Source organism: Ascaphus truei, chromosome 2, assembly GCF_040206685.1.
Source record: "Ascaphus truei isolate aAscTru1 chromosome 2, aAscTru1.hap1, whole genome shotgun sequence".
Classification (NCBI taxonomy): Eukaryota; Metazoa; Chordata; class Amphibia; order Anura; family Ascaphidae; genus Ascaphus; species Ascaphus truei.
Window position 1 is genome coordinate 151,701,330 of NC_134484.1, and position 576,716 is coordinate 152,278,045.

Sequence of the window (576,716 nt, forward strand, 5' to 3'; positions counted from 1 at the left end):
TGATCTGCGGTGGCTTCCAGTGATCTTCCAGGTTCGGTTCAGGTTTGCCATAATGTCCTTTAAAACCTTGCGAGGTCAAGGGCCTGCCTATCTGCAGTCTTGTTTGAATCCACGGAGGGATACTGGTTATGAGATCTGCCTCTCCATGCAAAGGGTCCTGCACTTTATACTTGGTGGGTGGGCCTTCCCATGTGCAGCTTCAGAAGTCTGGAACCCACTACCACCAGAGCTCAGCTATATATCTACTTTATCATTGTTTCCGGCTCGGTGTAAGACTTACCTCTTCTTTCTGGCTTTTCCTGTCTAACAATACATTTGTATATTATTTTAATTTGTTTAACTGTAAAGTATTGCAATACCCTCTTAAGTGGAAGTGTGTTTTTACTCCAAATATTTTTTTTATGATGATGACAGTATGCCTCTTTCTGAAAACTACCTTGCGAGTTCTCGTCACAGGCTCTTGTGTGCTTGCTTAAACTATCTAGTGTATATTTAACACTGAGCAATGTTGATTTCATGTCCAGGCTTACAAATCAGGACTGCCTATATACAGTATATGATCAGGTGACATTGCCTTATATGCATGGTTATATTTAATTTTATATACAGTACATGCTTCTGTTATGTTCTGATTGTGTTTGTTGGTATTTTTTGTATATGAGTAGGATGTTTACTTACCTCTCTGAATGACCATATATGATTCTGATCTGTATAAATATACACTACCGACACACTTTATTAAAGTGTGGCCGGTACCGCAAGCCGGGAGATTTCCCGGCTTGCTAGTGGCCGCCCCTCGGCGTGCCGCGCGTCATAGACGCGCGGTCACGCGTCTTCGGGAGCCTGCGCCCCCTGCACGCGCGTCCAGGGCTCCCCGAGGGAGCCCTGGTGTCCCGCGATCGCGGGACGGCGGCAGGGGGTTCCGGGGGACCCGGCGGACCCGGCAGCGGTAGGGAGAGCGCCCCGATCGGAGGGCGCTCTTCCGCTGCTTCGGCGCGCGCCCGTCACCCTCGGGCGCGCGCCAGGCTACTGCTGCGGCCAAGAACGGGCAAATGCTCGAATAAACTTGGCCGCAGCAGTATATATATATATATATATATATATATATATATAATATATATATACTCTTTTGTACATTTATTGCTTTCTTTGTACCCGGGTACGCCTTTACATTTATCACGAGGGGTTCCATTTGTTTTGCGCTCAAGAGGAATGGTCGCCACACATTTTCTGTATGCATATGAGTGTATGACATTCATTTTGTATTTTTTGTAGGGTGTCTTATCTGTTTATGTTTTTCTCACTTTTGAATATGTCTTCGTTGTGTATAAATAAATTGATATTTTGATATTTTGAGCATACCCAAGTTCCAAAGATCTCTGTGGGCATTTCCCTGTCTAGCCTTTTATATTTCTTCTTGCTATCATCCATTTTGATTGCTCCTTTGGGTGCACCCCATACTTTTCTGTATTTTGGTTGGAAATTTGGATTTTTTATGGGCTGGTGCAGATCATTTCACCACATTTGCATTGCTTTTTTGAAGGAGAGTTTTAAATATAAAGGGTATAATCCACAAAAATATAAAATTAATTTTGGTAAGCATAGCAGTAATATAAGTTCTAAAATATGAAGAAAAATAAAGATTTGAATAAAACAAATATAGATAAAGAAATTAAGAAGGCCCAATATTCTGGAAACAAAGGGACTAAACAGAAGTTTAATTCTAAATCATTGTTTTTTTTCACTAAATACAAATATCTTGGGAAAAGAATTTAAATATATTGTCTATACATTACGCCATTTTGCAGCAAGAACCTCTGTTGAAGGGTATCATCTTTGATGGGCCAGTTATGATTAATAAGAGAACTTCTAATATCAAAATATCTTGGTCCCATGTTATTTAAAGCATTTACTGAAAACCTCAGGTTTAAATCCAGGTGCTAATTTCCCCAAGTGATTCCATAAATGTAGTCATTGTAAAGCATGTCTGTTTGGAATGAATTGTTTTAATTTTCAAGTCATTTGTAATTAATACCAAATATCCAATTAAGAGCTTCATCAATTGAAGCTCAAACATTGTAATATACTGTAGCTACTTACCTGTGATTGTTGACTACAAAACATAGGTAAAACAAAAATCAGTTTAAAGGTCCATATCCTTGAACATTTTGGGAAAATAAGAAGATTTCACAATCCTAAGAGTAATGATAGGAACCACAGTTGGTTATTTAAACATGTTGCTGAATGCTATACAGTCATTGTAACCTAAAATAACAAAAAAATGTTTCGTTGAATCGATATCCCATAATATAAGATATAGTTATTGGGATTAATCCCTCATTCGGAGGGAGCAATTTTGGATTTAAACTTTACGCTCTACTGTACATACAGTATCAAAACGTATTTAATTAAATTATTGAAGTTTTGACTTTTTTGTCACAATGCCTTGATGAAGGTTATATATAGTCCGACATAAGTTTACATCTAGAGAATTTATATATGTATATATTTCAAGAAATACTTTTATTATAATTTTGTGATATAAATGGGCCTTCTCACAGTTGTGTGCTCAGAGCGTCACTTCCTCCAAGCACACGTCTGTGAGACTGCCCATCTGTGTGTTGCTGTGTACCTTACTCCTGTGGAGGCTGTATGTATACAAAAATGCTGTTTTTTGCTTTATACAATACACCTTGATAAAGCTTACCAGGGCTAAATGCATAGGTGCATTTTTTTTAACCTCTGTTTATCCATGTGATACACCTGCAATAAAAAATATTAATTTATTGTAACGGGTATTCCCCCACCCAATCGCAGATATAGGGTGAGTGCGGAGAACCTACAGTTACCAGGTGTGGTGCTTTACCTGTTAGGCTCACAGGAGGTCTGAGCTTCCGCCACAGGGAACCTGGGGCAAGTATATTATGGGTAACCCTGTACTCTGTGCAGCGCCTCCACCTGCGATGGTTCCCAGCAGAGCAGGAGTTGTTCCTTGCAGGACACATACAAATAACCACATACACTGTATGTATAATAACCAACACCTTTACTGGTGAACATAGGAACCATATAGCATCAACAGAATAACGGGTGTCCCTCTCTAGAGGAGACACTGACTATTTCGTCTCGCAGGACGCTCCCCCTACACCGGGTGATCCCACCCCGTGTCCAATAATCCCCACACAATGTCCCGCACTCTTTCAGAGAGAGGATATGTGTGACTGTGCAGTCACTGATGGCTAATAGGATCATTTGTGCACTTGTTGATAAGGGGGTTACCTGCCGAGCACTCCAGTGCTCGGGCCTGCAATGGGCTTCACAAAGGATCAGACGAGTTCCTGCATGACATCCAGGATCCACCGTCCGGGGTGATCCCACCAGGATGGCCTCTGCAGCCACAACGAAGATCTGCGCCCAACCTTCTGAACGGATGCGCAGCGTCTGCTGAGTCCCTAACTGACTCTATGAACTACAGTGATGCTCGCTGTTCTATAGGCCATCCCTACAGCACAGCAACCTTGAATGGCTTCAGGGTAAACTCCTAGGGGCCTACGGGGTAGCCTATCCTATGCAATTGGGTCCCTGACCCCCTGCACCCGCACTACCTCTTCCCGTCACCACACGGGTCCCCTCGGACTAACTCCTACCTCACACTTCCAACCCCTGCAGCAACGCACTGCAACCTTCTTGGTGTATGCAGCAAACGTGCTGCACACACACATGATGCCCTCTTGTCAGCACTCACAGCACTGACAGCCGTGACACTGACAAGACGCACACACATGAACCTAAAGGTAGGGTCCCTAACCTGGGGCCCTCCCTTATTAATTACCCACTAGCCTGGTGGGGAGTTGGGCCTGTCTGGGACCTGGGGAACCTTACCTGGTGCAGGAGCGTCACTCGCTCCCTACACCCTTCCTTCCCCTTTTTGCTCCCAGCTTCAACTGCCGTTCTCAGCGTGCGAAAATGTATCTTTTCCTCTCTGTGCAGGGAGATACTCCAGACCTATTGGCTCCCTGGTGTCACGTGGGGCGCAGCTGAGGCTCATGGGACTTGTAGTCCCCTCCAAAAGCCTTCCCTGGTAGGTTAGTGTTTGTGCGCTTATCACTGCGCATGTGTGAGTCTCCACTGGCCACCTCAACTCCCTGACTATCTGCGCATGCATGATCCCACGCACGCTCGCGCAACCCGTCATGGCGCCCCCCGCTAGCCGGGTACGCCGCCGAGCCCCCGAGCGCTCGGCTCACTCCCTGCACCGGCCCTCACCTTTGGGAACAGCCGGTGGGTCCGTCGCTGCCTCCGGCGGCACCCGCGACCACGCTGACCCAAAGGAGGGGGGTCTCTGGGAGCCGGAGGGCACAATGGCTACACTCTGCCCCTGGTGAAAAATCCAACGTCCCCGCTTGGGGAACGACGTTATTCGACATAAGTTTACATAATGAAAATGCAGAGCATAATATGTACAACTTATCACCTTTGACTTTACACCACAGGGTACAATGCAATTCACACATGATAACCGAGGCCAGCTGAGACCATTTGTGGGGTGCGCCTAACTGATCAGGTGGGGGTTCCTCACTTGTGCGTTTGTGAGCCTCCCCTAGGAGAATCTCTTGGCGAGCACGCCTGGGGGGTAACAGTCACAGGGTTCTTACTACTTCCTCCCCCTGGTGGACGGAATAGTACCATGTCTCAGCGCCAGACCTTTACCCGGCAATCCGCGGCATGGATGCGATAGGCCAGGAGGTCTTGACCTTTTCCACGGTCCACCACATGGTGAATGGGGCGCTCCCTTTTGGGTTTAAAGAAGGCAATGTTCACTAAATCCCTAGCCACACAGTCCTTGTCCCTACATACTTGCGAGGCTTCCACTGGGAAGTGAGCAATGGGCAATGTCTCAGTTTCCCTCTGCAGGGGGTAAAGGGTAGATACCTTACCACTGCGGTGATTCACGGTGGCACACAGGTCCTCGGGGACGCTGTCAGTTCCCACCTCGGCTGTCTTGGAACCTGTCCCCGATACTTCTGGGGCAGCCACTCACTGTCTCGGGAGCGTTGGATCCTAGTCCCGGGACCAATTGTGTTGGAGCGCACGAGCTCACACTCAGGTCAAGGGCCTTTTCCACGGCCACCTCCATCGGAGCCTGTGGGGAGTAAGGAGGTTCCTCACCACTCCGCTGTCTTGCGATGGGTTCCGGTTCATCTGGAACACTGTCAGATAACATCCGTGCTTCACGGGACATCACGATGGGGCTGATTTTTCTCTTCACCTGAACGATAGGCGGTGGGTACTGGTCCACTCGCACCACTGGACAGCAATATTCTAAGGGGGACACCTCCGCCAGGACTCGATACCGAGTGGAGCCATTCGCCCTGGTGGCCAGACTTAAGGAGCTATCGTGCTCCGCGGTCACCTGGAGGCTCACACCCAACACCCCTGGGGCAGTCAACTCATGCTTGTGTCGTTAGCAGGTACTGATCCCAAGCCTGGGACCGCTGTTACCATCATAGTAGTCCGGACTGGCCATTGTAGGGCACACGGGCCCATATCAGGATCCGCAGCAGATGGGATAAATGTCTCTTTATCTCCAACTTCACTTGTGTGGTCCACCGGCTGGCGCATCACCACAGCTGGTTGTTGGTCGCTGGATTCACTAAGAGAGAATGGGGGTAGAGACACCTTACCCTGTGATTCCGGAATCTGCGGTTCTGAGTGTGGAACCGAGTCTAGAACCGGGGTTAGAGCGCACGGGTCCTCCGAAACCTTTGTGGCTGAGGTAGATGGGTCAACAGCATCGATCACCCCAGTAGAGAGGTCAGCAGCCTCTTCCTCTGCGGGTTCTGTAGGCCGCAGCAGCATGGGCCTCAGGAACTGTGCCCCGCAGCAGGCACACTTGGGTCCACAGCTCAATTCGCCATCTGGAAAATCACACTTGGGGCATAGGCCTCTGACGTACCTTTTTCCTTCCAATCTCACTGTCTCAACCCCTCCTGGTAGCTGATAGAGCTCAAAATTCATACCACCAGAGAGTTTAAGGTCTTTCTGTAAGCACGGGCACAAAAGAAACGTTACACACAGTCCTTCTACTGGCCAAACACCATACAACTGAGGATGTGGTTCATGGCATCCTGTACTTTCCTCAATGGAGACAGCAGTTACTAATTGAGGCTCACTGTGCTATCTCCCCCTGGTGGAATTTAAAGGAGGGGCGGCACACTCTTTCAAGGGGTGTTTCTGGTTCTGCACTGCGCCACTCAGTTGGCGGGGGCGGGGCTTAGGTTTACCCGCCAATCCCGGACAGATTTTTGCAACACAGTTTAGTGCAGGCTTGCAGTCAGCCGCACGTGCGCTCTCCTGCTTTGGCGGGAGACGCCATTTGACTGGGTCTGCATAGACTAAAGGGTAACCCTCAGATGGGCCCCCTGAGATAAACAGTGTGGACGGTGCTTCGGACAGGCATATATCCTCAGTGAAGCTTACCACGAAAAGCATCGTTTTCCACGTGGATGTGGTATCTTGTTCTACAGCTAAGCCACATGCTTACGGCCACCCAGGAATTTTACACATATACTCCCTAACCTCTCCAGTGGTTATAGTGGCACGGAGGCCTCCTACCGCCACCACGCGGCGGGGTTCAAGATCTCGCAGCAAGGCCCATGTGAGGACCTCGTGTCCGGACTTTACAAACATGGTGACAAACAAATTGGACAATGTCATACAAAAACAGAATAGGGCACCCCAGGTCTGATCTCAGCAGTGCCTCCAAATGTAACGGGTATTTCCCCACCCAATCGCAGATATAGGGTGAGTGCGGAGAACCTACAGTTACCAGGTGTGGTGCTTTACCTGTTAGGCTCACAGGAGGGCTGAGCTTTCACCACGGGGAACCTGGGGCAAGTATATTATGGGTAACCCTGTACTCGGTGCAGCGCCTCCACCTGCGATGGTTCCCAGCAGAGCGGGAGTTGTTCCTCGCAGGACACATACAAATAACCACATACACTGTATTTATAATAACCAACACCTTTACTGGTGAACATAGAAACCATATAGCATCAACAGAATAACGGGTGTCCCTCTCTAGAGGAGACACTGACTATTTCGTCTCGCAGGACGCTCCCCCTACACCGGGTGATCCCACCCTGTGTCCAATAATCCCCACACAATGTCCCGCACTCTTTCAGAGAGAGGATATGTGTGACTGTGCAGTCACTGATGGCTAATAGGATCATTTGTGCACTTGTTGATAAGGGGGTTACCTGCCGAGCACTCCAGTGCTCGGGCCTGCAATGGGCTTCACAAAGGATCACACGAGTTCCTGCATGACATCCAGGATCCACCGTCCGGGGTGATCCCACCAGGATGGCCTCTGCAGCCACAACGAAGATCTGCACCCAACCTTCTGAACGGATGCGCAGCGTCTGCTGAGTCCCTAACTGACTCTATGAACTACAGTGATGCTCGCTGTTCTATAGGCCATCCCTACAGCACAGCAACCTTGAATGGCTTCAGGGTAAACTCCTAGGGGCCTACGGGGTAGCCTATCCTATGCAATTGGGTCCCTGACCCCCTGCACCCGCACTACCTCTTCCCGTCACCACACGGGTCCCCTCGGACTAACTCCTACCTCACACTTCCAACCCCTGCAGCAACGCACTGCAACCTTCTTGGAGTATGCAGCAAACGTGCTGCACACACACATGATGCCCTCTTGTCAGCACTCACAGCACTTACAGCCGTGACACTGACAAGACGCACACACATGAACCTAAAGGCAGGGTCCCTAACCTGGGGCCCTCCCTTATTAATTACCCACTAGCCTGGTGGGGAGTTGGGCCTGTCTGGGACCTGGGGAACCTTACCTGGTGCAGGAGCGTCACTCGCTCCCTACACCCTTCCTTCCCCTTTTTGCTCCCAGCTTCAACTGCCGTTCTCAGCGTGCGAAAATGTATCTTTTCCTCTCTGTGCAGGGAGATACTCCAGACCTATTGGCTCCCTGGCGTCACGTGGGGCGCAGCTGAGGCTCATGGGACTTGTAGTCCCCTCCAAAAGCCTTCCCTGGTAGGTTAGTGTTTGTGCGCTTATCACTGCGCATGTGTGAGTCTCCACTGGCCACCTCAACTCCCTGACTATCTGCGCATGCATGATCCCACGCACGCTCGTGCAACCCGTCATGGCGCCCCCCGCTAGCCGGGTACGCCGCCGAGCCCCCGAGCGCTCGGCTCACTCCCTGCACCGGCCCTCACCTTTGGGAACAGCCGGTGGGTCCGTCGCTGCCTCCGGCGGCACCCGCGACCACGCTGACCCAAAGGAGGGGGGTCTCTGGGAGCCGGAGGGCACAATGGCTACACTCTGCCCCTGGTGAAAAATCCAACGTCCCCGCTTGGGGAACGACGTTATTCGACATAAGTTTACATAATGAAAATGCAGAGCATAATATGTACAACTTATCACCTTTGACTTTACACCACAGGGTACAATGCAATTCACACATGATAACCGAGGCCAGCTGAGACCATTTGTGGGGTGCGCCTAACTGATCAGGTGGGGGTTCCTCACTTGTGCGTTTGTGAGCCTCCCCTAGGAGAATCTCTTGGCGAGCACGCCTGGGGGGTAACAGTCACAGGGTTCTTACTACTTCCTCCCCCTGGTGGACGGAATAGTACCATGTCTCGGCGCCAGACCTTTACCCGGCAATCCGCGGCATGGATGCGATAGGCCAGGAGGTCTTGACCTTTTCCACGGTCCACCACATGGTGAATGGGGCGCTCCCTTTTGGGTTTAAAGAAGGCAATGTTCACTAAATCCCTAGCCACACAGTCCTTGTCCCTACATACTTGCGAGGCTTCCACTGGGAAGTGAGCAATGGGCAATGTCTCAGTTTCCCTCTGCAGGGGGTAAAGGGTAGATACCTTACCACTGCGGTGATTCACGGTGGCACACAGGTCCTCGGGGACGCTGTCAGTTCCCACCTCGGCTGTCTTGGAACCTGTCCCCGATACTTCTGGGGCAGCCACTCACTGTATCGGGAGCGTTGGATCCTAGTCCCGGGACCAATTGTGTTGGAGCGCACGAGCTCACACTCAGGTCAAGGGCCTTTTCCACGGCCGCCTCCATCGGAGCCTGTGGGGAGTAAGGAGGTTCCTCACCACTCCGCTGTCTTGCGATGGGTTCCGGTTCATCTGGAACACTGTCAGATAACATCTGTGCTTCACGGGACATCACGATGGGGCTGATTTTTCTCTTCACCTGAACGATAGGCGGTGGGTACTGGTCCACTCGCACCACTGGACAGCAATCTTCTAAGGGGGACACCTCCGCCAGGACTCGATACCGAGTGGAGCCATTCGCCCTGGTGGCCAGACTTAAGGAGCTATCGTGCTCCGCGGTCACCTGGAGGCTCACACCCAACACCCCTGGGGCAGTCAACTCATGCTTGTGTCGTTAGCAGGTACTGATCCCAAGCCTGGGACCGCTGTTACCATCATAGTAGTCCGGACTGGCCATTGTAGGGCACACGGGCCCATATCAGGATCCGCAGCAGATGGGATAAATGTCTCTTTATCTCCAACTTCACTTGTGTGGTCCACCGGCTGGCGCATCACCACAGCTGGTTGTTGGTCGCTGGATTCACTAAGAGAGAATGGGGGTAGAGACACCTTACCCTGTGATTCCGGAATCTGCGGTTCTGAGTGTGGAACCGAGTCTAGAACCGGGGTTAGAGCACACGGGTCCTCCGAAACCTTTGTGGCTGAGGTAGATGGGTCAACAGCATCGATCACCCCAGTAGAGAGGTCAGCAGCCTCTTCCTCTGCGGGTTCTGTAGGCCGCAGCAGCATGGGCCTCAGGAACTGTGCCCCGCAGCAGGCACACTTGGGTCCACAGCTCAATTCGCCATCTGGAAAATCACACTTGGGGCATAGGCCTCTGACGTACCTTTTTCCTTCCAATCTCACTGTCTCAACCCCTCCTGGTAGCTGATAGAGCTCAAAATTCATACCACCAGAGAGTTTAAGGTCTTTCTGTAAGCACGGGCACAAAAGAAACGTTACACACAGTCCTTCTACTGGCCAAACACCATACAACTGAGGATGTGGTTCATGGCATCCTGTACTTTCCTCAGTGGAGACAGCAGTTACTAATTGAGGCTCACTGTGCTATCTCCCCCTGGTGGAATTTAAAGGAGGGGCGGCACACTCTTTCAAGGGGTGTTTCTTGTTCTGCACTGCGCCACTCAGTTGGCGGGGGCGGGGCTTAGGTTTACCCGCCAATCCCGGACAGATTTTTGCAACACAGTTTAGTGCAGGCTTGCAGTCAGCCGCACGTGCGCTCTCCTGCTTTGGCGGGAGACGCCATTTGACTGGGTCTGCATAGACTAAAGGGTAACCCTCAGATGGGCCCCCTGAGATAAACAGTGTGGACGGTGCTTCGGACAGGCATATATCCTCAGTGAAGCTTACCACGAAAAGCATCGTTTTCCACGTGGATGTGGTATCTTGTTCTACAGCTAAGCCACATGCTTACGGCCACCCAGGAATTTTACACATATACTCCCTAACCTCTCCAGCGGTTATAGTGGCACGGAGGCCTCCTACCGCCACCACGCGGCGGGGTTCAAGATCTCGCAGCAAGGCCCATGTGAGGACCTCGTGTCCGGACTTTACAAACATGGTGACAAACAAATTGGACAATGTCATACAAAAACAGAATAGGGCACCCCAGGTCTGATCTCAGCAGTGCCTCCAAATGTAACGGGTATTTCCCCACCCAATCGCAGATATAGGGTGAGTGCGGAGAACCTACAGTTACCAGGTGTGGTGCTTTACCTGTTAGGCTCACAGGAGGGCTGAGCTTTCACCACGGGGAACCTGGGGCAAGTATATTATGGGTAACCCTGTACTCGGTGCAGCGCCTCCACCTGCGATGGTTCCCAGCAGAGCGGGAGTTGTTCCTCGCAGGACACATACAAATAACCACATACACTGTATTTATAATAACCAACACCTTTACTGGTGAACATAGGAACCATATAGCATCAACAGAATAACGGGTGTCCCTCTCTAGAGCAGACACTGACTATTTCGTCTCGCAGGACGCTCCCCCTACACCGGGTGATCCCACCCCGTGTCCAATAATCCCCACACAATGTCCCGCACTCTTTCAGAGAGAGGATATGTGTGACTGTGCAGTCACTGATGGCTAATAGAATCGTTGGTGCACTTGTTGATAAGGGGGTTACCTGCCGAGCACTCCAGTGCTCGGGCCTGCAACGGGCTTCACAAAGGATCACACGAGTTCCTGCATGACATCCAGGATCCACCGTCTGGGACGATCCCACCAGGATGGCCTCTGCAGCCACAATGAAGATCTGCGCCCAACCTTCTGAACGGATGCGCAGCGTCTGCTGAGTCCCTAACTGACTCTATGAACTACAGTGATGCTCGCTGTACTATAGGCCGTCCCTACATCACAGCAACCTTAAATGGCTTCAGGGTAAACTCCTAGGGGCCTACGGGGTAGCCTATCCTATGCAATTGGGTCCCTAACCCCCTGCACCCACACTACCTCTTCCCGTCACCACCCGGGTCCCCTCGGACTAACTCCTACCTCACACTTCCAACCCCTGAAGAAACGCACTGCAACCTTCTTGGTGCATGCAGAAAACGCGCAACACACACACACGATGTCCTCTTGTCAGCACTGACAGCCGTGACACTGACAAGACGCACACACATGAACCTAAGGGTAGGGTCCCGAACCTGGGGCCGTCCCTTATTAATTACCCACTAGCCTGGTGGGGAGTTGGGCCTGTCTGGGACCTGGGGAATCTTACCTGGTGCAGGAGCTTCACTTGCTCCCTACACCCTTCCTTCCCCTTCTTGCTCCCAGCTCCAACTGCCGTTCTCATCGCGCGAAAATGTATCTTTTCCTCTCTGTGCAATGAGATACTCCATCCCTATTGGCTCCCTGGCGTCACGTGGGGCGCAACTGAGGCTCATGGGACTTGTAGTCCCCTCCAAGAGCCTTCCCTGGTAGGTTAGTGTTCGTGCGCTTATCTCTGCGCATGCGCGAGTCTCCACTGGCCACCTCAACTCCCTGACTATCTGCGCATGCGTGATCCCGCGCACGCTTGCGCAACCCGTCATGGCGGCCCCCGCTAGCCGGGTACGCCGCCGAGCCTCCCAGCGCTCAGCTCTCTCCCTGCACCGGCCCCCACCTTTGGGAACAGCCGGCGGGTCCGTCGCTGCCTCTGGCGGCACCCGCGACCGCGCTGACCCAAAGGAGGGGGGTCTCTGGGAGCCAGAGGGCACTAAGGCTACACTGTCATTGCTTGATCATGGTGATTTTCTTTTATCGTTGTTGTGCTCTATGCTTTACTCTGAGAATGTTTGATCTTTTCAAACTTGCCGATTTGGATCTATGACAATGTATGTTTGAAAGATTCAATTACATTTAAAAAATATGTTTACAGTGACCATAACTTTTCAGTGGTGTTGTACATTGACTTATTTGCTATCATTTTATTCTCAAGACAGACATAGAAAACGTATATCCTCAGAATTGCCAGTTACATTACAAACCATTTGAAACACAAATACCATATTTGTTATATTTGTTTTAAGGTTTCTGTATAGAAATACAGATATTTTTTAGTAAAGTCATTTACAGATGGTATTAGCATAATGGTGACTATTTGTTACATTGCATTCAGACAAGGGTTTGCCTGAGGTTGAAAATAGGCGCACAGAGAATATCCAGGTGAACGTGGAGCCTTTTAATACAATTCAAATCACGGTAGAATATTGGACCTTGAATTTGGTATAGTAAAATGCAGGTGAATTGTCTAAACCTGCCCTCCATATTCGCTTTGACATCCCCTTTTGCAAATAGCATAACATTCTATCGGCAAATCTTATGAAACATTTCATTTGTTTAATGTGAATGCTTGAAATGTTTCATACATTTGTCGGTTGAATGTTTTAACAGTCACCCACACCAACTCAAATCCGAGAGTATAATGGCTGCAACTGGAGGCTTCACCCGTGTTTATACTCCTTCCAAAGCGAACATTAAAATTAATATTTGATTCAGTTTATTTTTATTCAAATGTGAATGCTACATTTTTATTCAAATGTGAATATTTGTATTCAAATGTCATACTGTACATAAATCCTTGGCAAGTGTAGAAGAGGTAAATATTCATGTCTGTGAAGAAACGTCACATTCGTAGTGAAAATATAATCTCTGTAAATAATTCTCTCTCTAACATCCATTCCTCAGTGTACACAAGTTGAGCAGAATTTCAATACCAAGGAGGTGACTTGGAGAACATAGGTGTGCCTATGTGCACAATATACGAAACATATGAAACACATTAACTCAACAAAAATCCTCATCTATTCTTTAAAATTTAGCCTTCATTAAAATATATCTTTGTTGATAATGACAGTTGCCTTTAAAGTAATGCTTTATATTTATTTGGGTACCAAATGGACCTACCATGCCAGCAATGTCAGTAGAATATATTACTACAGACGCAATTCTGTTAAATACAACTATATAATATGTATTTGTCTATTGGCTTAAATTGTTACTTTTTTCAAAGTTAAGGATGAAATAGACAAAAGATAATGTTTGTAGTACAGAAATATTTTAACTTCCAGCAAAAACATTTATATCAGAAGAGCTGTAAAATGATCAATAACCTGACTAGAGAAATGACAGCTACACATTCCTGACCTTTTACACAGGCAATTTACACAGTCCAGAAACACCTGCCTTATAATTAATGTGCTAATCAATGCAGCAGGGATCAGCAGTTGCCATATTCTTCATTTCTCCTCAGATACAAACCAGCATTTCTATCTCAATTAGTTGCCTTATTTTACACAGCTTCTCATTACTGAATAAAATTGGTTTCACTTGCTGAACCCATCAAACCAATCTTTAGTTCTAAAGGACTTATTAAACTATGACATAAGCAGAGAATAATTTTTCTTTTTACATATTAGTTTTAAATGGATAGTAACAAAACCTGTTTATGAAAAGGCACAATAAATTCCTGAAAGACTATTCCATATGATTGGATGTGCATTAATAAATATGAGTTGTATATGGAAAGAGAAAAAGCTCTATGGCCCAAATCCACAGAGGTCTGTTAACTCAGGGCTCATAATGGTCTGTTCTAAAAATGTATAAAAGACATTTGTTTCCACGGGCTTAATGGAGATACACTAAGATCATTTAAAATAAAACAATAGCCATTAGGTCCCTCATTAACACATACGCTCATTAACATGCTTTAGTCCATGCGCATTAAACATGTTACCGCAGATTCACACGTTAACTTATGTTAATGCACATATGCATTAAGCATTAATGGCACACATGCGCAATGGTACTTATATAACGCATTTCCATTACATAATGAAGCTATATATGCATGTTAACATTTAATGCCACCCATGCATTCGCATTCTCATTCTCTCTCTCTCTCTCTCTCTCTCTCTCTCTCTCTCTCTCTCTCTCTCTCTCTCTCTCTTCTCCCCTCCCCCTCCCTCTCTCTCTCTCTCTCTCTCTCTCTCTCTCTCTCTCTCTCTCTCTCTCTCTCTCTCTCTCTCTCTCTCTCTCTCTCTCTCTCTCTCTCTCTCTCTCTCTCTCTCTCTCTCTCTCTCTCTCTCTCTCTCTCTCTCTCTCTCTCTCTCTCTCTTCTCCCCTCCCCCTCCCCCATGGTTCTTTATTGATACCATCACAACACAGCCGTGGTCTGCTCAATTACAGCTTCTCAGGTCAGCTATTCATTGGATGATGGTCCCTGGACAACCACTACAGGTCAGGGCCCCTGCAGCTGTCCTAGCTTTTCCTAACTCCCTTATAAGAAGTCAGGGTACAGGCTTACACTAACTCTCCCCCAAGGGGGAGAGGAATAGGGAAGGCCCCCAAATTCAGGCTCCCAGTTGTGTGACCTTGCCTCTCTCAGTGGGGAGAAGCAAACTGAATTTGGGCGATACTGCCTTTAGGTACAGCCAGGAGGAGGGCACCAGGTCTGTCCCATGATTGGGCATGCTCAGGCCTGTGGTCACCGCCTCCCACTGTCACTCAAATGCAACATCATGGAATGGGAAAACCCATCTTAACTGATGACAAGGCCTGTTCTTACCAGGGATTACTGCCAGTACAAGGGCAGGTTAGTAGCCACAGGTTTTATGGCTAGAAATATATACATTCACACACACAATGTGGTGGGTTTGGAGCTTGCTAAGACTGTGCACGTCTAATTATAAATTGGTAACATTCCATATTTATCCGGGGCAATATCGGATTTGGTAATATCAAACAATGTAGAAGTAATTACAAATATTCAAGTCAAGTAACATTTGGGTCACAGTGATCATAATATGGTCTCATTTGAAATAAATAATCAAAAAAACAGATTTCTTGGGTTCAACAAAGAATTTAAACTAGAAAGACAGATTTATTAAACTGAGATCTAATCAACAACATTTTAAATTGGGTTGATGTTTTTACAGGAAAAATGTTGAAGATTAAAGGTCAGTCTTTAAAACATTGTTAGAAAAGCACACTTACAGTATAAGCAGGGCTTGACAAATCACCCAAAAAGCTACTGGCCCCTTCGCTCCGCCCCCACTTTTAATTTTTTTTAATAAATTCCCGATAAGAACTAATAACAACATTTGTTTTTGACATAACAGTTTATTTATTGTATTACATTTATAGTTTACTGCAATGACTCCTTGTTACATTGTTACTGTACGTGTGTGTGTGTGTGTGTGTGTGTGTGTGTGTGTGTGTGTGTGTGTGTGTGTGTGTGTGTGTGTGTGTGTGTGTGTGTGTGTGTGTGTGTGTGTGTGTGTGTGTGTGTGTGTGTGTGATGTCAGATGACCTCAATAATCTAGAAAAAAAAGCCAGATGTGAATGACTACTGTAGTTTCCTGAACCTCTTAACAAGTGTCTGGATGCCCCCACTTCACAATTTCTTAAGCAGCAATCCCACTTGGGATCTTACCTGATCCGCAGTTCCTCAATGTCCAGGTACCCTCATTCCCACAATATTATATATTGGAGGAGAGGTGTTCCTTACCTGTCTTCTGGGTTAGGGGTGATTCCAATGTCTCCCGTGTGAAGCTTGAGAGTCAGATCTGGAAGAAAGCAGTATAGGTTATTTTGGTGTAGGTATAGGGCATTTAAGATATATAGCGTAAATAAGATATCCATCTGTCAGGGTTTGGCTGTATTAATCTGTGCCTGTTTATGGTACAGATTAATACTGTGGGAGCCAATGCATTTGTTGGCAAATGCTTTTCTTCTATTGACTGTTTTATTTTCTATGTCTTTTTATTGTTTAGATTAAATTGATTGAATTGTCATGGCTTGTTTTTTTCTTTTTACAGATTGGTTAGCGATTTTATTTAATGATGTATTTTGGTTGCTACTGGTTTTAATTAACATGTTGCCAAGTGGTTGCATTAATTAATTGTTGTGGTGGTTACTGCTTTTAGGTATTACATCTATTTTTTGGCTTGTGGTATGATTTATGTAATTTATTGCATAGTGGTTTTAATTATTTTATTGAATGCCTAGTGGTTTTATTTCTTTAATTGATTGGCTAGTGGTTTTATTTAGTTAATTGCTTGGTTGGCTAGTGCTTTTAATTTTTTTTTTGGATGTTTAGGTGCTTGTTGTATCTGTTTTAGTATTGTGTATTTTTGACATTTATGCTTTTGTATTAGTGTGACCATTGACTGCTATAGTAGCTTAACATGCCCATATTATATGGGTATGAGGAAGTACCACTCAATGGGTACAGGGTGGGTATAGTGGGTCGGGAGTGGGTGGTTAGGCCTCCTAGGTGTGTAGTGTGGCAGGGTGGGTTAACCCCTTAATTACTATAGCGGGTATTAACCGCTAAAATAATTAAGGGGTTAGGGGCCATTTGATTGTATTTTTTATGTATTATTGCTGGTATCGAAGGATATGGCCCTGCAGTATGATGATGAGGACACCCTTCATGTTGACAGGGGTAAAAGGTTTTTATTTACTTTATTTATGCTGGCTGGCTAATTTTGTGTTTAATAATGGGGAAATAATCTATTATCCACATCTGGATAATGCCCTTGATTAATTGATCATCAGCAAGTGTGACCACCTCTATAAAAGCCAAAGTTTTAGCAGTTTGCTGGTCTGGAGCATTCAGGTTTGTGTTAACACAATGCCAAGGAGGAAAGACATCAGCAATGATCTTAGAGAAGAAATTGCTGCTGCCCATCAATCTGGGAAGGGTTATAAAGCAATTTCCAAACAATTTAAAGTCCATCATTCTACAGTGAGAACGATTATTAAAAAGTGGAAAACATTCAAGACAGTTGCCAATCTTCCCAGGAGTGGACATCCCACCAAATTCACCCAATGTTCAGAGAAATTGCAAAAAACAAGAGTTACATCTCAGACTCTACACGCCTCAGTTAGCATGTTAAATGTTAACGTTCATGACAGTACAATTAGAAAATGACAGAACAAGTATGGTTTGTTTGGAAGGGTTGCCAGGAGAAAGCCTCTTCTCTCTAAAAAGAACATGGCAGAAAAACCTGTTAGGTTTGCAAAGTTGCATCTGAACAAACCGCAAGACTTCTGGAACAATGTCCTTTGGACAGACGAGACCAAAGTGGAGATTTTTGGCCATAATGCACAGCGCCACGTTTGGCGAAAAACAAACACAGCATATCAGCACAAACACCTCATGCCAACTGTCAAACACGGTGGTGGAGGGGTGATGATTTGAGCTTGATTTCACAGCCACAGGAACTGGGAACCTTGCAGTAATTGAGTCGACCATGAACTCCTTTGTATACCAAAGTTTTCTAGAGTCAAATGTGAGGCCATCTGTCCGACAGCTAAAGCTTGGCCGAAATTGGGTCATGCAACAGGATAATTATCCCAAGCATACCAGCAAATCTACAACAGAATGGCTGAAAAAGAAAAGAATCAAGGTGTTGCAATGGCCCAGTCAAAGTCCAGACCTCAATGCTGGTTTGTCCAGGTCTCCATTTTATTCACTAAACACCATTGTTTAGGGCATTAGCCCTGTATAGGTATACTTAATTATGCCCTCAGGCATAGCTAATATATAAATTGCTTCACTGTCTCTTCTCTGGGGATTTTATTATTTCCTGCACTATATATATATATATATATATATATATATATATATATACATACATACATATATATATATATATGTGTGAAAAAAAGAAAAAAGAAAACAGGCGCACACCTAGTGCATTAACGTAATAACAAATGTTTTATAGAACTTGAAATCAAGCAAATGCCCACTCACAAGAGTACTGAAAATATAAGCCGGTATGAGATTGGCTCTCATGTGCCAGCAACTCTGTCCAATAGAGATGATGGCCTCCTCTCGTGCCTCTCCTCCATGTAACCGGATGGCCGGAAGTGAAGTCCTTCCAACTCGGTGCTCCGTTTGAGGTGTCCCTCCGGGATCCAGCAGTTTCAGAGTCTTAGTGCCGGCAACAATAGCACGGGAGACCAGGAACCAGCGTATCTCCTCCAACAGCACCAAAGATCATGGGCAAGTGACGGCTTCAGTCAGACCACGCCCTACGCGTTTCGTCATCTATGATGACTTCATCAGGGGTACCCACTAGACGCCCCTTCACAGTATTTATAGGGAGGTACTTTGCATACATTAATTATTTAATCAATTATACAATTAACTATTAAAAAATGTGTCAATCACAAAGTCAATCACATAGTGTTGTGGGGACCCAATTGAGTTGTTTAGAGAATAAGTCCTAAAGAACTATTAACAGTAAGTGAATTGTTTTATGGTGTATCAAGTGTTTTGAAGGTTGTTAATTATAATTATAATCACAAGTGAGGATTAAGGAAATCCATATAGAACCAAAGAGTATATAATATTGTGAATATAAAGAGTTGAACCCCTGCAATACTCACTTTATATAATAATTCAATTTTACTTCGCAGAACTCTATTGGTAACCAGATTCAAAGTGACATCTGGTTTATTTTTTTAAATAAAATCAGGTTTTTATTTTTAAGAAGAAAAACTTCTGTTCTTGCTTCAAATCCATTTGCTGCTACTCCTCTGGCTCCACATTGGAATCAATAAACCTGGCACTCACACTGCTATTTTACGTGTGACATTAGGTATGTTTATTATGTGTATTGTATGGGTTAGAAAATATGATTCGTTTAGTATATGCACTTTATGGGTTAAAATTTTTTTGATTCAATTATGTGGTCAATTGTTGTTGAGATAAATATACTAGTATAATGTTCACATTAGTTACAATTTAAATTCTTTTCCAGATTCTGAAAAATTATGGGTCATATTAAAAATAAAAATAAAAACCTGATTTTATTTAAAAAAATAAACCAGATGTCACTTTGAATCTGGTTACCAATAGAGTTCTGCGAAGTAAAATTGAATTATTATATAAAGAGAGTATTGCAGGGATTCAACTCTTTGTATATTCACCATATTATATACTCTTTGGTTCTATATGGATTTCCTTAATCCTCACTTGTGATTATAATTATAATTAACAACCTTCAAAACACTTGATATATCATAAAACAATTCACTTACTGTTAATAGTTCTTTAGTCTAATTTAAATTGATTGCAATATCCCTTTGTGTCCTATTTTGGACTTATTCTCTAAACAACTCTATGTGATTGACTTTATGTGATTGACACATTTTTTAATAGTTAATTGTATAATTGATTAAATAATTAATGTATGCTAAGTACCTCCCTATAAATACTGTGAAGGGGCGTCTAGTGGGTACCCCTGATGAAGTCATCATAGATGACGAAACGCGTAGGGCGTGGTCTGACTGAAGCCGTCACTTGCCCATGATCTTTGGTGCTGTTGGAGGAGATACGCTGGTTCCTGGTCTCCCGTGCTATTGTTGCCGGCACTAAGACTCTGAAACTGCTGGTTCCCGGAGGGACACCTCAAACGGAGTACCGAGTTGGAAGGACTTCACTTCCGGCCATCCGGTTACATGGAGGAGAGGCACGAGAGGACGCCATCATCTCTATTGGACAGCGTTGCTGGCACATGAGAGCCAATCTCATACCTGCTTATATTTTCAGTACTCTTGTGAGTGGGCATTTGCTTGATTTTAAGTTCTATAAAACAATTGTTATTACGTTAATGCACTAGGTGTGCGCCTGTTTTCTTTTCTCTTTTTTTCACAGATATATTTAGGGAGTAGTGATCCCTTTGAAACGGGCTGCCAATACCTGGATGTCACTGCTTTTGGAACGGGACTTTGTTTTTTCAGAGGTTTTTTATAAAGGTTTTTTATTTAATAATTTTTTTAATTTTTTATGTTATTATTATTGAATATATTGTTCTATTTTAATTATTAGTATTGTGTTAAATTAACATCACACCAACTCTGAGATTACAGGTTTTAGCAGGTATAATTTGCTATCATCACATCACCCCACTAAACGCTTTCACGGTAGGGTTAATTAGTTCTTCAATTCAATAGCCTTGTCCAGGATATATTAGAGGCGCTACTTCACTCTTGTTTGTTTCTTTTGACATATATATATATATATATATATATATATATATATATATATATATATATATATACATACATACATACATACAGTTGTGTGAAAAAGAAAGTACACCCTCTTTGAATTCTATGGTTTTACATATCAGGACATAAAACAAACAATACAGACCGGCACCTAAAGAGTCCAATAAGGAAGACAATACAGTCCAATGGTGATGAAGTGTTAAGAAGTTAAAGTCCAATCTTGCACTTCCAAGCTCCACAGCAGGATGTTATATGGTGCATGTGAAACAAAGAGAGAGAAAAAAGAAAAAAACCATCATAGTGCAAAACTGCTACAATGAAGACACATAAGACAAACAGGACAACACAAATACTAGACAAACCCAAGCAAGGCTGACAAATAATACAAGAGTTAATTTAATACACACAAAATAAAATGAACACGGCAGGTGACGGATCCTGGTAGAAAAAACAGAAACCTACTTACAGGACGTCCGCAAAATAAACGCAGAGGTATAGGGTGAGTAGTGCACGGCTACGGCGTCAGGTAGATGCGTGGCTTCCAGGGGTTGCTCCAACACTGTCCTTTGCTCCGCGACCGGATGTGCATCACTAGGGGTAATACGTCACTGGGGGCGGGACAAGATACCGGAACCCCATTCTACTACTGCTGTACTGCGATAACGCTCCTGTTGGTACTCTGCCTTAGTCCAAGGAATAATTCTAACAAACTGCCCAATGCGTGTCGTGCGCATGCGCACTTCTTCAGGGGAAAATGAACACCAGACATGGGATGTTTAAATACTGACAGAACAAATACCATTGGATAAGGGAAGAACCACCCACAAACCCAATGATCAAATGTAATTAGTCTAAATGATTGTCAGTCATGTCCTGTGTAAACACAGCCTCACTAACAATAACTACAAATAACAAACTATCACAATACAATAACACTAAAACACTAACAGAAATGCATATAGACTCTAAATAAAGTCATACAATTAAGAATAATATACCAACATATTGTCATCTATTATTAATAGCTATAAACAATATACATCCTGCCAGTAAACTCATTCACGCTAGGATGTGTATATATAGTCTCATTTAGATGCACGCAAACTAGATGGATAGAGGAGAAATGACATTTTAATGTCAGTCTACCATAAAAGATTTCCAATTAAAATGTATATCAAAATTGCTATCACGCAATTAATTTAATAAAAAATAAATAAGTGTTAAAAAATATATATTTATATTAAAAAGACTCCTAGTTCAAAATCAATATTAAGGCCATTAGGAGAGAGGGTCTTCAACTCATAGATCCAATAAGCTTCACGCCTACTGATCTGATTGAGCTGATTTCCCCCTCTTCAACTGGCTGGCACTGTCTCAATAGCTTGGCATCTTAATCCAACAGGATTCTGATTCTGATGGATGCGAAAATGGTGAGAAACACTATGTGTCGTTATACCTCTCTTAATGTTATAAACATGTTCATATACCCTTCTTTGGTAGCACCTCCCTGTTCTGCCCACATATTGTAGGCCGCAGGGGCACTGAAGTAAATATATCACAAAGGAAGAATGACAATTAATAAAGGATTTGATGGTATAGATTTTTGAGGTCACATTAGATCTAAACGTTTTAGTGTTAAAGCTAAATGAACAGGCAGTACATTTTGTGCATTTAAAAAAGCCCTTGTTGGTATTAGTTAATTTAGATTTGGAATGATCTAAAGGACAGCTAGGTGCCAATCGTGATTTAATATTCGAGGCTTTAGTAAAAATAATATTAGGTCTAGCCGGAAGACATTGTGCTAATGTGTTATCACATAGAAGAATTGGCCAATGCTTATTTAAAATCTGGCGGATATTTGGTGCCATTTCATTATATTGTGTAACAAAGGCCAGACCACCATTCAGCTCTTTGTTTTTCGGTGAATTTTTACTCTTATATTCCAAAAGGGTATTCCTCTCTATTTTATCTACCTGCAGAGATGCCTCTGCAAGCAGGCTGAATGGTGGTCTGGAGAGATTTAGCTTTTACGGGCTCCGTGTAACAATGGTTATTCAGACAAAATGTGACACATTGTGTGCTCATTTGCATGTCATTTCCCAGAATCCCTTGCTGCAGTGGAAGCACTGTATGCTGGGGATAATGGTGAAAGGCAGGGTTGCAGACCTGCCTAAGACATGTGAATGTGCTCACAATGGATCATTTTATTTGCTATATGCATTACGGTGGAGGTTTCTTGTTGCCTTTTTCACCCACCATAACTTAAAACGTGTATGTATATGCTGTGGGAATAAACAGTGCCTGTTAAGGTGATTACCCGAATCGTAGTCCCAAAGAATCACAACAAAACACCAAATATCCTAGCCAGCCCAGATGAGCTATAATAACCACTAAATCGTGCTAATTTTGTGTGGTGATGATGGCTCTGATGGTGGGTAAAATGTGAGATTTGACTAAATAATATATGGTAAAACAATATTAAAATGTAAAAATAAAAGTGATAAAATATAAATATTAAAGTTCAAATAATAATATAAAGTCATTTTACCCAATACTGGGTAAACCTTGTATGGATAGTTTTGGGGTCCGGGCTGCTTCTTCCTTGGGGTCAACAACCTCCCAACAGATACCTATTAGAAAAACAAGAAGAGGAAAAGCACCCGATCCTTGTGTAAAATCCATTTGTTTCCATTAACCGGCAGGACATATATCCGTGTGGGACAGGAAGTAGGAAGATTCAGAGCGAGCACCGAGAAGGTCTATATAAATATCAAAATCCTTGGGGGAGATGCTTCACGCAAGTAGCAGCATGGGGTGACTGCCATCCATAAAGAAAACTCAGGACAGCACAAGCGCGGACAGAAGACTGTTTCTGTTGCTAGGGTCACGTGGCTTGAGTGAGCTACAGTGGTGGACTAGCTCAGACGCCAGACGCCAGAAAGGGGAAGGAGTTCCCCAAATCACCCGCAATACAGATCGTGTTTGCTAGGAACCACAGGCTGCAATCTTGGGTTGCCGGAGAGACACTTACCAGGTGACACCAGCAGCAGTGAGGTATTACAAGGATACACACAGTGTGATGGAGCAAACAGACGGCGATTTGGCTACATTTTGGCGCATGGGTTTGCCCATACAATGCTTTTTATTCAGTGACAAATTGTGAGTGTACATTTGTCGTGATTCATATCATTAAAACTTTGTTATTGGATTTTACACAAGGATCGTGCGCTTTTCCTCTTCTTGTTTTTCTAATATATATGTATATATATATTGTATATATACTGTATATATAATATATATATTATATATATTTTATTTTTTATTTTTTTAAACACATATGGAATGCTATCGATTTACTCATCCAATACTCCCTATACATTTTCTGAGCTAATTTTATGTTCAGCCATTACAAGTATATTAGCATCTCACCACTGTATTTTCCCTTACTTTTGACGATTGAGTGCATCTTATTGTGACTTCTTGGTCATTCTCCAAGTGTCTATATCCTCCTGTCCCCAATCTAAATTGGTTGGAGGACATGTCCCAAGCATGTTTTCACATCATGCAGAAGAAGGAGCTGTACTCTCTCATGCTCAATTTAGTCCTCTACCTCACCCTAGAGAGTGCAACAACCAATGCCTGAGGCATGCACACAGAAAGGTAGTGTCAGAACAGCTCTTGTATAAAACATTAACAAGTGCTTTATTTCGATGTATATAAGTTTGTTTTGGTATTGGATCACTTTATATTATTTTGCAGAAGTTTAGGTTGATTTTAGTTTATTTATAAACCCTTTTGATTTCCGCCAGGAGCTGCAGTGATGTATCCCAGGTAAGCAAATCTTGTGCAGCTTATCTCCCCTTCTTTTGATTCTCTGTTTTTCACCTTCTTTTAAGTTATTTTCTGCCTGTTTATTTGAGTTGGGAGCTGTTCTCAACTTTTTATTTGGAGAAAGGGCTGGGTGCAGATTCTTGCTGGGGAGAGAGGCATTAAATAGGGAGAAAAAAGCTGAACTTCAACAGTTTTAAAAACTGCCTGTAATTCTCACTAAGCATAGGTGACCTTAATTGGTCAGTTACTCTCTGCACCTCTCTCCCCTGGTACTTTCTCCTCTCCTGGTATATGAGTAATGTCTAAGGGAAGGAGGGAAAATAAAGCATCAAGGGGATGTGCTTATTTCTCCATAATGTGGCTGACACCCATACCATGATGCAGAGATGAATCATAGTAGGGGGGGGGGGGCTATATCCTCATTGAACACCTGGAAGTGTTGGAAACAAGGATTTCCTTATCCAATGTGCCCCCCTTCCACCCAGACTGCCTCTGGCACCAGAAACTGGCATGCCCTTTAAGAAATTAAGTCACCCATAATAAAAATACCTTTGGGCTGCAGGGATAGAGCACTGAGGAATGTGATCTTGTTCAGGCGGAAGGTGCCCATGCTGCTTCCAGTGAGCACTGAGTCTATAGAGGGGTCCTTTGGGTTTCCGTATGTGGACATCCTATACAGGGTGTTTTATAGAATGGAGGAGAGGAGATGCTTTCTGGAAAAGCATTGGGGCACAGTCGCAAGAGCTGCCTCAAGGGGCAAATAAGACATGCCCTGGCTGCTGCACCCACTCCTCCCTCTACCAGGGCACCCTGTCTCACTGAGCCCACCACAACAGGGCCCTCAAGGACTAATGTCTGCACTGATTGCATATGCTGCCCCTACTCCAGCAGTCACCTCAGTTTTTCTACCTTAACAAGGAAGAAGAAAATGGCCATGCTGAAAAAACTACCATCTGTAATAACTGTTTATCCAAAAACACAAGGTGTGGGGGGCAGGAGGAAACTCCTGCTGGGGGAAAAGTAGCACACTCTCTTTTGGAAACTCACCACAAGGACAAGAGGTTTAAGACAAACATGAGGGTGACTGAAGATGAGGAAGGGGAACAATATTTTGTTCACCCACTTGAAACATCTAAACGGAAAACAAAGCATCCATTCTGAACAGGGTGGCCTTGTACAATCCAGTTTTTGAATTAGCCAGCCTGGGAATAAAGTATTGGATCCAAAATCTGGCATGGAAACCCAAACTGGTGGACTGGACCCAGACCCCACTCCAGATCCCCAAGAGGGTGAGACATAAGGTTAGTAGATCTGACAGTGGTGGGAGGTAGTAGGGGGTACCATAGGAGCCAGGGTCATTGTGCCAGCACAAGGCTCTTCCCCATGAATGTTGGGGTACCCTCCACTACCTAAGCTAAATTGGGGAAAAAGTCCTGGAGAAATGTGTTTTGGGGCATTTACACCCCTGAGCTCAGCTGTCTTTGAGGACTCAGATGTCAATCAGGGACCTTCTGGTTGTGCCACCTAAAAGTTGCAACCATGAGACACTATCCCAGCTTGTGTCACTGAAGGAGGGGGATAATATAGGACTGACCCCCTGGGGTAGACACTGACACTGGGGTAGAAACTGAGGGGGTTGTTTGGGGTATGGGGGAAGAGGTTATGGGGGAAGTGTTCCAGAGAGTACCCTAACTTCTATTAATGGGCATCTGCTGGTGTTAGCCCTCTTTGTGGGAAGTCCCACTCCAGCTCTCGGTAGAAGGTGCTTGCAGAGGTGGAACTTCCCCATGGGGTGCTCGCTGAGGAAGACTCTTCCCATGGTATCACAGACCCGACCACAGTGACATCCCATTTGCAAAGGTGATGGGGGAAGAAGCAGTGAAGGCATTGTGTATCTCGGAAGCCTCATAAGTAACTCAAAGGGACACTACCTCCCACAAATGTCAACAGCTACCACTAAAAGCACAACCCCAGTGTTACAAAATGTAGAGGGTACGATTGAGCCCTTCATTGAGATTAACTTGATTAGGGAATGGCTTGGAGCTTTGAGATAACTTAGCACTCCTGGAGTTAGTGCTGAGTGAGTGGGAGTCCTTTTGTTCCACAGAGTCAGTGGACCCCCTGACTCCCATTATCTCTGCCCAGGACGTATCTGGCTTCCTGGATAGAACCCTATATGAACCCAAAAAGGTGAAGACGAAGTTGACCCTCCAGAAGTGGAAGGATGTCTTGCTCATCCTCTGCTCTAACAGAATATATGCAGGCAACCACAGGGCCAAAAACTCTGAAAGAATCCAACTATTGTGCACCTGCAAGTTGTACCACTTGTTGCGATCCCACAAGTCTAGTCATGATTCCGTCTGAGTGCATGTGGGAAGCATAAAATAAACTTCTGACAAACAATGGCTTTGCCCATAGTTACGCTTTTTGTTAATGGCACAGGTTCCAGATGCTCTCCTTCCTGCAGAAGGGAGTGTATTATACCACTCAAGAAACTGAGGCCAGGTGTAGTGGCAAGGTAATATCTTTTTCAACCACCTCACAAAGTAATCTTGTGGGGTGGTTACCCTGTTTTCAGAGTCCGTTTCTGCTTGTCAAAGCTGTTCTTTCAGACCAGCGATGAAGGCTACATGTTCAATTTCTTTGAAACTGTATTATCCTGCCAGAGGACCAGTGAGAGTGCAGTTTTTCACCAGACTGTCAGACAATCTGGAGATTCCCAAGGCGGATGAATGTGTGGTACTTGGGGTGATTTCAACTGCAGATGATACAGAGCCGCACACCCTCTCCATATCGGTCCTACAGGAGATTAGATCTGCAACTTCCTTGTCAATGTCTGGCGAGAACATCCAAAGGCATCCTCTGCGTTCACCTACATTAGATTGTGGCATGAACGGGTGTTCTGGTCCTAGATCAATTATAATTATATCTATTACCACAGCTTGTAGCAGGGTCCAGTGCCATTAATCTGGCGCAGTTCACGGACCACAATTGGGCATTAGTGACTTATTAGTGACTGATTAATATGAACAGTGTCCTTGACCATCTATTGACACTTAAACAGTGTTGGAGTAAGAAGGGTTCGTGACAAAGGTTCAGGAGTTTTGGATGGCCTGGCGAGGTTGCAGGGTGGACTTGACAAAAAACAAACTGGATCAGCACTCAAACATAATAATAATAATGAGGGACATACTTTTGCCTTGGTTTCACAATGTTTCTTCTTTAATGTATCAAAAAAAGCAGCAATACAGAAACAAATCAGTACATATAGGGAATGGAAATGTTAGTATACACACACTGTTATATGTGTACAATAGAGAAACATTTCAAGGCCCCCTGGCTCCCTTGTTCTACAGAACATTGCCAAGAATAGACTAGCTGACAATGGAACTCTTTCAGTTGTTCTGGAAGAAGCTGGGACCTGCTTTTACCAAGTCCCGGCAGAAGCACTAGAGACTGATAAGAGGCCCCTTTCATGGTGGTTGGCAGTATTGTCTCTGTTGCAGAAGAAAGGTGATCTCTGCCACATTTCTAACTGGTGACTGATCTCACTGCTCAGCGTGTACTATAAGATCAAAGACAAAGCTCTCTCAGAGATATTTAAGACAGTGCAGGCAGAGTTAATTCATACTGACCAGTCTTACACTGTCCCAGTTTGGAAGAAGCTTGTGGGGAGCGCAGAATTTCACCATGTAAAGGGAATGAAAAAAATAATAGTGTAATATATCCTAAACACCTGTAACAATGTATATGGGGATCGAGATTAAGAACTCACATTCTCCCAGTCAAATAACAGCATTGGAAGACAATATGAAGACTCTGTAGTTTGCAGGGGGATCTTGCTTAGGATACTCTCCCTGGTATCAGTGGAACGAACCCTCGATGAAAACAGAAACAACTCTAGTGCAACATTGTATGTTCACTACTGATGTATTCAATAAAAACAGTGGTAATCCACACTTACATTAGCACCATGTGCACAGACACGTAACAACCAAAGCGCAGCAGCAGTATACACCATCTACCCCACTCCCGGGATCGCGTCACTTCCGGTCCGTCCCATCGCGTCACTTCCGGTTTCGCGATCGATCTCGAAATGGATCCACACGGGTTCTGGGGTATGGGGGGCACACTCTGGGTTGCTGCTAGTTCACTCTATGTGTTTCGCTGGCGTGCCAGCTTCATTTCAGGTCAAGGACCTGCTGCACTATGCGCAGAATACTGGTCTGTCATTCGCCTTCTTGTCCCTGGATTAAGAGAACACATTTAAGAGGGTTGATCATAGTTACCTCACATAGACCCTGCGAGCATTCGTCTTTGGCCCACAATTCTGTACATATTTGCAGTCTGTTAAAGATTAATTGGTCCTTCACAGCACTTTTAATGTTTTGGTTGGCAAGTACATCAATGGTTCCCCTTATCAATTCAACTCTATGTGCTGCCATCGAGCCCTTCCTCTGTCAGCTTAGGAAGAGGTTAACTGTGCTGGTGCTGCAATAGCCAAACATGCTGATAGTTCTGTGAGCATATACTGATGATATACTCCTTCTGGTCTAGTTAATCTGGATTGTGCAAAAGCATGAAAAAAATACTGCTGTTTCTTCATCTCAGATGAAGTGGTCCAACAGATCTGGTCTTCTGGTGGGTCCCTTACAAGTAGACTCCTTGCCCCCAAATGCTGTAATATTGCATGGTGGAGCAATACTCGGAAGTATCTCAAAGTCTATCTGTCAATTGTGGAGAACCTATCCCCAGACAAATTTAGAGAGCTTGAAGAGTGGGTAATCGCTTATCTTGTATCATGGGCGAATCTTGTGAAAATACTGTACCTCAGGGGGGCGGGATCTTGTGATCAACCAGCTAGCGTCCAGTCAGCTGCCGGCCCTGTTGATAGCCATAAGTCCTAAACCTGAATTTCTCAATAAGATTAAGAGGAAGTTGTTGAACATCCTCAGGATAGGGATACATTTGATCTTTGTGAGTGCTACATGCCTCCAAGGGAGAGAGTGTCGGACAGGGAGTGTCTGCACACAAAAACATACCTTCTACCTCTAATGCTTACACATATAGCTCTTTGCAGATCCACCTACACAGTGGGTGCAGCATGGTGACCAGCTTTGTTTGTCAGCTGTGCAATGTATGCAATTATGACAAGCAACTCTTCATGATCAAGCCCATGGGGTTAGATAGAAATCTCTCTGTGTTGCTGGAATACTACCGATGCCTTAGTTTTACCCAGGCAAGTGATCGGATACTGATGGCTGCATCTGTATATCGTATTCCCCCTATGCACCACCTTTATGACTACTGATTTTCATTTAAATATCAAGGTTGAGCGGTTAGTTATCTGTATGTGTATGTATAGATATCTGAGACTATAAGCAAAGGGACTGGGTAGAGGCACCAGATACTCATGCACAATTTGATTCTGCACTCTATCTGCATCCCTTGTCATCTGATCCAGCAGATAAAATATGCTATTTCCCCTAACTCAGGCACCTTCATCAAGGGGATATTGCAAACAAGAGAGCCATGCCCATCCCCAGCCCCAGCTCTCTTTATATTTGCTTTGGATCAAATTCATTGATGCACCCTCAGGCTCCTCTTTTTCCTAACCGCAGTACGTTGGAGGACACGGCTCTTAACATTTTTCTGTAACATGCCATGGGAAGGGCTGTATTCTCTCATGCTTAAAATAGTGCACTACCTTGCACTCATTACCTGCCCCAATACCATGTGGTGGTGGGTACTACCAGCAAATAATGGCAACAGACCCCCAGATATAAATAGGAGAATCATACACAATGCATGGAGCACTGGAGAGTACATGGCCGACTGACGCCCCCACCATTTGACCATTTCGCGAGAGTTTGTGTTTCATATTTATTTAGCATTTCCCAGACTGCATCCACCTTGAAGGGCCTTCTCCTGTAGTTTTAGATACACTTTTCCTCCTCACTAACCTGCTCCTTGAATTAGTCAAGCTGACTATTTATAAGACCAGGAAGCAGTGTTTAGAAGGGGAGGTCCAAATGAACATTGTAGTGATGTTTTGAGCACTGATGCACTCCCAAATCCAGATAGAGTCCACTGGGATAGTTTCAGAGTTTGCCTCCCAGTGGGCATCCAACAGGGTGCTATGCTTGATATCCCCCCATGTGGGTTATTTCTTCTCACCCCTCTTATTTATTGCACTTCATTTTTAATTTTACTGTGCAGTGAATATTTTGTTGTTAAATATTTTCTTTTTTCTCACTCTTTCCTGAGTAGAACAGATTAGTTTATTATTTCTTGTGATTGGCATGCTTTGCTGGCAAATCACTTCTGAATCACATAAAAAGGCCTGAGGCTTTCACACAAATGGGGTTGCAGCAGCCACAGTACTATGACTACGCCTGCGGCTGGTATCAGAAAAATCCACTGCGAGCCTTACTACTCTGCCCTCACTGCTAACTGAGCCTGAAAATTCCTCCTTAATCTCACAGGAAGCGCACAAGTAGAGACTCTAATGCCCTGGCTGCCCTGTCACTACCACTCATAATAAAAATTAAACTAAAAATGTAACTAAAATCTCACTCTTTCTAATCCCTCTTTCTCCAATCTTTCTCTCTCTTTAATCTCTCGCTCCCTGCCTGCTGCCTAGTGCACTGCCTATCCACCAAGCCACAACCCCAGTCGAACATACCCTGTCCCACAATCACTCACAATTAAAAGCGGAAAAAAAACAGGCAAGAAGTGGGAGTCACAAAATAAATGTGCTCGGATTAAGATTCTTCTGAATCCGCGGAACGTATTCCGAGTAAATCCGTCCATCGATTCCAAAGAAACCAAATGGACAGAATCTGATGGTGGATTCTGACAAATCCACATGCAGTTACAGTACGAGCACCCAAAACACAAGCGGATTTCAATGCGCAGATCGGAATGCACCCAACACCATTGGAAAATCTGTGGATTGGATTTTGATTGATTCTCCCATTTCTAATGCTTATTTATTTATAAAATGTTTTACCAAGAGAGTTACCTCTTATTTTCAAGTTTGTCCTGGGCACAGAGTAATGATAACAATAGATGGTTACATAAATGAACAGAGGTTATACAGTCAATTCACAGACATTTCATGGACAGTTAGAGTTGGGAAATTTGGTACGGGGATACAGGGGCTGGTGAGTTTCAGATTGAAATAGAGCAGCTGTAACATTACCAAACATCAGTGAATGGCAGAAAAGGGCTCACAACCTTTGGCTGTGCCAAAGGCTGTCCACCTTTGGGGCAAAGCAGATGTAGACTAAAGGGGTTCAGATTGAATGCAGCTGTGGTTTCAAAGTTTTTTGTCCTTCTAGGTCATTAACATTCGAGTGGACAGGGTTGATGATACACATAGCCATAAGCAAACGTAGATATTAACTCTTAGCATGCTGATTCTGTGGAGAGGGGAGCATCTCTTGGGTAACCCTTTCAGGCATCCACCTTTGGGGACGTAGATGTAGATATGCTTAGCATGGAACCAAAAGTTGCAATCAGGACACATCAGGTCTGAAATGCATATGGTCCTCATTTGAACCATTGGACACATCAAACATCCCTCATCTACCCAATGCAGCCCACTTCCCCCTATGTTTCATCTGACTTTGACACATCCCCTTCCTCAAACCTCTCTCTCCTCTTTTATATATACAGATAAGCCTGCTAATGTCTAATGCATCTACAAAATACTAAACCAATGGCTGCACTAAACAGCCTGGCCTCTAATGTTGAGGAATATACATGAGCCATCACTCCCACTATCCTCTCCAGCATTGCCACTGTGATTGAGAACTTTTAATCCCTCCTCCTTCTATTGCTTCCACCACTCTTCCACCAATTTAGGACTACACAATTCCATGGGATATCTTGTACCCCAAACACCTTGGAGAAAGTAGGTAATCCCTTCCAAGGTTTTTTCAACCAAGGTCATCGAGAACCTATGATCTCTTTTGTGGTGGGAAAATCACCAAAAGTCTTTGTGCCTGTCACATCTCTCCTACTCTATCTCTATCTTTAAAACAATTTTACATGACTTAACTATTGTTTAACTGCACTGGCTTATTATTTTAAGAGCTGAGAGTTTTCATACATAGTTTTTAGAAAACATGCCCGGCCATGTCATCAGTACAATAAGATTGACACTAATGAAATTAACCTTTGAGTGAATAACCAGAATGAAAAATATATTCAAACAAAGAGGATATAAAGAGAAAGATTTGGATTTGAAAAATACAAATGATTTGAGTGTAAACACAAAGAAAATATAAATAATTAATTGCAGGTTTGAAGCAGGGTGTTTCCAGATCTGAACTGTGTTAATTTCAGCTCCTGGGACCTGCTGCTCCTAGAGATATTAAGCTCTATATCGGTGCCCATATTTCTGTGAAGTTTAAATGTTCTGGTCATGCTTATAGGAAACCACAATGGATTACATCACAACCTTCTATTGACCCATGCAACACGGGACATTTAAAGCTGCCATTATATTGGGCACACAGTATCTTTAACACTTTAACACTTTTTTCCTTCTGGGATCATTCACTAGGCAAAAGAAGGTAGTGGAATAAAATTAGGTTTATTTGGGTGAAACCCGCGTAAACACAATGAATATACAAAATACAGACAGAATGCATACTTACTTGTGGTCTGGGGTTAATAACTAGATATGGTAGAAGAATGGTGCTCAAAACTACTAGGATCTGTATCCTTATGTTGAGAGGAGAAGAGCAAAACTCTGGGTAATGATTAATAAAGTAATCAAAGCACTAAACCTATGGGGGGGCTCTAAAACACCCTGAAGGTGGGGGTACGTGTGCGGAGACACTTCCCCCTCCTCATTGGGTTGACCCCAGGTAAACGTACTCACAAGACTCCCAGTAGCTCTTTCCAAAGCGTGCAGCTGTATCCAGGTCAGGAGAATCCAAATGCAGTGTGTGTACAGTGCACAGCAAAGAAGTGAAAGAGAGCAGGTCTGGCAAAATACACTCTTTAATGGAAAGCCATAAAATAGAGGGTGTCAACCCTTCTACGCGATTCGTGCAGGTTGTGCACTTTATCAAGAAGTGTCATACACGATACACAGAACATTTAAATACAGCTGACTGTCGTTTTGGCGCCAAACCAATGACGTCACTAATTTAGATTAACCAATGTGCATCGTTCATCTAGCGCCTGCGCCGCACAACCAGGTCCAGGAGGAACCCCCACCATATGGCATAGCCAATCCGCAGTCCCAGGGAGTTACACCCACCTGTAGCCTATGACGAGCCAAGTCACACGTAATGAGAGACACCTCTCCGTCCCGTCGGTCCGCGCATGTGCAGATGAACGAGGCTAGAGCTGACAATCAACTTCCCTTCGTCCTAACAGTTCACGCATGCGTAGATGAATGTAAACATTACCGTGACTTCCCATATTGACAGCATGTGTGCGCATCCACATAATGCACAAGGCAGTCAGTTGATTAAACGCACGCAGCATCCAATATTTTGTGCCACAAACGACAACAAAAATAAATAAAAATATACATATAAGACAGAGAGAGGACTAATATTCAGCAGTCAGCATCAACATATACAAAATACATACAATGAAACAACTATCTAGTTATTGAAAAAAACAATTAAAAAGTATATTCCTATACCAATATAAAAACACATGTGCAGCCCTCTTGACGAGACAGAGGTCATAATAATATTTATAATCCTAGGTTATTATTAATAAGAAACAATGAAGAAACCTTATCCAAAAGAAATACATTTAACAGTATATTAGTTATAGTGAATATCACATACTCCATAGACAATGCAATGAAAACATCTAATTTCAAGTTTCTATTTTCAAATATTGCAGGATGAATCTAACAATATATTTAAGTGATCTCACTTGTATAAGTTGTAGATATACATATTATAGTACCATTTAGAAAAATATATGGTCAAAGATCAAAGATCAAACCCATTGAGAAAATCCACATGTATAACATATTGGGACACAACAACGGTAACATACAAGGCTTTAAGCCTTTTAACGGTTATCACATAAGTTATACAATATCATATCCAGTAATAATAATACGTATCCCAAAAGATGTACATTACTAACAAGGCAATAAGACCATAAAATCCATACATAGTCTCATAATTTCTTAATTTATATATCATTTGAGATGTTGAATCAAGATATTAGATCAAGATGTTGGTCAACTCATGGGCCTGCTAAAAGAAGGGATTCATGTCAAGAAATGATTAATATTCCATGCTATATTAATCCCATCTGGGAATCTTGTTTTTAGCATCTAAACATTTTTCAGAATGTAGAGAGGGGGGCATCAATAACTTTTCTTTTATTGGTGTAGAGAGAATAACTAGAAGGGAGAGAGGAGGTGATATGGTTAAAATTTTAGATTGTAGAGAATCTTACTGGATTTTCATGAAAAATCAAGATTCCCAGATGGGATTAATATAGAGTGGAATATTAATCATTTCTTGACATGAATCCCTTCTTTTAGCAGGCCCATGAGTTGGCTAACATCTTGATCTAATATCTTGATTCAACATCTCAAATGATATATAAATTAAGAAATTATGAGACTATGGGGGCTATGCAATAAGCTCCAAGCTTTCGCACTGGTCTGAAAAAAATTAGCACGTCCGATAAAAAATGAAGCCGGGGGCGCGATTCACTAAGGCCCTCAGCAAATTTTTTATTGGACATGCCCAAAACGGGCTTATCATGCGTGCAATGTATTTCCCCCCTGCTAGGATTCTTAAAGTTCCCGTACGATAGCTGATTGAAAAAAAAGCCGCTTGTAATATTTGCATGGAGATTTGCTATCTCAATGCAAGGCTGTTACAGGTGATCGTACAATAAATAAATACATTTTAATACTAGTGTAGATGAACAGGGGGTCTCCCGAGCTGACCCGCGTTGGTTTCAGGTCCGAGGACCCCCTACTTCAGGAGATACAGGCCCCGTTATGGGGTGCCGGTATCCCCTGCAGAATTTCAATGTCCCGGTCACGTGACGTGGGAGCTTTAAAGTGCAGGCTATCCGCTATGGTAATGAAGCTGCATTAATGTACATTTTAATAATAGTGTGCGGGAGCAGGGGGTCCCCTGCTACCACACAATATTAATAAAAATACATTAAAGCAGCTTCATTACCTTAGCGGCTATCCACTAAGGAAATGAAGGGATTAAGGCATAATAGCATGTTTATTGGGGACAATTTCCCCCAATAAACATAGCAATATACCACACACATCCCCCCCGCCCCCAAACACATACACTACATTAATGTGCAAAATGACTATTATCCACATATGGATAATAATGCATTTGCCCATTAAATATACATTAATACAGCTAAACCCCGTTATAACGCGGTCCTCGGGGTCCACCCCGAGACCACAGCGTTACTAACGGGGTCGCGCTAATTTAAAAAAAAAAATGGCCGCCGCATCAGTGTTTTTACCCGCGGTCCTGGCTTCCCCCTGCCACCGCGTGACAGGAGATGGGAGGGGGGATTCCCCTCCGGTCCGGCTTCCCCTGCCACCGCGTGACAGGAGATGGGAGGGGGGATTCCCCTCCGGTCCGGCTCCCCCTGCCACCGCGTGACAGGAGATGGGAGGGGGGATTCCCCTCCGGTCCGGCTCCCCCTGCCACCGCGTGACAGCAGATGGGAGGGGGGATTCCCCTCCGGTCCGGCTCCCCCTGCCACCGCGTAACAGGAGATGGGAGGGGGGATTCCCCACCGGTCCGGCTCCCCCTGCCACCGCGTGACAGGAGATGGGAGGGGGGATTCCCCTCCGGTCCGGCTCCCCCTGCCACCACGTGACAGGAGATGGGAGGGGGGATTCCCCTCCGGTCCAGCTCCCCCTGCCACCGCGTGACAGGAGATGGGAGGGGGGATTCCCCTCCGGTCCGGCTCCCCCTGCCACCGCGTGACAGGAGATGGGAGGGGGGATACCCCTCCGGTCCGGCTCCCCCCGCCGCAGCACAGGGCCCTCGCGCCGCAATACAGGGCCCCCTGGCCCTGCCGTAGCGCAGGGTCGTCCTGCCCTCCCCCCCCCATGCCCCCCCCATGCCCCCCCGCGCTGCACCGGGCCATCCCACCAGCCCCCGCAGCATCGGGGGGCCCCCGCAGCAGCCATCATCCCCCTCCACCACAGCACCACCCCCACCCTGCAGCCACATGCCTCAAAAATCATCCCCAAGGTAAGGTAAGGCTGATTTATGTATAAGTGTAGTGTGTGTGTGTGTGTGTGTGTGTGTGTGTGTGTGTGTGTGTGTGTGTGTGTCAGTGTGAGCAGTGTGTGTGCAGTGTGCAATGAGCAGTGTGTCAGTGTGTGCAGTGTGAGCAATGAGCAGTGTGTCAGTGTGTGCAGTGTGAGCAATGAGCAGTGTGTGTGCAGTGTGCAGTGTGTGTCAGTGTGTGTGCAGTGTGAGCAGTGTGTCAGTGTGTGTGCAGTGTGAGCAGTGTGTCAGTGTGTGCAGTGTGAGCAATGAGCAGTGTGTGTGCAGTGTGCAGTGTGTGTGCAGTGTGAGCAGTGTGTCAGTGTGTGCAGTGTGTGTCAGTGTGAGCAGTGTGTGTGCAGTGTGAGCAATGAGCAGTGTGTCAGTGTGTGCAGTGTGAGCAATGAGCAGTGTGTGTGCAGTGTGCAGTGTGTGTCAGTGTGAGCAGTGTGTGTGCAGTGTGTCAGTGTGTGCAGTGTGAGCAATGAGCAGTGTGTGTCAGTGTGAGCAGTGTGTGTGCAGTGTGAGCAGTGTGTGTGCAGTGTGAGCAATGAGCAGTGTGTCAGTGTGTGTAGTGTGAGCAGTGTGTGTGCAGTGTGAGGTGTGTGCAGTGTGAGCAATGAGCAGTGTGTGTGCAGTGTGCAGTGTGTGTCAGTGTGAGTAGTGTGTGTGCAGTGTGAGCAATGAGCAGTGTGTGTGTAGTGTGCAGTGTGTGTGCAGTGTGTGTAGTGTGTGTGCAGTGTGTCAGTGTGTGCAGTGTGCAGTGTGTGTGCAGTGTGTGTGCAGTGTGTGTGCAGTGTGTGTGCAGTGTGTGTGCAGTGTGTCAGTGTGTGCAGTGTGAGCAGTGTGCAGTGTGTGTGCAGTGTGTCAGTGTGTGCAGTGTGTGTGCAGTGTGAGCAATGAGCAGTGTGTGTGCAGTGAGTGTGTGCAGTGTATGTAGTGTGTGCAGTGTGCAAAAAAAAATAAAAAATTTTTTAAAAATTAATTTTTTTTTTTTTTTTTTTTTTTAAACGGGAGCCATGGGAAAACCGCGTTATAACCGAATCTCGGTATAGCGAGGCGCGTTATAACGGGGTTTAGCTGTACAATAAATACATTAAATAAATGTTGTACTCACCCTTGTCCTGCACCCACGATGAAGGCCAGCTGCATCTTCCTCCCCGTCCATAAAGTGGTGTGCTGAAAAATATACAAAATAAGAACAAGTGCCAAACTAATGTCCCCTAAACCCTTAATCACCTTAGCGGTTATTAACCGCTAAAGTCATTAAGGGGTTAAGCCACCCTGACCCGATACCCACTTATTTGTACAGTGGCTTCATCATGTATATATATATATATATATATATATATATATATATATATATATATATATATATATATATATATATATATATATATATATATGTATACTGTATAGGCATGATTAACCAATATACAAATAAATACTGTACATGGCCAAATACAAATCTCTACCAATATCTAACATCACCAAGCTCAATCAATATCTAATAAATCAAAATACAAAAACTCAATTTGACAATGTGTACACGATACAAATAATCTTTGCATGATATATACTATGTCAAACAATGCTCCAAATCAAAGACACTAATCCAAACAAGATACAGATACAATCATGAAAGAAAAACAAAGCATCAACACAATTAATTTACCATCAATTAATCCAATCACCAATCAATTACAATCCAATTCAATTACACACTTCAAATCCTACAATCAAACCATTGTGTAAATTAATCTATGACAAAGTAACCATCAAACAACATCTATATGCCAAAATTAAGCCAATAACATAATCTATAGAAACCAGCCTTTAACTAAACATTTGCAAACATTAAATGTCATTAGCAACACATTTTTTACACAAAGCAGCAAATTACCATGCAAAAAAACATCCAAACAAGGCAAGCCAACACGTTTTTATTATACCTGTATGTATGTCCATCTATAGTTTACAGGCATAAATACAGGTGCAATAAAAGAGCATTAAAAACAATTTAATCACATTAAAAATGAACATACAATACAACCACTGATTTGTCCTGTACGTATGTATACCCATAATGACATACATACATTCAGGACAAATAAATGGACATAAAAAAAAATGGACGTCAGGGAAAAAAGTCCAAAAATCCTGTAAAATAAAATTAAAATACATTTTATTTTTTTACTTAACATTAGATGAACCAGTCACAGCAATCAAGGTGAACTGGAACCACTGAAGCAGCTAATCCAACAACAGGAACCAGGTAACCATAAAATAAAAAATCCATTAAAAATCCACAAGTGTCGTTATCTTCTTTTTTCTATTTGTAATCCATCATGGGGTCTTCTCCGTCTTCGTCTGTCTTCTTCTGGGGTCTTCTTTCTTCTTCCGGGGTCTTCCTATCTTCATCCGCCACGCCCTGGTCTTCTTTCTTCATAGGAGGTCCTTCCTCCTCGGCGTCAAGCCTGAAAATGAGACGACATAGGCTTTTAATGGCCTATGACATCACATTTTCGTCATATGGTTCTCACGTCCCTGATTGGGCCGTGAAAACCGTGTGTTTTGGCCGACAAAAAAAAAATGATGACGTCATTTAAAGCCAATGAAAGCACAGCCAATCAGATTTGGCTGTGCTTCAATTGCCTTTAAGATGACGTCATGAACTGAAAGATGGCCGACCTCACATGGTACGGTAGCCAATCAAAGCATGGGAAGTCTATCCCTACTCTGATTATATATATATATATATATATATATATATATATATACATACACATGATGAAGCCACTGTACAAATAAATGAGTGAAGGGTGGGTATCGGGTCAGGGTGGCTTAACCCCTTAATGACTGTAGCGGTTAATAACCGCTAAGGTCATTAAGGGGTTAGGGGACATTAGTTTGGCACTTGTTCTTATTTTGTATATTTTTCAGCACCCCAGTGTATGGATGAGGAGGAGATGCGGCTGGCCTTCATCGTGGGTTCCGGACAAGGTGAGTACAAGATGTATTAATGTATATTTAATGGGCAAATGCAAATGCATTATTATCCATATGTGGATAACAGTAATTTTGCACATTAATTTACTGTATGTGTTAGGGGGGTGTATTTAGTTAGAAATATTGTTTAGTATTTTTGTTGGCACAACATTGGTACCGCAGGCCCGCGGGTACCCCAGGATGGCCGCGGGGACCCCGGGACAGCCGCGGGGCCAGCCGGGACACCCGCGTAACCCCCGGCCTCCCTCGGGGACCCCTGCGGGGTCAGCAGGGGACACCCGCCGGCCTGTTGTATTGGTTTTGCGCCTGCAAAAAGGTAAACAAAGAATTTTTTCTAAGTCCAGCTTCTTTTATCACCTGCCTTTAGCTGGTGAGCTTTATTCAGCGCAACTTTAACGTACTATCAGTTTGCGTTGCTTAGTGAATCCAGCAGAAGGGCAGGATTCAGCGCAAACAGCTGATCGTACGATAAAAAATTTCTCGTACTTAGAAAAAATTTAAATGAAAAGCCTGTTTTAGAGCGCAAAGTGCTTGTTAGCGTAGCTTAGTGCATAGCGCTCGGCGGAACTTCACGTTCTAAGAGCACTTTGCACTTTTAAAACGACTTATCACTGCTTAGTGCATAGACCCTATGTATGTATTTTATGGTCTTATTGCCTTGTTAGTAATGTACATCTTTTGGGACACGTATTATTATTACTGGATATGATATTGTATAAGTATGTGATAACCTTTATAAGGCTTAAAGCCTTGTATGTTACCGTTGTTGTGTCCCAATATGTTATACATGTGGATTTTCTCAATGTGTTTGATCTTTGATCTTTAACCATATATTTTTTTCTAAATGGTACTATAAAATGTATATCTACAACTTATACAAGTGAGATCACTTAAATATATTGTTAGATTCATCCTGCAATATTTGAAAATAGAAACTTGACATTAGATGTTCTCATTGCATTGTCTATGGAGTATGTAATATTCACTATAACTAATATACTGTTAAATGTATTTCTTTTGGATAAGGTTTCTTCATTGTTTCTTATTAATAATAACCTAGGATTATAATTATTATTATGACCTCTGTCTCGTCAAGAGGGCTGCACATGTGTTTTTATATTGTTATAGGAATATACTTTTTAATTGTTTTTTTCAATAACTAGATAGTTGTTTCATTGTATGTATTTTGTATATGTTGCTGCTGACTGCTGAATATTAGTCCTCTCTCTGTCTTATATGTATATTTTTATTTATTTTTGTTGTCCTTTGTGGCACAAAATATTGGATGCCGAGTGCGTTTAATCAACTGACTGCCTTGTGCAATATGTGGATGCGCACGCATGCTGTCAATATGGGAAGTCACAGTAATGTTTACATTCATCTACGCATGCGTGAACTGATAGGTCGGAGGGGAGTTGATTGTCAGCTCTAGCCTCGTTCATCTGCGCATGCGCGGACCGACGGGACGGAGAGGTGTCTCTCATTACGTGTGAATTGGCTCGTCATAGGCTACAGGTGGGTGTAACTCCCTGGGACTGCGGATTGGCTATGCCATATGGTGGGGGTTCCTCCTGGACCTGGTTGTGCGGCGCATGCGCTAGATGAACGATGCACATTGGTTAATCTAAATTAGTGACGTCATTGGTTTGGCGCAAAAACGGCAGTCAGCTGTATTTAAATATTCTGTGTATCGTGTATGACACTTCTTGATAAAGTGCACAACCTGCACAAAACGCGTAGAAGGGTTGCAACCCTCTATTTTATGGCTTTCCATTAAAGAGTGTATTTTGCCAGACCTGCTCTCTTTCACTTCTTTGCTGTGCGCTGCACACACACTGCATTTGGGGTCAATAACTAGCCTCAAATACAGTAGGTGCAGGGCTCCTGCTTCGGAAAACTTACCTTGGCCCAACCACGAATGCTACGTTCTATTTTGAGAACTCGGTCCTCGCATCTGACTTAGTCTGAGATAGGCAGACTTTCCTAGCTGCAAAAATGAAGCCGGTTGCTCTGCTATTCGCAACAGAGAAACTCTGAAAAGCCCACCTTTGCATCACTGACTCAAGCCACTAGATGGTCTGGTTCTCCAATTGGAGAATTACATAGACACCGCTGTTCTATGTTTAACATGGAATAGGAGACTAGCAACCAATTAGAGAATGGATCGTACCTCAGCCAGCCAATCAGAATGGGGGAAATATGAAACGGCCAATGAGAAACGTGCCTGCCATCAGCATCTTCCCCCAGCCAACCCATTGCCACCCGTTGGGCAGGCTCCACCATGTCTGGCAGTCCAAACGGTGCCCCAGCAGGAGGCCCTTTGTTCTCTGGACCTGGTATTTCGCTCTTCCCCGCTCATCAAATAGTCTTCACTCATCTGGACATCCTGTCTCTCCTTTGAACTCAGATGTCTATACAGACATCCCGGCAACTGTGCACCCCAGGCTGACTGCACAGACATTAATGCATACAAAGTAAACACACATTTCACACTGGCTAATCCAGGCCGGAGATATACTTAATAAAGACATCCTATCGGTGAGTCGCTACTATGATTTCAAGGGGAGATATTGCAGGGTCAATATGCATATGCGTACCCGCAGACCTTGTTTGCTCGTCGAGTACTTTCACTGGAGAGCTGGTAACACTGGTCCCCGACCCCGTGTGCATATTCTGAACACAGTTTGACCCAAATTTCTCCTTGAAACTCATACACAACAAATCTGAGTCCCTGTCGACCTGGAAATGTGAAAACACACAGAAAGCTTTTAATTACAGACATGCATGTGATCATTACACACAAATACACTATCCCTGGCTTATGGTGCTACTTAGCTACTGGAGACACGCAATTTTTTTAAGGGTAACCAGTCGGGCTTCACCTTTATTTATGAAGACTGGCTACCCCCACACCACACACAGTACCCTACCTGCATAGATAGATACCCCTATGCAGCCTGTATTGCTGCTTTAATACAACATTGGTGAGCATACCAAAAGGTGCCTTGTAGAGTGTAGGGAAAATACTACAGGTGCAGAGGATCACACCACAAGCAGGTACACAATGCAGATGGAGACACTGCAGCAACCCATACTGAAGGACATCATTGTTCCCCCAATAAATATTTAATTATATATTTTAAAGAAAAGCATCTATTTTTTAAAATCTTTGGGAATTACATGATTGAGCTATTATTGAGTTTTGTATTATGGAAGGACTCATATATTCCACATAAAAGTTGTAATGTTCCTGTATAAAAGTAGTTAATATAACTTGCACTGATTCAGCACTTTAGTCTATATAATTAACAAAATGCCAATAATTGACCATACTATGCATGCTATACTTGTACTCTCTGAAATTGCTGAATAGTAAAATGTTGAAAAAGCTACAGTAATTGTACTGAAAGGAATAGAATCAGCAATTTTTTGCATTTTATTTGCATAATGACCACCAAGAACCTTATACGTGTGTGTGTGTGTGTGTGTGTGTGTGTGTGTGTGTGTGTGTGTGTGTGTGTGTGTGTGTGTGTGTGTGTGTGTGTGTGTGTGTGTGTATATATATATATATATATACCACTCGCTTCAGGGACAAGTTCTGAGGGATCTTTAGAAAGTGATATATATATTTATAAATAAAGATTAAGATTAGTCTATTGGGAATTTATTGCTGCAGAGTCCTCAATCCATATAGGTGACAAAAGGTTTGAAAGGAAATTAAGAGCTGTGCCATGAATAATTTGTATAGAGTGTAGAGATTAACAAATTAATAATATCATGATCCAACAGGATGACAGCCAGTAAAAGGGAAAAAAAGACAATTAAATATATGTTCATCCTATGTCATTTTTAAAGCATGGTTCAAGATCAGAAGTTACTGATAAGTTAAATCTCCAGTTTTAAAATGTAATTGACAAAGAACATATGGTGTATTGGTAATTCATTACTTATCTTGACATGGTAATTCCTTTAAACATTCCATGCCATTCACAATTTATCCTCATTCCATTTTTAAAGATAAATAAAATATGTATTAGTCATCACAACTGATCACTTCTTATTTGCAGCCTTTTCCAATTTTGAAATCCACAATTAAGTCTAACCTCATCATATATAATAAATGTACAAACATGTTATACTAGAAAATAATATTTATTGTCCCTGAAGATATTTTTATGTGTAGTAGTCCCAACCATAGAACATTTAATAAAACTAATATTTAAAAAATCTCAAAATATAAAATAGTTCAGTTTATAAACATAATTCATTCAAATTTTTTTCATGACATTTGGATACTGGAAAAAAGGTTGCATAAATATTTGTCATCACAAAGGTTTGCGATTTTAACCACATGTAGTGATGGCTGATGTCTTCCCATTGTATAGTAAAAATAAAGGAATATTCAGCACTAGATCTACTTGATTATACTCAATAGTGATCAATCTGGAGATTGTACTGTACATACATTAATATAATATACAGTGTTGAATATTATGAAAAGTATCATATTTAAGTGTTGTTTACAGATGCAAAATGTGTATTTAATTACTTGTTTTCTTTTAAAACTGCAGCCAGAATTTCATATTCTAATCCTTGAACGTGAGGAGGAGTCCCCATCTACCGCCCAGGTGAAGCCTGATCATTGTCCCTGCTCCAGTTCCGGCTGAAGGAAAAAGTATTTCCCACTCCCAGACTTTCCAAAATCAAGAGGGCTGCTAAAAAAAAATTAAGTTTACCATTTATACAGTATAATCAATTCATACTTTTTGTTTTTGAAAAAGATGAATGAAAGTGCACAATGGTTCCCACAGTACATATTAGATTATTGCATTTGGCAGATGGTGCACTGAGCACAGTACAGTATCTTTACCCATGCCATGTTACACCTGCAAAATACTCCCCACGTGTTTCTATACAAGATACATGGTACAATGAAACAATATAACTAGGAACGTCTAGTATGAGACATACTTTAGCTTTTCTTTGTTCAATCATACCTTATACTGTTCCACAAATAAGCTAAGGGTAACTACCGTACAGTACATACTTTAATCAAAATAAGTTAGTTTTAGTCAGAGCAATAGGAACATGGCAAAGAAAAGCAATGAGGAATCACTACCAAGTTCACCATACAGATTTGCGATACTGATATATATTTCTATTCAGGAAAGTTATGTAGCACATAACCCCACCCCGCCCACCCCCCAACCCCTGGGGGATATGACGGCTACGATGTATGTGGTGCATTACCTGCGGCTCACAGGAGGCCTGGGCCTCTGCTGCTGGAAGCCTGGGGTGTGCTCAATCGATCAGGTGACAGCGTCTCCACCTATACGGGATCCTACTATGTGGGATAACCCAGTTACAGGACCCCATGCAATAATAAACACACCGGTAGCGTAACAGTTTTTACTGCATGCATAATAATAATGGTAACAGTCCCACCACCCACCAACTAGACCACACATGGCTGTATCCTCACACTGTCCTCCAACACAATATCCATCCATCCTGAATGGGATATCCCCAAAAGTACCGAAAGGCCCTTGGGCACCCAACCACCCTGGTGTCCACAAGTAGCAACCCACCCAAGTGTGTGAGACAGTGCTGCCAACAAATAACTTGTGTACAGTGGTGCACGTGTTGGTACCTTCCGGGTACTCCAGCACCCTGTAACTCCATAACGAAATGATAAGATCCACTGATCCAGCGCCAATTGTTGTCAAAGACGACGTCCGCCTCCCCATGGGGTGACCTCCCATGTGGATAGTATCACTGTTGAAGATAGTCTTTCAATTTAGTGGTCTGGTACCAGACCACCAGATCGCCATGTTTGCCGCTGCGTCTGACTGTGTCCCTCTCTCTGGTACTACAGGGGCCGTGTCCCTAAACTAATGGGCAGTTCCCTGCAGCAAAAACAAACTGAGGGGAGACTAGCTGGGGCCTAAGGGAGGTCTCTGGCCTAGTGCAGGGGTCATTGACTCCCTGCACCTACACAACCTAGACCTTCCGCATCCCAGTTCCGATTGCGTGCTCCTAGTGCGCAAAAATTATCTATATCTACAGCAGGGAGAATACTGTAGCCCTATTGGCTGCTCTCCCCGCCTGACTAACAACTAGTGTGCATGATAGGGCTTTTAGCCCTCTGCTAAAGTGGTTGCCTACCGTGCCTCACACTGCACATGCGCGGCATCTAGCGCATTCCTGATAAGATTCAATATGACGCGCCCTGCTACAGGAGGCGCCGATGCCTCCTGCAACCGTGTCATCTGCCACAAGCTCCTTGCTTCTGCCGATACTCTCCACAAGCTACCGCTACTCTTCCCACACTCCCACCCAGCCTTCGCTGCCAGGCGCAGCTGCAGCTAGAGGTAGGTGGCAGATGGGAGACAAGGGGGGACCCAGGCTATAGTTATGATAAGAGGATAGCCCTCTCTGAGATTAATTAGTTTATTGCAAGCAATTAACCATTCTACGACATCAACAAGGATAGAAAAAATATATTAGACACTATTTAAGCATTAATGAATTGCTCTTATGTATGCAAGACTTGAATTGCCCTGGCTGGGAAAAGCCCTTATTTAGGATTTAGAGAATGTTTTTGTTATCCCTTTATATGCTGAAAATAAGCTCTGTTTTGTTCCACATTTTTTAGGCTAAAAACAAAAGGCATATATCCAGACAAACACATGTTGTGGCATTGTCCCTGCAACATATGGTGTTAGAAGTGGTACAATGAGTTGCTCTGCATCTGAAGGGCAACATAGATTTATTTTAATTTTTTTGAATGTATCTTTTTTTTTAAAGGAGTTTCTGCAGGAGCAGGCCAGGCAAAACAGCAAAAAGGCCAAGCAAACAAAACTTCTACTGCAGCATTTGCAGCAGCAAGCCCAGCTCCAATTCCAGCTGCAGACAGCACAAGATGAAAGGCTGACCAATGTGCTGTCCCAATCCCTTCGGTCTGCCAGATCAAAACTTCCAGACAACCTCCCAGTTTTCCTGGGAAAAATAAAGCTGAGGACCCAGAGGCTTTCCTGTTCTAATCTTTGAAAGAGTTGCCAAGGTCAGGGCTGGTCAACAACTTTGGTCCCACTCCTCATAGGAGAAGCGTAGGCCGCATAACAGGGCCTACCGACAGACCAGGCTATCGGCTGTAAGCAGGTTAAATCAGCAATTTTGGAACAGTTGGGGCTGACATCAGAAGCAGCAGCAGTTCCGGAACTTGAAATAAACCTGTAATTTGAGACCCCGGGTCGTAGCTCAGTGCTTACTGGACTTGTGTCCAAGGATTTGATTCTTGAACAAGTAATTCTGGAGCAATTCCTAAAGGTGATAACCCCTCTATCACGCTACTGGGTAAAAGGCAAAGTTGCCAAAGCCCTAATTCTGCCTGTTCAGCTTGTGGAAAATTTATTTAGGGCCTAGAACCAGGAGAGTGTTCGGGGCCGAGGACCAGGAGAGTGTTCTGGGCCTGATGGCACAGACTTTACAGCTCCAGATAATACCCCAAAATGGAGGCAAACCAGCGTGTACACTACAACCCATCCACTCACATCACAAGCACCACGCCCCACAAAGGGATTAACTTTCCAGCAATTGGGAGCACCTAATGCCAGTCCCCACTGAGACCCTAGTCTAATTCCTGATGTTGGCTCCTCATTAAAAAAGGGGAACTCCTTGATAAAGTGCAATGCGCACGAAACGCATAAGAGGTTTGTTACACCTGTGTTTTTTTAATATGGATCAATAACGCAATATATATATTTTTAAATTACTTTTGTGACCCACTCTCTTGGCTGTGCGCCATAATCCCAAATTTGTCTATCCCAGCAAGCAAGATAACCTGTTGCAGGTGCGAAAGTAGATTTCTGAAAGACACCTTTCCTGGTATATATATAAATATTAATGGACTGTACTAGCGTCATGATATAATAATTTTTTTTCTATTTCTGTTTTGCATGTGCCTGTCTGGAGTTGAGCGAAGAGAATGTACAGGAAATCCCCCCCATAGTGCAGGAAACTCTCCCACCAATACTGCCAGGTAAAACACAGTGCTTCAATCTATGCACCCCAATTCCCTTTGCCCCAAACCCCCGAAAACTTAATGCTTATTGTTAGCATGCATCATTTTGTTGGATACAATTTGATTAGAGCTCCTTTTAGCCGCGGAGACACGGCAATTTTTTTTAACAATAGAATGTAACATTGTTGTGGCAATACTAACTTTAAAGTCTGACACTTAGAGGCCTATGCAGTAAGCATTCATCAACCACTTATCAAGCACTTATCGCCCAAAATGCCTACTGCTATTCAGTAAGCGGTGATAAGTGGGAGATAAAATATTGAATCACCTCCAAAAAATTGCTCATAAAAAAATCAGGAGGCAGCGGTCGGTGATAAGCCACCTTCTCTCAAGTGCCTAGTTGCACTTACTCTCCATATTTTAGATACAAGTGGCTGCATCTGAAGATATCTCAAGGCTGAGGGCACCATGGAGGATCCTCCAACTCCAATCACTATTTAGAGATTTAACTCTGAATTGAGTTCCCTCCACTATGGCTTCTTGCCCTCATTAGATGGTAGAACACGCCTCCAGATGCTAACAGGGTGGGTGATTAGTGCAAGGTTGTATACCATATGGAGCCCAAGAGAGTACAGCCTCTTCATCAGCATAATGCGGAAACATGCCGGTGACGTGTCCTCAAACAAATGTGCTTACCTTAATGAAAATGAAACAAGAGAACCGACAATAGTGCGATCTGATAAAAAAAACTTTATACTAAACAATATGGTAAAACACACTCACATGGTGTTAGTAGGTTAACAGCAGTTTAATCAAATTGATCGACGTCAGCAGCTTGGAGTCAGGAAGCCGAGCTGTGTGTCATGTCTGTGTTTCGGCTGGACTTGCGTCGCCCATCTCCTTGCGTTCCGGTGAAATCCCCAGATGGTAGGCAGGGGCGGTTCAAAGAATGAGCAGGCCACGCTGGAATCAGCTTCACTCTCGATTTTCAAGATACAGATGCAGCGGCCGTTATTCGAATATTTCACAGAGCCCTTTTCGTGTGCTCTGCTTTATTCCATGCAGCATTCACACTTTCTCTCAAGTACCTAGTTGCACTTACTCTCATTGTTAATGCTCCCAGGCAGTACATCGTTTTTTCTATAATAATAAGTTTGAGTGGGGCCCCCCAACTTTATTGCACTTGTATCTATAACCCGCTGCAACACTTGTGCTGGTGAAACATAATTTGAGAGTTCATGTCACAGTGCTTGGCAGGGGGGAATGGCCCAGCAGGATTAGCATTCAGGAGTCCCTGCTTCTGAATGGGACTCACACTGTGTGAATCCTATCAGAATCCTATCAAGCTGCATCAGTCTTGAGGAGACATGCAGTGAGAGTAGACAGAATGAGTCCCTCTCTCTACACACCTCTAACAGGTGATTGCACTGCTTTTATTTTAATAATATATTATTGACGCATACTCTGGAGTTACAATAATGTTGGCTACATCTATATGTTTATATTGAAGATGTGCACATTTTTCACTGATGTTCATGAATCAGGTAAAATTCACAGGTTTTATTTGATTAAAACATGTAGGAAAAATGGCAAGCTTAGATAAAAATATTCAACAGGTGTGCAGTTGGGTTTATTTGGGTAACTAACAAAGAACAATGACCTGCCATTTTTTTTAAAATCCTGTGAAAAGTGGGGAAATTCTTGAAATATTGGGGAAAATATAGCAACATTTTGAAAATTATGAGCAATGTGAATTTTCGGCAATGTTTTAAAAAGTGCACAATTTAAGAGAAAACTGCAAATTCTCTGTGAGGGGTTCCATACTACAGAATGGATCCCCACTGGTAAAGAGGCACACCTGAGATACCTTGAAAATACGCTCAAGCAAATATAAGGGTATTTTATAGAGTCTTGATGAATAAAAGGCCTTCGATAGAATCAGTGGCCTTTTATAAATATGTAATCGGGTAAACCAGGGGTAAACCCTCGCAGGGCATCAGAAGAAAGTTAGTAGCTGAGTAATGCGAGAGATACAAGCTGAGATAAATCACATCACTTCGAATAGATCAATGTAAAACAGTCTCTCCCAGCAACTGGCTCCCCTAAGAGCACAAGTGAAGTTGAGTTAGAGAGACTTACAGTTCTGAAGTATTATGGCACCGTGTAAGATGTTCCTCCGTGTAGTGCAGTATGATGAACCGCCAACCCCTCAAGCAACACAGCGTCACGAAGGGTGGTTACATGACCGGCAGCAACTGCGTAGATAGGAGTCGCATGAACCACAGCTCGGTGTGCAATCAGGAGTAGCAGCAAACAGGAACTCCTCCAACAGGAGGCAGGGAATTATGCACAGCCGACGTCACAAAGAAGCGGAGGGAGGCAAGACTGGTGACTACTAAAGCTTAATTGAACAAGTGTAGTGCTGATGGATCATCTGACGCGTTTCAGCCCATGAGGCCTTTGTCAAAGAATGATCCTTCAGACATGCTGAACAGCCTGATATAGCCCGTTCAAGACACAACACCTGTGATACTGCTCATCAACTGATGAGCCACAGATGTGGGCTAGCACTTTCTAATATCAGAAATATATACAACATAAAATAGTTTAAAATAGGACCAGAAATGTATACAAACTCATTGAGTGACATATATATATATATATATATATATATATATATATATATATATATATATATATATATATAGACATAGCATAATATTGCATAAAATTTATTAAAAAGGGGAAGGGGGTGGGGGGTGGGGGGGTTGGAATCGCACTCACAGGATGCAAATAGTTAAAAGGCAGTTTGTGAATATATCACCACCATCCGGTTCTGGATACTGGAACACGTCTCCGTGGACTCCCTCAGGGCTGCCAGACACGATCACCAGGAACCAGATGTATAAGGCTCCGTTCGCTGTCTGTGTATAGTACAAACTCCAGCTCTCACTTCCAATGGCCGCCGATTGTATTCCCGCGCTTGGTGTAGGCTTCTGCGCGTGCGCGACGTCGTCGTGATGACGTAATCGCGCTCTCAGTACCCTGACGCGTTTCGTCACCTGACCGGTAACTTTCTCAAAGGGCTGATGCTGAATGGAATCAAGTCCTGCCCTTTTATAACCAGTCCGTTGCCAGGCAACCCGTGATCGGGTGAATGAATAAACCTGAATGGCACTAATGGGGCTAATACATGTCATAGATGCTAATCACATTGAGGACTAGTTTTCTAAAGGCTGATTTGGACTAGTGCACTTAAGGAATGAACATAAAGTAGATATATAATTGAAAATCCTTATGGACAATAATATGGGAACAAGAAGGATATCATAACATTAATACTAACACTAGCAATAAAATTCAAACAATTTGACACTATATAACTTCATCAATCATTGTACTGCAATGTATAATTTCAAACACTATTCTCAAACTGTATTTAATGATTTCCCAATAGGAAAATCCGCAAGATAAGTTAATCGTACAAGATATATACAAATTTTATTTTCACACTCTCCATAAGTGTGGATAACTATACCATACATTGCACTACATGATCACCACATAAAAGCAAGATCACATTAATTAAAACAATGAATTCAGATCTAAAACAACAGATCTCAATCATACATAGAACAATATTACCCATAAAATCCAATTCCATATCCATATATACATAGAGAAAGATTTAGGACCCATAGTCAATATAAAGCATGAGTGTACACAGAGAAAAAGATGTATATTGAGAAGTTAATAAATTCCCTTTTGGGTTAATGGATTGTATCTGTATATCTTCTCAATATCTCTGTATACTGCAAATACATACAAATTATATATATTTTCCTCGATGTTCAATTTATTACACTATATACCTCAAATACTATAAGATATAGGAATTGAATTCACTTATTACCACAGAAACAAGAAAAGAATGACCTATAATAGTCACACTCATACCCCTGTACTAATACAATGGTTTAAGAGAGAAAAGAAGAGAGGAAGGGCAAGGAAAAAATGGTTTTGAACGTGACTTATACATAGTAAGGCCTACAATAAAAGAAATTTCTAAATAAAAATTATTTAAATTTATAATATTATATAAAAGAACCAAAATAGAAAAAGAATAATAAACACCTCTTCAAATATTGTAGGAGGTATATATGGGATAGGTAGGGATGAAATGGAGGGAAAAATCTGGGAATGGGGGAAAAGGGAATGGATGGGGAGGTGGGAAAGGAGGGGAAGCTTCAGGAAGGGGAATTTTGGGATGGGAAAGGAGGGAGGGAAGATGTACTAAATGAGGGAGTGTGGAAAAAAGAGGACCGCAGACGTGAACTATTCCATAAGTTCCCTTGAGGAGAGCGAAGAGAGTCCAAGAGGTCAGGAGATCAGACCAGCGTACTAGCATCCAGACACTCATTGAGTCCACCAGGGGTAAGAGTCCCCAACTGGTGGATCCAATAAGTCTCCTGTCTGCACAAGATCTTATACCGATCGCCCCCCAGAGCACAGGGAGAAATAAATTCCAGGCCCATGATTGACATACATTTTGGGTCCTGGTTGTGTGTAATTTTGTAGTGTCGGGAAATACTATTGGTGTTTAGTCCCTTAATGACACTCCTTCATTGCTCTAGGAAACGGGTGCAGAGGGATCTAGTGGTGCGTCCCACATAGCGTAAATCGCAACCACACTGGATGCAGTACACCACGAATGAACTAAGACAATTGATGTGGTTCCTAACCTGATAGATAATATCTCTGTTGGAGGAGCTGAAATCGGACCGGGCTTTCAAGTGCCTACAGGTGATACACCTGCCTCGTCCACATTTATGATTTCCTAGGGGGCCTTTTAAAGTTGTTTTTTCAGAGTTATTTACTGTTTTTAATTTAGATGGAGCTATAATACTCTTCATGCTTCTGGCCTTCCTGTAGACAATTGATGCACGATCCGGAAGAATGCCTTTCAAATGGCAATCATGGGCCTGGAATTTATTTCTCCCTGTGCTCTGAGGGGCGATCGGTATAAGATCTTGTGCAGACAGGAGACTTATTGGATCCACCAGTTGGGGACTCTTACCCCTGGTGGACTCAATGAGTGTCTGGATGCTAGTACGCTGGTCTGATCTCCTGCCCTCTTGGACTCTCTTCGCTCTCCTCAAGGGAACTTATGGAATAGTTCTCGTCTGCGGTCCTCTTTTTTCCACACTCCCTCATTTAGTACATCTTCCCTCCCTCCTTTCCCATCCCAAAATTCCCCTTCCTGAAGCTTCCCCTCCTTTCCCACCTCCCCATCCATTCCCTATTCCCCCATTCCCAGATTTTTCCCTCCATTTCATCCCTACCTATCCCATATATACCTCCTACAATATTTGAAGAGGTGTTTATTATTCTTTTTCTATTTTGGTTCTTTTATATAATATTATAAATTTAAATAATTTTTATTTAGAAATTTCTTTTATTGTAGGCCTTACTATGTATAAGTCACGTTCAAAACCATTTTTTCCTTGCCCTTCCTCTCTTCTTTTCTCTCTTAAACCATTGTATTAGTACAGGGGTATGAGTGTGACTATTATAGGTCATTCTTTTCTTGTTTCTGTGGTAATAAGTGAATTCAATTCCTATATCTTATAGTATTTGAGGTATAAAGTGTAATAAATTGAACATCGAGGAAAATATATATAATTTGTATGTATTTGCAGTATACAGAGATATTGAGAAGATATACAGATACAATCCATTAACCCAAAAGGGAATTTATTAACTTCTCAATATACATCTTTTTCTCTGTGTACACTCATGCTTTATATTGACTATGGGTCCTAAATCTTTCTCTATGTATATATGGATATGGAATTGGATTTTATGTTTAATATTGTTCTATGTATGATTGAGATCTGTTGTTTTAGATCTGAATTCATTGTTTTAATTAATGTGATCTTGCTTTTATGTGGTGATCATGTAGTGCAATGTATGGTATAGTTATCCACACTTATGGAGAGTGTGAAAATAAAATTTGTATATATCTTGTACGATTAACTTATCTTGCGGATTTTCCTATTGGGAAATCATTAAATACAGTTTGAGAATAGTGTTTGAAATTATACATTGCAGTACAATGATTGATGAATTTATATAGTGTCAAATTGTTTGAATTTTATTGCTAGTGTTAGTATTAATGTTATGATATCCTTCTTGTTCCCATATTATTGTCCATAAGGATTTTCAATTATATATCTACTTTATGTTCATTCCTTAAGTGCACTAGTCCAAATCAGCCTTTAGAAAACTAGTCCTCAATGTGATTAGCATCTATGACATGTATTAGCCCCATTAGTGCCATTCAGGTTTATTCATTCACCCGATCACGGGTTGCCTGGCAACGGACTGGTTATAAAAGGGCAGGACTGGATTCCATTCAGCATCAGCCCTTTGAGAAAGTTACCGGTCAGGTGACGAAACGCGTCAGGGTACTGAGAGCGCGATTACGTCATCACGACGACGCTGCGCACGCGCAGAAGCCTACACCAAGCGCGGGAATACAATCGGCGGCCATTGGAAGTGAGAGCTGGAGTTTGGACTATACACAGACAGCGAACGGAGCCTTATACATCTAGTTCCTGGTGATCGTGTCTGGCAGCCCTGAGGGAGTCCACGGAGACGTGTTCCAGTATCCAGAACCGGATGGTGGTGATATATTCACAAACTGCCTTTTAACTATTTGCATCCTGTGAGTGCGATTCCTACCCCCTCCACCCCCCACCCCCTTCCCCTTTTTAATAAATTTTATGCAATATTATGCTATGGGGCATGCGCTCTCTCTCTTTTTCTGTCTGTAGATATCTGTGGAGTTGGTTTACCCCGTGTGAGAGCAGCCCAAAGACCCCTTTATCAACATCGGAAATCTCATAATTATGGACTAATTATTGAAGGACTGGTTGGATTTTTTATTGATTTTTCTGTTTCTTTTTTTTAGCATGTTTATGCACTGTTATGATAATTTTTATTGGTTGTGTTATAATAGAATTTAAAAAGGTCACACTAGTTTAAGAGATACACACAATTTTAAACATTATACACTTTACACAATTCTTTATTTATTAATTATAGTTCCATTAATTTATTCATATCACAGTATTATTTTTTGGCGCCACACTTTTTTGTTTTTTTTTATATATATATATATATATATATATATATTATATATATATATATATATATATATATATATATATATATATATATATATATATATATATATATATATATATATATATATATATATATATATATATATATATATATATATATATATATATATATATATATATATATATATATATATATACCAATGATGTTAAATAAACATCTGGTTCACAAGATAAAAAAAATAAAAACAAGAATGTCAGACAATACACAAATGTCAAAATATATAAATTATAACCATGTATCATCATACCCAATTGAATAGCATAGAACTGTACCAACAAATGAACTGTCAAGAAAAATGAATAAATAAAGGAAGAAATATTCAACATAAATAAATATGCGATTAATAATGAAAAATGAAAAAAGGAAGGAAGGGGGAGGGGGGGGAGAGGAGAGGGGGAAGGAGGGGGGAAGGAATGGGGGAAGGAAGGGGAGGAGGGGGAAACAAGGAAAGAGAAAAATGATTAGTCATGAAGAAAGTGCTGTAATTCCCATTCCACATTTAAACCATGTGTTTGCAAGGTGTTGAGGGAAAAAATCCATTGCATTTCTTTTCTATTGAGGCAGTTGAGACTATTACCACCCCTGATTCTTTGAGCAACATGCTCAATACCAAAAAATCTGAAGTTAGTGAGCCCACCAAACGGGCATTCAGTGAAGTGTTTAGACACTGGATGTAATGTGTCCTTTTTGTTAATTAATCTAATATGTTCTGAGATTCTAACATGTAATGGCCTGATGGTTCTCCCCACCTATTTGTGGTTACATCCACACAGAATAACGTAAACGACATAGCTCGTATGACAATTAATAAACGAACTGATTCTGTATCGGGTGTTTGGTTATATGTATGTACCTTTTTGGTTGGCAATACATATTTACAATTCCTGCAGAAACCACATTTGTAAAATCCCTTAGGTATATATCCCAAATATGATTGTTGTTGGGACTGAAATAAACTTCTAGAAATTGAAGTGGCGAGAGAATTTGCTTTTTTAAAAGCAAATCTAGGTCCCGATTCTTATACAATACAGACCGGCGCAGTAATAGTCCAAAAGGAGATGCAAAGTCCAATGGTGACAATGTCTCTATGACTGATAATCTGCAGAAGTATTAGGATGCTCCAACCTTCTCCAAGATGTTACTCCACATACATGTCAGGGAGAAAGACAAAGAAAACACATCATAGTGCAACACAGCTGATACTATCAATAAGGGTGTACAAAACAAGACAAACAAACAGGACAAACACTACATAAAACAAGTAAGGCTGACTAAATTAAAAAGAGACTTTATTACACATATATAATGAGGCAGATGCGGGATCCGGTGTGTTAAAACCAGGATCCTACTTACAGGACTGCCACAGGTCATATGCAGAGGATAGGGTGTATCTGTTCTGGTTGCTGCTCCGTCGGAACACGTGACCTCCCAGGGATTCTCTCCTTCGGCGACCGGAACTGCGTCACTCTCCACGACACTGGAGCTCAAGCCCTCTCTCTCTCTGAAATCTCCTCTCTGGGGGCGGATATCAAGCACCAAAAATGTCCTCTGCAAGTTGAGTCTGAGGCCCACGTCCTGCCAAGTCTGCCACACTGCACAATAAAATCTGACAAACGGCCCAACGCGTTTCGTGCACATGCACACTTCTTCAGGGGTGGTTCTGTAACCATTTTTAGGTCAGGGTCCAATTTAAGAATGCTCCAATGTTTGGAAACAATCTTTTGTATTTGTGATGCCTGTTTGCAGTATTTGGTAATAAATAAAGGACTATCAGAGAATTTGTTCTTCTTACGTTGTATATTGCATTTAACCAAATCGGACCAGTTCATAGAATCTGAAAGGCATCATGTACATCGCATTTAGAAAAACCTCTCGTTAGAAATTTTGCACTTACAGTTTCTGAATGCTGCAGGAAAGTATCTTGATTTGAACACAATCTTTTGTATCTTAAAAATTGTCCCTTGGGGATCCCACGAATCAGGGATTTAGGATGGCTACTCTTTGCGTGTAGGTATGAGTTCCTGGATGTGGTTTTGTAAAAATATCAGTTTGGATCATTGTTGTGGAGTCACCATGGAGTATCACATCAAGAAAATTAATTTTTGTTAAATCTGTTTGATAAGTAAATTTGAGATTAACATCATTAGTGTTAAGAGTGTGATAAAAAGAGTGTAAAGTATCTAGATCACCATACCAAATGAAAATTAAATCGTCAATATATCGTTTGTAAAAAATTATATTAGAACGAAAATTATTAGTGCTACCAAAAATGTGAACAGATTCCCATAAACCCATAAAAAGATTGGCATATGAGGGTGCAAAAGAAGTCCCCATAGCCGTGCCGTGTTTTTGAAGAAAAAAATGTGAATCAAAAAGAAAATAATTGTGTGTTTATAAAAACAAAATAGAATCATTAATAAAAGTAATATGTGCTGTGGAAAGTGAAGAGGGCTGAAGATAGTGATAAATGGCTTGAAGGCCGTGCTTGTGTTCTATGATTGTATAAAGTGATGTGACATCCATGGTGACCCACCTGTATCCATCTCTCCAAACCACATCCCGCAAAGCAACCAGCAGAAATGTGGTATCCTGTATGAATGAAGGCAAATTATGCACAATTGGCTGTAGAAACTTATCTACATACCGGGAAACACCATCACCCAAAGATCCATTACTAGATATGATGGGTCGCCCCAGAGGGTTATCTAGTGATTTGTGAATCTTCGGGAGATGGTGAAACACCAGTATGACAGGAAACTCACACTCCAGGAACTGTCTTTCTTTGGTACTCAACACATATAATACATCACCTAATTCTAGTAACTTCTTTAACTCCCCAAGGTACACTTTGGTAGGGTCAGTTTTCAATCTGAGATAGAATTTGGTGTCACTAAGCAGTCTCAGAGCTTCTGCTCTGTATTTAATGGATGACTGCACTATGATGGCTCCCCCTTTGTCAGCATTTTTTATAATGATAGACTTATCTCTCTTTAATAAGTCCAAATCTATCCTCTCTTGTCTGGAAAGGTTATCGAACTTAGGGAATGTAGCTGAAACAGAAAAACCTTTGGCCAAAAGTCTCAGGTCTCTATCTACTAATCTTTCAAAAGTGGACACACAAGGTCCCTTAGAGCTATTGGGGGTAAATGATGACCGTTTTTTAAGGCCTGAGTCTGTAGGCCAAAGAAAATGGGGGATCAGCAGGAATGTCAGTACATGCTTCATCATACAAAGTTTGCATATCAAAATTGAAAACATTTTCACTAAATGAACACATATTTCTGTTCAACAAATCATAATTATCAGAATCAGTATTAGGATTCAAAACCGAAAGTTCCTTTTTGGAAAACAACTTCTTCAGTGCTAGCTTCCTTGTGTATTTCTGCAAATCAATAATAGTAGAAAATAAATCAAAGTTCTGATGGGGAGCGAAATTGAGTCCTTTATCCAAAAGCAGAATTTGGTGAGCAGTCAATATGGTATCAGAGATATTAATGACGTTACTCTTATTGGGATCTAGAAATATTTTTTCCTCTTGTTTTCTGAGCCATAGGTTTTCTCGGTTCTTCTTGCCCCTTCTGCACTTTTTCCGTTTTTTGACTGGGTATCTGTATTGGAGGGAGCAGATCTTACACGGTCCTCTCTAGAGCTCATCATATATGTTTTGTTCAAATAACCACCATCAGATTCCCTATTATCAAATTGACCATGTTTGGAAAAGGATACTGATGGTCTATCCATATTATCTGATAAATCTGTGTCAAAACTTGACCTACGTTCTGAGTGTGGTGATTTTAGAATGGATTTTGTATTAGGTTTTAATGCAATATTCTCATCCTCTGATGACCATTTACGGGGTGTAGAGTGGGAAGGGGTTCTGGATCTAGCAAAATCACGTGTTGGGACAGGTCTCTCCCAAAAATAGACCTGATTTCTCTCATAGTCTGTTTTGTCACGGAAAAACTTATCCTGTTTTTTTGTCACTACCCCTTTCTCAATTTTCTCAATGTTCTGCAAGAGGATTTTATCATTGTGAGGAAACCGTTCCATATCACTGAATTTATATAGTTCTTTCTTAAAAGTCTCTATTTCAGTAGTTAGAGATTTTTTCTCAGTGATTTTGAAACGAACAATTAACTCCATAAGACGCATTGAGCACTCATCCATAATCTTCCTCCAATGGAGTTCAAAATCATTATTTGGGAACCCGGAAGATGGCATTTTTTTCGATCGTAAACCCCTAGGGATACGCTTGACCCTTAGGTAATTTTCCAAAGTTGTTATATCCCAAAAGATTCTTATATCTTGGGTGAGGAGTTTTTCTAATTTAACAAAATGATCAATAAGGTCAGTGGGATTGTCACATGTAATTGTCAGATGTCTCATCAAATATATGTAGGGCTCTTTTCTCTCTCTCTGAATTATTCCCACATTTTTGAACATAGGTAGTAATTTGTTCGGTTACAATTTCCTGCTCGTCATCCATATTGACAATGTAAGGTATATGATAAATAAAATAAAAAAATAAAAATAATAATGAAATGATATTTTGGGTATGATATAAAGTTAGTATTTTGTCACCAGCAGCCTCCCATTGGACCTGGAATCCTCCAAAGCACTACACTTGTTCAATAAAGCTTTAGTAGTCACCAGTCTTGCCTCCCTCCGCTTCTTCATGACGTCGGCTGTGCATCATTCATTGCCTCCTGTTGGAGGAGTTCCTGTTTGCCTTTTATAAATAAAACACTTGAGCGGTTTGCGTTCTCAGGCCTATATTTACAAGGTATTCAATATCTTTATGACTGTCCTTCTGCTTTTCGTAAGATTCCAGGCGGTAATATGAATAGAAATAAAATTATGAAAGGAACAAGACAGGGGTGTCCGCTTTCCTCTTTTCTGTTCGCATTAACTATAGAACCATTAGCAAGTGAAGAAACTCTAATAAATAGGGTATTCCAAAAAGGAATGAAATATATAAGTTATCTCTTTTTGTGGATGATAATATTTTAACAATTAGAAACCTTCTGACATCTGTCCCCAATCTGCAAGCGGTTCTTGAGGATTTTGGAGTTCTGTCAGGCTATAAAACAAATCTGGATGAATCAGAAGCCATAAACCTTTGCTTCCAGAACATGAGGTGAAACTAATCCAAATAAACTTCAACTATAAATGGCAAAATACAAAAATGTAATACCTAAGGATCTTTCTTACGTAGAAGTAGCAAGATCTATTTAAAAAACAAAATCCAGATCTTTTCTCTAAGATTAACAAAGATCTAATAGAATGGAACAAATATCAGATTTATTGGCTTGGACTAATCATGGCGGTAAAGATATAATTACATAGTAGATGAGGTTGAAAAAAGACATAGGTCCATCAAGTTCAACCTATGCTAAATTTAGACAACAGATACTTTATCCTATATCTATACTTACTTATTGATCCAGAGGAAGGCAAAAAAAAAAACCCATTAAGGGGAAAAATGAATTCCTTCCTGACTCCAAGAATTGGCAATCGGTTTAATCCCTGGATCAACATCCTTCCCATGTATACTTATTTGGTATATCCTTGTATACCTTTCCCATCTAATCTATCTATCGTGATTAGGTTGCAATGTTAGCACCTTGCAGGCTTCTGCGCATGCGTGATCCAAACCTAGGCTTGTGATCCCGGGAGCAGAGAAGCGTCCCGTAACGAAGCGGCAGCGTGGCATGCTGGAGGTTCACTCGCAGCCATCAGATTCACCTCCGTGTGTGGCTGTTACAACCGGGGAGCTGTACTAACTGCTCCAGTACTTGCTGACTTATCTGGGGACCCTCTGAGTATTATTATTGAGTGCGGAGCCCAGCTGATCAGAAGGGAAATCCCCTATGAAGACGCTGACCGTTTGAAGAGGAGTTCCTAGGAAAGGCCTGCATCGCAGCTGCTGTTCAAGGCGCCCGCTGAGAGAAGCAAGCATCTGACTCCCACACCAGCAGTCGCCGCGTGGTAACCTGTGTGTTTTATACACTCAATGCTCATTACTTTTTACTTGATGTACGCAAAATATTTTTCCCTATTTTAATATACACTTGTCTTTGCATACTTCACTATTTGCGTTGTGTGTTTTCTTTTTTTGTTTCCATTTCTCCAGTTTATTGGGGGGTGCTGAGCCACCCCCTGTTTTTATAGCAGCAGTCGCCTTCATCATTTACTACACGGTTATGTAAATTATTTTTTACATATCACTTACACTGTGTTTTTTTGTGGCTTCATTAGTTGAGCTACTAATTAGAAGGGTTATGGTTATTATACCTTATCACTTATTTCTTTAGAGGTTAAGTAGTTGTGCACAGTATATTTTTGTTTTTCACAGTCTCCATGGATAATGAATTCCACATTTTAACTGCCCTTTCTGTAAAGAACCCTTTCCTTTGTTGCTGGTGAAATTTCTTTCCTACAACCTTAAGGGATGGCCCGAGTCCTTAGTACTGCCCATCGGATGAATAGTTCTTTTGAAAGCTCCTTGTATTGTCCACGAATATATTTGTATATAGTTATCATATCCCCTCTTAGACGCCTCTTTTCTAATGTAAATAAATCTAATTTAGCTAGCCTCTCCTCATAAGTTAGATTGTTCATCCCCTTTATTAATTTGGTGGCTCTTCTCTGCACTCTCTCTAGTTCCATAATGTCTTTTCTTAGGATTGGTGCCAAAATTGTACTCCATATTCAAGGTGTGGTCTTACTAGTTCTTTGTAAAGGGGCATAATTATGTTTACTTCCCTTCCATCCATTGCCCGTTTGATGCAAGATAAGATCTTGTTTGCCTTTGCAGCTACCGCATGACATTGGGCACTATTGCTAAGCCTGCAGTCTACAAGCACTCCTAAACCCTTCTCCATCAAGGATTCCCCCAATATATCTCCATTTAATTTGTAAGTCGCCTTTTTATTCTTGCATCCCAAATGCATAACCTTACATTTATCTGTATTAAACCTCATTTGCCATTTACCTGATGAATATTTTACCCAGATTACTTTACAATTTCCAAACCAATTTCCAAACCTTACCAATAGCAATTCCCTTGAAAAATGTCAAAGATATTCAGAATAATATATTCCGTTTTATTTGGGGGAAGAAAAAGCCTAGGACTCCTACAGATGCAGCGGCCGTTATTCAAAGAATCACAGTGCTGTTTTTGTGTGCAATGCTGTACTCCACACGGCATTAATGCCGCCAATCACACCAGGCACACGTGTTTATCGCGGTTGCTTTGTTTGAATTTCATGTATTACGTGTGCAATTAAATACAATGAAATGAATGAATTCTATTGTGTACAGTACTGTGCTACTGTGTCAATTTCAGGTGTTTAAAAAACAGAACACTAAAATGCCATTTTCTGCACTTACGTCTAACAGCGGTACTGTTGGAAGAAATCGCGCGCCATCACATGGGTATTCCGAAGTATACACCACGTGAAGTGTTTCGATAACTCAATAACGGCCGCTGCATCTGTAGATCTGTTATGTTGTCCTCAAAAACAAGAGGTAGCCTGGAAGTCCCAGAAATAAAGAAATTCTTTCTTGCGTGCCACCTTAAACAAGTCACCTACTGGCACCTGAATATCAAGCAATACTGTTGGCTAGATATTGAGACGACGGTGGCGGCACCAGTTTCGCTCCCAACACTATTATGGTTAGAAAGGGATAGATATAATAAAATTACTATCCAATGGCATTCTGAAGTTATTAGATTCACCATGAATATATGGTATCAATCTAAAAAGAGATTTGGTCTACGTCAAAAGCCACGAAGATTCAGGCCAATTTTAGGTAATCCGGATTTTGCTCCAGGATTTAACTCAAAACAGCTGAATCAGTGGAAAAGCAGGAATATTGTAGATTTTGGTCATCTTATATCAAGGGGTTATTTACTTTCTTTTGAAGATCTAAGTCTTAAGTATGCCCTTCCCAAAGAAGAGTTTTTTTTAGGTATCTACAAATTAGACATTTTATTCTCAGTATGCAGCCCAGTTTAGTTTTTACACCCTCTACAACTTTTGGACGGCTCTGTAGAACTAAGAAATATCAAAAGGGCCTTATCGCAAGTATTTACCAAGAATTGATCCAGAAGGGAGAGTTATCAGACCATGATTATGTCTAAATGGGAAAAGGATCTAAACATTGAAATCGCTAGAAAAGAATGGGAAGATATTTGGGAGGTAGCCTCAAAAACATCTATTTGTAGCACAACAAAAAATATATATATATAAAATAAGTTTTCGCTGGTTTCTGACTCCAAAGATACTTAGTCTAATCTATCCTGTCACCTCAAATATGTGTTGGAGGATTTGTGGCCATGTTGGCGATCTTGTACATATTTGGTGGTTAAGCCCCAAGATTCAGAGGTATTGGAATGTAGTAAAAAGTTTGATAGAGGTGGTAACAGCAATTAAAATTCCATGGGACCCATTAATTATAGACCTAGGCATATTCTAACGGCAGCAAGATGTTTGATCTCAGTATATTGGAAGAATCAGATTACACCCAGAAAAAATTTGATTGAGAGGAGACTAAATGAGGTTATGAGGATGGAGAGGTTGACAGCCCTCCTGTGCCATAGAATTAGTTCCTTTTTTTATAATTAGGGAGCCTTGGATAAATGGCTACAAGTCAGGAGACCTAGGAAATTGATTTTGACTAAGCCATCCAAATAAATCCTTAGGGAATAGTCAACTAGAGGTTGCTATTAAAAAGTTGACCCCTTAAATCACTACTATTCATCTGCAAATGTGTAGAGATTATCCAATTATGATGATTGGTACAAAAACAAGTGATACTAAAAAAAGCGCTAGACCTAATTGTTATACAGTGCAGTGAACAAAAAAGCTGCCCGGTGTTCTATTATGGAAACTAAAATAGTACCCAATAACAACATAAAAATACAAATATAGAAATAAACCTGGCGCATACAAGTGATATTCAAATGTGTGAAACAAACAATCAATATATGAAATGAACAATAAAAATATAAAAATATAAAGTCCATAAAGGATATGTTGATGACTGGGATGGAAAGAGTCTTTTCTTCGGTGATAATAAATTGAAATAGAAAATGGACTCAGTCCTCAACACACGTTGTGAAGTTCCTCCTCACAGCAGCTACTGTCCTGTAGATTAAGACATAAACCAGGGACACAACATTGCACAGTATTATTTTAAGCAATGAAGCCCTCTAATGTGAATGCCCAAAAGAATGCCCACTTACTAGAAGTAGGAAGGCAGCATGCAGCAGAGAGAAACTGTATGTTGGGTCTTCCAGATCCGATCGTTTTCAGGGTGACACGAACCCCACGTGATGTCCCTGGTTCGGATGGATGTTGAAGGAAAGGCCCTCTTTCTCAGGAAAAAATGTTTTCTGAAAGTGTCTTAGAACTCCTATGCTTAGGTCTCCGTGACAGGGAATAAGAGAGAGAAAGGATTGCGCAATATCGTTGACACTTTAATGACACGTCCTAACTAAAAACAAAAACATACTCACATTGAATCTGTGAGTTAAAAGCAGTATGGAAGTGCACGACCCGGCTAAACACCAGTACACAGTCTCTGGCAGTCCTGACAGCACCGCATGTAGTCCCCGTTGTTCCGGTGCACCGCGATGACGTCACTATCTCTGTGCCGGATGAGTCACCTGATCGGCACCTCCGTTGGCTCCTCCCTACGCGTTTCGTGAAGGGGAACGTCACTTCTTTAGGGGATTGTGGAGCCTCATCAATCCCATTGACTTAAATAGCCCTATGTTAATCCTTTCAATTCTGGTATAACATTGGATGTACCAAAGGTGAAAGTACTGGCGCCGTACTAACGGTGCCAATGGGGTTTGGACAATCTTGTTGAGAGACCCTCTGTAATCTATCTCCCCCTCTATCACTGACTTTGGGGCAATCAATACCAATACAATCAATACCAATCAACAAGAGACCTTCTGGATATATACTTTAAAAACTCTCTCCCCCAAAGGACTAAACATTGACTTTGATTTGGCATCTTTTCTTTAAGACTCCTTGTTCTATTACCACAGTATTGCAATTCTTTTGTTCACATTTGGAACATGGTTTCCTGCTGTTGAATCAATTTATGTTTCCGTTTTCATCCGTTTTTTATTTATTTTTATCCATGTTTTATCTTTTTATTAGTGTGTTTCATGTGCACACTATGTATTATCATAGGGCTACACGCGGTGCTATTAGGACTGCCAGAGACTGTGTACTGGTGTTTAGCCGGGTCGGGCACTTCCATACTGTTTTTAACTCACAGATTCAATGTGAGTATGTTTTTGTTTTTAGTTAGGATGTGTCATTAAAGTGTCAACGATATTGAGCAATCCTTTCTCTCTCTCATTCCCTATCACGGGGACCTAAGCATAGGAGTTCTAAGACACTTTCAGAAAACATTTTTTCCTGAGAAAGAGGGCCTTTCCTTCAACATCCATCCGAACCAGGGACATCACGTGGGGTTCGTGTCACCCTGAAAACGATCGGATCTGGAAGACCCAACATACAGTTTCTCTCCGCTGCATGCTGCCTTCCTACTTCTAGTAAGTGGGCATTCTTTTGGGCATTCACACTAGAGGGCTTCATTGCTTAAAACTATACTGCGCAATGTTGTGTCTCTGGTTTATGTCTTAATCTACAGGACAGTAGTTGCTGTGAGGAGTAACATCACAATGTGTGTTGAGGACTGAGTCCATTTTCTATTTCAATTTATCATCACTGAAGAAAAGACTCTTTCCACCCCAGTCATCACCATATCCTTTATGGACTTTAGATATTTATATTTTTATTGTTCATTTCATATATTCATTGTTTGTTTCACACATTTGAATATCACTTGTACTGTATGCACCAGGTTTATTTCTATATTTGTATTTTTATGATGATTGGTAGTTGTAGATATTAACTATGCTGCTTTATGTGTCTTGAAATTATAAACTAGTATTTTGTGAGTGATGTGAGGGTTCCCCCTTTTATGTCCCACCCGCACACTCTACCCTATTTTCTTTCTGCATCCTATGCAGGGGACCCTTTTGAAAATGCAATAAAACTATTTGAATAATAATAATAAAAAGAAAATACGCTAATCATATATGCAAATGACTCCTACTAGCATATTTCCCAGGTATCAATGCAGTACCCATTTTTTGTGCACACGTCTCTCAACATGTTTTTTTAAAGGTTTGTTTGAGGGTAAACATGTAGCACTTGGGACTCTAACAAAGAATAGTTTTTCAATATTAAGACTACAAAATTGTCCTCAGCCCTCCTAGTAGATGTAAAGCTTAGCAGGGATCTAATAACTCCCCACAAACAGAATGATACTTCAGCAATCACAATGAAAAAATATATAATTTAATTAACAATGCATCAGAAATCAAAGATATACAATAAATGGAGTGGAAAGTACAACACATTCAGTTCAAGATATAAAGAGCAAACTAGAAAGTGTAATATGACACCTACGCTTAAATAGGCTTAATCATATAATGATAAACTAAACTGTAAAAATATGCAAGATAGAAATGTCCTTGGATTGGATGTCCTTACTGAACTGGTTGACTCAGGTGTCATTATGGAAGTTCTTTTCAGGGATGAAGTCAAATATATTATACCATCACACCCTATTGTTCCTATCTTCCACCATCTCCCAAAGATCCATAAGACATTGGTCGACCCTCCTGGTCGTCCAAATGTCTCCAGTATTGGATCTTTGGGAGATGGTCTGTCAAGATATGTGAATAGTTTTCTTCAACCTTTTGTTAGAAAATTGCCTTCATTTATACGGGATTCTGGTGATCTTCTTGATCAAATTAAAAGCGTCACTTGGGAGAATCATTATTTGTGGGTAACACTTCCTCTCAACAATAAACCAACTAACCCCCCCCCCCCCCTCTATTCCTCACCTCTCCCTTTTGTGGTTTTTGGGAATTTGTATGTTTCCTGATCTACTGATCTCCTATCTGGACATGGGTAAAACCTTAGGATCTGTGTTTATATAATATAATACTGTTAACATTACATGTTTTAAGAAGGATGTTATTAATACACAAAGCACTTTATCCTACATGAAGACACCATCAATTGTCCACAAAATACACAGGACCTTTATTAAGTCCTCAGTACCTCTACATGCTAGCCTGCAGCATTGTCTGCACAATATGGAGTAAGCATCAATCTTTGAGGTACTGTAGTGTAGGATTACTATTGCTACAACACATCATCAGTAGGGTAAAACTAACCTGCCTCCATCTGTTGTGCAGTCAGAGGATCCTGACGTCATGCACAGGGGGTGGTACTAAGTGAACGGGATGAAATTACCATAAGCGCAGGGGTATAAAGTCACTCACCGTTCAGGTGGGTCCCTCCCCCTTTGTATTTGCCTTGAGGGAGCAGCTACGCGAAACGCGCGCGTCGGCAGATGTGTGCACGCGCAAGACTCACATGCCTACCCACAAGTCAGCTGGCGGCAGTGTTCGCCAGTAACTACTGCGTGCTATTTATCAAAGGAGTTTCCCACACTGATCGGATGATCTAAAGGGAGCTCAGCTAACCAGGAGCTGCTACTCGATCTGTCATACAGTAGCAGTAAGCTGTATATTAATACACCGTTTCCATGTTCGCATACCTTTTACCTCTCATATAGTACTGATCCTTTAGAGACCAGCTCTGACAACAGAGCTGGTGCTGGGTCAGTACAGTTTACCATACAGATACTAATCACTTTTTGGATTTCTGTATTGCAACCATAGTATCTGCAGGCTTGTCTCCATCTGAGGGGTTTCTGAACAGACCCTACACTGAGTTTTTGCCTGTTCGGTTCTACTTGTGCATTAAGTGTGTATATCTAGTATTTTAACTTCCACATTTAGCTGGAATGGGACAAATTTTTGAGATCCCTTTAACTCAGATTCACCTTACCTAGGGTTTGTCATGCACCCAGTGGAACTGAGCTAGGCTGTTTAGACAATGATTTTCTGGTCATTTACACCTTTAGCAACTTCACTCCACATCATTATGTCATGTCTACATGTGGCCAGGACCCGCATCATCTAGTCAGATACCTTGCCATTCAGCACACTGGCAGACCTGGCTAGGGTCCACCTTTTCATGTCAATTTGCTATTTACTATCATCTCAGGGTCTCTATACTAGCACACACTAATACAGTAGAGTTTTTAACGGCATCCTGGTTCACACTGAACAGTGGTCTATCACACCCACCTGTTCATACTGTAGTACACAATTTAGTGTTTAAGTGCAGTGTATTTGAGTTTGATCCAGAACACCTAATTATGTTACGTCTCTGTATTCAGTTATACAACACGATCATGGGATGGCAGCTGTTCGCCAATTTATTGAGATACCAGAAATTTCAATCTTTCAGTCGGCTTTTATTTTGGACGCAATTTTTTTATGGGGTGGTGGGAAGCACTTTTCATATTTTTTAGTACTAATCCTTTTCGTCACAATATTGTTTTTTATAAAAGGTTTGTGGATGATTTAATTATTATTTGGAAAGGGGATGTCACTGCACTTCACTCTTTTGTTTTTTACCTTAATGATAATATATACAATTTGAGATTTACATTAAATTTTCATTTTCATCACATTGAATTTCTGGATCTACAATTGTTTGTGGATATTGATAAATCAATCCAAACGGATGTTTATAGGAAATTAAATTCAAGGAATACATTTCTTAGGGCGGACAGCTGCCACCCATCTCATGTAATTAAAGCCATACCTAGGGGACAGTTCCTCAGACTGAGAAGGAACTGCTTTACACCTTGTGGTTTTCTGTCTCAGTCTGAGGATCTGGTTAAAAGGTTTTCAGACAGGGGATATTCCCAATCCCATATAGCAGTTGCTTTTGATAATGCGTTGCAAACAGAGAGGGTGTCATTGTTACCCACATGTTCTACTGGGGATTATCGTCTTGGTGTTAATAAGGAGAAATATGTGAACAAGCATGGTACACATGGACTGGCAAATTCCAATAATAAATGTCCTTTTTTTATTTCACGATTTAATAAACAAAGTGGAAAAATTAACTCTATTATTTCCAAACATTGGAATATCCTATCTATGGACCCTGCTCTTAAAAAATATGTTGAATCTGGTCCTGCATTTGTATACCGCAGAGCGAGAACAATTGGATCATATGTTTCCCCAAGTGACCTAATTACTCCCGGGTCTGTTAGACCTTATATCACCAGGGGTTCTTTCAAATGTGGTTCCTGTAGCGTATGTAAACATATGAAGCCGGCAAAAAAAATTTTTCAGGATGACTTGCCACAGTCACATGAAGGGATTAAAGGTAAAATTAAGGAATTTATATTAATAATTTCATAAATTGTAAAAGTCAATTTGTCGTATATCTCATAACATGTGGCTGCGGCAAAAGATATGTGGGAAGAACGATTAGAGCTCTTAAGGTCAGGATGTTGGAGCATTTAAGGCTCATAAGACTGAAAGATACAAATCATCCTGTATCTAAACACTTCTCAGAATGTGGTCAAGGAGGGACTAGGAATTTCTCCTTCCTGGGCATTGAATTGGTCAATTGTAGACCTAGGTGATCGCGTCAATCTTCTGAACCATAGGGAGGCATATTGGATTTTTATTCTCCAAACGCGCTTCCCTATGGGTCAGAACATTGATTGGCAGCTAACCCATTTTCTGTAACATTATACTAATATATACTCGTATAGGTTATTTAGTAATTTGGTTTAATAATTGATGGATTTTGATCAAATAAAACTTGATTACGTTCATATAGTATACAGCATACTTGTTATCTTGCATTTATGTTCACTTTATATGTATCTATATAATGTTATTGGTGTTTTTACATATGTTATATTATGATATATTTTCCCTGGAATTCTAGTACCATTACATATTACTCGTGTCTTTTAGGTTATTCATTTGTTTTTAATTTATTTCATTTCAGTTTTTATGTATTGTGGTTATATGCTTTTTATTTTAATTATTTTCTTTATGATTAGATAAGGAGGCCAGCAACTTGTTTAATACTTATCTATTTTCTCTTTATGGATTAGGATGGTTTTGTCTCATTTTTGTGATTATGGTGTTTATTGATATCGCAGCGCCGTGTTGCGCATGCGCAATGATTAGCATTGTGTGTAGGCACCATGGCGATTTGTCCTGTATTGAAGGTGGTTGGAACTGTAATATTACCTGTTGTTTTATGTTTTGCCCATAACAAATATGGCCACATTGCCTGTGGAACGGTTTTTGCCCTTAGAACGGCACTGGGTCGCTCTGCGCATGCGCAATGATGCGCATTGCATCATGACGTCATCATGATTCCGTTTTTTGGCGCGAAACGGCTCACAGGTAAGAGGGTATTTAACGGATTTCATTACATTGTGTATTACCCTTGAAAAAGAATGCTGTGACGTTCGAAACGCATTGGATGGGTCTTTTGTCACATTAAAGTGCCCTTTTAATTATTTTTGATTCTGGGTCCTTCCTGCTCCGTTTTTGCTAGTGTGCTTTTTTCCTCCATACTTTCCTGTAAAAATATGCAAGCAGATATACTTTACAATACTAATCGACAACTTAAAAAAACAGAGCACCAAAAAAAAAGCACAAAGTGTATATGATAATATGCAAAACCAAACTAATAGTACAGGAAAAATCGGAACACAGGGCTAGCATAAAGGGAGAAGACAATAAATAACACTGAAAAAACAAGAAATAGATATGAAAAAAAAGGGTGCAACGTTAACGCTTCGGGGTACCAAGCCCCTTCAAGGATTGTTCCCACATGACACTAACAGACAGTGGTTCTTCCCTTAATTACCCTATAACAGGGATTATGATAAGGAACATCATGTAGTGTTTTCCTCTCTACAATTCAGTCTCCTGTTGCAGGGCCCAGTTTTTCTATATGTTTGAACATAACCCAATTTCTGATCATACAGTACTATAGTTGCAATGTGTCACAATCAATTCCTTTGTTTTGCTTATTATTACAGGTTGATCCAGATTCACTAAAGGGTGCTAAAATGTAGCACACGTTAACTCCTATTAATTTTAATTGTGTTTAAGATTGGCTAACGCTTCACACATTTATTGAGTCTGGGCACCTTACAATAGCTATGCTAATATGTTCTGCATCATTATATGACCCAATGCATCACTGTAGTGTGCCATCTTCTTGAGGGTGTGGTCATTTATACCTGGTTAATGTACTATCATATTTATTTTGACTACAGTAGTTGTGGTCATGTTCAATACCAGTTTTATAATAATACACATATTACAAATATATTGACAACTCTTTCATAAAAGTTATTTGTGAACATAACTTGTTGTAAATACTGTTGGAAACGATTGTTTGGAAGAAGATAATTCCAAAACACAATTTAGAAATATAAAGCTCCATCAGACCTTTGGTAAATCACTGTATCTCCTTAACTCAAATGCAAAAATAGATTTTTAAGCTGCTTAAATTATAGGCACATTTAAAAATATATATAATTTACACTCAAATCTATCAAATCTAGCATGCACAGTGCTATACACACTGTCAGTACTTTATATTAATTAATTATTGTGTTGCTATTTCTAAACTCAACTAAACGAATCTCAATGCAAATATTGTTTAGATTTGTTATCAATAAGAACCTTAAAGAGATACTGTTGGTCACAATTGCTAATTATTTTAAAAAGTATTTATAACTTCTCTTGTTATTTTTTTCTCCATATGCTAGATAGAAGCTATACGACTGTTTTTAATATATTTTATGAAGACACATTTGCATTAATATACATATTTTTATATTTATATGATATGCAATTTTATACAGTAGTAAGCAAACACTACTGACATTCCCAAAATAAGTTGTTCATGTTATATAGATTGTTCAGTTGTTACATGGTGTCTGCACAAGATTTTTTTTAACTAAAAAATAAAGTAATAATGTATTTAATATGACTGAGTAACTCTTGGGTAGAACAGTTTCCTTTTGTTTTCTTTTTTTTACTAACATGCACAAGGGGGGTGTTACTGAACAGTTGTTTCAGCATCTCTTTACTAACAATGTACAAATGTTTTTATTTTGACTTCAGGCAAATACATCACAGAGATGTCTATTTAAAAGTATTAAAGAAATATTTCTGCTGACTTAAGTTAAAAACTATAGTGTGATTCTATACTTATTTATCTCTTATTGTTTCCTTGTTTGTTAAATGTTTTACACAACTTTTTATTTCGTCAAAAAACCTCAGCATACTGTATATATCTTTTAGAATTTATACGTTGTATACCCGGCATCGTAGATAATTTTTTTTATCTTTTTAATAATTAGTACATTTAGTAAATAACTGAAAATAACCTTCCGTTCACTCTTAGTTATTTTATATTGTGATTTATACTAAAATATTTAGGTGCATAGGGAGTGGAAAGACTGATAATTTAACAACTTGTTGTATGAGGTATAGCTCTCACACTAGGTCCCTCTAAATTACAATCAAAGTACACATTAGTGTTTATTTGGTGTATATGAATTCATCAGGAATCAGTTGTTCCTATAGAACAAGATGTGCAATACACCTTATATGTACCACTGACTAGAAAAGAAAACATTAAAAAAATAAAAGTTTTATTCTTCCAAACAACAACACTTGTGATTTATTAACAGTGATAGTTAAAATAAAATTGTCAGTAAGGTTACCTTCCCCATACAGACACTGAGTGCATCATATAGGGACTTATCTAGATGGGAGTGTCTATGCCCCATTCGGTGTTGCCTTTCTCTATTGTTGTAAAATTGATATCCCCAGAAGGAGCAGTATCTCGAAACTGCTGACCATTAGTATCAATCCCAAAAAGAATTAGTATAGGTCAAGCAATTAAGAGTGGTATCTGATGTTATTACATCAGAATCTTGATTGTATTTAGCAGTTAATGCGTAATTGATTGTGAATTTTATGGCGAGTGTGTGGTCAGGTGGAGGTGCATAATAATGGCTCTAACCAATACAGATGTATAACTAGTTAAAACCTTTTATGTAGATCCAAAGACAGTTGTAATTAACTAACTGCGGAATCTCCCAATGAATGGGATAAAGACACACCCTACATTAATCAGTAAAGAGCCACTACTTATATGCACCCCTCTAGTGTTTTTAATGTTTAGCAAAACAGTAATAGATGTTTAGTGTGTTACTAGTATCATAATACCATCAGTGAGTTGAATATTGTAATCCACTATATTCATAAGTTGCACAGTGAACTCATATAAATCAATCTTATTATGCCATCTGAGTTAACACTCTAACTAGAGCAGCATATTTAATTGTCAAAATAGTAACACGGTAATCAAACTAACCCTGTTGTGCCTGAATAGCTCTAATTGAACATTCTTATTTGAACAGCTTGCGTGTACTGACTGATCTGTGTTGTTGATTTGAAGTGCTGGTTTTGAAAGTGTGTGCAGTTAGAACCAGAAGCAGTTTGAACAAGGAAGCGGGTAAATAAGGTATAGTTTATTGAAGTACAGTTTACTGTTAGTACTTCTAAACTTCATAGTTGCTAGAATGAGCAGTATTGAAAATGCCACTCAATGCACATCTTGTCACATGTATGTGCACTTGGAGCAGCTGTTCCAAGGAGCATACCGCTGTGAGAAGTGTGAGCTGGTGGTCTCTTTAGAGTCAGAGATTGCTGATCTGAAAAGGCAGAAAAAGGGGGGATGGGGGAGCACAGGTGGAATGGTATATAGTCTGAACTCAGATATGTGAGACTCTGAGCTGCTGGTGTGGGTGATGTAAATCTATATATAATCTCAAACACTCACACGGCCTTGTGCAAATGCGTGTGCATCAAGGTATCTTTACGTCCTATGTTCTTTTCTTTAAGGATCTCGTCTGTGCTTTTCCTTCTTCGTTGGTGTGGATTCGCCTGCTTTGTTCTGGAGTACTCCACCTCTCGTCCGGGCTGGTTCTTCTGTTTCTGGTATTCGGTGTTACCCTCGGAATTAAAGAATTAAAAAACACACAGGTTCAGCGACAATAGGATGACAAGCAAAAGAGGACAATCTAGGTTGGGGGTGATCTATGAGGTAGATGGTATATAATCAAACACTCACACGGACATGTGTGGGTGTACTCAAGGGCTAGGGTATCTTTTTGCTCCCTGGATTGGTCTCACTGTTCCAAATAGCAAGTGATTGATTATAATAATAATAAATATAAAGTATTGTTACTCACACGGCCAAGTGTGAGTGCACACTTGGAAAGGTATCTTGGATTGGTCCTGGTGTCCTATGTTGAAGATTTTCTAACCGCTCCTGTTCTGGATTCCTCGCTCTCAGGTGGGTAAATGAAGATATAAGTCCAAGGATACCGGGCAGAAACTTTATTGAAGTGTTAAACAATTAAAACAAATAAATTGATAAAAACAGGGGTATAAAACAAACCCTCCGCTTGCTCAACTCGTGAGCTGCGGTAGGGGAAGGGGTGGGAGGCCCGTCTCTGGGATGTTCAGCAGTCTCGTGGTGCTACAGCCGCTCGCTCCGCGTCCGGTTGGAGCTCTGTACTTCCCTGTTCCTGCTCCCGACGGTGGCCGCAAAGTATCAAAACAGTGGGGGGATTTCGAGCAACGCGTTTCGCCCTATGGGCTTCCTCAGGCTCCGTAGTCAGGATCTGAAAAGGCAACTTGCAATATTGAGGGATATTGGCAATCTTGAAAGGGAATTAGAGCTCACTGTGCAGGCCCATGCTTCGACTAGTGGTGCAGATGGTGGCGCTGTTAGTGAGGAGCAGGTAGGTAGCTTGGTTTCTGTTAGTGAGGAGAAGGTAGGTAGCTGGGTACGGGGGGCTCACCTTCCATGGGTTAGACCTGACCTTATAGCACTCTACCAGTTCAGGGATGCCTTGTGGAAAAGCTACAAAGTAACTGCCACTACCAAGGGTCTCAATCACTACAGATGCATGCGGAACATGTGCACAAGGCAAACAAGGCATGCAAAAGCCCAATATTACTCTGACAATCTCCACCAGAATACATCAAACCAAGCTAACTTCTGGAAGGTTATCAACAATATATTCCAGCCTCCTAACCATCAACCACCAAGTAATATCACTAAGGGGGATATTACTCTGACAAACCCCACTGACATTGCAAATGCATTCAATGATTACTTTGTGGGGTGTGCCACTAACGTATTAGCGAAACGCAGCACAAACCACAAACCTGAATCTCATCCTGGGAGTACCCCTATAGTCCCACCCACTCCCAACACTGCCCACAATTTTCAATTTGGCCCAGTATCTGAAGAGGAGATTATACAAGCGCTCCTCAAACTAAAACAAAGCAGCCAATGTGGACCCGACTTACTACAATCTAGGTTCCTACGACTTGGTGCCCCAGCCATTGCCAAACCAATTGCGTCCATAGTCAACTCTATCCTGTCTGCAGGCCATATCCCTAAGACCTGGAAAACTGCCAGAGTTGTCCCAATCTTCAAAAGTGGGGACAAAAACACTGTCTCAAACTACAGGCCAATCTCACTTCTCCCAATTCTATGCAAAGTCATGGAAAAATGTGTCCACTCCCAATTAAGCGATTTCTATACCAAGACAAATTTCCCTAGCCAATTCCAATCTGGCTTTCGTCCCAAACACTCCACCGTAACTACCCTGCTAAAAGTTTGCAATGGAATCCAGTGTGGAATGGAACAGGGACAACTCACTGGTGCAGTATTCCTAGATTTTGCAAAGGCTTTTGACACAGTTGATCATGTTATCCTGCTTAACAAACTCCAGAGCTCTGGAAAAGGGAAGCATGCTTTAAACTGGTTTCAGTCCTACCTATCAGGAAGATCCCAACATGTGTCCATCTCAGGCTCTAACTCCAACCCCCTGCATATCACCTGTGTGTCCCGCAAGGCTCTGTTCTGGGGCCCCTACTCTTCTCAGTGTTCATTAATGATCTTCCCACAGCTTGCAAGGAAGCCTCAATACACATGTATGCAGATGACACAATCCTATATGCACACAGCCATAGCCTCTCTGACCTTCAACACATACTTCAGTCTGACTTTTTGAGACTCGAAAACTGGATTTCCCAAAACAAACTGTTTTTAAACATTGACAAGACTGTAACAATGGTATTTGGGACCAAGACTAAATTTGTAAAGTTTCCAGTGACTGAGCTCCTGATTAGAACCAACGCTAACACCACCCTAACACCTGTCACTAGTATTAAATACCTGGGCTTATGGTTTGACTCCCACTTAACATTCGGGATGCACATTGATACCCTGACAACCAAGACCTATGCCAAACAAGGGGTACTTTACAGGAACAAATCCTCCCTAAGTCTCCTGGTCAGAAAGCGTATCGCACAGCAGATGCTAATGCCAATTATTGACTATGGAGACATAGTATATGGCTCTGCACCTCAAACCCACCTTAGCAAACTTGACACCCTCTACAATTCAATTTGTCGTTTTGTTCTCCAATGCAACTACAACACAGCACTGCGAAATGCTCAAAGAACTAGATTGGTCAACACTAGTGTCTAGGCGTAAAGTTCACCTTTCCTGTCTTGCCTTTAAATTCTTCATGGGCAAGCTACCCAGCTACCTAAACAAGCTCCTCACCCCTACCACTTGCAGCACTTATCACCTGAGATCAGACTCCAAAAGACTGTTCATGGTCCCAAGGCTCAACAAAGTATTCGGACGTTCCTCCTTCTCCTACCGTGCACCCCAAAACTGGAACAACCTACCAGAGACTCTCACATCCACCACCAGTTTAAGTTCTTTCAAATCTAAGGCTGTCTCACATTTTAATCTGGTCTGTAACTGTTTCATACGCTCATAATATATATTTTCTTTAACTGTGCATGCAATGTCTTGTATACAATGTATACCCTGTTCTTTTATGTAACTGTACTTGTAACCATGTATTATTTGTTTTACTCTGTGCCCAGGACATACTTGAAAATGAGAGGTAACTCTCAATGTATTACTTCCTGGTAAAATATTTTATAAATAAATAATACTAAATTGTGTAAGGTAATAGAATCAGCGCAGGATGTAATTTCTCTTCAGAAGGACTTAGAGAGACTGGAAACGTGGGCAGGTAAATGGCAGATGAGGTTTAATACAGATAAATGTAAGGTTATGCATTTTGGATACAAGAATAAAAAGGCGACTTACAAATTAAACGGAGATATATTGGGGGAATCCTTGATGGAGAAGGATTTAGAAGTGCTTGTAGATAGCAGGCTTAGCAATAGTGCCCAATGTCATGCAGTAGCTGCAAAGGCAAAACAGATCTTATCTTGCATCAAACGGGCAATGGATGGAAGGAAGTAAACATAATTATGCATTAGTAAGCATTAGTAAGACCACACCTTAAATATGGAGTACAATTGTGGGCACCAATCCTAAGAAAAGACATTATGCAACTAGAGAGAGTGCAGAGAAGAGCCACCAAATTAATAAAGGGGATGAACATTCTAACTTATGAGGAGAGGCTAGAGCTAAATTAGATTTATTTACTTTAGAAAAGAGGTGTCTAAGAGGGGATATGATAACTATATACAAATATATTCAGGGACAATACAAGGAGCTTTCAAAAGAACTATTCATCCCACGGGCAGTACAAAGGACTCGGGCCATCCCTTAAGGTTGGAGGAAAGGAAGTTTCACCAGCAACAAAGGAAAGGGTTCTTTACAGTAAGGGTAGTTAAAATGTGGAATTCATTACCCATGGAGACTGTGATGGCAGATACAATAGATTTGTTCAAAAAAAGGTTGGACATCTTTATAGATGGGAAAGGTATACAGGGATATACAAAATAAGTATACATAGGAAGGATGTTGATCCAGGGATTAATCCGATTGCCAATTCTTGGAGTCAGGAAGGAATTCATTTTTCCCCTTAATGGGGTTTTTTTTTTGCCTTCCTCTGGATCAATAAGTAAGTATAGATATAGGATAAAGTATCTGTTGTCTAAATTTAGCATAGGTTGAACTTGATGGACGGAAGTCTTTTTTCAACCTCATCTACTATGTAACTATGTAACTATGTAATTTGTCCAGATGGTAACAAAATAATCATTCACAGCAGATCAATATGAAAGTGCCAAGGCTCTAGTGGATACATATAATACACTCAGTATCAACTCACTTTCCAAATTGACATATATTCACTTAGCAGTTGCAAGGCAAGTACCATCTATTTGAAACAGATTCAGCTCTAAAAAACGCGACTGCAGAGATTCCATGTTGAAGCTATCATATGGTTAACAATGATATTGCCATACAACCCGGTCACCTAGCTCTGCATGATACCTCTACCTCAGTTGTGGCGCCACCGACGTGATGTCACCAGAAAGTCCCTACTTATGTATCGTGAATCCAATGTTCACTTCGTCAGGGCAGGAGGAGTGTAAAGTAAAATTACTACGTCTTCCTTTAATTCCCCAACCATATGGGACTGTCAGTGGAGCTGCATCTTCCTCAACATGGATTGGTCAATGCATGCTGATGACGTTATGGTAGGTAACCAATAGCGCAACAGATAACGATTGAAATATAGACATAAGCATTTACATACAAAAAGTAAAGAACTTTACACTTTTTTCAGAACCAAAATAGTTATTGTATCCCTCCAGACTTTTACTCAGATGTTTAACATTTACTACCTATATCTTTTAAGATGTTTATTAGTATCTAAGGTGTAACTCGTATAGGGATAGTTACTATGAACCTAATAACCTAGAATATCGTTTGGCATTATTGGGTGGATAGCGATCTATGTTAAATGCTCATTAAGCGATCTTGCTGCCTCCACAATGAATAGTAACAATTATGAGTTCCAAGATCATAGAAAAATATATATACAGGTACAGTTGTGTGAAAAAGAAAGTGCACCCTCTTAAAATTCTATGGTTTTACATATCAGGACATAATAACAATCATCTGTTCCTTAGCAGGTCTTAAAATTAGGTAAATACAACCTCAGATGAACAACAACACATGACATATTACACTGTGTCATGATTTATTTAACAAAAATAAAGCCAACATGGAGAAGCTGTGTGTGAAAAACTAAGTACACCCTTACTGCTTCCATAGGAATTAAGATTTAAGAAGCAGACAGGTGCTGCTAATCAACTGCCCTTGATTAATTGATCATCAGCAAGTGTGACCACCTCTATAAAAGCCGAAGTTTTACCAGTTTGCTGGTCTGGAGCATGCAGGTTTGTGTTAACACAATGCCAAGGAGCAAAGACATCACCAATGATCTTAGAGAAGCAATTGTTGCTGCCCATCAATCTGGGAAGGGTTATAAGGCCATTTCCAAACAATTTCAAGTCCATCATTCTACAGTGAGAAAGATTATTCAAAAGTGGAAAACATTCAAGAATGTTGCCAATCTTCCCAGGAGTGGACGTCCCACCAAATTCACCCCAAGGTCAGACCGTGGAAAGCTCAGAGAAATTTCAAAAAAACTAAGAGTTACATCTCAGACTCTACAGACCTCAGTTAGCATGTTAAATGTTAAGGTCCATGACAGTACAATAAGAAAAAGACTGAACAAGTACGGTTTGTTTGGAAGGGTTGCCAAGAGAAAGCCTCATTTCTCTAAAAAGAACATGGCAGCACGGCTTAGGTTTGCAAAGTTGCATCTGAACAAACCACAAGACTTCTGGAACAATGTACTTTGGACAGACGAGACCAAAGTGGAGATGTTTGGCCATAATGCACAGCGCCACATTTGGCGACAAAAAACGAAAACACAGCATATCAGCACAAACTCCTCATACCAACTGTCAAACACGGTGGTGGAGGGGTGATGATTTGGGCTTGTTTTGAAGCCACAGGACCTGGGAAACTTGCAGTCATTGAGCCGACCATGAACTCCTCTGTATACCAAAGTATTCTAGAGTCAAATGTGAGGGCATCTGTCCGACAGCTAAAGCTTGGCTGAAATTGGGTCGTGCAACAGGACAATGATCCCAAGCACACCAGCAAATCTACAACAGAATGGCTGAAAAAGAAAATAATCAAGGTGTTGCAATGGCCCAGTCAAAGTCCAGACCTTAACCAGATTGAAATGCTGTGGCAGGACCTTAAGACAGCTGTGCATAAACAAATGCCAACAAACCTCAATGAACTTAAGCAATATTGTAAAGATGAGTGGGCCAAAATTCCTCCACAACGATGTGAGAGACTGATACAGTCATACAGAAAATGATTACTTCAAGTTATTGCTGCAAAAGGTGGTTCTACGAGATATTGAATCATAAGGTATACTTAGTTTTTCACACATGGCTTCTCCATTTTGGCTTTATTTTTGTTAAATAAATCATGACACAGTGTAATATGTCATCTGTTGTTGTTCATCTGAGGTTGTATTTACCTAATTTCTAGACCTGCTAAGGAACAGATGATTGTTATTATGTTCTATTTAAAACCATAGAATTCAATGAGGGTGTACTTTCTTTTTCACACAACTGTATCCATGTTAAACCAGGAGAGTATGTTATTAATCATATAGATATGTAGTAGTGGTCTATTCTCAGTCGTGCCGCCCAAAGGGTCAACATGGTCCTCTAATAATTATTAGCTTCATTATGCTATATACCTGGATCCCATCTTGCCCATATAGTACAATATTAAAATATTTGTTAATATATATAATATAATTAGATGTATAAGTTTTTCAATAGGTTATCAGAGCTGATTTAAATTGAATAGTAGTCATCAAAGATGCCTGTAATATTGTCCTGGAACGTACATAAAACAACCATGTTTTGAATGGACACCGATCTCATAGGGGATGATTTACAGAAATGACGAAAATAAAAAGCCTTTGTTTAGTCCAGTTGGTGCCATGGTATCCAATGTACAGATCCAACATCACCCTTTTTGTAACAAACGCTTATCCCAATCGCCTCTTCTTATTCCCAAAGGGATATGTTCAATACCTGTGAACCATAAGACACTGCCATCTCCTCTATTTTCTTGTGTCACATGCCTAGCAATGGGGGTATCATGATTGTTCCGAACTGATTCTAGGTGTTCAAGAATACTTATTTTGAGTGTTCTGTGGGTTTTACCCTCATATCTTTTCCCACATGAACAATCATTTAGATATATTACCCCCGTGGTTAGGCAATTGATGAAGTCTCTTATCTGATGTGTTTTCTGGCCTGGGGAGTTATTAAACTCCTTTGTTGTTCTGATACTACTGCTGGCCTTACATTTCCCACAGGGATAACATCCCTTAGGTTGCGGGCCTAACCAGGTTTTGGTTTAAGTGGCTCTGTAATGGCTGTGTACCAAATAGTCTTTTATATTGCAACAACTGTGTAACGAGTGCTCACCACAAACAGGATGGGACTGCGAGACTGAGGTAGGGATAGTAATTTACACTGACCTAAAACCGCGTAACCGAGTCCGGAGTGCAGAGTGAAGGTCGTGAAGCCAGGTCAGGGTATGATAGGTCAAAATGGTCGTTATACTCGCCGTGGTCTGGGGTTGGAGAAGTCGGATGGTCGCAGTGAGTAGCTGGGGCCCAGGAGAAGAGAAGAGAAGAGAAGGTGGGAGTCTAAATACAAGCCGAGGTCAGGGGTCAGAGAAGGCAGAAGTCCGGGATCAAGCTGAGGTCAAGGTAACAGAAATCATGGCAGAATGCAAGAGCAACAGTAGGGCAGCAGGATGCTTGAGACAAGCACTAGAAACATAAACAGAAGTTTATGCTCAGACAATTTGCCTAAGGGCTGGCTGAGAATATAAAGAATTGAGATCCAATGGGAAGGATGCAGGCAATGAGTCATCACAGGTAGACTTTGTACTGATAGGCAGGGGTGGAGTGTATCGCAGCTGTGGAATAATTAATGTTATTAACACCTCAAGGGCCCCTGGTAAAGTAATGTCGGTGTGCAGTGGAGACAGAAACATCCACCGTTGCGTCACGGGATGCAGCATAGGGTCGGAGCTTAGGTCCGGTCTCGGCAGGAATACTGCGGCGCTTGCATGAGGGGCATGAACCAATGCATCACGGGATGCATTACGGCGGCGGACCCAAGGTTCAATCCTCACAAACTGCAAGATAATGTGGAACAACAAATTCCTTTATATCAATACTTTCAGAAATTACATTACTTTAAAAAATCTTCAAAATAAAACAAATTTCCTAAGAGACTCATCAATTTTGGAATAAATTATATATAGTGAGGAGCCTAGGCATGTTTTGTCTAGAATCCAGAGAGAGTTATTCTGCCTCTATACAGAAGATATACTGTAACACCTACAGTTAAAGCTTGATTCTCCGATATAGGGAGGAGATTAGATAATGATGAGTGGCAGGATATTTGGGGAGAATTGTGTAGAACCTCGGTGTCACAGAAGACCAGGTTATTTACACCTTCTTACCTGGATCATTCATTGAGCAAAACAAGGTAATGAAAACAATTGTAATTTATTCAGCATAAATTTGCTAAAACACAATGATACACAAAATACAAACAAAAAGACACACTTACTTTGGGACTGGGGTCGAAAATTAGCCTTTTCTAGGTGTAGGGAACACTATGGGAGAGATTTACCCTGACCGGGACTTAGCCTGGAATCTCCTGGAACCCAAATCAGCATAAAATTCCATATGCCACCTCTACGTTCACCTCTGAGAACTTGGTCACTCCTGACCACGTTTCTCCTGGAACTCATAGCCAAGAGACATGCGCAAGCCTGACACCTCTCTCCTTGGGTATCTCAATGCCACCTGCTGGGCAGGCTCCACCTGGTCTGTCAGAGCAAGCGGAATCCTGGAGGACTGCCATTGATCTCCGGACCTAGTACTCTGCCTTCCCCCGCTGATCAAATGCTATTCACACTTCTGGGCATCCTCTGGCTGCTTTGAACTCTGATGTCCAGCAGACATACGGGTTAGCCTATGGGTTAGCTCGGGCAGCCTGTTTGGACATCAGTTCCGAATGTAAAAAGCGCATGACATTATTAAAGTATATTTCACTACTCTTCTAAGTCTTTAGGGACAGGGGACAGAAAAGGAAAAATTTTATAGTTTTATTCCTATCTGCCTTATTCCCCACATCCTTTCTCTTGGACTTATTCTGGACTCACAGAGTCCCCTCTCAACCTTATATATGGTTGGGACACCCACAAACCCTATACTGGTTGTGGGTCACCTTGGACTAGCTGGGGTACCCCCCTTAACCTAGAGATTCTCTCAGCCATAGGAATCCCTGTGTCTCATTCTCCTTTCTGGGCTGTGCTGAACCCTAGTGGTGAGTCACACTTGGTTTACAAGGGGAGATATTACTAGGACAATGTGCCTACATGTATCCGAGAATTAGACAGGATTCTCGGGTACATTTATAGGGGAACCGACAACTTCGTACCCCACCTACCTAGGCAACTACCAACAACTTAGGCACATTCTGTCAACGTTTCTTCTGCAAAACCCCCATTGAAACTCATACCCTAGCAATCCCTGCTGGCTGGCACAAAAAATACTTCTATTATATACAATACAACAGAATGGTACATTGTTACTGGGCCCAAGAGCTAACTCTCTTGGACCCTTATACACGGATCAAGGGTGACCAAAACTGGCTTGACCTTTATTTGAGAGATTGGTTACCCCCTCCCGTCACACTCGGTCTCTGCTTCACTAACAGAAACAAGCTATTAAATATTTTATAGAACATACTTGACTCCAGTTAAGCTAGCCCATATGCAACACAGCCAGACCAACATTTGGTTGAAGTTACTGCATGTGGGCAGAGAGCTGATGATCTGCACATGTGGTAGAGTGTCCCTAAAGTCAACTCTTTAAAAAAAAAAAAAAAAAACCTTCAGTTTGATTAAAAATATCATAGAAGTAGATGTTCCCTTCCAGTCTGAAAATTAACTACTTCGTCTCTGGTTAATCAATGTACTGTATCCTCAGACATAAAAAAAAACCTTAATTAGACATCTCATACAGTATAACAGTATATGCTGTCACAAATATATTAGCTAGAATGTGGAAATGTCCCTCAACCCCATCCATGGAAAATGCTGGCGAAAGAGGAATTGATTAGAGCAATGGAGAAGCTGACAAATTCTCTTAAGTATCAAATGCCAAAAAACTACAGAATATGGGGGCCTATGCAGAGAGCAGCGCTATTTCGAAATTCGCCATTTTTTGGAGAAAATCGCGCAGAAAGCAGCAGAAAATGGCGAGTTCCGAAAAACGCGCCAATTTTTCTTTTCTATTTGTAAAACTCGCCTCGCGGCTGGCGAGAACCTCAATCTCGCCAGTTTTAAAAATATCCGTATGCAGAGAGGCGCGAACGGCATCTAGCGGCTGTTCGCGCCAATAAAATGGCGCGATTGTCTCCTTTTTGCCTCGCCAAAAAAAACTGGCAAGAAGCTGCCGCTCGCGGCCATTGCAAAGGGAAAAAAAAGGCGCGAATTTGTTTTTACACGTTTCTGAAGCGCGCATCTCGCCAATTTAAACTCGCCACACGCATCCATGTTAAACATAGCAGAATTCGCACTTTTCTGCATATGGAGAATAAAACTCTCCAAAAAAGCTACTTTTTAATAAATTCGCCAATTTTAAAATTCGCTGCTCTCTGCATAGGCCCCATGGTCTCCTTAACATGAGTATATAACAGTGCTTAGTATCAGTTTTTGGATCTGATAAAGCTTACACCAAAAGGGTTACATTTGAAATGAAGCAGATAAGATTATAAAATAACTGTATAATATCATTATAAAGTCGATCTATCAGTACCTCTTATTATTCTCTTTTAGGGGCCTATGCAGAGAGCAGCGAATTTTAAAATTGGCGAATTTATTAAAAAGTAGCTTTTTTGGAGAGTTTTATTCTCCATATGCAGAAAAGTGCGAATTCTGCTATGTTTAACATGGATGCGTGTGGCGAGATTAAATTGGCGAGATGCGCGCTTCAGAAACGTGTAAAAACAAATTTGCGCCTTTTTTTCCCTTTGCAATGGCCGCGAGCGGCAGCTTCTTGACAGTTTTTTCTGCCGAGGCAAAAAGGAGACAATCGCGCCATTTTATTGGCGCGAACAGCCGCTAGATGCCGTTCGCGCCTCTCTGCATACGGATATTTTTAAAACTGGCGAGATTGAGGTTCTCGCCAGCCGCGAGGCGAGTTTTACAAATAGAAAAGAAAAATTGGCGCGTTTTTCAGAACTCGCCATTTTCTGCTGCTTTCTGCGCGATTTTCTCCAAAAAATGGCGAATTTCGAAATAGCGCTGCTCTCTGCATAGGCCCCTTATTGTTTTTCTTATTCTGTGTTTGTTTTTTCTTTTGTATTGAATTACTCTAGTAATGTTGAGGACTGCATTATAATATATATATATATATATATATATATATATATATATATATATATATATATATATATATATATAGACTATATAGACTTCCATGGGTTACATCTGACCTTATAGCACTCTACCAGTTCAGGGATGCCTTGTGGAAAAGCTACAAAGTAACTGGCACTACCAAGGATCTCAATCACTACAAGGCAAACAAGGCATGCAAAAGCACAATATTACTCTGACAATCTCCACCAAAATACATCAAACCCAGCTAACTTCTGGAAGGTTATCAACAATATATTCCAGCCTCCTAACCATCAACAACCAAGTAATATCACTAAGGGGGATATTACTCTGACAAACCCCACTGACATTGCAAATGAATTCAATGATTACTTTGTGGGGAGTGCCACTATTTTATTAGCGAATCGCAGCACAAACCCCAAACATGAATCTCATCCTGGGAGTATCCCTACAGTCCCACCCCCTCCCAACACTGCCCACAATTTTCAATATAGCCCAGTATCTGAAGAGGAGATTACACAAGCGCTCCTCAAACTAAAACTAAGCAGCCAATGTGGACCCGACTTACTACAATCTAGGTTCCTACGACTTGGTGCCCCAGCCATTGCCAAACCAATTGCGTCCATAGTCAACTTTATCCTGTCTGCAGGCCATATCCCTAAGACCTGGAAAACTGCCAGAGTTGTCCCAATCTTCAAAAGTGGGGACAAAAACACTGTCTCAAACTACAGGCCAATCTCACTTCTCCCAATTCTATCCAAAGTTATGGAAAAATGTGTCCACTCCCAATTAAGCGATTTCTACACCAAGACAAATTTCCCTAGCCAATTCCAGTCTGGGTTTCGTCCCAAACACTCCACCGTAACTACCCTGCTAAAAGTTTGCAATGAAATCCAGTGTGGAATGGAACGGGGACAACTCACTAGTGCAGTATTCCTAGATTTTGCAAAGGCTTTTGACACAGTTGATCATGTTATCCTGCTTAACAAACTCCAGAGCTCTGGAATAGGGAAACATGCTTTAAACTGGTTTCAGTCCTACCTATCAGGAAGATCCCAACATGTGTCCATCTCAGTCTCTAACTCCAACCCCCTGGATATCACCTGTGGTGTTCCGCAAGGCTCTGTTCTGGGGCCCCTACTCTTCTCAGTGTTCATTAATGATCTTCCCACAGCTTGTAAGGAAGCCTCAATACACATGTATGCAGATGACACAATCCTATATGCACACAGCCATAGCCTCTCTGACCTTCAACACATACTTCAGTCTGACTTTTTGAGACTCGAAAACTGGATTTCCAAAACAAACTGTTTTTAAACACTGACAAGACTGTAACAATGGTATTTGGGACCAAGACTAAATTTGTAAAGCTTCCAGTGACTGAGCTACTGATTAGAACCAACGCTAACACCACCCTAACACCTGTCACTAGTTTTAAATACCTGGGCTTATGGTTTGACTCCCACTTAACATTCAGGATGCACATTGATACCCTGACAACCAAGACCTATGCCAAACTAGGGGTACTTTACAGGAACAAATCCTCCCTAAGTCTCCTGGTCAGAAAGCGTATTGCACAGCAGATGCTAATGCCAATTATTGACTATGGAGACATAGTATATGGCTCGGCACTTCAAACCCACCTTAGCAAACTTGACACCCTCTACAATTCAATTTGTCGTTTTGTTCTCCAATGCAACTACAATACACATCACTGCGAAATGCTCAAAGAACTAGATTGGTCATCACTAGAGTCTAGGTGCAAAGTTCACCTTTCCTGTCTCACCCTCAAATACTTTCTGGGCAAGCTACCCAGCTACCTGAACAAGCTCCTCGCCCCTACCACATGCAGCACCTATCACCTGAGATCAGACTCCAAAAGATTATTCATGGTCCCAAGGCTCAACAAAGTATCCGGACGTTCCTCCTTCTCCTTCCGTGCACCCCAAAACTGGAACAACCTACCAGAGACCCTCACATCCACCACCAGTTTAAGTTCTTTCAAATCTAAGGCTGTCTCACATTTTAACCTGGTCTGTAACTGTTTCATACGCTCATAATATATATTTTCTTTAACTGTGCATGCAATGTCTTGTATATAATGTATACCTTGTTCATTTATGTAACTGTACTTGTAACCATGTATTATTTGTTTTTCTCTGTGCCCAGGACATACTTGAAAACGAGAGGTAACTCTCAATGTATTACTTCCTGGTAAAATATTTTATAAATAAATAAATAAATAATACAATCTATAGGCGATTTCATGGACAGAATTGAATGTTGTCTCTACAATGTTTTATGTGTTTCGACATATTGTATAAAGCAGCAAATTTGCACTTAAAAAAAGAGGGGTCATAAATAAATTTACAGATGTAAGATTTTGTTTTATATAATTGTATTCTAAGAAATTCAGAGAGAGGGATGATGATGTAGGAAGTTTGTTCTGAACTGAACTTTTTATGGTATATGAAAGTCTGAAAAAAATATTTAATGTTAGGGGGTCTAATTTACATGATTCCAGTGCCACCTAGCTCTAAAAGTCTGGATTACATTTACAGGAAATTAACTGATTTACCTGTGATCTTTGTAGTAGGAAATAAGGCAGGTTACAACCAAGCCTTCTGCAGTAGAGGGCTGGGATTAAATGTGCTTGCTGACCGTGCTTCCTTATCAGTTGAATTCAGTGATTGCAGACTATAATGCAAGGATATCTTTAGGGTATATAGGGATTGGGAACATTTGAAAGAGATACAATTGCCTTGGACAAGATTAATTTTTATTGTTGACGTCAAGGAGGATTTTCTGCCGAAAACAGTGAGTACGTCTGAGTACTGTATGTACAATTCACATACACAAAAACCCCACAATGGGAGGGAAAAGGAAATCTTCTAGTGTTGTGCACAGAAAAAAAAAATATTCAGTATGTTATGAAAAGGTTGGGCACAAGTTTAATATGTTTATTAAAATCAGTACAACAGTCAAATCAGGGTTGTGTGGATATCATAAGATTACTACACAAATTCTAAAGTACCCGGTTACATTGTCAGTAATCAAAACCCCTTACTTAAACAAAATTAAACCTATAGAAACACAGCATCTGTCAGTATATAACATGATTATATATATATATAATATATATATATACCAGCACAGAAAAAAAAATCCCCAAAAATAGCACTCTAGTCTACATTAAATATAACAAAATGTATTCATCACATACAGATATAAATAATTAAAAAGGAGCAATAATGTCCTCAAAGCTGTAATAATACTGAGCCTCTATGGATAAGTAGATTGAAGCAACAATAGGCTATACATACAAATACCACAAATCATAAAGAGAGACCGTAGCTGAATCAGGGATGTTGAGATATGTGCTGATAAACAGTGCTACACTGCATACAGTGAATGAACCCTGAGACATGAAGGTGTAGAGGAAAGAAAATTCTTTCCTCAAAACACTCAGACTGACCGGTCAAGGCTACATAAATGAGGCAGAGGTTTACAGCAAAATTGGGGGGGTCCCAGGGGAGTGCAAACAGACATATATTTAATATATATATATATTAAATCAAGCAGTGCCACGTGATCAACACTACAAGTATAAACTGATAATGCAATAACGACAATGGTAATAACTAAAATTAAAAATATATATAACAATACGATACAATAAAGTGCACAGTTAAAATATAAAAACGACTAATAATAATAATAATAATAATAATATCTCTGAGCCCAATAAGGGAATACAGAAAAACAAACAATCAGAGAGAAAAAAGAATACAAATAAAATACAACCAGTCCTTTTGATAATCTACTTAATAATTAAAATGTCCAAGCTGGGATGAGGGCTGCTTTCAGAGGGAAGGAACCAAATCCAAAACTATATCTAAACAAAAGAAAAAAGAAAGTGCACGGCCCATAGCATAATATCTTTAAACATTTAATGGAAAGGATAGGGGAACGAGAGGAAACAGGCTCACTCACAAGGCATGCAGATATTACTCGACCTCTCTGCAGCATTTGACACCGTGGACCACCCTCTTCTCCTTCACATTCTCCATACTCTTGGTATTTGGAACAAAGCTCTATCCTGGATCTCATCCTACCTCTCCATCATACTTTCAGTGTCTCTTCTGCTAACACCTCCTCCTCCTCTATTGATCTCTCTGTGGTGGTAACCCAGGGCTCTGTCCTGGGACCTCTTCTCTTTTCTCTGTAAACACTCTCTCTAGGTGACCTAATAACATCTTTTGGGTTTAATTATCACCTCTATGCTGACGACACACTAATATACTTTTCAACACCCGACCTTACATCTGCTGTACAAACCAAAGTTTCTGAATGTCTCTCTGCTATATCATCCTGGATGGCCCTCCGCCGCCTTAAACTCAACATGGCTAAAACAGAACTCCTCATACTTCCTCCCAAACCTGGCCCTACTACCTCCTTCCACATTACTGTTGGAACTACGATCATTCATCCAGTAGCCCAAGTACGCTGCCTAGGGGTCACACTCGACTCCTCTCTCACATTCGCTCCTCACATTCAAAACATTTCTAAAACCTGTCACTTTTTCCTCCGCAATATAACAAAGATACGCCCTTTCCTCTGTTGATCGACTGCTAAAACTCTGACTCAGACCCTCATTCTCTCCCGTCTTGATTACTGTAACCTCCTGCTGTCCGGCCTTCCTGCCTCTCACCTGTCTCCCCTACAATCTATCCTAAACGCTGCTGACAGAGTCACGCTACTCTTTCCTAGATCTGTCTCAGCATCTCCCCTCCTGAAATCCCTCTCCTGGCTTCTGATCAAATCCCGCATCTCACACTCCATTCTTCTCCTCACTTTTAAAGCTTTACAGTCTTCTGCCCCTCCTTACATCTCAGCCCTAATGTCTCGTTATGCACCATCCAGACTCTTGCGTTCTTCTCAAGGATGTCTTCTTTCTACCCCCTTTGTATCTAAAGCCCTCTCCCGCCTTAAACCTTTTTCACTGACTGCCCCACACCTCTGGAATACCGTTCCCCTCACCTGACTAGCACCCTCTCTATCCACCTTTAGGACCCACCTTAAGACACACTTGCTTAAAGAAGCATATGAATAGCACTGGGTATATTCTGAACACATGATACATAAAGCTTGGCCCCCTGCAGACGCACTTACCAGAACTCCCTCCTACTGTCTCTGTACGTTCTCCCTACCTACGAATTAGACTGTAAGCTCCTCGGGGCAGGGACTCCTCTTCCTTAAGGTTACTTTTATGTCTAAAGCACTTAATCCCATGATCTGTTATTTATATTATCTGTTATTTATTTGATTACCATGTGTATTACTACTGTGAAGCGCTATGTACATTAATGGCGCTATATAAATAAAGACATACAATACAATACAATATTAAAGCAGTTGTGAACACAAATAGTCACTGCCACATCAGGTAGGTACAACGTCGGTAACCACGAGTAGTATGCTCAGCAACCTTTATGAATCTCCTGGAAGATCCTGGGTCCTCTGTAAAAAGTCCCAGCAAGACTCGCGTTCTGATTACCTGTATCAGAGAATTATCCATTTATGAAAAATCGGACAGAGGGATGTGTACCGTGGCCAGATTCCGTCTCTGTAGCTACAGGAGGCTTAAACAGCATTTACTGCTCAATGGGCTAGCTATCTTGCTGGGACTTTTTTTACTGAGGACCCAGGCTCTTGCAGGAGCTTCGTAAATGTTGCTGAGGATCCTACTTGGGGTTACCGACGGTGTACCTACCTGATGTGGCAGTTACTATTTGTGTTCACAACTGCTTTAATATCTGCATCCCTTGTGAGTGAGCCTGTTTCCTCCCCTTCCCCTATCCTTTCCATTAGATGTTTAAACATTTTATGCTATGGGCCGTGCACTTTCTTTTTTCTTTTGTTTATATATTAGCAATACTTTATACATGTGTATTCTGGAGCATAAATGGCAAGCTGTGTGGATGTGTGGCATCTTGTTGCAGGGTACATGCCACCACACACGCGGGTTCTCTTGATAAGGCTTCTTTATTGAGCCTTAAAAATATACAGCGCACAAAAACAAAATAGCTTCTCTTCAGCATACAAAAACAAAATAGCTTCTCTTCAGCAGACAAAAACAAAATAGCTTCTCTTCAGCATAGAAAACAAGGCAGCTTCTCTTCAGCATGCAGGACACAGACAGTTCATTACATTATATATATATACATATATATATATACATACATACATGCATACACAATATAACATGTATAGAGAAAATCCTTGATAAATGTAACTCCTATTTAAGAATTGTAGTCAATATAGAGAAGAAGGAGAATCCTCTATAATGTTTCTGTATATGGATAATCACAACAAGCAATACCGTAAATTCCGGCGTATAAGACGACTTTTTAACCCTGGAAAATCTTCTCAAAAGTCGGGGGTCGTCTTATACGCCGGGTATCATCTTATACGCCGGCAAAGTGCAAAGTGCGGGCAGACGCGGCTTCCTTGTTTATTTTTTCCGGCGTGCTGCGTGTCAGCCGGGCACCGGTCACCTGCGCCAGGCCAGCGGTGTGCAAACTGGGGGGCGCAGCCTGTGCGGCGAAACCTGGGGGCAGAGCAGTGGCAGGCAGAAGCTCCATGCTGCTGCTGTTTCCCTGTGCTTCCAGAGGGGGCGGGGCGTCCTTCTACACACAGACACAAGCCCTCCTCTTCCTGTCTTTACTCCTCCAGTGTTCAGCAGCGTGGGGAGCCGAGCATGCAGTACAGTAGTACTTTCACGTGTGTGTGTGTGTGTGTGTGTGTGTGTGTGTGTGTGTGTATAGTGATGTGTGTGTATATAGTGATGTGTGTGTGTGCATAGTGATGTGTGTGTGTATAGTGATGTGTGTGTGTGTGTGTGTGTGTGTGTGTGTGTGTGTGTGTGTGTGTGTGTGTGTGTGTGTGTGTGTGTGTGTGTGTGTGTGTGTGTGTGTGTGTGTGTGTGTGTGTGTGTGTGTGTGTGTGTGTGTGTGTGTGTGTGTGTATAGTGATGTGTGTGTGTATATATATATATGTATAGTGGTGTGTGTGTGTATCCCAAACTCTATATTTTAACTTGAAAAGTTGGGGGGTCTTCTTATACGCCCAGTCGTCTTATACGCCGGAATATACGGTACTTTATACATGTGTACTCTGGAGCATAAATGGCAAGCTGTGTGGATGTGTGGCACCTTGTTGCAAGGTACATGCAACCACACACGCGGGTTCTCTTGATACGGCTTCTTTATTGAGCCTTAACAATATACAGCGCACAAAAACAAAATAGCTTCTCTTCAGCATACAACAACAAAATAGCTTCTCTTCACCAGACAAATACAAAATAGCTTCTCTTCAGCATAGAAAACAAGGCAGCTTCTTTTCAGCATGCAGGACACAGACGGTTCATCACACATGTACTTTGAAAAACAGACCTTATAGCAGTAATCCCTTCAGTATTTCAGTCCTGTCTCCTGACCAGCTAGCTTGCATGTGTGTACAGCCTGGGGGTTTTAAAACACCTTGATTATGCAGCTGGGATCAGACTAATTAAGCAGCCCTTCTCAACTGAAACTTAACCTCATCACTGCTGCACTGCAAGCCTAAACATAGGTTTGCCAGGTATATGGCTGGTGACGTTCATTCACCCTGTCACAAATCTCCATTCAAATTCTTCATTGTGTGCCCAGAAATGGATACCAGAATTTCTCCAATAGAAGTAATGCTTGACTCGCGACACCACCATTTCATCAGGGGGTAATATTTGTCCTATGGTCTAGAGGATTAATAGCTGCGTGGGATTAATGCTTAGAAACTCGTGTAAGTATCATAATTGGTTAACCAATCATTGAAGGATATTAAAACTGTATCATAAAAAACATTAAGAAACAAAGGGGGGCACAGGAAATAAAACTAAATTGGAGTAAAATAGTGCTGGGACCACATCTAAATACTATGAAATTAGCTTGAAAAAACTGCCAGATATGAAATTAGCTCTGTTTATGCACTCTCAAGACCTACAATCAGTGCATTTCTACAATTTGGCTCTCAGCCCCTGTGCGCTTCGGTAGTTCCAGGCAACGGCCGGGAAGGGTTGGTGCGTCACGTCCGGCCGTGACGTCATACCCGGAAACCCGGCACCCTGTGAGCAGTTCCATCACTGGTGTGCGAGCCCAGGAGAGCTGTGGAGCGGTGTTTCTGCAACGAGTGCTGGAAAGGAGGAAAGAAAAGGAGCCACCAGCGCGAAGTGTATGAAGTCTGGGTGAGCGCTTTCCACATTTGATGCCTACGGCACCTTCCCATTTCTACACACTTCAATACCTGCACAGTTGGTAGCGCTTTCCATCCTAGCTACCATTCTGGATTTCAACCTCTCAAAGGCCACTCTTGCCCGAGTTTGTCATATCAGACAGGGGCATTAACTTGTATCCACACCACCTGGACAATTTCTCTCTGGCAGAGACTTGTGCTATTTATTTTATATATTTTTTTGTGTATTTATTCATGCAATTTTATGCTCATTTCATATGTGGTTTTCAACATAAAGTGGCTGCTGGGCCTGATCCTAACTCATATAGCGCTTCCCTGTTTGTTTGTTTATTACATTTCTACATCAGCTGATAATTAAAACTGAGTGCTGCCGGAAATGGTACAGATGGAGTATCAATTACTTTAATTTTGGGTGCAAGGGAATTGCCGTCCCATGCCCAAAATATCAGTAGACTAATTCCCATAAGGATTAATACAGCAGGGTTCCTTGCTTCTGAATTGAACTCCCACTGGGTTTAATCCTACTGGGCCGTATCAGTCTTGAAAAGCTGTGCAGAAAGAGCATAGAGAGGTGGCCCCTCTCTCTGTGTCTCCCAGCACAGCTCTTTAAAATTCAAATTTTCTTTGTAATAAATCCAGTAGGATTGAAGCAGGGGGTCTCAGTTGCTGCTCCACATTAATTTCCGTTCCGGAGAACACCTGCTTCCCAAGGTACAGGCCTCCGTATTGGGTGTCTATATCTCATGCAAGTTTTAATTTATGATAATATGATTGGAACATTTAAACTTGCAGGAGATACCGGCACCCAAATACTGGACTGGTACCTCAGGAAGCAGGCGGTTCCTGGACTTGAAAGTAATGCGGTTCAGCAGACCCTCTGCTTCAATCCTACTGTATGTAATAAAAAATATAAAAAATATAATAAAAGCAGAGCTTCATTAATTTAGTGGCTAACAGCTAAGGTAATGAAGGTGTTAAACCCCCTGCTACTCACCCAGGATGCCTAACTACCAACCCCATGGCAACTAACCCTTTCTCCCACCCTCTCTACCCCAAACACCACACACTGGAATGGGCAATAGCCCTATTAGCCAAATATGGCTAATACAGCTTTTGCCCATTCAAATATACTGTACAATAAAATACAAATTGTATAAATAAATGTTTTACTTGCCCCTGCTCTGATGAAAGTCATTCTCTTCTTCCTCCTCTTCGTCCTCACCGGCACCAACATCCCAGAAAGGGCCGATGCCCAAACATTAAAACACCAGTAATCCCTTAATTATCTTAGTGGTTACTACCTCATGCAAGTTTTAATTTATGATAATGTGATTGGAACATTTAAACTTGCAGGAGATACCGGCACCCAAATACTGGGCCGGTGCCTCAGGAAGCAGGGGGTTCCTGGACTTGAAAGTAATGCGGTTCAGCAGACCCTCTGCTTCAATCCTACTGTATGTAATAGTAATGTAGAAAGGTGGCGGTCACTGCAGAAACGGAGCTCAGTCAGGATACAATAAAATCAGCTTTATTTCACGGTGCTGCACATTACAGAGAGACCATCTCTGACGCGTTTCGTCTCGTAGCAGAGACTTTATCAAAGAGTACAATCTCTCAACATAGCAGGGTATCTAAATAGGCCGCCCTTGATCATCATTGGTTAGAACGCTAATGAGCCACAGTAGTGGGTGGTAACCTTGATTACACTATGAAAAACCATGAATGAACCGGGCAGTATACAATAGAACACCTGCATTGGATGGAATTAACACACATGCAGAAAATTAAAACAAAAAACCACTAATAACATATTAAAAACAAAGAAAACAGAAGTAACATGTAGCATCCGTATGAGTAATTGTATAAACATATCACATCATGTAGTGGAGGCAATATCCTTGCGGAGGAATATAGATGCTAAGGACATTTAAATAATGCATTATAATATGCCTCTTATTTGAGAGATAAACAATGTACCAACAATCTCAAAGAATGAAATATATACATCCCAAATACATGAGACTATATACAAATTGCATTAAGTCCATATAGGTACATATGTGAAAAAAAGGGGGGTTGGTGTGTGTGGGTGTGGGTTATAGACCGATGTACTTTATCGAATACACACTCCCAACACTCCCCACATGATCAACCCTGGAGGAAGTGTTTTAACTCCCAATCCAGGTTGATGCCATGTGGATGGAGAGTGTTGAGAGTGTATATCCAATACATCTCCTGTTTGTTTAGAACATTTTCTCTGTTGCCACCTCTGGCATGGGTAGGTATGTGTTCAATTGCTGAAAATGTGAAATTGTTAATACCACCATTAGGGCATAGGGCAAAATGCCTTGCCACTGGATGGTCAAGATTCTTCTTTTTTATCAGGCGTACATGTTCAGCTATCCTGACTTTGAGGGGCCTGGTAGTACGCCCCACATATTGATGTCCGCAACCGCAGTGCAGAACGTATATAACGTAGCAGATATTGCAATTTAGAAAATTTTTGATAAAATACTTTCTAATCCTGGTGTTGAATGTAATGTATTTGGTTGGACGTGCATACTGGCACATGGAGCATTTCCCACATTTGAAAAAACCAGTTGGTATACTTTTAACCTTAGGAAATTTGGATCTAGTATCGAACATACTGGGGGATAGATGAAACGCTAAAGTATTCGCTTTACGATAAGTGAATCTTGGTCCCTTCTGTATGGCCGATTGTATATCTCTGTCTAACAACAAAGTGTGCCAATGCTTTGATATGATGTTACAAATTTGTTGCGATTGAGCATTAAATGTTGATATAAAAAGTGGACTCTGTGGTTTTTTGTGACTTAGAGATAAATCCCTACCTCTTATCACTTTGTCCTGTTTTTTGGTGTTGCGTATAAGGGTATCTCTATCTAGGGCATCTGCTTTAGTAAAAGCTGCTGATATGTCTTTTGAAGCATAACCTCTGGCCAAAAATCTGTCAGACATCTCTTTAGCTCTAAGTAGGAAAACCTCATTGTCTGAGCAGAGTCTTTTTAGTCTGACAAATTGAGCCCCTGGAATATTCCTAATTAGAGAGCGGGGATGACAACTATGTGCATTAAGCAGCATGTTCCTCGAATTTGGTTTCCTATAGATGTCCGTCTGTATTGTCATCTGCTCGTCAATGTACAGGAACAAATCTAAATAATTGATATGATGAATGTTGTGCTCAAAAGTGAATTTTAAATTGAAAGTGTTGGTGTTTAGATAATCAATGAAAGAAAGAAGTGAGTGCTCATCACCTTTCCAAATTAGGATCAGATCGTCAATATATCTCTTATAGTAGATGATATGTTGACGAAAAGAATTGTCGCTGTGATAAATAAAACGTGATTCCCAAAAACCCATAAACAAATTAGCATATGATGGTGCAAAGCTCGTGCCCATAGCAGTGCCCATTTTCTGTAAATAAAAAAGTGAATCAAACAGAAAATAATTGTGAGTGAGTAAAAATAGTATAGAATCTAATAAAAAAGTGCAATGTGATATAGATAAAGTGGATAAATCCAAAAAGTGACTGACAGCTTTAAGACCTTGTTCGTGTTGAATAATAGAATACAGGGAGGTCACATCCAAAGTGACCCACCTGTATTCAGTGTGCCATGCAAGTTCCTGTACACTGACGAGGAAATCCGTCGTGTCTTTAATAAATGACGGCAACTGAGAGACCAGAGGCTGCAAAAACCTGTCCACATACCGTGATAACCCATCTCCCAAAGATCCAATGCTCGCAATAATGGGCCGACCTGGAGGGTCAACCAGCGACTTATGGATCTTTGGGAGGTGGTGAAATATAGGAATCACGGGATGCGGGCAGGAGAGAAAGACAATTTCCTTATGATTGAGAACATAGAGCATTTTGCCCATGTCTAATAATTCCAACAATTCCAAACGATATTTGGAAGTGGGGTTGCCAGTAAGGCGCTGATAAGTAGAGGCATCCTGCAACTGTCTCATTGCTTCTCGTTGATATTGGTCAGTGGACAAAACCACGAGTGCCCCTCCCTTATCAGCACTTTTAATGACAATGTCATAGTCTTTTTTAAGACAATCAATTTGTTGAATTTCGGTGTATGATAGGTTCCCTGATTTAACATGGGAACATGAAATGCCCTTAGATAGTATACGCAAATCCCGTTCCACCAATCGTTCAAACATTGTGATTGACGGTCCCTTACTGAGGTTTGGACAAAATATAGATTTTTGTCGGTACCCGGAGTCTTCGTGGCCAAAAAATGGTTGTATGTAATTATTTAAAGGTTCACCCTGACTCTCCAATAAAGAGTCCATGTCCGAAAGGACACAAGATTCCTGAAAGTTCAATGGTTGCACAACATTCAAAATTGGTAAATTAGTAGTTAATCTAGCATTCCCCAACATGTTAGAGGTATCAGGTTCAGATTCACTTTTGGAAGAAAACATTTTTCTAAGAGATAGTTTTCGCGTGAATCGTTGGAGATCTATAACAGTTTCAAATAATTTGAAATTTTGGGTAGGCGCGAACCCCAGCCCCTTATTGAGGAGAGACAGTTGCTCTAAGGAAAGGTCAACCCCAGATAAATTAATAACATTATCGGGTGTTTCTAATCGTATTTCTTTCTCTTGGACCTCCCTCGTCCCCCCTCGTTTCCGCTTGGATCGCCGCGTTCCCCTCGACCTCTGGCTCCTGTCTCTAAAAAAGCCGTGGAAGGTTGCCCAGATGATTTAAGTGATTTTGCTTGGGAAAAGGATGTAGAAGCTTTATTTTCATGTCTTGTTGGCTCTCTATCCCTCGAATATTCTGTAGGTCTATCAAACGAAACTGAATGTGATCTATATTCTGGGTCTGAAAATTCAGAATCTATACTTGAAGTTTCAATGCGTGTGTTTTTGAGAATTGATTTATTAGGTTGATTCACTGACCATCTTTTGGGATGTTGTTTCCTGCCCTTCGGGGTACTGGAGCCAGTAGCTTCTCTGACTACAATGGGTTTTTGCCAACAATAGACTTGGTTTTTTACGTAATCGACACGATCTCTTTCAAATTTGAGATGTTTTTTATCACTAATAGTGTCTTCCGTTATTTCAATATTAGATGATAATTTTTGTCGTTTTTAATAAATTGCTCTCTTTTTGAGAATGGTTGCAATTTTGTTTGAAGAATTTTGATCTCTGCCATTAAAATAGATTTTTCACAAGTCTTTTGTTGGATAATTAACTCCATTAGTTTTATGGAACAAGTATCTAAGGCTTTCACCCAGTCTTGTTCAAATTGTTTGTTCATAAAACCAAATGATGGTACCTTTTTAATACGGAGCCCCCTAGGGATACGATTGCACCTTATATAATTCTCTAGTGAGGTTATGTCCCACCAGAGTCTTATATTTTCCACCAATAATTTTTCAAGTTTTACAAAATGATGTGTTAGGTCAGATGGTTCGTCACATATAATCTCAGAAACCCCATCAAAAAGGTGTGTTGCCTTTCTAGACCTTCTAGTGTTGTCCCCACATGTGTATACATATGTATCATTGTCCAATTCAGATGTGGCATTGTCTTCTCCGCTGGATTCCTCCATAATATGGTAAATATATATGAAAAGATTAATGTATAGTATAATGAAAATATAAAAAGCTGGCTGAGTCCTTATATAGAGGTATGCATATATAACCTTAAGAACAAATAAACACAAACATTTCTTCCCAGAGGGGGAAGGGTTAATGAGTCCAAGAGTTAAGTCCAGATTGACCACAGTGAGCAACAGGACCGGTATATGCAAGTAGAAAAGGTGGAGAGTAAACCCCAAGTGTCCTGCGCTCTAACTGGTGCAAATTCTTATTTGTGTTGAAGGTATGCAGCCTCTATATGTAGAAATGTAGGCAATGCTGTTGCAGATAAAAGGAATAAATGGATAAAGTCCAGAAGGGGGGGGGGGGGAGGTATGGTTGCTATGAAGCCACGGTGGGGGGGCCGATTAGCAGAATATAGATAGAGGCAGGAGAAGAAGCCCTGATGGGAGCCTCTCTCATGAACTCACGGCAGTCTATATCTGCTGCCCTTACCCGACCTGGTCACCTCGCCGCTCGTCTCTCCTCGCTGTCCCCGCTTCGCGAATATCCCACAGGGTGGATGTCGTCTGGCAGCCTCTCAGGGACAGGAGCCCACCGTCTGCGTACGTCCTCTTCGCCTCTCACCGCTCCACGGGTGCTCCGTGCGGTGTATGGCGTTCTCCCCCTGCAGCTCCAGGCAGGTCCCAGCAGGCCGTGCGCTCCGGCACTGCTGACGCTCGGGAACTGACGTCAGACGCTGGGAGGGATCGTAGAATCCCATGTAACAGGATTGCCAGCGTGCTCCAGCCGGATAGGTAGAAATAGTAGTGTAGAAAGGTGGCGGTCACTGCAGAAACGGAGCTCAGTCAGGATACAATAAAATCAGCTTTATTTCACGGTGCTGCACATTACAGAGAGACCATCTCTGACGCGTTTCGTCTCGTAGCAGAGACTTTATCAAAGAGTACAATCTCTCAACATAGCAGGGTATCTAAATAGGCCGCCCTTGATCATCATTGGTTAGAACGCTAATGAGCCACAGTAGTGGGTGGTAACCTTGATTACACTATGAAAAACCATGAATGAACCGGGCAGTATACAATAGAACACCTGCATTGGATGGAATTAACACACATGCAGAAAATGAAAACAAAAAACCACTAATAACATATTAAAAACAAAGAAAACAGAAGTAACATGTAGCATCCGTATGAGTAATTGTATAAACATATCACATCATGTAGTGGAGGCAATATCCTTGCGGAGGAATATAGATGCTAAGGACATTTAAATAATGCATTATAATATGCCTCTTATTTGAGAGATAAACAATGTACCAACAATCTCAAAGAATGAAATATATACATCCCAAATACATGAGACTATATACAAATTGCATTAAGTCCATATAGGTACATATGTGAAAAAAAGTCAGGATAGCTGAACATGTACGCCTGATAAAAAAGAAGAATCTTGACCATCCAGTGGCAAGGCATTTTGCCCTATGCACCCCGACAAAAATCTATATTTTGTCCAAACCTCAGTAAGGGACCGTCAATCACAATGTTTGAACGATTGGTGGAACGGGATTTGCGTATACTATCTAAGGGCATTTCATGTTCCCATGTTAAATCAGGGAACCTATCATACACCGAAATTCAACAAATTGATTGTCTTAAAAAAGACTATGACATTGTCATTAAAAGTGCTGATAAGGGAGGGGCACTCGTGGTTTTGTCCACTGACCAATATCAACGAGAAGCAATGAGACAGTTGCAGGATGCCTCTACTTATCAGCGCCTTACTGGCAACCCCACTTCCAAATATCGTTTGGAATTGTTGGAATTATTAGACATGGGCAAAATGCTCTATGTTCTCAATCATAAGGAAATTGTCTTTCTCTCCTGCCCGCATCCCGTGATTCCTATATTTCACCACCTCCCAAAGATCCATAAGTCGCTGGTTGACCCTCCAGGTCGGCCCATTATTGCGAGCATTGGATCTTTGGGAGATGGGTTATCACGGTATGTGGACAGGTTTTTGCAGCCTCTGGTCTCTCAGTTGCCGTCATTTATTAAAGACACGACGGATTTCCTCGTCAGTGTACAGGAACTTGCATGGCACACTGAATACAGGTGGGTCACTTTGGATGTGACCTCCCTGTATTCTATTATTCAACACGAACAAGGTCTTAAAGCTGTCAGTCACTTTTTGGATTTATCCACTTTATCTATATCACATTGCACTTTTTTATTAGATTCTATACTATTTTTACTCACTCACAATTATTTTCTGTTTGATTCACTTTTTTATTTACAGAAAATGGGCACTGCTATGGGCACGAGCTTTGCACCATCATATGCTAATTTGTTTATGGGTTTTTGGGAATCATGTTTTATTTATCACAGCGACAATTCTTTTCGTCAACATATCATCTACTATAAGAGATATATTGACGATCTGATCCTAATTTGGAAAGGTGATGAGCACTCACTTCTTTCTTTCATTGATTATCTAAACACCAACACTTTCAATTTAAAATTCACTTTTGAGCACAACATTCATCATATCAATTATTTAGATTTGTTCCTGTAAATTGACGAGCAGATGACAATACAGACGGACATCTATAGGAAACCAAATTCGAGGAACATGCTGCTTAATGCACATAGTTGTCATCCCCGCTCTCTAATTAGGAATATTCCAGGGGCTCAATTTGTCAGACTAAAAAGACTCTGCTCAGACAATGAGGTTTTCCTACTTAGAGCTAAAGAGATGTCTGACAGATTTTTGGCCAGAGGTTATGCTTCAAAAGACATATCAGCAGCTTTTACTAAAGCAGATGCCCTAGATAGAGATACCCTTATACGCAACACCAAAAAACAGGACAAAGTGATAAGAGGTAGGGATTTATCTCTAAGTCACAAAAAACCACAGAGTCCACTTTTTATATCAACATTTAATGCTCAATCGCAACAAATTTGTAACATCATATCAAAGCATTGGCACACTTTGTTGTTAGACAGAGATATACAATCGGCCATACAGAAGGGACCAAGATTCACTTATTGTAAAGCGAATACTTTAGCGTTTCATCTATCCCCCAGTATGTTCGATACTAGATCCAAATTTCCTAAGGTTAAAAGTATACCAACTGGTTTTTTCAAATGTGGGAAATGCTCCATGTGCCAGTATGCACGTCCAACCAAATACATTACATACAACACCAGGATTAGAAAGTATTTTATCAAAATTTTTCTAAATTGCAATATCTGCTACGTTATATACGTTCTGCACTGCGGTTGCGGACATCAATATGTGGGGCGTACTACCAGGCCCCTCAAAGTCAGGATAGCTGAACATGTACGCCTGATAAAAAAGAAGAATCTTGACCATCCAGTGGCAAGGCATTTTGCCCTATGCCCTAATGGTGGTATTAACAATTTCACATTTTCAGCAATTGAACACATACCTACCCATGCCAGAGGTGGCAACAGAGAAAATGTTCTAAACAAACAGGAGATGTATTGGATATACACTCTCAACACTCTCCATCCACATGGCATCAACCTGGATTGGGAGTTAAAACACTTCCTCCAGGGTTGATCATGTGGGGAGTGTTGGGAGTGTGTATTCGATAAAGTACATCGGTCTATAACCCAGACCCACACACACCAACCCCCCTTTTTTTCACATATGTACCTATATGGACTTAATGCAATTTGTATATAGTCTCATGTATTTGGGATGTATATATTTCATTCTTTGAGATTGTTGGTACATTGTTTATCTCTCAAATAAGAGGCATATTATAATGCATTATTTAAATGTCCTTAGCATCTATATTCCTCCGCAAGGATATTGCCTCCACTACATGATGTGATATGTTTATACAATTACTCATACGGATGCTACATGTTACTTCTGTTTTCTTTGTTTTTAATATGTTATTAGTGTTTTTTTGTTTTAATTTTCTGCATGTGTGTTAATTCCATCCAATGCAGGTGTTCTATTGTATACTGCCCGGTTCATTCATGGTTTTTCATAGTGTAATCAAGGTTACCACCCACTACTGTGGCTCATTAGCGTTCTAACCAATGATGATCAAGGGCGGCCTATTTAGATACCCTGCTATGTTGAGAGATTGTACTCTTTGATAAAGTCTCTGCTACGAGACGAAACGCGTCAGAGATGGTCTCTCTGTAATGTGCAGCACCGTGAAATAAAGCTGATTTTATTGTATCCTGACTGAGCTCCGTTTCTGCAGTGACCGCCACCTTTCTACACTACTATTTCTACCTATCCGGCTGGAGCACGCTGGCAATCCTGTTGCATGGGATTCTACGATCCCTCCCAGCGTCTGACGTCAGTTCCCGAGCGTCAGCAGTGCCGGAGCGCACGGCCTGCTGGGACCTGCCTGGAGCTGCAGGGGGAGAACGCCATACACCGCACGGAGCACCCGTGGAGCGGTGAGAGGCGAAGAGGACGTACGCAGACGGTGGGCTCCTGTCCCTGAGAGGCTGCCAGACGACATCCACCCTGTGGGATATTCGCGAAGCGGGGACAGCGAGGAGAGACGAGCGGCGAGGTGACCAGGTCGGGTAAGGGCAGCAGATATAGACTGCCGTGAGTTCATGAGAGAGGCTCCCATCGGGGCTTCTTCTCCTGCCTCTATCTATATTCTGCTAATCGGCCCCCCCACCGTGGCTTCATAGCAACCATACCTCCCCCCCCCCCTTCTGGACTTTATCCATTTATTCCTTTTATCTGCAACAGCATTGCCTACATTTCTACATATAGAGGCTGCATACCTTCAACACAAATAAGAATTTGCACCAGTTAGAGCGCAGGACACTTGGGGTTTACTCTCCACCTTTTCTACTGTATGTAATAAAAAATATAATAAAAGCAGAGCTTCATTAATTTAGTGGCTAACAGCTAAGGTAATGAAGGTGTTACCCCCTGCTACCCACCCAGGAAGCCTAACTACCCACCCTGTGGCAACTAACCCCTTCTCCCACCCTCTCTACCCCAAACACCACACACTGGAATGGGCAATAGCCCTATTAGCCAAATATGGCTAATACAGCTTTTGCCCATTCAAATATACTGAACAATAAATTACAAATTGCATAAATAAATGTTTTACTTGCCCCTGCTCTGATGAAAGCCATTCTCTTCTTCCTCCTCTTCGTCCTCCCTGGCACCAACATCCCAGAAAGGGCCGATGCCCAAACATTAAAACACCAGTAATCCCTTAATTACCTTAGTGGTTACTACCGCTAAGGTAATTAAGGGGCTACTGGTATTTTAATGGAGTTGGTGAAGGGTGTAGAGGCCTAAGGGTGGGTGATTAGGCCAGCAGGGTGGGTAGCGGGAGGGGATAACCAGAAACAATGCTAGGTAAAATCCATATTTGAATCCTGTCTCATTCTACCCTTAATTAAATTAAGCTTTCACACCTAGACAGGGAACTCCTGTTAGAAAAAGCATCTGTTTGAATGTGCCTCAGATGTTGTAATTAAGTAGACTGAACTTAACTGTCAGGTGACATTTTAGGCCCATTTAAACCAAGGTAGAATAGCCTTAAGTTGCCTGCAGCCCATCTCCAAGTACCCCATTGTAAGTAGCAGGACAACTGAAGTTTAAAAGGAAGTTCAAAAGAAGTGAAGAAGTGGACAACACCTACTGGCCCTGGTTCCTGCATTTGAACTTCGCTGGAAAGGAGGATATTATCTATCCCAGACTGCACATCTCTGCACTTTACTATTGTTGTGATGCCGCCTTTACTATTTATATTTGCTGTGACCTCACCTTCTCAAATTATGCACTTCTTTCTACCAGCCTCAGTAATGTATGTCTCTAACTCTATTCATATATCTCCACCTCTCCTTTCTTCACCACTTCTTAAATGTGCCATCTGACACTACAGAGCTATATCCCCTGCAATAAATCACACCCCTAAAAATCATCCGCACACATTCTCTTTCTATCCATGCTTTTCCTTCTTGCTTCTTGGGATATCTTTCCCAATCCTGGTCCCTGCCTTATTCCTACATGCTCAAGTCCTCACCTGCCAAATGCAGCCTCTACTCCTTCTGGTGTCAACCCCTCTAACCTCATACCCATCCCCTGCCACCCTCCCTCCTCTCTCCCATTCTCCTGTGTCTTTTGGAATGCTCGCTCCCTTTCTAACAAGTTCCTCTCTCTCTCCATAACTTCTTTCTCTCTCATTATCTGCTCCTATTTGCTATAACTGAAACTTGGCTCACTCAGTCTGCCTCTTCTCTGGAAGCTGCCCTCTCTTATGGTAGCCTTTCTTTCTCCCACACTCCTCACCCTGATGGCAGGGGTGGAGGTGTGGGGCTCCTGCTGTCCTCTCTCTGCCGTTACCGAACACTTCCTATTCCTCCCTCTCTTGTTTTCCCTCCTTTGAGGCTCACACTTTCCAGATCTCTCCTCTCCCTGTCCACGTCGCGGTCATCTATCGCCCACCTATCTCTACTCATCCCCCTTCTGCATTTCTCTCTCACTTTGAATCCTGGCTCTCTTTCTTTCTCTCCTCAGACTCCCCTGTTCTTCTCCTTGGGGACTTCAATTGCCACATTGATGACCCCTCCCTTCCTTGGGCTTCCCGCTTTCTCTCTCTAACCTCTTCTTTTGACCTTCAACAGTGGACTGCAGCCAGCACCCACAAGGATGGCCACTACATAGACCTTGTTTTCACTAAAACCTTTTCTCTCTCTGATTTCTCCATTTCCCCTTTTCCTCTCTCTGACCATCAACTCATCTCATTCTCTCTATCTCGCTTCTCCCCTTCTCCACCTCCATCTACCCCTCGGTTCTGCAGAAACTTGCGCTCTATTAACCTACTTGCATTTGAATCCATTTTACGCTCCTCCCTCTCGTCTCTCAGCCCTGCTACAGACCCTGACAACCTGGTCAGGAAATAAAACTCTGCCTTATCCTTCTCTCTTGATCTACATGCCCCACTTTCACTCTGCCGTTCTCGCCTTTCTAACTCCAGACCATGGCTAAATTCCCACACGCGCATGCTGCGTTCCTCCACTCGTTCCTCTGAACGCCTGTGAAGGAAATCTCACACTCTCGCAGACTTCATTCACTACAAATTTATGCTATCCTTTTTTAACTCTGCTCTCTCAAGCTAAACAAACTTAATTTTCTTCACTAATCAACATGCACAAGTCTAACCCATATCGACTCTTCTCTGTCTTTGACGCTCTACTCAAACCACCCTCAGCTGCCTCTTCTTCCTCCAACACACCTCAGGACTTTGCTGACTATTTTAAGGAAAAGGTGGAATCCATACGTCAGAACATCCACGTTGTTTCCTCCTCTCATCCTACACCGCTTCCTAACTCTCCTCATGCCTTCCTTGACTCTTTTTCCACTGTCTCAGAGAAGGATATGTCACTGTTGATCTCCTCTTCTCCCTCTACCACTTGCTCTCTTGACCCCATTCCTTCTCATCTCCTAAAACCTCTTGGTCCTACTATAATCCCTATGATCACAAACATTTTTAACTCCTACCTCTACTCTGGTAGCTTTCCATCCTCCTTCAAGCATGCAACAGTTATACCATTACTCAAAAACAGCAAGCTTGACCCCACCTGTCTTTCTAACTATCGACCTGTCTCCCTCCTGCCTTTTGCCTCTAAACTCCTTGAAAGTCTTGTATTCTCTTGCTTGCTCCATTTTCTCAACACCTATTCTCTCCTAGACCCTCTACAATCTGGCTTCCGCACTGATCACTCCACTGAAACCGCCCTCACTAAAATAACTAATGACCTCCATGCTGCAAAGACAGAGGTCATTACACTCTGCTCATATTACTCGACCTTTCTGCAGCATTTGACACCGTGAACAACCCTCTTCTACTTCACATTCTCCATACTCTTGATATTCGGAACAAAGCTCTGTCCTGGATCTCCTCTTACCTCTCCCATCGTACTTTGAGTGTCTCTTCTGCTAACACCTCCTCCTCTATTGATCTCCCTGTGGGGGTACCCAAGGGCTCTGTCCTGGGACCTCTTCTCTTTTCTCTGTTCACACACTCTCTAGGTGACCTAATAACATTTCTTGGGTTTAAATATCACCTCTATGCTGACGACAGACAAGTTTACTTTTCAACCCCCAACCTTACACCTGCTGTACAAACCAAGGTTTCTAAATGTCTCCCTGTGATATCATCCTAGATGGCCCTCAAAACACTCAGACCGGCCGTCAAGGCTACCTAAATGAGGTAGAGGTTTACAGCAAAATTGGGGGAGTCTCAGGGGAGTGCAAACAGATACACACATATATATATATATTTATATATATAATATATATATATATATATATATATATATATATATATATATATATATATTAAATACAGCAGCGCCACGTGATCAACACTATAAACTGATAATGCAATAACGACAATGTAATAACTAAAATTAAAAATATATATAACAATCCGATACAATAAAGTGCTCAGTTAAAATATAAAAACGACTAATAATAATAATAATAATAATAATAATATCTCTGAACCCAATAAGGGAATACAGAAAAACAAACAATCAGAGAGAAAAAAGAATACAAATAAAATACAACCAGTCCTTTTGATAATCTACTTAATAATTAAAATGTCCAAGCTGGGATGAGGGCTGCTTTCAGAGGGAAGGAACCAAATCCAAAACGATATCTAAACAAAAGAAAAAAGAAAGTGCACGGCCCATAGCATAATATCTTTAAACATTTAATGGAAAGAATAGGGGAACGGGAGGAAACCAGCTCACTCACAAGGCATGAAGATATTACTCGACCTCTCTGCAGTATTTGACACCGTGGACCACCCTCTTCTCCTTCACATTCTCCATACTCTTGGTATTTGGAACAAAGCTCTATCCTGGATCTCATCCTACCTCTCCCATCATACTTTCAGTGTCTCTTCTGCTAACACCTCCTCCTCTTCTATTGATCTCTCTGTGGTGGTACCCCAGTGCTCTGTCCTGGGACCTCTTCTCTTTTCTCTGTACACACTCTCTCTAGGTGACCTAATAACATCTTTTGGGTTTAATTATCACCTCTATGCTGACGACACACAAATATACTTTTCAACACCCGACCTTACATCTGCTGTACAAACCAAAGTTTCTGAATGTCTCTCTGCTATATCATCCTGGATGGCCCTCCGCCGCCTTAAACTCAACATGGCTAAAACAGAGCTCCCCATACTTCCTCCCAAACCTGGCCCTACTACCTCCTTCCACATTACTGTTGGAACTACGATCATTCACCCTGTAGCCAAAGCACGCTGCCTAGGGGTCACACTCGACTCCTCTCTCACATTCGCCCCTCACATTCAAAACATTTCTAAAACCTGTCGCTTTCTCCTCCGCGATATAACAAAGATACGCCATTTCCTCTGTTGCTTGACTGCTAAATCTCTGACTCAGGCCCTCATTCTGTCATATCTTGATTACTGTAACCTCCTGCTGTCAGGCCTTCCTGCCTCTCACTTGTCTCCCCTACAATCTATCCTAAACGCTGCAGCAGAATTGCTCTACTGTTTCCTAAATCTGTCTCCGCGTCTCCCCTCCTGAAATGCCTCTCCTGGCTTCCAATCAAATCCCGCATCTTACACTCAATTCTCCTCCTCCCTTTTAAAGCTTTACACTATTCTGCCCCTCCTTACATCTCAGCCCTCATTTCTCACTATGCACCATCCCGGTTCTTGCATTCTTTTCAAGGATGTCTTCCTTCTTTTGTATCTAAAGCCCTCTCCCGCCTTACACCTTTCCCCTCTCCCGCCCACACCTCTGAAATGCTCTTCCCCTCAATGCCCAACTAGCACCCTCTCTATCCACCTTTAAGACCCACCTTAAGACACCCTTGCTTAAAGAAGCATATGAATAGCACTGTGGATAATACTGGACACATGATACATAAAGCTTGGCTCCTGCAGACGCACTTACCAGAATTCCCTCCTACTGTCTCTGTACGTTCTCCCTTCCTACAATTAGATTGTAAGCTGCTTGGAGCAGGGACTCCTCTTCCTTAATGTTACTTTTATGTCTGAAGCACTTATTCTCATGACCTGTTATTTATTGTACACTGGCGACACACTTTATTCGAGCTCGGCTAGTCCCACGAATACGGGTATACCCGGGTGTATTGAGGTTTGTGACTGTTTTCTGCCCGAGTGCATTGAGGTATTTTCCAAGCAGGGATTGAAGCATTTTATTCCCGCTGGCTGCAATACTGCACAGTATATATATATATACTGCATTACAATTCATGAATTTATGCCATCTGGTAGACACGCGAAGCATTGCAGCCTATTAAATCCTAATCATTATCATTTAATAGATCAGCCGCCCGTCAGCCAGGCATGAACCCAGGCTGGGAAGGCATACACAACGGGGCTTGTCAGAGGTGAGGAGCGGCGCATTCCAGGTATCTGCCAGGTACATACTGGGTATTTGCTCGAATAAAGTGTGTCGGTGCAGTATTTGTTATGTATATGATTACCATGCATATTACTACTGTGAAGTGCTATGTACATTGCGCTATATAAATAAAGACATACAATACAAGACATACAATACACAGAAATGGGCAGTAGCCCTATTAGCAAAATATGGCTATTAGCACTTTTGCCCATTTGCAATGCCTAAAAAAACTCATAATTAAATAAAATACACATTGCAATACAATAAATCCATTGATTGTCACTGTGGTAACCTATGACGTGATTTGTCATCCCTACCATCCCCATCAACCACGCCCTTTACCCAAAAATCCCCACACCACCAACAGTAATGGGCCTTATTAGCCAAATATGGCCAGTCATAACCTATATCACACAACCGGTGAGAAAAACTGGTTCTCTGCTGGCACCACTGTGGATGCTCGATCTGTGAATAAGTATCTCTGCAGGTACTGGAAGCAGAAAGTGTGTACCTGTAAGAACACCCACACTACTCCCTGTCTGCCCTCTCCTAGCGGGAGGCACGCAACACACTCAGAGACTCAATGCTTCCCCACCCATACAGTATAAAGTCCAACAACTTCCTCTGGATCTTGCTGAAGAATTCAGGGTTTGGACCCATGGGTATCAGCCGGTGCAATAGCTGAGTGGCCACCAGCTGGAGTCTTTAACTTGAGGAAAAGCATTTTTGACAGATATGCTTCCAACCCCAGAAAAGCGATGACCCGTTCTTTAAGATTACTGATGTATTCTGGGGTTAGGTTCTCTGTAGCGGACAGGAAGACTCCCAGATACTTGAGAGTATCTCTCCCCCACATGATATGACAGAATGGAGGGGGTCAAAAATTCTACCAATAGGGGACCTGTCAAAAGTCCGGAACACTTGAACAGTTGATCTGAGTTGAAGAGGCCACTGTATAGACCTCTTAGCATGCTTGTGCCCACTCCAGATCAATGAGGTCCTGGGCAACAAGGAGCACATCATCAGCATAGACTGACAGGACTACCTGCATTTCAGGATCCCGCAGGACAAGCCCGGTGAGCATCTTCCTTTGTTTGACAGTATATGAAATTTTGGGGTGAATCACCTCTGCCAGCATGGACTTGAGCCTCAGCAAGCACGATTTGGCTATGATTTTATAGTCTGTGCTGAATAGTGAGACTGGTCACTAGTTAGAGATTTGGCAGAGATCCTCCTTCTTTGGCAGCAGAGACAGAACTGCCCGCCGACATGAAAGGGGCATCTCACCAGCCTTGAGGGCTTCAGGCAGGACCTCGTGAAATACGGTCTGAGCATCTCCCAGAAAAACTGCAAGAACTCCACAGTAAGCCTACTGTATCTATCCCTGCACTTCAATGCAGGACATGAGACATACTGACTTCATGGCTTCAGAGAGCTTGGCCTAAGTCAATGGTAACTTACTGTAGTGCCGAAGAGTATTTGTATTATATTGTATGTCTTTATTTATATAGCGCCATTAATGTACATAGCGCTTCACAGTAGTAATACATGTGGTAATCAAATAAATAACAGATAATATAAATAACAGGTCATGGGGATAAGTGCTTTAGACAAACATAACATTAAGGAAGAGGAGTCCCTGCCCCGAGGAGCTTACAATCTAATTGGTAGGTAGGGAGAACGTACAGAGACAGTAGGAGGGAGTTCTGGTAAAGTATTTTAAAAACAAATCTGGGGCAATCACCAACAAGACCCAGGTACATGCTGGGTACATGCTGGGTACATGCTGCAACATTTCTGCAGACAGACTAATGGCCCATCGGATTAACAGCGGGGGTCCCTGGCAGTCCCATTCAAACTGAATGGGACTGCCAGGGACCCCTGCTGTGTTAATCCAATGGGCCATTAGTCTCTGCAGAAATGTCACTGAAATGTTGCAACATGTACACAGCATGTACCTGGATCTTGTTGGTGATATCCCCAGATTTTCCAAGGCAAGTTTAAGGCAAGTTTTAGAATACTCGTCGGCGCACCTGTAAGCTGCTCCCTTCCACCCTCGCTAAGCGTGGGACTCCCCTCCCATAAGATCATGCATGTGTTTGGCTGGATGGACTCGGAGAGCAAAGGTCTGCTTAGAACCTCCGTTCTCTGTCCCGGATGCTCTCCAGGTCCATCAGAGGGGAACCTACCCTCTTTTTCTTCAGCGTGTTGAAGAGGTGTTCCCCAAGGAACTGGATGCGGGATCGTACGTACGCCCCCCGAGCTCTCCAAACTTCCATATCTCGGAGAGCGCACTTCATCTCTACTATGCACTCTGCATGTATTGATACCCTGACACAGATTGCCGCTCCTCGAGATCAAGGACTTCCCCCCTAAGAGCCAACATTGCATTGTATTCCAGCATCTTTGGATTGCTCCTGACACATGAGGGGCAGGCGAACCTTGGCCACGTCACATCACTGATATAAAATGGCAAAGTCTGCCCTGCAATCTTTCCAGGCTGTCCAAAACTCCAAAACCGACATCGCAAACCCCTTGTCCACCAACAACTTGTTGTTAAAGTGCCAATATGTGGTCGAGGGTGCTGCTGGTAGTAGTTCCGCTGTCACAGATGCACAATATTGGTCAGAGAATGGCATCAAAACATAAACAGACCTCTCTGGCGCTGAGGAATAGAAGAGCACGATGGCACTAAGATGGTAAATGCTTGGATCTTAGGAATGACGTACCTCAGGAAAAGGAGACAAAAATAACATACACACTACTATAGTGCATTACCTGGGATAAAATTGTGATATGCAAGGTAAATAAATTCAAAGGATTTAATAGTATTAAAAAGGGGTAAGAAATAGTAAACAGTATACATATGAACACACACTGTGTTCACAATGATGATGACATTGATTGATGATCTAAATGACCGATATCACACCCTCCTCCACCGTGGGTAAAAATGGGAAACCTACTCACATCAAGTGGCTAGGTCTCAAGCCTCAATGTGGACAATCTCACAACGCAGATTGGACTTCCCCTGTCTGTGGATGGTGTTCTCTGTCACCGTGTCAGCTTCAAGGCGCCAACTCCTCCGAATCGGCTACCACTTTGCTGCTCCGGATGACGTCACACGCTGTACTTCCACTACGGTGTCCCTGCTGTGCCACAATCCAACGCGTTTCTAGACTCAAAATCACTGGTCTCTTACTATTGGACTTCATGCACTATTGTTGTATTGAACAACAACTAACTAACTAAAAACACTCTCTATCAGCGCTCGATCCAACAAATAATGTGTGAAAATGGTGAATACACTAAAACAATTTCTGTGTGAGGGCAAAAATCAGCAGCCAAGGGGACGACAAACAATAGACGGTTCCAAATCTACTAAACAAAATACATATACAAAAGAAGTGTCCCCGGCGCTAATGAGTTGATGTCCACAATACCATACTCCAAAGACAGTCCTGGATGGAATGACAGTCCTGGCAGATGGATGGATATATCAACAAAAGTTCTGAATGGATTGAATAGTACTCAGAATTGATTCCAGGAGGTTTCTGTAATCACATAAGAACAAAGACACACCAATTGCGCAGTATAATAGATCACAAAGCCCTAACCAAAAATGGGAAATTCCCAACTTACAAGATATACTCTTGTTGGTTCAGGGGAGAGAATCTGTTACAGGCCCCTTCTCCACCTCGATATCCACAGACCCCACGTGGTTAACGGGATGTTCCTCCTTGTACTGGATGGCGCCCTCGCGGGAGCAGCATACACCGCAACAGCCAATGTACAAAGAAAATAAAATAAAACAGCCTAGTGCAATACGCATATACACTTTAATACAATTAAAAAAGGCCACACTATCCACACTTACAATAAGTAAGGGCAAGTGGTGCCACTTACGAATGCCATCCGCACCTGCTTCCAACCAGGCAGGAACGGAGACGCACACAGTTACACGCCGATTGATGATGTCAGCGGCACGGCGCAGGTCACCTCTCCAGCACCGGATGGATTCAGCAGTTGGTCGGCACACACGCACAGTACTAAGCTCCCCCTCCCTACGCGTTTCGTGACCATGTGTCACTTCCTCAGGGGTTGGTGGAGCTTAGTGGACAAAATACTTAAATGCAGGCAAAGTACATAGACTCTCCCACAAATGGGCGAAGACAGCGTAATTAAGAAAGTGCTATAGGGACAAAAGCAGCTAACACTAAACGGAACGCTGATGAGGTCAAAAATGTCCTGAATAGCACATGTATCATTAAACAACAATATCAAGGTAATAAAAAGATAAGTAATGGTGATTTACCCACTATAAAATGATAAAACACAATGATAAAAATAATTAAAAAATGAATGATGAAAAATAGACATTTTAATTTTCTAAGGATCCTTCAAAAAAGTTGCCAAATTGAAGTCTATATTGAGACCAAGGGGAGACAGGGTTTTGAGCATGTATATCCAATAACTCTCGCGTTTGGACAACATACCGAGCCTGTCTCTCCCACGCCAATTCGACTTCGGATGGTCTATGCCCATGCAAGTTAGGCCCTCTGGGTTCTGGTTGTGTTTTAACCTGAAGTGGTTAGAGACACTATGGGTCTCAAGACCCCTTTTGATATTATATATATGTTCGGCGAATCGCCGCTTGAGGGGTCTCCCAGTCCGGCCTACATATTTCAGCCCACATGGGCATTGAAGTAGGTACACACAGTAATCAGTCCTACAATTAATAAATGTATCTATGTCATAGCTAATCCCAGTTACACTAGATTTGAAGGATTTGCTTTTGACACTATTTTTACATCCAATACATTTAGAACAAGTGTAGTACTCTTTTAGGTCATTTAACCAGGTGACATGACGGTCTCGAAGACCGTCAAGGGGACAGCTAGGTGACAACTGGGACTTAAGATTTTTTGCCCGTCTATACACTATTTTAGGCTTGTCTGGAAGGCAATTTTTGAGGATGGGTCCTCTGAAGGATACCCCAATGGTTTGTAAAAACCCGGGATATAACGGGAGCCATACCACTATATTGGGTTATAAACAAGTGAAATGGATCACATTCTTTGGGTTTGGTTTTTAATTAATCTTTACAGACAATACTTCTCCTATCTATTCTATCTACCTCAGAGATAGCAACATCTATATCACACCTTTTATATTCCCGTTCCAAGAATCTGTCTCTAAGGTCATTGACCTGCTGTTTGTAAACTATATCACTAGAACAATTTCGCTTGATTCTCAATGCTTGTCCCTTGGGGATATTTTGGAGCCACTTAGGATGGTGGTGGCTGGACGCTAATAAATAGATATTTGCGTCCACTTCTTTGTGATAAGTTTTGGTCTGAATAGTGTTATTGTCTATATAGAGAGAAAGGTCAAGGAAGTTTATTTTTGATCTACTATGACTAAAAGTGAACCTCAAGTTCAAATCATTAAAATTGAGAGATTCCTTAAAAGACTCAAGTACATCCGATGACCCCTTCCAGACACACAGCACATCATCGATGTATCTTTTCCAAAGCACCAGGTTTGCACCAAATGGGTTGGAGGTCCATATGTTATCCTCCTGAGGGAACGTATCCCAGATATTATGGGTCTACCAAGGGGCTTGGTGAGATTTTTATGGATTTTCGGGATGAAATAGAACACTGGAATCCTATTTTGTTCTATAGTAAGGAATTCCAGTTCTTGTTTAGTGATAATCTCATCCCGAAATCCTTGTTCCAAATGAAACACCAATTCCTCTTTAAAGAGATCTGTTGGATTGCCCTCAAATTTCTGATACGTGGTGGTGTCGTTTAAGATTCTTAGTGACTCCTCTTTGTAATAAGAGGAATTTATCACAACCACCCCTCCCCCTTTATCAGCCGCCTTGATGACAATATTTTTTATTGCGTTCAAGGGATTTAATGGCTTCTTTCTCCTCTAAGATTTCTCTCTACTAAGATTTTGCCTGGGACATTTAAAATTTGAACTGGCTATCTCTAAATCTGAGATCTCCATCTCTGCAAATGTATCAACATAATTCCCTTTAATTGCTTTAGGGTAGAATGTTGACGGTCTTTTGAAGGGTGTTAGTGAAGGCTTTGTTACCGAGTTATTAAGACTAGGTGAAATGATTAGGAGGAAGGGGAGAGGGAGTAGAGAAAGAGAGAGGATGGGGAGAGGGAGAAGAGATAGGATGGGGGAGAGGGAGGAGAGAGAGGCGAGAGGGAGGAGAGAGAGGATGGGGTAAGGGGAGGAGAGAGAGGATGGGGTAGAGGGAGGAGAGAGAGGGTGGGAGAGGGAGAGGGATAGAGGATAGAGGATAGATGAGAAAGAGGATGGGGGTGATGGAAGAGAGAGAGGATGGGGAGATGGAAGAAAGGGAGGATGGAAGGAGAGGGATGAGAAAGAGGGAGGAAAAAGAGGAAATGGGGATAGGGATGAGAAAGAGGATGGGGAGAGGAAGGGGAGAGAGAGGATGGGGGGAGGGAGGAGAGAGGCTGGGGGAGAGTGAGGGGAGAGGGAGGGAACAAAGAGGATGGGGAGAGTGAGGGGAGATAGAGGATGGGGGAAAGGGAGGGTAGAGAGAGGAGGGAAGAGAGAGAGAATGGCAGAGAGGGAGGGGAGAGAGGATGGAGGAGAGAGATAGAAGAGAGAGGATGGGGAGAGGGAGGAGAGAGAGGATTGAGGAGTGGAAAAGAGAGCATGGATGGGGGAGAGGGAGGAGAGAGCAAGGATGGGGGAGAGGATGGGGAGAGGGAGGAGAGAGATGATGGGAAGAGGGTGGAGAGATAGGCTGGGGAGAGGAATGAGAGAGGATGGGGGTGAGGGAGGAGAGAGAGGGGAGGGGGAGAGAGAGAGAGGATGGGGAAGAGTGAGGAGAGAGAGGGTGGGAGAGGAAGGAGAGAGAGGATAGAGGAGAGAGAGGATGAGGGAGAGGGAGGAGAAAGAGGGAGGAGACAGAGGATGGGGGAGTGTCACGGTAGACCAGGTCTCATCAACACATTAATACCAGGATTCTGGATTGAGCACAACAAGGAGGGCAAAATAAATTGTAATTTATTTATTTTTCAGACAAACACACAATTCTTCACAATTACACTGGATAAACACTTACAGGGATGGGGAAACGAAATAAAGTGTCCACGGAATGAACGACTTGAAAACAAAGTCTCCGGGCACCCCTGCACACATGCAGGTGGTGCGCGGTTGGAGCCGTGCGACAGTTCTCGGCTAGGGGCACAAGTTGCCACCCCTGTATCTTCGCTGGAGGAAATTCTTTCGTTTAGTCTTACAGGATTCGTTCAGGAATCCTCAACTCAAACGAATTCTGGAAGAGGGGTGCGAATCTTCGGAACAATGTAGTTAACCCCTCACACTCCGGAACCGCTGACGCTGTAACTTGGACGGATCTTAGCTGAATCCAATGAATCTTAGATGAATCTTAGATGGAACTTATATGGAATACATTATATATATATATATATACATCTATATATACATACAACACACAAAAATAAGAAAAGCTAGTCCTCTAATTAGCACTCAAATTAGACCAAAAAATATATAAATAAACAAATTTACTTTATTAGTGATCACAGAAAAGACAAACGAAAAAAAAAATAAGTGAAAAAAATGATACCGCTAACCTCCTAACTAAAGATGCTGACAACCAAGTTCAAAAGAAAGGGAATAAATGAATAATATTTTTAATAATTATCTATATGAATAAATCCCAACTGAAACAAAAAATGATATGAAATACCTGGAGACCAAGCCTATAATAATAAATTGTAACTGAGAAATCCTATACAGTAGGTAGACACTGCTAAATAGTAACTACACAACCCTATGAGCAAACACTGCTACAGAGCTGGGCAGAATAATTATAACCTCAAAGTATAAAATGAACTACCCACACACTAAACAGATGTCTGCCTAGCTATTAAGTTGTGTTTGAACAAAACAGCCACAGTTGAAGTAGAATGTTACAATAGCAATTGAGCAAACTAGCAAAAAACCTGCTAGTAATAGAACAAAACAGTCACACTTTAAATAAATAAAATATTGTAGTATCAAATGAGCAGATACAGTAACATAAGTACTGTAGAAATGTCCAAATGAGGCAGCCCAGCTGTTTGATATACAAATAGGCATAATAAAGTCTCAATTGCAGAAAACAAAAAAATAAATTGAAAGTTATCTTTTGTCCTGATTTAATGTCCAAAAAAGAAGAAAGTCCAGTAATAAATATTTAAAGAAAAAATAATTGTTGCATATATAGGTTAGTGTCCAGTTTCAAAACTACAAAATATAATGAACTTGGTATATATAAGATTCTCAAGAAATCCAGGGGGAGCATACAGTATGGGAGAGAAGAAAAAACATTGACACAGGAAATATAAGTGTAGACGTAGAAACACAATAGGAGTTAATAGAGTGTAATCTTGGCTCTATGTCCTGCCTACTCACAGGATAGAAGTAGTCACAGGGCGTTGAGGGAATAAATCCCAAGAGGTCTTGATAAGCGCTTCCCCTCCGGTATCACAGAGATGAGTGTGTGCTCCAGTGAATATAAGGGAGATAAGAAGGACTACATAGCACAGATCAATAAAATATAGAAAAAAATTATTTATGATAAAATATAAAAAAATGCACTTACAATAGTGCCACTAAAACAGGCATTTATCACTGAATAGTGAACCAGATACGATCACAGTGTCTCTCACCACCTCGCAATGTGTGGGGTCCCCACCATGACTGTGGATGTCCCCCGTCTTCAGCCTGCACTTTCGATCAGCTGTGGAGTTTTTCCAAGTGAAGTATCTATTCCCTCCGTCACAGCGTCTCAATGTTTCAGCGTCTCCGCTTGTTCACAGCTGGCTCGATCACAGGGCTGATGTCACACTGCAGGTGGTTCTGGATACGGATCGTCTGGATGACCAAAATTCCTCCACTCAACGCATTTTGCCGAATCTACACTGTTAGCGGCTTCGTCAGGAGTGTTAATTGATCTGAAGTGTGCTAAATTTATAGCCCTTCTAATTGATGTGTTCATTAAGTCATTAGATAAGATATGGGCAATAATTAAGGTATAAATCAGCAGTGAGTCACCATTACAATCAGCAGGGACATAGTAAGATTTTAAGGGAAAAGATGCATTGCAGAAGAAACTAGATAGTTTAGATAAGACATTAATCCTAACAAAACCCAAAAATTAAGGAGAGATGAGGAAGATTACCAGAAGGGAGAACAGAGAAACTGGAATCAGAATAGAACATATAAAAGGAACCAACAATACAATTCCAAAGGGAATACATATAGAGGGAATCACCCCAAAAGAAGGGAGGATAAAATCCATATTACTAACATAGAGCATAAGTCTCATTCAGTAGATAGGGAGAGCACCCATACACCCAGAAGAGAACCTGAGAGGAATAGAGATAGGGTTAATTATACACCCATTGATCAAAGTAAAAGAGAAAAAAGAGAATTGGATAAAAACATAAACAACAACAGAAAAATAAGAATCATTCACAAGAAAGGGAAGAAAGAAAAGAGGATAATGAAATTGAACGCTGTAATATAGATAGGTCAGAGACTTTTCTAGGGGCAGAGGGGCCTTCCACTTCACGGGAAAAGGAGAAGAGGACAGTCCCCAACCTAAAAAGAGAAAGAACATCAGAGGAAAGCGAAGTAGGAGAAAAAGGGAGAGAACCCAAAAAGATCGACAAATAAAAGGTGATAATATCTTTAACTTTAGTTAAGCGGTTCTTACAGAGTCACAGATAAATGTCATCTCAAAAGGTTTATCATTCGCGCCTATGAAGAATCATAGTAATTTTGATTTATTTATAGACGCGAACCGCTTTCTAAGAAAATTAACAATCAAAAGAGATTTCTTGGGGAGAAATTTATAACCACCTCTAAACAAAATAACACCACCCATAGTGGAACAAGAGAAGGAATTTGTCCATTCAGGATTAAAGTCTAAATCCACATTTTTTCCCCATTTTGCCAAAGGCAACCATTTGGAAGTATTTTTCCAAATGGTTACCAAAGATTTTGAAGCACTAAATAGTGACAAAAATAATAAAAAAAGAACAGAAAATTTGACCAAACCGGAGAAAACAGCTTTGAAAGAGTTGATGGATAATAATGATTTGGTCATAAAACAGGCAGATAAGGGAAGGGTGCTGGTTCTGATGGACTGAGTTAACTATGAAAAGGAGGCCTTTAGGTTACTTGGTGATGCAGATACGTATGTTCAATTCTTATCCAATCCAACAAAAAAATATGTTGTGGAACTGAAGTGTCTCTTGGATAGGGGTAAACTGCAGGAATACTTGACGATAAAGAGTATGGCTTTCTTTTTACAGATAAACCTAAACTACCCATATTTTACTTTTTACCTAAAGTACATAAAAGTGTAGTCAATCCCCCAGGCAGACCAATTGTCTCGGGGATTGACTCACTTACAGCGAATCTTTATATGTATATTGACATATTCCTGCAGAAATTCATCATACAACAAAGAGTCTACCTAAGAGACACCTCAGATGTATTAAATGTTTTACTGAACACCAAATGGGAGGAAGAAGATATATTAATAACATGTGACGTTACGTCACTCTATACTGTTATCCAACACAACAAAGGATATGAGGCAATTAGAAAGATTCTACAGGGTGATAGAGCAATACCGGAACTACAAGTGGAATTTATAATTGAGAGTATCTTATTCATATTAAACCACAACTTCTTTTGGTTTAACAATTCATTTTACTTACAGAAATGTGGAACGGCGATGGGGACGAGATTCGCGCCAAGCTACGCGAACCTGTACATGGCAGATTGGGAGAAGGACCATGTCTGGTCGAGCGGTGAGCTTGGCGCGGGTCTCATCCTCTATCGTCGTTTCATTAATGACATATTTTTCATTTGGAGAGGAGGAGAGGAGAGCCTAATGCTTTTTTAAGCACTTTGAGTAACAACTCACATGATCTGCAATTTACAACTAAGTGTGATCACACACAGATCAACTTTTTGGATCTGAATATCTATGTAGAAAATAACTCAATAAAAACCAAGACATACTTCAAAGATATTGACAAAAACAACTTTATTCTCATGGACAGCTGCCATTTACCAAGGTGGATGGATAATATTCCATCAAGCCAACTCACCAGGATTAAGAGGAACTGCACGGATAATGAGCAGTTTCATATTCAGGCAGAGAAAATTAAACGCAGGTTCCTTGAGAAGAAATATAAGGAAAAAGTACTAAACATGGCCCTTGAACGGGTAGATAAAACGGAGAGAACAGAACTCTTGAAACCAAAACAAAGGAGTAAGACTATGAATAAAACATTTGATTTTGCTTTCTTAACAGGATATAATAGAGAGGCAGGGAAGATCAGAAACATTCTCACGAAACGCTGGACATCCTTAAAAATGATCCTGTTTTGGGTCAAGATATTCCAGACATACCCATTTTGATTTTTCAGAAAGCATGTAACCTTAAAAACAAGCTTGCTCCCAGTGCGTTGAAGGCAACTAGACTAAAAGATACTAGATGGCTGAACAGTGGTAAAGGCTTTTTCGGTTGCAGGGACTGTAGGGCCTGTCAATTCAAATCCCCAAACCATACTAATTTCTGTTCTAATGTTACTGGTGAAACGCTTGATGTGGAATCTTGCATTACTTGCAGGACAGACCACGTGATATATCTGTTGCAATGTACCTGCAGGTTGCACTACGTTGGAAAAACAATCAGACCGGTCAGAACAAGAATCATTGAACACCATAGTAGTATCAAAAGAAAGATCACCAATAACAGTATACCTAACCATTTCTTGGAGGTTCATAATGCGGATTCTACAGGCCTACAGTTCATTGCTATCGAACAGGTTCAGAACCACTGGAGAGGAGGAGACATGGGTTTAGAACTTCTTAAGCGAGAGGCATTTTGGATCCACCGCTTAAAAACTCTTACTCCAAATGGGCTGAATTTAGAGATCAATTTAACCCCCTTTTTAAAATATGTGTTAGAATGAGTTTGTTAATATCATCATTTTAATCACTTGTTCCCCTGCTCACCTTTTTCTTTCCTATAGTGCGCCGATTACAGTGATATATTATGCACACTCTGTATTTTCTACAAGTGGAATTTATAATTGAGAGTATCTTATTCATATTAAACCACAACTTCTTTTGGTTTAACAATTCATTTTACTTACTGAAATGTGGAACGGCGATGGGGACAAGATTCACGCCAAGCTACGCGAACCTGTACATGGCAGATTGGGAGAACGACCATGTCTGGTCGAGCGGTGAGCTTGGCGCGGGTCTCATCCGCTATCGTCGTTTCATTGATGACATATTTTTCATTTGGAGAGGAGGAAAGGAGAGCCTAATGCTTTTTAAGCACTTTGAGTAACAACTCACATGATCTGCAATTTTCCACTAAGTGGGATCATACACAGATCAACTTTTTGGATCTGAATATCTATGTAGAAAATAACTCAATAAAAACCAAGACATAATTCAAAGATATTGACAAAAACAACTTTATTCTCATGGACAGCTGCCATTTACCAAGGTGGATGGATAATGTTCCATCAAGCCAACTCACCAGGATTAAGAGGTACTGCACGGATAATTATCAGTTTCATATTCAGGCAGAGAAAATAAAACACAGGTTCCTTGAGAAGAAATATAAGGAAAAAGTACTAAACATGGCCTTTTAACGGGTAGATAAAACGGAGAGAACAGAACTCTTGAAACCAAAACAAAGGAGTAAGACTATGAATAAAACATTTGATTTTGCTTTCTTAACAGGATATAATAGAGAGGCAGGGAAGATCAGAAACATTCTCACGAAACACTGGACATCCTTAAAAATGATCCTGTTTTGGGTCAAGATATTCCAGACATACCCATTTTGATTTTTCGGAAAGCATGTAACCTTAAAAACAAGCTTGCTCCCAGTGCGTTGAAGGCAACTAGACTAAAAGATACTAGATGGCTGAACAGTGGTAAAGGCTTTTTCGGTTGCAGGAACTGTAGGGCCTGTCAATTCAAATCCCCAAACCATACTCATTTCTGTTCTAATGTTACCGGTGAAACGTTTGATGGGGAATCTTGCATTACTTGCAGGACAGACCACGTGATATATCTGTTGGAATGTACCTGCAGGTTGCACTACGTTGGAAAAACAATCAGACCGGTCAGAACAAGAATCATTGAACACCATAGTAGTATCAAAAGAAAGATCACCAATAACAGTATACCTAACCATTTCTTGGAGGTTCATAATGGGGATTCTTCAGGCCTACAGTTCATTGATATTGAACAGGTTCAGAACCACTGGAGAGGAGGAGACATGGGTTTAGAACTTCTTAAGCGAGAGGCATTTTGGATCCACCGCTTAAAAACTCTTACTCCAAATGGGCTGAAATTAGAGATCAATTTAACACCCTTTTTAAAATATGTGTTAGAATGAGTTTGTTAATATCATCATTTTAATCACTTGTTCCCCTGCCCCCTTCTTCTTTCCTATAGTGCGCCGATTACAGTGATATATTATGCACACTCTGTATTTTCTACACGTGGAATTTGTAATTGAGAGTATCTTATTAATATTAAACCACAACTACTTTTGGTTTAACAATTCATTTTACTTACAGAAATGTGGAACGGCGATGGGGACAAGATTCACGCCAAGCAACGCGAACCTGTACATGGCAGATTGGGAGAACGACCATGTCTGGTCGAGCGGTGAGCTTGGCACGGGTCTCATCCTCTATCGTCGTTTCATTGATTACATATTTTTCATTTGGAGAGGAGGAGAGGAGAGCCTAATGCTTTTTTAAGCACTTTGAGTAACAACTCACATGATCTGCAATTTACCACTAAGTGGGATCACACACAGATCAACTTTTTGGATCTGAATATCTATGTAGAAAATAACTCAATAAAAACCAAGACATACTTCAAAGATATTGACAAAAACAACTTTATTCTCAGGGACAGCTGCCACTTACCAAGGTGGATGGATAATGTTCCATCAAGCCAACTCACCAGGATTAAGAGGAACTGCACGGATAATGAGCAGTTTCATATTCAGACAGAGAAAATTAAACACAGGTTCCTTGAGAAGAAATATAAGGAAAAAGTACTAAACATGGCCCTTGAACGGTAAGATAAAACGGAGAGGACAGAACTCTTGAAACCAAAACAAAGGAGTAAGACTATGAATAAAACATTTGATTTTGCTTTCTTAACAGGATATAATAGAGAGGCAGGGAAGATTAGAAACATTCTCATGAAACACTGGACATCCTTAAAAATGATCCTGTTTTGGGTCAAGATATTCCAGACATACCCATTTTGATTTTTCGGAAAGCATATAACCTTAAAAACAAGCTTGCTCCCAGTGCGTTGAAGGCAACTAGACTAAAACATACTAGATGGCTGAACAGTGGTAAAGGCTTTTTCGGTTGCAGGGACTGTAGGGCCTGTCAATTCAAATCCCCAAACCATACTCATTTCTGTTCTAATGTTACCGGTGAAACGTTTGATGTGGAATCTTGCATTACTTGCAGGACAGACCACGTGATATATCTGTTGGAATGTACTTGCAGGTTGCACTACGTTGGAAAAACAATCAGACCGGTCAGAACAAGAATCATTGAACACCATAGTAATATCAAAAGAAAGATCACCAATAACAGTATACCTAACCATTTCTTGGAGGTTCATAATGGGGATTCTACAGGCCTACTGTTCATTGCTATCGAACAGGTTCAGAACCACTGGAGAGGAGGAGACATGGGTTTAGAACTTCTTAAGCGAGAGGCATTTTGGATCAACCGCTTAAAAACTCTTACTCCAAAGGGGCTGAATTTAGAGATCAATTTAACACCCTTTTTAAAATATGTGTTAGAATGAGTTTGTTAATATCATCCTTTTAATCAGTTGTTCTCCTGCTCACCTTTTTCTTTCCTATAGTGCGCCGATTACAGTGATATATTATGCACACTCTGTATTTTCTACAAGTGGAATTTATAATTGAGAGTATCTTATTCATATTAAACCACAACTTCTTTTGGTTTAACAATTCATTTTACTTACAGAAATGTGGAACGGCGATGGGGACAAGATTCATGCCAAGCTACGCGAACCTGTACATGGCAGATTGGGAGAAGGACCATGTCTGGTCGAGCGGTGAGCTTGGCGCGGGTCTCATCCTCTATCGTCGTTTCATTGATGACATATTTTTCATTTGGAGAGGAGGAGAGGAGAGCTATATGCTTTTTTAATCACTTTGAGTAACAACTCACATGATCTGCAATTTACCACTAAGTGGGATCACACACAGATCAACTTTTTGGATCTGAATATCTATGTAGAAAATAACTCAATAAAAACCAAGACATACTTCAAAGATATGGACAAAAACAACTTTATTCTCATGGACAGCTGCCATTTACCAAGGTGGATGGATAATGTTCCATCAAGCCAACTCACCAGGATTAAGAGGAACTGCATGGATAATGATCAGTTTCATATTCAGGCAGAGAAAATTAAACACAGGTTCCTTGAGAAGAAATATAAGGAAAAAGTACTAAACATGGCCCTTGAACGGGTAGATAAAACGGAGAGGACAGAACTCTTGAAACCAAAACAAAGGAGTAAGACTATGAATAAAACATTTGAGTTTGCTTTCTTAACAGGATATAATAGAGAGGCAGGGAAAATTAGAAACATTCTCACGAAACACTGGACATCCTTAAAAATGATCCTGTTTTGGGTCAAGATATTCCAGACATACCCATTTTGATTTTTCGGAAAGCATGTAACCTTAAAAACAAGCTTGCTCCCAGTGCGTTGAAGGCAACTAGACTAAAAGATACTAGATGGCTGTACTGTGGTAAAGGCTTTTTCGGTTGCAGGGACTGTAGGGCCTGTCAATTCAAATCCCCAAACCATACTCATTTCTGTTCTAATGTTACCGGTGAAACATTTGATGTGGAATCTTGCATTACTTGCAGGACAGATTACGTGATATATCTGTTGGAATGTACCTGCAGGTTGCACTACGTTGGAAAAACAATCAGACCGGTCAGAACAAGAATCATTGAACACCATAGTAGTATCAAAAGAAAGATCACCAATAACAGTATACCTAAACATTTCTTGGAGGTTCATAATGGGGATTCTACAGGCCTACAGTTCAATGCTATCGAACAGGTTCAGAACCACTGGAGAGGAGGAGACATGGGTTTAGAACTTCTTAAGCGAGAGGCATTTTGGATCCACCGCTTAAAAACTCTTACTCCAAATGGGCTGAATTTAGAGATCAATTTAACACCCTTTTTAAAATATGTGTTAGAATGAGTTTGTTAATATCATCATTTTAATCACTTGTTCCCCTGCTCCCCTTCTTCTTTCAAATAGTGCGCCGATTACAGTGATATATTATGCACACTCTGTATTTTCTACAAGTGGAATTTATAATTGAGAGTATCTTATTCATATTAAACCACAACTTCTTTTGGTTTAACAATTCATTTTACTTACAGAAATGTGGAACGGCGATGGGGACAAGATTCACGCCAAGCTACGCGAACCTGTACATGGCAGATTGGGAGAACGACCATGTCTGGTCGAGCGGTGAGCTTGGCACCGGTCTCATCCTCTATCGTCGTTTCATTGATGACATATTTTTCATTTGGAGAGGAGGAGAGGAGAGCCTAATGCTTTTTTAAGCACTTTGAGTAACAACTCACATGATCTGCAATTTACCACTAAGTGGGATCACACACAGATCAACTTTTTGGATCTGAATATCTATGTAGAAAATAACTCAATAAAAACCAAGACATACTTCAAAGATATTGACAAAAACAACTTTATTCTCAGGGACAGCTGCCACTTACCAAGGTGGATGGATAATGTTCCATCAAGCCAACTCACCAGGATTAAGAGGAACTGCACGGATAATGAGCAGTTTCATATTCAGACAGAGAAAATTAAACACAGGTTCCTTGAGAAGAAATATAAGGAAAAAGTACTAAACATGGCCCTTGAACGGGTAGATAAAACGGAGAGGACAGAACTCTTGAAACCAAAACAAAGGAGTAAGACTATGAATAAAACATTTGATTTTGCTTTCTTAACAGGATATAATAGAGAGGCAGGGAAGATTAGAAAAATTCTCATGAAACACTGGACATCCTTAAAAATTATCCTATTTTGGGTCAAGATATTCCAGACATACCCATTTTGATTTTTCGGAAAGCATATAACCTTAAAAACAAGCTTGCTCCCAGTGCGTTGAAGGCAACTAGACTAAAAGATACAAGATGGCTGAACAGTGGTAAAGGCTTTTTCGGTTGCAGGGACTGTAGGGCCTGTCAATTCAAATCCCCAAACCATACTCATTTCTGTTCTAATGTTACCGGTGAAACATTTGATTTGGAATCTTGCATTACTTGCAGGACAGACCACGTGATATATCTGTTGGAATGTACCTGCAGGTTGCACTACGTTGGAAAAACAATCAGACCAGTCAGGACAAGAATCATTGAACAGCATAGTAGTATCAAAAGAAAGATCACCAATAACAGTATACCTAACCATTTCTTGGAGGTTCATAATGGGGATTCTACAGGCCTACTGTTCATTGCTATCGAACAGGTTCAGAACCACTGGAGAGGAGGAGACATGGGTTTAGAACTTCTTAAGCGAGAGGCATTTTGGATCCACCGCTTAAAAACTCTTACTCCAAATGGGCTGAATTTAGAGATCAATTTAACACCCTTTTAAAAATATGTGTTAGAATGAGTTTGTTAATATCATCATTTTAATCACTTGTTCCCCTGCTCCCCTTCTTCTTTCAAATAGTGCGCCGATTACAGTGATATATTATGCACACTCTGTATTTTCTACAAGTGGAATTTATAATTGAGAGTATCTTATTCATATTAAACCACAACTTCTTTTGGTTTAACAATTCATTTTACTTACAGAAATGTGGAACGGCGATGGGGACAAGATTCATGCCAAGCTACGCGAACCTGTACATGGCAGATTGGGAGAACGACCATGTCTGGTCGAGCGGTGAGCTTGGCGCGGGTCTCATCCTCTATCGTCGTTTCATTGATGACATATTTTTCATTTGGAGAGGAGGAGAGGAGAGCTATATGCTTTTTTAAGCACTTTGAGTAACAACTCACATGATCTGCAATTTACCACTAAGTGGGATCACACACAGATAACTTTCTGGATCTGAATATCTATGTAGAAAATAACTCAATAAAAACCAAGACGTACTTCAAAGATATTGACAAAAACAACTTTATTCTCATGGACAGCTGCCATTTACCAAGGTGGATGGATAATGTTCCATCAAGCCAACTCACCAGGATTAAGAGGAACTGCATGGATAATGAGCAGTTTCATATTCAGACAGAGAAAATTAAACACAGGTTCCTTGAGAAGAAATATAAGGAAAAAGTACTAAACATGGCCCTTTAACGGGTAGATAAAACGGAGAGGACAGAACTCTTGAAACCAAAACAAAGGAGTGAGACTATGAATAAAACATTTGATTTTGCTTTCTTAACAGGATATAATAGAGAGGCAGGGAAGATTAGAAACATTCTCACGAAACACTGGACATCCTTAAAAATGATCCTGTTTTGGGTCAAGATATTCCAGACATACCCATTTTGATTTTTCGGAAAGCATGTAACCTTAAAAACAAGCTTGCTCCCAGTGCGTTGAAGGCAACTAGACTAAAAGATACTAGATGGCTGAACAGTGGTAAAGGCTTTTTCGGTTGCAGGGACTGTAGGGCCTGTCAATTCAAATCCCCAAACCATACTCATTTCTGTTCTAATGTTACCGGTGAAACGTTTGATGTGGAATCTTGCATTACTTGCAGGACAGACCATGTGATATATCTGTTGGAATGTACCTGCAGGTTGCACTACGTTGGAAAAACTATCAGACCGGTCAGAACAAGAATCATTGAACACCATAGTAGTATCAAAAGAAAGATCACCAATAACAGTATACCTAACCATTTCTTGGAGGTTCATAATGGGGATTCTACAGGCCTACTGTTCATTGCTATCGAACAGGTTCAGAACCACTGGAGAGGAGGAGACATGGGTTTAGAACTTCTTAAGTGAGAGGCATTTTGGATCAACCGCTTAAAAACTCTTACTCCAAATGGGCTGAATTTAGAGATCAATTTAACACCCTTTTTAAAATATGTGTTAGAATGAGTTTGTTAATATCATCATTTTAATCACTTGTTCCCCTGCTCACCTTCTTCTTTCCTATAGTGCGCCGATTACAGTGATATATTATGCACACTCTGTATTTTCTACAAGTGGAATTTATAATTGAGAGTATCTTATTCATATTAAACCACAACTTCTTTTGGTTTAACAATTCATTTTACTTACAGAAATGTGGAACGGCGATGGGGACAAGATTCATGCCAAGCTACGCGAACCTGTACATGGCAGATTGGGAGAACGACCATGTCTGGTCGAGCGGTGAGCTTGGCGCGGGTCTCATCCTCTATCGTCGTTTCATTGATGACATATTTTTCATTTAGAGAGGAGAGGAGAGCCTAATGCTTTTTTAAGCACTTTGAGTAACAACTCACATGATCTGCAATTTACCACTAAGTGGGATCACACACAGATCAACTTTTTGGATCTGAATATCTATGTAGAATATAACTCAATAAAAACCAAGACATACTTCAAAGATATTGACAAAAACAACTTTATTCTCATGGACAGCTGCCATTTACCAAGGTGGATGGATAATGTTCCATCAAGCCAACTCACCAGGATTAAGAGGAACTGCATGGATAATGAGCAGTTTCATATTCAGGCAGAGAAAATTAAACACAGGTTCCTTGAGAAGAAATATAAGGAAAAAGTACTAAACATGGCCCTTGAACGGGTAGATAAAACGGAGAGAACAGAACTCTTGAAACCAAAACAAAGGAGTAAGACTATGAATAAAACATTTGATTTTGCTTTCTTAACAGGATATAATAGAGAGGCAGGGAAGATCAGAAACATTCTCACGAAACACTGGACATCCTTAAAAATGATCCTGTTTTGGGTCAAGATATTCCAGACATACCCATTTTGATTTTTCGGAAAGCATGTAACCTTAAAAACAAGCTTGCTCCCAGTGCGTTGAAGGCAACTAGACTAAAAGATACTAGATGGCTGAACAGTGGTAAAGGCTTTTTCGGTTGCAGGGACTGTAGGGCCTGTCAATTCAAATCCCCAAACCATTCTCATTTCTATTCTAATGTTACCGGTGAAATGTTTGATGTGGAATCTTGCATTACTTGCAGGACAGACCACATGATATATCTGTTGGAATGTACCTGCAGGTTGCAATACGTTGGAAAAACAATCTGACCGGTCAGAACAAGAATCATTGAATACCATACTGCTGCGGCCAAGTTTATTCGAGCATTTGCCCGTTCTTGTCCGCAGCAGTAGCCTGGCGCGCGCCCGAGGGTGACGGGCGCGCGCCGAAGCAGCGGAAGAGCGCCCTCCGATCGGGGCGCTCTCCCTACCGCTGCCGGGTCCGCCGGGTCCCCCGGAACCCCCTGCCGCCATCCCGCGATCGCGGGACACCAGGGCTCCCTCGGGGAGCCCTGGACGCGCGTGCAGGGGGCGCAGGATCCCGAAGACGCGTGACTGCGCGTCTATGACGCGCGGCACGCTGAGGGGCGGCCACTAGCAAGCCGGGAAATCTCCCGGCTTGCGGATCTGGCCGCAGTGTAATAAACTGTGTCGCCACTGTAGTAGTATCAAAAGAAAGATCACCAATCACAGTATACCTAACCGTTTCTTGGAGGTTCATAATGGGGATTCTATAGGCCTACAGTTCATTGCTATCGAACAGGTTCAGAACCACTGGAGAGGAGGAGACATGGGTTTAGAACTTCTTAAGCGAGAGGCATTTTAGATCCACCGCTTAAAAACTCTTACTCCAAATGGGCTGAAATTAGAGATCAATTTAACACCCTTTTTAAAATATGTGTTAGAATGAGTTTGTTAATATCATCATTTTAATCACTTGTTCCCCTGCCCCCTTCTTCTTTCCTATAGTGCGCCGATTACAGTGATATATTATGCACACTCTGTATTTTCTACACGTGGAATTTATAATTGAGAGTATCTTATTCATATTAAACCACAACTACTTTTGGTTTAACAATTCATTTTACTTACAGAAATGTGGAACGGCGATGGGGACAAGATTCACGCCAAGCTACGCGAACCTGTACATGGCAGATTGGGAGAACGACCATGTCTGGTCGAGCAGTGAGCTTGGCACCGGTCTCATCCTCTATCGTCGTTTCATTGATGACATATTTTTCATTTGGAGAGGAGGAGAGGAGAGCCTAATGCTTTTTTAAGCACTTTGAGTAACAACTCACATGATCTGCAATTTACCACTAAGTGGGATCACACACAGATCAACTTTTTGGATCTGAATATCTATGTAGAAAATAACTCAATAAAAACCAAGACATACTTCAAAGATATTGACAAAAACAACTTTATTCTCAGGGACAGCTGCCACTTACCAAGGTGGATGGATAATGTTCCATCAAGCCAACTCACCAGGATTAAGAGGAACTGCACGGATAATGAGCAGTTTCATATTCAGACAGAGAAAATTAAACACAGGTTCCTTGAGAAGAAATATAAGGAAAAAGTACTAAACATGGCCCTTGAACGGGTAGATAAAACGGAGAGGACAGAACTCTTGAAACCAAAACAAAGGAGTAAGACTATGAATAAAACATTTGATTTTGCTTTCTTAACAGGATATAATAGAGAGGCAGGGAAGATTAGAAAAATTCTCATGAAACACTGGACATCCTTAAAAATTATCCTATTTTGGGTCAAGATATTCCAGACATACCCATTTTGATTTTTCGGAAAGCATATAACCTTAAAAACAAGCTTGCTCCCAGTGCGTTGAAGGCAACTAGACTAAAAGATACAAGATGGCTGAACAGTGGTAAAGGCTTTTTCGGTTGCAGGGACTGTAGGGCCTGTCAATTCAAATCCCCAAACCATACTCATTTCTGTTCTAATGTTACCGGTGAAACGTTTGATGTGGAATCTTGCATTACTTGCAGGACAGACCATGTGATATATCTGTTGGAATGTACCTGCAGGTTGCACTACGTTGGAAAAACTATCAGACCGGTCAGAACAAGAATCATTGAACACCATAGTAGTATCAAAAGAAAGATCACCAATAACAGTATACCTAACCATTTCTTGGAGGTTCATAATGGGGATTCTACAGGCCTACTGTTCATTGCTATCGAACAGGTTCAGAACCACTGGAGAGGAGGAGACATGGGTTTAGAACTTCTTAAGTGAGAGGCATTTTGGATCAACCGCTTAAAAACTCTTACTCCAAATGGGCTGAATTTAGAGATCAATTTAACACCCTTTTTAAAATATGTGTTAGAATGAGTTTGTTAATATCATCATTTTAATCACTTGTTCCCCTGCTCACCTTCTTCTTTCCTATAGTGCGCCGATTACAGTGATATATTATGCACACTCTGTATTTTCTACAAGTGGAATTTATAATTGAGAGTATCTTATTCATATTAAACCACAACTTCTTTTGGTTTAACAATTCATTTTACTTACAGAAATGTGGAACGGCGATGGGGACAAGATTCATGCCAAGCTACGCGAACCTGTACATGGCAGATTGGGAGAACGACCATGTCTGGTCGAGCGGTGAGCTTGGCGCGGGTCTCATCCTCTATCGTCGTTTCATTGATGACATATTTTTCATTTAGAGAGGAGAGGAGAGCCTAATGCTTTTTTAAGCACTTTGAGTAACAACTCACATGATCTGCAATTTACCACTAAGTGGGATCACACACAGATCAACTTTTTGGATCTGAATATCTATGTAGAATATAACTCAATAAAAACCAAGACATACTTCAAAGATATTGACAAAAACAACTTTATTCTCATGGACAGCTGCCATTTACCAAGGTGGATGGATAATGTTCCATCAAGCCAACTCACCAGGATTAAGAGGAACTGCATGGATAATGAGCAGTTTCATATTCAGGCAGAGAAAATTAAACACAGGTTCCTTGAGAAGAAATATAAGGAAAAAGTACTAAACATGGCCCTTGAACGGGTAGATAAAACGGAGAGAACAGAACTCTTGAAACCAAAACAAAGGAGTAAGACTATGAATAAAACATTTGATTTTGCTTTCTTAACAGGATATAATAGAGAGGCAGGGAAGATCAGAAACATTCTCACGAAACACTGGACATCCTTAAAAATGATCCTGTTTTGGGTCAAGATATTCCAGACATACCCATTTTGATTTTTCGGAAAGCATGTAACCTTAAAAACAAGCTTGCTCCCAGTGCGTTGAAGGCAACTAGACTAAAAGATACTAGATGGCTGAACAGTGGTAAAGGCTTTTTCGGTTGCAGGGACTGTAGGGCCTGTCAATTCAAATCCCCAAACCATTCTCATTTCTATTCTAATGTTACCGGTGAAATGTTTGATGTGGAATCTTGCATTACTTGCAGGACAGACCACATGATATATCTGTTGGAATGTACCTGCAGGTTGCAATACGTTGGAAAAACAATCTGACCGGTCAGAACAAGAATCATTGAATACCATACTGCTGCGGCCAAGTTTATTCGAGCATTTGCCCGTTCTTGTCCGCAGCAGTAGCCTGGCGCGCGCCCGAGGGTGACGGGCGCGCGCCGAAGCAGCGGAAGAGCGCCCTCCGATCGGGGCGCTCTCCCTACCGCTGCCGGGTCCGCCGGGTCCCCCGGAACCCCCTGCCGCCATCCCGCGATCGCGGGACACCAGGGCTCCCTCGGGGAGCCCTGGACGCGCGTGCAGGGGGCGCAGGATCCCGAAGACGCGTGACTGCGCGTCTATGACGCGCGGCACGCTGAGGGGCGGCCACTAGCAAGCCGGGAAATCTCCCGGCTTGCGGATCTGGCCGCAGTGTAATAAACTGTGTCGCCACTGTAGTAGTATCAAAAGAAAGATCACCAATCACAGTATACCTAACCGTTTCTTGGAGGTTCATAATGGGGATTCTATAGGCCTACAGTTCATTGCTATCGAACAGGTTCAGAACCACTGGAGAGGAGGAGACATGGGTTTAGAACTTCTTAAGCGAGAGGCATTTTAGATCCACCGCTTAAAAACTCTTACTCCAAATGGGCTGAAATTAGAGATCAATTTAACACCCTTTTTAAAATATGTGTTAGAATGAGTTTGTTAATATCATCATTTTAATCACTTGTTCCCCTGCCCCCTTCTTCTTTCCTATAGTGCGCCGATTACAGTGATATATTATGCACACTCTGTATTTTCTACACGTGGAATTTATAATTGAGAGTATCTTATTCATATTAAACCACAACTACTTTTGGTTTAACAATTCATTTTACTTACAGAAATGTGGAACGGCGATGGGGACAAGATTCACGCCAAGCTACGCGAACCTGTACATGGCAGATTGGGAGAACGACCATGTCTGGTCGAGCAGTGAGCTTGGCACCGGTCTCATCCTCTATCGTCGTTTCATTGATGACATATTTTTCATTTGGAGAGGAGGAGAGGAGAGCCTAATGCTTTTTTAAGCACTTTGAGTAACAACTCACATGATCTGCAATTTACCACTAAGTGGGATCACACACAGATCAACTTTTTGGATCTGAATATCTATGTAGAAAATAACTCAATAAAAACCAAGACATACTTCAAAGATATTGACAAAAACAACTTTATTCTCAGGGACAGCTGCCACTTACCAAGGTGGATGGATAATGTTCCATCAAGCCAACTCACCAGGATTAAGAGGAACTGCACGGATAATGAGCAGTTTCATATTCAGACAGAGAAAATTAAACACAGGTTCCTTGAGAAGAAATATAAGGAAAAAGTACTAAACATGGCCCTTGAACGGGTAGATAAAACGGAGAGGACAGAACTCTTGAAACCAAAACAAAGGAGTAAGACTATGAATAAAACATTTGATTTTGCTTTCTTAACAGGATATAATAGAGAGGCAGGGAAGATTAGAAAAATTCTCATGAAACACTGGACATCCTTAAAAATTATCCTATTTTGGGTCAAGATATTCCAGACATACCCATTTTGATTTTTCGGAAAGCATATAACCTTAAAAACAAGCTTGCTCCCAGTGCGTTGAAGGCAACTAGACTAAAAGATACAAGATGGCTGAACAGTGGTAAAGGCTTTTTCGGTTGCAGGGACTGTAGGGCCTGTCAATTCAAATCCCCAAACCATACTCATTTCTGTTCTAATGTTACCGGTGAAACGTTTGATTTGGAATCTTGCATTACTTGCAGGACAGACCACGTGATATATCTGTTGGAATGTACCTGCAGGTTGCACTACGTTGGAAAAACAATCAGACCAGTCAGAACAAGAATCATTGAACACCATAGTAGTATCAAAAGAAAGATCACCAATAACAGTATACCTAACCATTTCTTGGAGGTTCATAATGGGGATTCTACAGGCCTACTGTTCATTGCTATCGAACAGGTTCAGAACCACTGGAGAGGAGGAGACATGGGTTTAGAACTTCTTAAGCGAGAGGCATTTTGGATCCACCGCTTAAAAACTCTTACTCCAAATGGGCTGAATTTAGAGATCAATTTAACACCCTTTTTAAAATATGTGTTAGAATGAGTTTGTTAATATCATCATTTTAATCACTTGTTCCCCTGCTCCCCTTCTTCTTTCAAATAGTGCGCCGATTACAGTGATATATTATGCACACTCTGTATTTTCTACAAGTGGAATTTATAATTGAGAGTATCTTATTCATATTAAACCACAACTTCTTTTGGTTTAACAATTCATTTTACTTACAGAAATGTGGAACGGCGATGGGGACAAGATTCATGCCAAGCTACGCGAACCTGTACATGGCAGATTGGGAGAACGACCATGTCTGGTCGAGCGGTGAGCTTGGCGCGGGTCTCATCCTCTATCGTCGTTTCATTGATGACATATTTTTCATTTGGAGAGGAGGAGAGGAGAGCTATATGCTTTTTTAAGCACTTTGAGTAACAACTCACATGATCTGCAATTTACCACTAAGTGGGATCACACACAGATAACTTTCTGGATCTGAATATCTATGTAGAAAATAACTCAATAAAAAACAAGACGTACTTCAAAGATATTGACAAAAACAACTTTATTCTCATGGACAGCTGCCATTTACCAAGGTGGATGGATAATGTTCCATCAAGCCAACTCACCAGGATTAAGAGGAACTGCATGGATAAAAGCAGTTTCATATTCAGACAGAGAAAATTAAACACAGGTTCCTTGTGAAGAAATATAAGGAAAAAGTACTAAACATGGCCCTTTAACGGGTAGATAAAACGGAGAGGACAGAACTCTTGAAACCAAAACAAAGGAGTGAGACTATGAATAAAACATTTGATTTTGCTTTCTTAACAGGATATAATAGAGAGGCAGGGAAGATTAGAAACATTCTCACGAAACACTGGACATCCTTAAAAATGATCCTGTTTTGGGTCAAGATATTCCAGACATACCCATTTTGATTTTTCGGAAAGCATGTAACCTTAAAAACAAGCTTGCTCCCAGTGCGTTGAAGGCAACTAGACTAAAAGATACTAGATAGCTGAACAGTGGTAAAGGCTTTTTCGGTTGCAGGGACTGTAGGGCCTGTCAATTCAAATCCCCAAACCACACTCATTTCTGTTCTAATGTTACCGGTGAAACGTTTGATGTGGAATCTTGCATTACTTGCAGGACAGACCACGTGATATATCTGTTGGAATGTACCTGCAGGTTGCACTACGTTGGAAAAACAATCAGACCGGTCAGAACAAGAATCATTGAACACCATAGTAGTATCAAAAGAAAGATCACCAATAACAGTATACCTAAACATTTCTTGGAGGTTCATAATGGGGATTCTACAGGCCTACTGTTCATTGCTATCGAACAGGTTCAGAACCACTGGAGAGGAGGAGACATGGGTTTAGAACTTCTTAAGCGAGAGGCATTTTGGATCCACCGCTTAAAAACTCTTACTCCAAATGGGCTGAATTTAGAGATCAATTTAACCCCCTTTTTAAAATATGTGTTAGAATGAGTTTGTTAATATCATCATTTTAATCACTTGTTCCCCTGCTCACCTTTTTCTTTCCTATAGTGCGCCGATTACAGTGATATATTATGCACACTCTGTATTTTCTACAAGTGGAATTTATAATTGAGAGTATCTTATTCATATTAAACCACAACTTCTTTTGGTTTAACAATTCATTTTACTTACAGAAATGTGGAACGGCGATGGGGACAAGATTCATGCCAAGCTACGCGAACCTGTACATGGCAGATTGGGAGAACGACCATGTCTGGTCGAGCGGTGAGCTTGGCGCGGGTCTCATCCTCTATCGTCGTTTCATTGATGACATATTTTTCATTTAGAGAGGAGAGGAGAGCCTAATGCTTTTTTAAGCACTTTGAGTAACAACTCACATGATCTGCAATTTACCACTAAGTGGGATCACACACAGATCAACTTTTTGGATCTGAATATCTATGTAGAATATAACTCAATAAAAACCAAGACATACTTCAAAGATATTGACAAAAACAACTTTATTCTCATGGACAGCTGCCATTTACCAAGGTGGATGGATAATGTTCCATCAAGCCAACTCACCAGGATTAAGAGGAACTGCATGGATAATGAGCAGTTTCATATTCAGGCAGAGAAAATTAAACACAGGTTCCTTGAGAAGAAATATAAGGAAAAAGTACTAAACATGGCCCTTGAACGGGTAGATAAAACGGAGAGAACAGAACTCTTGAAACCAAAACAAAGGAGTAAGACTATGAATAAAACATTTGATTTTGCTTTCTTAACAGGATATAATAGAGTGGCAGGGAAGTTCAGAAACATTCTCACGAAACACTGGACATCCTTAAAAATTATCCTGTTTTGGGTCAAGATATTCCAGACATACCCATTTTGATTTTTCGGAAAGCATGTAACCTTAAAAACAAGCTTGCTCCCAGTGCGTTGAAGGCAACTAGACTAAAAGATACTAGATGGCTGAACAGTGGTAAAGGCTTTTTCGGTTGCAGGGACTGTAGGGCCTGTCAATTCAAATCCCCAAACCATACTCATTTCTATTCTAATGTTACCGGTGAAATGTTTGATGTGGAATCTTGCATTACTTGCAGGACAGACCACATGATATATCTGTTGGAATGTACCTGCATGTTGCAATACGTTGGAAAAACAATCTGACCGGTCAGAACAAGAATCATTGAATACCATACTGCTGCGGCCAAGTTTATTCGAGCATTTGCCCGTTCTTGTCCGCAGCAGTAGCCTGGCACGCGCCCGAGGGTGACGGGCGCGCGCCGAAGCAGCGGAAGAGCGCCCTCCGATCGGGGCGCTCTCCCTACCGCTGCCGGGTCCGCCGGGTCCCCCGGAACCCCCTGCCGCCGTCCCGCGATCGCGGGACAGCAGGGCTCCCTCGGGGAGCCCTGGACGCGCGTGCAGGGGGCGCAGGCTCTCGAAGACGCGTGACCGCGCGTCTATGACGCGCGGCACGCCGAGGGGCGGCCACTAGCAAGCCGGGAAATCTCCCGGCTTGCGGATCTGGCCGCAGTGTAATAAACTGTGTCGCCACTGTAGTAGTATCAAAAGAAAGATCAACAATCACAGTATACCTAACCGTTTCTTGGAGGTTCATAATGGGGATTCTATAGGCCTACAGTTCATTGCTATCGAACAGGTTCAGAACCACTGGAGAGGAGGAGACATGGGTTTAGAACTTCTTAAGCGAGAGGCATTTTGGATCCACCGCTTAAAAACTTACTCCAAATGGGCTGAATTTAGAGATCGATTTAACACCCTTTTTAAAATATGTGTTAGAATGAGTTTGTTAATATCATAATTTTAATCACTTGTTCCCCTGCTCCCCTTCTTCTTTCCTATAGTGCGCCGATTACAGTGATATATTATGCACACTCTGTATTTTCACCTATATTGATATGTATCCTGTTATGTATGGGGTTTTCTCTGCGTTTTATGTACCCCACATCTCCATTTTTGGAGTTATATCTACTGTATTATTGACCATGTCTATACTCATCTATATGTTTTGAGTTTTTTGTGATATACCAATTGTTATTTTGATCAACCTTGTGGTAATTTCATGTAAAAGAGCTAACATCCTTCTCTCTATAAATTAATGCATATAGTTATTTGTCATCTTGTCCCATTGACCAATTAGTGCTTATTACCAACCAGTGATTGCCATTCACACCTTTCCTTAAACCAATTTAAAATCACTCACCTATGCACCTAGTGGCCACCTATTCACCACTATAATACACCTCTGATAGAGGTATTACTTAACCTCATTAACATTATGTATACTTTGTCCCTATTGGTAATATTCCCATTTAATAATAGATTAATCATCCTGCTGCTAAACATCTAGATCCTATGCTCTTAAAGATATAGGTTTGATTATTAAAACCTTTCTGTAACAGGGGACTTATCCCTGTTCAGTAATGTGCCTTTAATCTAGCAGTGTGGTAGTTAATTACTAAACGCCACCTTCCTGATTAGATTGCTTACAAAAGCCTGACTTTGAGACAGGAAGTGACTCCTTAGCTCTGACTTAGAGCTGACCTTTGGAGACAACACATGTCTTGAGCTCTGCCCAGCATAGCTGATTGCAAGACACCAAACAAGACTTCTAAACCTGGATGCTGATATTTTCTGTGCACGCACGGGTACGGTTCCAGGAGAGCAGAGAAGCTTACTCTACAGAAGCTAACAGATAAGACTTTCATTATTAAGAGACTGCTTATATCTGCTTATTTTCATGCTATGTGTTTGGGGTTGGGAGAAATGCTTAACTAATGGAGATATGAACTAATTGCATAGGATTTCACTAGAAATACTCCCAAGTGAATGGAAGCTTTGTTCCCGCCCCTGTGTTTGGATAATTTCCTGATGAAAAGGAATGGGCACAATAAAGCCTATTATAATTTCACATTATAAAGCCTCCTAATTGTGTACCTCTGTGAACGTCTGTCTACATATGGTGTCAGAAGTTGGACAAAAGGTGTCCTTGTAGTTAAAAAGGACCGGAAATTTTTATGTGAATTTTTTTGATGCTTTTTGCCTACAAACAGATAGAAAAAAAAAAAAAAAAAAACCTCATGCAGCAGAGATCAGAGTTAAAGGGACACACCACTGAAACTTACACTGCATTGAAACTTACAAAACCACAGATGGACTCTTTGCCCCAATCCCAAGAGGAGAGAGACTGCTGAAGCAGCTAAAACTTTATTTGCCTATCACAAAGCGTAATATGGTCATTGAAATAGGGTTGTTGCCTTCCAGAAGTGAGTCAGCCCTTAAAATGGATAGGTGTTTGTTGTTTTCAAAAGTTTCGCTGAAGCAGTGAATACAGATGGTGACCCACGAGTGGTACTGATTTTGAAAATAAAGGTTGCCACACCGCATTGGGCTACCAGCTGTGAATGGAGTATATGCAGAAAAGTGTGAAAATTGATACAAGACTGTGCTGAAGCAGGGGAATTTTTAGCAAACAAATGCTGAGTGTAAAATTGCCCTATAAAGGAAAAGGTTTTTCAAAGCCAATTGCTGAGTGTTGAGTCCACTGCAAAGAATGTTTTTTTTTCTGCAAGTAAAAAAGTATGCCTATTATCTTGGGAGCAAAACAGACACCCAAAGTGTGAAGTGTGAATGCCATAATACCCAAAGATGAGACTGAAAATTACTGAACTCAAGCAGAAAACCAAATTCTGTTGCTGAAGCGGAGGGATTGGACCTAGCAAGTAAATGGTGTATAGCAAATACACTTTTTTACCTAGCAACTGCACATCTTGTATACCTGATAAAAGAAAATGCATGCACAGTACTGCTGATATTGAAAAAAAAATTACCCAAGAAAGAAAAGTTTACAGAGATGCCTGTGAGAGTTACGACCTCTACAAGCAAAATATGCCCATCTGTAGGACTACCACAATTGGGGGTTCTAGCAAATACAGTGGCAACAGCTGCAATAGCGCCTCCTGAGGTCAGGAACAAAATTACACCTGATAACCTAAAAATGGAGGACAAGATGCAGCGTTCCTGTAATGAACGGAAAAGTGGCCCTTCCAGTCCAATAAAGAGGAAGACATCTCTTACGGGGAACCTGAACCGAGTCACACCCACAAAACACCCCAAGAATGGTAAGGGTGCCTGAACTCGGCACGAACAGAAAAGACCGCTCCCTTTGATGACGAATATGATCAGCAGGAGACAGAGCGGGAGCAGTGGATCACCGAATATTTCTGTCAGCTAAAGCAGCTGCAAGAAAAGCCTGGCATATATAATGAAGCTGCTAACATTTCAAATGAAGATGGAGACCCCAATATCCCTGAATGGACGGTGTCATCCAAATCAAAAAGGCGGAAAAAGAAAAAGAAAAGCAGTTCTTCACTTACCGTGGAAGGAACAGACTCGTCCGCAGATCCTGTGGAGGAAAAGGGGGACCGAGTTGCCCTGCAGCCTAGAGAAAATGGAGAATTTGTCCCGCGGGTAACCGAATATCCAGAGGGCCCAAGGCAGAAATCGTGTACCACAAAGAAGTGTCTGTCCGGTGCCAACAGTGAGGAACCCTCAGTCAACCATTCCAGGGAAGTGGAGTCGGAGCCAGTGAGTGACGATCCCTTGACCAGCCCTCAAGATGCACTGCAAGCTGCCAGGCATGACTGTGATCTACTCTGTGAAGAATTAGAAAGGGAGAGAAAAAATAATACTGAGCTACAGAAGACTGTGCTCGCAATTTACTCTGCGGCCAAGATCGAATTGGAGGATCTCAAGACTGAGCTAGATACTGCAAATGCTACTATTTCCGCCATAGAGGAAAAGCAGAGCCAATCTGATAAAATGGTGGCTACGCTAAAGCGAAAGTATGAGGAGGCACTGAAGCAGATGACAGTCTTCCAGCAAGAGGTTCACACTCTTCTCATAGAGCTGAATGCCTCACAACAGGAGGTCAACAGTTCGGATAGAGGTGGACGTATCTCAGAAAGAGGTTCAGACATTCCGCAGAGCACTGGATGCCTCACATCATGATACCAACAGTTGCCGCACAGACCTGGAAGTTTCCAGAAAGGAACTACACAGTCTCACTGAGGAGCTGGACATTGCTAAAGAAACTATTGGTAATCTTGAAACAGATCTCAAAGTCTCTCAGAAGGAGCTTCAGACCCTCAACCTAGAGAAGGAAGTCTCACGCCAGGAGACTGTCATTCTCAAAGCAGATGTGCGTAAATGGAAGGAGGACTGCAAAGAGGCCTTGAAGAATACAGAGACTGAAAAAGGAGAAAATTCAAGATTAAAAAGAGAAAACTTAAAACTGAAAGAAGAAAATTTTCAGTTAACAGAAGAAGTCAAGGAAAAGTTTGACGCAGAGCACCGACTGCAGAACCAACTATTAAAAAACGCTAGATGGCGCTCTTCTCAACCACAGGCAGTGATAAAAATAAATAGTGCATACAGTGATATATCTAAGTAAAAATACTAGTGAAATGTGCAATGAAATATACAGTGAACTCAAAACATATTAAGTGTATTTATATATAGTGTACAGTGCAAAATGCAATATATAATACATAAAAGGCAAAAACAACTTATCACTCAACCCCGACAAAAGACTGTTCCAAAAGTCTTGCAGAAGTAGAATGGGTGAAGTTCCAGGGGAGCGTCGCCGAATGCCCAAAAAAAGAAAAAAACAGTGGATAGTGTGATAATGTAAAACCAGTGTGCAGAATATATTAAACTTGACAAATTCCTACTCACAAAGGTAGCAGAAAAATGAGCATGTGAATCAATTGGAAGCTTGTGATGTAGCCCGTTCCGGAGGTTTTGGTTACCAGACGAAAAACAGACGCAGCGGCAACCTTGACGACAAAAATTACAGAGCTCCAGAATATGAAGGAGACTCTGATACAGATTCCTCCAATACAGAAAAAGGTATTGGCTCTGCCCAAGCACCCGTATCCCACAGTAACTAATGCCCGTAAGGACAAGGGTACAGTGAGAGTTGGGGACTCCACACAACTTCAAAACAAAATTACGAAGTTTGAGCCACCAAAGAAAGCACTAGCCAAACCTGCAGCTTCCCAACAGGCAACAAACAGAGGTAGGAGTGCAGAATCAAAGCCAGAAGAATCCTTAGCTGAAGAAGCTGAACTGGCGATTCCGTGGTGTGGAGAAGCTGCAGAAAAACCACTTCAAGAGCAGACAACTCTAAGGGCTAGTCCTAACTACTCTACAACTGTTGCCATATACTTTGTCTACAAAAAGAGTAGTGCCCGACGCAACAGAAATCTCAAGACCGCACACGCGATAAAAAGACTTTACGTGGAAAAAGTCCTCCTCGAGCGACTGAGGAGTGCTGATCTCAAGCATCTTCGGGAGGAGACAAAAATAACCTGGAAAAAGGGCTCCAATCCAAGCGGGACAGAGGGTTGTCTATCTGCATCCACTCTCATTCAAGTCACAGAGATATCTAGAATGAGAGTGGAAGGATGGGCTTTGGCATTAGTAAGCCCGAGCTTCCCACAAACAGGGGAGGTATGTAACAGGGGACTTATCCCTGTTCAGTAATGTGCCTTTAATCTAGCAGTGTGGTAGTTAATTACTAAACACCACCTGCCTGATTAGATTGCTTACAAAAGCCTGCCTTTGAGATAGGAAGTGACTCCTTAGCTCTGACTGAGAGCTGACCTTTGGCGACAGCACATGTCTTCAGCTCTGCCCAGCATAGTTGATTGCAAGACACCAAACAAGACTTCTAAACCTGGATGCTGATATTTTCTGTGCACGCACGGGTACGGTTCCAGGAGAGCAGAGAAGCTTACTCTACAGAAGCTAACAGATAAGACTTTCATTATTAAGAGACTGCTTATATCTGCATATTTTCATGCTATGTGTTTGGGGTTGGGAGAAATGCTTAACTAATGGAGATGTGAACTAATTGCATAGGATTTCACTAGAAATACTCCCAAGTGAATGGAAGCTTTGTTCCCCCCCCTGTGTTTGGATAATTTCCTGATGAAAAGGAACAGGCACAATAAAGCCTATTATGATTTCACATTATAAAGCCTCCTAATTGTGTACCTCTGTGAACGTCCGTCTACACTTTCTAATACCCTTTGATTGGGGGTTAACATCATATTGATGAATAATATCACTTGGTGATGGTTATATGCTCTCCCTCACTTATTGAGACTAATTGTATGTATGTATGTCTTTATTTGTATAGCGCCATAAAATGTACATAGCGCTTCACAGTAGTAATACATGTCATATAAATAACAAATATAAATAACACATCATGGGAATAAGTGCTTCAGACATACTGTAAAAGTAACATTAAGGAAGGAGTCCCTGCTCCGAGGAGCTTACAATCTAATTGGTAGGTAGGGAGAACATACAGAGACAGTAGGAGGGAATACTAGTAAGTGCGTCTGCAGGAGGCCAAGCTTTGTGTCATGTGTCCATGATTATCCAGTGCTACTCATATGCTTCTTTAAGCAGATGTGTCTTAAGGTGGGTCTTAAAGGTGGATAGCGAGGGGGCTAGTCGGGTATTGAGGGGAAGAGCATTCCAGAGGTGTGGGGCAGAAAGTGAGAAAGGTTTAAGGCGGGAGAGAGCTTTAGATACAAAGGGGGTAGAAAGAAGACATCCTTGAGAAGAACGCAAGAGTCGTGATGGTGCATAGCGAGAAATTAGGGCTGAGATGTAATGAGGGGCAGAAGAATGTAAAGCTTTAAAAGTGAGCAGTAGAATTGAGTGTGAGATACGCGATTTAATCGGAAGCCAGGAGAGGGATTTCAGCAGGGGAGACGCTGAGACAGATTTAGGAAAGAGTAGAGTGATTCTGGCAGCAGTGTTTAGGATAGATTGTAGGGGAGACAGGTGAGAGGTAGGAAGGTCGGACAGCAGGAGGTTGCAGTAATCGAGACGTGAGAGAATGAGGGCCTGAGTCAGAGTTTTAGCAGTTGAGTAACAGAGGAAAGGGCGTATCTTTGTGATATTGCGGAGGAAAAAGCGACAAGTTTTAGAAACGTTTTGAATATGAGAGGAGAATGAGAGAGAGGAATCAAGTGTGACCCCCTAGGCAGCGTGCTTGGGCTACTGGGTGAATGATCGTATTTCCAATAGCAATGTGGAAGGATGTAGTAGGTCCAGGTTTGGGAGGTAGTATAAGGAGCTCTGTTTTTGCCATGTTAAGTTTCAGTCGGCGGATGGCCATCCAGGATGATATTCCAGAGAGGCATTCAGAAACTTTGGTCTGTATAGCAGGTGTAAGGTCAGGGGTTGAAAGGTAAATTTGTGTGTCGTCAGCATAGAGGTGATATTTAAACCCAAAAGATGTGATTAGGTCACCTAGAGAGAGTGTGTAGAGAGAAAAGAGAAGGGGTCCCAGGACAGAGCCCTGGGGTACCCCCACAGAGAGATCAATAGAGGAGGAGGAGGTGTTAGCAAAAGAGACACTGAAGGTACGATGGGAGAGGTAAGAGGAGATCCAGGATAAAGCTAATTAATGTAATATATAAAGACAACACTAGATGGTGCTCTTATTATGTCTCTGCTGATTGTAATGGTGACTCACTGCTGATTTATACCTTAATTATTGCCCATATCTTATCTAATGACTTAATGAACACATCAATTAGAAGGGCTATAAATTTAGCACACTACAGATCAATTATTACTCCTGACGAAGCCGCTAACAGTGTAGACTGGGCAAAACGCGTTGAGTGGAGGAATTTTGGCCATCCAGACGATCCTTATCCAAAACAGCCTGCAGTGTGACGTCAGCACTGTGATCGAGCCAGCTGTGAACGAGTGGAGACGCTCAAACATTGAGACGCTGTGACGGAGGGAATAGATACTTCACTTGGTAAAACTCAACAGCTGATCGAAAGTGCAGGCTGAAGATGGGGGACAACCACAGTCGATGATGGGGACCCCACAAATTGCGAGGTGGTGAGAGACACTGCGATCCAATCTGGTTCACTATTCAGTGATACTTGCCTGTTTTACTATAGTCAGTGTTCGACAAACCTATACATTTGCTCGCCCCGGGCGAGTGGATTTAACCCCCGGGCGAGTAAATATTGGCCCAAGCAGCACACGTTTGGTACTAGGTGGCGAGTAGATTTTTTTGTGTGGCGAGTAGATTTTTTGGTGATTTGTCAACCACTGACTATAGTGATACAAAAAAAATGCACAAATAACACCAATTTAAACAAAAATAGCAATAAACAGTATTCTGTCCTTAGAGAGTCCTAATACAGGACTCAGACCAAAACCAACCAACAATCAACGAATAAAATATATATATATATATATATATATATATATATATATATATATAGTCAGATAAGGCAGTTGGCACTCCAATAGGTGCTGTTAAGCCACAGGTGCACGTCCCATATAGAGAATGTAGTTATACGTTACCGTTCCAAGGATTGGTAAACAAGAGACAGCACTCAATGTTGAAGATCAAAGTGTATTAGTGAAAGCAAAAATACATCCAGAAACCCAACGTTTCGGTCCTACAGAATGGGACCTTCCTCAGGGGGATACAAAGGGAGAATGACACAGTTCACCACATATTTATACATCAAACACTGAAAGTCAATTAACCAATCACCATCACCCAATTAAATTAACACAAGAAACCTGCAGCTCTGATGTCATATGTTGATTAAGCTTACATAAGATACCTCCATACTGCTAATCACTCAGCTGTGTATCATCCATTGTCATGGTTATCAATGGGTGTGAGCTCTGATTGATATGGCAGGGGCAATAGGGAGAGGATATCTAAAGAATTAAGGCAGGTTGTGCCATACATAAGTGAAACATTATAAAACCAGGGACATATATATCAAACACTGAAAGTCAATTAACCAATCACCATCACTCAATTAAAATAACACAAGAAACCTGCAGCTCTGATGTCATGTGTTGATTAAGCTTACATAAGATACCTCCATACTGCTAATCACCCAGCTGTGTATTGCATCCATTGTCATGGTTACCAATGGGTCTGAGCTCTGATTGATATGTCAGGGGCAGCAGGGAGAGGGTTTTTAAAGAAGTAAAGCAGGTAGTGCCATACATAAGTGAAACATAATAAAACCAGGGACATATAGGTGTGGGGGAGTGTGGGGGAGTGGTGGGGATCATGATGGAATGTACTGACATAACTAGAGGGCAGAGCCAGACTATGTCATATGAACCATAAGTGCATATGGGAATACCACAATAAGTAGAACTTGCATGTAAACAAATGATGAATAAATATGTATAGAATTCTAACCAAAGGAGAGCAACAGAGGATATTATACCATGAAACACATCAGTGAAATTAATGTGATTGTCCACACACGCACATGTCCATAGGTATCATCAGGATCTGACCTAAAGAAAACAACTTAGCTTAAAATCCTCGTTAAGCCCTTTTGGGGTCATTGTACTTAAATCAAAGATAGCTTTAGCTTCCAGCTGTAATAGTAGTTTATTCCTGTCGCCACCCCTGGTAGGGGCACGAGCCTGTATAATAGGCATGCATCTTAGAGTTGCTAAACTGTGTCTGTGTTTCCTGAAGTGTCGTGCCACCGGTTGGTGTTTCAAATCATCGTCATCTTCAGCACCCAGAAGTGCCTTCCTGATTGCACATCGATGAATACTGATACGTTCCTTTAACATTCTCATCGTCTTTCCAACGTAGTAGAGCCCACATGGGCACTTGATGAAGTACACTACATATTTAGACTCACAGTTTAAATATTGTTTAATTTTTGTAGATTTGCCAGTCTGAGGGTGAGCAAAAGTACTTCCTGTTTGCATAAACTGGCAGTTGGTACAGCCATGGCATCTGTATGACCCCGGTTTTCTCGCCAGCCAGGTCTTTGCTGGCATGTATTTGTCAACGGGATCAGAATGTGTAAGCAGATCTCCCAGATTTCTGCCTCTTTTATAACAAAAAAGGGGTGGAGCATTAAAGTCTTTCCCAATCCTGCGATCATTAGCCAATATATGCCAATGTTGTTGTATAGACCTTTTGATATGTCCAGATGCAGTGCTGTAAGTGCTGACCACTTTACAGCGATCAGAATCAGTGGTCCTCATTGTTGGTGACAGCAGCTCCTCCCTCTCTGGGATCCTGGCTTTGATGAGTGCCTTATTGACTTCTTTGGGATCATATCCCCTCTCTAGAAAGCGAGAGGCCATCTCCAGAAGTGCACACTCCACTAGTTTGGGGTCACTCACAATTCTCCGGACACGTAGTAGTTGTGAGAAAGGGAGACCTGCTTTTAATGGTGGAGGATGATGGCTGGTTGCATGTAATAATGTGTTCCTATCTGTGGGCTTCTGGAATAGACGTGTGCAGAGTTTTCCATTGTCCTTATAAACAATGGTATCAAGAAAAGGAACTTCAATGGTACTGTAGCTAGCTGTGAACCTAATTGTGCATGGAATTTTGTTTAGATACTCAGTAAATGATAGAAGCTCTGTTTCCAGTCCTCGCCAGACCAGGAACACATCATCAATGTAGCGATAGTAGTTAGATAAACTTTGGTCTGTATAGCAGGTGTAAGGTCAGGGGTTGAAAGGTAAATTTGTGTGTCGTCAGCATAGAGGTGATATTTAAACCCAAAAGATGTGATTAGGTCACCTAGAGAGAGTGTGTAGAGAGAAAAGAGAAGGGGTCCCAGGACAGAGCCCTGGGGTACCCCCACAGAGAGATCAATAGAGGAGGAGGAGGTGTTAGCAAAAGAGACACTGAAGGTACGATGGGAGAGGTAAGAGGAGATCCAGGATAAAGCTAATTAATGTAATATATAAAGACAACACTAGATGGTGCTCTTATTATGTCTCTGCTGATTGTAATGGTGACTCACTGCTGATTTATACCTTAATTATTGCCCATATCTTATCTAATGACTTAATGAACACATCAATTAGAAGGGCTATAAATTTAGCACACTACAGATCAATTATTACTCCTGACGAAGCCGCTAACAGTGTAGACTGGGCAAAACGCGTTGAGTGGAGGAATTTTGGCCATCCAGACGATCCTTATCCAAAACAGCCTGCAGTGTGACGTCAGCACTGTGATCGAGCCAGCTGTGAACGAGTGGAGACGCTCAAACATTGAGACGCTGTGACGGAGGGAATAGATACTTCACTTGGTAAAACTCAACAGCTGATCGAAAGTGCAGGCTGAAGATGGGGGACAACCACAGTCGATGATGGGGACCCCACAAATTGCGAGGTGGTGAGAGACACTGCGATCCAATCTGGTTCACTATTCAGTGATACTTGCCTGTTTTACTATAGTCAGTGTTCGACAAACCTATACATTTGCTCGCCCCGGGCGAGTGGATTTAACCCCCGGGCGAGTAAATATTGGCCCAAGCAGCACACGTTTGGTACTAGGTGGCGAGTAGATTTTTTTGTGTGGCGAGTAGATTTTTTGGTGATTTGTCAACCACTGACTATAGTGATACAAAAAAAATGCACAAATAACACCAATTTAAACAAAAATAGCAATAAACAGTATTCTGTCCTTAGAGAGTCCTAATACAGGACTCAGACCAAAACCAACCAACAATCAACGAATAAAATATATATATATATATATATATTACATAAAAATATATACATATATAAATACATATATTTACATATGTATACATATACATACATACATATATGTATACATATACATACATACATATATATTTACATATGTATACATATACATACTGTGATGTATTGAAGCAAAAGGTGTTTGAGGGGAGGTACATAGGACCCAGCACATTCCAGGGTGTGTTCCCTTCACTCTCACCTGGGCCCTAATTAATGAGCTTCAAGGTAAAAAGCAGCACAGACAGCTTCCTGTGCTGCTGCTGTGCTGATCTGAACGCAAATACACAGACAGCCCTGTGAGAGACTGCAAGGGGAGCTGCTGCAGGTATGGTGTGTAAAGTGGGGAAACAGTTTAGTTCTCCCACTGTTAATTAGGGACTAAGCTGTATTAGTCAGAACTCCTGAAAGGAGTTAGGTATTTTGTTTCTGTTTTATGTTATGAGTTAAACGTGTTCCAGATTTGAACATTGTAAATAAACCCTCCTGTGCACAAATGCTAAGTTTTCCTGCCTTTGATCTGGATAAAAGATCCTACGCTGGGACTGAGACATCACAATACACACACACGTAATAGCCGTGTTAGTCCAGTATATATATTAGTAGATACTAGGAAACAGCGTTCCTAGAGCACCGTTCTCAGCTGTAGGAAATCACTAGATGCCCATCTAGTATGAAACCTCTAAATGAGGAAGACAGGGAAACACCACTCTCTGCAAACACATATATAATCTGTGTCTCGTAGCATATCTCCTAATATGTGGGGAAACTGTGCTGTATGGTGAGTGTCAGTGACAAATCTCTGACCTCCCAGTAACACAAAACATAACGTCCCCCTGGAGAAAAGACACCAATAAGGTATAACACCCAGACCGTAGTGAACGGATTGGGGTACTCACAGTAGAGAGTTGTCCTGTAGGGTGAATCCCACGGCGTGCATCACGTAGAGATAAACAGCAGAAGTATCCTCACGGGAAAAAACGGAGCACAGCAAATGAAAAATGAGGGGGCTAGATACCGGTAAATAAAAGTCCTTTAATCCATGGTAGACATCATGGCACAGGATATGTTAAAACCTCGAACGCGTTTCGGGCCGTCGCCCTTTGTCAACGTATCTAGCCCCCTCATTTTTCATTTGCTGTGCTCCGTTTTTTCCCGTGAGGATACTTCTGCAGTATATATATTATTTATATGGGTCAGGCACCTGCATTACAAGTGTGCCTACAGGAGTGCCTACTGCTTCATTTGATTATATATATATATATATATATATATATATATATATATATATATATATATATATATATATATATATGCAAATATAGCTGTATGCTATATGTATAGCTGTGGAGGGTTTTTGTCACTTTTTTTACTCACCATAACTTAACTCAGTATTATGTTTTTTTTTATATATATATATATATACAAATGTAAATACAACTGTATGCTCATCTGCATGTCTTAGGCAGGTCTGCAACCCCGCCTTTCACCATTATCACCCAGCACACAGCACTTCCACTGCAGCAAGGGATTCTGGGAAATGACATGCAAATGAGCACACAGTGCCACTTTTTGCTTTAAAAACCATTTTTAACATGGTTCCCTATAGGCTTAAACTTGCTGCATGGTCACAGCTTTGAGCACAGCCAGGGTTAAGGTGCATACCCAGAAAACCCACCCACAGACAGCTTTTTTTTTTATTAACGGTTCACATATTAACAACCAGTAAGTATCCCTTTACAAAAGGTAACAAACAAAAAACCATCACTACACATTTCTTATATTGCCAAGACAAAAAACCAACACAACGGCAAAAATTTTTTTGCATTTCATACTAAGTAACTTTCAAAAGGAAACACAAAAACAACCACCTGAAACATTACATTTTATACTTTCTGTATTTCCCTGTCTTTAAGGATTCTTTCTACTTGCTCTAACATACCCCATGCCTTTGCATTGCTCTGTGCGATTCCCTTTATAAATTCATAAAATTGCTCTAATGTAGCAAAACCAAGTCCTTCCCTATACTTCCTCATATGCTCTGTTTCCACTGCTCTTACTCTTGTCCCTGACACCCTTTACTTTCCCTATTCTCTCCACTTCCACTCTCACTCCTACTTTCCCCCATTACCTTATGTTCAGATGATTTCACCTCCCTTCCTGAGTCCTCCTTTTTCTTTGGTTCTTTCTTACCAACAACTGTCCTCTTCCCTACTTCTCCTTCACTCTCACTTCTGCTTACTTTCTCCCTCTTTTCTGTATCTATCTCAACCACTTTCCCCTTACTATCTCCCGCTGAATTTGCCTCTTTTGCCTGAGCAATCCCTTTTTGGCCTGCCTTTTCTTCACTTTCATTCCCACTTACTCCACTTACACTTCTCTGTTTTTTAGTTCCCTCCACATTTATCTGACTTTGTGAGGACGAGCTATTGCTCTCACTTCTCTCCTTCTCCCTCACCTCTCCCCTAGCCTCTTTTATTTTAACCGACTGCACATGCTCCTTTTTTAGTTCTTCATATTGCGCTTTTGTCAGCTGTTTTCTTTGGTACATCATTTTTTCTAATCTTTCTATTATCTGTTCCTCACTACTCCCCCCATGCTGCTTCCGAAAAATACCAACCAAAAATAGAACATCTCCCACTGCGTCTTCAAAATGTTCCATCTTCTCTTTTAGGGTTACTTTCCCTGATACTTTTACAACTTTACCCTCTACACCTTCCTCTCTAGGCTCCACTTTACACTGGCTATCCTTATCTTCCTTTGTTTCTATCCCTTGCAGATTTTTACGCTTTTGAGCTTTTTTCCCTCCTATTTCCATTTCCTCCTCCAAGACATCTTGGGGACCTTCCCTCCCGCTCTGTGCATCTTGAAACTCCATATTTTCCGCCCAGCTAGGTTCCACCACACTCAATTACCATATTTCCCCCTCCCCCGCATCTTTCTGATGGACTGCTCCCGTCTCCTCCACTTCCCTCTCCTCCGGTTTCTGGGCCAAGGAGTCCAGGAAGAGATCTTCCTCTTTTTCTCCAAGATATCGCTTATAGAACCCGCCAAAGTTTCTTCAATTTCTTCTCCTGAAGTTTCTCCTTGTAGAAACTCAGGGGTTTCCTCCACTTTTGAGATCCCCCCCTCCTGTAAGACCATCCTTCCCTCTTCCTTCTGTCCCTTCCCAAAGATCAGTCCAACAAACTCTGCGGTACCTCCAGGCTCACTACCCCTTGCCGCTTGGGCGTAAGATTTTCTTTTTGTGCACTGCCGTGCAAAATGTCCACGTTCCCCACACAAGTCGCACTTTTTTGGGACTCGACAAGCCATTGCTGTGTGTCCTTCTTCTCCGCAATTGCGGCATACAGTCCCAACTTTGTCACACTCCTTCTTGGTATGTCCATATTTGTGACAATTCCTGCAATAAACAGGCTGGCCAGGGTAGTTTAAGAAGCCCCTTTCCCCACCAAAGGCAAAACTTGCAGGCAGTTGCATTACTCCTCCTCCTCGTTCTGGATCAGGCTTAAAACGCACCCAAAAACGCCATTTTCCGTTAAAAAAAGCAATAAGCGTTTCTTAACATTTCTCCTCCCCTTACCAGAGAACAATATCTCCTCAGGAAACACACAATGTCTTCCTTCTGTACAAAAGGGTTATACATATGTACAATAAGCGGCTTGTCCTCCAGCATAAAGCTTGGGGCCACGCTGATTCCCAACAGCCTTGGATCCTCTTTCCTCTCACGGCACATTTCATAGATGTTCCAGCAATCTGCATCTGTATTCAGGGTCAGGTCATAAGTGCCCTGCCTTGGGAAGTCTTGGAGGCAGTACACCTTCGTCTCGTCCAGCTCCAGCATCTCTCCAAGGACTTTCTCCACCACATGTTGCAGTCTCACGCGGTCTCTCTCAGCTTCCTCGACCAGGAACCGGACTGTATTCCTCATCCCACTGAAAGCTATCGTCCGCCTTGAATAAGCTCAGGTGCGGCACCCTAATTGCAGCAGGTGGGTTAAGCCCTTTCGGGCGATCCCACCAGGCAGAGGCGCCGGCCCCTCACTTCCGCATCTGCTTGCTCAGAACCGCTCACTCAGGATCACTCCTCTTAGCTTGAGATGGCGTGCCCCCCCAAAAGCAGCAGGAGTCTTTAGTCCCCGAAGGGATGATGACTCAAGGCCAAGGGGACACAGTCTCCACTACACAGCTGTTTCTATCTTGATGGGTCTCATCAGTGTGGGGTTGGATAACTGGGTATGCTAAGAAGCTAAAGGATGGGGTTTACCATACTGAGTTAAGTTATGGTGAGTAAAAAAAGTGACAGAAACCCTCCACAGCAAAGTAAATATGCAAATGTAAATACAACTGTATGCTCATCTGCATGTCTTAGACAGGTCTGCAACCCGCCTTTCACCATTATCACCCAGCACACAGCACTATATATATATATATATATATATATTCAAAAACCATATATATACATATATATATATATATATATATATATATATATATATATATATATATATATATATATATATACACAGTGGTTGACAAATCACCAAAAAATCTACTCGCCACACAAAAAAATCTACTCGCCACCTAGTACCAAACGTGTGCTGCTTGGGCAAATATTTACTTGCCCGGGGGTTAAATCCACTCGCCCGGGGCGAGCAAATGTATAGGTTTGTCGAACACTGTATATATATATATATATATATATATATATATATATATATATATATATATATATATATAAATATATATATATATATATATATAGTCAAATGAAGCAGTAGGCACTCCTGTAGGCACACTTGTAATGCAGGTGCCTGTCCCATATAAATAATATAAGTATACAATACTGTTCTGAAGTCAGGTAATAAGCATCAGCACTCAAGGAAAGTTTGGTAACACCGGTGTATTCAGTGAATAAGGTCTTTGATGTAGCCCCTTATTCATTGAATACACCTGTTACCAAACTTCTCTGGAGTGCTGACTATTATTACCTGAATTCGGAAAGGTATTACATACATACATACATACATACATACATACATACATACATACATACATACATAACAAAAAATAGACAGCGCCCCTGGAGTGCTGCACCGAACTATATCCATCCAATATGAGTGACACAGATGGAGGTGTCAAATATTGGGCAGATGAGAGAGAATTAAACTATAAACGAGTATTGATAACTGGATTGAGAATAAAAAGAAACATGTGACTTGTATGGCATGACTAAAAGTGTGCATCTAATATACACCATGTGAAAGAGTAAAACAATACATAAGTAAATAAAAAACAAAATTAAAACTATTTGTGAAAAATAAATTAAAAAACACATGCATATATAAAAAATGAAGAAAAAAAAAAGTCCCAAGTTCATAAAATAGATCAAGATTTTGGTCACAGATTACACCGTGATTTGACCTTTAATAATGTCTGTTTGGATGCTGTCAGCCTCTTTCTGGGGTCAACAACCTCCCATATAGCAACCTAGAAAAAGCGTCCGATCCTAGTATAATTCTTAGTATGAAGGATTTAATATAATGAATTGAGACAATGTAAAACTCACAAATTAGTCATGAAATACGAATGTGGTATGAGTGGACTCATGCGCCGACACGAAGAAGTCCAGACACCATCTGCTTGCTCCGTCGAGAGATGTAGCCTGGAACTTTGCTGCAGGTGTCGCCGTCTAAAGAATGGTCCGGCAACCCAAGGTAACAGCGTTCTAGTTCCTGTTATGGAAAGTTCCCAATACATGAGGGCAATTTTGGCAGGTCTTAGCTGGTCTTTTTTCTGGCGCCAAGTCAAGCATACAATCAGTCACTGTAGGTTTCTCACACAACGTGACCCTACGTGTTTCTTCCGTTTAGACGGATTTCATCAGGGGAACATATATATGTATATGCAAATATCCAACTTCAAAATGTGTAAATTATGATTATGTATAATGTATGTCACCAATCAGTTATACAGATGTAGCAAGACTTACTGTTTTGGCACCAAGGCAAGGTGCAGTATTACCCCGCTACTAGAGGATTACCATTGCAGGGAGTTCAGAAACATTGAGCCCCCACAGAGACGCCGCAGTAGCGCTATCTCTGTAGCTGCGGCTTTAAGCTTTGTCAGCGGCGGCTCCCAAGACAGTAAGTCTTGCAGTCTGTATGTTCATCCGTATGTTCAATCTGCAAATATTATATTTTTGCACACAAAGTTCTACTGTACATGTACTGTATGTCCTATTTATCATTGTCACAAGATATACTGAAGTTAAAGCGAGTGGATCAAAAACATTTTCAGGATAGGGAATGCTTCATTGATGTGGTTTCTCAGGCTTACATTTTATGTTATGACTGCTGCTATTTCTAGGGTACAGGGTATTCAGTTTTTCTGGTCTTCAGTAGACAGATTAAGCTTAATTCTGAGTTAAATACTTACTTAATTGAATATTTCCAATGATGTGGGTAAAGCAAGACTCTTTTTTTAAAACTATGTGTGGCTGCTTATGTGATCAAATCAAAAGACTGCACTGCTTCAAGGCAAAGCTTCTAAGTAAATTCACAGCAGCAGCAAAGAGCACATTAATTTATAATTCTCACGTAGTTCCACTGGAATAATGTGAGATAATTTTCTGGAGATCAAGATTACCATAAAAGTACTTTACTATCTTATTATCTGATGTTATCCGTAAAGTTTAAGGAGAGATGGCTTAGCATTTTGAAGATCTATATTATAATAGTAAAAGTAAGTACATAACTTGGTTTTATATTCTCTTGGAAAAATGCTTAGGGTATCCATCATGTTATTTTAATACAATTGCAAATACATGTGTGTTTGTTTCATTGAAATGAATGCAATTGATAATGACAATAAAACGAGCAATCTATTTACATATGAAACTACTCCTGGTTTATTTTGAACAATATTTTATAAATTATTTAATATAATACATTTATAATAAAAAAAGATCTTGACAATTAACTATATTGTACTATGTGTTTGTATTTTAACCTAATAATGTACCTGGTACGGTAAAGGAACCGGCACGCCACGTTTCCTTGTAACATCAGGCATATCATTCACTCTCCCTCTGTCCAGCCGGTGGTGCTTTTAATTACCCTCCATTGTCTAAACTGTCTTATATGCTTTTTTCTAAATGGGGAGATGAGCTGAAATAACACATTAATCTAAGTTATTTCTATTTATAAAGTAAATAGGGGGAAGCATTGTATCTCATCAGTGTTTAGGGCAAGAATGAGGGACCCTCTACTAATATAACCCATTATACACCCTACCTCTCTTCGGTATTCAAACGTCTATGTCAACATGCGAAGGGGGTAACAAGTGGCTTTTAGCAGCTGGATGAGCGTCAATGTACAGAAGTCTCTGTGCTTCTGCTGTGCTCTGACGTGTTTTTGAATAGGGATTATGCAATCATCTGTAGAAAATGAGACACACTGGAGTGAAGTGGCCGACTGGAAACAACTTCCCACACACAGAGCACTATGGGGTTAAAAATAAAAGTAAAGTTCCCCTACCCCACCAATTGATTGTAGGGCTAATCTACGTAAAACCATATTGTTGATTAAGGATGTCCCCCCTCTTTCACACTGTAGTAGACACAGCATTTTCTGAAGATGAGGGTTACTCAATTGTCACTCTTTGTGATAATCAGAACTTTGTAATTGTGAGGGTAAAAGTAAAGAATAAGAGAGTGGCATTCTTCGACTTTACCTGGGCTGCTTTTATTATTTGTAAACACAAAATTGTAAAATGTCATATATGTACATTTTGTGTTGGTTGTTTGGTACCAAAGTGACAAGGCACATTTGTGATCCTTGTCAATTCTATATGTGTGGGAGTCAAATTTTTCCTAAGGTTTCTTTTGAAAATCAACCTCAAAACATGTTGCTTAAAGATTTGCATATGTTATGTATTTGAGTACTTTTAGTTTACAAGACCTAACAGGCACACTTTTAATCGCACGAATATTGATATTGGTAGTATCCTCTGTCCATAACACTTACCTCTATATTTGTAAGAATAAAACTGTGCTTGGTGGTCAACATCAAAATGATCACAGTGCCGGGTCTAGACACGGAGAGGTCCTTTCTCATGTTACGTCATTGGGGGACACTTTTGGATTTCAGCTAGAGACTGTTTATGGTTACTTATCCACACCGTGGCCACATCCACCCACAAGACATGTTGCCATCCCACAATATTGAACTTGTCCAATTAACTTTGCCACCTCCACTTTAGTCTATTGGAGCACACTTAGGGAAGCTTCTCTCCCCATTATCATGCCATGTTATATGAGCATGATGTACCAATGTGCCAATCAATGGGTAGAGGGTGGGGGTATTTGCTCTGGCATGGGTGGTTAGGCTGCACAGGTGGGTAGCGGGGTAGGGGGTTAACCCTTTAATTACTTTAGCGGTTACTAACCGTTAAGGTGATTTAAAGGGTTAGTGGCCATTAGTTTTTTTTTATTGTACTGTTCCTGCCAATTGGGGGCAAGGACACGGACACAGAGTATGGTGATGAGGATGGTCCTGGCAGGGTTAAGTAGACATTTTATTTACTTTATACTGGCTGGATAATGTTTTATTTTGAATGGGCAAATACACTATTATCCAGATGTGGATAATAGTAATTTTGCCCATTACTGTACTGTAATGTTATGGTTGTTCGGGGTAGAGGGGTTACAATTCCTTGCCATTTGGGTTATCTTTGTTCCTTATGAGGGTATAGGTAACCACACTGGCAATGAATGGATATTTTGGCTACTATTGTGTTTGAATGTTTATTGTGGGTAGCGGTGGTGGGTGAAGGTGGTATTTGGCCCATGGTGGGTGTTTATGCCAACCGGGTTGGTAGCGGGAGGGGTTAACCCCATAATTTCCGTATTAACCGTTAAGGTAATGAAGGAGTTAACTCCTCCCACAACTCTATCTGCAAAGCCTAATCACCCACCATGATCCAAATACCACATTTACCCTCTCCCGCTACATATAATAAACAGGGAACTGGTAGTAAACCCCTTTATTGACTAAGCGGTTAGCCACTAAGGTAATGAAACTGCCTGTAGATATATTTTTATTGCATAGGATTGAAGACGATGTCTCCGAAGCTGGTATTAATGTTTATCAGCTCTGGAGACTCCCGGCTTCAATCCGATGCAGGAAAAATATATTTATTTTTCTAAGTCCTGCTCTCTGATCCAATCCTGCCACCCTAGGGTTGGTGAGATGAGATCTGTGGGAAACTAGCTATTCCAGAGCTCCGATGAGATTCTCGAGGCTACTAGAATAGCGTTAATTTCTCAAAATGGCACTATTTTGACTTTTGGCAGCTCCCACTTGGTGAGTTTGGCCAGGAGCGTGAACTCGCCGAAAAATGCCCTCCCCATATGATTTGGCCAACACATCAAGGCTTTCTGATTAGCAACCTTGCCAAATTGTGCAAGAACTGCTCAAAATCCTCGATGAGTTGTTCCCAAAGCTTACTAGAATAGGCTCCAGAGTGTGTTAATTTGAATGAACTGTAAGAAAAGAGAACTTTGGCAATTTTGCATATCTGTACATGTCGCCCAAGTCTAAATTAACTGTGGTGTGTATTTTCAGCAATTATATACCTTTATGAGGGTATATTTATGCTACAGCGTTTTGCCTTACTAATGATAGCATGCACCGTTTGCGTTCAGCCCTAGAAAATTCAGGTGTAAAGATCCTTTCAATGTTTTAATACCACTTGAGCCTCTTTTTGCTTAACTAGTATGTAAACCTATAAATACTGCTTATACTGTAGTATTAGCTTGTTCAGGAGATTCAAAGTGAAAACATGTAGGAATCCTTTTAATGATTACATTGAGCTTGTGTAAGGAATATTAAAGCAAAGTCTGTAGTTATTGTAAATGTATGAGTGCAATTAATATCAGTCCACTGTTTTTAACATAAACTCACAGACAGACATTTCTTTTCAACATACATTCACAGCCAGACATTTCTTTGTGAAAACATGTTTTACCCATGTCTACATTTCAAAGTTTGTATTTTCAGAAAATACATAATTGCATGGTGTTATGTTTATGCTATAAAGCAATTTTATCTTGTTAATGATAGAGAGCACCTTTTACATGCAGTACAGCCCTGAAAAATGTACAGTACGCCCAGATGCCTTAAACTTTGTTAGGTTAATCGGAACCTCTGTCCACTAGAAACAAAGTCTAACGTTAACCCAGTACAACTGTTTGAAATAATGTACAGTATGGTTACATTTTTCAAGCCTTTAGTGCTAATGCTATGCAAAAGAGATAATGCACCCTAGAATTGCATACCCACTACAAGCCGTTGTAATGGGTAATGCAGGGAACGAACATTAGGTTATTTAGGTCATACTTAAAGGTGGCATTACCCCCATCCAGACCCTAAATGATAGATTACCTTTAGGTAAGACATGCTTAATGTCAGGTTATTTGAAGTTAATGCAACATAGTGCTAATTTACTTAACACAATGTAGTGCTAACTTACTTAACGCACTGTAGTGTTAATTCATTTAATGCATGGTAGTGCTAATTTAATCTAATGTTTAATTTATGCTAATTAATTATAAAGCGGCTGTTGTTTTTGTGTATAATTACCTTTGTGAATATGCATTAAACTCAGGAAAAATAATGTCTATTACTAATTTAGGTAATATGAAATTATTTGCCCAGATCTTAGTGAATCTTGGCCAAAGAGCCTTACCTAGCTGGTGCCTGTTTGCCAAAATATTATGTAAACCTATACATACAGTACTGTATTTGGTATTAGCGTACTCAAGAGACCCATGCATTGAAACTATTTTAAATACATTTTTGTGGGAAATAACATGTTACTCATGTTTAAATTAATTGTGGCATGTATTTATACAGTAGATACTTTTATGTGTGTTGGTTTACACTAGATTGTAATTTTGTTCATGTCAATGACAGCATGTTTCCTTTGCATTCCGTCCTAACAAATGTAAGTGGGAACAGTTTTATACAATCTTACTACTATGTGGCCTATATTGGCTAATAAAATATGTAAACCTATATATTTCTGTTATCAATATACTAAGGAGACAAAGTGCAATGACATATATTATTTATTTTCATGATTACGCTAAGCTAATATGAAACATGTGAATGAAAAATCAGAACTAAGTGGTCTCAATATTTGTCATAAATTTACAATGTTTTACAGTAGATAAAAAAAATCTCAGCCAGAAATGTTTGAGAAAAAAAGACATACTTTCCAGTGTTTGTATTGATTGGGACATACACTATCAGAAAATATATATTTCTGTGGGGGTATTTCTATGTTAGGGGTAGTTTTGCCTTGCAAATGTATTTCTTTATTTATTTTATTTATAAAATGTTTGACCAGGAAATAATACATTGAGAGATACCTCTCATTTTCAAGTTTGTCCTGGGCACAGAGTTATAATGATAAATATGTGGTTACAAATACATAGTTGCATTAAGTGAAAAGGGTTATACAGTACATTATATAAAGGATATTGCATGCACAGTTAAAAATAATATATATATATATATATTATAGGCGTATATAACAGTTACAGAACAGATAAAAATGTGAGACAGCTTTAAATTTGAAAGATCGTAGACTGGTTGCAGAAGCGAGAGCCTCTGGTAGACTGTTCCAGTTGTGGGGTGCACGGTAAGAGAAGGAGAAGCGGCTAGATACTTTGTTGAACCTTGGGACCATAAACAGTCTTTTGGAGTCAGATCTCAGATGATAAGTGTTGCATGTGGTAGGGGTGAGGAGCTTGTTCAAGTAGGTGTGTAGCTTGCCCAGAAAGTATTTGAAGGCAAGACAGGAAAGATGAACTTTGTGCCTAGACTCAAGTGATGACCAATCTAGTTCTTTGAGCATTTCTCAGTGATGTGTGTTGTAATTGCTTTGGAGGACAAAGTGGCATATTGAGTTGTAGAGGGTATCAAGTTTGCCAAGGTGACTTTGGGGTGCCGTGCCATATTTTATGTCCACATAGTCTATAATTGGCATCAGCATCTGCAGTGCGATGCACTTTCTGAACAGCAGACATAGGGAGGATTTGTTCCTATATAGTACACCTAGTTTGGCGTAGGTTTTGGATTTCAGGGTATCAATGTGCAACCCAAATGTTAAATGGGAGTCAAACCATATGCCCAAATATGTGAAATTAGAAACAGAGGCTAGGATGTATGAGTTGGTTCTGATCTGTAGCTCCTAAATTGAAAGCTTTAGAAATTTAGCTTTGATCCCAAATGCCATTGTTACAGTCTTGTCAGTATTTAAAAACAGTTTGTTTTGGGAAATCCAATTTTTAAGCCTCAAAAAGTCAGATTGAAGTACATGTCCAAGGTCATAGAGGTTAGGGCTATGGGCATATAAGGGTGTGTCATCCGCATACATGTGTATTGAGGCTCCTTTACAAGCGGACAATGATAGTGTTCACCCTTTACATTCAGAGATAAAAAATGTGGGTCAGTTATTGGCAAGAAAATAATGTATGCCTGCTTAATACTTAACTTGGAGAGAGGCAGTCAACCGCTTTCCCAGGCCTCTGGTTGTTGAGTAGGGGGAGGTATTCGCTCATTCCCTGTGTTTAACCCCCTTATTTTACACATACATTCACCTCTCACACTCCCCTCCCTCCCTCGCAATCTACCCAGTGGCAGAGATGGGCCCCTCTAGGCAGCCAATAGTGGAAGATGGGCCTGACTTCTGGCAAGGCATAACTTTAAGATTCGGACTACCCAGGCATAACATCCTCCGCCACTGTGCCCAAAACAGATGTGCCTACCCCCCACCGCCACCCCCACCCTCTATCCCCTCACCTCCTCTGTCAGCAGCCCTGGTAAGGGACACAGGGCAATAACATGTAGTATTCTTTAAATGGAATGATTGAATTTGTTAAGAAATATATTTGGAACAATAACAAGAATCTACTTTTGTCATATTTATGATATCATATCTTGTTCACATAATACAAGGAAAAGCTAGCTTAAAAAAATAACATCGTTTTCATAGTTACACAGAAAGTCTCTCACAGGAATCATGTTTTAAAATGAGAGCACATTTTTTTAAATGAGCTTTGCCATACAAATGGTAAATACCCTTCCCAACAACAATGTTAATGCAAAGCATATCATTGTAGTTTAGAATAAAACCAAATAAATAAAACACAGTTAGTTTACATATTTTTCATTATATCATGTTTTTGCCCTTTTGCCTTTTTGCTTTGGACAATGTAATTCATATTTTAAAAGAATTGATCATTTCTTATTTAGATCTTCTTCTACATTGTACAATAAATCAACATTTCAAAAGCTACCAAAATAATAAGGTACCCGAGGCACCAGTAAAAAAATGAATTAGTCAAGGTGACATGATCAAATTATGTCACATAAAAAAACACTGCTTTTATATTATTTAAAAAAAATGAAACAATTCCTTTTGATTGATGAATAAAAAATATGATGTATTTGTTCTTCTTAGACACAATGGGGCTGATTCACAAAGCAGTGATAAAATCAGTGCTTTTGCGTCTGAATATGCATTTTTTATCCTGCTATAAGAAATGAAGCCAAAAGCGGGATTCACTAAGAAGTGAAGACCATTTTTGTAAGTGCGATAAAAATAATGCACTGTCGTGCGTCCTGTTTTTTTGTATCAGTGCTATCGTGCTATAAATTCTATAGCACGATAGCTGATAGAAAAAAATGCAGCCTGTAAATGCTGCATGGAGACACTGCGTCTCCATGCACGGCTTCTATAGGCGATCGTGCATTAAAAATATTGATTTTGATAATAGTGTACATGAGCAGGGGTCTCCTGAGCTGAACCACATTGGTTTCAGCCTCGGGGACCCTCTACTTCATAAGATACAGGTCCCGTTATGGGGTGCCGATATCCCCTGTGCTTTTAAATCTCCCGCGTCATGTGACCGGGGGATTTAAATCCTGCACTGGGATACCGGCACCCCATAACGGGGCTTGTATCTCATGAAGTAGTGGCTGCTGGCCTATGGTACCAATCCTGTGCCCAATAAAAAATTGTTCAATATTTTGAAATAAAAACACCCCCCTCCCCACCTACACCCTAACACATACAGTACAGTTATGGGCAAAATTACTATTATCCAGATATGGATAATAGTGCATTTGCCCATCTAAAATATAACTTTAATCAGCAGAAATAAAGTAAATAAAACTTGCACTTACGCCTGCCAGCCTGCCATGATGAAGACTGTCGTCATCCTCATCACCGTCCATGTCCTCCATTGCCAGAAACAATACAATAATACAAAAATCTAATGGCTGCTAACCCCTTAATCACCTTAGCGTTTAGTAAGCAATATAGTAAATAAGGGGTTAAACCACCCTACCCCACTACCCACCCAGGAGGCCTAACCACCCTCCCCAGGCAACTACACCCACCCTCCACCCATTCATTGGTACAGTGGGTACATCATGCTCATATAGTTACACAGTTACATAGTAGATGAGGTTGAAAAAAGACATACATCCATCAAGTTCAACCTATGTTAAATTTAGACAACAGATACTATATATTATATCTATACTTCCTTATTAATCCAGAGGAAGGGAAACAAAAAACCCCAGTGCCAAATCATCCAATGATATCTCGTGAGGGGAAAAATAAATTCCTTCATGACTCCAAGAATTGGCAATCAAATTATTCCCTGGATCAACATTCTTCCCATGTTTACTTATTTGGTATATCCCTGTATACCTTTCCTTTCTAAAAAGATGTCCAACCTTTTTTTGAACAAATATATTGTATCTGCCATCACAGTCTCCATAGGTAATGAATTCCTCATTATAACTGCCCTTACTATAAAGAACCCTTTCCTTTGTTGCTGGTGAAATCTCCTTTCCTCCAATCTAAATGGATGACCCCATGTCCTTTGTACTGCCCTTGGGTTTAATAGTTATTTTGAAAGCTCCTTGTACTGTCCCTGAATATATTTGTATATAATTATCATATCACCTCTTAGATGCCTCCTTTCTAATGTAAATAAATCTAATTTAGCTAGCCTCTCCTCATACGTTAAATTGTCAATCCCCTTTATTAATTCGGTGGTTCTTCTCTGCACTCTCTCTAGTTCCAGAACGTCTTTTCTAAGGAGTGGTGCCCAAAGGTGTACTCCATATTCAAGGTGTGGTTTTACTAATGCTTTGTAAAAGGGCATAATTATGTTTACTTCCCTTTCATCCATTGCCCGTTTAATGCAAGATAAGATCTTGTTTGCCTTTGCACCATTGCACCATTGCTAAGCCTGCTGTCTACAAGCACTCCTAAATCCTTCTCCATCAAGGATTCCCCCAATGTATCCCTGTTTTATTTGTATGTCAAAAAAAGAAACGGATCAGCACACAGCACTAGAGAGACAGGTCTTGAGAATAAAAAATATATTTATTGTAGCTGCATTTAAAAAACGGAGGTTGTTATACCCTCCGCTTTTTAAATGCAGCAACAATAAATATATTTTTTATTCTCAAGACCTGTCTCTCTAGTGCTGTGCTCTGATCCCTTTCTATTTTGGAATTCTCTGGACATGGATGTGGCTGCACGTTGGACGATCTTTGTGGTGAAGCTGTGTGAGTACCTATTGCTTTATTATTGCTTCTATGGAGGGGCTATCCCAATGAGGAGAGGATGGTGGTCATTTGTATCCAACCCTTGCCTTCAGGGAATCTGTGCTCCCAGCAACAGCATTGGTTTCTCTGGATAACAGGATGATTATTTATGGACACCACAAATTATTCTCCGTTCATTTTGCATAAAGGAGATTATATCTATGCACAGACCTAGCACTTGAGCACCATCCACCCTCTTCACATATTTTAATTTGTATGTCGCCTGTTTATTCGTGCTTCCCAAATGCATAATCTTACATTTATCTGTATTAAACCTCATCTGCCATTTACCTGCCCAGGTTTCCAGTCTCTCCAAGTCCTTCTGGAGAGAAATTGCATCCTGCTCTTATTCTAATACCTTAAACAATTTAGTATGATCAGCTAAGATGGAGAAATTGCTCTCAATGCCAACATCAAGGTCATTAATAAACAAGTTAAAAAGTAGGGGTTCTAGTACCGATCATTGAGGTACTCCACTGACGACCTTAGTCCAACATGAAAAAGTTCCACTTATGACAACCCTCTATTGTCTATCCTTCAACCAGTATTCAATCCAGGTGCATATATTTTTACAGAGTCCAATTTGCTTTATTTTGTACACAGACCTCTTGTGTGGAACCATATCAAAAGCCTTTGCAAAATCTAAGTAGACCACATCAACTGCATTACCCTGGTCTAAATTCTTACTTACCTCCTCAAAGGAACAAATAAGTTTAGTTTGGCATGATCTATCCTTCATAAATCCATGCTGACTATAACTAATAATTTTGTTTTCCATTAGGTATTCTTGAATATTATCCCATATTAAACTTTCAAGTAGTTTCCCCACTATTGAAGTCAGGCTTACAGGTCTGTTATTCTCCGGTTGTGATCTAGCTCCCTTTTTAAATATAGGCACCACATCTGCTTTACGCCAATCTTGTGGTACTAAGCCTGTGGAAATGGAGTCCTTGAAAATTAAATGTAATGGTTTGGCAATTACTGAACTTAACTCCTTGAGTACTCTTGGATGTATGCCATCGGGGCCAGGTGCCTTATTTACTTTTTTTTCAAGCTGCCTATGAACTTCTTCCTCAGTTAACCAATTGTTCATTAATGTGGAGGTTGTGGCTTCTTCCTGTGGCACTCCAATTGAAATTGAGTCTTCCCTGGTAAACAGAGGCAAATAACTTGTTTAATACCTCTGCTATTCCTTTATCGCCAATAATCTGCCTTCCCCATCTCACACTGAAAGGTTTCTATGTTTTCTTTTCTCATTTTTTGTTATATAGGTACTTAAATAACTTTTTAGGTTTGATCTTACTTTCAATTACAATCCTTTTTCATTATCCCATTTGGCCAATTTGATTATTTCAAAGATTATTTATTTTATACTTACAGTATTTCCCAAGGGTATACACTGATGAGTGTGATTTTCTAACAATATTTTAAAGACTGACCATTTATCTTCTACATTTTTCCCTGCAAAAGCATCATCCCAATGTATTACTTGTAGATTAGTCTTCAGTTTATTAAAATCTGCCTTTCTAAAGTTTAAGGTCATTTTTGAACACATGTAATCTTTTTTGATAATTTATTTCAAATGAGACCACGTTATGATCACTGCTACCCAAATGTTCCAGGACATGAATACATTCTACATTGTTGGATATTACTAAATCCAGTATTGCCCCTCTCCTGGTTGGTTCCTCAATAATTAGTATAGTATTTGTTTTTGGTGTTTGGTTTTTAATAGTGGTTTATTTTTGGTATTTTGATTTTGAATGATGGTGTTTATTTGGAGCTTTATTTTATTTATTGATGGTTTTGTTTTGGTTGGTCTAATTGTTAATTCTGGTGTTTATTTGGTATTTGCTTAATTGATTGCTTGTAATTTTGTTGTGTTTACTTATCTATTGTTGTTTATTTGGTGATTGTTTTGATTGCATTGGATATTGTTGGTGGTTGTTTATTTTTTGGTTATCCATTGACTGCCATAGTGTTAAATCATGCCCATTTTATTTGGGCCTGATGTACCCACTGTGCCAATCAATTGGTTTATTGGAATTTGTAATGTGTTTAGTTTTCTATGTCGTGTTTTATTTTGGGCCTGTTTTTTTTTACCTTCACCATTTATTGCTATAGTGGTGAACCATGCCCATATTATATGAGCATGATGTACCCACTATACTAATGAATGGGTGGAGGCTTGGGGTTGTTGCCTGGGGAGGGTGGTAAGGCATCCTGGGTGGGTAGTGGGGAGGGTGGGCTAACCCCTTAATTAATATAGCAGTTACTAACCACCAAGTTGATTAAGGGGTTAGAGGCCATTAGATTGTATTTGTTATTGTATTGTTTCTGAAAATAGAGGACATGGACGGTGATGAGGATGAGGACGGCCTTCATTGTGGCAGGCTGTCAGGGGTAAGTGCAAGTTTTATTTACTTTATTTCTGCTGGTTAATGTTTTATTTAAAATGGGCAAATGCACTATTATCTATATCTGATCATAGTAATTTTGCACATTTCTGTACTGTATGTGTTAGGGAGGGCAAGGGGGTGTATTTATTTAAAAGTATTGGGCTATATTTTTTTTGGGCACAGAATTTCTACCGCAGGCCAGCGGGGACCCCCAGACACTCGTGGGAACCACCCAAGGACAACCAGACACCCATGGGGACCACCTGAGGACTCCCAGACATACACAGGAACCACCCGGGGACCCTGAACTCCCACGGGGACCACCCAGAGGCCATCGCCGGCCTCTTGTATTTAGGCTGTAAAAAAAAGCTTTTATGTCTCCATCTCTTTTGTGCCAGTCTTTAGCTGTGAAAAGAAATGGTGAGCTCTTATAGTATGAATCAGTTATCACTGCTTAGTGAATAGCGCTTACTGGCAAAAAATGGCGTGTTTGCCATTTTTGGGCCTTTTGTATGACTTTTTTTATCACTGACAGTTTCTGGGTGATAAAAAGCCTTTATAGCACGATACTGCACTGTTATCACTGCTTTGTGAATCACGCAGCAGGCAGTATCACACTATAAAGACATCTTTCACACTTAAAACCACTAATCACTGCTTTGTGAATCGGCCCCAATGTTTCTTGTCATTTGTCTTCCCTTATACATTTGCTTGTGTGTCCTCTGGAGTTTCAGCTGGTCCATAAACACCAGCACATTTTTGAAAGTGTGGTCCCCAGTCAAACCTTTTCACCAAATTGTCATCAAGATCTGAACACATTGATTCTATAGAGCTAAGTGATCCAGCCATGGAGCTTGTGCCTTCAAATGCATATCTGTGAAGACAGTCAAGTGGTAAAGCACTATCGTCCATATTTGCGTCTTCCAGTTTTTCTGATAGGAATTCTTTAAATACAGCACTGTCAGGGCCAAGTCTTAAAGACAATCTGTAAAGGCTCTGAATATCTGTTCTGATTTTCCTTCTAGGCTTATGTGCTCGCAGAACTGTGTGGGTCCTGAGTCCTACAACATCAAAAGCTTTTGTATCCTCTTCTCCACCACCTTCATCATCATACCTAACAATGTTCTCTTTGAAATCTTCTCCTTTCTCAGAAAATTGAAGGTGCTTTTTTCTTTGTTTTGTAATCAGGATTAACAAAACAAACACTGTAAGTGAAAAAAAAAATACTGTTTAAGATATCAAATTTGTCAGCGTTGTGTGTTTTAACAAAATAAAGCAAGTGGAATTTCAGGGCTACAATAGGAAATATATATATATATATATATATATATATATATATATATATATATATATATATATATATATATATATATATATATATATTCTAATTGCCCTTCTCTGTCTCTATCTCTCCCCTCACCATATTTAAGTATCTATAAGAAGCTAATGCCACCTTTAGGTAAGACCTAAGTAATGCGTCATTAAATCACTCCGTTAACTGTAACGGAGCTCTGTGAATAGAGGTGATTACAGGGAACACCTCTTTTGCATATCATTAGCACTAACATCAGTTATATCTAATGCAAGGGTTCGTTAAGGCAGCAAACAGCACTTTAACACTGTTAGTGAACTTTGTAGATGCCCATCAACACTAAATGATGGAAAATCTATGTTAATGCCTTATTAAATTAATAACAGAGCTCTGTCGATATAAGCCAATGTGCTTTTACATATTGGAGGTTCACATGAAATATTTGTATGATGATGCTTTGCATCAAAAAAAGTCCAATAAATCAGAATATAAGGTAATATGAAAACCTTATTACAGAAGTCCAATCTGGAACATCCAGATCCACTTGAATAATACACAAAGAAGTTTTGTCAGGATATGTGTAATTAAACACAAGGAACAATCATAGTGTGTACTGCTGCATGGACAACATAACAACAAACAACTAAGATGGGACAAGACTAACACACTAACAAATAATGAACAATAAAAACACTGCTCAAATTAGCAGTTAAGCTAATTTATTAAAATATAAAAGAGACAATGTCTGTCTAAAAATACATGAGTTGCGTCTGGTCTGGTCTGGTTGCAAAAACCAGAATCCTACTCACAACACAATAGGAGTTAAATAGGCATATCCAAACAGTGGCAGATGACTCCCAATGGCTCCTCTGCTTCAGGGGAACGTGATGTAGGCGATCTGATGCCGTCTGTGTGCTCCATGTACCAAGCTCAAGTGCAGGAGCAGACATCGGGTGAGAATTTTACAGAAGGCTGCTGGGCTGTTTTCACAGTGCCTCAAAGGCTGTGCGCGTGTCTCTCACGATGTAACCTCTGACGCTACTTGTTACGTGACTGACTGCATACCCCTGAGTGCTCCTGCTCTTGAGCTCGGTGATTGGGAGTCATCTGCCACTGTTTGGATGTGCCTATTTAATTCCTATCTTGTTGGAAGTAGGAGTCTGGTTTTTGTACACCTGACCAGCAGCGTGGCACAACTCATATTTTTTAGACAGACATTATCTCTTTTATATTTTAAGAAATTAGGTTAACTGTTTATTTCAGCAGTGTTTTTACAGTATTGTACATTGTTTGTTAGTGTATTAGTCTTGTCCCATCTTAGTTGTTAGTTGTTATGCTGTTTATGCAGCAGTACACATTATGATTGTCCCTTGTGTTTAATTCCACATGTCCTAAGGAAACTTCTTCGTGGATTATTCAAGTAGATCCGGATGTTCCAGATTGGACTTCTGTAATAAGGTTTTCATACAGTATTACCTCATATTTGCATTTATTGGACTTTTTTTAGGTGCCGGTTTGTATTTGTTATTTGCAAGTTTCCCTGATCTTGTTCGGTCAATTTTTTATCAGGCAGCCTTGCTTATATGTATAAGTTCTGTACTCTTTACACTTTTTGATTATATTTAGTCACTAGTGGTCACCACAGATATTGTTTGTAAGCAGTAGCGCTTTCAGCACTTTCCTTTTTGTTGTAAGATGCTTTGCATGTCAAAGATTAACATGATATAATTGTTACCATGCTGTTTTTGTTTTGTTTTTTTTACACCAAATACCCTTTTTCTGTATGTGTGAAAAGTTTTGTATAAAGAATTATAAATCTTTAATAGGACCACACTTTGAATATGGAATACCATGTTGGGCACCTAACAATAAAAAATATATAATTGAAGTACAGTAGTAAACAGCTTCAAATTTCATAGATGTGATGAAAACACAATATATCCAAAACACAAATACACCCAATATCAATACCAAAGTATTGTAGAGAACATTTTCACCACAAATGCTACACTGCTAACAAAGGGACTCTGGTGTGAAGAAATGTGATCTGACCAACAACAAAGGAAATTATTTGTTACAGTAGAAATGCTAAACGTACTACTGTTGGAGACAGGGAAAGTAAATATATAGATAGATTTGGTATCTTCTTAAAATGTGCACAACATAATGGATAAATCCCAAATATCCAAGGTTAGTGTCAATAAAGACTTTTTTCATAGAAAGAAATCATTACATTTGCAGAATGATACACTGAACCATTTACAAATAGATTAGGTACAGAACTGCCATTTACTATTTTATTTTTGAACTGATGGGCATATGTTTTTTTTAATGCGCATCTGTGGTGCATTGTTAACAAGTCTGAAATTGTACCAAAATAACATTAGTAAGTACATGAAAGAATGAGAGGTCATGATTGTCATGATGCTTAGAGTGTTCAGAGAGTGAAGAATAGTAAAGAGAGAAGGAAAGGGAAAAAACAACATACTGTATATTGGGAATATGATACTGTAAATAACAAATTAAGATGGGTGTTATGTTGCACACCTCATGCTTGGTGTGCATGATAATGATCTGATATTAGGCAGATTGATTAAAACATCATAAATTAAGGGAATGTACAGTATTGCACAGTAAAATATTACAAGTAATCTTTTCCTAAGAATTGACTTGTTACTGTTACATTAAAATACTTCATAGATCTAGTTTTATTTAAAACATTGGAATATTCTAAGGTAAAAACATGTAAGGCCCTGACCAGTCACTTGTAAATTAGAAAGGACAACCACCTACTAAAGTTATTTAATTGTCTAGGAGAAATGCAGATACTGTACTACAAAGCTTCTTTTTTTCATTCTCCAATTTATGACAACTTGTTAATTGTTGTATTTATTATGAAACATGTAAACATTAAGGCAGTATTAATAAACTCGTAACAAATGTGGGACTAATATGTTATATAATATGAAAAGTGAACAGTTTGTTTTCTTTCTTTTTAGATTTACTGTATTGAATAGTAATGCCAAAGTTACTTTTTAGTTTCTTTACATCACAGAGTGCCAACACAGTGATCTGGCCACATAGTAATTATGTTGACAGTAAGTTCTCTCAACAATGATTTATTTGCTATGACCATTTAGATGATTGGCAATTCTTATAAATTGGTCCAACGCAGAGGGGAAATAATTAGAAGAATTAGTCTCAGTACAGAGTCTTTACTGATACTAACTTTCCATACCAGTTATAGTATATCCAGAAAAATATACAGATAATTTATACATTATACAATTATTACTGACTTTAAATACTTTACCTAAAAATAAAAGGAAACAGACTGACATTGCAATTAATGCTCCAGAGTGCCATCCTAGAAAATTTAAGAATCCTTGATGTTTACAGGACTCTGTATTATCATCCACGTCACAGTCACAAACCGTAATTGTCAGTGTGTTTGTACTGCTGAGTGAAGGGGTCCCATTGTCACTGATTACAATTGGCAAGTAGAAAAAGGGATTCTCTTGATAACTAAATCTGCCTGTTAATGTAAAAATTGTAGCTGTATTATCTGGAACACAAAATAAAAAATAGTTTTAGTTCATTGAACTGTCTGAAATAGACATACATGTGAATCATTCTAGAAGACATTACAAAACCTCTCGTATAAACCTTTAGCAACAATTCTGCAATGTGTTTATTTTCAACTTTGAGTAAATGGTTAAATATGCAGTACCAAAAAAAGAGAACATTTTACATTCAATTAATTTGCCTTTGGAAGTTTTTGTTTAGTACCTCACAGGTTTTTACTGCAAATGAACATTTGAAGAGGAACACTTAAAGTGTACACTTAAAGAAGAAACATACTATATGAGGTGTTGAAAGCTCTGTAGACTAAAATGTAATTTAGTGTATGAAGGACTCTATCTTTGGTCTGGTAAAATATATCCCAACTTACTGTACATCAAATCTGATTATTTCCATTACCAATAAACTACCAGAACTTTGAAATACCTTTATCCTTATGATACTGATAACTGTTCTCAACATCAGCATTTGCTTTGCACCAAGACTGTCTAAAATTGGGGGGTGAAGGGGGGCAAGGGGGCTATGTGATTGAATGGCATCAGATATATTTAGTTACTTAGTTATACTGTACATGTTTTACTTTTATTGTAATATGTGGTTAAATGGAAGTGTTTTGCAACAGACACAAACATTTTACATACATTTATACCATGCAAATGTTGCAGACAATTGCATGTGAATCATAAATAACAACATTCATATTAAGATCAAGAAACATTTGAGGGACATTTTGTATATATCGTTCTGACCTTGATAAAGTGTCACTTGAAATAGTCTGCCAGATGTGTCCTTTAGCCTCTAACTATATATGCTACATTGCTCAAGATATTATATTTCTATTGCTAAAATGATAAAACCTATTTGAAATTTTGTTCGTGTTTCTCGATGACTAGAAAATTTTGACTAATTATTTGTTATATATTTTTTCTCTTAAACCACAATAGCAGATTTACAATGGAAGGTATAAGTGAAGTGATATCATCATATACAGTATGTGGAAAAAATATACTGTATGTGGAAACTACATTAGCAACATGCACTGTAAATACTTTAACATTTTAAATGAACCTGGCGTGGGAGGCAGAGCTGACCCTGATCGGTGAGACTGTCCCTCTACCAGCTACTCCTAAACGGAGTTTGGGACTTATCTACCTGGATTACGTGGAAGCCTAAAGGGAACCCTCCGCTTCTAAAGAGCCCAGCAGATGAAAGCACAGCCTGATATGACTGCAGATTCCTGACATTGGGTGATCCGCTGCAGCCTTCTCCTGTGTCCTCATACCTGAGTGGTAACAACTGTCATAGTTACAGTTACATGCCTGTTTTACCTTTATCTGATGTACGCAGAACCTTGAATTACTTTTTAATATAAATTGTTCATTCTTAATTCACCATGAGTGTTGTGCGCTGTTTTGTGTTTTGTTTTGTCTAGATTCAGGGTCTTGGACCACCCTATCACAGCAGCAGATGCTCCTTATTGGTAACCTAGTTACTTATACTCACTTGGGTATTAAGTGGTTAATGCACTTTATTTCAATTCACTCTGTTTATTCATTATAGTTGCGCACTTGTACTGTGTTTTTCTTCTGGACCATAGTAACCTATATGGGCCTATTCACTAAACTTCGATGTCACGGGGGACCAGTACTTTTAACACCTTTACCTTCAAAGAACAATTCACTAGACAGAACAAGATAGTGGAATAAAATTAGGTTTATTCTGGTGAGACCAGCAGACACACAATGATAAACAAAATACAAGAAATACACACTTAACGGGGGGTCTGGGAGGAGTCTATAGCCTCAACTAGGTGCAGGGGGCCTGCTTCGGAAGGCTTACCCTGTACGGTCCACGTCCAGGAACACCACAGTACCCTTTTTGGGAATGGTATCTGGCTATACCCGCTAACCGCAAGCAAGGCAAAAGCTGGAACTTGGCCACAATTTGAGAACTTGTCATCAGCTAAGCTAGGTTTCTCCTGTAACTCCGTGCCGAGTGCTTTGCTATTCGGAGCAAGGCACTTTTGAAAAGCCCGCCAGCACTTCAGCTGACCAAGCTCAGGTTCGTTTGATGATCTAATCGGCCAGTCCAATGACATAGACCTCGCTGTTCTATGTTCAATATGGTGAAGGGACTGGCGACCAATCAGAGAATGGATCGTAGATCTACCAGCCAATCAGAGCTGGGGAATCGTCTGGCTGTACGTGTCAGAGGAGGGGGCATGTCAAGGAGACTAAGGATGCTGGCAAGCAGGAAAATCGAACTGGGCAATGGGAATCGTGCCTAGCAGCAACGGATTCCACTTTCCAGCCCTAAACAACCCACTGGATTGGCTCCACCGATTCTAGGAGAACAAAGAGTCTCCTTCGTGGGGAGCCTTTGTCTCCAGACCCAGTACTCTGCCCTTCCCCGCTCACCAAACATTCTGACACCTCTCGACTTCCCTTCTTCTCTATGATCCCTCATCTCCATGCAGACATCCTGGCTACTTATCAGAATACCAGGACTGTCTGTATAGAGATGAATACACAGTTTAAAACACAATTTTTTTTCTCTAACCTGGGCTCGGGAATACAACTACCTGTATTAAACTAAGCATGGCAAATGAAAAAAAACAATATTTTAACGGGGAGATATTACGGGGGACAACATGCATACGCGTACCCGCAGAGCAGACACAGTCTGCAGGTAAATTGGGGTGACAACCGGTATCTTTGCCCACCGACCTTGTACACATATTTTGAAAACAGTTCAACCCAAAATATCCTGCTTTAAACTCTCACTCCCGAAATCCCAGGTTTATTGTACAACAGTAAAATCTATAACACACAGCAGCCCTGGCTTATGGTGCTTCTAAGCTACTGTTGACCCACGGTTTTCAGGGGTAACCAGTCGGGCTTCACCTTTATTATGAAGACTGGCTACCCCTACCGTCACATTAATAAGTGCATTAATGCTCTCTAAGTGCCCTTTTAGAGCGATATTGCATGTGTAGCTATTCACAAAGTTCCATAACAGGTCAATATAGCACTAAAACATATTTTTATCAAGCTATAACACCCTGGCTATGACAACCTGTGCGGTAGCTGAAAAATTGCCCAAACTTAAATTTTTTGCCAGCAACTGCTTTTCACTATTTACATATCGTACGATAAAACCTTGCATTCTTTTCTCGCAATCCAAAGGGTGGCAAGATCAGAATTGCAATTTGCATATCATAGAGTTTCTTTTCTTTTTACTGCATAAGATTGAATCCAGGGGTCTCTGGGGGCCCCTGGAACCTCAGGGGCCTCCGGAGTTGACCTGCAAATTTGTTTCAGTTCCGGAGACCCCCGGATTAAATCCTAAGTAATAAAAATAAAATTACAGCCGGTTTCATTACCTTAGCGGCTAACTGCTGAGGTAATGAAAGGTTTAAATTGCAGACACTGCTTTTATGTTGGCACAGGGTGTGGGTGAAGGTAGTAGTTGCTCCACGGTGGGTGTTTAGGCCTTGAAGGAGGGTGGTAAGAAGTTAACCCCTTAATTACCGTAGCGCTAAAACCCGCAAGGCCTAAACACCCTCCTGAGACAACTACTCCCTTACCCACCCCCTGTACCAACAACACAACACCAGAATGCGTAAAAGTGCTATTAGCCAAAGATGACTAATAGCGCTTTTCCCCATTTAAAAAAACATTACAGTGCAATACAATAAAAATAAATAAAATTCCCCCCTTCTCCCCCTTTAAACCACAACACACACTGTAATGGGCAAAATTCCTATTATCCAGATAAGTATAACAGCGCATTTTCCCATTAAAAATAAAACATTATCCAGCCAGCATGAAGTAAATTAAAGTTAGACTTACTCCTGTCAGGATGAAGGCCATCCTCGTCTTTCTCTGCATTCTCTGTGTCCTCCATGGGCAGCAACATTACAATAAAAAAACAAACTGGCCGCTAACCCCTTAATAACCTTAGTGGATAGTATCCTCTATAGTAATTAAGGGGTTAACCCCTAGGCTATCCACTTGGGAGGCCTAATTACTCTCCCCAGGGCCAACTACCCCTACCTTCCACACCCTCCACCCATTGATTGTCACAGGGGTAAACCATGCCCCCAATATGGACATGGATTGCCACAATGTCAATGAATGGGCAACCTTAAAAAAAATAAAAAAATACAATACATTACAATGAAATAAAAACAAACATTTGCCAAAAAATGCATTGATTGTCACTGTGCTTATCTATAACTAGAAAAGGGTCATAGATAAACACAATGGCAGTCAATTGGCAACCATAAAAAATACACAATTAAATAAAAAACAATCAATGTGTTTATTACCTTCCTTTATTCACCCTCGTCCTACTCCGGCCCAATCTCTTGACCCACAGCACAATGCTCAAATGCCTGATACACAGAAGCCTATGGTCTTCTGTTGATTGAAAAGACATCTCCGGTGAGTTGATTCTTTCTTTTCTTCTTTTCTTCTGTCTTCTCTTCTTTATAATCCAAGGGGGCTCAGAGATGTTGCTCTTATGGCTTCTAGGACTCAATTGAAACAGGACAGACCTTTTATAAGGCCTGTGATGTCACATTTGAATGTAAAATGGTACACCACCAATCAGATTGGTAGATATACACTGTACCATGTGATGCCTTTCCTTTTTTGGAGTTTTGTGACATCATTAAAAAGGGAGGGAGGCATGCTACCTGATTGGAATCTTACCTCCATTTTTGATGAAGTCAAATCACTCCTAAAATGGAAAGATATCACATGGTATATCTACCAATCCGATTGGTTGGTGTACCATGTTATCGCTGCATTTTATTTTTGCTGAAGTCACGTCATCTTAAATGGAGGGAAGCATATACTACTAGATTGGCTGGCTTCCCTCCCTTTAACCCTTTGTGGTCCAATTAATTTTCACTAAGTGCGCCAGCAAGTCTAATTTATTTTTCGGAAAAAAAACCACATACAGCTTTTTTTTACTGCGCGCGCACTCACCGCACGCGCACACTGTCACCGGGCATACACACTGTCACTGTGCGTGCACACTGTCACCGCATGCACACACTCACTGCACACACACACCGCACACTGTGCACATACTCACTGTGCTTACTCACCTCTCACTGCGCACACTCTCACTGTGCACACTCTCACTGCGCACACTCTCACTGCGCACACTCTCACTGCGCACTGCGCTTACTCACCACTCACTCGCACACTCTCACTGCGCACACTCTCACTGTGCACACTCTCACTGTGCACACTCTCACTGCGCACATTCTCACTGCACACACTCACTGCGCACTGCGCACTGCGCACACACTCTGCGCACACACTCACTGCGCACACTCACCGCACACTGCACACACACTCGCTGCGCTTACTCACCGCTCACTGCGCACACATGCACTGCACACACTCGCACTGCGCACACTCGCACTGTGTACACTCAATGCACACACAACACCCCCCCTACCTCCGATGTCAGCTGCTTTGTCTGCAGGACTGGGGCTGGGTGTAGGGCTGGGGGGTGGAGGAGGGGAGTGATCAGTGCGGCTGCTGGGAGAATGGGAATGCAGGGGACTCACAGCACACACACACCACACACACACAGCCCCCTCCCCTTCCCCCTACCTCCGATGTCTGCTGCTTTGTCTGCCTGGGCGGATCGGTGCAGGGCTGGGGGGAGGGGGTGTTGGAGGAGAGAAATCAGTGTGGCTGCTGGGAGAAGGGAACTCACAGCACACACACACACCAAACACACAGCCAACCCCCCCCTACCTCCGATGTCAGTGCTGGGAGAAGGGGACTGCAGGGGACTCACAGCACACACACACAGCCCCCCTCCTTCCCCCTACCTCCGATGTCAGCTGCTTTGTCTGCCTGTGCGGATCGGTGCGGGGCTGTGGGGGGGGGGGCGTTGGAGGGCTGGGGGGGTGGTCGGTGGAGGGCTGGGGGGGGGTCGGTGGAGGGCTGGGGATGGATCGGTGGAGGGCTGGGGGCGATCGGTGCAGGGCTGTGGGGGGAGGAGGAGGGATCAGTGCGTATGCTGAGAGAAGGGGAATGCAGGGGACTTGTGCTGCAGCTGGCGCCTCACTCCACATCTTCCTCCCTCCTGCTCCCGATCCGACATTGGACCGCAAGTGGCAAAATATTTTGTCGGATATAGTCCGACATTGGACCGGAAAGGGTTAAGATGGCGTCACATACTTAAAAAAAAATTGGGAGTTGTCAAAAGGTACACCAACCAATCTGATTGGGGGTGTACCATTTGACATTTAAATGTGATGTCACAGGCCTTATATATGGCTTGTCCCATTTACTTTGAGTCCAAGAAGGTGTAAGAGCAACATCTCCACCATAGACATCTCTTCAATCAACATATGGCCGTGGGCTTCTGCACATCAGGCATTGCGTCGAGGGTCAAGAGATGAAGCCGGAGTAGGACGAGGGTGAAAACAGCAAAGGTAAGAAACATATTGATGTGTTTTTTTGTGGATCTTTTTTTTTGTTGGCCTGGCCATTCATTGCCATTGTGGCAATCCATGTCCATGTTGGGGGCATGATTTACCACTGTGACAATCAATGGGTAGAGCGGTTACGGAGTGGGGGTAGTTGGCCCTTGGAGGGGGTTAACCCCTTATTTGCCATATCAGTTAACAAACGCTAAGGTAATTAAGGGGATAGTGACCAATAGTTTGTTTTTTATTGTAATGTTGCTACCCACGGAGGATGAGGAGTAGGAGGAGTATGAGGAGTAAGACAATGATGGCCTTCATAGTGGCATAAGTAAGTCCAACTTTAATTTACTTTATCATGGCTGGGTAATGTTTTATTTTTAATGGGTAAAAGTGCTATTACCCATATCTGGATAATAGTGATTTTTACCCATTACTGCACTGTATGTGTTGGGGTGGTGGTTTTTGGGAGTAGAGGTGGTGGGTGAATGGGGATACTTGGCCCAGGGTGGATGGTTATGCATACCGGGGGGTTAGCGGAAGGGGTTACCACAGCTATGGTAATTAAAGGGTTAACTCCTCCTGCAACCTTCCTGGTAGGCCTAATGACCCACCCTGTGCCAAGTAACCGCATTCACCTACCCCCTTTAGCCCCAATAAACCAGGTACTTTGGCTTAAACCCATCAGTGCCTTAGCGGCTAATAGTCAAGGTAATGATGCTGTTTTAATATTAATTTTAATAACAGTGTATTGAAGCAAGGGTCTCCAGAGCTGAACCGCATTCATTTTAGCCTCAGAGACCCCCTGCTTCCCGAGTTACAGGCCCTGGTATTGGGTGCCGGTATCTCCTGTACTTTAAATGTCCTGGTAAAGTGACGCAAGAGATTGAAACAATGCAAGGAGATACCGGCACCCCAGGGACAGGACCTTTATCAAAGGTCCCTAGGACCGAAACGTCGGTGATTGTGCCTGCTGTTTAAATATATTTTTTCATTGCTACCAAGTGTGCTGTCTCTTCTTTGCTGTGTGTCCCTCGGATTCCCTGGATTCCATGGTCTGCCTGGTAAGGAGCCTTTCATTATATGTGTGTGTGTGTGTGTGTGTGTGTGTGTGTGTGTGTGTGTGTGTGTGTGTGTGTGTGTGTGTGTGTGTGTGTGTGTGTGTGTGTGTGTGTGTGTGTGTGTGTGTGTGTGTGTGTATATATATATATATATATATATATGTAAATACAACTGTATGTATATATATATATATATATAGTAATCTATAGGAAAGGAAATTAGGACATTTGGCAATTAGCATAATTGGGGCTTAGATTAATACTAATGCATCAGTCATTCCTGTAATTAGGCTCCATTTTTCTTTTACCCTTCCTTCACAAGTACTTGATTTGTCAAGGTCAAGAAATGAAGCACAGCTGCAGAATTACATAAAGAAGGCGAGTCACTATAGCTTTAATCTTTCATTAACATGCTGTGCTTTCAGTACTGTAACTGTAAAATATGATCCATTGTGTTATTACCGTGTGTCATTCTTCTGTTACGATACATTTGCTTTTCATCTTATTTTATGAGGAAATGATCAACAATTTTTTACCACAGAATAAAATCATAAAAAAATTACATAAGAGATATGATGTCAAATTGCACAAATATACAATTAGATGGAAAATATCTAGATTTTTAGAAGTAGATGAATGCATCACCTCTGTTGTCTCTAACAGTAAAGTTTGTATTGCTTGTTTCATCCGCAGATAAAGAGAAGGAGAAATGATGGCCATCTACAGGATCATCTTCATCCATTGCACTAATTGTCTGGATTAGCTAGAAATAAACATAAAATGTAATTAGGTAATCAAACAGAATACTGTACATTATCCACACTTTAAGTGCGCGTGGCGCGGGGATGGTTCCCGTGCGGGAGCCGCAAGGAGAGTGAGACGGAACCGCAGATTTCATCTGTATCCATAAAGATATTGTAGATAGAGGGATTATGGATAGATGGAAACATGATCGATAGATGATGCTTTGGGGCTTATTCTGTAAAGTGTGATAGCGTAGATGACGTACTGAATGAAAAGCCCCATTAAAGTCAATGAGGCATTTCATGCGATAGCATGTCATCTGAGATATCACACCTTTCAGAATAAGTTCCATAGAGTGTTCCTGTACTAAGCACTGGTATTGCATAATAACTCACTGACAAATTTAAGCAAAATTCAAACTAGTAGACGCTAAAGAAAAAATGTTTTATATGAAAATTATTTGCAACAGCATTAACATTTACATTATACTCAATATGAAAATATAAGAATAGGGAGATATCAAATGAAGTGCAGAATGCTCAATCCAAAAGTCATGTGCACATTTACAACAAATTATATCTACAGTACAATGAAAAAGTTAAAAGTTAGTCTTGTTACAAAAATAATAATATTTTTCTATATAACTTTGAAATGCAATACAGTAGGTTGCAGCTGGACACACACAATATGCCAGCATGAGCAGAGACCATTATGCTTGAAAGAGGGGCCGGGCTAACCCCTAATTGCACCCTCTGGTGTGTCCCAGTGTGTGCAATAACGCCTGTTACATCTGTATTCACATGTGGTTTGTGTCCCAGACATGCAGACCCGAGATTGATGAAAACCTTCTAAATATTACTAAATAATAGTTATTGTGAATGGAAATGTAATCTAAGAGTGCACTTCAGGTTTTTAAACTTGCATTGACTGTGAGTTTGTGCAATGTAACATGTCACAACTCATGGGAAACGGGGAATGGGGAAGAGAGAAATATCATTTTGAATGGGGGCACTACTAAAATAAGCCAACTGCAACTGGTTTGCTAATAATATGCATCCCAAGGTATCACTTTGTACAGTTAACCAGACTTCCTTAGGACTAACAATGATGACACTGGTTATTAACGGGTAAAGAATTGAAGGGCACCACTATCTGGATGTATAGGATATTGGTGAGATCACATACAAATAAAGTAAAATAATTTTAATACATTAAAAACTTATTACACACAAACTTTAAAAACTATTAAAATGCGAGGGTGATGGTAAGATGTAACACAACAAATAGCAAACACTAGTAATAGGGAATATCCATGAAATCCTCGATCCCAAATTAAGTGGCTAAATGCCGATCATGGTAATGTCTAAAACTCCATTCACTGGCAGACAAAGAGAGACCTTGATATACTTGTTACTTTTACCTATAGATGCCTAATGCTTATAGATACTGATAATTGATGAACCTATCTGCGGCTTGGTAATACAGAAATTAAATCACACAGCTATTCCTGAGTAAACAAACATCTGTACGTCTCTTCAAATATAGTAGACAATAGTCACAAAAGAGTATCCTTTAGAATGATGATACATTACTATACTCTACACTTTGATCAATAAAGTGGCAGAACTGGCACAAGTTTAAAACAGCCAGCCTGAGTTTGTTGCAAATACTAAGCATTAGGCACTAATACAAGCTTAATGGTAACAGAAAGAGATTGTTTGTCTCTATTGATATCCTGTGTCCTCTGCACAGAATGTTGGCCTCTTATTTGTATTTTAAGAGGTACTGCTGGATATTGATTTAATTCCACCTTTGAATAAAAATGACCATTGAGGAATCTGTCTTTTGAGGTGTATGAATCAGACTTCCTGTACTTGTTATTGCACAGACAAATGATTCTGATTACCCCTAGCAAATGTATTATATGTTACATAGTGAGTCTTGTTAAAATAATCTTTGACTCTAAAATGGTTTGCATATAATCTCCAGATAATCCATTACACAGGGCTATGAATCACAATACAGACAATAGATTCTAATTGCCCTTGGTTAGATAATCATATAAAGATAGCTTCCACTATAAATTAGGGCATAACTGTTAGAGTGTAGGAGCAGGAGAAGTGATTCACATTGTGCTTGCAAGCACGATCCAAACCTGCTACACGGCATCCACTGCACTCACTGCCTCACGGTGTCACTTGGTCTGTTAATATTAACAACATTCACTCGTTTTTTAGCACCATTGAGGACTCATGGCTTTTTTAAGCTTTAATTTCTATAAGTGGGGGAATCATACGCTATGTACCTACTATATACAGTACATGTGCTTTTTGATTCAAATCCTCACTCACGTTATCACACGATGCTGATTACTACTGCAAAGTCTGATCGCAATGTTATTAATACTCTACCAATGACAGATGTATTTACAACTATTTATATAGGAAGCAATCTTTATATGAGTATCTAACCGGGGCAATTAGAATCTATTGTCTGTATTAGACTGTGTACCTCTTAAAATACAAATAAGAGGCCAACATTCTGTGCAGAGGACACAGGATATCAATAGAGACAAACAATCTCTTTCTGTTAACATTAATCTTGTATAGCATAGCCTCCCGGACGCTACTTCTTTGCCTGGACCTTTCCAGTGTAAGTCATGTTAGGTTCAGGCAGTGGAGGGGTTCATTCCTTCTTTCAAGGCCTTGTGTGCTTTGGCATCCTTGGATTGTGTCATCAGTATCCAAGGGCAGGCCTTAGCAACTACCAGAGAGTGTCAGCCTGAGGGAAGGGTACTGGTTGGTTCATCTATAGTGAGTGATAACCAATCAGTATTCAACCTGCTCTGTTAAGGGGCAGGGTTACAATCATCCACCTCAGGTTATAAATATTGGCACTCTCCTAAATTGAGTGAGTCAATTGGGGACCCTGTCTCATTCTCTCTCCTACCTCTGTGGAGAGGTAACACCATCAGCCCTCCACCTCACAAGGAGATGGAGGAGGGGTGCACCAGGCATGATCTGGGCACAAAGCCTGAAGTAGGGCACTGTGTTCCAGGGAGCTGGGAAAAACTGTAATGACTCTGTGAATTCTCTGCATGCAATAAAACCCAGAAAAGACAAAAGAGTGTGTTTAGTGTCTGCTGCTGGGCAAGGAGAGTTGTCAGTATGGGCCATCCCCTGCTCATCACAGAGGATCCATATTGTCTTGAGGCGCTGCACCGAGGAAGATCAAGTTAATCTGCACCCCTGTCCTGGTTCTCCCCACACCATCGCAGAGCACTTAGCCCACCTGTTTCCCAACAGGTAAAGCACAACACCCTGAAGTAGTAGCTAAAAGAGCATACCCACCCCAATCTCACTAAGTCTTGTCCATTTCTGATTTGTGGTTTGCAACATTTCATAAAAACTTTTTATTGTCAAGATATTGGTTACACATTTTGCAGTAGAGATGGGCGAATCCGCCCACCCCACATCTGATTCCTGGATTTTCTCGCTTTTCTCTCCCCCCCAAAATTCATTTTGCGATGTACTGCTGCGGCCGAGTTTATTCGAGCATTTGCCCGTTCTCGGCCGCAGCAGCAACCTGGCGCGCGCCAGAGGGTGCCGGGCGCACGCCGAAGACACGGAGGAGCTCCCTCCGATCGGGGCTTTCTCCCTCCCACTGCCGGGTCCGCCGGGTCCCCCGGAACCCCCTGCCGCCGTCCCCCACATCGCGGGACACCAGGGCTCCCTCGGGGAGCCGTGGACGCGCGTGCAGGGGGCGCAGGCACCCGATGACGCGTGACCGCGCGTCGATGACGCGCGGCACGCCAATGACGCGCGGCACGCCGAGGGAGTGCGGCTAGCATGCCGGGGCATCCCCAGGCTTGCGGAGCTAGCCGCACTCAAATAAAATGTGCCGCCTCTGTAGCACAGATAAGGTTAGTTTTACTCCGCGTGGATTCATCAAATACCCCCATTGGATACATCCCGTGTTTGAATTTGTAGAATTCAATCCGCGGATTCAGCAATCTGTTGGTCGATTCTTTATAATCTGCCAACGGATTGCTGAATACACGAATTGGATGCTACAAATCCGTCCACAGGTTGCGGAATTAGCAGAGTTTAGTTGAGAAGGTTTGTTGAAACTGTGTCTTGGATCATTACTGTAGAAACTGTATTAGCTGGTGCAAGTACTGTATACAAAAGAATAACATTGAAAATTGCTGCAACTACCCTGTATACAAAAAATCACACTTACATTTTTCCCCTTATTTAACTCTCATAACGAGGCATGACACATTACACTAACATTTTTTTCATATTATTATTTTAATAAATAACATTTCAATCCACAACAAATAGTTAATTTATTTTAAGTGTAGGCACATTCACTCATGTTTTGACATTAATTTTGCCAAAACTTGATTTGGTTGGTTTTGGTTTTGAACTTTTACTAAATTATGAGAAAAACACAAAATGAGTAAGAAAATGTCAAAAGAGAATGCTAATGGTGCAAAATTCTTTAAATAAAGTATATAATTATAACAAGAATTAAGAAACTGAAATATTATAAATAAAAAAATGAAAATAATGTAAAAAAGATATGATAAGAAAGACCCAGGGAAGGACAATTTGCTTGGTGTTTTTGGTTCAAATAATTTTTTGGTTTTGGCTCTAAATAATCTTACAGATATATTCCAATTTTCTGCCCCTCGGAGTTGCGGGAAGAATAGTAAAACTGCTCCAGGGAATTGAAAAGCCGCGGTAACCTGGTGGAGGTCCGTTCTTCTGAATGGGACCACCAATTAAAGATATCTCGCTGTCGGGGGATACTCCGGCAACATAAAATGTGACTATATCTTTACAGTATGTGTTTTGTTTGTATATTATGATTTTGTTTTCCTTATGTTTATTTTGGAATGTAAGTGTAATGTTCAATTCTGATTTCCCATGTCCCGCTGTTCACATATATATATGTTTAATATATTTACATTAATTATACATTTCATACTTTTATTCTGTGCAATGTAGCAACAATATTATTTAGAATATAGACAAGCTGTAGATATTTTCTCTCAGGAACATGAAATAAATCTATGTAGATGTATCTCCATTCTTTTCTCTGTCTCTAAATAGAGGCCTATCCAATATATTCTTAAAATAATTTTCATGAACAAACCGTTTAGCTCACATCATACATCCTCCGAACACAAGCTCTTTCTCACAACATCATATTTATCCCCCTTCCCACTTTCACCTCTAGAATTGTAAGCTTCTTAAAAAGGCAATCTAAGCAGGCAATTTTGTTTTACATTTTTAACATATGATTGAAGCAGGGGATCTCTGGTACTAAACCCAATCATTTCAGCTCCCTGGACTCCTGCTTCCCGAGTTACTTACCTCCATAGGGTGTGCTGGTAGTGACTCCGCTACCGGCTAGAATAAATAATGTAATGGCAACTTTTCAAAGTTACCATGCCCTGCGGGCCTATTGGAAGCCATAGCATTATCTGATGTGGCTTTCTATTGGCTCACATGAAGCGGGTGTCACAGGACACAAGGCTTATTAACACCTTTTCCTACCGGGATCATCTGATTGAACAAGACACAGCAGTAAAATAAATTGTAATTTATTCCTGCATTTGACATGCACACAAAGTAACCAAATTTACATGGTTAACACACTTACTGGGAACAGGGCTAACGAATAAAATCTTCCTTTAAATAAAATTGTCACAAACGACCTCTTTAGGAGCCCTTTCCAATGACAGGGAGGTACTCACAAAAGTCCTGGAACGCAATTCGGCATGCAATCCCAGCCACGACTGCTGCGTCCTCAAAAAGCAGGATTTAGAAAATTATCTCAGTCAAAATCTTTGAAGCCGGCTCGCATCTAATCTTCACAGAGCATCTTTGAATTTGCCGCTGATGGTTTGGCGCTTGGAATCTGAGGTCCTGATTGGCTGCAAGGTCTCTTATAGGTTTTAGTGTCCCATTCAGAAACCACTACAACCAATCAGCGCATGGGAATTCTCCTGCCAGCCAATCACCGATTTGCTGGTATTCTAAAGACGGGGGGGCACTGATTTGGATTCTGCTATGGGGCATGCGCCAACCTGGCACCTCTTCCTCTTAGCATATTGATCCCACCCACTGTCCAGGCTCTGCAGAGTCTGCGGCAGGGCAAATGGTTGCCGGATAGCCCTTTGTTAGCCCAGGATGGATGTACTTAAGTATAACTGCAGTACTCCTCCTGTTCTAACACCTTGGCATACCTGAGGCTTTAAACTCTGGTTCTCGAGTAGACCCAGTGGCACCAAGCTTGGTAGACATCTGGTCTCTCGCAACCACGGACTTGGAATCCCACAGTCACAGATATACATGGTGACAAGCATTTACATTTATTAAATAAAAACCTTGCTTATGTGTCTGTGTGTTTTACTTGTATAAGTCCTCTGGCCCGTTGTCAGTGATATAGTAAAAATATGTGTTCCCTATTCTTCTCAGCCTTATTCCTGGCACACTGCACAACCCTGACTTTACTGTACCCACACAATAAAAACCCTTGCAGCTTTTGAACATAGCTGGAGCAGCCCCTGAACACCTACACCAGGTTAAGGGTGACTGGGCATGGTCTGGGCATCCCACTTTATACTAGGGACCCCGGGACTGTTCTGGAGATACCTTGATCCTCCATGTCCACTTTTCTATTCCAGCCTGTGCTGAAGCAGGGAACCCTGGCGGTGAGTCGCAAGAACGTTTCCAGGGTAGGATTTTGCCAGAGCCTTGTGCTGCAATGTGCTTCAATGTGCCAGAGAATCTTACCTGATTCCCGGGTACTGTACATCTCTGGGGTGTCTCATAACTCGGGAACCCCGCTAAATGCAGCACTTATCATCTGAAATCAGACTCCAAAAGACTGTTCATGGTCCCAAGGCTCAACAAAGTATCCGGCCGTTCCTCCTTCTCTTACCGTGCACCCCAAAACTGGAACAACCTACCAGAGACTCTCACATCCACCACCGGTTTAAGTTCTTTCAAATCTAAGGCTGTCTCACATTTTAATCTGGTCTGTAACTGTTTCATACGCCCATAATATATATTTTCTTTAACTGTGCATGCAATGTCTTGTATATAATGTATACCCTGTTCATTTATGTAACTGTATTTGTAACCATGTATTATTTGTATTAACTCTGTGCCCAGGACATACTTGAAAACGAGAGGTAACTCTCAATGTATTACTTCCTGGTAAAATATTTTATAAATAAATAAAACATAGCAATAATCTGATTGAAGATTTTCCACAAAACCCATGCTTAAACTCACGGCCTCACAAGCTCTGCTGCCCAGCACCCCATGAAAGGCAAAATAAGAAAATATTGAATTGTTGCATAATTACTCCACAGTCTCAGTAATACATATACGACAGCTGGGTCCAAGAGCTGACACTCTAGGTCCTTTACACACGGATCAGGGGTAACCAAGTGGGCTTAACCTTTATTATTGAGCCTGGTTACCCCCTCACCATCACAGCGGGAGATTTAAAAAACAGAGATATACCGACAAGCAGTGGGTTCCTGGAGTTGAAATTAATGGTGTTCAGCTCTGGAAACCCCTGCTTCAATTCTAACATTGTGTTAAAAATAATAAAATTGCAAAAAAATGCTCGCTTGGATTGCTCCTTTAAAGCAAGGACCTCCAGATTGTGATTTTATCCATCATACATTAATTGATGTCAGTCAGGGAGAGGGAGTGGCTCAGTGAGCAAAGACACTGACTGGCACTCACTGAGAGTTTGAAGCGGGGGAGCCTGGTTCAATTCCTGGTGTCAGCTCCTTGTGACCTTGGGCAAGTCACTTTACCTCAGGCACCAAAAACATAGATTGTAAGCTCCACGGGGCAGGGACTGTGCCTGCAAAATGTTTCTGTAAAGCACTACATAAAACTAGCAGCGCTATACAAGAACATGCTATTATTATTATTATCTATTTGCTATAAGTGTTTTTCATTCAATGTTTTTCATTCCCCTCATTCTGCTGTGCTGCATAACATTATGCGTAACAGGTTGGCACATAATAAATAAATGATGATGATAACAATAATAATTATGACAACGATAATAATAATATTGTTTTGTGTTCTCGTTTTGGATGAATATTTCTTGTATTATAATTAAAACTTGTTTCCCTAAGTAAAATGTATCAATTGTTCATTAAATACAAGCAGGACATGCTGATAATACGAGTACATTTCAAACTCAGATTCCTCTTGTAATTTATTCTCCAAAAATTCACTTACACACAATGATACACAAAATACAGACAAAGACACACTTACTTTGGGACAGGGGTCAAAAACTAGACTTTCCTAGGTGCAGGGAACACTATGGGAGACTTTTACCCTGACCGGGACAAAGTCCTGAATCTCCTGGAACCCAAATAAGCATAAAATTCCATATACCACCGCTACGTTCGAGAACTTTGTCCCTCCTGACCACGAGTTAGTCCAAATCTCCTGGAACTCAAATCAGCATAAAATCCCAGCCACGCCTGCTATATTTGTTTCTGAGAACTTGCCACAAAAAGCCGGACTTAGACTCTGGAGGGCAGGCTTTTCTGGCTTGAAATCAAAGCCGGTTGCTCTGTTATTCACACAGAAGCAACTTTGAAAAGCCAACCCGCGCTCTTACAACCGGAGACTATGAATATGATTGGCAATTGATTCTTAACGTATTCTGAGTTTCATTCAAAAAACTCATCAGCCAATCAACGCGTGGGAAAATTCCCAAGCCACCAATCAGAACCAAACCCGCTAGAAAAGCCGGGACAGCGGGAAATCCGAAATAGCAAAGAGACATGTTAAACCTGCCACCTCTCTCCCTTGCTATCTCAATCTCACATGCTGGGCACGCTCCACCAGCTCTGGCAGACCAAGTGGCATCCCGGAGGACTACTATTGATTCCGGACCTGGTACTCCACCTTTCCCCGCTGACCAAATGCTATTCACATCTCTGGCATCCTCTGGCTGCTTTGAACTCTGATATCCAACAGACTTACCGGCGCCTATGGGTTAGCTTGGGCAGCCTGTTTGGACATTGGTACCAAATGTAAAAAACATGTTACATTACATTAAAGTATATTTTAATACTCTTCTGAGTCTCTGGGTACAGGGGACAGGAAAAGGAAAAATAGTCGTTTTATTTCTATCTGCCTTATTCCCCACACACTTCCCCTTGGACTCTCAGAGTCCCCTCTCAACCTTAAATACAGTAGGGGTACCCACAAACCCTATACTGGTATTGGCACTAGCTTGGGTACGCCCTCCTTAACCTAGGGATTCCCTCAGCCACAGGAATACATGTTTGTCCCTGTGCCTCATTCTCCTTTCTGAGCTGTTCTGAAGCAGGGTACCCTAGTGGTGAGTCGCACTTGCGTTTTCAAAGGGAGATATTGCTTGGACAATGTGCCTACATGTATCAGATAATCATGCATGATTCCCGGGTACATTTATAAGGGAACCGACAACTCAGGACCCCGACCTCCAAGGCACATTGAGTTAACGGTTCCTCCGCAAACCCCCCTTAAAACTCATACCCTAGAAATCCCTGCTTGTTGGCATGCCCGGAAAGAGAAAAACACAAGAAATTATTTTATTACATACAGTACAACAGAATGGTACATTGTTACTGGGCCAAAGAGCTAACTCTTTTGGTCCCTGTGATGGAGCGGCCTGCAGGTGAGGGAAGATAGATCCATAGACTGAGGGTGAACCTTAACTGGATTCGATTTATTTGCCACCAAACAGCAACCAAAACATTGGGGCTACTGCCCCTTTAAGGCAAAACACAAAATAATACAATAAACACCTACTCCATGTTAGGAGACTAAATAAACATGCAGATCCCTAGCTAATGGCGCTGGTCAACTAACCTGGTTCCCAGCCCAAAAAACATATAGAAAACAGTATTTAGACAGTACAATTGTGAAAGTCTTATCTGACATTGTTGCAGGGATTTCTTCACAGGGTCTCCATGTCACTCCTTCACGAACACCGGTTCTGTGGAGCAATTTTTATCCTGGGTGTGATTCCCAGCTGGACTCTACAGGGCTGCGTCCTTCAGTCCTAGACCATAACAGCAAGGCTCTCTGCTGGCTGAGAGAGGTCTCACTACCCTCCTGGGGAAAAAACCTCGCTCTCTGTCTTTGGCAACTTCCTGCCTTTTAAAGCTGCTCAATCAGGAGTTCATTATCCACACCTCCCAGTTCAGGTATGAAATCTGACACCCGTGCAGCTTGGAAAGGGAGTTAACATATTCACTCCCTTACAGACACTTATACACAGATCAGGGGCAACCAAAACGGGCTTGACCTTTATTTGAGAGCCTGGTTACCCCCTACCGTCACACCCAGTAAGCAGCAAACAAGCCTATCTTACTTGTTTGGAGTCAGTCTCATCCATGCGCCTCCGTGATCTCACAGCATTCTATTTATTAAAATGTTATCCAAGTCCTTACAATAATATTCCTAACCTTAACACCAATCCCCTAAATGTAATTCTAACCATAACCACATACCATAAAACTGTAAACCTTGCGGAGAACTGGTCAGTGGCGAAGTTGCAATAGTGAATTCTCCCACAATGTCTAAACGGCTGTGGCGAAATGGCCTTAGCTACTGTATATGGGAATGGTGAATTGTCCCAATTCTTCTAAATGGGACCACATGCAGGATGAATCGGACTGGGACTTTTCGCCGCAAACATTTAGATGCAGCTGTTTTGGCCCCGAGGTACTTTTAAGGACTTAGAGGGTAGGGTAGAGAGTTAAGGTTAGGGTTTTTTTGGGTAAGGGATTAAAGTTTTTAGGGGAAAGGGTTAAGATTAAGGCTTTTAGAGTAATGCTTGAAAGTCTTTATTGTAAGGGGTTAAAATGTGGGTTTGAAGGGAAAAGGGTTAAGGTCTTTATAGTAAGTTGTTAAGGTTTGGGTTTTAGGGTAATTGGTTAAGGTGTTTAGGGTAAGGGGTTATGGTGTCAAGGTTTTTAAGGTTACTGTAACAGGGGAGTTATCCCTGTTCAGGTAATGTGCCTCTGTTCCAGCAGTGTGGTGGTTAACTGCTGGTAGTCAATAAACAAACATCACCTGCCTGATTAGATTGCTTAGAAAAGCCTGTCTTTTGAGACAGGAAGTGAGACTCCTTAGCTCACACCTGAGCTGAACTTGGAGACACTTGTCTTGAGCCCTGCCAGAAGAAACAGCAGAGCTGCTTTCAAGACACAGGGGAAACTTCTAAACCTGAATGCTGACAAACCCTGAAGAAAAGGTAGCAACCAGGGACAGAGAAGATTTTCCCTCCAAACCACAAGGAACAGATAAGACTTTCATTTATAAGACTTTATTATATCTGTTCATTTCATGCTATATGTTTGGGGCTGGGAAACATGCTTATCTAAGGGAGTTGTGAACTGCATAGTATTTCACTAGAAATACTCCCAAATGAATAGAAGCTTTGTTTACCCCTTGTTTGGATGGTTTCCTGATGTTAAGGAAACAGGCGCAATAAAAGGCTTATTTAATTTCACTATAATCAGTCTCCCTTGCATACCTCTGTGAGCGTCCGCCTTCATATGGTGTCCGCAGTGGGACGAGAGGTGGTCTTTGAAGTTAGAAAGGACCGGAGATTTGTTCTGTGAAATATTTTTTATGCTTTTTGCCTACAAACAGTCTGAGCAATTAAAAAAAAAAAAATCTCATGCAGCAGAGATCAGAGTTAAAGTGATACACACCACTGCACTGAAACTTACAAAACCACAGATGGACCCTTTTCCCCAATCCCAAGAGGAGAGATAGAGAGATTGCTGAAGCAGGTAAAACCTTATTTGCTTAGATCAATAAAGTGTAATATGGTCATTGAAATAGGGGGTTTGCCTACCAGCCATAGTCAGGGCTCAAAAAGTGAGTTAGCCCTTGAAAGGGATAGGCATTTGTTATTTTCAAATGTTTAGCTGAAGCAGTGAATACAGATGGTGACCCATGAGCGGTACTGATTCTGCAAGTAAAGGCTGCCACACCGCATAGGACTACCAGTTGTGAATGGAGTATACAGAGGCGGCACATTTTATTTGAGTGCGGCTAGTTCCGCAAGCCTGGGGATGCCCTGGCATGCTAGCCGCACTCCCTCGGCGTGCCGCGCATCATCGACGCGCGGTCACGCGTCATCGGGAGCCTGCGCCCCCTGCACGCGCGTCCAGGGCTCCCCGAGGGAGCCCTGGTGTCCCGCGATGTGGGGGATGGCGGCAGGGGGTTCCGAGGGACCCAGCGGACCCGGCGAGTGGAGGGAGAAAGCCCCGATCAGAGGGCGCTCCTCCGCGGCTTCGGCGCGCGTCAGGCACATCCCGGCGCGCGCCTGGTTACTGCTGCGGCCGAGACCGGGCAAATGCTCAAATAAACTCGGCCGCAGCAGTATGCAGAAAAATGTGAAAATTGATGCAAGACTGTGCTGAAGCAGGGGAATTTTCAGTAAACAAGTGCTGAGGGTAAAATTGCCTACTAGAAAAAAAGGAATTGCTGAACGGTGTAAAAGGTATCCCAAAGTGTGAAGAGTGAATGTCATAATAACCAAAGTTGAGACTGAACTCAAGCAGAAAACCACATTATTTGGCTGAAGCAGAGAGATTGCACCAAGCAAGTAAATGGTGTAAAGCAAAGAGAAGTTTTTACCTAGCAACTACACATTCAGCATACCTAATGAGAGATTATACATAGCAAGTAAATGGTGTAAAGCAAATAGACGTTTTTACCTAGCAACTGCACATCTTGTATACCTGATGAGAGAAAATGCATGCACAGGACTGCTGATATTGTAAAACTTACCCAAGAAAGAAAAAGTCTACAGAGATGCCTGTGAGAGCTGCGACCTCTACAAGCAAAATATGCCCACCTGTAGGACTACCACAATTGGGGGTTCTAGAAAATACAGTGGCAACAGCTGCAATAGCGCCTCCTGAGGTCAGGAAGAAAATTACACCTGATAGCCTAAAAATGGAGGACAAGATGCAGCGTTCCTGTAATGAACCCTACCACACGGAAGAGTGGCCCTTCCAGTCCAATAAAGAGGAAGACATCTCTTACGGGGAACCCGAACCGAGTCACAGCCACAAAACACTCCAAGAATGGTGGGGGTGCCTGAACTCGACCCAAATCGAAAAGACCGCTCCCTTTGACGAATATGATCAGCAGGAGAAAGAGCGGGAGCAGTGAATCACCGAATATTTCCGTCAGCTATTACAGTTGCAAAAAAAGCCAGGTGGATCAAGTGACGCTGCTAAAATTTCAAATGAAGTTGGAGACCCCAGTATCCCTGAAGGGACGGTGTCATCCAAAACAAAAATGCTAAAAAAGAAAAGCGGTTCTTCATGTACCGTGGAAGGAACAGACACATCCGCAGATCCTGTGGAGAAAAAGGGGGACCGAGATGCCCTGCAGCCTAGAGAAAATAGAGAATTCGTCCAGCGGATAACCGAATATCCAGAGGGCCCAAGGCAGAAGTCGTGTACCCCAAAGAAGTGTCTGTCCGGTGCCAACAGTGAGGAACCCTCAACCAGTCATCCCAGGGAAGCGGAGCCGGAACCAGTGAGTGACGATCCCTTGACCAGCCTTGAAGACGCCCTGAAAATTGCCAGGCGTGACTGTGATCTATTTCGAGAACAATTGAAACTTGAGAGAGAAGATAATGCTGAGTTACAGAAGACGGTGCTCGCAATGTACTCTGAATCTGGAACAGAATTGGACGATCTCAAGACTGAGCTAGATACTGCAAACGCTACTATTTCTGGCATGGATGAAAAGCAAAGCCAATCTGATAAAATGATGACTAAGCTGAAGCGGAAGTATGAGGAGGCACTAAAGCAGATGACAGTCTTTCAGCAAGAGGTTGACACTCATCGCGTAGAGCTGAATGCCTCACAACAGGAGGCCAACAATGTATGGACAGAGGTGGACGTATCTCAGAAAGAGGTTCAGACACTCCGCAGAGCACTTGATGCCTCACATCATGAGACCAACAGCTGCCGCACAGATCTGGAAGTTTCCAGAAAGGAACTACACAGTCTCACTGAGGAGCTGGACATTTCTAAAGAAACAATTGTCAATCTTAATACAGATCTCCAAGTCTCCCAGAAGGAGCCTTAGACCCTCAACCTAGAGAAGGAAGTCTCACGCCAGGAGACTGTCATTCTCAAAGCAGATGTGCGTAAATGGAAAGAGGACTGCAAGGAGGCCCTGAATAGTACAGAGACTGAAAAAGGAGAACATTTAAGATAACAAAGAAAAAACTTAAAACTCAAAGAAGAAAATTTTAATTTGACAAACGACGTCAAGGAAAAAAATGAAAAGCTGCACGAGCTTAAAGAAATAAATAGACTTTTGGAAGGTGAAAAGATTGAAGCAGAGCACCGACTGCAGAACCAACTGCAAGGTCTGCGTACGCACCTCGAGAAGGCCAAGGAGAAGAAGCAAACTCTGCAGGAAGACAATCTGCAGGCTGTTAAAGAAATTCAAGTGCTGCAGGAACGTCTGATTACCCAGTATGTCCCCGCAAAGCAGCATGAGAAACTGAAGGCTACCCTGAGCATCACCAAAGCAACGCTAAAGGCCAAGCTTAGAACCCAGGTGACGCGGCACAAAAGGGAGCACAAGAAGGTCCAGAAACTTAAACTAGTAACTGTGGCCCAAGCAAAGAAGTTCATAGTGAATAGAAGCTTTGTTTACCCCTTGTTTGGGTGGTTTCCTGATGTTACGGAAACAGGCGCAATAAAAGGCTTATTTAATTTCACTATAATCTGTCTCCCTTGCATACCTCTGTGAGCGTCCGCCTACAGTTACATTTTTTTCAATTGATGTAAGCCATTCATATTTTTCCCATATATCATGTTTTTATTGGACATTTACTTTTTTCTATTTTTGTTTGTGTTTGCGCCCCAATCTTTGTATTTTTTGTATTCTCTAAGGCAGGCCTGCACGACTCGTAAAGTGAGAAGGGCCGAACTGCTAAAAGGGAAAAAAATCACCATCATCATCATCATCATCATCATCATCATCATCATCATCATCATCATCATCATCATCATCATCATCATCATCATCATCATCATCATCATCATCATCATCATCATCATCATCCTCATATCTCCCCCAGCACCCCTCATCATCATCCTCATATCTCCCCCAGTACCCTTCATCATCATCCTCATATCTCCCCCAGAACCCCTCATTATCAACCTTTGCGATACACCCCATCTATCTCTCATAACCCCATACCTCCCCCTCACCCACACACATAATACTCCCCCTCCACATCAAACACACAATACCCCCCTACACAGCACACACATCACACCCTCCCTGCACCTCACATCCCTCTCCCCTTGCACCTCACATCGCTCTCACCCCTGCACCTCACATCACTCTCCCCCTGCACCTCACATCACTCTCCCCTCTGCACCTCACATCACTCTCCCCCTTGCACATCACATCACTCTCCCCCTTGCACCTCACATCACTCTCCCCCCCTTGCACCTCACGTCACTCTCCCCCTTGCACCTCAAATCACCCCCCTTGCACCTCAAATCACCCCCTTTCCACCTCAAATCACCCCCCATGCACCTCAAATCACCCCCATGGACCTCAAATCACCCACCCTTGTACCTCAAATCACCCCCATGCACCTCAAATCACTCCCCTTGCACCTCCAATGCCCCCCCTGCACCTCAAATCACCCCCCTTGCACCTCAAATCACCCCCCTTGCACCTCCAATGACCCCCCTGCACCTCAAATCACCCCCCTTGCACCTCCAATGACCCCCCCTGCACCTCCAATCACCCCCTGCACCTCCCATCACCCTCCCTCCCTGCACCTCACATCACCCATCACCCTCTCCCCCCCTGCACCTCCCATCACCCTCCCCCCTGCACCTCACATCACCCATCACCCTCTCCCCCCCTGCACCTCACATCACCCATTACCCTCCCCCCCTGCACCTCACATCACCCACAGGGCCGCCAACAGAAATCATGGGGCCCTAGACAAATGAAAGGAGCAGCCCCCCCCCGAACCCATAGTGCACCCCACCCCAAACCCATAGCGCACCTACCACGAAAAAATATCTTTTAGCGCGCAACTTTACATAACTGTTTTCTTATTGTGATACAGAAAAAACATTACAATGCAACCTGTTTATTTTTTATATTTTGAACAAAAGACATGTGACTGCCTGCCTGGGTGGGTGAGTGAGTGGGTGGGTGGGTGAATGACAGTGACTGGGTGGGTGAATGACAGTTGGGTAAATGATGGTGGGTGGGTGAATGGCGGTGGGTGGGTGAATGGCGGTGGGTGGGTGAATGGTGGTGGGTGGGAGACAGTGACTGGGTGGGTGGGAGACAGTGACTGGGTGGGTGGGAGACAGTGACTTGGTGGTTGGGAGACAGTGACTGGGTGACGGTGACTGGGTGAAGGTGATTGGGTGACGGTGACAGTGACTGGGTGACACTGACTGGGTGACAGTGACTGGGTGACAGTGACTGGGTGACAGTGACTGGGTGACTGGGTGACAGTGACTGGGTGACAGTGACTGGGTGACAGTGACTGGGTGACAGTGACTGAGTGGGTGACAGTGACTGGGTGGGTGACAGTGACTGGGTGGGTGACAGTGACTGGGTGGGTGGGTGACAGTGACAGGGTGACAGTGACTGGGTAACACTGACTGGGTGACAGTGACTCGGTGACAGGGACTGGGTGACAGGGACTGGGTGACAGGGTGACAGTGACTGGGTGGGTGACAGTGACTTACCTTGACCAGGTGGGTGCTTTCCCCTCCTGCCCCCGATATCCCTGCGGCAGCTGCCCGGGATGGGAGGTGGGCATGGGGGCGCGGGCTCGGGGTGCGTGGGCTCAGGGGGCGGGGGGCGGGAGGTGAGCTCGTGGGGGGGCCACGGGAGGTGAGCTCGGGGGGACTCGGTAAGATGACCGCGGAGGGAAGCGGTGGAGAGCGGGCCAGCAGGAGGATCTTTCTTCTTACTTCCCTCTCCGTCCCACGTTGGGAGCAGAGGGGGGGGGAGTTGGCCCGCAGGAGGAGCTTGCTTCTTGCTTCCCCCTCCATCCCACGTTGGGAGCGGGGGGGAGCAGGGGAGAGGGAGCAGGGGGGGAGGGAGCAGTGGGGCAAGTGGGCCCTGCACATGCGCGCCAGAACAGCAAGGAATCGCCGCCATTTTTTTAAACTTTTTAAAAAAATTATTTAATTAACTGGCGCCTGGCCGGAGTCAGCGCGGGCCGCACAGAGAGGCCAGGCGGGCCGTATATTGTGCAGGCCTGCTCTACGGCAAACTAAACTTTGTCTCTTGGGAGCTGCACCACTAAAAAAATTATGTTTATATTTATTAACTTTCTGTACGTTTTATTATTAATAATAATAATAATAATAATAATAATAATTAATTTTAACTTATTTTATGCTTCACTTCTTTTAAGGTAAAGGGTTAGCAAATACAATTCTTGTGGAGGTGAACTTTCTTAGCTGCCAAGTGTTCCAGCATTGAAAAGGCTGCATCTGAAAGAGCAGAGCTAAATGGCTGTATCTAATTTTCCTAGACGTGCATTAATCCTTCAGTGCTGCAACTGAGCCCCTACAGCCGCAATTAGAGTGGCTTTAGTAGGGGCTCGCCTACGCTTCCGCAAGCGCGCAAAAAGCGTAGGTCTTAGGGAATTTTAAAATTTCCCCGCTTGCCGGTGCGCAGGGCCGGTCACGTGAGCGGTTTGCCCAATGAGGGCGAACCAGCTCTGTGACGCCACTAACCCGCCCCCGGCCCGCCTCCAGCTCGCCCCCGGCCTGCCCCCTTACGGCGCGCAGGGAAAGCACCTGCAAGGCCAGGGAAAGCACCCGCTTTCCCTGAGCCTCAGCGCGCCTCAGCACGCCAGCGGGAAGCCTGGCCGAGGCCTAAGGCTTGCTACATGTGGATGTGATTGCAAGTAGACTTTGTTCCACCTTTCAAGCTACTGTACAGTAGTACAGTATTATTTTTCATTTTTCATCTTGATGCAGCCAGCTTTATTGCAACAAACATGCATTTTTTTTACCATGCTCACTGGTGCATGGTAACATGATATCTACTGTATATGTTTTGTGTAATTTTTTTGCAATACCAGTGTTAGCCACTCAATATCCCAAGGTCACATTATGGTTTTATGAGAGATCCCTTGTTTTTCAGTGGAACCCACATGTGTTCAAGGGAGATGTATACATACTTTGCGTGCAGTACTACATGTGTGAGTGTTTTATTATACCTCGTGAAATGCAAATATGCGTTCCTGCGTAATAGGGTTTGCATGTGTGTCATCACACATTGTTTAGTATTCCTTCTTGACTGTAATGTAATAAGTATAAAGCTCCAATTTTTCCCCTCAATTGTACCTTAAAAGCGTGAATTAAAATGGACTGTTTTTAGCAGTCTCTGGAAACTTCAAGGGAAAATGCTTAACATCTCCTTCACCAAAGCCCCTCCCAACCCTACTCCCCCAATATGATCCCTATCATGGACATTCTAAAATAAATAAACCCTTAAATAACATAAATTCCTTAATAAAGGGAAAAAAGGTGTGCAGTATGTTAAATATATTGGGGGAAATTACCTTATCTTACTATTATGTTTCTGTGAGGGAGGGGACTAAGCTACATTATGTATGAGCATCATACATCAGTCAGGTAGAAAAGCCTCTTGTTTAAACTACAGGGGATCTCTCTAGCACTATAGATGTGTGTGCTGTCAGAGAGGGATCCCAGGTAACCAAGCCCTCTGTTCAAGAACACAGCAGACCCTGGAACCCACCAGAGGGTGCACCACATAGACACCAACCCAGAATCAGACTGAGGGAAAGAGCACCTGATAACAGGTAACCCTTTGGAATTTACATCAGAGGTTGATAAGAGGCCTACTGTATTTTCCCAGGCCTGCAGATAGGGACTGGAAAGTGTGAGTCAGCCCTTATAAAGGGATAGCCTGTTTTGTTTATTTTGTATGCTGACTAGAAGCTGTACTGTTTGAAGATACAGGCTAAATAAAAGCCAAGGTTTTTTCCCCCAAAATCTATGTCTCCCTGGTTGTACCGCTGCACTCGTCTCCTACGTGTGTCTATTCTCGTAGCTCTGAAGTTGTAATTACGAAACCCTGTGGGTTGGCATGTACAGAAGTAGCAGAAAGTGACAAAGTGACAAACCGCAAGGATTGTACTTTTGTTTGAATTGAAATTAGCTGAAGTGGTGCTAACTACATCCCCAGCCTTTCTTATGGGTTATTCTCTCTCAGCCAAACCCATATTTCAAGCTCTGGATTTAACTTGCATTCCCAATCTTGCCTCCCTTGAGGCGGCGTGTTAAAAATGTGAGTTTTCAGAAGCGGTTTGTTTAATGGAGCTACAAGAAATTCAGTTGTCATAAAAAAATGCGAGTTGAAGGCTTTTATGACAAATCGACCGGATAGGCAGGGCTGAAGTGAAACACTTCTAAAAAAAAACCTTTAGACACAGATTGGAAATGCGAGAAGTGTTTACAGTAAAGCAAAGCATGCCCATTGGAGAGGGCTCTTTAAAAGCAGATTAACACACTTTGGAGCTATGAGAATAAGCTCATAGTGTTAATGCCAATGCAGGAAACTTTCATTAAAAATGTTTAGTCAGGGAGTTGTTGATAAAAACAAAGAAACAAAAAAGGGGGCTAAGCACCATTATATTAACTTTATACATATTAAAACCCTCAGACATTTTTATTCCTACCCTCTTTTTTTGTACAAGAATAAAGCATGAGTGTGGTAATCGAATAGGAAATATATATTCATTGAGTTAATAAATTGATATAACTTTAATTATAGGCTAAAGCAGTAAAAATTCAGGGCATTATTGAAAACCCTGCTCTGTGATTGGTTAAAATTCCGGGCATTATCCAATCAGTATTGCCCTGAATTTCAGCATTTTGCAAAATGCAGTTTTCAATCTGTTTATTTCCATCCAATCAGCTTTCAGAACAGCTGAGACAGGGCAGGAGATTGGGTTGAATTAAGTAAAAGCTTTGAGACATGGCAGGGGATTGGACAAAAAGTATCAGCCACGGTTTGACTCCTCCCCCTCCCGAGATGACTGAGATTTTCTGAGCAGATTCAGTTGTATTGGGGGGGGGGGGGACAGACTGCAAAGAAGTAAGTGTGTTGTGTATAGAGGTGCAGTGTTGTGTGTGTGTGTGGGGGGGGGTGGGGGGAGGGTGTGCAGAGCTGCTGGCTGTGTTGTGTGTAGAGCTGGGGGGGACAGTGAAAAGTTTAGTAAGTGGCTGCATTATTTATTGTTGCTGCAGTGTGTGTGTGTGTGTGTGTTGTATGTGTAGCAGTAGTTTGTGTGTGTATAGAGCATGTGTGTGTGTGTGTATAGAGCTCTAGTGTGTGTTTGTGTGTGTCAGTAGCAGTGTTTATGGGTGTAGCATGTGTGTGTAGCAGCAGAGTTTGTGTGTGTGTGTGTGTGTAGAGCTGCTGTGTGTGTAGAGCTGCTGCTGTGTGTGTAGAGGTGCTATGTAGTGAGTGTAGAGGAGGTGCTGTGTTGTGTGTGTGTAGAGGCACTGTTTTGTGTGTGGTGTGCTGTTTTGTGTATGTGTGTGTGTGTGTAGCAGCAGTTTGTGTGTGAGCTGCCGTGTATGTGTGTGTGTGTGTGTGTGTGTGTGTGTGTGTGTGTGTGTGCGTGCGTGCGTGCGTGCGTGTGTGTGTGTGTGTGTGTGTGTGTGTACACAGAGGGGGCGGCAGTGTGTGGATATAGATATCTGCAGTGTAAGCGTATATAGAAGTGGTTTCATGTATTTACCATTTTATTTTAATAAAAAAATCTATTTAACTATACAAAAGTGTCTATTATTTATTAAACAAGCCTACATTTAGCCTATAATAGTAATAATCCCCTCAGAACAGGGCATTACTGGCAAATAATGCCCTGGCTGGGCTAAAGTCCCTCGGCTTTGCCTCGGGCCTTCAACTCTTCCAGCCAGGGCATTATTGGCCAGTAATGCCCTGTTCTTCAGGGATTATTACTTAAATATAAAGCTCTTTCAGAAGTAGCTGTACATTACCTGTGCAGAGAAGCAGAAAATACAATAAAAGTTAATGCTGTTTTGCAAAGAACTATGGATAAGAGGAGCTGATGTTACACTACATTCATGCCTGGAGAACAATATAGGAGAAACAAATCGTTGCCAAAAAGTACATTGTAGAGGTTTTTTTAAAAGATGATGTTTTGAAATCCCGTATGGTAAGATGCACTACACAGAACGTTCCAAAACGTTTCCATGGAACTCACGTATTCTATGGAACTCATTACAAAAGTAACTTTGTGTTACATATCAATATGCATTAATGACTTCCAAAATAAACAATCACATTCACTGCAGTTCTTCAGAACCTTACAGTATGTACTTATAGGGTATGACACATTAAAAGATTAATACTAATGAGCACATGCATCCCACCACATCCAGTATCTACAGTAGTAACATTATAATTGTAATATTTTAACATTCACATTGCGTGGTCTCAGTCACGTTGCACTCTTGAAGCTGCCATAGCAACGTATTGTATGTAAGATGTGCTCATGCATAAAGAGCTTCAGGAATGGCCACTCAAGATCTAAAGCAGTCTGGTTTTGAGAGTACAATTCGATAGTAGATATTGTGAAGCTCACAAAATCAGATATGGCTTTGTGATGAACTTGTAGATAAATCCAATAAATGTCCAGATGTGAGTGTAGTGTTCAATCCAGATAATACACGTTGAAAGAGACTGAGAGGGGTATGTGTCTAGTGGTGTCCACTTGACTACCACAAACAATGACACATAAAAATACACCCAAACATATACTCAATATATGCAACAATGTCCAATTGGAACACGAACAATTACATGGCACTATGGCCCATTACCTGTTACATGGCAGGAACACTCACAACATCCACGGCGTGCAGTCTGTCAGTAGTAGAAATCCAGATCTGTAGAGTATAGAGCAGAGCACAGCCAGCGACTTTCAAACTTGTGAAAAGGATAACAAATCTCAGGCAAACTCCAAATTTAACAGATCAGCTGTTTAATGCAAGCTTCCACAATACAGGGACTACATGAACGCACCTACTGCACCGACACACTTTATTCGAGCAAATACCCGGTATGTACCTGGCAGATACCTGGAATGCGCCGCTCCTCACCTCTGACAAGCCCCGTTGCATTTGCCTTCCCAGCCTGGGTTCATGCCTGGCTGATGGGCGGCTGATCTGTTAAATGATAATGATTAGGATTTAATAGGCTGCAATGCTTCGCGTGTCTACCAGATGGCATAAATTCCTGAATTGTAATGCAGTATATATATACATACTGTGCAGTATTGCAGCCAACGGGAATAAAATGCTTCAATCCCTGCCGGAAAATAACTCAATGCACTCGGGCAGAAAACAGTCACAAACCTCAATACACCCGGGTATACCCGAATTCGTGGGACTAGCCGAGCTCGAATAAAGTGTGTCGCCAGTGTATGCGTTTCATGCCGAAGCACTTTGAGAAGGTGTTGCATTAAACAGCTGATATGTTAATGTTGGAGTTTGCCTGAGATTTGTTATCCTTTTCTCAAGTTTGAAAGTCGCTGGCTTTGCTCTGCTCTATACTCTACAGATCTGGCTTTGAGAGTAGGGTGGGAGTCAAGCTCGCACAAAACAAGTCTGAAGGAGCTGCTATTGTTGTGGCTCTACATAGCACCAAAGCCAAAGGGATGAGATGAAGAGCCGGCACACAAATTGTTCATGCATTTTTCCCCCCGATTGTACCTGATCATGAAATCTACATAGATGACACTGGTGACAAGTTGGATGCTCATAGTATCATCATCGTAAATTATAATCTATGTTTGTGTGTACATTGAGTACTGTTTGTCTATGTCTCTTCTGCACATTTTTGCTATTTGAAAAAAAGCAAATTGTTTTTCAATGAAAAGTACTGTAGGTTATAATATCCTTTAAAGGCAGTTACCTGCTTCACACTTCCTGAATTTCAGTAGAATTGGTCATATTGGAACTTTTAGTTCCTGTTTTGGGTATCCTTGTATGGGTTTCAGTCCAGGCTTTGGCTGGAACCCACCCTTACCTGGCTGCTGTGGACATTTTGTTTACTGGCATCCTGCTTTATAGGCTGCACCTGTTCAAGGGCTTAAATAGCAACAGTGACTCCAGTCCCTGCCTGAGCATTGTATTCGTTTATCTGTGTTCCTGGCCACCATGGGCTCCAGTTCCTGAGCCTTCTAGATCATGTGCCTTCCCCATTCCTGAGCCTTCTGTGTTGCTTGCCTATCCCTGTGGTGTGCCTATCCCATGTTCATTGGATTTCCCTGTTGCTGACCCTGGACCGTGACCCCGACGTTGCTGCCTGCCCTGACCCATTGCCTGGATTCTGCACAACTGCCACCAGCCCTGACCCCTGCCTGCTTACCAACTATGGATACTTTTATAGGGCTCTGACCCTGGACTCTGGTCGGTTTATTTGCATCCCTGCCTCAGCCCTGCGGGTCCAATTCCTGATGACGAGCATCGTCACATAATGCTCGGGCCACATGTGGACCCTGCTGAGGAAGGGATGGTGCTTATGATGGTGAAGGGGTACCCAGGCCAGTAAATAAAGGTATTCTGACCATCTGATTCATATAAGGAATGTAAAGAGTTAGCTCTACAGACTGCATTGGCTGCAGTGCTGTAAATGTATTTCAATTGTCTGTATGTGTCCCGCTAAGCATAAGAGAACCACATCATTATGCTGAGTTACATTGTATCAGTTATGTATCCCGTCTGTGCTTTACAATAGTTTTTCATTGCCAACCGCAAAAAAGGGAAAATGTTTTTAAACCACGGCAGCTTGTTGCATAGCATATAAGCAGCAAGCTAACTTTGGATAGGTATGTCCTAGCGCTCTGATTTTTTCTATGCAGAGGTCTAGGGGTTAATCATTAAAATGGGTATGGTTGGAAGGCGCATGCGCGATGGACACGGGGAAGGTTGCATAGGTTGCTAGCTCCGTGCCGCGCTCATAAAAAATACAATAAAAACACCCGAAAACCGACGGAATTGATCCCAAAGTCGCAGGCATCCTCCATAAACATACAAGGATGGCTCCGAAAAAGCCAGGCTCCCTTAAAAAGACCAAAACAGCCGATGTCAGGGCTTACTTTGGAGGCGCCGGCTCGAGCGGGGGCATGGAGGAAATGGCGCCGATTTCAAACCCAGATACGGACACCGAAATGGAGGGAGAGGAGGACAGCTGTAGTAGCCAGGGATTATTGCCTGTCAGGAGGTGCGATTTCGAAAGGCTATATAATGACCTAAAATCACTCCTGCAGGCGGAAATCAAGGAGGTGAAAAGGGACGTAGTGAAACTAGGCTCAAGGACAGATGATTTAGAGAAGAAAATGGATCAGACAATTAAAGTGGTCAAAAAAACAGACAAAAAAACAGGGGACTTACAGAGACAAATAGATGAGCTGCGGGAGAGACAAGAGGATGCGGAGAACCGCGACAGGCGGAATAACCTCCGAATTCGGGGGGTCACGGAGGAGATAGGGGACTGTACGGTATTTATAACAAAATGGCTGGAGACCCTACTCCCTGACTACAGCAAAGAAGCCCTGGCTCTAGATCGCTGCCACAGAGCCCTCCGCTCACGGCCGGTACAGAATGAGCAGCCATGCGACATCATCATCAGGCTGCACTTCTTCACTACTAAGGAAGCCATACTACGGCAAACACGGCCGCTACCGGTGGTGGAATATGAGGGCATTAAAATGCTCATCTTCCAAGATCTCTCCCCGGCTACGCTGCATAGACGCCGCAACTTGCTCCCTATAACGAAAGTCCTACGCGACCGCAATGTCAGATACAGATGGACCTTCCCGTTCGGGTTGATGGTGGCTAGGAACGGGAGGGCCATCACGATGAAAGAGCCCACGGTGGGTCCCGATTTTCTCTCTAAGCTGGGCCTAGGGGAGTTACCCGCACAAGCCAGGGAGGAGGCCGAGGAGCTGGAGCCAGAATGGAGCGGTGGAAACGGCTCGCCCAAAGCTAAGGGGAAGCGGCGCTGATAAGCCATTGTTATTTACCCACTATGGCGCACGGTTGCGCCTGGGCGATGTTGCGCCGTTTGGTGTGCGGTTCTGGGTTGATCTTTTTGCCTGTCTGCTCAAACTACCTAAAGATGTCTGCCAGCCATCACAAGATACCCCCTAAATAAATACAGGATGGAGGGGATCTATGCGGTGGCTACCCACAAGACTGTCTGTGCAAAGAGCCCCGGGCACAAAGAGGTGAATCCCCTGGCGAGGTCTTGAATCCCGAAGAACCCCTGCAAGAAAAAAAGGAGATCAAGGCTTACCTTCAGTTTGAGGAAGATGGCGGCAACAGTGGAGGGAGGAGAGGGCCAGCGTGAGACGCAGATGCCGGAACTACCCCAAAGGCGGGAAGAGAGCGCGCGCTCCATCCTCGTGGCAGGGCACCCTTCAAGATGGCGGCCACCGGAAACAGGAACCCGGAAGTCGTCAACAGGCGGGGGCGCATTGGCCGGCGCCATCTTGGAGGTGGCAGCTGGATCGGAAGAGCCGGATGCGGGCATCATCGGAGGGCGCCGCAAAGCGCCGGTGGTTGCCGGGAGGTTTACTCCGGCACTCCGGAACACGCACCTGGGGTCGGACAGCTACGAGGACAGGCAATGGCAACAACAGGGGGGAGGAAATCATCGCGCAGGCGTGAGGGGCCATCGGTGGAGGATCGAATGACAGATAAGGAGCTAGGAGAGGTCTGGGATAGGAATGGTAAAGGGGTTTTGACCTGAGGGAGGGGTAACGGCAGGGAAAGTGATAGGTTCGAGAGGGTGGTGAGAGACCCAAATGGGTCACCTGGGCAAGTTAGGAACAAGAAGTAGGGAGTTAGAGGAATTAGAAGGTAAGGGGAAGTAGGAGAGAACGATGTTAGATGGCGGAGAGAGGAAGAGGCGGGTAGGGGGGTAGGAAGGAGTATGAATGGAATAAGACAGAGAGCTAAAGTACGTGAAATAGTTTAGAAGGATAGGGGGAAGGACGACGAATGACAGGAAAGGGGATGGAGAAGGCAGAGGAGGGGAAGGACGAAGTGGAGTAAATTAGTGGGAAGGAGGTTAGAGGGTAAGAGACAGGTAGAGGCACAGTGGATGGAAGGGGGATGTGAGAGAAGGGGTTTATGAAGTAGAGCAGACGGAAAGCCACAGAAAGTGGATGAGAACAGAGGAGGAAAGTGAAGGAGCAACCTCCACGGTGTAGATAGTAGGGGAATGCAGATACCACACAGGGGTTCGGGGCACTCACCGATAGAAAACAGCAGTCAGGGCAGGCAGCAGGAGACATTGAAGCAAAAGAAGATGGGCGGATAGACAGGCAGTTATAAGCCGGAGTTAGCGGTTTGGGAGTGTTTTGTTAAGGCAAGAGTGCGCAGGGCGCGGACACGGGGTGGGTACCAAGGGGACTACCTCGGGGTCGGCATGTGTCTCGATCGGGCCGGAGGAGGGGGTGGGCCCCCTACTCCGGGCAAAGTCCTTTGGGTACGGGGTGAGGGGTGCGGGGGTGGACCCGCGAGAGACCCCAGACCAAGGGCATTGGACTTGGCTATAGGACTGGGGTGTCCTAGGTCGATGACACAGTTTTTCACATTTATATGTATTCATGTTTCTCCTTTTTTGTCTCCCCCGTGTACTTTCCTCCTGTATCACCCCCACCTACCCGTCCCCCCCCCCCTGGAGGGGCAAGAGCAAGAGGCAGCAACAGCACGTGAGAAGACAAAGGCGGGATCCACAGCTACCTGGCGGCAACAGAATGGCTCAACAGGACACCGAGAGAATCAGGTTAATTTTAAAACATTATGAGTATTGAGGTCAGGTGCATTTCACATAAAGGTAAAGGCCTGAATAGCCCAGCGAAGCGCAAACTAGCCCTAAGAGATTATAAAAGACACAAAGCTGATTTACTATTCCTCCAGAGACTCACTTCTCCAGAGACAGCTACCCAAAATTTATAGATAAAAACTTCCGAACGGTACACTTGGCGTCCGCACAGGTAAAGAAGAGGGGGGTGGCCATAGCGATTCACAACAGAATAGCCTTCACGGTAGAGAAAAAAGTAGCTGATAGAGAAGGTAGATATCTTATTTTAGTGGGTTCGCTCCAAGGGAAACCTCTCACACTGGCATCCATATATGCACATATACGCACCTTGCGAGATATCGGAGGACTTTTTCTCCCTCTTCTTTCGGAAATTGCATAGAGAGGCCAAGGGAACACTGATAGTAGCGGGTGACCTCAATAGGACGATAAATTCCAAATTGGATCGGGGCCTCCCACCGAAGTTAGACATCCAACAAATCACCCAGGGCTTAAAGGACTGCCAACTGGTCGATATATGGCGGGAGCAACACCCACAGAGTAGAGATTACACTTTCTTCTCCCACCCCCATAACCGCTACAGCCGGCTAGACTACTTCCTGGTATCCAATAGACTGGTCCCATTGGTCTCCCATACGGGCATACACGATATTTCGTGGTCAGACCACGCACCCATTGAGCTGTGGTGCACACTAAACTCACTAGACAGGCCAGGAGCAAACTGGAGACTAAATGAACTGCTGCTGAAAATCCCAAACACCCAAAAAGAAATCGGAGCGAAAATAGTGGAATTTTTCGCAGAAAATATAGGTAGTGTGTCATCACACACCACATTATGGGAGGCCCATAAGGCCACTCTTAGGGGTACGCTCATGAGCCTAGCAGCTAGACGAAGGAGAGACCAAGAGCGCCAGATAAAACTCTTACAGGAGAAATTGGCAGCCCAAACAGAGGAGCATAAGAGAGATAAAAGTGATGGCTCCTTAAAAGCACTTTCGGACACCAAGCAGCAGTTGAATGTCATACTAACCTCCCAGGCGGAAAAGGAAATGAGCTGGTCTAGGCGCAGGTACTTTGAGAAGGCGAACAAGCCGGACACCCTATTAGCTAATCGACTCCGTCACAAAATTCCTAATTATCACATACAAGCCATCCGCACACAAGGGGGAGACCTTACCTCGAATACTAAGCGGATCGTAGCGGAATTTAAACGCTACTACGAGGCGCTCTACGATGGAGGGAAGGTCATACACAATCAAAAAACGAGGGACAATCTTAGGGATTTCTTAAGGGAAGCAAAACTACCAACATTGACCCGGGAGGAAGGGGAAGCGCTACAGTCAGACTTCTCTTTAGAAGAGTTAACGACAGTTGTAAAGTCACTTAAGCCTGCCAAGGCGCCCGGCCCTGATGGCTTCTCTAATCTATACTATAAAAAATACCTAAAAATTCTAGCCCCACATCTATTAAGAATATTTAATTCAGTCATGCAGGGGGCCTCGTTTCCAGCACAGATGATTCAGGCGTCCATCTCCCTGATCCATAAACCTGGCAAGGACCCGGCAGACTGTAAGAGCTACCGGCCCATCTCGTTGATAAACACGGATATCAAAATTTTCTCCAAATTACTAGCTAATAGAGTGGGTATTGTCCTTCCCAGGTTGGTTCACCCAGATCAGGTAGGGTTCATCGGAGGAAGGCAGGCGGCAGACAATACCAGGCGAATCATTGATCTGATTGATCTGGCACAAAAACAGAACACCCCGTCAATGGTATTGAGTCTGGACGCTGAAATGGCCTTCGATAGGATTGATTGGCCCTATCTGAGAGGAACGCTGGAAGCATTTGGCTTTAGAGGACGTCTCCTGGAGGCCATCATGGCCCTGTACGAGGGGCCAACGGCAAGGGTACGGCACCAAGGGTTCCCATTGGATCAGTTCCCAATAAAGAGCGGCACACGTCAGGGTTGCCCGCTGTCTCCCTTGGTGTTCGCCCTGTGCGTAGAAACCCTGGCGGCACATATAAGAAACAACCCGGATATTACGGGAATAGCTGTAAAGGAGCAGTCACACAAAGTGGCGCTTTACGCGGATGATGTGATCCTGACATTATCAAAGCCCCTTACCTCCCTGCCCAATGTCTTCTCAATTCTGGGGACCTTCAAACAAATCTCAGGGTTCAAAATTAATCAGGCCAAATCTGAAGCCCTCAATATCAATTTATCGAAGCCGGTGGAAAAGTTAATTGGACTAAATTTCAACTTTAAGTGGCAACCCTCCATGCTTAAATATCTAGGGGTATATATCACAAAAGAGTACAAAGCTTTGTATAAAGCAAATTACCCCAGGTTGTTCCGGACTTTGCGAGAGGATCTCCGGCGATGGGCGGAGTGTAGCATCTCGTGGATAGGCCGTATTCATAGCATAAAAATGAATCTCCTCCCGCGGGTGCTATACCTTTTCCAGGCCCTCCCGATCCCCCTAGTAAAAGACGACATCCTTGCGTTACAGTCCCTAATAACAAGGTTTATCTGGGATAAGAAAAGCCCACGAATTAAAAAAGAAATCTTGAGGAGGCCGACCTTGAGAGGAGGGTTGGGGGTGCCATGCTTGTTCGCCTATCACGAAGCAGCCCAGCTGAGCCAGATTGTGCAATGGCATTTAGATCCAAGCCTCCGGAGGTGGGTAGCGTTAGAAAAGGCATGCTGCGCACCAATAGAAATTCAAAATCTCATTTGGTTGCCCAGAAAAAACAGGCCCGCCATGCGGACACCTCTGCAGGCAGTAGCCAGCTCCTTGAAAACGTGGGAGGCGACCAAATTTAAATGTTTTCTTACATCCCCGAATTCTCTGATGACCCCGATATGGGGGAACCCAGATTTTGCTCCTGGACTGGATAGCTCTAATTTCTCAAATTGGATTCGAGCAGGGTATCTCCTTCTATAGGATCTGGAGAGTAGGCATTATATTAAGACATTCGATCATCTAAAGGAGGAAAAAGAAATTCCTAATGCTGAATTATTCAGGTACCTCCAGATCAGAGCTTTCTATAATGAAGCTCCAATTCGGCCACGGAGAACAAATTTTGAGCAGCTCTGTTCAAGAGACACAGACACGAGGGGACTAACCTCTAGAATGTACAGGGAGGTGGTCTGTCCGGAGCCAGATGACCGACCCAGACTTAGTTACATGAGACAGTGGGAAGCAGACCTAGGGGAGACATTAGAAGACGAGGACTGGGATAGGATCCTGCAGGCAGCAGCCAAAAGCTCTATCTGTACCACGTTAAAGGAGAACGCCTATAAAGTCCTGATGCGGTGGTACTACACTCCCACTAAATTATCTAAATTTGTCAAAGGCTACTCTCCGCTCTGCCCCAAGCAGTGCGGAGACAGAGCGGACTTATGTCATATGCTGTGGTCTTGCACAAAGGTGGCGCCGATTTGGGCAGAAATCAGAGACTGGCTTCAACGTTTACTGGAGGTGAAGATCCCCCTGGACCCATGGCTGTTCCTGCTGGGCAGACGGGTCGAGGGGCTATCTAACACCTCACATAAGCTAATTACACATTTGGCAACCGCCGCCAGGTGCGAGATTGCAGCATTATGGAAGCAACCAATTCTCCCAAGCATCCCCAAGATTAGAAACAGAATTTGGTTTGTTTGCCGGATGAAACAGCTAACTAGTATGATTAACGACACCGGCCCAAATTTTCTAAAAGTCTGGTCACCGTGGCTGGAACAGACGGACATCCCGGGAATAGATAGTGCCACAATATTGCAATGATAGTTAAGAAAGGCGTTCTCCGGTAACGAAAGGGATCCACGACTGGAGAGAGACAGTAGAATAGGGGGGTGGGTGGGAAAGCGCCAGTCGACGACCGTCCTAAGAATCAGGGAAGGAACAGATAGGGCCACAGAGCGCTGAGCATAGGGGCATATACATATAATCCCACGGGGATCCCGAGGAGGAGAACAATCACCAGGAGAGACGGGAGTTGGAAGTCCGGCACCTCTCTCCGTCATTGCTAAAGATCCTTAGATGCACCCCCCCCCTCCACCCCCCCAACACCACCCCACCCCCACCCCCCCCTACCTGGCTTACCCCTTCCCCAGGCCCCCTTGTTTGTCTTGTGAGTCTAATATGTCTAGTCTTTGGACGACTGTTAAAAAACAAAAAAGGCTGATATTACTGATGCCAACGGGAAGTGATAACATGTATGTTTTATTGCACCCAATAAAATCAAAGTTTAAAAAAAAAAATGGGTATGGTTTCTGTATTTTAAACTTTCATAAAAAGTAATGAATGAAAGTCCCCCTCTATTTGGTGTATTAAAATGATTAGAGCACGGGCATTTGCATTCAAGCAGGTGGAGCAGCGGGAAAACTTGGTTCACAAGTACAGTGATTCCCAGATATATGGCCAGTCATTGCGGCCAGTGAGTCATGCATAACTTAAGTCAGGACAGAAGACATCACTCTGAGATGACTCCAGAATGTCTAGGAAAGTCCGGACTTAAAAAGGTACGACATTTTAAAGTGTTAAGCGAAGGGAAGTAAATGTAAACAGTTTTTCCCGCCAGTTGTCCAGATGTCCAGGGACAGGTAGACAACATGTCACCAGGGAAGTGGGCTTGGTTAGGTATGCTAAACAGCTCAGGTGCGAAGTTAGCAAATGACCATAGCATACCTTGAAGACTCTGCCGGGCTCCATGAAGTATTGGAAAACCTTGCCGATAGGTGGGATGTGTTTTCCCATGCTGTGATTGGCTTCACATTATACAGTGGCGGCCGAGCTGAGTCTACAGCGGCCGCCACCGCGATGTGGGTGAAATGTGCGGGCAGACATCCGCTTGTTGTGGTTTTACCCTGGCGCGTGCCGCGCGTCACTGTGGCACCGGTCACACGTGCCAGGGTTCCCCGGCATCCCCGAAGGCTGCAGAGGAAGCAGGGGTAAGGGAGAATCTGCGCAAAGCTGCGCGAAGCAGAGGAGCAGCCAGGGGGAGAAGACAGGGGGTCGGAAGGGGAGGGGAACAGCATTCTAATTTTGCACGCGGGGAGGGGAAGATGCGGCTGGCACGGCCAAGTTTGGCGCCAGCCGGACACCAGCCGAAAAAAGCCCCGGTCAATTACGTGCAAATGTTAGACTCACGCTGGCCACAGCAGTACCGATAGGGCTTGTGTGGTTTTAAAAGTCCATGCAGCCGATCGGGAGGAGAGATTTATCATGCGGGACAAAGATTATACCATCGTAGCCAAGAAGTGTCCCCTGCTTCCAGTATTCGTAAGAACTAAGGTTTTGCTAACAAATCCTATATTGGGGGAACGAAAAGATTACTTTCGGTGGAGTAAGAGTGGTTGCGGGAGGTGCCACTAGCAAAGACTGTTTCGTGGTTCTGATTTGTGCACCAACCCCGCTCATGGGAATTGGTGCCTAGAGACATTATGTCTTTGAAGTTCATTCCGGGAACATTTTATTTCGTTTTGCCCCGTCCCAGTGCATCATATACACACACTGAAAAAAACAACAGAAATATTCACATTTCATTCCTGTAGAATAAAGCTACAGTGTTTATTGAATGCACATACTGTATTGAGGGTTCTTCTGCACCATCTGCTGGCAGGAAGGTGCATTTCCAAACTGTCTTCCACTCCTCTCCATCACTGGCCCACGTTCCTTTAATCTTATGGGAACGGGGGGGCAATTGCCTTCCTGGCTCTCAGGCCAGCCAACCATTCACTTAAAATTAGCTATATTTAAAAAATAATCCCATCATCATTTCTCTTGAGGGTATTGCATAGATATGAATAAAACAAGAGCAGTTTTATAAAACAAATAGATATGAATAAATCTATTTTGATCATTTTAGAAGAATCTTAATTTTAAAGCAATAAAACTAACTGTCACAATGCTAACATTGTATTTAATTTACCATTTAATGGGAAGATCCATAAGGTTATATAGAACTAGTGTACACTTGAGTAGAGAGGTGCAACATAATTACCAACTAATTCCAAATGAACAATTTATTTTTATTTTGTTAATGGCAATTGACAATTAAAAATATATATCTTTAAAATACCAGCATTAGTTTGTATTGTGAATATGGTAATTGATGACCATGACAATAATGTGATATTGTGAATGATAGTTAAGGATAATATGTTATTTTTTTCATGTGAGAAAAATATTATTGCACAATCTACTAGAGGAAAAAAATACACATTTCCTCTCCCTGAGAAATTAACTCAACTTGCTCAATTACAAATCACACACTTTGATATCAATCAATGATATCATACCATTACCATGTTGCATTTATGTTTTTTATTCTGCCTGTTGCAAATAATGAGAATCCTGAAAGTTATGCCACTTTAAACTTGGCAGTTTATGTTACACAGATTGAAGCGAGAAAACGTTGATGAAGTGACAACTTTACGGAAAACATTTACTTTAGCATCAATTTGTATAAGACATGGCAGCATGGTGGGGCTAATTAATTTTTAGATAGTAGCTTCTATTTGTTTTAGTAAATACATTCTATGATTAATAATTGGGTAACTTTTGAGATTTATTCTATAGAAAATAAATTAAACACGTAACGGTTTCACTATAGAATTACCATATCAGTGGCACTAATTCTGTTAGTTGCTTGTGAATGAAAGTCTCAAAAGTTGACATGTTTGATGTTCAAATAAAGATAACAAAGGTTAGGTGTAGCTCTTTAAAGATTTCAGCAGCTGTATTATTGATCGTATCAGGATCTAATTGCCATAAATTATGTTATTTCAGGACTCATTAATCTGGAAGCTTTGAAAAGAAAATGTAAAAGCAAGAGTTTTCTGAGAAACAGGGAACGGAACAAAACAAGCCTATTAAAAGTAAAATAGAATACATTTTCATTTTGATGTGTTTCAACCATGGCTTCCTTTATTATCATTATCATAGTTCATTCTATGCTTGAATCACTGACTAAACCATTTTGAGTCTTATGGCTACTTACAGTATTTGCATTAATATAATATGTTCTTAACTACAGTATATTATACAGTGACTAAGGTTACTTTTATGTATAATAAGAAGTCCAGTTCCACTTTTCTAGTCCAAAGATATCCTTTTAAATACATTCCTTTTCATTCTCTTTTTTAACTTTATAACGCCCTTCAATTAGTTTTCTGCTGTTTGAAACACTCAAGCAAAAATGTTTTTTTTTTGCCGACACATACAAAATGGAATTCAGAATCTCCAGAAAATATGGTTTATAATTGATATTTGACTTTCAAAAAGTGACCAAAGGATCACAATGTCCCTATATACTGTACATTACTGTATATGCACTCATTGCACAGGGGAAAAAAGTTGGTAGGAAAGAGATGCCAATATTCCAAAGGAATGCCAATATCCCTATTAAGGAATATGTGAAGAAAGTGGCCCACTGAGACAACTGAGGGGAGCTAATCAGCTTACTCCAAAATAGTAGTAAAACTAAATCATAAAATTTTATTCAATAACAAGAACGACGATAGTAATATTAAAATATATACATTGGAAAAATCTTAAAATTCCCCATGGGTGAGACGGCAACACTAGTCTAGGTAAGTATGCTTCAAAGCAGACTTACTAGCCTAATGGCTAATAACCATATAAATCTGGATACGCAAGATTGATTCAAATACATTTACATTTTGGTTAGGTATGCCTAAGGGTCAATTTACACAAGTATACTGAAAGTAGTCATCACCTATTGGTGTGTACTGCCATGGTTGTAAAGGTTATACATACTGATGCAGATAATAGCTGCTCTCTACATACACAGATAGTAGAATGGTGCTTGTACAGCTAATATACCTGTATATGTATAATATGATCCATGTATTACTGATGATTAAGTGGTACATACAAATCTCTCGAGCAGTCATTACAGCAGTCACACTAGCATGCTCCCTAAATATGTACAGAAAATGAGTCTATATGTCACCTGAGTCCTACCCTAGTAAGGTGGAGTCGATCCATATATTTAGGCACTTGTGTAATGCTGAATAGTATGCAGAGTACATCAGTAACATAACTGGGAACCCTCAAAAGGATATAAATGCATAGCTATACAACCATATCAGTGTATCATGTAGAGCCGTCCCACTCGTGAGCGTCATCGACATGATGTCACCAACACTCGACACTCATTTCACATGACGATGCACGCTTCTGCAGGGGGGAGGAGTCATATATAACTCATGTGAACTGTGGGACATTAGGTTGGTAGATACAATCCTCTAACTAGTTATGAAAAAACTGTTAGTGTCTTTTGGCTGACAAATATCGCCACTACCTGGACCTCATTTTCACAAAATCTTGTCTTTCTCTGATTTTTCCATTTCCCCTCTCTTCTCTCTGGCCATCATCTAATCTCATTTTCTCTCTCTAAGTTCTCCCCTTCTCCATTTCCCTCTAACCCTTGTTTCTGTAGAGATCTACTGTACATTCCATTAATCTACTGGTTCTTGACTCCACTTTGCGTTCCTTCCACTCCTTTCTCTGTGCCATTACAGAATCTGACAACCTGGTCATGAACTAAAACTCTGCCCTATACTACTCTCTTTACCTACATCTCTCTTTTTCTCACCATTCTAACACCAGACCATAGCTTAACTGCATTCATGCATGATTAGCTCTTGTACTCGCTCCTCTACATTTCTCTGGAGGAAATCTTATACTCTCACAGAGTTACTTTACTACCATTTTGTCCTATCCTTTTTAAACTATGCCCTCTGCCAGGCGAAACAAACCCATTTTTCTTCACTAATAGAGACTCACAATTCTAACCCGCGCTTCCTCTTCTCTGTTTTTGACTCTCTACTCAGATAATTATCAATTACCTGGTTTTCTTTCACTGTTGTTTTCTGACTATTTCAAGACACAAAGACATTCCCTCTCTATCTTCCCCATATTCTACACCTCATTTTCCTATCTTGCGTCTTGCCTTCCTAATTTTTTTCCACCTGTGTTACAGGGGACATGTTGCTACTGATCTCCTCTTCTCCTGCTACCACTTGCCCTCTTGAACCCATTCCCTCCCATCTCCTCAAACCTCTTGCTCCTACTCTAATCCGCACACATATTTTCAAATACTCTGGTATCTTCCCCACCTCTTTCAAGCATACAACTGTTATCCCTTTCCACAAAAACAACAAGCTTGACCCTACCTGTCTCTCTAATTATTGCCCTGTCTCCCTCCTGCCTTTTGCCTAAAAACTCCTTGAATTCCTTGTATTCTCTCACTTGCTCCTTTTTCTTACGCCCTATTTTCTCCTACATTTTATACAATCTGGCTTCCACATTGCTCACTCCACCAAAACAGCCCTCACCAAATAACTAATGACCTCCTTGCTGCCAAAGACAGAGGTCATTACACTCTGCTCATATTACGTGACCTTTCTGCAGCATTTGATGCTGTGGACCAATAGAAAAAACAAGGCATATAGCTCTGGTGAAATGCTGCACCACAAATTTCATAGAAGCAAAAGGGAGAGAATAAAAACGATTTAATGTGCAAAAAAAGAAGGATTACACTGACATGTTTCACCAAAAATTGGCTTTATCAAAGTCCCACACTGAGCTTCCAATGCTGATGTGCGACGGGCCTCTCTGACGTCAGCACCCTGGAAGAAAGCTGGGCCTCAGCTTCTGGTGCGCACCGGCATGAGAGGGAGGCCTGGCACGCGCTGATGTTGGAAGTTTGGCATGAGATAGAGTGAGGAAGAGGCCGGCAGCTGAGGGAGTGTCCGGGCCTTGCCATGACCGGCAGCCAAGCCTGGCCAGAGGTCAGGTCCAACTTGCAGCGCCAGCTGCTGGCCACCCCGGACCAGCCAGATCTTCCCCACGCTAAGTCTATTTTTTATATGTATTGGGTAGTGGGGGTATTTGTATATGTATTGTGCGGGGGAGTGGGGGTATTTTTTATGTATTGGGGGGTGGTATTTTTATATGTATTAAGGGGGGAGTGGGGTATTTTTATATGTATTGTGGGGGGGAAGTGGGGTATTTTTTATATGGATTGGAGGGGAGTGGGTGTCTTTTTAATATGTATTGCTGGGCATGGGTGGGTGGGTGTATGTCTTTTTATTATGTATTGGGGGTGGGGTTTTTTTGGTATGTATTTTGTGGGGGGGAATTGAGTGAGAGTGGGGTAATTGATAGATGGTGGGGAGAGTGAGAGGAGATAGGGAGGGAGGGAGTGTGTGAGTGAGGAAAAGCGGGAGTAAGAGTGAGACGCAGGGGAGAGAAATACCTGCGAGGCGGGAAGGAGAGGGAAAGTGAAAGGGGAGAAATACATGGGAAGAGGGGAGTAAATATAGTGGGCTCGTCATGTGTGAAATGGGGGGGCTCATAATACCGCTGATACGGGGGAGGAGGGGGTGCCCGGACGTAACTCTAGCATTGGGCCCCCAGAAAATCTGTCTGTGGCCCTAGTCATAGATGAAGCTCTTCATACTTTATCCCAAGCCTTGCCCTACTGCTCCCTTTGAAATTATTCTTGGCAGCACTATCATACACCAAGTATCACAAGCACACTGCCTACATGTCATATTTTACTCCTCCCTCACATTCTTCTCTCACATTAGGCAAAGCCTGTTGTTTTTTCCTCTTAAACTTTGCAAAGTTACGCCCTTTCTTCTGTCGCTCTACTGCTAAAACTTTTTCGCAGGCCCTCATTCTCTCCTGTGTCAACTATTATAACGGCCTTCCTGCCTCTCACCTGTCTCCCAATAATATATTCTAAACGCTGCTGCTAGAATCGTTACCCTCTCCTAAACCTGTCTCAGCATCTCTCTTGCTAAAATCCATCTCCTGGCTTCCTATTAAATCACATATTCTTTACAAAAGTATCCTCTTCTTTTTAGGGCTATTGTATACTCTCCTTTGCCCCTCCTTACATCTCAGCCCTCTTTTTTTATGATACATTTCTTAATTTACTCCTAAAAATGATTATGCTGCCTTTTGACATATTTGAATAGTTTATATAGAAATTACAGTATCAGTTTTGTTTTATCAAGTTGTTAGGATTCTCATTTTGGTATATAAAAATAAGATGGCATTTTGTACTACGAAGTAAAGTGCAGGTAATTTCTAATGATAATTCTAAAATAAACAAACTTTCAAATTGTGACCCTAATAAGATGTTTTGAAGGAACTGCTGTTTTTCTGAGTTGTCAATGTCACTGAGTTTGTTAGGCAAATTATGTATTATCATTGGTTTAAACAATGCAATCTAATTTGAGTATGACATAAATTAATGAATGCCCTTTTCTTGCACAGATATACTGAATCACTATAAAACTATTTAATTTGCAAACAATGACTTTGTGTCTTACCTGTCCTGCTCTTGCATTTTCACAAACATATGTGTCATATTGCTTTGAGATTTCAGGAGCATGGTCATTAACATCAATAACACGAATATACACTGGTACTTCAGACCCAAGTACTGAGTTTTCTAAACACATATCAAAACAAATAACATTGAGAAAAACATTGGGTTAATAGAAAGCATATAATTAAATCTGTGTAAAAAAAATGAAACTAATGTACAAACTGTATCCAAGGACCTTCACTTGTAATGCAAACTGTTTATTATAGCATATTCAACTAAACAGTTGATGGCATACAGTTAAGACCTTACCCATATTTGTGAGGAAAGGGCTTAGTTTGAAATTTTTCCAAATTTCTACTGTGATTTTTATTTGTATGACTGTATATTTTCCTATAGATGAAACCCTACAGAGTTCTACAGAGAACTGAAGAACTATAATAAAGTAGTGTAAGGACCAATCACTGATACAGTACAGTATGCCCCTGCTTTTAATTTATTCCTATCATTCTCATTATAAAAGAATGTAGGTAAAACTCAGAAATATCTACAAAATATTAGATTTTTTGTGCCAATCACATACATTCAACTAATGATCAGCATTACTATATTTTGGTCCATGGTTCCATTTCCCTTAAAACAAATTAAGCTGTTATGAGGACAGGTGTTCAAAATGTATGTTGATATTTACAAAACCAGTGAAATGTGTTTTATTTGGGGTACATATTATTTGACATGCTTCAAAAGTCTATGTGCAAATCACATGAGCCCAAATTCAAGTAACATGGATGTGGCAACATTCTGGTGAAATTGGCAACATTTGAAGCAATATAAAAGTTTGCAAAAAAATTTGAAAATGTTTCTAATAATTTAATAAAGCACATTTAATTATGTTTGCACATGATGAGGGTAATTATAGTTGATTGCAGATCATAGAGAATATAGAATTATTTAAATTACTGTATTACTTACTTGACTCTGTTGCTGTGATTGTTATATTGTGCCAAGGAACTACCTCTCGATCCAGTGGTTTAGTTGTGGTGATTGCTCCACTGTGTTCATCAATTTCGAACAATCTGTTAAAATACTTGTTTTGAAGAATAGAATACCTGTAATTATATTAAAATAATTATAATCTTAAAAATATTCTATACTCCTAAAAAAAATTATATTTAGTAGTAGTGATTAAAAACACAGTATTTTCAAAATGTGAAATCTCTTTCATAGGAAAATGAAATCTAGAATATACTGTATTTGATGTAATTTATCATCTAAAAGAAAGATACATTTTGAAGCAGAATTCCTTTTTTTGTTGTTGGTTTTAATATACAGTATGCAACATTTGAGTACCGTTAAAGAAAATTATAGGCTAAAGCTGCAAAATTCCGGGCATTATTGAAATCCCTGCTCTCTGATTGGTTAAAATTCGGAACATTATTCATTCAGTAATATCCGGAATTTTTGGCAGCTTCAATGTGTTTATTTCCAGCTGCAGAGTGCAGCTGCAGAGTTTGTGTGTGTGTGTGTTTGTGTGTTTGTGTAGCTGCAGTGTGTGTGTGTGTGTGTGTGTGTGTGTGTGTGTGTGTGTGTGTGTGTGTGTGTGTGTGTGTGTGTGTGTGTGTGTGTGTGTGTGTGTGTGTGTGTGTGTGTGTGTGTGTGTGTGTGTGTGTGTGTGTGTGTGTGTGTGTAGAGCTACAATGTGTGTGGTGCTGTGTGTGTGTGTAGAGCTACAGTGTGTGTGGTGCTGTGTGTGTGTGTGTGTGTGTGTACACAGAGGGGGCAGCAGTGTGTGGATATAGATAGCTGCAGTGTAAGCATATATAGAGGTGCTTTAATGTACTTTCATGCACTATTGCTAAGCCTGCTGTCTACAAGCACTCCTAAATCCTTGTCCATCAAGGATTCCCCTAATTTATCCCCAATTTATACAGTACATGGAAAGACACCTGTGCACAAAAAGGAAGATAAATAGATGTAGCAGACATTATTATTTCCATTAACTAGAGTTAACTAAAAAATACAGCATAAAATAACACGTGTTAACCATTGTTTTCAATATCAATATCAATACTATTAAAAAACGCAAGCATTAATGCAACAAATGGTGGTGTTAATGGTGCAATAACCTCTGCTACATCAGTATAGATTTATGTAGAGAATAGTGCTCAATATCAGTGTGCGCACTTTTTCTATGTAATCACAGTCATTGAAAAGTAAAAAATAGGAACACTACAATTCATTCATAGGGTATGAAAGTCCATCAATGTAAATTTGGGGTGGCAAATATTGACCTAGTGGTCAGTCTGCATGACTACCGCATATATGATCCAGATGCAAACCCCAAACAGCATAAAATAACACGTGTTAACCATTATTTTCAATATCAATACTATCAAAAAACGCAAGCATTAATGCAATATGTTAATGGTGCAATAACCTCTGCTACATCAGTATTTATGTATATATAATTTTATTATATACCGGGATAAAGCAAGTAAATGAAAACATAAGTAAGCCCTGCATAAAAGTTACAATCTACTGTAAGTGGTATATTTGGAGGCTTATTTATTAAAAGTGAAGTCAAATGTGTTAAGTGCCCCTGGAGTCAGTAGTATACGGTAGGTGTATATAATTTAATGAGATGCTAATTTTAGGAGGTTGATTTTCAGCCGGGATTTGAAAATGGAAAGTGAAGATGCATGCCGAATATTAAGTTGAAGAGTTCAATAGGTAGGGAAAGATTAGTGAAAATTGTAAAAGAGAAAAGGGACACATTTTGTAGTTTATACTGAGATTCAGAAGAACCAAGCAGTGAGATTTCAGTTGGTGAAAAGCAGTTACACACCTAAAAGAGCAGGAGATGAGTTGAGTAGGTGTGTTTTTAATGGATTATAAGGCAGAGAGGTGTGAGGAAAGGAGGCCAGATAAAAGAATACAGGCAGTCCTCGTTTTACAACGCTTCGTTTTACAATGAATGGCTTATCCAACGCTATGCAATTCATACCTATGTTCATTTTTACAACGCTAAAACGGCTTATCCAACGCTCTTACGACGCTCTGCAAAGTTTTTTATGTGTATATAATATATATATTATACTATATTATACTACATAATATATTATATTTTTATTTTATATTATATATTATGTTATATTATATATAATACAGTAAATCCACTATATAATTTATGTGTGTGCTGCATATCTTATTGTCTGCGTAAAATATTTTGTGTATTTTAGCATTAAAAATGCCTTCAGGAACAGAACCTTTCATTTAAACAGTGTTCCTATGGAGAAAACGTGTTTCGCTTTACAACGTTTCGCTATCCAACGCCATTTTGAGTAACGCATTGTGTCGGATAACTGAGGACTGCCTGTATTGCAGTAATCAATATGGATATCAAGAAGGGAACGGGGAGGGGCTAATGGTCTTGCATTAGCTGTATGAAGTAGGTAAAGGGGCAGAAAGGGATATGCTATTAGTATTTGAAAAAGAGAAAGGGTCCTTTCAAGACTAGCACTCTTTAATTAAATGTGCTATGATACCAATATAAAACGTAACCTTTACTCAAATGAACTAATAAAATAAGATCCTAAAATAGGTGTAAATTAGTGGACCTATCTGATACAATATATGATCGAACACACTTACATCCAACACACTCTCTATGCTAACATAAATCAGCTACTACTGTATATGTTACATAGGATTTAAGCAGTAGTTACCTCGTGTAGGTAGAATGTAATGATTCTGCCGTCAGTGTTACCACATAGGTATTCAGCTGCTCCACCACTGATTAGTATCGATGGAGACAGAGTAACTGTTTGCAATAACATATTCTCGCGGCGATACACGGAAGTCATTTATTACTAGCTGCAGTGAAACTGTTACTGCCTCTTTCTGCTAGTGAATGCGTCATCAGCTCACATCTTAATTTAACTGTCTTAACTTGATAGAACAGAATACGAAGTTACAATGCAACATGCAACCTGTGTTGCAGTAACGCTATTGACACGATGACGTCATCAGTACCCGACGCGCTTTGTTCTAACACGAACTTCTTACAATCGTTTCTAAACTACAATATCTTTATATTTACATGTAGAGAATAAATGTGTGTGTTTGTGAAAGTGCTCACAAATATATTAAGGATGAGTGAATTTTGTGAGTTCAAAATTGGATTTCAAAGATAAGCAGTTTAAGAATTCAACATTCGAGTAAAAACTCATGCTTAAATTCGACCAAAGCCGAAACCCAAGAATAACTAATTTCAGGATTTGTTTTTCTTGTTTTCATTTTGTTCGTTTTAATTCTGTGAGGTTTTGTGTATTTTGTTTTTATGAAACAGTTGGATTTTTGAAAAGAAAGATAAAGTTTTGCAAAAAAAAAGAATCAAAGTTCAGAAAAATTTGACCAAAATATTAAATAAAATAGAATTTTGACAAATTCAAAACCAAAACTGAACAGTAGGATGTGAGCATCTTTCATTTTTACAACTTGAAAATTACTAATACAGCATATACTAATATTACATAGATATTATTGACTAAGTGTATTGCAACAAATATCATACCTGATTGCACTATTGGTTTTATCAGGATCTCTTGCAGTCACAGAACCAATATACGAACCACAAGCAGCATTTTCAAAGATTTTCATATAATATTCCTGGAGGATAAATAATGGAGGTTCATCTACATCTTCAATATTTATTCTAATGGTTGAAGTATCTTCAAACAATCCATGCTTCATAAATCTTTCATCAATGTATCTGTTGATTGCCTTTACACGAATGTTGTATCTTTTCTTGCTTTCATAATTCATAGCCTGTGCATTTTCAAAGTGAGACATCATTCATTGATTCTTTACTACTGTACAAATATAGCATGTGTGTGTGTGTGTGTGTGTGTGTGTGTGTGTGTGTGTGTGTGTGTGTGTGTGTGTGTGTGTGTGTGTGTGTGTGTGTGTGTGTGTGTGTGTGTGTGTGTGTGTGTGTGTAATTATAAAATATGATATTACTAAAACACTGTTTAAAATTTTACCCTTTAACATATTTTTTATTTTAATACAAATTATTTTAATACTGTATGGTCACAATGAATATTAGCCCATTGATAGCAAAGTGATTAAATATTGGTTTTAGTTATACATTTACTGGTAGCTATTGTATTTAAAATAATATTGTATGTCTGTACATGTATATAAAATGGGCAAACAAGTCATTTGATCAAAGTTGCGAGGTTCAAATGATTAAAAGTGCTTAAAATCTGAAGTCTTAGACCTTTCTTGGTTCCTTCATAAATTATAACTAATTGGTTATAACTGTAGGGGCACTTTTTAGTCACCATCGGAATTTTATTTTATGCTTATTCACATATGTTGTACAGTATTTAAAAAGCTATTCAAATAATACAACACATTAAATATATAATAAGGTTATTGTGTCATGATTCCCTCCTGCAGTACTCTTCATAGACCTGTAGGGGTGTCCAGGAGAGTTAGGGTCAGGCCCAGAACTGGTAAGAACCAGAAAACCAGAACCCCTGCTCCTTTGTATTCAGGCATTCAGTTTCCATGATTATCAGGTACTTTCTTATTCGTTATTTTTGTATTCCCTTTTTTGGCCCTTGTTTATTATTTTGTTTATTGCTACCATTGCTTTTGCAAGTAGCATTGCAGATTCACGCAGTATACTTTAGTTTGTCTAGTATTTCCCTTAGCACTTTGTGCCCCTCTCCCCCCCCGGCTTTTAGTCTGGTCCTAGCAACCATAGCTTTTTTAGTGTAGCTTTGCACATTTTGCAGATCCCATTTTATATTTCCTGTCTTATTATGTTTGTTACATTAAATTCAGTTTTTATATATTTCGGTCTCCTGTCTTTTGTGGGTTACTATGCAACCTCTGAGCAGTAGCGCTACCGGGAAGGTGAAGGGAGGTGCTAGGGGAAGAATTAGTATTGCACACTTCCCGAAAGCAATGAACTGATTGCCGGGGAAAGAGTGGGGCCTCTGTTACATACAGTAGATTGAGCCCCTGCATGAGAGGGTTCCATACATCTTGATATAATGCTCTATGCCATCATTGATAAGGTTAGCAAGAAAGAAAAGCACCATGTGCTGCACTCAATTAACTAAATAAATGATGAGGTAATGGTAATAATTAAAAATGTGCTTTTGATTAGTATCAAATAAATGTCAGACAGGAAAGTCGATGAATAGTAGTGGAAAACATGTACAGTATATTCATAAACAGATAGAAATTAACAAATATATATAGCCCTGCTTCCCCCCTCTCTGGAAGATGTACTGTTGGCTACTGCTGTCTGTGGTGTGTGCATACCTGTGAGGGTCCAGAAGAGCTGAATGGTCTGTGATGATGTGAGGAACAGGACAGGCTTTTGGTGAATTCTACTTGCTTCTCAGGGTGTCAGCGCCTCAAGCTCGGGTGGGCCCCAGGGTTCCCAGAAACAGTCCCCACCAGAACAGACTTCTTTCACACCCCTGCCCAATAGACTGCAAACTCAGGCAGGGGTATACAAAAAGGGATGCTTTATTGAGACATCCACTGTGGATGGTATTACAGTGAATGCAGAGTAGATTGATCTGGGTCACAGACCTCTGGATGGTGCTTGGCTCTCTGATAGCATTGAGGCCTCTGATCTCTCTCTCAGTCAGCCCATGAGGGACTGCCTGGAATGTCTCACTCCCAGCCAGGAGGAGCAGCACACACCTCCTCTCCCTAGGATGGGTGGAAGAGAATTCTATATAATTTATCACTTCCTCTCTGAAACACTAGAAGGGGAGGGCACAAAGTCTGCACCACTATTGGCTATACACAGACCCTGTGTCACCACCACTCCTGTCAGTCAGAGAGTCAGCATGAGGGGGGTCAATGCCCTTAGGATAGCCTGCCACAACTTGTAGTTACTAAGGACTTACGTGACAGGAGGCAGAAAGGCACTGGACTAGCTATGCTACACTCTCCCCTGGGTGGAAAATACTATGTTCTCACTGGGATGAATTTGTAGTGCCGTCCATTACCCTGGAGCCTGCAATGTAGTAACAGGTTAAACATAGAATGGTACAATATTAACCAGAATACATACACGGACAGCAAGGACCCAAATCATCCACTGGTTAAAGCGATTATATTTCTAACTCTTCCAACATGAAGAGTATGGGTTCACTAATTTTAGAACTTGGGGTCGATACTTGTAGAACTTGGAGTCACCACAGTGAAATAGGACAACACAAAGATAGGCTCAGCAGGAATAGGGCTAATGGCCACAGAACCAGTGGATATAATTGGGTTGTCAGAGCACTGTTCTGAAAAGGGGCCTTGGAAGGCAAATGTCGACTGAAGGCCAGTGGTTGAAGCTTGACATGCCGTGAGCAGAGGCAGCCTTAGCAGGGACATGGGTAGCTGGGGCCAGTGTATGAGACTGAGCAATGTCCATTACCTGTCCAGTTTAGTGATCTCAGGGGTCCGGTGACCCATTCCCTTACAATGGGCCACATAGCAGGGGCATCAGCAGGTATCAGTCCTGGACTCACCACTGTTGGTGCTAGCGGTGGTTCAATAGACTCAGCAGACACCACCTTGGTGACTCAGTAGGCTGAGACAGTCTCGGGAGACCGCCGGGCCGGCTCGTCATCGTCGACGGCGACGATGACGTCACATCCGGCTGCACCGGAAGTACGTCACCCCATGGCACTCCAAACAAGGCCCCACCAGGCTCCTCGTTCAGGTAGGCCCCAGCTGCATCCTGTGAAGCGAAAGGAGCAGGAACCTCACTAGTCAGAAGGTAGGAGACGTCCATCGATTCCTCCACAGGCAGATCCTGGACAGCGCCAGCATCTTCCTTAGACGTGGGACTCCTCCGGAGCTCCGGCAACACCACAGTCTTCTGGACGGACGACATGGAGCTGAAACACTGTCACAGGATGCAGGTAGGAGATGGTCTCTTCTCCGCAAGTCTCACACAGCAGATGTCATCTTCTTCTGAACGGGTGGGGACACCTCTGCCAGGTCGCGATGTCGTGGCGATTCATTCGCCCAGGTGATCAGTTTTATGGAGCTTGCCTGCTCCTGGGCCATCTGGGGAACCGCACATGACACCCCAGGGGCAGTCCACTCACCCTCCCAGTCGGCGGGCACAGGTGGCACAGGTTCCGGTTCTGGATCCATCAGGCATCTCTGCGCAAGAGCATTGTTTTGGGCACAGGTGGCCCCACGGTGTATAAATCAGGATAGGCCGCATCATAGCGCATTAGGGCCTGGCTGTAAGCGGGCCCTGGTACTGTTGGCACCAGACCACAGAGACATCCGGGCATGTTGGTTAAGGCACTTGGGCCCACGACATCCTCTGCGACATAGAAGTCAGGGAAGACCAGAGTCGATGAGGCGACAGGCCAAGTGATAGGGACCCCAGTAGTACGTACCGTAGGGGCCGCATCAGCTGGTGTGGAGGCCGTGGCAATGGGCACAAATATAGCAGATGGCTAAAGGCTGGCAGGCCTCATGTAGTAAGCCCTACAGTTCTGGCATCGAGAACTTGAGCTGACATCGCCTCCAGGGAGCCGGCATTGTGGGCAGAGCCACTGCATATGGATCTGACTGTTCACCCGGACAACTAGATAACCTCCAGGGAGATTATAGGCGATGTTCAAGTCTTCAATACTTTTGCTGGTAGTCATTGAGGTAGTATACAGAGAGGGTTTGTATAGTTGTTCCTTACTCTTGCTCAGCTCTGTGGAACTGAGGTGGGTGCACCAGGTTGCGGTCTCCTCCCAGATCAAGGGCAGGTTGCGATTGTCTGGTTACCTTTTGCTCCTCCCCTGGGTAGAATTTGGGGCAGGGCGGTGCTGAGTAGAGTGTGACATAGCTCCGGTTGAGCCAGTCACTTTGAGGGGCGGTGTCAGGACTTGGCACCGAAAACTTGCAACTGATTTGCAGAAAAGCTTGTAACTTGGATTTTCATCCTATGCAGTCTGTTTTTCTGGTGGGAGCGCCATTTTGGATACTGTAGAACATGCAGACAGGCGGTGGATGCCATTTTAGAAGCACACAGCACAGCACTTGAGAAATTAGGAATACAGGGTCCCTGGTTTCGCCTCAGGGGCCCGTTCCTCTTCTTTAAACTGCAGCACAGTCCATAATAAAGCTGCACAAGGTCCCTCACGGTACACTGGAAGGAGCCCGTCCCTTTTTTAGGACAGATATGGGGTTAATCTCCCTGGATAAATTTCCCACAGGGTGCGCCCCCAGCAGCACAATTCATTGGTATCCAAGGGTCCTCACGGTACACTGTAAGGGCCCTGGCTCATGTTCAAATAACAGATTGAAGGGTACACGCTTCCTAGAAACATACCCTCAGGGTGCGCCCCAACTGGCACATTGCATCATGCACAGGTACACAGGGTTCTTTCGGTACACTGAAAAGCTGTTCAGTCCCTGTCTTGGATATGATGAAGGGTGTCCATGCTCCCCGGTAACATGACCTCGGGGTACGCCCCAACAAAGTTCTTTCCTAGGTAAGGGTCTAGGCAGCCCCTTTCCCGATGTCGCCACAGGGAGAGACTCCCCCCCTTACTTAACGCAGATGGGTTCCCAGGTCCCAGGGGTAGCATCAGGGGCCCTGCTTTGGCCTCTTTTAATACCAGCTGCCAAGTCTCTGAAAGCCTGTCCTGTTGCTGCCATCACAGAAGTGCCTCCAATTGTAGCCCTGTTTCCCCACTCTCTGGAATATGTACTGTTGGCTACTGCTGTCTGTGGTGCATGCATACAGTACCTGTGAGGGTCCAGGAGAGCTGAGTGGTACGCGATGGTGTGGGGAACAGGACAGGCTTTTGGTGAATTCTACTTGCTTCTCAGGGTGTCAGCACCTCCAGCTCCAGTGGGCTCCAGGGTTCCCAAAGACAGTCCCCACCAAAATAGACTTCTTTCACACCCCTACCCAATAGACTGTAGACTCAGACAGGGGAATCCATAAAGGGATGCTTTATTGAGACATCCACTGTGTATGGTATTACAGTGAATGCAGAGTAGATTTATCTGGGTCCCAGACCTTTGGATGGTGCTTGGCTCTCTGATAGCATTGAGGTCTCTGATCACTGCCTGTCAGCCCATGAGGAACTGCCTGGCATGTCTCACTCCCAGCCGGGAGGAGCAGCACACCTCCTCTCCCTAGGATGGGTGGAAGAGAACTCTCTATAATTTAGCACTTCCTCTCTGAGACCCCAGAAGGGGAGGTTATGAGGTCTGCACCACTATTGGCTATACACAGGCCCTCTGTCACAACCACTCCTGTCACTCAGAGAGTCAATTTGAGGGGGGGAGTCAATGCCCCTAGGATAGCCTGCCACAGCCAGTAGCTATTAAGGACATACGTGAGAGGAGACAGAGAGGCTAATCTGGACTAGCCATGCTATATATATACTACTGCCAAATGGCTGTTATTAGCCACACTTGGACATCACTGCCTCATTAAGTGCCGCTGGGTTAATCACACTTTTAACATATATATATATATATATGTTAAAAGTGTGATTAGCCCAGCGGCACTTAATGAGGCAATGATGTCCAAGTCTGGCTAATAGCAGCCATTTGGCAGTAGAGACAATTGATAAATATATAGAGAGTTAACAGGTATACTTTGTCTAGCTAATGCTATCCTGAGTAGCAGTATTCACTAGTAGGTACTGTAACTGTGATAGGCATACCAAAGTACACTAGCCTGCAAGTGGTAATACTATATTATTGACTTCAGGAATGTACACATGGAGAATAGCTCCTACCATAGTTTTAACCCTCATAAAATCATGGGAAGGGGGAAGAGAGGTCCCTGAAATCACTAGTCTAGTATATATCAGATCTGTCTGCTTCGTTATACTTACTTGCAATGACTCAGTTGGCCGCGATGTCTGACTGCCCTGACATTTCACACACTGATGTGATGATGTCAGAATGGCGATCGTTTTATGTCATCGCGGCATTTTTTTTGACTGATGGAAAAATGTTGTGATTAAGCAAAATCATTTTGGTTTGCCATTCTGACGTCATCATGTCAGCCCGTGAAGTCTCAGGGCTGTCAAACATCTTGCTTGTGTCTCTGGTTGGTATCGCAGCCAACAGAGTCCTTGCCAGTAAGTACTATATTCCCATGTACATTTTATAAAAAATTGCACAGTTTCCAGTGTGGAATTAGTTTTGGGTCCTTATCTTTTGCTCATTGTAAGATAATTAATCAAGTGTACTGTGCATACAGTACTCATGGGAATTTCATTAAACTGTAATTTTTTAATCAGGGCATTATTTGAAGGAAACTCCCATTGAAGTCAATAGTGTGCAATAATGCCTTGATCCGCACTGTAATAAAACTAGTGGGGGATATTAAGTACTTTAATAAATGCTGTACTTCAGGGGTTAATGTGGCTAAATTTTAACTAAAAAAAATACATAGAAATTGTTTTTATGGCTTGCCAGATGTATGTGTTGTATGGGATTTATGGATTGATATGATCCAGACATAAATGCATTTGTTTTGTCAGCAATGGGATTAAATGATGGCTCTTCTGACACTTAAGTAAACAGGACACTTTTAAAGGTACTTAAAAAATATTCCTGGAAGGGTTCTACAGAGTCCAAGGGGCGTGACCAACCCTACCATTCAAAAGCTATGAAATATGGAATCCTGGACCTGACACCTACTCTGAAGTAGAATGTTTAGATATTGATAATCTTTGCAAGGAGACGGACCCAATAAGGCCTAACAGTTGATGGTTTGGATGGGGAAAGGGACATATATCTGTTTATCATGGAAAAATAGAAATGAGGCTATCAAATTAGATGCAGGTGTGTATGCGACGTACACGAACACAATGGCGAAGATGGTTTCTGTCTATGTATTAGAGAAATAAAGTTATAAGTGTGTTTATCTATTGAGTCAAATTTAAACGTCAGAAGAATTTTTCATTCTTTCTTCCAAGTCGTAAATGTCTCCCAAGTAGCAGATTTACGACAGTGGGGGGTTTATTGTGTTTTCAATTAAGGGAAGTTATAATTAAAAAGTAGGAATTTATATTCTGAGTTAGAATTCAATAACAGCTGTGTTTTGGGATCAGACACGTGAGTTCTAATATTTCCTCGACCAGTGACCTCTGAAAAAAACCTTTGACTTGATAAAGTATATGAATTTCTACATATGTTTTATCCTTTTATTTTAAGAAACTGTTCTGCATTTATTGTAATGGTATGTTTTTGTAATCATCTTTCTGTAATCTAAGCATTGTTTTTTATATATGAAAACAATCTTTAATAGGTAATGCTTTGGGCTCTGAATGAACTGGTGCACGCTTTGTAGAGAGTAATTTTTTTTTTCGGACACATTTTACAACAGATTTTTCTGTGGTAAGTGCATAGATTTTCGTTAATAAACAGAGACCTTAGACATATATATATATACATACAGTATGTGTTTTTTTTTATATATATATATAAATATATATATTTTTTTTTTAATATTTCGTCTGCATATTTTTGAGTGGTGGCAGCGGATTAGATTGCAATGGAGTAAGGGGTTAATATTAACTAATTTAAAGTACCTTTGAGAAGAAGAAAGGTGAGCTGGTTAGTTTAACCATGTGTATTAAACCTCATTGCATATTTAAATGACATGCTCACAAGTGTTTTCTTTGTGACAGATGGTAAAGTGAGACGGAGTGAGGGGAGATATTACTCATTTGATGGACCTTTGATATGGAGTGAAAAGTGGCCAACTAGGTAGTTATGTATTAACTCTTGTCCCATATGCAGGTCAAGTGCTCACACAAGCACCATCACATTTTAATGAATAACTATCATAGAATGATTTGCAGTTCATATGTGGAAAAAGTGAAGATTTGCGGTCATGATGCGGGGGTTCATGCTTCAAGATATAAAACACCCCCACCACAGTGTTAATCCTCCAGCACCAGGATCACCTCAGTCATCTGTCTGCAGCTTATCCTGGTTTTCAAAAACAGCAAGTCTGGCTATATCTGTATAAATTCAAATATTTCATAATTTCTTTTATCCACTACGCAATCATAGATTTTAAAAATTATTCCCCAATCTTTCATTATATCTTTTCATTGTTTTACAGAAAACTATACAAAAATTTAAAACAAGTACAGTACATCCCATTTGATGACATTCATTTTCTTTACCAGAGATTGCAGCACGATTTATATGGCATGTGGAAAGATAATTTCAAGGTGTTCAGATGCCGTTTCTAAATGAAATGGGATATTTTTAATCTTACCCTGTGATGGTGTTCATCTCAAATCAGGAAACCCGGGCTGAGGTAGGGAAGCAAATAAACTGAACAGAGCCCAGGTACAGAGTCCTGTAACAGTATCCATAGTCAGTAATTAGGCAGAGCTGGCGACAGTGGTGCAAAGTCCAGTAAACGGGCAAGTGGGCAGGGGAGGCAGAAAGCAGCAAGGTCAGGGTCCCAGCCCAGGGTCAGAAACTGGGAATCCAACCAGATGAAAGAGTAATGTGTGACAGTATAGACAAACAGAACTACAAATGTAGAACCTTGCTCGGCGACTCCCACTAAGAACTGCAGCCTAATATAGCAGGCTGCCAGTATCCAAAATGGCCACAGTGAGCAGAAAGGGTAGGTCACTTGGAAAACCGGAACCGCAGCAAAACCCGGCACGGATCGAGCAGAATCCTTACAGTATCCCCCTCTTGAGGAGAGACCTCTGGCCAATCTATGCTGGTTTGGCAGGGAATTTCCGATGAAACGCCTGGACCAGGTTGGGAGCATGGATATCCCTGGATTTGATCAATGAATTGTCCTTGGTCCATAACTCTTCCAATGGAACAAGTACTGTAGCCCGCCATGGGATCTACAGTAATCCAGTATTTGGCTTACTTGAAATCCCTCCTTGCCATCCACCAAGAACGGTTTCGGATGAGGGAGGGTAGGAGGAGAGGTGTTCGGGATGAATGACTTGAGGAAGGAGACATGGAACACTGAGAGTATTCTTAAGTTATCCGGAAGATCCAGTTTTAACACCACCAGGTTGACCTGTTTCAGGATTTTGTAAGGTTCAGTGAACTTGGGCCCCAGTTTGGAGGAAGGCAGTTTCAATCAGATATTTTTTGTAGCCAATCAAACCTGATCTCCCTCTTGAAACGGTGGCAGTGGTCGTCGACATTTATCCACCTGTTTTATTTTTGCTGGAGGGCAGCTTTGGTCAGATTGACCTGAATTTTCTTCTAGAGCAATTGGAGTTCTTTGATTTTGTCATCCACTGCAGGAACTCCGGAGACGGGACTGGAAGGAGAAAGGGCAGTGGGATGGTACCCATAGGCACAAAAGAACGGTGATTCCAGTATTGAATCATGCTTCATGGAATTGCAGGAAAACACAACCCACGGGAGCAAATCAATCCACTCGTCCAGTAGCACAGAACACAAGCAGCGGAATAATTGACCTAAGGACTGGTTGGCCCTTTACGTGAGACCATTCGACTGGGGATAATAGGATGAAGATAAATGTAGTGAGATACCCATTCTTTGGTAGAAGGCTTTCCAAAATCGGGAGACGAATTTGGGATCTGCGGTCCGAGACTATATTCGTCGGGACTCCATGAAGGCGAAAAATCTCCTTAATAAAGATCTCTGATAGTACAGAGGCCATGTGTAGCTTCCTGAGAGGAACAAAATGGGCCTGTCATGTAAATCGATCAACCACTACCAGAATGGTAGTCATGCCCCTGGAGGGAGACAGCTCCACAATAAAATCCATGGAAAGGTGGGTCCATGGGTGGGAACTGGCAAAGGCTGGAGCAATCCACAGGGTTACATTCTTGGCACTTTAGTCTGGGCAAATATAATGTAGGCTGCCAAAAACTACATCACGTCTTTGCGGATCTCTGGCCACCAAAATACCTGTTCAAGGAAATCACATATTCCTAACCCCTGGGTGGCCAGCCGTCTTGGAATTATGACCCCATTTCAACACCTCATTTCGATATTGGGGGGGAACAAATAGTTTGGACAAACATGTGGATGTTGACCTGGGATCTTCTGCCTGGGCCTATGAGATCTGTTGCAGAAGTGAAGAAGAAACTGCAGAAATGATTTGAGAAGATGGAAAGGTAGGCCCCTGCTCTATCTCCTTGGTGTCATCTGGGAAGAATTGGATGGCAATAGCATCTGCTTTGACATTCTTGGAACTTGGACGATAGGAGATCATAAAGTTGAACAGAATGAAGAAGAGAGCCCACCGCGCCTGAAGTGTCCCAAGTCTTTTTGCTCTTCAATATATTTGAGGTTCTTGTGATCTGTAAGGATTATGAAGCTGCCCCCTCAAGCAAATGTCTCCATTCTTCTAGAGCCATTTTCATGCCCAGAAGTTCCTTATTTCAAATATCATAATTTCTTTCTGCAGCAGATTTTTTTTTTTAGAAAAAAGGCACAAGGGTGGAGTTTCCCATGAAATTCCTTCTTTGGGAAAGAACAGCTCCGGCTGCTAGATCAGATGTGTCCACTTCAAGCATAAAGGGTTTCGTAGAATCTGGATGGATCAGCACAGGTGAAGACGAAAATGTGGACTTGAGCTTCTCACAAGCTAGAAGAGCCTCAGAGGGCCATATCTTAGGGTTTACCCCTTTCTTAGTAAGAGCCATAATGGGTGCAACCACCTTGGAGAAGTTCCTGATAAAACGTTGGTAGTAGTTGGCAAACCCAAGAAACCGTTGAGTTGTTTAAAGGCCCGTCGGTAAAGATCAATCCAGCGTTGTTGATACTTTTGCACGATCAATCTCAAAGCCAAGGGAAGAGATGATATACCCAAGGAAGGAAATCTTCTTCTGTTCTAACTGGCAATTCTTGAGGTTGGCAAAGGAGTGGTCCCGAAGTCTTTGGAGGACCAGTATAACCTGTGCCCAATTTTCCGACAAAGAACTGGAAAAAATAAGGATAACATCCAGATATACCACAAGAAATTGGTCAAGTAGGTCCCGGAAAATCTTGCTGATGAAATTTTGAAATATGGGCGGTGCGTTGCATTAGCTGAATGGCATGACTAGATATTCGTAGTGGCTGTCACGGGTATTAAAGGCTGTCTTCCACTCATCACCCTGTCTGATTCTAATTCAATTGTAAGCTCCTCGAATATCCATTTTGGTGAAGATCGTAGCCTTGTGTAAGTGGTCGAACAGTTAATGAATGAGGGGTAGAGGATACCGATTTTTTTACAGTGATTTTATTTAGGCCTCTGTAGTTGATAAATGGCCTGAGAGAACCATCTTTTCTGGAAATGAAGAAACCCGCAACAGCGGGAGAACTTGATTTACGAATAATCCCACGCTGAAGGTTCTCCGATATGTATTCCTGCATAGCTTGATTTCTGGTTCCAAAAGGGGGTACGTGCATCCTCGAGGAGGGATGGCCCCTGGGAGCACAATCATAAGGTCAGTGTGGCGGTAACTCCTCTGCCTGTTTTTTGTCGAATACATCGGCAAACTCCTTATAGGAAACTGGAAGGCATGATGAGGAAGTCTCAGTAGGTAGCTGAACTTCGGAGATAGTGCGAGACACAGGAAGACATGATCCATGGCAATGTTGTCCCCATGCTGCCACTCCATTGGTCACCGATCTTAGGTTTGTTGTGCCGCAACCAGAGAAGTCCTAGGACCACTGGAGTAGAGGGAGAGCAAATAATGTAGAATGACAGTGTCTCTTTGGGTGATGGTCCCAGGTATCAGAGATCTTCCATCAATGGCATCTACTGCTAACGAAACCTGCCTGGTATGGAGAGGAAGGGAGTGGAATTCCACAAATGCGTGGTCAATGAAATTTCCTGCGGTTCCTGTATCAACAAAAGCCTGAGTGAAATTGGAGGCTGGTCCCCAGGAAGTGAAACCGGCAGGAGCAGCCATGAAGGTTTTAACGGAGACGGAATAGAAGAAATGCCCAGAGAATATTCCTCTATCTTCACTGGGTACTGAATTTTCCCAATTTCTGACAATTTGGGGCAAAATTACCTTTGAGCCCACAGTACAGACACAGACCCTTGGCACGTCTCATAGTTTTCTCCTGCTCGGGTAATTTGTTATCACCTACTGGCATCAGTTCTTACACAGAGAGAGGTGTAGAAAGAGGGGTCTGAAAGCAATACGTTCCTCCAGATCCTTGGGGGTGACCTGGCAAGTCAGTTCGTCCTTTAAACCCTCAGAAAGTCCCTGCCAAAATGCTGCCCGCAGAGCATCATTGTTCCAGCCCATCTCCGCAGCAAGGGTTCAGAATTCAATGGCATAATGGCATTCTGGCAAAGCAGAAGCAGAAGAGCCGCGACCAGGAGCGTCAAACACTTATTTAGATGCTTGGAGAAAGGCAGCGGCGTCGTTAACTAGTGGGGATTTTTTTTCCCAGAGAGGTGAGGCCCAGACCAAAGCCTCGTCTGTCAGTAGGGAAATGACATAGGCTACCCTGGGTCGATGGGTGCAGAACATGGAGGGCTGGAGTTCAAACTGAAATGAAGATTGATTCGAAAATCTTCTATATGTTCTAGGGTCCCCTCCATAACATAGAGGCATCGGGATCTGTGGTTCCCTTGCGTAGGGGAGTATGGAGCCTGCACTGGAGATGCTGCCAGCAATGGCGGTGCAGGGGTAGAACCCACCTGGAGTGTATTCAGTCGGATAAAAATGTCCCATAGTCGGCTAGAAATTAGTTTCATCTGTTGGTTTTTCTGGGCGAAACGTGTCTCATGATCTCTTAGTAGTTCCCCTTGGAGAGATACGGCTCATACTACCTCAGCAGGGTCCATGTTTAGTCGAGAAAAATTTGACTGTGCTCATCTCAAATGAGGAAGCGGACCCACAGGGCTGAGGTAGGGATGCAAATAAGCAATAGTCGGTAAGCAGGCAGATGTCAGGGCTGGCGGCAGGGGTGCACAGTCCTGTAAACAGGCAAATGGTCAGGGCAGGCAGAAAGCAGTGAGGTTGGGGTCATGGTTCAGTTCAGCAACTAGGGAAGAGTAAAGGGGTGTGGCTCAGTGAGTAAAGACACTGACTGGCACTGAGTTTGGGCTGGTGAAACCTGGTTCAATTCCCAGTTTCAGCTGCTTGTGACCTTGGGTAAGTCACTTCCTGTGCCTCAGGCACCAAAAAAAAGATTGTAAGCTCTATAGGGCAGGGACTGTGTCTGCAAAATGTCTGTGTAAAGCTCTACATAAAAACTAGCAGTGCTATACAAGAACAAACAATTATTAATTAATCCAAACAGATAAAAAAGTAAGGTGTGACAGCATAAACAAACAGGAACTGCAAACGTACTGTAGAAACCTGGTCAGAGACTCCCACTAGGAACTGCAGCCTTTTATAGCAGGCTGCAAGTACTCAAAATGGTCACAGTGAGCAGAAAGGGTAGGTGACTTGGAAACCCCAAACCACAGCAAAACCCAGCACGGATCAAGCAGAAATCTTACATACCCTGACAAATTAGCACAACTTTTTTTAACTATTTCATTTAAGTTTTATACTGTGCAAACAATAAATCTGTATACTGTGTTAAAAAATGTATATGCAAGGAAAACAACTTATAAAACATACATAAATCACAAAATTGAGGTAGAGTAATTTATGTGTAAGAGAGAAAAAAATAAAATAGATTATTAATATTAGTAAATTAGTGAGTGAGTGAGATTAGTGATTCTAACTGTTCTAGATTGTGTTGAAATATTTTAAGCATTTTTGGGTTATAGTAGCAAAACTTGGTTTACTCACCTTTTTTAATAAAACAATTCCTTCTTGGGTTGTGTTGTCAGTAATTATATCAAAAGCATTGAAGTCACCCCTTTCTTCAATTATATAAATCATTTCTGCATTCTCTCCAATGTCACTGTCATCTGCCATAATTGTTCCTACAATTTCTCCAACCAAAGTTGATTCCAGTATTGACATGTCATATATTTCTGCAAATTAAAAAATCAATTTGCATTACTGTTACATAACAATATGTGTTGTTTTTCTTTAATAAATACAGTTGTGTGAAAAGAACAACAACACATGACATATTACACTGTGTCATGATTTACTGTATTTAACAAAAATAAAGCCAAAATGGAGAAGCTATGTGTGAAAAATTAAGTACGCCCTTACAGTTTCCATAAGAATTAAGATGCTAAGTAGCAGACAGGTGCTGCTAATCAAATGCCCTTGATTAATTGATCATCAGCAAGTGTGACCACCTCTATAAAAGCCAAAGTTTTAGCAGTTTGCTGGTCTGGAGCATTCAGGTGTGTGTTAACACAATGCCAAGGAGGAAATACATCATCAATGATCTTAGAGAGGCAATTGTTGCTGCCCATCAATCTGGGAAGGGTTATAAGGCCATTTCCAAACAATTTAAAGTCCATCATTCTACAGTGAGAAAGATTATTCAAAAGTGGAAAACATTCAAGACAGTTGCCAATCTTCCCAGGAGTGGACATCCCAGCAAATTCACCCCAAGTTCAGACCGTGCAATGCTCAGAGAAATTGCAAAAAACACAAGAGTTACTCAAAAACCCAATCTCAGACTCTACAGGCCTCAGTTAGCGTGTTAAATGTTAAAGTTCATGAAAGTACAATAAGAAAGAGACTGAACAATTATGGTCTGTTTGGAAGGGTTGCCAGGAGAAAGCCTCTACTCTCTATAAAGAACATGACAGCACGGCTTAGGTTTGCAAAGTTGCATCTGAACAAACCACAAGACTTCTGGAACAATGTCCTTTGGACAGACGAGACCAAAGTGGAGATGTCTGGCCAAAATGCACAGCGCCGTGTTTGACGAAAACCAAACACAGCATATCAGCACAAACACCTCATACCAACTGTCAAGCACGGTGGTGGAGGGGTGATGATTTGGGCTTGTTTTGCATCCACAGGACCTGGGAACCTTGCAGTAATTGAGTCGATTAGTTGGACAGCTAAGCCATCCCCCAGGAACAGCAGCATAAAACCTCCCTATTAAGGTTGTATATTATTTTGATCACAATATCACATAATCCCTATATACCACCAATGAGCGCAATACCTGTTTTTTTCACTTAGTAATTGAGTCGACCATGAACTCCTCTGTATACCAAAGTATTCTAGAGTCAAATGTGAGTCCATCTGTCCGACAGCTAAAGCTTGGCCGAAATTGGGTCATGCAACAGGACAATGATCCCAAGCACACCAGCAAATCTACAACATAATGGCTGAAAAAGAAAAGAATCAAGGTGTTGCAATGGCCCAGTCAAAGTCTAGACCTCAACCTGATTGAAATGCTGTGGCTGGACCTTAAGAGGGCTGTGCATAAACAAATGCCCACAAACCTCAATGAACTGAAGCAACGATGTAAGGAAGTGTGGGCCAAAATTCCTCCACAATGATGTGAGAGACTGATAAAGTAATACAGAAAATGATTACTTCAAGTTATTGCTGCTAAAGGTTGTTCTATAAGCTATTGAATCATAAGGTATACTTAGTTTTTCACACATGGCGTCTCTATTTTGGATTTATTCTTGTTAAATAAACCATGACAGTGTAATATGTCATGTGTTGTTGTTCATCTGAGGTTGTACTGTATTTACCTAATTTTAAGACCTGCTAAGGAACAGATGATTGTTATTATGTCCTGATATGTAAAACCATAGAAGTCAAAGGGGGTGTACTTTCTTTTTGACACCACTGTAGATTGGTGATAATAATAATTTGTAACTTTCTTAGCTTGCTTCATTTTTAAGTATAGTCTTCAGAACTTTCACCTACACAATAGTAAGAGTAACTGCACCTTCTTAATACTAGGCTCTGCTCTGCTCTGCCAAAATGTATTATTATAGGTGTAAGCAGAAGATGAAAATTGTCTCTTCTCCAGCATTGACACATAATTTTCCAAGGCACATGAGATACCTGTAAAATGCATAGTATTTAACTATATATTCTAAATAGTTTTAAATACCTGGGCTTATGGTTTGACTCCCACTTAACATTCGGGATGCACATTGATACCCTGACAACCAAGACCTATGCCAAACTAGGGGTACTTTACAGGAACAAATCCTCCCTAAGTCTCCTGGTCAGAAAGCGTATCGCACAGCAGATGCTAATGCCAATTATTGACTATGGAGACATAGTATATGGCACGGCACCTCAAACCCACCTTAGCAAACTTGACACCCTCTACAATTCAATTTGTCATTTTGTTCTCCAATGCAACTGCAACACACATCACTGCGAAATGCTCAAAGAACTAGATTGGTCATCACTAGAGTCTAGGCGCAAAGTTCACCTTTCCTGTCTTGCCTTTAAATTCTTCATGGGCAAGCTACCCAGCTATCTGAACAAGCTCCTCACCCCTACCACTTGCAGCACTTATCACCTGAGATCAGACTCCAAAAGACTGTTCATGGTCCCAAGGCTCAACAAAGTATCTGGCCGCTCCTCCTTCTCTTACCGTGCACCCCAAAACTGGAACAAACTACCAGAGACTCTCACATCCACCACCAGTTTAAGTTCTTTCAAATCTAAGGCTGTCTCACATTTTAATCTGGTCTGTAACTGTTTCATACGCCCATAATATGTATTTTCTTTAACTGTGCACGCAATGTCTTGTATATAATGTATACCCTGTTCATTTATGTAACTGTATTTGTAACCATGTATTATTTGTTTTACTCTGTGCCCAGGACATACTTGAAAACGAGAGGTAACTCTCAATGTATTACTTCCTGGTAAAATATTTGATAAATAAATAAAAATAAATAAATAGCAAAGTCATTTATGAGATGTTGAGACCTACTAATTTGTTGATGACTTTAGAATAGCAACAACAAAAAAGAAACCCTGACAGCTTCTAGTCTAGAAGATTGGTGCACAAATGGAATAGCAATAATGAACACAATAAAGAAGAGACAACTCGTTAATAACTGCATTCTATACCTCATGGAAGGAATATTGGAAATATAATACTTTTATTTGAATACTGGAAAATAAAATCTCGAACGCTCACATATTTCAAAACATAAGACACATTCATGGAAGTGCCCCCTTATTAAAAATAGAAGGTCTTGAACATAGTATTGTTTGTACATATTCCACTGGAGAGGGGGGAAAAGTGTGCTGCCTGTATATTAAGTAAATGATGCAGTAAGTTACACTCCAGTTAAGATTTGTATATATCTTCAGATCATCACTCGTGCTGTTTATTCTACATGCTCATACTGTATGTCTTCACTGATTTTGGCTCAAAGGATGAAAGTGTAATTGTACTGTATATTAAGAGTCTTGGAGAACATCACTGCATTTAGTACATGATTCACAACAGAGTGTGCCCAATGGTAAAAATATTGATCTGACTTTAAAATATAGCATTAAACCACTAGTGCTCTCCCATGCCTAGTGTCAGTAATGGGGAATGCTAATAGAATCCAAAACGTTTGATATGTATAGCACCCTCAGGGATCTGTCTCTTCCTTAAAGTGATAACAACATAAAATGAGTTTTAAGGTCACTGTATTAAACAGCAAGTCTAAAGTGAGACGTGGGACTTCAAAAGTACACAGTGTATGACTAATTTCTTTAAATATGCACTTCACTGTAATATATCCCCAGTTAGTTGGATCTTAAGTGCTCTATCAGAGGGGACTATTTAAGGCCTTGGATTGAAGGAAGTACAAAGAGGTAGATGTGTTCTTTGCCAATGTCATTCTCCTCTCTTAGTTAGTCCTTTCCAGGACAGCCAACTAAATATTTGGGGCCCAAGACAAATTTTAAGAATGGGGCCCCTGCAAATCTTATGACATAAACACATTCTGTCTACTTTTACCCATCATGTCTTCATTCCCCCATACCCTTTGTATTTTGCTCTCCTTTCTCCCCCTAGTGTCTTTTTCTCTCACACCCTTCCCGTCATTCAATATTTTCCCCTTCGGTCTCCCAGCATGGTTTTGTCTTTCCTCTCCCCTCCACAGAATATCTCTCTTCTCCCTCCCCCAGCATGTCTTTCATTATTTTCCCTCTTCCAGTCTTTTTCTACTTTCCTTCCTTTAATGTGTTTTTTTATTTAGTTTCACCCTTGAATGTATTTCTCTCCCCACCTTGACTCTTATTTCCCCCTTCAAGTAATTCTCCTTAATCTTTACATTTCTCTTTCTATCTCTCCCCCAAGCATATCTCTCTCTCCTCTCCATAACGTCTCTCTCTCTTCTTCCTCCCCAGTATGTCTCCTCTCTCCTCTTCCTCCCAAACATGTCTGTCTCCTGTCTCCAAGTCTGTCTTTTTCTCTCCCACACTCCCCAGCATCTTACTCCCACCATTTCTGTCTGCCCCAGCATGTCTTTCTCTCCTTACATTGTTCATCTCATTCTTTCTCTCTGTTATCCCCTCATGTATTTACCTTATTTCCCCAATGTATTTTTATTCCACCCACTTCTTTTTCTCACACACGCCTATCTCTCTATTTAATCCCTCATCTTTTTCTTTCCAAGTACCCACTTCACTCACCCTCTCTGCCCCCAATAAAACTGCTATTGTGCCTTAACCCCTTCATTGCTTTAGCGGCTAGCCGCTAAGGTAATGAAGCTGCTTACATTTTATTTATATTGTACATGAGCAGGGTGTCTCCTGAGATGAACAATGTTGATTTCAGCCTCAGGGACCCCCTACTTCCCAAGTTACAGGCCCCGGAATGGATGCCCCGCCATATTAAAATCCACATGGGATCTAAACAAAGCAGAGGGATACCGGCATCCCGGGGCTTGTATCTCGGGAAGTAGGGAGTCCCCGCGGCTGAAATCAACTTTGTTCACCTCAGCAGACCCCGTGCTCCTGCACACTATGAATAAAAATAAAATGTAAGCAGCTTCATTACCTTAGCAGCTATCTACTAAGTTAATGCTTTTTTATTTGGTGTGTGGCGGGGTGTATTTGATACTAGTGTGCGGGAGCAGGGGGTCTTCTGAGTTGAAATAAGTTGATTTGGCTTTTTTGCTGGGAGTATTAAAAGAGTAGCCCAACAAGTGTTTTTATTTTGTTTTTTAAAGTTCAATCAAACATTGAAAGGAAAAGTAATTGAATTTATCAAAAATACAATGGCCACTTTGCTGTTAATACAACATATTGCTGGTATTGAAGAAAATGTTTTCGCTTTACCAAAAAAGTACAATTTGCAAAATTTGCAAACACGTGAAAAGTTTTTGCGTGTCTACGAGAACCCATTGTACCTACTGTGCAATGTGCTTTAAATTGCATTCATATAGCACACATACTGTATATAGAATGGGAAGGAAACTTATGTTTCAAGTTCATTTTGATTTTGTTACTTACTTTGCTGGAATTTTGGTACATTGTCATTGACATCAGACAAGTTAATTGTTACAGTTGTTGTTGTTGACAGCCCACCCATTTGACCAACCATATCTTTGGCTTGGATTATGACAAAGTATTGATCTTTAGCTTCTCTATCCATTTGGGAAGCCACACGAATTACTCCTAAAAATATAGAATTGAAAAGAATTGAAGCAGTTAGAAAGTTTCTTTTGCAAGTTAAAATAGAAGTGATGTTATATGTGTACCTTAGACTTTATTGATTTTCATAAAAATGACTTTACAAACTGAGGATAATAAATAAGACAACATCCTAATGGTATGGCCACAAGAACAAAACTTATTAAACGTATCTAGAGTATTGTGAATTGCACTAGTATGTCTCTCAATTTTCATAGTTTTTCAACCCCTAATTTTCCACTCATGTAGGGAGAGAGACTGTGGCTTCTTAACAGCAGCTGCAGTAGAAATAAAAAAGGCAGCGATTTTGTTTTCAATTTGTCAAAGTAAACAGCAAATAAAAATACCATCTTAACAAGGACCTCCTATAAGCTTAGGCCTGCCACATTACGCAGTTTTTTTCAGCAAAGCCTGGGATTATGTATAGCATAACCAGTAAACCTATGCACAGATAGCTGTTTTGACCTTTGGGTTTCATCAATGTGAGGTTGAAAACGGCTAAAATTGGTATTTGTATTTGCTGCACACTGTACGGTGAAGGGTTTTTGTCACTTTCTTATTCATCATAACTTGTTTTGTTTCTTGGAGCTGGATATCTGTACATGTAAATATTCACCTGCGGAAGGGATATCCAAAAAAATTTGCAACCTGCAAATGAACAATTTATTATGCTAAAACAGTGTTTGCCAAATGGGGTTCTGTGGAACCCTGGGGTTCCACGGAGCAGTCCCAGGTGTTCCACCATGGCTCTCCTCCACCCCCCTCTCCCCCCACTCTCCCATAGCGGCTGTGGAGAGGGTGAGCAGCCACGAAGAGACAGACTGTTTGCTCCACTGAGGCTTGTGCGGGAAGCCCCGGCTCTGCACGCTGCTCGTTAGGGGAAGATGCCGCTAGCGCAGTTGGCTGATGCAGCAAAAGCTGCCGGTGAAGAAAGTGGAGAGCAAGGTGCATGAGAAGGGAGCGAGCTGCCGGTGAAGAAAGTGGAGAGCGAGGTGCATGAGAAGAGAGCGCGAGGAGGGAGGGTGGGGAGGGTGGCGGTTACAACTCGTGCTGGAGCAGGAGAGCAGTGACAGGGGAGGAGGGCGCATGGGATATCAACTTATAAGGAAAGTGTATGGCAATATAGAAAGGTGTGAGTGAGAAGGGGAGGTGTATAGGAAGGAGTGAGGGAAAGTGTATGGGAGAGTATAGGAGGGAGTGTGGGGAAATGTATGGGAGAGTATAGGAAGGATTGAGGGAAAGTGTATGGGAGAGTATAGGAGGGAGTGTGGGGAAATGTATGGGAGAGTGTAGGATGGAGTGAGGGAAAGTGTATGGGAGAGTATAGGAAGGAGTGAGGGAAAGTATAAAGGGGGAAGTGTATAGGAGTGAGGTGTGTGTGTGTGCAGTATAGTAATGGAGTAACACGTGTATTGTAGAGCAGCATTTCCCAAATGGGGTTCCGCGGAACCCTGAGGTCTTTTAAAAATATATTGGGACAATGGGGGACTTTTCAAAAACCCTGGCGTTCCGTGAGGTAAAATTAAGTGTTTTGCGAAAAAATAAAACATTTAAAAATTGGAGGCGCCAGGAGGGACGGAGACACCAACACCACTGCGGGCTCCCTTCCCCCCCTACACCATAATAATAAACAAAGAATCTGATGCTATAATTATCATATAAGTAAGAGTAAAACCTTATCATTTTTTTCCCCTGACGGGCACGTATACAGGGCGCCTGCATTTATTTATGGGACATGAAAGAGGACAAAATGTGTAGTTGCCTTCCCCCTGGAAAAATTTTAATTTTCAATTTAAAGGTATTTGATCTTGAACCAAGAAAAAAATTCGCCTGCGGCGGATTTCTTTTTTTTTTTTTTTTCATGTGCTACGCTAAAAATATTTAAGGTGTTACATTTTGTTGTACAAAATAAAAAAGGGTTCCACGACTAAATTTAATTGGGAAACACTGTGCTAATATATCTTGTGTAAGACTTTATTTGAATAGTGCAGCAACCAAAAATATCTAGCTCCAAGTATGGCAGAAGTGGGATCCTGGCCACTCTTCAACTATCTTCACCCTATAAAGAAAAACTACACCCATTGTAATTATCTAAACATAGTGCGTAAAGATCTAAACCCCTTATCCATCTTATTTTATTTCTAAGTGTAGCCCCGGTCTTATTTTGCCTCCAGAGACCCCCCATGTAGCGCTCCGAGGCTCTGCGGCACACCCGGCTAGTGGGGGACGCCATGACAGGTTGCGTGAGCGTGCGCATTGGTCGCGCAGGCGTCATAAGGGTAGCGCACGCGGTCCCAATGCTAAAGAGGTCCTGAGTGGACTACAATTCCCAGCAGCCTCTCACCCACATCACGTGCAGCCAGCAAGCAAATAGGGATTTGCAGCTTCTCCTGTGGAGAAAGGCTACAATATTGCGGGGACCACATTTGGCAGTTGAAGCTAGGAGCAGGAAGGGGAAGGAAGGGTGTAGGGAGCAAGTGGCTCCTACACCAGGTAAAGTTCCCCAGATCCCAGACAGGCCCCAATCCCCACCAGGGTAGGGAGTAGGTACTGAGGGACGGTCCCTAGGTTAGGGACCCTGCCCTTAGGTGTGAGTGTGCAGTCTTGTCAGTGTCACGGCTGGTAGTGCTATGAGCGCTGACAAGTAGGCACAGTGTGTGTGTGCAGTGCAGTGGATTGCTGCAGGTACTGTGTGTGTGCAGTGTGTTTGCTGCAGGTTTAGGTTGAGTAGTCAGAGGGGATCCGGGAGGTGAAGAGAGAGGTAGTGTGGGTGCAGGGGGTCAGTGACCCACCTGCATAGGACAGGCTACCCCGTAGGCCCCTAGGAGTGTTCCCTGATGTCACCAAAGGTTGCTGTGCTGCAGGAATGGCCTAAAGTAGTAGCGAGCATCACCCTTACTGAGTACCAGCTAGGGACAAAGGGACAAGCGTGGGGAGCAGGTTTGCGGCGAGTCGCCTGGGACCAGACGGCTGGACATTGAGACCCAGGAGGCTGTCCGCTGATTCATCTGACCCTTTGCGAAGAGGTACCGGTTACCACCGTGACCAGAAGGTACTATAACATCAAGTGCACCAACACCGGTCAACAGGCGCTGATCCCGCCTTAGACTAAACTCTTTAGGAACACTGAGCGAGTGGTTAAAGAACTGAGCCTATACCATCACTTTAATATATATGGACACGGTGTGTAGGGCACGCGGTGAGGGGACGGAGGCGTTGCTCCTGATGAGAGTGGCCAGGCCACTAAGGTTACACGTTACACGTGTAATAGAGAGTGATAAGGTTCCGTGCATTATCATATAGTAAAACTGGTTGCATATATATATGTGTTTTATTGTATTTCTTGCCCAGGGGAATCTCACATCACGGGGATCCTGTGTATGTGGAGGCGCTGTGCTAAGTAAGTGTATGAGTGTTACCCCAGGCTCCCAGCTAGCGGAGGCTCAGATCTCATGGAGCCGCAGGTGTTGTACAGTGACCAGTAGTTTCTTTGGGAGGGTTCAGAAAAAGGGTTACATAAGCAAACACACATTTTTACTATTACTTCTGCACACAAGCATCAAAAGTGCCAATACAGAGCATTGGGTGATTTATCTCTCCTTGAGCTCCCCCATCCACCTATGCAGGTACCTGCATCTACAGTATACAAAAGGCCATAGGAGCATGGTCAGACCATGTACTGTAAGCTGTTCAATTGATGCTTCCAAAAGGGAAGGAAAAATGTTATGATCTGTAAATGTGTAATTAAGTCTCATGGATGTGAGTAATATTTCACATTGAGCAAAAATTGAGTACCGTATATACATCTGAAAAAACATGATACATGTCGGAGGAGTGTGCATAAATGGGCTTGCAAAAATATATATAATATATCCTGTATTTAACCTGTGGGATAATTAAAAATGATTTATCCTTACAAATATGTGGGCCTAGATAATTATTATTAAATCACAGTACTTTTATATGTGACAGATACAATAATCTTTCATATTGTCTAAGATTAAACTCAATATTACAATGAATAAAAAAACAACCAACAACTGTGGAACAAGTAGTAACAAAACATAAAAAATAACAAAACATTATAATACTACTAGAAAGTGTTGCTCAAACTTCCAATCTGATCTTAATTAAAGTAATTTAAAAAGTGTAGTGTAGCCAACAAATGACTAAATACACCTCCTCACAACACATGGCATTGTATTATCGTTTGCGAATTCCAAACTTTTCATGTTTGAATTTCACACACAGCATAATCCATGTTTTCAACATTTTTGTTCACAAAAACTACTGACATTATTTATGTCAAGATAGTCCAAAGCAGTGTTTCCAAATCAGCGAGTAACTGAAAATGCCATGCTTCACTTCTATGACAAAGGGCAAAGCAAACATAAAAATACTTACATATTGAAGGATACACTGTTCATCTATGGTACAGTATATCTAATTCACATACATTATTGAAGTGAATGTTTAGACAAGTAGGTGAACCCCAGCAGCTGTCTGAAGGCGGTTGGTGTAGGTGCTCCCTAGGTATGTATCAGTAATCAGACGAACAAAGAGCAGAAAACTAGAATGGGCACTCTGAACACCTGAAGGGTGATATGATGGACAAGTTAAAACATATACTTTTTTATCCAAATTAAAATAGTGGGTATTAAAACGAAAATTAAACGCTCCGATCCTATAAGTATGAACACTCAATTAGGTGTTCTGGATCAAACTCAAATACACTGCACTTAAACACTAAATTGTGTACTGCAATATGAACAGGTGGGTGTGATAGACCACTGTTCAGTGTGAACCAGGATGCCGTTAAAAACTCTACTGTATTAGTGTGTGCTAGTATAGAGACCCTGAGATGATAGTAAATAGCAAATTGACATGAAAAGGTGGACCCTAGCCAGGTCTGCCAGTGTGCTGAATGGCAAGGTATCTGACTAGATGATGCGGGTCCTGGCCACATGTAGACATGACATAATGATGTGGAGTGAAGTTGCTAAAGGTGTAAATGACCAGAAAATCATTGTCTAAACAGCCTAGCTCAGTTCCACTGGGTGCATGACAAACCCTAGGTAAGGTGAATCTGAGTTAAAGGGATCTCAAAAATTTGTCCCATTCCAGCTAAATGTGGAAGTTAAAATACTAGATATACACACTTAATGCACAAGTAGAACCGAACAGGCAAAAACTCAGTGTAGGGTCTGTTCAGAAACCCCTCAGATGGAGACAAGCCTGCAGATACTATGGTTGCAATACAGAAATCCAAAAAGTGATTAGTATCTGTATGGTAAACTGTACTGACCCAGCACCAGCTCTGTTGTCAGAGCTGGTCTCTAAAGGATCAGTACTATATGAGAGGTAAAAGGTATGCGAACATGGAAAAGGTGTATTAATATACAGCTTACTGCTACTGTATGACAGATCGAGTAGCAGCTCCTGGTTAGCTGAGCTCCCTTTAGATCATCCGATCAGTGTGGGAAACTCCTTTGATAAATAGCACGCAGTAGTTACTGGCGAACACTTCCGCCAGCTGACTTGCGGGTAGGCATGTGAGTCTTGCGCGTGCACACATCTGCCGACGCGCGCGTTTCGCGTAGCTGCTCCCTCAAGGCAAATACAAAGGGGGAGGGACCCACCTGAACGGTGAGTGACTTTATACCCCTGCGCTTATGGTAATTTCATCCCGTTCACTTAGTACCACCCCCTGTGCATGACGTCAGGATCCTCTGACTGCACAACAGATGGAGGCAGGTTAGTTTTACCCTACTGATGATGTGTTGTAGCAATAGTAATCCTACACTACAGTACCTCAAAGATTGATGCTTACTCCATATTGTGCAGACAATGCTGCAGGCTAGCATGTAGAGGTACTGAGGACTTAATAAAGGTCCTGTGTATTTTGTGGACAATTGATGGTGTCTTCATGTAGGATAAAGTGCTTTGTGTATTAATAACATCCTTCTTAAAACATGTAATGTTAACAGTATTATATTATATAAACACAGATCCTAAGGTTTTACCCATGTCCAGATAGGAGATCAGTAGATCAGGAAACATACAAATTCCCAAAAACCACAAAAGGGAGAGGTGAGGAATAGAGGGGGGGGGGGAGGTTAGTTGGTTTATTGTTGAGAGGAATGTGTTAAGTACTGTCTCAAATAAATGGAGAGTACATGAACCCCTCATTCAGTCACCTGGGGACAGGCTACCCAGAGTGTATATCCACCTGGCCTCCTTCTTTAGAAGGTCCACATCCCAGTCCCCCTTCCGAATCCCAGGTGAGTATTTATCAATGCCAGTAAACTTGATAGAGTCAGGATTCCCATTTTGGCAAAAGTTGATGTACCTAGCTATAGGGGTTTAAACTTCCACATTTAGCTGGAATGGGACCAATTTTTGAGATCCCTTTAACTCAGCTTAACCTTACCTAGGGTTTGTCATACACCCAGTGGAACTGTGCTAGACTGTTTAGACCCTGATATTCTGGTCATTTACACCTTTAGTAACTTGACTCCATATCATTATGTCATGTCTACATGTGTCCAGGACCCGCATCATCTAGTCAGATACCTTGCCATTCAGCACACTGGCAGACCTGGCTAGGGTCCACATTTTCATGTCAATTTGCTATTTACTATCATCTCAGGGTCTCTATACTAGCACAAACTAATACAGTAGAGTTTTTTTAGCTGCATCCTGGTTCACACTGAACAGTGGTCTATCACACCCACCTGTTCATACTGTAGTACACAATTTAGTGTTTAAGTGCAGTGTATTTGAGTTTGATCCAGAACACCTAATTGAGTGTTCATACTTATAGGATCGGAGCGTTTAATTTTCGTTTTAATACCCACTATTTTAATTTGGATAATAAAGTATATGTTTTAACGTGTCCATCATATCACCCTTCAGGTGTTCAGAGTGCCCATTCTAGGTTTCTGCTCTTTGTTCGTCTGATTACTGAAGGGAATGTTTACAAATTCAGTAGGTACTGTAGATGCCAGCTTTTAAATTAGGATTATTTGGAAATAAATTAATCTTCTGAGAACTGCATCACACATCTAGCTTTCAAAATGAATACAGAATCTCAAGAATTTGCCACCAGGTCAAAAAAGAACAATGCTTCTCTATGTCCAGACTAATCAGTATTCCTCCATGCTTATTTCACTAGACATCAAAATGAATGCAGACATACATTATTGCAGTGATATTTTAAATAACACACTAGTTACATAAAAAATGTACACATTTGTGTATAATGTAGTATAGGCACAATATTATAAATATCAAATTCATTATAATTATTTTAAGGTTATACAGTATATGGAGCAAATACAAATATTTCTAGTGTTCCGCTATTCTCTTTATTGTTTGCTTAACCGTTATAATAATATAAAAAGCGATTTCATATTGTTTCATATGGAATTCATATGTAATATGTAAACGTGTATGGGTGCATTAAAAAAAATGTAAGTCAGTTAATTAAACTACAGAATTCATCCAAACCTCAATATGGGGGATTAAATCAATAGCACATTTAGAATAATACATCAGAAGGTATTTATTATATTTAATTTGTGTCCATATACACGCTTCCAAACATTTGAACTGCTGTCAGCTTTGTCCATTAAGAGATTACCCGCACTACAAACAATTGTAAATGATATGCTCCTTTCACAACAGAATACTGTGAGGTATACCAAGGGGCTGTGCCTCACAGACAGGTATACCTTTATTGGTGCACAACAGTCTAATATTAATTAATCCAGTGATATTGGGCTAAACTTCTACATAAAGCGGTAAATGATAATAAAAACCTATCCTTAATTATAATAATTAGTACATAACTTAAAATTCTTCATCACAAGATGAGAGCATGAATGAAAACAACCCATTCAAAATTCAGATAAGCACTTGTAGTATCACCATATAAGTGTATATAGGGCCTCACTATGCATAGTATGTGCAAAAATACCAGGCAAGTTGTGTATACAGAAAGAGAAGATAGAGAAAATAGGCTAAAGCGCTCCAATGCCAGGAATAAAAGAATATTGTAAGCCAAAACCACTAATCCAAGGTATAAAAAATGAGTAATGGTATTAGTACATAATAACCACTAGTATGGGTACTATCCTCCTAAAGACAGGTGGTAGATGGTACAAGCCCACCCACAATCAGTCTCATTGGCAGGTTCCCCTGAATAATAAGCAATACTCACAAATCCTAGGAGTGGTAGGCAGGCTGTGCAGCTTGGCTACACGTAAAGAAAAATGTCCGCACAGCTTGAGTAGTAAACCACGGTGAGGTGCTAACTAGGTGGGGACGTAAATGTATACAGGAGAAAAGGAACCTAGTAAACAAGCACTCTGTCACAACTGAATGTATAGTTATATTGTTAAAATACTTTATTAGTGATCAATGAATAAATAAAGGGGGTTAAAATAAAATTAAATCAGGGATCTCCTTATGTATAACCTACCTACCTAGCCATAATTAAAAAAAAGGGGGGGTTAAAATAAAATTAAATTGTATAATCAAACAGCACGTGACTGTGTCATTTGTAACCCAACTATGGCAAGGTAGGTAGGTTATACATAAGGAGATCCCTGATTGATTTTCAGGATCTGATGCTATACTTATAGCTGCCTATAGATATACACACCATATAAAGTCCACTATCACAGCGCGTCAAAATACACGCCCTGATACATTTATATTGAGACATAACTTTTTCTTTATAGTGGTCCTATAATGGCCCCTTTCGTATATCTATAGGCAGCTATAAGTATAGCATCAGATCCCGAATATCAATCAGGGTTCTCCTTATGTATAACCTACCTACCTAGCCATAGTTGGGTTACAAATGACACAGTCACGTGTTGTTTGATTATACAATTTAATTTTATTTTAACCCCCTTTTTTTTATTCATTGATCACTAATAAAGTATTTTAACAATATAATTATACATTCAGTTGTGACAGAGTGCTTGTTTACTAGGTTCCTTTTCTCCTGTATACATAGGCTGTGCAGCTTCCAATATTGTAGTAAACAGGAATAAATGGAGAAACAAAGCGCACAAGCAAAGACGGAGCAGGAAGGACCCAGAATCAAAAATAGAATAAAAAGGGCTGTATACACACTAGTATAAGGTGTGTGATGTATGCTAACCTCAGCACGTTCTGTCGCCTAAAGCTTGTGGTTGTTTACCTGTGAGCTAAATCTACAGTATAAAGGTTCACCTTGGTTACATTCCAGATTCAACATATAACTGGTGTAATCCATACAGTTGTATGGAGGTAGGTGGCACCTCCCCCCAGAGCTCACCCCTCCTCACCTTTTTAACTTGGGAGGTTCTAGCATTTTGCTGAATGGACAAGACTCACGGTGGTTGCTTCCCCTCATACAGAGGTAAATGGAAGGGTTCACAGTTTAGTGTTAGGACCTGCATTCATTTTGGTTTACCTTGACGTGGCATGCAGTAATTATTATTATTATTATTTAAGTATTTAAACTTTATACTTATTACCATATATGTTTTGTCAATTGGATGTAGCATTGGGCACCCCTGTCTTTTGTTGTAATCCATATAGGTCTAAAATAAGGAGCAGACTGTACTCCTTGCAACAGATAATGACTCCCTATCCTTACGTTTGCAGAGGCTCTCCAGTGGAACATTTATCTATTTTATAATTAAACTCGTTTGCCAGCGAGATACTGTAAATGTCCGTATTCTAAATTAACTAGGTGGTGCTCCTCTTTATATATCTATGTTCTTCAGAGTGTACGTCATGTATTAGGGGAACTTAAGATTGTGATTCCACTCCGTCTATTAAAATTCCAAAATCGGATAAGAGCTCTGCGCCAAGGGGCACTTGTCATTTCTTATTTGTGCAGCTTGCGCTTAGACAATAAATGGTTAATGTGATAACCGGGTCCTCTTTTCCTGATATACTGGTATATTGGTATCATTCCCTAGCTACACAAATTTGTTCATATGTATAGAAAAGCACAGTGAATCAGAGCAGTAACTCCAAACACTATATGGTCAGATACTTGTTCTTGCCCAGCTATATTTATAAACCTTATTTACATATAATTTACTTTGGGTCCTAGATTTGTATGTATGTAGCCCCTTTTCACCCCGTGTCTAGGAAAACTACGTATGGTGCATTACCTGATTGGCTCAAAGCAGGCCTGATCCCGCTGCAGGGAACTGAGGGATCCAAGTGCAATTAGATTGCTCCTTCCCAGGAACACACAGTAAGGAATAATTATACACACAGTGATATAATAAATTATCTTTACTGGTAACACTAACTGATAACCCAAACCATACAGGCCTCGCATGGCCATATCCACACAGTGCCCTACTGTCCAATCACCACCTTTTCCACACCCTGGTGAGGTTCCACTAAAGTACTGAGGTGCACTGGGCACCTAACCACCCGGTGTCCACAGAGTCAATCCCACTCCAGTGTGTGGTTACACTTCCCACAGAATGTGTGTGTGGCCGTTGGTCCACTTGTAGAGATAGATACCTGCCCGGTGCTCCAGCACTCAGGTACCGCCAACTGATGTGAGGATCCATCTGATCCAACGAAGATGTCCGCCTCTGCATGGGGTGAACTCCACTTGCAGTGTCGCACCTTTAAAAGTCCCTCACTTGCGGTGGGGGTCTGGTCCCAGACCACAGGCCGCAAGTCACTGCATGGAGTTATTGCTGTGTCCCTGACACTATTGGGCAAATGGGGAAAGTGTACCTATCTGAGGGGCATTCCCTGAAGCACCCACAAACTAATGGCAAGTTGGGGCCTAGCTGGGGCCTAATGTGGGACACTAGGCCTAGTCTCAGGCCACTGGTACCTGAGGTGAAGTCGCACAGCAAGAAGAGAGTGGGTCAGAAGCTGCTAAAAAATAACCTTTATTGGTCCATTAAGAAGAAATGGAGGTACAAAAAACCCTCCTACATGTTTCGTGCACCAAGCACTTTATCAAGGAGTGTCTAAATGCAAGAATGAAAGGACCTACTAACTTGGGAAGTGGGGAGGGGTGGGCTTAAAAACTGGGAAGGACAAGCCACTAACCTACAACAGTTGAAACAGCTGAGAATAGGTTAACAGAATACAAAACCCCAGCAAGCTCTTTTTGGGAACCCCTGAGCCCCCACAAAATATATATATATATATATGTATATAAGTGTCAAAAAAGAGTGCTATTGAGCGTGGCATATGTACAGTACAGTATACAACAGATGACAGAGAAGCCCAATGCTACATCCAACATGACAAAAATATACAGTAAAATACTTATATATTATCTTGAAAAAGGGTCTATGTACAGCATAATGAAAGGACCTAGTAACTAATCTGCTGGATATAGATCAATGTGGTATTTGTCCCTCCTAATAGAGGTAAATGAGAATTTTAATCCTAATAGAGGTATATTAGTATTTTATCTGGTAGTGTTAGAACTTGCCTGGCTCGCAAGCTTACAACGCTTTGGCCAAAGGGTTAAACTAAATGACCGTTTTTCAAGAGAATGACCATTTTTCAAGAGAATATATAGTATTTTACTGTGTATTTTTGTCATGTTGGATGTAGCATTTGGCTTCTCTGTCGTCTGTTGTATACATACGCCACGTTCAATAGCACTCCTTTTTGACACTTATATACATATATATATATATATATATATTGTGGGGGCTCAGGGATTCCCAAAAAGAGCTTGCTTGGGTTTTGTGTTGTCGAAGCTTGTGCACAGAAGGTTTATACAGCTCAACCCTTTTATAGCACGATCGCTACAATGCGGATCTGCTTATGACGTGATTTGAGAGTGGCTCCCGATTTAAAAACATCTCCCAGGTGTCTTTTTTTTTTAAAATAACAACACACACACACACACACACACACACATACTGTAAACAGTGCAATAGATGTTAAGTTTGTGTATAGAGTCAGATTCATTATACAACCCTGTGGTGTTGCAGATAGAGAATTGCACTAGCATGTGAAGTACCAGGGGTTCAAGTTCTGCATGGTGTGGTTTAATTTATAAATTATTATTTTTATTATAATTTATTAATGACAAATTATAAAATAAATTAAATAATTTTATAACGCGGTCTCATTATGTGGACCCCGAGCACCACATTATAACGGGGTTCAACTGTATCTCTATATTTCCTCTATACAACCTCCTGTTACAATATTGCAATATTTTACAGGTACAATATAGCAATCTTACTTGTTCATAAAACAGGATGAATGGTATCTGTCTTATTTAAAGCTTCAGGATGAAATCAGATATTTTAAGCACATACCATATAATAATTCTCAAAATTAGCACATTTTCTGCATTTATATTTGTCCAGTGATTTTTGAGCAAATCATATAAAGTGTAGGAGCAAGAAAAGGGTGAGCACATTCACTCATGGTTTTCGTTTTAGTTACAATTTTTTTTTGATTTTCCTCGAACTCAATCACTTTCCAATTTCAGTTTGGCACAAAAAATTTAACTTAGAATTTTTTTTAAAAGTTGTTATTGATTTCTATGTTTGAGGGGGATAACGAGAAGCAAAGAAAATATTATTTATTGTTTTTTACAGGTGTATTTTTTTTTAAAGCTGTATTAATCCTGTGGATTCCTGGGCTCTTAATATTCAGGAGAAACTCTTGTTGGAAGGGTTAAGTTTGGGGGAATCACATGGTACTGATGGGGTGAATGACACCTTTATTATTTGCATGTTATGTGTGTCATCTATTTATCTTTCTGTATATTTATCTATCTGTTTTTTTCCCTTGTAAGTGTACTGTTAACTGTAGTTAGGACCGGCACAAGTGTTTGATGCCCTAGGCGAAACTTAAAATTTGTGCCCCCATCCCTTACCAGGCAGCGGCAGAGCGGGAGTGCAGTGGCACAGGAGTCAGGGAGCGGAGTGGCAGTAAAAGACGATGTCAGCAGAGGGAAGACAATGAGACCGCTGGCTGCGGTGGCTTGGCTACGGCAGGTGAAGACATCTGATCGGAGCAGGAGCATAGGAGACAGCAGGGGAGGTATGCGCTGTAACACCTCAAGTTGACCAGCATCTGAATTCCGGCGCCTGACTTCCGATGCCGGTGTTAAAGCACGTACCTCCCGTGCGATCTCCTGTGCTCCTGCTCCAATCAGATGTCTTTGTCTGCCACAGCCAAGCCACCTCTGCCCTCTGTCTAAAAGTTTTCCCTCTGCTGACATCGTCTTCTACTGCTGCTCCGCTCCCTAATGCACCATTTGCAGCTTTGCACCCTAGGTGACCGCCTAGGTTTACCTAATGGACAGGCCAGTCCTGACTGTAGCCCCTGCTAAAATGGCAGTGTTACAGTTGGTGAGTTTGGGTAGGATAAGCGGAATTGGGGAAAGATGGGGTTAGGTGTCTCAAGGTAGAAAGTGAGTCTCCTCCCAGGGAGAGGTGGGGATGCAAACAGCGTGTATACCAAAAAAGGTGAACAAGGCATTGCATAGCATGTAATACATGGATTAGTTGGATAGTTGGATTTTAAAGTGTATGTGCTATTGACACTTGTGTTAACAAAGTGGTCATGAAGACATGCTTTGTACATGTAGATATTATTTGGTTAATGAAATTTGAATTCATGTGTGATGGGCCAGATTAGGTTTTCTATATCGCAAATGCCTTGTACTGTACTATAGATGGAGAGCTTGTCCAGCTCGCATCGATGGACCAGTTGAAAATAATTGCGCTCTGGAAGATTGTGATTGCCATATCACAGTTCTTTGGAGTTTATTAAATAGCATGTGAAGCAATTTTGTGAAATTATTAAATTGCATTATTAATTTACATGCTAATTTTGCATACAGATGAAGACACCTCTGACATTTTAAATGGAGCAGCTTCGGCTTCCTTTTTACTCATTATTGAATTTTGTGCAGATGGCTTCGTTAATTATTTTTAAAGGTTATTAAGCATACTGTCCTGTTTTTATTGAATAGGTCCCTTAGTTTAAAATACACATTTTATATAAAAATGACACTATCCAATTATTCTCCCTGATGTAACAAAATTATTCCTCTCTCTGGCAGTAACATAGATGACATCACAAGTAGTGATGATTGTACCACAAAGAGATGGAGAGCACTGAACATGGCAACACGTGAGAAAACCATAACGTTCATTATTATTTAGACAATTCTTAGTACAATAAACACACAAAGTTTGTACCTTACATTAAAAAATTTAGAAATATGTTTTCTTAGTGTTTCTTAGCCTATAAAAAAGACTAGTTCAGCCACACAAAAATACTCATATGAACATATATTTATCTTTGTTAGTTTAATATGTTCTGATAATATTCAAATTAATTATATAAGACTGACTTGCAAATGCAGAAGGGGACACAAAATATATACACATTAAAATGCATTGTTAGTGTACTGTAGGTACCTGACTTTGGTTCTATAGAAAAGTGAGGTTGTCCATGTAGAATGCTGTATATCAATCTGGCACTATTTCCATAACTTGGGTCATCCATATCTACAGCTGTCACTTGTATGACTGATGTTCCTATGGAGAAAAAAAAAATAAGTTGCACTTTAAATTATTTTGTATAGGATAGTTTACAAAAGAACCTTATTTAATTCCAATCTGAAACAAAAAAGTCAGTGGTTGAAACCATAAATAACCATAGCATTGTTTTCTACTTACATATTTGATATAATTGAAATGAATGAAAAACGCTAAAGGTTGTTAAAATGACAAAAAGCAATATCCTTAATTTAATAACAGGGATTTATATTCTTCTCTGGCACAGAGCATGGAGCTTCTTAGCATTTTATGTGGGCTTATAGTGAGAAATGGAGAATGCACAGCTAATTACACAACTTCCATTATAATTAATTAAATTTACTGCATCTAACACATTAAAGATGCATTCACTTCTATCAATTAAATCATTAACTGCGTGTTACTCTGATTATTTTTATATTGAATAAGTAGGAATGGAAGCAAATACTTTCCCAGTTTATGGGGATTTCCCAGTGCTTCTTTCAGTAAGCTTGCCCTTATCACTGAGGCAGTCAGGGAAACGATTACCAACTCCTGACATTTTTCCTTTAGTAAAGCATGGTCGATGTTACAATAATATTTGTCAATCAAAGCAAAATAAGTAAATACACTATCCTCTACATGCTGAACTGAACTGAGCTGATAAACATTCAGATGGGTTGTTTGTAAGGATATTGTGAACAGTCAGGTTTAATTATCATAATTATAAAAGAAACAATAACTAACTAAATGAATAAGGGTTTGATAAAAAATAGTTCTGTTGCCAGAGAAACTACCATTGGTCTTAACCTGAACTTGTGGCCAACTTAAAATAAATAGATGTTAATTTAACAGAAAACAGAATATTTAACAGAATATTGAAAACATGATTTAATACTTTCAAGCTGTTTTTGTATTTGAAGTAATGATGTGACCTGCATGATGTAATACTCATGTGTGTTCTGTATGTATGTATTTACTATATATATTTATTTAAAAATATTTACATTGGGACATATATTAATCTATGTTCATAGGTTCATCTAAAATATGTCCTAGGGCTAATATATATCATAATGCATAATCAGCTCTTTCAATTTGAATTCAATTACATTTAAACAACAATTACAAATTGTTTACCCAAAGGTGGTCAGAATACTTTTTATTGTTTTGCTTCATTTTTATCCATATTTTAATAATAGTATTTGCTATTTATTTCTGTTTGCATTATACTTTTATATTATTTATCAAGTAAATGTGTATGGGGGGGTGTGTGTGGGCGGGGGTGGGGTGTACATAAAATAATATTTTATATTATTTTTAATTTATAACTCAAAATATTACCTGAAAAGGCAGTGTAGCCAATAGATTCTGCTAAATTCAAGAAAATTATGCCAATAAAAAAGATTAAGAGAAATATTATTTGCACTTCATTTAGATGGCTATCATACAATACAATACATTGAAGACTTGGAACCTTTGAGCAATCCACCATCTCCCGATATCAAACCCAAAACAAAATCCCTAAAATAACACAGCATAGCCAAGAGGAAGAAACATTGTCAACAGATTTATTGACAAATAACAAATGGAAACATAAACTTCTGCCACCATGCCACTGTGCTCTTAACCAGATTTAAGGACTCATGATGCCCATTCATGGCCTGCCTCTGCGCTGGGTGGCACTCGGACCATTGGACCCTGTAACACCCGAAGAATTCCAGGGGTAATCTACCAGTATCCACCACCCATATTTGATAATCTATATGGCATGTGTAGGATGGTAGTGGCACAGGTGGTAAATCAGTCAGCAAAATAACTTGAGTGATGCCAGTATTAATAAGCAGCTTCACTTATCTCAATCAGATTCTCACAAAATTTCTCTCTCATTAACTAGTAGACCCTACAGTTGTAGCTCATGCTAATAGTGATTGTGGTTTATAGCACTGGTGATATTAGTCATGGGATGTGGGATGACACTGGTTTTGTGGCAGTTTAGTCAGTAAGCTCCACAGTCTGCACGCAGAGAGCCTATCAGAACATTGTTTTTGGAAATAAATCTTTACTGTAATTTAATCTGCTCCCTCCTGAATATCTAGAGAGAAAATCTTCTGAAGCCACACTATTCAGGAAAAAGTCTCATCACAAGATAGATAAGAATATAAGCTTTATTAGCAGAGTGATTCAAGTGCACAACATTTCGGGGAAAGCCTTCCTTAGATGCAATAATTACATCTAGACAGTGAACACAAACCACATCTTATATACTCCCAATACACAGAGTGGTCTCCTTTTCAAATTTGTGCCAAAATTCTAATTACATGACGTCACTCATAAGTAATTAATATTCCTACACTGATCGTTCTTCATTACATCAACGTGTGCCACGTAGTATATTCACAATCCAATTAGTTGAAGTACATATTGATGGCAGCCATTTAAAAAAATGATTGTATTGTATTGTTTTGTATGTCTTTATTTATATAGTGCCATAAATGTACATAGCGCTTCACAGTAGTAATACATGTTGTAATCATATAAATAACAAATAATATATATAACAGGTCATGGGAATAAGTGCTTCAGACATAAAAGTAACATTAAGGAAGAGGAGTCCCTGCTCCGAGGAGCTTACAATCTAATTGGTAGGTCGGGGAACATATAGAGACAGTAGGAGGGAATTCTAGTAAGTACGTCTGCAGGGGACCAAGCTTTATGTATCATGTGTCCAGGATTATCCAGTGCTATTCATATGCTTCTTTAAGCAAATGCGTCTTAACGTGTGGCTTAAAGGTGGATTGAGAGGGTGCTAGTCGGGTATTGAGGGGAAGGGCATTCCAGAGGTGCGGGGCAGAAAGTGAGAAAGGTTTAAGGCGGGAGAGAGCTTTAGATACAAAGGGGGTAGAAAGAAGACATCCTTGAGAAAAATGCAAGAGTCGGGATGGTGCATAGCGAGAAATTAGGGCTGAGATGTAAGGAGGGGCAGAAGAGTGTAAAGCTTTAAAAGTGAGGGGGAGAATTGAGTGTGAGATACGGGATTTGATTTTAAGCCAGGAGAGGGATTTCAGGAGGGGAGACGCGGAGACAGATTTAGGAAAGAGTAAAGTGATTCTGGCAGCAGCGTTTAGGATAGATTGTAGGGGAGACAGGTGAGAGGCAGGAAGGCCGGACAGCAGGAGGTTGCAGTAATCGAGACGGGAGAGAATGAGGGCCTGAGTCAGAGTTTTAGCAGTTGAGTAACAGAGTAAAGGGCGTATCTTTGTGATATTGCGGAGGAAAAAGCGACAAGTTTTAGAAACGTTTTGAATGTGAGAGGAGAAAAAGAGAGAGAAACGAGTGTGACCCCTACGCAGCGTGCTTTGGCTACTGGGTGAATGATCGTATTTCCAACAGTATTGTGGAAGGAGGTAGTAGGGCCAGGTTTGGGAGGAAGTATAAGGAGCTCTTTTTTGACATGTTGAGTTTCAGTCGGCGGATGGCCATCCAGGATGATATTCCAGAGAGGCATTCAGAAACTTTGGTCTGTATAGCAGGTGTAAGGTCAGGGGTTGAAAAGTAAATGTGTGTGTCGTCAGCATAGAGGTGATATTTATTTATTTATTTTATGATGTCACATCCTTTAAAAAACATGGAAGCTGTCACATGGTACTTCAACCAATAGGATTGGGGGTGTTCCATGTGATGCCTCACATGCTAAATCTCACAATCCGATTGGTTGTAGTACCATGTGATGCCAGCCATTATTTTTAAGGATGTGATGTACTTCCCTTTAAGATGATGTGACATCCTTTTAAAAAAAAAAAAACAACAACCCTGTCACATGGTACAGCAGCCCATCAGATTGGGGGTGTACCATTTGACAATCAAATGTGATGTCACAGGCCTTATATAAGGCCTGTCCCATATAATTTAAGAAGAGTTTAAGAAGCTGATGAGACACCATCCGCCCATTGGATTACAGAAAAGAATACAGAAGAAAAGAATGAAGAGAAATGAATGAAGAACTCACCGGGGAGATGTCTCTTCAATCAAGATTTGATCACAGACTTCTTCGCATAGGCTGTTAAGGAGCATTGTGTCGAGGGTCAAGAGTTGGTGCTCGCATAGGACAGGGGTGAAGACATCAATTGTAAGAAAAACATTGATTGTGTTTTATTTAATTGTGCATTTTATTTTTAGTTTTTTTAGGTTGCCAATGTGTTGACAATGTGTTTATCTGTGCCCCTTTATGTATATATATATATATATATATATATATATATATATATACACAAATGTATACAACAAAAGACAAAAATACCCAATACTACATCAAACGTGACAAGAAATACATACAGTAGTTAAATACTTAACTTTTTGTATTCTCATAAGTAAGGATCATTAAGTTAAACCCTTTGACCACAGCATTATAAGGCTGCAGCCCATCACGGCATGACCACTATGCAGGTCCTAACACTACAGTACCTGTGAATATTCTCATTTATCTCTACAGTGTAGGGAGAATGTCTCATAAGACTAGTCCTTCTCAGATACATTAAATGAAAAAAACTGCTGCTTAAAAAGTGGGGAGGAGTGATCCTTAACCCAGGGAAGATGGGGCACAACCTCTACACAACTGTTAGGACCTGCATAGTGTACATCAGGCCTGCACAACTCGTAAAGCGAGAAGGGCCAAACTGCTCCAAGCAAAAAAAAATTGGGCCGCACGGGTAAAATCATCATCATCATCATCATCATCATCATCATCATCATCATCATCATCATCATCATCATCATCATCATCATCATCATCATCATCATCATCATCATCATCATCATCATCATCTCTTCTCCAGCACCTCTCATCATCATCATCATCATCATCATCATCATCATCATCATCATCATCCTCATATATCTCCCCTAGCACCCCTCATCATCATCCTCATATCTCCCCCAGAACCGCTCACTATCAACCTTTGTGATACTCCCCATCTATCTCTCATACCCCCATCTCTCCCCCTCACCCACACACATAATACTCCCCCTCCACATCAAACACACAATACCTCCCTGCACACCACACATCCCCCCCCTGCACCTCACATCCTTCTCCCCCCTGAACCTCACATCACTCTCCCCCCCTGCACCTCACATCACTCTCCCCCCTGCACCTCACATCACTCTGCCCCCCTGCACCTCACATCACTATCCCCCCTTGCACCTCCAATCACCCTCCCCCAGCACCTCCAATCACCCCCCCTGGCACCTCCCCCCCCTTGGCACCTCACCTCCCCCCCTTGGCACCTCCCCCTCCCCCTTGCACCTCACCTCCCCCCTTTGCACCTCACCTCCCCCAATGGCACCTCACCTCCCACAACGGCACCTCACCCCCCCCGGCACATCACAGAGCAGGCAGGACTAGCACACTCGTGCAGTCCTGAGAGCGGGTATGCGGCTCCCTGGCGAGAGAGGAGGGGGCTCGGGGCGGGGAGAGGAGGGGGTGATTCGCGGACGGGAGAGGAGGGGGGGACTCACGGCCGGGAGAGGAGGGGGGGACTCGCGGCCGGGAGAGGAGGGGAACCCGCAGCCGGGAGAGGAGGGGGGGACTCACGGCTAGGAGAGGAGGCTCGGGAGGGAGGATTACAGGGAAAGCTGCCGCAGGCCGCACAATGAGTGCAGGCGGGCCGCGTGTTGTGCAGGCCTGGTGTACATACTGTACCGTGACATGGCTGCAGGCTTATAATGCCTTTGGCCAAAGGGTTTAACTAAATGACCCATACTTACAGCATGAGAATACAAACAGTTAAGTATTTAACTACTGTATGTATTTTTTGTCAGATTGAATGTAGCATTGGTATTTTTGTCTTTTGACATCTTTCTCTCTTTCTCTCTTTCTCTCTTTCTCTCTCCCTCTCTCTCTCTCTCTCTCTCTCTCTCTCGTTCTCTCTTTCTCTCTCTCTTTCTCTCTCTGTTTCTCTCTCTCTTTCTCTCTCTCTTTCTCTCTCTTTCTCTCTCTTTATATATATATATATATATATATATATATATATATATATATATATATATATAAATTAGGCATTACCTGGAAGAAGGTCCCGTTTTGAGGCCCGAAACCCGAAACGTTGGTTGGTTGCAGTGCCGGTATATTTTAATACATATACTTTTGGACAATAAAAGGTGGTGTGCTGTCTCTTTTTGCCAGTATTTTATCTGGTGAGCTTTGTCTATATATATGTATACATACAGTATATTTATATCATTGTCACGTGTATTACTACTGTGAAGCGCTATGTACATTAATGGTGCTATATAAATAAAGACATATATACATACATACAGTACAATATACTGAAAATAATGTATATTCAGATTTTTTTTTAGCATTATTTACATTGCTGTATACTTTTTCTTATAGGTAAAAGTCAGGTCCGCAGGCGGATTTCCCGGGGCCCAGGACTACAGTTCTGAATGCCTCCCCTCCCCCCCAGCAGTGTTGTGAGCCTCGTATCACACCTCACGACCCCCACATGTCACACCTCATGTATTTGTCTAGCCTGCGTCTAACTCTTACTACCTCTTTTCCTCACTCACCCCCTCTCTCCTCTCACTCTCCCCCCTTCCATCAATTACCCCACTTTCACTCTTTCCCACTCACACAAAATATATTAAAAAAGCCACCCCAATTCTAAAAACTTCCCACCCTCAAATACATATTTAAAAAATCCCCACCCCCATAAATATATACAACGTTCCCCACCCCAAATACATTTTTTTAAACTCCTCCCCAATACATATAAAAACACCAATACATATAATCCCTCCAATATATATTTAAAAAAATAACAATACATAAACCCCCAATGCATCAAAAAATGAACCCCCAATGCATCTATAAAAACATTCCAATCCATCTAACCCCCTCCCCTATGCATCTAAAACCTTGGAGATGATCAGGCTGAGCCCGGTGACTGCAGGAGGGCCCATGACTGCTGGGAGTCTGTGACTGCTATGGGGGCTGGTGACTGCCAGGGGGGTGATAGCCGATAGGGCCAGTGACTGCCGGGAGGCGGTGGTCGGTACTGCAGGGGGGGCGGTGCAGTTGCTGCCGGGCCCCGGCTCTCCCCATCTGCAGGCCTCTTCCTCTCTCTGTCCCACACCGGGCCCTCTGATTTCAGCGCGCCAGGCCTCAACTCATGCCGCCGTGCGCCGGAAGCTGAGCCAAGCTTACTTCCGGTGCACCGATATCAGAGAGGCCCATCGCACGCTGACGTCATAGACTCGGCGTCTGACAGAGAGAAGAAGAGGCCTGCTGGTGCAGAGAGCTGGTGTCCAGCGGCAACTATTTTGTCTGGCCACTATGCCACTCGCCGCCACCGGGCCTGGGACACTTGTCTCTTCTGCACCCCACCGCCCCATGTCAGCAGCACTTGTAATAATTAATGGTAATATTTCAAATATTAGCATATTTCAGCAATAATTTAGTTACAGTATGAAAATCATTTTAGTTTGCTCATTAGTCCCTTTTTCTAACATCTAGTTTATGTATTCTATAGTTTGCAAGTACAGAGGCTATTTTACACATTACATTACTTACACATCAAATTAAAAGTACAGTATTGCCTTAACTGTGTTGATATTTTAACTCTATTTGTTTTATTTGTAAGCTTCTTGTTCTAAAGCAGTTATATGATATAAATTATTATATATGCATGCTAAAATAATCAAAAACTAACAAGCTAAACCTTTGCAAGAGATCTGTTCAAATTAATCATTTCTGATACATGAAAATAACCATATTAAACAGGTAATTTAGCTCATACTGAGTAATTGAGTATACAAAATGGTAGATCTATAGTATGCATCTCTGTGAATAATCTTAATCCAATCCTACAGTATACTGTATGATTGATGCCATCTCTGACAAACAGCAAAATAGTAATGTAAAAGCTCTAAAATGTGCTGGTTACTAGGATTATGCTTAATAGATAAAGGAACACAGGTACACAGGAAAGAAATTGCTTACGTGACTGCACTGTGATGTGTCTCTTTCACTCGAGCTATATCTGATCTTGAACCCCTGCTACACAATCTAATATTTGAAGATTTTGGGTTCAAAATAAAAATCCCTAGGCTTTAAATACAATAAATTCTTCATCACCTTCCCCAAGAAAAATAGCATTGCTAGGTTTTTTTTTCTAAGACCACACAGATTTCTGGAAATATATTACTATTGTAAGCACCAATGACCATCATTGCAAGGTAAGAAAAAAAATACATGCAGTATCTTAGCTGATTTTTTTCCTTTCCAGTCTGACAGTGTAGACCATTAACATGTAATTTAACTGATCAAAAAGCCAATAAAAAAATCCATGGCAGTTTATGACCTGTGCAATGTATCCCTGCACCTCATTATTGTACTCCATAAGCAATGTACGCTACTGCATACAGTAAGTAGATAATTCACATATACACTTTGAGGAAATGTCAGGCAAAATGTCTCCTGTCCAACTTCAACACTCTTAAACCACACAGATGACTATCAGTGTTAATAAGCAATCACAATTTAAATTTGCAATGTGTACAATCTATATTTGTTTTCCAATGTGGAATCTTACTCTCAAAAAATTAGGTTTAGGATCAGAGTGCAGTATAGTAATGCCATTCTGTAGATAATTTTGTCTTTTGGTAGTGCAGGAATCAGACCTGGAAGCAGTCCCTTATCCGCTTCATGTAATATAGTATCCAGAAAAAGAGATGCTCTGCCGCACATACAAATAATTATATTCAGGAGTGCATATTTTTTATTTTGAAGATGACCGAGACAGGAAGCACATCGCACAATACGTTTTGAGGACGCAATCCCCTTCATCAGGTACCCACGTGTCTCCTGCATTTGTGGCCACCTTATGAAGGGAGTTGTGCCCCCAGAAATGTTGTGTGAGGTTCTTCCTATCTCGATTATCTGTAAACTAAAAACATATGCACTCCTATATATACAGCTCAACCCCGTTTATAGCACGATCCGATACAATGCGGATCCGCTTATAATGCAGTTTGAATGTGGCGCCCGAAGCAGAAGATCTCCTACCATGTGTTTTTCAATTTTGCCTGCTTCTCATGATTCAGACATCATGCTGCCGGCGGCCCCCCCTCCCCTGTCAAATGACGCTGGGGGTCAGGTGAGGTCATATCTCCAGGAAGACAAGGGGCAGCCTCCAACAAGAGTGGGCAGTTAGGAGCTCTGGCACAGGGGGACACACAGAACAGATCAAGCAGCTGCGATACCTGAAACTTGGGAGTTTCTCATTGTTTCAATCCCCCTCTCTGTTGATGCCCATGCAGAAGTCACTGAACACTTTCCCACGCAACTGACAACAACTTCTGCAATCTAGGAGCCGGCAGTGCAGGGGTATACTGAGGGCATCAAGACTGTATAGTGCCTGTAACGCTGCTCCTGGCTTGTCCTGTGACCTTTCTTCCGATAGACACATTGTAGCTAAGGTGGGGATGGGGGGAGTGGTTTCTGAGATGTCCTTGTTGTGTGCATTAGGCTGCATCCTAGCCTAGCGCTGAGTGCATGGCTCTTGCCGAGTTGAGTTCCTGAAATTTAAATTGTCCCGTCCCCGCTCACGCAGTGCGCGTGCCCTCATGGGTGGGCGGGCACGCACGCTCTCCCAAGCTTGGCGCTTGGGGAGACCACAAAAAGAGACTTTGAAGTGCGCTCAACTAGTCCCCATGCCCCCATGCGTGTGCTTACAAAATAGCCAGGACACACGGCGCTCATGGTTGGAGAGCTGGTGACGTCACATCTGTCAAGCATGAGCGCGGTCAGCACCAGCGGGGCCGCAGCCTAAAAAGATACAAGAGCTTACTATTTGTGGCTCTGTTTTTCAGCTGCAACTTTGGCTTCTCTACAGCAGGTAATGGAGTGGATTATAAAGCAGGGGATGTAATACTCCCATAACAGTGCTGGGCTGTTCGCTTTCTTTGCAACAAATAATCATAGTCTACAGGAGAGTATTTATATCTAATATAAAAGACATCAGTCTGCATTCGGTTTCTTTAAATTGTTTTTTGTTCTCTGAAATGTGAAGTACTTCACCATTAGACCTTAATAACAAGCATGGATCCTTTATCACAAAAATACACTCATTATAATATTCCACAGAAGAGTATAAAATACATTACTTTGCATTCATCATTTTTGAAGGTTACTTGTTCCCTTTAGAATACTTTACCATACCTAAATATCAGTGTTAAATAAAATGTTGCTGTTACAGTATATAGCTGTTTACTCACCAAGTATATACAATACATAAAACAATGCAGAATACAGTGCAGGGTTTCCTTTTAAATCACTGGGCAAGAAGTAGACCCTATTATTAATCTGAACATAAAACAATACAAATATTTGGGGTTGTTCTCTGTATTCCTTTCATGTTAGTGACAGCAGGCAATGAGTGAGGTGAATGATATACTATACTAGTGGGAGGTCCAGGTGTTAAATAGTCCAGCGTAATTAAGACTTTATGAAAATATACATCTGTTTTAGAGAGGTCTCTGACAACAGAATAAAGGGAATTTGTTTATTAGAAATATATTAACCTATTTACAGCTTGTTCAGGCTCCCTTTGCGTTGAAAAGGTTCAATCTTGCTACAGTAAAGTTATTGGTAATATTAATACAAACTCACAGACACACACACTCACAGACACACACACACACACACTGTCTCTTTAAGGTAGCTAGCTCTCGAGCTGATTTGTCAGCCAGAAGCTGACATGAAGTAGGGTGAGAGAGCAGCCAGATGTCGTTTAAGTGCTGGGTAAGTGCTGCATGAGGGTGCCAGTGCCCTAAGTCTGGGACAGCTGGGAGAATTATCCCAGCTCTCCCCCTCCAGCAGACGTGGAACCCATGTTAGCGGCGGCCATTTTTTATCGCGATCCCGGTTATTACGCGGCCCAAATAAGTGGCCCCCGAGCACCGCGTTATAACGGGATTCAGTTGTAGTTATTTAGAGTAATATTTGTAAGTACGGCAGAGCATCTCTTATACTGGATCTTTCTCTCACCCTTAAAGCATGTAATACACATACATTTTCTCAATACAAGCAACTGTGACCATACCTGCCCCTTAAACAATGAACCTACCTCTCTCTTGCTTTACTAAGCCTTCTATTCTCATTGCCTAATCTCAAGATTTCTCCATGGTCCTCTACAATGTGATTATTGTACCTTTTTCTCCTTTAAAACTGTGCATCCTCCTCTGTTTACCTGTGTTTACCTGTCTGTGTGTTTACCTGTTTGTGTGTTTAGGATATGTCCATTTCTTCTTTTCATACTCTCCAATTATAAACTATTTTGACTTAAACTATTACTTCACCAACTCGGTGAAGGTCTGGGAAACAACTAAATTTAAGTGTGGATTAACCTCGAGGGGATGCTGATGACACCCATATTCGACAACATCGATTTTGCTCCCTGTCTGAGCGGTAAAGACTTTGTAATTTGAAAACAAAAAGGAATCTTAAGACTTTGGGATCTGGAGGGGAGGAAAAATATAAAAACTTTTGAGCAAATTAGATCGGAAAAAGAAATTCCCCACTCCGAATTTTTTAGATACCTCCAGAATAGAATGATTCCTGCGCTCCTACCAATTAGGCTAAAATAAAATAATAATTTCATGAAAAAGTGTTATTTTTTTAAACCCTTTGGCCAAAGCATTTATAAGCCTGTATGCACGACAAGGCATAACCATAGGCCTATCTTTTTACCAGCATCATACTTCTATAGGGAGGAGTGTGGTATTATGTACAGTTTCTCACAAATATTAGGCAATCCTTTTCCTTGCTGCATACTCCCTAAGGGCATTTTAAATATAGTATCTCTGAAACGTCATATGGGTAGGTTTATTGGCTCATCTGCTTTACTTACTGTCCCAGCTAAGCTCAGTCTAAAGCTTGCCGGGAGCTGGCCGGGAGCATAGCGGGCTAGCCGCGGGTCCGTTCTCCGTTTAAAATGGAGTTTCCCACGCGGCAGCCTCTTCAATAGATCAGCGCTAATGGCGCTTACTATTGAAAGCGCCCGAGGCGCGGGAAAACCGGCCGAAACCGGGCCAGTTTCGGCCGGAGACAGCCCGCGAGCCACCCGCACTATTTTAAAACTGCGGTGGCGGCCGCATTAGAGTCAGCTCGGCCGTCACTGTAGTAGTTACAGAGCCCCTACCAATTTTCCTATTAGTGCAGGTATAATACTGTACACCCCAGTGTCAGTTTGGACATCACACTCTATTGAAGAGTAGATGAATGTATAAGGCTGACAGAAAGAAATATGTGTAAGTTTTATTATATCCACACCAGAGAATTTGTACACCCACCGTTTTCTTTTAAAGTAAGTTAACTATGATCTTGGCCAGATTTTAATTGCACTACTCACAAAAGCTTATGCTTTATTTAACCCCTTCAGGGCTTTCACAATTGTTTCACCTGTCCATGGGACAATTATTACATATATCAGTGTAGGTACCTGCATACAGTTATGCCTCATCGTGGCATGCAGGCTTATAAATGCTTTGGCCAGAGGGTTTAACAAAATAACCCTTTTGCATTAAATTATTATTTTATTTTAGCCTAATTGGTAGGAGCGCAGGAATCGTTCTTTTTGTTTTTCTATATGTAAGGCCTCTCTTTTTACCATCAGCAAATTTCTATAGGGAGGAGCGTGGTATTATGTACAGTATCTCCAGATTAGAGCTTTCTACTCCAAATTACTGATGCAGCGGCTGTTATTCGAACACATCACGGTGCCGATTTTGAGTTCTCTGCTGTTCCCCACGCAGCATGAACACGGCCAATCGCCCCAGGCACCCACACTTTTTGTGGATGTTTTGTTTGAATTTCATGGATTCTGTTTCTTTGTTTGCAATAAAATGGATGAATTGTAATGTGTACAGTACTGTGCTACTGTGTCAATTTCATGTTTTTAAAAGCCAGAACACTAAAATTTGTTTTTATGCACTCGCCGCGCTCTCATCTTAGTGCGGGAAGGCTGGAATTCATCCCGCAGTTTCAAATCAGGATTCCGATGTACATGACGTGTGAAGTGTTCAAATAACGGCCAGAGCATCAGTATCACCATTCCCCCCATTAACAAATTTAAAAAATCTGTGTTTAATCAAGACAGATAAAAGGAGACTAACATCTCAAATGTATAGGGAAGTGATCTGTTCCAGCCTAGTGTACACTCAGAGACCATCCTTCATATCTCAATGGGAGACAGACTTAGGAGAGACATTAGAAGATGAGGAATGTGATGAAATCTTTATAGCGGCCACAAAAAGTTCAATTTGTACCACACTGAAGAAGAATGCATATAAAGTAATGATGAGGTGGTACCTCACCCCATTAAAATTGTCAAAATTTGGAAAGGCTACTCCCCATTGTGTCCTTAACAATGTGGAGAGCAAGCAAACCTGTTACACATGCTGTATTCTTGCCCTCGAATATCTGCCACTTGTGTGACAATTTAGGATTGGTTACAGAGGATATTGCACCTCAAAATCCCATTGGACCCCTGGCTGTTCCTTTTGAACACAAAATGCCTGAGCCATTGATTGACCCACCTGTGCTGGAGCAGGGATATACTTAAGACCTGACCTGTTGGGGTTCCCTGAGGACTGGAGTTGGGAAACACTGCAGTAGTCATAAACTCATTGGGACCTGCTCTGCCTATTAGAGGCGGATACATCTAAGATAGTCCATTCCTATGAAGGATAATACGGGGATCCAGGGATACAGTTGAGTTATAAACTCACCTTGACCCGCATTGACTTACAGTATAGAGACGGGTCCACTAAAAGGCTATCATCCTACAATCATACATATGATGTTACATACTGGACATTAATAGATTTATATAATGTATAATATAATAATATAATATAATATAAATGTATCGGATAACTTTCAGTACATCAATCACGCACACAGTAAAACCACTCCATGTTTGCTTTATTGCATTTGAATAAAATATATGCGTTTACTTCGCTTAGATCAGGGGTGAGCAAACTTTTTATGCTGAGCCCCCCTTTTCATCCATGAAATTTCTCAGGCTCCCCCTGCCTGATGTAATCAATCACATGAAAAAATAAAAACCTTTATTAAACGGTATACAATACAAATACAGCTCAGCCCCATTATAGTGCGGTCCTTGGGGGCCACCGGATCTGACCACGCTATAACCGGGGTTGCGCTAATTTAAAAAAAAATGGCCGCCGCGCGCCAGATCGGGAGGAGGGGGGAAGAGGTGGAGTGGGGCGCAGGAAGCCACCGTACTTCCCCCAGCATTCCCCTTGCACTTCCCCCAGCAGCCTCACTTCTATCAGCACCGATTTCCACCCCCTCTGACACAGAGCATAGAAGCATCCTCAGCACAGAGCTTCTGGCCGCCCATGCACAGCTCTATCCGCCCCAGGTTTCCACGCACGCAGCCCGCTCCCCCCCTAAATAATCTTGCATCCCCCAGTTTGTGCACCGCTGGCTTAGATGATCACTCATCCATCTATTTACTATCTCGAACCATTAGGTAATATTAAAATTACTAATAGAGAGGACCATGTTCGGCTTTCCATGCTGCCACATTTATACATAATGATAAAACTGTTTCAATTGTCTAACCTCAGCTACCTATTGGTTTTGGCTATGCCTATGATCCTATGTCTAGTTGACTGCACACATTTATTAAAGTGTGAAAGGTAAGGTGATTTCATCCTTTTAGGGAGCCCGTGCATATATACACATTCATGTTTAATATGCTTAGGTCAGATGTGACTACTTTTTAAGATCCCCTATGGTGAAACACTGCTTTATTTGATTTAAGTAACTTTACAGACTTAACTCCTGACCAAAATATTGATTATATTTATAATCGACCTTCCCTTGTGCTTAATTGTTGGCATGAGGGCAGAGCTGTTCATAACAACAAAGGAGGCGAGACGTTCCTCTCCTGCAATCTTCAATCATGAGACAAGATTGCATAGTCTCGTTGTGGACTCATGATAAAAGGCTACGGAGTTCAGACACACCCCTTATTTAGGTACATAAGGCCATTGCGATGGAGTACGAAATACTCCTCCTACCTTGAAAAAGCGTTACGCACAGTGCAAAACATACGTCAGTTTTATGACGTCACTCTGGTGACACCGGTGGAGAGGTTGACGGGTTGGGAGCAGAGAGTGATCACAATGAGTGAATACAGCTCAGGTCGTATGGTGGTTTTCAGCAAATAACATATGCCACAATATGTAATGACTTTGAGAACTATCCTCTTAACCTATGCATAACTAGTTACCAGTGATTATCTTGGTTAGAGAATAATGGTACTTCAGCGTATATATGTTATCTTTATATATAGAAAATGCATACATTAAGTTGCAAACCTGATAAAGGATACACTGCAGAATAACAAGCCTCTGTTTTAACAAATATATATACCATTCATCTAGAGAAGATGGGAGAAGGCTCAGTGAGTAAAGACACTGACTGGCACTGAGAGTTTGAATCAGAGGAACCTGGTTCAATTCCTGGTGCCGGCTCCTTGTGACCTTGGGCAAGTAACTTTATCTACCTGTGCTTCGGGCCCCCCAAAAAAATAGATTGTAAGCTCCACGGGGCAGTGACCTGTGCCTGCAAAATGTCTCTGTAAAGCGCTGTGTAAAACTAGCAGCGCTATACAAGAACATGCTATTATTATTATTAGAGTATTATATCTACCAGAATCAATATTTGTGGTCAGTAACAGTTGTTTGGTACATGATGAGATTTTCTAAACCAATGAACTGCTTGGAATAGAGGCAATAATACAGCAGAATGTTTTTATAAATTGCCTACTATTGCTGTTAACACTATAGCTTTGAGTTGAATTGCAACAATAATGTTGTTGAATTCTTTAAACTCGGATTAGGTCTAAATAGCCACTAGCAACTGTTGCATTTTTTCAAATTTAGCAAACACATGCTGCAATTACTGTATGTCTGTGTGACAGAGTGAAGTCAACTCCTATCAGTTACGCCTGGGAGACATATGTCTGAGTGCTTCATCCAGCACTCATAAGGGTTAACTCAGGTGGAAGTTAGGAAATCAGAACTCTTTAGCTGACACCTGAGAGCCAGCAAGGTAGATAAAGGATCATGTGACTGGCAGTAGCTGCCAGAGAGAGAGAGAGAGAGAGAGAAGCACACTGCTGCGTGAGCCCTTAGCCAGAGGGATTTCACCAAAGACTACTTCATCTAAAGTAAGGATTATTCATTTGTTTACTGACTGCTTAAAGTACCCTTATGGTTTGGTTCTGGTTTAGCCAGCCAGCCTGCTAGATAGGTCTGCTGTGTTATTGGTCAGTTTTTCTCCCAAAGTGGAGCAGGATTAATTTTGTTAAAGGGACAATGTACCCGCATGTTATGTTACTGTGGAGAAATAAAGCCACTGAACGTTTTTATTTATCCTGAAACTATACGTGTGGACTGTTCCCTGACCTCGGCTGCAGGCCGTCCTGCCACAGGTGGTGTCAGAAGTGGGATGTCGGACGGCCCCTGTATCTGAAGGGCCACAAAAAAAAAAAAATGGAGAAATTTTTTTCTCAGTTCCTTGAGCAACAGCTCCAGCTAGCAGAGAAGCAAGCAGAGCGACAAGCCCAGCAAGCTGAGCGACATGCCCAGCAAGCTGAGCGACAAGCCCAGCAAGATGAGAAACAGGCCCGGCGAGAGGAAAAGCTATTCCAACTGCTGGTCGAAGGCCCAACCCCAGGCAGACCAGGGATTCCAAATAACCCACCGGTGATGCTGCCTAAAATGAAGCCAAACGAAGACCCAGAGGCATTTCTCCTCACTTTTGAAAGGGTAGCCACGGCCCACGGCTGGACAGTTGATCGCTGGGTAACGACTCTGGCTCCACTCCTCATAGGGGAAGCTCAGGCAGCCTACCAGGCTCTTCCAGCGGACGAGGCCATGGACTATCAGTAACTAAAGGCTGCTATTCTGATTCGCCTAGGCCTCACGCCAGAGACCTACCGACAGCGGTTCCGGACAGTCAAATATACAAACCGAGACAGACCCCGGGTCATAGCCCACCGCTTAGTAGCATTATGTGCCAGGTGGATACAACCGGAAAACCATGACAAGGCAGAGATCCTTGAACAGTTTGTGCTCGAGCAGTTCATACAGATACTGCCCCCCTCCTCCCGCTCCTGGGTAAAAAGACATGCTGCATTTTCCCTGGATTCAGCGGTCCGCTTGGTGGAAAACTTCCTGGGCGACGACACCCAACAGGATAGCTGGGAACGGCCGGTGCAAACACCAGTTGCTTCCGGTGATACTAGAGGCAGGAGAGCAGACAATCGAGGGGTCTACAACCCGCCAGCTCGGGAGATCCAGTCAACCTGATCGGAAGACCCTTTCCCATCTCGGAGGGTTCCTGGTACAAACTCCCGCAGAGACGCCCATCCTGGGTCCGAGGCCACTGGATCACTCAAGGGAGGCCGCCACCCACAGTATTCCCCGAGAACCTGGACTCCTGTCACCCACCCGGTGGAGAGGACAACCCCACCAACCAGAAGGGAGGACCTCATCCAACAGCGGAGAGGTCCAAACACCGAGCCCCGTCGAGAGCTTACGCGGACGACCGAGTTTGCGGACTCAGGAGATGAGGAAATGGACTGTTCATATGGCAGAACCACTGCCACAGCTTGTCTCCGAGGGGACCACAATCCGTGGTTAGTCCCAGCATCTCTGGAGGGGACAAAAGTAAATGCCATGCTGGACTCGGGCCCTGGAAAAACCCTGATCCTAGAGGGCCTAATTCCAAGCAATAGACTATCTTATGACTATCTATAGAATAGACTATCTCCTTGGAATATCGAGTGTATCCATGGGGATACAAAGAGATACCCGACGGCGAACGTTACACTGCGTATCCAGGATCAAGAGGCTAGCCTACTAGTGGGAGTTGCTCCCTGGCTACCTGCTCCTGTTCTACTTGGCCGAGACTGGCCCTACCTCAAAACATTGTTGGCCCCTACTCCTACGGAGCCTACTTCTCTGGTACCGGAGAAGCCCGGAGACTTGTTCCCTTTTTCCCAGAGATTTTCCCCCGTAGACACCATGTCCCAAAGACACGTAAACAGAGACGTGAAAAAAAGGTGGACTGGTTAAGAAAGGCTGGGACTTTTGGTAACATTAGTCAGCCCAAAGGACTGCAGGTCATGGCCGGGGATGACCAGGGTGGGGAAAAGATAGATACGGAGTGTTGCCAGACCAGGATATTCCTGACTTCCGTCAGAGGCAGAGGGAGGACCCAGCTCTGGCTAGACAATATGAGAAGGTGGTACAGGTCAACAACAAGATAATAGATGAACAAGGTGTAAAAGTGTTTCCACATTTTGAACTGTTGAATGACATACTATATCGTGTGAATAAGGTTACACAAACAGGGGAGGTCATTTGACAGATGCTAGTCCCTAAAGGGTTTATTAAAACAGTGTTTACCCTAGCCCATACTCTCCCATGGGGTGGTCATTTGGGCAGAGATAAGACCACGGACCGCATCTCGTCCCGGTTTTACTGGCCAGGCATACATGGTGACATCATGAAACTATGTGAGACATGTCCTGAATGCCAGTTAACTAGCCAAAAAGGACAGAAGCCGGCTCCTTTGTTTCCTCTGCCCTTGGTAGCCGTCCCATTCGAGAGAATTGGGGTAGATCTGGTCGGACCTTTAGAACCCTCTGCGAAGGGACATAAATTTATACTCGTTGTTGTTGATTATGCCACCAGGTATCCTGAGGCCTTCCCTCTGAGATCAGCCACTGCTAAACAGGTTGCTCACAGGCTGATAGAACTGTTTTCTAGGGTAGGACTTCCCCAAGTAATGTTAACTGACCAGGGAACAAATTTCATGTCAAAGTTAATGCAGGATGTTCTGAAGTATTGGAGGTAAAATCCGTCTGGACCTCGGTCTACCATCCTCAGACTGATGGATTGGTAGAGAGGTTTAACCGTACTTTAAAAACTATGCTTAGGAAGTTTGTGTACACTGAAAAGCGAGCTTGGGATGAACTTCTCCCTTTCCTGTTGTTTGCGGTACGAGAAGTTCCCCAATCATCCACAGGCTTCTCCCCGTTTGAGCTCCTATATGGACGCCAACCTCGGGGTATTCTCGACTTACTGAAGGAATCCTGGGAGGAGGAGCCCTCCCCCTCCAAGAATACCCTTCAGTATGTCATAGACCTTAGAAACCGCCTAGACATGATAGGTCGGTTTACGAAGGAAAACCTCAAATCTGCTCAAGAACGTCAAGAGAGGCAGTACAACCAAAATGCTCGCTTGAGGGTCTTCCAACCTGGGGACCAAGTGATGCTACTACTACTGACATCAGAGAGTAAACTCCTTGCGAAGTGGCAGGGTCCTTTCCAAGTTCTCCGCCGCACTGGGGAGTGAACTATGAGATCTCTCAACCAGGGTCCAGGAAGGGTAAACAAATCTACCACGTGAACCTCCTGAAACCCTGGAAAACGATGAGATCGCTGTTCATTCACCCTCGGGAAGGAGAGACGGATTTGGGTCCAAAGCTTCCAAAGGGTAGTACGTACACTGATCATCAGGTTCCCATGGGAGAGCAGTTAACAACGGAACAAAGGTCAGACCTACTTGATGTATGTGACCAGTACCCAGATGTTTTTTCTGAGCTGCCAGGGCAGACTGATTTAGTGTCCCATAGGATTGAGACAGAACCTGGCGTAAAAGTACGGTCCCGTCCCTATAGATTGCCAGAGGGCCGAAAAGACCTGGTAGAGAGGGAGATAATAGACATGTTGGAATTGGGCGTGATCGAGGAGTCCCACAGCGAATGGTGTAGCCCTATCGTGTTGGTCCCTAAACCAGATGGGAAGGTGAGGTTTTGCGTGGATCTGCGAAAGGTAAATGCTGTATCCAGATTTGATGCATATCCAATGCCTAGGGTGGATGAATTGCTTGATTCGCTTGGTAAAGCAGAGTATATCTCCACCCTAGATCTCACGAAAGGATATTGGCAGATACCTCTAGCGGAATAATCCAAATGCAAAACTGCCTTCGCCACCCCTCTCGGTTTATACCAATTTGTCACTATGCCATTTGGGTTACATGGGGCTCCAGCCACGTTCCAAAGGTTAATGGACAAGGTACTACGACCCCATAGGGCATATGCCGTGGCCTACTTGGATGACATTGTCATCTATAGCAGACACTGGCAGTCTCATATAAAAAGGTTAAGGGCAATCCTAACGTCCTTAAGAGAAGCAGGGCTCACTGCAAATCCAAAAAAAAAAATGTGCCCTGGGTAAATCCACTACAAAGTACTTGGGCTATGCCGTTGGGGGAGGGATAGTAAGGCCACTAGTTTAAAGTACCCTTATGGTTTGGTTCTGGTTTAGCCAGCCAGCCTGCTAGATAGGTCTGCTGTGTTATTAGTCAGTTTTTCTCCCAAAGTGGAGCAGGATTTATTTTGTTAAAGGGACAGTGTACCCGCATGTTATGTTACTGTGGAGAAATAAAGCCACTGAACGTTTTTATTTATCCTGAAACTATACGTGTGGACTGTTCCCTGACCTCGGCTACAGGCCGTCCTGCCACAGTCTGCTTGACGTATATTATCTACTTGCTCTGTGTTCTATGTGGTTACACATGCTTTATGACGCTCGTGGACTATTGTTTCACTCTATGGCTACAAAGTATATATCATACTTGGTTTTGAGATTAACTACTCCAGTGCCTAACCTATTTTACAATTCCTAAATAGGATATACGCAGTTGGCAAACAAGAGCTGTGTTAAGATAAGGTACCCTTTCCACATTGACAATCTCCCCAAATTTTTTACCTTTATTTTACACACCTTATTGTATATATCAGCAGTGCACATGGGAACGTGACATCAAATTATGCCGTGGGGCCATGTGACATGACGTAAGGGCTGCGCATGTAGCTGCGGGAGAAGGCAGGGGATGTATATATATGTATATATGTTTATATGTAGTTATACGTTACCGTTCCAAGGATTGGTAAACAAGAGACAGCACTCAATGTTGAAAATCAAAGTGTATTAGTGAAAGCAAAAATACATCCAGAAACCCCTATGTTTATATGTATATATGTATAAATTGTTGATTTAATAAGTTGCTTTTTTAACTGTACCCACAATTGTGTGCTTGGCCATTTAATGTTATTAATACCCTTGAATTACATTTTTTTTGGCAAGAATGTTTGTTTATAGTGAGTGCAAATAGGTGTCATTGGGTTGTATCTATCAACCTTTTGTAAATATATGCATTCAGGAAGTAATCTGAGACTGCTGACAACCAGCATGATAACGAGACTACTGCTTGTAGTAGGTGGCTGGCACAGACCACAGAGCTGTCCTGTGCAAGCTTCTATCCAGAAGGATTTCCTAAACTCTCCCTAGGGACAGAGATTCCCAAACAAATATACAGTAAGGACTTTAAAATTGTTCCATAACTATTGTGGAATATGTTTAGGGGTTGGGAACTTAACAAAGCCACACAGCCCGATAGATAGGGCCTGGAATGTTTAGCAAGATCTCCCTATGAGGAGTAGGCATTCTTTTTATGAGTTTTGTTTTGCCTTAAATGTTTATTTGTGTTGTGGAGAAATAAAACCACTAAACATTTGGTTTACCCTTAAACTGCATATGTGGACTTTTGTCTGACCTTGCCTAAAGCCGTTCTGCCACACAATGTTTCTTGGATTTAGTAAAGCTATTGATAACAGCTAGAGAAAATAAATTAAACATTACTGAAAATGAGTGCGAGTATGATCTTAATAGGCAGAAACATTGGGGGAGACACAATACAGTACACACCTTTTTTTTTTTTTACTAGGAACAGAATACTAATACTACCTTAAACTCTGACTTTTTAGTTTTTTCCAATTTTTGGGGGGATAGCTTCTTGTAATATTTATAATACTATCACATTGTATTTTGGAACACAATTTAATTTTTAGGAATTTAATTATTCATTAGATTTATAGCACAGTTTGATATTAATTTATATTTTCATTCTCTATATATCTATCTATCCTTTTTTTAACCCTCCCTTCCTAGATTCTAGGGAGATTACATCAGTGTGTTATGTATGGCTACTTGGCATGGCTTACGTTACTCAGGGGCGATGATTTAGCACGATTGTAGAATAATGGGCGCAAAGAACTTTTGTAGTACAACTGTCATTTATTCGTGTCCCCAAGCACAGGGACCGCTCATACATAGTTACATAGTTACATAGTTACATAGTAGATGAGGTTGAAAAAAGACTTCCGTCCATCAAGTTCAACCTATGCTAAATTTAGAAAACAGATACTTTATCCTATATCTATACTTATTGATCCAGAGGAAGGCAAACAAAAAACCCCATTAAGGGGAAAAAATAATTCCTTCCTGACTCCAAGAATTGGCAATCGGATTAATCCCTGGATCAACATCCTTCCCATGTATACTTATTTGGTATATCCCTGTACTTTTCCCATCTAAAAAGATGTCCAACCTTTTTTTTGAACAAATCTATTGTATCTGCCATCACAGTCTCCATGGGTAATGAACTCCACATTTTAACTGCCATTTCTGTAAAGAACCCTTTTCTTTGTTGCTGGTGAAATTTCCTTTCCTCCAACCTTAGGGGATGGCCCCGAGTCCTTTGTACTGCCCGTGGGATGAATAGTTCTTTTGAAAGCTCATTGTATTGTCCCTGAATATATTTGTATATAGTTATCATATCCCCTCTTAGACGCCTCTTTTCTAATGTAAATAAATCTAATTTAGCTAGCCTCTCCTCATAAGTTAGAATGTCCATCCCCTTTATTAATTTGGTGGCTCTTCTCTGCACTCTCTCTAGTTCCATTATGTCTTTTCTTAGGATTGGTGCCCAAAATTGTACTCCATTTTCAAGGTGTGGTCTTACTAATGCTTTGTAAAGGGGCATAATTATATTTACTTCCCTTTCATCCATTGCCGTTTGATGCAAGATAAGATCCTGTTTGCCTTTGCAGCTACTGCATGACATTGGGCACTATTGCTAAGCCTGCTGTCTACAAGCACTCCTAAATCCTTCTCCATCAAGGATTCCCCCAATATATCTCCATTTAATTTGTAAGTCACCTTTTTACTCTTGTATCCCAAATGCATAACCTTACATTTATCTGTATTAAACCTCATCTGCCATTTACCTGCCCACGTTTCCAGTCTCTCCAAGTCCTTCTGAAGAGAAATAACATCCTGCTCTGATTCTATTACCTATCACAATTTAGTATCATCAGCAAAGATGGAGACTTTGCTCTCGATCCCAACCTCAAGGTCATTAATAACCAAGTTAAAAAGCAGGGGTCCCAGTACCGATCCCTACTCCACTCACGACTTTAGCCCAACCTCAAAAAGTTCCATTTATGACAACCCTCTGTTGTTTGTCCTTTAACCAGTATTCAATCCAGGTGCATATATTATTACTGAGTCCAACTTTCTTTATTTTGTACACCAACCTCTTGTGTGAAATCGTATCAAAAGCCTTTGCAAAATCTAAGTAGACCACATCAACTGCATTACCCTGGTCTAAATTCCTACTTACCTCATCAAAGAAATAAATAAGGTTAGTTTGGCAAGATCTATCCTTCATAAATCCATGCTGACTATTACTAATAATTTTGTTTTCCATTAAGATTTCCTGAATGTTATCCCATATTAAACCTTCAAGTAGATTCCCTACTATTGAAGTCAGGCTTACAGGTCTGTAATTTCCCGGTTGTGATCTTGCTCCCTTTTTAAATATAGGCACCACATCTGCTTTACGCCAATCTTGTGGTACTGAGCCTGTGGAAATGGAGTCCTTGAATATTAAATATAATGGTTTGGCTATAACTGAGCTTAACTCCTTGAGAACTCTTGGATTTAATGCTTTTATTCACTTTTAAAGCTTTACACTCTTCTGCCCCTCCTTACATCTCAGCCCTAATTTCTCGTTATGCACCATCCAGACTCTTGCGTTCTTCTCAAGGATGTCTTCTTTCTACCCCCTTTGTATCTAAAGCCCTCTCCCGCCTTAAACCTTTTTCATTGACTGCCCCTCACCTCTGGAATGCCCTTCCCCTCAGTACCCGACTAACACCCTCTCTATCCACCTTTAAGACCCACCTTAAGACACACTTGCTTAAAGAAGCATATGAATAGCACTGTGAATATTCTGAACACATGGCACTTAAAGCTTGGCCCCCTGCAGATGCACTTACCAGAACTCCCTCCTACTGTCTCTGTACGTTCTCCCTACCTACCAATTAGACTGTAAGCTCCTCAGAGCAGGGACTCCTCTTCCTTAATGTCTAAAGCCCTTATTCCCATGATCTGTTATTTATATTATCTGTTATTTATTCGATTACCACATGTATTACTGCTGTGAAGCGCTATGTACATTAATGGCGCTATATAAATAAAGACATACAATACAATACAATACAATGTATGCCATCGGGGCCAGGTGCCTTATTTACTTTATTTTTTTCAAGTCGCTTATGAACTTCTTCCTCAGTTAACCAATTGTTCATTAATAGACAACGTTGCACTGTATTTTATATCAGACATACATGAATATGGTTCTTCCATTAATTCCCACACTCAACACTCAAATGGAAGTACATTAACTTAGTTGCTCTATATAGATGTTAGACCAAGCCCCACTGTTGATTCAGAATATCATCGGTATTAATATAATTTCAAGAGGCACCTACTGTACCTAGTGGATCTTTATCATGTGACCCGATACCTTTGGCCTGCTGAAGAACTGCCACTTCCATACAGATGAAGAATTCAAAGAATGGTGGTGCACAGCAAAAGTGAGAAAAAGTTGGACGTGAAAATCCGATAATAAAAAACAATTTATTGGGATCTGTGAGCAAACATATATAGGTGCAGGTAAGTCGTAGGACATGTTTCACACCTGTGTAGGTGCTTTATAAAAGAGTGACTGCATGTAACAAAGTGTGTGGATTTGTACTGGGAACGAGTGCCGGAAGCAGGTTGGGACAATGTGTCCATCTCAACCTGATACAAAGTATCCTCCGGGAGGAAACACACCGTGTTCAAGAGTCTGCTCAAGGAAATGAAAAAATACATAGCATAGATTTGACAACAATTTAAAAACCAAATAAGACATACAGACTGATGAGTAATATTAGTGCAGATCCATGAGCTAATACGCTGACAGACGGGAGCCCTCTTTCCTGGGACCCTCTGTGGCATGCCATATTCCCTTTCCTCTATTATGTCATGGCACAGTGCTTGGCAGTATCATGGCCAATCAGGATTAACATATTGGGGGTCCTTGCTTCTGAATGGGATTCCCGCTGAGTGAATCCTACCAGACCGCATCAGTCTGGAAGAGACGTGCATTGAGAGTAGATAGAATCAGTCTTTATCCATGCGCGGCTTTTATTTTAATAACACAGTATTATAGCAGGGGGTCTCCAGAGCTGAACCACATTACCTTTAGCCACAGGGAACCCTGCTTCCCTAAATGGGGTGCCGCTATCTCTGCCATGTTTAAATCTCCCACATTACGTGATAGGGACATTTAAACAATGCAGGAGATACCTGCACCCCGTGCAGAGGCCTGTAAATCAGGAAGCAGGGAGTCCTCGAGGCTAAAATGAATGTGGCTCATCTCCAGAGAGCCACTGCTTCAATACTGTGTTATTAAATTTTTTAAAAAGCAGCTTGATTACCTTAGCGGCACTAAGGTAATGAGGGATTTAAACCAGAGTACCTGGTTAATTGGAGGTTGAGGGGTTCGGTGAAGGGGGTAATTTTAAGGTGCCGCTAAGGTAATGAAGGGGTTGACACCTCCCACTTTCCACCTTAGAGGCCTAACCACCCACCCTAGTGCAACTCTTGCCAAAAAGTATTTTATAAAATCAGTACATCTTATCTATCTGTCTGATTACATTAACTTTAAATGATTATCATGGGTAATCACTTAAAGCTGATTTAAGAGACAAACTACTATACAGTAGTAGAAAACTCAACCTGTAGATTAATGGTGACAATGATTACATTCATAGGGAATTTTCACTAACTGGAACATCAGAACATAAATTAGTTTCTTATTTGCAGTGGAGTAACACATAAGGGTGAAAAGTACTTAGCTAAATAATATAAGTGAGATGCTTACATGTGTGCCCTCATTAGATGAAAAAACACTATAGGCCATACCGTGCACATTGCAATCAGTATAAAGTTATATATACTGTACTTATAACTTTTAAAGGTTATATAAACGTTATATATATATATATATATATATATATATATATATATATATATATATATATATGTAGAGGTATCAGTACCGTGTTAGCCGAGCTTCAATAATCAAAAAATAAATAGATGATACCGTTCTGTGGCTAACGAAATGCTTTTATTTGTGCGAGCTTTCGAGATACACTGATCACTGATTCACACTGATACACATACACATACACACTCTTTCTTCACTTGCTTTCAGTTACCCTTTGACACCTCTAGCCATAAAACACATCCACACCGGGGGAAGGACCAGCACAGATAACATTCCAAGAGACACTGTTTTTAAGTAATCCTTGCTTCATTCATTGTAACATCGCCGGAAGAAGAGATCAGTGTATCTCGAAAGCTCGCACAAATAAAAGCATTTCGTTAGCCACAGAACGGTATCATCTATTTATTTTTTGATTATATATATATATATATATATATATATATATATATTGTGACAAACGCCCCTCTTTTGTAGTGCTGACGTCTGTCTGGGTTCTTCCCGACACAGTCTTCTAGGGTTAATTATACAACAAACAGGATCATGCAAAGTATTATGCTGCTTAACTCAGGCTTCTGCCTGCTTTATTTTCATCCAAGTAAGGTACTGCAGCTTTAACATGTGTAGGTTAGAGGTACTCAGATACTTTCATTCAGCAGTTCACACATTTCAGTGTTACAATATTTCCCACACTGTTATTTCAAGAAATAAAACCAAAATCATATAAGCAAATCCTATCCCTTTCAGGGATCTAACTACACATCAGAATCAGTCTCTCTAACAGCTGCTGGCCAACTAAACTGGTTCCCCAGCTTAAAACAATGCTCTCTCATTTAGGGTCACTTAGATACAGCACAGTCTTTTAGCAACAGCAGTAATCATTTGTTTTGTCTTATCTGTTCGTGGTGTCCAGGCAAATCCTCTGGTACTGTCATACGTGGAGAGGCCGTCAACCTCGATACTGGATGCAGGAGAGTAGCGACACCCCCAGCCCCCAGGCTCCAAGGAGAGAGAGTGAAATGCAAAACCTCTCTGCTCTAAATACTTGTGCATGTGATTAGAAGAGCAGGTGAGGGAGAACTAGAGCCATTGTAATCTGTGGTCTGGATTTTCCATCCAGCTGCCTGAGGTAATGGGAAGCTGTGGAACGGATCATTTGTAACTATTCCTGCACTTTCTGCTCTAAAATGGGGCAGAAAGCTGCCTAACATCTTTGGACTATGTCACATATCCCCCTCCCCAGCTCACACCTACTGGGGTGAGCGGCCATGGACCTCACTGGGGTGAGCGTCCTACCTGAAATACTTGAGCTAACTCCTCAGTACAACATTAAGTATTCACATGACACGAATATGAACTTCATTATATAATTTACCAACTGAAAGGGCCATCAACCCTGTATATTAATTTGTAGTTTAGCTACATTTTCAACACAGAGAACCAATATAACACTGTACCCTTGACAAAATGCTTATTCTAGAGGCCTAATATACCTTAACTACAATAGCTTATTTGCATAGTTAAGTGTCCGTGACATAGTCCACACGTGTAATAACAAAAAAAATATCGGTCAATTCCCCAAACACATTTTTTGTTTTTTTTTTCTTTGACTTCCAGTCCATTACATTTCCTGACTTTATTTCATAGGCCGCTGCAAACTGCAAATGACTGGACTGTTTCTTTAGCTTCTGACGGAACTCTGGGCCCGGATAGTCTTTGTCTTTATATTGTGGCCCAGAGTGGCGAGATCTGGAAAAATTCAAGGCCAGCGTTGACCTTCGTCGCTTTTGATTTGCGACCTTTGAACCTTTATGGTACTTCTTACTGCCATGTATTTTCTCATGACCATCACTCACAGAGATTTGGGATTTTTCCTTTGGGGCAATTATATGGTATTTAGAAGATGAAGCACTGATTACCTGGAGCACCTTCACCTTGATGGGGCTCTCACTAACTCTGGCTGTACCCTGTGGCATTTTACCTTTGCAGCCGGCAGGCATGTAGTCTTGGACCTCTCTTTCCTGAGGTCTACATTTATTCAGGCGGAAGTACCGCTGGATAACCAGTGACGCATTTCTCAGGGTTTGATAGCGAATCCTGTTCTGTGTCATCCTAGTCAGAGACTGGATTTTTATAGTTGCTCCTTTCATAATGAGGAACCTGTTTCGTACCATGCGGGCACGGTAGAATGATTGAAGAACACAGGCTGCTTTATTCCGGTGATTGAACACACGAATTTTCATCCCTCTGTAGGCAGCCTGTAGGATGATAGTTGCGGCGCGTTTACGCTGATAATTTTCTCTTTCCCTTCTTCCTTGGATAAGAGCTTTGCAGTGCTTCTGAATTATTCTAATGCTTTTCTCCTTTTTCAAAATGTTAAGTTCCTCCACGAGAGAATTCTGTTTTGTGCATACATCTCGCAATTCTGTTCTCAGAGCGTCCATTTCTTCCTGGTGCTGGCTCTGAGTGTGCATCAGTGCTTCCTGCACTTCTAATTTTTCCTGAGTCAACTGTTTCTTTATTTTTTCTGCTTGGTCAGTCAAATCTGAATTTTCCAATTTCAGAGTCACATTTTCTTGCTTTACAGTCTCTAACTCACTTAGGGCAATCTCATGGGTTTGCTTCAACATTCCCAGCTCTGTGTTCAGACCGTGGCCCTCCAGGCGCAAGTGTTGCACCTCTGTGCTGAGCGCATGAACCTCTTGTAGAGCCTTCCCGTATTTCTGTTTTAGGATAGCAATCAATTTGTCAGACTTAATCTTTTTTTCATCCATGGTGACAATTACGGTGTTGGCCTTTTCCAGACTAGTCGTCACCTCTTCCAGCTCACTCCGTAAGAGAGACTCTGTTTTCTTCAAAGCCTCGTGCTCTTGTAAAGCTGGAAGTATACACCTCTGTAACTCGGCGTTCGCTTCTCGCACCTTATTGTTAGATTCTTGCTCCTTCTTCCAACATTCTCGCTCCTTCACCAAATCCTGCCACAGGACTTCATAATTATGGCGGGCAGCTTGGAGTGCAGAAACCAAAGCCTCTTTATCCTGGTTCAAGGATTCAGCTTCCCTTTGCTCCTCCTTTTCCTTTGCCACTGTTCCCGTGACAATTCTGCCGGTCACTCCGGTCTGCAGCACATCTCGGCGCCTTTCTGACGCATGTCCTGACAGCGCAGGTTCAAGTGGCTCGGTCACTTCCCCTGTGACTTGAGGGACAGTTTTCTTTTTCTTCTTCTTTCTTTTTGCTTTATTAGCTCCAGAGATATCAGTGGTACTGGGCACACGCTCACTGGTATCAGCTTCCACATCTTGCTTGCACACATAGGGCGTTGCTTGCTTTTGCAGCTGTTTGTCTTTGAAAATTTTGGGGCACACATCTTCCATGTGACCTACTTTATGACAGGCCCAGCATACTAAATTCATCTGTGGGTACGGCTCTCCTCCAGGGGCCACATACGAGTCGTCATCATCATCATCATCATCGTATGGCCTGAAGGGACACTGTTTTTCATGATTATGTACATTACAAAACAAACATTTCACGTCGGCCATTTTAGAAACCCGGCAGGAACAATTTGCTAGCTGCAATTTCACTCACTTCAGCAACTTGCATACAGCACTTGCTAGCTGCAAATTCACTCACTTCAGCAAAATGCATTAGCTTTACAAACAGCACTTGCTAGATGCAATTTTTTTTTTCAGCAAAACATTTTGGTTTTTTGTTTGGGTTCAGGGTGCTATTGCATCCACACTTCGCACATTCTCTGTGTATGCTAGAAGCACAACTGATATACACAGTGGGACAGACTTCACTCATAGCATCTGTACTTTAGTTCAGCTCGGCGGCCATTTTAAACCCCCGCATTTATTTGCAAACCCACAGACTTTTTAGTGTCGACCCGCATTCTCCACCATATGTGACAAACGCCCCTCTTTTGTAGTGCTGACGTCTGTCTGGGTTCTTCCCGACACAGTCTTCTAGGGTTAATTATACAACAAACAGGATCATGCAAAGTATTATGCTGCTTAACTCAGGCTTCTGCCTGCTTTATTTTCATCCAAGTAAGGTACTGCAGCTTTAACATGTGTAGGTTAGAGGTACTCAGATACTTTCATTCAGCAGTTCACACATTTCAGTGTTACAATATTTCCCACACTGTTATTTCAAGAAATAAAACCAAAATCATATAAGCAAATCCTATCCCTTTCAGGGATCTAACTACACATCAGAATCAGTCTCTCTAACAGCTGCTGGCCAACTAAACTGGTTCCCCAGCTTAAAACAATGCTCTCTCATTTAGGGTCACTTAGATACAGCACAGTCTTTTAGCAACAGCAGTAATCATTTGTTTTGTCTTATCTGTTCGTGGTGTCCAGGCAAATCCTCTGGTACTGTCATACGTGGAGAGGCCGTCAACCTCGATACTGGATGCAGGAGAGTAGCGACACCCCCAGCCCCCAGGCTCCAAGGAGAGAGAGTGAAATGCAAAACCTCTCTGCTCTAAATACCTGTGCATGTGATTAGAAGAGCAGGTGAGGGAGAACTAGAGCCATTGTAATCTGTGGTCTGGATTTTCCATCCAGCTGCCTGAGGTAATGGGAAGCTGTGGAACGGATCATTTGTAACTATTCCTGCACTTTCTGCTCTAAAATGGGGCAGAAAGCTGCCTAACATCTTTGGACTATGTCACAATATATATATATATATATATACACCACTGTCATTAAGGTTATGGTGGGTAAAAAAAGTGACAAAAACCCTCCACAGTAAAGCATAGAGCAACTGTAAATATTACTGTATGCTCATTTGCATGTCTTAGACAGGTCTGCAACCCTGTCTTTCCCCATTGTCACCCAGCATACAGCGCTTCCACTGCAGCAAGGGATTCTGGGAAATGACATGCAAATGAGCACTCAGTGCCACCTTTTGTCTTCTCTGCACTCTCTCTAGTTCCATTATGTCTTTTCTTAGGATTGGTGCCCAAAATTGTACTCCATTTTCAAGGTGTGGTCTTACTAATGCTAATTACTTACTTACTAAGAGGAACCAGGAAATCAGCCTTAAATACCTGATTTCTAACTAGCAGGACAGGTGACAGAAATCAGGCAGCAGAGAAATTCTGATCTGGATCCGTCATCCCTCAGTTCCAGCACTTCCAAACTGTGGGATGGAGTGCATGCATTCTGAGGCTGCACTTTTCAGCCTAAACAGGATAGAAACTATTCAGTGTCCTGGGAGCCCTGTATATGGAATTTATTACCATCCCCTGGTTTCTGTCACATATCCTCCCCTCCAGCTCAGACCTCGAGGGATGAGCGACCATGGATATTAGGGAGTGCATCCTTAACAACCCGTCAGCATTGCCATGTTTGTGCCCTGACCTGTGTTCCACAGAAAATTTAAAGGGTTGTAGGCTTAGGAACCACCTGGTTACTCTAGCATTCTTCTCTCTGTTTTGACACATCCAGGTGAGGGGTGCATGATCTGTGACCAACCGGAATTTTCTCCCCAACAGATAGTATTTGAGCGTCTCCACAGCCCACTTTATTGCGAGACACTCTTTCTCGACTATGGAGTAATTTTTCTCCTGGGGATTTAGTTTCCTACTTAAATAAAGGATGGGGTGCTCCTCACCTTGAGACTCTTGGGAGAGTACAGCCCCCAGCCCTACCTCAGATGCATCGGTTTGGACTAAAAACTCTTTAGAGAAGTCAGGTGTGACCAACACTGGTTGGGCACAGAGAGCTTCTTTCAGGCTTCTAAAGGCCTGTTCGGTTTCGGGGGACCACTTTACCATTAGCGGCCTTCTTGCTTTTGTGAGGTCGGTTAGTGGGGTTGACTTAGTTGCAAAATTGGGAATAAACCTTCTATAGTAGCCAATTAATCCCAAAAAGGTCCTTACTTGTTTTTTTGTAACTGGCCTTGGCCAATTTTGTATCGCCTCTACTTTGATTGTTTGGGGTTTGAGTAAACCTCTGCCAATAGAATGCCCCAGATACTTGGCCTCCTCCAGACCAATAGTGCATTTAGCGGGGTTAGCAGTTAGTCCAGCAGACTGAACTGCGTCAAGCACAGCTTGGACCTTTGGAAGGTGGGATTGCCAGTCTTCAATATGGATTACCACATTATCCAGGTAGGCGGCAGCATACCGAGCATGTGGTTTTAAAATTTTATCCATCATTCTTTGGAATGTGGCGGGAGCTATCATGTAAGCCATAAGGTAGAACCCTATACTGAAAGAGGCCGTCTGGGGTTGAGAAGGCTGTCTTTACTTTTGCCCTTTCTGTGAGGGCAAGCTGCCAGTACCCTTTTGTTAGGTCTAGGGTCGGGAGATATCGGGCTTTGCCCAGTCTCTCTACCAGTTCATCAACCCTGGGCATAGGATAAGTATCAAATTTTGACACAGCGTTTAGTTTACAGTAGTCATTGCAAAACTGTCACGGTTGTGCTCGCCACAAACCGGGACCGGACCGCAGGGCTGAGGCTGGGTTATGAAATCACCGACCTTAGACCGTGCAGACGGGTCCGGAGTGCGCAGTTCATAGTCAAACAGGCCGGGTTCAGGACTGGAGATAACAGCATAGTTGTTGGACAAGCCAGAGTCGGGGTAGGAGATATCCGGGTAGTCGTAGTTCAAGCAGGGAGTCGGCAACAGGAAATCAAGCTGGTCCTTTTGCGTCAGCGCAATCGCTGCAGGTCGGGAACGAGGTTTACGCGAGTGGCGTCCATGACCCATGGCGCCGGTCTAGGAGAGGGAAGACTGACCACAATAGGCACACCGCCAGGCAGCACTAGTAACCCCGTGTTACAGCACAAAAGAAGCAGGTCTCTAAGAACCAGGAACTCAGGAACCCAGCGTAGCAGCAGCAGGCCTGGAGGACACTGGACAAGTACAACGAACTGGAACAAAAACAGAGATACGTAACGAGAGAACAGGGCTTGTGGCAGAAACACAGGTAACATCCCATAAGGATCTATGCTCGGCAAGGAAGTGAAGCCAAAGCAGGATATTTAAAGCGACAGTGACCAATCCGGACGAGGGGCATGGTGGAGGCGTGTCGAGGAGCTGCTCGTGAGTGGCTGAGAGACCAGGAAGTAGTGGAGCACAGCTGAGAGTCTGTAACACCAGTGCCAGATTCCAAGATGGCGACGGCAGAGTTCAAGGTATGCACTGGGCGGCGGCATGGGTGGCGAAGGGGGGCAGGGGCAGCAGCCGCTGCAGTACTGGTAGTGGGTAAGGAGGGGTCACACCACAAGGGACGTGGCCCCCGATTCCTTACAGTACCCCCCCTTCAGGATCGACCTCAGGGCGATCATAACCACTCCTAGAGTTGGGGGACCTGGAATTGTTCCGGAATTGTCTAGGATGGAGAGTAAAGTTGTGGTCCAGAGACTCGTGGGCACTCATTGGTCTTGGAGACATGGAGTTATTCCTAAATTGTTTTAGGCGAGCAGGGCATGCGTAAACCAGCAGTTCATTGGCGAGTACAAACTTAGGATAGGAAAGTGGTGGTAGAGAAATTATTGGTACGTGGCTCGCCACGCAAAATGGCTTGGAAATCCAAGGCTGTGAAGAACCAGGGGGTTCTGGAGCAGAAACAGCAGAAGGACCCCCGCTGGGAGCCCAGTCTCTAGTAATGGTACCAAAGTTCAAGACAAGAGGCACCAATAGTTGAAAGAGTTTATCAGGGTGACCCTCCGGACAGACAAAGTCGTTGCTGACATCAGCACGTGGGAATTTGAGAGGGTCTTCTCCTCCAGAGGTTTTCCAGGTAGTGGTCAGTGAGGGTATAGGGTGGGTGGGTGCATTTCCAGGTATGGGTATAGTAGATGACAAGGTGAACAGTAAACCAGGCTTAGGGACCGAAATCTTGAGGTGTGAACTGAGTATTTCCATCACAGAGGACACAGGCTCAACAGAAGGTTCCGTGAGGGATAACAATGGGTTCGCTGAGGCAGAGAAGCAATCAGTAGTGGAGCTCCCAAATATTGTAGAACGCTCATAGAGAGACAGTATAGTCTGTGATCTCCACTTCCCAGAGTCCAAGCCAGAGACAACAGGGAGAGAAACCCCATAGTTAAAGTCATACTGAGGTACTTCAGGAGCCACCGAATGGTCCGTGAAAAGAAACTGGCCTCCCACACCGGGAATTTGGAGCGCGGCAAGGGTTACTTCGGATATGGCACCAGAGTCCGGGGAAGGTATACAGGGCCTTGCAGAGATTTGAACAACCGCATGAGGCGGATTACGTGCTGCAACGAACTCCAAGGGCTTCGTAATTGTTATAGGAGTGGGTGTAGGAATAGGCACTGGAGCTTTAATATCTGGAACTTGACAATCAGGCAGTGCAGGGGCAGTGGAGGGAGGGAAGCTAGTGTCTGGAGCTGGAGGCTCAGAATCTGTAACAGGGACATCTGGCACTGCAGGGACACTGATAGGAAGAGAATTAGCGTCTGAAGCTGACGCCTGGGAATCAGTGATGGGTACTGGGGAAGTTAGAGGGTCAATAAGCGGTAAGTTGGAACCGGGGAAACTCTTAATAGCAGAAACCTTAGTAGGAAAAATAGTTTTATCAAAAACTGCAAGGGCCCTAACTGGGGTACTTGTCATGACAAAATCAGAAATAGGTATGTTTACTAGTGCAAAAATTCTGATAACGGAACTGCTAGCCAGTGATGTGGGTGTCTGGGTTACACTAATAAGAAAATCAGATACTGTGGAAAGTGACTTAGGACTAATCACGGAAGTTCTAGGTTTGCAGGATATGTGTGAGAATGTACCCTTAAACACAGGAGTTTTAATCTTAGCCCTGAATAATCCAACGGTTGCTGGAGCACATTTAGACACAGTGCTATAGGACTGAGGTTTAGCAAGGGAAGGAAGACAAAATAGCTCAGATTTATACACCTGAATTTGTAATGTAGGCAGGTTGGTTTCTGACTGTACTAAGGGGGTGACAACAGATACGCTGATCTCTGTGGGGGTTGCTTGGGAAGGAGTGTCTGGGAAATCAGAAAAGACTACAGATTCCATGACAAGGGAACTATGTGCTGAAGCAGGGATCTCAGCATTCTGAGTGACAGACTGGGTCAGCGAAATACCTGGAGTGGGGATTCTGTGTACAGGCTTAGGGAAAAACCCGGTTCCTGAATACCTTTAACTGGAACCGGTATTTTAGCAGAAGTTTCAAGGGACATGGCAACGGAAACTTGAGCTGAAGCAGGGGGATTGTAGTAAAGAAAATTCAAGGACTCAGCAAGCTTAGGGGAGTCATTCAGTGCAACCTCTGCTGTCAGACTTGGGGATTCATTCTCTGATGCTAGAAAGGATGCATTAGCCTTGGGGCAGCAAGGATTTACAGGGATCAATGCAGATAGTACCTGAGAGTCAAAAAGAGGGAGATTTGCCTCTGAAATTGAGGATACAAGGAGTTCTTCCTCTGGAGCAAAGGATGTGGCTTTAGCTGGCGAACAGGGGATTACCAAAGGAGGCTCATAGGGCTGACCTGCAGGGGTTAATATAGGAATGAGCTCGGGAACAGAGCTGAGGGATTCTAACTTAGAACGTTGAAGCAGACGGGGTCCCTTCTCTGACATGGGGAGCACGCAGAGCTGCCTATCAGGGGTTAAAGCAGAAAAAACCTCAAGGACAGGAGTTAGGGATTCTGAGTTAGAAAGTGAGGGTAGATTCTCAGATACTAGGACTGTAGCTTTTGAAATACAAGTATACTCCACGGGAACCTCACAGACCTGACTGGCAGGGGTTAACGCAGACATATCTTTGGGATTTAAGCAATGGGAGGTGCAATCGGGGCTAAAAATCATGGCAGCTTCTACCTTAGGGGGCAGTGATAGTGGGGTGGTTTGGACATTTTTTGGGGAGGGAGGTACCCCCACAGGTTTAACAACAGGACTGACAGAAAAGGGTTTGTGAATAGTCTGTGCGTAGGCAGCAAGTAGAGGTTCACGCTCACTTATTTTCCTGTCAAATTCCAGGAATAATTTAAGGGTGGTGTCTATGGCCTGAACCAGTACCCCAAAATACCCAGTTTCCAGTCCCGGAGTGGACCTAAGAAGGAGCAGTTGGGAGTACTGGGCTTGAAACATCTTCTTTAACTCTCTACATTCCTGAGATTTAGTCAGTATTTCTTTACGAGTCAGTCTTTCTGCAGGGGTTAACCCTTCGTACATACAAGCAAGATTAGGCGGAGGCAGTTTTTCAAACAAATACTGTTCTTCAAACAGGGACTGGTCCGCAGCCTGGGACATAGGTTTAGTTACACATTTACCAACCCCAGCCATGGCGCAGTCCGGTTTTGTGGCGCCGAGCATACTGTCACGGTTGTGCTCGCCACAAACCGGGACCGGACCGCAGGGCTGAGGCTGGGTTATGAAATCACCGACCTTAGACCGTGCAGACGGGTCCGGAGTGCGCAGTTCATAGTCAAACAGGCCGGGTTCAGGACTGGAGATAACAGCATAGTTGTTGGACAAGCCAGAGTCGGGGTAGGAGATATCCGGGTAGTCGTAGTTCAAGCAGGGAGTCGGCAACAGGAAATCAAGCTGGTCCTTTTGCGTCAGCGCAATCGCTGCAGGTCGGGAACGAGGTTTACGCGAGTGGCGTCCATGACCCATGGCGCCGGTCTAGGAGAGGGAAGACTGACCGCAATAGGCACACCGCCAGGCAGCACTAGCAACCCCGTGTTACAGCGCAAAAGAAGCAGGTCTCTAAGAACCAGGAACTCAGGAACCCAGCGTAGCAGCAGCAGGCCTGGAGGACACTGGACGAGTACAACGAACTGGAACAAAAACAGAGATACGTAACGAGAGAACAGGGCTTGTGGCAGAAACACAGGTAACATCCCATAAGGATCTATGCTCGGCAAGGAAGTGAAGCCAAAGCAGGATATTTAAAGCGACAGTGACCAATCCGGACGAGGGGCATGGTGGAGGCGTGTCGAGGAGCTGCTCGTGAGTGGCTGAGAGACCAGGAAGTAGTGGAGCACAGCTGAGAGTCTGTAACACCAGTGCCAGAATCCAAGATGGCGACGGCAGAGTTCAAGGTATGCACTGGGCGGCGGCATGGGTGGCGACGGGGGGCAGGGGCAGCAGCCGCTGCAGTACTGGTAGTGGGTAAGGAGGGGTCACACCACAAGGGACGTGGCCCCCGATTCCTTACAAAAACCTTGTTGTACCGTCTGGATTTGGGACTAAAACTATAGGGCTGTTCCACCCACTTTGGGATTCCTCAATTACCCCTAGTTTTAGCATTTTTTTAACCTCTAAACTAATAACCTCTCTTTTGGCCTCTGGGATTCGGTACGGTTTAAGGTTAACTCGGACCCCCAGTTCAGAGACTAGGTCATGTTCAATTACGCTAGTTCTTACCTTTCTGTGTAGAGAAGACTTCTTTGTTCCTTCTCACTAAATTCTGGACCTCTCGTTTCTGATGAACGGACAGGGTTTCAGCTATGCTAACCTCTGGGTCAGTTTCTCGATCCTCTGACGGACCTGGGGGTACTAGGGTTAACAAGACCTCTCTATCTTTCCAGGGCTTAAGTAGGTTTACATGGTAAATTTGCTCGGGTTTCCTCCTACCTGGCTGTCTCACCTTGTAATTTACTTCACCCACTCTTTCCAAGACCTCATATGGCCCATGCCACTTAGCAAGGAATTTACTCTCTACGGTGGGTTCCAGAGCTAGCACCCTATAGCCTGGAAAAGAAATTCTGACCCTAGCACCCTTATTATACATATTCCTCTGTGCCTCTTGAGCTTTTTCCATGTGTTCCCTCACTATACTGTAGGTAGGACTGCAGCTATGCGGTCCTGCATCTGGGCAACATGTTCTATTACACTTCTGTATGGGGTAACCTCGTGTTCCCAAGTTTCTTTGGCTATATCAAGTAAGCCCATTGGGTGTCGGCCATACAATAGTTCAAACGGGGAGAAGCCTGTGGTTGATTTGGGAACCTCCCTAATGGAAAATAACAGGTAGGGTAACAAACAATCCCAGTTTTTCCCATCCTTATCGACCGCCCGGCGTAACATGCTTTTTAAGGTTTTATTGAATCGTTCCACTAAACATCTGTTTGTGGATGATAGAGTAAGGTTCTGAGATGCTTGATTTTTAGGAGTTTACATAACTCTTTTGTTACTTGGGACATAAATGGTGTTCCCTGGTCAGTTAAGATCTCTTTAGGAATTCTGACCCAGGTAAACAGGACTATTAACTCTTTTGCTATATTTTTAGCAGAGGTGCTACGTAGGGGAATTGCCTCCGGATCTCGGGTGGCATAATCTAATATTACATACGCTACGCTGATTACATATGCTGATGTCCCCTAGCAGACTTTATTAGGGGTCCTACTAGATCCATAGCAATCCGGTCAAATGGTACATCTATTATGGGAAGGGGTACCAATGGGCTACGATACGCTTTGAACGGGGCGGTGATCTGACATTCTGTGCATGAGGAGCAATAATTTGTAATTTCTGCCAGAACCCCAGGCCAATAGAAGCTTTGGAGAACCTTTTCTTTTGTCTTTTCCACCCCTAGGTGTCCCCCCAATGGGTGACTATGTGCGAGGTGTAATACTACATTACGGAATGTCCGTGGTACCAACAATTGTTTAGTTATAATGGATTTCCTTTTATCAACCCGATATACTAGGTAATTCTCTACCTCGAAGTAGGGGTAAGCAAGTGACCTATCTGGTTGGCCCGGAGTACTATTCCGGTCCCGTAAATTCCCCTTTGCTTCCACTAATGTGGGGTCTTCCCACTGGGCCCTCTTAAAACTCCCAGGACTGACCTCTAGGTCAGCGAAGGTCTTATCCTGTTCTGGGGTGGTAAGAGCCTGTTCAACATCTTGATTTGGGGTATTCCCTACCAAGGTGGCCATGGGAATGGGGATTTTACAGCACTCTTCCTCTTTCCCCTTTTTATTTGTGCCCTCGTCAACCTCCATTTCTGAAAAAGGGAAAAGATTTTTTCTTCTGTTACTTCTTTATGGTCCGCTATTGAACTCTGGGCGCTATTCTGATAGGAGGACAAAATTTGCCAGTTTGGGTACTATACCCACTTTGAAATCTAAAGAACCAAACTCTGTTTCAATAAGAACATCAACAGTGGAATATTCGTAATTATCGCCATGTATACAACAAATTGCCACTCTATGTGAACTGTTTACCTGTTTTTTTCCAATAAGGAACAGGTATTCGGACACTAGTGTAACCATACTCCCAGAGTCAAGTAGTGCCTGAACCCTCTTACCATTTACCTTTACAAATGCCCAGAGATGGTTATTCAAGGGGTCCTCTGGGCTACGGCCCATACATTGAGAATACAACGAATATGGTTCAACGCTGTTGCATTGCATTGGTTCTGTATTTAGTGGGCAAACTTTCGCGGTGTGGCCCCTCTCATAACAATTTAGACATTTAAGTACATAGTCTGTGTCGCACTTAGAGCCCTTTTTTGGCTCTCCATGTTGGCTGTTGCCCTTAGTATGCGAGCCACTGTTGCTGGTGCTGTGTGTAGGTGGTCGTCGCTCTTCAGCCCCCCTTAACCCTGGTACCCTTTTACCGTCTCTGGAAGAGTCCTGAAACCTGGGGTAGTGGGGATGCTCCATGACTGTGGGTTGCAGGTGCTCTTCTGCTGCATTGTACCTTTCTACGAGGGCCACCAGCTCATCTGCATTGTGGGGGTCACTCTGACTGACCCAATGGCATAGGGCAGAGGGAAGTTTCCTCAAGAACTGGTCCATGACCAACCGTTCCACGATGTGGCTTGCTGAGTTGATCTCGTGTTGTAGCCACTTCCGAGCGAGGTGGATGAGGTCATACATCTGGGATCGGGTGGCTTTATCCAACGTGAAGGACCATGCGTGGAACTTTTTGGCGCGAACAGCCGTGGTTACACCGAGGCGGGCGATGATCTCGCACTTCAATTTTGTATAGACATTAGCTTCGGCTGGCTCTAGATCAAAGTAAGCCTTCTGGGGTTCGCCGCTTAAGAAGGGTGCGATTAGATTGGCCCACTAAGCTTCTGGCCATCCCTCTCTCTGTGCCGTGCGTTCAAAAGTGAGAAGATGGGTTTCAACATCATCCTAGGGCCCCATCTTCTGAAGTAGTGGCTTGCCCTGGTCATTTTCGGGACTGGGCCTACCTCTGCCAGTGGCGTCTTAATGATAGCCTCTCTCAGGACCTCGAGTTCCTGCTGTAAGCCCTGGGCGAACAGTTGTTGCTCCTCTCTCAGCAAGTGGTTTGTCTCTTGCTGGTTTGCTTTCGTCTGTTGCTGGTTTGCATTAATCTCTTGCTGGGCTATTAGCAGCTGTTGCTGGGTTGCATTCGCTTTTTGCTGGGCTGCATTCGCCTCTAGCAGGGCTGAATTCGTATCTTTCTGGGCAGCGACATAGCGTACCAACACACTCACGACGTCTTCCATCTTGTTTGGGAAAAAAAACTTTTTTTTTTTTTAAAGTTCTTTTACCCGCAGACATTTTACTGTTATGCCCGCATTCTCCACCATATGTGACAAACAGCTTACTCCTGGGGCTCCGCCGTCTGACGGGGACTGTTAGAACATGGTCTTTTAGGGTAGGTTAAATGACGAGGTGTGATGTGCTGTTCCTTTAAACAGGCTACTGCCAGGTTTATTCAGTCCCAGGCACTCACTGAGACTGCCACAAGGAATATAAAATAATACATAAGCAAACAAAACCCTGCTCACCTGAGCAATAACTTAACTAAGGTTTTCCCTGACTGGGATTGGAGCGGCTTATCCACTTCCAACAACAAAATAAGGAACTTTGCAGTTTTAGAAAAAAAGGAAAAGAATGATTTAACCTGTTTGGGGAGAGGCGTTTCCCCTCTCTGCTTCCAGCAGCCTTTCTGCCTCCAGGCTCTTGGGGAGAGGGAAGTGGAACCAGGAAATCAGCCTTGAATACCTGATTTCTAACTAGCAGGACAGGTGACAGAAATCAGGCAGCAGAGAAACTCTGGTCTGGATCCGTCATCCCTCAGTTCCAGCACTTGCCAAACTGTGGGATGGAGTGCATGCATTCTGAGGCTGCACTTTTCAGCCTAAACAGGATAAAAACTATTCAGTATCCTGGGAGCCCTTCATATGGAATTTATTACCATCCCCTGGTTTCTGTCACAAGGGCAGGCGTTTTTGGAGCAGTGAGAGACACGCAGAGAGAGTGATTCCCCACCACGGAGCCAAAGCAGTGTATCTCTGAGACGAAATCTCGCGAGAGCCGGGCCACGTGATGCAGAAGTGACAGCCCGAGTGAACTGTGCTGGTAACCGGCGTTCTCCCATCACCGAGTGTGAGAGACTCGCTACCACTCTCAACTGCTTACATTTAACTCACGGAATATGAGTTAGATATCTATTTTGTTATTTTAGTTACATATTTTTAAAAGGTTTTACACTATCCCTGTTTTTCCTTTTTATCCCCTACCTATTCTCTTTATGAGATCTATCTGTCAGGAACAATCTGTAACACAGATACACCACGATTGCTGTTGGGACACCGTGTAATCAACGATCCTGAAGAAATAAAGATCACAGGCAGAAACATACAAGTCCTGAAAGCAGAGTTCCCGAATCCCTGAGTGGATTAAAAGCTGTTACTTACTATACTAAGTGTAAGTGCATATCTTACCAATTAATCATCTGAACTGTATAGATATACTGCCCTATGATGTTTCTTCTTTTTCTCTTTTTTTCTCTTTCCCTGTTTATTTGCGCCTAGGTCACTCTTTCCTATACAATTTCCAGGCGGCAATTGTGGAGCCGTGGACCTAAGTGGCAGCAGTTTGTAGGGTTAGTTGATTTTAAGGGTTAATACCTCTCGTTTATTGATGGATACATGGATTTCAGAGGCACCAGCGGTAGCGTCATCGAATAGAACTGGAGAAGATGGCCTGTGGGTTTCCGGGAGGGCGGCGGCAGCATCGAGTACAAGGAGTGGAGAAGACAGGACAGCGGCGGCAGAGTCGTCGAAGCATATGGGAGGAAGTGGTCTGCAGGTTCGATGGGTTGGCTGCCATTTGTTTTGCGTTGAGTGTACATCACCGTATTTCTTCTTGACATAATAAGGCTGATGTCTATTAAAACCCTTAGCCTTTGGGGTCAGCAGAAGGTTTTCTTTATTGGCCTTAGCCTGTCGCTTTGGCCTTGGGGTGGAAACGGCTGCCGCCTTTTGCTTTTTCTGTGTGACAGGCACGGCAGAGGCGAGTGGCTTCCTGCGTCCGTAGAATCGGGGTTGATCCATGGAAGCAGATGGCACAATGCAGTATCTGGACAAGGGCAAGTTCAGATAAAGATCATCGAGTGGTGGGCTATGCAAAGTGTGTAACCTTTTATGCATTGCGGCGAGGTACAGGTGTTGAAAGTGGGCGTACTCTAATGTGAGTCATTACCGTATAAATACACCATCCATTTTGTGGATTCACTGCACAGTGAATACACATCGACTAAACATCGAATATACATTCTTGTGTTTGTATTTCTTTCTACTCACAGCAATGCCTGTTAAAAAGATTTCAAAGGATCTCAGCATGCGAATTAAGGAGATGTACACGAGCGGACACCGAACTGCTGCTATCCAATGCTGGTTAGCTACTTCTGGCCTCGTTGTGCCAGCAACCACCGTGTTCTATCATGCACATGGAAAAAACAGAGAATGCAAAAGGGCACCAAGGGTAACTAACGCGTAAGTATATTTATACAACTTAAAATATTTTTTTATATAAAATATTGTACTGTAGATCTACAATACTGTATCTAATATATTTGTTATTTCGGTAGATTTATATTACAACAGTATATATATTTTGTATATTTTTATTTATATTACAACAGTATATATATTTTTTATATTTATATTACAACAGTATATATATTTTTTATATTTATATTACAACAGTATATATATTTTTTATATTTATATTACAACAGTATATATATATTTTATATTTATATTACAACAGTATATATATTTTTTATATTTATATTACAACAGTATATATATTTTTTATATTTATATTACAACAGTATATATATTTTTTATATTTATATTACAACAGTATATATATTTTTTATATTTATATTACAACAGTATATATATTTTTTATATTTATATTAAGACAGTATATTATTTTTTATATTTATATTTATATTACAACAGTATATATTTTTTAGATTTATATTACAACAGTATATATATTTTTTAGATTTATATTACAACAGTATATATATTTTTTAGATTTATATTACAACAGTATGACAAAGTGAGAATATGACGTAAGGGGGGGTCTGACATACTGTAACAGCACTGGGATCTATGCAACCATTTTAAGTCAGCATCCATCTTAGGTTTTGTCTGAGTGAATGGGTTATGCGATGGACATTTTTGAATGAGGTTTTTTGCTTTCAACTTTCAAGTGAGAATAAACCAAGCAGCTAACTGACAAAACCTTGAGAATGAGGGCTAAGAGCCAATGTTATGAAAATACGAGACAGATAGGCACTGTCCGAGGGGGGGGGCAATGTGTTCTGTATGTAGAGTAAAAGTCACCGGCTTGTATAAGGAATATTAGCTGAGTCATTTCATTTATGCATCCCATAATAATAATGCTTTAACTCGATGTGTTCGTGTGCATAAGTTTGTTTACCTTTTAAGCTTACGTAGTGACGACACGCAACTTTTCTATAGGGGGCGTGGGTTTAATATTTTGTGTATAAATAATGCCTGTATGCCACCAGGTCTTTGGGAGAGTTTTATTTTGAAACCCTCCTCTGCGTGTGCACCGCACAATGCAAATAAACTTATCTGTCATTCTGCAAAACATATCCTCAGACTTGTGTTGTTATTCACAGCTTTAACAAGTATATATATTTTTAATATTTATATATATATTACAACAGTATATATTTTTTATATTTATATTACAACAGTATATATATTTTTTATATTTATATTACAACAGTATATATATTTTTTATATTTATATTACAACAGTATATATATTTTTTAGATTTATATTTATATTACAACAGTTTTTTTTTTTTATATGGCTGCATAATAATAGAACAATATATTGTGTACTGTTGATCTACTGTCTCCAATATTTTGGTTATTTCAATTTATATTTATATTACAACAGTACTGTATACAGTATATATTTTTTATATTGATGCATATTGATACTGTAGAACTGTGCTGTAATACTGTAATGCTGTGCTTGTGGCCTACTGCACTGTAACTTACCGGATTGTTTTTCTTTACATTGTAGGGAGACAACTCTTCTGGTGGAAAAAATAAGTGAGGAGAATGATGAGAAGACTGCATTAAGGGTCAAATACACTTTGCAGGAAAATCACAATCTCACTGTATCTGAGACCAGCATAAAGAAGATGAGATGCAGCATTGGATGAAAATATGGACGTGTGAGGTTAGTTTTGGAAAGTACAGGAGGTAAAAGTGTTGTTTAGGAAACTGTACTGTACCGCTAAAATTATTTATTCCTTGTCATTACAGAGTGTACCCCATGATAAGGGACGCAAACAAAATCAAAAGAGTGGTCCAGGCCCAGGCATGGATCGACAGTGGGGAAACTTTCCAGTATTGCATCTTCACTGACGAGTCTACTTTTTCGCTGGAGAGATTTGCAACCTTTCCATTCCCCAAAAAATGTCGCATATCTATGAAGCCGCGGCCAAAACACCCCGTGAAGCTGCATGTGTGGGGTGCCATCTCTAGGCATGGACCAGGATGCATTGTCATCTTTGAAGGTAAAATATATCAAATATAATGTAGCCTTATGCACTGTACTGTACTAGTGTAACCTACTGTATGCACTGGTCTGTACTAGTGTGCAGTTTTTTGAGCACTTATCTTTTCCTGTTATAGGAATCATGAATAAAGCTTTCTTCCAAGACAAAATTGTGCCTGAGATAGTGGAATACATCACACGTGAGTTCCCGGATGGTCACCGTTTCTACCAGGACAACGATATGAAGCACACCGCGTCAACAGCGCATATCCTTGAGCGCAGTATCAACTGGGTGAAGACGCCAGCGGAGTAAGTGCGGTAACCGTGTCTCATTTTTTCCCCACTGTTTTTACTGTGTACTGTATCTCTTAAACTAATTGTCCTTTTTTTCCAATGACAGATCGCCAGATTTCAATCCGATCGAAATGGTCTGGCATCAGCTGAAGGACCATAGCCGGAAAGTGGTGAAACCCTCCAAAAAGGATGAGTTGGCGAAAGGCATAATGAGTTTTTGGAACGATGTACTCACCGTGGAATGCTGCAATAAATATATAGACCATATTGCGACTGTGTTGCCCATTGTGATCGCGCGTAATGGGCAAACATCAGGAAAGCAGTACTGTACTGTAGTATTGTAAGTACAGTATGATACAGGTAAGTATGGCACAGATTTTTTTCTTTCCTAATAGTCATAGTATACAGTAGTTACAGTATAGACTAGTTTGACAATACTAACTGCATACACAATGCCATAATGCCATAATACAGTATGCACCTACAGTACAGTAACTGCTCAATTTTTTTCTTTCCAGAGAGAGCAGAACCAGCCATCTGGTTACATAGTATTTAACAGTAGTCAGAGTATACAGTAGTTCCAGTTTAGACTAGTTTGACAGTACTACAGTAACTGCCTACTATAGTCCAATGTGGAGTAGCTATACAGTACACAATGCCATAATACAGTATGCACCTAACTGCTCATTTTTTTTATTTCCAGAGAAAGCAGCACCAGCTATCTAGTTCTACACATCACACAATGCCATAATACAGCACGCACATAACTGCGCTCATTTTTTGTTTTCTTGTCTTTTCAGGAAAAAGGGATGGCCTGGGGGGGGGGGTTGTGTGCATTCTAATCTGTTTGTGCAGTCAAGTGTACAGTACTGTATATAAACAGCAGTAATAATGTTCACAAAACCTCTCCTCTCTCAATGAACTACTGTACTGTACACAGAATGAGGAAGAAGATAAAAACGGAAAAAAATATATTACTATACTGTATATATATATATATATATATATCTATATATATTATAAATTATATATTATTAAATAATATTATTATAAATGTGCATTATTCATGTTTATCCATGTTTTGTAAATGTTTTCTAAATGTTTATCCAATTTCAATCTGCCAAAAGAACTTAATAAAGACGGCATTATGTATTATTCATGATTATTTTTATATTTGTATTTTTTGGTTCCTGATAAAATAAAATAAATATTTATTTACATTCCTGCTAATCATAATCATTGACAACAACCCCCCCCTCCCCACACCTACAGTACACCAAAGAAAAAGAATGAATGACAAAACAAAATGAATCAGTTAATGTTTTATTTAACTCTCAATTTTTTTTTTTGGGCACTCACTCAAGCAAGCACTGGTGGGTGAAGTTATAGGCGCATGCGTATTAATCAACTAGCTCCCATCCGAAAGAGGATTACAGTACACACAGGCGCATAGAGAGGTGATGCTCTGCTAGGGACTGATTAAAAACACAATGGCAAGCGTTTTATATTTATTTTTTTTGTTCCTGGTAAAATAAATATTTATTTACATTCCTGCTAATCATAATCATTGACAATGGTTTTTTTTAACTCTCAATTCTCACAATGCTGTGCAAATCAGATTTACATTTCAAATTCGAGAAGGGATTTTCCAAAGCGTTACCGTAAACAAAGCCTCAAAGGGTTGGGGGGGGGGGTTGGGTGAGTCATGCGCAGTAACCAGATAGCTCCCATCTCAAAGAGGATTACACGCAGGCGCAGTGAGGCTTTTTAGCTCAGCTATGGACAGATTAAGAACACAATGTCAAGCTTCAAAAAATTAATGACTCTGTGGAGGGGGGGGGGTTGGGTGAGTCATGCGCTGTAATCAGATAGCTCCCATCTCAAAGAGGATTACACGCAGGTGCAGTGAGGCTTTTTAGCTCGGCTATGGACGGATTAAGAACACAATGTCAAGCTTCAGAAAATTAATGACTCTGTGGAGGGGGGGGGGTTGGGTGAGTCATGTGCAGTAATCAGATAGCTCCCATCTCAAAGAGGATTACACGCAGGCGCAGTGAGGCTTTTTAGCTCGGCTATGAGCGAGCCTTGTGTGTGTTCGTGGGGGAGGGGGCTACAGGATAAAGCTGCATGAAATTCAAAGATAATGACATACTGTACTTTAATTTCAAAAGGCAGTTCATCATAATAATATGATCCCTACACCCCCAAATACAGTACGTAAAAACCATGTGCAGTCAAACGCACAGGGTCGCAGTCAAAAGCTACAGCACAGATTGAATATCGTAATACAGTATCAAGATGGTTTTTGCAGGCTTGTGGAGAAAAAAAAAATTAGAATAAAAAAAATGTTTTTTTTTTGGTCACTCAATCAAGCAAGCAGTGGTGGGCGAAGTTACAGGCGCATGCGCAGTCATCACCTGCTGTCAAGCAGGAATGTGATTGAAACCAGACACACGTTCAAAGGAATGGTGTGGGAGAGGAGATAAGAAGTTGCAAATTATCCTGAGCTGTCTATGCCGAAATGTGACACTGTTACAGTACTGTACACGCCTATGCATTTCAACAACTTTCAAATGAGACATACTGTACAGTACAGCACTGCAAATGCATGTATACTTGAAATATGCAAATTTACAATTACTGCGCGTGCACACACAGACTGTGTACTGACGTATGTTGAACCGCGAAGGTATTAGACTTCCAAGACAACAGCTCGCAAACTCCCCCCTGAGTTTTTACACGGCATTGCAGTATTGCAGACAGCGAGAATAAAATACTAATATCACGAGCGCTAAAATAACGCAATTCACTCCGGGCAAAAAAAAAACGCACCTAACCGGGATTATCTGAGAGCCGAGTATCTAGCCGTTTTAGACTCAGGTCGGCCGCCACTGTATAGAGTATACTAGTTAAAAAAAGTAGAGACGAGTCATATAGGGTACCTACATATCTATTAAGAATTACAATACATACTGTACCACAGATAAGGGTATTAAAAAATAACTGGATCTAGCTGACTGGTGTATACTGGTCATATACTGGTGAATAGAAATAGAAATGATGCTCCCATTCTCATAACTCATTCTCTATGCATTACCAAATAAAAAAAATATTATTATTTACTGTAAGTCAACAGATTTTGGTGTTAACTTGAATGCAACTGGAACTGATTGACTGTTATAGCTAGGTTTTATTTTGAGAGAGTAGGACTGAAGGTGGGTCTGACTTTTTTTAAATTGAATATTGCTTCTTTTTTTTTAACCATAACCACAGATGATGGTGAGTTCATTTTTATTAGTTCAGTTTTGTTCTTCCCCACTGGAACTGATTGCCTGATTTACAGATAGACACGAGATAGGTCAGAGGGTGGTGATAAAGGAAAATAGAACCTAAATATTACCTAATTCCAGTTAAAAAGCAAAAAAAAAACAAATGAAGAAACTAGTCTGGACTAAACTGGGTGATTGAGACAAGTCAGATGGTGGGTGCCTTGTTTCTGTTTAGTATAGTAATCAAACCAGTCAAATAAATATTTATAAATCATGTATTAAATCATAATAATTATTTCTTGTCTCTCTCTGCCTCTCTTTTTGTTTCCCACTCTTTAATCCTTCCCATTTGATTGTCTTTACTAATAAGTTGCTCCACCCTTCCCCTGCAACTACATGGTAGTGGCATCAGCAGGGGAAGAGAGAAAGAAGAAGGGAAATTAAATGTAATAAGATCCTAGGCAAGCAGAAACCAGAACGAGATTGTATCTCAATTTCGCCTCTGGTCTATCACAGAGATGTTAACCTGATTTTAGATCTCTTTTTGGTTGTTTAACATAACCATTTACAGATATAGTACTTATTGTAGATTGTCAGTGATACAGTATGTATCATGTATTTAGTTTTTCAATTTTTTAACTTCCTGTAAAAGCACAGTGCAGAAAAATCATGATATTACTTTATGTAAGCAATTACAAATATGGTCTTATCAGTATATGACTGTAAACCGTGTGTACTACTGATGCAAAAAAAGCATGAGATTTATCATGCTTTCGATAAACAGTACTTGTTAATGTTTTTCTCATCACTGTTGTACCAGTTTTCCTCCAAGTAGCCTTTAACAGATAACACAACGGAAGCCAATGTTTAAACATTTTTTTCTGTTACATACCTTGAGGAGACATCTCAGGGACAGAAGCCATATAAGGTCCATTGATAAACTTTGGTTCATTGTCATTAACATCTTTAATTTTTATAATAAATTCAGACTCTGGTTCAACAGGAACACCCGTGTAACTATTTATGGCCTGAGCTCTTAGGGTGTATGAAGCTTTTTCTTCTCTGTCAAGTTTTTTTAGAACATAAATTACTCCAGAATTTTCATCTATAGTGAAAAGAGTTTTTGCTCCATCTCCTGATAAAATGTATTTGAATGACCCATCATGTTTGTCCAAATCAGATCTTAGCTGTTGAATCAAGGAAAAGAATTAAGATTTTTAGAAACAAGAAAGCAATATCACAAGGTCAGTAATGCTCCATTCATTTCACGTAGATCTAGGTTATTGCCATTTAGTTTTTTTTTCTGATTAAACATTCACTCATCCTTTGGTTCTACAAAAAATATTGACTTTGCCAAAACTTGATTTGTTTTTGTTTGGGTTTGGCTTTCCACCAAATTATGGAAAAAAATAAATTAAGCAGAAAAAGCTAAAATAATATAATAAAGCATGCACAAATGTTTAAAATAAGTATTAAACAAAATTAGGAAATTAAAATAATATAACAGATATGGCGAGAAACATCCCAAGTTTTCAAATCCACTATAGAGATGGGAACTTGGCCTGCTGTCCTGGCTTTTGTTTTAATTAATGTTTGGTTTTGATTCCAAAAATATTGTGTTTTTAAATTTAAGGTTCTAATTTCACACACCCAGTTTTGCCTAGAGATGGGCAAAAGTGGCAAAGTTCAGCTTGCAAATGTTTGCACAAAAGTTTATATTTCTATGCAAATGCACTACAGTTTGTTTTGTTATAAAACAAAATGAAAAAGCAATTTTGCGTTTTGCAACTAGATTTTGCTTTGAAAAACATTCATCCAGAACCTGTAATGGTTTTTCTATAGAGGAAAGAGAAGAGAGAAATTGGAGTGAGAGGACAGAGGGGAGGGAGGTAGAGAGAGAAGCTCGGGATTAGCTAGCAAAGAAAAGCCTCTGGGGCCTATTCAGGTAGCTTTGATAAAACCACTGACATATCGAATGATTTGACATGACCTACCTCAAGTCCTGACATTTCTGTTATCATGGTATTCAGAAAGGGTTATCGCAAGTCAGACACCGGTTGGTAGTAAAATGCCATACCGCTCGACTTAGGAGTGTCTTTAGCAGAGTCTTTTTCTACGTTCTGCCAGTGCTATCTGCCTGTAGTCTGCAAGAGCTGCGCAGAGAGAGCTGCACAAAGAGAGCTAGCTATATCTCCTTCACAGCTCTTTAAAGCGATCACACTGTTTTTATTTTATTTTAATTACACTGTATTGAAGCAGGGGGTTTCCGAATCTGAACTCCATTAATTTCAGCCACGGGACACCCTGCTTCCCAAGTTACTGTACAGACTGAAGTGACATCATCTTAAAGACAGGGAAGCAAATGCTACCTGATTAGCTGGCTTCCCTCCCTTTTAGTGGGGATAACATTAAAAAAAAATGGAAACCATAACATGGTACTGATGAGGCGGCCGTTATTTGAACGGATCTCGAATTGGAAGTCGATATAATCCCCTAATTCTCCACGGTTTTGGCGCGTTATTTTTGTTGAAATGACCGCGACACATTAGATGCCCAAAGCAGGGACCCCTGCTGTGTGAATGCTACCGGCGTCTGCCTTTATGTAATAGACGCGCAATAAGAGAGTCTGAATCAGTCACTCTAACTGCGCGCCTCTCACAGGCGATCGCGGGGGTTTTATTAAAATTCTAAAATTACAGTTTTGTAGCAGGGGGTCTCCGAAGCTGAACCACATTGATTTCAGGCCCGGGGACCCCCCACTTCTGATTGGCTCAAGTACCATGTGAGGGCGGCCATCTTTCTTTTGATGACGTCGTCTTAAAGGCAATTGAAGCACAGCCATTCTGATTGGCTGGCGTCATTGCCTTTAAATGACGTCATCAAATTAAAAAAAAAAAATAATCCCATGGTTTTCACAGCCCAATCAGGGCCGTGGGAACCATATGACGAAAATGTGACAGAGAAGGAAAAAGCTTCATACACCCTAAGAGCTCACGCACACAATAAATAAAAATAAAAAATGTAAGCAGCTTCATTACCTTAGCAGCCATACAATGCCCGCTAAGACAATGAAGTGGTTAAGGCACAGGTGCCAACCCTGTGTGTAAAAAAAACTAAAACATGGCCAACACAGTACAGGACATTTAAATAAATCACCCCCCCCACACACCACCAAACACACATACATTACATTAATGGGCCAAATAATCTATTATCCATATCTGGATAATAGTTATTTGGGCCATTAATGTAATGTATGTGTGTTTGGGGGTGCGGAGGGGGGGAGGGGGTGATTTATTTAAATGTACTGTACTGTGTAGGCCATGTTTTAGTTTATTTTTTTTATAAAAATTTTTTATCCAGATATGGATAATAGATTATTTGGCCCATTATTAAACACATTAAACACATTAACTACCGTAGCATAATAAAATAAATACAGTTCTACTTACCACTGCAATACAGTATAAATCCCCTCCACCAGCAAAGTACATCTGTCCTCTGTTGCCAAAAATACATAGCAAATACATTCTGACACATACAGTAACATCTCCAAATAAAAACGGCACAATGCAAATAAAAATAAATCTCATCTCCCAAGAACACAGCACCTACAGTACAGTACAGTTGGCAAATCAATATCTAACAAATGGCTATCCAAAAATTTAATTTTACAATGTGTACAGTACATGATGCAAACAATCTGTGCATCATTTACTGTACACTACAGTATGCCAAGCAATGCTCTAAATAAAATAAAATACAAATCAATCCATTCACAAATCAATTAAAATACAATCCAAATCAATTACACAATTCACTATTCAAATCCTAGAAACAAAACAAAACAAGTAAACAGAAATAAATTACCATCAATCAACAAAATCTAACCAACAAAAAGCCACTATTAAAAAGCAAGACCCCCTTGAAATAAACTATTGCAAACACATTTGCACACCAAGCTGCAAAATACAGTTAAAAATTCATCAAAAAAAAGCAAGCAAACAAGAGCAATACAAGCTTTTATTAGCTCTATATTATGTATATCCATAGGGACATACATAAATACAGGGGCAATAAATGGACAAAAAAAAATTCAAAACCTGTACAAGCTAAATAAAATAAATTTCTCTTGTTTACTTACCATTAGATGACCCACTCACCGACTCGGAACAGCATGCTCTTGAACCAATCCAGGCACAGGAAACAGGAACCCATAAAATAAAAAAACCATAAAATAAAAAAACATAAAATAAAAAAACATGTCTTTGCCTTCTTTCTTCTACAGTACTTGTACTCCATTGCGTCAGTCTTGGGGCTTCTTTACCTTAGCCGGGTCTTCTGGGGTCTTCTGCCGCCTCTCCCCGGACTTCTTCTTAGAGGGGAGGTCCTCCCTCCACGCCGTCTTGGCTGTAAAATGAGACGACATTGGCTTTTATAGGCCTATGATGTCACATTTTCGTCATATGGTTCCCATGGCCCTGATTGGGCTGTGAAAACCATGAGATTAAAAAAAAAAAATTTAATTTGATGATGTCATTTAAAGGCAATGACGCCAGCCAATCAGAATGGCTGTGCTTCAATTGCCTTTAAGACGACGTCATCAAAAGAAAGATGGCCGCCCTCACATGGTACTTGAGCCAATCAAAAGTGGGGGGTCCCCGGGCCTGAAATCAATGTGGTTCAGCTTCGGAGACTCCCTGCTACAAAACAGTAATTTTAGAATTTAAAAAAAACCCTCGATCGCCTGTGAGAGGCGCGCATTTAGAGTGACTGATTCAGACACTCTTACTGCTCGTCTATTGCACAAAGGCAGATGCCGGTAGCATTCACACAGCAGGGGTCTCTGCTTTGGGCATCTAATGCGCCGCGGTCATTTCTTTAAACACAGCGAATTTTGTCCCCGTTGTGATCACGCAAAAATTACCGCCTGAAGTGTTCGAATAACGGCCGCCCCATCAGTACATCCACCAATTGGATTGGTGGATGTACTATTTGTCAGTCAAATGTGACATCACAGGCCTTATATAAGGTCTGTCACATCTCATTTTACACCAAGAAGCAGTTGGATGAACATCTCATTGACCTATTGGAGAAGAAAGAAGAGAAGAAAGAAGGAAGAAAAAAGAACTACTCAACGCAGACTCCTCTTCAAGCAACTGAGGATCATGCACTTCTTTGCATCATGGTGTTGAGGATCATTGCGACGTGGGGCAAGAGTTGGTGCCGCTGTTGGTTGAGGAGGATGAATCTTGATCCCAGAAAAGGAAAGAAACACATTGATTGTATTTTATTCAATTGTGTATTTATTTTTAGGATGCCCACTGACTGGCAATGTCTTTATCTATGCCCCTTCCAGGGTATAGATAATCACATTGACAATTAATGCCTTTTTGGGATTTTTTTTTTTTTTTATTGAATTGTAATGTCCTTTTTTTTGTGATTGCTTTTTTTTTAGGTTGCCCACTTATTTCAGTTGTTGCGATACTTGCCCATATTGTGGGCATGGTTTACCACAGTGACAATCAATGATTTTATTGGCAAATGTTTGTTTTTATTGAATTGTAATGTCTTTTATTTTGTGGTGTTTGTCTTTTAGGTTGCCCATTCATTGCCATTGTGGCAATCCATGCCAATATTGTTGGCATAGTTTACCACAGTGGCAATCAATGGGTAGATGGTTTGGGGTGATGGGGGTCATGGTCTGGGGATGGTGTTTATGCCCCCGGGGTAGGTAGCGGGTAGGGTTTACCACTTAATTACTGTAGTGGTTACTGACCGCTATGGTAATTAAGGGGTTAGTGGCCAGTAGTTAGTTTAAAAAAAAAATATTTTTATATTGATAGTGTCCACAAAGGCCAAGGATGAAGAAAAGGACGAGGGCAGCCTTCATCCTGGCAGGAGTAATTACAACTTGAATTTCCGATATGCTGGCTGGGTAATTTTTTTTTTCTAATGGGCAACTGCGCTAATATCCACATCTGGATAACATTTCTTTTGCCCGTTGCCCATTACTGTACTGTATGTTTTGGGGAGAAGGTGGTTGTTGTTGGTAGAGGGGGTAGGTAGTAGGGTGCCCATTCATTGACATTGGGGTTATCTTTGCTCACATTGAGGGCATAGGTAACCATACTGGCAATCATACTGGGGCGAATTGGATAGTATTGGTTCTTGTATTGTATTTTAATGTTGATTGGTGGTAGAGGGGGTGGGTGAATGTGGTATTTGGCGGGTGTTTAGGCCTACCCAGTGGGTAGCAGGGTGTGTTAACTCCTTAATTACCTTTGTGCTAGTAACCACTGAGGTAATGAAGGGGTTAACTCCTACTGCAATCCTCCCGGTAGGCCTAAACACCCACCCTGGGGCAAATCCAACCTTCAACCCCACCCCCTCTACCCCAGCCGCTAAGGTAATGAAGAAGCTGAATGTAACTGTATTTTTATTACATAGGATGAAAGCAGGGGGTCCCTGGAGCTGGTATTAATGTGTGTGAGCTCCTGAGACATACAGCTTCAATCTGATGTATTGAAAATATATTTTCTCCATCAGTCACATCGTGTGTGCCATCTCGCCTCCCTTCAGTTGGCAAGATCAGAATGTTTGAGTTTCAGCCGCAATGTGCATCTCGGAGCTACCTGAATAGCTTGATTTGTCAATAAATGCGAATTTGAGCATGTTGTGAGCTACCACTCAGTTTATCTGAGCAGGAGTGCTATCGATCGGGAAGAAGCATTTTTCAAGTGAGTTTGCCATGTTATCAGAACTTTCTGAATAGCTACATATGCAAACTCGCTGGAAAAGTGATCAAAACTGTCAATAGCTCACTTATCAAAGTTACCTGAATAGGCCCTCTGTCTCTCCTCTCTACCCATATTTCAGGTTCTGGAAGTTTATAATGTTTGTTGAAGCAAACTCTGGTGGCAAATGTAAATTGCATGCATGTTTTTTCAGACAAATTCACAAAAGTTAGATCTTGCAAAAAAAAAAACTGCCTTTTTTTCCATCTGATTATACATGTAATTCGCAAAACGTTTGCCCATATCCAGTTTTTCCCATCTGTACTGTCAACTAAAGGTTCTAAAAAATGTTTTCAGGATGATGACATATAGGATTAAATAGTAAGTCTTACATTATGCATTTACATTTACAATACAATCAGTAAAGCAAAAAAGTACAGTCACACCAGTTAAATAATGCAATATATAGAAATGCATTCCAGGAAGAGCAAATAATGAAATAAGTATTTATCATATAACAGATAACAATCATAGATTAGCCAAGAACATACAGTATCTTTTAAATTGATCATAGATGAGTATGCACAATGGAGCAGATCTTCTGCTTGAACAGTTTACAGTCTATATAAAATCTGTATGTAACAGTAAAATATACAACCATGAGTTAAAAAGGACTGCTAAAAGAAAGTTAATTAATTGTGAGAACTATGCCCTTTGGATCCAATTAAATGTTAGAACTAGTTAATTAGAACTTAAACTTGGTCCATTCTTGTAAATAGGGCAGTACATTGAAAGGGCATAACACCATCCAATAGTTTTGATTAATATTGGAAAGAAATAATGTTAAACGGGAATGTAATGTCTCATTAGGATAATCATCCTTTTCATATGATAAAGACATACAGTATTGTAATAAAAGACCATTGCAATTATAATAATCATTTTAAATGACAGTATGCACTTATTATTAATCTGCTTTACTAAACGTTAATGAGGGAAATGCTGGCTGATCTGATCAGCAACAAAATGTTCATTTTTGTGACCTTAGAAACAAGTGATAACAAAATTAAAGGCACAATTTTTGAAATGTACATCAGCTTTCATTTATCACATGCAATTTACTAATCATATTGCAATTACTCTTGCATTTTAAAATTTGCAAGCTCTGCATACAATTCCTAATATTCTTTATTCTTCAAGAGAATATAAGTCATATGAAAACCCATAAAAGGAGATATTTATCAATGTTTCCTGGCTGCAAAACGGAGGCCAATAAATGCTCTAATATTTATCGGGGGAAACTATTCCCATGGAAATATATATGATTTTCTTCTTTGAAAATCTGGTACAGTATTTTGCACTATTCTTTCCCCTGTTTTGCAATGGAGAAACTTTGATAAATTGCACCAATAATATAGCAATTGAACAGATACATTTTCAAGTTTAAGTTTGCATTTTGTCTTGGTTTATACAGATGCAGCAGCCATTATTTTAACAAATCACGCGGTGCATACCTTGGAATACCCACGTCATGGCACGGGATTTCTTCCAACCGTACCGCCTTTAGACGCGAGTGCAGGCAAGTGCATAAAATGGCATTTTAGAATTCTGTTTTTTAAATACCTGAAATTGACACATTAGCACAGTAGCACAGTACTGTACACATTACAATTCTTTCATTTAATTGCATTTAATTGCACACAATCCATGAAATTCAAACAAAGCAACCGCGATAAACTTGTGTGCTTGGGCCATTGGCCAGATTCATGTTGTGTGGAGTACAGCAGTGCACATGAAAACAGCACCGTGATTTCTTAAAATAATGGCCGCTGCATCTGTAGCACTATGTCAAAGTTGAAAATTAGCATACATGTCTCAATTATCTTTAATTCACCATAAACATTGTAAACCAGCATTTTCAAAATAATGCTATACAGTACCTGATAATAAAATAAAGTCTGGGCTACTTTACTAAGTATTGTTCCCCCAACCCACCACCTACATTATTATCTCACATGCCTAGAATCCATTTTTACACTGTTATTATTCATGCAAAATTCAAAAGGGTTATGTCAGCAAAAAGAAAAGCAAATCAAGGACACAGGAAAGACATTGGAGCTTTACGGGTAGTGAGCAGGAAACCTTTTTTTAGAACAACTTTGTGTGTGTATGTGTATATATATATATATATATATATATATATAGAGAGAGAGAGAGAGAGAGAGAGAGAGAGAGAGAGAGAGAGAGAGAGAGGAGAAGGAGAGAGAGGGAGAGATGCTTGTAAACAAGCATTTTTGAGACAATCTCAGGCTCCGTTTTAGCAGGGGACTCCACGTGGTTGCTGCTGTGCTATCTGGCACTCCACGCTGACTGCAACCGGATGTGGGATGTCTTTACTGTGTTGCCTCCTATTCGGCTCCTCTGGCAACAGAGATTCCTCCACAGAATGTCCTGGCTGCCGATGGTACACGCTGGTACTTGCTGCTAGTAACATCTGCTTTCTCAGCTCCCTTCCTCACAGCTGACGTTTAGTGATGTGGCAATTTAGACACACAAATGGCACCCTATGCATTTCGTCAGAGCGACGTCATCAGGGGTACCATCACTACATATCATACAGTATATATAGGCTACATTCATCTGCACACATTTAAGCAATAATCCAATTAAATTTGCATAATTGTTCAGTCATGAAACTCTATTCACTATAGAGAATGTTTGTAAAGAAAACAACATTGATCCATTCAATATAATAATATAGCTTTAAATATCAATTGTTTTAACTTGGATGATATTCATAATATCATAACAAGATATGTAAGGAACCAGGTTCAATACTTACCAAATATCCTTCATAGAAATTATAAAAAATGAATAGAATGTAAAAAAAGGAGATCTTAACCACTAAACTAAAGGCTGCCCATCAGGGACCAGAATTGAGATATAGAAATGATGGCCACAATGCGAACCGCCTTTACGTGAAAAACCTAATGTAAAGTGTTGTGAAATGTGATATTGGTAATATAAATAATAAAACTATATATTGTGTATATATTTGTAATAAAACTAAGTATACATATATATATATATATATACACATTACTCACTTAGGGACGGGATGGAATCTGCTGAACCAGATTTCATTATACAAGAAAGGGAATGCATTAATGCTTTAACATTATTTATACGGATTTCATTTTATGTATATACATTGTATAGTTACATATTGGGTATATATTTCTACACTTGGGAGAAGGGAGTCTCTTGGCATGGTAATATATGTATATTACAATACGTGGTGTGATATAATAAGTGTACAGTAAGTGATTAGAATAAAATAAATGACATCAACTAATATTATGATGTCTGAACTTTTGTGTCTATGAATTAATTGAATGTGCAAAGAATACCATGTAACTACCACGCCAAGAGACGCCCTTCTCCCAAGTGTAGAAATATATACCCAATATGTAACTATACAATGAATATACACAAAACGAAATACGTATAAATAATGTTAAAGCATTAATGCATTCCCTTTCTTGTATATTGAAATCTGGTTCCCTAAGTGAGTAATGCCTCATCAGCGTGAGTTTCCTGATGTAACGATTTAAATCATAGTTTGAAAAGAAAGTCCTTTGGGGAGTAGAGAAACATGGTGTTGTGTCAGTGTATGTGATGATAGATTGTAAATAACATAGTTCACCGGCATGGCCATCATCAGTCTTCTCTTCTTCTGTCTTTGCATAAGTTTCTCTCCTCTGACCCCTCTGAATCTCTTTTTCTTCGATGTGGGGTCTGGGATGGTTGGTTCGGTAAACCGATTAATGAGGTTAGTGTAACAGCTAATATAAATAAAAGCAAAGGTAATTTTTGCAGTGGAAGATGTCGATGCTTAACCTGTAAACATCTAGGAAAAACAAATATATTTAAATATTTTTCAAATGGAACAACACGTGAATAATAAAATTAATTGCCTAACAACTTGTGTATTTAGGTTCGTGCCAATGCGACCTACAATATGTTGGCTGAACATCTAGGGCATTGAGCACACGATTTCTTGTACACCAGAGAAACGTAATTCATTGTTTCCATTTGCATAGCCTCTCTCGACATTTCACATTGGTACATGGTAAAGATCTGTGTACTCTTTCTATAATGGGGAATGAACACATCTCTCCCTCTTTAATGTGGGGCTATAGGTTTAGGAGGTTATGTATGTATGTCTTTATTTATATAGCCAGTCTTGGTTTGGGATGGGAAGGGAGCGATCAGGTCAGGAACACATCATGTGAATAAAAAAACATAAAAACAATAATTGTGCAGTATGTTAGTGCAGTGAGGACTGGATGCAAATCTTGGCTCTTTTAGATTTCCTACTTACAGCAAAGCTAAAAATATAGCGCAGTGGTCTGACTCAGTCAGGAAGTGTGTAGATAGTAGACAATTTTCTTGTTATATAATGGCCCAGATGGATTCTCATATAAAGGAACTGGTTCAGCAGTGTTGGTACTCAAATCCCAATGTAGTTCATGCAATGAAAAAGCAAAAACAGCCCAATGGTCTAGGTTGCAAAACAAATGGTTTATCTCAGGTAAAGGAATAGGAGATGTACTCACAATAAGTACAAATGAATTGTACACATATAGGTTTCTTTCGGCGATACAATGCTCATTCAGGCAGTAGAACTTCTCAGGATCCTCCTGTATCCCCAGCCTCGCCGCCGGCGGTGGCGTCTGACGTCACTTCCGACTCGCGGGTCGGAAGTGACGTCAGACACCACCGCCGGCGGCGAGGCTGGGGATACAGGAGGATACAGGAGGATCCTGAGAAGTTCTACTGCCTGAATGAGCATTGTATCGCCGAAAGAAACCTATACTGTATGTGTACAATTCATTTGTACTTATTGTGAGTACATCTCCTATTCCTTTACCTGAGATAAACCATTTGTTTTGCAACCTAGACCATTGGGCTGTTTTTGCTTTTTCATTGCATGAACTACATTGGGATTTGAGTACCAACACTGCTGAACCAGTTCCTTTATATGAGAATCCATCTGGGCCATTATATAACAAGAAAATTGTCTACTATCTACACACTTCCTGACTGAGTCAGACCACTGCGCTATATTTTTAGCTTTGCTGTAAGTAGGAAATCTAAAAGAGCCAAGATTTGCATCCAGTCCTCACTGCACTAACATACTGCACAATTATTGTTTTTATGTTTTTTTATTCACATGATGTGTTCCTGACCTGATCGCTCCCTTCCCATCCCAAACCAAGACTGTTTCTGTAGGAAATCTCTGCATATTTCCTGGAAAGGTTGAGAAGTATCTTTTTGGGTAACATCTCATGGTTTAATTTGTTTAAATAATTGTTTTGATACTTATGGAATTTGTGGCGCCTATTCAAATAATTTGAGTACACTTTATTTATATAGCGCAATTAGTGTACATAATGCTTCACATTAGTACTTCACGTGACAATCATACTGTAAATAACAAATAATACAAATAACAGATCATGGGAATAAGTGCTTCAGACATAGAGTAACATTTCGGAAGAGGAGTCCCTGCTCCGGGGAGCTTACAATCTAATCAGTTGAGAGAACATAAAGAGACAGTAGGAGGACATTCAGGTAAGTGCGTCTGCAGGGGGCCAAGCTTTATGTATCGTTTATAGTATTAGCCACGGTGCTACTCATATGCTTCCTTGAGGTGGTCTTCAAGGTGGAGAGAGAGGGTGCTAGTCCGGTATTGAGGGGAAGGGCATTCCAGAGGTGCAGGGCAGAAAGTGAGAAAGGTTTAAGACGGGAGAGGACTTTATATACAACGGGGGTAGAGAGAAGACATCCTTGAGCGGAACGGAAGAGTCGGGATGGAGCATAGCGAGAAATTAGGGCTGAGATGTAAGCATGAGCAGGAGTGTAAATCTTTAAAAGTGAAGAGGATAATTGAATGCGAGATGCGTGATTTGATAGGAAGCCAGGAGACTGATTTCAGCAGGGGAGATGCTGAGACAGATTTTGGAAATATTAGAGTGATTTTGGCAGCAGCATTTAGGATAGATTGTAGGGGAGACAGGTGAGAGGCAGAAAGGCCGGACAGCAGGAGGTTACAGTAATCGAGGCAAGAGAGAATGAGGGCCTGAGTCAAGGTTTTAGCAGTCGAGCAACAGAGGAAAGGGTGTATCTTTGATATATTGCGGAGGAAAAAGCGGCTGGTTTTAGATATGTTTTGAATGTGAGGGGCGAATGTGAGAGAAGAGTCGAGTGTTACCCCTAGGCAGAGTGCTTAGGCTACTGGGTGAATGATGGTACTTCCAACACTAATGTGGAAGGAGGTAGTAGAGCCAGGTTTGGGAGGAAGTATGAGGAGCTCTGTTTTTGCCATGTTAAGTTTCAGTCAGCGGATGGCCATCCAGGATGATATTCCAGAGAGACATTCAGAAACTTTGGTCTGTATAGCAGGTGTAAGGTCAGGGGTTGAAAGGTAAATTTGTGTGTTGTTAGCATAGAGGTGATTTTTAAACCCAAAAGATGTGATTAGGTCACCTAGAGAGAGTGTGTAAAGAGAAAAGAGAAGGGTCCCAGGACAGAGCCCTGGGGTACCCCCACAGAGAGATCGATAGAGGAAGAGGGGGGTTTAGCAAAAGAGACACTGAAAGTACGCTGGGAGAGGTAAGAGGAGATCCAGGATAGAGCTTTTTTCCGAATACCAAGGGTATGGAGAATGTGGAGAAGAGGGTTATGTATCAGAGAGACCTACTCGATGTATGTTCTCGGAACATTACATCCAGGCGGACTCAATGATTGCTTCAACGTCAGCACAGTAGTCTAGTAGTAAATGCTGTCCTATAGTAGGATTATTTCTGGAGGTCTGGTTTGGATGTGGTTCATCACGTTCCCTTTGGAGATAATGTCTATTCTGTAGTAGGTTTATTACTAACTAGAGTATACAGATTTCATTATATGTATACACATTGTATAGAGACATGTTGTGTATATATTTCTACACTTGGGAGAAGGGATTCTCTTGGCGTGGTAGTTACATGGTATTTCTTGCACATTCAATTAATTCATAGACACACAATAGTTATTTAGAATCACATAAATTCAGACATCATAATAATAGTTGGTCATTTATTTTATTCTATTCACTTACACTTATTAAAACCACATCACATATTGTAATATATATAATTATATACATTTAGTTTTATTATACATATAAACATAACATATAGTTTAATTATTTACATTTATCAATATCGCATTTCACAACACTTTACATTAGAAGGTTTTTCACGTAAAGGTGGTTCCCATCATGGCCATCATCAGTTATATATCTCAATTTTTGTCCCTTACTGGCAGCCTTTAGTTTAGCGGTTAAGTTCTACTTTATTAGTCTAATTTAAATTAAAAAAATGTCATTCCAAAATGAAATAAAAACAACTTTTAATATATTAAAGTTTATTACATTTTATTCCTATCTGTTAAAATCCTTTTTTACATTCTATATATTTTTTATAATTTCTATCAAGGATATTTGGTACGTATTGAACCTGGTACCTTATATATATCTTGTTTTTATATTACGACTATCATCCAAGTTAAAACAATTGATATTTAAAGCTATACTTATTACAGTATATTGAATGGATCAATGTTGTTTTCCTTACAAACATTCTCTATAGTGCATAGAGTTTCATGACTGGGCAATTATGCTAATTTTATTGAATTATTGCTTACTGCACCGACACACTTTATTCTAGCAAATACCCAGTATGTACCTGGCAGATACCTGGAATGCGCCGCTCCTCACCTCTGACAAGCCCCGTTGCGTTTGCCTTCCCAGCCTGGGTTCATGCCTGGCTGATGGGCGGCTGATCTGTTAAATGATAATGATTAGGATTTAATAGGCTTCAATGCTTCGCGTGTCTACCAGATGGCATAAATTCATGAATTGTAATGCAGTATATATATATATACTGTGCAGTATTGCAGCCAGCGGGAATAAAATGCTTCAATCCCTGCCTGGAAAATAACCCAATGCACTCGGGCAGAAAACAGTCACAAACCTCAATACACCCGGGTATACCCGAATTCGTGGGACTAGCCGAGCTCGAATAAAGTGTGTCGCCAGTGTAATTGTGTGCAGATGATTAATAGCCTATATTTTCTGTGTGATATGTAGTAATGGTTCCCCTGATGAATTTGCTCTGACGAAACGCGTAGGGTGCTATTTGTGTGTCTAAATTGCCACATCACAAAGCGTCAGCTGTGAGGTAGAGAGCTGGGAAAGCAGAGGTTACTAGCAGCAAGTACCAGCGTGTACCATCGCCAGCCAGGACATTCTGTGGTGGAATCTCTGTTGCCGGAGGAGCCAAATAGGAGGTACACAGTAAAGACATTCTACATCCGGTTGCAGTCAGCGTGGAGTGCCGGATAGCACAGCAGCAACCACATGGAGTCCCCTGCTAAAACGGAGCTTGAGATTGTCTCAAAAACTGCCTGTTTCCTAGCATTGCTTGTGAGTGAGCATTTTTATACCTGTCCAGTCCTATTAAATTGTTTTACTTTAATACACTAGGAGTGCATCTGCACTCTTTTTTTTGTTTCTCTAGATATATTTCAAGGAATTGATGATTCCTGTGTACAGGCTGCAAAGACTCCAGAGGACAGTGTTATTGGGACTGGTTTTTGCATTTTTTATATTTTTTATTTGACTTTTTATACTATTTGTAATTTGTTATTTATTAGCACATGTTTATTGGATGAGGCATCAATATTAGCATTTAGGATTTTATACCCATTGATTTATAGGCTATTGTTATTTTATGTTATTATTGGTTTTTATGGGTTCATCCTTCACAGGTGTATTTATATTATTGGTATCTTATTAGAACAATGTGGAGCTTGTATCATGTCATAAAATTAGGCGCTGTTTTATTTTCTGTGTTATATATTGTCGTTGTACAGGTAAATCTCAGGTAAATCTCATTAAGTGCATTTTTGGGGGGGAAAACGTACTAAATGCACTTCCAGACTTGAAATTTCTTGATATTTCAAATTAAAACTCAATAAGTTATAGCTCAGAGTTACGAAACATGAAACTCATTGAGTATGATTTTAAAATAATGTCAAAAAGAACATTTTGTCGCCTTTTCCTCAGTACTCAAAGAATGCAGTTAATGACTTTTACAACGACAATATATAGATATATAAATAATACATATAACGAGGTAGTCCTCATTATCCAAAGTTTCACTTTGCAACGAATGGCATATCCAACGCTTTACAATGCCACCCTAAGGGTCGTTTTTCGACGCCGGAATGCGTTATCCAATGGTTACCACCACAGATTAACATGGGACTGACTCACTTTACAATGGTTTCACTATCCAACGCTACTTCAAGAATGGATTCCGTTGGATAACCGAGGACTGCCTGTATAAAATAAAAAATGAATAGACGATACTGTTCTGTGGCTAAAGAAATGCTTTTATATGTGCGAGGTTTCGAGATACACTGATCTCTTCTTCCGGCGGTGTTACAATGGATAAAGCAAAAAGGGTTTCACTTAAAAACAGTGCATCTTGGAATGTATATGACTGAAGCCATTCCCCCCACCCTGTGCAGTATGTGATTTATGACTTAAGGTGTTTAATGGCCACAGAATGGTATCGCCTATTCGTTTTTGATTATTAAGCTTGGCTAACACAGTACAGATACCTCTATATCTATCTATCTATCTATCTATCTATCTATCTATCTATCTATCTATCTATCTATCTATACAGTGTTCGACAAACCTATACATTTGCACACCCCGGGCGAGTGGATTTAACATCATGGCGAGCTCCTATTGGCCCAAGCAGCACACGTGTGGTACTAGGTGGCGAGTATATTTTTTTGTTTGGCGAGTAGATTTTTTGGTGATTTGTCGACCACTGTATATATATATATATATATATATATATACAGTATATCAACATACACAGTATAAGATTATGGGTGTCATGACTTGGTCTAAAATGATACTGTTCTGTACAAGTTCAGAAGTATAAATTTATAGAATAAAAATTTAAATGAATTAATTTTAGTGTCTTTCTCAGTCCCTCTCAGTTTTTCTCTCTCTGCCGTTCTCTTTGCCTTCATGCCAGCCTCCGTACACACTTCATCTCCCTTCCCCTGCTGTTGATAACACAAAAGAGGAAGGAGGGGTGGGTTTGTAGGAAGGGGGAAGTACTGCTGGAAATGAAAACAAAGTTTTTCCTAATTTTTTGTTTGGGCCCAGCACTCAGTTCCAAATGATGGGCTACATTTTTATCCGATTTCATAAGTTTGAGGGAGTCCAGATTTCAACAATTCAGACTTGCTCATCTTTAATTACAGAATAATAATACTGTAGACATTACCTGTCCAACATACACAGGTTCTGTTATTGTCTGTTCCTCCAAGACATAAAACTGGTTCCATACCCAACCTCGTTTGGTTCTTTGATTTAAAAGTTGATTCTGTTGAGTAACAGATTTCAGGATCTCCATACTGAAAAGACAGGGCCATAGTAAAGAGATTTCCACCGCCACGAACAGCCAAATAGAAAAGCTTTCCATGTTTGAATTCACTTTTTAAAAAATATGAATGCGTGAAAAAAAATAAACAAGTTACTATATATTCTTCAATTTGGAGTAGCACTTCACAGTTTTCAGTTATATCCTCTACTGTGGGACATCACGTACTGTACACATCTTCACAATTCTAGACAAAAAAAGAAATACAAAAATATATACTGTATTAATGCAAATGTATATTACATTATAATATTATACAGTAGCATGTCAATTCTTCAGATACTTTATTTATTTTGTTTAAAAAAACTGCAGAGCAATGCTAATTTGAAGATCAACACAGGTTTATAGAAAAATTATTTTGTATTTAGACTATCATTTTTAATAATTAAGAGGAAATATACAAACAACTGGTATAAAAAACTGTCGTATAAATATAATAATAAATAAACAAATATTAAGAAAGCTATAAATATGTTAATAATAAAACTATTCCGTATAAGGAGAGAAACATAGTTATATAAAAGAGTTATAGAACAAAACAATGAAAGTATAAATGATAATAATAATAATAATAATAATAATAATAATAATAATAATAATAATAATAATAATACTCTATATTCAAAATAATGTAAGTTTAAAAAATATAATAATGTAAGTTATTAAATACTCTCTGGAAAAAAAGTAGGGAAAGGAAGCACTAAACACCTTTACAGTTATGGTTATCCTGATGAAGTACAGGAGGGCCCCGGGAATACGGCGGGTTCCGTTCCAGGAGCCCGGCGTATAGTGAAAATCACCGGAAAGCAAATCCGGCGATATTCAGTTGCTTCAGCATTCGCAAATCGGCATTTTTGCCGTTCTGCGCATGCGCGACCTATGGTATGCGCGCGCAAACTACAGTATGCGCGCGCAAACTACGGTCTGCGCATGCGTGCCGGGCGCAACCGCCCATTCTGCGCATGCGCGATTTAAGAACCAAGATGGCGGCCCCCTTCTCGGTGCCGCCGTATCGGCGGATCACCGAAAAGCGGGGCGCCGAGAAGTGGGGCCTGCTTACACTTAAAAACAACAGTATTAAATTAACTTTATAACCGCAATGATAAATGAACCTAAAAACACCAGTAAAAAAAACAATAAAATCAATAAAAGTCCATTGTATAGGTCATGCTGCCAAAGTCCAAATCAGAGTATTTTCGAAATCCCCTCAAAAAGTCTGCCATAATAAATTTGGACGTTCTGGCGCAACGGGCTGCAACAAACAAATATGGAAAAATATATGGAAGAGAAAAAAGCGGCTAAACGTAGTATACACTCAAATAAGTTGTGTGTGGATACAGAAAATAAATACTTAGCTAGATAAAATAATGTTCTCAGAGATGTTTGATGTGTAAACTCCTTCTGAAGTCTTCAAATGGTGGAGCACTGCATCTTATTGAAGGAATACAGAGAACAGCATAGCATAATACCGTTTTTAATAAACACTTTAAAAGAAATTGCGTTGCAAACTCACAAACTGGTCTTGATTTTTGTGCAGTTGAATATTTAGCTTTTCAGCATGGCACTAAAGGAATGCTCTGTCCAGGAATTGTATCTGCAGTATCTGTAACTCACTCTACCTGGGGCTGTCCGCTCCACTCAGTATTGTTTCCCTCCTTCTGTATGTGGGCTACTGCAGTCTAGGCTCTCACCCTGGGCTGTGCTCTTGCTCATTCGATTTCCGCTCTGTCGAGGTCTTGCTGAGCTCTGTGTCCTGGTTCCACTTCCGGGTATGACGCGTCTAATGACGTCAATGTCAAACTACGGTGGCTCAACTAGTACACCCTACACGTTTCGTGAAGTTCATTCGCTTTATCATGGGATAGCGCCTTCAGCATAGTGTAGTTTATTAAATACCCACTAGCTTACAGGCAGTAGTTACCATAATTGTTAAATGAGGCTGATTCAATTAACATAATTGAGTGATGCTGATCTACACATTCACATGATAATTGATATAGATAGAGTTGAGTATGCATCCTTAATAAGATTGCAGTATTTTGTAAAAAAAAAAAAAAAAAACAGCAGAAAATGGAGACAATAAATTACATTAGTTTAGAATCTATAATCACTAGTGGGAGAGAGGGAAACCTACCAGTGGCCAGGACATACTGTAGAACTTTGAAATTGTAAGATAGATTTAAATATTGCATTAAGGAACATAAGTATATACTGTATTAAAACACACTGCCTTCGGACGCTGGTCATTTTTACATATGATAGAAATGTTAATAAACTATTTTTTTGAGATTTCCCTAAAAATGTACTTCTAAAGATCAGAATTGTAAACTTAGAAATTATAAAATACATTTATATTTTAGCAGAATGGATTAACCATTTCATATCTCAATTGATGCCGGGGTATTTGTTTTTAACTTGAGCATAAAATATAAAACTTAAAAAATTAATAAAAAATTGTCAAAAATTAGATTTGTATAAACCATTTTCTATAGTTGAAATGTATGGATCCTAAAAAAATATGAGATTATTAATCAACTTTTAGAGAATTATTTAATAATTCATGACAATGACGTTTTAGGCATATATTAATTTAAATATTACATTTAAAAAAGTTTTTTACTAAATTACAATTTTTGATAATTTTTTAACAATTTTTTAATTTTAGGCTCAAGTTAAAAACAAATACCCAGGCATCAATTAAGATATCTTGTAGTAGTGGTGAGCGCATAAAAAGAAGGGACCCTGCATGAGCTGAAACGGAGGAGACGGACGCTGGAGTGTTTTTATTTACATGTAAGTCTTGTAATTACTTGCTGGTTAATAAATTTACCTTTTTCTCATACAACCATATTTTCGCCCCTGCTTGGAGCTGTTTAAGAGAGAGGAACCATTCGAATCTTCCTTCCTACCATCACTGGGTATTATCCCTTGAAGTGGATCCCAAAGAAAATAATCCTAAAGAAACCCCGATGAGATTGGCTCACACTTGCTCGTGTGAGTAGATCTGGCATCAGCCTTTTTTGATATTGTTCACCATCCTTTCCCTGTGTATTTATAAGTGTCATATTTGTATTTACACGGTGTCTATCCTTTTTCTTATTTTTATGCGCTCACCACTACTACAAGAAAACAGTCCGGTGGAGGTCAAGGAAGGATATCCTTATGGTTGAGCTGCAAACAATTGATTAATTATCCATTTCAGTAGGGGAGCGCTGTAGTTCTTTCCATACATCAATTAAGATATGAAATAGTTAGTCCATTCTGTTAAAACAAAGTAGTCAATCAGCTCTTCCCTGTCTGGAAGTATAACATATCTTATAAATGTATTTTATCATTTCTAAGTTAACAACATTGAACATTATAAGTATATTTTTAGGGTAATCTCAAAAAAATTGTTTATTAACATTTCTATCATATGTAAAAATGATCAACGTCCGAAGTCAGTCTGTTTTAATATATACTTATGCACCTTAATGCAATATATAAATCTACCTTACAATTTCAAAGTTCTATGTCCTGGCCACTGGTGGGTTTCCCTCTCTCCCACTAGTGACCATAGATTCTCAGATGCTAAACTAATGTAATTTATTGTCTCAATTTTCTGTTTTTTTTTTTTTAACAAATGCTGCAATCTAATTAAGGCTACACACTCATCTCTATCTATGTCAATTATCATGCGATTGTGTAGATCAGAATCACGCAATTATGTTAATTGAATGAGCCTTGTTTAACAATTATGGTAACTACTGCTGGAAGCTAGTGGGTAGTTAAGAGACCACACTATGCTGAAGGCGCTAACCCCTGATGAAGCTAATGAACTTCACAAAACGCGTAGGGTGTCCTAGTTGAGACACCGTAGTTTGACATTGACGTCATTAAATGCGTCATACCCGGAAGTGGAACCGGGACACAGAGCTCGGCAAGATCTTGACGGCATGGGAATCGAATGAACCAGAGCACAGCCCATGGTAAGAGCCTGACTGCAGCGACCCACATACAGAAGGAGGGAATCTATACTGAGGGGAGCGGACAGCCCCTGAGGGACGATCCTACTAGCCCAGACAGAGTGAGTTGCAGATTCCTCAGATACAGTGCCTGGACAGAGGATTCCTTTAGTGCCATGCTGGAAAGCTAAATATTTAACTGCACAAAAATCGAGACCAGTATGTGGACCAGTATGTGAGTTTATAATCACAATTTCTTTTAAAGTGTTTATTAAAAACAATATTATGCTATGTTGTTCTCTGTATTCCTTCAATAAGATGCAGTGCTCCACCATTTGAAAACTGCAGAAGGAGTCTACACACCAAGCATCCCTGAGAACATTATTTTATCTAGCTAAGTATTTATTTTCTGTATCTACCCACAACTTATTTGAGTGTATACTACGTTTAGCTGCTTTTTTCTCTTCCATATATTTCTACATATTTGTTTGTTGCAGCCTTTTGCGCCAGAACGTCCACATTTCTTTTGTATGAAATAATCCCTAACTGTATAATTGATAAAGATGTTGATAGTATGGGGATAGGGAAAAATTGGTTGCGGAGGGGAAAATAAACTTAACAATGATGGCAGAAAGTATGTTGTATAGGTCGCACTACCTAATGTATTAAATGGAATGAGGATTTGACTACATAGTGGGTGCTGGGGAACAATGAAGACACCCCCAATCTCTCCTAAGGACAATATAGAACACACAACGTGTGTCCCTCACCATCCCTCCCTTTCTTGTTAGCATTATCATATGATTTGCGCTTTATGCACAGTGTCATTCTATGTTATTTACTTTTTCTCATTAATACACATCAGTATTTCAACTATCACTTACTTTCTCGTATTTATTTGGAGTGCGGGGAACACTTTGTGTGTTCAAACTTAACAATGATGATAATTTGGAAATAGTTTTCAAATGTATTCTATTAAATAAGGTAAACAGCAGAGAAGCAAGAACCCACTAATAGCACTCAATACCCACAATGTGATAATGTGATAATATTAAAAATAATCTTTAATGTTGAACTTGATTAAAATAATGGGTGTTAAAATACAACAAATGACACACATATATATTAACCCTAGGATGAGTGTATATAACACTCCGGGTTATACGTCGTAAAGAACAAATTGAGGTGAATTAAATCAAAATGTTCCAAGGGAGCTGGTGTGCAGTATTCCCTAAATGTGGTTGCTTAGGTATGAGCAAAAGTGGGGAAGGGCTGCAAACCTGTCTTAGGTAACAGACAGGTCCCAAGGTGGTGTATGGGTTAAGTTAAAGCTTAGAGCAGATAGCAGGTATCTGAATGTAAGACAGTCAAGATACAGCTGTGCATACATATGTATGCTCACCTAACAGGTAATGTGCTGTTGCAATAGTAGATAATAGATCATATCTCTCACTTAATTATATTTTTCAAACACCACCTACAGACAGCTAATGTACTCTTGACGACAAGGAGCAAGCTGTAATATAGAGAGCAATGGTACAGGGGCTACCTGGTCCCTGTTGACGGTGTGGCTGTTGGTATGCCTGTGCACATATTCATGAATGTGCTGCCACCATCAGGGACGCTCGTGCCAATAAACAATCTATATAAATGAAACACGCAAGCCCTACCCTAACCGTGAGCTGCCAGATTTGTTACATTTTTCAAAAGAAGATTTTAAAGCGCAGCTGTTCCTGTTAGAGTTACAGTATATCAATTGTCTGTATTACAGCTGCGCCAGCCTTTATTCTAAAGCAGCCTAAGTTGAGCCGCTCTGATAACCGCGACAAGACGCGCTCTGTTTTTCAACCGTTTCGAAATTGACTTTTTTTTTCCGATCGGTTTTCGATATGTTTGCGATCATTTTTTTAGCATTGTCTGCAATACCGTCTAGAAACTCAAGTGGGTGATCACGAGCTGTTGTCTTCAAAGTCTAATAGCAATTCAACCTACAGCCTTATATTTCTGTATACTGTTCATACTGTATACAGTAGTATGTATACAGTAGTATGAGGCTCCTTAGCCATACACATAAAACCTATGAGGACACGTACTGTACTGTATACAGGATACTAAAGGGAGCAGGAGCAATACGAAAAAAACATGGATCGATACATAACTTTTTTTCTTATTGCACGCTTCCGCACACGAGCATCTGGTGAAAATTTGTAAAAGTCATAATTTTCAATAAAATATTAATAAATTTGACCACCTGTGGCCATATTATCATCTGCTGCATTAATTGCGGACCATGTTAAATAAGCTTACGTTAGGTCGGGCTTTTTGCACACGGACTGCGGCGGTGTACTCATTGCAGGACAGGAGAAATCCAGTACAGTTATGTAAAAAAAACACCGTGCATTTAGTTTTGATTATGAAACGCCTAAATTGATAAGTATTGTAACTTCTTCAGTACCAAGGTTAAGTCACAATGGGCCACTGTGGTTTTTTTTAAACAGCTGCAAGTAGATACATTACTGTAGCACATTAGAATTCATTACAATTCATTAACATCTGGCACATGGCGGATACGCGAAGAATTGCCCCCAATTAAATCCGAACCATTATAATTAAACAGATCAACCGCGGATCAGCCGGGTGCTGGGTGGCGTGACTGTGGCATGAATGCGGTGAAGTGCGTGGAATTTAGAAAATGCACCCGCTACGCCCCCGAGAAGTTTTCAAATAAAAGCTGCTGCAGCAGTAAGTCCAATTTCTGCTTTTATTATAATAGTTTTTCACCTTAAGCATAGTTTACCATACTGTATGTCATTGATCAAAATGTTAGCATCTACATAAACCTAGTATAAAAATGATAAGATCTGGTTCCAACTTAAGTCACAGCTTAAATTCATGTCTATGTAGCAAAGGCAAATTATTGGTTCAATGTTGTTTTTTTGTTGCAAGTCGTGCTGAAATATAACTTGCCCAGACAATGTCTATGTATTAATCATAGTTGCTCCATTTTTGGGTAAATCTGTGGCTTTCTGCGATGAGGTGAACAATTTATTGAGCAAGTGGGGGGAATTTAGGGTTACATATGCATATTGGTGCAGGTCTATGTGTTAAAAAATGTGAGGCTTGCACTACTTTTCTTCATAGTTTTCTGCATAGATTTTCTCAATCACCTTAAATGTGGTGCATGTCTTCTTTTAATGTAGAATACTAGCGCAGTGTGATGAAAATTCTTAAATACTAGAAATACACTTCATAAATATGTAACGATTCAGACAGAAAAAATACATACTACAGCTGAACCCCGTTATAGCGCAACCCGTTATAACGCATATTCGGTTATAACGCGGGTTTCACGTGGCTCCCGTTTAAAAAAAAAAATTAAATTACATTTTTTTTTTTTTGCACACTGCACACACTGCACACACTGCACACACTGCACACACTGCACACACTGCACACACTGCATACACTCTCACTGCACACACTCTCACTGCACACACTCTCACTGCACACACTGCGCACACTCTCACTGCACACACTCTCACTGCACACACTCTCACTGCACACACTCTACACTGCACACACTGCTCACTGCACACACTGCTCCCAGCACTCACTGCACACACTCTCAGCACTCACTGCACACACTCTACACTGCACACACTCTACACTGCACACTGCTCATAGCACACTGCAAACACTCCCAGCACTCACTGCACACACTCTCACTGCACACACTCTCACTGCACCACTGCACACACCCTCACTGCACACACTCTCACTGCACACACTCTCACTGCACACACTCTCAGTGCACACTGCACACACCACACTGCACACACCACACACACTCCCAGCACTCACTTCTCACTGCACACACTCTCACTGCACACACTCACTGCACACACTCTCACTGCACACACTCCCAGCACTCACTCCCAGCACTCACTCTCACTGCACCACTGCACACACCCTCACTGCACACACTCTCACTGCACACACTCTCACTGCACACACTCTCACTGCACACTGCACACACCACACACCACACTACACACATCCCCAGCACTCACTGCACACTGCTCACTGCACACTGATCACTGCACACACACTGCACACACACTCACTGCACACACTCTCACTGCACACACTCTCACTGCACACACTCACTGAACACACTCTCACTGCACACACTCACTGCACACACTCTCTCTGCACACACTCTCACTGCACCACTGCACCCACTCTCACTGCACACTCTCACTGCACACTCTACCAGCACGCACTCCCAGCACTCACTCCCAGCACTCACTCTCACTGTACACTGCACACACTCTCACTGCACACTGCACACACCACACACCACACTGCACACACTCCTAGCACTCACTGCACACTGCACACTGCTCACTGCACACACACTCACTGCACACACACTCACTGCACACACACTCACTGCATACACTCTCACTGCACACACTCACTGCACACACTCTTACTGCACACACACTCACTGCACACACTCTCACTGCACACACTCTCACTGCACACACTCACTGCACACACTCTCACTGCACACACTCCCAGCACTCACTCCCAGCACTCACTCTCACTGCACCACTGCACACACCCTCACTGCACACACTCTCACTGCACACTGCACACACCACACACCACACTAAACACATCCCCAGCACTCACTGCACACTGCTCACTGCACACTGCTCACTGCACACACACTGCACACACACTCACTGCACACACTCTCACTGCACACACTCTCACTGCACACACTCACTGAACACACTCTCACTGCACACACTCTCACTGCACCACTGCACCCACTCTCACTGCACACTCTCACTGCACACTCTACCAGCACGCACTCCCAGCACTCACTCCCAGCACTCACTCTCACTGTACACTGCACAAACTCTCACTGCACACTGCACACACCACACACCACACTGCACACACTCCTAGCACTCACTGCACACTGCACACTGCTCACTGCACACACACTCACTGCACACACACTCACTGCACACACACTCACTGCATACACTCTCACTGCACACACTCTTACTGCACACACTCTCACTGCACACACTCTCACTGCACATACTCTCACTGCACACACTCTCACTGCACCACTGCACACACTCTCACTGCACACTCTCACTGCACACACTCCCATCACTCACTCCCAGCACTCACTCTCACTGCACACTGCACACACTCTCACTGCACACTGCACACTGCACACTGCACACACCACACACCACACTGCACACACTCCCAGCACTCACTGTGCACACTCTCACTGCACACACTCTCACTGCACACACTCTCACTGCACACACTGCACAATGCACACACTCCCAGCACACTGCTCGCAGCACACACTCTCACTGCACACTGCTCACAGCACACAGCACTCGCAGCACACTCTCACAGTACACAGCACTCACTGCACACTCTCACAGCACTCAGCTCTCACAGCACACAGCACACAGCACTCACAGCACACTCTCACAGCACACAGCTCTCACAGCACACTCTCGCAGCACACAGCTTTCACAGCACACAGCACTCACAGCACACTCTCACAGCACTCACAACACACTCTCACAGCACACTACACCACACCCCCTACTCCCCCTCCCTACCTTTGGTGTCAGCTGCTAAGATCAGAGCGGAGCTGGCATCAGGAGGAGGGGGGTGTCGGAGGAGGGGGGGGTGTTGGGAGGAGGGGGGAGTGAGTGAGTGAGGAGCAGGCTGGGACTCAGAGGGCCACGTGGGCTATGCCGCGGAGGGCCGGTAGGTGTAGGGGCCTGGGGGGGAGGAAATGGATGCCTGTGGTGGGAGGTAAAGAGCAGGTTGCGGCTGGACTCACCATTGCTAGGGGACATGTAGGGCTTCCGGCCACCTCTTCCTTCCTTCCTTCCTTCCCTCTTCACTCCCTCCCTCCCGATCAGGCGCGCAGCAGCCATTTTTTTTTTAAATTAGCGCGACACCGGTTCTAGCGAGGTCGGATCGGGTGGCCCCCGAGGACAGCGCTATAACGGGGTTTAGCTGTATTTAACGCAACTGCATCAGTCACATTTAACGCTTGACACTTAGGGGCCTACTCTAGTAGCTTCGATAAGTAACATATCGAGAATTTTGGGCACTTCTCGAATGAGTTTGCAAATGTAGCTATTCAGAAAGCTTCAATAACATGCCAAACTAGCTAAAGAAGTGCTTCTCCCCATACATGAGGGAGCTCCAAAAATGCTCAACTCACATTTTTTCAGGAAATCAAGCTATTCTAGTAGCTCTGAGATTCACGTCGCAGCTGCAACTCGCAAGCAACTCGGAGGTTCTGATCTCGCCACCTCAAGGGCGGCGAAAAGGGATCCACGATGTGGCTAAAGAAATAATATATTTTTAATATATAGGATTGAAGCTGGAGGTCTCCGGAGCTGACATGCATTAATACCAGCTCCAGAGACCAACTGTTTCCATCCTATGTAATTAAATTATATTTACAGTGAGCTTCATTTCATTAGCGGCAAACCGCTAAGGTAATGAAGGGGTTAAATACCAGTGCCCAGTTTTTGGGGGGTAAACGGCTATGGTGAAGGATGGAATTGCCCCAGGTTGGGTGTTTAGGCCTTAAAAGTAGGGTTGCGGGAGGAGTTAACCCCTTCATTACCTTAGTGGTTACTACTGCTAAGGTAATGAAGGGGTAACCCCTCCCCCTACACATTGTGTAGGCCTAAACACGCACCATGGGTCAAATACCACATTCACCCAACCTCTCTACCCTCAATAAACATTAAAATACAATACAAACACCAATACTAGCCAATACACCCATTGATTCCCAATATGGTTACCTACTGTATGCTCTCAGTGGGAGCAAAGATAACCCCAATTGCAATGAATGGGCACCAAAATACCCACCCACTCTACCCGCAAAACCCCCTCCCCCTAACACATACAGGGCAGTAATAGGCATATCCCTATTATCCAGATCTGGCTAAAAGCACATATGTCCATTAAAAATAAAACATTATCCAGTCCGCATAAAGTAAATTAAAGTTGTACTTACCTCTGCTAGGATGAAGGCCACACTTATCTTCATCACTGTTGTCCTCTATGGGCAGCAACATTAAAATAAAATAATCCGAACTACTGGCCTAAACCTTAATTACCTTAGTGGTTAGTAACCGCTATAGTAATTAAGGGGTAAATCCCCACCTCTCAGATAACCACCTAGCAGGCCTATCCACTCTCCCTGGGAGAACTACGCCCACCACGTCTACCCCATCACAACACATACAAATAGGCAATGGCACTAGTAGTCAAAAATGGCTAATAGCAAGTTTTCCCATGTGTTTGCAAAACAAAAGAAATACACGATAAAATAACATTGGCATAACAGTACACTTGTCAATAAACTCATTGATTGTCACTGTGGGAAACTATGCCCACAATATGAGCGTGGATTGCCACAATGGACATGAATGGGCAACCTAAAAAAAAAAAACATAACAAAAAATACAATAAATAACAATGAAATAAAAATAATGCTTATATATACACTGAAAGGGGCATAGATAAAAACATTGGGAGTCAATGGGTATCCTAAAAGGAAGCCACAATTAAATTAAAGACAATCAAGACATTTCTATTATTTGTAATTCAAAGGGGCCCGGAGATGTTGCTCTGATGGCTTTTTGGGCTCAAATGAAATGGGACAGGCCTTATACTGTATAAGGCTTGTGATGCAGATTTTACTGTCAAATGGTACACCCCAATGTAATTGTCAGGATCTGTGAATTTCGGCGTGCTCGTCGCTTACCCCAACCCATGACTGTGTGTTCCACTTCTCCTGCCTCCTGCAACACATTTCACCTTCCGGTGAATACTAGCATTCCATGTAGGTGCGCATGCGGACCACACTCTGTACTAAATGCCGTCCCCACTGGCCTCGCCTCCAAGCTACGCTCGCGCGGTGACACCACCGTCACGCAGCGCACCCGCTATAAGCGGCACTCGCACATATGCGCAGAACCTTCCTCGCTCCATTGGCTATACCACACCTGTTGCTAATTACTCTGCCTATTATACACCTGTGCTGATTCTCTCCAGCCAACCACAGCCAGCATACTACTGAGTATGCTCTCCACTCTTTGGACAATCTCCCTTTGTATGCTCAGCTGCCACACTGGCAAATTGGCTGAACATAAAACTTCCTATGAGCGAAGTGTTCACTGCTGTATTGCCTCCACAGTCTTGTAGTGCTTCCAGATCATTCTTCCTGAACATAGCTTTTCCTCCAGACTATGCTCTTCTGTACTCCTGACCTAGGCCACGTACGACGATCTGCACCTCTCCAATACTGACTTTGACAAAGTACCACGATGATCAGCCTCTCTCCAATCCAGACCACGGCCAAGTACTGCCTATGATCCACTATTCTCCAACACAGACCCCTCCTATCCTGATCCTGCTACCTCAACCAATCTACACTCCAGACGCGCCCACATGGCTGTAGGTTGGTGTTATATCAAATCCCCACCTCGGCCTCGTGGTCATGCCTTGTTTGTTGTGAGCACTCCGTTATATTATGCTCAGCCCAACAATCATGGACCCCGCTGAGGTGGGACGAGTCTTGAGCACGCACACCGGCATGTTTTCCACCAGTGGTGTACATTATATCGCTACTCACCTGGGCCCTGGCCTGGGCTTCTCCCATCTGGGAACGAGGATCGGATCTCACCCAGGATATTGGACAATTTACCCGGGAATTCCGTAGACTCTTTGATTCGCCTGGCCGCAAGGTAACTGCCGTTTCCTCTCTTTTTTATATTTCTTAGGGAAGCCAATTCGTGGCCAGATACGCTTTGGAGTTATGCACTATTGCAGCAGAGACGGGATGGAATAACGAGGTGTTAGCAGCCACCTTATTGCAAGGTCTTAAGGAGATTTTAAAGGATGAGCTTGTTTCACATGAACGTCCCACTGATCTTGAAGAACTCATCGCCATATGTATTCGCGTTGATCAATATCGGCAAAAGAGGAGAATTGAAAGATCCCATAATCGGCAGCTTACTCCGAGGGTTCCTTCTTCCCATACTGGTACAGCTGAACCACTTCCACCAGATATCCCAGAGCCTATGCAACTTGGGGGTAACAAGTTGTCTTCCAGCGAGAAACAGCATTGATACAACGCCGGTCTCTGTCTCTACTGTGGAAATCCCGGACATCAGATACTCTTTTGCCCCCACAAGTCGAGAAACGCCAACTCCCAATTAGGTCCAGGGGAATCACATTGGGAACACTTTCTACATCCCCTATCACAGCTAAACAGCTGCCTACCAGGATCTTGCTTCCTGCTATGCTTACTGGCGAGGGCTTCCACACTTCTGCTATGGCTTTTCTGGATTCCAGGTTGGGAGGCAATTTTATTGATCAAGGCTTCGCCAAGAGAAATAACATCCCCCTCATTCGCAAGAAAGGCCCAGGAGGGTTAGAAGACAAAGATGGTCAACCTCTGCAACCAGCATATATCTCTTTAAAGACCGTTCTCTTTCATCTTTTTACAGATGAGGACCACACGGAAGAGATCCAGCTGGATGCCATTCACACCCCTTCGGTGGATGTGATTCTTGGCCTCCCATGGTTGCAACTCCGCAATCTACGCATCGATTGGTCTGACAAAGAACCGGTCTTGTGGAGCCTCTTTTTTTCCAATAACTGCGCTGTGCCCATCAAGAGTATTGGTGGGGTTACTGCTCCACAGAAGAGAAGGTAAAATTGCCCGAGGTCTATGCCGAATTTTGCGACGTTTTTGATAAAGCCAGATCTGAGGTCTTACCACCACATCGTCATTTCAATTGTCCTATTGACTTGCTGCCTGGCTCTGTACCTCCCAGGAGAACTTCTTACCCACTTTCCTTTCCTGAGATGAAAGCTATGAAGGAATATATCTATGAAAATTTACAAAGTGGTTATATTCGAAAATCTTCTTCTCCAGCCGGTGCAGGCTTCTTCTTTGTGAGAAAAAGGACGGGTCACTATGTCCATGTATTGATTACATAGGTCTTAACAAGATCACCATTTAAAAATCGTTACCCCTTACCACTGATTGCTGAACTTTTTGTTCGCTTCCAAAGAGCCAACATCTTCACTAAATTGGACCTCCGTGGGCCTACAATCTGGTAAGGATCCGTCAAGGTGACTAATGGAAAATGGCTTTCAATACCTGTGATGGCCACTATGAATATCTCGTCATGCCCTTTGGTCTCTGTAAGGCCCCTGCTGTCTTCCAGGTCTTCATTATTAAAATCTTCAGATATCTGCTCAATCATTTCGTCATCATCTATCTGGATGATATAATGATCATTTATAAGTCCTCACAGGAGCATGTCAGCCATGTCAAACAGGTACTTCTACGCCTATGTGAAAACCATTAGTTTGCCAAGCTGAAAAAGTTCCATAAATCCTCCACAGCGTTCCTAGGATACATAATTTCCCACACAGGCCTCACCATGGATCCAGCAAAAGTAATGGAGGTTCTGGATTGGCACCGCCCCACTACCCTCAAGCCGTGCAACGTTTCCTGGGGTTTACGAACTACTACCACAGGTTCATTCAAAAAATGTCCTCTGCGGTAGCTCCCATCACAGCATTAACTAAGAAAGGTGCGGATACTGCTTCATGGTCGCTGGCAGCTATCCAAGCTTTTGATCACTTGAAAACCTCCTTCAGTTCTGCACCTATCCTCATTCATCCAGACCCCAAGCTACGAATCACCTTGGAGGTAGATGCGTCAGACGTTGGGGCCGGTGCTATTCTCTCCCAGAGCAGGAAACCTCAAGGCAGACGTCACCCCTTTGCCTTTTTCTCGAAAAAAAATTCTCCAGCGGAACAAAATTATGACGTGGGTAACCGAGAAATCCTAGCAATCAAGTTAGCCCTGGAGGAATGGAGACATCTGTTGGCAGGCACCGAGAACCCGATCATTATTCTAACCTTCCACAAAAATGTGCGCAATATCGTGGGCACTCGAAGCTTAGGGGCTTTCTTAATCCCGGTGGTCGCTTTTATTTTTAATTTTTAATTTTATTATCTCTTTTCTTCCGGGTTCTAAAAATGTCAAAGCTGATGCTCTTTCCCATCAATTTCTCGTGGATGACAAAACCGAGGTTCAGCAGGAACCCATTGTTCCCTCCAAATATATTCTCTCCGCCAACTCTTTTGCTGCCTTGAGAGACATTGTACAAGAGCAGTCTCACATCCCTGGGAGTCTTGTAGTTCCTGATGAGCTATTGTTTACATCACAACCTCATCAAAAGAAGGTCCTTCAATGGGGTCACTCTTTGAAGTCTTCAGGTCACCCAGGTGCTAGAAGGCATACCGACCTTGTGGAATGAAACATTTGGTGGCCTGGCATGCAAAAGGACATCAATGAATTTGTTGCTGCTCGACATGTGCCCAAAATAAGACTCCCCGGGATAAACCACCAGGATTCCTTCGGCCGCTGCCCATCTCGAACCGTCCATGGACACACTTGTGTGGAACCGTCCATGGACTTCATAGTCGAACTGCTGGTATCTAAAGGGATGAATACCATCGTAGTTGTGCTAGACCTTTTTCAAAGCAATCTCATTTTATTCCATTGAAAGGTCTCCCCAACTCTCCCAAATTGGCAGACATCTTCATCAAATAAATAGTTTGCCTCCATGGGGTACCATTGGTCGTAGTCTCCGATAGAGGGTCACAGTTGGTATCCAAGTTTTGGCACTCCTTCTGCCAGAAACTAGGGATAGTGCTACATTTTTCTTCAGGATATCATCCCCAAACCAACGGCCAGACTGAACGAACCAATCTGGAGCAGTATATCGGGTTTTTGTTTCAGACACTCAGGGCGACTGGTCTGATCTCCTTCCATGGGCTTTGTGGGAATTTACACATAACAATTTGTGCAATGAATCCACCACTGAGATGCCATTCTTCGTTAATTATGGTTTCAACCCATTACCTATACCCATCACTACCCCCACTTCAGGGCTACAGCAGCAGACAACAGAATCCATAGTCTTCAGAATTTATAGGGAATTTATAGGGAAGGATCCAGGAGAACCTCAAAAAGGCAACTACAAGACAAAAAGCACAAGCGGACCGTCACAAAAGAAAGACCCAAGAGTTCAACCCAGGAGACAGGGTGTGGTTGTTCTCTAAGAAAGTCAAGCTCAAGGTCCCTATGCTGTAACTGGCGCCTAGGTTCATCGGTCCGTATACCACCACGGAAAAGTCAACCCGGTCGCATACCAGCTCGTCTTCCTCCATCTATGAAGATTCCCTCCGTCTTCCACGTATCCCTGTTTAAGCCAGCTGTCCAGGACCCCCGCTTTCCCGATCCTTCCTCATCTACTGTTCCTGTCCTCGTACAGTACGAGGTTCAGTCCATCTGGACTCCAGGATTTCCAGGGGATCGATCCTGTATCTGGTACACTAGAAGGGTTTCGGACCGGAGGAACGCTCCTAGGTTCCTCATCACCGTCTTCACACCCCAGGCTTGTCCCGCTATTCCATGCAAAGTATCCACACAAGCCATCCCTGAGTCGCCCGGAGGTCGCTCCTGAATTGGGGCTACTGTCAGGATCTGTGATCCTTGGCACGCTCGATGCGCTCCTTGCTTACCCCAACCCGTAACTGGGTGTTCCACTTCTCCTGCCTCCTGCAGCACATCTCGCCTGCCTGTGAATACCAGCATTCTATCTAGGGGCGTGCGTGGACCACACTCTGCACTAAATGCCATCCCCACTTGCCTCACCTCCAAGCTACGCACGTGTGGTGACGTCACCGTCACGCAGCACGCACCTGCTACGTACGGCACTCGCACACATGCGCGGAACCTTCCTCGCTCTTCTGCCTATACTACACCTGTTACTAATTCCTCTGCCTAGTATACACCTGTGCTGATTCTCTCCAGCCAACCACTGCCAGGCATACTACTGAGTATGCTCTCCTTTCATTGGATAATCTCCCTTTAGATGCTCAGCTGTCACACTGGCAAATTGGCTGAGCATAAACCTTCCTGTGAGCGAAGTGTTCACTGCTGTCTTGCCTCCACTGTCTTGTCGTGCTTCCAGATCCTTGTTCCCGACCTTAACTTTTCCTCCGGACTCCGCTCTTCTGTTCTCCTGACCTCGGCTATGTATGATGATCCGTACCTCTCAAATACTGACCTCGGCAAAGTACCACGATTATTCGCCTTTCTCCAATCCAGACCACGGCTAAGTACCCCCTACGATCCGCTACTCTCAACACCAACCTCGGCAAGTATTACTGACCATCCAGACTTCTCCTATCCTGACCCTGCTGCATTGACCAATCTACACTCCAGACACGCCCACTCGGCTGTGGGTTGGTGTTATAACAAATCCCTACCTCGGCCTCTCGGCCACGCCTTGTTTGTGGTGAGTACTCCTTTACAGTAATTGGGGGTGTACCATGTGAAAGATTCCATTTTTTTAAGGATGTGACATAATATGCTTTCCTCCCATTAAGATGATGTCACTTCAGCAAAAAAAAAAGGCATTCACATGGTACACCAACCATTCGGATTTGTAGATATATCATATGAGGCCTTTCCTTTTTTGGAGTGATGTGACATTTAAACCCCCTCTCCCCCCAAAAAAACAAATATGGGAGGGAATATAGACAATCAGATGGCATGCCTCCCTCCTTTATTAGGATGAGGAGGGTGAAGCCTGGCAAAGGTAAGAAACACAGGGATTGTCTTTTATTTAGTTGTGGGGTTTTTTTTGGATGCATATTGACTGCCCATGTGTTTATCTATGCCCCTTTCAGGGAATAGATAAGCACAGTGGCAAGCAATGCATTTTTTTTTAGCAAATTCTTATATTTATTTAATTGTTATGTATTCTATTTTTATGGTTTCTTTTTAAGTTGCCCATTCATTGCCATTGTCGCAATCCTTTACCACAGTCACAATCAATGGCTTTATTATTGAATGCTTGTTTTTATTTCAATGTCGTGTTTTATTTTGTGTACTTTTTTTTAGCGTTGCACATTTATTGCCATTGAGGATAAACATGCCCATATTGTGGGCATGGTTAACCATTGTGACAATCAATGGGCAGAGGGGGTAGGGATAGTTGCCCTTGGGGTGGGTGGTTAGGCCTCCCGGGTGGGTAGCGGTGAGGTGGATTAACCTCTTAATTACCATGGCGGTGAATAACCTCTAAGGTGATTAAGGAGTTATTGGTCAGTAGTTATTTTGTTTTTTTTTAATGTTGCTTCTCACAGAATACACAGAGGATGCAGAGGAGGACGAGGGTGGCCTTCATCCTGGCAGGGTTAAGCACAACTTTAATTTACTTTATGCTGGCTGGGTACTGTTTTATCTTAATGGGCAAATGCTCTATTATCCAGATCTGGTTAATAGGAAGATTGTCCATTATTGTACTGTATGTGTTGGGAGGAGGAGGGTGTTGGGTGTAGAGGGGGTGGTGAAGGGGGCAGTTGCCCAAGGGTATGGGATTAGACCTCTCGGGTGGGTATCGGGAGGGGTTAACCCCTTCATTACCATAGCAGTTACCACCGCTATGGTATTGAAGGGGTTAACCCCTCCCGATATCCACCGAGAGGCCTAACCACATACCCTGGGGCATTTTTCCCCTTCATCCATCCTCTCTATCCTCAAGAAACCAGGTACTCTGGCTTAACCCCCTCATTACCTTAGCGGCTAGCCGTTAAGGTAATGAAGCTGTTTTTATTTGATTTTAATAACACAATATTGAAGCAGGGGGTCTCCGGAGCGGAACCAAATTAATTTCAGCCTTGGGGACCCCCAGCTTCCAGAGTTAAAGGCCCTGGTTTGGGGTGTCGGTATCCCTGCAAAGTTTAAATGTCCCGGTCACCTGACGCGGGAGATTTAAACAATGCAGTGGGATACTTGCACCCCATACTGGGGCTTGTAAATCGGGAAGCGGGGGGTCTCCAAGGCTAAAATTAATGCAGATCTGCTCTGGAAACCCCCTGCTTCAATACTGTGTTATTAAAATCAAATAAAAACAGTGTGATCACCTGTACGAGCTATGCAGGGAGATGTAGCTCTCTCTGTACAGCTCTTTCAGACTGCAGACAGATCACATGGGCAGAACTTAGAAAAAGCCTGGGATAAGGACACTGCTATCCCAAGCGGTATTGGCATTTTCCTACCTCACGGTTTGTGACTTGTGATAACTCTTTCTGAATACTGTGAAAACACAAATGTCAAACCGTGAGGTAGGAAAATGCCAAACTGTTCAATTTTCCAGTGATAACATCAAAGCTACTAGAATAAACCCCTTAGAGACCAATGTGACTATGTAAAAATGTTACAACATAATCTAGTAGGGGATAGTCCACTATTTGATCATTGAAAAGGGGGCAAATATAGAATATCTTATTAATTCTTAGATGCTGAGATTTCCCCTTAAAATTGATAGTTAATTTTGTTATTGTGAAACAGTTACTTTCATTCCACTCCTGTTGAGATATGCATATTATGATCCTATACCCATTAGATGTTACAATTGGAAAAAAAGTCCTCATTTTTTAAATGTATAAGTTAAATGCAGCATGTTCAGTTTTACATAATAATTGAAGAATACCCAAATAAGGCAATGGATGTACAGTATAACGAGAAAGTCTTTAGAGTGTAGTTAATGAATTGCTTTTCTATGTTATTATTATTTTCTAATTCTAAATTCGACAAACTAAATTCTGATTTTTAGACTAATCACAAATGTAGGTTTATTATTAATAAATATGCTCTCTAAAAAGTTTAAATTTGCATTTGATCATGTAAACCAAATGGTATCTGATTTATGCTGGGATTAAAACATAAAAATCATTTACTGTTTAAATACGGTAAGGTTTTATATGAAATCATTTGCATACAGCGTTCCGTAGAGACTAATTAAGCACATTGATTTTTTTTTCTTAATCCCTTTTACTAGATGAATTTTATAATGTAGAATAGATGTGCCTATAAAGGGATTTTTTAAACTTGCAACATTAATTTTAAGGGTGATAATTTGTGAAGTACATTATACAGGGCAATACTGTATGATCATCTTTATTACGTTGACTTTACCAAATATTGTTAAAGGAATTAATGTCCATATGTGCATGTCACTACATATTGTACCAAAAATGGGTTGAAAATTAAGATCAACTAGTTTCTCTAGATTAGGGCTAAGTACAGTATGTTCTCTGATTTTAACTCATTCTGTGGCCAAAATGAAAAGCAGAGGTGGGAAAGAACCATGTATTACTCTATAGAGGAAATTCCTAGAATGTATGTCATTAATATACAGTACAGTAGATCATATTGCCACTTTGTGGAAAACTCCAAAACTTTGATCTCAATGTCCCAAATAAATTATGTACAGGTATTGTATATGGTAATCAAATATTTGAGAAATGTTTCAAGTTTAATATAAAGAGGAATATATTAACTAGGGGAACTACAGATGGGCTGTGTGCAAAGGAGATATACAAAAGGAACATAGTGTATTCTGTAGGATGTAAGTGAGAGTCCTGCTGTAATGATTGCTGCAGTAATTTTCCCCAGCAACCCTAGGTCACGGGAAAGATACTCAGTCCACATCTGAGAGAAAAAAGAACTGCACAAAATTAAAAAAACCACTAGCAACAAACAATAATACTTATCTGGACTATCTAACTAATACTCTCCCTGCAGATGGTTTGGAGCACTCATCCAGAGAGAAAAAAAACACAGTAGACTTTGAAGGAATAATTCTACAGTGCAAGGGAGAGATAAAAAAAAGTAACAATGTATTCTGTAGGATGTAAGTGAGAGTCCTGCTGTAATGATCCAAACTTATAGAATTGATGTCAAAATCAGGCAGAAAAAAATAATCCTTGATTCACTCTTGTAGTGTCTGGGTGTTTACTACACAAATACATTATCATTTCCAGATTCATATGGTTAAAGATTAATTATAGTATTAGTCACATCTAAATATATTTTAGATTTTATGTATCAATATAACACCATTGTAATCAGCATTATATGTTGTCGTAATGTACAGGGTGACATTATAAACAGGGTATAAATAGGAATAGAGTTTACAGCTTTATTACACCCCTGACAAATTGTCGAAACTAGTGAAGCGCTGCCTCCCCTCCCCCCTCTGGATGATCTTGCTATTGCTACAGGTGTCATAGTGCTAAAAACCTGTGCGAATCCAGGAGATGCTGAGGGTCCACGATGGAAAGGGGAAACAGGACAGGCTTGGACACACTCAATCTGATTGGATGAAGTACCACGTGAGGGCAGCCATTTTAGATTTAATGGAGTCATGTTACAGGGAAATGAAGCACAGACCTTCTGATTGGCTGGCTTCATACCCTTTAAATGACATAATTGAAAAAAAAGGCACATGATTCTCACAGCCAATCACAGGCGTGACAGCCCTTTGCCAATCAAATGCAATGTCGCAGGCCATATTTCAGGGACCACCTAAAATGTCACAGGTCATATGTAAGGCTGTGACTGCTCATTTGAGCTCAAGAAGCTGGCGAGTCAACATCGTGGATTTAACATGGGGTTGGATTGACAGAGGAAGAAAAAGAAAGACGATAAAGAAAGAAGATAAATAAAAGAAAGAAATGGTCAAAGATGAAGAAAGAAGAAGGTTATACCACATGAAAGACAGAAGAATTTTGTTACTTGGACCGGATCTTCACTGTGGATGGTGTTGGATTGTGTTTCATGATGTCACCGGAGGAGAGCTTGCTGATTCACCGGGATTCGGAAGGCCAACGCTTCTAAAGGTAAGATCAACATTGAATGTATGTACTTTTATTTTCACAGGTTTTTGAATTGGATTTTTCTATTTTTATGTATTTCAATGCCCATTGACTGCTAATGTATTACTATGTACCTGTTTAATGTACAGATGAATACAGTAATAGCCAATGCATTTTTTGGCAAACGCATTTCTTCTGTTGACTGTTATATTTTCTATGTATATTTATTGTTTTGATCAGATTGTGCTTAATTGTGATGGCTTGTTTTGATTTTTTTTACAGATTGTTTAGTGTTTTTATTTAATGATGATATTTGTTGGCTAATGGTTAAATGTATGTGTTGCCTGTGGATGTATTAATTAATTGATGTGTTGGTTACTGCTTTTCCAATATACTGTTGTGATTGCTTGTTTTGATTTGTATTTTTTTTTTACAGATTGTTGGGCGTTTTTATTTAATGATGCACTGTAATTTGTTGGATAATGGTTTAATTTATGTGTTGCCTAGTGGATGTAAAGCATTAATTAATTGATGTGTTGGTTACTGCTTTAATATATGGAATGTATTGTTTGGCTAGTGGTGTGAATTCTTTAATTTATTGTCTAGTAATAGAATTTATTTAATTGATTGGCTAGTGGTTTTATTTCTTTAATTGATTGGTTGGCTAATGGTTTTATTTATGTAATTGATTGCCTATTGCTTTTAATTTTACAGTTTAAGGGTTTATGGGCTTGTTGTATACTGCAGGTTTTATTATTGTGTATTTTGGATAGTCAGGCTTTTGTATTAGAATGACCGCAATAGTACAGAAGCTTATCATGCCCATTTTATATGGGTATGATGTAATACTATAACAATCAATGGGTACAGGGTGGGTAAAGTAGGTCCAGGGTGGGTGGTTAGGCCTCCTGGGTGGTAGCTGGGCAGGGTGGGTTAACCCCTTAATTAATATAGTGGTTATTATCCACTAAGATGATTAAGGGGCTAGAGGCCATTATATTGTATTTTGCTATGTATGCTTTCTGGCAACGGAGGACATGGACCTGGAGTAAGCTGACAAGGACGCCCTTCACATTGCCTGGGGTAAGTAGAACGGTTTTTATTTACTTTATTTATGCTGCATGGCTAATGTTGTGTTTAAAATGGGCAAATAATCTATTATCCATATCTGTATAATAGTTATTTTGCCCATTACTGTACTGTATGTGTTTGGAGAGGGGTGGTGGAGGGAGGAGGTGTATTTCTTGAAATGTAGGCCATGTTTTTTTAAATACAGGATTGGTACCGCAGGCCAGCGGGGACCCACAGGGACTACCCGAGGACCCATGGACACCTACGAGAAGATGAGCCATGGACTCCACAGCTGTGGGTGCCCTGGGCACCACCCGAGGGACCACAGGCACCTATGGGAACCACCCGAGGTCTCCCAAACACCATTGGGGATGACCCGGGAACCCACAGTCACCTACGGGGACCACTCGTGGACCCCGTTGGGGCCCCCAGACACAACCTTGAAGCCACAGAGCCTAGTGGGAACCACACGGAGGCACACAGACACCCATGGGTACCCCCTGGGGTGAACTGTGGGGCCTGCGGACACCTGTGGGGATCACCCGGGGAGCCCCACCAGCCTGTGTTATTAATCCTGTGTCTATAAAAAGAAATATTGGTTTTATAGTATGTGGGGGAACGGGGTGGGTTGTGTATTGGTGCTTACTAGATATTTAATTTTAATCATTACAGTAATGTAGCAGGGGGTCTCCGGAGCTGAACTGCATTGATTTCAAGTCCAGGAACTCCCCACTTCTCGAGATACAGGCCCCATTATGGGGGCAGACCCCGATAGGACTCATCCAGCAAGGATACCTGCTGTGTTAATCCGATGGGCCATTAGTCTGTAAACGAGTGAATATATCTTCAACCTACATGCGGCATACGCAACATGTACCAGGTAAATGTTCGAATAATGGCCGCTGCATCTATAGAAATCTAGTCTTAAAATTTTCCTATCTTCTGTAAATGTAGATGCTATTTTATGCTTGTCTTTATTTTTAATTTTCATACAGTATCTGTATGTCTCTCCCAAACATTTTTTAATTCCCTTACTATATTAGCCATCTCCATCTCTATGAGCAGGCTACAGATGTAGCCAAAGTGAAAGTGGTGAAGAGGCGGTCACAGCAAAAAGTCAGGTTCAGGAACAGTTGAGGTTAAAAGCAGCTTTATTAGTACATGCTGTACATCTCAGAAGGGGGCACTCTGACGCGTTTCGTCCCTCTCCGGGACTTTTTAAAATGATTATTTTCACAACTATGGAGTGTATGTCCACATAACTGCAACCCAGCGTGTTGTGAGTTAAACTATCATTATACCCTGACAACCAAATTTTGGTACCTAGTGTATCTCCAAAATATGTCGATGTGCATAAAAAAGTATATATTGTTTATAATACATTTTGTTCTAATCCATATCCAAATATAATTAGGTAACAAATTGTTTCTATTCACGTATGGCAATTCTATTTAGAAATATTGACCAACATTATTAATTTATCTAAGTTAGACTAGAACTTAAATAAATAATACTCCACACCACCATAGTTGTGAAAATAATCATTTTAATATATATCAGTCATTGCTCTACATCCCATTGTACACCATTGATTTTATATATATATATTTTTGTTTGTTTGTTGTAAATATGTATGTTTTAACCATGTATTCCACACAGACCCAGTTAATGGGTTAAACCCAAACACTGGTTCAATATTAACCTGATTGAGCTCATAGAAATTTTCTGTCACCTTTTGATCAACCAATCAGAGTGGGTCTCCTCCTATTTAAGGGGTCTGTGTGTTAAGGGTAGTATACTCTTTGAAAAAGTCCCGGAGAGGGACGAAACGCATCAGAGTGCCCCCTTCTGAGATGTACAGCATGTACTAATAAAGCTGCTTTTAACCTCAACTGTTCCTGAACCTGACTTTTTGCTGTGACCGCCTCTTCACCACTTTCACTTCGTCTACTACAAGGCTGGTGCACGCAGGCATATCACCGCGAGATTCGCCCGTCTGGAGGTCTGACGTCATCACTCCCTTCCCACCCACGTGGACACTCCGGAGCGCAGTGTTTGCAGTGTTCGCAGAGACGCACCAGCACCAGCACTCCTCCATCAGCAGGATACAGCGTGAGCGCGACTACCCAGCGGGATCCCACAAATATCCTGTGAAGCCGCTACGACGGAGGGAGGATACCCGGACTGCACGCGCAGGGACAGATACGACGTCACCGACGGCACCCCAGCGGGTCACCAAGAGCGCAACGTGGCATACTCACGGTTAACCACACGGAGATACCAGTGACACCAGGCGGGCAAGGGCAGCAGCTGGGCCGCAAAGAGGTCTGCGAGTGGAGTGTCCCTGGATGCTTCATCCTTCGCACCCGGCCAGAGTCTGCACAACGGGCCCCCCGCCCAGGGTGAGTTCCTATACTGCTTCTTATTTTATAATTGATGCTTACGGTGATCTGCCACATATACTCTCTAGTGGACTGTTGGTTTACTCCCATTTCTAGTTATACCAGACTCTAGCAGCATCAGGTCTATTGGGTTCATTCCCTTATCCTATTTTACAGATGTAGCCAGACTAACCTTCCCCAGAAAAGATTAAAAAACTGTTGTGCACTCTCCCCCACCTCCTGGGAGATGTGTGGCGATGGTGGGTGTGTATGGTGAGATACTTGTGGCTCACAGGAGGCCTGAGCCTCCGCTGCTGGGAACCTGGGGTGAACCTGAGTTTCAATCAGAAGCGCCTCCACTGTACAGGATTCTACTATGTGGAACCCCATGCAACAAAACACACTTGAGTAAGTATGACAGTTTTACTGCACAGAATAACATATATACAATATACACAACCACCTGGTCACGCATTACTATATCCTAGCGGTACCACCAACACCTTTTCCCCACCTAATGAGATAGTTCCCCAAAGTACTGAGGGGCCCTTGGGCACCCAACCACCCTGGTGTCCACAAGCGGCAATCCCACCCAAATGTATAGGTCAGCGCTGCCCACAAGAACTGATGTGTATGTTGGTGCACTTGTTGTACCAGCCCAGGCAATCCTGCACCCGGGTATGGTGGAATGTGATGAGGATCCACTGATCTAGCAATGTTGCGTTGCCTCCGCCACTACAATGGGTGGGTCCCGCGTGGAGTGTACCACCATATAGAATGTCTTGCACCATATTTTGCAGCTGGGTGATTTGGTCCCTAAGGCCAGGATGTAGCTGTGCCCTGGATTTTTACCTCACAATGATGATACATGGGCAATATACCTATATAGTGGGCCTGTCCCTGAAGCAACCAAAAGCTGAGGGGAGTTGGGGCCTAGCTGGAGCCTAAGGGTGTCTCTAGCCTATTGCAGGTGCCACAGACACCTACACCTACATAACCCACCCTACTGATGTCCCAGCTCCGACTGACATGCTTCCTAGCGCATGAAAAGTAACAATCTGCTTGCAGGGGAAGGCAGCAGCTCTATTGGCCTACATGTCTCACATGATCCATATGGCCATATGATCTATATGTCTCACTGCATTTTGGAGGCTGTAGTTCCTACAGATGCCTCTATAGGTGATCGCCACCTTGCATGTTTACACTGCGCATGCGCGGCATCTCGCGCATCCGCAACTTCATCCAAAATGCCGACGCCCTGCGAAGGGTGCTGCCAGGAACCTTCGGCGACGTAGTCGCCTGCGCAACCTTCCCGACACCGCCACCAAGGTCTCCCCCGCTGTAATGGAGGTAAGCGAGGGGACCGGCGAACTGGGGGACCGGGAGAAAGACCCTGCTATAAAGCATTTTGGCGTGCCGCCAGGTAACGTGAGATTGTAGGGAGCCACTGGGGGTCATTCTTTTTCTATTGGTGTTAATCTCCGCTGCTGAAGGATGCCACAGTCATATTTCTGTGGTTTTCCACGGCACAAAGAAAAGTAAGTTGGAATTAATCTGATTCTCTTTCCATGAATAAATACTTTCACAATTTCTCTGATCCTGCCACAATCCAGCTTCAGTGCATGACCTCTAAAGCATGTCTCTTTCATTGAAATCTGCTTTCCTCCCTATCTCAGTATAAACCCTTTATGTATTTGAAAGTGTCAAATGTCTTATTAATACTTTGGTACAGTAAGTAACATATTCTGCTCTTACTTATCTATTACCTTTAAAACCTAGTAAAAAAAATCAGATAGGTTTGTTTGATATGATCTCCAACAGTAAAATTCATGCAGACTGAGGTCGTGTACATTGCAGCGCAGGATTACCATTTAATTTGAAATATTGACAAAACACATAATGTACACAATAATAGATAAAGTATAAACATGTATACACTTGACAGGTGGTAGGAATCACTAATTATTAATTGTAAAACACATTACCTCCAGAACCTAATTTTGCAATATATATGCTCCAATCAATGATGTATATTACAGTGTTAGTGCTTCTGTGTGTGACTGCAATTACTCACGTGTGTCTTAGTGTCTATATACATAAACTAGCTACTATATCTACACTGGCGACACACTTTATTCGAGCACGGCTAGTCCCGCGAATTCGGGTATACTCGGGTGTATTCAGGTTTCTGATATTTTTCAGCCAGAGTGCATTGCGTTATTTTCCGGCAGGAATTTAAGCTTTTTATTCCGGCTGGTTACAATACTGCAATGCCGTCAAAATACACATGGTGGCGCTTGCGAGCTATTCTCTGTGAAGCCGTCCCCTATAATGAATTGTAATGCAGTATATATATATATATATATATATATATATATATATATATACTGTATAACAACAACCCCTGTAAGCCCTAACATACAGTACTGTACTGTACTGTATATGCACATACATAAATGATACTACAGTACTGTATGGGCGGCGGGGGCGAGATGTGTTTGCAGCAGAGAGAGATCCGCTGCTCTCTCTCTGCGCAAACATCCACACATTAAAAATTATTTGAAATACATTTTTATTGATAGTGTAGATGTGCAGGGGGTCTCCGGAGCTGAACCGCGGTGGTTTTAGGTCTGGGGACCCCGTGCCCCCCGAGATACAGGCCCCTTTAGGGGGTGCCGGTATCCAGCTCTGCGTTAAAAGCCCCGATCACGTGACCGCGGCCTGTAAACCAAGCAGAGCAGAGGGATACCGGCACCCCCTAAAGGGGCCTGTATCTCGGGGGGCACGGGGTCCCCAGACCTGAAACCTGTGCGCTTCTGCTCTGGAGACCCCCTGCACATGTACACTATCAATAAAACACATACAATATACAGTATAAATAAACACTCGTTCTTTACCTTAGCGTCTATGCGCTATGGTAAAGAAGCATCATTTCTGTATTTTAATAATATTGTACAGTGAGCAGGGGGTTCCCTGAGCCAGAAATTAATGCTCAGGGAACCCCCCTGCTCCTGATCAATATTATTAAAAATACGGAAAATGCTGCGTCATTACCATAGCGGATAGCCGCTAAGGCAATGAAGGGGTTAACCCACCGTGCCCGCTTTATTGTGTGTAGTGGGGATGGGTGAGGGGGGTATTTGGCCCTTGGTGTGAGTTTAGGACTTGCGGGAGGGGGGGGGGGGTTGCGGGTGCACTTAACCCCTTCACGATCGTAGCAGTTAATACCGCTACGGTCATGAAGGGGTTAAGCCCTCCCGCTACCCCACCCCCCCCCCCCCCCCGCAAGCCCTCCCCAACCATCGTTGGGGCGAATACCCCATTCACCCACCCTCCCGCTACCCACAATAAAAAAATACACACACACAGCAGCCGCCAAAAAATAAATAAATAAATGACAATAAATACATTGGAAATACATTTTTATTGATAGTGTAGATGTGCAGGGGGTCTCCGGAGCTGAACCGCGGTGGTTTTAGGTCTGGGGACCCCGTGCCCCCCGAGATACAGGCCCCTTTAGGGGGTGCCGGTAGCCCTCTGCTTGGTTTAAAGGTCCCGATCACGTGATCGCGGCCTGTAAACCAAGCAGAGCAGAGGGATACCGGCACCCCCTAAAGGGGCCTGTATCTCGGGGGGCACGGGGTCCCCAGACCTAAAACCACCGCGGTTCAGCTCCGGAGACCCCCTGCACATGTACACTATCAATAAAAATGTATTTCAAATGTATTTATTGTCATTTATTTATTTATTTATTTATATTTATTTATTAATTGTGCTGCTGCTGCTGCAAGTCGTAAACTCACACCAAGGGCCAAACACCCCCCTCACCCCCAATAAAAAAAATTCACGCACAGCAGCCCCACAATTAATAAATAAATCTAAATAAATAAATAAATAAAATCTATGTAAAACCCCCTCCCCCTATTCTCGCTTTTAAAACGCCCTGCCTTCTCTCTAATCTATGTAAAAAAAACCTCCCCCTATCCCCCTATCCCCCTATTGTGTGTGTGCGTTAAGCTTCCCTGCAAGCTATGTAAAAAAAACCTCCCCCTATTGTGTGTGTGTTTAAATCTGGCTGGCCTGTGTTTCTGAGTGCTGAGTGCTCTGCGTTTAACCAAGCAGAGCAGAGGGATACCGGCACCCCCTAAAGGGGCCTGTATCTCGGGGGGCACGGGGTCCCCAGACCTAAAACCACCGCGGTTCAGCTCCGGAGACCCCCTGCACATGTACACTATCAATAAAAATGTATTTCAAATGTATTTATTGTCATTTATTTATTTATTTATTTATATTTATTTATTAATTGTGCTGCTGCTGCTGCAAGTCGTAAACTCACACCAAGGGCCAAACACCCCCCTCACCCCCAATAAAAAAAATTCACGCACAGCAGCCCCACAATTAATAAATAAATCTAAATAAATAAATAAATAAAATCTATGTAAAACCCCCTCCCCCTATTCTCGCTTTTAAAACGCCCTGCCTTCTCTCTAATCTATGTAAAAAAAACCTCCCCCTATCCCCCTATCCCCCTATTGTGTGTGTGCGTTAAGCTTCCCTGCAAGCTATGTAAAAAAAACCTCCCCCTATTGTGTGTGTGTTTAAATCTGGCTGGCCTGTGTTTCTGAGTGCTGAGTGCTCTGCGTTTAACCAAGCAGAGCAGAGGGATACCGGCACCCCCTAAAGGGGCCTGTATCTCGGGGGGCACGGGGTCCCCAGACCTAAAACCACCGCGGTTCAGCTCCGGAGACCCCCTGCACATGTACACTATCAATAAAAATGTATTTCAAATGTATTTATTGTCATTTATTTATTTATTTATTTATATTTATTTATTAATTGTGCTGCTGCTGCTGCAAGTCGTAAACTCACACCAAGGGCCAAACACCCCCCTCACCCCCAATAAAAAAAATTCACGCACAGCAGCCCCACAATTAATAAATAAATCTAAATAAATAAATAAATAAATAAAGACATGAAGAGAAATAAATACTGTATATACTGTACAGTATATACACTGTATATATATATATATATATATATATATATATATATATATATATATATATATACAGTATACATATATACACTGTGTATATATACTGTATATATATATATATATATATATATATATATATATATATATATATATATATATACATACTGTATGTGAGTGAAAAGAGAAAAAAGTAACCCGTATGGGAGCACTCAGGTATGCAATTGATATATTTGTTTATTTATTTGACACAGTGCAAAAAGGGATGAATAAACAGTACATGATTTAAAAACACTTAAAAAAGAGGCATGGACCCTTAAACACTAATGAACAGCACTAGGGAACGACACACACTGTCAACCCTAAACATGAAAAGGATAGTGACTCAAAAAACACTAGGGAGAATCAAAGTGAATCACAATACAGTAGGTTACTGGGTTTAAAGGCACCTACAGTATACAACGCTAAGGATAATGCACACTACAATACCAAAAAGTATTTTAACCAAGCAAGTAAACCAAAATCAATATATACTGTAAGTAACAACCAGAAAAGACAATTTAAAACCAAACTAACCCTTACAATACCAAGGATTACATCTATCTAATTGTAAAAAACCTTATACAGTACATTATACACAGCATTGTTTAAAAACCCCTTCCCCCCTAATGTTTGTGTTAAGCAGATTACACTGAAGGGAGAGAGATATAAAGGCCTAAAGCCCCTTCCCCCCTAATGTTTGTGTTAAGCAGATTACACTGAAGGGAGAGAGATATAAAGGCCTAAAGCCCCTTCCCCCCCTAATGTTTCTGTTAAGTAGATTACACTGAAGGGAGAGAGATATAAAGGCCTAAAGCCCCTTCCCCCCTAATGTTTGTGTTAAGCAGATTACACTGAAGGGAGAGAGATATAAAGGCCTAAAGCCCCTTCCCCCCCTAATGTTTCTGTTAAGTAGATTACACTGAAGGGAGAGAGATATACTGTAAAGGCCTAAAGCCTTACCTGCATTGGTAAACCCTCCCTGCATTGGTAAACCCTCCCTGCATTGATGTCGTGTAGTGTACAGTACAGTATGTAAATGTGGGGAGGAGGGGGGCCCAATGTGCATAATGTACTGTGAGGTCTAACCACCCTCACCCCCTACCCACATACTGTACCGTTACCCCCCCCCCCCCCCCCCCATCCTGGCCATGGCCCCTCACGCACAGCAGCTCCACAATTAATAAATAAATCTAAATAAATACAGTACATGAAGAGAAATAAATATATACTTTATATATAAATGTGAGTTTATAACTAAAATAAAGAATATTATTTCTAGGGGCCCTAGAACAGAAGTTCCCACGCCAATTTCGCGCTCATTGCTCTTTTTTTTGCTCTTTTTTTACAATGTTGCTGGTCTTGCGGCTTTGCAGTATGCAAGCAAAAAGCGCAGTGTATGAAGTCTGGGTGAGCGCTTTCCACATTTGATGCCTACGGCACCTTCCCATTTCTACACACTTCAATACCTGCACAGTTGGTAGCGCTTTCCATCCCAGCTACCATTCTGGATATTCACCTCTCACAGGCCATTCTTGCCCGAGTCTGTCCTATCAGACAGGGGCATTAACCTGTATCCACACCACCTGGACAATTTCTCTCTGTCAGAGACTTGTGCTATTTATTTTATATATTTTTGTGTAATTATTCATGCAAATTTATGCTCATTTCATATGTGGTTTTCAACATAAAGTGGCTGCTGGGCCTGATCCTAACTCATACAGTATACAGTAGCGCTTCCCTGTTTGTTTGTTTATTGCAAGCAAAAAGCAGTTTGTAGTACTGAGTGTGAGATAAATTACTGTATTTATCAGTGTTGATCAAAGAGAGTTGATCAGAAGGATTCCCCTTATATACAGTACGTAGAATTAATAAAATTGTATTATTTTCCGATATCCGCAGTGATTCTGGTCAACCTGACAGATTTTTAGTAATACAGTATACTGTACTGCAAGACCATGTGTTGTCTACCTTTTACTACAGTATACTGTACTGTATGAATGACAATAGAGTGCTGTATACTTTATAAGGGGAATCCTTCTGATCAACTCTCTTTGATCAATACTGATAAATACAGTATCATATTTATACCCCTTTAGCACCTGTCGTTCCATCCTATGCACCCATTTACTGTACAATGGTGATTGCGGTCGTATTCACGTACTTTATGTGAGATAAATTAACCAGTTCTTTTATTGCTGAAGTCGCCACAAAATACTTTTATTTACAAATACAGTACAATACAATGGTGAAACTTTTCAAGTTAACAGCAATTCAAAACATCAACACACAATAATACATACTTTACAGTACTGTACAGTATACTGTACTAGTATATTTGGGCCTTGTCTTTGGGGGTTTATTCATGCAATTATTAGGGTGACCTGGCGTTGGAAATACTGACACAATCCTACAGCTACACCACCCACCCCCTCCCTTAGAGTTTTTAATCCCTCCCTGGCCAAGCATCAATCGTCTGGCTAATCCAATCCAAGCCATTGTTTTGTTAATCTGGCCCTGGGCTGTTCAGAACAGCCACTGCTTCTAAATTACTGAAAATATACAGGATAAATATACAGTGATGTGAAATAATCCTTTCTGTGTGTCTGAGAGTGTTGAAAGTCACCAGGTCCTCATCTAGTAGAGTACATTCTCGAATACCTTTAGAATAAAAATACAGTATATATAAATATACAGTATAAATATTGCACAGTATACTGTAATGTTAAATAACCCATCCTGTTCTTTTTCCCTTCATACTGTAACAGTATCCTCATTGTGTCTGCGGTACAGTAGTTCATTGAGAGAGGAGAGGTTTTGTGTACATCATTACTGCTGTTTATATACTGTACATTTGACTGCACAAGCAGATTTGATGAACACAAGGCCCCCCCTCCCCTCTGGTGCACCCTTTTTCCTGGAACGACAAGAAAACAAAAACTTTGTTCAGTTACTGTACTGTACTGTATGTGCGTACTGTATTATGGTAGACCTACTGTACAGTAGGTGGCTGGTGCAGCTTTCTCTGGAAAGAAAAAATGGAGCAGTTAGTAGGCAGTTACTGTAGTATGTCAAACTAGTCTACTGTACTGTATACTGGAACTACTGTAAACTCTGACTATTGGGAAAGCTAAAATCTGTGCCATACTTACCTGTATCATAGTGTACCTACTGTACAATACTACAGCACTGTACTACTTTCCTGATGCTTGTCCATTGCGCGCGATGACAATGGGCAACACAGTGGCAATATGGTCTATATATTTATTGCATCGTTCAACGGTGAGTTCATTGTTCCAAAAACTCATTATGGCTGTATACAACTCGTCCTTCTTGGAGGGTTTCGCCACTTTACGGATGTGGTCCTTCAGCTGATGCCAGACCATTTCGATCGGATTGAAGTCTGGTGATCTGTGATTGGAAAGAAAGGACAATTAGTTTAAGAGATACAGTACACAGTAAAAACAGTGGGGAACATATAAATGGGACACGGTCTACTACACTTACTCCGCTGGCGTCTTCACCCAGTTGATGCCGCGCTCAAGGATATGCGCCGTCGACGCGGTGTGCTTGGGATCATTGTCCTGGTAAAAGCGATGACCATTGGGAAAGTCTTGTGTGATGTATCGCACTATCACGGGCACAATGTTGTCTTGGAAGAAATCTTTATTCATGATTCCTATAGCAAGAAAAGAAAAGTGCTCAATAGTACAGTACAGTGCATACGGTAAGGCAACACTAGTCAAGTACAGTGCATTAGGCGGCATTATATTTGAGAAATTGTACCTTCAAAGACGACAATGCATCCCGGTCCACGCCTAGAGATGGCACCCCACACATGCAGCTTCACAGGGTGTTTTGGCCGTGGCTTCAAAGTTATGCGGCCTTTTTTGTGGAACGCAAATCTTGCAAATCTCTCCAGCGACACAGTAGACTCATCAGTGAAGATGCAATCCTGGAAAGTCTCACCGCTGTCGATCCATGCCTGGGCCTGGAGCACTCTTTTGATTTTGTTTGCGTCCCGTATCATGGGGTACGCTCTGTAATGACAATGAATAAAAAATGTTAGCGTCACAGCGCAGTACAGTTTGCAAAACAACATTTTTACTTTACAGTACAGTACCTCCTGTACTGTCCACTACTAACCTCACACGTCCATATTTCCATCCAATTCTGCGTCTCATCTTCTTTATGCTGCTCTCGGATACAGTCAGATTGTGGTTTTCCTGAAGAGTGTTTTTAACCCTTAATGCGCTCCTCTCATCATTCTCCTCACTTATTCTGTCCACCAGAAGAGTAGTCTCCCTACAATGCAAAGAAATTTTATTGTGTTATTAATATGCAGCAATATAAAATGTATACTGTATACTGTACATGTAATGTTGTAATATACAGTAAATATAAATATACAAAAAATGTATACTGCTGTACTATAAATATAAATAGACAAAATATACAGTATACAGTACTGTTGTAATATAAATATACTATATAAATATTCCGTTGTCAGATGAATTGCAATATACCAAAAGTGTATACTGCTGCACAAAAAATATAAATTGACCACACATACAGTACACTACAGTATATACTGTTGTAATATAATAAATATACTATATAAATACGGTATACTGTTGTTATATCATAATAAATACACATCATATACTGTATATTCCGTTGTCAGATGAATTGCAATATACCAAAAGTGTATACTGCTGCACAAAAAATATAAATTGACCACACATACAGTACACTACAGTATATACTGTTGTAATATAATAAATATACTATATAAATACGGTATACTGTTGTTATATCATAATAAATACACATCATATACTGTATATTCCGTTGTCAGATGAATTGCAATATACCAAAAGTGTATACTGCTGCACAAAAAATATAAATTGACCACACATACAGTACACTACAGTATATACTGTTGTAATATAATAAATATACTATATAAATACGGTATACTGTTGTTATATCATAATAAATACACATCATATACTGTATATTCCGTTGTCAGATGAATTGCAATATACCAAAAGTGTATACTGCTGCACAAAAAATATAAATTGACCACACATACAGTACACTACAGTATATACTGTTGTAATATAATAAATATACTATATAAATACGGTATACTGTTGTTATATCATAATAAATACACATCATATACTGTATATTCCGTTGTCAGATGAATTGCAATATACCAAAAGTGTATACTGCTGCACAAAAAATATAAATTGACCACACATACAGTACACTACAGTATATACTGTTGTAATATAATAAATATACTATATAAATACGGTATACTGTAGATGTACACTACAGTTTTCTATATTTTTTTTGGTTAAGTTTTATAAATACAGTATACTTACGCATTTGTTACCCTTGGTGCCTTTTTGCGGTCTCTGTTTTTTCCTTGTGCATGATAGCACACAGTGCTTGATGGCACAACGAGGCCAGAAGCAGTTAACCAGCGCTGGATATCTGCAATTCGTTGTCCGCTCGTGTACATCTCCTTCATTCTCATGCTGAGATCCTTTGAAATCTTCTTAACAGGCATTGCTGCGAGTACTGTAGAAAGAAATACAAACACAAGAATGTGTATTCGATGTTTAGTCGATGTGTATTCAATGTGCAGTGAATCCACAAAATGGATGGTGTATTTATATGTTAATGACTCACATAACAGACCACCCACTTTCAACACCTGTACCTGGCCACCATGCATAAAAGGTTGTACACGTTGCATAGCCCACCACTTGCTGATCTTTATCTGAGGCATTGTCCAGATACTGCATTGTGCCTCCCGCTTACATGGAGCATCCCCGGTTCTATGGAAGAAAGAATCATCTCACCTCTGCTGTGCCTGCCACACTGAAAAAGAGAAAGGCAGTTACCGTTCCCAAGCCAAAGGCAAAGCGACAGGCTAAGGCCAACAAAGAAAACCTTCTGCTGACCCCAAAGGCTAAGGCTTTTAAAACACGTCAGCCTTATTATGTGAAGAAGAAATACGGTACTGTGCTCGGTTCGCAAGACGCATGGCAGCCAACTCACCGAATCCGCAGACCACTTGCTCCCATATGCTTCGACGACTCTGCTGTAGCTGTCCCGGAAATCTTCAGCCCGGCTTCTCCACCCCCATCTTCTCCGGTTCCATCTGAAGATGCTGCTGCCTCTGAAATCAACGGGTCACTGTCTCCTTTGCTCTTGGACGACTCTGCTTCTCTCCCGGAAATCCAGCGGTCACCTTCTCCATCCCTCTTCCACCACGCTGCAGCTTCTCCTGTACCGGGCATCCCCAGGTCACCTCTTCCACTCTCCATCGATGCCGCTTCTCTCCAGGGAACCCCCATCTCATCCTCCGTTGCACCCATCCCCCCAGATCTCCAGATGCCATGCACAAGCAGCTCGTTGGACCGGATCCTGAATGGGCTAAGTGTGGATCTCCCCGGGAATTCTAGTGTGCTGGCAAAGCTAGATCTGCTTCTGGAGTCGGTGCTACATATGGAGCAACGGCTGGATCAACGGATGCTACATATGGAGCAACGGATGGATCAACGGATGGACAAGATAGAGGCAGACATAGCGGGCATACATTATTTGCTCGGTGTTAATGCCCCTGTTTCCCCGATGCTGGAGCAGGGGGGTGACATGGATGTGATGCATGGTACCTTCGACCCCCTTCCATCACCAAGCACACACCCTCCACCAGAAGATACAGTGTACTATGCTATTGAGGAGGACATGACAACCCCATCTAGACCACGCCAGGAGACAACCCGGCGACCACTACCGGAGGAAAGCTTCCTCCCAGACACCCTACCATTGCCCATCGCCTCAAGTACACCCGCTCCCAAAAGACTTCCTACACCCGCTCGCATACAAACAGTGCCCGACATCTCCCTGTGCGATCTGACACCGGCGCTGAGGGAGAAGTATAGGGTGAGGAGTGCTGGTATACCACACAAGTATGCCTTGATCATATTTAAACACCATGTTCCCTACACATTGTACTGCGAGTGGGTGTTCAAAGTGAACTATGATGGGAATCGACAAAAAAATGCCCTTCCTGCCAATTTAAGGAAAAAGATTGTGGAAGAAATGCAGCGCTATTACCCTGTTACAGATCCTGTAATGAGAGGCGTTAGAGACTGCATTAATGGCGTTTTGCGCCATGCAAGGCATCGGCCATGGCTGGAAAATGGGGAGGACTTTCAGTGAGACCATACTGTAATATTGTGCTGTACTGTACTGTACAGTACATGTTTTACCCTATAGTACCTGCTGTACTTAAACAAAGGATACTGAATGTTGTTGTGTGTTGCACGGTTTTTGTACTGTATTTGTAAATAAAAGTTTTTAGTGGCGACTTCAGCAATAAAAGAACTGGTTACTTTATCTCACACACAGTACTACAGTACAAACTGCTTTTTGCTGCCAGACTGCAAACCCGCAAGACCAGCAACATTGTAACAAAAGAGCAATGAGCGCGCAATTGGCGTGGGAACTTCTGTTCTAAGGCCCCTATAAATAATATTCTTTATTTTATTTATAAACTCACATTTATAAACCCCGTCACCCACCCCCGCTAAACACAATAAAAAATAATCACACACAGCAGCCGCCAAAAAATAAATAAATAAATGACAATAAATACATTGGAAATACATTTTTATTGATAGTGTAGATGTGCAGGGGGTCTCTGGAGCTGAACCGCACAGGTTTTAGGTCTGGGGACCCCGTGCCCCCCGAGATACAGGCCCCTTTAGGGGGTGCCGGTAGCCCTCTGCTTGGTTTAAAGGTCCGATCACGTGATCGCGGCCTGTAAACCAAGCAGAGCAGAGGGATACCGGCACCCCCTAAAGGGGCCTGTATCTCGGGGGGCACGGGGTCCCCAGACCTGAAACCTGTGCGCTTCAGCTCCGGAGAACATCTACACTGTGAATAAAACACACACATCATTAAAGAATCATTCTTTAGCTTAGCGGCTATGCGCTATGGTAAAGAAGCAGCATTTCTGTCTTTTTAATAATATTGTAGAGTGAGCAGGGGGTTCCCTGAGACAGAAATCTAATCTCAGGGGATCCCCTGCTCCTGCACAATATTATTAAAAGTTCAGAAACGAGGCTTCATTAGCATAGCGTATAGCCGCTAAGGTAATGAAGGGGTTAACGCATAATAACCAATAAATACATTCAATACACTACCCACTACCCATGGCAACCTCCGCTGCTGTACAGTAAAACAGAGAAAAAAAATAACACTTTCAAAGTAATGTCCCCTAACCCCTTAATCACCATAGCGGTTATTAACCGCTACAGTCATGAAGGGGTTAACCCGCCCTCACCCACCACTTGGGACGCCTACTGTACATACCCTCCCACTCTAACCCCCCACCCCGTGAGGCCTAACCACCCTCAACCCTCACCCACTAACTACCCACAAGGGAGGCCTACCCACATACCGTTGGGGAAACACCCCACCCCCACCCCAGTACCCACAATAAAAACAGTACAATCACCCACAATAAACAGCATTCTATTTATTAAATACATTACCCACCCCCTGTGCCCCCCCCCCCCATAAATACAAGATTTATTCTTTTACATTCAGGGTCCATAACGCAGCCCCACGCTAGTCCCCGGTGGGCTGGCAGGGCACCTGGACAGACCTACAGTTTACCAGCAGCATTCCACAGGTTCTGGAGGCCTGCTGGTGGATCCTGCCAGCACCATGGCGCCCAGGTGGTCTCCTTGGGTCACCGTGAGCCTCAATTGGGTCCACACGGTAGGCCCAAGGATGTCTGGGAGCCCCGGGTCAAACCCACAGGTGTCTGCGGGGCCTCGGGTGGTTCCCATGGGGGTCTGGGGAACTCACGGGTGCTCACTACGGGTCCGCGGTGCCCCCACAGAAGTGGGACCACACATCATCATCCCCGCACCTACGGCTCGGAGGTGCCCCCACAGAAGTGGGACCACACATCGTCATGCCCGCAGACTACGGGTCCGCGGTGCCCCCACAGAAGTGGGACCACACATCATCATCCCCGCATGTGTCACCCGTGGAACCACCAGCCTGCTACCCTTTAGGATACCCGAGGATTCCCCGCGGGTGGTCTCCAGAGGTCCCACGCAAAACCACGGAAGTAACCCTGAATGTAAAAAAAATAAACCTGGCCAATACATTCAATACATACACCCTCCCCCCCAACACCTACAGTACAATAATGTGCAAAATAACTATTATCCAGATATGGATAATAGATTAATTGCCCATTATTAAAAACATTAACTAGCATATACAAATAAATAAAGTACTACTGACCTCATCAATACGAAGTGTCCGATGCCAGCGCCTTCCTTCTCTTGCCCACACAAAACATAGCCAAAACCAAGCCAATACATTGCAATTACATTCAGATATCAATTAACCCCTTAAACACCTTATCGGATAATAACCGCAAAGGTAATTAAGGGGTTAAGCCACACAGGCACGATACCCACCCTTCACCCATGAATTTGTACTGTGGCTTCATCATGCAACTATATATATATATACTGTATATATATACATACAGAGAGACAGAGAGAAAGAGAGAGAGAGAGATATATACAGTATATATATATACACACGTTATATACACACCCATGATAAACCAAATATACAGTACAAATAAATGTAGAAGGGTTATCAAAACCATACTGTTCTACAACCAAACACTTCTCCATACAGATACTACATTAAAATCAATTTCCTTTAAAAATCCTAACTGATCTCACAATCTACTGTACTGTATATGATCACAAACCAATGAAAAAAAAGTCACATTCCAAAATGCATAAAATCTATGCACCATACTGTATACATTCTGCAAATTAATCAAACGTAAACAAAAATCAGTTAGCAATCATTATTTACACCCCTAAACATTTCACACTCAATCAAGAACAATGAGACCATTAACAGATTCACGCCTAGAGCAGAACAATTAAGCCTTTGAAAAAATATAAGTACCGACAAAAATACAACCTTTACAGTACAGTACAACCAAGGCTATCTATCCCTGACCTTCCTCAAACACACAATACAATACCAAGGAATAATACATCTATCTAATTTTAAAATACTTTAAACTCACAAAATAATTAAAAACACATCTAATCCAGCTTTTAAAACATCATCATTTCTTACCCTGAATGTATACTGTACTGTATATCTCTCTAGACATATATATTGTACATACATACATACAGTGGCAAGAAATGATATACCACAAAAAAATAAAAATACACAGGTTAAAAAACCTTTTGAAAAAATTAACAAGTTAAATAAAATACATTTCTTTACTGTAGTTCACTTACCATTACTTGCCCCCACCGACTCCCGTTGCCCAGCTTACTCACGAACCAATCCACGATCAGGAACCCATAAAATAATAAACCATTGAAAATAATAAACATTAAACTAAAAATCCAAACCAATCCACGGGTCTTCTACTTGTAATACACCTTCATCTGTATTCTTCTTTCTTCTATCTCCTTCCGGGCGGGGCAGGGCGTGGTCTTCTTTCCATCATCGGCCACGCCCTTGTCTTTTTCCTTCTCCGGAGGTCCTTCCTCCGCGGCGTCTGGCTGCAAAATGAGACGACATAGGCTTTTAAAGGCCTATGACGTCACATTTTGCGTCATGGTTCCCACGGTCCTGATTGGACCGTGAAAACCATGTGTGTTGGCCGATAATAAAAAAATGATGACGTCACTTAAAGGGAATGAAAGCACAGCCAATCAGAATGGCTTTGCTTCAATTGCCTTTAAGATGACGTCATGAAAAGGCACATGGCCGTGCACACATGGTACTAGAGCCAATCAGAGCGTGGGAACTTTATGCCTACTCTGATTGGCTCTGGTATACCATGTGTCAGGGGCTTGGGGGAGAAAGGATGTGACGTCAATGAAAACCTGTCACGTGGTACGGTAGCCAATCAGAGCGTGGGAACTTTATCCTTATTGACGTCACATACTTTCTCCCCCAAGCCCCTGACACATGGTATACCAGAGCCAATCAGAGCGTGGGAACTTTATCCCTACTCTGATTGGCTCTGGTATACCATGTGTCAGGGGCTTGGGGGAGAAAGGATGTGACGTCAATAAGGATAAAGTTCCCACGCTCTGATTGGCTACCGTACCACGTGACAGGTTTTCATTGACGTCACATCCTTTCTCCCCCCAGCCCCTGACACATGGTATACCAGAGCCAATCAGAGTAGGGATAAAGTTCCCACGCTCTGATTGGCTCTAGTACCATGTGTGCACGGCCATGTGCCTTTTCATGACGTCATCTTAAAGGCAATTGAAGCAAAGCCATTCTGATTGGCTGTGCTTTCATTCCCTTTAAGTGACGTCATCATTTTTTTATTATCGGCCAACACACATGGTTTTCACGGTCCAATCAGGACCGTGGGAACCATGACGCAAAATGTGACGTCATAGGCCTTTAAAAGCCTATGTCGTCTCATTTTGCAGCCAGACGCCGCGGAGGAAGGACCTCCGGAGAAGGAAAAAGACAAGGGCGTGGCCGATGATGGAAAGAAGACCACGCCCTGCCCCGCCCGGAAGGAGATAGAAGAAAGAAGAATACAGATGAAGGTGTATTACAAGTAGAAGACCCGTGGATTGGTTTGGATTTTTAGTTTAATGTTTATTATTTTCAATGGTTTATTATTTTATGGGTTCCTGATCGTGGATTGGTTCGTGAGTAAGCTGGGCAACGGGAGTCGGTGGGGGCAAGTAATGGTAAGTGAACTACAGTAAAGAAATGTATTTTATTTAACTTGTTAATTTTTTCAAAAGGTTTTTTAACCTGTGTATTTTTATTTTTTTGTGGTATATCATTTCTTGCCACTGTATGTATGTATGTACAATATATATGTCTAGAGAGATATACAGTACAGTATACATTCAGGGTAAGAAATGATGATGTTTTAAAAGCTGGATTAGATGTGTTTTTAATTATTTTGTGAGTTTAAAGTATTTTAAAATTAGATAGATGTATTATTCCTTGGTATTGTATTGTGTGTTTGAGGAAGGTCAGGGATAGATAGCCTTGGTTGTACTGTACTGTAAAGGTTGTATTTTTGTCGGTACTTATATTTTTTCAAAGGCTTAATTGTTCTGCTCTAGGCGTGAATCTGTTAATGGTCTCATTGTTCTTGATTGAGTGTGAAATGTTTAGGGGTGTAAATAATGATTGCTAACTGATTTTTGTTTACGTTTGATTAATTTGCAGAATGTATACAGTATGGTGCATAGATTTTATGCATTTTGGAATGTGACTTTTTTTTCATTGGTTTGTGATCATATACAGTACAGTAGATTGTGAGATCAGTTAGGATTTTTAAAGGAAATTGATTTTAATGTAGTATCTGTATGGAGAAGTGTTTGGTTGTAGAACAGTATGGTTTTGATAACCCTTCTACATTTATTTGTACTGTATATTTGGTTTATCATGGGTGTGTATATAACGTGTGTATATATATATACTGTATATATCTCTCTCTCTCTCTTTCTCTCTGTCTCTCTGTATGTATATATATACAGTATATATATATATAGTTGCATGATGAAGCCACAGTACAAATTCATGGGTGAAGGGTGGGTATCGTGCCTGTGTGGCTTAACCCCTTAATTACCTTTGCGGTTATTATCCGATAAGGTGTTTAAGGGGTTAATTGATATCTGAATGTAATTGCAATGTATTGGCTTGGTTTTGGCTATGTTTTGTGTGGGCAAGAGAAGGAAGGCGCTGGCATCGGACACTTCGTATTGATGAGGTCAGTAGTACTTTATTTATTTGTATATGCTAGTTAATGTTTTTAATAATGGGCAATTAATCTATTATCCATATCTGGATAATAGTTATTTTGCACATTATTGTACTGTAGGTGTTGGGGGGGAGGGTGTATGTATTGAATGTATTGGCCAGGTTTATTTTTTTTACATTCAGGGTTACTTCCGTGGTTTTGCGTGGGACCTCTGGAGACCACCCGCGGGGAATCCTCGGGTATCCTAAAGGGTAGCAGGCTGGTGGTTCCACGGGTGACACATGCGGGGATGATGATGTGTGGTCCCACTTCTGTGGGGGCACCGCGGACCCGTAGTCTGCGGGCATGACGATGTGTGGTCCCACTTCTGTGGGGGCACCTCCGAGCCGTAGGTGCGGGGATGATGATGTGTGGTCCCACTTCTGTGGGGGCACCGCGGACCCGTAGTGAGCACCCGTGAGTTCCCCAGACCCCCATGGGAACCACCCGAGGCCCCGCAGACACCTGTGGGTTTGACCCGGGGCTCCCAGACATCCTTGGGCCTACCGTGTGGACCCAATTGAGGCTCACGGTGACCCAAGGAGACCACCTGGGCGCCATGTTGCTGGCAGGATCCACCAGCAGGCCTCCAGAACCTGTGGAATGCTGCTGGTAAACTGTAGGTCTGTCCAGGTGCCCTGCCAGCCCACCGGGGACTAGCGTGGGGCTGCGTTATGGACCCTGAATGTAAAAGAATAAATCTTGTATTTATGGGGGGGGGGGGGCACAGGGGGTGGGTAATGTATTTAATAAATAGAATGCTGTTTATTGTGGGTGATTGTACTGTTTTTATTGTGGGTACTGGGGTGGGGGTGGGGTGTTTCCCCAACGGTATGTGGGTAGGCCTCCCTTGTGGGAACTGATTGGGTGGTTAGGCCTCACGGGTGGGGGGGGGGTTAGTGTGGGAGGGTATGTAGGCATCCCGAGTGGTGGGTGGGTGAGGGTGGGTTAACCCCTTCATGACTGTAGCGGTTAATAACCGCTATGGTGATTAAGGGGTTAGGGGACATTACTTTGTATGTTTTAATTTTTGTGTCTGTTTTGCAGAAGCGGAGGGGCCATGGCCAGGATGGGGGGGGGGGTTAACGGTATGTGGGTAGGGGGTGAGGGTGGTTAGCAATGCAGGGAGGGAGATTTACTGGTAACAGAAACATCTCTCTCCCTTCAATGTACTGTAATCTGTTTAAAGCCCCCTCCCCCCTAATGTGTGTTTCTGTAAAATCTCTCTCCCTTCAATGTACTGTAATCTGTTTAACAGAAACATTAGGGGGGAAGGGGCTTTAGGCCTTTATATCTCTCTCCCTTCAGTGTAATCTACTTAACAGAAACATTAGGGGGGGAAGGGGCTTTAGGCCTTTATATCTCTCTCCCTTCAGTGTAATCTGCTTAACACAAACATTAGGGGGGAAGGGGTTTTTAAACAATGCTGTGTATAATGTACTGTATAAGGTTTTTTACAATTAGATAGATGTAATCCTTGGTATTGTAAGGGTTAGTTTGGTTTTAAATTGTCTTTTCTGGTTGTTACTTACAGTATATATTGATTTTGGTTTACTTGCTTGGTTAAAATACTTTTTGGTATTGTAGTGTGCATTATCCTTAGCGTTGTATACTGTAGGTGCCTTTAAACCCAGTAACCTACTGTATTGTGATTCACTTTGATTCTCCCTAGTGTTTTTTGAGTCACTATCCTTTTCATGTTTAGGGTTGACAGTGTGTGTCGTTCCCTAGTGCTGTTCATTAGTGTTTAAGGGTCCATGCCTCTTTTTTAAGTGTTTTTAAATCATGTACTGTTTATTCATCCCTTTTTGCACTGTGTCAAATAAATAAACAAATATATCAATTGCATACCTGAGTGCTCCCATACGGGTTACTTTTTTCTCTTTTCACTCACATACAGTATGTATATATATATATATATATATATATATATATATATATATATATATATATATACAGTATATATACACAGTGTATATATGTATACTGTATATATATATATATATATATATATATATATATATATATATATATATATATATATATATATATATATACAGTGTATATACTGTACAGTATATACAGTATTTATTTCTCTTCATGTCTTTATTTATTTATTTATTTATTTAGATTTATTTATTAATTGTGGGGCTGCTGTGCGTGAATTTTTTTTATTGGGGGTGAGGGGGGTGTTTGGCCCTTGGTGTGAGTTTACGACTTGCAGCAGCAGCAGCACAATTAATAAATAAATATAAATAAATAAATAAATAAATGACAATAAATACATTTGAAATACATTTTTATTGATAGTGTACATGTGCAGGGGGTCTCCGGAGCTGAACCGCGGTGGTTTTAGGTCTGGGGACCCCGTGCCCCCCGAGATACAGGCCCCTTTAGGGGGTGCCGGTATCCCTCTGCTCTGCTTGGTTAAACGCAGAGCACTCAGCACTCAGAAACACAGGCCAGCCAGATTTAAACACACACACAATAGGGGGAGGTTTTTTTTACATAGCTTGCAGGGAAGCTTAACGCACACACACAATAGGGGGATAGGGGGATAGGGGGAGGTTTTTTTTACATAGATTAGAGAGAAGGCAGGGCGTTTTAAAAGCGAGAATAGGGGGAGGGGGTTTTACATAGATTTTATTTATTTATTTATTTAGATTTATTTATTAATTGTGGGGCTGCTGTGCGTGAATTTTTTTTATTGGGGGTGAGGGGGGTGTTTGGCCCTTGGTGTGAGTTTACGACTTGCAGCAGCAGCAGCACAATTAATAAATAAATATAAATAAATAAATAAATAAATGACAATAAATACATTTGAAATACATTTTTATTGATAGTGTACATGTGCAGGGGGTCTCCGGAGCTGAACCGCGGTGGTTTTAGGTCTGGGGACCCCGTGCCCCCCGAGATACAGGCCCCTTTAGGGGGTGCCGGTATCCCTCTGCTCTGCTTGGTTTACAGGCCGCGATCACGTGATCGGGACCTTTAAACCAAGCAGAGGGCTACCGGCACCCCCTAAAGGGGCCTGTATCTCGGGGGGCACGGGGTCCCCAGACCTAAAACCACCGCGGTTCAGCTCCGGAGACCCCCTGCACATCTACACTATCAATAAAAATGTATTTCCAATGTATTTATTGTCATTTATTTATTTATTTTTTGGCGGCTGCTGTGTGTGTGTATTTTTTTATTGTGGGTAGCGGGAGGGTGGGTGAATGGGGTATTCGCCCCAACGATGGTTGGGGAGGGCTTGCGGGGGGGGGGGGGGTGGGGTAGCGGGAGGGCTTAACCCCTTCATGACCGTAGCGGTATTAACTGCTACGATCGTGAAGGGGTTAAGTGCACCCGCAACCCCCCCCCCCCTCCCGCAAGTCCTAAACTCACACCAAGGGCCAAATACCCCCCTCACCCATCCCCACTACACACAATAAAGCGGGCACGGTGGGTTAACCCCTTCATTGCCTTAGCGGCTATCCGCTATGGTAATGACGCAGCATTTTCCGTATTTTTAATAATATTGATCAGGAGCAGGGGGGTTCCCTGAGCATTAATTTCTGGCTCAGGGAACCCCCTGCTCACTGTACAATATTATTAAATCTCTCTCTGCTGCAAACACATCTCGCCCCCAGTATGTGCAGTAATTTACTGAACATGTACTGTAGAATAAATGCATACAGTAGTTTTATTTATTCGGGTTTATTACACAGTATACTGTATGGCCGGAAAACATCAGCATACAGTACAATATAATCCATCGAAATCCCCCCATTAGCCGTTTTCTTTTCTGAGGAAAAACAAAATGAAAAGTTTTAATGTACAGTAATGGTCAGCCCCCTAAAGAAGTTCCCAGCCAGCCCCACCAAAATAATACGGCAAAAATACAGTACTCACCATACTGTACAGTACAGTATTACTAAATTTCCCATTCAGCTTGCGCTGGCGCCGGCCCACTTCCAGTCCAGCTTTCATCATTTTGCAGAGGGACTAGCCCACCTGTAGTCAGCGGGAAATCGCTTAGGTACATGCAAGCTTCATCAAAACTGGCTGCGAAATCCATCTCAGATTTGTCACCGACGGCAGGACCATGATGATAAGCTGGTGCTGCTGCTGGTTCTGGTTCTGGTTCTGGCGCATTGCTTGGCAGGGACTGTCGCTTCTTATTTCGTTTTAACACGACCCTTCGCCTTTTGCCGCCTCCATTATCATAGATACGGGAAAAACCCTGTGACACACACCAATACCCTCCAACAAATTGGGGCTCAATACGGTGAAAACAGGGGTCACTACATAACCTTTTCCTTATTGCATGCTTCCACAAATGAGGAGTTGGCGAAAATCTGTAAAAGTCATAATTTTCGATAAAATACTGATAAATTTGAACAACTGTTGCCATCTTATCCTCTGTTGCATTTATAGCGGCCCATATCAAATAAGCATAACTTCTGTCAGGTTTTTGGAACACGGGCTCCACTTGTTCACTCATGTCTCTGTAGAATAGTGTAAGTGAAAATGATCTTTGTCTTTATTTAATACATTACTGTATGTAAAGCCTAAATTGATACATTTTTTGCAACTATTCCTTCAGTCTCAAGGACAAGTTACACAATAGCATACTGTACTGGGATAAAGTAACTTTTTTTGGAAACGAAACAACTTGCAAAGGCCACACATTACTTAAGTCATGAGTTTATGCCATCTGGTGGACAATCGAAACATCGCAGCCTAGTAAATCATTCTCATTATCATTTAACAAGATCAGGCCCCCGTCAGCCAGGCATGAACCGTGGCTGGGAAGGCAAGCGCAACGAAGCATGCAAGAGGTGAGCAGTGGCGGATTCCAGGTTTCTGCCAGGTACAAACCAGGCATTTGCTCGAATAAAGTGTGTCGGTGCAGTATGTTGTTGCAAATAAACCTTTAATCTATGATAAATGTTAAAGAAGTTGTTCTCACAATGATAGTTGTATAAACTTTAACATCACAAAACAGGGTGTACAAATCCCTTATGGTTCCACCCAGTGCCTCTAACAGCATACTTGATATACCATAAAGGGGTTGTAACAGGGACATATCCCTGTTTAAATAAAGCAGCCTCAGAGCTCTGAGAATCCAGCAGAGAGATAGTTAATTGCAGCCACTCAATTAACTAGTCTCCACCTGGACTAATGAGAGCTCTCTAAAAAGTCTCATGTGAGACACATGAGAGAGATTCCTTAGCTCACATTTGGGCTGACATAATGAGAAAGAGGACTGCAGAGATTTTCGTCAAGCACATAAGGTGCTGCAATGAAGAGAGAGTCTTGAAGCACACAGGACTGTGTGTTGACATCAAGACATGAGGGGACAAGACCTCTATACCTGGACATGGACATGTCCATAGCACACAAGGGTGCTGAGCCAGGAGAGCAGAGAAGTCTTCCCCTACAGCTACAACAGAAGAAGATAAGGGACTTTCTTGATGGGACTGTTGGACTGTTGGACTGTTGGACTGTTGGACTGTTGGACTGTTGGACTGTTGGACACATGCGCGTGTGTGTATATATACACACACACATTTTAAGTTATGGTGGGTGAAAAAAGCGACAAAAATCTCCACCGTTAGCATATAGCCAATGAAGAACATCACTTGTGAGCATATAAACATGTCTTAGACATGTCTGCAACCCTGCCTTTCAACTATTATCACATAGCATACAGTGATTCCACTGCAGCAAGGGATTCTGGCAAATAACATTCAAATGAGCACACAATGTGTGTCCCTTACACACCGGGAATGGTGGCTATATATATGTATATGTATATGTGTGTGTAAATTCAAATAAATTTGAATTTTTATACAGTATTATGCTATGGAGCTGGTGCTTCTTTTCTTTATATATATATATATATATAAAAATTCAAATGTATTAAAAAACAAGAGTGGCCACCAGGACATGCACTCACTTCAATGTGTAAAAAACATTCATTGGAGATAATCTGTGCAATCAAGCTGCAGCAGTTGTGTGAGGGCTGGAGCTGGATTTCTGCCGGTTACTGAGAAGAGAGATGGCAAGTGCGCTTTACCAATGGTTTGCGCTGTCACACTGGAGGTAGAGAGAGAAGGTATCTCTTCTTAGTAATACTTGGACTTGACTCACAGCATCGTGTGAGGAGTGCTGCTGCCTTCAGGCTGCTTTCATCACCATTGATGTGGAGAGAACTCCCCTTCCCCTCTCCTGGTTCGTCATTCATCCTAACTGGATAAGTATCAGCTTCTTATCTACTCCATTGCATATCATCTGCAAATACTCTCTGGCTGCAGTTCCCCTCCCTGGTTCCTGAAAGCTCACAGATTGTTTCCAATGAATGTTTTTTACACATTGAAGTGAGTGCATGTCCTGGCGGCCTCTCTTGTTGTTTTTTTTTTATAACTATAATTTTATTAGGTGTTTTGGTGCATACATTATAACACAATCCATTAGCATTTGTAACTTCACCATTTCCTTGTTTCCAAACACTGAACGTGACACACGTGACAGACTTAACAAACCAACAGACATGACGGCAGGGTGACGGGATGAGGGGAGGGGCGGGGAGGGAGGGGGGTCCAGAACGCGACCTTGTTCACTGATGGGCGAATACAGCTCTCTTCACTAGCCTATCGGAGTGGCCCTACTTCATTGAGCTCCCCTATACCTCGGGTTTTCCTAGTCACTGTGTGGTCAAGAATCCATTTGGTCAAAGGAGAACGCATTTATGATTATCATTGCAAAATTGTGGTGGTATCTACTCCCGGGATGTCTGTCTGGGCTAACCAGGGCGACCACACTTTTAGAAAATTTGAGCCGGAGTCATTGACCAAACTCATCAATTGTTCCATCCGGCACACAAACCAAATTCTGTTCCTGATTTTGGGTAAAATTGGTACCTCCGGTTGATTCCACAATGCTGCGATCTCACATCTGCTGGCTGTTGCTAAGTGTGATATAATTTATGAGTGGCATTCGATAGCCCCCAGATCCGCTTGCCCACAAGGAACAGCCATGGGTCCAGGGGGATCTCCACTCTGATCAATCTTTGTAGCCAATCTCTGATTTCGGCCCAAATCGGAGCCACCTTCGTGCAAGACCACAGCATGTAGCGTAAGTCAGCTCGTTCTCCGCATTGCTTCGGGCAAAGCGGGGAGTAACCTCTGACAAATTTGGCTAATTTTGTTGGGGTGTAATACCACCGCATTAGGACTTTGTATGCGTTTTCCTTTAACGTGGTACAGATAGATCTTTTGGCTGCTGCCTGTAGGATCCCTTCCCAGTCCTCGTCCTCTAACGTCTCCCCTAAGTCGGCTTCCCATTTTCTCATATAACTAAGTCGAGGTTCGTCTTTTGTCTCTGGACAGATCACTTCCCTGTACATTCTAGAGGTTAGTCCCCTTGTGTCCATACCTCTGGAACATAGCTGCTCAAAGTTTGTTCTCCTGGGCCGAATTGGGGCTTTGTTGTAAAATGCCCTGATCTGGAGGTATCTAAAGAATTCTGTATTGGGCAAGTTTTTCTCTTCTTTGATATGATCAAAAGTTTTGATATGCTGTCTCCCCTCCAGATCATCTAGTCTAATATACCCTGATTTAAACCATTTTGCGAAATGTGAACGATCCATCCCTGGAGCAAAGTCCGGATTAACCCAAATGGGCGTCATCAAGGAGTTTAGTGTTGTGAGAGAACATTTAAATTTGGTAGCCTCCCAAACCTTCAAGGAGTTCGATATAGCCTGTAGCAGAGTCTGAATTCCCGACCAACTTTTTTTAGGTAACCATATAAGGTTCTGCAGCTCAATGGGAGCACAGCAATCTTTTTCCAGTGCCACCCATCTCCGGAGATCCGGGTCTGAGTGCCACTGTATGATTTGGCTCAGTTGGGCTGCTTAGTAATAGGCAAACAGGCAAGGCACCCCCAACCCTCCCCTCGAGGTCGGCCTCCTCAAGATATCTTTTTTTATCTGTGGGCTTTTTTTATTCCAGATAAACTTCATTATTCTAGACTGCAGCGAGAGGATATCATCTTTCAACAGAGGGGTCGGGAGGGCATGAAAGAGGTATAGCACCTTAGGTAGATGATTCATTTTAACACTGTGAATTCTTCCAATCCAAGAGATGCCATGCTCCTCCCATCTTCTGTGATCCTCCCTCAGTGTCTTGAACAACCTGGGATAATTTTACTTATATAATTCTTTGACATCCCTTGTTATATATACCCCTAGATATTTGATCATGGAGGGTTGCCAGTTAAAGTTAAAGTTTAATCCAATTAGCTTTTCTATTGGTTTGGGTAGATTTATATTGAGGGCTTCCGATTTGGCCTGATCAATTTTGAACCCCGATATTTGTTTAAACTGCCCCAATATTGCGAACACATTGGGCAGGAAGGTCTGGATAATGTCAATATCACATCATCCGCGTACAGCGCCACTTTGTGCGTCTGCTCTTTTCCTGTTATTCCTGACACATCTGGGCATAATCTCAGGTGTGCCGCCAAGGGTTCAATACAGAGGGAAAACAGCAAGGGGGACAGCGGGCAACCCTGCCTCGTGCCACTATGAATTTGAAATTGTCCCGAAGGGAACCCCTGGTGTCGCACCCTTGCTGCCGGCCCTTCATATAGGGCCATAATGGCTCCCAAAAGGTGTCCCTCGAAGCCAAATGCCTCCAGTGTCCCCCTTAGATAGGGCCAATCAATCCTATCGAAGGCTTTTTCTGCATCCAGATTAAGTACCATAGACGGGATATTATGTTTTGGGGCCAAATCAATAAGATCACTTACTCGTCTGGTATTGTCTGCTGCTTGCCTTCCTCCGATGAACCCCACCTGATCTGGGTGAATCAACCTAGGAAGGACGTTACCCACTCTGTTGGCTATAAGTTTTGAGAATATTTTTATGTCCGTATTGATCAAAGAGATGGGCCGGTAGCTCTTACAGTCTGCTGGGTCCTTTCCTGGTTTATAGATCAGGGAGATGGAAGCCTGGAGCATCTGCGCTGGGAACGAGGCCCCTTGCAAGACCGAATTAAAGAGTTTTAACATATATGGTGCTAATATTTTCAGATATTTTTTGTAGTATAGGTTTGAAAAGCCATCTGGCCCTGGTGCCTTGGCTGGCTTGAGAGACTTTACAACTGTCGTTAACTCTTCTAAAGAGAAGTCTGTCTGTAGAGCCTCCCTCTCCACCCTGCTCAACTTTGGCAACTTTGCTCCCATTAAAGATTCCCGCAGATTGTCCCTCGTTTTCTGATTGTGTGTGACCTTACCTCCATCATAGAGCACCTCATAGTAGGATTTTAATTCCTCTACAATTCGCTTAGGGTTGGAGGTAAGCTCCCCCCCCTGCGTACGAATAGATTGGATGTGGTAATTTGGTGTTTTATTTCTAAGCTTGTTCGCTAAAAGGGTGTCCGGCTTGTTCGCCTTCTCAAAGAACCTATGTTTAGTCCAACTCAACTCCTTTTCCGCCTGGGAGGTTAATCGAATGTTTAATTGGTGTTTGATATCCGAGATCTCTTTTAAAATAGCGTCCTGCTTTAAGGACTTATGTGTTACAGTGAGTGATGCCAATTTCTCCTGTAATTCCTGAATCTGGCGATCCTGCTCCCTCCGGCGCCAAGCCGCCAGAGACATCAGAGATCCCCTGAGGGTGGCTTTATGTGCCTCCCACAACGTGAAGTGTGATGTCATGCTACCCTCATTCTCTACAAAATACTCTGTGATTTTGTCTCCTATCTCCTTCATAATGGCTGGAATTTTGAGTAACAGCTCATTAAGTTTCCAGTTTGCTCCAGGTCTGTCTAGTGAATTTAATGTGCACCGCAGCTCTATTGGTGCGTTGTCTGACCATGAAATATCGTGTATTCCCGTATGGGAGACCACCGGGACCAGTCTATTGGATACAAGGAAATAATCTATCCGGCTATATCTGTTATGTGGGTGGGAGTAAAACGTAAAGTCCTTATCCTGCTGATGTTGCTCTCTCCAAATATCTACTAATTGACAGTCTCGTAGTCCTTGGGTAATGTTTAGTATGTCCTGTCTAGGGGGCAGGTTAGTAGTTGTACACCTATCTAGGATGGGGTTTAATGTCCTATTGAGGTCCCCCGCTGCGATTATATTTCCCTGTGCTACTCTGTGAAGTTTCTGGAAAAAAAGGGAAAAAAATGCTGGTGCTGGCTCGCATGGGGCGTAGACAGAGGCCAACGTGAGGGGCTGACCCTGTATGGACCCACGAGGATGAGGTATCGTCCTTCTCTATCCGCTATCGTTTTGTCTACTTGATATGTTAATCTGTTGTGGATTGCAATAGCTACCCCCCTTTTTTTTCTGTCGCTGAGGCTGTGTACCGTTCTAAATTCTTTATCCATAAATTTAGGGAAACTGCTCTTAGAGAAGTGGGTCTCCTGGAGAAAAATAATGTCAGACTTACGGCGTTTATACTCTTTAAAGGCCAACTTACGTTTCGCTGGGCTGTTAAAACCTTTAACGTTGTGTGAAATAAACCTAATTTCTTTATTCATCATACTTTATGGTGTTTCTGACTCTTGAACTTTGTGCAGTGGCTGGATTGTTGATTTCCATCTGCTTCAGGTGTCCAGTGTCATCTTCTACGCCGATTCTGTCGTCGTTCTCGCTCTTCCTGGACGGTGGCGGTGGGGATGGGATTAGGCTGGGCATGACACACCAGGAAAATACAAGAGGGGAAACACTGGGGAAAACATAACATACACTCAATAACAGTAACAATTTGTCGTCGGCTGCGGGGCCTCCCCGTCCCACAGCCAAGTCCAGCACCTTCCAGGTGGCAACCCTCGTGGTCTCACGGCTACCACTCTCCCTTGCCCCCCAAAGGTCTTTATCGGCATCCAGGGGGTCCCTCCATCCCTGGGCCCGATTGAGAACCATGTTAACACCTGGGTATGTGGCTCCTCCTGCACCCCGTGTCCGCGCGCTTTCTTCACCCCTAGAACCTTGAATGGTAAACTTTTTGTATGCCTTAACATGCCTGTTTGAACCCTGGAAAGGCTGACTGCTTCAAACTGTCTTGTGCTGGCAACTCTACTAACCTCCACTCTCCCTTATTCTTCACCTCCTTTTAACTGCTCTCTTCTCTATACTTCTATACCTAATGAGCTTCTACCCTTTCTCTCCTCCTTCCTCCCCTATCCCCCCCACCTAATCGATTCATCTCTTTCTTCCTCCCCTGCTGGCTCACTCTGATAGCCGGGTCTCGCCTCTAGCTATCGTATCTACCTAGGTGGCCTGCTCTCCTCTCATCTATCTAACTTCCTATTCCTATGTCCTATTGATCTCACATAATGCCTCTCTTCTAATTCATCTACCACCATCTCCCCTTTACCCTGTCTCTTTACTCACGTACTACCCCCTCTTTCCTATAGCACCTCTGTCAGTCTCTCTCTCTTGTCTCTTCCCTGCTGCCGTTAAGTGACTTTTCCTCCTGACCCGGCCACCTGTGTCTGCCTTTTGTCTCCCCGGTCCACTCTCTGAGTCTCTCCTGTGGTGTTCTCTGCCTCTATCGATGCTTCCAGCACTAGAAGGAACACTCCTGGGGGGCCTTCTGCCACTCTCTGTCGCTCTCTGCCGTGTCACTAACTGGTGATGCTTATATCTGCCTCCTCCAAGATGGCGTCCTCCCGTCTGGGCCCCAACGATGACGGCTTCCGGTTTCCGTTGGCCGCCATTTTGAGGATGATTTTGCTGCATGGAGGTTGGAGCGCGCGCTCTCCTCCCGCCCTTTCCACTCTTCCAGGTCCTGCGGCACAAGCTGGTTGTGGCGAGGCGCCATCATGCCCGCCATCTCCCCCCTCACCTTAGATGCAGCTCGGAGGTAAGTTTTGTCTCTTTTTCACAGGAGCTTCCCCTGTTTCATAGGTCTGTTTGGGGGGCTGTATTGTGGCTCTTCAGGCAGCTATTCATCCTTTATATTCTTGTATCAGGGCTGTATTGTCCATGAGGCTTTAGTTTTCAGCAAAAGTCCAGGTAAATCAGGCGAGGCAACAAATAACAGAATAACTTTTTATTAACTTGCACACTTTCGAAGTCGTTGTGTTGGGATTTCACTTCCTCCCTCCTTTAGCCCTGGATGTGCCTGCTCCCCCGCTCAATTCTGGCTCCAGCGTCTCTTCCCTCTCAGCTTCTTATGTGGGGTCTCCCTTCAGACCCAACTTGGCCAGGAACGCCAGGCCCTCTGCTGGATCTTTCATAGTAATGGGCCTCCCGTTCCTCGCCACATCAATCCGAACGGGAAGGTCCATTTATATCTGATATTTTGGTCCCGTAGGACCTTTGTGACGGGCAGGAGGTTGCGGCGTCTCTGCAAGGTGACCGGGGACAGATCTTGAAAGATCATGAGTTTGTGGCCTTCGAACTCCACAGATGTTGCTGCCCTGGTTTGGCGCAGTACTGCCTCACTGCTGGTATAGTAATGAAGCCGGAGTATGATGTTCCGGGGCTGCTCCGATTGTATTGGCCGGGAGCGAAGGGCTCTGTGGCAACGGTCCATGGCTCTTGCCTCCGGTGGGCACTTCGGGAGCAGGGACTCTAACCAGCGAGAAACATATTCCTCGCAGTCTCCTACGTCTTCAGGGACCCCCCTTATGCAGATATTGTTCCTCCGCTCCCTATTTTCCGCGTCTTCCTGGAGGTCCTTTAGTTCGTCGATCTGCCGCTGGAGTTCTCCTGATTTCTTGTCAGTTTTTTTTACGGCCTTGATGGTTTTACTCGCTTGCAGGAGAGACTTTAAGTCATTATAAAGTCTCTCAAAATCACATCTTCTGACCGGCAGAAGAGCTTGGTTGCAGGCCCCTTCCTCTTCTCCCTCCTGCTCCGTATCGGTGTCCGGGTTTGAAACCGGTGCCATTTCCTCCACCGCGCTGCCCGAAGCTGCCCCGCTGAAGTAATCTCTGACATCGGCGAGTTTGGGCTTCTTTTGACCCGCAGGTTTTTTCGGGGCCATCTCTGCCCGTTCCGTCACTGCTGGTCAGCTTTTTTATTCAGATTTGGGTGTTTTTTGGGGTGTCTTACACTGTTTTATTGAGTGCGCGGTATGGAGCTAAGTACCTAGACTTCCATACCCATAGCCATCGCGCATGCGCCTCTCTCTTGTTGTTTTTTAATAAATTTGAATTTTTAAACAGTATTATGCTATGGAGCTGGCGCTTCTTCTTTTTTTTTTTTTTCATAGATTCCATGATCTGGCTAGATCATCATAGAAACTTGCCTACTCCATACTGTGACTGGAACATCTACATCTGGACTTTGATTTCTTTTCACCATCCATTTTGGACTTAAAGTTTGTTCTATATATATTTTCTATTGGACACTTTATAGTTAACATAACAAACAAAGGGTAAACCGGCGCCACAAATAATTAATAAAATCAAACCGAAATTGGTATAAAGTCCAAATGGAGTCCTATAAACGATGGATTTCGAGGATTCTCACATCAACGGAGTGTATGTGGAAAAAAGAGAAAAAGAAACAAATAATGGTGCAGTATATCAACACTATGGCTAAAAGAACAAACAGACAGCACAAGACATACAAGACATACACTACCGACACACTTTATTAAAGTGTGGCCAGTTCCGCAAGCCGGGAGATTTCCCGGCTTGCTAGTGGCCGCCCCTCGGCGTGCCGCGCGTCACCGACGCGCGGTCATGCGTCATCGGGAGCCTGCGCCCCCTGCACGCGCGTCCAGGGCTCCCCGAGGGAGCCCTGGTGTCCCGCGATGTGGGGGACGGCGGCAGGGGATTCCGGGGGACCCGGCGGACCCGGCAGCGGGAGGGAGAGCGCCCCGATCGGAGGGCGCTCTTCCGCTGCTTCGGCGCGCGCCCGGCACCCTCCGGCGCGCGCCAGTTTACTGCTGCGGCCGAGAACGGGCAAATGCTCGAATAAACTCGGCCGCAGCAGTACAAACGATGAACACTAGCACGGCCTAATATTAATAAAAAGCGAATTTATTAAGTGTGAAGAATACATATAACGCATCCGGAGGGGTAAAATTACAACCCTACTCACAAGATGCTGGATATACACAGGCAACGAACAGGATGCATGCAGCTGGGCTCCCAAGATGGCGACCGGAGCACTCTGGTTGGCGTCCTCACGTGACAGGGGTAGAAGATGGATCACTCAAAGGACAGGACTTCCGGGCGGATGTGACGTCACGTCCACTGGAGTCCCACCGTAGACGTTCCTCCTCTACTTTTCCTCTGCAGGCTCACCGCAATGCCACCACGAATCCGTTGTTGCACTTAAAAGACTGCAAATTTCTCCACAGGGAACTGCAGACTTCTCCACAACTAAGACAAGCTCTAATGACACTCAAAACTTCCTGACGCGTTTCGTACGCATGCGCGTACTTCTTCAAGGGATATCATTATTATATTATTATAGTTAAGGTTTAAATATAATTTTTTCCTTTTTTGGTCAATTTTTAAATTGTGGTTATATATATATTATTATTATGATCACATCAGTATTCACTTTTCACATTTACATCACAATTTTTAATCACTTTTACTTATAGAACGCACTTTTTCACACACTGTTAGCGCTACTTTTTGTTTTCTGTTAGCTACACCAATTGAATAGATTGTAGCGCTATCAAGAATTAAATGGATATGCAGGAACAATCAAGGTCTTGAAAAAGCTGTTAGAAAGGGAAAAAAGTCAGAACTGCAAGGAAAGTTTCAATCTAGTTGAGCTGTGGGGTATGCAATGCCTTGTATTATAGGCTAAAGCAGTAAAATTCAGGGCATTATTGAAAACCCTGCTCTCTGATTGGTAAAATTCCGGGCATTATCCAATCAGTAATGCCTGGAATTTAAGCAGCAGAATGTGTAGTTTTCAATGTGTTTATTTCCAGCCAATCAGCTTTCAGAACAGCTGAGACAGGGCAGGGGTTTCGTCTGATTGAAGTAACAGCTCTGAGACAGGGCAGTGGATTGGTCAGGACGTATCAGCCACGGGTTGACTCCTCCCCCTCCCAAGCTGACTGAGATTTTCTGAGCAGATTCAGTTGAATTGGGGAGGGGGGGAGTCTGCAAAGCAAATAAGTAAGTGCTGTGTTGTGTGTAGAGGTGCTGTGTATAGAGGTGCAGTATTGTGTGTGTGTGTGTATGTTGTGTGTGTATGTTGTGTGTAGAGGTGCTGTGTTGTGTATAGAGGTGCAGTGTTGTGTGTCTAGAGGTGCTGTGTTGTGCTGTGCTGTGTGTATAGTTGGGGGGGGGAGTGCAAAGTTTAGTAAGTGGCTGCATTTTTTATTGTGGCTGCAGTGTGTGTGTGTGTGTGTGTGTGTGTGTGTGTGTGTGTGTGTGTGTGTTGTGCTGTTGTATATGTAGCAGCAGTTTGTGTGTGTGTAGAGCTGTGTGTGTGTATAGAGCTCCAGTGTGTGTGTGTGTGTGTGTGTGTGTGTGTGTGTGTGTGTGTGTGTGTGTGTGTGTGTGTGTGTGTGTGTGTGTCTGTGTGTGTGTGTGTCTGTGTGTGTGTGTGTGTGTCAGTAGCAGTGTTTATGGGTGTAGCATGTGTGTAGCAGCAGTTTCTGTGTGTAGAACTGCTTTGTTGTTTGTGTAGAGATGCTGTGCTGTGCGTGTGTTGAGGTGCTGTGTTGTGTGTGTAAATGTGCTGTGTTGTGATTGTAGAGGAGGTGCTGTGTTGTATCTAGAGCTCCAGTGTGTGTGTGTGTGTGTGTGTGTGTGTGTGTGTGTGTGTGTGTGTGTGTGTGTGTGTGTGTGTGTGTGTGTGTGTGTGTGTGTGTGTGTGTGTGTGTGTGTGTGTGTCAGCAGTTTGTGTGTGTTGAGCTGGTGTGTGTGTGTGTGTGTGTGTGTGTGTGTGTGTGTGTGTGTGTGTGTGTGTGTGTGTGTGTGTGTGTGTGTGTGTGTGTGTGTGCACAGATGGGCGGCAGTGTGTGATATAGATATCTGATGTGTAAGCGTATAAAGAGGTGGTTTCATGTGTTTACCATTTTATTTTAATTAAAAAATCTATTTACTATACAAAAGTGTCTTTTATTGATGAAAAAAGTCTACATTTAGCCTATAATAGTAATAATCCCCTCAGAACAGGGCATTACTGGCCAATAATGCCCTGGCTGCGTTAAAGTCCCTCGGCTTCACCACCCTTCCACTCTTCCAGCCAGGGCATTATTGGCCAGTAATGCACTGTTCTTCAGGGATTATTACTTAATAAAGTTTAGAGTTAAACGTTCTAAAGTCTCTGCGTAGGTTTCTCAGGGAAAGGTGGTATTGGGACCTTCACACTTTAAAATGCTTATATTCACTGTTATTGTGTCTTTAAAAAGACACTAAAGCGCCTCAGCTGCTTAAATGCCGAGTCGTCATCCAGCCACTCACTTCTCCTTTACAGACCTCCACACAAAGCTCTGTATAGCCTCCAATTCGCTCAAAATTCCTTGCAAACACTCTGTGTAACTTGGGCAGATTTCACCTGGTTTCCTCCTGGCATCCGTGGCTCGCTCCTGGCAGGGACGCGACTCTCTTCCACGTGTAGCGCCTTCCAGTGTCTCCCAGTGTCTCTCACACAAACTGGTTACGTCACCGTCAGCTGTTTATGCACCACCTCCTCTCCTCTCAACAGTCCCCGTGTGCTCACTAGAAGATGTGCATTAGCCTATGCACTGGAGCTCCATGGCTGACACCTCTCATGAGAGGGAATACACAGGAGTAACCGCTTGGTGCAATTAGGGATCTCAGTATGTTGTAGAGATATGGAGAAAAACAGACTTACAACAGCAATGTGGTATAAAGATGTTTACTGTATATAAATCATACAGAATAAAACAGACCTATAGGGACTTCATCAGGGTTTGATTTTATCTTATAAAACTTTTATATTTATATTTATACTCTTAATTGTCGTCCATTTCTGATTGGGTATTTGCTGCCAATCAAACCAGCGATTGTGTAATACACTCAGTGGAAACAGGCTTTTCATCTGTTTATATACAACAGAATAAAAAATCATATAAAGTATTTAATGGTTTATATAAAATATATTAAATTTCATGAAAAAAATCTTGGCACTTTCTAAAAGGTTAAATTTGAATTAGATTAATTATCTTAATCCTAATAATATTAAGATCAATACAATTAATATTAATATTTATCAGGAGAGAATTATTTGGATATAAATTATATAGGCAGTACATATACTAAACTATATATTTAATTAAATTAAATATTCAATTATTAAATTAGTACATATACTGAACCATACATAAAACATATATTATAAACCAATATTTTAAACCAGGTGAAATCTGCCCAAGTTACACAGGGCCTTATTCAGAGAACAGTCATAAAAAAATTCGCCAGGGAATTTAAAATGAATGTTTTTGGGGCGTTGCTATCACGGTATTCAGAAAGGCTCGAATACCTGTGATAGCAGAATGCCCAAACCTGGCGAGTTGCTGCCAGCGAGAGCTTCGAGCCTCTGCAAAGGCAAAAACCAGCGATTCATTTCTGCTGCAGAGAGAGCCGCTCTGAGAGAGCCGCCTCTCCCAGCGGAAATGTCGCCCGCAATTTATTTATTTAAATATACATTCCTTTAATAGTGTAGAGGTGCAGGGGGTCTCCGGAGCTGAACCACGTTGGTTTTGTGTCCGGGGACCCCCTGCTTCCCGAGATAGAGGCCTGTTTATGGGTTGCCGGTATCTCCTATGCATTGAAATGTCCCGGTCACGTGACGCGGGACATTTCAATGCAGAGGGATACCGGTACCCCATAAAGAGGCCTGTATCTCGGGAAGCAGGGGGTCCCTGGACATAAAACCAATGTGGTTCAGCTCCGGAATCCCCCTGCACCTCTACACTATTAAAGAAATGGATATTTAAATTAATATGTAAAAACACATCAATACACGCCCCCCACCCCCCCTCCCCTGCCCAAATTCATACAGTACAGTAATGGGCAAATTAACTATTATCCAGATATGGATAATATATTATTTGCCCATTATTAAACACTGCAGTCGCATACATAAATAAAATAAATAAATACAGTTATAATTACCACAACAGCAGGTCCCTCTGTCCTCCGTTGCCAGAAAGCATATATTGAAAAAAAATACATTCTAATGGTCCCTAACCCCTTAATCACCTACCCACCCTGACCCGTGAGGCCTAAGCACCCACCCCAGAATGACTATACCCATCCGATACCCATTGAGTAGTATAGTGGTACATCATACCCATATAATAATAATATGGGCATGATAAGCCTCTATAGCACTCAATGGGCACCCTAATAAAAATACAGTAATACACAAGACACACAGTAATAAAACCTAACTATACTACCAAAAAAACCACTTCACTAAATAAAATCAGTAGCCAGCTAATCCAATCAATAGAAGCAATTACAACATCAACAATGAATTAATTAAACCATTACCCAATCAAACCAATTAATCCCTAAAGCAACTCAAAATGAATAGTAACACTAACCAATGTAAACAATGAATTAATCCTACATTAATTAATGTGACCATTAAAAGACAAATAAATACATTAAAACTATCTCTGAAGTATCCATAAAACACATTAGCTAACATAATATAACTTTAAGTACAAGCGAACACCAATCGCAAACCTTTTAATACATTAACCATAAACAAACAATCACATCCACATCAATAACAAGCGAGAAATGCCCCCCAAATATTGGCATAATAATGTATTAATCTGTACCCGAAAGAGGTACAGATTAATATATTATCAGTCAATGTGCCTCCCCCAAAAAATCAAAAAACACACCCAAAAAATAGACCTGTAAAAAGAGACATTTACAAACATAGAATATCTTACCATTAGAAGCGGTGGCCCTCCGACTCCCGGGGTAACAGGAAGCTCACGTACCTTGAAGGCCTCCAACAGCATCCGATGCCATCATCCATAAGGATCCAGCTCAGGTACCCCAAACTACTTTTTTCTTTCTTTACTCACCGTTTTCTATCTTCATCTGTAACCATTTCTTGTTGTTCTTTATCTTCTTTCTTCATCTGTCAATCCATAAAACCCCATGTTAAATCCCAGCCGATGCTGTCTCGTCGGCTTCTTGGGCTCGAATGAGGCGCCACGGCCTTAAATATGGCTTGTGACGTCACATTTACCCTCACAATGGTTAACAGCCACCTGATTGGCTGTTAAAACCATGTGCAGACTTAATTTGTTTTTTTTTGCTGTGACGTCACTTAAAGGGAATAATGCCAGCCAATCAGAATGGCTGTGCTTCATTTACCTTTAACATGACGTCAGTAAATCCAAGATGGCCGCTGTGTCACAAGGTATTTCAGCCAATCAGATCGTGGGAACCAATTCCACACGCTGACCAAATTCCACCACCAAAGGTACCCTGTCGCTTGTCTCCTTCTGTTTGTATTCAAGCGACAGGGTACCTTTGGTGGTCACATATAACCCACACCTAGGAGCCCTACGCAAGATTGCCAGGAAACTACAACCCATCCTCCAGGAAGATACAAGACTGCAACAGGTCTTCCCTGAAGCACCCTTATTATCATACAGACAACCCCATAATCTCAAGAATATTATGGTGAGGAGTAAAGTATTCAGCAGTACAACTGAATGCGGGACAAAACCATGCCAGGACCCAAGATGCAAAACCTGCGCAATGCTCTACACAGCGGACACAATACAAATACCACACAGGAATCGGGAATACAAAATCAGAGGAAGGTTCACCTGTTCTTCCAGCAATGTCGTGTACCTCATCATGTGCATGAAATGCCCAGGGGGCTGCTACTACATAGGTGAGACAGGGCAGGGGCTAAACAAGAGAATGAACCTGCATCGCCACAGCATCACACGCGGTACAAGAGACCGTCCTGTTGGCGAACATTTCTCTGACTCTGGCCATAAGATGAACGATCTGAGGGTTGCCATACTCAAAGGTAATCTTAAAACCCCGAAAGAGAGACGGTTGCATGAATACAAATTTATGCAACTGTTCGGGACACTTAGCAGTGGCCTAAACAGAGATCGAAATTTTTTGAGTCATTACTGACAGTAGTGAACTCTCGTCCCATGAGCGCTAAAGGCCATGTCTGTACATACTGTGCTATATGTATGCACACACAGCTGTCTCTCACACATACTAATACTCCTTGTTTTTCCATCCCTATACACCAATAGGGACCACTAAGTATCCACACACACTTTTAGTTGTGCTACAAACTCTCACATTTCCACACCCACCCACACCATTTATATCCACTCCCACTCCACACACACCTTGTGTAAAGCACTCTATAAACTGTGGGCTCTCCATTCATTTTTATTCACACTGATACACATACACACTCTGTCTTCACTTGCTTTCAGTAACCTTTTGACACCTCTAGCTTAAAACACATCAACACCGGGGGAAGGAACAGCACAGATAACATTCCAAGAGACACTGTTTTTAAGTGTACCTTTTGCTTCATTCATTGTAACATCGCCGGAAGAAGAGATCAGTGTATCTCGAAAGCTCGCACAAATAAAAGCATTTCGTTAGCCACAGAACGGTATCATCTATTTATTTTTTAATTTTTTGATTATTGAAGGTACTGATACCTCTACACGGTACCTAACACGGTACTGATAACTCTACATGAATATATATATATATATATATATATATATATATATATATATAGCAAATGGAAATATTGCTGTATGATCATTTGCATGTGATGCAGCCCTGCCTTTCAACCATTATCGCCTAGCATACAGTGCTTCCACAATGTGTCACCTTTGCCTCAAATCGATTTACATGCTTATATGGGTTCCATGTAAATGGATTTCAGGCAAAATGTGACACATTTTGTGCTCATTTGTATGTCATTTCCCAGAATCCCTTGCTACAGTGGAAGCATTGTATGCTAGGTGATAATTGTTGAAAGGCAGGGTTGCAGACCTGTCTAAGACTTGAGAATGTGCTCACAAATGTTCTCCACTGGATGTCTGTATCCCATCTAAAATACAGGCTTTAGTAAACCCCAGAATTTGTCTCAGGATGTTGTGGAGGTCAGGTAAGGGTAGGGGTACTGGAACCTGGCTAATGGCGACTTCGTGCCGGAGAGAAGCTCGGCATTGTAGTGCCCACACATGGATGCTCTGACGAGATGGTAGGAACATGTTACCTTCTCTGATCTGGTTTATCTTAGTTTAGATTGGCACCCCGGTTCTGAATCTCAGCAGTGCCTCCAAATGTAGCCCCCTTTCCCCATGTATAAGGGAACTATGCTTACTGAATACCTGTTTAGCGTATAGGAGGCCTAATCCTCCGTCACTAAGAGCCTGGGTGATAGCGTTCTATCGATATGCAGCGCCTCCACCTGGGAGGGATCCTAGCGCTGCAGGCTAACCACTCTCAGGAACCAAATGTAGTCAATGAAGAAAAATACACACACACTGGTATGACTACTTATCTTTACTAACACATATATCTAACAGCGCAATAACCATACATGCCCCACATACAGTACCCACACCATATACGCACCCCAGTGAAATCCCCTAAAGTACTGATGTGCTCTGGGCACCTAACCACCCAGTGTCCACAGAACCAAGCCCACCCAAAGTGTGTGGAGTAGCACTACCCCCGGTGTGGAGCTGTTAGTGTATGTGGGTACCTTCCTGGTCTCCGTCCAGACCAAGGTATATGAAAATGATGGATCAGCAGAACCGCACAGTGATCCCATGGTGCGGTCTACCAGATTCTCTCTCTCTATGCCTTCTGCGTCCGCCTCTTGAGGGAGCTCAAGCTGGAGGGTTCCCCCCAATGTCAATTAGTGTTTCTGGGGTCTGATCCCAGACTTCAGGCTGCAGATCACTGCGTGATGTCCTGGCCTCAGTGATACTCAATTCCACTATCAATACTAGGGTAGTTTTTACAGGGAAGTGTGCCTATCTGGGGCCTTCCCTACAGCAAACACAACATGGATGGAACTTAGGGCCTATTTGGGGCCTATGGGGAAATCTGGCCTAGTCAGGGAGCCACTGGCACCCAGACATTACCTTCTCCATTGGGGTCCCTGCCCCAACTGTCAGCAACTGCCAGCATACGCTCCTTTGTGCCAAAACTATCTCAACATTCTTTCTGCATATCCCTAAGGCTCCTGGGATATGCAGTCCGTTGTTGAGCCATCTCCTAAGACCCACTTTGGAGACTGCCCATGCGCAAAGACTCCACTACGCATGCGCTAACATAAAATGGCCACCGCAACTATTCAGCTCTCTGCGCATGCCCCCGACTGCAATTGCACTTGTGCAAACTACAAGATGGCAGCCCCTGCTTGCTGGGTACGTCGCGGAGAACCGGAGCTCTCCCACTAACTGCCCACAGCCTCTATCGGGCAGCCCCCACTCAGCCGGTCCCTCTGCAGCCGCCCCCCTGTTCCCGCACCTACCACGGTGGTAAGCAGGGTCAGGGATATATATAAAACTCAGCAATTGCAACAAACAAACAACTAAGGCTTTTGTAATTCAAAGCTTTACTAACTGCTAATAGGTACAAGTAGTTAAACCCATATTCCTAGTAACCTTACACCCTTTACCAACCATTTTTTTTGCTGTCACCCCTGCACTTGCCAACAACTCACTCTTTCTTTCTCTCATGGTCTAACAATCAACAATGAATGAAGAAGCTTCAAGTGTCAATAACTCTTTTCTTTAGTCAAAATGCATAAAGGCACTCTCTGAGACATGCATGACAATGAATTGCAGAGGGTCCTGTTTATTAGTCCTTCTTGGTAGGCAAAATGATTCCCCATCGCCAATTTTTTAATGGATCTTCAAGAGGCAAAGATAAAAATACACCTACAGTAGTGGGTCTTTTTTCACTGAAGATTTTTCATTTATTTATCTATATTACCCATTTTAAAATAATAATAATAATAATAATAATAATAATAATAATAATAATAATAATTATTATTATTATTATTATATTATTATTATTATTATTATAATTATTATATAGATTGTTAATCTATTTTATGATATATTTTCAACAATTTTCTACTACAAAGACAATTTGTAACATTTATAATTCCATTTAATATAATAAAAACCTTTTCAGCACTTGAAGATACTGTAAGCAATCAATTGGGGCTTCCATATACTTGGCAAAAACAAAAAAAGAATGATATACTGTATCCTGTGCATAGTGTTAGCAGATTTAGGATAAAAACAACCTTGTCTTAATGAATTACATAATTGATTCTATTAACAATCATTTTTGACAAATATTTTAGTGAGGATGTTTAGTAAAGAGATTTGAAGATTTGAGGGTCTTACATTTTTAACAACGTAATTTTTATTCGTGTTTTACCTTTTTGTTTATTTCCTAATGCATAGTTTTCTTGTGTTATGCTGTCATTGTTGCACAGAGGTAATCTGGTTAGAGGTTGAAGTATGATCTACTAGGGGTAGATAGTACCCGTCCTTTTTTTAATACCCTGATTACAATACAATACATTTTTATTTTCACATCCAGGCTAAAACTACTACAAACCTACAATCCTGATTTTTTTTTAAGCCATCTCCCTTTATATGTGTTATTATTATTGATGATTTAATCTTTGTAAAATACAGTACATTACAAAGTGCTGCAGCCCAAAGTCACTGTGAGCACTAATCATACAGTGTCACATGTAACTTAGTGTGGTAAATAGCTGTTTTATTTAAAGGGGTTTAATTAGGAGGTGGTAAATTGGGTATAATTTTGGGCAAGGTTTTAGATATCTCATTCACTACTTGGATGTAAGAAACGCAATGCCATTCAATACACTCCTTTCTTCTTTGGCATCTCAAGTCTCTCTCGCCTAAAACCCCTTGGAAGTACATAAGGCAGTAAGCCCTAAGTGAACTCCCACCCAAGTTCTGCACCCTATCTGTTCAGGATCAGCTAGCCAATGTGAAAAGGTTCAAAAGGGTATAAAGATTCAGCAGAAACATACAAACACTGATGGAAATAGCCAGACTTCTAACCAGAAGGTTTATTGCTGTCTGTGTATGAGACAATTCCTGCATAGCTGTAGCTCTTTACATCTCATGCCCTTCTTTCCAAATACACCCTGGACCTGGTGAAAGCGACAAACCTTTGGCAGCAGCAAAAGGGTGTAAGCTGTTTGCTGCCATTCTCTGTTTTTCTTGCACTTCACCTGTTAACATATTGGACTAGACAAAACAATCACATGAATGGACTATTTCTCATTGTCACACCCTGAATTTGCCAAAAGGAACAGTTTTTAGAAGATTTACCCCCCACCTCCCACAAGATCTACAACCTCCTGCACAGGACAAGCAGACCAGTGTGCATACATTTTTTCATTTGAAAATCAGATCTCATTCCATGATACATCAGTTAATGTAATATTCTTATAAATAACAAGCTGATATACCCGGCGTTGCCTGGGATGTAAATCCGTAATAGGTATTATTATTTATAAATAGTTGAAAAGAAACATGGAAGAAAATGTAATACGATATTATTGTTTAAAAATGGTTTATTGTAAACACACCTCAGTACAATGTATATTTTGGTGACATAAGTGATGTAAAAATGTGAGGTGTGTGTCCTGCTAGGGTGTGAGCGGGTGTGAGGCAGCAGGTGGATGTTCAGTACGGGTGGCGGGTGGGTAGTGGAGTGCTGGCTGTGGGTGGGAGTCCCGCTAGGGTGTGAACGGGTGTGAGGCGGTGGGTGTCTGGTGAGTGCGTGCGGTGGCTGGTCAATGATGTCGATGCGTAGGGGTGTGAGTGTGGCAGATGGGTGTGAGGCGGGAGGCGCCGGGTGGGTGGTGAGTGGGTGTGGCGGCTAGTCAGTGATGTTGGTGCATAGGGGCAGGAGGCGGCGGGTGTGTGTCGAGTGTGGCAGGTGGGTGAGAGGTGGCAAGTGTCTGTTGAGTGAGGGCGGCGGCTGTGGGGCACAAGGGTGTGAGGCGGCGGGTGGCTGAAAGGCAGAGGTGGGAGTGTGGGCGTCGAGTGGGTGAAAGGCAGAGGCGGGAGGTGGCGGGAGGTGGCGGGAGTACGGGCGGCGGGTGGGTGAAAGGCAGGGGCGGGAGGTGGCGGGAGGGTGAAAGGCAGAGGCAGGAGGTGGCAGGAGGTGGCGGGAGTACGGGCAGCGGGTGGGTTAAAGGCAGGGGTGGGAGAGGGGTGAAAGGCAGGGGCGGGAGGGGGGTGAAAGGCAGGTGTGGGGAGGGGAAGGCAGGGGCGAGGGGTGAAGGCAGGGGTGGGGGGGGCAGTGGAGGGAGGGGAGGGAGGGAAGGCAGGGGAGGGGGGGGAAGGCAGCGGTGGCCGGGAAAGGCAGGAGGCAAGGGGGGTGTCACTGTGTGTCTGTCCCTGTGTGTGTCATTGTTTCTGTCCCTGTGTGTGTCAGTGTGTCTGTCCCTGTGTGTGTCAGTGTGTCTGCCCCCCAGTGTGTGTGTCAGTGTGTCTGTCCCTGTGTTTGTCAGTGTGTCTGTCCCTGTGTGTGTCAGTGTGTCTGTCCCTGTGTGTGTCAGTGTGTCTGTCCCTGTGTGTGTCAGTGTGTCTGTCCCTGTGTGTGTCAGTGTGTCTGCCCCTGTGTGTGTCAGTGTGTCTGTCCCTGTGTGTGTCAGTGTGTCTGTCCCTGTGTGTCAGTGTGTCTGTCCCTGTGTGTGTCAGTCTGTCTGTCCCTGTGTTTGTCAGTGTGTCGGTCCCTGTGTGTGTCAGTGTGTCTGTCCCTGTGTGTGTCAGTGTGTCTGTCCCTGTGTGTGTCAGTGTGTCTGCCCCTGTGTGTGTCAGTGTGTCTGTCCCTGTGTGTGTCAGTGTGTCTGTCCCTGTGTGTCAGTGTGTCTGTCCCTGTGTGTGTCAGTCTGTCTGTCCCTGTGTTTGTCAGTGTGTCGGTCCCTGTGTGTGTCAGTGTGTCTGTCCCTGTGTATGTCAGTGTGTCTGTCCCTGTGTGTGTCAGTGTGTCTGTCCCTGTGTGTGTCAGTGTGTCTGTCCCTATGTGTGTCAGTGTGTCTGTCCCTGTGTGTGTCAGTGTGTCTGCCCCTGTGTGTGTCAGTGTGTCTGTCCCTGTGTGTGTCATTGTGTGTGTCAGTGTGTCTGTCCCTGTGTGTGTCAGTGTGTCTGTTCCTGTGTGTTTCAGTGTGTCTGTCACTGTGTGTGTCAGTGTGTCTGTCACTGTGTGTGTCAGTGTGTCTGTCACTGTGTATGTCAGGGGGGGTGGGGAGGGGGGGGGTCAAAAACAGAGCTGGGGGAGGGGTCAAAAACGGAGCTGGGGGGGTCAAAAACGGAGCTGGGGTGGGGTCAAAAACGGAGCTGGGGGAGGGGTCAAAAACGGAGCTGGAGAGTGGTCAAAAACGGAGCTGGAGGGGGTCAAAAACGGAACTGGAGGGGGTCAAAAACAGAGCTGGGGAGGTGTCAAAAATGGAGCTGGGGAGGTGTCAAAAACGGAGCTGGGGAGGTGTCAAAAACGGAGCTGGGGGGGTTCAAAAACGGTGCTGGGGGGGTCAAAAACAGTGCGGGGGGGGGCAAAAATGGAGCTGGGGGGGTCAAACACCCCCCCCCCCCTCCAGCACTAGCAATTCCTCACCTCAGGCAGCAGCAGCAGCGGTGTGGCCAGGGGTTGGGGACCCCTGGGTTAGAGCGCACCGGCCAATGAGAGCCGTGGGGGGGCGGGCAATCCGGAGGGGTGAGACATATGTGTGTGTATATACTGTTAGACCACACCGGCCAATGAGATGTGTGCAGGGGTGGGTGGGCCAAGGGAGCCATCTCATTGGCCTGAGGCGGAGTGACGGGCCAAAGGTACAATGTGATTGCCCCTAGACACAGGGACATACAATGTTCTCAAAAATATAGATATAGATACTGTTTGGAAAGTAAGTTCAACCATACCATACCTATAACACGTTTTCCTAATCCCCAAATGCCTTGTACAGGCATACCCCGGTTTAAGGACACTCACTTTAAGTACACTCGCGAGTAAGTACATATCGCCCAATTGGCAAACTGCATCTCACGCATGCGCCTGTCGTCACGTCCTGTACAGCAATAACAGCTCCCTACCTGTACCGAAGCTGTGCGCAAGCGGGGAGACTATAGAGCCTGTTACAAATGCGTTATTTACATCAGTTATGCACGTATATGACAATTGCAGTACAGTACATGCATCGATAAGTGGGGGAAAGGTAGTGCTTCACTTTAAGTACATTTTCACTTTACATACATGCTTCGGTCCCATTGCGTACGCTAATGCGGGGTATGCCTGTATTAATATGGTATGCACTCTGACTTGGATATATACTATATAGAATTTCCTTCTTCCAGTGATATCAATTGTTATTTAAATAAACTTCCTGTATGTATTATGATAATCTCTTCAATAAATTGCTTAAATAGACGAAATATATTAGTGCCGTTTTTGAAATAAAATGACAATAGTGCATTTCCAGAACAATTAAAGCACGACAGGTTATTTAAAAGCCGTATGTAACGGAATAATTTACATACCATTGAAGAGTCAATGTTTAGTATAAAATAAAATGTAAATTAAACTATAAATGTCCAATTGGAAATTTAGCACAATTAAACTCTGTAAATAGTTTCAGAATTATATTTCAGGTCAACCACTTTTTTTTTTTTTTTTACTTGACGACTAAGGACTTTTATCAACAATTTATTGTATTTAACCTTTACTGAAACATCAATCGTATAGTAACACTTAGGTAGGTATTAACTTCTCTCTGGGTTATTTAATCTCACTTTAGAAGGAGTAAACAGTTTATACCATTCTCCATGCATAATGTTTTAGTGTTACTGTCGAAAACTATGACTTTTTCAAATTTTTGCCAGCTCCTCATGTGTGGAAGCGTGCAATAAGGAAAAAGTTATGTAGCGATCCATGTTTTTTTCATATTGATCCCGATGTTATTGGAGGGTATTGGTGTGTATCACGGGTTTTTCCCGTATCTATGATCATGCAGACGGCAAAAGGCGAAAGGTCGTGTTAAAACCAAGTAAGAAACGTCAGTCACTGGCAAGCAATGCGCCAGCACCAGCACCGGCTTCCAAAAACGGTCCGACCATCAGTGACAACCCTTGCTGTCTGTCCACGCACAGATACCTGCAGCCTCAGCCGGATTTTGCGTGCAGTTTCGAGCAAGCTTGCATGTACCTAAGCGATTTCCAGCCTCATAAGCTGACTACAGGTATAGTAGTCCCGCTGTCACCTGTCAATGTGTATGATCAAGAATACTGGACTGGCAGTGGCCCGGCGCCGGCGCCAGCTGAATGGGAAATTCTATGGTGAGTAATGTTGCCGTATTTTATTCTGTTTTTTTATTTTGAAAATATCAATATCAGTGCGATTCAAAAGTCAAGCAATTCTCCTGTAAGCAATATCATTGGCTGAGCGGCTTCTACAGTACTGTAGATACTGAACAATTGGTGGAACGCTAGGCGCATGCACATTGGAACCTTCTTGCAACGCATATGCGTGTCATCACATCGACGGTAGGCGCATGCGCATGTGAACAAGAGATGCCCCCCGAGAAAATTATTGGTGGGACTGACTGGGAACTTCTTTAGGGGACTGACCATTACAGTAAAAAATTTATTTATTTTTTTCCTCAGAAAAGAAAACTTTGTCATCTCATGCGGAAAACGGCAAATGGAGGGATTTCGATGGATAATATCGCTTTGTGTAACAATGCCTGCACATTGCTGAATCGGATTTAAAAAACCACGTACCAGAGTCTACAGTTTAGTGGCGGTTGTTATTGATCAGGATAGAATACCTGAAACAGTATGCTGATGTTTTCACACCGTTTACAATACTTTTTATATATATATACTGTATAATAAACCCGAAAAATAAAAAGTATGCATTTATTCTACATGTATTCCAGTACAGTACTGAGCATGCCTACAGTATACAGTACAGTATGCAGTACAGTACTGTACTTTCTAGAAACACTGTATTTTGTTACAGTATAAAAGGAGACAATGGAACAATTTAAAACAAATCAACATATTCTTTTATTGGTGGAATAAGTACAAAAATATTTATTTACAAATACTGTACAATGTAAAAACATTTTAAGTACACAGCAATTCAAAACATCAACAGGTGTATGGTTTACTGCTAGTGAAAACATTTATGTACAGAAAGTCAAAACATTTACAGTCAGTCAGTATGGTTTACAGTCACATGTTGTTATTAAAAAAAATTCTTTATTCAGAAAATTTAAAAAACGCAACATCTCCTTTATTAAAGTACAGCAAGTCAAAAGATTTACAGTAGGATGGTGTACAGAACAGTCAGTCAGGCCTGCACAACTCCAGTCCTCGAGGGCCGCAAACAGGCCCGGTTTTAAGGATAACCTTTGAAAACCGGGCCTGTTTGCGGCCCTCGACGACTGGAATTGTGCAGGTCCTCTGTGTACAGTAAGTAAAAACATTTCTTTATTAATACAAGTTAAAACACGCAACATCTCGTTTATTTACAGTAAAGTAAAAAAAAAACAACAGTTGAACACTCACGCAAATGCGTCCCCACCAGATTGTCCTTCCAGGGCGATGCCTTGTATGGCGCAAAATGCCATTAATGCAGTCTCGAACGCTTTTCATTAAAGGATCTGTAATTGAAAAAAAGCGCCGCAATTCCTCCACAATAGTCTTTCTTAAATTATCAGGAAGCGCCTTTTTTCGTGATTTCCTTCATAGTCCACTTTGTAGGCCCACTCGCAGCACACCAAGTAGGACACGTGGTGCTTAAAAATAAACATGGCATACTTGTGGGGTAAACCAGCACTCATCACCCTATACTTTTCCCTGAGTGGCTGGGGCAGCTCGCGCAGGATGATGTAGGGCACCGTCTCGATGCAAGCATGTGTAGGTTGGGTTCTGGGAGCAGGTGTGCTTCTGTGAGCGGGTGTGCTTGTGGCGGCGGGCGAGGGTAGGTTGTCTGGGAGGAAGCTTTCCTCCTATCTTGGTCACCGTGTTGTCTCCTGGCATGGTCTTGATGGGGTTGTCATTTTATCCTCCTCCTCAACGGCATACATGTACACAAAATCTTCTGGTGGAGGTGGTGCGCTTGCTGATGGAAGGTGGTCGAAAGTCCCATTCATCACATCCATGCCACCTTCCTGCTCCGGCGTCGGGTATCCAGGGGCATGAACACCGAGCAAATGATGTATCCCCGCTATGTCAGTCTCTATCTTCTGCATCCGTTGATCCATAGTTAGCATGGTCTCCAGAAGCAGATCTATCTTTGCCAGCACAATAGAGTTCCCGGGGATATCCACACTTATCCCATTCAGCATGCGGTCTAACGAGCTGGTTCTTGTGCATGGCGTGCTGTGGACATCTGGGTGGATGGGTGCTACGGAGGATGAGATGGGGGTTCCATGGACAGAAGGGACAGCATCGCCGAAGAGGGATGGAGAAAGTGACCTGTGGATTTCCGGGAGAGGAGAAGCGGCAGCGTCGTCGAAGAGGGATGGAGAAAGTGACCTGTGGATTTCCGGGCGAGAAGCGGCAGAGTCGTCTAAGCGCAATGGAGAAAGTGACCCGTGGATTTCAGGGGCACCAGCGGCAGCCTCATCGAAGAGAAGTGGCGAAGATGGCCTGTGGGTTTCTGGGAGAGCGGCGGCAGCGTCGTGGATGAGTAGTGGAGAAGATGGGCTGTAGATTTCAGGGAGAGCTGCGGCAGAGTCGTCGAAGCATAAACGAGGAAGTGGCCTGCGGGTTCGATGGGTTGGCTGCCATTCGTTTTGCGTATGTGTACATCACCAAATTTCTTCCTGACATAATAAGGCTTACGTGTTTTAAAACCCTTAGCCTTTAGGGTCAGCAGAAGGTTTTCTTTATTAGCCTTAGCCTGTCGCTTTGGCCTTGGCATGGAAATGGCTGTCGCCGCCGCCTTTCGCTTTTTCTGCATGACAGGCACGGCAGAGGCGAGTGGGTTCCTGCGTCCGTAGAATCAGGGTTGATCCATGGAAGCAGATGGCACAATGCAGTATCTGGACAAGGGCAAGTTCAGATAAAGATCATCGAGTGGTGGGCTATGCAAAGTGTGTAACCTTTTGTGCATGGCGACGAGGTATAGGTGTTGAAAGTGGGCGTACTCTAATGTGAGTCATTAACGTATAAATATACCATCCATTTTGTGGATTCACTGCACATTGAATACACATCGACTAAACATCGAATATTCATTCTTGTGTTTGTATTTCTTTCTACTCGCAGCAATGCCTGTTAAAAAGATTTCAAAGGATCTCAGCATGAGAATTAAGGAGATGTACACGAGCGGACACCGAATTGCAGATATCCAATGCTGGTTAGCTGCTTCTGGCCTCATTGTGCCATCAACCACTGTGTGCTATCATGCACACGGAAAAAAATAAACAACAAACGGGGACACCAGCGGTAACTAACACGTAAGTATATTTATATTACTACAGTATATACAGTAATACAGTATATCTATCATTGTTTATACTGTATTGCTGCATATTAATAGAACAATATATTAGGTAGATCTATCTAATTTTATAGTTATGTCGGTATATTTTTATAACAACAGTATATATATTGTTTATATTGCTGCATATTAATAGAACAATATATTGTGTAGATCTATCTAATTTTATAGTTATTTCGGTATATTTATATAACAACAGTATATATATTGTATATATTGCTGCATATTAATAGAACAATATATTGTGTAGATCTATCTAATTTTATAGTTATTTCTGTATATTTTTATAACAACAGTATATATATTGTTTATATTGCTGCATATTAATAGAACAATATATTGTGTAGATCTATCTAATTTTATAGTTATTTCTGTATATTTTTATAACAACAGTATATATATTGTTTATATTGCTGCATATTAATAGAACAATATATTGTGTAGATCTATCTAATTTTATAGTTATTTCGGTATATTTTTATAACAACAGTATATATATTGTTTATTTTGCTGCATATTAATAGAACAATATATTGTGTAGATCTATCTCATTGTATACTATTTTTACTGCAAATGATGTGCTGTGCTTGTGGCCTACTGCACTGTAACTTACCGGATTGTTGTTTTTCTGTACATTGTAGGGAGACAACTCTTCTGGTCGACAAAATAAGTGAGGAGAATGATGAGCAGAGTGCATTAAGGGTCAAATACACTCTGCAGGAAAATCACAATCCCACTGTATCCGAGACCAGCATAAAGAAGATGAGACGCAGAATTGGATGGAAATATGGACGTGTGAGGTTAGTACTGGAAAGTATAGGAGGTTAAAGTGTTGTTTAAGAAACTGTACTGTACCTCTAAAATTATTTATTCCTTGTCATTACAGAGCGTACCCCATGATAAGGGACATTAACAAAATCAAGAGAGTGGTCCATGCCCAGGCATGGATCGACAGTGGAGAAACTTTCCAGGATTGCATCTTCACTGACGAATCTACTGTTTCGCTGGAGAGATTTGCCACCTTTGCATTCCACAAAAAATGTCGCATATCTATTAAGCCGCGTCCAAAACACCCAGTGAAGATGCAAGTGTGGGGTGCCATCTCTAGGCATGGACAGGATGCATTGTCATCTTTGAAGGTAAGTAAAATTTATGTCACACGCTTTTGCCTTACGCACTGTACTGTACTAGTGTGCAGTTTTTTGAGCACTTTTATTTTCTTGTTATAGGAATCATGAATAAAGCTTTCTTCCAAGACAAAATTGTGCCTGAGATTGTGGAATACATCACACGTGAGTTCCCCGATGGTCACCGTTTCTACCAGGACAACGATCCGAAGCACACCGCGTCAACAGCGCATATCCTGGAGCGCGGTATAAACTGGGTGAAGATGCCAGCGGAGTAAGTACGGTAACCGTGTCTCATTTTTTCCCACTGTTTTTACTGTGTACTGTATCTCTTAAACTAATTGTCCTTTTTTTCCCCCTCCAATGACAGATCGCCAGACTTCAATCCTATCGAAATTGTCTGGCATCAGCTGAAGGACCATATCCAAAAAGTCGTGAAACCCTCCAAAAAGGATGAGTTGGCGCAAGGCATATTGAGTTTTTGGAATGATGTACTCACCGTGGAACGATGCAATAAATATATTGACCATATTGAGACTGTGTTGCCCATTGTAATCGCGCGTAATGGGCAAGCATCAGGAAGGTAGTATGGAATAGTACTGTACTGTAGTATTGTAAGTACAGTATGATACAGGTAAGTATGGCACAGGTTTTTTATTTCCTTGTAGTCAGAGTATACTGTAGTTCCAGTATAGACTAGTTTGACAGTACTAACTGCATACTGTAGTCCAATATGGAGTAGCTATACAGTACACAATGCCATAATACAGTATGCACCTACAGTAACTGCTCAATTTTTTTCTTTCCAGAGAGAGCAGCACCAGCAATCTGGTTACAAATTATTTACAGTAACAGTAGTCAGAGTATACTGTAGTTCCACTAAAGACTAGTTTGACAGTACTAACTGCATACTGTAGTTCAATATGGAGTAGCTATACAGTACACAATGCCATAATACAGTATGCACCTACAGTAACTGCTCAATTTTTTTCTTTCCAGAGATAGCAGCACCAGCCATCTGGTTACAAAGTATTTAACAGTAGTCACAGTATACAGTAGTTCAAGTATAGAGTAGTTTGACAGTACAACACAGCACACAATGCCATAATACAGTATGCACATAACTGCACTAATTTTTTGTTTTCTTGTCTTTTCAGAAAAAAGGATGGCCTGGGAGAGAGAGGGGTTATCGTGTAAAGTCTGTGAACTGTTTGTGCAGTTAAGTGTACAGTTTCTAAAATGCAGTCATGATGTACACAAAACCTCTCTTCTCTCAATGAACTACTGTACTGTACACAGAATGAGGAAGAAGATAAAGACGGAAAATATTATATTACTATATATACATATTATTATATATTATATATTATATGTTATTAATTCATATAATTATCAATGTGCATTATTCATGATTATCCACCTGCCCTCAATTTCCATCTGACAGAAGAACTTAATAAAGACTGCATTATGTATTATTCATGATTACTTTTATATTTGTTTTTTTTGTTCCTGATAAAATAAAATAAATATTTATTTACATTCATGATAATCATAATCATTGACAACAACCCCCCCGTCCCCCCCCACACCTACAGTACACCAAAGAAAAAGAAAGAATGACAAAACAACATGAATCAGTTAATGTTTTTTTTAACTCTCAATTCTCACACTGCTGTGCAAATCAGATTTACAAATCAAATTCAAGAAGGGGTTTTCCAAAGTGTTACCGTAAACAAAGCCTCAAAGGGTTGGGGGGGGGGGGGTTGGGTGAGTCATGCGCTGTAATCAGCTAGCTCCCATCTCAAAGAGGATTGCACGCAGGCGCAGTGAGGTGACAAGTACAAAAAAAGTGGAAGTGTGCAGCTAATGCAAGGTGGGACACACACAGTGATTTCAATGTGAAATAAACAATATTGTAGAACTTGTAGGTGTAAGTATCACTAATAATGCGTCTGCAGCCTTTCTTGGGGGGTGGCTCGGCACCCCTAGAACTGGAGGAAAAACAAGAGAACAAGGCGCAGTGAGGTTACGCTCGGCTAGGGACGGATTAAAAACACAATGGCAAGCTTCAGAAAATGAATGACTCTGTAGAGGTGTCTGTCGATAAGAGTTTCAAATCCTTGAGCGAGCCCTGTGTGTGTGCGTGGGGGAGGGGGTACATGGTACAGCTGCATGAAGGATTACTGTAACTGTGCAGCAGTTAAAAGAAATGACATCATTTCAAAAGGCAGTTCATCATAATAATATGATCCCTACACCCCCATATACAGTACATAAAAAGCACACAAATCAACCATGTGCAGTCAAACGCACAGGGTTGCAGTCAAAAGCTACAGCACAGATTGAATATCATAATATCATGATGGTTTTTGCAGGCTTGTGGAGAAAATAAAAATTAAAAATGAGGAGAATTTTTTTTTTTGGTCATTCACTCAAGCAAGCAGTGGTGAATTTACAGGCGCATGCGCAGTAATCATCAACTAGCTCCCATCCCAAAGAGGATTACATGCAGCTGCATAGAGAGGTGATGGTAGGCTAGGGACGGCTTAAAAACACAATGGCAAGCGTTTTATATTTGTTTTTTTGTTCCTGATAAATAAATTATTTACATTCATGATAATCATAATCATTGACAACAACCCCCCCCCCCCCACACCTACAATACACCAAAGAAAAAGAAAGGGGGGTACATGGTACAGCTGCATGAAGGATTACTGTAGCTGTGCAGCAGTTCAAATAAATGACATAATTTCAAAATGCAGTTCATCATAATAATATGATCCCTACACCCCCAAATACAGTACATAAAAAGCACACAAATCAACCATGTGCAGTCAAACGCACAGGGTCGCAGTCAAAAGCTACAGCACAGATTGAATATCGTAATATCAAGATGGTTTTTGCAGGCTTGTGGAGAAAAAAAAAATGAGAAGATTTTTTTTTTTTTTTGGTCACTCACTCAAGCAAACAGTGGTGAATTTACAGGCGCATGCACAGTAATCATCAGCTGTCAAGCAGGAATGTGATTGAAACCAGAAAGACACACATTCAAAGGAATTGTGTGGGAGAGGTGTACTGTACTGTAGATAAGATAAGAAGTTGAAATACTGCAGTGCAGTAAATTATCCTGTGTGTGTGGGGGCGAGCGAGGGGAGAGCGCTGTATATGCTGAAATGTGATACTGTTACAGTACACGCCTATGCGTTTCAACAATTTTCAAATGAGACATACAGCACTGCACATGCATGTATAAATATGCAAATTTACAATTACTGCGCGCGCACACGCAGACTGTGTACTGATGTAGGTTGAACTGCTAAAGTATTAGATTTTGAAGACAATAGCTCGCGAACGCCCCCCTGAGTTTTTAGACGGTATTGCAGTATTGCAGATAGCGATAATAAAATGCAAATATTACGAGCGCCAAAATAACGCAATTAACTCCGGACCAAAAAGAAAAAAAAAGCAACTGCTCGCAATTATCAGAGCGCCGTGGATCCCACCGCATTATGATAAAGGCGGCCGCCATTGTACTCTAAAATTAATATTTATATTTAAACCTAACTGGGAAAACTTTAAGCATATGATTTGATGTGCCGTTGCTAATACAATACAGGTCAGATGATACCTTTGTTCAACTCCATTAGGTTGTTGGCATATTCCTTATTCTGCCCTCACCCCAGCATACCCCTTTAACAAAATCTTACAATACATTTCTCCTCAGTAACAATATTCATTTTTATTTTCCTCAAAGACATGTTCAACTGTTTTCATTATTAATAACATTGACATGTTGCATTCCCTAACAAGATGAAAAGGGGCTTCTCTAGCACCAGCTTTTCCAGAATTTGTTTATTTACTGCTCCTCGTAATTCACATTCCCCCAAATATTAAAATAGCACTTACATTATCTGTCATGTTAAAATATATTCATACAAATAGTCTATATCAGGGGGCCGCAAACTTTTTTCCCTGTGCCCCCCTGCCGGCAGTTCCCCTCTCTCCGCGCTCCCCCCTCTTACCATTGCTTTGGCGGTGGCATTATAATGTCACGTTGCAATGGCAACGTGATGTCACATGACGTCACTGCGTCATTTGACACTGCGTTGCCATGGCGACGCATGTAAGAAGCCGACAGAGCCAAGGTAAATGAGGTTCACAGAGGCCTTCACCGCTCCCCCGGCACTTAATTTAGGTGCTTTCTGGAAGTGCGAGGGGCCTCTGTAAACCCAGTGCCCCCCGCAGACAGTCTCCCAGGAGGGGCATGCCCCGACGTTTGTGCACCGCTGGTCTATATAACCTCATATAGATTTGGGGATCTTGTAGTAGTTGAGATTTAAAGAAAAGATGAGATGCTGTGGAATTAGGGTGGGTGCAACATGCTGCCATAATTTTTTTCCAAGAATAAGTCAGCAACAGTTGAGTTACTGTGTCAGTGACTATAATTTTATGGACTGTAAAACTTTTGAAAGTACTGTAGTCACTAACCATGCAAAATTTGAGTAGTATAAAAAGCTGCTGTTGAAGCAGTGTTCGCAAGTGATAACAAAAGATTTTAGCCACAGTGCATTGAATTTTTTTTTATTATACTACAATACTTTGTACAATTCTTTAAAATCTTTAGATTTGCTTTAAATGTTTTCAAAAATCTCTCAACTCGCTTAATGTTGGGACTACAAATAGAGCACACACACCATGTTTTGTTCACTGTATTGTGATTTTTTTTCTGATCGTTTGCAAAATTACAAAATACAAGACAAAGTTGGTGACATTATTATCCCTTCGAGGCTTAGTGAATCGTTTTGGGGGGAAAAACGCTTCACTGTTTTTGTAAATCTATTAATATTACTACTGAAATCCAAAAGGCACTTGAGCTTTAATGTTGTCACTTGTCACAACATTTCTAGTATGTTTCTTTTATTTTAAAATGTACCCATTCATCAGTCCCTGGGATGGACAAAGTTGGAGGCGAAATCAATATTTGAATAGCAAAATTATATTGTCAGTTTTTCTCATTTGATGCAAGGGAACTAACTCAATATAGTCCAAAATGTCATTTTTTTCTCTTTACCCACTTTAATAAACATTTTTTTTTCACAGAGAATCAATATAAGGCAAATATAAGGCAAAAAAATAATACCGGTAATAATAAATTAAAATGCACATTCAAATGAATAATTTTCTCAAAATTATAGATTTTTGCATGCTATCCAAGAAACAATATAATTACTGAGACAGAAAGAATCCCTATTGTGTGGCACTAGAGGACACCCTTAAGTTTACTTAAAATAATGTTTATTTGTAATTAATTAAAAATTGTTTGGAGGTGAACAACATGAAACAGACAAAACAAACTAATAAAATCAACTAAATGTGAAGGAGGGCGTGAATGCTTAAGTGTGCTACTGATCCAGCCTAATGGTAGTGTGTATAAATCTTTATAGTATAATGCCACCTACAGCTGAATGATCTGCAAAGGGAGTGCCTTGGAGTATAGCTGGACTAGGTCTAACTATACTATATGTTATCACTAATTGGTGATAGTACAATGTCGACCTCAGCTAGACCAATATATATATTGTTCTAATTAGTGGCTTAGGTTATTCCTCTTCCCTGTGAGCAACACTCACTATTGTGTTTGGATCTCTCTGCCATTATATTAGTCTGTCTCCACATTGTGCAGGGTTACAATGTACCTTAAACAAGTGTATTATGTCTGCATAGTTATCCCAGAAACAATACAGGTTTGCAATATGGGAATTTTAGTTTTTTTTTTGTTTAATACATGTCCAATAAGTGGGAAGTCTAACATGGTCATATACTGTATAACCATGATAACAATAACTCCTGCATGGAGTACACGAGACTACTGTAAAATAAACACATACTCTACTTTGTCATGGAGATATAATTATTTTTAACCGCTTAGTTGCAACCATGCTCATAAAGTCATAGATGTTTAAAAACCTTTACATTAACATAACTATCCTGGCCCCTAACCTGCAAGCCAAAAAAGCTACTAAGGCATGTGTAATTCAAAGCTTTACTAACTGCTAATGGGTGCAAGTAGTTAAACCCATATCCCTAGTAACCTTACACCCTTTACCAACCATTTTTTTGCTTTCACCCCTGCACTTGCCAATAACTCACTCATTCTCTCGCTCATGGTCTAACAATCAACAATGAATGAAAAGGCTTCAAGTAACAATAACTCTTTTCTTTAGGCAAATTTCAAAAAGGCAGTCTCTGAGACATGCATGGCAATGAATTGCAGAGGGTCCTGTTTATTAGTCCTTCTTGGTAGGCAAAATGATTCCCCATCCCCTATTTTTTAATGTATCTTCAAGAGGCATAGATAAAAATACAACTACAGTATGTATAGGTAGTGGGTCTTTTTTCACTGAAGATTTTTCATTTATTTATCTATGACAATATATTACCCATTTTAAAATAATAATAATTATTATTAGTATTATTATTGTACATAATGTTAATCTATTTTATGATATTTTTTAAAACAATTTTCTGCTACAAAGACAATTTGTAACATTTATAATTCCATGTAATACAATAAAAACCTTTTCAGCACTTGAAGACAAGCAATCAATTGAGGCTTCCTTATACAAAAAAAAAAAAAGAATGATATATTCTGTGCATAGTATTAGCAGATTTGGGATATAAACAACCTTGTCTTAATGAATTAAATGGCCTATTACATAATTAATTATATTAACAATCATTTTTGACTAATATTTTAGTGATTATGTTTGTTAAAGAGATTTGAAGATTTGAGGCTCTTAATTTTTAATTTGTGTTTTACTTTTTGTTTATTTCCTAATGCATAGTTGTGTTGTGTTACTGTACTGTATGTTGTCATTGCTATGCTGTTGCACAGAGGTATCCTGTTTAGTGGTTAAAGTATGATGTACTAGGGGTAGATAGTACCTGTCCTTATTTTTAATACCCTGATTATAATACCAATACATTTTTATTTTCACAAGACTAAAACTACTTTTTATATGCAAACCTACAATCCTGACTTATTTTTTTATAGCCTTTATATGTGTTATTATTATTGACGATTGAATCTTTCTAAATTACAGTACATTCCAAAGTGCTGCTGCCCAAAGTCACTGTGAACAATGATCATATCACATATAACTGAGTGTGGTAAATAGCTGTTTTATTTAAAGAGGCGGTAAGTTGGGTATAATTTTGGGCACGGTTTAGGTCTCTCACGCACTACTTGTATGGAAGAAAAGCAATGCCATGCAATACACTCCTTTCTTCTTTGGCATCTCAAGTCTCTCTCGCATTAAGCCCTGGGAGAACCCCCCCCCCCCCACCCCCTGGAGTTCTGCACCCCATCTGTTCAGGATCAGCTAGCCAATGTGAAAAGGTTCAAATGGTTATAAATATTCAGCAAATACTTAAATACACTGATGGAAATAGCCAGCTTTCTAACCAACAGCTTTATTGCTGTCTGTGTATCTGAGACAATTCCTGCACAGCTGCAGCTTTTTACATCTCATGCCCTTCTTTTTAAATAATCCCTGGACCTGCTGAGGGCAACAAACCTTTGGCAGCAGCAAAAGGGTGTAAGCTGTTTGCTGCCATTCTCTGCTGTTCCTGAACTTTACCTGTCAAGATATTGGACAAAACCAAACAATCACATGAATGGACTATTTATCATTGTCACACCCTGAATTTGCCAAAAGGAACAGTTTTTAGAAGATTTAACCCTACCTCCCCCAAGTTCGACAACCTCCTGCACAGGACAAGCAAACCATTATACATAGGGATTAAGTAACATTGGTTGGATTAGTCAGACTTTCAGATACACATTTTTTACTGTCCTGTGTTTCTAGAGGTGATATTTAGCCAGCTATACCACATTCTATCTCCTTGTTATACCCTGGACTTGCCCCGAGAAGCAGAGAGTGCTTTCCAATTGCTGTCATTTATCTTTTATTTGCTGCCCATGCCTTTTAACTTAAAATTATGGCTCTTGCTTCACTTCACCTCTGAATGCTCAGCTTCCTGTTCTATTTCATTATTCTATCTTTCCTAACAATCTCATTAACCTCCTTTAATGGCTCAGACTACTTCTTCCAAAACTTCCCAGTTTTACAATGATATTTGGTGCTAAAATCATACTCTTTATGAAGCCATGATCTCCACGTCCTCCTATCCAATTTAAAATGTATCATACATTTCTAAACCTACACTCACCCATCCTGTTGTCTTCCCTGGAAGTTCCTCCATAACCTACACTGCCAATCCCTACAACCTGATTCATATTCTCTTACATTTTCCTGCTCAATATGGAATGCCCACTTTGTCCACAACACATTGACTGCAGTTCACAACCTTTTCTCTCTAACTCTTTCAACTATTGTACAGTACTAGCCATCACTGAGACATGATTCACTAAATCTCTACTGCCTCACATGCTGTAGCTCCTCGTAATCTTTCCCAATCCTGGTCCTTCTGTCCCCTTTTAAATTACTGTTGGTGCACTTTCATACACCAAGTACAGTATCACAAGCTCGCTGCCTTGGTGTCATATTTTACTTCTCCCTCACATTCTCCGCTCACATTCACAATGTAGCTAAAACCTGTAGCTTTTTCCTCTATAACGTTGCAACGATACATCCTTTCCTCTGTTTCTCTACTGATAAAACTAACGTAGGCTCTCATTCTCTCCCATCTCAACTATTGTAACCTTCTGCTCTCCGGCCTTCCTGTCTCTCACCTGTCTCCCTTTCAATCTAGCCTGAACTCTGCAGCTAGAATCCTTTAACTCTCTCCTAAATCTGTCTGAGCGTCTCTCCTGCTGAAATATTTCTCCTGGATTCCTATAAAATCCAGTATAACACACAAAATTCTCCTCCTCACTTTTAAGGCTTTATACAGTACTTTTCTGCCCCACCGTACATCTCAGCCCTAATTTCTCGCTACACTGCACACATCCCGATTCTTGAATTCTGCTCAAGGATTTCTTCTCTTTACCCCTTTTGTAGGTAATGTCCACTCCTGCCAAAAACCTTTCTCACTTACTGCCCCACTCCTCTGGAATGCCCTTTCCCTCAACATCCGAATAGCACCCTCTCTATCCACCATTAATACCCATATTAAAAAATACCTCTTTAACAAAGCATATAGGCAGCTCCAAGACTCATACTGCACTATACACCGCATACATCAACCTTGGTGATCGACCAGATCTGTGTGGATTAAAATTATTTTTTTTGTATGAAGACATTTGGAGTGCCAGTTCTTTCTTGTTGTAGGAGGATGTGTCCTGCTATATAAATAATGACATACATAAATGCATACATACAGTGGCGACAACAATTTGTGAACCCCACCCTACAGTATATAAATATCAGAAACTTTGTGAGTTTGGTCTTCACAAAACAGGTGTTTTCAAACACGTAAAGCCACGATCAAAACAAATCTCTGACGACCTCAGAAAGCATGCTCCTCATGATGATGCTCATCAGTCTGGAAAGGGTTACAAAACCATTTTTAAGGATTTTGGGCTGCACTAATCCACTGTCACACAGTTCAAGATCACAGTCACTCTACCCAGAAGCCGTTGTCCTACCAAAATCTCTCTAAGAACAAACAGGCAAATCATCCATGAAGTAACAAAGAACCCCAGAGTAACACTGAAGGATCTGCAGACCACTATCATTTGGCAAATGTGTGTGTTCAGCTATCAGAATAAAGATTGAACAAGAATGATGTTCATGGAAGGATAGCCAGGAGGAAATCACTTCGCAATGTTCTCTGGACAGATGAGTCAAAGGTAGAACTTTTCGGCCTCAATGAGAAATTTTATGTTTGACGAAAATCAGACACTGCGTTCAAACAGAAGAACATTATCCCAACCGTCAAGCATGTGTGACGGTGCTCATCTCGAATCAGGAGGCGGACCTGCAGGGCTGAGGTAGGAATGGAGAATAACCGACCAGAGCCCGGGGACAGAGACCTGTAAGAGTATTCGTAGTTGGTAAGCAGGCAGGGGACACGGCAGATAGAAGTGGTGCAGACTCCAGGCAACAGGCAAAAAGTCAGGGTAGGTTTTAGAGATGCAGAGTCCAAGTGACAGGCAAAGGTCTGGGCAGGCGGAAGGCAGCGAGGTTGGGGTCATGGTCCAGGATCAGATACAGGGATTCCAAATAGGCAAAAGTGTAATGCGTGACAGCGAAGAGCAAATGGAGCTACAGCAAACAGAACTTTGCTCGGCGACTCCACCAGGAACTGCAGCCTTATAAAGCAGACTGCCAGTACTCAAAATGACCACAGGGAGCAGAAAGGGCAGGAGAAATAGAAAACCTTGACTGTAGTGAAAACCTGGCACGGATCGAGCAGAATCCTTACAGTAACCCCCTCTCTAGGAGTGACCTCCGGGCGATCTAAGCCGGTTTGGCAGGGAATCTCCGATGAAACACCAGTCTCGGGGCATGGAGATCCTCGTATTTGATCCATGAATTCACTTCGGGTCCTTAACCTTTCCAATGGGACAAGTATTTTAGCCTGCCCCGGGATCTACAGGAATCCAGTGTCTGACGTACTTCAAAATCCTCCTGGTCATCCACCAAAAATGGTCTAGGAGTGGGGAGAATAGGAGGAGAGAAAACGTTCTGGACGAATGGTTTTGATGAGGGAAATACTGGAGGTATCGTTAAGTTATCTGGAAGTTCCAGTTTGAATGCCACCGGGTTGACCTGTTTCAGTTTTTGTAAGGTCCAATGAACTTGAGCCCGAGTTTGGAGGAGGGCAGTTTAAGTTGGATATTTTTTTTAGCATACAGAAATAGTGAAGCAAAGGAGCACAGCACAGAATCCATCCATGAAGAGAGAATAAATTCAGGGCAACTTCATGTTAAAAGTTAAAGGTATTTAAATCAATATACAATGGTGAAGAGAGAGCTAACGCACCAACGCATTTCATCGCATAGGGACTTTATCAAGGATATTTTTTTTAGCCAACCAAACTTGATCTCCACATGAAACAGGGGAGGTGGTCATCGACGTTTATCCACCCTGGTTTTTTGCTGCAGGGCGGCTTTGATCAGATCTTCTTCCAGAGTGATTGCAGTTCTTGGGTCTTATCATCCACTACAGGGACTCCAGAGAGAGGACTGGAAGAAGGAAGGGGAGCAGGATGGCACACGTTGGCACAAAAGAACAGAGATTCCAGTGTGGAATTGTGCTTCATAGAGTTGTGGGAAACATTGTCCCACAGGAACCGATCAACCCAGTTGTCCTGTAGTTTAGATATAAACATTGCAGGAATTGTTCTAAGGGCTGATTGGCCCTTTCCGTGAGTCCGTTGGACTGGGGATGGTATGAAGAAGAAATATGGAGGGAGATGCCCATTATTTGACAAAAGGCCTTCCAAAATCTTGAGACGAATTGGGATCCGTGGTCCCAGACTATATCTGTCGGGACTCCATGAAGACGAAATATCACTTTAATACAGATTTCAGATAATTCTGAAGCTGTGGGTAGCTTCTTAAGGGCAACAAAGTGGGCACTTGGCGTGTGAAGTGATCAACTACTACAAGTGTGGTAGTCATACCCCTGGAGGGTGATAGCTCCACAATAAAATCCATGGAAAGTTAGGTCCACAGGCGGGTATGGACTGGCAAGGGCTGGAGCAACCCACAGCACCTTAGTCTGGCGCATACAACGCAGGCTGCCAAAAACTCTTTCACGTCTTTGCAGATCTCTGGCCACCAAAAGATCCGTTCAAGGAAATCACATGTCTTCTGAACTCCCGGGTGACCAGCCGTCTTGGAGTTATGACCCTATTGCAACACTTCACTACGAAATTGGGGAGGGACAAATAGTTTGGATGAATGAGTTGGCCTGGGATCCTTTGCCTGAGCCTGTGAAATCTGTTGCAGAAGTGAAGATGATACGGCACAGATAATCTGTGAAGATGGAATGATGGGTCCGTGCTCAATCTCCTCGGAAACGTCAGGGGTGAATTGCCTGGATAGCGCATCTGCTTTGACATTCTTGGATGCTGGACGATAAGAGATCACAAAGTTGAACCAAGTGAAGAAGAGAGCCCACCTTGCCTGACATGTCCTGAGTCTCTTTGCTCCTTCATATTCAAAGTTCTTGTGATCTGTAGGGATTGTGATCGGAGAAGTTGACCCCTCAAGCAAATGTCTTCATTCTTCTAGAGCCATTTTCATGGCCTGAAATTCCCGATTAGCAACATCATAATTTCTTTCTGCGGCAGAAAGTTTTTTGGAAAAGAAGACACAGGGGTGGAGTTTTCCTGAAAATCCAGCATGGTGGTGGGAGTGTGATTGTATTTGGTTGCCTTACTGCCTCAGAAACTGTATGGCTTGCCATCATTGAGACAACCATGAATTCTGCTTTGTCTCAGAATATTCTAGAGGAGAATGTCAGGCCATCCATCCATGAGCTGAAGCTGAACTGAAAGTGATTCATGCACCAAGACAATGATCCTAAACATACAAGCAGATCTACAAAAGAATGTCTGAAGAAAAAAAATTGCGTTTTAGAAGGGCCTAGTCAAAGTCTGCACCTAAATCCCATTGAAATGTAGTGGCAGGACCTGAAGTGAGCTATCCATGCAAGGAAGCCCTAAAATGTCACTGAGTTTAAGCAGTTCTGTAAGGCGGTACAGTATGAGCCAAAATTCCTCAAAGCCAATGTGAAAGACTGACCAAAAGTTACAGGAAATGATTAGTTGAAGTCATTGCTGAAAAAGGTTGAAAAGTATTATGTTTATGTGTAATTTATTTGATCAGGTCAACTTTATCTGTTATTAGGACTTGATTAAGATCTATTAACATTTTAGGCTTCAATTTGTGAAAATTCTAAGCTGTTTACAAACTTTTTCTCGCTACTGTATATACACATATTTATTCAAATCTATAGCTTAATATGAGAGAGAGTGAGAGAGAGAGAGAAAATACATTTTTATTCAAATGTATAATTTATTTATACTAAATAAATATTTTGATTAATATTGGGTGCATATTAATGTTGTTTTAAATACTTTGTATGGTTCACATAAATTAACCACTCACAATGCGCAGTGCTTTACAGATTTCTTCTGTTTCATTGAAACTGATTAGCTCTACAGCATAATAATTAAGATTTCACACTACATAAATGCAAATAATTAAATGTCAAATTGTATTTAAAAGGTCAACGATGAATTAAGGACAAGCACACTCATTAGGTTATTTAACTAAAAAGCATGCATTAGCATGTAGGTGGGAACAGAACAAATCACTTGATGTGAATAGCCTCCTTATAGTATAGCCATGCTTTGTAAATGTGGGTATTAGGCAGTAATGTGGATATCATATGTAAATATGATAAATTGGATTGACTCAAAACTCAAAAAAACAAGAAGCCCTTTGCCCACAATTATGACCAGAAAATCTATATGTCTTACATTTTATAATCACTTAAAGATACCACAGAACAAGTTGCAACAGAAATGTAATACATGCTTATTTATCACAAAATAATTATGTACAGTATGTTCTCTTTATGTGTACCATTACAAATACTTCATGTCCCTTCCTTTTATAGGCACCTTTGTGTTTTTCAATGCAAATAAATCACATATTTTTCATTTATACTTTGAAAATGGTACATGCACAATATGTTTGACACATATTAGAATAAAATAAAAGTGTTTTTATTAAATTCATTTGTTGACTACAATTTCCTTGTTCCAAGGGTAATAACTGAAAACAGTTGTGCTGCAATGATTGTCAGAACATTCAATGTTGCTATTGTGCTAGAGTTTGAGTTCCAAGAGCAGATGTAATTGGTATAATATGGCTCTGATGATTGTTTCCTTTTTTTGTTCAACCCACCCTCCTATTCACTAAACCATGGTATAACAAAAATAAAATAATAACATTCTCAAAAATTTATAGAAAAACTGCATCTATGAAGCCTTTTATTTGTCTCATAAAAAATATCCCTTTTAAAGAATCTAATTTTCTGATGGTCTAATCCAGGGGTCTCCAAACTCAGTCCTCAAGGGCAGCCAACAGGCTGTTTTTAATGGATATCCCTGTTTCAGCACAGGTGGCTCAATCAGTGGCTCAGTCTTTGACTGGTCTAATCCAGTTACAACAACCCTTTCTTACATGATTATACTGTAACAAATTAATTGTAAGTACAACATTCATTCTGTGTCCTACAGCAGGTGTGCGCAATCTTTTGGTGCTGCGACCCCCCCCCCCCCCCCCCGCCGCCTGCCTTCTCTTCCCCAATGCTCGCACCCCCCCTAACCTTTGTGCCGGTGTCAAATGATGCCACGGGGTCATGTGACTCACGTCACATGACCTTGCGGCATCATTGATGCCACGTTGCCATTGTGATGCATTGCCCGAAGCCGACTGAATCAAGGTAAGTGTTACAGAGGCCTCACGCGGTCCCCTGGCATTTAATTTAAATGCCTTGGAGAAGAGTGCAGGGCCACTGTAACTGCCGCACCCCCCCAAAGAATATCTCTTGTGTACCCCCCGTTTGCGCACTACTATCCTACAATGTACTATTACAGTATATCAATGATTTTAAGGAATACAACATTTTACAAAATGTGGATTCACAATTTCCAAAACTAGACATCACAATAAAAAAAATAGATTCACGTGTTAGTCATTGCAGAAATAAATTGATATGTCCAGTTTAAATTGTCATTATTGGGGAGTATTCCTTTGATGAAATAGAAGACATGTTTATAGAAAGAATAAACCAATTAGTTGCAAAATTTGATTGCTGTTTACTAATAGATATGGGAAAAATGTTCACAGAAATTCGAATCCGCAACAGATTGGCCATTTGCTTTCAGCCATGGAATTTTGCGGATCCATATAGGGAAACTGAATTCAAATCTGCAAACTGAATTACTATGTGAGGAGAAGTATTCCACCACATCCATGAAAGAGCTCTAGTGCAGAATGGTAATTTATCTAAAATGCTTGCTATAGACTTTCAAATGTGTGGAATCTCAGGGGTTCAGACAGCTTATGCAAACTGCAGAGCCTCATCGGACTATACCAAGCAGCTCATATTTCTTAATCAAGGAGCTTCCCAAACTGTACAGCAATGTTATTGGATAGTTATTGCATCAGTGGTTGATGCCCTTGCTAAGTCAGAGGGAAGTAGGGTACGCCACACTAATGATATGTGGAGTAGTGGTTATGGTGATTATCTGCCGTTACTGCTCACCAGTTGTGTGAGTATTGTTAAACAACCAAAGTGGGTGAAAATAAAACCAGCATCTGCAGCAGCAAGACATTTGAGTTGCAGAGTTTGAAGAGTTTTTAAGAAAAGGTACACACAGCTTCTGATGTGTTATCAAAATTACATAATGTGATAGAGGTCGCTAACTCCAAGGGCACTTGAGATCGGGTTTGCGTTGGGGGTTAACTGTTCCAATTTGGATGCAGCACTGAAACAAGGCTGTATGGCATTCCTTGTTTTTAACACATACTCCATTTAATAATTACTCATTACATAGCTAAATATAGAGATGTACTGTATAGAGATTTTTTTCAGTTTTCAGAAATATATGTGGTGAATTTATCCAATCTTACACATCCCACAATTATCTGTCTAGGCTGCAGGAGCAAAAACAACCTTCCTCATCTTCAGCTAAAAATGGAGATGCTTACATATTGGAATTGGACATTATACTGTATATGCTGGAGCCTGTCCATGAGTAGCAGAAGGTGGTCAATGAGATACAATATTATAAAATCCATCTTAATCCTTCAATATAAATCTGATGTCCGACTCATCCTGTACATAATATGATTTCAACTAAATAAAAATATATATGGCGGACCACAAAACCTTATTGTTGTGTGTGGTCATTGCTGAAAGACAGATCAAACAAGTATTCTTCGAAATTAATGATAATTATCTCTAATAGTACAAATTACAGTGTCTTTTTTTAATAAATTAACTAGTTAAAGTTATTAAATATGTCAATGATTAAATCGCATTAAATGCAATAAGACATGTTGCATTTAATTTTAAAAAATAGGCTATTAACACACATTTTAACTAGGAAAACATGATTTGTGTAACATAATCAGTAAATATGTCTATGATTGTTGAATGATACTACTGTACATAAAATTTGGGATATTCATTTGAAAAAAATGCTATTGGCATATACTGTAAATAACAAAATATAAGAAAAGTATCTGTCATCTAAATTTAACATGAAAAGCAAAGAAAAAGAGTCATGTTGTCTTTCAAAAATAGAAAATGTATTATAACACAATCAATGTAAAGGGAGTGAACTGTGGGAAAAGCACCCAAGACTTCATTAATTATACTTGCACGGGTAAGTTCACAACTGGGACATTTAAATCTATCGCGCTACAACACACGCAGAGTTGAACCATACACCTTTGTATAGAGCCATTTAAAGCTAAATCTTTGAAGAGCTGAAATGTTCATATTTAGAACATACTGTATGTACGATGATCAAATCAGATAGCAGTGCCTTGAGTCAAGTACAGTATGGGATTACAGATAGCGCCACTGTTGATATATATAAATATAAATGTATATATATATATATATATATATATATATATATATATATATATATATATATATATATATATTCAAACTCTTTGCAAATAGAAAAAAGAAGACTACTGGGAGAAACAGGTTAATAAAACCATTACAATAATGTTAAGTTAAATTACCATAAAGTACTCAGTACTCAGGATAGGGTTTAAAAGTTGTATTCTCACTTGGTGTTTTAATTATATTGCTTTGACCAAGTCATTAATCAGATTTAGTGGAAATTCCTCTTTCAACTTTTTTAGTGCAATAATGTGCACTGTATTAATTTTGACAATAAATATATAATATTATGAAAAATCTTACTAATGATTTTTAATATGAATCCACAATGTTTATGAATATATTGAATTTCTTCTCTTAGGTAGTTAGCTAAAAATAAATTTAAAAAAGCAGTGCAATTTCCATCACTCAGCAACTGATTTCCTTTTACCAAACAGTATTCACTAACTTGAACAAATGTTTTTGTTTCTAATATCACTGGCTGACATTAAAAACTTTTACAATCCATAAATATTCATTTGCACTGTTAAACATTTTTTTTTTAAATGTTCATGCCTTATAACAAAATTGAGCAGATATAAACACGCACACACACACATATAAATGTTAACATTTAGTTATTATATACTTACAGCACTTGTGACCTTCTGTAGATAAGCAAACTGTACATGTATGTTTTAAGTATCAGATGTAAACAACAAATATTTTACTTCATAGTGAAATAGATCCTTGGTACAGCTTCACATCCTATGTTTCCAGTAATGCACTCTTGCCCTTTTCAGTTTTAGAAAACTCACAGCACAGTATGTTGCTGCCTACTGCTATTCCGGGTGCACTGGTGGAAAACACTGAACACAGGCACTTTTGTACAAAACATCATAAGGCCTCTCTGATGTTCATTCAAATTACTGGATTAAAATGCGAACAGCTACAGCAAACACAGTACAAGCTGAAGGAAAAAAGCATATTTATTAGAAAGTTATGTAACAAGGATGGCATTTATCTTGTCTATGCGTAGATTGCAAATAAAATGAACTTACCCTCTGTTTAAAAATATTTAATTAAAACCAATGACCAGTTTTGTGGAGTCAAAAATTAGATACATTAATACATGTAAACAAACAGAAAAAAGGTTTTGGAGGCTGTATTCCCCCACCCCCCCCCCCCCCTAAGCCATATCATCAGTGTATCTAACAGCATTCTAATAATGTATTGATATTAGAAGCATTAGGAGCCTTCAAGAAAGGGGCAGGGCTACCATGCTATTGTATAGCACCACAAGTTAACTCAAGGTTAACACGAAGAAAGCCATATCTCTGCACTAAAAGAAATTAAACAGCTGTAGTAGCCTGGGATGTCAATAGTCCCACTAGGTGGAGATAATTACGCCTGCCTAACGACACACTAGAGTGAGTAAAAGTTCACAAAACCAAAATAAAGAAATTTTATTAATGTAACCTCGACGACTTAAAATGAATACATAACAACAATTAAATAAAATCCCCTAGAGGGTGGTTCATTAAAAAAAACCCAGACTGGGAAATACCAAATATGAAGTCACCTGTTAGATAGTACTCTATTAATACACCAGATAATATCGTATAACAAGCTGATATACCCGGCGTTGCCCGGGATGTAAATCCGTAATAGGTATTATTATTTATAAATAGTTGAAAAGAAACATGGAAGAAAATGTAATACGATATTGTTGTTTAAAAATGGTTTATTGTAAACACACCACAGTACAATGTATATTTGGTGACATAAGTGATATAAAAATGTGAGGTGTGTGTCCCGCTAGGGTGTGAGCGGGTGTGAGGCAGCGGGTGGGTGTTCAGTATGGGTGGCGGGTGGGCAGTGGAGTGCTGGCTGTGGGTGGGAGTCCCGCTAGGGTGTGAGCGGGTGTGAGGCGGCGGGTGACTGGTGAGTGTGTGCGGCGGCTGGTCAGTGATGTCGGTGCATAGGGGTGTGAGTGTGGCGGGTGGGTGTGAGGCAGGAGGTGCCGGTTGGGTGGTGAGTGGGTGCGGCGGCTAGTCAGTGATGTCGGTGCATAGGGGCGGGAGGTGGCGGGTGTGTGTCGAGTGTGGCAGGTGGGTGAGAGGCGGCAGGTGTCTATTGAGTGAGGGCGGCGGCTGTGGGGTGCAGGGTTGTGAGGTGGCGGGTGGCTGAAAGGCAGAGGCGGGAGTGCGGGTGGCAGGTGGGTGAAAGGTGGGAGGGCGGTCGGGCGTGTTGGCGGTGAGTGGGTGAAAGGCAGAGGCGGGAGTGCGGCGGGTGGGTGAAAGGCAGAGGCGGGAGGTGGCGGGAGGTGGCGGGAGTAAGGGCGGTGGGTGGGTGGGTGAAAGGCAGGGGCGGGAGGTGGCGGGAGGTGGCGGGAGTACGGGTGGCGGGTGGGTGCAAGGCAGGGGCGGGAGGGGGTGAAAGGCAGGGGCGGGAGGGGGGTGAAAGGCAGGGTAGGGGGGGTAAGGCAGGGGAGGGGGGTAAGGCAGGGGAGGGGGGGGAGGCAGGGGAGGGGGGGAAGGCAGGGGCGGGGGGGAAGGGAGGGAGGGTTTCACTGTGTGTCTGTCCCTGTGTGTGTCATTGTTTCTGTCCCTGTGTGTGTCAGTGTGTCTATCCCTGTGTGTGTCAGTGTGTCTGTCCCTGTGTGTGTCAGTGTGTCTGTCCATGTGTGTGTCAGTGTGTCTGTCCCTGTGTGTGTCAGTGTGTCTGTCCCTGTGTGTGTCAGTGTGTCTGTCCCTGTGTGTGTCAGTGTATCTGTCCCTGTGTGTGTCAGTGTGTCTGTCCCTGTGTGTGTCATTGTGTGTGTCAGTGTGTCTGTCCCTGTGTGTGTCAGTGTGTCTGTCCCTGTGTGTGTCAGTGTGTCTGTCCCTGTGTGTGTCAGTGTGTCTGTCCCTGTGTGTGTCAGTGTGTCTGTCACTGTGTGTGTTAATGTGTCTGTCAGTGTGTATGTCGGGGGGGGGTGAGGAGGGGGGGTCAAAAACGGAGCTGGGGTGGGGTCAAAAACTGAGCTGGTGGAGGGGTCAAAAACGGAGCTGGGGGAGGGGTCAAAAAAGGAGCTGGAGGGGGTTAAAACTGAGTTGGAGGGGGTCAAAAACGGAGCTGGGGGGGTCAAAATCGGAGCTGGGGGGGTCAAAAATGGAGCTGGGGGGGTCAAACACCCCCCCTTCCAGCATCCTCACCTCAGGCAGCAGCAGCAGCAGTGTGGCCAGGGGTTGGGGACCCCTGGGTTAGAGCGCACCGGCCAATGAGAGCCGTGGGGGGGGCAGGCAATCCGGAGGGGTGAGACATATGTGTCTGTGTATACTGTTAGACCACACCGGCCAATGAGAGGTGTGCGGGGGCGGGTGGGCCAAGGGAGCCATCTCATTGGCCTGAGGCGGAGTGACGGGCCAAAGGTCCAATGTGATTGCCCCTAGACACAGGGACATACAATGTTTTCAAAAATATAGATATAGATGTCACTGGTTGGTACTATCAAAAAGGATACAGATAGAATATTCAATGGCTAAACATATGTGACTCACATTAATCCCAGTCAGGAAGACACAGAACACAGTCTGTGATAAGATCTCGATGTGCATATGACATGTATAAGTTTAATGTGAGTAAACACACTAGATATGATACATAATATAATTGTCATATACTAATCATCAGCTGTGTACACATGATGTATTAACACAGTAATGCCCAGTGAGGCTGTTGATGCTGAATGTGAAGTAACCACACACTTAATCACCCATATAGTAGCTGGGATGATGATGCAACATACAATGGTGAGCATATGAGCAGAGGTTAGCATCAATGAAATAACATCACATTGCCCCATTCAATATCTGCATGAGCATATGAGCTGAGGTTAGCATCTATAAAATAATATCACATTGCCCCATTCAGCATCTACATGAGCATATCTGTAGTAGATTACTAAAGTCTGGGTATGGAGACTCTGTGTATGTGTTGCAGCAGGTTAAATGAAACAGCCTTTGATGTCCCAGTGTGGATACTACATTACCAGCCTCCTGTACACACATCTTAACTCCTCCCCCTGATAAAGTATGTCAAACATACGAAATGTGCGTAGGGTTGTGATTTCATGACAATGGCATCTCTGAGGGAGGTGGTTCATGAGACGCGGGCTGTGTGTACAGGAGGCTGGTAACGTAGTATCCACGCTGGGACATCAAAGGCTGTGGCTAAACCCCTGACTGATGACCGAGAAGCGACTCTCAGTACTGGTTGGCTGGTTTCTCGCCTGCGAATTTGCTTAATGCTTTTTCGGCATTAAAGACCGCACTGACCATGGCTCCGATCCTAGCTGCACCGAACTTCTCTAAAAGGTTTTTGGTGGAGATGAATGCCTCGGACTTTGGCATCAGGGGAGGAGGGCAGCGGGCACAGCAATGCAGATTGACTATCCCACAAGACAGTCCCATGGACACTTTAACCTAAAGAGCTGAGCGGCCAGTTGAACCGCCAGATGGGGTGGTTGTAACAGAGCCTACGCTTTGAGGTGGGGAGGTGTGACGGTAATGGGGTACCCAGGCCATTAATAAAGGTATTTGGCCCGGCTGGGTGCCCCTGCGCCATATGGGGGAATTGTGATTGTCAGCTCTTCAACCCAATCATGGCATGTAACTGCATTTGTAATGAAGGTGTATGTGTATTCTTACTGTTCCAGGAGTGCCAACCAGCGGAGATGTGCAGGGTGTGAGTTTCAGGGGTGATTTTATGGTATAATGTTGTCAGGGTGTGTTTGGGTAGACGGGGCCAGTGTTGCAGGTTACCCCGAAACATGTACTCAGAAATCCCCCCATATTCTTGAGGACATGAGGAACACAGACCACAGGATAAAATCCTCCCTAGAAAGCAGTTTGCAGCTTACCGCCAAATCTCCCTGCTTCAGCACAGGCCAAGACAGTAAGAAAAGGCAGGGAACTGAATTACATTACAGGTCCCGGTACATGCCCAAACCCTAGAAACCAGTGTGGGGTTCAGTACATCGCTCACCAAGTATAAGAAACACCAAATGTGTTTCACTTTTAGCAGAGATACATTGTAAGTGTATTTTTCTGCCTTGTCATTTAAAAAAAAAGCTTTGTAGATCTGCACCATCTTTTTCCCTCTGTTTACTTTCTGGGGGAACTGATGTGGTGCTGAGTGTTGGAGTGCAACAACGGATTCCAGGGAGCTGCAGCACATGGGGTTCGTGAAGCACCAGGAGAATACGTTTGACACAAGCAAAGATTCTATCAGCTGAATATATCACAAGTTTATCTTGAAAGTAGGAATTTATTCAGCTCTACAGAGCACCATTTTTGGACTTTGGCATACTGCACTATGGTGTGTCCCTTTCTCTTTCTGTATCTTATGCATTAGGAAAAAGACATACAACAGACAGACAGCAAACAGGATCCAGGACTGGGAGCACTATAGTTGGAACATACTTTTGGATATTTGTTGTGGACATTTATTCATTATAGTATGTATCCACTGAATGATTGCAGTCAGGTACAAGCGCTGGGGATTGCTTTTTGTTTTTATTGTTTTCCATGTGACAAGTTTATAGAGAAATTTGTCATTGAAATCCCCTAGGAAGCTCCACCCAGCTGATTATTCTTTATCCAGGTCATTAATTTACATATTATTTATATGGTTTTGACAATTTAGACATCTATACATATTGCTATTTTTAACTTTGTTGTTTATTTTTATTTTTATTTCTATTTACTTTGAAATTTGCTATGAGCTAAAAAGATTGCATTGATTTATAGCTAGTTTCATGTTGGGTCCTCATCAAATAAAGCTGATTGTTACACATGTGCATAATTAATTAATGGAAAATACTTTTTCCTTTCCTATATACGGTATATATAAAAGTTATTTTGCACATTATTGTACTGTATGTGTTGTGGGGGGGGGATTGATGTATTTAATGTATAGGACAGGTTTATTTTTTTTACATACAGGGTTGTTTCCTTAGGTTTGCGGGGACCTCTGGAGACCACCTGAGGTCTCCTCGGACTTCTCACGGGTAAACGGCTGCCGGGTCCACAGGGGACACCTGCAGGGAAGAACCGGTGGCCCCACATGGGGGCACCGTGGACCCGTAGGGACCACCCGAGGGCCCCCAGACCCCCGTGGGAACCACCCGAGGCCCCTCAGACACTTGTGGGTCTGACCCGGGGCATCCCAGACACCACGGCCTACCCGTGGAGACCCCATTGTGGCTCACGGTGACCCGCAGAGACCACCTGGTGGACCACGGCGCCTGGCGGGGACCACCCGTAGGCCTCCAGACCCTGTCTGAAACCTGTTGCTGGGCCACTGTGAGGTCTACAGACACCCGTCAGGCCCACCGGGGACTTCCGTGGGCCTGGTTATTAACCCTGTATGTAAAATAATAAATCATGTATTTATGGGGGGGCACAGAGGGTGGGTTATGTATTTAATAAATATAATGATGTTTATTGTGGGGCTGTGTATTGTTTTTATTGTGGGTACTGGGGGTGGGGGAAGGCTATGTAGGTAGGCCTCCCGTCTGGGCAGTGGGTGAGGGTGGTTAGGCCTCACGGGGTGGGTAGTGGGGGAGGGTATTTTGGCCTCCCGAGTGGTAGGTGAGGGTGGGTTAAACCCTTAATGACTGTAGCGGTTAATAACTGCTATGGTGATTAAGGGGTTAGGGGACATTACATTGGCTCTTTTTATTCTTGTTTATGTTTTGCAGCATCGGAGGCGAGCATGGACGGTGATGAAGATGAGGATGGCCTTCATCGTGGCAGCCGGACATGGGTGAGTGCAATATGTATTAATTGTATTTATTGTTCTTTATGTATTTTAAATGGGCAAATGCACTATTATCCATTTGTGGATAATAGTAATTATGCCCATTACTATACTGTATGTGTTAGGGAGGGGGTGAATTTATTTATAAGTATTTATGTGCTGTTTGATTATTTTTGGAGGGCGCAGAATTGGTACTGCAGGCCCGCGGGGACACCTGCGGGGAACACCCGAGGGCCACCGCCGGCCTATAGTATCATTGCTGTGCATCACAAAAATGTAATATATGTACTGTATGTTAGGGGTATAGGGGTTGTTGGGGGCACAGGGGTGTATGTTGTTTATTGCAATGTTTATTGGGGGCAATTGTCCCCAATACACATGCTATTATGCCTTAACCCCTTTATTGCCTTAGCGGATAGCCGCTATGGTAATAAAGCAGCATTAATGTATTTTTATTAATAGTGTGCGGGAGCAGGGGGTTCCCTGAGCTGAATCGCATTGATTTCAGCCTCAGAGACCCCCTGCTTTCCGAGTTAAAGCCCCGTTTTTGTGCATCGGAGCCATTGTCGGCGCCATCTTTATAGTGGGCAATTTGCGTATGGGACGCTATAAAGATGGCGGCGACACTAGCACCCGATGACCCATACCGGGGCCTGTAACTCGGGAAGCAGGGGGTCTCTGAGGCAGAAATCAATGCGGTGCAGTGCAGGGGACCCCCTGCTCACGTACAATATTATTAAAAATAAATTAATGCTGATTCATTTCTATAGCAGATAGCCGCAACGGTAAGGAATTGTGTATTGATATGTGTGTTTTAGTCATAGTGTAGATGTGCAGAGGGTCTCCGGAGCTGAACTGCTTTAGTTTTAGATCCAGGGACCCCCTGCTTCCAGAGATACAGACCCTTTATGGGGTGCTGGTATCCCTCTGCTTTGTTTACATTCTGCAGTCACGTGATCGGGACATTTAAATGCAGAGGGATACCGGCACCTCATAACGGGGCCTGTATCTCGGGAAGCAGGGGGCCCCCGGACCTGAAACCAATGCGGTTCAGCTCCGGAGACCCCCTGCACATGTACACTATGAATAAAAATGTATTTAAAAGATTTTTTTTATGTTGCCAATGTTTGCACCGAGAGAGTGGCGGATCTCTCTCTGCTGCAGACACATCTCGGAATGGGACGGCTTATGAGCAGCTTCTCACCAGGCAGACTGTCTTGCCACCGGATACTCGCCATGTTTGGCAATGTTGCTCTCGCTGTGATTCGCCAGGGATTCGGCCCTTCCTGCATACAGCAAGGGCAACACAAAATTTCACCAAAAACATGGCGAATTCAAACCCCTGGCAAATGCAATTTTTCGCCGCTTAGTGCATGACCCCCTAATCTCATGCACCGTTGTTTTATACTACCTTTGTTAGTGGGCATTTGAATGAGTTCATGTTCCTTAAAATACATATTTTGTATATGTTAATACACTAGGTGTGCGCCTGTTTGTTTTCTTCTCTCTACAGATTTTTGTCAGTGATTGGTGATCCCTTATTCGGGCTGCAGACGCCTCGTGGATTATATTTTTGAACTGGACTTTACTCCTCTATTGGTCTTTTATAGAAATATTTTCATTTTTATATTTTTTCTAATTTTTTATATTTTTTATGCTTATTTTTATTAAATATATGAGTTATAATCTTTAGATGTTTTAATTTATGCATTTTAGGGACTAGAGTTTATATTCACACATGTTATCTTGTATTAACCCTTCATTGCCCTAATAGGTATATAATTGATTAACCTTTAGTTAGCTAGTCCTCTATGTTTATATCAGCTTCATATTCAGGGTAACTAACAGGCGCTACTTCATAGGTTCTTTTTTGTTGTCTAAATATATATATATATATATATATATATATATATATATATATATATATATATAAATATGAATTTGAGTGGTGTAGAGATATATTTGAAAGAGATAACTGTAATGGGAGTAGTTGTTAAATAACTCCACTGGAACTAAATTAACTATTACACAGGCATAATAGACACACAGGCCAGAGGCTCATACCTGGTGCATCCACTTCCCAATCTAGCTAGTTTACTGAGAAACACTTAATTTAATTAATAATTAAGGAATTTAGTTATTACCAACTGAAATTCGCCTTCTTAACAAGGGCTTGACATTTTCTCCAACTGTGGACTTTAACCTATTTGGTCCATTGATGTGTACAAGTTTGTTCAAAAATGATCTTGACAAGCCTGACAATTTGCTGAATTATGTCTCAGAGGATATTGGTGATTCAAGATCATCCTTAATTGGTCCTGATTCTTCACCTCTACCCTCTACTCACTTATTTCTGAGAAATTATGCACATTTAAAGATTTTTGTATGGTTCAAGATATGGAGGACCTCTGGAGTAAACAAGATTGTTCTCTGGATGGATCCTCCATTCCTTTTTTGAATGGAATTTGGGTTTGAGAAGTAGGTCTATTTTATATCCAACACATGTGAAGGGTCATTTTTTTACTATGTTTGAAAACCTAGTCATTAGAGACTTATGTCTCTTAGTTCAGGGGTTCTCTTTTCTACATTTTGATCGTGACAAACTCAGTAAAGATAAAAGAATCACTTTAAAATCTTTACAGGATAATCACCTCTTAGTCATCAAAAGTGCTGACAAGGGAGGTGCCCTGGTAGTCCAGAGTAGGTAGACTACTTCAGGGAGGCTTTGTGCCAATGTAAGGATCTGTCTTCCTACTCTGTATTACCTTCGGACCCCACTTTTGATTGTATGAAATTTTTTATGGATCTCATCGATCTGGGTATTGCCACATAATTCTTTCCATGGAGGAGGTTACATTCATTGTCAACCCTCACCCTATTGTCCCAATCTTCCACCATCTCCCAAAGATCCATAAGATGTTGATCGACCCTCCTGGTCGGCCAATAGTCTCTAGTATTGGATGTTTAGGAGATGGACTTTCTAGATACATAAACTGATTTTTACAGCCTTTTGTTAGTAGGCTTCCTCATTCAACTTGGGTTCAGGAGACTTATTGGGTTAATTAAAATTTGGGTTACACTCGATGTAACATCTCTTTATTCGATTATAAGACACGACCAAGGATTGGTGGCTGTCCGCCATTTTGTAGAGTCCAAACATTTCTATTTTTCAAATCACTTTTATTTTGGATGCCATTTCTTTTTTACTCACTCACAATTTTTTCACGTTTGATCACAAATTTTATTTACAAGAAGTAGGCACTGCTATGGGCACAATCTTATGCTAATTTATTCATGGGGTGGTGGGAATCTCAATTTATTTTTTCAAGCCCCAATCACTTTAGGAATAATATTGTATTTTATAAAGGTTTTTTGATGACCTGATTTTATTTGGAAGGGTGACACTGGGACACTTTCTTCTTTTATAGAGTATATTAATGACAACACTTATAATCTCAAATTCACTTCAAATTTAGATTTTCACCATATTCACTTTCTGGACCTCTTACTTTATGTTGATTTACACAAAAAGATTCAAACAGATGTATTCCGGAAAAGCAATTCCAAGAACAGATTTCTAAGGGCGGACCATCCCAGGTGTCAACGGGAGACTCCTGGAGCTGTTAGAACCTCGGTTGTCGGAACAGCAGAGAGCAGGCAATGATTGTTGGGGTCACAAGCAGGGTTTGGTGGCAGGCAGCAAGCAGGAACGTCATGTCACAAGCAGGGTTCGGTAGCAGGCAGCAAGCAGGATCATCAGGGTCACAAGCTGGGTTTGGTGGCAGGCAGCAAGCAGGATGGTTGTGGTCAAAGGCAGGGTCGGCAACAGGAAGGCAGGAGCAGGATAGGAGAGCAGGAACTGACTAGGGAGCAGGAACAGGACTGGGACTTGCTAGCAGGAAACAGACTGGGGCAATCTAGTTCAATAGCAAGGGCCTTTAATAAGTAATCAGGACTACAGGATAAAGGGAACAGGTTAGATCAGATTAGGGCAGCAGCAGAAGGAGTCAAGATCACAAACCAAAGGCAACAGAGGAACAGGAAACAGGAATTATAAGGACAGAGGACAGGAGCAACAAGAGGAGACAGACAGACAGAGGAACCCCAGAGCAGACAGAAACCAGCAGCACACCCGGTGGACAGAGAAAGGAACTATGGCTAGGAACAGGATGTATAGGAGACCCAGACATTTCTCCCCCCTCAAGAGCGTTCTTCAGACGGTCCTCCAGGCTTTTCCCGGAGGCCTTGATGTCAGGAGGACTCAGGGTGACCAACCTCTGGTGGTTTGTTGATGGGCAAAATACTTGTCCCCACCGCGACGGCACAGGAACCAGTAACCGTTACCTCAGGCATTACAAGGAACTTCCTGATGGGTGTGTTTAACTTAAATGCAGGGGCATGGACATCAGGAACATGAGCACCGGGAACGGGTGCACCAGGCTCTCCATATGTGTCAGTGGGGAGATCGAGTCCACCCTCTGTGTTCTCCGCTTCTGACCAACACATCTCTTTTAGTCATGGAATCAGGAACTTCCCGATGGGCACGCCCAACTCAATCGCAGGGGCATGGATTTCAGGAACATGGTGTGGCGGTGAAGGGGTAAACCCGGCTTATAATAAAGGTCAATCCCACTTGGTTAACCCTGACCCATGTGTTAGGGTCTTACAGTGTCAGCTCTGGGACCTATATGTCAAAAATTACTGCAACTGTATACTGATTTTGCAACATTAAAGAATTATGTGATTTTTTTTCCTTTCTGGGGATGCTGGGATCGGGAGATTTCTAGGCTGTAAGTTTCAGGGTGGGTTTGGCGGAGAAAGTCTTTGCAGAATGCGTCTAAGTAGCGGGGTTCTGCGTTATGGGGTACCCCAAGAGTTGTATCCGGAGATTGAGTGATATCTTCCGATATACATTACCGCATTACTCCGCCAACCTTGTACCCCAAAAACGCTCTTACGACTCACCGCCAGAGTCCCTGCTGCAGCATCTTCCAGACAAGGTAAATGGGTATGAAGGGGTTAAAAGATATCTGCAGGTATACAGAGAGTCCTTAGTAGAGCAAGGGGTTCCCCAGTATAGCATAGGTACCCACATACTGTACATGCCCAGGTATCCTGAGCCTAGAGTAGGGGTTCAGGAAGGTGCTCACGCTAAGATTATGAAGCTGAGCAGATTTACAGTGTTTTAAAAGTTTAAAAGTATTTTTCTAATGTGTGCCAGGAATGAGGCTAGTGATTTGTAGGGGATATACACTCACTCCATGCATGACACCAGAATAGGAACTCATAACTTTTTGAGGGTAGCAGACAGGACACCACATCTTTTATTAAACAGGAATAGTTCAATATGTATAGATATTGCTGACCTGTATACTGCACCGACACACTTTATTCGAGCAAATACCCGGTATGTACCTGGCAGATACCTGGAATGCGCCGCTCCTCACCTCTGACAAGCCCCGTTGCATTTGCCTTCCCAGCCTGGGTTCATGCCTGGCTGATGGGAGGCTGATCTGTTAAATGATAATGATTAGGATTTAATAGGCTGCAATGCTTCGCGTGTCTACCAGATGGCATAAATTCATGAATTGTAATGCAGTATATATATATATACTGTGCAGTATTGCAGCCAGCGGGAATAAAATGCTTCAATCCCTGCTTGGAAAATAACTCAATGCACTCGGGCAGAAAACAGTCACAAACCTCAATACACCCGGGTATACCCGAATTCGTGGGACTAGCCGAGCTCGAATAAAGTGTGTCGCCAGTGTATAAGCTGAGGGCTTTCTGAGTCATGGATTCTGGAAGGCACAGAGGGTTACCAAGCTTGGCTCCACTGTGACTGTCCAGAGGCTATGTCTGAAAGGAATCAGAGATGCCAAAGGTGTGAGGCCAAATGTGGCCTGCCATTATTTTAGAGCACTCACATCCTGACATGAAACAAGGCAACCTAACACCCTTTGCTCAAAAGCTAGCCGCAGTAGAGCCTCGCATGTGGGGGGGGGGGGGGTGAAGGGGCAAAGGGGGATATTTCACCTGCCCGGGGAAAAGGCTCAGGGGTGGGAAACACCGTATGAGTGTTATAGATTGGTCGCTAGGAGGTTGCTAAGGTTTTTTGATTGGGCTGCAGGTTTTCTGGGACCTGGACACCAGAGGTTTGAAAAGCCCTGACACAGGTCAGATTCATCAGTTCTAAGAGTTCCATCTAAGAGTTTAATCAGTTCCATCTTGTGTGATTCACCTGAGATTCAGTCCCATTTGAGAAGTTCAAGCTCTGAGTAAATCGTCTAAATTTCTAAGAGGATAAGTGACCCGAATTAAACAGCAAGAGGCTACAGGAAGGAGAAGTAGCCTGGAATATTTAGCTGTGTGTTTGCAATTAGGAAAGATTAGTTTTGTTATTTCCAAAGTAAGTGTGTCTTTTTACTGTATTTTTGTGTAACATAGTTGTGTACGTTCGTTAAATGAATAAACGCAATTTATTTTTTATCTCTCTGCTTGCTCAATTAATGATTCCTGTAATTAAAAGTCTTAATAAGCTGGGTCCACCGTGCCACATGGATATCAGGAACAGTGCAAAAGGCCCTTCACACAAGTCAGTGGGGACACTGAGCTCACTCTCAGTGATCTCTCCTTGTGACCAACAAATATCTTTTTGTTTTGGAATCTCTTTCTCCAACTTTATCTTTTCAGACTTCAGTTTTGCACTAAATGTATTTATTTATTTATAAAATGTTTTACCAGGAAGTAATACATTGAGTTTTAACTCTCATTTTCAAGTATGTCCTGGGCATAGAGTTAAGATGATAAATAATACATGGTTACCAATACAGTTTAATAAGTGAATAGTGTATACATTATATACAAGACATTGCATGCACAGTTAAAGATAATATATATTATAGACAAATGTACAGTAGCAGTTACAGACCAGATTAAAATGTGAGACAGCTTTAGTTTTGAAAGAACTTAAACTGGTGGTGGCCGTGAGTCTCTGGTAGGTTGATCCAGTTTTGGGGTGCACGGTAAGGGAAGGAGGAGCGGACGTCTTTTTTTGTTGAGCCTTGTGACCATGAACAGTCTTTTGGAGTCTGATCTCAGATAATAAGTGCTGCATGTGGTAGGGGTGAGGAGTTTGTTCAGATAGATTGGTAGCTTGCCCAGAAAGTATTTGAAGGCAAGACTGGAGAGATATACTTTGCGCCTAGATGCAAGTGATGACCAATCTAGTTCTTTGAGCATTTTGCATTGATGTGTGTTGTTGTTGCATTGGAGAACAAAACGGCATATTGAATTGTAGAGGGTGTCAATTTTGCTACGGTGGGTTTGGGGTGCCGAGCCATATATTATGTCCCCATAGTCGATCATTTGCATTAGCATCTGCTGTGCGATTCGCTTTCTAACCAACACACTTAGGGAGGATTTGTTACTGTAAAGTACATCAAGTTTGGCATAGGTTTGGAAGTCAGGGTATCAATGTGCGTCCCGAATGTTAAGTGGGTCAAACCATATGCCCAAGTATTTAAAACTTATAACAGGAGTTAGGGTGGTGTTAGCGTTGATGCTTATCTGGAGCTCAGTCACTGGAAGCTTTAAAATTTTAGTCTTGGTCCCAAATACCATTGTTACAGTCTTGTCTGTATTTAAAAGCAGTTTGTTTTTGGGAAATCCAATTTTAGAGTCTCAAAAAGTCAGATTAACGTATGTGTTCAATGTTTGTTCCTTGTAGCCCTTGCTCAGGTCTTGCAATGCCTCTGCCAGTTGCTTTTGAATTATGTCTGATGTCCGGAATCTGTTTCTACTGTCCCAGTCTCCGGCCATTTCGTGGTATCATTTAATGAGCATTTATAACCAGCTATTTGAGTTTTCAGCTCTTGAAGCTGTCCTTCTGCATTTTTCCCCCCACTCAATGCAGTTGCCAGTTCAGCTTCTTTGGAATTGAGTCACGATTCCACATCTCTCAGCTGACTCAGAGCAAGGCTTGTTTGTTTCCTTTCTTTATTTCTGACCTGCAGCTGCTGGTACTCCTCCCTGACCTTGTTCAGCTCCAGCTGCAGCTGGGCCTTCTCATGGGCTGTGTGGTCCAGCAATTCGCTTGAATCGGCTATTTTGACCTCATAGCACAGTGTCAGGCTGGCCAATTGACGGACAACACCTCCTCTCTCTCTTCCTTTTTGGCGAGCTGTATCTTGAGCTCAGAGATCTGAGCCTAGAGCACTGTGAGTTGCTGGGATGTGTGTTCAGCTGCCAGCTATAGCTCTTCCACTTCTAGGCTTTGCTGCAATTTCCACTCCTTAGCGAGAGATCCCTGTTTGAAGGACTTAATGCGGGATTTCACACACACTATCACAATTGTTTGTAATTATCCTGTCTGCCTGTTCTTATCTTCAGTTTTCACCCCCGCAACATCCCCTTCCCATTCCATGCCGTTACTTGTCACCTTCTTCAAATATCCCTTTCTTACCTATCTTATCTAAATCTCTGTTTTTTTCTGCATTCCAATTCTCTGTTATAGCTATAGATTTATTTGTAAACCAGTATCGCTGACCTGACGAAGAGAGGAGAACTCACGAAAGCTTGTCCTATGATATAAATTGTTAGTTCAAATAGAAAAAGGTATCACCTAATACTGAAGTACTCATTTATTCTGCACTATCACAACTGAACTAACACGGCTATTTCCGTTTTATAAATAAATATATACATCTAAATCTTAATATATAAAATCGAATGGTTAGTGTTATCTGCGGTGATCTGATTGGTCCTCAGCCTCTGGCCAATCAGATTGATGGGTCTGACGTCACCCAACTGCCACTCTCTTCCCCCTTGCGCCACACACAAACACACACACACACACACACGCACGCACGCACGCACACACACACACACACACACACACAAACACACACACACACACACACCTCTCTCTCTCTCTCCCGGCGCTCATCTCTCACTCCCTCCCGGCTCTCATCTCTCCCTCCCGGCGCTAATCTCTCCCTCCCGGCGCTCATCTCTCCCTCCGGCGCTCATCTCTCCCTCCCGGTGCTCCGCTCATCTCTCCCTCCCTCCGCTCATCTCTCCCTCCATCCCGGCGCAACGCTCATCTCTCCCTCCCGGCGCTCCGCTCATCTCTCCCTGCCGGCGCTCCTCTCATCTCTTCCTCCCTCCTGGCGCTCCACTCATCTCTCCCTCCCGGCGCTCCGCTCATCTCTCCCACCCGGCGCTCCACTCACCTCTCCCTCCCGGCGCTCCGCTCATCTCTCCCTCCCGGCGCTCCACTCACCTCTCCCTCCCGGCGCTCCACTCACCTCTCCCTCCTGGTGCTCCACTCACCTCTCCCTCCCTCCCGGCACTCCACTCACCTCTCCCTCCTGCCCCGGCACTCCGCTCCTCTCCCTCCCCGGCCGTGGAACAGGCAGTGTCCAGGCAGGCTGCTATTGCCTCGCGGCACCTAAGATGGCGGCGCCCGGAAGGACCCCCGTTCCTCCCTCGCGGCGTCGAGTGAGAAGATGGCGGCGCCCGGAATTAGAGGTAGGTGTCACGTGTGTGTCGCTCTAGTGTAACTGTGTGTGTGTGTGTGTGTGTGTGTGTGTGTGTGTGTGTGTGTGTGTGTGTGTGTGTGTGTGTGTGTGTGTGTGTGTGTGTGTGTGTGTGTGTGTGTGTGTGTGTGTCACTGTGTGTGTGTCACTGTGTGTGTGTCACTGTGTGTGTGTGTGACACTGTGTGTGTGTGTGTGACACTGTGTGTGTGTGATACTGTGTGTGTGTCACACCCCCCCTGCCTTTCACACCCCGCCCCCCCTGCCTTTCACGCCCCCGCCCCCCCTGCCTTTCACACCCCGCCCCCCCTGCCTTTCACGCCGCCCCCCCCCTGACTTTCACGCCCCCGCCCCCCCCTGCCTTTCACACCCCCCCTGCCTTTCACGCCCCCCCTGCCTTTCACCCCCCCTGCCTTTCACGCCCCCCCAGCCTTTCATGCCCCCCCCCTGCCTTTCACGCCCCCCCCTGCCTTTCACGCCCCTTCTCCCTGCCTCCGGGCAATGCCGGGTATATCAGCTAGTATATCAGCTATATATATATATATATATATATATATATATATATAAATATATATAAATATATATATATATATACAGTTAGGTCCGGAAATAATTGGACACTGATACAAATTTTGTTATTTTGGCTGTGTACCGAAATAAATTCAAGTTACAGTTAAATAATGAATATGGGCTTAAAGTGCAGTCTATCAGCTTTAATTTGAGGGTACTCACATCCAAATTGGAGAAAGGGTTTAGGAATTACATCTCTTTAATATGTAGCCCCCTCTTTTTCAAGGGATCAAAAGTAATTGGACAATTGACTCAAAAGCTGTTTCATGGACAGGTACGGGCTATTCCTTCATTATTTCATCATCAATTAAGCAGGTAAAAGGTCTGGAGTTGATTTCAGGTGTGGCATTCGCATTTGGAAGCTGTTGCTGTGAACCCACAGCATGTGGTCAAAGAAACTCTCAATGCAAGTGAAACAGGGCATCCTTAGGCTGCAAAAAAAAAAGAAAATCCACCAGAGAGATAGCAGGAACATTAGGAGTGGCCAAATCAATAGTTTGGTACATTATGAGAAAAAAAGACCGCACTGGTGAGCTCTGCAACACAAAAAGGCCTGGACATCCACAGAAAACAACAGTGGTGGATGATCGTAGGATCCTTTCCATGGTAAAGAAAAACCCCTTCACAACATCCAGCCAAGTGAAGAACACTTTCCAGGAGGTAGGCATTTCATTAAGATAAGACTTCACGAGAGCAAATACAGAGGGTTCACCGCAAGGTGCAAACCATTCATAAGCCTCAAGAATAGAAAGTCCAGTTTAGACTTTGCCAAACAATATCTAAAAAAGCCAGCCCAGTTCTGGAACAGCATTCTTTGTACAGATGAAACTAAGATAAACCTGTACCAGAATGATGGGAAGAAAAAAGTATGGAGAAGGCTTGGAACGGCTCATGATCCGAAGCATACCACATCATCTGTAAAACATGAAGGAGGCAGTGTGATGGCATGGGCATGCATGGCTTACAATGGCACTGGGTCACTAGTGTTTATTGATGATGTGACCGTAGAAAGAAGCAGCCGGATGAATTCTGAAGTGCATAGGGATATATTGTCTGCTCAGATTCAGCCAAATTCAGCCAAGTTGATTGGACGGTGCTTCACTTTAAAGATGGACAATGACCCAAAACATATTGCGAAAGCAATCCAGGAGTTTTTTAAGGCAAAGAAGTGGAATATTCTGCAATGGCTGAGTCAATCACCTGATCTCAACCCGATCGAGCATGCACTTCACTTGGTGAAGACAAAACTTAAGGCAGAAAGACCAACGAACAAACAACAACTGAAGTCAGCTGCAGTAAAGGCCTGGCAAAGCATCACAAAGGAGCAAACCCAGTGTTTGGTGATGTCCATGCGTTCCAGACTTCAAGCAGTCATTGCCTGCAAAGGATTCTCGACAAAGTATTAAAAATGAACATTTTATTTATGATTGTGTTAAGTTGTCCAATTACATTTGAGCCCCTGAAAAGGGGGACTGTGTATGAAAATGGTTGCAATTCCTAAACGTTTCATACAATAGTTTTGTTCAACCCCTTGACTTAAAGCTGAAAGTCTGCACTTCTATTGCATCTCGGTTGTTTCATTTCAAGGCAAAATTATGAAAATTGTGTCAGTGTCCAATTATTTCCGGACCTAACTGTATATACAAATGCAGCTGCGGTTATTCGAACACATCTCGGCGCCGATTTTGAGTTCTCTGCTGTTCCCCACGCAGCATGAATGCGGCCAATCGCCCCAGGAACCCGCACTTATCGCAGGTGTTTTGTTTGAATTTCATGGATTCTGTTTCTTCGTTTGCAATAAAATGGATGAATTGTAATGTGTACAGTACTGTGCTACGTGCTACTGTGTCAATTTCATGTTTTTAATAGCCAGAACACTAAAATTCTTTTTCTGCACTCGCCACGCTCGCATCTTAGTTCGGGGAGGCTGAAATTCATCCCGCGGTTTCAAATCGGGATTCCGATGTACATGACTGGCGAAGTGTTTGAATAACGGCCGCTGCATCAGTATATATATATATGTAACAGTGTTCCCCCCCCCCCAATCTCAAATTGGCCCCTTACGTGAGGAAACTGCCCCATGTTACATGTACTATAGTGTAAACAACAAAACAGGTAGCGCTTACCGCAATGTGTGTGGTGTAGTAACTATTACCTTATATATTAATTAAAACTATACATAAGGGGCTGCCTAGGACACAAAGCCTGACCCCCTGGTCAGGAAAACAGTATGGACAGGGAATAGTTCCGTGGGTGCCTATAAAATTTTACCACTATAAAGGATATACGAAAACCAAGCCTGTTGGTTGTGAAGATTGTTGATCCTCACGGTGGGCTTGAAAACAAAGAGAAAGCACAACACATAGCGTAATACTGTTGAAACATTAAACAAACAACATATAAGACAACATATAACAGCTGAATACTGAAATGGTATTTTTAGGACAATAAAATCATTTAATAACAATTAATATTTAATATAATGCACAATTTGCATGGACATATAGATTTAAGCAATTAAAAATCTGAATAGGTGGTTCAACTGCTCCGTAGCACCAATGTTGATGATAGCAATGCCTACTCACCAGATGGAATAGGTTTGCAGGCAGTGGATATTTTAGAGAGTATCCCCTCTCATCTGTGTGCTGCTCTCTGCTTAACTGGCGTCTCTGTCGGCTCGTGGGTGCAGCTCATCAGCAGGGACTCCTGCAGCTCCAGGAAGCACGTCTGAGCAGATGGAACTCAGCTGCAGCTGATGTCAGCCACGGACCACCGTGAGCTCGTCTATCTGCTGCTCACTGCTAGCTGGCGTCTCTATCCGCTCGTGGACGCAACTTGTCAGCAGGTACTCCTGCAGGGCGCCAAGCAGGGCGCTTGAATAATGGGAAACCGCAACAGCTGGTTCAACTCGTCGGCGGCTATAAGAGATGGTTAGCTGGCAGCTCACGTTGATTCACCGATGTACGGGGGGTACTACACCAATGTGTGCGGGGCTTGAACCTCCACCCTACGCGTTTCAAGAGCGATCTGCTCTCTTCCTCAGGGGTATATGAATAAAAAAGTCCAAAATGTCCTTTAAATACTGACTTCACCATTTGGGTAAATAGTTCCACCTGTAGCTAATTGCACATGTGCTGTGCTTGGGATAAAGTTGCTCTTAGTGTGTTTGCAATCAGACACTGCACAGTGAGAATGTCTTTGAACAAAAAAGCTATTTACTATTTTGTACAGCTGTTATACATAATGACAACATTAAACATAACACAATATACAATGAACATATACTACTAACAACATATATATTTAAACATGACACAATAAACAATTAAACATATACTACTAACAACATATATATTTATGTATATAAACAAAAAATAAATGAATAAAAAAAAAAAAAAAAAATGCATAATTTTAAGGTAGGACATAAAAAACAAAAAAAAAAAAACAAAACAAAAAAAATATTTAATATAATATTGCGAATTATGATTAGATAAAATGTATTAAACCAGTGATAGTGTGCTTATTTATGTAGGAGGAACCTACTGCTATAAGCGAATTTAAACACTAATGTATATGACATGTCACCTTATGTGGATGTATTTGGTACTAACCCACCAAAAAGGATTTCAAATCGAATTCTACATTTAAGCCCATTGGGGACAGAGTACATAACTCATAAAACCAATAGGACTCTCTTCTCCCCAATAGGCTCAATGTGTTACCTCCTCTCCAGTGTGGTACAATGCGCTCTATTCCTACGCACCTCAAACCTTTTGGGTCTTTATTGTGCACCCGAAGAAAATGATTAGACACATTGTGTGTGACTAAACCAGTTTTAATATTGTATATATGTTCATACAAACGTCTTTTTATAGCTCGCGTTGTCATACCCACATACTGCAGACCACACGGACATTCAAGTAAATATATAACAAAGGAACTACTACATGTAATATGTTGTTTAATTTTATACTGTTTATGTGTTTTATTTGATATAAAATTTATTTTTTTGTTACTGTATTTGCATGCCGTGCATTTGTTACAGAGGAAGTATCCCCCACAGAGTGTTGTGTCTCCTCTTTGAACTGGCTGCAGCGATGGACAGCTGGGTGCCAGTCTCTGTCCTATATTAGGAGCTTTTGTGAATATAATATGTGGATATTCGGGTAGAATTCCCTCTAGTTCTTTATCCTTTTTCAATATTGGCCAGTATTTTCTTAAAGTTTTGCGTATGTTGGGTGCCATTTGGTTATATTGAGTGACAAATGACAAATTGCCTGATGAGTTAATATTTTTATTTTTATTTTTATATTGTAAGAGACTGGTTCTGTCCATCGCTGCAACTTCAGAGATAGTTCTATCCAACTCTAGTGGGGAGTACTTCCTCTCCACAAATTTTTGTTTTAAATCCTCGGCTTGAATTTTAAATGTATCTGGATGTGAGCTGTTTCTTTTCAGTCTAATGAACTGTCCCTTAGGGATGTTTTTGACCCATGTGGGGTTGTGGTGACTCTGTGCATGTAAATAATTATTTGATTGAACCGGTTTAAAATATGTGCTGGTGTGTATGTGATTATTAACTATAGTGATTTCTAAATCTAAAAATTCTATTTTATTAGTATTAGTGACAAACGTGAATTTTAAATTATTAGTGTTGTTATTCATATATAACTGAAACTGTGTTAACTGTGCTAAAGTGCCTGACCAGATAAAAATAATATCATCTATGTAGCGCCGCCAGAGCACCAAGCTTGCACCATAGGGACAATTGGACCATATATGTTGTTTCTCCCAATATCCCATATGTTGTTTCTCCCAATATCCCATAAATACCCCTGAGGAAGAGAGCAGATCGCTCTTGAAACGCGTAGGGTGGAGGTTCAAGCCCCGCACACATTGGTGTAGTACCCCCCGTACATCGGTGAATCAATGTGAGCTGCCAGCTAACCATCTCTTATAGCCGCCGACGAGTTGAACCAGCTGTTGCGGTTTCCCATTATTCAAGCGCCCTGCTTGGCGCCCTGCAGGAGTACCTGCTGACAAGTTGCGTCCACGAGCGGATAGAGACGCCAGCTAGCAGTGAGCAGCAGATAGACGAGCTCACGGTGGTCCGTGGCTGACATCGTGCTGAATCAGCTGCAGCTGAGTTCCATCTCGCTCAGACGTGCTTCCTGGAGCTGCAGGAGTCCCTGCTGATGAGCTGCACCCACGAGCCGACAGAGACGCCAGTTAAGCAGAGAGCAGCACACAGATGAGAGGGGATACTCTCTAAAATATCCACTGCCTGCAAACCTATTCCATCTGGTGAGTAGGCATTGCTATCATCAACATTGGTGCTACGGAGCAGTTGAACCACCTATTCAGATTTTTAATTGCTTAAATCTATATGTCCATGCAAATTGTGCATTATATTAAATATTAATTGTTATTAAATGATTTTATTGTCCTAAAAATACCATTTCAGTATTCAGCTGTTATATGTTGTCTTATATGTTGTTTGTTTAATGTTTCAACAGTATTACGCTATGTGTTGTGCTTTCTCTTTGTTTTCAAGCCCACCGTGAGGATCAACAATCTTCACAACCAACAGGCTTGGTTTTCGTATATCCTTTATAGTGGTAAAATTTTATAGGCGCCCACGGAACTATTCCCTGTCCATACTGTTTTCCTGACCAGGGGGTCAGGCTTTGTGTCCTAGGCAGCCCCTTATGTATAGTTTTAATTAATATATAAGGTAATAGTTACTACACCACACACATTGCGGTTAGCGCTACCTGTTTTGTTGTTTATGTGCATTTCCCCCTTTTAGGTTAGCAGCTTTTCAGGACAATTATGTCTCAATTGTTTGCTCAGAGAATCAGTAGGAATATTGACATTAATAGCATCTTTGCAGATGAGGAAATTCCCATCGCAGTTGATAATGTATCACATGATATGGAAAATATGGCTGATAAATTAGAAAAACTACTGATTGATGAAAACAAGCAGCTGTGGGATGCGATAACCATTGAAAAATATATTGAACAAAAACGTATTCCACGAGGTCTGAGATTATTTAAAAAACCTACAACAGACTTCAAAAGTGAATCATTTATTTTGGAATGGAATCGCATCCTTGACAGCTGTTCGTTTGAATTAATGCGTCTGTTAATATCAAAACGCAAAGTATGTCTTCAAACATTAGACAAGGAAATTAACGATATGAAGGGATACTTTGAAAAGTATAAAGATAATTGTGAGTTTCCAATGCTAGAAGCTAGAATTAAAACAAAAATGGATAAATTACAAAAAGATACTATAATCTCAAAACAAACAAAGTTCCAAAGGGACAAAAATGATTATGTCACGGGATGTTATAGAAATTGGAAAAAACCCAGATATGATAATGAAAAATATAGGTATAATAAGGATTATTCACATAAAATTCCTTCAAATTATAAAAAAACTATTGTAAAACTTAATGAAATATCCTCTGATCCAGTACAATTTATAGCCCCTAAGAGGTCTAGAAGACCTTCAACACCATCTTCTATAAAACCAGTAACTGGCAGTACAAAAGCCAAACACCCGGCCCCTCCTGTTCCTCCAAGCCCTCTAGTCAACATACAGGGTAAAGATACTGACAATATCTTTGATCAATATCATCATCAGAATAAGTACCAACCTCTTATAGACCTAGATAGAGAACAACGTCTCCCTGGTCACAGTCGGGAAGAAGAGAAAAATACGTTCTCTTTTTTAGACTGGCGACAAACGAGGGAGCCCAAACAAGCAAGAGATGTAATAAGAGACTTATTGGGAAAAGAAAACTCCCTGAAAGACAATCGAAAAATAAAAAACACTCTAGAGGAACGAGAGGAGGGAGAAAAATTAGGCAAGGTACAAAAACAGTAAGTCAAAGTGCTTATCAAAATATCTTTAATATAAGCCAACATCCAATTACCATCAAAGAAACTAAGCTATTATCAAAAGGTTTATCCTTTGCTCCAGTTACAGGGCCAGATAGTTTTAAGTTGTATGTTGATGTCCAAAGATATGTGCGCAAGCTTTGCCTCAAAAAATATTTTCAAAGAGACGCCATATCTAGACTGGACACCAACACTAACTTACCACTAAATACAAACAATTCAACGTTCAGAAATCCCTCAACATTCTTTCCTAGGTTTGTGAGTGGTCCCTTTGTGGACACATTCGCTAAAATGGTCACAGATGACCTAGAGACCCTAAGTAGAAACCACAAAGTTAGGACTGATAATCTTAGTAAAGATGAAAAAATAACTTTACGTGCACTTGAAGAAAATGAAGACATAATCATAAAACCAGCGGATAAGGGGGGGGGGGTTGGTAATCATGGATAAATCATATTACATCCAAGAGTCACTGAGAATTCTAAGTGACATATCCACTTACCAACTCCTCCCAACGAATCCTACTACACATTATCAGCAAAAATTATTTAATTATTTAACATTTGGTTTAGATCAAAATTTAATTACTCCAAAAGAATTTGACTTTCTTTACAATAAACACCCCAGACTACCCTTGTTTTATATAATCCCTAAAATACATAAAAATATAAATTTTCCCCCCGGCCGCCCCATCATTTCGGGCATTCAATCATTAACATCACACTTATCTCAATATATAGATAGACAACTCCAGAAATATGTCATACAATTACCTTCTTACCTCCGGGATACTACCCACATACTGCAGACACTCCAGGACATTCAGTGGCAACAACCATTATATTTTTGTTACCGCAGACGTCAATTCATTATACACCATAATCAACCATGATCAAGGATGTGAATCAGTCTTAAACACCCTAAAAAATGACCCATCTGTTTCAAAAGAATTTAGAGATTTTTTGATTTTAGGAATTCATCCTTTGTCACAATTTTTTTCACTTTAATAAAGCTTATTATTTGGAGGTATGTGGCACCGCCATGGGCACCAAGTTTGCTCCTAGTTATGCTAATATATTTATGGGATATTGGGAGAAACAACATATATGGTCCAATTGTCCCTATAGTGCAAGCTTGGTGCTGTGGCGGCGCTACATAGATGATATTATTTTTATCTGGTCAGGCACTTTAGCACAGTTAACACAGTTTCAGTTATATATGAATAACAACACTAATAATTTAAAATTCACGTTTGTCACTAATACTAATAAAATAGAATTTTTAGATTTAGAAATCACTATAGTTAATAATCACATACACACCAGCACATATTTTAAACCGGTTCAATCAAATAATTATTTACATGCACAGAGTCACCACAACCCCACATGGGTCAAAAACATCCCTAAGGGACAGTTCATTAGACTGAAAAGAAACAGCTCACATCCAGATACATTTAAAATTCAAGCCGAGGATTTAAAACAAAAATTTGTGGAGAGGAAGTACTCCCCACTAGAGTTGGATAGAACTATCTCTGAAGTTGCAGCGATGGACAGAACCAGTCTCTTACAATATAAAAATAAAAATAAAAATATTAACTCATCAGGCAATTTGTCATTTGTCACTCAATATAACCAAATGGCACCCAACATACGCAAAACTTTAAGAAAATACTGGCCAATATTGAAAAAGGATAAAGAACTAGAAGGAATTCTACCCGAATATCCACATATTATATTCACAAAAGCTCCTAATATAGGACAGAGACTGGCACCCAGCTGTCCATCGCTGCAGCCAGTTCAAAGAGGAGACACAACACTCTGTGGGGGATACTTCCTCTGTAACAAATGCACGGCATGCAAATACAGTAACAAAAAAATTAATTTTATAGCAAATAAAACACATAAACAGTATAAAATTAAACAACATATTACATGTAGTAGTTCCTTTGTTATATATTTACTTGAATGTCCGTGTGGTCTGCAGTATGTGGGTATGACAACGCGAGCTATAAAAAGACGTTTGTATGAACATATATACAATATTAAAACTGGTTTAGTCACACACAATGTGTCTAATCATTTTCTTCGGGTGCACAATAAAGACCCAAAAGGTTTGAGGTGCGTAGGAATAGAGCGCATTGTACCACAGTGGAGAGGAGGTAACACATTGAGCCTATTGGGGAGAAGAGAGTCCTATTGGATTTATGAGTTATGTACTCTGTCCCCAATGGGCTTAAATGTAGAATTCGATTTGAAATCCTTTTTGGTGGGTTAGTACCAAATACATCCACATAAGGTGACATGTCATATACATTAGTGTTTAAATTCACTTATAGCAGTAGGTTACTCCTACATAAATAAGCACACTATCACTGGTTTAATACATTTTATCTAATCATAATTCGCAATATTATATTAAATATTTTTTTTTTTGTTTTTTATGTCCTACCTTAAAATTATGCATTTTTTTTAAATTTTTTATTTTATTCATTTATTTTTTGTTTATATACATAAATATATATGTTGTTAGTAGTATATGTTCATTGTTTATTGTGTCATGTTTAAATATATATGTTGTTAGTAGTATATGTTCATTGTATATTGTGTTATGTTTAATGTTGTCATTATGTATAACAGCTGTACAAAATAGTAAGTAGCTTTTTTGTTCAAAGACATTCTCACTGTGCAGTGTCTGATTGCAAACACACTAAGAGCAACTTTATCACAAGCACAGCACATGTGCAATTAGCTACAGGTGGAACTATTTACCCAAATGGTGAAGTCAGTATTTAAAGGACATTTTGGACTTTTTTATTCATATACCCCTGAGGAAGAGAGCAGATCGCTCTTGAAACGCGTAGGGTGGAGGTTCAAGCCCCGCACACATTGGTGTAGTACCCCCCGTACATCGGTGAATCAACGTGAGCTGCCAGCTAACCATCTCTTATAGCCGCCGAAGAGTTGAACCAGCTGTTGCGGTTTCCCATTATTCAAGCGCCCTGCTTGGCGCCCTGCAGGAGTACCTGCTGACAAGTTGCGTCCACGAGCGGATAGAGACGCCAGCTAGCAGTGAGCAGCAGATAGACGAGCTCACGGTGGTCCGTGGCTGACATCGTGCTGAATCAGCTGCAGCTGAGTTCCATCTCGCTCAGACGTGCTTCCTGGAGCTGCAGGAGTCCCTGCTGATGAGCTGCACCCACGAGCCGACAGAGACGCCAGTTAAGCAGAGAGCAGCACACAGATGAGAGGGGATACTCTCTAAAATATCCACTGCCTGCAAACCTATTCCATCTGGTGAGTAGGCATTGCTATCATCAACATTGGTGCTACGGAGCAGTTGAACCACCTATTCAGATTTTTAATTGCTTAAATCTATATGTCCATGCAAATTGTGCATTATATTAAATATTAATTGTTATTAAATGATTTTATTGTCCTAAAAATACCATTTCAGTATTCAGCTGTTATATGTTGTCTTATATGTTGTTTGTTTAATGTTTCAACAGTATTACGCTATGTGTTGTGCTTTCTCTTTGTTTTCAAGCCCACCGTGAGGATCAACAATCTTCACAACCAACAGGCTTGGTTTTTGTATGTACTATAGTGTGGTGCACCTGCTGGCTTACAGAACTCCTGAGTCTTCTGCGGTGATACAGGGAAATACATCAGGACCGGCTCGTCAGGTAATGCTGAGAACTACTCACTTCTGGTACAGCGCCTCCATCTCTTCCAGGTCCCCACGACAGCAGGGAGGAGAACCTCTGGATGCAGATTCTCCTGAATGACTCCACTCTCATGCAAGAAGGTTCTTTCAAATTGGACATTCTTTATTGTCATCTTTAGTGGCAGACTGCCCATCATTGCGGCCGGTCTCTAGCCGCTCATCATAAAGGTTACCCACCACAAGGAAGTCCCTGGACACCACTCCTAGTCAGGGCCCTAGAAGCTGTCCTTGCTCTTCCCTTACTCTCTAATAGATTAAGGGGAATAGTCTGCCCATCTCTCCCATAAGGGAGGGCCACAATCCTTGCCAGAGCCCTGCTACAATCTCCCTCTGGTGGATCCAATGGTCCCCACTTGGTCCTAAATTTTCAGAGCCTTCCTTCAAACAGGCAACTGCAAAACATACAGGAAACAACAATATCATCAATACAAAATACATTGGCACACACATACATAATTCAACATAATGCCTAATCACCATAACTGCATTACTATATTCAGAACCATCATATTATTACTAAGATTACTCTCTAGAAGAATCCAAACCTCAATAATAATGTCTGGGGCCAGGCTTCTTTACCTCTCGCCCGTTGTGATCAATTATTGTAATACTGTATGATCTACAGTAGGCGGACCATTTTCTGGTCTATACTCCATTTTATGCATGTAAATGTTGCGCCCAACACTACAAATCCTTATCAAATAACATATTCTAGACTCTGTTCTGTGTTCAGAGTAACTAGACTTGGACTTGAGGTAGTCGTCCACTGCTTCCCTTAGCCAGGTACTCCTATTGTCCTCTATCTCCTGCCTTAGAGGCTCGGGAACATAAGGATATTCCAATCCATGCGATTGCTTATATCTTGCTACTATGGCCCTCTCAGCCCTGCTGATCCTCACTAGCTTCTTATTCCCTGCTTTGCCTGGCAGGACCCAAGACAGTGGTTCTTCAGGGGCAATAACATCATATAGTATAGATGATCCCCTTGGGGTGACTATTCCCTTCTGGATTTCATCCCACCTTCACACTAACTCCTCATGGCTTCCCTCAGCTGAGTATTCACCCACATCCCACCAGTGATCAACTACATCTCCCCGCATTAATTTAAATCTGGTGCGGTCTAACCATTCAGAATAGCCCTCATACAACGGAGCCCACCTCTTGGTACTATGCTCTGAGGACTGCTTCTTTTTTGTTAACGCAGTCTCAGACTCCTCAGTCTCTCCACCAGAAGAGACACCAGATGTAGTATTTGAACGGGTGGCAGTCCCATAACGTTTTGGCCTTCCCCTTACAATATGGGTATAAGTAGTGGGATTCATTTTCAGGGATGTCACAGCAGGTATTACTTCCCTTCCCGACCCCTCATCAGATGTAAAACAGTCCCCCCAGTCCTTGGTCGACCCAGGCCGTTCCTCTGATGTGTCCCGTGATTCCCCTGACTACCCTTGGCTCGATCAGGACCCCGAGGGAGACGTGACAGGGGCAGGGATAGGGGCAGTGGCCTTGGGCAAAGGGAATGGGGAAGTGTTCTTACGTTGTGGTATCATAATTAACAGCTTGGCTATGCCGCGACCCGTTGTGACGTTGGGCAGAGCAGGCTCACCATTCTTCTTGTTGCCCCGATTCTTCACTGCTTGCCGATACCTGTCCATTTCTTCCTGGGACAGACTGGTACTGATCAGCTGCGATGACGGATACTTCTGGTCGGCTCCTCTGTGGCTACCGGAAGTGACGTCATCATTCTCTCGTGAGGACGCGCCATATTGGGTGGGGTCCCCCACCAGAACTTCCTCACCCATTTCGACGTCCAGCGCCGGATATTTGATGTCGCTCCTCAGCTCCACTTGGGTCTTGGTCGGGCTTTTCTCTTCAGCCGCCTCCATCGGAGCCTGTGGGAGGTAAGATGGTATCTCACCACTCCGCTGGCTTGCGATGGGATCCTCTTCTTCTGACATGCTGGGAGTCGCCACGGCCGTGGGACTCTTCCGCTGCTCTGGCCACACCAGCACATGCTGTCGGGGAATCTCTATACTCAACTCCTCGAGATCACTGGTAAGTAGCTTTTCCTTCTTTTCAGCCCCGCTGTAGTGGCCCGCCGGTAGGCGCATCACCACCGATGCACGGCTTCTGTTCTCATCGTCCGACGAGGCGGACGCCGATGAAGTTAAGGGTACCTCCGCAGGGGACCGACAGCAAGATTCCAGGTTCTCGCTGCGGTTGCAGGCCTCAACGCCATCCTTCTTAAGCACCATCGTTAGTAGCGATCCCCATTCTCAGGGATCGACCTCCTCTTTATTGACTTTTGGCAAGGCCCCAGCCGTCAGCATGGCTGTATCTCCACCCGCCTCTGCGTGCCCAGGCACGAACGGCTCCACAGCCCACAAGTAATGGATGCCGCATTGAGGGCATCTCGCCGTGGTGCTGGCTTCTCCACCCGGTAGCCTGAACTGCATACACAGGCACCACAGTATCTCTTTATCACCCATCTTCACTACCAGGAAGCCTCCTGGAAGTTGGTAAGGGTGTATGTCAAAGACGCCATTACACAGTTAGTAGTTGCACTGTGTAAGGGAGACACACGGCACAGCAGTCTCTCTTGCTCACCAGCTCTTTGCAACTGAGGGACAGTAAGCGCACATCCGGCTCCTCCCTCAGTCAGTTCAGTCTTCCATTGGCAGATGCAGGGACCCCTCCCTCTGGTGGAGATTAGAGGAGGGTCCCACAGCTTCATGTCATGACCCAGAATTAGCTCTGAGCCTGTCACATCCCAGGAGGGCACGGCCACGGCTTTCGCGCCACTTCCCCGATAAGGGTGGGGTTCGGTTCCTGCAAAATCATTTTCTGCACACAGCCCACGCGGTCTCCCAGGGAAGCGGGAGCCGCCATTTTGGATCTCTCTGCAATCCCTACTAACAGCAGTGGTGACTTGAGTAGTAAAAACTGTCTGGCAATCAGATACTCCATCAGCATTCTCACACATAATTGCAATGTCCTCACAGCTATTGTCCAGGGTTGCACCTCGGGAATTCAGGCAGAACAATAAAGGTGCGGCTACAGCTTTCGCACCACTCCAAAGCAAACTTGCAAAAGTCATTTCTGCATTTTGTACCTCATGTGCACACAACACGTGCGCTTCCCATCTCTGTAGCAAACCGCCATTTTGGACTCTCCGCAACGCGCGGGACCTCATCACTGGTCGCCATCTTTACTTTTTCTCTGCAATCGCATATGGTGCTCCTCTGCTGGGCAGTCACCAATTCAATGCAATAAAGTATGCCAGTGCACCTCTACATGTATCTCAAGTGTGTCTTACTCCGTTGTGTTTCACTACCTCAAGCTAGGCTAAACTCTTCCTGTGTATGCTGTACACGGTATCAGTTCAGTAGGTGTGCTCTGTGGTTAGTAGTCTGGTTACTGACTAGAAGTTCTCTGGGCTTCTCCATGCAATACTTAGGGCATCACCTACTGTTGGCAACACCTAGCGCAGACCCTCCCAGGAGTTCCTGACCCGCGTTAACCAGGCTACCCCCTAAGGCCTCATACGACTAGCTGCCTCAAGGTGACTAGAACAACAATAGCCCTGTCTCCAGATCTACTTTACCCTATACAGGCCCTAGGGTGTGCTTTGCGATTAGCCATACCACCCCTGACTACCCCTAGGCTCCCTTCCATTCAGCAGCACTTTCCTGGTGCACAAACAATAATAAAGTCTCCAGCGCTAAAGTCCAAGATACCGTGATCTCAAGGCAGTCTTTGGTCTTTAAGATGGTAGTTGGACTCTGGTAAAGATGCTCCAGATGGGATATGTCCTTGATGTAGATGGATACACCGTCTGAAATAACAGATAACAGACACACCTGATTGCGCAGCGTTTTTCACAAATCAGAGCCCTATCTAAGACTGTGAAGAATCCTACTCACATAATAAACGCCAATATGTTCAGTGGAGAGAATCTGTACTTGCTCCCCTTCTTCTCAGCTCCTCTCACGAACCCCACGTGGAGACAGCTTGCTGGAGGCGACCTCAATCCACAATGGCGTCGGGGATGGTTCCGTTACGGCACCCCCACCGATATGTGACAGGAATAAGCACAATATGGTGTAGTACGAAATGACCTTTATTGGCTAAAACACTATAAAAAGTATTAAAAATACACTCACATGGTGCAATAATGGATCGTATTGCTCAAAATGCCGTCCGCAGCTTGCAATTCCTAACGGCAAGATGAAGAGGATCCCTGCACACAGACACGCTGTTTGACTGAGCGTGTGACGTCAGTGCTACTGGAAACTCTCCTTGCGACAGGACTACGGATGCTGGGATGGCTCAAAAGACTAAGCTCCTCCTCCCTCAGACGGTGTATCCATCTACATCAATGACATATCCCATCTGGAGCATCTTTACCAGAGTCCAACTACCATCTTAAAGACCAAAGACTGCCTTGAGATCACGGTATCTTGGACTTTAGCGCTGGGGACTTTATTATTGTTTGTGCACTGTTTATTATCAGGTTTGGAATAACCTGTCATTATTGTCACCTAGCTGCTTGTTCTCACAGCACTTGTTATTTACTTTGATGTTGCATTAGCACTTAATATTGTTTTAGCACATTATTGATAGCACCTATATTTTAGTGTAGGTTAGCGCTTTTGGAGGGGTTATTCTTTTTGTTTTGTTCAGCACTTTCCTGGTAGCATACATGTTCCTTTCCTACAGTTCGCCTAGCTAAAGCCTGTCCTGATGCATCTCAGCAGCGCCTCCAAAAATGTAATGGTGTTCCCCCCTCCCCCAATCTCATATTGGTCCCTTACATGAGGAAACTGCCCCATGTTACATATACTATAGTGTGGTGCACCTGCTGGCTTACAGAACTCCTGAGTCTTCCGCGGTGATATGGGGAAATACATCAGGACTGGCTCGTGAGGTAATGCTGAGAACTACTCACTTCTGGTACAGCGCCTCCATCTCTTCCAGGTCCCCACGTCTGCAGGGAGGAGTCTCTGGAAGAGAACCTCTGGGTGCAGCTTCTCCCTGAATGACTCCACTCTCAGGAAAGAAGGTTCTTTCAAATTGGAAATTCTTTATTGTCATCTTTAGTGGCAGACTGCCCATCATTGCGGCCGGTCTCTAGCCGCTCATCATAAAGGTTGCCCACCTCAAGGAAGTCCCTGGACACCACTCCTAGTCAGGGCCCTAGAAGCTGTCCTTGCTCTTCCCTTACTCTCTAATAGAGTAAGGGGAATAGTCTGCCCATCTCTCCCCTAAGGGAGGGCCACAATCCTTGCCAGAGCCCTGGCACTGTGTTGGGTCAGGCAGTCTCATTCAAGTGGGATGAGACACTCATACACACTTCAACTACCTAAATTCAGGAAGTGATGCATACTATATAGCTCCAGTAGGCACCACCCCTGTGTCACTGTAATTGGACACATAGCATGATGTCACTTCCTTCACTACACAATACACATCACAGGGGATGAGGGCAAACCTCATGATTACTCCTGGCAAACCTGCCCTTTTAACAGGGATTACTGCACAGGAGAAGAGAGGCATGTAACCCCAAAATTACACAGGGCTACATATATGAGTTAAGTTATGGTGGGTAAAAAAAGTGACAAAAGCCCTCCACAGCAAAGCATATAGCAGTTGGAAATGTTACTGTATGCTCATTTGCATGTCTTTGACAGGTCTGCAACCCCGCCTTTCACCATTATCACCCAGCACACAGCACTTTTACTGTAGCAAGGGATTCTGGGAAATGACATGCAAATGAGCACACAGTGCCACCTTTTGCTTCAAAACCATTCAACATGGTTCCCTTTTGGCTTAAACTTGCTGCATGGTCACAGCTTTGAGCAAAGCCAGGGTTAAGATGCATAGCCATTAAACCCACCCACAGACAGACTGTTTCCACCTTAATGGGTCTCTTCAGTGTGGGGTTGGTTCTACTGGCTATGTTTACTAAATCCCTGAAGTACACTGGCGACACACTTTATTCGAGCTCGGCTAGTCCCACGAATTCGGGTATACCCGGGTGTATTGAGGTTTGTGACTGTTTTCTGCCCGAGTGCATTGGGTTATTTTCCAGGCAGGGATTGAAGCATTTTATTCCCGCTGGCTGCAATACTGCACAGTATATATATATATATTGCATTACAATTCATGAATTTATGCCATCTGGTAGACACGCGAAGCATTGCAGCCTATTAAATCCTAATCATTATCATTTAACAGATCAGCCGCCCGTCAGCCAGGCATGAACCCAGGCTGGGAAGGCAAACGCAACGGGGCTTGTCAGAGGTGAGGAGTGGCGCATTCCAGGTATCTGCCAGGTACATACTGGGTATTTGCTCGAATAAAGTGTGTCGGTGCAGTATTCATAATTGGCAATGAGATAGCCATAAATTTCAGATAGAATGGCTTTCTTATCTGTTGCATCATTAATTGTTGAACATATGAGATAAATTAAGCTACCATCAGGTTTTTCCAAAGCAATTTACATTGCACTCTCTCAGCTCACGAAACAGTCAGGAGTGAGTGAACACAAACAAGGCATAAAACAATGAGGAATTGTAATGCATTGCAGTATATTCCTGGATCAGTCTGGCACCTGCTTGAGACTTAAAGCACTCTACATAGACTAACTAACTTAACACATTCACTTTGCCATCTGGCGGACAGGCGCCGAACTACAAAAAACAGATCTGAAATCGGTCTAGCAGATCCCTGTTTTATTCTGGTGTCAATAGCAACACGAAGGACTGTCTATAGCTATCTGCAGCTGTCTACAGCTAAACGGGATGTATATTTATTACATCTCCAAAACAAAACGATTGATGTCCGGACTTAAGTTATGGAAAACTATGGAATACAGATAGGCTATATCTGTACAGTAACAAAAGAGAAAAGAAAAAAGTGCCCTCTGATTTGATGAGTTTGATGAGTTCGATAAATATAAATGTGAAAAAAACTTAACCCTTACTATTTGTATCGTAATTTAATACAGTGGGAAATCTGGAAGTAATTTATTTAAAACCTTGTTTTACAAACAACACCTTAGGGAAAATACTATATGCACAGATGTGTTCATTTGCCACAAGGTATTTAGTATTGCAGGACATTGTTTTTGTAATGGATGGCTGTGTATTTGTGGCTGTTCAAGGCCCAGGGACATTTTACAGAAATTGCATATTAAAATTTGGGTCTTCAAATAAGAAAAGTCGCTGAAGCACTGAAATGCTATAACAGCTGTTGAATTCGGTAATATTTTCCCAGGCCCTGGGAGAGTTTGAAAATTAAATTTAACATTAAATGATGCATAGAAAATATGAGGAAGAAGCACACTGACAGATTCAGGGAAGCATTGATTGGAAGAAAAGTGATGGAAAAATGTTTCAACTATTCTAATTTTCCTTTTTATTTATCGTCTATTATTTCATATTTGTATCTAGTCTTGTACTATAAATGTTCTTAATATTTATAAAAGTATAAACCATATTAAGCAATGAGAAACAGTTTGTTCAAATTTTTTTGATATAATATATGTTGCATTGATATAATAAGGAGCATGTACTAGAACAGGGGAGCACAAACTTTTGATGCTGTGCCCCCCTGCCTGACGTCCCCCGGTCTCGCTCCCCCTCTCCTACCTGTCACCCTCATCATTTGACGCCAGTAACATCATGTCACATGACCCCACAGCGTCATTTAATGCCGCGTTACCATGGAGACCCATTTGAATCCAGTAAGTTTTATGTTGCAGAGGCCTCACATGATCCCCCGGCAGTAATTTAAATGCCTTGGGGAGGAGTGTGGGACCTCTGCAACTGCCCGTGGCCACCCCAGACACATTTCCCACACCCCATTGGGGGCGCACCCCCCAGTTTGCGCACCACTGTACTAGAATGCCAGATCAACTATTACATTACATAAAGATACATGCAAGATCAGCAAGGGAGTGTGACAGGGAGACACGCAAAAATAATTGATCATCGCTGATCCAAGGGAAATTAAAGGACCAAAATTAAGATGGGAGGATGAATTCAGAAAAGTTGTTAGAGCAATGTGGAGAAGAGAGGCTTGCAATCGCAGTACCTGTAACATCATTGGGAAGACCTTAATCAGCAGTGGATTGACAAGGGATGATGATGATGATGATGATGATGATGGTGATGGTGATGGTGATGATGGTGAGGATAATTATGACATATATATATATATATATATATATATATATATATATATATATATATATATATATATTTATATATATATATATATATATATATATATATATAATATATATATATATATATTATGGACTGCGCTTGGGTGTTGTTTGACAGCAAACAATATAGAAAAATAAAACCTAGTCAAAAACCTAATACAATATATCAATAAATAAACTCTTACTGGTAAAAAATCAATGAAAAATAAAATAAAATAAATTGTGCATAAATTATTACACAAAGGTGTGCAGTGGACCCTCTTTGATGTGATGAATACAAACTACACAAACAGTCCTTCAAAATCCATGAAAATATCAGTCCAATGCAAAGGAAAAAAAGGGCACTATCAGGATAAAGGCAGCCTCCATACAAGGGAACACGCGTTTCATCAGACAAGCTGATTTCATCAGGGGATGATGAAACGCGTAGGGCTAGGTGTGCTGTGGATATCCTAGCGTCGTTCCGTGAACTGCTTGTCAACCCTACACCAAGTGTGTGACGTCAGCCGCCGTTCCGCCACATCCGGCATCCCCAGTGGGAACTATAGTCATCTGGTGGTGTGTTCCCGGGGAAGGAGTTCGTGGAAAGCCTGTTGTCGTGAGTCCCTGCTGGACGGTTACTCACAAGGACTAGATCGGATCCAGTGGACCTGCAGAGCAGTGGAGCAGAGGAACGGATGTTTGCTGTTATTTGGAGTATGAGTATAATCTCAGAAACTGCATTTTTATCTTCTATGTTTGTGAGTTCTATTTATGAGCTTTTTTGGGAAATTAAATTATTTTTGCACAGTAATGCACTAGGATTGGGCACTTTTTTCTTTTCTTTTTATATATATATACATATATATATACAGTGTTCGACAAACCTATTCCCCCACTCGTACCTGGCAAGGGGAAATTGGCTTGTCGCCAGTAGATTTCCCCTGTTCTGCAAAAAAAAAATCCCCTGCACCAAAAAAAAATATCTCTCTAGCTCTGTGGCTCCCAATCTGTGCGCCGCGTGGCTGGCCTACAGGGAGCCACGAGTGTGTGTGGATTCCCCCTCGCAGCCCATCCATCCTGTGCTGGAGACCAGCCACCGCACTACACCGGCAGGGAGAAGAGAAGCTGCAGCACGGAGAGGAATCTCTCCCCCGCCCTTCCTGTAATGGCAGCCAGGGACAGAGGAGAAGCTGCAGCACAGAGAAGAATTCCCCCCCCCCCCCTCCTTCCTGCACCGGCAGCCGCAGGGACAGAGGAGAAGCTGCAGCACGGAGAGGAATCTCCCCCCCTCGTTCCTGTACCGGCAGCCAGGGACAGAGGAGAAACTGCAGCAGGAAGAGGAAGCCAGCACCCCCCCCCCTCGCCTCACTCCGGTGCCTGCCGCAGAGGAAGAGGAAGCTTCCCTTCCCCTCAGCTGCAGGGAGAGAGAGAAAAACCAGCCAGCTCCAGCCACTGCCATGAAGGTAAGAGAGACCTCGGCTGCAGGGATCTACTCCCTCACCGCTCCACCCAGGAGCCATAGTCCCCCACAGCCTTCTGAGACCCCCCTCCCTGGCTGCCCACATACCACTACCCCCAGGGTGCCCAGGAATTTATCACCCCCCCCCACCCACGGCTGCTCAGAGCCTCCCTGCAGCAGCACACTTTCCCCTCCACTCCTCTGCTGCAGTTCCCCTGCACTTTACGCCCCTCATGCATGTGTATATGAGTGTGTGTGTGTGTATATGAGAGAGAGAGAGAGAGAGAGTGTGTCTGTGTATAGGAGAGAGAGAGTGTGTCTGTGTATGGGAGAGAAAGTGTGTCTGTGTATGGGAGAGAAAGTGAGTGTGAGTGTGTGTGTGTGTGTGTATGTGTGTGTAGGACACCAGAAGTACCCCCCCAATCAGTCACACACCCCCACCCAGTCACCGAACCTTCACCCACCCAGTAACCCCACCTAGTCACCCCACCCCCCACCCAGTCAACCCCCCACCCAGTCACCCAGTCACCCCCCCACCCAGTCACCCAATCACCCCCCACCCAGTATCTGTCTCCCTCTCTCTCAAGCTCTGTCTGTCTCCCTCTCTCAAGCTCTGTCTGTCTCCCTCTCTCTCAAGCTCTGTCTGTCTCCCTTTCTCTCAAGCTCTGTCTGTCTCCCTCTCTCTCAAGCTCTGTCTGTCTCCCTCTCTCAAGCTCTGTCTGTCTCCCTCTCTCTCAAGCTCTGTCTGTCTCACTCTCTCTCAAGCTCTGTCTGTCTCCATCTCTCTCAAGCTCTGTCTGTCTCTGTCTCTCTCAAGCTCTGTCTGTCTCCCTCTCTCACACTCTCTCTGTCTCACTCTCTCTCATACTCTCTCTGTCTCACTCTCTCTCACACTCTCTCTGTCTCACTTTCTCTCACACTCTCTCTGTCTCTTTCTCTCACACTTTCTCTGTCTCACTCTCTCACACTCTGTCTCTGTCTCACTCTCTCACACTCTGTCTCACTCTCTCACACTCTGTCTCACTCTCTCACACTCTGTCTCACTCTCTCACACTCTGTCTCTGTCTCACTCTCTGGATATCTTATTTACCCTATATATCTTAACTGCCCTATACCTACACCGAGATAAGCTATACTGCGTTCTTTCAGATCTGACTCAAGCTTCACAGGGGAGACATCGGAATCCCCCCTAACTCAGAAGATAGCTAGGGAACACCTCCCCTCCAACTTATAACATTGCGGGAATGAGGGTACCTGGACATTGAGGGACTGCGGATCAGGTAAGATCCCAGGTGGATTTGCTGCCTTAGTTATTGTTAAGCGGGGGCGTCCAGACACTGGTTAAAGGGTGCAGGAAACTAGTCATTCACATCTGGCTTTTTTTTTCTAAATCCGACATTTACACACACACACACACACACGTAACAAGAACTAATCGTAGTATAATGTAATACAATAAATAAACTAATGTCAAAAATGAATGTTGTTCTTACTAGGAATTTATTCATTTTTTTAAGGGGCGGGGCTAGGTGGCGAGTAGATTTTTTGTTCGGCGAGTAGATTTTTGGGTGATTTGTCGACCACTGATATATATAATATATATATATTAGGGGTGGGCACTTTCACTGGTGTATTGGCTTTGGATCTGAAAAAATAGTGTTTTGTTATGTATGCAATTTTAGCTCTAAAATATTTTAGTATTTTGGTTTTGCAGATACACAATTTGTTTGGTTTTGGATTTGAACATTCAAATAATTATATACACATGCATTATATACAAACAAACACACATACATACATACACACACACACATATATATATTATGGATTTAACATTGTGGCGAGCTCCTATTGGCCCAAGCAGCACACGTTTGGTACTAGGTGGCGAGTAGATTTTTTTGCTCGGCGAGTAGATTTTTTGGTGATTTGTCAACCACTGAATATATATAATATATATAAATATATATATATATATATATATATACTGTATCTGTGTATATTATATATATATATATATATATATATATATATATATATATATATATATATATATATAAAAATAAAAAATAAAAAGGCGGTACTCAAGCAACAATTCGCAAACTTTCACTGTAGTAGATACACAAAATAGAGTATATTTTTATATACAAAAGGATTATAGAAAATGATTTCATTGACAGATCACTAATCTGAGAATACAATCTTTATGTATCACTTTTAGTTCCTGAGTGCCTGTTTAAACCTCTCTCTCTCTCTCTCTCTCTCTCTCTCTCTCTCTCTCTCTCTCTCTCTCTCTCTCTCTCTCTCTCTCTCTCTCTCTCATCTCTCTCATCTCTCTCTCTCTCTCTCATACAAATAAACATACAGAGACTTGCATAAGTCCCTTGCTTATTGCTGTCACTATTTACTATCTAGATTGATTAATACCATTATTTACTGATGCAATACACACATTCACCCCAATTAATAGATTATATATTATATACACCTAGGGATTTTTAACTGACATAATTTTTGGTTATTTCTGCATTTACTAATGGCCCATAGGATTAACACAGCAGGGGTCCTGGCAGTCCCATTCAGTTAATCTGATGGGCCATTAAACAATGCAGAAATGCTGGGTCTATTTTAAGGCAAGTTTAAGGCATGTATCCAGCATGTACCTGGGTGTACCTGGGTGTACCTGGATCTTTTTGGCGATTTCCACTGGTTTGTGTTAGAATAGTCGCATAAAATGTTCTAAAAACAAGCCTTACAAATACCAAAAAATGTAGTGAAAAAAATAAATAGAAATAGAAAAAATAACAATCAATTTAAACAAGCATTTGCTAAAAAATGCATTGCCTGTCACTGTATTTATGTGTACCCTAAAGAGTCACAGATTAATACGTCGGCAGTCAATGGACAAAAAAGAAAAAAATACAATCAAAAACCCTGAGAAAATACAATTACATACATACACTATTTATCTTACCTTTAGAAGTCTTCACCCTCCGAATCCTGGTGTATCAGGAAGCTCTCGACCAGCGATGTCATCCACTTTAATCCGACATCCTCCTTGAAGATCAGCATCAGATACAAAAACTTCGTTCTTTCATCTTCTTTCACCTATTCAATTTTTTCTGTCATTTCTTTCTTCTTTTCTTAAATCTTCTTTTCTTTCAATCCAAACCCCATGGTACAGATGCAGCAGCCGTTATTGAAACACTTCACGCGGTGTATACCTCGGAATACCCATGTGATGGCGCACGATTTCTTCCAACTATACCGCCTTTAGACGCGAGTGCAATGGCTTTCTGGCTTTTAAACAGCTGAAATTGACATAGTAGCACAGTAGCACAGTAATGTACACATTACAATTAATTTATTTTATTGCATTTAATTGCACACAATTAATGAAATTCAAACAAAGCAACCGCAATAAACACGTGTGCCTGGGGCGATTGGCGGTGTTAATGCCACGTGGAGTACAGCAGCGCACACAAAAACGGCACCATGATTTGTTCGAATAATTGCGGCTGCATCTGTAAATCCAAAACGGATGCTAACTCGTCTACTCAGCTAAAATGAGACAGGCCTTATATAGTGCTCATGACGTCACATTTTAGGGTCAGATAGTACAGCTCCAATCTGATTGGATGCTGTATCATGTGACCGGCTTTTTTTTTTAAGTATGTGATGTCATCTCCAAGGGAGATAAGTTTTCGTAAAATCTGATGTATTCCACGCAGCATTCACTTGTTAATCTTCCGTGAAGGTTGTCAATAACCCGCATGTGTACCGTTGTTGATTTTACATTATTACTGTGATTGTGATTTGTTTGGGTGCGGTTCTGCGTGTTACCGCCAGATGACAAAGTTAATCCCTTTGCACAGGGCAACCAGTGAGATGTGTGTAGTCAATTTGCAGGTATTTAAAAACTAGATAAAAAGAGTGGCCACTACAATCATCCATTGTAAATTGACCTTGATCGTTGAAGACGGTATCAAACATAGGGTTTTCATAATTAAAATCTCCACAGTATACACATTGCTTGTCCCGTTACTCTAAATTGCTATCCCTGCACTTGATGAATGGACATCATTTCAAGTCCTTATACCAAACCACAATGCAGTTACGCATTTCTCGTATTTTCTGCAATTAATGCTGGAACAGATAAGAAGCCGACTTTAGCATAGATTTACGACTATATAATTGAAAAATATAAATTCTTAAAATTTTGACTGAACCAATGTGGCTGAAAGCATTCGATAAGGCAACCATTAACTAATGAGGAGGGCTTTTTACGCACAGACCCTCCTCTGGTAGATACCTGTACAAGAAGATATTGGTCTGTGGTCCCAGCTTTTGCCGGTATATTTGCTCATGACGACTGCAAAAGAAGAAAGGTCGGGTTTCATCCATTTAAGATTCATACAGTATGTACTTCCCAATCCTGTAGTGTACAGGTACCCAAATCGGCTTCCCAATACTATTGAAATAACGGCCCAACCATGACTGAAAACCTGGTGAGCAGCAATCCTTGCTACCTGGCCCCGCCTAATTAACAGCTTAAGCAGGCACCGGTCAACTATAATGCTGATTACATGAATGATCCCGGCTGTTACGCACAATTCTGTACACCCCTGACATTGGGTCATCTCCGCCCGGTTGGCATACTATATAATTAAGATAAATATAATGCAGACTACTGAGTGACCCCAGCTTGTGCGCACAAAACACATCTGACATTTGCTCATCTCCAGCCAGTTGGCAAAGTTTATAATGAAGATAAATGAAGGTTAGTATAATGTACATTACAGTATGTATAAACGTAGAGATTGACCCTCATACAAGTGTATGGACTCACAAGCTGTATTACAGCATATAGGTAGATAGGAACTTCTATAAATAATTCCAGCATGTATATAATACTAGGTCAAGGGGGGACATGAACATGGGACCTAGCGGTCAGTCAGCGCGACTACCGCAGATATGGTTTACCCTGCTTATCCCCCTTAACATATACACTTCCCTAAATAGGGACCAAGGTAACATAGAATGAGGGCTACTGCCCATTACCTTTCCATTGAGTGTATAGGGATACGAAATCCATCCAGGCGAAGTTCCACTGCGTGCAATCCTGATCAGAGAAACCAGAGTGTAGGGAAGAAAGGAGCACAGCTGAAGTAGAAGTCTGCAGGGAGAATCCTATAGAAAAAATGATGAATAAAGGGCACAACTCCGTGCTAAAACTGAGGGTGTTTTATTGGATAAATGCACAGGGACAGAAACACAGCCCACACACCGACATGTTTCGTCCCACGGGACTTTATCAAGGTGTACCACATCACTATACCTCCTTACCTTTAATACACCCATTTCGCGGGATGAAAGCTACATTTTTTTCATTGTCATACTCAGATAATGCCAGTCATTCTGTTTCATTTTTTTCACAACAAGGAAGTAATTTTCCCTATCAAGAGAGACCTAAAGAGCAACGCCAGCAGGGAGCAAGGTCTCGTTATGAACAACCTACTGGGTCATCAGAGGCCTATGATGAGGGTCCCTCAACGAGCTATTCGTCAAAAAACGAAAAGCGACGAGAAGGGGGAAGAGGAAATCAGGGAAAAGGAGCACCACACAAACGGAAAAAGAACTTTTGAATGGTGTCATCAATTTATCAAATGTTGAACTTTCCTCAGATGAACTTTCTCTTTTAACTAAAGGGTTAAAGTTCGCACCAGAGTGTAAATTCAATATTTTTGACACTGTAATTGACTTACATAAGTTTATTCGAAAATGCACCTTAAAAAAGTTCTATGACGCTAGAAGTTCTAATACCATTGTTTCACATACTTTGAATGTTGAAGATGCTGTTAACCCCTGTTTATCCTTTAAGGAATACTGTACCATCCAAGACTTGGAAGAACTGGGGGGTGATCCGGTGGATGAGTTCAACCCAGATAACTTCTTGGGGAGAAGACCATCTGGTCTCAAGAAAAGGTCCCTGTTTTTTCCCACTTTTATGAAAGGGAAATACCTATCTACTTTTGAAAGTCTAGTGGAGAGGGACCTCATGCTTCTAGAAAAGGGCTTCACTTTTGATACCCCGCGTTATACGCATTATAAAGATAATCTCACTAGAGGTGAAAGTATTGCACTAGATGAACTAAAGAAGAACAAAAACTTGATTATTAAGAATGCGGACAAGGGGGGAGCAGTGGTGGTGCAGCATAGGGATGACTATCACAGGGAGGCTTTGAGACAGCTCTGTGATACTTGCTCCTATGCTGCACTAACAACAGACCCCACCAAGAGATTTCAGGGGGAACTAAAATCACTCATTGATGAAGGAACTATGTTATTTGTTCTTGATGAGAACGAGAGAGAGTTCTTATTTAATGCTACCCCGACTGTTGCAGTGTTTCACCATCTCCCGAAGATTCACAAAACTTTGATCCACCCTCCGGGGAGGCCTATAATATCCAGTATTGGATCTTTGGGAGATGGTGTCTCACGCTATGTCGACCGGTTCTTACAACCGATTGTGAAGTCTCTGCCCTCTTTCATACTTGATAGTGGAGACCTCCTGACATATATTGATCAAATTGTATGGAAACCTAATATGATCTGGGTCACTCTGGACGTGACGTCCTTGTACACAATGATTACACATGAGCATGGATTATCAGCTGTTGGTCACTTTCTTTCACGCACAGATATGTCACCAGCACAGACAACATTTTTATTAGATTCTATTCACTTTTTATTAACGCACAATTATTTTTTGTTTGATGGGGTTCACTATCTCCAAACACGTGGTACAGCCATGGGAACGAGCTTCGCTCCCAGTTACGCCAACCTCTTCATGGGGTGGTGGGAGTCTGTCCACGTGTTTGGAGATGGGAACAAATTTAGGGAGCACATTTTCTTTTACAAACGTTTTATTGACGATCTCATTTTCATTTGGGAGGGTGATGTCACTTCACTTTTATCTTTTATTAACACTTTAAATATTAATATTTATAATCTTAATTTCACGTACACATATAATCACCATCACATTCACTATTTAGATTTATACTTATACATTGACATGAATTTATCTATTCAATCCGACATTTATCGCAAATCTAATTCACGGAATACTTTCCTACGTGCCAACAGCTGTCATCCAGGGCCCCTCCTTAAAGGTATCCCAAAGGGCCAATTCATTCGCCTACGGCATAATTGTTCCAATGAGGAAGACTATAATGAACGTGTAAAAGAAATGTTTGATCGTTTTGTACAACGGGGCTACAAACCAGATGATTTAAATAGGGCAATTGAGGAGGTCTCGTCTACCAATAGATCAGAACTATTCCACCGCTCAAAGAGAGGCTTAAGATTTAATGATACACCCCTGTTTATTACCTCATTTAGCTCTCAAGCTGAACAAGTCAGATATATTCTTAAAAAACATTGGTCGGTACTCTCCCTGGACCCCACTTTAAAACAATATATTACTGGAGGTCCTAATATTGTTTATAGGAAGGCCAAGACGGTTGCGAATTCTCTGACCCCGAGTCTCTTCTCCTCACAAAAGGCACATTGCAATACAGCTCCTAATGGTTCTTTCCCCTGTGGGAATTGCAAAATCTGTGGCTATATCAATAAATCAAACAAATGTGTATCCAGTCAAACTGGAAAATCTCATGCCACTAGATCATTTATCAACTGCAAATCCACATATATTGTCTACCTCATCACTTGCGGGTGCGGCAGCCAATATGTTGGAAGAACCATTAGGAACCTTAAAGTGCGAATTATGGAGCATATCCGACTGATTTCCAAAGGGAATCTGGACCACCCTGTCCTTAAACACTTCACCAACTGCAGCAAAGGTGGACTAAAAAACTTTAAATTTCAAGGTATTGAGTCCATTCAGCTGTCACCCAGAGGGGGTGATAGAGTTAAAAAGCTTGATCAACGTGAGGCATTCTGGATCTTCACATTAAGAACCAGGGTGCCTCACGGTATGAATATCGATTGGGACCTTTCCCACTTTCTATAATGGAGGAGGGTTCTTTATGATGCCACTATTCATTTATTAATTGTTTAAGATATAAGTATACTTTTTGACAATGAAATTGTTCTATGTCCTTCTGTCCCATCAATATATGGGTTATGAATAAGAGAAAATCAATACATGCACAATTATATAAATTCTCAATAATCAATTCTTTTAATGATTAATTGTTTCTATTTCCCCATATAAAACCAAATGATACAGTCAATCACATAGATTCAGTCTATACTTTGACTACATAATTCAAGTGTATGGATAAGTTATTGCTTGATACAAATAATCATATTATAGCATTATTTTATACACTTATCTACTTAGATTAGAATATAGTCTTCTAAAATGATTGAAGTCTAAATGTAGCTTTGTGACTGCTTAAAACATATTCTTTCTCTTTATTTATCAAAGGTTATTCAATGTGATTAGTGTTTGTTTTTAATGTAACCCTAAACTAAACTAGCACTGTGTCTGTTTGCAAAGTTTAGCTATGGGCAAAATATGTTTGTCTCTTTTTTTTAACATTAATAAAGTTGTTGAGTGTAAAAAAATGTAAAAAAATGTAGCTTTCATCCCTCTTCCGCCTTCGCCCAATAGGAGCACAGCTGGCATGCGTTCCAGGGTGGAAACGGACGCATCCCAGTGACGTGGTCTTTGACTCCAGGACTAGTGCCAGAGGGGAGGCGATGTAACGGAGATGCGACGCGTCGCAGACGCGCATGCGCAGTGTACTCGGTTGGGCGATTTTGGCGCGAAACGGGTGTATTAAAGGTAAGGAGATATAGTGATGTGGTACACCTTGATAAAGTCCCGTGGGACGAAACATGTCGGTGTGTGGGCTGTGTTTCTGTCCCTGTGCATTTATCCAATAAATCACCCTCGGTTTTAGCACGGAGTTGTGCCCTTTATTCATCATTTTTTCTACAGGATTCTCCCTGCAGACTTCTACTTCAGCTGTGCTCCTTACTTCCCTACACTCTAATGTACATTACAGTATTAACTTTAATTCCTCTGGGGGGGTGCTAGATTTTATGGGGGGAACGACAGTTATACATGCCCTGCGCTATTCCCCCGTCATTTAAATTAAATGCTGGGGGATCTCGCGAATTCTCCGTAATCCACGTATAGTTCCCTAGCTTCCATCAATGCATCATCAGGGTCCCCCGGCATCAAATAACCATGGCAACGTGATGTCACATGACCCTGCGCGTCATTTGATGGCTGGGCCGAGCAGGGGGGTGGCGGGAGGCCCTGAGGAGAGCAGTCTGGTAAAGTGTACTGTATGCCTGCCATAGCCCATCAATGCTTGTACACATGTACACTCAAGCGTAACTTGACACATGCAAACTACCGGAATTTATAGCATAATTATTTTTCCAGAAACGAAACTTTGAAATCGAGCGTAAAAAGATAAGGATGAAGTTCGATGGAACTCTAATATCGCTTTTTTTTAAAAAACGTTGCCTTTTTTACTTTTATACAGTCAGTATTACTAGCTTCATACTTTTAAAACTTTGCCACTCTACAGTATTATTTTGGACAACACACTATGCACTTTGATTCAATTACATGTCATAACCTGTAATAAAATTTCACACGGTGATGTTGATTGATTTTATTCCACTTCATGGTTAATGGAAAACATTAAGTAATACTTTTTTTTACATATTTAATCAATGTTAAGATTTTGAAAATAACTACTTTTGCAAACAGTTAAAACAGTTGTTTTCTAATCTTTACGATCATCCATGCAGTACTGTAAGACAGGCCAATTGAGTTGCATCTCACCTGTCCCCAACACCCACAAAGCAGAGGCATGGGACTACAGTGTCTACTGTATCTAAAAGTCTGCTGGTATAGAGATTTACATTTCCTGGTTCCTCATGCATGCACATTGTGAACTAGCGTACAATTTAAAGCTTTCACTGCCAGTCGGAATTACTGAGAAATCCAACGATAAACAAAAAATTAAAGTAAAAAATTTTTTTAGAAGGAGAGAATAATTGTGAGCTGTAAACAAAACCTTATGCGATGCACTTATTTTAATATTTAATCAATTTTTCCATTTATACAATCACTGCATTTTTATTTCTGTATGACTCTTCAGAGGACTGAAAAATGTGGTTTATATTTTACAACATTTCACAGCATTATGTACACCAAGATTAAATATTCTCCCCCCCCCCACAAAGCAAAGGAAAAGGCATTAAACTCGTTATCACCACCTCTACCGGCCGGTCCAGGATATTTACACAGAAAGACACATTACATATGCTTTGGGTCTTGCATGGCTGATAAGAAGACCTGCACTGTAATTTGGCTAGAATGACTTCACTGCCAATGTGAATTTTAAGTCAAGTAAAAAAAAGGGATTCATAAATGAGTGATGTGAAGAAATACTTTATGTAATGTATTTTTAAATATTTCAATCAATTTCAACATTGTTCAAATCACAATATTATTTTTTTAGCAAGGTTGCTTTTTACTGTATAATTTGGCTTTGCAGGTGTAATTTATTCGGGCAAGAAACCCAGAAATTAAAAAAAAAAAAAAAAATTATTAATGAGGTTGGGGGAGGATTCTATTCAAAACCTTCAACTTTGGGTCATACAGTACCTTTAATTATATTTTACAACAGTTCAGTTCAAATGATTTATTTCAAGTGTAATCCTGCACGGTCAACCCAGAATTACACAAAGATGAAAAAGATTACGTAGTTGCATCTTCCCCACACCTCCCTCAGTAAACAAAGCAAAAGCCATTTGCATCTTTATCAACACCTTCACTCCCCCAGGCCATGGGACCTTAAACAAGAAAGTAACATTATGGGGCCTATGCAGAGAGCAGCGAATTTTAAAATTGGCGAATTTATTAAAAAGTAGCTTTTTTGGAGAGTTTTAATCTCCATATGCAGAAAAGTGCGAATTCTGCTATGTTTAACATGGATGCGTGTGGCGAGTTTAAATTGGCGAGATGCGCGCTTCAGAAATGTGTTAAAACAAATTCGCGCCTTTTTTTTTCCCTTTGCAATGGCCGCGAGCGGCAGTTTTTTCTGGCGAGGCACAACGGAGACAATCGCGCCATTTTATTGGCGCGAACAGCCGCTAGATGCCGTTCGCGCCTCTCTGCATTAGGATATTTTTAAAACTGGCGAGATTGAGGTTCTCGCCAGCCGCGAGGCGAGTTTTACAAATAGAAAAGAAAAATTGGCGCGTTTTTCGGAACTCGCCATTTTCTGCTGCTTTCTGCGCGATTTTCTCCAAAAAATGGCGAATTTCGAAATAGCGCTGCTCTCTGCATAGGCCCCTATGTTTGAACCTTTTCTTTTTAGCCTGGTTTCATGCACATGCGCATGCCTGAGAAGTCCTGCCGTCTACGGTAAATAGTCTAGAATTACTTCACTGCCAATGGGCAAAATAATAAAAGCCTTAATAAATGAGTAATTTTACGGACAACTTTATGTTACAGTATGCTTTTTTCTCATATTGTATCAATTTTTACATTTATAAAATCACTACATTTGTATTTCTCTATGAGGTGGCATGCTGCCATTTTTTTGTGGGGGGGAGGGAAATTCAATTCAATACCTTCAACTTTGGGTAGGCTTGGTCTGCTTACAGTATCATACTGTTTTGTAAATATCACACACACATATGGTACAGTATCAAGGAAGTCATAACTTTTATTGTATTTTACAACAGTTCAAATTATTTCTTTCAACTTTAATCCTGCAGGCTCATCACAGCATTATGTACACCAAGATGAAACATTTTGGTTGTACCTCCCCTCTCAAACACACACACACACACAACACACTCACAATAGGACATTCATACACAAAGACACATTTGCACTAATGTTTCAGGTTTTGGCTAATCTGGTTTTTAACTCCATGAGGTTTAGATGAGTCAGGGGTTTAGTTGATTAACCTCAGCCAGTGTAAATGACCTGTTGTCAATGAGAGATGTTGGATTAGGACAAACTATTGATTGTTATTATGAACACAGTACAATAAGCTTTTACACCCCCCCCCCCTTACAGAAGTGTTGCATCTGTGAAAGGAAAAAAAATGGCTGTAGGATTAGTGAATTGAAGACCTTGACTGGTTAACACTACTGAAAGCCACACAAAACAAATAAACTACAGTACAACTTGCCGTACATGTAAACTATAATGAATTTTTAAATAAAATAGGTAATACACACGTCTAATACAAATACTATACATACAGTTCTGTATATAATTAAGTATATATAAAGTGGAGCGTAAGCACAGACATAAAATGGTTAACGTTTAATTACCTTTAATAGAAGGCTAACATTTAATCAGGTTACTGTCAGTACCATACTTGCCTGTACTATTCTTACTGTACCTGTACCTTACTACAGTACAGCACAGTACCCTTCCTTACTACATGCCGTTGGCATTCCCATCAAGCTCTAAAAGAACTGGCAAAAGGCTGCTAATATTGTCTATGTAGTTGTTGCAGCATTATACAGTCAGTATGTCGTTCCAGAAACTCATTATTCCTTGTATTATTTCCTCCTTTTTGGATGGCTTAACAACCTTTGTTATATGATCCTTCAGCTCATGCCACACCAGTTTGATGAGGATCAAATCTGCTGATCTGGAATGGGAGGGGGGAAAAATGGTGAATTAGTTGAACAGATACAAACAGTTTAAAACAATGAGAAAAAGTTCATGTAAACTTGAGCACTTACTCCGGTGCATCTTAACCCAGTTGACACCACTAGCAAGAATATAGGCATAGAGGCTGTATATTTAGGGACATTGTCCTGGAAGTACCAGTGACCACCAGATGGGAAATCATGCCCAATGTATTCAACAATACGGGTGAATATTTGCTCTTCAAAAATACTTTGTCCATGATTCCAGGAAAAAGAGAGGAACAAATTATGTTAAAACTGAACATTAGGGTACATAATACACTACAGTTGTACAGTACAGTGCATAAAGCTACAGCATGTGACTTTGTACATTATTTTACCCTGAAATAGTATGATGCATCCTGGTCCATGTCTAGAGATCGCACCCCACACATGCATCTTCACTGGGTGCTTAGGACGTGGCTTCCTTTTTTGTGGAATGCAAAAGTGGCAAATCTCTCAAGAGCTACAGATGTCTCATCAGAAAAGAAGATGATATCCTGAAAAGTCTCGCCACTTTTGACCCATGCCCGTGTTTGGTTCACTCTTTTTACCTTGTTGGCATCCCTTATCATTGGATACGCTCTGTTAAGACAAGGAAGAATTTTACAGGTACAGTAAAACCACACTTTTACCTACAGTACAGTACAGTAGTGTACAGTATAACACTTTACGTGTACAGTCCTAACTAAGGCACAGTAATTACAGTATCAACCCTGTTCTGTCACGTTGCATTATACTATACTTTATTACATTAAGACACTTACAATACTTGACACATCCAAATTTCCATCTCAATTGGCATCTCATCACCCTGATGCTGGTCTCAGATGCTGAGATATTGTGACTGTTTTCTAGAACAGTCTTGACTCTTGGGGCACAGCGCTCATCATTAGCCTTGCTGATTTCATCCACCAGATGCTTTGCCGTCCTACTGCTGCGGCCAAGTTTATTCGAGCATTTGCCCGTTCTTGGCCGCAGCAGTAGCCTGGCGCGCGCCGGAGGGTGACGGGCACGCGCCGAAGCAGCGGAAGAGCGCTCTCCGATCGGGGCACTCTCCCTACCGCTGCTGGGTCCGCCGGGTCCCCCGGAACCCCCTGCCGCCGTCCCCCACATCGCGGGACACCAGGGCTCCCTCGGGGAGCCCTGGACGCGCGTGCAGGGGGCGCAGGCTCCTGAAGACGCGTGACCGCGCGTCGGTGACGCGCGGCACGCCGAGGGGCGGCCACTAGCAAGCCGGGAAATCTCCCGGCTTGCGGATCTGGCCGCACTGCGATTAAGTGTGTCGCCAGTGTACATTTTAAAGGAAAAGAGAACAGTTTGTTAGGCCCAAAAATAAGTCAAAACAAATACATGACATACAGTTCTGTATACAGAATTCTAAAATATTTGCAAAGAAAACAAGTAAGCAAAAAATGCAAGACGCATTTAGAGTAATTAAAGCAGCAAGAAAATTTTCTTTCAAAAGTAGTACAGTAATTTTTTGGCTGTAAAATAATTGCAAAGAAAAAAGTGAACCAAAAAATGCATTTTGATATGCAAGACATTTATACAAGTAATTACAGAATTAAAACAAAAATACTTACACTGTTGGTATTACACTGGTGGGCTCCGCCTTACACTTTTTTCCTGACCATGGGCATGATAGCTGACAGTGCTTTGTGCTAAATCGAGGCCCAAATTCAGTAACCAGCATTTTATCTGTAAAATGATGTGCCATTTCTTGTACATGTCCTGTATTCTCATGCTGAGATCCTTTGAAATAACTTTTTTCTGCATCGCTGTTTTTAGAAAATCATTGAATCAACAGATGTGATGGTGTATTTATAATGGGCCACAAGAGATAAAGTACTGTACACCCACTTTTAACACCTACAGCTCGTGTCCACGGCTGCCAAAAAATTCCAATAGGGGCACAGTGCATAAAAGGTGACACAAAATGCATAGCCTCCCACACGCTAATCTCTATCTGAACAAGCTCTTGAACAGATACTGTATTGTGCATTCTTCCATCTGCTTCCACAGATTAACCCCGATTCTACAGATGCAGGAACCTACTTTCTTCTGTTGTGCCGACCACGAGAAAGCGAAAGTCAGAACTTTTTTCAAGCCAAAGCCAAAGGTGATTGGAGAAAAGTTTCCAAAGGTTCCGAAAGCTCCCAAGGCAACAAACCCTGACCCTTATTATGTGAAGAAGAAAATGGTCAACATCTATAAGGATCAACTTATTTGGACAGACACAAGAAGTGCCCCTCACCCACCGAAGCAGAATCGGACGTCCCGGACTTTCACTGCCATTGCCCACCGCCACCGATTCCAAAACATCCACCCGCTCTGACCCTTAGTCCACAGATGCTAATCCAGAATCCCTCAGCTCACCTGCTCCAGCACCCATCCATGCCGATGCTCGTCCGTAAACCCTCAGCTCACTTGCTCCTGCACACATCAATGCCGGTGTAAGTCCCGAAGCCCCCAGCTCACCTCCTACAGCATCCAGCCACACATATGTTCATCCAGGTGATACCAGCACTCCTTGCACCAGATCCAGCTCAGTCACCCCCATGCTGGATGTTTTCAGTGGTATTGAAATCACAGAGAACTCAACAGAGCAATACAGGGACAGAATGGTGGCCAAGATGGATCATCTTTTGGAGAACATGGTGAATATGGATAGGTGCATGGGTGTTCGTCTGGATAATATTGAGAGGAACATCGCAAGGCTCTAATCTTTGCTTGGAGTCCGACGCAGGAGCAGGAGGGTGGCCAGGAGGCACCTTATTCTGCCATGGAGGAACAGCATTCCCCCCCGTGCACTCTCTCTATCCCTTGTTTTTACCTTCATGGTGACAACACCAAGCCCACCATGGCACCCCCCACGCTCACCCCCTCCGTCTCCAGAATAAATGGTGGAGGAGATGACAACCCCGGTAAGTGCTAGGCCATGACAGGAGGAAACATCCTCCCCGACCATGTACCCCCACCTGTTGCCAGAAGCACACCCGATCCAGCACCCATGATTTTACTGCTCCCTCTCATCACCCTAAGAGACCTGCCCCAGAGAGTCCGGGAGAAATACAAGATCAGATCTGCTGGTCTACCTCAGAAATATGCCAAGTTCATCTTTAAACACCGCATCAGTTTTGAGCTGTACACCGAGTGACCCAAAATGTCAATTATAAAGGCAATAAATATTAGAAGGCTCTTCCAGCAAATTTAAGGAGAACAATTTTGGAGGAAGTGAAGTGCAATTTTAAAGCTACCAGTCTTCTTATGAAAATCATGAGACAGCATCGAGAGACAGCATCAATAGCCTTTTGAAGCATACAAGGGCTCTTCCCTGGAGGTTCATCGACTTGTTTGATGACTACTAGTTATAAATTTATTTACAAATAAAGATGTGCCGCCAATGTTTAAATCTTAAAAAAAAAACAGTTGATTTTTTTTTTCATTATTTCATTGTTTAATGCTTATTTTCTATTTTGCATGTCTGGAGCTTGGCAAAGACAATGTGCAGGAAAAAAACCCTTGGTTCAGGAAACTCTCCCGGCAATACTGCTAGGTAAGACACAGTGCTCATATCGATGCATGCCATGTCCCTTCCCCCCAAACCCCTCAAAATCTAATGTACCTTTTAACCTCTAGTCATACTGTAGAGTGCTATAGCCCATGCCATGCATATTTTATCTCCTCCAACCCCCCTCAAAAACTAGAAGATACTGTTTAACAATGGACTGTACTGACGTCATGGTTTAATACTGTAGTTTTTTCATGTGTACAGTAATCACAATGTACTGTAGTCATAATGTTTGGTTCCCCATGTCATGCCCTTTCTACCCAAACACCCCAAAAATCTGGATTACATAATGTACAGATGCAGCCACCAGTATCCGATCACTTGCCTGGGTAAAAACGAAGGCATCTCACAGTAAATGCCTCAACATGCCTCAACATGCCTCAACATTTCTATGAGATTCCTATTGGCCAATCGGATTAAAAAAATGCTAAAAATGTGTGATGCTCTGAAAAAAAGCCTCAAAATATGCAGTACAAAAATTGTAAAGTTCAATAAATGTATATGATGATTCCTGAAATAAACCCCCTGGATAATGGATAAGGGATAGCCAATCCATAGGACACAGAACAATCATGTATTAATCACTACTCCATTATAATCTGACTAGTGGGCTAGGGCCCCCACGAGCACTGTAGTAAGGGGCCACACAATAAAGTGTATCAGCATGTAATGTCAGAATGGAGAATGTGCTTGTGATAAGATAACTCACATTTAGAGTTGGTGATGTCCTTTTGGCTGTCCAGTTTTCTTCTTTCACAGTAGGGGGTGTGCTTCTGTTTTTTCTGTGGATGACTTGACACGAAACCACAAAAAAAATACAGCTACATTACGGGATACACAGACCCCCACCAACGCGTTTCGAGCGTGAGCTCTTTCTCAAGGTGACTAACTAGAGTACTCACCAGTCTGCTTATGTACCCATGAGGCGCGCTGCTGTCCATTCGTCGTTCACTTCCTGAAACTCTCAGGAGTGACACAAACGTAATGACGTCAGCACGTGCCGTGGGCAATACAAAATATCACAACTTTATTAACAAAAACATTTATCAATTATAACACTGTCTGTATGTGAGAAAGAAAAATTGTGATCTAGCGCTAAAGTGTAAAACACAGTGTGAATTATTACAATAATAACTTCTAGTGAAGGTAGGCTGCCTAGTGATACTGCCAGTACTAACAGAAATAACACAAAAACAAGAAAAAAACGGGCGCCAAACAGTCAGTGAAATGTCCTGTACTCCTCATGGGATCCGCACACTTGCTCGACAGACCATGTAGTGGAAAAAACACAAATAAACACAGATCATAGTGCAACACTGTAGTGTAAGTAGTAATAACACTATATATCACACAAAACAATAAGAGTCCTAGCGACAATTAAAAACACTATTTAATAAAAGGAACTATGCCATGAAAGGCATTGACAAATACAAAGAACCGCAGGTCATCTGGGATGGAAAAATTGGAGCCCTACTTACAGACAGCAAGGCATAAAACCGCGTTGGTAGGAACGAGTCCTTAGCACAGGTGGTCTCCCTGCCGGGTGATGTCTCTGCTCTGCCACGACTTCAGCTCCAAGCCGCCCTTGTGATGTTGACCGGAACAGCGCCGGCTGTGGAGGCTGGTGTGCGGGGTCCACATCTCTGCACCACGTGTGGCCACTCGCCTCACTTCCTCCTCCGGCACAAACAGGATGTCTCTGCGCGCCCGCGCGCGATAGTACCCGTGGCCTTAAAGGGACAGCCACTGCGTGCTGAATGCCAAAGCTTCCAGTGACAAACAAGGCTCCAAATGCCAAATGTCCATAAACGTCAAATGCCAAACAAACAGTGACTATGTCACTTGCCCTACGCGTTTCGTAGATGTTACTCTACTTCCTCAGGGGCTGAAAACAATGATACTAAGTGACACGTTAATATACCCTAACCAATTAAGAATTAATTGATCATTTAGAACTATACAGCCTATCTGTCAATAATACCAGATCGTTATATTCACTCTTAAAAACATACAATACACAAACATAACGGTACCAACACATGCCTATATGTTAATATGCATATCCTAACGTCATATATGTATAAGACAAACCGAACAGTGATCAAAAGTTATTCAAACACTCTCCAAAACTTTAATTGGAGATTGCACAGATTCCCATTATCCACAATGGTTAAAACCTGACAGGTGTTGCACTACTCTATTGCTACAATTGGCTTTAAATGCACATAACTAATTCTCTCACACCAGACATAACTAGACCACTTTACTTGCTTAGAAAAGAACCCAGCTCAAAATCAATATTGAGCCCATTAGGGGACAGGGTCTTCAATTCGTATCCAAAAGGCCTCACGTCTATTGATGTGTTGGATAGTGTCACCACCTCTCCAATTTGGTGTACACAACTCAATAGGTTGACAGACCAGGCCCTTTGGATTTCTAATAGAAAAAACAGAGAGAGGTAGAACCCCAAGGAGAGCACTCTACCAATGTGTAGCCAAAATGTATCAGAACCTAGTAAGGTGGGTGAGTAATGAATTAATTAAAACCAGAAACTTTAATTGAGTCTTAACTCTAAATATAAAATAATATGGGGAACACTATAGGTCAAGTAAAATACTAATGATAGCCAGTGTACAGTGAATTAATATTAAAAATGAGCAAAGCAAACCACAATAATCTCTGTACTGTAAACCCAGAGTCTGGGATATGGCCGCACAATAACACTAGTGGTGTAGAGTAGATCCAAAGGATGGTTATAGGTCAAAACAGGTAACGGTAAGTGTCTAGTTTGTACTATGTCATATGGCATAAATCAGCATATCGATATCAACGCTGACTGTAGCAGTATACAGGTATAGCTGGTTACTTGTACAGGTTAATGGTATTGTACCTATATTAGTAACACAGCACACAGAGTCAGTTATCTGTGTAAATAATGCCAAAAAGCCGTGCCTGTTGGTGGTGGATCTCTATGTACAAAAACCACTTGATGTTAGTATGGTGCGTGAGTATTGTACACATGAACAGGCACGGCTTTTGGCATTGTTTACACAGATAACTGACTCTGTGGGCTGTGTTACCGATATAGGCACAATACCACTAACTTGTGTGTACAATACTCACGCACCATACTAACATCAAGTGGTTTTTGTACATAGAGATCCACCACCAACAGGCACGGCTTTTGGCATTAATTACACAGATAAACTGACTCTGTGTGCTGTGTTACTGATATAGGTACAATACCACCAACCTGTATAAGTAACCAGCTATACCTGTATACTGCTACAGTCAGCGTTGATATCGATATGCTGATTTATGCCATATGACATAGTACAAACTAGACACTTACCGTTACCTGTTTTGAACTATAACCATCCTTTGGATCTACTCTACACCACTAGTGTTATTGTGTGGCCATATCCCAGACTCTGGGTTTACAGTACAGAGATTATTGTGGTTTGCTTTGCTCATTTTTAATATTAATTCACTGTACACTGGCTATCATTAGTATTTTACTTGACCTATAGTGTTCCCCATATTATTTTATATTTAGAGTTAAGACTCAATTAAAGTTTCTGGTTTTAATTAATTCATTACTCATCCACCTTACTAGGTTCTGATACATTTTGGCTACACATTGGTAGAGTGCTCTCCTTGGGGTTCTACCTCTATCTGTTTTTTCTATTTGACATTATCCCTGATAGTAGCACCTCCACATAGCCACATCCAGCAAGCAGTAGCGAGGGTATTCCTTCCCCCTCCACTTCCCCTTTTCCCCTCCTTGTGTTTGGATTTCCTTTGGATTTCTATCATGATGTAACAGAAAGTGGTGGACACACTGTGTGTTGTTAGACCTTTCTTTATGTTGTAGACGTGTTCATGTATAAGTCTTTGAAAGGTTCTGCCTGTGCATCCCACGTATTGCAAGCCACATGGGCATTGCAACATATAGATTACAAACTCTGATTTACATGAAATGTGTGACAAAATTTTGTACGTTTTAGCAGTAACATTAGATTTAAATTCTGTACTGCACCTGCTGTATTTACAAGCTATGCACTTTTTGCATGGTTTAAACCCATTAGGGCCGTTGGTGCTTGTCGCCTTATCCTTCCCTTGATACAAAGGGCAGCTGGGTGCCAGTTTAGTCTTAAAGTTATTTGCTTTTTTTTAAATAATAGAGGGTTTTGGTGTTAATATCTGTGATAATGTAGCATCCTGCAGCAGTATTGGCCAATGTTTGGCAAAGATATTCCTTATTTTAGGGGCCATGGCGTTATATTGTATAATAAAGGACATGTTATTCTTTCCTTTGCCTTCCCCTTTTTCCTTATACTGAAGGAGCTTACTTCTGTTCATACTATGAACAAGGGATATTGTGCTTTCAAATTTGTCTACAGGATAATTCCTTTCCAAAAACTTTTCCTTAAGTTCATCCGCCTGTCCCGCAAAAGACTCCAAACTGGAGCAATTGCGCCTCAGGCGGATGAACTGTCCTTTAGGAATGTTCCTAATCCATTGTGGATTATGATGACTGTTGGCCATAACATAATTGTTGGCCTGTACAGGTTTAAAATAAGTTTGGGTGTGTATTTGGTCATCAACAATTTTAATATTCAGATCCAAAAAATTAATAGTAATTTTATCATATTGGCATACAAATCTCAAATTTTGTTGATTATCGTTAAGATACAATATAAATTTATCTAATAACTCCAGTTCTCCATCCCAAATAAAAATAACATCGTCAATGTAGCGCCGCCAGAGCACGAGGTTTGCACCAAATGGGCAATTGTTCCAGATAACCTCCTTCTCCCATTGTCCCATAAAGATGTTCGCATAACTTAGTGCAAACCTCGTGCCCATAGCGGTACCACATATCTGCAAAAAATAATGTAAATTAAAACAAAAATAATTGTGGGTTAGTATAAATCCAATCCCATCCATCAGAAAAGCCTTAAGTGCAGAGGACATGGTGTTATCTTCCTCAAATGCTTCTTGTATAGCCTCACATCCCAGTTGATGGTCTATAATGGTATAAAGGGATGTTACATCTCCTGTTACCCATACATAACTGGATTTCCAATCGATCTCACGCAGGATTTGTAAAACTTGTGTAGTGTCTTTTAAAAGTGACTTTAATTTAACTATCAGTGGCTGTAAATAATAGTCAATAAATTGAGATAAGTTGGATGTGATTGATTGAATTCCAGAAATAATGGGGCGACAGGGGGGTGGTGGAGGTCCTTGTGAATCTTAGGAATAAAATAAAAGAGTGGTATCCGCGGGTGCAAATTATTTAAAAAGTCATACTCATCCTGCGTGATAGCTCGACTGGCAAATCCCCTATCTAAGAGGGCAACCAGTTCTGAATGGTAGATGTCCGTAGGGTCATTGTCAAGGGGGAGGTAAGTGGCAGTGTCACCAAGAAGTCTTGATGATTCTTGGACATAATAAGTACTGTCCATCACTACCACTCCCCCACCCTTGTCAGCAGGTTTAATTACAATTGACTCGTTATTGGCTAGTGTTTTAACTGCCAGTTTTTCTTCCAGACTGAGGTTATCGTGTTTAATTCTGAAAGTGCGACTCGATTGTTCCAAATCCCTGGAGACCATTTCAACAAAGGTGTTCACAAAATGGCCCTGGACAAACTTGGGGTTGAAAGTAGATTGTTTCTTAAAAGGAGCATTAGTGCATATATTATTCATACTTCCAGAAACAATCTGGTTACTGATGGCATCTTTAGCAAAATATTTCTTTAAAGCTAGTTTTCTAGCGAATTTTTGCACATCAATAAACAGATTGAAGCTGTTGGGCCCACATACAGATGCGAATGTGAGCCCCTTACCGAAGACTTTCTTTTCAGTGACATTCAAAGGATACTTGCTAATATTGAATATATTTTGACAGCTTCCTCTATTATCAGATTTTAAGTTACTTCTTTTATTCCTACCTCCTCTTCTCCCTCTGACTCGTTTTTTCTTTTTTTGTGAGTGTGCAGCAGAGAATCTAAAGGGGGTTTTGTTACTTTGGTAACCTTGACTTCCGGAAATATATGCTCCCTCTCCTTCCTCCACTCTAAAAAAGAGAAAGCTTGCTTACTGCTTTGGGAAGGGAGATGTTGGTATAAATTTTCCTCTGCCTCTACTACAGTCTCGTCCATAGATAGAATCTCATACTGATTATGAGTGGGGATAGGTGCCTGTTGGGTTGTTACATTAGGTATATTCTTCGTAGTGGGATTGGGTTTACGTTGCAGGATAAACTGCTGAGTGTTGTGGATAGGTAATGTGGGTTTTGGTAATACGGGATTATGTTTGGGCAAACTGGTGGTGGAGGCGTGATTGCTGGGGCTACTGGCAGAGGCTTTCTCATGGTATGCCTTCTTGCTCTTATTCTTATTTTTATTGAAATTGGAACGGTAGTTCTTTTTGTTAAATTTATCTTTCGGATCTCTCGTATCCTGCTTCCAATTTCTATAGCACCCTGTGTCATAATCTACTTTGTCACGTAGAATTTTGGTTTGCTTATTGCTCACTAGCTCTAGCTCCATTTTGTCAAGTCTCTTTTTGACCACTGGTTCCAGAGCTGTAATTCATGATTATCCTGAAAATCTTCCAGTTTGATTTGAAGAGCAATAATTTGCTCATCCAATTGTGAAAGTGTCTTCTTTCTTTGCGATACCAATATTTGCATTAATTTAAATGAGCATTCATGTAGGGCATTATTCCAGTCCCTCATGAATGCTACATTATTGGAATCTGTCGTGGGAGGTTTGAATATCCTTAAACCACGAGGTATACGGTTGAATTCACCATATTAGCTAAGTGCTATGACTTCCCATAGTTGTTTTGTTTCTATGGTAAGCAGTCTTTCAAGCTCATTAATGAGCGGATGAAAGTCTGCTTTAGGAGATTCCAGTACAGGAATTCCATCTTGATTACTGAAAATGTGGTCAATATTAAAACCCCTCTGTGAGCGTGAATGAAATAATGTATTCATTTTAACTAAAGCTGCTTGACAATGACCCTACGGACATCTACCATTCAGAACTTAGATATGGGATTTGCCAGTCGAGCTATCACGCAGGATGAGTATGACTTTTTAAATAATTTGCTCCCGCGGATACCACTCTTTTATTTTATTCCTAAGATTCACAAGGACCTCCACCACCCCCCGGTCGCCCCATTATTTCTGGAATTCAATCAATCACATCCAACTTATCTCAATTTATTGACTATTATTTACAGCCACTGGTAGTTAAATTAAAGTCACATTTAAAAGACACTACACAAGTTTTACAAATCCTGCGTGAGATCGATTGGAAATCCAGTTATGTATGGGTAACAGGAGATGTAACATCCCTTTATACCATTATAGACCATCAACTGGGATGTGAGGCTATACAAGAAGCATTTGAGGAAGATAACACCATGTCCTCTGCACTTAAGGCTTTTCTGATGGATGGGATTGGATTTATACTAACCCACAATTATTTTTGTTTTAATTTAAATTATTTTTTGCAGATATGTGGTACCGCTATTGGCACGAGGTTTGCACCAAGTTATGCGAACATCTTTATGGGACAATGGGAGAAGGAGGTTATCTGGAACAATTGCCCATTTGGTGCAAACCTCGTGCTCTGGCGGCGCTACATTGACGATGTTATTTTTATTTGGGATGGAGAACTGGAGTTATTAGATAAATTTATATTGTATCTTAACGATAATCAACAAAATTTGAGATTTGTATGCCAATATGATAAAATTACTATTAATTTTTTGGATCTGAATATTAAAATTGTTGATGACTAAATACACACCCAAACTTATTTTAAACCTGTACAGGCGAACAATTATGTTATGGCCAACAGTCATCATAATCCACAATGGATTAGGAACATTCCTAAAGGACAGTTCATCCGCCTGAGGTGCAATTGCTCCAGTTTGGAGTCTTTTGCGGGACAGGCGGATGAACTTAAGGAAAAGTTTCTGGAAAGGAATTATCCTGTAGACGAACTTGAAAGCACAATATCCCTTGTTCATAGTATGGACAGAAGTAAGCTCCTTCAGTATAAAGAAAAAGGGGAAGGCAAAGGAAAGAATAACATCTCCTTTATTACACAATATAACGCCATGGCCCCTAAAATAAGGAATATCTTTGCCAAACATTGGCCAATACTGCTGCAGGATGCTACATTATCACAGATATTAACACCAAAACCCTCTATTATTTTTAAAAAAGCAAATAATTTTAAGACTAAACTGGCACCCAGCTGCCCTTTGTATCAAGGGAAGGATAAGGCGACAAGCACCAAAGGCCCTAATGGGTTTAAACCATGCAAAAAGTGCATAGCTTGTAAATACAGCAGGTGCAGTACAGAATTTAAATCTAATGTTACTGCTAAAACGTACAAAATTTTGTCACACATTTCATGTAAATCAGAGTTTGTAATCTATATGTTGCAATGCCCATGTGGCTTGCAATACGTGTGACGCACAGGCAGAACCTTTCAAAGACATATATATGAACACGTCTACAACATAAAGAAAGGTCTAACAACACACAGTGTGTCCCACCACTTTCTGTTACATCATGATAGAAATCCAAAGGGCCTGGTCTGCCAATCTATTGAGTTGTGTACTCCAAATTGAAGAGGTGGTGACACTATCCAATACATCAATAGATGTGAGGCCTTTTGGATATACGAATTGAAGACCCTGTCCCCTAATGGGCTCAATATTGATTTTGAGCTGGGTTCTTTTCTAAACAAGTAAAGTGGTCTAGTTATGTCTGGTGTGAGAGAATTAGTTATGTGCATTTAAAGCCAATTGTAGCAATAGAGTAGTGCAACACCTGTCAGGTTTTAACCATTGTGTATAATGGGAATCTGTGCAATCTCCAATTAAAGTTTGGAGAGTGTTTGAATATTTTTTGACCACTGTTCGGTTTGTCTTATACATATATGACGTTAGGATATGTATATTAACATATAGGCATGTGTTGGTACCGTTATTTTTGTGTATTGTATGTTTTTAAGAGTGAATATAGCAATCTGGTATTATTGACATATAGGCTGTATAGTTCTAAATGATCAATTAATTCTTAATTGGTTAGGGTATATTAACGTGTCACTTAGTATCATTGTTTTCAGCCCCTGAGGAAGTAGAGTAACATCTACGAAACGCGTAGGGCAAGTGACATAGTCACTGTTTGTTTGGCATTGGACGTTTATGGACATTTGGCATTTGGAGCCTTGTTTGTCACTGGCAGCTTTGGCATTCAGCACGCAGTGGCTGTCCCTTTAAGGCCACGGGTACTATCGCGCGCGGGCGCGCAGAGACATCCTGTTTGTGCCGGAGGAGGAAGTGAGGCGAGTGGCCACACGTGGTGCAGAGATGTGGACCCCGCACACCAGCCTCCACAGCCGGCGCTGTTCCGGTCAACATCACAAGGGCGGCTTGGAGCTGAAGTCGTGGCAGAGCAGAGACATCACCCGGCAGGGAGACCACCTGTGCTAAGGACTCGTTCCTACCAACGCGGTTTTATGCCTTGCTGTCTGTAAGTAGGGCTCCAATTTTTCCATCCCAGATGACCTGCGGTTCTTTGTATTTGTCAATGCCTTTCATGGCATAGTTCCTTTTATTAAATAGTGTTTTTAATTGTCGCTAGGACTCTTATTATTTTGTGTGATATATAGTGTTATTACTGCTTACCCTACAGTGTTGCACTATGATCTGTGTTTATTTGTGTTTTTTCCACTGCATGGTCTGTCGAGCAAGTGTGCGGATCCCATGAGGAGTACAGGACATTCCACTGACTGTTTGGCGCCCGGTTTTTACTGTCTGTATGTGAAACAAACAAACGAATACTTGGTATAATTTCCAAAGATGAAGCAACACTAGGAAAAAGAATACAAACTTAAAAAGAAACATAATAATTAAATGAAAATCTCTATTAAATGAAAGAAAATACCTATCAAGTGGATAGACTAGTTATCAACGTTATAATATATAAGCGTATATTAGTATAATTTAATGTAATAATAAATATATATATATAAAGCATCAATACCCACTTGATAAAAAGAGAGATCGTATAATAAGCTGTATAGCCAGGGAATGAAAAAACTAGAATTGACCGATATGTATAGTAATAAAATAGTTGGAACAAATAAATAAATATGTCAGCCAATAATAATTAGTATAAGAAAATGATAATAATAATAATAATAATAATAATAATAATAATAATAATAATAATAATAATAATATTAATAATAGCATGTTCTTGTATAGCAGAGACATTTTGTAGGCACAGGTCCCTGCTCTGTGGAGCTTACAATCTATGTTTTTTTTTTGGATGCCTGAGGCACAGGGAGACTTGCCCAAGGTCACAAAGACCCGACACCAGGAATTGAACCAAACTTCCCTGCAACAATCTCAGTGTCAATCAGTGTCTTTACTCACTGAGCCACTCCTTCTCCCTATATTGATATAAATCAATTTAAATAAATTTAAAGTATTAGCTAACGTAGATAGGGTGCCAGACCCAGTCAGAGTTAAGGCCATATGATATTTTAGTTTTAAGTGTGAAAATCCAGTAAAGTTCTCGTTTATCTAGAAGTTCCATCCTATTGCCGCTTCTGATTAGATCTGGCACCTGCTCTATCCCCATATATGAAAATGTATCAATACTTCCTAATCTGCAGTTAGTGTTCAGTGTCCAGACGGTTACCAAAAGGAAGTTTTAAATGTCTTAAATGCATTTCATGTAATATATGCTTCCTGGTTCATCGTTTACTTCGTTTGTTACTGGGTGTGAGTTCCCTATTACATCATTCATTAACTGTGATACCACATTCGCAGTTTACGTTCTGAACTGCGGATGTGGTAAACAGTACAGTATGTGGGCCGTATTACTTGTGCCCTGAAGGCCCGTATTAGGGAACATATGAGACTCATAAGAAATGGAGATCTCACTCACCCAGTAGCACAACACTTCACTAACTGCAGATTAGGAATTATTGATACATGTTCATATATGGGGATAGAGCAGGTGCCAGATCCAATCAGAGGGGGCAATAGAATGGAATTTCTAGATAAACGAGAACTTTACTGGATTTTTACACTTAAAACTAAAATACCATATAGCCTTAACTCTGACTGGGATCTGGCACCCTACCTACGTTAGCTAATACTTTAAATTTATTTAAATTGATTTATATTAATTATTAATTTATAATTATTTTCCTCTTTTTGTATTAGTCAACTACTCAAACTGTTATACCATTTCCTTATGCTTTTGAGAGGTGTCCTGCATTCATGCAGGTTTAATCCTGAGAAGGATGATTTATGATCATGGATTATTCCTTATGGTATTAGTCAATTTAGTTCCATATTCTATGGATGTTCATAATTAATTTCATCTAAATTCTATACCTATATTCCTTATTTTGCACATTGTTCCTATTTACATTTATTTTGTGTTATTATTATTTATATATTTTTTCATTCATATATTATTAATGTTCAAATTATTTTTGTTTAAGCATTTGGTTTTTCAACTCAATAGTATATTGATTGATTTATATCATTTTCTTATACTAATTATTATTGGCTGACATATTTATTTATTTGTTCCAACTATTTTATTACTATACATATTGGTGAATACTAGTTTTTTCGTTCCCTGACTATACAGATTATTATACAATCTCTGTTTTTTTCAAGTGGGTATTGACGCTTTATATATATATATTTATTATTACATTAAATTATACTAATACAGGCATACCCCGCATTAACGTACGCAATGGGACCGGAGCATGTATGTAAAGCGAAAATGTACTTAAAGTGAAGCACTACCTTTTTCCCACTTATCGATGCATGTATTGTACTGCAATCGTCATATACGTGCATAACTGATGTAAATAAGGCATTTCTAACAGGCTGTATAGTCTCCCCACTTGCACACAGCATCGGTACAGGTAGGGATCCGGAATTGCTGTTCAGGACGTGATGACAGGCGCATGCGTGAGCTGGCGTTTGCCTATTGAGCGAGATGTACTTACTCGCGAGTGTACTTAAAGTGAGTGTACTTAAACCGGGGTATGCCTGTATACGCTTATATATATAATAACGTTGATCAACTAGTCCAAGCCTGCACAACATGCGGCCCGCCTGCACTCATTGTGCGGCCCGCGGCGGCTTTCCCCGTAATCCTCCCTCCCGAGCCTCCTCTCCTGGCTGCGAGTCCCCCCCTCCTCTCCTGGCTGCAGGTCTCCCCTCCTCTCCCAGCCGCGAGTCCCCCCCTCCTCTCCCGGCCGTGAGTCCCCCCCTCCTCTCCCGGCCACGAGTCCCCCCCTCCTCTCCCGGCCACGATCCCCCTCTCCCACCCGGGAGCACCGAGCCGCCTCCTCTCCCGCCCGGGAGCAGCAAACCCGCTCTCAGGACTGCACGAGTGTGCTAGTCCTGCCTGCTCCGTGATGTGCCGGGGGGAGGTGAGGTGCCGGGGGGAGGTGCCGGGGAGAGGTGAGGTGCCGTTGTGGGGAAGTGAGGTGCCGTTGTGGGGAGGTGAGGTGCCGTTGTGGGGAGGTGAGGTGCCGTTGGGGGAGGTGAGGTGCAAGGGGGGAGGTGAGATGCAAGGGGGGGAGGTGAGGTTCAAGGGGGGAGTGTGAGATGCCAGGGGGGGTGAGGTGCCAAGGGGGGGAGGTGAGGTTCCAGGGGGGGTGAGGTTCCAGGGGGGGGGATTAGAGGTGCAGGGGGTGATTTGAAGTGCGGGGGGTGATTTGAAGTGCTGGGGGGGGGTAATTGGAGGTGCAGAGGGGGGTGATTGGAGGTGCAGGGAGGATGATTGGAGGTGCAGAGGGGGTGATTGGAGGTGCAGGGGGGGTGATTGGAGGCACAGGGGAGGGTGTTTGGAGGTGCAGAGGGAGTTGATTGGAGGTGCAGGGGAGGGTGATTGGAGGTGTAGTGGAGGGTGATTGGAGGTGCAAGGCGGGAGTCATTGGAGGTGGAAGGGGGAGAGTGATGGGTTCTGGGGGAGATATATGGATGATGATGAGGGGTGCTAGGGGAGATATATGAGGATGATGATGATGATGATGAGAGGTGCTGGAGGAGAGATGATGATGATGATGATGATGATGATGATGATGATGATGATGATGATGATGATGATGATGATGATGATGATGATGATGATGATGATGATGATGATGATGATGATGATTTTACCCGTGCGGCCCATTTTTTTTTGCTTAGAGCAGTTCGGCCCTTCTCGCTTTACAAGTTGTGCAGGCCTGAACTAGTCTATCCACTTGATAGGTATTTTCTTTCTTTTAATAGAGATTTTCATTTAATTATGATGTTTATTTTTAAGTTTGTATTCTTTTTCCTAGTGTTGCTTCATCTTTGGAAGTTATACCAAGTATTTGTTTGTTTGTTTCACATGCAGACAGTGTTTTACTTGATAAATGTTTTTTGATAATAAAGTTGTGGTATTTTGTATTGCCCACGGCACGTGCTGACGTCATTACGTTTGCGTCACTCCTGAGAGTTTCAGGAAGTGAACGACGAATGGACAGCAGCGCGCCTCATGGGTACATAAGCAGACTGGTGAGTACTCTAGTTAGTCACCTTGAGAAAGAGCTCATGCTCGAAATGCGTTGGTGGGGGTCTGTGTACCCTGTAATGTAGCTGTATTTTTTTTGTGGTTTCCATTAAACAGTCTTTTTATGGGCACACGCTCTCTTGGATTTCATTTAATTTTTTTTGCTTTCCTGAGTATTAGTGCCTGCTTTTTCCTTTTGCTTCGTGTCAAGCCATCGGATTAACACAGCAGGGGTCCTTGCAGTCCCATTCAGTTTGAATGGGACTGCAGGGACCCCCCGCTTGTTTAATACTATGGGTCATTAGGAATCTCACAGAAATGTTGAGGCATGTTGAGGTATTTACTGTAAGCTTGCCCCAGATTTTCCACGGCAAGAGGATATCAAATCTAATACTGGTGGCTGCATCTGTATGGTGCGATTGTAAATATATAATATTGTTTCTTTCTTTACAGACCAAGATGTCCAAGAAGTACCAGCCATTTCAAAGCAGAAAAAGAGAAGATTGTAAATTTTGAAGAGGCGACTTTGTATTATTTGTTTTTCCTTTATTATCCTGTACAAATAAATGTTTTCATTCTTTCAATATACTTTTTGGTGTGTTTATGTTTTTACTGTTTAGATACTTACAGTAGTACTATACTGTCACGGGAGACTAGTCCTTTTAACACAAAAATTACCCGGATCCTTTGATTGAGCAAAACGTGAGATAAAATAAATTGTAATTTATTTACACAAGAAACACACACAGCTTGAAGTTCAAAATAACACAAATAAACACTTACTGGGATGGGGCAAAACGAAATAAAATGTCCACGGAACGAAATTCACAAAAATCAAGTCTCTAGGCACCAATTCCCAGGAGCGGGTTTGGTGCGCAAATAGAACCGTGCGACCGGCTTTAGCTAGGAGTGCTGCATGCGACCCCTGTTTCTCCACCAAAAGGAAAATTTTCGTTCTGTCCTTGCAGGATTCATTCGGGAATCCTTAGTTCTAACGAACTCTTGAAGCGAGGTACAATCCTTAGTTATGATGGAATACATTGTACCACATGATGTATCTCTTTACAGGATGTTGAATTTACCTCCTGACTGTCTGCACTGACTTTTAAAGACACACAAACCTATTCTTACACTGTGCAGCCAATCACTGATAACAATCAGATAACAATCCCACCTACTGCACCGACACACTTTATTCGAGCAAATGCCTGGTTTGTACCTGGCAGAAACCTGGAATCCGCCACTGCTCACCTCTTGCATGCTTCGTTGCGCTTGCCTTCCCAGCCACGGTTCATGCCTGGCTGACGGGGGCCTGATCTTGTTAAATGATAATGAGAATGATTTACTAGGCTGCGATGTTTCGATTGTCCACCAGATGGCATAAACTCATGACTTAAGTAATGTGTGGCCTTTGCAAGTTGTTTCGTTTCCAAAAAAAGTTACTTTATCCCAGTACAGTATGCTATTGTGTAACTTGTCCTTGAGACTGAAGGAATAGTTGCAAAAAATGTATCAATTTAGGCTTTACATACAGTAATGTATTAAATAAAGACAAAGATCATTTTCACTTACACTATTCTACAGAGACATGAGTGAACAAGTGGAGCCCGTGTTCCAAAAACCTGACAGAAGTTATGCTTATTTGATATGGGCCGCTATAAATGCAACAGAGGATAAGATGGCAACAGTTGTTCAAATTTATCAGTATTTTATCGAAAATTATGACTTTTACAGATTTTCGCCAACTCCTCATTTGTGGAAGCATGCAATAAGGAAAAGGTTATGTAGTGACCCCTGTTTTCACCGTATTGAGCCCCAATTTGTTGGAGGGTATTGGTGTGTGTCACAGGGTTTTTCCCGTATCTATGATAATGGAGGCGGCAAAAGGCGAAGGGTCGTGTTAAAACGAAATAAGAAGCGACAGTCCCTGCCAAGCAATGCGCCAGAACCAGAACCAGAACCAGCAGCAGCACCAGCTTATCATCATGGTCCTGCCGTCGGTGACAAATCTGAGATGGATTTCGCAGCCAGTTTTGATGAAGCTTGCATGTACCTAAGCGATTTCCCGCTGACTACAGGTGGGCTAGTCCCTCTGCAAAATGATGAAAGCTGGACTGGAAGTGGGCCGGCGCCAGCGCAAGCTGAATGGGAAATTTAGTAATACTGTACTGTACAGTATGGTGAGTACTGTATTTTTGCCGTATTATTTTGGTGGGGCTGGCTGGGAACTTCTTTAGGGGGCTGACCATTACTGTACATTAAAACTTTTCATTTTGTTTTTCCTCAGAAAAGAAAACGGCTAATGGGGGGATTTCGATGGATTATATTGTACTGTATGCTGATGTTTTCCGGCCATACAGTATACTGTGTAATAAACCCGAATAAATAAAACTACTGTATGCATTTATTCTACAGTACATGTTCAGTAAATTACTGCACATACTGGGGGCGAGATGTGTTTGCAGCAGAGAGAGATTTAATAATATTGTACAGTGAGCAGGGGGTTCCCTGAGCCAGAAATTAATGCTCAGGGAACCCCCCTGCTCCTGATCAATATTATTAAAAATACGGAAAATGCTGCGTCATTACCATAGCGGATAGCCGCTAAGGCAATGAAGGGGTTAACCCACCGTGCCCGCTTTATTGTGTGTAGTGGGGATGGGTGAGGGGGGTATTTGGCCCTTGGTGTGAGTTTAGGACTTGCGGGAGGGGGGGGGGGGTTGCGGGTGCACTTAACCCCTTCACGATCGTAGCAGTTAATACCGCTACGGTCATGAAGGGGTTAAGCCCTCCCGCTACCCCACCCCCCCCCCCCCCCCGCAAGCCCTCCCCAACCATCGTTGGGGCGAATACCCCATTCACCCACCCTCCCGCTACCCACAATAAAAAAATACACACACACAGCAGCCGCCAAAAAATAAATAAATAAATGACAATAAATACATTGGAAATACATTTTTATTGATAGTGTAGATGTGCAGGGGGTCTCCGGAGCTGAACCGCGGTGGTTTTAGGTCTGGGGACCCCGTGCCCCCCGAGATACAGGCCCCTTTAGGGGGTGCCGGTATCCAGCTCTGCGTTAAAAGCCCCGATCACGTGACCGCGGCCTGTAAACCAAGCAGAGCAGAGGGATACCGGCACCCCCTAAAGGGGCCTGTATCTCGGGGGGCACGGGGTCCCCAGACCTGAAACCTGTGCGCTTCTGCTCTGGAGACCCCCTGCACATGTACACTATCAATAAAACACATACAATATACAGTATAAATAAACACTCGTTCTTTACCTTAGCGTCTATGCGCTATGGTAAAGAAGCATCATTTCTGTATTTTAATAATATTGTACAGTGAGCAGGGGGTTCCCTGAGCCAGAAATTAATGCTCAGGGAACCCCCCTGCTCCTGATCAATATTATTAAAAATACGGAAAATGCTGCGTCATTACCATAGCGGATAGCCGCTAAGGCAATGAAGGGGTTAACCCACCGTGCCCGCTTTATTGTGTGTAGTGGGGATGGGTGAGGGGGGTATTTGGCCCTTGGTGTGAGTTTAGGACTTGCGGGAGGGGGGGGGGGTTGCGGGTGCACTTAACCCCTTCACGATCGTAGCAGTTAATACCGCTACGGTCATGAAGGGGTTAAGCCCTCCCGCTACCCCACCCCCCCCCCCCCCCGCAAGCCCTCCCCAACCATCGTTGGGGCGAATACCCCATTCACCCACCCTCCCGCTACCCACAATAAAAAAATACACACACACAGCAGCCGCCAAAAAATAAATAAATAAATGACAATAAATACATTGGAAATACATTTTTATTGATAGTGTAGATGTGCAGGGGGTCTCCGGAGCTGAACCGCGGTGGTTTTAGGTCTGGGGACCCCGTGCCCCCCGAGATACAGGCCCCTTTAGGGGGTGCCGGTAGCCCTCTGCTTGGTTTAAAGGTCCCGATCACGTGATCGCGGCCTGTAAACCAAGCAGAGCAGAGGGATACCGGCACCCCCTAAAGGGGCCTGTATCTCGGGGGGCACGGGGTCCCCAGACCTAAAACCACCGCGGTTCAGCTCCGGAGACCCCCTGCACATGTACACTATCAATAAAAATGTATTTCAAATGTATTTATTGTCATTTATTTATTTATTTATTTATATTTATTTATTAATTGTGCTGCTGCTGCTGCAAGTCGTAAACTCACACCAAGGGCCAAACACCCCCCTCACCCCCAATAAAAAAAATTCACGCACAGCAGCCCCACAATTAATAAATAAATCTAAATAAATAAATAAATAAAATCTATGTAAAACCCCCTCCCCCTATTCTCGCTTTTAAAACGCCCTGCCTTCTCTCTAATCTATGTAAAAAAAACCTCCCCCTATCCCCCTATCCCCCTATTGTGTGTGTGCGTTAAGCTTCCCTGCAAGCTATGTAAAAAAAACCTCCCCCTATTGTGTGTGTGTTTCAATCTGGCTGGCCTGTGTTTCTGAGTGCTGAGTGCTCTGCGTTTAACCAAGCAGAGCAGAGGGATACCGGCACCCCCTAAAGGGGCCTGTATCTCGGGGGGCACGGGGTCCCCAGACCTAAAACCTGTGCGCTTCAGCTCCGGAGACCCCCTGCACATGTACACTATCAATAAAAATGTATTTCAAATGTATTTATTGTCATTTATTTATTTATTCATTTATATTTATTTATTAATTGTGCTGCTGCTGCTGCAAGTCGTAAACTCACACCAAGGGCCAAACACCCCCCTCACCCCCAATAAAAAAAAATCACGCACAGCAGCCCCACAATTAATAAATAAATCTAAATAAATAAATAAATAAAATCTATGTAAAACCCCCTCCCCCTATTCTCGCTTTTAAAACGCCCTGCCTTCTCTCTAATCTATGTAAAAAAAACCTCCCCCTATCCCCCTATCCCCCTATTGTGTGTGTGCGTTAAGCTTCCCTGCAAGCTATGTAAAAAAAACCTCCCCCTATTGTGTGTGTGTTTCAATCTGGCTGGCCTGTGTTTCTGAGTGCTGAGTGCTCTGCGTTTAACCAAGCAGAGCAGAGGGATACCGGCACCCCCTAAAGGGGCCTGTATCTCGGGGGGCACGGGGTCCCCAGACCTAAAACCTGTGCGCTTCAGCTCCGGAGACCCCCTGCACATGTACACTATCAATAAAAATGTATTTCAAATGTATTTATTGTCATTTATTTATTTATTTATTTATATTTATTTATTAATTGTGCTGCTGCTGCTGCAAGTCGTAAACTCACACCAAGGGCCAAACACCCCCCTCACCCCCAATAAAAAAAAATCACGCACAGCAGCCCCACAATTAATAAATAAATCTAAATAAATAAATAAATAAAATCTATGTAAAACCCCCTCCCCCTATTCTCGCTTTTAAAACGCCCTGCCTTCTCTCTAATCTATGTAAAAAAAACCTCCCCCTATCCCCCTATCCCCCTATTGTGTGTGTGCGTTAAGCTTCCCTGCAAGCTATGTAAAAAAAACCTCCCCCTATTGTGTGTGTGTTTCAATCTGGCTGGCCTGTGTTTCTGAGTGCTGAGTGCTCTGCGTTTAACCAAGCAGAGCAGAGGGATACCGGCACCCCCTAAAGGGGCCTGTATCTCGGGGGGCACGGGGTCCCCAGACCTAAAACCTGTGCGCTTCAGCTCCGGAGACCCCCTGCACATGTACACTATCAATAAAAATGTATTTCAAATGTATTTATTGTCATTTATTTATTTATTTATTTATATTTATTTATTAATTGTGCTGCTGCTGCTGCAAGTCGTAAACTCACACCAAGGGCCAAACACCCCCCTCACCCCCAATAAAAAAAAATCACGCACAGCAGCCCCACAATTAATAAATAAATCTAAATAAATAAATAAATAAATAAAGACATGAAGAGAAATAAATACTGTATATACTGTACAGTATATACACTGTATACATATATATATATATATATATATATATATATACAGTATACATATATACACTGTGTATATATACTGTATATATATATATATATATATATATATATATATATATATATATATACATACTGTATGTGAGTGAAAAGAGAAAAAAGTAACCCGTATGGGAGCACTCAGGTATGCAATTGATATATTTGTTTATTTATTTGACACAGTGCAAAAAGGGATGAATAAACAGTACATGATTTAAAAACACTTAAAAAAGAGGCATGGACCCTTAAACACTAATGAACAGCACTAGGGAACGACACACACTGTCAACCCTAAACATGAAAAGGATAGTGACTCAAAAAACACTAGGGAGAATCAAAGTGAATCACAATACAGTAGGTTACTGGGTTTAAAGGCACCTACAGTATACAACGCTAAGGATAATGCACACTACAATACCAAAAAGTATTTTAACCAAGCAAGTAAACCAAAATCAATATATACTGTAAGTAACAACCAGAAAAGACAATTTAAAACCAAACTAACCCTTACAATACCAAGGATTACATCTATCTAATTGTAAAAAACCTTATACAGTACATTATACACAGCATTGTTTAAAAACCCCTTCCCCCCCTAATGTTTCTGTTAAGTAGATTACACTGAAGGGAGAGAGATATAAAGGCCTAAAGCCCCTTCCCCCCTAATGTTTCTGTTAAACAGATTACAGTACATTGAAGGGAGAGAGATTTTACAGAAACACACATTAGGGGGGAGGGGGCTTTAAACAGATTACAGTACATTGAAGGGAGAGAGATGTTTCTGTTACCAGTAAATCTCCCTCCCTGCATTGCTAACCACCCTCACCCCCTACCCACATACCGTTAACCCCCCCCCCCATCCTGGCCATGGCCCCTCCGCTTCTGCAAAACAGACACAAAAATTAAAACATACAAAGTAATGTCCCCTAACCCCTTAATCACCATAGCGGTTATTAACCGCTACAGTCATGAAGGGGTTAACCCACCCTCACCCACCCACCACTCGGGATGCCTACATACCCTCCCACACTAACCCCCCCCCCACCCGTGAGGCCTAACCACCCAATCAGTTCCCACAAGGGAGGCCTACCCACATACCGTTGGGGAAACACCCCACCCCCACCCCAGTACCCACAATAAAAACAGTACAATCACCCACAATAAACAGCATTCTATTTATTAAATACATTACCCACCCCCTGTGCCCCCCCCCCCCCCATAAATACAAGATTTATTCTTTTACATTCAGGGTCCATAACGCAGCCCCACGCTAGTCCCCGGTGGGCTGGCAGGGCACCTGGACAGACCTACAGTTTACCAGCAGCATTCCACAGGTTCTGGAGGCCTGCTGGTGGATCCTGCCAGCACCATGGCGCCCAGGTGGTCTCCTTGGGTCACCGTGAGCCTCAATTGGGTCCACACGGTAGGCCCAAGGATGTCTGGGAGCCCCGGGTCAAACCCACAGGTGTCTGCGGGGCCTCGGGTGGTTCCCATGGGGGTCTGGGGAACTCACGGGTGCTCACTACGGGTCCGCGGTGCCCCCACAGAAGTGGGACCACACATCATCATCCCCGCACCTACGGCTCGGAGGTGCCCCCACAGAAGTGGGACCACACATCGTCATGCCCGCAGACTACGGGTCCGCGGTGCCCCCACAGAAGTGGGACCACACATCATCATCCCCGCATGTGTCACCCGTGGAACCACCAGCCTGCTACCCTTTAGGATACCCGAGGATTCCCCGCGGGTGGTCTCCAGAGGTCCCACGCAAAACCACGGAAGTAACCCTGAATGTAAAAAAAATAAACCTGGCCAATACATTCAATACATACACCCTCCCCCCCAACACCTACAGTACAATAATGTGCAAAATAACTATTATCCAGATATGGATAATAGATTAATTGCCCATTATTAAAAACATTAACTAGCATATACAAATAAATAAAGTACTACTGACCTCATCAATACGAAGTGTCCGATGCCAGCGCCTTCCTTCTCTTGCCCACACAAAACATAGCCAAAACCAAGCCAATACATTGCAATTACATTCAGATATCAATTAACCCCTTAAACACCTTATCGGATAATAACCGCAAAGGTAATTAAGGGGTTAAGCCACACAGGCACGATACCCACCCTTCACCCATGAATTTGTACTGTGGCTTCATCATGCAACTATATATATATATACTGTATATATATACATACAGAGAGACAGAGAGAAAGAGAGAGAGAGAGATATATACAGTATATATATATACACACGTTATATACACACCCATGATAAACCAAATATACAGTACAAATAAATGTAGAAGGGTTATCAAAACCATACTGTTCTACAACCAAACACTTCTCCATACAGATACTACATTAAAATCAATTTCCTTTAAAAATCCTAACTGATCTCACAATCTACTGTACTGTATATGATCACAAACCAATGAAAAAAAAGTCACATTCCAAAATGCATAAAATCTATGCACCATACTGTATACATTCTGCAAATTAATCAAACGTAAACAAAAATCAGTTAGCAATCATTATTTACACCCCTAAACATTTCACACTCAATCAAGAACAATGAGACCATTAACAGATTCACGCCTAGAGCAGAACAATTAAGCCTTTGAAAAAATATAAGTACCGACAAAAATACAACCTTTACAGTACAGTACAACCAAGGCTATCTATCCCTGACCTTCCTCAAACACACAATACAATACCAAGGAATAATACATCTATCTAATTTTAAAATACTTTAAACTCACAAAATAATTAAAAACACATCTAATCCAGCTTTTAAAACATCATCATTTCTTACCCTGAATGTATACTGTACAGTATATCTCTCTAGACATATATATTGTACATACATACATACAGTGGCAAGAAATGATATACCACAAGCAAAAAAAAAATACACAGGTTAAAAAACCTTTTGAAATAATGAACAAGTTAAATAAAATACATTTCTTTACTGTAGTTCACTTACCATTACTTGCCCCCACCGACTCCCGTTGCCCAGCTTACTCACGAACCAATCCACGATCAGGAACCCATAAAATAATAAACCATTGAAAATAATAAACATTAAACTAAAAATCCAAACCAATCCACGGGTCTTCTACTTGTAATACACCTTCATCTGTATTCTTCTTTCTTCTATCTCCTTCCGGGCGGGGCAGGGCGTGGTCTTCTTTCCATCATCGGCCACGCCCTTGTCTTTTTCCTTCTCCGGAGGTCCTTCCTCCGCGGCGTCTGGCTGCAAAATGAGACGACATAGGCTTTTAAAGGCCTATGACGTCACATTTTGCGTCATGGTTCCCACGGTCCTGATTGGACCGTGAAAACCATGTGTGTTGGCCGATAATAAAAAAATGATGACGTCACTTAAAGGGAATGAAAGCACAGCCAATCAGAATGGCTTTGCTTCAATTGCCTTTAAGATGACGTCATGAAAAGGCACATGGTCGTGCACACATGGTACTAGAGCCAATCAGAGCGTGGGAACTTTATGCCTACTCTGATTGGCTCTGGTATACCATGTGTCAGGGGCTTGGGGGAGAAAGGATGTGACGTCAATGAAAACCTGTCACGTGGTACGGTAGCCAATCAGAGCGTGGGAACTTTATCCTTATTGACGTCACATCCTTTCTCCCCCAAGCCCCTGACACATGGTATACCAGAGCCAATCAGAGTAGGCATAAAGTTCCCACGCTCTGATTGGCTACCGTACCACGTGACAGGTTTTCATTGACGTCACATCCTTTCTCCCCCAAGCCCCTGACACATGGTATACCAGAGCCAATCAGAGTAGGCATAAAGTTCCCACGCTCTGATTGGCTCTAGTACCATGTGTGCACGACCATGTGCCTTTTCATGACGTCATCTTAAAGGCAATTGAAGCAAAGCCATTCTGATTGGCTGTGCTTTCATTCCCTTTAAGTGACGTCATCATTTTTTTATTATCGGCCAACACACATGGTTTTCACGGTCCAATCAGGACCGTGGGAACCATGACGCAAAATGTGACGTCATAGGCCTTTAAAAGCCTATGTCGTCTCATTTTGCAGCCAGACGCCGCGGAGGAAGGACCTCCGGAGAAGGAAAAAGACAAGGGCGTGGCCGATGATGGAAAGAAGACCACGCCCTGCCCCGCCCGGAAGGAGATAGAAGAAAGAAGAATACAGATGAAGGTGTATTACAAGTAGAAGACCCGTGGATTGGTTTGGATTTTTAGTTTAATGTTTATTATTTTCAATGGTTTATTATTTTATGGGTTCCTGATCGTGGATTGGTTCGTGAGTAAGCTGGGCAACGGGAGTCGGTGGGGGCAAGTAATGGTAAGTGAACTACAGTAAAGAAATGTATTTTATTTAACTTGTTCATTATTTCAAAAGGTTTTTTAACCTGTGTATTTTTTTTTTGCTTGTGGTATATCATTTCTTGCCACTGTATGTATGTATGTACAATATATATGTCTAGAGAGATATACTGTACAGTATACATTCAGGGTAAGAAATGATGATGTTTTAAAAGCTGGATTAGATGTGTTTTTAATTATTTTGTGAGTTTAAAGTATTTTAAAATTAGATAGATGTATTATTCCTTGGTATTGTATTGTGTGTTTGAGGAAGGTCAGGGATAGATAGCCTTGGTTGTACTGTACTGTAAAGGTTGTATTTTTGTCGGTACTTATATTTTTTCAAAGGCTTAATTGTTCTGCTCTAGGCGTGAATCTGTTAATGGTCTCATTGTTCTTGATTGAGTGTGAAATGTTTAGGGGTGTAAATAATGATTGCTAACTGATTTTTGTTTACGTTTGATTAATTTGCAGAATGTATACAGTATGGTGCATAGATTTTATGCATTTTGGAATGTGACTTTTTTTTCATTGGTTTGTGATCATATACAGTACAGTAGATTGTGAGATCAGTTAGGATTTTTAAAGGAAATTGATTTTAATGTAGTATCTGTATGGAGAAGTGTTTGGTTGTAGAACAGTATGGTTTTGATAACCCTTCTACATTTATTTGTACTGTATATTTGGTTTATCATGGGTGTGTATATAACGTGTGTATATATATATACTGTATATATCTCTCTCTCTCTCTTTCTCTCTGTCTCTCTGTATGTATATATATACAGTATATATATATATAGTTGCATGATGAAGCCACAGTACAAATTCATGGGTGAAGGGTGGGTATCGTGCCTGTGTGGCTTAACCCCTTAATTACCTTTGCGGTTATTATCCGATAAGGTGTTTAAGGGGTTAATTGATATCTGAATGTAATTGCAATGTATTGGCTTGGTTTTGGCTATGTTTTGTGTGGGCAAGAGAAGGAAGGCGCTGGCATCGGACACTTCGTATTGATGAGGTCAGTAGTACTTTATTTATTTGTATATGCTAGTTAATGTTTTTAATAATGGGCAATTAATCTATTATCCATATCTGGATAATAGTTATTTTGCACATTATTGTACTGTAGGTGTTGGGGGGGAGGGTGTATGTATTGAATGTATTGGCCAGGTTTATTTTTTTTACATTCAGGGTTACTTCCGTGGTTTTGCGTGGGACCTCTGGAGACCACCCGCGGGGAATCCTCGGGTATCCTAAAGGGTAGCAGGCTGGTGGTTCCACGGGTGACACATGCGGGGATGATGATGTGTGGTCCCACTTCTGTGGGGGCACCGCGGACCCGTAGTCTGCGGGCATGACGATGTGTGGTCCCACTTCTGTGGGGGCACCTCCGAGCCGTAGGTGCGGGGATGATGATGTGTGGTCCCACTTCTGTGGGGGCACCGCGGACCCGTAGTGAGCACCCGTGAGTTCCCCAGACCCCCATGGGAACCACCCGAGGCCCCGCAGACACCTGTGGGTTTGACCCGGGGCTCCCAGACATCCTTGGGCCTACCGTGTGGACCCAATTGAGGCTCACGGTGACCCAAGGAGACCACCTGGGCGCCATGGTGCTGGCAGGATCCACCAGCAGGCCTCCAGAACCTGTGGAATGCTGCTGGTAAACTGTAGGTCTGTCCAGGTGCCCTGCCAGCCCACCGGGGACTAGCGTGGGGCTGCGTTATGGACCCTGAATGTAAAAGAATAAATCTTGTATTTATGGGGGGGGGGGGGGCACAGGGGGTGGGTAATGTATTTAATAAATAGAATGCTGTTTATTGTGGGTGATTGTACTGTTTTTATTGTGGGTACTGGGGTGGGGGTGGGGTGTTTCCCCAACGGTATGTGGGTAGGCCTCCCTTGTGGGTAGTTAGTGGGTGAGGGTTGAGGGTGGTTAGGCCTCACGGGGTGGGGGGTTAGAGTGGGAGGGTATGTACAGTAGGCGTCCCAAGTGGTGGGTGAGGGCGGGTTAACCCCTTCATGACTGTAGCGGTTAATAACCGCTATGGTGATTAAGGGGTTAGGGGACATTACTTTGAAAGTGTTATTTTTTTTCTCTGTTTTACTGTACAGCAGCGGAGGTTGCCATGGGTAGTGGGTAGTGTATTGAATGTATTTATTGGTTATTATGCGTTAACCCCTTCATTACCTTAGCGGCTATACGCTATGCTAATGAAGCCTCGTTTCTGAACTTTTAATAATATTGTGCAGGAGCAGGGGGTCCCCTGAGATTAGATTTCTGTCTCAGGGAACCCCCTGCTCACTCTACAATATTATTAAAAAGACAGAAATGCTGCTTCTTTACCATAGCGCATAGCCGCTAAGCTAAAGAATGATTCTTTAATGATGTGTGTGTTTTATTCACAGTGTAGATGTTCTCCGGAGCTGAAGCGCACAGGTTTCAGGTCTGGGGACCCCGTGCCCCCCGAGATACAGGCCCCTTTAGGGGGTGCCGGTATCCCTCTGCTCTGCTTGGTTTACAGGCCGCGGTCACGTGATCGGACCTTTAAACCAAGCAGAGGGCTACCGGCACCCCCTAAAGGGGCCTGTATCTCGGGGGGCACGGGGTCCCCAGACCTAAAACCTGTGCGGTTCAGCTCCAGAGACCCCCTGCACATCTACACTATCAATAAAAATGTATTTCCAATGTATTTATTGTCATTTATTTATTTATTTTTTGGCGGCTGCTGTGTGTGATTATTTTTTATTGTGTTTAGCGGGGGTGGGTGACGGGGTTTATAAATGTGAGTTTATAAATAAAATAAAGAATATTATTTATAGGGGCCTTAGAACAGAAGTTCCCACGCCAATTGCGCGCTCATTGCTCTTTTGTTACAATGTTGCTGGTCTTGCGGGTTTGCAGTCTGGCAGCAAAAAGCAGTTTGTACTGTAGTACTGTGTGTGAGATAAAGTAACCAGTTCTTTTATTGCTGAAGTCGCCACTAAAAACTTTTATTTACAAATACAGTACAAAAACCGTGCAACACACAACAACATTCAGTATCCTTTGTTTAAGTACAGCAGGTACTATAGGGTAAAACATGTACTGTACAGTACAGCACAACATTACAGTATGGTCTCACTGAAAGTCCTCCCCATTTTCCAGCCATGGCCGATGCCTTGCATGGCGCAAAACGCCATTAATGCAGTCTCTAACGCCTCTCATTACAGGATCTGTAACAGGGTAATAGCGCTGCATTTCTTCCACAATCTTTTTCCTTAAATTGGCAGGAAGGGCATTTTTTTGGCGATTCCCATCATAGTTCACTTTGAACACCCACTCGCAGTACAATGTGTAGGGAACATGGTGTTTAAATATGATCAAGGCATACTTGTGTGGTATACCAGCACTCCTCACCCTATACTTCTCCCTCAGCGCCGGTGTCAGATCGCACAGGGAGATGTCGGGCACTGTTTGTATGCGAGCGGGTGTAGGAAGTCTTTTGGGAGCGGGTGTACTTGAGGCGATGGGCAATGGTAGGGTGTCTGGGAGGAAGCTTTCCTCCGGTAGTGGTCGCCGGGTTGTCTCCTGGCGTGGTCTAGATGGGGTTGTCATGTCCTCCTCAATAGCATAGTACACTGTATCTTCTGGTGGAGGGTGTGTGCTTGGTGATGGAAGGGGGTCGAAGGTACCATGCATCACATCCATGTCACCCCCCTGCTCCAGCATCGGGGAAACAGGGGCATTAACACCGAGCAAATAATGTATGCCCGCTATGTCTGCCTCTATCTTGTCCATCCGTTGATCCATCCGTTGCTCCATATGTAGCATCCGTTGATCCAGCCGTTGCTCCATATGTAGCACCGACTCCAGAAGCAGATCTAGCTTTGCCAGCACACTAGAATTCCCGGGGAGATCCACACTTAGCCCATTCAGGATCCGGTCCAACGAGCTGCTTGTGCATGGCATCTGGAGATCTGGGGGGATGGGTGCAACGGAGGATGAGATGGGGGTTCCCTGGAGAGAAGCGGCATCGATGGAGAGTGGAAGAGGTGACCTGGGGATGCCCGGTACAGGAGAAGCTGCAGCGTGGTGGAAGAGGGATGGAGAAGGTGACCGCTGGATTTCCGGGAGAGAAGCAGAGTCGTCCAAGAGCAAAGGAGACAGTGACCCGTTGATTTCAGAGGCAGCAGCATCTTCAGATGGAACCGGAGAAGATGGGGGTGGAGAAGCCGGGCTGAAGATTTCCGGGACAGCTACAGCAGAGTCGTCGAAGCATATGGGAGCAAGTGGTCTGCGGATTCGGTGAGTTGGCTGCCATGCGTCTTGCGAACCGAGCACAGTACCGTATTTCTTCTTCACATAATAAGGCTGACGTGTTTTAAAAGCCTTAGCCTTTGGGGTCAGCAGAAGGTTTTCTTTGTTGGCCTTAGCCTGTCGCTTTGCCTTTGGCTTGGGAACGGTAACTGCCTTTCTTTTTTTCAGTGTGGCAGGCACAGCAGAGGTGAGATGATTCTTTCTTCCATAGAACCGGGGCTGCTCCATGTAAGCGGGAGGCACAATGCAGTATCTGGACAATGCCTCAGATAAAGATCAGCAAGTGGTGGGCTATGCAACGTGTACAACCTTTTATGCATGGTGGCCAGGTACAGGTGTTGAAAGTGGGTGGTCTGTTATGTGAGTCATTAACATATAAATACACCATCCATTTTGTGGATTCACTGCACATTGAATACACATCGACTAAACATCGAATACACATTCTTGTGTTTGTATTTCTTTCTACAGTACTCGCAGCAATGCCTGTTAAGAAGATTTCAAAGGATCTCAGCATGAGAATGAAGGAGATGTACACGAGCGGACAACGAATTGCAGATATCCAGCGCTGGTTAACTGCTTCTGGCCTCGTTGTGCCATCAAGCACTGTGTGCTATCATGCACAAGGAAAAAACAGAGACCGCAAAAAGGCACCAAGGGTAACAAATGCGTAAGTATACTGTATTTATAAAACTTAACCAAAAAAAATATAGAAAACTGTAGTGTACATCTACAGTATACCGTATTTATATAGTATATTTATTATATTACAACAGTATATACTGTAGTGTACTGTATGTGTGGTCAATTTATATTTTTTGTGCAGCAGTATACACTTTTGGTATATTGCAATTCATCTGACAACGGAATATACAGTATATGATGTGTATTTATTATGATATAACAACAGTATACCGTATTTATATAGTATATTTATTATATTACAACAGTATATACTGTAGTGTACTGTATGTGTGGTCAATTTATATTTTTTGTGCAGCAGTATACACTTTTGGTATATTGCAATTCATCTGACAACGGAATATACAGTATATGATGTGTATTTATTATGATATAACAACAGTATACCGTATTTATATAGTATATTTATTATATTACAACAGTATATACTGTAGTGTACTGTATGTGTGGTCAATTTATATTTTTTGTGCAGCAGTATACACTTTTGGTATATTGCAATTCATCTGACAACGGAATATACAGTATATGATGTGTATTTATTATGATATAACAACAGTATACCGTATTTATATAGTATATTTATTATATTACAACAGTATATACTGTAGTGTACTGTATGTGTGGTCAATTTATATTTTTTGTGCAGCAGTATACACTTTTGGTATATTGCAATTCATCTGACAACGGAATATTTATATAGTATATTTATATTACAACAGTACTGTATACTGTATATTTTGTCTATTTATATTTATAGTACAGCAGTATACATTTTTTGTATATTTATATTTACTGTATATTACAACATTACATGTACAGTATACAGTATACATTTTATATTGCTGCATATTAATAACACAATATAATTTCTTTGCATTGTAGGGAGACTACTCTTCTGGTGGACAGAATAAGTGAGGAGAATGATGAGAGGAGCGCATTAAGGGTTAAAAACACTCTTCAGGAAAACCACAATCTGACTGTATCCGAGAGCAGCATAAAGAAGATGAGACGCAGAATTGGATGGAAATATGGACGTGTGAGGTTAGTAGTGGACAGTACAGGAGGTACTGTACTGTAAAGTAAAAATGTTGTTTTGCAAACTGTACTGCGCTGTGACGCTAACATTTTTTATTCATTGTCATTACAGAGCGTACCCCATGATACGGGACGCAAACAAAATCAAAAGAGTGCTCCAGGCCCAGGCATGGATCGACAGCGGTGAGACTTTCCAGGATTGCATCTTCACTGATGAGTCTACTGTGTCGCTGGAGAGATTTGCAAGATTTGCGTTCCACAAAAAAGGCCGCATAACTTTGAAGCCACGGCCAAAACACCCTGTGAAGCTGCATGTGTGGGGTGCCATCTCTAGGCGTGGACCGGGATGCATTGTCGTCTTTGAAGGTACAATTTCTCAAATATAATGCCGCCTAATGCACTGTACTTGACTAGTGTTGCCTTACCGTATGCACTGTACTGTACTATTGAGCACTTTTCTTTTCTTGCTATAGGAATCATGAATAAAGATTTCTTCCAAGACAACATTGTGCCCGTGATAGTGCGATACATCACACAAGACTTTCCCAATGGTCATCGCTTTTACCAGGACAATGATCCCAAGCACACCGCGTCGACGGCGCATATCCTTGAGCGCGGCATCAACTGGGTGAAGACGCCAGCGGAGTAAGTGTAGTAGACCGTGTCCCATTTATATGTTCCCCACTGTTTTTACTGTGTACTCTATCTCTTAAACTAATTGTCCTTTCTTTCCAATCACAGATCACCAGACTTCAATCCGATCGAAATGGTCTGGCATCAGCTGAAGGACCACATCCGTAAAGTGGCGAAACCCTCCAAGAAGGACGAGTTGTATACAGCCATAATGAGTTTTTGGAACGATGTACTCACCGAGGAACGATGCAATAAATATATAGACCATATTGCCACTGTGTTGCCCATTGTCATCGCGCGCAATGGACAAGCATCAGGAAAGTAGTACAGTGCTGTAGTATTGTACAGTAGGTACACTATGATACAGGTAAGTATGGCACAGATTTTAGCTTTCCCAATAGTCAGAGTTTACAGTAGTTCCAGTATACAGTACAGTAGACTAGTTTGACATACTACAGTAACTGCCTACTAACTGCTCCATTTTTTCTTTCCAGAGAAAGCTGCACCAGCCACCTACTGTACAGTAGGTCTACCATAATACAGTACGCACATACAGTACAGTACAGTAACTAAACAAAGTTTTTGTTTTCTTGTCGTTCCAGGAAAAAGGGTGCACCAGGGTGGAGGGGGGGCCTTGTGTTCGTCAAATCTGCTTGTGCAGTCAAATGTACAGTATATAAACAGCAGTAATGATGTACACAAAACCTCTCCTCTCTCAATGAACTACTGTACCGCAGACACAATGAGGATACTGTTACAGTATGAAGGGAAAAAGAACAGGATGGGTTATTTAACATTACAGTATACTGTGCAATATTTATACTGTATATTTATATATACTGTATTTTTATTCTAAAGGTATTCGAGAATGTACTCTACTGTATGAGGACCTGGTGACTTTCAACCCTCTCAGACCCACAGAAAGGATTATTTCACATCACTGTATATTTATCCTGTATATTTTCAGTAATTTAGAAGCAGTGGCTGTTCTGAACAGCCCAGGGCCAGATTAACAAAACAATGGCTTGGATTGGATTAGCCAGACGATTGATGCTTGGCCAGGGAGGGATTAAAATCTCTAAGGGAGGGGGTGGGTGGTGTAGCTGTAGGATTGTACTGTGTCAGTATTTCCAACGCCAGGTCACCCTAATAATTGCATGAATAAACCCCCAAAGACAAGGCCCAAATATACTAGTACAGTATACTGTACAGTACTGTAAAGTATGTATTATTGTGTGTTGATGTTTTGAATTGCTGTTAACTTGAAAAGTTTCACCATTGTATTGTACTGTATTTGTAAATAAAAGTATTTTGTGGCGACTTCAGCAATAAAAGAACTGGTTAATTTATCTCACATAAAGTACGTGAATACGACCGCAATCACCATTGTACAGTAAATGGGTGCATAGGATGGAACGACAGGTGCTAAAGGGGTATACAGTAAATATGATACTGTATTTATCAGTATTGATCAAAGAGAGTTGATCAGAAGGATTCCCCTTATAAAGTATACAGCACTCTATTGTCATTCATACAGTACAGTATACTGTAGTAAAGGGTAGACAACACATGGTCTTGCAGTATACTGTATTACTAAAAATCTGTCAGGTTGACCAGAATCACTGCGGATATCGGAAAATAATACAATTTTATTAATTCTACGTACTGTATATAAGGGGAATCCTTCTGATCAACTCTCTTTGATCAACACTGATAAATACAGTACAGTAATTTATCTCACACTCAGTACTACAAACTGCTTTTTGCTTGCAATAAACAAACAAACAGGGAAGCGCTACTGTATACTGTATGAGTTAGGATCAGGCCCAGCAGCCACTTTATGTTGAAAACCACATATGAAATGAGCATAAATTTGCATGAATAATTACACAAAAATATATAAAATAAATAGCACAAGTCTCTGACAGAGAGAAATTGTCCAGGTGGTGTGGATACAGGTTAATGCCCCTGTCTGATAGGACAGACTCGGGCAAGAATGGCCTGTGAGAGGTGAAAATCCAGAATGGTAGCTGGGATGGAAAGCGCTACCAACTGTGCAGGTATTGAAGTGTGTAGAAATGGGAAGGTGCCGTAGGCATCAAATGTGGAAAGCGCTCACCCAGACTTCATACAGTACACTGCGCTTTTTGCTTGCATACTGCAAAGCCGCAAGACCAGCAACATTGTAAAAAAAGAGCAAAAAAAAGAGCAATGAGCGCGAAATTGGCGTGGGAACTTCTGTTCTAGGGCCCCTAGAAATAATATTCTTTATTTTAGTTATAAACTCACATTTATATATAAAGTATATATTTATTTCTCTTCATGTACTGTATTTATTTAGATTTATTTATTAATTGTGGAGCTGCTGTGCGTGAGGGGCCATGGCCAGGATGGGGGGGGGGGGGGGGGGGTAACGGTACAGTATGTGGGTAGGGGGTGAGGGTGGTTAGACCTCACAGTACATTATGCACATTGGGCCCCCCTCCTCCCCACATTTACATACTGTACTGTACACTACACGACATCAATGCAGGGAGGGTTTACCAATGCAGGGAGGGTTTACCAATGCAGGTAAGGCTTTAGGCCTTTATATCTCTCTCCCTTCAGTGTAATCTACTTAACAGAAACATTAGGGGGGGAAGGGGCTTTAGGCCTTTATATCTCTCTCCCTTCAGTGTAATCTGCTTAACACAAACATTAGGGGGGAAGGGGTTTTTAAACAATGCTGTGTATAATGTACTGTATAAGGTTTTTTACAATTAGATAGATGTAATCCTTGGTATTGTAAGGGTTAGTTTGGTTTTAAATTGTCTTTTCTGGTTGTTACTTACAGTATATATTGATTTTGGTTTACTTGCTTGGTTAAAATACTTTTTGGTATTGTAGTGTGCATTATCCTTAGCGTTGTATACTGTAGGTGCCTTTAAACCCAGTAACCTACTGTATTGTGATTCACTTTGATTCTCCCTAGTGTTTTTTGAGTCACTATCCTTTTCATGTTTAGGGTTGACAGTGTGTGTCGTTCCCTAGTGCTGTTCATTAGTGTTTAAGGGTCCATGCCTCTTTTTTAAGTGTTTTTAAATCATGTACTGTTTATTCATCCCTTTTTGCACTGTGTCAAATAAATAAACAAATATATCAATTGCATACCTGAGTGCTCCCATACGGGTTACTTTTTTCTCTTTTCACTCACATACAGTATGTATATATATATATATATATATATATATATATATATATATATATATACAGTATATATACACAGTGTATATATGTATACTGTATATATATATATATATATATATATATATATGTATACAGTGTATATACTGTACAGTATATACAGTATTTATTTCTCTTCATGTCTTTATTTATTTATTTATTTATTTAGATTTATTTATTAATTGTGGGGCTGCTGTGCGTGATTTTTTTTTATTGGGGGTGAGGGGGGTGTTTGGCCCTTGGTGTGAGTTTACGACTTGCAGCAGCAGCAGCACAATTAATAAATAAATATAAATAAATAAATAAATAAATGACAATAAATACATTTGAAATACATTTTTATTGATAGTGTACATGTGCAGGGGGTCTCCGGAGCTGAAGCGCACAGGTTTTAGGTCTGGGGACCCCGTGCCCCCCGAGATACAGGCCCCTTTAGGGGGTGCCGGTATCCCTCTGCTCTGCTTGGTTAAACGCAGAGCACTCAGCACTCAGAAACACAGGCCAGCCAGATTGAAACACACACACAATAGGGGGAGGTTTTTTTTACATAGCTTGCAGGGAAGCTTAACGCACACACACAATAGGGGGATAGGGGGATAGGGGGAGGTTTTTTTTACATAGATTAGAGAGAAGGCAGGGCGTTTTAAAAGCGAGAATAGGGGGAGGGGGTTTTACATAGATTTTATTTATTTATTTATTTAGATTTATTTATTAATTGTGGGGCTGCTGTGCGTGATTTTTTTTTTATTGGGGGTGAGGGGGGTGTTTGGCCCTTGGTGTGAGTTTACGACTTGCAGCAGCAGCAGCACAATTAATAAATAAATATAAATAAATAAATAAATAAATGACAATAAATACATTTGAAATACATTTTTATTGATAGTGTACATGTGCAGGGGGTCTCCGGAGCTGAAGCGCACAGGTTTTAGGTCTGGGGACCCCGTGCCCCCCGAGATACAGGCCCCTTTAGGGGGTGCCGGTATCCCTCTGCTCTGCTTGGTTAAACGCAGAGCACTCAGCACTCAGAAACACAGGCCAGCCAGATTGAAACACACACACAATAGGGGGAGGTTTTTTTTACATAGCTTGCAGGGAAGCTTAACGCACACACACAATAGGGGGATAGGGGGATAGGGGGAGGTTTTTTTTACATAGATTAGAGAGAAGGCAGGGCGTTTTAAAAGCGAGAATAGGGGGAGGGGGTTTTACATAGATTTTATTTATTTATTTATTTAGATTTATTTATTAATTGTGGGGCTGCTGTGCGTGAATTTTTTTTATTGGGGGTGAGGGGGGTGTTTGGCCCTTGGTGTGAGTTTACGACTTGCAGCAGCAGCAGCACAATTAATAAATAAATATAAATAAATAAATAAATAAATGACAATAAATACATTTGAAATACATTTTTATTGATAGTGTACATGTGCAGGGGGTCTCCGGAGCTGAACCGCGGTGGTTTTAGGTCTGGGGACCCCGTGCCCCCCGAGATACAGGCCCCTTTAGGGGGTGCCGGTATCCCTCTGCTCTGCTTGGTTTACAGGCCGCGATCACGTGATCGGGACCTTTAAACCAAGCAGAGGGCTACCGGCACCCCCTAAAGGGGCCTGTATCTCGGGGGGCACGGGGTCCCCAGACCTAAAACCACCGCGGTTCAGCTCCGGAGACCCCCTGCACATCTACACTATCAATAAAAATGTATTTCCAATGTATTTATTGTCATTTATTTATTTATTTTTTGGCGGCTGCTGTGTGTGTGTATTTTTTTATTGTGGGTAGCGGGAGGGTGGGTGAATGGGGTATTCGCCCCAACGATGGTTGGGGAGGGCTTGCGGGGGGGGGGGGGGGTGGGGTAGCGGGAGGGCTTAACCCCTTCATGACCGTAGCGGTATTAACTGCTACGATCGTGAAGGGGTTAAGTGCACCCGCAACCCCCCCCCCCCTCCCGCAAGTCCTAAACTCACACCAAGGGCCAAATACCCCCCTCACCCATCCCCACTACACACAATAAAGCGGGCACGGTGGGTTAACCCCTTCATTGCCTTAGCGGCTATCCGCTATGGTAATGAAGCAGCATTTTCCGTATTTTTAATAATATTGATCAGGAGCAGGGGGGTTCCCTGAGCATTAATTTCTGGCTCAGGGAACCCCCTGCTCACTGTACAATATTATTAAAATACAGAAATGATGCTTCTTTACCATAGCGCATAGACGCTAAGGTAAAGAACGAGTGTTTATTTATACTGTATATTGTATGTGTTTTATTGATAGTGTACATGTGCAGGGGGTCTCCAGAGCAGAAGCGCACAGGTTTCAGGTCTGGGGACCCCGTGCCCCCCGAGATACAGGCCCCTTTAGGGGGTGCCGGTATCCCTCTGCTCTGCTTGGTTTACAGGCCGCGGTCACGTGATCGGGGCTTTTAACGCAGAGCTGGATACCGGCACCCCCTAAAGGGGCCTGTATCTCGGGGGGCACGGGGTCCCCAGACCTAAAACCACCGCGGTTCAGCTCCGGAGACCCCCTGCACATCTACACTATCAATAAAAATGTATTTCAAATAATTTTTAATGTGTGGATGTTTGCGCAGAGAGAGAGCAGCGGATCTCTCTCTGCTGCAAACACATCTCGCCCCCGCCGCCCATACAGTACTGTAGTATCATTTATGTATGTGCATATACAGTACAGTACAGTACTGTATGTTAGGGCTTACAGGGGTTGTTGTTATACAGTATATATATATATATATATATATATATATATATATATATATATATATATATACTGCATTACAATTCATTATAGGGGACGGCTTCACAGAGAATAGCTCGCAAGCGCCACCATGTGTATTTTGACGGCATTGCAGTATTGTAACCAGCCGGAATAAAAAGCTTAAATTCCTGCCGGAAAATAACGCAATGCACTCTGGCTGAAAAATATCAGAAACCTGAATACACCCGAGTATACCCGAATTCGCGGGACTAGCCGTGCTCGAATAAAGTGTGTCGCCAGTGTATTGGCATGCTCTGCCAGTGCTTCATGGAGCCTGGCAGAGGCTTCAAGGTATGCTATGGTCATGCGCTAACTTTGCACCTGAGCCGCTTAGCATACCTAACCAAGCCCCATGCCCTGACGACCTGAAGTTTACCCCTCCACTGACATATGGACATTATCCAGGCACAACTGTTTATCCTTACTTCCCGGCATTTAACACTTTCAAATATTAGTACCTTTTCAAGTCCGGACTTTCCTAGACACTCTGGAGTCATCTCAGCGTGGTGTCTTAGAAGTCCACTCTTAAGATATGCATGAGTTACTCACCGGAATAGCCGGTCATATACTGGACTTGCCTATTTCCAATGTATCCGCTGCCTCGCCTGCCTAATGTACATGACCTTGCTCTTATAATTTTAATACACAAAAAAAGGGGGGCTTTCATTTACTACTTTTCACAAAAGTTAATAACACTTAAAACATAGCTGCTTTACTGTTGGACCCCAGCAGTATCCATACCAATTTTCATCTTTCCAGCATGTCCCTAACTCAAGTTAGCTATCTAATTTTGTGTGGCCTGTGGTTTAAACTTTCTTCCTGTCTGCGGTTAGGCAGTGACTCATTGTTGCAATGCACGGAGCAAATACATGACCGCAGCCATACTTATCCAATTAACCTGCGGTTTGGGCCGTTACTCACTGTAGTAATGCATGGAACTAACCTATCTGCAACCAAACTTATCCAATTAACCCGCGATTTGGGCCGTGGCTCATTGTAGAAATGCACGGAACTACCCTAACCGCAACCACACCTATCCAATTGACCTTAATACAATGATGTAGTATTTGTGGTTGCAACCCTTGGAACGAATCCATTAACGGTGACCGCAGTCATTCCATGTAGCTTATTTTAATGCATGGGGTCTGCTTATCCCTAGCCAGACACACACAGACAATTCTAATGTATTTACAGGCTTGCAACCTGCAGTGGGCTACAGAGCTGACATTTCACAGTTACAATATGACTATGGAGCACCCAGCCGGGCATGATACTGCTGCAGCCGAGTTTATTCGAGCATTTGCCCGTTCTCGGCCGCAGCAGTATCCTGGCACGCGCCGGAGGTGCCGGGCGCGCGCCAAAGCAGCGGAAGAGCGCCCTCCGATCGGGGTGCTCTCCCTACCGCTGCCGGGTCCGCCGGGTCCCCCGGAACCCCCTGCCGCCGTCCCCCACATCGCGGGACACCAGGGCTCCCTCGGGGAGCCCTGGACGCGCGTGCAGGGGGCGCAGGCACCCGATGACGCGTGACCGCGCATCGGAGACGCGCGGCACGCAGAGGGGATGCCACTTGCAAGCCGGGAAATCTCCCGGCTTGCGGAACTGGCCACACTTCAATAAAGTGTGTCGCCAGTGTACCTTTATTTACTGGCCTGGGTACCCCCTCACCATCACAGATACATAAAGTACTAAAGGCAGTTAAATATTCTTTATACTGTATAAATATCTCGTTGATATACTGTACAGTATTGTATACAGTATAAATACATTTTAACTTTATTATCCTGTACAAATAAAACATTTAATTCATTAAAAATACTTTTTGTTGGAGGCGCATGCGCGATGTCAAGGAGCATGGCCGCTTAACTCCATAGCTCTGAGACCCGCTCCGAAACTAATTAAATAAATAACTTTCAACCCAATATTTTCCCTCACCAAAACATCACACACAAGTGCCGAAAGGACAAGGATGTCTAAAAAAGTGTCCAAAACCCCCAGGAAGAAGGGCCTACCCGAATACTTCGGAGGAGGGAGAAGCAGCAGGGCGGCCTAATAAATTGCGCCGGCTTCCCAAACGGGCTCTGAGTTGGAGGAAGAAGGAGAGGTAGAGGCACGAGAGGCGCAGGGGCTACTGCCGGTCAGGCGCGGCGACTTCGAGCGCCTCTATATGGATCTGAAGACTCTCCTGCAAGCGGAGATCAGAGATCTCTGAAAGGAGGTCGGGAGCCTGGGAGTGCGGACAAATGACCTGGAGGGACACGTGGATGCCAACACCAAAGTAGCGCAGAAAAACACGAAAAAAGCTACTGACCTCCAACAGCAGATTAATGAGCCCCAGGAGAGGCAGGAAGATGCGGTGAACCGCGACCGGAGGAACAATATCCACCTCAGGGGGGTCCGAGAGTCAGTGGGGGACTGTGAGGACTATGTGGCATGGTGGTTAGAACATCTCTGCCCGGAGAGCCCCAAAGACAAGCTGCTAATGGACAGGTGCCATAGAGCACTAAGATCAAGGCCCCTACAAAACGAACAGCCAAGGGATATTATTGTCAGGCTGCATTACTATGGCACACGAGAAAGGGTGTTACAAAAAGCAAGGAACGCTGCAGCCGCAGAGTTTGAGGGCGCCAAATTGTTGGTCTTTCAAGACCTCTCCCCATCCACACTAGCTAGAAGGCGTAACCTCTGGCCCATCACTAAGGTGCTGCGGGACAAGGCCATCCGGTATCGGTGGACCTTCCCATTCGGGCTGCTGGTGGTCCAAAACGGGAGGCCCATCGCTATGAGGGATCCAGAGGAAGGTGCCACGTTTCTTAAGAAACTAGGGTTAGGAGGAAGCCCTCCGGGCCCAGAAGTGGAGGAAGCAACACCAGGACCCTCGTGGACCGCGGTAGGGAGCCAAGAAAACGCAGGAGCCGAACAAGGCGGAAGCAAAATAGACTGTCATGCAGCCAGTTATGTTATGCGGAAAAGTTATGAAGTTATAAAGTTCCATTAAAGACATTAGCTCCATTGTTAAAAGGAGCCACAGTTGTAACATTGACAGATGCCAGCCAGGGGATGAAGACCCGCAAACTGAAAATATCCCTCGCAGACCCGAGCCATGAAGAGCAGACCCGCTGGCAATACAGGACGAACCGGAGTTTCCTGCGTGAAAAAAAAAAAAACTATCCCACTTACCTCGTGGACGAAGAATGGAGTCCAGGGTAAGATGGTGGAACCAACCGCTTCAGAGTGACACGCAGGACCAGGAAGCAAAGCTTGGCGGGAAGAACCACACCAGCGGGAGGACCCCAGGAAGATGCGACCGCCGAGGTGAGCTGACAAATCCAAGATGGCGGCGGCCGGACATACATCACTAGCAGGATCCAGATGGGAGGTGGCCATCTTGGAGGAGGCAGCAGATAACGGGGATACCAGCGATGACGTCACCACCAAGCGCCGGAAGTAGAGCGCACACCAGAGAACCGGCAAATGCAGGACATGGAGACAAAGAGGAACGTCGGAGTGGGGGACAAATAAAGCCAGCGGGCACTCAGATGGGCGGCGGGCAGCAAGCAAGACGATGGAGGCGCATGGCAGCAGAAAGACCCAGAAAGGGGAAGAGGAAGAAAGAGAGTAGCTAGGGAAGAGGAGTGAGGAAGGTACACTAACGTAAGTCGGATAGGAAGGCAGGGGGAAGTGACTAGGAAGACAGGATCAGAAGGAGCAAGAAGTAAGAAAGGCAGAAGCGGCATGAGGAGATGGGCAGATTGTAGGTAATAATAGAAGGAGGAGTAGAAGGGGGTAATAGAAGATGGGGAAAAGTAGGAAGGAAGTTAGCTAAGAATGAGGAGAGGTAACAGGGAAGTAGTTTAGAAGTGGAGAGAAAAAGCAAGTGGTTTAGAAGGAAGGGGGAAGTGAGAAGAAGGGAGAAAGCAAGTAGCAGAGAAAGCAGAAGACAGGTGAGCAGCCAGAGCAAAGAGAGAGAGAGGAGATGGCAGAGAGGGGTTGAACTATTAGACAGCAGAGCATGCAACAGGGTAAGAAAGAAACACTAAGAGAATACAGAAGCATAGGACCATAGAGGGTGGGAAACAAAGCGCAATAAAACATGGCAGCGGACCAGGAGGTTTAACTCAGGTCTAAAAGCCAGTGAACAGGGCCTATTGTAACACGGGATCCCTCTAGTTCACCCCCTATGGCATCAAAGTTGGAACACGGTTAATTAAGAAAGTTATTAGTTCAGAAGACACTCAGGAGTGGGGCCGTGGTGGGAGGGAGGGGGCCGGTCCCGGAATTCGCATGTGCCTGCCGCCGGGCAATGGGGCGGTTTCGTCCCAGGACACCGGCAAAGTCCCTTGGGTGAACGAGAGGAGCAGCGGGGAAAGGAGCAGGAGGAGGAAATGCGCTCCGCCCCCCTGTTCACAAACCAAAGGGCGATGGACTCAGGACCGGGGTGCATGCGCCAGGGTTCTGGGGACAATGTTTATTTGTTATATGCATGGTTGTCTAGTTGTTTCCCACCCCCCCCCTTTTGTGTTTCCCTGTCCCCCCTCCAGCATCTCTATCCCCTGGGAGTGGCAGAGAAAGGAAAGCAAACCCGCTGAAGCAGCATCCAGTCCAATGGAATACATGTGGACAGCGCCCACACCGGATACCGAAGCAGCATCTCCGGACAGCCCAGATGAGTAAAGAACTGATAATGATATCTCACAACATTAAAGGTTTCAATAGCCCGCTTAAACATCGAATAGCTTTTAGGGAATATAATCGCAGAAAAGCCGACCTAATTTTCCTGTAGGAAACTCACTTTTCAAAGACAAATTATCCAAAGTATCTAGATTAAAAATTACCGAACAGTTTACTTGGCCTCGGCCTCGGTGAAGAAAAGGGGAGTGGCCATAGTGGTGCACAATCGACTAGCGCTGGAAGTCAGCAAGACACACATTGATAGAGAGGGCAGATTTATTATATTGATTGGCACGATACAAGGTCAAAGCCTAACTTTAGCTTCCATATATGCCCCCTGTAAGCAAAATCAGTCATTCTTCACGAACTTCTTCAATAAATTACATAAGGTGGCCAAAGGCACTATTATCCTTGCGGGAGACCTTAATCGCGCACTAGATCCAGACTTAGACAGATGTACAGGGACTAATACGGCCCACAGACAGGACGTACTAACACTACAACAGGGCTTCCAAGACTGTCAACTTGTGGATGTGTGGAGAGAACAGCACCCAGGTGCACACGAATCCACGTTTTTTTTCCCATCCCCACAGCAGATACAACAGGATAGATTACTTCCTAGTGTCGAATAAAGAGGTCTCAGTGGTCGGCCATACAGAGATTAATTGTATCTCATGGTCAAACCACGCACCGATAGAGCTGCGGTGCATATTTGGCGCTGTAGACAGACCCGGAGCAAATTGGAAGCTGAACAAGCTCCTATTAAAATCCCCAGTAACTGAAGAGGAGATTGAAGAAAAGATCAAGGAATATTTTAAAGAAAACGAAGGGAGCGTTACTTCACACTCCACTCTTTGGGAAGCCCATAAGGCAACCCTTAGAGGGATCTTAATGAATTTGGCCGCTAGGAGGAAAAGAGAGAAAGAGAAAACGATAATAGAGCTGCAGGAGAAGTTAGCACGCCTCACTGTTCAGCATAAAGAAACCAAAAGGGGAGACATTTGGAAGGAGCTATCAGACACCAAAATTAAGCTGAACTTCGTGCTGTCCTCCCAGGTCGAGAAGGAGTTGACTTGGTCTAAGCGCAAATTTTACGAAAAAGCCAACAAGCCAGATACCCTTCTTGCCAAAAAGCTCCGAAACAAGCTTGCAAATTTCCGTATAGCAGCAATTAGAGCCCAGGGGGGGGGGACCTTACCTCCAACCCTAGACAAATCGTAGAAGTGTTTAAACAATACTACGCCACACTCTACGGCGGAGATAAGGTCAGCCACACACAAAAGACCACAGAGATATTGAGGAAATTTCTAAAAGAGGCAAAATGACCTACATTGAGCAGGGTAGAAAGAGAAACGCTGCAAGGGGACTTTTCCCTAGAGGAGCTAACGGAGGTAATAAACTCCCTCAAGCTGGCCAAAGCCCCAGGACCAGACGGCTTCTCAAATTTATATTATAAGAAATATAGCAAAATGTTAGCTCCCCACCTTCTGAAATTGTTTAATGGGACTCTCGCAGGGGCGTCCTTCCCGACGCAAATGCTCCAGGCGTCCATCTCACTGATCCATAAACCCGGAAAGGACCCGGCAGACTGCAAGAGCTACCGGCCTATATCCCTGATTAATTCAGCTATAAAAAATTTCTCTAAACTTATAGCCAACAGGGTGGGCACCATCCTTCCCGGGTTGATACATCCGGATCAAGTAGGTTTTATAGGCGGTAGGGAAGCGGCAGACAATACCAGGCGGATACTAGATTTGATCGATTTGGCCAAGAAGAAACATATCCCGTCAATGGTATTAAGTCTAGATGCTGAAAAAGCCTTCAACAGGATCGACTGCCCTACCTAAAAGAGACGCTGGGGGCATTCGGCTTCGGGGGACGTCTGGTAGACGCAATTTGGGCACTCTATAACGAGCCTATGGCGAGAGTGAGACACAAGGGCTTTCCCTCAGAGCTCTTTAACATCCACAGTGGGACGAGGCAAGGGTGTCCCCTGTCACCTTTACTATTTGCCCTATGCATTGAACCCCTCGCAGCCCACATTAGACTAAACCCAGATATTTCAGGAATTGCAATGGGAGAGCAGCAGCACAAGGTGGCGCTGTATGCTGACGACGTGATTTTGACGTTATCCAAACCTCTCACCTCCCTGCCCAATGTCTTTGAGATCCTGAGAAGTTTAAACAAATTTCGGGATTCAAAATTAACCAAACTAAATCTGAAGCCCTCAATATAAATTTACCAAAATCGGTTGAAAAACGACTGGAATTAAATTTCAATTTTAAATGGCAAACCTCAACGATAAAATATTTAGGGGTATATATCACGAAAGATTACAAATTGTTATACAAAGCCAACTTCCCCAAAATAATAAAGACACTGAGAGAGGATCTCAGGGCTTGGGCGGGTTATGGCATCTCTTGGTTTGGAAGGATTAACAGTATAAAAATGAATCTCCTGCCGAGAATGCTATATCTGTTTCAGGCCCTTCCAATACCTCTAGTTCAAGCTGACATCCTCTCGCTGCAGTCGCATATCACTCAATTTATTTGGAACAAAAAAAGCCCACGAATTGCAAAACATATCTTCACAAGGCCAGTCACGAGAGGGGGGTTATCGGTACCTGGTTTGATGGAATATTACAAAGCAGCCCAATTATGACAAATTGTACAGTGGCACTCAGACCCAAATAAGAGAAGGTGGGTGGCACTGGAAAAGGAATGTTGTGCCCCGGTGGAATTGCACAACCTGATTTGGCTTCCAAAAATAAGTAAGAACGGGATAGCGCTACCGCTCCAAGCCGTGGTGAACTCGCTAGCGGTCTTGGAGTCCTCCAAATTCCGAAATAATCTGACTACTTAAAACTCACTGATGACACCCCTCGTGGGGAACCCAGATTTTGCTCCGGGACTGCTAGGCTCTAAATTTTCGATCTGGACGCAGTCAGGATACAAACGACTGAAGGATCTGGAGGGTAGGAAATGTATAAAAACATTTGAGATGATACAAGCAGAAAAGAAAATACCAAACACTGAATTGTTTAGATTCCTCCAGATCCGAGCATTCTATAATAAATCCCCATTCGACCAGCTAGGACTAACTTCGAACAGCTGTGTTCAAGAGAAACGGACACACGGGGACTAACGTCTAGGATGTACAGGGAAGTGATCTGTCCTGAGCCAGACGACACCCCAAGACTCAAATATATGAGACAATGGGAGACAGCGTTAGGGGAGACTCTAGAGGACGAGGACTGGGACCAAATCCTGCAAGCAGCAGCTAAAAGCTTGATATGCGCCATATTGAAGGAGAACGCATATAAAGTCCTAATGCGGTGGTACCATACACCTCTAAAATTATATAAATTTATCAGGGGATATTCCCCGCTCTGCCCAAAGCAGTGTGGGGAAACGGCTGATCTGAAACATATGCTGTGGTCTTGCCCGAACGTGGTCCCGTTATGGGAATCTATTAGAGATTGGCTACAGAGGATTCTCAATTTGGAGATCCCCCTGGACCCGTGGCTGTTCCTGTTTGGCAGACGTATCCAGGGTGTGTCAAAGGCGGCACACAAACTGGTTTTACATTTTGCCACAGCCACGAGATGTGAGATTGCAGCAATGTGGAAGCAAACAGAAGTACCAGTTATACCCAAAATCCAGAATAGAATTTGGCACGTCTGCCAGATGGAGCAGTTGACTAGTTGGGTCAACGACTCTGGCACAAACTTCCTAAAAATATGGGCCCCATGGCTAGCCCAACAAGACATCCCGGGGACACAATTTTACATGAATAGTTCCAGATGCGTTCTCCTTCAATAATGCAGGCCGGACAGAGACGTAGAAACAGGTAGAGCAGATAACCCACCTTAAGACACACTTGCTTAAACAAGCATATGAATAGCACTGTGAATTATACTGGACACATGATACATATAGCTTGGCCCCCTGCAGACGCACTTACCAGAATTCCCTCCTACTGTCTCTGTACATGCTCCCTACCTACCAATTAGACTGTAAGCTCCTCGGAGCGGGGACTCCTTTTCCTTAATGTTACTTTTATGTCTGAAGCACATATTCCCATGACCTGTTATTTATATTATCTGTTATTTATTTGATTACCACTTGTATTACTACTGTGAAGCACTATGTACATTAATGGCGCTATATAAATAAAGACATACAATACAATATAGGCACCACATCTGTTTTACCCCAATCTTGTGGTACTGAGTTTGTAGAAATTGAGTCTTTAACTATTAAATGTAATGGTTTGGCTATTACTGAACTGAACTTCTTATGAACTCATGGTTTCATGCCATTGGGGCAAGGTGCTTTAATTTCTTTAATTACTTTAATTTTATGCACTTCTTCCTCAAGTTCACTGTTGTTAATTAATATAGAGTTTGTGGCTTCCTCCTGTGGCACTTTTTTTTTTTTGCAATAAATTCCTTCCTAGTAAATACAGAGGCAAATAATTTTTTAATATCTCTGCTTTTCCTATATCTCCATTAATTTGCATTCATCTCACCATCTCACACTTAAACGGTCCTATATTTTCGTTTCTAATCTTTTTGTTATTAAGGTGCTTAAAGTACTTTCTATGGTTGATTTTTTTTTCTCTTGCAATCTTTTTTTCATTTTCAATTTTTGCTAATTTGGTTGCCCATTTTCATCTTGTGTTACATTCCTTTTATTTCTCCATATTTAGTAGCTGATCCTATTTGTGCACAAACAGGATCACCTACTAAATATGGAGATTTAAAAGTTCTTAGTAAACCTTCCATTAGAATGATTCAGGTTCTAATTACCCATTAAGTTATATACAGTACTGTGCAAGAAAAAACAATCATTTGAAGAGAGAAAAATGTGATTAACACATTATTATTGGATTTGATAAATATTGTATTACTTATTGAGTGAGCTTAGATTATCTCTTTGTTAAAAATGCTAATGCATTTACCGGGTAGGCTCAAATCTGTTAACTCAGAGCTCATAACGTCATGTTATCAAACTCAGCAACAGATTTTATGTTCCCTGTGGTTAACATGAATCCACAAAACTAATTATATGCAAAAACAACAGCCGTTAGTTATCTTATTAGCATAGGCTTAACAGCATGTTAAATAAGCACTGTCACGCACTAGCTTTAAATAACATAGCTTCCGTTATGCCTTTATCTAAAGTTGGCATTATACCCAATCATTTAAAATATGTGTTTTGAGAGAGACCGATTTTACTACTCCCAAGTACTATATATATACCCTCAAACACGCCTTCAAGCAACTGATGGAGAGACACCTATGCACAAAAAATGGGCACCCTTGAGATACCTTTGAATTATGCTAATTGAATATGCTAATGACTCTTTTTACTATTTTGCCCAGGTAATTTAGAGGTAACTATTTTTTTGTGCACAGATGTGTTTTCACGTGTTGTTTGAAGATGTGTTTGAGGGGATATATACACCACTTGAAACACTAGTAAAGTTATGTATGATCTTGCTTCACCTCCATCCCACATTTTTCATGGTCTGGAGGGAGATAATGCCACCTTTAGGTTTTACCTGTTTAACACATTGTTAAATCTCTGCACAACGAAACTCTGTAAAAAGAAGATGTTACAGGTAACACCTCTATTACATATAGTTAGCACTAACTATATAGCACTAGAATGTTGATTATAGCTAATGCTAGGGTCTATTCCGACTGAAAATTGCAAGTAAGCAGTGTTAGTCAGCTTTGAAGAAACCTGTTAACACTTAAAGATGCATTAATTTAAGTTAAATTGTCCATTCGGGCCTTAGTGAGTTGCCGTTAGTTTTATAAATGTTTGTCATCACACTACTGTAATATCTTGTTGCTGAGTATATGTAGGTTTATTTTAATAAATGGTGCTCCTACTGTAGTAGAGATGGGTGAATTTTTCATCAAAATTAGAAATTGCCGTTAAGCAGTATTTTTCCAATGTTCAAATCCTTGCAAATTAGTTAGAGCTAGTAAAAAAATGCTGTCGTTTATTTTGAAAATTTCAAGACCTGGAAAAAGTGAAAAGTTTGCACAGAGAACTTTTGCATGTAGACAAGAATGTTAACAACTGCACGTAAAACTTATGCTTGTAGATGAAATATTTCAAGTTCACACTGAGAACTTTCACTTGTTATCCGCCAGAATCCGTCCCACAAACTGCCATTGGATAGCGGACTATTGAATTGCAGATCACATGTTAATCCACAGTGGCGAGAGTCGGATAACCCGTTACGATGTCAGATAATGCATACAGCGGAAAGCAGCCTCTTAGCCATAGGTGTGGGGTCTCCTGACAAGGGGGCTGGCCTTCCCCTTGTGGGCCCGCCCCCCACACCTGGGTTTTTTGTAGGGTCTACTTAAGGCACTTCTGGCAGGCAGTGTGGCCTCTTTACTGCCCGCCTGATGATTTCCACCCACCCATCCCCTTAGGTGTAGTGTAGGGCAATCATGTGACCAACCGGCAGCGAAATGTTTAGCATTGCCATTGTACTCCCTGTCATGTGTGCATATTTATTGTATGTGTGGTTAATGTTTCTTTGTTCTGTTATAGTATGAAATGTGGATACTTTGCTGAAAACGAAAGGAACAAGGTTCTGAGCAGGAGGGGTCATTGACCAGTTTTGCCTTTGTCGCGGCAGCTCTTGGGGGGTAGGTGGTTGTTTTTACCAGACTGGGAGCTGGACTGTTTGAGCTCGGGGGAGTACGAGTGGGTGAGGTCATTTATCCATGACTTCGAGAGCCCACTCGCGTATGGGACACGAGGTCATCGGTTTGAGGGCCGGCTGACTGTTCCCGTCCCCCTCCTGTCAAAGGAGAACTCTGGCAGGGAGTTGCATTTACCCCTCTTAGGTTTTCTGTATAAATAAATAGCACAGCCCTTTTACCTCCAGTTCCAATTTCCTGTCTCTATTTGTACAACACATGTGGGTATGGGTTGAGGGGAGAGGGGAACCTCCTGGCAGCCTCCCTGGTCATGCATTATCCAGCGTCGGATTAGCCATTAAATGGATAACGGACCGTTGTATAGTGAGGACACCTGTACATGAAAATCTGCTAAATAAATGGTCAACAATATGCAACACTTTTCGAATTAATTATCTCCATATCGGAAGGTGTTTTATTATGGAATAGCACCAAATTGTAAATATGGGCCACAATGTTACATGCACACATACAGTATACTACTTAAAAAATAACCTAAAGATAAAATCATAGTATAAAATTACATTGTATATATTAATTCATTGGCTTTTTAGTTTTTGCTAACAGATTTCTGCACTTGTGGACCTATATAAATATACTAGATATATACCAGAACAGTATATGGCATTTGAGTAGGTAAACTCTGGAAATCATTTTATACACTTAAAGATATTTCTGCTTTAGCCTGACAAATAATCAAGCTCTATAGCCAGAAGCAAGATAGTTCCCATAAAAGTCAAATGGGACAACACGAAGTCAGTTCACCAGAAATAAGGTCTATTAGTAAGGAATGTGGTAATCACCAGTCACACTGAGGGCCAACTAGTGCGGAATACACTAGTTAACATCACTCAAAGTCAATCATTACACCATGGAAACATCAAGCTCAATAAAGATCAAATAGCCAAGGAGCCTGCAGCAAGACAAAGAAACAGGACAGAAGCGATCCTGATGGTTAAGCAGGTCTAATCCCATGTGCCTCAAAGGCAGCAGTAAATTTACTTTGCTGTATAAATGTACGTGTACAGTATACTGTAAAATATGTTGTATCAGACACAGTTCCAAAGATGATGCTTTACATTAATTTTACAGAATATATGAAGAAGCAAGTGGGCATAGGAAATTAATAAGTGTATATATTTTCATGGTTTGACATTTTGAGTTTATACAAAAGATTTTTCTCTTGAAAAATATTCTGCCTAGTATAATCTATGCTAATTCGTACAATAGACATCTGTAATTATAAAGAAATACTGTACACTGATCTCATAAAAAAAGGTGTAGGAATGGAACCCAGAAATAGGAGCACTCTAAGAACAATAGTATTTATTAACACATAGAAAGGAAGTCTGCATTTAATATCAATTAATAACAAGAAAATATTTTATATATATATATATATATATATATATATATCTCTCTCAAATGGAAATATTACTGTATGTTCATTTTCATGTCTTAGACACATCTGCAACCCTGTCTTTCACCATTATCACCCAGCACACAGCACTTCCACTGCAGTAAGGAATTCTGGGAAATGACATGCAAATGAGCACACAGTGCCACCTTTTGTCTCAAGCTCATATTACACGAGCTCTATTACACTGATGATACCCATCAAGGTTGAAACATGTCTGTGAGTGGGTTTACTGGCTTTGCATCTCACCCCAGCCTATGTTTAAAAGCTGTGTTTAAAGCAGCATGCATTGGCTTAAGGGTTGCTCGTGTAATATGAGCTCGAAGACACTAATTGGTTGTTTTTATTCTGTGTCTCCTCTGTGCTTGATAACCAAAGTATATTATCATATTGACTTTGCTTCTCAGCCCTACTCTATCCTTATCTTTGTTTCACATTCCACTCATCCAACTGAAAAACATTACAGATGGCAAAGAGGCCCTTCAGTACTTATTAGTATACTAGTGAGTAAGGTCTTTTGCAACTAAACATCAGGAGAGAGATTGAAAGACATCATACGTGTGATAACTTGGAAATATGATATTAGGTATCTTAGGTGTGTGCACAGGACTACTAAAATAGGTCTTATCTTATTCTCTCTCTCTTTCTCCCATACTCGTTTTACCCCTTCAGTGCCCTTTTGATGTACAATGTACTGTATATCATGAAATCCCACACCATATGACGTACATTGTTCATCCTACACCTCCCTTCCAACTCCCACCAGTGCATGCTTTAAATCAACCTCTGCATGCTGGATCATCTTATCTACCATTCAAGGGAGGGCACATAAGCTGTAATAACAAAGATTAATACATATGATCTGTGTTGTTTAACTGTACAAAAAAAAGAAGAAAGAAATGCGGATGTCCCATATCCTAGCCCCCTCTGTTTGAGCGGAGGTACCAGCAGTCATAGAAGTCCAGGGGGAAGGTAGGAGAATCCACAAATAAATTAACCCCTTTCAGTATATGCCCTCCCCACCCCCCAATCCCCACCCCCACCCCCCACCTCCTGCTTGTTCCCTACCTGATATACCAACACGGAAGGCCATCCTTGCCTTGTAGTGCAGGTTGGATATTCTGCAGCATAGATAAGCTGACTGCATGTGCCAATCTCTTTTTAAAATACAACAGCAGGGATTGAGGGGAGCATATAATGAGTTTAAAAATTATTTGAGGATCCCACCACTTCCCCCTGACCAAACGTGATGGCCAAACACCCCCCTCAGAACCTAATTTTTAGAGTTTATTCTGTGTGAAAAACAAAATAAAAAAAAATATATATATATATTTGTATATTTTATAAAATGTCAATATTTATTTATATAGACACACGTATGCACATTTGTGTGTATATATATATATAAAAAATCCCCGGAAAAATTCGGAGATGTTGGAGAATAAAAGGGGTCGCGGCTGTACATATATATATATGTACATATGTACAGCCGTGGCCCCTTTTATTCTCCAACATCTCCGAATTTTTTCGGGGATTTTTTCCGAATGCCACGCACTTCACCGCACTTCACCACGTTCATGCCGCATTCTGACCGCATTCATACCGCATTCATGTTGCATTCACACCCACGGTTGATGCGCGGTTGATGTGTTTATTGATAATGGTTGGATTTAATTGGTTGCAATTCTTCGCGTATCCACCAGATGGCAGATATTTATGAATTGTAATGCGCATGCGCTTCAGTAATGTGTCAACTTGCAGGTATTTAAAAGAATACCACAATGGTCCATTGTAAATTGGCCTTGGGACTGAAGAAGTTACAATAATGTATCATTTTAGGCTTTTCATATTAAAACTAAACGCGCAGTGTCTGGTGTTCTATTGTCCTGAGAGTTCCGAGATGAGTGCACAACTGCAGTCCGTGTTCCAAAAACCCGACAGAACGTACGCTTATTTAAGCAACAGATGATAAGATGGCAACAGTTGGTCAAATTTATCAGTATTTTATCGAAAACTATGACTTTTACAAATTTTCACCAGATGCTCATGTGTGGAAGCGTGTAATAAGGAAAAAGTTATGTATCGATCCATGTTTTTTTCGTATTGATCCCGATGTTATTGGAGGGTATTGGTGTGTATCACCGGATTTTTCCCGTATCTATGATCATGGAGACTTCAAAAGGCGAAAGGTCATGTTAAAACCAACTAAGAAACGTCAGTCGCAGGCAAGCAATGCGCCAGCACCAGCACCAGCTTCCAATAACGGTCCGACCGTCAGTGAAAACCTGGTGACTGACAACCCTTGCTGTCTGTCCCCACACGGATACCTGCAGCCTGAGACGGATTTCGCGTACAGATTCCAACAAGCTTGCATGTACCTAAGCGATTTACAGCCTCATCAGCTGACTACAGTTGTAGTAGTCCCGCTGTCACCTGTCAACGACGTGTATTATCAAGAATACGGGACTGGCAGTGGCTCGGCGCCAGCTGATTGGCAAAGTCTATGGTGAGTAATGTTGCTGTATTTTATTCTGTTTTTGAAATATCAATGCACAGTCAAGCGATTCTCCTGTAAGCAATATCATGGCTGAGCAGCTTCTACAGTACATACTGAACAATTGGTGGAACGCTAGGCGCATGCGCATTGGAACCTTCTTGAAATGCATATGCGTGTCATCACATCAACAGTAGGCGCATGCGCATGTGAACAGGAGACGCCCCCCGAGAAAATTATTGGTGGGACTAACTGTGGGAACTTCTTTAGGGGACTGACTGACCATTACAGTAAAACTTTTACTTTTTTTTCCTCAGAAAATAAAACGTTGTCATCTCATGAGGAAAACAGCAAATGGAGGGATTTCGATGGATAATATCGCTTTGTGTTACAATGCCTGCACATTGCTGAATCGGATTTAAAAAAAAACACGTACCGGAATCTACAGTTTAGCGGTTTAGTGGCCGTTGTTATTGATTAGGATAGAATACTGTAACTGAGAGCTTCATAGAAAACCTGAAACAGTATGCTGTTGTTTTCAGACCGTATACAATACTTTTTTTTATATATACAGCTAAACCCCGTTATAACGTGCCTCGCTATACCGCGATTCGGTTATAACGCGGTTTTCCCATGGCTCCCGTTTAAAAAAAAAAAAAAAAAAAAAAATTTTACATTTTTAAATTTTTTTTTTTTTTTTGCACACACTGCACACACTGCACACACTGCACACACTGCACACACTGCACACACTCACTGCACACACACTGCTCATTGCTCACACTGCACACACACTGCACACTGCACACACTGACACACTGCACACACACTGCACACTGCTCACACTGCACACACTGACACACTACACGCACACTGCACACACACTGCACACACACTGCACACTGCACACACACTGCTCACTGCACACACACTGCACACACACTGCACACACACTGCACACACACTGCACACTACACACACACTGCTCATTGCTCACACTGCACACACACTGCTCACACTGACACACACTGCACACTGCACACACACTGCTCATTGCTCACACTGCACACACCACACACTGCACACTGCACACACACTGCTCACACTGCACACACACTGACACACTGACACACACTGCTCATTGCTCACACTGCACACACTGACACACTGCACACACACTGCTCACACTGACACACACTGCACACTGCACACACACTGCTCATTGCTCACACTGCACACACTGACACACTACTCATTGCTCACACTGCACACACACTGCTCACACTGACACACACTGCTCATTGCTCACACTGCACACACTGACACACACTGCACACTGCACACACACTGCTCATTGCTCACACTGCACACACTGACACACTGCTCATTGCTCACACTTTTTTTTTTTGCACACACTGTACACACTGCACACACTGCACACACTGCACACACTCACTGCACACACACTGCTCATTGCTCACACTGCACACACACTGCACACTGCACACACACTGCACACTGCTCACACTGCACACACTGACACACTACACACACACTGCACACACACTGCACACACACTGCACACTGCACACACACTGCTCACTGCACACACACTACACACACACTGCACACACACTGCACACACACTGCACACTACACACACACTGCTCATTGCTCACACTGCACACACACTGCTCACACTGACACACACTGCACACTGCACACACACTGCTCATTGCTCACACTGCACACAACACACACTGCACACTGCACACACACTGCTCACACTGCACACACACTGACACACTGACACACACTGCTCATTGCTCACACTGCACACACTGACACACTGCACACACACTGCTCACACTGACACACACTGCACACTGCACACACACTGCTCATTGCTCACACTGCACACACTGACACACTACTCATTGCTCACACTGCACACACACTGCTCACACTGACACACACTGCTCATTGCTCACACTGCACACACTGACACACACTGCACACTGCACACACACTGCTCATTGCTCACACTGCACACACTGACACACTGCTCATTGCTCACACTGCACACACACTGCTCACACTAACACACACTGCTCATTGCTCACACTGCACACACTGACACACTGCTCACACTGCACACACACTGACACACACTGACACACTGCTCACACTGCACACACACTGACACACACTGCACACTGCACACACACTGCTCATTGCTCATACTGCACACACTGACACACTGCACACACACTGCTCACACTGACACACACTGCACACTGCACACACACTGCTCATTGCTCACACTGCACACACTGACACACTGCTCATTGCTCACACTGCACACACACTGCTCACACTGACACACACTGCTCATTGCTCACACTGCACACACTGACACACACTGCACACTGCACACACACTGCTCATTGCTCACACTGCACACACTGACACACTGCTCATTGCTCACACTGCACACACACTGCTCACACTGACACACACTGCTCATTGCTCACACTGCACACACTGACACACTGCTCACACTGCACACACACTGACACACACTGACACACTGCTCACACTGCACACACACTGACACACACTGACACACACTACACACTGCACACACACTGCTCATTGCTCACACTGCACACACTGACACACTGCTCATTGCTCACACTGCACACACTGACACACTGCTCATTGCACACTGCACACACACTGCTCACACTGACACACACACACACACACACACACACACACACACACACACACACACACACACACACACACACACACACACACACACACACACACACACACACACACACTACATTTATACATAAATCAGCCTTACCTTACCTTGGGGATGATTTTTGAGGCATGTGGCTGCAGGGTGGGGGTGGTGCTGTGGTGGAGGGGGATGATGTCTGCTGCGGGGGCCCCCGATGCTGCGGGGGCTGGTGGGATGGCCCGGTGCAGCGCAGGGGGGCATGGGGGGGGGGGGAGGGCAGGACGACCCTGCGCTACGGCAGGGCCAGGGGGCCCTGTATTGCGGCGCGAGGGCCCTGTGCTGCGGCGGGGGGAGCCGGACCGGAGGGGAATCCCCCCTCCCATCTCCTGTCACGCGGTGGCAGGGGGAGCCGAACCGGAGGGGAATCCCCCCTCCCATCTCCTGTCACGCGGTGGCAGGGGGAGCCGGACCGGAGGGGAATCCCCCCTCCCATCTCCTGTCACGCGGTGGCAGGGGGAAGCCGGGACCGCGGGTAAAAACACTGATGCGGCGGCCATTTTTTTTTTTTAAATTAGCGCGACCCCGTTAGTAACGCGGTGGTCTCGGGGTGGACCCCGAGGACCGCGTTATAACGGGGTTTAGCTGTACTGTAAAATAAACCCGAAAAATAAAAAGTATGCATTTATTCTACATGTATTCCAGTACATATGTGTATTCTATACCCGTACAGCATGTATTGTTTTAATACTCTTGTGATGTACAGTGCTGAGCATGCCTACAGTATACAGTACAGTATGCCTGGACAGTACTGTACAGTATGTTCTGGAAACACTGTATTTTGTTACAGTATAAAAGGAGACAATGGAACAATTTTAAACAAATCAACATTTTCTTTTATTGGTGGAGTAAGTACAAAAACATTTATTTACAAATAAAATTTAAAAACATTTTACGTGTACAGCAATTCAAAACATTAACAGGTGTATGGTTTACTTCTAGTGAAAACATTTATATACAGAAAGTCGAAACATTTACAGTAGGATGGTGTACAGAACAGTCAGTCAGGCCTGCACAACTCCAGTCCTCGAGGGCCACAAACAGCCCTGGTTTTAAGGATAACCTTGAAAACCTGGCCTGTTTGCGGCCCTCGGGGAGTGGAATTGTGCAGGTCTTGTGTTCAGTAAGTAAAAACATTTCTTTATTAATACAAGTTAAAACACGCAACATCTCCTTTATTAAGGTACAGAAAGTCAAAACATGTACAGCACAACAGTACGGTGTTCTTAAAAAAAATTATTTATTCATAAAATTTAAAAAACGCAACATCTCCTTTATAAAAGTACAGAAAGTCAAAACATTTACAGTAGGATGGTGTACAGAACAGTCAGTCAGGCCTGCACAACTCAAGTCCTTGAGGGCCGCAAACAGCCCCGGTTTTAAGGATAACCTTGAAAACCGGGCCTGTCTGCAGCCCTCGGGGAATGGAATTGTGCAGGTCTTGTGTACAGTAAGTAAAAACATTTCTTTATTAATACAAGTTAAAACACGCAACATCTCCTTTATTAAAGTACAGAAAGTCAAAACATTTACAAAAACATTTACAAAAAATAAACAACAGTTGAACAGTCACGCAAATTCGATCCCCACCATATTGTCCTTCCAGGGCCGATGTCTTGTATGGCGCAAAATGCCATTAATGGAGTCTCGAACGATTTTCATTAAAGGATTTGAAATTGGAAAATAGCGCAGCAATTCCTCCACAATAGTCCTTAAATTTTCAGGAAGCGCCCTTTATTCATGATTTCCTTCATAGTTTACATTGTTGGCCCACCCACAGTACACCAAGTAGGACACGTGGTGCTTAAAAATTAACATGCCGGGGGCGTGTCCATGACATCATCCAGGACGGTCGGGTAAAGGAAGAGCTCCGGAGACCCCTCTGAATAAACGCAAATTTCCGCGAATTTCGGCCCGACCAAAAATATATAAAAAGCCCCTATCAGGTCCCTGAACCCGGAGGGATGGCTAATAAGGGGGAAAAAAACCCCGATCCAGGGAGCTGGCAACTTTTTTACCCCCGCGAAGCGGCCCGCTGAGGCGGGGGGAAAACGACAAGATGGTGCCCAGACTCCGGGCCCACGAGGCAAACAAGGCCTCTCAGACCCAACCAGCCCTGCCGAGTCCCACCCCTCTGCGGACGGCAGGATCACGAAAGAATACCTGGAGGACCTTCATGCCAAGCTTCAGCGCTCTTTGCAAGCCAATATTAAAGAAGTGGTGGCAGAAATCAGGACATTCACGGCCTGCAAGAACGCACCACTACGTTAGAGACCAGACTAGAAGAGGCCCTGCACCATCAATCAGAGGCCGACGACGAAATCATATGTCTGGTCCATGAAATAAATACCTTGTGGGATAGCCTGGAAGACCAGGAAAACAGAGATCGCAGCCAAAATCTGCACATCCGCGGCATCCCCGAAGCGGTGCTACATACACACTTGTGTTCCTACATGGTGGACTTCTTCCTATCCATCTGTCCAGACCTAGAGCCGCGGGACCTGGAAATAGACAGAGCGCATAGAGTTCTGGGTCCGCGATCTGAGGACCCTAACCGCCGGCGGGACGCGATCGTGCGACTCCATAGCTACTCGACTAAAGACAAGCTGATCGGAGCAAGCAGAGAGAGGAACACGATCGCGTTCCGAGGCGAGCAGCTTCAGATCTATAATGACCTTTCTAAATTGACTGTTGACCGCCGCAAAGCGCTTCGCCCCCTCACATTGCTTCTACGTGAAAAAGGGATAAAGTACAAATGGGGATTTCCCTTCAAATTGGTTGTCTCCCACAAGGGCAAATTCCTAACAATACGGCACCCCGAGGACATGGAACAACTTGCTAAAGTCCTGGGCCTTCCTACAGAACCCTTCCAGTCCGCACACCCAACTGACGATCGAACCCGAGAGCAAAGGCAGACCAGGGAAAAGTAGAGGGCCAGACAGATCTAACCACAGCCCCCGTCCGGGAGAATGCTGCCACCCGACCTGCACAAACCTCTCAAAATGGCGACCTTACCTTTCCACGTGGCCTCCCCTCGATCCATGGCTCATCAGTGACCTTCCCCAGTAACAGCTCGCTGACAACCCCAGCCGCCTCACCGAAGATGAATCAGCCGATGGACACTAGGTGGCCGACTCCGGATCCCCACAGCTGAACAGGGTTACCACCTAACGGAGGGTCGCCATCCGTTCCTCAGACACGTCTAGATGGCGGCCGGAGCACCCATACCTATCCACGAGGTTCTCCTCCGATCTGCGATGAAGCTGCTACCTCGACCAGCAAAATGGCGCCTGAGGAGTCCTTACGTCATCAAGAAGCTCCCCGCCAACCCCAGACGAGCTCCAACTGACGTCATTACCATGCGTGGCGGATGTCCACCGGCGACAGCAGTATCACCTGACCAGGACGACGGCAACCAGCTGCGGACACCGGATCTCCCAAGCGGCTACCACCCGAAGGTCCCCTCTTTGCCCCACCCTCAACCCCAGTTCCAGTTTTTCCAGCGCTCACCCCCGCGGCTGCGGGGGCAATCCAAGTTTGCTCACCCCTGTTCCTGGCATCCTGATCTCTTCCCCCCCCCCCCCGTCGGAGCTGAAGCAGCATAAGACATGCCGGACAACCAACAGACAAGCGCCACAAGACAGGGTTTGTTACACTGCTACACCTGCACACATGTCCCCACCACTTCCGCCCAATGCCCCAAGTTCAGCATTGTTTCCTCCTTCACCCCAAGGCTGTGCCACCCTCCAATAATAAGTATATTAAGTTGAGGTACTGAAGCTGAGTTCCCCTCCCATCCCCTCCCTCCTCCCCCCCTCCCCCCTCCTTCCCCCCCCTCCTTCCCCCCCTCCCCCCCTCCTTCCACCCCTGCCCCCCCTCATTCCCCCCCTCCTTCCCCTCCACTCCCCTTCCCCTCCCACCCCCACTCCCCCTCATCCCCCCTCCCCCCACTCCTATAACCAATCCCCCTCCCACTCCCAATCCCCCTCTCTCCCCAACCCTCTACCCCTCCCCACATGGCCTACCCCCCCTCCCTCCCCTCCCCCTCCCTCTCCAGTGTACGGCAACAAAACCAAACATTGATAGAGTCTGCAATGCTCCTCCCCTTCCCAAAACACCCCCCCTAACCCCCTCCACTTCCCCCCCCCCCGCCCTGACCTCCCTCCCCCTTTCCTCCCCTCTTCCCTCTCCTCCCCCCCCTCCCCCTTCATCACTCCCTTCCTACACCCCCCCTCCCTCATCCCGCCAATAGCCCACCCCTCTCCCATACACAAATTGACTCCAACTACACAGGACAGAACTGCTGAAGACAGCTGGCCTGACGGAGGCCGCAAAACTTTGTGATCCCCGAAAGACTAACTGAAAGGAGTCTCTATACACCCTGCCTATGGAGTGAGGACTCCAACCACACTCGCTCTTACCCTTCCCAGAGCCCACCCCCGGCTACCCCTGCTGCCTATACCTCCCTTTCCCTCCTCTTTCTACCAACCCCTCCCTGTACCATAACCTCACATTATACGCTAGGCAAGCGGCTCCACAATAACACTGATGATGGACCACATGTAGATTATAAGGGCCCAACCATCACATGATTTCCCCTAACCTTTAACTTGCTCATATAGCCCCTCCCCCCCCTCCGCCACCAAAGTGAACCACCTCCCCAAAATAACACAGAACACTTTCAAACTCCCAGGTACCTAGAACCCAGGGCTTCACCCAAATGTTGCAAATGCCGAACCTGACTGTGAAAGAAAAATGTAAGGTATATTTTGTATGCTCTCTGAGGCTCAAAAAGCACGCGAAGTTGGAATAATATGTGGTTTACTCCTCCCCCCCGAAAGCACACTAAGAGGGAATAGTATGTGAAATCACTCAGACCCCCGCCCCCAACTTGAGCGTCTCCTCAATGATGAATATACCTACTCTGATTGTCAGATAACACACACTGTATACTTGATATGTTTTCTCCTTATTGTTTGAAAGAATCACGATGCAGTATACGTATGCGAACTGTTCCCTCCCCCACCCACCCCTGATCCTCCCCCCTATTCCCCCCCTCCCCTTCCCTGTCCCCCCCTCCCCACGCCCCCTCCCCCCCTTCCTCATTCGCCTCTTTCCTTCAATACTCACCCTCAGACTTCCCGCCCCCCCTCTCCACTACTACCAACCCTCGCCCACTCCCCCTTTCCCTCCCTAACCCCCCACTATGCCTACACCTCACTGAAAAGGGGACATAAAAGGAGATCCCTCCCTCAAGCCCCCACACGCGAAAGGGGCATAAAAAGGGCCTGGGCCTCACAGATCCTACCAGCCCTGCATTAGGAGTTCTAGGAACCTAATCAATTGGGACACCCCAGCGTGAGAAGGTTCGGGCGCAAACTCATATGGCAAAGGGTCTCCCCCTAGCCCGCCTCTATTGGAGACTGTTGTCGGACCTGCCCCCAAGGGTCTTAAACCTCACCAACCGGCCTCTAGGCTAGACCGGTTTTAAACCATTTAGACCCCGTTAGGGTCTACCTTCCTCCCTTCTATCTCTATCCGCTGCTCCTATCCCAGCGGACCCCCACCCATCCTAACCTCCCTGCCCATTTGGCTGCCCTCACCTAGCCTTAGCCCTAAGACTATACGAAGAGAACATTAACACTAGACAAAATGTCCCATCTAAAAGCATTAAAGTTTGTCTCCCTAAATGTCAAAGGCTTACACAACACTAGAAAGCGACGCCTGGCCCTAAAGGAGATCAAGAAGTCGGGAGGCAATGTTGTTTTCCTCCAGGAGACACATTTCACGTCTCAGGAGCCGCCCAAAACATTCCAACATGCGTACCCGTTGAGCTATTTCTCATCGTACAGTAGCAAACGCAGAGGAGTTGCCATTCTGATCCGTCAGGGCACCCCATTTAATCTGACAAAAACCCAGGCAGATCCAGAGGGAAGATTTATTGTGGTCTACGGCTCACTTTCTGGCACAACAGTCGCCCTTATTAACCTATACGCCCCTAACGAGAACTAGACAGAATTCTTAAAAAAAGTTCTGGAAGAAATTGACCCACAATACCTATCATCGCTACTTATTGCAGGCGATCTAAATATGGCTCTCAACCCCAAAGAAGATAAATCGAGCCTCCCAGGACGACAACACTCCACCCAGTCACAAAGATTGGGGAAAAAATTTAAAGACATTTTGGGAGACTTTTCTCTCTTGGACATTTGAAGAACACAACATCAGGGGCAAAGGGATTATACCATTTACTCTGCTCTTCACCAGACCTATTCCCATATAGACTACTTCCTTGCTACCAAGAACATTCTAGAAGCCACCACAGACTCAGATATCGGCCCAATCACATGGTCAGATCACGCTCCTATCACCATGACCCTATCCATTCCATATGTGAAAACGATCTCATACAGCTGGATACTTAATGATTCCTTACTGAATCACTCTGGGACAGTTCTGGAACTCAAAAAATCCCTTAAGGAATATTTTCGAATAAATACAGGCTCCGTTTCCTCTCCAGCAGCCCAATGGGAAGCCCATAAGGCGACAATCAGAGGACATTTCATCTCGATTGCCTCCCATCGGAAAAAAACTAAACTCAAACTAACCAAAGAGCTAACAGACAAAATAATCAGCTTAGAACAGCAACACAAAAATAACCCTTCCCGGAGAATTTATAAACAATTATCTTCTGCAAGAAGCGATTTAAGACTAATTTAAATGGAAAACGTAGAAAAAGCTCTTAAATGGACGGGTCAAAGGTATTATGATAAAGGGAACAAGGCTGATAGACTTCTGGCTAGCAAGTTACGAGGAATACAAAAAAGGTCACAAATAACGGTGATCCGGAATAGTGCTGGTGAGCTTTTATATAATGAATCAAAAATAGCAGAGGAATTTACTAAATTTTACACTAAATTATACAACCTGAGGGCCCATTCTGTTAACCCAGACCCAAAGGAGCTCTCGGCAGCAACTGACTATCTAGCCGATTGCGACCTCCCCTCGCTAACAGAAGAGGAGAACCTAATCCTGAACGCCACAATAACGGCGGATGAATTAGAAACGGTCGTCAAGGCCTCAAAGATCTCTAAAGCACCGGGCCCTGATGGTTTCACAAATGCCTATTACAAGAAATTTCTCCCTATCTTGTCCACCCACCTATTACAATTGTTCAACTCATTTCTAGAAGGAAGTCCTATCCCATCTTCAATGTCGTCCACCAATCTGGCCATAATACTCAAAGACGGGAAGGACCCCACCCAATGTGGAAGTTATAGACCAATCTCTCTGTTGAACAATGACCTAAAACTCTATAGTAAAATACTGGCGAACAGACTTAATCCTATCCTCCCGAGACTAGTACACATGGATCAAGTTGGGTTTGTCCTGGGTCGTCAGGCCTCGGACAACACCCGTAAAATCATTAATTTAGTTGACCATTCCCACCTTTCAGGCTCAAAGGCAATGTTACTAAGTCTAGACGCAGAGAAGGCATTTGACAGAATTGACTGGCTATTTCTAGACCACACATTGAAAAAATTTGGGTTCAGAGACTCGTTCTTGAAAGGTGTCCAAGCGCTTTATCAAAATCCGTCAGCCTCAGTAAGACTAGCAGGCGGAGGTACCGAACGAATCCATATTAGAAATGGAACCCGACAGGGCTGCCCTCTCTCCCCTCTCCTTTTCGCTCTCACGATTGAACCACTGGCGACTAAAATAAGACAAAACCCGAACATCCAGGGTATCCCCATTGCTAACGACCATTACAAAATCTCCTTATTCGCTGACGACATCATCCTGACCTTAACCAGACCCCTAACTTCTCTTCCCAACCTTCAGATGGAACTGACGGAGTTTGGAACGGTATCAGGATATAAAATAAACAGCGATAAATCAGAGGCCCTAAAACTTAGTCTCCCCGACCCCGTAGTCAAACTCCTTAAACTAAACTTTAGCTATCGATGGTGCCCCTCATGCATTAAATATCTGGGAATTAATGTATCTCGGCACTATCGGGACCTATACCGGGATAACTACCCGAAACTATGGGACCAGATCAAAAAAGATCTAGATCGGTCGGAAGGTTATCAGATCTCATGGATCGGGAGGATGATCTCTACTAAGATGAATATACTCCCAAGAATGTTGTACTTTTTTCAGACACTCCCGATCCAGGTTCCGGGCGCCGATCTAAAATATATACAGAACAGATTACTCCACTTCATTTGGCAGGGCAAGAGGCCCAGAGTCGCCAGATCGGTCCTGATGACCACTAGATCCAGAGGAGGGATGGGGGTTCCTGACCTATACAAATACTACTTAGCTGCCCAGCTCAAGCAGGTAGTAATGTGGAACTCAGACCCGACCCTCTGTTGCTGGGTTAAAATGGAGACTCAATGTGCCAAAATGCCTTCTCTGCAGGCCTGCCTCTGGAGCCTGGACAGAGGAGATAGCCATTTACACAATCTTGAATTGCAGACCTCACGATTTACGTGGGATATCTGGTCAAGATGCAAATATAAATATAACCTCTCCTCCACAAGCTCTCAACTCACCCCACTCGTTAACAACCCCAAGTTCCCTCCGGAATGTGGATCTAAACTGTTCGCCCACTTTAACACACGGGGTATAGAGGCGATTGTCGACCTACTGAGCTTAGGGAAGCTCCTGAGCTACCAAGAATTGAGGACCAAATTTAAAATTAGAGAATTGGACACCTTCAAATACCTCCAAATTAGAAACTTTGTACGGACTACTTGCCCTCTTCCAGAATACCGCACTCTCACTACTTTCGAAAATCTGTGTGAGGTCAAGACCTATCAGAAGGGTCTAATCTCAGATATATACAACGCTCTAATGCACACAACGACCCCCACACAGCATGATTACATGCTCAGATGGTCAGCTGACCAGAATATTAATATAGAGAGAGAGACTTGGGAAGAAATCTGGCAGGCAGCCTCAGAAACTTCCCTTTGCACCACAATTAAGGAGAACATTTATAAGATCATGTTTGGCTGGTATCTTACCCCGGCACGATTAAATCAGATCTACCCTCTGGCATCACACCAATGTTGGAGAGGCTGTGGTAATAGAGGGGACATGGCCCACATCTGGTGGACCTGTCCAGAAATTGTGAAATACTGGGCCAAGGTCCAAATTTTGATAAAAAAGGTCACCGACCTAGAAGTTCCTATTGAACTACTGACCTACCTGTTGGCCGTACCTATGCCGGATATTACCCGACCCACCAGGAAATTAATCTCCTTCATTCTTACCGCGGCGAGATGCTGTGTTGCGGCCTCCTGGAGGAAAACAACTGTGCCAGCTCTGAACACGATTAAAAAGCGAATCAGCGAGGTAATGATTATGGAAAGGCTTACTGCCTCCGTCAGACAAAAAATCCCTGCCTTCGAGGATATCTGGGAACCTTGGTTCCTCCTCACCAGGGAGCGTCAGCCAAACCCCGCGGGACAGAGGCCTGCCCTATCCCCATAAGAACTGCAAAGACGACCCCAAACGAAGACTCACCCACTAGCCAAATGGGAAACCCACCTCGCCCTACCCCCACCCTTCCCCCCCTCTCATACCCCCCCTCCCCCCCTCTCTGCCTTCACTCTCTGAAGGCTCCCCCTCCCCATCCTTATCTTTTCTTCGGACAACTGCGGTTGTCACTTTGTTTCCCACCCCCCAAAAAAAAACAAAAAAAAAAACAACAAAGAAATGTTACCTTGAAAAATGTTAGGCTATGTTACTTGTTATAAAAGCTGTAATGTCTAACTGCCTAATAAAAAACTTTGGGGAAAAAAATAAATAAATAAATAAATAAAAAATTAACATGCCATACTTCTGGGGTAAACCAGCACTCATCACCCTATACTTCTCCCTGAGTGCCGGTGGCAGCTCGCGCAGGATGATGTCGGGCACCATATCAATGCAAGCGTATGTAGGTTGGGTTCTCGGAGCGGGTGTTCTTCTGGGAGTGGGTGTGCTTGTGGTGGCAGGCGAGGGTAGGTTGTCTGGGAGGAAGCTTTCCTCCTGTCTTGGTTGCCGTGTTGTCTCCTGGCGTGGTCTTGACGGGGTTGTCATGTTATCCTCCTCCTCAACGGCATACATGTACACAAATTCTTCTGGTGGAGGGGGTGCGCTTGGTGTTGGAAGGCAGTCGAAGGTCCCATTCATCACATCCATGCCACCCTCCTGCTCCGGCATCGGGGATACAGGTGCATGAACACAGAGCAAATTATGTATCCCCGCTATGTCAGTCTCTATCTTCTCCATCTGTCAATCCATCTTCTCAATCCGTTGATCCATCTTCTGCATCCGTTGATCCATATTTAGCATGGTCTCTAAAAGCAGATTTATCTTTACCAGCATAGTAGAGTTCCCGGGGATATTCACACTTAACCCATTCAGCATGCGGTCTAACGAGCTGGTTCTTGTGCATGGCGTGCTGTGGACATCTGTGTGGATGGGTGCTACTGAGGATGAGATGGGGGTTCCCTGGAGAGAAGCGGCAGTGTCGTCGAAGAAGGATGGAGGAGGTGACCTGTGGATTTCCAGGAGAGAAGCGGCAGCATCGTCGAAGAGGGATGGAGAAAGCGACCTGTGGATTTCCGTGCGAGAAGCGGCAGAGTTGTCTAAGCGTAATGGAGAAAGTGACCCGTGGATTTCCGGGACACGAGCGGCAGCGTCGTCGAAGAGCAGTGGAGAAGATGGGCTTTAGATTTCCAGGAGAGCGGCGGCAGAGTTGTCGAAGCGTAATCGAGGAAGTGTCCTGCGGGTTCGATGGGTTGGCTGCCATTTGTTTTGCCTTGAGTGTACATCACCGAAGTTCTTCTTGACATAATAAGGCTTACGTGTATTAAAACCCTTAGTCTTTGGGGTCAGCAGAAGGTTTTCTTTATTGGCCTTTGCCTGTCGCTTTGGCCTTGGCTTGGAAACGGCTGCCGCCTTTCGCTTTTTCTGTGTGAAAGGCACGGCAGAGGCGAGTGGCTTCCTGCGTCCGTAGAATCGGGGTTGATCCATGGAAGCAGATGGCACAATGCAGTATCTGGAAAAGGGCAAGTTCAGATACAGATCATCGAGTGGGAGGCAATGCAAAGTGTGTAACCTTTTATGCATGGCGACGAGGTACAGGTGTTAAAAGTGGCGTACTCTAATGTGAGTCATCAACGTATAAATACACCATCCATTTTGTGGATTCACTGCACATTGAATACACATCGACTAAACATCAAATATACATTCTTGTGTTTGTATTTCTTTCTACTCGCAGCAATGCCTGTTAAAAAGATTTCAAAGGATCTCAGCATGAGAATTAAGGAGATGTACACCGAGCGGACAACGAATTGCAGATATCCAATGCTGGTTAGCTGCTTCTGGCCTCGTTCTGCCATCAACCACCGTGTGCTATCATGCACACGGAAAAACCAAACAACGCACGAGGACACCAACGGTAACTAATGCGTAAGTATATTTATATAACTATATAATACAGTATATCTATTATTGTTTATATTGCTGCATATTAATAGAACTATATATTGTGTAGATATATCTAATTTTATACTCTTTTTACAGTAAATGATGTGCTGTACTTGTGGCCTTCTGCACTGTAACTTACCGGATTGTTGTTTTTCTGTACACTGTAGGGAGACAACTCTTCTGGTCGACAAAATAAGTGAAGAGAATGATGAGAAGAGTGCCTTAAGGGTCAAATACACTCTGCAGCAACATCACAATCTCACTGTATCCGAGATCAGCATAAAGAAGATGAGATGCAGAATTGGATGGAAATATGGCCGTGTGAGGTTAGTACTGGACAGTACAGGAGGTTAAAGTGTTGTTTAAGAAACTGTACTGTACCGATAAAATTATTCCTTGTCATTACAGAGCGTACCCTATGATAAGGGACGATAACAAGATCAAGAGAGTGGTCCAGGCCCAGGCATGGATCGACAGTGGACAAACTTTCCAGGATTGCATCTTCACTGACGAGTCTACTGTTTCGCTGGAGAGATTTGCCACCTTTGCATTCCACAAAAAAGGTCGCATATCTATGAAGCCGCGTTCGAAACACCCAGTGAAGATGCATGTATGGGGTGCCATCCCTAGGCGTGGACCAGGATGCATTGTCATCTTTGAAGGTAAAATAAGTCACACGCTTTTGCCTTATCCACTGTACTGTACTAGTGAGCAGTTTTTTGAGCACTTTTCTTTTCTTGTTATAGGAATCATGAATAAAGCTTTTTTTCCAAGAGCACATTGTGACTGAGATTGTGGAATACCTCACACGTGAGTTCCCCGATGGTCACCGTTTCTACCAGGACAACGATCCGAAGCACACCGCGTCAACAGCGCATATCCTGGAGCGCGGTATCAACTGGGTGAAGACGTCAGCGGATTAAGTGCGGTAACCGTGTCTCATTTTTTCCCACTGTTTTTACTGTGTACTGTATCTCTTAAACTAATTGTCCTTTTTGTTCCCCTCCAATGACAGATCACCAGACTTCAATCCTATCGAAATGGTCTGGCATCAGCTGAAGGACCATATAAGAAAAGTCGTGAAACCCTCCAAAAAGGATGAGTTGGCGCAAGGCATAATGAGTTTTTGGAACGATGTACTCACCGTGGAACGATGCAATAAATATATTGACCATATTGCGACTGTGTTACCCATTGTGATCGCCCGTAATGGGCAAGCATCAGGAAGGTAGTATGGTATAGTACTGTACAAAAAATATATCAATGGCGCTCTGCACTAATAAAATATAAACATATAATATATAGTAATGGAAATATACAACCAGTGGCGTGGATGTTTCTCCTGGGAATGGATGTTCCACATGTGATGGGAAAACATGTAAGGGAAAAAATCACAACATAGTGTAATACTGTTAGGCATACATACAAACATATAACATAAGACGGACGCTGAGAACAACAGGTGACCAATTACAAACACATTTAATAAAGCATATCATTAAAAATACATAAAATACATAAAATAGAAACTGTTAGGACACTCCAACTCAGGTGGGGGTACCTGCTTACCGAAAGTAAGAAGGTATCAGGCAGTGGATATATAAGAGTATCCCCTCTATGGATGGCTGCTGCTGCACCGGACTGCTGGGCTCACACGTGTGTTTTTTACCGTGGATAGTGCTTGCTCCCTCTGTTTGTGGCATTCGCCTCTGTGCGCCGTGGACACGGAAGATTCTCGTGTCTGCCGGGGAATGCTAGTTCCTTCCTGCTCGGCTGTTGGAAGCGCGCCAAAATAATCAAATAATCAAATAATAATAATACATTTACACTGTCTAAAAACTTAAATAATAACAATGGAACATAAGAAATATATAGCCTAATCTCAGAATCATTATTGATATTATCAAACAACAGTTGTGAACCCTATATAAGAAGCATGTTGAGCAGAATTCAAAATAACCTCAACAGTAGATCATATAAATAATGAAGAAAAATATGTACCCTTGTAGTGGGTGAAAGATGTGATGGTGCTGTGTAGGTATAAAAATATATGTTCCCATGCATTGGGTAATAGAATGTGATAATGTTGTGTAAATGTGGAAGTGAATAGGATATGTATATATGTGATGTGTGTGAGGTATTATAAACTTAATAAAGTATGTCTATTGTAAAAATTATTTTATATAATAAGAGAAGCAATTGTGCAATGGTGACCGAGTAAATATGTGAGTTAATTAAAATGCTGTGATCGGTGAAAATATATATGGCTACTACAATATTGATTTCAAGTAGAAACCAATCATATAACCTATTACATATATAACTTATATGTGATATTTACAAAATATATATAGAGAGTGGTTCTCCTGTGATAATCAATACATTTAAATATAGTAGTGTGCTATACCAGAGCCCTGTATAATGGAGATAGAATAATCTATTTATTAGATGGATACTTTATCTGTCCAGAAGGAAAGGTTTCAGGTCAAATTCAATATTGAGCCCGAGAGGGGTGAGTGTTTTCAGTTCGTAAATCCAAAAGGATTCTCTTTTACCTAGTGCCCCTCCCTTATTCCCACCACGCCAATTTGTCGTGACTGCCTCTATCGCTACACATTTTAGACCTTTGGGGTTTTTGTCATGCACTTGGAGGAAATGGCTCGATACGCTATGTGTATCCAGGCCTCTTTTAATGTTGTAAATATGTTCATAGAGCCGACGTTTAATCGGTCTAGTGGTCATACCCACATACTGCAGACCGCAAGGACATTCAAGGAGATAAATAATATTTGTGCTATTACATGTGATGTGTTGTTGTATGATATATTGTTTAGAAGTTTGAGTAGATGTGAAGGTAGTTTGTTTGGAGCTGAATCTACATGCTGTGCATGTATTACATGTATAATACCCTTTCGTAACTTTTTTGTTTGTATTTGTTTGGAATCGACTGTTAGATCTGAGTGGACAGCTAGGGGCCAACCTTTGGCCTATATTTGGTGCTTTAGTGAATATTATTTTGGGTTTTAGTGGAAGTATTTTAGATAGGTCATGGTCTTTTCTCAGGATTGGCCAATATTTTTGAATAATCTTCTTAATTCCTGGTGCCATTTTATTGAATTGTGTGATAAATGGTAATTGAATATGTGTATTGGATGATTTGGGTTTGTACTTGAGAAGGGTTGATCTGTCTATTGCTTCAACCTCAGAGATGACTTTATCCAGATGGTTAGATGAATAATTTCTATTGATAAATCTATCTCTGAGGTCCTGTGCTTGTGTATGGAATGCTTCTGGTGTGGAACTGTTTCTTTTGAGCCTGATGAATTGGCCTTTGGGGATGTTATCGATCCACGCAGGGTTGTGATGGCTGTTGGCATGTAGATAATTATTGGCCTGAACCTTTTTGAAATGAGTTTTGGTATGAATAGTATTATTGTAAATGTATATAACTAAATCTAGAAACTCTAAAGAAATATTACTTGAAACAAAAGAAAATTTTAAATTAAATGGATTATTATTCATGTATAATTGGAAACTGTCTAGTTCCTCTAGTGAACCGGACCAAATAAAGAAAATATCATCTATGTAGCGCCTCCATAGGACCAGGTTCGCTCCAAAGGGACAGTTGGACCAGATGTATTGATTTTCCCAACTGCCCATAAACAAATTTGCATAACTTGGAGCAAACCTGGGACCCATGGCGGTGCCACATATCTGTAAATAATATAAATCATTAAAATTAAAATAATTGTGAGAGAGTATGAATTGAATGCCTGTGGTGATAAATGATTTAACTGATGATGTGATAGATGGATCATTATCTAAAAATTGGCCAAAAGCATCACAACCCTGAACGTGGTCGATAACAGTGTAGAGTGATGTGACGTCAGCTGTAACTAAATAAAAATGTGATTGCCATTGAATGTCCTTGATTGTCTGCAGCATGTGGGTAGTGTCCCTGAGATATGAAGGGAGTTTTATGACATACGGTTGGAGATAATGATCGATGAATTGTGACAAGTTTGATGTGAGAGACCGGATGCCTGACACAATGGGGCGTCCAGGCGGTTGTTCCAGATTTTTATGAATTTTAGGTATAATATAGAAAATGGGAATTATAGGGAATTGGTTATACAAACATTCAAATTCCTGTTTGGTAATGGCATTGTTATCCAATCCTGTATTAAGAAATGTAAGTAATTGTTGTGAATAATTGTCTGTGGGATTAGAGGGGAGGGGTTGGTAAGTAGAGACATCTTCAAGAATACGCATTGATTCCTGAAGATAGTATGTTTTATCCATAATTACCAACCCCCCTCCTTTGTCTGCTGGTTTCATTAAGATCGAGCCATTCTCTCCAAGTGCACGTAACAGTTGTTTTTCCTCCATATTAAGGTTATGTGTAGTTAATTTGTAATTACGACTCTGCTGTTCCAGGTCGTCGGTGACCATTTGTGCAAATGTATTGACAAACGGCCCACCGGCGAACCTGGGAAAAAATGTAGAGGGTTTTTTGAACGTGGAATGGATGTTAGGTGCAGGGTTAATGGGGAGGTTAGAGCTACTGTCCAGGCGTGACACCGCATCTTGAACAAAATATTTTTTTAGACATAATTTTCTTACATATTTTTGTACGTCTATGTACAGTTGGAAGCTGTTCGGGCCTATAACGGGGGCAAAAGATAGTCCTTTTGAAAGAACCGCCTTTTCTTTATTAGATATTGGTTGTTGACTGATGTTAAATATGTTAGTGTAGGTGGGAATTACCGTCTGATTTGTTTCCCTAGTCTTTCTGCCTCCTCTCTTTCCTCTATTGTGTTTTTTCTTTTTCTGTCCTTTGATGTCCCTTCTTTCCCTAGCAGATCTTTTATAGCTTCTATGGCATTCTGCTGCTCTCGTGTCCTCCGCCAGTCTAAAAAAGAAAAGGTAGGTTTATCCTCTTTAGTTTTATTAGAGTTATTGATTTCTTGCTCAAAGTCCACCAGTGGTTGGTACTTGTTGCTGTGCTGGTACTGCTCAAAGATGCTGTCGATTTCCCTATCTAGATGTTCAATTGGTGTTTCAGGATTGTTTAATTGATTAGGCTTAGCACGTCTATCGACCCTCTTAGGTTTGGGGGACAGAAACTGTACCGGTTTGGGAGTAGTCTCTTTACTACTAATTATCACTTTCTTATAGTGGTTCGGTATTTTATGGGAATAATCCTTGGGAGTAGTGGCTTTGGGATGTCTATATTTAGCATTGTCTTTAGATGTTTTCTTCCAACTTCTATAGCACCCCGTCTTATAGTCTATTCTGTCCCTGTGAAATTTAGACTGTTTGCGGCCTATAATTTCCTTCTGGAAATTCTCCATCTTGATTTTAATTTTGTTTTCCAGAGCTGGCAACTCGCTATGATCTTTAAAGACCTCGAACTGTTCCTTTAAATGATTAATCTCACTATCCAGCGTATGAAGCAGAATTTTGCGCTTGGATATGAGCAATCGAATAAGTTCAAAGGAACAGTTATCGAGGATTCTGTTCCACTCCAAAAGGAACTCCTCACTATGGAAATCTGTTGTGGATGGTTTAAATATTCTTAATCCACGTGGTATTCTTTTCTGCTCAACATACTTCTCAAGAGTAATTACGTCCCACATTTGCTTGATTTCACTCATAAGTGATTTTTCAAGTCTTTCGACAAGGTCATACATGTTGTCTGGAGTTTCCTCCATAATAACAGGGGGGTCATCATCTGAGAAGATTTTATCTATATCAATGTGATGATTAGCTCGTAGAGCAAACAACTGAGACATATTAATATGTATGGATTAAGCTGCTAACCCAAGGGGGAAAAGATACAAGATGAAAAACAAATAGGTAGCGCTATATCCTAATGTGTAGGCAGCCTGTGATATATCCCTGAACCCCAGTCAGGTATTGAGCAGTACAAAAAATATATCAATGGCGCTCTGCACTAATAAAATATAAACATATAATATATAGTAATGGAAATATACAACCAGTGGCGTGGATGTTTCTCCTGGGAATGGATGTTCCACATGTGATGGGAAAACATGTAAGGGAAAAAATCACAACATAGTGTAATACTGTTAGGCATACATACAAACATATAACATAAGACGGACGCTGAGAACAACAGGTGACCAATTACAAACACATTTAATAAAGCATATCATTAGAAATACATAAAATACATAAAATAGAAACTGTTAGGACACTCCAACTCAGGTGGGGGTACCTGCTTACCGAAAGTAAGAAGGTATCAGGCAGTGGATATATAAGAGTATCCCCTCTATGGATGGCTGCTGCTGCACCGGACTGCTGGGCTCACACGTGTGTTGTTTACCGTGGATAGTGCTTGCTCCCTCTGTTTGTGGCATCCGCCTCTGTGCGCCGTGGACACGGAAGATTCTCGTGTCTGCCGGGGAATGGTAGTTCCTTCCTGCTTGGCTGTTGGAAGCGCGCCAAACGGAGCTGTTTGTAGATGCAGATGGATATCCGCCCTGATTCGGCAGCCAACGGACATCTGCTAGCAAGTTCCAAGGGGGACAGGATTCACCACCGAGTCTGGAGGACCTCTCAGAGACACCCTACGCGTTTCGAAAGTCTTGCTTTCTTCCTCAGAGGTAAACGTAGTATAAAAAAGTAGTCCCTGTATGTCCCGATATATATAGTCCCGGATTAAAGGTGCAGTACATCATAATAAACTTGCTCATGCGCAGATGTGTACTTTGGGACTCTCAGCGTCTCGAACAAGAACATATACACAAAAACAAACATAGAACATAAGATGACAAGTGATACATATCAAATTATTATAATAATTTTAAACTGTCTAAAAACTTATATAATAACAATGGAACATAAGAAATATATAGCCTAATCTCAGAATCATTATTGATATTATCAAACAACAGTTGTGAACCCTATATAAGAAGCATGTTGAGCAGAATTCAAAATAACCTCAACAGTAGATCATATAAATAATGAAGAAAAATATGTACCCTTGTAGTGGGTGAAAGATGTGATGGTGCTGTGTAGGTATAAAAATATATGTTCCCATGCATTGGGTAATAGAATGTGATAATGTTGTGTAAATGTGGAAGTGAATAGGATATGTATATATGTGATGTGTGTGAGGTATTATAAACTTAATAAAATATGTCTATTGTAAAAATTATTTTATATAATAAGAGAAGCAATTGTGCAATGGTGACCGAGTAAATATGTGAGTTAATTAAAATGCTGTGATCGGTGAAAATATATATGGCTACTACAATATTGATTTCAAGTAGAAACCAATCATATAACCTATTACATATATAACTTATATGTGATATTTACAAAATATATATATAGAGTGGTTCTCCTGTGATAATCAATAAATTTAAATATAGTAGTGTGCTATACCAGAGCCCTGTATAATGGAGATAGAATAATCTATTTATTAGATGGATACTTTATCTGTCCAGAAGGAAAGGTTTCAGGTCAAATTCAATATTGAGCCCGAGAGGGGTGAGTGTTTTCAGTTCGTAAATCCAAAAGGATTCTCTTTTACCTAGTGCCCCTCCCTTATTCCCACCACGCCAATTTGTCGTGACTGCCTCTATCGCTACACATTTTAGACCTTTGGGGTTTTTGTCATGCACTTGGAGGAAATGGCTCGATACGCTATGTGTATCCAGGCCTCTTTTAATGTTGTAAATATGTTCATAGAGCCGACGTTTAATCGGTCTAGTGGTCATACCCACATACTGCAGACCGCAAGGACATTCAAGGAGATAAATAATATTTGTGCTATTACATGTGATGTGTTGTTGTATGATATATTGTTTAGAAGTTTGAGTAGATGTGAAGGTAGTTTGTTTGGAGCTGAATCTACATGCTGTGCATGTATTACATGTATAATACCCTTTCGTAACTTTTTTGTTTGTATTTGTTTGGAATCGACTGTTAGATCTGAGTGGACAGCTAGGGGCCAACCTTTGGCCTATATTTGGTGCTTTAGTGAATTTGGTGCTTTAGTGAATATTATTTTGGGTTTTAGTGGAAGTATTTTAGATAGGTCAGGGGGTATAGTACTGTACTGTAGTATTGTAAGTACAGTATGATACAGGTAAGTATGGCACAGATTTTTTTTTCCCTGAGAGAGCAGCACTAGCCATCTGGTTACAAAGTATTTAACAGTAGTCACAGTATACAGTAGTTCCAGTATAGACTAGTTTGACAGTACTAACTGCATACTGTAGTCCAATAAGGATTAGATACACTGGCGACACACTTTATTCGAGCTCGGCTAGTCCCACAAATTCGGGTATACTCGGGTGTATTGAGGTTTGTGATTGTTTTCTGCCCGAGTGCATTGCGTTATTTTCCAGGCAGGGATTGAAGCATTTTATTCCCGCTGGCTGCAATACTGCACAGTATATATATATATACTGCATTACAATTCATGAATTTATGCCATCTGGTAGACACGCGAAGCATTGCAGCCTATTAAATCCTAATCATTATCATTTAACAGATCAGCCGCCCGTCAGCCAGGCATGAATCATGGCTGGGAAGGCAAACGCAATGGGGCTTGTCAGAGGTGAGGAGCAGCGCATTCCAGGTATCTGCCAGGTACATACTGGGTATTTGCTCGAATAAAGTGTGTCGCAGCAGTATACAGTACACAATGCCATAATATGCACCTAACTGCTCAATTTTTTTCTTTCCTGAGAGAGCAGCACCAGCCATCTGGTTGCAAAGTATTTAACAGAAGTTACTGTATACAGTAGTTCCTGTATAGACTAGTTTGACAGTACTATACAGCACACAATGCCATAATACAGTATGCACATAACTGCACTAATTTTTTGTTTTCTTGTCTTTTCAGAAAAAAAGGATGGACTGGGGGAGAGGGGGGGTATCGTGTAAAGTTTGTGAAATGTTTGTACAGTTAAGTGTATCTAAACAGCAGTCATGATTTACACAAAACCTCCCCTCTCTCAATGAACTACTGTACTGTACACAGAATGAGGAAGAAGATAAAGACGGAAAAATTGATATTATTATATATATTATTATATATTATATATTATTAATTAATATTATTATCAATGTTCATTATTCATGATTATCCACCGGCCCTCAATTTTCATTTGACAGAAGAACCGACTAAAGACTGCATTTTGTATTTTTCATGATTATTTGTATATTTGTATTTTTTGTTCCTGATAAAATAAAATACATATTTATTTACATTCATGCTAATCATAATCATTGACCCCTCCCCCCTACACCAAAGAAAAAGAAAGAATGACAAAAAGTGGTAACTTACTGCATCAAAAACATGAATCAGATTATTTTTTTTTTAACTCTCAATTTCACAGTGCTGTGCAAATCAGATTTACATATAAAATTCGAGAAGGGATTATCAAAAGCGTTACCGTAAACAAAGCCTCAAAGAGTTGGGGGGGTGGATGGGTGAGTCATGTGCAGTAATCATCAGCTAGCTCCCTTCCCAAAGAGGATTACAGAGAGGTGACTCAAAGACAACAATAGGAAAATTAGGCACGCAGGCGCAGAGAGGTGATGCTTGGCTTTTTTGGTCACTCACTCTTGAACTTCGCAAGCAAGCAGTGGTGAAGTTGCTGACACATGCGCAGTAATCATCAGCTTGTACTGTAGCTCCCATCCCAAAGAGGATTACACGCAGGCGCAGAGAGGTGATGCTCGGCTAGGGACGGACGATTAAAAACACAATGACAAGCTTTTGAAACGGAATGGCTCTGGAGAGGTGTGGATAAGAGGTTTAAATTCTTGAGCGAGCCTTTTGTGTGTGCGTGGGGGAGGGGGGTACAGGGTACAGCTGCATGAAGGATTAACTGTACTGTAGTTCAAAGAAATGACATATTTTCAAAAGGCAGATCATAATAATTTGATCCCTACACCCCCAAATACATAAAAAGCACACAATTCAACCATGTGCAGTCAAAAGCAGAGTGTCGCAGTCAAAAGCTACAGCACAGATTGAATATCGTAATATCAAGAGAATATTGAGGTACACAACCCCCTCAATTAACCAGTGCTGCAGGGCATAAATCCACCTGAATAATTGTTTTCTGCTTGTCCGGATGAACCGAGGAGTAAAGGAGCTGGATAAAGAATAACCCCTAGTTGGGATGTGGTCTGGTGGCGACTGTGAAGGGTTGTCTGGGGGAAGTCCTAAAACCTACCCAGACCCCATACATGAGTCCCGCTGCTATATGACCATAACACCTGGGGAAGCTCCAACATTGAAATAGTAAATGAAATTACTCACTGGTGTCTTAAAAATGCGTCCATTTTTTTCTTTTTCTTTATCTTTGTCTTTGCGTGCTCCAGGCTGTGTAGAGATACAAGCAAGGTATCCTCACCGGGGAGGAAAGAATACAGCGGGCACGGCCGTGCAACAAATTGGCAAAGGCTGGACTGTGCTAGAAAAAACTTTATTAAGGCATGGATATTTAAAAAAGAGAGAAGGGATAGCACCCCCCGCAACTCTTACGCGTTTCACCCACTCGGGGAGTGAAGATTACTTGCTGCCGTGTGTCCTAAAGTACTGAATACACCCGGAAGTGACGTCACTTTACCGGTGCTTGCAAGATCTCCCTAGATGTATGAAGGGAGTCTGCACACCTGGTAAGTACGAGCGCACCTGTAATGAGTTAGTACTGGAAGCAGAGGCAGTAATGGCAAATAATTTGCCAATGAGACAACAATTTATTTAATCAAACATCTATATAATTAAATAACACTCAAATCTTAGTTATCAAAACAATATTCGCATAAACCTTTTAGGGAGGTAGGATGATGACAATGATATATGCTAAAAGAGGCATAATAAACCTCCATCTTATAGGCTAGCGACAAAAATTTAATAATAAAACCATTGCAAAAATAATGCACTTAGTTGCTTATTATGTAAACTTTGAAGGGTTTTGTGACATACTTTAAGTATATCGTATTCCAATGTAAGAAACAGTTTTTTGTTACAGATTGCCATAAATTTCAAAGACATTATTCCAAAGAAGAAAACGAAAAAGAAGAAAAAGGAATAAAAAGACAAGGGAGAAAGGAAAAGAGGAACAAAGATGATGAACAATAAACAATGATGTACAACACCATAATTTGGTTCTTCTTTCAATACACAATAAGTTAAGCATTTCAATCATAAACCAGAACTTATCTACGTATAGATGTTCAATAACAAAAAAAGACGGTGTGAAACAGCGCTACAAACAATATAAAAAGTGTACTTAATAGAATATTGAGTAAATAAACACTGGCAGCCAGGTAAATACTGACAGTACAGTCAGTCAGGGGCATATATATATATATATATATATATATAGAGCAAAAAGTCCAAACCATATAATGTAAAGTCCAAATGGAGTCCTTAAATGAACTGGTGATGAGGAAAACTAACATCAAAGGGCAGTGCAATATGTGGAAAGAAGAAAAAAATAAATTATGGTGCAGTATGCCAATCAGTGTTGACTAAAATCGTATCAGACTAACAACACATCACAAACATGACAGACAAACATGAACACACTAGGCTGAAATATTAAAACAAAGCTAATTTATTAAGACTAATACTGGATTCCTGGAGGATCAATTAAAGGCACAAGCATCCGGAGGGGTAAAAGTGAAACTCTACTCACAAGATACTGGACAATAACAGGCAAAAACAGACTGGAATCGCGCTGATGATCTTCAAAGATGGCGACCGGAACACTCTCACAGGCATCCCCACATGACAGGGGTGGAAGGGGAGTCACACGAACTGCGGGACATACGGGCGGATATGACATCGCACCTCACAATACTCCCAGAGATAATGTTCCTCCTTCACTCCTCTTCCCCCACGACTTCACTACAGCTTCACCAGCTCTAATACAATGTCCTCCACGGGCCAGATGCAGCTCTAAAACACACAAAAACCTCCCGACGCATTTCGTGTGCATGCGCGCACTTCTTCAAGGGATGTCGACTTTGGACTTTACATTATATGATTTGGACTTTTTGCTCTATATTTTTTGTGGCGCCGGTATCCCCTTTTTTTTACGTATTGATGTTCGTCAATATTTCACTATCCAAGTCTTAAAGATAGAAACCACTAGAAGAACATATCAAAATTATGTCTAGATTATATACATGAACAATCATATAGAACATTATCTTAAGCATTGTTTTAAGAGTAACCAGAATATATGGAGGATATGATGTTTTCATACAATGAGCAAGTTGGTTAATAACTAGCTCTTAATAAGTTAAAACTTATTTCACGAAGGGTAGGGGCCCAAATAATGGATATTTTTTAATGGTAAAAAAGTACATATACAGTTGTTTTTCATAGAGTTAAGTAGGCAAACAATTGACAGAACAGAGATTGCCAGAGGGGAGACACGTCAAAGAAAATGGTTTATCTCCCAGTCAACGTTGATTCCTCTTGGTGACATGGTGTCCATTGTGAATATCCAGAACATTTCCTTTTGATTAAGGATGTTCTGTCGGTCACCTCGTCTGACTGGGAGTGGGATATGATCTATCCCACTAAAGGTAAACAAATCTAATTTGCCAATAGGGCATTCTAAGAAGTGTCTCGCCACTGGGAATCTCTGATTTTTATTTTTTATACTTCTAATATGTTCAATTATACGATGTTTTAATGGGCGTATTGTTCTTCCTATGTAGCTCTTGCCGCAACCACATGTTAAAATGTAGATTACGAAATTGGTGTTACATGTAATAAAACTCTTGAGCTTTATTTTGTCCTTATTGACTATTGAGTGTATTACTTTGATGGATTTAGCATAGGTACATACCTTGCAAAAGCCACATTTAAAGAAGCCTGTAGGTGGAGTGAAACCTCTTGTTTTTGGCAAGGGGTTAACAAACAAGCTTGGTGAAACATAACCTTAAAGGTTTATGCAAATATTGTTTTGATAACTAAGATTTGAGTGTTATTTAATTATATAGATGTTTGATTAAATAAATTGTTGTCTCATTGGCAAATTATTTGCCATAACTGCCTCTGCTTCCAGTACTGACTCATTACGGGTGCGCTCGTACTTACCAGGTGTGCAGACGCCCTTCATACATCTCGGGAGATCTGGCAAGCACCGGTAGAGTGACGTCACTTCCGGGTGTATTCAGTACTTTAGGACGCACGGCAGCAAGTAATCTTCACTCTTTGAAAAAGTCCCGAGTGGGTGAAACGCTTAAGAGTTGTGGGGGTGCTATCCCTTCTCACTTTTTTAAATATCCATGCCTTAATAAAGTTTTTTCTAGCACAGTCCAGCCTTTGCCAATTTGTTGCACGGCCGTGCCCGCTGTATTCTTTCCTCCCCGGTGAGGATACCTTGCTTGTATCGTAATATCAAGATGGTTTAGGCAGGCTTGTGGAGAAAATAAAAATTAAAAAATGAGGATTTTTTTTTTTTTTTGGTCACTCACTCTTGAACTTCGCAAGCAAGCAGTGGTGAAGTTACAGACGCATGGGCAGTAATCATCAGCTATCAAGCAGGAATGTGATTGAAACCAGAAAGACACATTCAAAGGAATGGTGTGGGAGAGGTGTACTGTACTGTAGATAAGATAAGAAATTGAAATACTGCAGTGCAGTAAATTATCCTGTGTGTGTGTGGGGGCGAGCGAGGGGAGAGCGCTATATGCCAAAATGTGATACTGTAACAGTACACGCTTATGCGTTTCAACAATTTTCAAATGAGACATACAGCACTGCACATGCATGTATAAATATGCAAATTTACAATTACTGCGCGCGCACACGCAGACTGTGTACTGACGTAGATTGAACTGCTAAAGTATTAGACTTTGAAGACAACAGCTTGCGAACGCCCCCCTGAGTTTTTAGACGATATTGCAGTATTGCAGACAGCGCTAATAAAATGCTAATATTACGAGCGCTAAAATACTGCAATATACTCCGGAAAAAAAAACATACTGCATCTGCCCGCGGTTATCAGAGTTGCACCGCTACGGCTGCACTAGGGAATAGGGCAGCCGCAGCTGTATATATATGTGTGTGTGTGTGTGTGTATATATATATATGTGTATATACAGTGGTCGACAAATTACCAAAAAATCTACTCGCCGAACAAAAAAATCTACTCGCCACCTAGTACCAAACGTGTGCTGCTTGGGCCAATAGGAGCTCGCCACAATGTTAAATCCACTCGCCCGGGGTGAGCAAATGTATAGGTTTGTCGAACACTGTGTATATATACATATACATACATATATAGTACACATATATAGAACTCATTCCATCCATCAATAAAACTCAAAATTGATTATTCAGCAAGCCTAGTAAACTTTCTAGACACAACAGTAACACTGAAAGATGGCAAACTACACACATCTGTGTACAAGAAACCAACAGACAGATGCAGTTACCTCCACAAATCCAGCTTCAATCCCACTCATACAAAACAAGGTATCATACACAGCCAGGCAATAAGATACCACCGCATATGCTCTGACACTGAAGACAGAAACAGGCTTCTCACCACCTTGAACGAATCGTTCAGACAGAAGGGATACAAACCAAAGACCATTGCCAGAACTATTACATCTGCACTAAAAGCCCCACGAGAACAACTGCTATAATACAGACAGAGAGAACCTACCACATGCATACCACCAGTGGCCACATACAACCCTACCCTGGAGGGAATACAAAAAATAATCAAAGATCTGCAACCCATGCTGGAAGAGGATGTGACATTAAAAGAAATCTTCCCCAAACCTCCCATTCTTGCGTTCCGGCAACCACCAAACCTCAAACAGAAATTAGTCAACAGAAAACTTCACAACGAACTTAAAGACACAGATAATGGCACAAAACCGTGCAACAACACACGTTGCAAACTCTGCAAACATATATGCCAAGATCCCAAAGCCAGTCACAATAATAGAACACTCAGTGTTAAAGGATCATACAGCTGCACATCCAGGAACGTGGTTTATATGATTCAGGGCAACAAATGTGACCAAGGATGCTACATTGGGGAAACCAGCCAAAAACTTCAAGGAAGAATGAATATGCATGGACACTCTATACTCCACCATGAAGAAGGAAGATACTACTCACCAGTGGGACATCATTTCTCACTACCGGATCATTCCATAAATGATTTAAAAATCAAAATCCTCACTGGAATTTTCAAACGCACCCAAGAACGGAAAAAAATTGAGCTCAGAATGATGAGACTCTTTGACACCAAAACAAGTGGACTTAATGCAGACATGGGGTTTCTCACACACTATCATAATTTGTTGTAATGATTCTCCCTGCCATTGTGCCATCCATACATTGCCCCCCTCCCCCCTCCCAGCATCCTCTTCCCCCTCTGTGCTGCTGTGGATGTACAGCCCCCTCACCATCCCTAATTCTCACCTTCCTTATCTCAGTTTTAACACCCTTCCAGTGCCTGGAATCCTTTATTCTTCCTCTTTTTTTCTCCAATCCCTGTCTAAGTCATAGAAACCTTTGTATATCAGTATTGCTTACCTAAAGAAGAGAGGAAAACTCTCGAAAGCTTGTCCTATGACATAAATTGTTAGTCCAAATAAAAAAGGTATCACCTAATACTGAAGAACTAATTTATTCTGCACTTTCGCAACTGGACTAACACGGCTATTTCTGGTTTATTCATGATGGAAGATACCGCACATAGCCGCACGAAAAAGACACTGACCAAACCGATTACAAAGGAATCACAACTTAACAGTGACATCTACTTCCTATCAGAATGCAAAAGAAGGAACTGGATACCAAATGGGCTGAAGATCAAAAAAACACTTGCAACAACACACAATTCACATTACGTTGAAGAACTCTGCAAACGCACCATTGAGAAACTGAGAAACAAACTGATCCATCAACTATATGGGAAAAAAACAGGAATTACTGTAAAATGGCATAAATGCACAATACTCCAAACCCTGCAATTGCAAAGCAGTGCAAATACCAACAAACTGGAAAAAGATATGCAAACTCTGCACAAGAGACTACAGCAGAACTTATCAAGAAGAAACAGAAGAAACTACAACTCCTCTCTCAGTATGACTGCAGACCATGGACATAACACAAGGGATTTCAAACCAACAAAAAGCAGGACAACTACTTACAACTAGAAAACCCAACTGACTTTTCAAGACAGATGCACACCCTCAACCCAAAATAACACACAGCCTGCAAGGGAGTTATAAACCTGTCTGATTATAAACTCTCAAAACCTGAGACCTCGGTTCTCTCCAAGGGATTAACATTCTGTCCCACCACCAAACTGGATCAAATCCAATTGTACTCAGACCTAGAAGAATTCTTCAGGAGACAACGGCTGAAAGAATATTTCCACAATAAAAAGAGCACCTCAATAATTATAAAGTACAACAACAAGAAGTAGAACACCTTTTTCACACCACCAACAAGACGCAACGTCAAACTAGACGGCTACATACAGAGTTTCAGATTGCGAGTTTCTTCACTAGCATCAGCACAGCAGAAAAAAACAATGTAAACTTATCCCCCATGGAGAGATCTGAAATCAAGGAACTGTGAAACAACCACAACATCACCATCAAACCAGCAAATAAAGGAGAGTGATCGGCAACTTGAAGGAGGAGGAGAGCTGACAGACGAAGCCCAGAGACTACCGGGAAGGGTCTGTGCGTCACAGCCGGAAGTGACATCAGACCCGGACACCCGGAGGGCTGTCTGCTACCAAGCGCAATCAGCGCATCTGAACAGCTTGCTACGGAGCAAATTTCAGGAGCAAGGAGGATTACGGGACACCAACATATCAAAGTGGATTAAGGGTGAGCATTTTTAGCATTGCCTCAGCCCTGGGGTACCCCCTCCTTTTTTCCCAAATCTGCCCGGGCAGTGCACAGATTGCAGGACTGAGATTTATCATCAGGCTACTCCCGTTTTTAACCCCTTGGAGACCCATCAAGTGCAATTGCACATACAGCTTCAACCACATAGTTTTTTCTTTTTTTAATAATATTATATGCATTAATTCTTATGCTGTTGTTGTCCTAGAGGTTCTGCCCTGGGACTAGATGTTTTAATAAAGTTATATAGTTTGACCTCAACCCTATACTGACTGCGCTTCTAACCTTTTCTTTGTTGCTAAATAAAGGAGGTGCAGTGGTGCTTATGAACACAAATAAATACATAGAAGAAGGCAATAGACAACTCACAGGCAACACCTGCTACAAGAAACTCACGCATGATCCAACCCAGGAATATACAAAGCAACTCATGAATTTCATCAAGTTATTCCCCAACCACCTGGAACCACAATTGAAGCAACCCAGGAGTTGGGATCTTCTACATGCTTCCCAAAATCCACAAACCAGGACACCCCATCAGACCTATTATAACAGGTATGGATACACTAACTGAAAAAATATCAGGCTTAGTTGTGAATATCCTCAAACCTTTAGTCAGAAACACGAACAGCTTCATACAAGAAACCACAGATTTTCTCAATAACCTTAACAACATCAACCAACTACCATCCAACAGACTGCTAGTTACCATGGATGTAGAATCCCTTTACAGTGACATCCCCCTCAAGGATGGTGTTCAGGCATGCCTGCAATTCCTTACAACATCTCCCCTGGATCAGAAATACAGCGCTGATGTAATTACCACACTGATAAAATACATACTCACACACAACTTCTTCAGCTTCAACAAGGAAAGGTACCTACAACTAATGGGGACTGCAATGGGTACCAAGATGGCACCGCAATATGCCAATCTTTTCAAGGCAAATCTTGAACAAAGATTCCTAACTACATGCCCCCACAAACCCTACAAATACTACAGATACATTGATGACCTGTTTATAATATGGACAGTGGGTGAAGGAAACCTAAAACAATTCAACGAGTCCCTGAACTCATTCCATCCATCAATTAAACTTAAAATGGATTATTCTGCAAACCTAGTAAACTTTCTAGACACAACAGTAACACTGAAAGATGGCAACCTACACACATCTGTGTACAAGAAACCAATAGACAGATGCAGCTACCTCCACAACTCCAGCTTCCATCCCACTCATACAAAACAAGGTATGATCCACAGCCAGGCTATAAGATACCACTGCATATGCTCTGACACTGAAGACAGAAACAGGCATCTTATAACCCTGACCGAATCGTTCAGACAGAAGGGATACAAACCAAAGACCATTGCCAGAACTATTACATCTGCACTAAAATTCCCATGGGAACACCTGCTACAATACAGACAGAAAGAACCTACTACATGCAAACCACTAGTGGCCACAAACAACCCTAACCGAGAGGGTATACGAAAAATAATCAAAGATCTGCAATCCATGCTGGCAGAGGATCTGACATTAAAATAAATCTTCCCCAAACGTCCCATTCTTGCGTTCTGACAACCACCAAACCTCAAACAGAAATTAGTCAACAGAAAATTTCACAACGAACTTAAAGACACAGATAATGGCACAAAACCGTGCAACAACACACGTTGCAAACTCTGCAAATATATATGCCAATATCCCAAAGCCAGTCACAATAATAGAACACTCAGTGTTAAAGGATCATACAGCTGCACATCCAGGAACGTGGTTTATATGATTCAGTGCAACAAATGTGACCAAGTATGCTACATTGGGGAAACCAGCCAAAAACTTCAAGGAAGAATGAATATGCATGGACACTCTATACTCCACCATGAAGAAGGAAGATACTACTCACCAGTGGGACATCACTTCTCACTACCAGATCATTCCATAAATGATTTAAAAATCTAAATCCTCAATGGAATGTTCAAACGCACCCAAGAACGGAAAACATTTGAGCTCAGAATGATTAGACTCTTTGACACCAAAACAAGTGGACTTAATGCAGACATGGGGTTTCTCACACAAATCATAATTTGTTGTAATGGTCCTCCCTGCCATTGTGCCATCACATATCTTTCCTCCACCCCCCCACCCCCCAGCATCCTCTTGCCCCTCTGTGTTGCTGTGAATGTACAGCCCCTCCCATCCCTAAATCTCACCATCCTTATCTCAGTTTTAACATCCTTCCGCCTGGAATTCTTTATTCTTCCTCTTTTTTTTCCAATCCCTGTCTAAGTCTTAGAAAACTTTGCATATCAGTATTGCTGACCTGACAAAGAGAGGAAAACTCTTGAAAGCTTGTCCTATGACATAAATTGTTAGTCCAAATAAAAAAGGTATCACCTAATACTGAAGAACTCATTTATTCTGCACTATCGCACCTGGACTAATACGGACACACACACACACACACACACACACACACACACACACACACACACACACACACACACACACACACACACACACACACACACACACACACACACACACACACACACACACACACACACACACACACACACACACACACACACACACACACAGTTGTGTGAAAAAGAAATTACACCCTCTTTGAATTCTAGTGTTTTACATAGCAGGACATAATAACAATCAACTGTTCTGTAGCAGGTCTAAAAATGAGATAAATACAACCTCAGATGAACAACAACACATGACATATTACACCATGTCATGATTTATTTAACAAAAATAAAGCCAAAATGGAGAAACTATGTGTTAAAAACTAAGTGCACCCTTACTGCTTCCACAGGAATAAAGATGCTAAGTAGCAGACAGGAGATGCTAATCAAATGCCCTTGATTAATTGATCATCAGCAAGTGTGACCACCCCTATAAAGGTCGAAACGCGTAGAACAGTGACATCATCGTGCAAGCACGTAGTGTGCGTGGTGTTCCGCTTCTAACCAAGGGAGTCCTGTATACTAAGATTGCCTTTGGTACCTCGTGTTGATCGATATGTAGAAGAGAAATGGCTTCTGCTTCAGCTAAACCCCGGGGGTGCATGTGGGGATGAAACGTTATGTTGAAAAAGAGAAAATTAAGGTTGAAACATGTCAGTGAGTGGTTTCTCTGGCTTTGCATCTGATTTCCATTCTGTGCTTTAAAGCTGTGTTAACAGCGAGCATTAGCGTATATGGGCTCCATGTAACAATGGTTTTTCAGGCAAAAGATGACTTGGTGTGCTCAATTGCATGTCATTTTCCAGAATCCCTTGCTGCAGTGGAAACACTGTTTGCTGGGTGATAATGGTGATATATATCAAATACTAAGATCACTTGTGAGCACATTCACATGTCTTAGGCATGTCTGCAATCCTGCCTTTCACCATTATCACCCAGCAAAGAGTGTTTCCATATATTGTTACAATCAATGTCCTCTATTTTTTGTAATACAGGTTTCGAGAACCTGTCCGGGCCTGGAGCTTTGGATGGCTTTAAATCCTTAATCACTTGTGTTAATTACTCAATAGTAAAGTTCCCACCCAACACCTCCCTCTCGTCCTCACTCAAACCTGGTAGTTCTTCGCTTGTAGATATTGGGGGTATCTAATGCTCTCCTAATTCCCATAAGAACAAAATCTGTTGATAGGTGCACAGAGGATACATACGTATACAAACAGAAGGTTGAAAGCGATCAACCGAAAAAGACACATAACTGCTCTCAATATCAACCAAAATGAGTCATGGCCGGAAGTATTCAATCCGTGGAATATATATTCCCATATAGCCCTGTGTGTAAACTGTTAAAATAATTTATTGGGTTTATAATGAACACACAACAAAAAGAACACACACTGTGATAATAAAATCAATTAAAATAAAGGGAGAACACACAGATAGCGGACTGTTACCACACATTGTCATGTATAGGGATAATACTACCCGATTTAGCCCCAATGGGTGGAGATAATATGTGTTGCGGATAGTAATCAAAGCGGTATATGTAAGTGGTTCAGGCACACAGTGCTGTAAATCTAATAGATGCTGGCTGTGTATCTAGTGCACTTAATAGCGGCATACAGGTTTCGGGCAAGGTTTTTTCTGTGAGAGGCGGCTCTCTCTGAGGAGCTCTCTCTGCAGCAGAAATTAATTGCCTGGTTAGGCCTTTTCAGAGGGTCGATCCTATCGCTGGCGGCAACTCACCCATTTTGGGAATTTTGCTATGACAGTGTCACACCTGTATGCCCGCAGACCTGGCTAGACCCCAGTACTGAGGTGGGAACAGTATGATACCACACACCCACAGCAGTGGGAGCAAGCCCGGAGTGTGGTATAGCGTTGCTGGGCCTGTAGGAAGAGTTGTTAGTTTATACTTGCAACGCTTGGGGATGTCCGTAAGAGTAGTCATGTCCGTGTGCCAATGTTCAGGAGTCCAGAGGTGAGAATCGTCAGAGTATAAGCTAGGTCCTAGGAAGCCAGAGGTAAGCGAAGTAGAATGCGTAGCAGGGTTCAAAGGGATACCAGAGAGCAGAGTAGTCCAGGACAAGCAGGGGTCAAAGCCAGGGAAATCCAAGATAACACAGGAGCAGGAAACAATAGGAACACAGTGGGAGCACAGCATAGGTCAGGTACACACAGGGAAACAGGAACTATACAGAGCGATGAAGAAGTGGACAGACAGGGGTTATAAAGGAGGGCATACCAATAGGAGAGAGGGGAGGAGTAGAGAGAGAAGTGGGAGATGACAGGGATAGGACAGGGAGAGAAGAGGAGGAGACAGAAGGAGCAAGCAGGGGAATGGCTTGGAGGGCTTGGGAGGTGGAGACATGGGGAACAGGATAAGAAGAGCATGTGCGCATGCCCTCTGTAAGCTGGGGATGTGCGCACACAGGTTGCAACACAGAAGGGACTGCACGGAGCAAGGGAAGGACGCAGGAGGAGCACGGAGCCCAGAGAAGGGGAACGCGTGCGTGACCTGTGACCGCGAGACGGCATGCAGAGGCAGAGAGGAGGGAGCAGGTGGGTCAGGGAGACCAGCGGAGGAGCGTGTGCACGCGCCCTCCATGGGCTGAGGGAGCGCATGCACCGGACGAGTCACCAGGAGTGCAGAATGCCACGCTGCGGGCACCACGCATGGAGGAGGCAACGGGACGGATGCCACCACAGGGGAAGGTAATGCGGGCACCGCGGGAGAGAGGGAGCAGGGAAGATCATAGCAGGGGCTCAGGAACCGCGTGGGTATGCGAGACCTGCGGGGAACGCGCTGCGGCAAAGGGAGAGAGGTGGAAGGCAAAGGAGAGGAGTAGGAAGGAGTAGAAGGGGCAACAGGAGATGGGAGAGAGGGACAAGGATGGGAAGTAATCTCCTGAGTCGTCACAGTATCCCCCCCTTGAGTATCAATCTCCGAGTGATCTAACCACGGCTTGAGGGGAAATTTCTGATGAAATAGAGAAAGTAGCCTTGGGGCGTGGATGTGATGTGCAGGTGCCCAGGAACGTTCCTCAGGCCCATAGCCCTTCCAGTGTACCAAAAACTGCAGTCTATTTTTAGACAAACGAGAGTCGATGAGAGACTGTATTTCGTACTCCTGTTGACCCAGAGTGGACACAGGATTGGGTCTCCGAGAGGGTCCGGGAAATGAGGACTGGGAATAAATTCTTTAAGGAGGGAAACATGGAACACGGACGGAACCTTCACTGTTGGGGGAAGATCGAGACAATAGGCTACTGGATTAACCTTCTCTAAGATTTTGAATGGTCCCAAGAATCTAGGGGATAGTTTGGGTAAAGGGGTTTTTAGCCTAATATTTTTGGAAGACTGCCACACCAGATCACCAGGTTTTAAGGAAGGACCCCTTTGACGGTGGCGATCTGCCTTGGTTTTTTGTTTGGCAACTGCAGACTGTAAAGACTTAAGGAATTTTTTCCAGGATTCTTGTAAGTTGGTGATATGAGAGTCGGCTGCAGGAACACCAGAAGGAGAATGTGAGAGAGGGAGACTACTGGGGTGGAAGCCACAGTTGATAAAGAAAGGAGATTCCTGAGTAGACTCGTTCCACAAGGAATTTATGGCAAATTCGACCCATGGTAAAAGATCCACCCAGTTATCTTGTAAGTCTGAGATGAAGCATCTTAGATACTGTTCAAGAGTTTGGTTCATCCTTTCAGTTTGACCGTTGGTTTGAGGATGGTAACCAGAGGAAAACAAGAGAGAGATACCCAATCTTTGGGAGAAGGCCCGCCAGAATTTTGAGATGAACTTAGACCCACGATCCGAGACAATAGAAATGGGAACACCATGCAACCTGAAGATCTCTCTGGAGAAGACGTCCGCCAAGGTGGCAGAGTTGGGAAGGCCCTTGAGGGGAACAAAATGTGCCTGCTTCGAAAACCTGTCAACCACGACCAAAATAGTGTTCATCCCCTTGGAAGTAGGCAGTTCAACAATAAAGTCCATCGAAATGTGTTTCCAGGGTTGTTCAGGGATGGGAAGTGGTAGAAGAAGTCCAGGAGGTTTATGATGGAGAGTTTTACTCTGGGCACATGCAGGACAGGCGGACATAAATTCGAAAATGTCTTGTTTCATCTTAGGCCACCAAAAAGTCAGTTTAATGAGATCTGCCGTCCTTTTGAAGCCTGGATGACCAACTGTTCTAGAGGAATGACCCCAAAGTAACACTTTATGGCGAAAACGTGGAGCAGCGTAGAGACGTCCTTCTGGTACCCTGAACCTGCTGGGAATATGCGCTTGTGCCTTGTTGATCTCATCCAATACATTGAAGTTGTTAGCAGAAATTATGCACTTGGCCGGGAGAATAGGTTCCGAGATTTCTTTAGCTTCAGTCTCAGAGGCAAACTGACTAGAAAGGGCGTCCGCTTTAACATTTTTGGTCAGAGGAATATACGAGATGGTGTAGTTGAAGCGGGAAAAGAAGAGTGACCAGCGAGCTTGGCGGGAGCCTAGGCGACGAGCCCCCTCAATATATAACAAATTTTTGTGGTCAGTGAGAATAGCGATTGGTTCTTTGGAACCCTCCAAAAGATGTCTCCATTCTTGGAGAGCCAACTTAATGGCCAAAAGTTCGCTATTACCGACATCATAATTCCTTTCTGCTGCTGAGAATTTCCGTGAAAAAAAACACAAGGATGGAGTTTCTCTTGGGGAGAAGTCCTCTGGGAAAGAACTGCGCCAGCTCCTACATCTGAGGCATCAACCTCCAAAGCAAAGGGGAGGGAGGTATCCGGATGACGAAGGATGGGAGCAGACACGAACGCCTTCTTGAGAATCTCAAAGGCTGAAATGGCCTCAGGTGACCAGGATGAGACGTCGGCGCCCTTTTTGGTCAAGGCGGTGATGGGAAGAGTAAACACAAAAAACAAAACTGTGCGCTACTACCTAACTACCTATAAAGTTTAAATGTATAAATATATACAGTGCAGTGACTATACTATCAATTTAGTGATAAAAAATTTATAAAAAATTAAACCACAACTCCCACAGTGAGATAATTAAACATTAAATAATAAGTGCCACATAAACGTGTTGGGGATAATGGCGTCTGCAGCTGTAAACGCAGGGTTGGCTCAGCACCCCACACACACTAAGAGAATGGAAACAAAAGAAAACAGCGCACAACGCCAAATAGTGAAGCAAATTCAACAATATATTATAGAATTAAAAAGGGGGTAATATATCTGCGTACATGAAAAAAGTTGGTAAAAGGCATGTAGTGTGTATCACACTGTTTACCACTCGGCAGCTGTTAGCTGTAGATTCAGGTGCTTGCTTCCCTCTGCTGCTGCAGCTCAGTTGATTCTGGGGCAGGACGTCAGTCTTTTCACTCCCAAGGGGATTTCCCTTCATGCAGCCAGGTTCAGCAGCTGGTACTGGGGCTCGGTGAAATCGCTCCTGCTTCCTGGCCGATATGAAGCTGCTCCTGTACCTCGGCAGGTGTATCCTCTGCACAGAGGTTAAAACGCAGCTTGCTGGGGTGCCCTCAGCGTGCCACGATGCAGCAGTGGTGGATTCAATAGGGAAGTTTGAACAGTCTTACAAAGTCTCTCACAAGTGTCCAAAACAGCACACAGGATGAAATAAAAACAGGACAGGCCAATACATAGACAAAGGCCAATGTAAGCAGATATAAGGCAATAGAATGTTACATCCAACTAGTTTCGTAGAATTAACTACTTCTTCAGGGAATCCCTTCATATCGGCCAGGAAGCAGGAGCAATTTCACCGAGCCCCAGTACCAGCTGCTGAACCTGGCTGCATGAAGGGAAATCCCCTTGGGAGTGAAAAGACTGACGTCCTGCCCCAGAATCAACTGAGCTGCAGCAGCAGAGGGAAGCAAGCACCTGAATCTACAGCTAACAGCTGCCGAGTGGTAAACAGTGTGATACACACTACATGCCTTTTACCAACTTTTTTCATGTACGCAGATATATTACCCCCTTTTTAATTCTATAATATATTGTTGAATTTGCTTCACTATTTGGCGTTGTGCGCTGTTTTCTTTTGTTTCCATTCTCTTAAGGTGATGGGAAGAGCAATAGAAGAATTTTTTTATATAAAGTTCCTATAATTGGCAAAGCCAAGAAAACGTTGCACAGCCTTGAGCGAATTAGGGAGTGGCCAGTCGAGAACCGCCTTCAGCTTCTCTGGGTCCATGGAAAGACCTTTGCTGGAGATGATATAGCCTAGGAAGGGCGTGGAAGCCTAGTGAAACAGACATTTCTCCATCTTGGCGTAAAGACGATTAGAACGAAGCCTGGAGAGGACAAGTTTGGTATGTTGAATGTGTTCCTCCAGATTTTTAGAAAAAATAAGAATGTCGTCTAGATAGACAATGACAAAAGTTCCCAATACATCACGGAAGATGTCATTCATAAATTCCTGAAACACGGCCGGGGCGTTACACAGCCCAAAAGGCATAACAAGATATTCATAATGTCCAGAACGTGTGTTAAACGCTGTTTTCCACTCGTCTCCTTCCCTTATACGAATGAGATTATAGGCACCCCTTAAGTCAAGTTTTGAGAAGATAGAGGCCCCTTGGAGACGGTCGAACAGTTCAGAAAAGAGCGGAAGAGGATAACGTTTTTTCACCGTGATCTTATTAAGTCCGCAGAAGTCGATGCAAGGCCTCAGTGACCCATCCTTCTTCTTCACAAAGAAGAAGCCAGCCCCGGCAGGAGAGGTAGAGTTGTGGATGAATCCCTTTTCCAGATTTTCCTGAATATAAGTAGTCATGGCCTTTGTCTCTGGGATGAAGAGTGGATAAAACTTGGACTTCGGCAGGACAGTCGCAGGGATGAGGTCTACAGGGCAATCGTACGGACGGTGAGGAGGGAGAACCTCTGCTTGTACCTTGTTGAACACGTCCAAGTACTCATGGTACACAGCAGGCAGGGACAACCGATCAGCAGGTATGGAGACCAGACCGGCAAGCACAACCACGCAAGGATCCGCTGGCACACCATCTGCGGATGAGGGCCACTGGATAGGCAGAGTACCGGACCAATCAATGCGCGGATTGTGGAGTTGAAGCCAAGGCAATCCTAAAATAATTTGTACGGAAGGGGATTGGAAAACGTCAACGACAATTACCTCCTTGTGACCATCAGCCAGGGTCAAGGTAAGAGGAATAGACTCCCAAATGATGAAGGCCGGCTGGAGCGGTCGTCCGTCGATGGCCTCAAGGCCAATAGGGCTCTTCCTTCTGACCATGGGAATTTGATTCTCCAATGCGAACTACTGGTCCAGGAAATTACCGCCCAATCCAGAATTGATGAATGCTTCCACCTTTACGACAAGGTTGGGACCCTCCAATGTGGCCGGTAGCATAAACTTCTTTGGGAGAGCTTTGGAAGGAGAGGGGTTAGGAGAGACAGTACCCAGTAGAAGCCCCTCTATCTTTACTGGGTGTGCCCGTTTCCCGGCTTCAAGGGACAATTCTGGAGACGATGTTTCGAGGAAGCACAGTAGAAACACAGCCTGTTCTGGCGCCACTGTGCTCTCTCGGTTGCCTGGAGTTGTTGACTGCCAACCTGCATAGGTTCCGGTGCCTCCAGGGCCAGGAGAGGAGTTGTGGGCGAACTGTGAGAAACAACAGAGGGAGAAGAACGGGAACAGTGTCTCTCGTGACGTCGCTCCTGCGTACGCTGATCCATGCGTACGCTCAGCGTGATGAGTTCCTCCAGAGACATAGGCCGGGCATGAGTAGTCAGATCGTCTTCCAATGTATCTGAGAGTCCGTGCCAGTACGCAGCGGTGAGGGCCTCATCATTCCATTGTACTTCGGCGGCCAGCGTACGAAACATGATGGCGTATTTGGCAGCTGATTTTGGGCCCTGAGAAATATGAAACAGGGAGAAGGCGGCTGTCTCGCGCCGTGCGGGGGTATCAAACACAAGTTGAAATTCATGTCTGAATAAAGGATAATCTTGCGTTATTTCGCATTTATGCTCCCATAGGGGGGAGGCCCAGGCAAGAGCGTCTCCGGTGAGCAGAGCGTATGTATAAGCAATTTTAGCACGGCCAGTAGGAAATAGGGAGGGAGACATTTCAAACTGCACCTCACATTGGTTTAAGAAACCGCGGCAGGTGTGGGTGTCCCCACCGTAGCGATTCGGAGAGGGGATCCATGGACCGGGGCTGGCGTAGGTAGTAGCCATTGATGGCGCAGAAGCCGTGGAACCCTCCTGATGGGAGAAGGTGGCCAATTGCTGGGAGACAGTGGACAGCTGATCGCTAACAAAGTGTAAGGCCTCTATGGTAATACTTGTACCCACCTAAGGGGGGTCTGCGTTTGTTGGGCTCTGCATAATGTCATGCCTGTATGCCCGCAGACCTGGCTAGACCCAAGTACTGAGGTGGGAATGGTATGATACCACACACCCACAGCAGTGGGAGCAAGCCCGGAGTGTGGTATAGCGTTGCTGGGCCTGTAGGAAGAGTTGTTAGTTTATACTTGCAACGCTTGGGGATGTCCGTAAGAGTAGTCGTGTCCGTGTGCCAATGTTCAGGAGTCCAGAGGTGAGAATCGTCAGAGTATAAGCTAGGTCTTAGGAAGCCAGAGGTAAGCGAAGTAGAATGCGTAGCAGGGTTCAAAGGGATACCAGAGAGCAGAGTAGTCCAGGACAAGCAGGGGTCAAAGCCAGGGAAATCCAAGATAACACAGGAGCAGGAAACAACAGGAACACAGAGGGAACACAGCATAGGTCAGGTACACACAGGGAAACAGGAACTATGCAGAGCGAGGAAGAAGTGGACAGACAGGGGTTATAAAGGAGGGCATACCAATAGGAGAGAGGGGAGGAGTAGAGAGAGAAGTGGGAGATGACAGGGATAGGACAGGGAGAGAAGAGGAGGAGACAGAAGGAGCAGTCAGGGGAATAGCCTGGAGGTCTTGGGAGGTGGAGACATGGGGAACAGGATAAGAAGAGCATGTGCGTGCGCCCTCTGTAAGCTGGGGATGCGCACGCACAGGTTGCAACACAGAGAGGTACCGCACGGAGCAAGGGAAGGACGCAGGAGGAGCACAGAGCCTAGAGAAGGGGAACGCGCGCGTGACCTGCGACCGCGAGACGGCATGCAGAGGCAGAGAGGAGGGAGCAGGTGGGTCAGGGAGACCAGCGGAGGAGCGTGTGCGCGCGCCCTCCATGGGCTGAGGGAGCGCACGCACCGGACGCGTCACCAGGCATTCGGAACGCCATGCTGCGGGCACCACGCAGGTAGGAGGCAACGGGACGGATGCCACCACAGGGGAAGGTAATGCGGGCACCGCGGGAGAGAGGTAGCGGGGAGGATCATAGCAGGGGCTCAGGGACCGCGTGGGTATGCGAGACCTGCGGGGAACGCGCTGCGGCAAAGGGAGAGAGGTGGAAGGCAAAGGAGAGGAGTGGGAAGGAGTAGAAGGGGCAACAGGAGATGGGAGAGAGGGAAAAGGAGGGGAAGGAATCTCCTGAGTCGTCACAGACAGGTAATCAAGGCTTTCTGAATACCGTGATAGCAACACTCAAAAAAATGGCGATATAAATGGCCCGACGATTTTTTTTACGAACGCTTACTGCATACTGTAGGCCCCTAAATCTTTATCCCACCAGGCCTGCAGATCCTCCGAACTCTCTTCCTCAGAATCGGAACCCTCTTGCTGAAATGGAGTCTCGGAGGTCTCCGATCGTGCCATTTCGTCCCTGTTGAAATAGTCAGTGAGAACGGAGGGAGCTTTTTTCGCTTTGGCTCTACTCGGCATCTCTATCCTTTTAGCCCGCTGTCTGTTATGTCAGATTTTAGCTTCATCCGGTTATTGCACCGAAAATTAGCTTAAATTGTGCCGTTGGGGATGGAGCTTGGTTCTCAGGCTGCCATCCAACTAGCTGTCGGTCATGTGCTCCAGATTTTATTTTTTTTAGAGATATTTTCCAATCCATCTCCCTTGGGACCCTTTTCTCTCTCCTTGCCTGTCACTTTTTGTTCAGGTTAGTGCTGTTTTGGGTGATTAATAGCTGGGTTTCTGCAGAGCACAGAACTCTGCTTTCACTTTGCCAGCACCAAAACCAAATCCCACTCGATTTTTTGTGGGTAATTTGACTTTAAAATTCTAAGGAGCCTCTCCTCTAAATTGCCTCTCCTCTGGTGCCTTTTTTTGAGTGCGCAGATTATTGCCTTTTTGGCTGCGATCTGGCAGAGCCTTCACAGAGCTCAGTCTTCTGCTGCTGCTCTGTCTTGGCCATATCAGAAGTCTTAATTTATTTTCTAAAGCAGTAATGCTCAGAAAAGTTATTTCACAGGAACTCAGCATGAGAATATGTTATATGTACAAGAAAGGACACCAAATAATACATATCCAAGCCTGATTAGCTACCTTGGGCATCGAGGTATCTCATAACTGTGTCTGTGAAACAAAAAGATGTGTTTGACAGCGCTAATGCTAATAAAACATTATAAGTTTACCTAACACACTCGTGATTAATAACCTTGTTACTTATATCTATAAGAAAGACTACCAGGAATAATTGACCAAACAGATCATAAATAGAGAAAAACAAACAAATAATCTGGTGCCTTAAACAAATCTAAATAAAGTGACAGATAATTATCTGAACAAATACACAGTCCAATCTTGTAATGGGGAAACTTTTCAGGATGTCATATTTTCGGATGAGACGTCAGTGGTCCTAGAAATATTTGCACTTTTTTCTTCTACAAAAAAAATCTTTCTAGCCCTAAAACTCGGCCCAAACACCCCCTCAAGTCCATGTGTGGGGTGCTATCTCGAGATTTGGAAGAGAGACCATTATAATATTTGATAGTAGGTTTCCGATTTTACTTTTTGGTAATTGTTACTTTCATTAGATAGAACACAAAAAACAGAAACACCCGGGCAGAGCACAGACACTCCGAGCGAACAAGGTCCAAATAACATGCACTCAGTGCTTGTGAGCGGAAAACAATTACTCTGTATATAATTGTCATAAATGAGAAGATGTGGTAATGTGAATGGAGGTCCAGATATTGGCGTGGATATGATATTGTTAAAATCAGATTTAATGGATATTCATTAAGAAATGAAGACCAAACAAAGAGAACAAATAGAATGTCTATAAAAGTATTAAACTAATAGAGCACTGTAATGATATAAAAATAGCACAGTAATGCTGTGTATCTATAATAATCACTACCAATGTGTGCTTAAATAGGACAATAACATTAGCCCGAATGGCTATCACATTAGCCCAGATGCCTAAGGGTATGGTGACCCAAACTAAACCAACAAGCAGAACAGAAGACCCAAATGCTGTTAGAATCAGTGTAAAACACAGTATTAGTGCCTAGACAGCAATTGCGCAGATTTAGTCAGGATACAGAGTCAAAAAAGAGGAAAAAGGTTGCGCATTGCAAAATAAAGGGCTGGAGGCAAAAGTAGAAAAAATATAAAAATGCTTTAATTAAAGTGCATGATAGCCTAAGCTAAAGGGGAACAAAAAAGAAAAAAGGTATCCCTAACGCGTTTCACGCCTTAGTGGTGCTTTATCAAAGGGTATCCTCCGTTAGAATATGCTTACCATAAGTAGCAGCTCCAATGCGGAAGTATCTTCGCGCCAAAACCACCGTGACGTCAGATGGTATGGGACTAAGATGGTTGAGCTATGGAAGCTCCAAAGGGTAAAAATACCTAGCTCAACCATCTTAGTCACCGGGCATAGTGCAGACTGTAGTGTTTTATATAAAATGGTAAGTATAATACAATACACTCACATGATATCGAATGATTACACGCAATTAGATCACACAATTGATCTTGGCTGCAGTTGGATAGACTTTCTGCTTCCCCTGGAATCGATCCTCTGTTGGCGTGCGTCTCACGGCTGCGTCTCAGCAGTTCCGGATATGACATCAGCAGGATCCAGGGGTTCCGGTCGGCGGTGTGATTCGTCTGTCAGCGTCACTCTACGCATTTCACCTTTCTTGGTTTCTTCAGGCTATCACATTAGCCCAGATGCCTAAGGGTATGGTGACCCAAACTAAACCAACAAGCAGAACAGAAGACCCAAATGCTGTTAGAATCAGTGTAAAACACAGTATTAGTGCCTAGACAGAAATTGCGCAGATTTAGCCAGGATTCAGAGTCAGTCTATGGTTAGTGTCTCTCTAAACATAGAAATGCATATTATGCTCCTCCCGCTTACTGTAGCTCTTTCCCTCAAAACATACCCCTGCACACAGGGGAGGGAGAGGGTGGGGAAAGGAGCTGGATAGAGGTCCCTGTAGACTAGTCTATGCTGTCCCTGTGGGGGTAACAGTACAATTCAGGAGGAGCATATGTGGGGAATGAAAAGAAGAAAACAGTGCAAATTTAAGTGTAGATGTATTGACAATGGGTTAGATATTGATTGAAGTCTTGGCTCTAATGGTGTTCCTACTTACAAGATGATACAGATAAAAAAGCCTTTTGCAGATTGGGCTGCAGCCCCCGTGGTAGTGATGGTGTGTGGATCTCCCTCCAGGCTCGTCCCCTCAATAGGGCGGAACAGTATGCAAAGGAATGGGAAAAACACTACATAGCGCGATCATGTGAGTATTGTACTTTATATAAAAAAGGAATATAAAATGTGCACTTACAATGTGCTAGATAAAAACAGGCATGTTACACAATATGTGTTGTGGATTTGTCGCCGCTCTCACCTCCTTCCCCTGGATCATCCAATTGTCCTCCTTCTGCAGTATAGAATCGCAGCTTCACTGTTAGCTTTCCGTCCTGGTAGGCGTCTGACGTCACGGCTCTGAGGTGCGGCAAGAACTACGGGTCCTCCACTGGTTCAAGAATCCTCACTCTACGCATTTCGCCCAGCCCACAAATTGTGACTGCTTCCAGCTTCGTCAGGAGATCAAATCAGACTTTTTGGAACCCGTGAAACAGGTCCCACCAGAGGGTTTGAGCAGGGTTATAATTTATTTGAATTTAATTTGGCACATACTGTATGGTTAATTGCACTAATTAGTTGCACCTATTATTGTTCACATTATTTGAGTTGTTCGTGCCTTAATTCACTTTAATCACAATACGGGGTAACAGTACACACAGTGGTGTAAATGCTGTGAGAATCAGTGTGAAACACAGCATTAGTGTAAAAGCAGCAATTGTGAACATTTGGCCAGGATGCAGAGTCAGTTTATGACTAGTGGCACTCTAAGCATAGTAATGCATATTAAACTCCTTCCGGTTAGCTCTTAACCTCAAAAACATACCCCTACACACAGGGAAGGGAGAGGGTTGGGAACAGAGCTGGATAGAGGTCCTCGTAGGCTAATCTGCTGTCCCTGCAGCGGTAACAGTACACGCAGTGGTGTATCTCCTGAGTGCACTTTGAGCAACTGTGTCAGTAATAGGATATAGTAAGTACCTAGATTATGTGACCTGATGTTTAGCAATTTATTTATTTATTTATAAAATATTTTACCAGGACATAATACATTGAGAGTTACCTCTCGTTTTCAAGTATGTCCTGGGCACAGAGTAAAACAAAATAATACATGGTTACAAATACAGTTACATAAATGAACAAGGTATACATTATATACAAGGCATTGCGTGCACAGTTAAAGAAAATATATATTATGAGCGTATGAAACAGTTACAGACCAGATTAAAGTGTGAGACAGCCTTAGATTTGAAATTACTTAAGCTGGTGGTGGATATGAGAGTCTCTGGTAGGTTGTTCCAGTTTTTGGGTGCACGGAAGGAGAATGAGGAACGTCCGGATACTTTGTGGAGACTTGGGACCATGAATAGTCTTTTGGAGTCTGATCTCAGGTGATAGGTGCTGCATGTGGTAGGGGTGAGGAGCTTGTTCAGGTAGCTGGGTAGCTTGCCCAGAAAGTATTTGAGGGTGAGACAGGAAAGGTGAACTTTGCGCCTAGACTCTAGTGATGACCAATCTAGTTCTTTGAGCATTTCGCAGTGATGTGTGTTGTAGTTGCATTGGAGAACAAAACGACAAATTGAATTGTAGAGGGTGTCAAGTTTGCTAAGGTGGGTTTGAGGAGCCGAGCCATATACTATGTCTCCATAATCAATAATTGGCATTAGCATCTGCTGTGCAATACGCTTTCTGACCAGGAGACTTAGGGAGGATTTGTTCATGTAAAGTACCCCTAGTTTGGCATAGGTCTTGGTTGTCAGGGTATCAATGTGCATCCCGAATGTTAAGTGGGAGTCAAACCATAAGCCCAGGTATTTAAAACTAGTGACAGGTGTTAGGGTGGTGTTAGCGTTGGTTCTAATCAGGAGCTCAGTCACTGGAAGCTTTACAAATTTAGTCTTGGTCCCAAATACCATTGTTACAGTCTTATCAGTGTTTAAAAACAGTTTGTTTTGGGAAATCCAGTTTTCGAGTCTCAAAAAGTCAGACTGAAGTATGTGTTGAAGGTCAGAGAGGCTATGGCTGTGTGCATACAGGATTGTGTCATCTGCATACATGTGTATTGGGGCTTCCTTACAAGCTGTGGGAAGATCATTAATGAACACTGAGAAGAGTAGGGGCCCCAGAACAGAGCCTTGCGGGACACCAAAGGTGATATCCAGGGGGTTGGAGTTAGAGCCTGAGATGGACACATGTTGGGATCTTCCTGATAGGTAGGACTGAAACCAGTTTAAAGCATGTTTCCCTATTCCAGAGCTCTGGAGTTTGTTAAGCAGGATAACATGATCAACTGTGTCAAAAGCCTTTGCAAAATCTAGGAATACTGCACCAGTGAGTTGTCCCCGTTCCATTCCACACTGGATTTCATTGCAAACTTTTAGCAGGGTAGTTACGGTGGAGTGTTTGGGACAAAACCCAGACTGGAATTGGTTAGGGAAATTTGTCTTGGTGTTGAAATCGCTTAATTGGGAGTGGACACATTTTTCCATAATTTTGGATAGAATTGGGAGAAGTGAGATTGGCCTATAGTTTGAGACAGTGTTTTTGTCCCCACTTTTGAAGATTGGGACAACTCTGGCAGTTTTCCAGGTCTTAGGGATATGGCCTACAGACAGGATAGAGTTGACTATGGACGCAATTGGTTTGGCAATGGCTGGGGCACCAAGTCATAGGAACCTAGATTGTAGTAAGTCGGGTCCACATTGGCTGCTTAGTTTTAGTTTGAGGAGCGCTTGTGTAATCTCCTCTTCAGATACTGGGCTAAATTGAAAATTGTGGGCAGTGTTGGGAGGGGGTGGGACTATAGGGGTACTCCCAGGATGAGATTCAGGTTTGGGGTTTGTACTGCGTTTCGCTAATAAGTTAGTGGCACACCCCACAAAGTAATCATTGTGTGTATAAGCCATAATAAACAACGCATGATGGCGGGGTCCGGAGGGTGATTGTACACATAAAAGCTCCTCCCACTATGCTCTTGCCCCTGCATACCCCTACACACAGGGGGAAGGAAAAGGAAAAGGGTGAGGAGCAGAGTGGGATGGAAGACCCTGAAGGTGGGACTAAGCTGTCCCTGCGGGGGTTAATGTGTACCTGATTGTAGCTCTCCAATGGGGTGCTGTGCCGCAGTTCCCAGCTTATGCAGGTCTCTGGAGGCAAAGTAAGTCAGTAAGGCTAAACTGCTTGTGGGCGCATGATGTGTGACATCATGGCGCTACCCTCTGATGCACGTTTTGCATAGGCTTCTTCCAGAGAGGGATTTCCTGAGGAAGCGTAATAGCAAAACGCGTAGGATTGATCCTCACATACCACCATACCTTTGTGAAACTGCACACTTCCGGAGGAATCTGACGCCGGTCCGACCGCCCCATCTGTGCACGATCTGGGGTAGGTGAGACAAGGTGAAGGTAATCCCTACCATTAACATCTGTGAGGAACGGGAGATGCGAGAAAACAGAAATGGAGGAAACCGGACAAAGCAGCTCCCATAAACTCTGACCGAGGACAGGTAAGGAGGAAGGGAGATTTGAACAGCTCTCTGACTGATAGCGATATTTTTCCATGGTATATTTTTTCTCTACTTTTTCAATCAATATATTTCATTTAATCTCAACTGAGATATCCTAATACGACTAATTACAACACACAGTAATCATTCACTTGATGCTGCATGCTGAATACATGAGGGCATACCTAAAGATTTGGCTGTTATGAAAACACACTAAATTAAGAACTTACCCAGGTCCTATTTGGGAAATATATAGTATATCCCCCAACCTACATACTGTATAGCAGAACAACTTCGGAATTTATATTCCAATCTACAGATAGTGGAGGAGGATTCATTCGAATGACCAAATATAAGGTTTATAACTATTTGGAGTTATGATCTAGTATTAAATATATCCAAGAGGACACTGTAAAAACCTTTTTTCATTATATTATCACCCTGTTGTCTTTTTTTCTTCCATATATACATTTTTTGATGGGCTGAGTCTACGCGCTGGAGGACATCATTTTCTACTATTATCATCTTGCATGTCATGGCTTACAAATAGCTCAAGGTTTAAAAAAAAAAGAAACACCCATACAATAGAACCAGTAAATAGTGTTTAATAGAGTTCAGAACGAAGTGACATAGAATTTATAAAAATGTGGTCAAATATATTTTAATATATTATATTTATTTTTATATTCTACAGAATACCTTAGATTTAAATTGAAAGATTATTATTTGACTTCTTTTTTCACTGTACAGTACAGTATATTTAATGAGCTAGAGTTAGAATCAACAAATATAGTATACTGTATATTGAATTTGTGCTGTAATGAAATATATATTTCATTTTGACTACTACATTTACAGAACATCCAGAGTTCATTTTGTTTAATTCAATGTCTTTGAAAGACACACAATTCTTTTAAGCTTTCTTATTTTCCAGATGAGCAGTCTTCCCCAAATGAAGTATGTTTTTATTAGGATGATAAAACCTGTGCTGAAAAAATATAGAATTCTCTGTTGTGTTCTGTGGAACAATGATAGAAAATATATAAAAGGTTAAAAATGAGAGTCATAACTCTTTCTTTCAATGAGTGCTATTGCAACAAAGTATACCCCTCATTTGTAGTGTTACAGTTCTCTGCACTTCTATTAAGTATCTTATTTCCACATGTTATTTATTCAGTTGTGACCTTTGTAATAAACCTCTTAAAATATTACATGTATCTTCAATTGGAATTAGATTGCTACTATTATATCTTTAAAACATTTCAGTTCTCATGTTTAGGAATTTTAAAGGGACATAAAGTCATTCTGAAAGCCTTCTCATTAGTTTTCTAGTCATGTGACAAGTGTGAGAACTGCCATAGCTCCTTGAGAGGATAGTAATATTTCTCTGATTTCAAACAACTGCACGTTTAAACATTTCCAAAATCTTTAACTCTATTTACCAAAGTCTCATGACTTTAAAACTGGGACAAATCTGGAGCAAAAGAAATTGCACTTTATTTATCAAAGTAAAGAAACATCTACGAATATGTGCACAGTGGAAACTATCCGCATTAAATAAAACAGATCAGAGGATCTCCTCCCATTTAGAATGATGCTATTGTTTTTTCCAACTGAGTTTGCGAACCCATGACTAGCTGGCCACTTGGGCTACAAAGGGTTCAATATTTTGTTAAATGTTATACATTTTCTAGCACCTATTCAGTTTATATAAGTTATCTGCCCTATATGTATATATTGAACAATAGACATACTCTAGTAAACCAAAAGACAACAAGCCTCAGTGCTACACCCAATATGATAAATGATACAGTTAAATACGTATCTGTTTTTCTTTTCATACGTGAGGTTCAATTAGTTACATTTTTTGGCCAAAGCATTTTAAGTTTGCAAACTACTCCAAGGTTCTGTATTCCCTGTTTTGCAAGTCCTAACACTACTGCACAAGCAAAAATCTCTTCTAACCACTCTAATGGAGAGAGAACTGAGAAAACACAAGGCATAATCCAGCAGAGAGATTAAGAAGAAACCATCAATGATGTACCATCCATCCTTTCCAAAGAAGGGGCAAAGATATTAAAATCCACGAAGAATTGGAAAGCCCCCCAGGAATATGGGATTACAACTGAAATCTTGAAGAAGCCGCGGAATAAACTGCCCTTGTGTAATTACTATATTTCATTTATTGGGCTCCAGTGCACTGATTAATGGACGTTATCTGTTTATACAACTCCATTCAGCAGCATGTGATCTACTATTAGTACTGGGATCCTACCTTTAAAGCGAGAAATATTACCTGGCAAATGTACCGATGTAGCAAGACTTACTATCTATGTGGCCGCAGAGAAAAATGTGAAATGCTGCAGCCCCCCTGTGGCCACAAGGACAGCAAGGTTTGCGGCCTGGCAAGATTATCAATGTGGGGCTTTTTAATGGGACCACCACATCGTTAATCCTTTGCTTGAATGGGAGAGAGAATAACAATACTAGCTTTTCAGAAAAGCTAAGCAGGTGTCTGCAGCTATCTGCAGCCATCTGCTGCCACCTGCAGCCATGTCCCATTCTCTCTCCCAAGAGCTGTGTCCCTGAAGCACTGGTAAAATACAGGTCTGCAATTCCTTCCCAGTGAATAATGTAGATCCCCTTATATGGGGCTCTAAATCATGACTGGAGGCTATATTGGCCATATTGTTCAGCCCCTTCATGATGTATATAACAAAATATGACCATATGTCCTCCACCTCATAATGAAGAGCATCTACATCATCCAGGTGGAAGGAATTAAAGCCCTTATTGTTACAACACATAGGGGACCCGGCTCCAAAGAGAGAAATGGGGAAACGGCTGTGGATAGCTGCGCAGTTCATGTGTAAGGTGAGAATCTGTATTTTCTCTCCCTGCACATGCCCAAAACTATTAACGGTGCAGAGTCCCATTCACAAAAATGAAACCCTGTAGAGTTAATCCTCCTGGCCTATTACACTCTTCAGGGTTGCGTGAGTTGTAGCCGAAATGCAGTCAAACTAGAGCATTGAAAACCGTGGCATCAAAGAGACAATCTCTTGCTACATCTGTGTATATTGTACATATATTACTTTGATACATAGGGGTCAATGCTGCTAACTGTCAGAAATACGTATCCATGAGAAAACAACCTTTTTCCCCTTAGAAATGCAGATCACCGTATTCTAAAAGCACTTCTTGCAAGCAAAAACAATGTGAGATGCTTTTTTTTTTAGAAGCAATTTCATTTTGGCTTGTCAAATCCAAATTTATAAAAATGTATGATTATTCTATTAGGTCCATTAACTAAAAAATACAAAACCGATTTAAATAACTTGCAGAATTTGACTTGCCGTAGAAAGGTTTGAATTTAGCCTCAATAGGTGTGATATTACATGATTCAAATTCACACAGGCTGGTTAACCTCTGCTGAGTATGGAGTCACATAGTTTATACATTATGATTAATTAACTATTGCATTATAATTTCTACACTTTTGTCTAACTCATAATATGCATTGCTGCATACATATTTTACTATATATAAATATATTGTGTTACCAAAAAACATTATAACATTCATATGAAGTACCTGTGCCACATTTATGCCTGACTAAATGACAGATGGCCTTATAAAAAGGCAGATTTCCTAATTAGCTGCTTATTTAAATCCCTTAGCAAACACTCACATCCTCATTGTCAAGATTGATGCTCTTTGCAGTGGTTATGTATGCAGCAAGCCATACAAGACAGATGGTGGGAGATAGACGAGAGAAGACAGCGGGAGATTGCTAGAGGCTGAGAGTGGAGGATCAGCATTTGTGGAGGATATCAAGGAGAATGGGCAGGTCACACTTGTATAGACCCAGAATCACATTACAGGGGCTCACAGAGCAGGACGTGGTGAGGTATCATTTGAGATCACAAGCAATATTAACTCTTTATGAGGAGTTGATGAGCGACTTAGAACCCCTTGACAGACTGGGGTCATGCTGTCCCTCTCCTTGTCAATATATTGAGCTCATTACATTTTGTAGCCTCTTAGTCTTTTTCAATCAACTATGGGGGGTAGCCTCTCACAAGAAAGGAAAGAGATGTTTCACCACTGCAAACACTACCACTAACTTAATGCCCATGTCGTATATGATGTGCATATAAAGGAGGGCCCCGGGCATGCAGTGTGTTCCGTTCTAAGGGCCCGCAGCAAAGCAAAAAGGAACCAACGATTTTCGGTGTTTCTGACACAATTCCTACAGTATATACTGCATCACTCATCATACTTCCGTGCATTTAAAGTGGGTACATATGGGGCAGAATCGCTACTGAGGAGAGTAAGGGGAATAGCAAACGGACCTACAGTAGGCACTATAATATTTGTTCTTAATATAAAACGTATTTCAAACCTCTATTATCCAGAATTAATTGAAACACTAATAGTATTATTTCTTATCTTTAAAATAATATGTATTATACATATCAAACATCCATCATTTATGTTAGACTTCTAAATAAACTTAGTCAAAATTCCTTCAAAATGTTTATAGTCACAGGAAAGACAATATCTAGTTGTAACTGGCATAAACATCACTCGCTCAATCATAGAGAAGATGTTTGGACCGTTTAAAAGCCAGTTCAAATGTCTTGATAGGTCAGGTGGTGCCCTAAAATACTCACCTGAGAAGGTTGATGACATAGTCATTGCTTGCTGCATTAGGGACAACATTATACTAAGTTACAATATGTTAGGCAATATCGACCACTATTGTCTAAAATTCTGATATACTTATGTGATACTACCGATTTCTTTGAAAATGTTTATAGTTTATGGTAGGATTTGTCAAATGAGGATATTTTAAGCACAATTAACGTGTGTAGTCTACACACATCCATTCTGCATGATGGACTCTCACCAGTTGGTAGATTGTTAGGCATTGCTGATATAGACTCAACCATGATAGGGTTTGTTCAGGATCTTTTGAGATTTGTTATTATTAAGAGTTTCTTT

General features: G+C 42.2%; 1 protein-coding gene across 1 annotated transcript; it reads right to left on the reverse strand.

Moving 5' to 3' along the window:
• Window positions 1-165,132: 165,132 nt before the first annotated feature.
• On the reverse strand, window positions 165,133-417,500 carry LOC142486927 (cadherin-19-like). The gene is made up of 12 exons (XM_075585433.1): window positions 417,308-417,500; window positions 324,102-324,444; window positions 307,839-308,133; window positions 258,152-258,271; window positions 243,528-243,692; window positions 237,963-238,150; window positions 223,751-224,004; window positions 220,150-220,286; window positions 219,182-219,303; window positions 180,719-180,836; window positions 172,287-172,538; window positions 165,133-168,866 (listed from the first exon to the last, which is right to left on the reverse strand). The coding sequence occupies exons 2-12, from the start codon at window positions 324,297-324,299 to the stop codon at window positions 168,361-168,363; spliced, it is 2,355 nt and encodes a 784-aa protein (XP_075441548.1). The 5' UTR covers window positions 324,300-324,444; window positions 417,308-417,500; the 3' UTR covers window positions 165,133-168,360.
• Window positions 417,501-576,716: the final 159,216 nt, after the last annotated feature.

Coding starts and splice junctions, on each gene's coding strand:
- LOC142486927 (XM_075585433.1), bottom strand. CDS start 324,299: ATGGAAAGCTTTTCTATTTGGCTGTTCGTGGCGGTGGAAATCTCTTTA. Junction 172,539..180,718: donor TACTGTTAGAGACAACAGAG/GTGATGCATTCA, acceptor TTTGTGTTCCAG/ATAATACAGCTACAATTTTT. Junction 168,867..172,286: donor CTGTTTCCTTTTATTTTTAG/GTAAAGTATTTA, acceptor TTTCACTTACAG/TGTTTGTTTTGTTAATCCTG.